This window comes from Coregonus clupeaformis, chromosome 34, assembly GCF_020615455.1.
Source record: "Coregonus clupeaformis isolate EN_2021a chromosome 34, ASM2061545v1, whole genome shotgun sequence".
NCBI classification, from domain to species: Eukaryota; Metazoa; Chordata; class Actinopteri; order Salmoniformes; family Salmonidae; genus Coregonus; species Coregonus clupeaformis.
Window position 1 is genome coordinate 29,090,477 of NC_059225.1, and position 561,900 is coordinate 29,652,376.

The 561,900-nt window shown below is 42.5% G+C and overlaps 6 protein-coding genes, 3 long non-coding RNA genes and 1 pseudogene across 18 annotated transcripts; 8 read left to right on the forward strand and 2 right to left on the reverse strand.

Annotated features, from left to right (window-relative positions):
* Positions 1 to 994: 994 nt before the first annotated feature.
* Positions 995 to 28,539, forward strand: LOC121549984 (repressor of RNA polymerase III transcription MAF1 homolog). The gene is made up of 8 exons (XM_041862025.2): positions 995 to 1,603; positions 6,521 to 6,609; positions 24,796 to 24,924; positions 25,300 to 25,462; positions 25,988 to 26,109; positions 26,370 to 26,489; positions 26,957 to 27,049; positions 27,217 to 28,539. The coding sequence occupies exons 2-8, from the start codon at positions 6,527 to 6,529 to the stop codon at positions 27,239 to 27,241; spliced, it is 735 nt and encodes a 244-aa protein (XP_041717959.1). The 5' UTR covers positions 995 to 1,603; positions 6,521 to 6,526; the 3' UTR covers positions 27,242 to 28,539.
* Positions 28,540 to 72,654: 44,115 nt separating this feature from the next.
* On the forward strand, positions 72,655 to 74,893 carry LOC121549850 (leucine-rich repeat-containing protein 14-like). Its single transcript, XM_041861783.2, has 4 exons — positions 72,655 to 72,932; positions 73,164 to 73,332; positions 73,561 to 73,982; positions 74,082 to 74,893. Exons 1-4 carry the CDS (start codon positions 72,655 to 72,657, stop codon positions 74,653 to 74,655), a joined length of 1,443 nt encoding a protein of 480 aa, XP_041717717.2. The 3' UTR covers positions 74,656 to 74,893.
* A 6,286-nt stretch (positions 74,894 to 81,179) lies between these two features.
* On the reverse strand, positions 81,180 to 110,198 carry LOC121549552 (annotated as a pseudogene).
* LOC121549985 lies at positions 86,036 to 87,208 on the forward strand. Its single transcript, XR_006657745.1, has 3 exons — positions 86,036 to 86,621; positions 86,702 to 86,884; positions 87,009 to 87,208. It is a non-coding gene; the product is annotated as an uncharacterized LOC121549985 (long non-coding RNA).
* Positions 110,199 to 111,168: 970 nt separating the features above from the next.
* Positions 111,169 to 151,416, forward strand: LOC121549986 (extended synaptotagmin-2-A). Of its 3 annotated transcripts, XM_041862027.2 has the most exons (23): positions 111,169 to 111,970; positions 119,997 to 120,038; positions 120,973 to 121,107; positions 121,754 to 121,830; positions 121,975 to 122,047; positions 124,421 to 124,510; positions 126,864 to 126,919; positions 130,218 to 130,338; positions 130,859 to 131,035; positions 132,932 to 133,014; positions 139,539 to 139,587; positions 139,941 to 140,030; positions 140,363 to 140,458; positions 144,328 to 144,390; positions 147,411 to 147,485; positions 147,623 to 147,709; positions 147,890 to 148,039; positions 148,268 to 148,638; positions 148,722 to 148,820; positions 149,075 to 149,206; positions 149,452 to 149,557; positions 149,791 to 149,840; positions 150,070 to 151,416. In XM_041862027.2, the coding sequence occupies exons 1-23, from the start codon at positions 111,578 to 111,580 to the stop codon at positions 150,113 to 150,115; spliced, it is 2,661 nt and encodes an 886-aa protein (XP_041717961.2). In that variant the 5' UTR covers positions 111,169 to 111,577; the 3' UTR covers positions 150,116 to 151,416. The 3 variants fall into 3 exon arrangements, with proteins under 3 accessions (XP_041717961.2, XP_041717963.2, XP_041717962.2); XM_041862029.2 differs by lacking the exon at positions 144,328 to 144,390; XM_041862028.2 differs by lacking the exons at positions 139,941 to 140,030; positions 144,328 to 144,390 and adding an exon at positions 143,247 to 143,348.
* Positions 151,417 to 152,838: 1,422 nt separating this feature from the next.
* Positions 152,839 to 175,537, forward strand: LOC121549988 (condensin-2 complex subunit G2-like). The gene is made up of 27 exons (XM_041862030.2): positions 152,839 to 152,919; positions 153,166 to 153,288; positions 154,076 to 154,270; positions 154,670 to 154,784; positions 155,333 to 155,490; positions 157,435 to 157,569; positions 157,815 to 157,909; positions 158,285 to 158,441; positions 159,052 to 159,144; positions 159,242 to 159,367; positions 159,765 to 159,944; positions 160,237 to 160,389; positions 160,654 to 160,876; positions 161,316 to 161,410; positions 161,923 to 162,096; positions 162,387 to 162,457; positions 162,559 to 162,712; positions 163,097 to 163,270; positions 163,372 to 163,488; positions 168,965 to 169,105; positions 170,361 to 170,460; positions 170,696 to 170,883; positions 173,812 to 173,955; positions 174,090 to 174,193; positions 174,442 to 174,542; positions 174,811 to 174,913; positions 175,224 to 175,537. Exons 2-27 carry the CDS (start codon positions 153,211 to 153,213, stop codon positions 175,279 to 175,281), a joined length of 3,432 nt encoding a protein of 1,143 aa, XP_041717964.2. The 5' UTR covers positions 152,839 to 152,919; positions 153,166 to 153,210; the 3' UTR covers positions 175,282 to 175,537.
* Positions 175,538 to 178,399: 2,862 nt separating this feature from the next.
* Positions 178,400 to 463,695, forward strand: LOC121549989 (receptor-type tyrosine-protein phosphatase N2). Of its 2 annotated transcripts, XM_041862031.2 has the most exons (22): positions 178,400 to 178,680; positions 205,479 to 205,529; positions 234,719 to 234,832; positions 256,849 to 257,093; positions 259,668 to 260,112; positions 260,351 to 260,614; positions 261,869 to 261,897; positions 264,117 to 264,628; positions 269,351 to 269,437; positions 276,800 to 276,879; positions 351,611 to 351,675; positions 421,856 to 422,071; positions 425,619 to 425,837; positions 433,386 to 433,533; positions 434,551 to 434,624; positions 446,426 to 446,503; positions 450,403 to 450,522; positions 450,746 to 450,912; positions 453,537 to 453,590; positions 455,127 to 455,191; positions 460,883 to 460,956; positions 463,474 to 463,695. In XM_041862031.2, exons 1-22 carry the CDS (start codon positions 178,602 to 178,604, stop codon positions 463,543 to 463,545), a joined length of 3,258 nt encoding a protein of 1,085 aa, XP_041717965.2. In that variant the 5' UTR covers positions 178,400 to 178,601; the 3' UTR covers positions 463,546 to 463,695. The 2 variants fall into 2 exon arrangements, with proteins under 2 accessions (XP_041717965.2, XP_045066472.1); XM_045210537.1 differs by lacking the exons at positions 460,883 to 460,956; positions 463,474 to 463,695 and having other exon boundaries at positions 450,746 to 450,908; positions 455,127 to 455,195.
* LOC121549990 lies at positions 184,134 to 186,018 on the forward strand. Its single transcript, XR_005996891.2, has 3 exons — positions 184,134 to 184,205; positions 184,644 to 184,742; positions 185,723 to 186,018. It is a non-coding gene; the product is annotated as an uncharacterized LOC121549990 (long non-coding RNA).
* Positions 228,375 to 231,740, forward strand: LOC121549991. The gene is made up of 3 exons (XR_005996892.2): positions 228,375 to 228,446; positions 228,739 to 228,815; positions 231,347 to 231,740. It is a non-coding gene; the product is annotated as an uncharacterized LOC121549991 (long non-coding RNA).
* Positions 463,696 to 483,792: 20,097 nt separating the features above from the next.
* On the reverse strand, positions 483,793 to 544,378 carry LOC121549992 (dnaJ homolog subfamily B member 6). Of its 7 annotated transcripts, none has more exons than XM_041862033.2 (10): positions 544,179 to 544,378; positions 534,558 to 534,675; positions 523,678 to 523,787; positions 520,108 to 520,173; positions 519,566 to 519,676; positions 496,907 to 497,056; positions 496,436 to 496,592; positions 496,078 to 496,148; positions 486,157 to 486,291; positions 483,793 to 484,722 (listed from the first exon to the last, which is right to left on the reverse strand). In XM_041862033.2, exons 2-10 carry the CDS (start codon positions 534,620 to 534,622, stop codon positions 484,619 to 484,621), a joined length of 969 nt encoding a protein of 322 aa, XP_041717967.1. In that variant the 5' UTR covers positions 534,623 to 534,675; positions 544,179 to 544,378; the 3' UTR covers positions 483,793 to 484,618. The 7 variants fall into 7 exon arrangements, with proteins under 7 accessions (XP_041717967.1, XP_041717969.1, XP_041717966.1 ...); XM_041862035.2 differs by having other exon boundaries at positions 496,928 to 497,056; positions 544,135 to 544,378; XM_041862032.2 differs by having other exon boundaries at positions 544,135 to 544,378.
* Positions 544,379 to 561,900: the final 17,522 nt, after the last annotated feature.

Consider the following 561,900-nt stretch of genomic DNA (forward strand, 5'->3'; position numbering starts at 1 on the left):
GGGCAGGCCATTATTTTGGATACCATGGCTTTGCCTCTATAGGATGACAATGCCCCCATCCACAAGTGGTCACTGAATGGTTTGATGAACAAGAAAACGATGTAAACCGTATGCCATGGCCGTCTCAGTCACCAGATCTCAACCCAATTGAATACTTATGGGAGATTCTGGAGCGACGCCTGACACAGCATTTTCCACCACAATCAACAAAACACCAAATTATGGAATTTCTCGTGGAAGAATGGTGTCGCATTCCTCCAATAGAGTTCCAGACACTTGTATAATCTATGCAATAAGGTTGCATTGAAGCTGTTCTGGCTCGTGGTGGCTCGACGCCCCATTAAGACACTTTACGTTGGTTTTTCCTTTATTTTGGCAGTTACCTGTACATAAGCATAATAATACAGCTTGTATCACATTTTAACACTTCATCCAAAGTGCTTTACCTTAAGACTTAAAAACAGGTCTAAAAAAATGTAATGATAGCTGAAGTGGATGGTGAATGAATTTGGGCAGTAGTGAATAGATGTGTAAAGAAAGTAAATGATATGAAATCTAATTTTGTCTTAGCTTTTAACTTACAACATTTAATTTTATTTGATTATGGATCACAGGTAAAATGCAGCAATTACATTCACTTGTATTACTCATCAAGAGAAGGAGGGGAGGTAGGGGGAGAGGGAGTTTATTCAACCAAACCCATCTAGACCCATCCATCCACTCTCTTCCTCCATGCCCACATCCCTCTATACAAATGTAATTTGTCAACTTTCAGTAAAAAACCACACTTGAAGAAAATTTAAACATTGAATTAACTAAGTGCAAGCCAACTTTGTTCAGTTGTTGTTGAGTTTGTTCTATTGGCACGAAACGAAAATGGAATAAAATGTGTTGTTTTTTGTTTTCTGTTATTCCATGTCGCATTTTTGACACAATAAATGAGAAGCAAGTCGATTACCGATTTTCGTTTTTCAAATTCAGAAGCCAAAACCATAAACGAAAAATTCGCCATTTTCCGTTTTTCTACGTCGTCTTTTGAATCAAATAACCAATGAGCGGATGATACATGGACCGGGTCGAGTACAGTGGATTGATTCGGTTTTCATCGTTGCTGTTGTGTTTTGCTTTCAAGTAATCAGTAACGACAAATAGCACAGGGACAGAAGTGCGAAATAGACTGAAGTGCAAAATCGGTTAGAAAAGGCGACTTGATCGGACAGAAACCGTACTAACGTTAGCTAGCTAATCTCTGTCAAATTAAACACGTCAAAAGGGATGCCGCTGAAATCCAAATCAGACAGATATTTGGATTTAATGTCGTCTCATTTAATCGGCAGAAGCAGTTTTTCGATAAAAGGTTCTACGATAAATCAATTTCGAAGCAGCGTATTTTTTAATTGCTGAATTTTAGGAACTAGTAGGTAACGTTAGTCTGACGAATTGAAATCACGGACCGACAGTGCTATGCTAACATACTAGCTAATTTGGCTGGACAGACAACAACAAATCTGTTTTGCATCATTGCCAAAGAAGAAACATTGAGAGTGAAATTGGTGAAGACGTTTCAGTTCCACAAAGCGTTTCGACATTATATTTGACTTTGGTAAGAAGAAGGATTGTGTACATTAGCTAGCTAGTAACGTTAGTTGCAAAGGTTTTTTAGTGGGGGGAGGGGATTAGCTAACGTTATCTAGTAAGAAAGAAAGGGGTTGGTCGTTTTGGGACTTGCCTTTTTGTTTACCTTCCGTATGTTCCCCATACGGGGTGTCCCCAATGATGTGTATGCTGATTATTGGGTCTGTGGAATCTAGTACTGAGCGATTAGTGTTTATTTTTATTTTATTTTTATTAAATATTTCAGTTGTTGTGTATATTACATTTGCTTTATTTGATGACTATTCTTCCATTCCAAGTCATCATATCATCTCTATAGAGCTGCTGTGTGACAAAATCACTATTTTGTAGTTATTCTAAGTAAATAAGGCATACTTTTATGACTGCTGAATACCAACTAATAAATCACTTAAATTATGTATTTTCAAGTAGAGATACCTCGTGAAGCAACAGCTGCTCTCTATAGAGCCCTACAGTCGAGGTGTCATAAAACCTATAAACAGGGAAATGGTTCCAATCGTTTTTCCACCATACATTTTTCCCATATGGGATTTTAGAAACACTTAAAATGAGTGCTGTGTTTCGTGTAGGCTTACCATGGCGTGACGTTTTCATAACCATTTAAATCTCTCCCGGACAAGGTGACTTTTATCAATATATTCAGCTCTATTTACTCTGATTCGAAAATGCTAATTAGCATCAAAGTAGACATCATGCAAAACTACAAATCCCTGCAAGCTCCTGCACATAATCTCTAGCTGACACCCTTGCTAACAGGTATTGTGTCAATTATTATTTTTTGCACAAGACAGTTCATAGAATTGTCCATTTAAAGAAATGTAGCCAATGTATTAATACTACATGTAGCTAACATTAGATAGTTAATCCAGAGACCTTTGCCTCGATTGGGCAGTCTCATCCAGATCATCATGGCATTTGTAGTTCTTTATGATTGCCACATTAGCAGCTAATTAGCATTTCATTTTTGGGGGGTAAATACAGGCATTCAGAAAGTATTCACTTTTTCCACATTTTGTTACGTTACAGCCTTATTCTAAAATGGATTAAATAGTTTTTCTTCTTATCAATCTACACACAATACCCCATAATGACAAAGCAAAAACAGGCTTTTAGAAATGTTTGCACATTTATTGCAAATTAATAACTTAAATATCACATTGCAATAAGTATTCAGACCCTTTACTCAGTACTTTCTTGAAGCGCCTTTGGCAGCGATTACAGCCTCGAGTCTTCTTGGGTATGACGCATGGCACAACAGTATTTGTCTGCAGATCCTCTCAAGCTCTGTCAGGTTGGATGGGGAGCGTCGCTGCACCGCTATTTTCAGGTCTCTCCAGAGATGTTCGATCGGGTTCAAGCCCGGGCTCTGGCTGGGCCACTCTAGGACATTCAGAAACTTGTCCCGAAGCCACTCCTGCATTGTCTTGGCTGTGTGCTTAGGGTCATTGTCCTGTTGGAAGGTGAACCTTCGCCCCAGTCTGAGGTCCTGGGCGCTCTGGAGACGGTTTTCATCAAGGATCTCTCTGTACTTTGCTCCGTTCATCTTTCCTCTCGATCCTGACTAGTCTCCCAGTCCCTGCTGCTGAAAAACATCCCCACAGCATAATGCTACTACCACCATGCTTCACCGTAGGGATGGTGCCAGTTTTCCTCCAGACATGACGCTTGGCATTCAGGCCAAAGAGTCCAATCTTGGTTTCATCAGACCAGAGAATCTTGTTTCTCATGTTCTGAGTCCTTTAGGTACCTTTTGACAAACTCCAAGCGGTGGTCATGTGCCTTTTACGGAGGAGTGGCTTCCGTCTGGCCACTCTACCATAAAGGCCTGATTGGTGGAGTGCTGCAGAGATAGGTGTCCTTCTGGAAGGTTCTCCCATCTCCACAGAGGAACTCTGGAGCTCTGTCAGAGTGACCATCAGGTTCTTGGTCACCTCCCTAAGCAAAGCCCTTCTTCCCCGATTGCTCAGTTTGTCTGGGCGGCCAGCTCTAACAAGGAATAGTCTTGGTGTTTCCAAACTTCTTCAATTTAAGAATGATGGAGGCCACTGTGTTCTTGGGGACCTTAAATGCTGCAGGCATTTTTTGGTACCCTTCCCCAGATCTGTGCCTGGACACAATCCTGTCTCGGCGCTCTAAGGACAATTCCTTCAACCTCATGGCTTGGTTTTTGCTCTGACATGCACTGTCAACTGTGGGACCTTATATAGACAGGTGTGTGCCTTTCCAAATCATGTCCAATCAACTAAATTTACCACAGGTGGACTCCAATCAAGTTGTAGAAACATCTCAAGGATGATCAATGGAAAAAGGATGCACCTGAGCTCAATTTCGAGTCTCATATCAAAGGGTCTGAATACTTATGTAAATAAGGTATTTCTGTTTTTTATTTTTAATACATTTCTAATATTTTTTTTGCTTTGTCATTATGGGTTATTGTGTGTAGATTGAGGAAAAACATTTATTTAATGCAGTACTTTCCGAATGCACTGTATAAAAGTCACCTTGTCCTAGAGAGAGTTACACCAGGTTAAGCCTACACAAAACACAGTCCTTATTGTAAGTGTTTCTAAAATCCCCTATGGGAAAAATGAATGGTGGAAAAATGATTGGAACCATTTCCCTGTTTGACCGCTAGGTTTTATGGGTATTTATGGGTATTATAACTGATACTGTGGTACTCTATATCTCCTCACGATCACCGCGTTTTTCTGTAACAGGCGTAAAACACAGACCGGACAAGTAGATGCGCAATGGATTATGGTCATTGTAGTTAATTTCCACGTTAAATGTGCTAAGCTGTGTAGAATATTGGGCTGTTTGAAACTACAATTATGTACTACATCGAACAGTTCAGGCTGGATCTGATTTATCTCTAGAGAAACTGTGATGTGCGCGTTGAGTTCACAGAAAAAAAGCGAATGAAATGGAATTCAAATAACTGATCCGACGTTAGTCAATTAGTTGTAAAAAAATAAATAATTTTACCTACATTTTGGTTAATCGCTCAGCACTAGTTGAATCACACTGAACAGTGCAATGTAGCTAGCTAATTTATGTGGGGATGTACAGTGGGGAAAAAAAGTATTTAGTCAGCCACCAATTGTGCAAGTTCTCCCACTTAAAAAGATGAGAGAGGCCTGTAATTTTCATCATAGGTACACGTCAACTATGACAGACAAATTGAGAAAAAATAATCCAGAAAATCACATTGTAGGATTTTTAATGAATTTATTTGCAAATTATGGTGGAAAATAAGTATTTGGTCACCTACAAACAAGCAAGATTTCTGGCTCTCACAGACCTGTAACTTCTTCTTTAAGAGGCTCCTCTGTCCTCCACTCATTACCTGTATTAATGGCACCTGTTTGAACTTGTTATCAGTATAAAAAGACACCTGTCCACAACCTCAAACAGTCACACTCCAAACTCCACTATGGCCAAGACCAAAGAGCTGTCAAAGGACACCAGAAACAAAATTGTAGACCTGTACCAAGCTGGGAAGACTGAATCTGCAATAGGTAAGCAGCTTGGTTTGAAGAAATCAACTGTGGGAGCAATTATTAGGAAATGGAAGACATACAAGACCACTGATAATCTCCCTCGATCTGGGGCTCCACGCAAGATCTCACCCCGTGGGGTCAAAATGATCACAAGAACGGTGAACAAAAATCCCAGAACCACACGGGGGGACCTAGTGAATGACCTGCAGAGAGCTGGGACCAAAGTAACAAAGCCTACCATCAGTAACACACTACGCCGCCAGGGACTCAATCCTGCAGTGCCAGACGTGTCCCCCTGCTTAAGCCAGTACATGTCCAGGCCCGTCTGAAGTTTGCTAGAGTGCATTTGGATGATCCAGAAGAGGATTGGGAGAATGTCATATGGTCAGATGAAACCAAAATAGAACTTTTTTGGTAAAAACTCAACTTGTCGTGTTTGGAGGACAAAGAATGCTGAGTTGCATCCAAAGAACACCATACCTACTGTGAAGCATGGGGGTGGAAACATCATGCTTTGGGGCTGTTTTTCTGCAAAGGGACGAGGACGACTGATCCGTGTAAAGGAAAGAATGAATGGGGCCATGTATCGTGAGATTTTGAGTGAAAACCTCCTTCCATCAGCGAGGGCATTGAAGATGAAACGTGGCTGGGTCTTTCAGCATGACAATGATCCCAAACACACCGCCCGGGCAACGAAGGAGTGGCTTCGTAAGAAGCATTTCAAGGTCCTGGAGTGGCCTAGCCAGTCTCCAGATCTCAACCCCATAGAAAATCTTTGGAGGGAGTTGAAAGTCTGTGTTGCCCAGCGACAGCCCCAAAACATCACTGCTCTAGAGGAGATCTGCATGGAGGAATGGGCCAAAATACCAGCAACAGTGTGTGAAAACCTTGTGAAGACTTACAGAAAACGTTTGACCTGTGTCATTGCCAACAAAGGGTATATAACAAAGTATTGAGAAACTTTTGTTATTGACCAAATACTTATTTTCCACCATAATTTGCAAATAAATTCATTAAAAATCCTACAATGTGATGTTCTGGATTTTTCTTCTCATTTTGTCTGTCATAGTTGACGTGTACCTATGATGAAAATTACAGGCCTCTCTCATCTTTTTAAGTGGGAGAACTTGCACAATTGGTGGCTGACTAAATACTTTTTTCCCCCACTGTATATCATACCATCAATGAGCTTTAATTGAGACCATTTTCTGCTAACCTACTTTTCTGGGCAAACTTTGATCACCCTGGCCTGACCATACCAAGTAAATCAATAACTACACCATAGGGATAAAATGTCTTTGATACACCCACTTAGGAAGCAGTGAAAAAGTATTCTTGAATGTCCGATGGACTGTCCATTTTAACATTTCCCTTTCTTCTCACAGGCAGCAATGAAACTGTTAGAGAACAGCAGTTTTGAAGCTCTGGGCTCTCAACTCTGTGTTGAAACGGGAGAGTCTCACATCCTGGGCAGGTAATTACCATCACAGCACTGGAGAAGCAGTAGATCAAACGACCTCATCTAATCACATGGTACAAAGTGTTCTGTAAAGCCTGCCATACTGTTGCATGACTAACACATAGGTTCAAAATTTAACAGGGTCTAAATGTACTGGCCGTTAGTAGGCTTCTGTCTGAACCGCAAGTACATAGCCCAACCCCCCCTCTACTCGGGTGTATTTCTGATTGGGTTAAGAGGCTCTATTTTAAAAGGCAAGATTAACACTGGGGCTCTGTGGAAGCGTCAATATCGACATATGTCAAGGCTGAGGACACAGGCACTGGTATGTAAACACAGCGATAAACAACAAACTGTCAGAATGAGATGGTCAACTGAACTTTAAAAATATATATATATGCAGTGCCTTCGGAAAGTATTCAGACCCCTTGACTTTTTCCACATTTTGTTACGTTACAGCCTTATTCTAAAATTGATTACATTTTATTTTTCTTCATCAATCTGCACACAATACCCCATAATGATGAAGCAAAAAAACGTTTTTTAGAAAATTTTGCTAATGTATAAAAAATTAAAAACAGAAGTATCACATTTTCATAAGTATTCAGACCCTTTACTCAGTACTTTGTTGAAGCACCTTTGGCAGCGATTACAGCATCGAGTCTTCTTTAGTATGACGCTACAAGCTTGGCACATCTGTATTTGGAGAGTTTCTCCCATTCTTTACAGATCCTCTCAAGCTCTGTCAGGTTGGATAGGGAGCGTTGCTGCACAGCTATTTTCAGGTCTCTCCAGAGATGTTCGATCGGGTTCAAGTCCGGGCTCTGGCTGGGCCACTCAGGGACATTCAGAGACTTGTCCCGAAGCCACTTCTGCGTTGTCTTGGCTGTGTGCTTAGGGTCATTGTCCTGTTGGAAGGTGAACCTTCACCCCAGTCTGAGGTCCTGAGCACTATGGAGCAGGTTTTCATCAAGGAGCTCTCTGTACTTTGCTCCGTTCATCTTTGCATCGATCCTGTCTAGTCTCCCAGTCCCTGCCGCTGAAAAACATCCCCACAGCATGATGCTGCCACCACCATGCTTCACCGCAGGGATGGTGCCAGTTTTCCTCCAGACGTGACACTTGTCATTCAGGCCAAAGAGTTCAATCTTGTTTCTCATGGTCTGAGAGTCTTTAGGTGCCTTTTGGCAAACTGCAAGCGGGCTATCGTGCCTTTTACTGAGGAGTGGCTTCCGTCAAGCCACTCTACCATAAAGGCCTGATTGGTGGAGTGCTGCAGAGATGGTTGTCCTTTTTTAAGGTTCTCCCATTTCCACAGAGGAACTCTAGAGCTCTGTCAGAGTGACCATCGGGTTCTTGGTCACCTCCCTGACCAAGGCCCTTCTCCCCCGATTGCTTATTTTGTCCGGGCGTCCAGCTCTGGGAAGAGTCTTGGTGGTTCCAAACTTCTTCCATTTAAGAATGATGGGGGCCACTGTGTTCTTGGGGACCTTCAATGCTGCAGAAATGTTCTGATCTGTGCCTGGAATACAATCCTGTCTCGGAGCTCTATGGACAATTCCTTCCTCATGGCTTCGTTTTTGCTCTGACATGCACTGTTAACTGTTGGGACCTTATATAGACAGGTGTGTGCCTTTCCAAATCATGTCCAATCAATTGAATTTACCACAGGTGGTCTCCAATCAAGTTGTAGAAACATCTCAAGGATGATCAATGGAAACAGGATGCACCTGAACTCAATTTCGAGTCTAATAGTACACGTTTTTTAATTTTTAATACATTTCTAAAACACTGTTTTCGCTTTGTCATTATGGCGTATTGTGTGTAGATTGCATAGGGAGAAAAAATATTTAATCAATTTTAGAATAAGGCTGTAACGTAACAAAATGTGGAAAAGATCAATGGGTCTGAATACTTTCCGAAGGCACTGTGTGTATACTCTGCCGTTCAAAGGTTTGGGGTCACTTAGAAATGGCCTTGTTTTTGAAAGAAAAGCAGTTTTTTTTGTCCATTAAAATAACATCAAATTGATCAGAAATACAGTTTAGACATTGTTAATGTTGTAAATGGCTATTGTAGCTGGACTCGGCTGATTTTTAATGGAATATCTACAATATCTACACGCAAAACACCAGTCTCAACGTCAACAGTGAAGAGGTGACTCCGGGATGCTGACCTTCTTGGCAGAGTTGCAAAGAAAAAGCCATATTTCAGACTGGCCAATAAAAAGAAAAGATTAAGACAGTAATGTATTTGTCCTCTTGCACAGTTGTGCACCGGGGCCTCCCACTCCTCTTTCTATTCTTGTTAGAGCCAGTTTGCGCTGTTCTTTGAAGGGAGTAGTACACGGCGTTGTACGAGATATTCCGTTTCTTGGCAATTTCTCGCATGGAATAGCCTTCATTTCGCAGAACAAGAATAGACTGACGAGTTATTTGTTTCTGGCCATTTTGAGCCTGTAATCGAACCCACAATTGCTGATGCTCCAGATACTCAACTAGTCTCAAGAAGGCCAGTTTTATTGCTTTTCTTTCGAAAACAAGGACATTTGTAAGTGACCCCAAACTTTTGAACGGTAGAATATATATATATATATATATATATATATATATATATATATATATATATATATATATATATATATATATATATATATATATATATATATATATACATACAGTGAGGGAAAAAAAGTATTTGATCCCTGCTGATTTTGTACGTTTGCACACTGACAAAGAAATGATCAGTCTATAATTTTAATGGTAGGTTTATTTGAACAGTGAGAGACAAAATAACAACCAAAAAATTGATATAGATTTTTATTTTAATGAGGAAAATAAGTATTTGACCCCTCTGCAAAACAACTTAGTACTTGGTGGCAAAACCCTTGTTGGCAATCACAGAGGTCAGACGTTTCTTGTAGTTGGCCACCAGGTTTGCACACATCTCAGGAGGGATTTTGTTCCACTCCTCTTTGCAGATCTTCTCCAAGTCATTAAGGTTTCGAGGCTGACGTTTGGCAACTCGAACATTCAGCTCCCTCCACAGATTTTCTATGGGATGAAGGTCTGGAGACTGGCTAGGCCACTCCAGGACCTTAATGTGCTTCTTCTTGAGCCACTCCTTTGTTGCCTTGGCCGTGTGTTTTGGTTCATTGCCATGCTGGAATACCCATCCACGACCCATTTTCAATGCCCTGGCTGAGGAAAGGAGGTTCTCACCCAAGATTTGACGGTACATGGCCCCGTCCATCATCCCTTTGATGCGGTGAAGTTGCCCTGTCCCCTTAGCAGAAAAACACCCCGAAAGCATAATGTTTCCACCTCCATGTTTGATGGTGGGGATGGTGTTCTTGGGGTCATAGGCAGCATTCCTCCTCCAAACACGGCGAGTTGAGTTGATGCCAAAAAGCTCAATTTTGGTCTCATCTGACCACAACACTTTCACCCAGTTCTCCTCTGAATCATTCAGATGTTCATTGGCAAACTTCAGACGGCCCTGTATATGTGCTTTCTTGAGCAGGGGGACCTTGCGGGCGCTGCAGGATTTCAGTCCTTCACGGCATAGTGTGTTACCAATTGTTTTCTTGGTGACTGTGGTCCCAGCTGCCTTGAGATCATTGACAAGATCCTCCCGTGTAGTTCTGGGCTGATTCCTCACCGTTCTCATGATCGTTGCAACTCCACGAGGTGAGATCTTGCATGGAGCCCCAGGCCGAGGGAGATTGACAGTTATTTTGTGTTTCTTCCATTTGCGAATAATCACACCAACTGTTGTCACCTTCTCACCAAGCTGCTTGGCGATGGTCTTGTAGCCCATTCCAGCCTTGTGTAGGTCTACAATTTTGTCTCTGACATCCTTGGAGAGCTCTTTGGTCTTGGCCATGGTGGAGAGTTTTGAATCTGATTGATTGATTGCTTCTGTCTCAGCTCGTTACCTGTATAAAAGACACCTGGGAGCCAGACATCTGTCTGATTGAGAGGTGGTCAAATACTTATTTCCCTCATTAAAATGCAAATTAATTTATAAAAAAATTTACATTCGTTTTTCTGGATTTTTTGTTTTGTTTTTCTGTCTCTCACTGTTCAAATTATGTGAGTAAGAAGTAAGTAAGTAAGAATGTGAAATGTCAGAATAATAGTAGAGAAAATAATTTCTTTCAGATTTTATTTCTTTCATCAGATTCCCAGTGGGTCAGAAGTTTACATACACTCAATTAGTATTTGGTAGCATTGCCTTTAAATTGTTTAACTTGGGTCAAACTTTTCGGGTAGCCTTCCACAAGCTTCCCACAATAAGTTGGGTGAATTTTGTTAAGTCAGGTTTGTAGGCCTCCTTGCTCGCACACGCTTTTTCAGTTCTGCCCACAAATGTTCTATAGAATTGAGGTCAGGGCTTTGTGATGTCCACTCCAATACCTTGACTTTGTTGTCCTTAAGCATTTTTGCCACAACTTTGGAAGTATGCTTGGGGTCATTGTCCATTTGGAAGACCCATTTGCGACCAAGCTTTAACTTCCTGACTGATGTCTTGAGATGTTACTTCAATATATCCACATCATTTTCCTTCCTCATGATGCCATCTATTTTGTGAAGTGCACTTGTCCCTCCTGCAGCAAAGCACCCCCACAGCATGATGCTGCCACCCCCGTGCTTCACAGTTGGGATGGTGTTCTTCGGCTTGCAAGCCAACCCCTTTTCCTCCAAACATAATTATGGTCATTATGGCCAAACAGTTCTATTTTTGTTTCATTAGACCAGAGAACATTTCTCCAAAAAGTACGATCTTTGTCCCCATGTGCAGTTGCATACCGTAGTCTGGTTTTTTTATGGTGGTTTTGGAGCAGTGGCTTCTTCTTTGCTGAGCGGCTTTTCAGGTTATGTCGATATAGGACTCGTTTTACTGTGGAAATAGATACTTTTGTACCTGTTTCCTCCAGCATCCTCACAAGGTCCTTTGCTGTTGTTCTGGGATTGATTTGTACGTTCATCTCTAGGAGACAGAACGCGTCTCCTTCCTGAGCGGTATGACGGCTGCATGGTCCCATGGTGTTTATAGTTGCACACTATTGTTTGTACAGATGAACGTGGTACCTTCAGGTGTTTGAAAATTGCTCCCACTTGTGGAGGTCTACCATTTTATTTATGAGGTCTTGGCTGATTTCTTTTGATTTTCCCATGATGTCAAGCAAAGAGGCACTGAGTTTGAAGGTAGGCCTTGAAATACATCCACAGGTACACCTCCAATTGACTCAAATGATGTCAATTAGCCTATCAGAAGCTTCTAAAGCCATGACATCATTTTCTGGAATTTTTCAAGCTGTTGAAAGGCACAGTCAACTTAGTTTATGTAAACTTCTGACCCACTGGAATTGTGATACAGTGAATTATAAGTGAAATAATATGTCTGTAATCAATTGTTGGAAAAATTACTTGTGTAATGCACAAAGTAGATGTCCTAACCGACTTGCCAAAACTATAGTTTGTAAACAAGAAATGTGTGGAGTGCTTGAAAAACGAGTTAAAATGACTCCAACCTAAGTGTATGTAAACTTCCGACTTCAGCTGTGTATATATATATATGTATACACACACACAAACTACCAATCCGTTTTTCTACCAAACACACACAAACCAAAACCACAACGATAGACACACCCCTTTCAGAGATTGATGTCATAAAACCTGAAGGGGGTGTGTCGCCTCATGAGGTGTGTCTGCTAAAGATTAATGGTGTAGGCTACCCGATTTAAGTACCTGAGCAGGACCAGATGAGGCAATATCGTGTGTTATGCAGTAAGATTGCCATAGAAATGTAGCCCCATTCAATCCCTGTAGCGATTACTGGTAATATGGAACATTTAGCTAAATAGGCGTAATCTCTCTCGCAAAAAGTATTGATCCCACAAATAGGGTGATGGATGAATGTGTTTTGTAATGCACAGGGGGTTAGATTAACTGAACTGCAGCAGAGGGGTATTGTAGGAACTCTGAGTTAGCCAGGTAACTTTAATAAACAACCAGAAATAACTATTTATTTTCTGGTTCATAAAGAAAGCTAAACTTAGTTATTCCCATGGGGGGCCAGTATGAAAAAAATGTATGCACTCACTAACTGTATGCACTCACTAACTGTAAGTAATAGGGGTTGACAACTCCTGAGTGGCGCAGTGGTCCAAGGCACTGCATCACAGTGCTAACTGTGCCACTAGAGATCCTGGTTCGAATCCAGGCTCTGTGGCAGGGATGTAGCTCAGTTGATAGAGCATGGCGTTTGCAACGCCAGGGTTGTGGGTTCGATTCCCACGGGGGGCCAGTATAAAAAAAAAAATGTATTCACTAACTGTAAGTCGCTCTGGATAAGAGCGTCTGCTAAATGACTAAAATGTAAAATGTAAATGTAAGTCACTCTGGATAAGAGCGTCTGCTAAATGACTAAAATGTAAAAATATGTGTTTTTGAATGTGGAGTTAAGCTTGAAATGGGCATGGTCTACTTATCTTTAAAAAACAACAACTTATTTTAGAATATTTAGGCAAGTTAGCAGGCTAACTCATTGATCCTTCTTAGGAGTATGCCCTTCAGGCTTTGAGGTAACAGTAGATGTTGCATAAAGGACTTTAGGTTATGAAACAAGTGGGTACGGTGATGGTGATGACCCCTATCCTGGCTGTGATCTATAGGGGAAGTCTGACGCAGGACAGGGTGTACTCTAGCATGCCTTTGTGTCTATTTGGAGACTGTGTAATGAAGAGTGGTATGGAGCGTAAACGAGTGACCCCTCTCATTGAATCCACAAAGTTCAAGGCCGAATGCGGTACTGCAGGCATTGTTTGCATATCCCCCATTTATAGGGTAAATCCGTATGAATTCAATCACTTTTTGAAAGCATCCATTTTGATTTAAACAAAACTTTCCATACATGTTTGCCCATGGAAGAAGTAGTCAGAAAGGGGCTTTTTGGACCTGAATGCCAAAACATTCAGGGGATAGAGGTGCTCAAAGTTGACCCATTTTACATGCTCCACCATACCATGAGAAATCCATGTCTTCATCACTGGAAAATATAAACGGTTGAGTTGGATATAATTTAAAAGCTTAAACAGAGTTGTTAAACTTTTTTTTTTTTTTTTTTTTAAGAATACATGTTTAACCTTTAACTTCAATGATCTAAAAACGCGTAACCTCCGATTATTTTTATATTAGCATATTTTGTAGCTTAGACCCTACTTTACATCATCAGAGGTTTTTGTGTTTTGCCCGCCATCAGTTGAGACACAACATGCTCTTGAATACAGGGTGGGTGGCCTTTCAATCATAGAAATAGAATTCATAGAGTGGACCTATCCCATCAGACCACTGCAATTTAGCTGGTACACCATTGAAATTGAATACATTTTTTTACTTCTAATTACTACCACAAAAATGGCTGCAGGTCCACCCACCGTCGAATGTCAACTTAAATGGTAATGTCTATTCTATTATCTATATTTCTATGATTTCAATAGGTTTCCTATGGAGAATTTACAGTATAATTTAAAACAACAGATATTCCCATTCAAGTCAACATTCTCTGTGTGGACTTCAAACCATATTGTGGTACCATTTGAAAGTTGAAATTTAAATGTTATTCACATTTTAGTACATTTGTCAGCCAAAACATGACACACACCCAGTATTCAAGAGTATGCTGTGTCTCAACCGATGGCAGGCACAACACAAAAAAACTCAAATGTAAAGTAGGGTCTAAGCTACAGCATATGAGAATCTGAAGAAAAAAAAAATAGGAGTTTAGGCGTTTTTAGATAATTCTCCTTTATGGTAAAATATATAAAAAATTATAAATAGTTTGACAACCCTGTTTGTAAGCTTTAAAATTATATCAATCTCAACCGTTTATATATTTTCCTGTTATGAAGACATGGATGTCTCATGGTATGTTGGGGTATGCAAAATAGGTCAACTTTGAGCACCTTTTATTTCTTGAATGTTTTTGCATTCAGGTCCAAAAAGTCACTTTCTGAGCACTTCTATAATGGGAAAATATTTATGGTTTTGTTCAAATCAAAAGGGGTGCTGTCAAAAAGTGATTGAATTCAAATGGATTTATTTACCCTATAGTGAATGGGAAAATGGCAATATTTGTGTATATATTATTTTTTTCTGAAGACAATCATGGTACCAATATTTGCTTCTATTACACCAAATGTATGTTCTTGAACCGATTATTAAAAAATCGCACACAGAAGTTATAAGGATAATTTTAGTTGCTATTGGCAGCCGTCAGTACCCCAGTCGGCCTTCAACTTGTGATACTCAATGAGAGGGGGCAGCACTGAGCAAGCCTGCAACGTCACTTCCTGGAGGAGCTCAAACTGCGCATTTTATGTATCCATTAGACGGCATCTTAACAAATGTTTTTGGCTTCAAATGCGCTATTGAGTCTTCACATAGGAATGAATGGTGTCACGTGATCAATTACTTTGTCAAATCATATACGTCATTGGCGTAGACACACATACACACACAGCTGAGCACTGATACAGTTACGAGGTACTGGTGTTTAGCCTGCTGCTTACTGAATTAGTATGGCCAACGATGGCAGCAAGAGCCACGCTGGCACAATGTGTCCCAATGAGGCTGCTTCTTTCCACCCTAATAATGAGCCAAAGTCTGCTAATATTCAACAAAGTTAAACTGGACAAATTAATAATGATAAACAGAGCACACACTCACACGTGCATTTGAGGAAGTTCAGAAATTCTATCAGTGATAGTTTTCCATAGAATGTCTGTTTCTGGATACTGTATTTATTTGTATTGAACCAGGAAGTATGTTACAAATAGGCCTACACCCACAAACAACTATCCTTTTTATGTCCTCATTTGTGCATTTATTCACAACTAGGCCTAATTATCCACAGGTTATTAGCTCAACTTTTCTACGGGTTTGAGATCTCCAGTCGTCCCTGTTTGTTCAGTATTTTTTTATTTGTCTGTTAATGGAAACTAGGCCAGTCATGTCACCACCCCCATGACCTTTGCTCCTTCCTATATTAAGACTGGGCCACAGTGTGTCTCTGAGCCAGAGTTTGGGTTGCACAACCTCTGCTCTTACATAACTGGGGGTGAGGGAAAAATAAACACTTCACCAGACCAGACTCTGCTCTACTCCCTCTGCATTTCACCCAACCACACATTTTGCTTAACAAATCACAAAGTTATATGGACTCACTCTGTGTGAAGTAATAGAGGTTGACATGATTTTTTAATTACTAACCCTTCCTCTGTCCCCCATACATACATCTGTAAGGTCCCTCAGCCAAGTATTGCATTTCAAGCACAGATTCGACTACAAAGTCCAGGGAGCTTTTCGAAAGCCTCATAAAAAAGGACAGTGATTGGTAGATGGGTAACAATAACAAATCAGACATTGAATATCTCTTTAAGCATGGTCTAGCTAATTATGCTGGGCATTATACATGGCTTGACATATTACTTTTTTTTGACACTTGTCCTTCGGACATGTAGAACAGATTTTTTAAAACTTGTCCAATAGCTCAAATCACTTTTTTTGGTCTACGGTTCAAAACAGACTCTGGGACAGTTCTGGGACCACCGAGCTCAACAATGCGCACATGGCTGTTGGCTACATGCGAATGTTCCAAAATGCAATTAGCGGGAAAACACAGTTCTCAAAAGCGCACCCCACACACGAGCGGTTTCATGTGACAGAGATGAAAGTAACCATTAGAAATTAAGAAAGGGAATATCTAAAGATGCATCAACTAGCATGGGTTACTAATATGACTAGTATTATGTGTTTGGCTGCAGGACAATTAAAGAACGTTGATTTGAAAGCCAATAGAACATGAGAAATGCTGGTTTCAATGGCATATTAAGTGTTTATAATACAATTCCTTCAACATTTCAGTGGTCGTATTTTGGCTAGGTACTTTGAAACAAGGTAAGACATACTTCATAAAATGACAAAACGTCCAGGTTTTAAACAATTAAGTTTATGGTTAAATAGTTTTAAAATGTTGACCACCTCCGCTCAGATTCAAGGTGGGTGATGTTGCCGTGCACAACAGGCACTGTCCTTCACTCTCTGGTCTTGTGACGATTTGATCTGCCTTTTAGACGTTAATGTTAATTATCATTCATTATGTTAGTCAAACATGACTGGCATTTAGCCTATATTTATGTAATTAAAAGTCTCATTAAAGTTTGGCTACATTTTCTGGCACCTCCGTCATGTCAGCATCGGTTTGGACATGAGGCTGTAGCCAATATGCATATCACCTACACTTTGACATGTAGTTTTTTATTTATTTATGTAGGCTACATGAAACATATTTGAATATTATTCCAATGTTGGCCTCTCTGATCCAATTCTGATCGGAGTAATTGTTTGATATTGTGATTTCTGTGATTTTTTATTTTTACTTGTCCATTCAGACAACTTAATTTTTTTTTTTTACTTGTCCCAGACAGGAGGACTAGCGTTATGTATTAAACCACCCAGACACCTCGAATATACAGTTGTCCTTCTGAACTGAGCTGCAGGACAGGAATGAAACTGCTCAGGGATGTTACTATGAGGCTATTGGTGATTCAATGGCTGTGATGGGAGAGAACTGAGGATAGATCAAAAACATTGTAGTGACTCCGCAATAAGGACTTAAATGACAGAGTGAAAAGAACACAAAAATACAAAATATTCAGCAAGGTTAGGCAGCAATGGTAGTGGCAACAAAGAATGACAGACAAAATTGTTGTTTGTTTCATAAAATAAGCTAATTAGTGCAGTTCCATTTCCTAATAAACAACTCTGGACAGGTGTCTCACGATACATCATCTCATCTCCCTTGTCTCACGTACCCCTAATATAGACAACAATCAATGTCTTATATATGCAAGACAATCACAGTATGGTACACAATAGACACCAAAAGGCAGACCATAAACTATCCCGGGCATTTTCTTCTCACTCACTTTTGAGACATGAAACGGTTATATGTTTCAAATTCTTTGCTTACCAAGAAGACGGTGAATGTTCCTAAGTGGCCAAGTTACAGTTTTGACTTAAATCTGCTTGAAATATTATGGCAAGACTTGAACATTTCTGTCTTGCCATGATCCCCAACATCTGACAGAGCTTGAAGAATTTAAAAAATAATAATAGGGAAATATTACACAATCCAGGTGTGCAAAGCTCTAAGAGACATACCCAAGAAGACTCACCTGTAATAATTGCTGCCAAAGGTGTTTCTAACATGTATGGACTCAGGGAGCTGAATACTTATGCAATGACCATTTTTATATATATATATATATATATATATATATATATATATATATATATATATATATATATATACTGTACAGTGCGTTCGGAAAGTATTCAGACCCTGTGACTTTTTTCACATTTTGTTATGTTACAGCCTAATTCTAAAATGGATTAAATAAAACATTTTCCTCATCAATCTACACACAATAGCCCATAATGACAAAGCAAAAACTGGTTTTGCAAAAAACTAAAAGATACTTTATTTACATAAGTGTTCAGACCCTTTGCTATGAGACTTGAAATTGAGCTCAGGTGCGTCCTGTTTCCATTTAACATCCTTGAGATGTTTCTACAACTTGATTGGAGTCCACTTGTGGTAAATTCAATTGATTGGACATTATTTGGAAAGGCACACACCTGTCTATATAAGGTACCACAGTTGACAGTGTATGTCAGAGCAAAAACCAAGCCATGAGGTCGAAGGAATTGTCCGTAGAGCTCCAAGACAGGATTGTGTCAAGGCACAGATCTGGGTAAGGGTACCAAAAAAATGTCTGCAACATTGAAGGTCCCCAAGAACACAGTGGCTTCCATCATTCTTACATGGAAGAAGTTTAGAACCTTCCAGAAGGACAACCGTTTCTGCAGCACTCCACCAATCAGGCCTTTATGGGAGAATGGCCAGACAGAAGCCACTCCTCAGCAAAAGGCCCATGAAAGCCCGCTTGGAGTTGTTTTTCAGCCGCAGGGACTTGGAGACTAGTCAGGGAAGGGAAAGATGAATGGAGCAAAGTACAGAGAGATCCTTGATGAAAACCTGCTCCAGAGCGCTCAGGACCTCAGACTGGGGCGTAGGTTCACCTTCCAACAGGACAATGACCCTAAGCACATAGCCAAGACAACACAGGAGTGGCTTCGGGACAAGTCTCTGAATGTCCTTGCGTGAACCAGCCTGAACCCGATTGAACATCTCTGGAGACACCTGAAAATAGCTGTGCAGCAACACTCCCCATCCAACCTGACAGAGCTTGAGAGGATCTGCAAAGAAGAATGGGAGAAACTCCCCAAATTCAGATGTGCCAAGCTTTTAGCGTCATACCCAAGAAGACTCGAGGCGGTAATCACTGCCAAAGGTGCTTCAACTAAGTACTGAGTAAAGGGTCTGAATACTTATCTAAATGTGATATTACAGTTTTATAATTTATAAAAAACTGTTTTTGCTTTGTCGTTATGGGGTACTGTGTGTAGATGAGGGGGGGAAACAATTTAATCAGTTTTAGAATAAGGCTGTAATTTTACAAAATGTGGAAAAAGTCAGTGGGTCTGAATACTTTCCGAATGAACTGTATATATATAACAAAAATATAAATACAACAATTTCAACGATTTAAATGAGTTACAGAAAATAGTCAATTGAAATAAATAAATGAGGCCTTATCTATGGATTTCACATGACTGGGCAGGGGCGCAGGCAAGGGTGGGCTAGGGCTAGGCGGTATACTGTATTTTACAATATACTGGTATTGACGCACGGACCGGTTTGGGTTTTTACTTTACCTTCTATAACAGTATTTGAATGTTTAGTTTGTCGAATGTTATACTCCGTGTGTAACGTCCATTTTTATAGTTTACTTCGCTACTTCAGTCATCTCTCCACTCTCTCTCTCTCCGTGCCGCTTTCCACACAGACCTAGCCCTGCCCCCTGTCACTCAATGAGCACATTTTCTGTTCCTCGACCACGAGACACTTGCGTTCAGTCTCTGCATGGTCAATGCAGCACATGCAACAATGTTGATGACAATGATGCTGTTTTCACTTTGCTTCTTTAAATAAATCCACTAGCGTTCTATAATTACACTGTTGTGTTTCTTACATCTGCAAACAGCTAGTTTGTCTTTTTTTTTAGCAAATTCGGCCTAAATCTTGTTAGCTACCAATGCTAATCGCTAATGCTAATCGCTAGCTAGCTAATAAATGTACTGAGTCAGCACAAATGTAACTAGCTATACAGCTTGATAATACCAGTTATGGTGTAGACCTACACCTGCATGTTTTTTTGTGCAACAGCATCTTCTAAATCAAAGAGGAATACACAAAGCAAGAATGTTAGCTATTTGAAGTAGTTAAGAGAAAACATTAAATGTAGCCAAAGATTATAGGGTCCCCTAGGAAACACTTGTCAACACTTTGATTCCTACCCTATCACAAAAACTCCTCCCAGGCATTTGCATTTGTTGTCATGTCAAACACTGTATTCAAAGTGGCCACTATTATATTTTAACTATATAATTAGAATGATCATTCTATTTCCATGATTCCAACAGTTCACCCAAGTGTTTTGCTGAAAATCACAAGTCAAATCGCAATTGCAACATTTGGTTAAAAGTAAGGCCTAGATTGTTTGCCCATATTGTGCAGCACTAAGTGGCAGTGTGGAAATGATCTCAGATGAGTGCAGAAATTGATGAAAATACTGAAAATAATTTTGGGTTGAATTGAACGGTATAAAACAATCAGAATGGAGAAAGACCCATTTGAAATCACTTATAATGTATGTGTTGCCACCCTAGGTTCACGCACTACTCATAAAGCAAATGTTTTACTTTTATTATTCAAAAACATCAAATACCGTCGTTTTTTTTTAAATACCGTGATATGATATTTTGGCCATATCGCCCAGCCCTAGGGGTAGGCCTGGGAGGCCATAGGTCCACCCACTTGGGAGCCAGGCCCAGCCAATCAGAATTGGGTTTTCCCCACAAAAGGGCTTTTATTACACACAGAAATACACTTCAGTTTCATCAGCTGTCAGGGTGGCTGGTCTCATACGTGGCTGGTCCCGCAGGTGAAGGCCGGATGTGTTCCTGGGCTGGCGTGGTTACACGTGGTCTGCGGTTGTGAGGCTGGTTGGACGTGCTGCCAAATTCTCTAAAACGATGTTGGAGGCGGCTTATGGTAGAGAAATGAACAGTAAATTCTCTGGCAACAGCTCTGGTGGACATTCCTGCAGTCAGCATGCCAATTTCAGTTTTTTCCCCCTCAACTTGAGACCTCTGTGGCATTGTGTTATGTGACAAAACTGCACATTTTAGAATAGCCTTTTATTGGCCCCAGCACAAGGTGCACCATCATGCTGTTTAATCAGCTTCTTGATATGCAACACTTGTCATGTGGATGGATTATGTTGGCAATGGAGAAATGCTCACTAACAGGGATGTAAAGTAAGAGATAAATAAGATTTTTGTCCCTATGGAACATTTCTGGGATCTTTTATTTCAGCTCATGAAACATGGGACCAACACTTTACATGTTGCGTTTATATTTTTGTTCAGTGTATACAGTGAGGGGAAAAAAGTATTTGATCCCCTGCTGATTTTGTACGTTTGCCCACTGACAAAGAAATGATCAGTCTATAATTTTAATGGTAGGTTTATTTGAACAGTGAGAAACAGAATAACAACAAAAAAATCCAGAAAAACGCATGTCAAAAATGTTATAAATTGAATTGCATTTTAATGAGGGAAATAAGTATTTGACCCCCTCTCAATCAGAAAGATTTCTGGCTCCCAGGTGTCTTTTATACAGGTAACGAGCTGAGATTAGGAGCACACTCTTAAAGAGAGTGCTCCTAATCTCAGATTGTTACCTGTATAAAAGACACCTGTCCACAGAAGCAATCAATCAATCAGATTCCAAACTCTCCACCATGGCCAATACCAAAGAGCTCTCCAAGGATGTCAGGGACAAGATTGTAGACCTACACAAGGCTGGAATGGGCTACAAGACCATCGCCAAGCAGCTTGGTGAGAAGGTGACAACAGTTGGTGCGATTATTCGCAAATGGAAGAAACACAAAATAACTGTCAATCTCCCTCGGCCTGGGGCTCCATGCAAGATCTCACCTCGTGGAGTTGCAATGATCATGAGAACGGTGAGGAATCAGCCCAGAACTACACAGGAGGATCTTGTCAATGATCTCAAGGCAGCTGGGACCATAGTCACCAAGAAAACAATTGGTAACACACTACGCCGTGAAGGACTGAAATCCTGCAGCGCCCGCAAGGTCCCCCTGCTCAAGAAAGCACATATACAGGCCTGTCTGAAGTTTGCCAATGAACATCTGAATGATTCAGAGGAGAACTGGGTGAAAGTGTTGTGGTCAGATGAGACCAAAATCGAGCTCTTTGGCATCAACTCAACTCGCTGTGTTTGGAGGAGGAGGAATGCTGCCTATGACCCCAAGAACACCATCCCCACCGTCAAACATGGAGGTGGAAACATTATGCTTTGGGGGTGTTTTTCTGCTAAGGGGACAGGACAACTTCACAGCATCAAAGGGACGATGGACGGGGCCATGTATCGTCAAATCTTGGGTGAGAACCTCCTTCCCTCAGCCAGGGCATTGAAAATGGGTCGTGGATGGGTATTCCAGCATGACAATGACCCAAAACACACGGCCAAGGCAACAAAGGAGTGGCTCAAGAAGAAGAACATTAAGGTCCTGGAGTGGCCTAGCCAGTCTCCAGATCTTAATCCCATAGAAAATCTGTGAAGGGAGCTGAAGGTTCGAGTTGCCAAACGTCAGCCTCGAAACCTTAATGACTTGGAGAAGATCTGCAAAGAGGAGTGGGACAAAATCCCTCCTGAGATGTGTGCAAACCTGGTGGCCAACAACAAGAAACGTCTGACCTCTGTGATTGCCAACAAGGGTTTTGCCATCAAGTACTAAGTCATGTTTTTCAGAGGGGTCAAATACTTAAATCCCTCATTAAAATGCAAATCAATTTATAACATTTTTGACGTGCATTTTTCTGGATTTTGTTGTTGTTATTCTGTCTCTCACTGTTCAAATAAACCTACCATTAAAATTATAGACTGATCATGTCTTTGTCAGTGGGCAAACGTGCAAAATCAGCAGGGGATCAAATACTTTTTTCCCTCACTGTATATATATAAAAATATACTATGACAGAGTATTTTGTGTAGATTGTTGACAGAAAATGGCAATTCAATTAATTTTAATCCCACTTTGTAACACAATAAAATGTGAAGAAATCCAAGGGGTCTGAATACTTTTTCAAGGCACTGTATGTGTTATGGGTGGACCTGTAGATGGGATACTGTAGCCTACGTCATGCATGTGCAATGTTTGCAGTATCAGGGTTCACATTAGCTATCAGAAATCTGCAATTTAAAAACGCAGACCATTAAATTAAATCTGTGTTTTAAACCATTTCACCTGCGTTTTATAGTGAAAATCAACCGTGGTGTTTTGCTTCAATACTTATCTATAAGGGGTGTGCAACTAACAGTGAAATGCTTACTTACTGACCCTTCCCAACAATGCAGAGAGAAAGAAAATAGAGAAATAATAGAAAAGTAAAACAGGTAATAATAAATATACAATGACTAACTATAACTTTGATATACACAGGGTACCAGTACCGAGTAGATGTGCAGGGGTACGAGGTAATTGAGGTAGATATGTACATATAACTGGGAATAAATTGACAGATAATAGACAGTAGCAGCAGCGTATGTGATGAGACAGAATGGTTTGTTCAAAAAGTCAATGCAGATAGTCCAGGGAGCTATTTGGTTAACTATTTAGCAGTCTTATGGCTTGGGGGTAGAAGCTGTTCAGGGTCCTGTTGGTTCCAGACTTGGTGCATCGGTACCGCTTGCCGTGCGGTAGCAGAGAACAGTCTATACATTTTTACATTTTAGTCATTTAGCAGACGCTCTTATCCAGAGCGACTTACAGTTAGTGAGTGCATACATTTTCATACTGGCCCCCCGTGGGAATCGAACCCACAACCCTGGCGTTGCAAGCGCCATGCTCTACCAACTGAGCTACACAGGGCCCCTATGACTTGGGTGGCTGGAGTCTTTTTTTAGGGCCTTCCTCTGACACCACCTGGTATAGAGAGGTCATGGGTGGCAGGGAGCTCAACCCCAGTGATGTACTGGGCTGTACGCACCTTGCTGTCGGCTGGTAAGCAGTTGCCATACCATACGGTGATGCAGCGAGTCAAGATGCTCTCAATGGTGCTGCTTAGAACTTTTTTTATTATTAATTTTTTTACCCCTTTTTCTCCCCAATTTCATGATATCCAATTGGTAGTTAGTCTTGTCCCATCGCTGCAACTCCCGTACGGACTCAGGAGAGGTGAAGGTCGAGAGCCATGCGTCAGCTGAAACGCGACCCTGCCAAGCCACACTGCTTCTTGACACACTGCACGCTTAACCCGGAAGCCAGCAGCACCAATGTGTCGGAGGAAACACTGTACAACTGGCGACCTTGTCAGCGTGCATGCGCCCGGCCCACCACAGGAGTCGCTAGAGCGCGATGGGACAAGGACATCCCGGCCGGCCAAACCCTCCCCTAACCCAGACGACGCTGGGCCAATTGTGCACCGCCTCATGGGTCTCCCAGTTGCGAACAGCTTGATGTTAGTCTTGCATTTTAACTTGCTACTGGAGAAAAACTATACCGCTGGAGGAAAGTACCAGAGAAAAGTAGCCTACACAACAGTCAGGTTGCAGTCTGGTGATCCAATAGCGAGGGCAAAGGTATTTCATCCGAGTGGAGAAGTGCAACTGAAGCACAAAATGTGTTCTTTTACATTCAGGATTTGGAGCGAACTCTGACTGAAGCCGAGCAGAATTTACAATAAGAAGCATTTTAGAGCTGCGTTTTCTAAACACAGCAAGATATTGTTTGTGGTTTTTCTTTCATTTTCTGTGTGAAAACGCAAAATCCTGCATTAGCGCAACCCCTGAGTATTGAATTGGGGACATGACTAGTTTTACACAATACCCATGTCCTCCTTAGTCAGTAGCTAAATGGATGTCCACTTTTAATACAATAACAAAAGTTAACTCTTGGTTTTTTGTCTGTCTTTTTAGAATCGAGAGCTACTCCTGCAAGATGGCTGGTGATGACAAGCACATGTTTAAGCAATTTTGCCAGGAGGGGGAGCCACATGTCCTAGAGGCCCTCTCACCCCCCCAGTCCAGCGCCACCAGCCCACCCCAGTAAGTACCACAGCCACATCCCTTATCAATGTTTACATAACACGGAAATCACACTAGGAATGAAACGGAGGCAAACAGGGAGGGACTGCCTGTTTTCCATTGCAGAATGTTTTGCTATGTTGTGCACTAATGAATATGACCCTGTTGATACTGGTGTTGTGTCACAGTATTAGTCGCTTATGTGGCACACTAAGGGGGTGGCAGGTAGCCTAGTGGTTAAGAGCATTGGTCCAGTAACCTTAAGGTCGCTGGTTCGAATCCCTGAGCCCACAAGGTGAAAAATATGTCTGTGCCCTTGATAATAAATGTTTACTTCCCAACCAAATTACTGAACACTCTCCCTCTCTCTCTACTCATCTCCCTTGTTTTGTGCAGACTAGGGAAGAGCAGTGAGGACGGCGAAAACCCTCTGAGTGACAAGTGTTGCAGGAAGACCTTGTTCTACCTCATCACCACGCTCAACGAGTCGTTCAGGCCCGACTACGACTTCAGCGCAGCCCGGGCCCACGAGTTTAGCCGGGAGCCCAGCCTCAACTGGGTCAGTAGCAAAGCCTCTGCTCCTCTCATGATTACACCACATTAGAATGACTTTAAACCAATCTAATTGGGCGGTCATTCAAGCCTCATTTCAGAATTGCCCACATAGTCATAAACAGATACTTTGAATCATCCCATGCAAGTCCCGGAAGCACGTTGTTACAAAGCCATACACATAAGGGGAAGGTAGTGAGTTTTCTACAAGGGGCTTATGGAATATCTCAGGCTGTTAGATGGTGTGAAACTCAAGTCCTGGAGGGCCATGTCTGCTGGTTTGTTTTTATTTCCTTTCCGTTTTGTGTCTAATTAAGACCTAAACCACCAGGTGACTAAACAATAACCTTAATTATAACCTAACTAATCACAATAACCTTAGTTGATCAATCAAGTACAAAGGAGGAGTGACATGAAAACCCACAGACACTCCGCCCTCCAGGAATTGAGTTTGACACCCTTGCTGTAAGAGGTCTACACATCAGTGAGGAGAATAAGTATTCCTAATGATTGTGTGCCATGTCTCCACCAGGTGGCGAATGCAGTAAACAGCAGCCTGTACTCATCAGTTGGAGTGGAGTTCAACTCCCTGGGGCCGGAGCTGTGGAACTCCATCGACGAGGAAATTTGCCTGCAGGAATGTGACATATACAGGTGTGTGTGTCTGTGTATGACGGAATATTGTGGTCCCATGTGGCTCAGATGGTAGAGCATGACACTTGCAACGCCAGGATGGTGGATTCGATTATCACAGGGAATTTTATTTTTATGCATGCACTCACTACTGTAAGTCGCTCTGGATAAGAGCGTCTGCTAAATGACTAAAATGTCAACGTTAATGAATATGTATGTGCTGCTTGTTGTGTTTGCTGCCAGTATATGTAGTATATTTATATGTCCTTATTTGTCCTCAGCTACAACCCTGACCTGGACTCAGACCCCTTTGGGGAGGAAGGCAGCCTCTGGTCCTTCAACTACTTCTTCTACAACAAGAAGCTGAAGAGGATTGTATTCTTCACCTGTCGCTCCGTCAGGTGAGCAGCCACAGCAGGCTTCAGTCTGGCTCCATTATCAATGCAATCTGTGACAATACACATATGAGTTTGTTAGTTCTACAGCCAGTCTGAAATAGCTGGTGGCCTGTGGATGACTTTCTATAGTCCACTGTGTATGTTATAAAATCGGAAAATCTGTCTCATGTTGCTGGTATGAATTGCTCACACCAAACCAGTAGAGTACGCTGGTTCTGGGGGGTGGCTTTTACCATACAGCAGCAGGAGTTGATTGGGCTTGATGTGCCGAGGCAGCTTGTACACAACCCAAAGCCTGTCTGGTCTCAGGCGGTGTGAGACTGTTATCCACTACCAGGAGGACAAAAGGCCAGGGAAGGGGACTAACAGATCAACTTCAAATCTTCCACAAACAATCTATCAATCAGAGCAACCACATGGACCGGTATGTTTGAATAATGAGGCAGGATTTTTCTGCTTTATTTCCGCAGTGTCTTGAGTGGGTATGGCCGCGGTTGTCTGGACAACGAGTTGGACATGGAGCTGGATGATGAAGAGGAGATGGATGGATTCACTGAGGACAGGTGGGATCATGTTACTATAATAATGTTACTACCTGCTTATAGTCTTCTAGTGCACCAATGGGCCTCAGTCTTACATATATACTTTTGTCTGTGCATGGGGTTACATTTGGGTTTCGTGTCTAAATGGAGCCATGATTGACACTACCTTGTTCTCTCCCTGTCTGCAGGTTCCCCAGAGCTCTTTGTGTCTAATGCTATAGAGATGGAAGACACGCCCAGGCCAAACACAACCTCCTCCCCCTTTCCCCTTTCCCCTTTCCCCTATCCTGTTTCTTTTTTCTGTTTATTTCTTTGTCTCAATGTTCTGTATAGCCTGACCCATGTAGAGGAAATGCATTCACCCCCCCATTGACAAGTGCATGTTTCACGCCTTTCACATCAGCTGGATCCGACGTATAACGTGAAGGACATTTTCTAAATGCCCAAGTCTCCTGTTGATTGTGCTCCCTCTATCCTCCATTGTCACAGAGCTAAGAACTGACTGTGCCTGATCATTTGATGGAAGGACCTTCCTATGCCTCTCAAACCACATCCTCTTGACTCCAAACCAGCCTCTGCTTGGATGCTGCACTCTCAAAGAAACCCTCCCAATTCCTATTGGACCTGTCTTGGATATTTATGGTCAAGAGAGGCCATGGACAGCTAACCCTGACAAGCAAGAATCCTCTTTTATTGAAGATCGCAGCAAATGATGTCACAGAAACCAGTGTGTAAGTGGAGATAGAAGTCCACAGTGCAACACCAGCATCAGCGAGAGCCGTGGAAGGGGAGGGGAGGGGCTAATTACATCAAACCCCTCCTCCAATCCCACACTGCCACACTGGGTAGAGGGTGGGACAACGACAGCTAATTCGATTGACTATCTATCCAGTTGATTTCCATTTGTGACTGCGTCCTTTGTGTGACTTTTATGCTTGACAGTGATGTTACTGTGAGAACTTTTATAGCTCCAAGTTTTGAAACAAATGCTGCTTTTGTAATGGAAACATTGTAATATGTTATGTTGTCTTATTACTGGACATGACCTGTGTAGATGGGATATTGAGATGACACTGCCAAGGAAAGCATTATGACATCAGACTTGCAGCTTATACAAGATAGCACTTTCATGAGCTCCTCTGTCACAATGTTCTGTCTATCAATAACCATATTCCTCAATGTGTGATATTCTGGTTCCCTTATGATTGAGTTAGGCTAACCTATTGTACAACTTATACCCATTTTCCACTGCTACAATCATCCATTTATTTTATGCTCAAACATTACAAAGGCTTTGATGTAAAGCCAAGTGAATGTACTGAACACAGGCAGCAAAGGCATCAGTGATATTTCCAGTAATGTTATTAACATGTTTTACAGTATTTTTTAGAAAGAAAGACCCTTTTATCTCTGTATTCCCTGTGTAAGGCTTGTGAACTACCATGATGACTTCTATTCAGGACTTGTTTTGATTATACAGTATATGTTAATAAAGTTGTGTTTGAACCAAATAGTGTCCTCTGTGTTGTCATAGAGAGTGGTGTGGACACAGGCAACTCACCCAACATAGGCAACACATCCCACTCACAGGGAAGAAAATGACCAAAATGAAAATGTTTTGAACAGTAATGACAACAATGATACAGCAATGTAAGGTATAGTTAACCATGTTTCCTACAAGAGGAATGTGTTATTTAGACTCAAAGGGTTCCTATGGACATTGTTGACTGGAGCCTGGCTAATGCAAAGAAACATGGAAGGGGCTTTAAACTCGGTCCTGGGCACGTTAATTTTTTTTGGGGGGGTGCAGGACCGAATTTGGGTAACCATGCTCTACAGGACATTGGCTAAATGTTAACCACTGTCAATTAATTTGAGGAAGTTCTTTAAAAATGCAACTAATTATTTCAATAATTCAAAGAATAGCTGACTTTTACTTATTTCAGTCTTAAATCAGTAATATTATAGGATATTATATATATATTACAGTATTCAGGTCTGGTTTACTGAGCTCTTCATGGCAGAAGTCACATGATGATGGAAGTTGGGAGAGTTATATTTGAGTGTTTCAATGAAACGTAAGTGAGGGAGGCCCCGCTCTCTCGCTTTCCCAGATGTTTAGTTCATTTCATTCCGATCTCCTTTGCATTATTGTAGCCTTTTTCTGTAGCCTGTCAACTATGTGTCTGTCTATCCCTGTTCTCTCCTCTCTGCACAGGCCATACAAACGCTTCACACCGCATGGCTGCTGCCACTCTAATCTGGTGGACCCTGAGCGCACGACCCACGTGGAGTTCCAGGCCGTTCTGCGGCCAACAAGGCAGAGTTCATCTCAGCCTATGCTACCCTCCAGTCCCTCGACTTCTTGGCGCTGACGGAAACATGGATTACCACAGAAAACACTGCTACTCCTACTGCTCTTTCCTCGTCTGACCATGTGTTCTCGCATACCCCGAGAGCATCTGGTCAGCGCGGCGGTGGCACAGGAATCCTCATCTCTCCCAAGTGGACATTCTCTCTTTTTCCCCTGACCCATCTGTCTATCTCCTCATTTGAATTCCATGCTGTCACAGTCACTAGCCCATTCAAGCTTAACATCCTTATAATTTATCGCCCTCCAGGTTCCCTTGGAGAGTTCATCAATGAGCTTGACACCTTGATAAGTTCCTTTCCTGAGGATGGCTCACCCCTCACAGTTCTGGGTGACTCCCTACATCTGCCTTTGACTCATTTCTCTCTACCTCCTTCTTTCCACTCCTTTCCTCTTTTGACCTCACCCTCTCACCGTCCCCCCCTACTCACAAGGCAGGCAATACGCTTGACCTCATCTTTACTTGATGCTGTTCTTCTACTAATCTCACTGCAACTCCCCTCCAAGTCTCCGACCACTACTTTGTATCCTTTTCTCTCTCGCTCTCCTCCAACACTACTCACTCTGCCCCTACTCAGATGGTAATGTGCCGTCGCAACCTTCGCTCTCTCTCTCCCGCTACTCTCTCCTCTTCCATCCTATCATCTCTTCCCTCTGCTAAATCCTTCTCCCTCCGATCTCCTGATTCTGCCTCCTCAACCCTCTTCTCCTCCCTTTCTGCATCTTTTGACTCTCTATGTCCCCTATCCTCCCGGCCGGCTCGGTCCTCCCCTCTTGCTCCGTGGCTTGACGACTCATTGCGAGCCACCAGAAGAGGGCTCCGGGCAGCCGAGCGGAAATGGAGGAAAACTAGACTCCCTGCGGACCTGTCATCTTTTCACTCCCTCCTCTCTACATTCTCTTCCTCTGTTTCTGCTGCTAAAGCCACTTTCTACCACTCTAAATTCCAAGCCTCTGCCTCTAACCCTAGGAAGCTCTTTGCCACCTTCTCCTCCCTGCTGAATCCCCCTCCTCGTCCCTCTCCCTCATCCCTCTCTGTGGATGACTTCGTCAACCATTTTGAAAAGAAGGTTGACGACATCCGATCCTCATTTATTAAGTCAAATGACACCGTTGGTCCTGCTCACACTGCCTACCCTATGCTTTGACTTCTTTCTCCCCTCTTTCTCCAGATGAAATCTTGCGACTTGTGACGGCCGGCCGCCCAACAACCTGCCCGCTTGACCCTATCCCCTCCTCTCTTCTCCAGACCATTTCCGGAGACCTTCTCCCTTACCTCACCTCGCTCATCAACTCATCCTTGACCGCTGGTCATGTCCCTTCCATCTTCAAGAGAGCAAGAGTTGCACCCCTCCTCAAAAAACTTACACTCAATCCCTCCGATGTCAACAACTACAGACCAGTATCCCTTCTTTCTTTTCTCTCCAAAACTCTTGAGCGTGCCGTCTCTAGCCAACTCTACTGCTATCTCTCTCAGAATGACCTTCTTGATCCAAACCAGTCAGGTTTCAAGACTGGTCATTCAACTGAGACTGCTCTTCTCTGTGTCACGGAGGCTCTCCGCACTGCTAAAGCTAACTCTCTCTCCTCTGCTCTTATCCTTCTAGACCTATCCGCTGCCTTTGATACTGTGAACCATCAGATCCTCCTCTCCACCCACTCCGAGTTGGGCATCTCCGGCGCTGCTCACTCTTGGATTGCGTCCTACCTGACAGGTCGCTCCTACCAGGTGGCGTGGCGAGAATCTGTCTCTGCACCGCGTGCTCTCACCACTGGTGTCCCCCGGGGCTCAGTCCTAGGCCCTCTCCTATTCTCTCTATACACCAAGTCACTTGGCTCTGTCATATCCTCACATGGTCTCTCCTATCATTGCTACGCAGACGTCACACAATTAATTTTCTCCTTTCCCCCTTCTGATAACCAGGTGGTGAATCGCATCTCTGCATGTCTGGCAGACATATCAGTGTGGATGTCGGATCACCACCTCAAGCTGAACCTCGGCAAGACGGAGCTACTCTTCCTCCCGGGGAAGGACTGCCCGCTCCATGATCTCCCTATCACGGTTGACAACTCCATTGTGTCCTCCTCCCAGAGTGCAAAGAACCTTGGCGTGACCCTGGACAATACCCTGTCGTTCTCCGCTAACATCAAAGCGGTGACCCAATCCTGCAGGTTCATGCTCTACAACATTTGCAGAGTACGACCCTACCTTACACAGAAAGCGGCACAGGTCCTAATCCAGGCACTTGTCATCCCCGTCTGGATTACTGCAACTCGCTGTTGGCTGGGCTCCCTGCCTGCGCCCGGCTGGGCGGCAGGTAGCTTAGTGGTTAAGAGCGTTGTGCCAGTAACCGAAAGGTCGCTGGTTCTAATCCCCAAGCCGACTAGGTGAAAAATCTGTCGATGTGCCCTTGAGCAAGGCACTTAACCCTAATTGCTCCTGTAAGTCGCTCTGGATAAGAGCGTCTGCTAAATGACTAAAATGTAAATGTAATTAAACCCCTTCAACTTATCCAGAACGCTGCAGCCCGTCTGGTGTTCAACCCAAGTTCTCTCATGTCACCCCGCTCCTCCGCACACTCCACTGGCTTCCAGTTGAGGCTCGCATCTACTACAAGACCATGGTGCTTGCCTACGGAGTTGTGAGGAGAAAGGCACCTCCTTACCTTCAGGCTCTGATCAGACCCTACACCCAAACAAGGGCACTACGTTCATCCACCTCTGGCCTGCTAGCTCCCCTACCTCTACGGAAGCACAGTTCCCGCTCAGCCCAGTCAAAGCTATTCATTGCTCTGGCACCCCAATGGTGGAACAAGCTCCCCCACGACGCCAGGACAGCGGAGTCACTGACCACCTTCCGGAGACATTTGAAACCCTACCTCTTTAAGGAATACCTGGAATAGTATAAAGTAATCCTTCTTCCCCCACCCCCCCCCAAAAAAAAAGAAAGAAAAAAAAGGTGGTTGTCCCACTGGCTATCATAAGTTGAATGCACCAATTTGTAAGTCACTCTGGATAAGAGCGTCTGCTAAATGATGTAAATGTAAATGATACACCTCCACACTGTTCCTTGCGGCAGGCCCAGCAATGCTCAATCCGTCTTCCTTAAATTAGGTAAGAGGCAGACAATATAGGCCTCATATAACAATGGTAAACTTTCAATAAATAATTGGAATGGCACAAGCAATACTTATCAACAGGGGTGCAACTTTCGTTTTAGAAGTGGGGGGGACATACATTATTTTTTATTTTTTTTAATCCAGTCGGATAAACACTCCAAACAGCCTAGCCGATCGCTCTGAGGTGTCTGCAAGGTCCTAAAGCACACCGTTGCCTCGTTTTGTATCACATTCCAATGATACAACTGGGGGGGACAAAAAAGCAATTCCAGAATGTGGGCCTGTCCCCAGGGAAAGTTGCGCCCCTGCTTATCACCACTGATTTAACATTTCAATGTTCTTACATGGTAAATTACAGTCATCTTAATCTTGGAGACTGGAGGTAGGATCAGGGGAGAAAAGTCCAGAAGCGGAACTATGGGCAGGGAACACCAAACCAGGCAGGTAGGGGTTGACTTCAAGCATCCTGATGCTAGATAGAGGGGATCAGGACCCCTCATGCAGTGGGGATGAAGCAGAAAAGAGAAAGATGGAGTTAATGGCAGTGGGGTTAATACCTAAATCAAGTACATATGACACATCACAGCTAGCACATACACAATGACAGCACAGCTACAGGAACAAAGGGAGTCTAGGAACACAAATCAAAAGAAAATTGAATGAAAAAGTAAAAGTAAATGAATGGATAAAGAGGGGTTGAAGGGGAGAGAATGGATGGATAGAGAGAGGTTAGAAAAAGTTCCTACCTAACGTAGAAATCCCTGCATGCCCCTCCTTCCTCCCTACCTGCCTCCCGCTTCCTCCCTGCGCACCAGGGGAGTCTGCTGAGGGAAGAACGGCTCAAAATAATAGCCGGAACGGAGCAAATAGAATGGCATCAAACGCCTGGAAACCATGTGTTTGATGTATTTGATTGCATTCCACCAATTCCACTCCAGTCATTTCCACGAGCCGGTTCTCCCAAATTAAGGTGCCACCAACCTACTGTGCTGCACTCCTCCTCCTTACTCCCTGTGTGACATCCAGGGGGCGAAACATGTCAGAAAGATGCTTTCCTTTCCCAATCGTAGACTCCTTGGAAATACTCCTTATCCGATACATCTAGCACCCACACAATGAAAGCAGTAGTCGGCACTACTGTGATCATAGGCAGTACAGTATAATAGTGTCACGGTTTCGGGCAGACTTCGGCGGTCGTCGTCCCCGGAGTACTAGCTACCACCGTTGTATGTTTTCAATGTTCGTTTGGTTTTGTCTTAATGTTGTACACCTGTTGTCGTTTAGCGTTGATTATGTGTCCTTTAAGTTCTCGTTTTGTTTGTCAGGTGTTGTGTGTGATTGCGCTCCCTGTCTACTGAGACTGTGTTTGGTTTTTCTCCGTTGTTGTAGGAGAGGTTTCCGCATGTGTGTGCGCGTTAGTATTTTCTTTGCTAGTTTACGCCTGTGTGCGTAATCGCTCGTCTCCGGGCTCCTTTTGGCTCGTGTTGTGTTTGGAGTACTAAAGTCTGTTGGACGAAGCTTCTGTGTCCTGCGCCTGATTCCTGCACCACATCCACATACAGCACTCTTGACAGAATCACACACCATTATGGAATCAGCAGGAGCAGCAGCAGCACCCGAGTCACTGGAGGAGCGCGTCCGCGAACAGTACGACCAGATGCTTCGTATCGGGACCGCCCTTCAGGACGTAATAAACACTTTGCACCGATGGGAGAACAGAGGGGCATCCACATCTCCACCTACCTTGCCATCACCATCGGCCAGTCCGCCCATCCAAGCTCCGGAACCCAGTGGGATTCGGCTCTCGCTCCCGAGGGTGTATGATGGCACCGCTGCCGGGTGTCAGGGGTTCCTCCTGCAGGTGGAACTATACCTGGCCACCGTACACCCGCGCCCTCGGGACACTGAGAGCGTTTCCGCCCTCATCTCCTGTCTCACCGGCAAGGCGTTGGAGTGGGCCAACGCCGAATGGAGGAGGATAGACGCCGCCACGATCACATACGCGGAGTTCTCCCGCCGCTTCAAGGCTGTGTTCGACCATCCACCTGAGGGGAAAGCGGCGGGGGAGCGTCTATTCTACCTCCGGCAGGGGAAGAGGAGCGCCCAGGAGTTCGCTTGGAATTCGGACTCTAGCGGCGGATGCAGGGTGGAATGAGCAGGCCCTCATCGATCACTACCGTTGTAGTCTACAGGAGGACGTCCGTCGTGAGCTGGCCTGCAGGGATACCAGCCTCACGTTCGACCAGTTGGTGGACATGTCCATCCGGCTGGACACCCTGCTGGCCACCCGCGGACGTTCCGAGTGGGGTTCGTCCATTCCACCCTCCAGCACCTCCGAGCCAGGCCCTATGGAGCTCGGGGGTGCTGGCGCTAGAGAGAGGAGAGGAAGGAGCACGAGGGGGGCTGTCCCCTGCACCAACTGTGGCCGTGGAGGACACACCGCGGCCAGGTGCTGGGGAGGGTCTCCTAGGGGAGAAGACGGCAGGCCCCGCACTGGGGAGTCCTTCCAGGTGAGTAGGCGTCCCACTTACCCAGAGCTCTCTGTTGTGCACTTCTGTATACCTGTGCGATTTCCACAGGTTGCACCTCATTCCCAGCATAAGGCACTAATAGATTCAGGCGCAGCTGGGAATTTTGTTGATCGTACATTTTGTTTAGAACTAGGGATTCCCCTTCTTCCTGTTGACGTCCCATTTCCCGTTCATGCCCTAGATAGCCGTCCGTTGGGATCGGGGTTGATCAGGGAGGTCACAGCGCCACTTAGGATGTGTACACAGGAGGGTCATGAGGAGACTATCCAGCTATATCTGATCGACTCTCCTGCGTATCCGGTGGTGCTGGGAATTCCCTGGTTGAGTACCCATAATCCTTCTATTTCATGGCAAGAGAGGGCTCTTAAGGAGTGGTCTGCCCAGTGTGAAGGGCGATGTTTGGGTGTTTCCGTGGGGCCGACCTCGGTGGAGAGTCCAAACCAGGTGTCCGCAATGCGCATTCCCACTGAGTATGAGGATTTGGCACTTGTGTTCAGTAAATCGAGGGCGACGCGGTTGTCTCCTCATAGACAGGGGGATTGTGCGATAGACCTCCAGGCAGGAGCAGCGCTTCCGCGAGCCATGTGTATCCTCTGTCCCAAGAGGGAGAAGAGAGCTATGGAAACTTACATAGCTGAATCTCTGAGACAAGGATACATACGGCCCTCCACTTCTCCTGCATCCTCGAGCTTCTTTTTTGTGAAGAAAAAGGATGGAGGGTTGCGCCCGTGCATTGATTACCGTAGTCTCAATCAGATCACTGTGAAATACAGTTATCCACTCCCTCTGATTGCGACTATGACAGAGTCTTTGCACGGAGCCCGTTTCTTCACGAAACTGGATCTCAGGAGCGCATAGAACTTGGTGCGCATTAGGAGGGCGATGAATGGAAGACGGCATTTAGTACCACCTCGGGTCATTACTAGTATCTCGTCATGCCATACGGGGTTGATGAATGCTCCTTCAGTCTTCCAATCCTTCGTGGATGAGATCTTCGGGACATGCAGGGGCAGGGTGTGGTCGTGTACATAGATGACATCCTGGTGTACTCGCCTACCCGAGACGAGCATGTAGCCCTGGTGCGCCGAGTGTTGGGTAGGCTGTTGGAGCACGACCTGTATGTCAAGGCAGAGAAATGTCTGTTTTTTCAGGAGTCGGTCTCCTTTCTGGGTTATCAGTTGTCCGCGTCAGGGGTGAAGATGGAGGTTGACCGGGTGTCAGCCGTGCGTAATTGGCAAACCCCAACCACCGTTAAAGAGGTGCAGCAGTTCTTGGGTTTTGCGAATTACTACCGGAGGTTTATCCGGGGGTTTTGGACAGGTGGCAGCTCCCATAACGTCTCTTCTGAAGGGGGTCGGTGTGCTTGCAGTGGTCAGCGGAGGCGGACAGGGCTTTTGGGAGACTAAAGGCCCTGTTTACTTCGGCTCCAGTGCTTGCGCATCCGGATCCCGCCTTACCATTTCAGGTAGAGGTGGACGCGCGTCTGAGGCCGGTATAGGGGCCGTGCTATCTCAACGGTCCGGCACGCCACCTAAACTCCGCCCCTGTGCCTTTTACTCCAAAAAGCTCAGCCCGGCGGAGCGTAATTATGACGTAGGTGACAGGGAGCTGTTAGCCGTGGTTCAAGCCCTAATGGTGTGGAGGCATTGGCTTAAGGGGGCTCAACACCTTTTCCTCATTTTGACTGACCACTGTAACCTGGAGTACATTCGGGCAGCTAGGAGACTGAACCCTCGCCAGGCTCGGTGGAACATGTTTCTAACCCGGTTTGTATTTAAGATCATGTATTTACATCCCTGGGTCCCAGAACGGTAAGGCAGACGCCCTGTCCCGGCGGTATGACACAGAGGAGAGGTCCGTAGAGCCCACTTCCATACTGCCGGAGTCTTGTCTAGTGGCACCGGTAGTGTGGGAGGTCGATGCTGAAATCGAGCGGGCGTTGCGTACCGACCCTAGCCCTCCACAGTGTCCGGTGGGTCGGACGTACGTTCCGCTCGAGGTTCGGGATCGACTCATTTATTGGGCTCACATGTCACCCTCCTCTGGACATCCAGGTATTGGCCGGACAGTGCACTGCCTTAGTGCGAAGTACTGGTGGCCAACGTTAGCCAGGGATGTGAGGGTTTATGTCTCCTCCTGTTCGGTGTGCGCCCAGTGTAAGGCGCCCAGACATCTGCCCAGGGGTAAGTTACAACCCCTGCCCGTTCCACAACGACCCTGGTCTCACCTCTCGGTGGATTTTGTTACAGACCTTCCCCCCTCTCAGGGGAATACCACCATACTGGTCGTTGTGGATCGGTTCTTTAAAGCCTGTCGTCTTCTCCCAATGCCAGGTCTTCCTACTGCCTTGCAGACCGCTGAGGCACTCTTCAACCACGTCTTCCGGCATTAAGGGGTACCCGAGGATATAGTGTCTGATCGAGGTCCCCAGTTCACCTCCCGAGTCTGGAGAGCGTTCATGGAGCGCTTGGGGGTCTCGTGAGCCTTACCTCGGGGTACCATCCGGGGAGTAATGGGCAGGTAGAACGAGTGAACCAGGATGTGGGTAGGTTTCTGAGGTCGTATTGCCAGGGCCGGCCGGAGGAGTGGGCGAGGTATATTCCCTGGGCAGAGATGGCCCAGAACTCTCTCCGCCACTCCTCCACCAACCTAACCCCTTTCCAATGTGTGTTGGGTTACCAGCCAGTTCTGGCACCGTGGCATCAGAGCCAGATCGAGGCCCCTGCGGTGGATGAGTGGGTAAGGCGCTCGGAGGAGACGTGGAACGCTGCACACGTCCATCTGCAGCGGGCCATCCGTCGACAGAAGGCGAGCGCCGATCTCCACCGCAGTGAGGGGCCGGTGTACGCACCTGGAGATCGAGTCTGGCTCTCGACCAGAAACCTACCCCTCCGCCTGCCCTGCCGGAAGCTGGGTCGAGGCGGTTTGTGGGGCCTTTTAAAGTCCTGAGGAGATTGAACGAGGTGTGTTACAGGTTACTACTGCCTATTGAGTATAAGAATATTCACCCTCGTTCCATGTGTCTCTTCTCAGGCCGGTGGTAGCTGGTCCACTCCAGGAAGATGAGATTGCAGAGACTCCTCCGCCCCCACTGGACATCGAGGGGGCTCCGGCGTACACAGTTCGGTCCATCTTGGATTCGAGATGCCGGATGGGGGGTCTCCAATATCTTGTGGAGTGGGAGGGGTACGGCCCGGAGGAGCGGTGCTGGGTGCCGAGGAGGGATATCCTAGACCTGTCTCTCCTGACAGAGTTCCACCGTAGTCACCCTGCGCGCCCTGCTCCGCGTCCTCCTGGTCGTCCCAGAGGCCGGGGTCAGCGCACGGCTGGAGCCGCGCGTCAAGGGGGGGTACTGTCACTGTTTCGGCCGAGGCTGCTTCTCCTCCTTGCTCGGGCAGACTTCGGCGGTCGTCGTCCCCGGAGTGCTAGCTACCACCGTTGTATGTTTTCGATGTTCGTTTGGTTTTGTCTTAATGTTGTACACCTGTTGTCGTTTAGCGTTGATTATGTGTCCTTTAAGTTCTCGTTTAGTTTGTCAGGTGTTGTGTGTGATTGCGCTACCTGTCTACTGAGACTGTGTTTGGTTTTTCTCCGTTGTTGTAGGAGAGGTTTCCGCACGTGTGTGCGCGTTAGTATTTTCTTTGCTAGTTTACGCCTGTGTGCGTAATCGCTCGTCTCCGGGCTCCTTTTGGCTCGTGTTGTGTTTGGAGTACTAAAGTCTGTTGGACGAAGCTTCTGTGTCCTGCGCCTGATTCCTGCACCACATCCACATACAGCACTCTTGACAAATAGACAGCAGCTTACACACAATGACAGCTAGGCTATATACAGTACAATGAAAACAGCATCCAACACTACTGAGACCACAATTTAGGTCAGTAGACAGCTAAGCTACGTACAATGAAAGTTACAAAACTAAAGCAGTAGTCAGCGCTACTGGTACCACAGACAGTACAGTATAGTACACAGCGCTAGCTTGGGCTACTACAGAACACACAAACTAGTAGACAGTGCTACTAACATTTTCTAAAAAGACAGATACACACAATAAAAGCAGTATTGAGCCATATTGAGACCACACGCAGCACATTAAAGGCCTAGTAATAGACATCTGGCATAATGCAAGCTACACACAATCAAAGCAGTAGTCAGCTCTACTGAGACCACAGAGTGAGTAAGATTTCCAAAGTATATTACACATCATAGCAAATAACTAGAAGCTTTTCAAAGGGAAAATAATGTCCTACCAGACAAATTCCACATTTGCTCTTGGCTGGATAGGCTGAAAGAAGATACTGACTGAGTTGGTGATTCAGACGAGATTCTTTAAGGTCACCTTTCATCCAGAGTGACGCCGTAGCCATATCATCCTCACTTGAGGACTGAGAGAGCTTCACATCTGACCCTGAAAGAAACACCAGTGTTTCCCCCTATAACCCTTTATCGTTGCCGCTGCCCCTATACATAAAAAAATAACCACACTTTTAAGATCAGAGTGACAAATTCCAACAAGTTACATATCTTCCTCAGATTCTTATCAGATCATCTGAGAAACCTCCAAGGTATTTAGCTAACTAGCTTGTAATGCTGGAAGTGTAGCCAACCCTATTAATATATGTATGTAATAATTGTTTGCTAAAATACAGTACCGTTACTCTAGATCAATTATTTTTGGGGTTAATATAGAATTGGCTGATGATGTCATTGAGATCAAGAGATAAAATTAAACTCTCCTCTATTTTCTGATGTTTCAAGTGAAGGGAACATAATTTCATTTTCATGCATTTTGGATTGTAATTTTTTGTTGTCACCAGAATTGGCCTTCTCACAGTCGTTTGACAAAAACAAAAAAATCCCGGGGGGCATGTCATAATAAAAGGCGAGTTCCGAGTTCATGTCACAATGCCCGCGTGGCAGTTGTGCGGTGAGAAAAGTACTGTGTTCGGTTTCAACGGCGGAGCTGTCCCTTCAGCACCACGAAGTTCGCCCTGACCTCAGCTATCTCTATGTAGGCTACCTATCCGAATAGAGGTGATGTCCTTTCAGCACCTTACACACACTCAAACTGACTATGTAGATGATGATGACATAAACATTACTAATTGAAAATGATAATAATGTAAAGGCTAATTGAAAATGATAATAATGTAAAGGCTAATTGAAAATGATAATAATGTAAAGGCTAATTGAAAATGATAATAATGTAAAGGCTAATTGAAAATGATAATAATGTAAAGACTAATTGAAAATGATAATAATGTAAAGGCTAATTGAAAATGATAATAATGTAAAGGCTAATTGAAAATGATAATAATGTAAAGGCTAATTGAAAATGATAATAATGTAAAGGCGAATTGAAAATGATAATAATGTAAAGGCTAATTGAAAATGATAATATTGTAAAGGCGAATTGAAAATAATAATAATGTAAAGGCTAATTGAAAATGATTATAATGTAAAGGCTAATTGAAAATGATAATAATGTAAAGGCTAATTGAAAGGGATAATATCCTAATGGAATGTATCTTGATTTATTTATTCAGGAGATTATATTGAGATTACAAATTGAAATTAAACCATCATGAAAAGCAATAAAAGATCACAGAAACAACATATATGAGAAGTAAAAACATCATAAAAGTAATACATTACACCATGAAAAAATGTATACATTGAAATAAAAAATCGAAACAATCGAAAATATTTACATTCCCCCACAAGCAAGCTCTGAATGAAACGCCCACACCAGTAGAAATGTACTTTTTCGAGCTGAAAGAGCTTGCCCATGATGTTGCACAATGGTTTAAGTAAATAAGTCATTGTTTTAGTCAAAGTATGATATATTTGGGCTTGAAGTGACAAATCCGGAATTGCCAACTTCGTGAAATTCCGTGTGAATGCGATGTCTTTTCCTATGATATTACATACAAATTATTTTCAGCCTACGTTTCGTTTCAGGGCTGCGTTTTATTTTTATATTACCACCCACCAGCATGGCATTGTTTATTAATCAGAGACAGCTGCAAAGTTATTCCTCTTCAGGACTGAGCCAAACAGCCTTGTCTCCACTTGGCCGCCTGAGCCATGGAGCAAATTAAAATAGGGGTGCAGACTTATGTTTTTGCACTGCCACTGTTTTTTTACCAGAAAATTATCATAATCCATTGGATAATTTATAAATGTTCACTTATTTTTTAGCTAGTCTGTATCCCCCCCAAAAAATATATCAGACAATTTTACAAATGCAGTGGCGACCTGTCATTCAGGGAAGGTGGGGCACCTGTTTTGAGCCCCACCTGTTTAGCAAAAAAAAGAAAAAGAAAAATGTCACATATTAGTTTGCAAACAATGTAAAAAACTATCATTGATTTAATAAAGCGAAATATAAACATAGTCTCTTTTTTCCTTTCTTGAGTAAGGCAGCTCCAAAATTCAGGTGTTTCAGCCTAGCTCAGTGCTTTCTGTGGTGGAGGGGCAGCCAACTGAAAATATGGAGCATGGTAGTGTCACTCATGGGGACACTACGTCACCGCAAAATCTACGGGGACTGCTCGAAAAGCCCCTTGGGTGCTGCCATAGAGTTACATTAGAAGTGCCCATCCAAGAAGGCTCAAGGTCATTGGCCACAGGTAAAATTACGTCAAATCACATTATATCTACCGTAGCTTTGATTGGACTGATCATGTCAACATCATACTTTCAAAATCTTAGCTAGCAAGCTAGACAAGCAGTCATCATCATGAATAAAGTCAACAAGCTACTGGCAAATCCTTTTCATATGAAGAGAAATGTTAGATAATAAGTATCGGTCCTCAACGGCCATTGGACATAAACATTACACAACAAGTTGGAAAACGCAAAATCAACAATGAATGGTTTAGAAGGAATCAGTGGCTAACTGCAAGTGTTGCAAAGCAGTCACTAGCCTACTATTCACGGTGTGTGGTCCAAGTCTGGGTTTAAAGGTATCTTTTCCAAACTTAAAAGGATAAACATTCAACACCATGGGCCTGAAAAGGTTGAATACATTGGACATGCTGTCAATCCAGCATGACTTCTGCCGCGTTCAAAACAACTGGAAACTCGGAACTGGGAATTCTCAGACTTCAGTTAGTTCAAGACAACTGGGAACTCTGAAAAAAATGTGCTCCGACTGGGAAAATACGTTTTGAACGGTCATCCAACTCGGAATTCCAAGTCAGGAACTCTGGCCTCTTTCTAGAGCTCCGATCTGAAGATCACTGAAGTCATGATTCGATCTTGTTTTCTTCCGAGTTCCCAGTTCTTTTGAAAGCACCATAAATCCAGAGAATGCCAGACTTTGATGACCAAGTTTGATGACAGAATTTGCCCACAAGAAGGACCACCACGCCACCTTCCTGTTCAAGTGAGCACAGCCCAAGGTGAGTCCAAAAATGTATTGTATGCTGCTGCATAAAACATGTAATATGCCAGGGAGATATGTATACTGTAGCTAAGAAAGTAATACTAAGTGTATGTTGTATACTATGCTGTTAGTAGCCCATGTGCCTCACCCCAATAATTTGGTCCCTTTCCCCCTCATAACGTAGCCTACTGTTCTGACTTGGTGGTGCTCAAGTAGCCTATAGCCTGTTTTAGAGAAATGTAATCATCTAATATTGTAAGAGCTTTCATTGTCTGCTTATATGCCCCCTTTGTTTATCCTACGGTTCTGAATTGGTGTACAGGGAGAATACTGTAAGAACGGCCCTTGTTATTGCTGAACAAATAGTTAAATTGACTACGTCCATCCTAGCTCACTCATTAATGTCTTAATCGAAATTACGGATTGCCTCTTATACGCTCGTCGTGCCCTTTGCCATAGTTTGTACATCTCAATTGTCAGTAGAAACCACATTTGTTTAAGCAAGTCAGCCATTTCAGCTATGTTTTTTTTAAAGGCAGTAAATGATGTGAATGAATGGTTTCGCTGCCAGACAAGGCTCTGCTGATAGCCAGGTGTAGCAGTGGTAAGGATTCACTCCTTGGTGCTGAAAAGAAAGCTCTGCTGTTGGGACAGCTTTATGTAGGCCCTAACAGTTTGTGGACACTGTTTGTTGCTGTTTAGTGCAATTCATGTATTGTTCAGTGTTGTGTTGTGTAGTGGCTTTGCTGGCATGCATTTTGAAAAAATTTGGGGAGTTTGCCCCACCAAGATTTACGTGCTAAAATCGCAACTGTACAAATGGTATAATTGCGTAATATGATAGCATTTTGCTAACCCGCTCCCCCAGTTGCCCCAAGATGAATGGTTTTGACCACTAAAGTTTTGTTTCACTACATGCTCCATTGCTTTGATTGGTGTAACATTAGCTAGAAAACATAATGAAAAGGCACCCGCAAAAGAAAATTCAAGGAACTTAAAGTTACATGTAATTTGCGGCATGCATGATCATGAGCAAAGTCATTGTAGCCTATCAATTCACTTGTGAGAACCATGAACACGGGCTGACTTGGCTTTGATGTACTGCAGCCGAAGCCTGCCAGCATCCTACCTACCAAAGGTTGCACCGTGTCAATTACAATGTAGAAAAAAACGCATATCAGCTATCTTGCAAAGGTTACCAGAGTTTCATCTTATTCTTTCTAACTATCTCTATGGCGGATTCACGTCCGCAATTTATGGAAGATGCCAAAACTTAGCAGATAACAATAGATGGCGAAGTCAAAGATAGGCCATCTGTGGCAGTTTTCCCTAAATCAATGCTTATGACAAATCCAGCTCCAGGACCAGCCATAGAGCCAGCTGGCTAACCTTTTGAATAGGGTGTAGTAAAAAAAAAAGAGCAACAACAGATAATAATAGCTAGCTAGATAAGGTTAGCAATAGCTAGCTAGATAATGTTAGCATGCTTGCTAGCTACAATTACATTTACATTTACATTGAAGTCATTTAGCAGACGCTCTTATCAAATTGGTGCATTCAACTTAGGATAGCCAGTGGGACAACCACCCCCTTTCCTTTTTTTTATGGGGGGGGGGGGGGGTAGAGTAGAAGGATTACTGTTATACTATTCCAGGTATTCCTTAAAGAGGTAGGGTTTCAAGTGTCTCCGGAAGATGGTCAGTGACTCCACTGTCCTGGCGTTGTGGGAGAGCTTGTTCCACCATTGGGGTGCCAGAGCAGCGAATAGCTTTGACTGGGCTGAGCGGGAACTGTGCTTCCATAGAGTTAGGGGGGCTAGCAGGCCAGAGGTGGATGAACATAGTGCCCTCATTTGGGTGTAGGGTCTGATCAGAGCCTGAAGGTAAGGAGATGCCGTTCCCCTCACAGCTCCGTAGGCAAGCACATCTGTCAGTTCCCTATTTGTTGATGTTTATCAACTCCATGTGGAAATTACCACACCCAATTCGTGAATATGTATAAGTAGCCTTCGCCATTCTTCAGAGGTGGAACCTAAACATGCATTGCCTCTCTAGGACAGGAAATTACGTTGAAATAGTGGCTGCAACTTCCTCCTGTAGTTCATTCCCGGACAATGGAGCATAAAAACTAAAAGCATTTTACCAATGTAAAACATTCTTAGAAGTAGCCAATCTTGTGAATTTATCTGGAAATTGGTCACTTTACATACAGTGGGGAAAAAAAGTATTTAGTCAGCCACCAATTGTGCAAGTTCTCCCACTTAAAAAGATGAGAGAGGCCTGTAATTTTCATCATAGGTACACGTCAACTATGACAGACAAAATGAGATTTTTTTTCTCCAGAAAATCACAATGTAGGATTTTTAATGAATTTATTTGCAAATTATGGTGGAAAATAAGTATTTGGTCAATAACAAAAGTTTTTCAATACTTTGTTATATACCCTTTGTTGGCAATGACACAGGTCAAACGTTTTCTGTAAGTCTTCACAAGGTTTTCACACACTGTTGCTGGTATTTTGGCCCATTCCTCCATGCAGATCTCCTCTAGAGCAGTGATGTTTTGGGGCTGTCGCTGGGCAACACAGACTTTCAACTCCCTCCAAAGATTTTCTATGGGGTTGAGATCTGGAGACTGGCTAGGCCACTCCAGGACCTTGAAATGCTTCTTACGAAGCCACTCCTTCGTTGCCCGGGCGGTGTGTTTGGGATCATTGTCATGCTGAAAGACCCAGCCATGTTTCATCTTCAATGCCCTTGCTGATGGAAGGAGGTTTTCACTCAAAATCTCACGATACATGGCCCCATTCATTCTTTCCTTTACACGGATCAGTCGTCCTGGTCCCTTTGCAGAAAAACAGCCCCAAAGCATGATGTTTCCACCCCCATGCTTCACAGTAGGTATGGTGTTCTTTGGATGCAACTCAGCATTCTTTGTCCTCCAAACACGACGAGTTGAGTTTTTACCAAAAAGTTCTATTTTGGTTTTATCTGACCATATGACATTCTCCCAATCCTCTTCTGGATCATCCAAATGCACTCTAGCAAACTTCAGACGGGCTTGGACATGTACTGGCTTAAGCAGGGGGACACATCTGCACTGCAGGATTTGAGTCCCTGGCGGCGTAGTGTGTTACTGATGGTAGGCTTTGTTACTTTGGTCCCAGCTCTCTGCAGGTCATTCACTAGGGTCCCCCGTGTGGTTCTGGGATTCTTGGATTCTTTTGACCCCACGGGGTGAGATCTTGCATGGAGCCCCAGATCGAGGGAGATTATCAGTGGTCTTGTATGTCTTCCATTTCCTAATAATTGCTCCCACAGTTGATTTCTTCAAACCAAGCTGCTTACCTATTGCAGATTCAGTCTTCCCAGCCTGGTGCAGGTCTACAATTTTGTTTCTTGTGTCCTTTGACAGCTCTTTGGTCTTGGCCATAGTGGAGTTTGGAGTGTGACTGTTTGAGGTTGTGGACAGGTGTATTTTATACTGATAACAAATTCAAACAGGTGCCATTAATACAGGTAACGAGTGGAGGACAGAGGAGCCTCTTAAAGAAGAAGTTACAGGTCTGTGAGAGCCAGAAATCTTGCTTGTTTGTAGGTGACCAAATACTTATTTTCCACCATAATTTGCAAATAAATTCATAAAAAATCCTACAATGTGATTTTCTGGAATTCTTTTTCTCAATTTGTCTGTCATAGTTGACGTGTACCTATGATGAAAATTACAGGCCTCTCTGATCTTTTTAAGTGGGAGAACTTGCACAACTTCCCCACTGTATGAGAAGGAAAGAGGCTAAGGACGGTATGGTGGGAGCTTTGCTTAGGAAAAATTCCCTAATATAATAACAGACACAGTGTAAAAAACCTTCTAAAATCCTTATTGTGGTTAATGAGGTCAAGACTAGACTCTGGTATAAAACACAATGGTGTGTGAGAGACGAAGAGCACTATGTTCCATTTACAATACATTACAATACTACAGTAAAAGAGGAAAGGTATTAAACCATACAATGTAAAAAAAAAAAAAAAAACACCAGCACATTCTCTAGAAATTGCAATGGGATATTTAAATACAAACATGTTAATTACACATTTGGAGAATGAAATCTGGCCAGTATTAACAATATGTGGTTTGTATACATAATCTAATAAAATCTGTAAATATGCTTACATACATGTATTATCATGTTCATGGTTTTATCCACCCAGGGAGTGAACAACATGTAGCAGAAGTAGTAGTAGTAGTAGTAGTAGTAGTAGTAGTAGTAGTAGTAGTAGTAGTAGTAGTAGTAGTAATGGACTTAATTTGCTTACAGTCAGACTGAATTGTACACACATTTATAGTCAAATAATGTAATCAAATAGTAGAATCCTAAAATAGCACAATAATTATAATATAATACAATACAATGATTGTAGAACAACAATATTTGTGATGGCCGATTGAAAAACAACATTGGCTCTGAATTTGAGTGTGAGTCTCAAAGATTCCCACTAGATGGGGATATAACTATTGAAAAGAGTCAAGTCAATGGGACTCATCAATATGTTACTGGGACACAGGAGGTTGGTGGCACCTTAATTGGGGAGGACGGGCTCGTGGTGATGGCTGAAGCGGAATAGCTGGAATGGTATCAATAACATTTAACACATGGTTTGATGCAATTCCATTATTATGCACCTTCCTCCCCTCAGTAGCCTCCACTGTACTGGAAATATTTGCCAACTTACTGAAAAACAGAATGTTGCATGTTTTTTGTGTGAATAACTGTTCTATTGAGTCACTTCAACAACGGTACAGTCAATGACATTTTGACCAATCCCACTTCCACCCCTCCAACCACCATCTCAAACAAACCCCTGTTGGACCCACCCCACCCCCAACCTAGGTCTACACACAATATAAAGAACAAAAACACCAAAATCAAATGATAATAATAAACAAACAATAAGAAGAATATTTAGGAATATGCATCACCATAACCAAAAATGTTTTAACATCTCACCTACACCCTCTCCAGCTAAATCTGTGATTTCTGAGGCAGCTATTTTCCACATTTCTAAAGTAAAGGGCTTGGTGTTATTCATCATGGCAGTGGATAGTTCCATCATAACCACATCCTGAAAGTATGCTAACCATTTTCTAATGTGAAGGTGGTGTGGTGGCAACCAGTGGCATGTTTTTGGGCAGCAGTCAACCCAGCAAGACAAACCTTAGATTGCCTCTCGTTCAGCTGCAAATGTGAATCATCATTAAGTAAAAGAGGAATTGGTTCAAGGGGTACAGTTTTATCAATCATGAGAGAATAGAATCTATATTACATTTTCCTCCAAAATGCTCCATCAACCTATCTGCATGCAACATAATATCCCAGTAACCACGTTTCCATCCACAATTTTTATGTGAGTAAAGTCATACAATATAAAATAAAATCACGACAGCTGTGATGGAAACAGGATGTTTTGGTACAATTTTATAAATGCTGACAGATCATTTGTTCGTTCGACATGGTGAGATCTTCTTGAGTGGGTCAAATTCATAATTCTAATTATTATGAATTATGAGAGAAATTGTGGCCTTTATGCACAAATATTGATATAATAACCATCATATTGAAGTAAACTTGGAGTCGTGATGATATGGCGTGTGGACCTCCCACTACGACTCGGGAAACCATGGAGTTTATTAGGCTACAGATGAAATATGTTATGATGAACTTCACAGGGTGGTGAACATGCACGGTGATCTTGGGGGGCCCATAGAATTAGGAATTTGTCACGCCCTGACCTTAGAGATCCCTTTTATTCTCTATTTGGTTAGGTCAGGGTGTGAGTTGGGTGGGCATTCTAGTTTTTCAATTTCTTTGTTGGCCAGGTATGGTTCCCAATCAGAGGCAGCTGTCTATTGTTGTCTCTGATTGGGGATCATACTTAGGCAGCCTTTTTCCCACCTTAGGTTATGGGATCTTGTTTTTGTATAGGTGCTTTGGAGCATGCAGAATTTCACGGTTGTGTGTATTTTGCTGTTTTGGCTGTGTTCATTTAATAAATTAATATGTTCGCCTACCACGCTGCACCTTGGTCCGAGCCTTCAATCAACGAGCGTGACATAATTATAATACTAGAATGGACATGAACCTTCTTATGATGAGATAAAGGTCAGCAATTTTGGTCAGGGAGTTGGTCAAACATGGTTTGCCAGTGCTGTGATAAGATACTGTGTAAAATAATGAATTTGAAAAATGTGTTAGCTAGCTAGCAAGACCGTTTTAGAGGAATGATTCCATAAATGTTTCAAATTAACTGCCAATATGCCAACATTCCATTCAAACAATGCAGTAAATCCACAGCCATGCACTGGCTGAAATCAGTAGATGATAGGGCTTAGACAACTTGTAAATGCAGCAAGTACTGATATTGTATCATATAGCCTAATAGAAGTCTCAGCTCCCATTTATGGGCTGTTTACATATACACTATATATACAAAAGTATATGGACACCCCTACAAATTAGTGGATTCGGCTATTTCAGCCACACCCGTTGCTGACAGGTGTATAAAATCGAATCTGGGTTTGGCGGATGCCAGGAGAACGCTACCTGTCCCAATGCATAGTGCCTAGTATAAAGTTTGGTGGAGGAGGAATAATGGTCTGGGGCTGTTTTTCATGGTTTGGGCTAGGCCCCTTAGATCCAGTGAAGGGAAATCTTAATGCTACAGCATACAATGACATTCTAGACGATTCTGTGCTTCCAACTTTGTGGCAACAGTTTGGGGAAGGCCCTTTTCTGTTTCAGCATGACAATGCCCCATTGCATAAAGTGAGGTCCATACAGAAATGGTTTGTCGAGGTCGGTGTGAAAGAACTTGACTGGCCTGTACAGAGCCCTGACCTCAACACCATCGAACACCTTTGGGATGAATTGGAACGCCGACTGCGAGCCAGAACTAAACGCCCAACATCAGTGCCCAACCTCACTAATGCTCTTGTGGTTGACTAGAAGCAAGTCCCCGCAGCAATGTTCCAACATCTAGTGGAAAGCCTTTTCAGAAGAGTGGAGGTTGTTATAGCAGCAAAGAGGGGACCAACTCCATATTAATGCCCATGATTTTGGAATTAGATGTTCGACGAGCAGGTGTCCACATACTTCTGGTCATGTACTGTATTTTTTTTGAGACTATTTATACAGAAAATTGGCATAAAAATATATATATATATTTTAGGTTGACAATGATTCTGTTACACAATTTCGGATATTTTATTTTTTATGTCATTTAGCAGACGCTCTTATCCAGAGCGACTTACAGTTAGTGCATACATTATTATTTAATTTTTTTATTATTGTTTTCATACTGGCCCCCCGTGGGAATCGAACCCACAACCCTGGCGTTGCAAACGCCATGCTCTACCAACTGAGCCACCTCCCTTAATATCTCATACCTTTGTTTTATTTTCCTGCATAAGATAAGTAAAATCAGGATTATGCCTCTACTGCCATTCATTCCAATTAGAGTGGTTTGGATTTCTCCCTGACCAATATGCCTGCCATTTTCACCCCATTCTGCGAACTTCGAGGGTTTATGACATAGCCTCTCTAATAATTGAATAGGTCGTTATCAACATAACGTCACAATAAGGTAATAAGTTGCAGAATGTTCGATTAAGGAGGAGGAGACCCCCCAGCAGGCAGATTTCTGATTATCCATGCAAAACAATTGTGCATATTTAGCTCTTTCATTGTGTAATTTCAGATATGTGAGGATAGCCTCAAGATATCGCTAAATTTTGGCCACCATTAATTGGATATTTGAGTGATATAAAATAATTGTGTACTATACCTGACAAGTATGAGTGGTTTAGGTTAATGTTTCATCCTTTGTGGGCTCTGCCTGTCAAGCAGCATAAGGGAACATATGCCCACGTTGGCTAGCCTACTGTGGATAATGTTACTTTGCTAGCTACCAGTAGCTAGAAACTTTGTACAGTTGGTGGTAAGTAATGTAATTATTCTCCAACCAACATACAGTACTTAAGTTAGCTAACATCTCCATTTCAACATTGTTTTAAGATAGGCTAGCTACAGTGCCTTCAGAAAGTATTCACACCCTTTGACTTTTTCCACATTCTGTTGTGTTACAGCCTGAATTTTTTATGGATTCAATTGAGATTTTTTGCCACTGGCCTACACACAATACCCCATAATGTCAGTGGAATTATGTTTTTTTTAAATGTTTACAAATTAATAAAAAATGAAAAGCTGAAATGTCTTGAGTTGGTGGTCTGTTGATATCACTCTGGTGGTGTGGGGGCTTTGCTTTGGCAAAGTGGGTAGGGTTATATCCTGCCAGGTTGGCCCTGTCCGGCGTTATAGTCGGACGGGGCCACAGTGTCTCCTGAACCCCCCCCGTCTCAGCCTCCAGTATCTATGCTGCAATAGTCTATGTGCCGGGGGGCTAGGGTCAGTCTGGTATATCTGGTGTTATTCTCCTGTCTTATCCGGTGTCCTGTGTAAATTTAAGTATGCTCCCTCTAATTCTCTCTCTCTCCCTCCCATCCCGGAGGACCTGAGCCCTAGGACCATGCCTCAGTACTACCTGGCCTGATGACTCCTTGATGTCCCCAGTCCACCTGGTCGTGCTGCTGCTCCAGTTTCCACTCTTCTGCCTGCAGCTATGAAACCCTGACCTGTTCACCGGACGTGCTACCTTGTCCCAGACCTGCTGTTTTCAACTCTTTCTCTCTACCGCACCTGCTATTTCAACCTCTAAATGCCCAGCTATGAAAAGCCAAGTGACATTTACTCCTGATGTACTGACCTGTTGTAACTTCTACAACCACTGTGATTATTATTTGACCCTGCTGGTCATCTATGAACATTTGAACATCTTGGAGAAAAATGTGGCCTTAATGGCCATGTACTGTTATAATCTCCACCCGGCCACCCCTCAGAGCCTGGTTCCTCTCTAGGTTTCTTCCTAGGTTTCTGCCTTTCTAGGGAGTTTTTCCTGGCCACCGTGCTTCTACATCTGCATTGCTTGCTGTTTGGGATTTTAGGCTGGGTTTCTGTATAGCACTTTGTGACATCTGCTGATGTAAAAAGGGCTTTATAAATAACATTTGATTGAATAGCTAACAAATATTTCCAGCGCTGTAGAAGCTGTGTTTATTACGCTCTTGTCCGGGACAATATTGACAATCTGGAGTTCCAATGCGGCAATTGTTTGCTAGCGGAGGATTACAGGAATTAAGTGGCTATGCTTAGCAAGCAAATCTCAATTCTGCGTGAATTTATGGGGAAAATGCAAATTGGAACTTTCTCGTTCTCAACTCCTATGGCTGGACGCCGCTCGGGCCTGATGGATGTTTTCCCGCCATGTCATCTGTCCCTATCCGAATGGCCTGTGCTACCTGGAACGTGCCTGCCAAGGAAGTCATCTCCATCTGCTTCTCGATCTTGTAGTGAAGTAGACGGAGAACAGCAAGACGGTTGGTCCAATCAGCGCTGGTCCCATGCAACAAGTCGTGGAAACCGAAGGCAGTGGCATGCTGTTAAGCGGACGGGAATGACTGCGAGAGGTTAGGAGCAAATTGACATAAGGAATAGCTTCGCTGCCCTGGTGCCTGATCTACCTGCGCCTTCATCTCTGGGATTGCCTGTGTCAGTTACGGCGGTGCTGACTCTAACTACGCTGACTCCAGCATCGGCTTTGTTGTCGAGTTCGACTCCTTTCTCTCTCTCTTGATCTGACGGGGCTCTGCCTGCTGTGGGAGGTCTGGACCTATAGTCGGGAGCAGCAGGAGTACGCTATCATGCTTCTCTTGGGCCCGTGAAAGGTTCAACAAATTGTGTGAGGGGTAGGAATGGCCGGATTTCTCCATTCCCTTCTCCGGCCGTTGTATTGGGCAGTTCAATGGTGAGAAATGTCTCAGTACCTGGAGCAAAAACGTTGTGCTATCCAGGAGCACGAGTACAGGACATCAATAAGCTGCTCACAAACATTGTAAACCAGCATCAGGAAATTGAGTCTATCATAGTTCATGTGGGATTCAATGACATGGCAGCTCAGAACAGCTGAAAATGGATTTTAAAGAACTGATTGGGTCACTGCTTGACACCAACAAACGCCCCATAATATCTGGCCCTTTACCCCCCCCTAAATCGTGGAATTGAATGTTTCAGCAGACTTTTAGCCCTCCATAACTGGCTACGAGACTATTGCAGCTCTGTGGGTGTAACATTTAATGACAATTTTGATACCTTCTGGAAACAAAGCTTTTGGGTTCCTGGATCCTTTCACAGCATTATAAGGCTGCATTGACACAATGACTTATCAATGACCCAAGCCCAGTTCAGTTAATCCCTACCATTGTGTTGCTGAATTGTCATAATGCTTTATTCCAGGGGTGTTGGAAGACACAATGTAAGTAACCTAATTTATGTCCCTCTAACTGCCCTGAATGCCTCTGCTGATCCCCCAGCTATTGTATGCAGTAATCATGTGCCTAGGAACCAGAGTTATACTGTTAGCACTGAGGCGGTGTGCCCTAGTAGGAAGTCCACTGTGTGCAACTCACCCTGCACTAACATAAATAACATGAGCATGTCTACTTCTGCTAAACTTCACAGTAAAGCAATGAAAACAATCAAGCATCCCAGAAAAGTGCAAAAAAATAGCCCACGATAAAAATAAAAAAAACATAACATATGTAGCCTAAGAAAAAAGGCTAATGAAGTCAATAACTTGCTAGTAACAGATGACATTCCTATTCTGACTCTGAAACTCACTTAGATAATACCTTTGATGATACAGTGGTAGCAATAAATGGTTATAACATCTACAGAAAATACAGAATTGTCAATGGGGGCGGTGTTGTAGTCTATATTAAGAACCACATTCCTGTAAAGCTTAGAGAGGAGCTTATGTTAAATACTGTTGAAGTAATATGGCTACAGGTTCATCTGCCTCACCTAAAGCCCATTCCTGTGGGAAGCTGCTATAGACCACCAAGTGCTAACAGTCAGTATCTGGATAATATGTGTGAAATGCTTGATAATGTATGTGATATCAACAGAGAGGTATATTTTCTGGGTGATTTCAATATTGACTGGCTTTCATCAAGCTGCCCACTCAAGAAAAAGCTTCAAACTTTAACCAGTGCCTGCAACCTGGTTCAGGTTATCAGTCAACCTACCAGCATAGATATGTATTGATCACATCTTCACTAATGCTGCAGAAATTTGCTTTAAAGCAGTATCCAAATCCATCGGAGGTAGTGATCACAATATAGTAGCCATATCTAGGAAAACCAAAGTTCCAAAGGCTGGTCCTAATATGGTGTTTAAGAGGTCATCCAATAGGTTTTGTAGTGATTCTTATGTTGATGATGTAAATAATATTTGCTGGTCTGTGGTGTGTAATAAGTAGCAACCAGACGCTGCACTTGACACATTTATGAAATTGATTATTCCAGTTACCACTAAGCATGCACCCATTAAGAAAATGTTTGTAAAAACTGTTAAATCCCCTTAGTTTGATTAATTTAAAAATGTATAGTTGAGAGGATGAGGCAAAAGGTATGGCAAATCAGTCTGGCAGCACAACCGATTGGCAAATGTACTGTAAATAAAAAGTAAAAAGAAACTATACTATGAAACAAAGATAAATGATATAAAGAATGATAGTAAAAAGCTTTGGAGCACCTTAAATGACATTTTTGGGCAAAAAGGCAAACTCAGCTCCATCATTCATTGAATCAGATGGCTCATTCATCACAAAACCCACTCATATTGCCAACTACTTTAATTAATTTTTTTCATTGGCAAAATTAGCACACTTAGGCATGACGTGCCAGCAACAAACGCTGACACTACACATCCAAGTATATCTGACCAAATTCTGAAAGACAAGCATTGTAATTTTGAATTCCGTAAAGTGAGTGTGGAAAAATTATTGTTGTCTATCAACAATGACAAGCCACCGTGGTCTGACAACTTGGATGAAAAATTAGTGAGGATAATAGCGGATGATATTGCCACTCCTATTTGCCATATCTTCAATTGAAGTCTAATAGAAAGTGTGTACCCTCAGGCCTGGAGGGAAGCAAAAGTCATTCCGCTTCCTAATAATAGTAAATCCCCCTTTACTGGCTCAAATAGCCGACCAATCAGCCTGTTACCAGCCCTTAGTAAACTTTTGGAAAATATTGTGTTTGACCAGATACAATGCTATTTTACAGTAAACAAATTGACAACAGACTTTCAGGCCTCATCATTCTCAGCCTCTAAATAGTGGATAGGGCATGGATAAAAAATAAAAAAATAACATGAGAACATGAAAATACATTACTGTTGGGGAATCGGTATAGTAGGGTGTACACTGGGATAAATGAGGACAGTTGTGAGTGACCACCATTTAAAGTTTCCTAAATTCAACTTAGAAGGGTTTTAAATTGATCTCGGGGTGACTAAGTACATTCTTATGCAAATTAGAGTTTGGAGCAGTCTGACTGCGTGTCGGAAGACGTTGGCTCAGATTTTCCCCGAGAATCTGGTATCCTCGTCAATGTTTTCAAATGCCAGCTTTGGTGGCCACATGGGACAATTTGAGAGACTTTACCTTCACAACAGCTATCTCAGTTGGCACCAAATTTGCACAGGTGGCAAGATCTCTGGATTGTGCTGGCTCTGAAATATAACATACTCTCAGAAAAAATCACCAATACCTTGCAGATAAAATAGGCTAAATCAAGGTTATTTTATCCATGCTGTTCCTTCGCTGATGCTTGATGGGTCCTTCTCTGTCCCTTGGCTGCTCACTGTTTCCCCATTCTCAGCCTCCAGGAAGTGGATGAGGTATGGTGGAACAAAAAACACACAAAAATAAGTTTGGTAGGTTGCACACTGGGGATAAATGAAGACAGTTATGACCATTTTAGGTTCCTGAAGATCTTAAGTTTAACTCACCTTATCCACAGTAAACTCACATGCCACATGACTTGCACATATACCTGGATCTGTGGAAAAATCTGAATCTAGAAGAGAACATATTCTCAGGGATTCAAATCAATTCACTATCTAAAGCAGATATACCGGTATGCAATATTCTCAATACTCACTTTCAAAGTGGTTGCCTCTTCTCATACTGTTCCTTTGTTGACGCTTGATAGGCTCTTCCCTAATCCCTGGCTGCTCACTGTCTTTCTGATCATGGTCTTTCTGATCATGGGCCTCCCCATTCTCTCGTCATGGGCCTCCTACAGTGGGGAAAAAAAGTATTTAGTCAGCCACCAATTATGCAAGTTCTCCCACTTAAAAAGATGAGAGAGGCCTGTAATTTTCATTGTAGGATTTTTAATGAATTTATTTGCAAATTATGGTGGAAAATAAGTATTTGGTCACCTACAAACAAGCAAGATTTCTGGCTCTCACAGACCTGTAACTTCTTCTTTAAGAGGCTCCTCTGTCCTCCACTCGTTACCTGTATTAATGGCACCTGTTTGAACTTGTTATCAGTATAAAAGACACCTGTCCACAACCTCAAACAGTCACACTCCAAACTCCACTATGGCCAAGACCAAAGAGCTGTCAAAGGACACCAGAAACAAAATTGAAGACCTGCACCAGGCTGGGAAGACTGAATCTGCAATAGGTAAGCAGCTTGGTTTGAAGAAATCAACTGTGGGAGCAATTATTAGGAAATGGAAGACATACAAGACCATTGATAATCTCCCTCGATCTGGGGCTCCACGCAAGATCTCACCCCGTGGGGTCAAAATGATCACAAGAATGGTGAGCAAAAATCCCAGAACCACACGGGGGGACCTAGTGAATGACCTGCAGAGAGCTGGGACCACAGTAACAAAGCCTACCATCAGTAACACACTATGCCGCCAGGGACTCAAATCCTGCAGTGCCAGACGTGTCCCCCTGCTTAAGCCAGTACATGTCCAGGCCCGTCTGAAGTTTGCTAGAGTGCATTTGGATGATCCAGAAGAGGATTGGGAGAATGTCATATGGTCAGATGAAACCAAAATATAACTTTTTGGTAAAAACTCAACTCGTCGTGTTTGGAGGACAAAGAATGCTGAGTTGCATCCAAAGAACACCATACCTACTGTGAAGCATGGGGGTGGAAACATCATGCTTTGGGGCTGTTTTTCTGCAAAGGGACCAGGACGACTGATCCGGTAAAGGAAAGAATGAATGGGGCCATGTATCGTGAGATTTTGAATGAAAACCTCCTTCCATCAGCAAGGGCATTGAAGATGAAACGTGGCTGGGTCTTTCAGCATGACAATGATCCCAAACACACCGCCCGGGCAACGAAGGAGTGGCTTCGTAAGAAGCATTTCAAGGTCCTGGAGTGGCCTAGCCAGTCTCCAGATCTCAACCCCATAGAAAATCTTTGGAGGGAGTTGAAAGTCTGTGTTGCCCAGCGACAGCCCCAAAACATCACTGCTCTAGAGGAGATCTGCATGGAGGAATGGGCCAAAATACCAGCAACAGTGTGTGAAAACCTTGTGAAGACTTACAGAAAACATTTGACCTGTGTCATTGCCAACAAAGGGTATATAACAAAGTATTGAGAAACTTTTGTTATTGACCAAATACTTATTTTCCACTATAATTTGGAAATAAATTCATAAAAAAATCCTACAATGTGATTTTCTGGATTTTTTTTTTTCATTTTGTCTGTCATAGTTGATGTGTACCTATGATGAAAATTACAGGCCTCTCTCATCTTTTTAAGTGGGAGAACTTGCACAATTGGTGGCTGACTAAATACTTTTTTTCCCCACTGTATATGGCAGGTTGGGAGCCTTTTTCAAATCAATCAAATCCAATCAAATGTTATTTGTCACACGCTCCGAATACAACAGGTGTAGACTGTAGCCCCTTCCTAACAATGCAGAGTTAAAAAGTATGAACATTTTGCTAAAATCAAAAAAGGAAATAGTATCACAATAAAAGAACAATAACGAGACTATATACAAGGAGTACCGGTACTGAGTCAATGTGCAGGGGTACGAGGTAGTTGAGGTAATTGAGGTACATGTAGGTAGGGGTAAAAGTGATTAGGGAATCAGGAGTAGCAGCAGCGTATGTGAAGAGCGTGAAAGAGTGTCTATGTTTCAGTGTGTGTATGTGTGGTGTCAATATGCATGTGTGTGTGTTTTGTGTGTGTGTGTGTGTGTATGTGTGTGTGTGTGTATGTGTATGTGTGAGTGTGTGGGTAGAGTCCAGTGAGTGTGCATAGAGCCGGTGCAAGAGAGTCAGTGCAAATAAAAAGGAGGTCAATGCAAATAGTCAGGGTAGCCATTTGATTAACTGTTCAGCACTCTTATGGCTTGGGGGTAGCCTTTTCCTGAACGCCACCTCCTCCCTTGTTGTCCTGGGGCGTCCCTGCAGGCATGGTCTCTACTGCCTGGACCTCAACGTTTATGGCGCCCTCTGACCATCCATACATCTCATCCACCTTCACAACTATCAGCCACTGGACCAAGACCCATTTTATCTCCCAGTGGCCTCCCATGGATCCAGGCTGCTTCAGAATGGTGGCCTGGGCCAAGATCCTCACACTCTGAAGAGACACATCCACTTTCACAACCACCATCATGACAAGCATCATCGAGGTGTTACCTTTTGGTGCTTCTGGTATGGTTTCATAGCCATGGGTTTGTTGCACAATATCTGACTGACAAACAATCTGTTCTTCAATATTGATATGCAAATGAGTCATATGTTGTTTCAAATGTATATGCAAATAAGCAAAGTGATTATTGAGATGCACTTTTCTTTTTAAATGATTAGATCTAGACAATACATGCATGTGTGTCTATGTAATGCCATTATTGATGAATACAGTCATTGTATCTGTAAGAGAATTCCATACCAGTTGGAAGATTCAACTTCGGATAGACTGAGTTAAATGCAGGCTCATTGGGTTGTCTCACACACTCTCCAGACTTTAGATAAAAGTATAATATTTTTGTTGGGCTCATCTTGTTCTTTGTTCAGCTCCTTGGTAACTTCATCATGTACAGATTCTTACTCATTCAATATATTCCATTTAGCAGACGCTTTTATCCAAAGCGACTTACATGGAGACAACCTTCGAAAAAGCCCAATAGTGCTCTAAATATAGCCAGTAAATCTGTGACTCCTCCCTGTGAACCAGAGAGCTAGAACAGTGGAGATGAGGATTGTGGAACACACTCAACATGTGATATCATATAACACACACACACACACACACAGAGATACACACACACAGAGAGAGATAGATACAGACCCAGTTTAGGTAGGCTTTTGATTGGTCCGCCCTAACCCTATTGGACAACACGACGGTTGAAATCTGAAGCTTGGAATTGTATTGGTTGGCGCTTGTTTCTTTTATAAACATACAGTATACAGCACAGCATTAGCATTTACATACAGTATATTTGACAATTAAAGAGCAACATTTAATAGGGTTTAAATCAAACCATGTAGAAAAAAAGCAGTGTTCCAAAAACCACCCAGACCAAACCAACTTGGTGAAGCTCTCATTTAGTTCTGCTGCAGTATGTTCTCTTTCATGAGTCTCATTCCATTCAGCACATTTTAGTTTCAGATCCTTCATCTTGCTCCAGATCTCCTTTATAAGGGTTTCCAGATGCTCAACCTTGGCATAAAGTCCCCTAATGTCCCATGTCTCTCTGATGTAAAAGATGTCTCCATCATTCTGTGCCACCATCTTTTTGATCTTCTGAGGAGCTTGGAAACCTGTGTGCTGTCCTCTTCCTCCATCTTGTTGTTGAAGGCATGGTACCTGTTCCCACACTTCTCCAGGAGCCCCTGGAATGCCCCTCTTTCGCCCTAAAGTTGGTCCTCGATCGTCCTCTGACGACTCAGCAGGTCAAACCATACAGTCTCCAGATCCTCTCACCAAACAGCCTCTCTAAGCACACTGGTTCCACTCTGGGTCCAGACACACTGGTATGACCAGGAGGACGGCATGGGGACGAGCACTGTACCCCCCCCCCACCCCCACACACACACTGCGACATTCCTCGTCCAGGATACTGTTACTAGTAGTAAGGGGGGCATCTTCTGCAGAGAAGGGGTCCCAGCCTTGGGTGTCCAGCACCGTGGCATTTCTCCTATGTACAACCCCTCTCCCCTGCTATGGCTCTCTATACCTGTTGTGACATCAAAGTTGTTTTTGCACAGGAGGGTGTTGCCCGCTGAGGTTTTGCCAGTCCACACTTCACCAAACAGAATGATTGCCATCTCAGACATATTGACAACTCAGACTTGGTATTCTGGAGAAGGATTACACAAATCCACATCAGCAAGTGTATACATAAACAGACGTTGGTACAGTTTTATGTTTGGTGCAAAGTCATCACATTGAATGTGTATTTATTCTATGTAGTTAGTAATCCTGTTATACAGTTGAAATAGAGGCATAATGCAAAGGTTTTGCACGTCTAAACATGCCAAACAATTTGTGTGCAACGCAATATTGGGAAGGTGTTCCTAATGTTTGGTATACTCAGTGTATATTACATGACAACGTCAACATAAAAATGTATTTAAATACTATTAGGCCCTTAGTACCTCTACAGGCCTATGCAGATGATTGATTAGGCTAGTGGGATAGCCTATGCGCAATTGCGCACCAATGGCACGTCAAAAACCTTGGCCTATGAATAAAGAGACAAATAGCTGAAATGAAAATACCCTAACAAAATTCAAATACTGCAAACCTCTTGTTTTTGTTCTTTTAGTTCTTTTAGATCTGAGACCAGGCAGGTCTTTTAAAAGGCCACTTTATGTGTTGATAAATTGTCTATCTGTGTAGCCTAATATATAATATGAAAATTTGGCCATGACATTATGTTAATGACCCATTTTACTAAGGACTCAATTCATCTTTAGTAACGACAATAATAATAATAATAATAACAATGACAATAATAATAATAATAATAATAATAATAATAATAATAGAAAACTACTTCAGACTTGGTCATGTTTAATATTGTACATTAATATAGTGTTAGACCTTTTATATTACACTATAATAGCTTTAATATTAGTTGATTAATAACACTTGCATTAACACCAAAAGAGACATTAATTCATATTCATCCTCCACCCTTATAGGCTTGTTATGTCCCTTCCCTGTGCTTGCACAGAAGGACATCCCGGTTGTTTACCCCAGGCACAGGTGGTATGGGGACTAAACTGGGCCAGTGTCGACAGTAGTTGATGAATGAAGTTCAATGGCATGTTTTCCATCTGGAAGGCCAAAACTCCCTACCACCAAAACAGGTTGAAATTTCAGGCAGTCTTTTCAAACAGCTCTTACACTAAAACGGCATTATCATAATTTTCACATTTCTAAACTACACTACATGACCAAAAGTATGTGGACACCTGCTCGTCGAACATCTAATTCCAAGATCATATGCATTAATATGGAGTTGGTCCCCCCTTTGCTGCTATAACAGCCTCCACTCTTCTAGGAAGGCTTTCCACTAGATGTTGGAACATTGCTGCAGGGACTTGCTTCCATTCAGCCACAAGAGCATTAGTGAGGTCGGGCTCGCAGTCGGCGTTCCAATTAATCTCAAAGGTGTTCGACAGGGCTTTGTGCAGACCAGTCAAGTTCTTCCACACTGATCTCGACAAACCATTTCTTTATGGACACTTTGTGCTCAGGGGCATTGTCATGCTGAAACAGGAAAGGGCCTTCCCCAAACTGTTTCCACAAAGTTGGAAGCACAGAATCGTCAAGGATGTCATTGTATGCTGTAGCGTTAAGATTTCCCTTCATTGGAACTTAGGGGTCTAGTCCGAACCATGAAAAACAGCCCCAGACCATTATTCCTCCTCCACCAAACTTTGTAGTTGGCACTATGCATTCGGGCAGGTAGCGTTCTCCTAGCATCCGCCAAACCCAGATTCGTCTGTCAGACTACCAGATGATGAGGCGTGATTCATCATTCCAGAAAACACGGCGGTGCGTGTCTCCAAATACAACCACTGACTGTTTCCTCCTTGAGATTCAATTGGCACATGCGCATTCGCGCTGAGTTGCCATTTTAGTGTCACGCCATGACCTTGAGAGCCCGGTGATCTCTAGTTGATTTGGTCAGGGTGTGAATATCTATGTGTAGATTCTAGTTTATCTAGTTCTATGTTGGCCGGGTGTGGTTCCCAATCAGAGGCAGCTGTCTATCGTTGTCTCTGATTGGGGATCATACTTAGGCAGCCATTTTGCCTACCTATGTTGTGGGATCTTGTTTCTGTGTATTTGGCTTGTTTGAGGTTTAGCCTTTAGAACTTCACGTTCAGTTGCGTTGTTATTTTGTCAAGTGTTTATTATTATAATTAAACATGTACGCATACCACGCTGTACCTTGATCCAATCCTGTACTCAACGAACGTGACAGAAGATCCCACCACCAACGGACCAAGCAGCTTGAACAGGAAGAGCAGACAACATGGACATGGGAGGATATTTTGGACGGTAAGGGATCCTGGACTTGGGAGGAGATCCAGGCAGGTATGGATCGTCTTCCTTGGGAGCAGACGGAGACAGCGAGGAAGGATAAACGGCGAGAGAGGAGTTAACCCTTCAGCAGCAAAGAGCTCAGTACTTATAGCAGAGGCTGGCGAAGCCAGCACTCGCTTTGAGGAGCGTGTGACCGTGCAGGCACCAGGCTATGCGCCGGCGTTGCGCACTGTGCCACCAGGGCGCCTTCACAGACCCGTGGTGCGTGTCCCCAGTACGGTAAGGCCCGTGTCTGCTCCTCGCACCAAACCAGTGGTGCGTGTCCCCAGTACGGTAAGGCCCGTGCCTGCTCCTCGCACCAAACCAGTGGTGCGTGTCTCCAGTCTGGTACGGCCCTTGCCTGCTCCTCTCACCAAACCAGTGGTGGGTGTTTCCAGTCCGGTACGGCCCGTACCTGCTCCACGCACTAAACCAGTGGTGCGTGTCGCCAGCCCGGTACGCCCCGTACCTGCTCCCCGCACCAAACCAGTGGTGCGTGTCGCCAGCCCGGAACGCCCCGTACCTGCTCCCCGCACCAAACCAGTGGTGCGTGTCTCCAGTCCGGTACGGCCCGTTCCTGCTCCTTGCACCAAACCAGTGGTGCGTGTCGCAAGCCCGGAATGACCCGTACCTGCTCCCCGCACCAAACCAGTGGTGCGTGTCTCCAGTCCGGTACGGCCCGTTCCTGCTCCTTGCACCAAACCAGTGGTGCGTGTCTCCAGTCCGGTACGGCCCGTTCCTGCTCCTTGCACCAAACCAGTGGTGCGTGTCTCCAGTCCGGTACGGCCCGTGCCTGCTCCTCGCACCAAACCAGTGGTGCGTGTTTCCAGTCCGGCACGGTCCAGTCCAGGGTCAGAGCAGTTCGCTCCACTGGTGCCCAGTCCAGCTCCGGTCAGCTGCTCCACTCCAGTGCCAGAGCAGTCCGCTCCACCGGTGCCTAGTCCAGCTCCGGTCAGCTGCTCCACTCCAATGCCATAGCAGTCCACTCCACCGGTGCCTAGTCCAGAGCCAGAGCAGTCCGCTCCACCGGGGTCCAGTTCAGCTCCGGTCAGCGGCTCCACTCCAGTGCCAGAGCAGTCCGCTCCACCGGTCGTCTACTCTCCCACACCAGGGTCCAGACAGGACTTGGTGCATCGCGGGAGGACTGCAGAGCCAGAACCAGACGTCAACCCCTCTCCAGGGTCGGGGCCTCCCACACCAGGGTCCAGACAGGGCTTGGTGCATCGCGGGAAGATTGCCGGTCCAGGCCCAGACGTCAGCCCCTCTCCAGGGTCGGGGCCTCCCTCACCAGGGTCCAGACAGGGCTTGGTGCATCGTGGGAGGACTGAGAGGGGAAGCATCGCGCCGAGGTCCAGACCGGACCAGGTGTGCAACGGGGAGCCAGAAAATAAGAGGTTAATACCTACGTTGCGCCGGAGCCACCACCGAGGCTGGATGCCCACCCGGACCCTCCCCTAAAGAGTCAGGTTGGTGCGGCCGGAGTACGCACCTTTGGGGGGGGGGGGGAACTGTCACATGAATATCTATGTGTAGATTCTAGTTTATCTAGTTCTATGTTGGCCGGGTGTGGTTCCCAATCAGAGGCAGCTGTCTATCGTTGTCTCTGATTGGGGTTCATACTTAGGCAGCCATTTTGCCTACCTATGTTGTGGGATCTTGTTTCTTTGTATTTGGCTTGTTTGATGTTTAGCCTTTAGAACTTCACATTCAGTTGCTTTGTCAAGTGTTTATTATTATAATTAAACATGTAGGCATACCACGCTGCACCTTGGTCCAATCCTGTACTCAACGAACGTGACATTTAGAGCAACAGCAATGAGGAAATAGTCAGTGGTTGTATGTCATTAAAGTTTTATTAAAAAGTATGGATTTCAGCAAACAAAGAAAGGCACACAACTACAGAGGACAAACATAGGTATAAGGTAAGCGTTTCATAATGTTAAAAAAAATACATTTTACATTTACATTTTCGTCATTTAGCAGACGCTTTTATCCAGAGCGACTTACAAATTGGTGCATTCACCTTATGATAGCCAGTGGGACAACCACTTTACAATTTATTTTGTTGGTGTGGGGTAAGGGGGTTAGAAGGATTACTTTATCCTATCCGTATTGAACTTGGGCGAATCAATGTAGCCTAGTCAGAGCTGAATTCCACAGAGCCTGGTCTCTGCTTAACTCTGTTGGTGGAGTTCATCAGAAATGTACTTTACCATGAAGTGGAGTTTAGTCTGCTAGCCTAACCTTAAATGAAGACCAAAATGCGCATTTTAGTTTTTCATTAATTTTTATGATATAGCCAATTTTGACTTTTTTTGCTGTGGAATCTAGTGGAAATTATAGAGGGTCATGGTTGAAAAAAAAAACAAGTGTTTTCTAAAATAATTTCCTGCAATTCTATGTCAGTTTACATGACTGGAGACGTTACAATATTTTTTGTACCACACAAATGATGAAAATGACAAGCTACTCTGACATTTACATACTGAGATCAATACAACGAACGACCCATGTCTTATATTCAACCAATAGCATAGGCCAATGAAAAGAGTGGATACACAGATCTTACGCCTACACTATGAGGAGGAAATTATAGTCCATCAACCTTTCAGTGGCACTCAACTATTCAGAGTTTTCCCGCAATTGCATTTTTAAATATTGAGAAATACCTTCTAGCTGCAGCATGCTGTTCATTGACAGCCACAACTCAACAATCAGTTGTTTTATATTTGCAGCGCCAGATGACCAATTGCGAGATTCCCGACTGTAGACTAGGCCTATGCGCTCATAATGGGACAAAACACAATCTAAAGCAATTTTTTTATAATAAGCTATTGCTCCTCCGTGGCTAAATTAGGCTGGTGTAGTATTTTTAAACGATTGTATTTATTTATATAGACAGGAGTAATTATATAATTTGGCAAATGTATTTCAATTTATCTGAAGCACTTCCAACACCCCTTCCTGCACCGCTATATTTTCTTCCATGTGCTGTGCTCTCCTCAATGCCAAATAAATTAATCAACAGTTCTTATTATTAATTAAATCGATTGTGGTCAGTAAAACCATATGAGGTTATTGTGTAGGTAGGCCTACTGTTACAATAATATTTAAAATAATCTATCAACAAGTAGCCTAGCCTACAATTACAAGAATACATTCATTAAGTCAATGAAGCCAATAATGGTTTCAGCTCTATTGTTAATGAAACGATGTAGGGCCTTATGAGCTTTTTAAACAATAAAAATGTCAAATGACTTGAATAGCCTATGGGAAAAGTTTACAAATGTATATTCCATCAGTAGGCTAAGTGACTGAAACGCATCAGAAAAGTATTGGAAAGTTCAGGAAAACACCAGGGAAGCTCATCAGGCTATAGGTATAATGTTTGTATGTAGAGGAGATCTGCATTGCTTTAATTGCTATACTAATGATCATCAGCACTCCTCTTAACTTAGCTAACATTTCCCAGGCTAATTATAACCAAATATCCAAATGGAGATTCAGTGAAAACAAAAATCTGACATTGATTGATTTATCAAGATGAGTTCCCATGCTTGTCTCAAAGCAGCGCAATGATGCTGTCCCAATCAAAACGGTGCTGGAATTATCAGTTGACCACAGATGACAATTGCTTTACATTTTATTATAACCAGCGGTGTAGTGCTATTTTTTAGGTAGCCTATTAAGCCATAATTTCTGAATGAATCAAATCAAATTTTATTTGTCACATGCGCCGAATACAACAGGTGCAGACCTTACAGTGAAATGCTTACTTACAAGCCCTTAACCAACAATCAGTTTTAGTTTAGGTTAGTGGAGGTAATTGAGGTAATATATACATGTAGGTAGAGTTATTAAAGTGACTATTCATAGATAATGAACAGAGAGTAGCAGCAGCGTAAAAGAGGGGGCGGGAGAGGGCAATGCAAATAGTCTGGGTAGCCATTTGATTAAATGTTCAGGAGTCTTATGGCTTGGGGGTAGAAGCTGTTAAGAAGCCTCTTGGACCTAGACATGGCGCTCCGGTACTGCTTGCCATGTGGTAGTAGAGAGAACAGTTTATGACTAGGGTGGCTGGAGTCTTTGACCATTTTTAGGGCCTTCCTCTGACACCGCCTGGTATAGAGGTCCTGGATGGCAGGAAGCTTGGCCCCAGTGATGTACTGGGCCGTACGCACTACCCTCTGTAGTGCCTTGCGGTCGGAGGCCGAGCAGTTGCCATACCAGGCAGTGATGCAACCAGTCAGGATGCTCTCAATGGTGCAGCTGTAGAACCTTTTGAGGATCTGAGGACCCATGCTAAATCTTATCAGTCTCCTTAGGGGGAGTAGGTTTTGTCGTGCCCTCTTCACGACTGTCTTGGTGTGCTTGGACCATGTCAGTTTATTGGTGGATACCAAGGAACTTGAAGCTCTCAACCTGCTCCACTAAAGCCCCGTCGATGAGAATGGGGGCGTGCTCGGTCCTCTTCTATTTCCTGTAGTCCACAATCATATCCTTTGTCTTGATCACGTTGATGGAGAGGTTGTTGTCCTGGCACCACACGGCCAGGTCTCTGACCTCCTCCCTATACAGTAAGGGGGAAAAAGTATTTGATCCCCTGCTGATTTTGTACGTTTGCCCACTGACAAAGACATGATCAGTCTATAATTTTAATGGTAGGTTTATTTGAACAGTGAGAGAAAGAATAACAACAACAAAATCCAGAAAAATGCATGTCAAAAATGTTATAAATTGATTTTCATTTTATTGAGGGAAATAAGTATTTGACCCCTCTGCAAAACACGACTTAGTACTTGGTGGCAAAACCCTTGTTGGCAATCACAGAGGTCAGACGTTTCTTGTAGTTGGCACCCGGTTCGCACACATCTCAGGAGGGATTTTGTCCCACTCCTCTTTGCAGATCTTCTCCAAGTCATTAAGGTTTTGAGGCTGACGTTTGGCAACTCAAACCTTCAGCTCCCTCCACAGATTTTCTATGGGATTAAGGTCTGGAGACTGGCTAGGCCACTCCAGGACCTTAATGTGCTTCTTCTTGAGCCACTCCTTTGTTGCCTCGGCCGTGTGTTTTGGATCATTGTCATGCTGGAATACCCATCCACGACCCATTTTCAATGCCCTGGCTGAGGGTAGGAGGTTCTCACCCAAGATTTGACGGTACATGGCCCTGTCCATTGTCCCTTTGATGCGGTGAAGTTGTCCTGTCCCCTTAGCAGAAAAACACCCCCAAAGCATAATGTTTCCACCTCCATGTTTGACGGTGGGGATGGTGTTGTTGGGGTCATAGGCAGCATTCCTCCTCCTCCAAACACAACGAGTTGAGTTGATGCCAAAGAGCTCCATTTTGGTCTCATCTGACCACAACACTTTCACCCAGTTCTCCTCTGAATCATTCAGATGTTCATTGGCAAACATCAGACGGGCCTGTATATGTGCTTTCTTGAGCAGGGGGACCTTGCAGGATTTCAGTCCGTCACGGCGTAGTGTGTTACCAATTGTTTTCTTGGTGACTATGGTCCCAGCTGTCTTGAGATCATTGACAAGATCCTCCTGTGTAGTTCTTGACTGATTCCTCACCGTTCTCATGATCATTGCAACTCCACGAGGTGAGAACTTGCATGGAGCCCCAGGCCGAGGGAGATTGACAGGTCTTTTGTGTTTCTTCCATTTGCGAATAATCGCACCAACTGTTGTCACCTTCTCACCAAGCTGCTTGGCGATGGTCTTGTAGCCCATTCCAGCCTTCTGTAGGTCTACAATCTTGTCCCTGACATCCTTGGAGAGCTTTTTGGCCTTGGCCATGGGGGAGAGTTTGGGATCTGATTGATTGCTTCTGTGGACAGGTGTCTTTTATACAGGTAACAAACTGAGATTAGGAGCACTCCCTTTAAGAGTGTGCTCCTAATCTCAGCTCGTTACCTGTATAAAAGACACCTGGGAGCCAGAAATCTTTCTGATTGAGAGGGGGTCAAATACTTATTTCCCTCATTAAAATGCTAATCAATTTATAACATTTTTGACATGTGTTTTTCTGGATTTTGTTGTTGTTATTCTGTCTCTCACTGTTCAAATAAACCTACCATTAAAATTATAGACTGGTCATGTCTTTATCAGTGGGCAAACGTACAAAATCAGCAGGGGATCAAATACTTTTTCCCCTCACGGTATGCTGTCTCATCGTTGTCGGTGATCATGCCTACCACTGTTGTGTCATCTGCAAACTTAATGATGGTGTTGGAGTCGTGCCTGGCCATGCAGTCATGAGCGAACAGCGAGTACAGGAGGGGACTGAGCACACACCCCTGAGGGGCCCCCGTGTTGAGGATCAGCTAGGCGGATGTGTTTTTACTTACCTTTACCACCTGGGGGCGGCCCGTCAGGAAGTCCAGGATCGACGGGGCTGTAGTGGAGCAGGTTGCAGAGGGAGGTGTTTAGTCCCAGGGTCCTTAGCTTAGTGATAAGCTTTGAGGGCACTATGGTGTTGAACGCTGAGCTGTAGTCAATGATTAGCATTCTCACATAGGTGTTCCTTTTGTCCAGGTGTGAAAGGGCAGTGTGGAGCGCAATAGAGATTGCATCATCTGTGGATCTGTTGGGGCGGTATGCAAATTGGAGTGGGTCTAGGGTTTCTGGGATAATGGTATTGATGTGTGCCATGACCAGCCTTTCAAAGCACTTCATGGCTACAGACGTGAGTGCTAGGGGTCGGTAGTCATTTAGAATGAAAGTTGGTACCGACATGAAGCCTATTGTGTAAAATCATTTTGGAATACACATACAATGCATCATCCAAATTGCATGATTGCCTACACATTCTGTAAGTGGCTAAAGGAAAATGTTTTATTTTTTAAATCCTAAAACCCCAAATTAGTCCTACCTTCAGTGGCGGCTCCTGAAAAAATTCTCAGGAGGGGCAATTTTTCTGATGATTTAGGTGACCTACACACATTTAAAAAAAGATATGTCCAGCAACAACATGAAGACAGGGGCAGCATATAAGTCAATACCAGAAGCATTTATTGACTGATCTCAAAAGTGTTGGCTTACCAGGGTTGGTGGAGCCCTCAGTTTCATCTTTGCCTCGCAGTTAACTCAAACACTCCGCAAAACTTCACACACTGGATTAGCCGGCTGAGGATGTGGCGGTTCTTGCTAATGTCGTAGTAAATATATTTGTTATAGTGAATATGGAATATGATATGTTGAGTAAAATGTTGTGCTAAGATCTATTTAGGTCAGGAGCTGGTTATAAGTTCTGTTCCTATCCAATAACAATGGACAAAAGGGTCCTATCTTGTCAGCCTTGTCAGCAGGTGGCCAAGGACAACACCCACGCCATAGGCCTCTCAGTTCTTCCAACTCACGAGTTCTTGCTCTGAGGACACACACACACACAAACACACACACACACACATCATCACTGTTAAAACACACACACACACACACACATCATCACTGTTAAACACACACACACACACACACACACAAAAATCCCCTCTCTTAGGCTGAACATTTGAAGACAGAGAACCCGACTCAGAGCCAATGCAACAGTGACAGTAGCCTGCAGGGGACCTCGCCCAACTCATCAGGACCAATCAGAAGATCAGAACTACTAGATTGAACCTACTTCATTTATTGCATAAAATGTCTGCACACAATGTTTCGGGGGCTCTCTTCAGATAATAATAATAATAATAATAATAATAATAATAATATGCCATTTAGCAGACGCTTTTATCCAAAGCGACTTACAGTCATGCGTGCATACATTTTTGTGTATGGGTGGTCCCGGGGATCGAACCCACTACCTTGGCGTTACAAGCACCATGCTCTACCAGCTGAGCTACAGAAAGTGGATACTCATGGATGCGCATTGCAATTGTAAAATGTCAACACAATTGGAGACACCACGTCATTTTTGGAGACATGTTATTGACAGTAAACTATTGTAGATGCGACTGCTAACTAACTAAAACATTTTAGCTGGCTAGCTAATCATCTTAGCTAAATGTGGGGCAAACAATTCAGTTATTTACCGTTAATTTGAGGGATTGGGGTGAAAGAAATCGAGTTACATAGTGATACTTTACGATATACTGTATTGACAATATCGCAATATTTTAGCGCTAGTTGGCTGTACCTGCACCAAAACACCATTATTGTTCCTTCATAGCTTGTTCTCAATCTTTTCACATTGGGAGCCAATTTGTTTTCAGCACTTTTATTTCCATGACTGATCAAAACTCGTTCTCATGGCTTTCTGATCCCTCTGCAACAGACATATGGTGCGCAATAAAATCACAGTATCGAATCGCAATACGTATAGAATCATGAGACTCGCAATGCTGATGCATATATCTTATCGTGAGGTTCCTGGCAATTCCCAGCCCAAGTTCATTTGCCACAACAAATCTCTTCGCTAGCAAACGCGATGTCTTCTCCAAAACGGCAATGTGTCTCCAGCAATGTTTACTTTTTTGACGTTCTATGGCATCTCCACTTTCCAAGCATATATGACCACATGTAATATTTTGGTAAGTGATGCAAATAGTGAACTATGTAGGGCCAGGATGTAAAATATATGTAGCTGCAGCAATTTCTCTTATCTGATATGGTAAGTAATGGGGCTTAATTTATAGCTCCCTAAGAGTTTGACGAACGGGTCCGTGAACGCGATTCCAGATATATTTACCTCTGAATAAACTGCCTTTATTACACCATATCCACATCCAGTAAACTTGTGATTATCAACACTAACCTCATCGTTGTGGCGGCGGACAGCTAGCCTGTATCCCTCGTCATCCAGTTGAGTGAGTGGCAATGTCTTTTTCGTTCGTACCAATTTTTGGAAAATCCTCGGGTGTAGGACTTTCCGCCTTTAGTAGAAACCTGTTGAATTATTAAATTTGGTCTGGGAGGTCCTAATTGTTTCGTTGCCAATTTATCTTCATTTGTTCGCCGACAAAAAGGAACTTCTTTCAAACAATCCACTCTTTTATCAGTTACGTTCATGGTTACGTAACGTATGACGAAAAGCGCGTAAGTGCAAGCCCACAGACACCCATTGAGATTGTATTGAAGGCTCTGAAATTTGAAAAAAATAGATTTTACATGGGAGTCTATGACAGAAGTTCTGGGCGATTTTCAATCTGACTGAAATCGCCCCAAAAGGGGGTGGAGCCATTTGAAGCACGACTTTAGCCTGATTCGACATTTAGTGGCAGTGTGGCACTGTGGCAGATCAGACGTATAGATTACAACACTGATAACTACTGTTGCCGTGATATAATTGATTAGAAAAAAAATCCCTTCCTTTTCCCGTTTGGCAGTGCGTCGCCCATATCGCCCTATTGAACAGGCCGTCCCTGCCTACCTTATCATAAATGAGGCCATCATCAGCGTCAATCGTGAATGATAATTCTTCATGTTTTACAGGTGAAACGTCCATGCTGCATGCATGCCAACCATTTGATCCCAATCAGTTTCATGGGAATATGCATTTAAATCTTCTTGAATGATGTAAGGGTGGCTAACCGGCCTAACTAATCGAATTAAACACAACCAAAGCATGAGCAGAAGAAAAAAAAAATCAACATTTCAGCACAATCGTATTTTACATAAGAAATGACATGGTGTTTTTGGTAGACTGACATTATCATGCTATTATATTCGGTTTGTTATGTAAAATACTAATTAATCATTAAGTGATCTTGCGAGACATAGCACCATTCTGAGAAGTGGCGGAGCACCAGCAACATTACACCCCTGATTTACTAATTTCATATGTATATACTGTATTCTATTCTACTGTATTTTAGTCAATGCCAGTCCGAAATTGCTCTTCCTAATATTTATATATTTCTTAATTCCATTCTCGTACTTTTAGATCTGTGTGTATTGTTGTGAATTGTTAGATACTACTGCACTGTTGGAACACAAGCATTTCGCTACACCCGCTACAACATTTACTAAATATGTGTCTGTGACATATTTGATTTGATTATAACGGTTGGATGACTTTGGAAGTTTCACGTAACCAGAGCTCTATGAACTAAGTGGCGTATATTTTTTTTTACACCATTGCAGCAGAAGCGCGAAAGATTTTGGGCGGACACAAAATCATTCGGGGCTAAAGCCCGAAAGCCAGGTCCTGGTGACGTCCATGGTTCTCACCCAGGTGTCTTGAACGCAATAAAGACGGAAGTCGGAGATTTCCGAGTTCCCAGTTGTTTTGAATGCGGCAATAGAAGCATGGCGTGGTAATATGTACAACGTCATCATATTCATCGTCATCAGTAAGCAAGCACCATAATAAACCTTCGAGTCGACATAATAAACATTGATTCGGAGGAGCAGATCCATCTATGTTGACAATATCCTGTGAACTTGATGTGCAACACTATCTTTTTGACCTGAGACATTTCCAGCAATCGTTGACTACTTTCTGGATGTTTTTCTAGATATCTGCTGTGCATATAAAGTCTTTTTTTTTGTTTAGACCAACAGCAGAGGTTCGGGTTGCTGTCAAACGATTTTCTCGCTACCTTCGCTTTATAGGCTACCTACATCAGAAAATGTAACTGGCATAGTAGCAAAGTTGGGAAATATTAACATTGCATTGAATTATCTCCGGAAAGTAGCGAACGTTCGTTTTTTTGTGGTTATTAAAGTGATGGTGTTTCCCTTGGTGAATCTTTGTGCCAAGGAGGTGGTGAGTGATCACAGTTCCTCTCTGGGCTGGCTTGATTGTGTACCCAGGGAACTGTATAGACCTCTTCTGGAGGCTGCCTTCACCAACTGCCGCCTGCTGGCTGTCGGGGAATTGGTGCAGCGATGGCCGGAGCGAACTCTGCGGGTTGGCGGCCGAAGGAGGAAGGGACAAAGTCCCCCAAATCGCCTCTGTGTCCAGGCTCTCCTGCTCGCGGTGGTCAGAGGATTGTCGGACAAAAGGTAACACACACTCAATCTTTGTTAGTTTACTTCTCTGAAACAACATAACCAGCAAGTTTTTGTGTAATTAGGCTTTGAATAATGGGAACAAAATACTATTCAATCGACAACTTCACAGTCTATAATCTCCCAATGTCATAGAGATGGCTACACTTAGATGGTAGCCATCCAATGGCACCAGACAATCTTTGCGCATGTAATCACTTGTCTATTCCTCTTGTCTATTCCTAGGTGTGCTCTCCAGGTGTTAGACCTATGTGGGCTGCAGTGTGAGGAGGGAGGAGTGGGAGACCCCATGGGTGGTTGGTCCCTGACCGTGGCTCTCTGTACCATGGTTGTACAGGCCAGGGCTGGAGCTCATAGGGCCCTCAGGAGAGAGGGGGAACGGGAAAGGAAGAGAGTGCTGGCGAAAAGGAGAGGAGAAAAGCGAGGGATAGAGGAAGAAAGTGAAGGAGGCGAGCGGCTTGTGGAGTCTGTGGGAAGAGATAAAGAGGGGTCGGAGACGTCTGGCTGTCTGGGAGAGGAGCAGGTGAAGGGGGTGAGGAGAAGGATGGAGATGGAGAGGAGGAAGGAGAGTGTGGCAGGTCTGGCAGGCGAGCGGGGGTCAGAATCTGAGGCAGACAGCGAGGTGGTGGTGTGTGTGAGGGCCGACCTCCTTGTGAACGCCCGCTCCTGGGAGCGTGTAGGCGCAGCCCTGGGCACGACCGGCCCCCTTAAGTTACAGTGCAGGTACGTCCGCGTGGAGGAGCTCTCAGCCTCCAGCATCGGATCTCTGCTGGACCTCCTACCCCGTCATGGCCTCCTTGGGGTGGACATCAGTTACAGCTGCCTTGGGGTGGCTGGTCTAGTTCTCCTCCTCCCTCAGCTCTCTATGTTCCCCCTGCTGAGCTCGCTGTGCCTGCACTACTGCAACCTGGACATCTGCAGGGACATGCCTGGCCAGGAGGGGGCGCTAAGGGACATGTCCCAGTGGCTGGGGCAGCTCGGTCAGCTGCGCCGCCTCAGCCTCACTGCCCTCCGGCTTCCTGGACACCTCCGCATGCTGCTCAGGTAGGGCAAGCTGTCCACTGTCTCCAGCATGTGGTCATATTCTCATTAACAGCTTGAACTGTCTCATGTATTTGTTCCCCATCCTGTTTTGGCCTGCAGCTCTCTCTCCCAGCCGCTGGAGGTGCTGGAGCTTCCCTACCTGAGCCTGACCCCGGCTGACCTCTCCTACCTGTCCTGCAGCCCGCACGCCTCCTCGCTGCAGCAGCTGGACCTGAGTGAGAACAGGCTGGATGAGTCGGCCTTGCCCTCGGTGCGTCGCCTCCTCTCCCAGGCGTCCGGCTGCCTCATGCACCTCTCCCTGAGTGGCTGCGGCATCACTGACGGCCTGTTGGCGGCGCTGCTTCCATCGCTCAGCTGCTGCCGGGGCCTGAAGAGCCTGGGCCTCGCTTTGAACCCGCTCTCTGTGGCCGGGCTCCTGGACCTGGTGAGGACGGTGGTCAGGATGCCCTCCCTCAGGCAGCTGCGGTACCCTAACCCCCTGGAGGACTACCAGCCTGGGCTGCCCCCCATGCCCTCAAGTGCCCAGCTGCTGGACTGGCCCTTGGATGAGCTTGTGGAGGTCCACGAGGCCACCAGTCTCCAACTGGACAGGGTGGTGATGGAGAGTGGCCGCTCAGACCTGTTCCTGACATGCGACCTGCTCAACTACAACAAAGACTTGGTGGAGCAGTGATGTCATTGGAAGAATGACCCCCTTCATATTTTAAAACCACACAACTGTACACGTGCCTGCCTACTGTACACGTGCCCGCCTTCATGTTTTTTGTATGTTCTGTTTAACTGTGAATTAACCAATGATATCAGGCCACACCTGGCCATGATTACAGACACCTGTGTGTGTGTCCTTTGACACTATATAGACTAGTGACCCGCAGCGTTTATCGTTATACCCTGATGAAGACAGCTTGTCTGTCGAAACGTTGGTTATTAGGTTATTCAATTATTGCATCTGAGCTCCTAGAGTGTGCGGCTCTCCTTTTCTTTTTCAAGTGTTCTACTCCGTTAGCCAGCACCTCGCCGAAATAGGTGTGCGTTTCTTTCGCCTCTATATTAAACAGAGAGGTAAAACATTTAAGGGCCTGATGCGAGTCAGAGATAGAGGACACACCCTCCCAATCAGATAACCCCAGGTCATACAGGAAATGTTGATCATTGAACGTTCTAAAATGTCTCTTTTGTAATAATGCGTGGACACGATTTAGATGGATTTGTATCTCTAATGCAGGTGCTTACTAACCAGCCAACTCGACTACCATGTACTTGTTTGTTTATACATTTGGATATACTGTACATCTGTTTGTGCCAAATGCCAGGGGATATGTTATTGGATATTCTCTATGTATAAGCAGGGGTGACATAGTTCAGATAGGGAGAGATCATCACCCCAGTCCGACTGGGCTAAGGTTACAGCTTTTACCTTCTGGTCACATGCCTTCCCGTCTGCCACCAGTGCCCGTGCATGGCTGTTGTCCAGAAATGGCAGTCTAAATTAGCCCTAGCTAGTTGTTTGTTGTTGGAAAACATTTAATCATGTGATACTGTATCTTCTTAAGTGCTTATTGGAAATAGAGCATTCTGATTATGAGAGCATTAATAGTGTTTGTGTATGGCAGCTGTCGGCTTTGTGTGTGGCAGCTGTCGGCTTTATGAGTGCATTTAAAGCAGGTGAATATTCCTTATGAAGGAAATGACATATGATTAATTGTGTTGGAAATATGTTCTATGGTATTATCTTCTCTGCTGCAGAAACCAGGTTTCCTTAAGTATTCCGATCTTTTTCCAATTATTCTTCTGCATTATATGTTTTATTTATTTTTAATTTATTTTACCCCACCACCCCTTCCCTAATTGGAGTGAACTAGTGAACAACAACGCTTAGGTCTCTACTTCCAGATTATACATACTATATACATTTTATGGACACAGTCAATTTGACAATAGTTCTATTTTGTTTGTTTTTACTCCTGAACTTCCTCTACCCTCAACCTCTCCGATCATTTTCATGATGTCCATCCGGTTTGCTTCTATATGCCAAATCTTTCTAACTGTGCTCTTTCACAAAAGCTCTCAACCTATAACCTATATACTTATAGTGGACACAGTATGCTTCACATTAGTTATCTTGTTGTTATTAGTTGTTATTAGTCCCATCCTTCAGCTCCATTCAACACCACTCATCTAATATGGATCTCTTAATCCATATTGGATTTCTATTTGCCATATATTTTTCAACTCTACCGTGATGTTTCACAAAAGTTCTGAACCTTTCTATTCTCATTGTTTCTACAGATTGTAAATTGAAAATAAACATTTTTGATAAAAGTATTATTATATTATTGATCGATAGACTATGACTTTTCAGATCACCCAGTAGTGCTATCTGCAGGGTTAGCTCCAGGTAAATATTGCAATCCTTCAGCCATTCCTGGACCTGTGACCAAAAACAAGCTACAAATGGACAGTACCAAAACAAAATATCTAATGATTCTGTCTCTTCGCAGCAAAATCTGCAGAGCTAGGAAGATTGTATCCCCCATATAAATAACATTCTATTGGTAGCAAGAAGTTTGTATAATAATTTAAATTGAAAAATTCTAAGTTTTGAATCTGGCTGCGTTTTGCGTATCAGTTCATAAACACTATGCCATGGAATCGGTACGTCAAAAATCTCTTCCCAACTATTTTGCGATCTATATGGGACGGCTGTCAATCCTTTGGGGCCCTCAGGGGTGCGTGCTCAGTCCCCTCCTGTACTCCCTGTTAACCCATGACTGCATGGCCAGGCACGACTCGAACACCATCATTAAGTTTGCCGACGACACAACAGTGGTAGGCCTGATCACCGACAACGATGAGACAGCCTATAAGGAGGAGGTCAGAGACCTGGCCGTGTGGTGCCAGGATAACAACCTCTCCCTCAACGTGACCAAGACAAAGGAGATGATTGTTGAATACAGGGAAAAAAATAGGACTGAGCACGCCCCCATTCTCATCGACGGGGCTGTAGTGGAGCAGGTTGAGAGCTTCAAGTTCCTTAGTGTCCACACACACCAACACAGTCGTGAAGAGGGCACGACAAAGCCTATTCCCCCTCAGGAGACTGAAAAGATTTGGCATGGGTCCTCAGATTCTCAAAAAATTCTACAGCTGCACCATCGAGAGCTTCCTGACTGGTTGCATCACCGCCTGGTATGGCAACTGCTCGGCCTCCGACCGCAAGGCACTACAGAGGGTAGTGCGTACGGCCCAGTACATCACTGGGGCCATCCAGGACCTCTATACCAGGCGGTGTCAGAGGAAGGCCCTCAAAATTGTCAAAGACTCCAGCCACCCTAGTCATAGACTGTTCTCTCTGCTACTGCACGGCAAGCGGTACCGGAGTGCCAAGTCAAGGTCCATAACACTTCTCAACAGCTTCTACCCCCAAGCCATAAGACTCCTGAACAGCTAATCATGGCTACCCAGACTATTTGCACTGCCCCCCCACCCCCACCCCCCACCCCATCTTTTTACGCTGCTGCTACTCTGTTAATTATTTATGCATAGTCACTTTAACTCTACCCACATGTACAGTGGGGAAAAAAAGTATTTAGTCAGCCACCAATTGTGCAAGTTCTCCCACTTAAAAAGATGAGAGAGGCCTGTAATTTTCATCATAGGTACACATCAACTGTGACAGACAAATTGAGAAAAAAAATCCAGAAAATCACATTGTAGGATTTTTTATGAATTTATTTGCAAATGATGGTGGAAAATAAGTATTTGGTCACCTACAAACAAGCAAGATTTCTGGCTCTCACAGACCTGTAACTTCTTCTTTAAGAGGCTCCTCTGTCCGCCACTCGTTACCTGTATTAATGGCACCTGTTTGAACTTGTTATCAGTATAAAAGACACCTGTCCACAACCTCAAACAGTCACACTCCAAACTCCACTATGGCCAAGACCAAAGAGCTGTCAAAGGACACCAGAAACAAAATTGTAGACCTGCACCAGGCTGGGAAGACTGAATCTGCAATAGGTAAGCAGCTTTGTTTGAAGAAATCAATTGTGGGAGCAATTATTAGGAAATGGAAGACATACAAGTCCACTGATAATCTCCCTCGATCTGGGGCTCCACGCAAGATCTCACCCCGTGGGGTCAAAATGATCACAAGAACGGTGAGCAAAAATCCCAGAACCACACGGGGGGACCTAGTGAATGACCTGCAGAGAGCTGGGACCAAAGTAACAAAGCCTACCATCAGTAACACACTACGCCGCCAGGGACTCAAATCCTGCAGTGCCAGACGTGTCCCCCTGCTTAAGCCAGTACATGTCCAGGCCCATCTGAAGTTTGCTAGAGTGCATTTGGATGATCCAGAAGAGGATTGGGAGAATGTCATATGGTCAGATGAAACCAAAATAGAACTTTTTGGTAAAAACTCAACTTGTCGTGTTTGGAGGACAAAGAATGCTGAGTTGCATCCAAAGAACACCATACCTACTGTGAAGCATGGGGGTGGAAACATCATGCTTTGGGGCTGTTTTTCTGCAAAGGGACCAGGACGACTGATCCGTGTAAAGGAAAGAATGAATGGGGCCATGTATCGTGAGATTTTGAGTGAAAACCTCCTTCCATCAACAAGGGCATTGAAGATGAAACGTGGCTGGGTATTTCAGCATGACAATGATCCCAAACACACGGGCAACGAAGGAGTGGCTTCGTAAGAAGCATTTCAAGGTCCTGGAGTGGCCTAGCCAGTCTCCAGATCTCAACCCCATAGAAAATCTTTGGAGGGAGTTGAAAGTCCGTGTTGCCCAGCGACAGCCCCAAAACATCACTGCTCTAGAGTAGATCTGCATGGAGGAATGGGCCAAAATACCAGCAACAGTGTGTGAAAACCTTGTGAAGACTTACAGAAAATGTTTGACCTGTGTCATTGCCAACAAAGGGTATATAACAAAGTATTGAGAAACTTTTGTTATTGACCAAATACTTATTTTCCACCATAATTTGCTAATAAATTCATAAAAAATCCTACAATGTGATTTTCTGGATTTTTTTTCCTCATTTTGTCTGTCATAGTTGACGTGTACCTATGATGAAAAGTACAGGCCTCTCTCATCTTTTTAAGTGGGAGAACTTGCACAATTGGTGGCTGACTAAATACTTTTTTTCCCCACTGTACATATTACTTCAACTACCTCAACTAGCCGGTGCCCCCGCACATTGACTCTGCACCGGTACCCCCCTGTATATATAGCATCCCTACTGTTATTTTACTTCTGCTCTTTTTTGGTGTTGTTGTTTTATTTTACTTTTTATAAAAAAATAATGCACTGTTGAACAGTTGAAGAGAGGATGCTCTCAGCTTTTTGCAGGTATATATATATTTTTTCTCAGCTGTCTATTTTACAACTGATATATTGATATGGATTTGAGATACGGAGCATGTATCTAGCTAATGTGTATTGAGTTTCCACTTACCCATGCAATTTCAGAATGTGGGGGGGGGGGACATGTCCACATAAGTGCACATAAAGATATAGGCAAATTAATCTCTATTTAACAAAAAATATTGAGTCCTATTTTAACAGTAAAATATAACAACAATTAACTATTGCCCAAAATTCATGACAATCACTGGATTAGGTTGCAGTGCACATCAAATATATTGAATCATGCATTGCTGCTTAGATGAAACACGTTATTTGATTACCATCTCAGTAGTCTATTGCATTTCTTTATTAAAGCACTGTGAATGCCATTAGAAGATGATTAGCCTACTCTTTTTTTCTCTTGGTGACCCCATTAAAGAATTTGTGAATATTAGCAGGTTTTTGGTACATGCAGACCTCACATTTTTTATTAAATTGCATTTCAAGTGCCTAAAAAAAGATCTTAAAAAGTCTTAAATTCAACTTGATGGAACCTGCAGAGTGATACCCTGAAGGCCTTTGTTTTTTCCTTTATGATCGTAAAAATGTTTAAAAACCATCAGAAAACTTGTAATATTTTCACTTTTAAAGTGGTGTATTAAATACAAAGTTACATTTTATAAAAAGGTGATAGAAGTTTTCTCTGAAGTCTACTGATTACAAGGCCTGAAGTATGTGGACACCTGCTCGTCGAACATCTCATTCCAAAATCATGGGCCTTAATATGAAGTTGGTCCCCCCTTTGCTGCTATAACAGCCTCCACTCTTCTGTGAAGGCTTTCCACTAGATGTTGGAACATTGCTGCAGGGACTTGCTTCCATTCAGCCACAAGAGCAATAGTGAGGTTGGGCACTGATGTTGGGTGATTAGGCCTGGCTCGCAGTCGGAGTTCCAATTCATCCCGAAGGTGTTCGATGGGGTTGAGGTAAGGGCTCTGTGCAGGCCTCACCGATCTCGAATGGACCTAGCTTTGTGCACAGGGGTATTGTCATGCTGAAACAGGAAAGGGCCTTCCCCAAACTGTTGCCACAAAGTCGGACGCACAGAATCGTCTAGAATGTCATTTTATACTGTAGCGTTAAGATTTTCCTTCACTGGAACTAAGGGTCCTAGCCCGAACCATGAAAAACAGCCCCAGACTATTATTCCTCCTCCACCAAACTTTACAGTTGGCACTATGCATTCGGGGAGGTAGCGTTCTCCTGGCATCTGCCAAACCCAGATTCATCTGTCGGACTGCGTGATTCATCACTCCAGAGAACGCGTTTCCACTTCTACAGAGTCTCTAGCAGGGCAGAAATTTGACGAACTGACTTGTTGGAAAGGTGGCATCCTATGATGGTGCCACGTTGAAAGTCACTGAGCTCTTCATTATGGGCTAATGGTGTCTATGGAGATTGCATGGCTGTGTTCTTGATTTGCTATACCTGTCAGCAACTAATCCACTAATTTGAAAGGGTGTCCACATACTTTTGGCCATATAGTGTATATAAATCCTGGATTGCTGATGCTATGTATTGGCCGATGAGAGGCTTTGAAGCCACAAGTCAGCCATATTGGCACTCCTCAGAAGACCATATGTTGGTGTTTTCTTCCCATCCGACTTACTCAGTGTAACACCCAGAAAAAGGCAGACACTGCCAACTTTCAGGGCTAAGCAACATGATGAATGTATAGGAGGTACTGTTTATTTTATTAATGAGATGTTGTAAATATAAATATAACACACACATTGCACAACCCATACCAAAACAAACTCCTGACATGTAACTTAAAATGGCCTCATTCATCATACTATGTCGTTTCTCCAGGTTAGCAGATTGAGGCACTGTATATCTCTTGCTGAAATAATATATTTCAGCAACATTGAAACAAATAATTCAATTATTTTGTTATTGAGAGCTTTTCAAGAGGACTCATTCATAATTACCTGTCAGTATCATTATTTTCAGTGATGACAGGCTCAAAGTCTTTCTCCAGCAGGTCCCAAATGTGAAGGTAAGAGGCAGCATCTATAACACAGAAGACTGTTGGCCTGGTCTGGGCCCACTGTACTGACACCACCGGCTGCCCTGCTGTACTGCTGGTCCACTCCATCAGAGTCTTCTCAGTCAGCACGTTGTCTAGTCTGACACTGCCATCCCCACAGGCCACCTGGAGCACAGAGAAGCAAACACACACAGTTCATGTGTAAACATTCACATACACACACACGTTTATGTTTACACACACACTCACACACACACGTATCTATCCCAAAAGTACTGATCTCACCAGGAAAATGGGTTCCCCAAAGGGAGAGAAATTGATGGAGGTGACATCAACGAGTCTGAATCCAACAACCTGAGCCCTTAACCAACAATGCAGTCACTATGATGTCTACTGTATTTAGAATATAAAGACCAACAAATACACATAATTCACAAAAGTACAGAAAATAGAATGTAATAGAAATAGATTGTCCATTCAACTTTGGAGGAGCCTTTAACCCGTGACTGGTCCAATGGTTGACAAAACCCTATAAACAACACACATTGTATAACACACACATTACATAATACATACCATATGACACAGTGTGGCTTCTGTAGCTCAGCTGGTAGAACACAGTGCTTGTAACACCAGGGTAGTGGGTTCGATCCCCGGGACCACCCACACACAAAAATGTATGCACGCATGAATGTAAGTCGCTTTGGATAAAAGCGTCTGCTAAATGGCATATTATTCTGTCCACATGATCCTGGACATACTGGATGGATGCGTCCCAAGTGGCTCCCTATATAGTGCACTACTTTTGAGACGCATCCACAATGTTTGGCATATCCAGGATGCTTATAAAGACAAACAGTGACACCGAGAGAGAAAGTGATTCATTGATGCTCACCATAGTTGTGCCAATGAAAAGATTGTTGGAATTGGAGGGACGACATTTTAATAGCAGTGTCTGTCTGTAAAGGAGTTGTTTTCTTAATGTCTCGTAGCGAGGACCTGGAGAGAGACAGAGAGAGGGAGAGAGAGAGAGACGGAGAGAGGGAGAGAGGGAGAGATGGCGATAAAGACCCAGCCATATCAGTACAGGTCACGAGATTCCAGGCAAAAAAAACACAGTACAGTGAAAAGACTGGAACACGACACCACCAGCAAGTTAACAGATACATATTTGATCACGCTGTCACGTCAGTCTAGTCACCCGACAACAACAACGTTCCGTACAACATGTAAAACAAGCTCGAATATCCAGCAGCTGTGTTCCGCGGGTAACACGTTGTGGGTATTTTGGGCCCACTGACTGACAGTGATGAATGATGGGGAGATCTGTCTCACCTCTCGCTGGTGGGATGGACTGTAGAACTGTGGAGCAGTTTCACTTTGCCCCCAGGCCGGAACCCTGCAAGAGAAACATCCAGGGTTAATTTTGTGTTAGAAAGAATAAACATCAAACGTAATGGAGGAAATGTGTTAAACGTAACTGACTCACCGAGGTCTGTCTGCGTGCATGTGTCGTTGGATTTAGGGAGCGCCAGTACCACCTGTGGGACAGAGACGGTAACACCAGCATTGCAGAAAGGCACATGACACATTTATAATCACTCAGTGCTGTCAGTAAACAGGAAGACCAAACCCATAACTCAATATGACCAGTTATACAGCTATAGTGTATAAACAGTTATAGTGTTGATGCAAAGGTATTGGATGGTTTTGTAGCATATTAGATAGACACTTACCCATAGATTCAGATAGATTGGCACCTCTCCCCCATGCAGGTTAATAATAATACTTTGAGTCAGGTGGTTTGAAAGAAACTGGCATGTCTTAAGGTACACAGTCCTGTGTGGGGTAGTTAGGGTTAGGGGTCATCTCTTAGATTAGGGGTTAGGGAGGGTTTTGGGTAAGGGTTAGGGGCCATCTGTTAGATTAGGGGTCAGGGCTTAGGTTAAGGGTCAGTTCCTTACAGTTCCTAATAAAATTTCATGTTTTTATTTTCAGATGAGAACATACAAGAAGAAAACAGAACGTGGAAGCTATGGCTCTGAGGTGATACAGCATGCCCTGAAGTCAAAAGAAAATGGGCAGACCTTAAAGGGGGCTGCCAGGGTGTTCAACATTCCACCAATAATCCTACGGCACCACAGAGGAAAGGTGAAAAACCCAGGCTTCAGCCAAATGGGTGGAGCCCCAGTCTTCTCTTCCACGTATGAAAGTGACCTCATCAACCACATTCAATAAATGGAAAGAGCCCTATTTGGCCTAACATTATGGGACTTGAGAAGACTCGCCTTCGATCTGGCAGAGAGGATGGGAATCAAGCACAGATTCAACAAAGGAAAGGGGTATGCAGGGGTGGATTGGTTGAGTGGCTTCATGAAGCGCAACCCTCAACTGTCAGTTCGAGTACCGCAAGCAACCAGTCTTGCGAGGGAAGTGGGCTTTAAGAAGCTTAAGGTTGACCTGTTTTTTACGTCCTACGAGGACGTTTTAAACAGTGTCAGGGACGTCGGGCCAACGAAGATTTGGAACATCGATGAGACGGGAATACAAAATGCATGGTCCGTTGGAAGGGTGAGTGACTCAGGCTGGGTCGACAGTACCATCTTTGTCGACTGGCTCCACCACTTCACCCACTGTGTTGGTTGCACCCCTGAGGAACCCCACATCCTCATCCTCGATAGGCACCACTCCTATAAGACCCTGGAGGCTGTTCTGACAGCAAGAGGCCAGGGAGTGATTCTCACCACTCTGCCACCCCACTGCAGCCACAAGATGCAGCCGTTAGACCGTACCATCTTCAAGGGTCTGAAGGCCTTTTACAGCAGGGCAGCAGATCAGTGGATGACGATGCATCCTGGGAAAAGGATAGGTATTTACCAAATGGCTGGCCTCTTCGCAAAGGCCTATAACAAGATGGCCAGTGTGGAGAGAGGAGTGGAGGGCTTCCAGACCAGCGGGCTGTGTTCTTTGGAGAAGGAGATCTTCACAGAGGCGGACTTCGTGGCTGCTGAGGTAATAGAGGAGCCTGAGCCCATTGCCGGTAAGACAAAGTCATCTAAATTAACAAAAAGTAGCAGAAGCAGCATGTACTTGGTAGAAAGTGTTTATTGTACTAACACCGATGTATTGTTTTTGTCGTTTATTTTCAATGCAAAGAATCCATTCAACCACAGTGCTCTACCGCCACCGCGGCCACCTCTACTGATACAGCCACCAGCTCTACCGCCGCCACCTCTACCACCTCCACCAGCTCTAATGCCAAAACCTCTACCTCCACCACATCTACCTCCACCACAACCTCCACCCTGCAGCCTACCCTTGCTCCAAATGTTGGTAAAATATAAATAAAAAGTCTGCACTCATTTTAGGGAATATATATTTGAATATAGTGATTAGAAGTGTTTATTGTACCAATACTCATGTGTTCTTGTTGTTTGTTGGTTTTTGCTTAAATCAACAACCAACAGCTGCAGCAGTTATATTGGAGTTGTCCCAGAGGCCGGGGAAGAGGAAGGCAGAGTCTGCGGCTGTTCTGACAGCCTCCCCTTACAAAAGGTTGCTGGAGGAAAAGGCTCGGCAGAAACATCAACAAGAAGAAAAGAGAGAGAGTAAGAAAACAAAGCAGGTTCTTCAAAAAAAAGGTTGTCTCAAATAAGGTTGCAACACAACAAGCCACATCAGCCACCAAAGAATGGGATTCGGAGTGTCTTTTCTGTGAGAAGCTGTTTTCAGTCACAGGTGGGGACTGGATTAGGTGTAAGCAGTCCAGGAGGTGGGCTCATGAGTTTTGCTCCAATTTGACTGGGGATAGCTTCATTTGTGACCTATGTACAAATTAGAATTGTGAAATAGCAGAGCATAAGAGATGCAACATCAATGCTACACTGAATTAGTTATGATTTATTGTTATTAAATGTTAAGTTCCAATGTTATTTAATGTTATTAGTTATATTCCATTCCAATATTATATTCCAATGAGTTACCCTGGTACACCCCTTTTTCAAAAATGTCATGAAATAGCTAAAAAAAAGTGTAAACTTTAGCCATTTCTTTCCCTTTATAGTTTATTCGCCTAAGCATGTCCTTCATCCACATACCAATTTTTTTCCAAACATTTCTTTTTTGTGTCAGCAATTAGACATTGGGCCTCATTCATCAACCGTTCTTACGAAGTAATGTGTTCTTAAACTCCACTTACGCACTTTTTACGAAGATTCTGACATTCACTAATGTTTTCTCAACTTGGATATGTTCTTAGCTAAGAACAAAATCCACGCACACTCAAGAGCATTCTTACGCACATTTAAGTGATGACAGTTTGCTCCAAATAATTGGTTACTGCATTTCATTTCATTCTACAGTCGTTTACAATGATAGTATGTTACTGTAATGTATTTCTGATCATTTGTTGAAAAACAAATCATAGTATGCAAAGAAACACTAACACTGCAATTTACATCAGCAATTAAGCTGATTAAATCCTGCATTATGTGGTGATTGATCGCACTATTTATAGGGCCAAAATTGGCCTGTTTCTGCACATCAGGCGTGCTATCAAAATGGCACATCTATTGCTGCTTGACGACATTGCTGAGCGTGCTCTGAGAAGGGAACGCATCTTTGAGGATCACGTTGATTTATTTGCAGAGACTGACGAGTACTTGATCGGACGGTTTAGGCTTCCAATACACGTTTTAATGGAGCTGTGTGATACTTTGGAGCCAGCGCTGCGAAGCCATACTCAACGATCCAATCCCGTACAACCTCATGTGCAGGTACTCTCCACCTTGGGATTTTTAGCGACTGGGACATTTCAGCGGGAGTTAGCAGACCGGGTGGGCATATCACAGCCATCCATCAGCCGCGCTCTCCCACGAGTTGTGGATGGAATAAATCAACTGGCCACACAATATATTTTCTTCCCCTACACAGCGCAACAACAGCTGCCGGTCAAGAGAAGGTTCTACTCTATTACCGGTCTGCACAACGTAATCGGGGCAATAGACTGCACTCACGTGCGCATTAAGGCACCCTCACCAGACCCATTCCCATACCTCAACCGCAAGCAATATCACTCAATCAATGTACAAGTAATCTGCGACTCCGACAACCATCTCTTGAACGTGGTCTCCCGCTTCCCAGGAGGTGCACATGACTCTTATATTTTGCAGAACAGTTCTGTGGGAATGCCCCTGGAACAAGGAGCTGCTGGAGACGCATGGCTCATTGGTAAGTATCGTTCAGTAATTTCAAATTCCAATTGTTGGTTTCAAAAAGTGGCTTTCTTAATTAATGACTTGTTTCATTAGGAGATCGGGGGTATGCCCTGGCTAATGACGCCACTAACAAACCCTCAGACGCACCAAGAGGCCTCTTATAACCAGAGGCACGCACGCACCCGCTCCACCATTGAGCGAACCATTGGTATTCTGAAGGGACGCTGGCTGTGTTTGGACACAGCAGGCGGTAAGCTGCTTTACAAGCCAGAGAAGGTGAGTAGGACTACTTGTTTTATTCAGGTTAGAAAAATGGAGAACATGTTGTAGAATAATCTAATTCCAACAATTCATTTTATTTAGTTTTTCTAGCTTTTGATCATCTTTACACAATTTTTAGGTTTGCAGAATAATCATGGCCTGTTGTGTGTTACACATCGCTATGAAGCGTGGTGTTCCACTTCCACTTCAGCCACCACACCAGGATGTGCGTCCTGACCCATTGCTGGGACCAGACAACCGACTTGGCGTGGAAGTCGGACAACAAATACTTTCTTGTTTTTGATTTGTTTTGTCCTTTAAATACCACGAATTAAACACATGAAATAACACAGGTTTCAGTGCGCGTTCTTTATATTTTAAAATGTGTGTTTATGTCTTTGAGTGTTTCTGATATTGTGGCCAGAGTAGAAGCGATTTCACAGAGACTTTGCGCAATCTGCTCCTGGTCATCCAAGACCGCATCGGAGATGACACGTGCAGTTGGACGGGACCTGGGGGCACGTACATGCCCCCCTCCAGTGGTCAGCATATGTCTCTTGCGAGGCGTTTTCTTATGCTAATTAGGAACAACTGGCACACGCTTTCAATTACGAAGACGTGGGATTAATCAATCCTAAAAACACAGGTGCGAACAATTCTGTTGTTTAAGAACATGTCATGAATCCGACGTAGACTTTTCTTAGGGAGTTTATTAAGAACAAAGTTTAGAAAATTCTTAGGTAGATATTGGTGAATGAGGCCCAATGTTCTTAGGGGGGCTAGTTATCCCCTAGTACCTTATACCCAAACGCGCTTCAGCCCAGCTTAAATGAAAAAGGGGAGATCAGGTGCTCGCCTGAGGGACTTCCAAGAAATCCAAGAAACATTCCTTACCCCAGGATACTTCAACTGGTGACTATCCGGGAGAATACAGAAAAAGGAGCACTGTTGCACGAGGCAGAAATAATGCAGTGCTACTTTAGTTTTGCCATCAGCTGGAAGACTGTGTCCCCTTTTCTCAGCGGAGGGAAGGAGGGCGGAGGGACGGTGAGTCGGGTGAGATGCAGCCTCACTGCTGCTCCCTCCCTCCCCTCCGACTGACCATCAGATGCAGGCCATCAATTCAGTAAAAAATAAAGAAGCAAATTATTATAGTCACTTAGCTGTGCCTCACAAGTCATACAATAAATTATATATTACCAGTGTGATCACATAGAGTTTTTTAATATAAATTTTAAATGCTATTTGAAGAACAACATTGGCAGGGCAATTCAAGCATAGCCAATACGCAGTGATAATGTATTAGGCCTATAGCCTACTGCACAAACCTCATTGCTACAGAACTGTTTTTAATTGGTTAATGTTGCATAGGCTTACGTTTTTTAAAGTAAAAAATCTGAGCGGTAGATCTCTGCTTGCATTTTGACTCAAAGTGACCTTGACTTAGAAAAGGTTGGTGACCACTGGTGTAAAATAACTTGTCATATAGAAATGGAAGCTTGGTATTGAGCTGTAAACACCCATCGCTGAAAGAGAGTGTCCGCTCGAGTCCTCAGCTTCTTAAGTGATTGCTTCTCAGCCCTGTCCTCTTCCAACAGTACCGCACCCACCTAATAACACCAAAACAGAGAGCATGAGGCAATAGTAACTGCAAGAAGCGGGAAAATCTGCAGTATGACGACGACAAAATGGTTTCTTAGATTTAAAGAAAAATAAGGTATTATAGGCTATACCTGTGAGGCTGAGCGCAGAAATGTTGCTAGGCGCTGTGAATCGATAATCAGTTTGGTCATGGATTCATCAGACGCCTCGTGGGAGAGGTTGGGACCTGTTGCAACGTGGAAAGAATGTGAGTTCCAAATGGCACCATATTCCCTGTACAGTGCACTACTTGCTCTGGTCAACAGTACACTCTCAGAAAAAGGGTACGGTTAAGTTACAGTATTGTTCCCGGGGGTATAAAAATATAAAAATACACATAATGTCACTTCAGAGTTACACATATAATCTGATACGGTACTGTTCAGTAATTTTTAGGCTACATGTGCGGATAATCTAGTATAATGGTACATTGTTTTTCCCAATATTTTCAATATAGAGGGACAATCATCACACACTCTCAACAACCACGCCATCATTATCATATTTCCCAGCATGCTCTATTGCAGGTAATTTTTTTGAATAGTTTGTTTCAATATGTGTGTTTTTGCATGCACATTGATTTATCTTATACTACACAAAGATAAATAACATACATACCAAACTAATTCAATCGGTTAGTAGTTGGATTTATTGCATCTGTTACTGAGATGGTTGTTCCCGTTAATATGGTTTAGTTAGTCTTTTTTTTTTTTTTTACCAATTTTCCCAACCTTGGCAATCATTCTAAATGAAGGTTGCAGGTGATTACAATATCACATTTTTCAATATCCTACTCTGGCTGGATTCCAATTGGAATTACATAGCACTCTGCAAGCAGCATAACGTGACTTGCCTGATGTTGCCTCCAAAATATAATTTTCAGGCTACTGTTTAAGGGTAAAACTAGGCTGTCAAAGTACAGCCTTATGATATATGTAATGTGTTGTCATAAAGAGTTTAATTTCAGTGATTAAGTATTCACTTAGGCACTTGATTGGTGAAGGCTATAAGACTGAAAGCCATTGAATGCAACAACCATGTCTCTGTCACTAGCAAACACAGTCATGGGTGGTGGTGATAACTCTAAAATTCACTTGAAAGGCACCCTGGGAAATATGCAAATAAGGCTTTACACCCTACAGCGTTAAAACAACACCCAAAACCTTTTTAGAGGTACATTTTTGCCACTTAAAGGGAACAAACGGCTTTGTCACTGGTGTGGTACCCTAAAAAGGCAAATGTGTATCTTTTCCAAAGATACGCTTTTGTACCTGTACTATCTTGTCCCCTAAGGTACACTATTGGCTCTTTTAAGGTACGAACTGCAAGGGTACAATTATGTACTTATAACTAAAGGTACAAAGGATGTACCTTACAGGATACCACTATAGTGACAAGCGTTTGTACCCCTTTAAGAAAAAATCTAAACCTTTTCTGAGAGTGTATAAAGGTCAATTTATTTGGTTATTCCAAAATTCATTACATGTTAAAATTTCAAATCAAATTTATTTCAACTTCCACATAATAAACAATTGAAACTTTAACAGTGCCCTATAAAGGGAGTAATTTCCAATTCGGTACATAGTCATAGATTTGATAGAATACAGATCACAGTGCACGTTTCCTGACCTCCACAGCCTACGTTCCTCTCCATGGGATGCTGTGTCCAATTCTCGCTCACCTCGATTTCCTCCAGTTGAATGTCTCGATCAGTATTGTCCTCGTTGCACTGAACATAAGCCTGGAAAGTGATAATGCATTGGGGTTGATTATCACATTGATATGAATACAAAGATACAAGCAAGCTTACTGTCACAATGATATCATTAAGCATCAGACCTGGGTTCAAATACTATTTGATACATCTGTTAAGCATAGACAAACTTGTTTAGTGTTGGTTGATCCAAAGTTTTTGATGTACATGCCACTTTCATTGACGGGGGCAGATCCAGGAGGGAGAAGGTGATGGAGAAGTCCAGGTCGATCAGGCGAAACAGCTCTGTATTACATTTCCTGGGGTGGGTAGGAGATATTATAGAGCAGTAACAGAAAATGCAGCAATGGAACCTTTCTTACAGGGTTTAGGGAAGGGAACACTGCTGCTACCTTACTCTCCAACCAAGGTGCATGAATGGAGGAGTAAATTGAAGTGATGTGGAAATTCAGCAACTCTTGGAGGACAGTGGAAGTTGATAAAAGTGCTTCTTTAACAATAAAGAACAATAACAATAAAGAAGCATTTTTATTAACTTCCACTTTCCTCCAATAGTTGCCGAATTTCCTCTTCACTCCAATTTTAACTGCATTCCCCTCTCTTTAAATACTGCTTAAACTAACAGTTAGTTCCGTTAGACTTACTTTTGTTTGCTGGCAACCTTCTTGCTGACCTCACGATGCTTCACAGCCACAAAGTCCATCCGTGAAGTGAACCTTTACTTTGAGGCATTTCAGAATCTATGGTGAATAAATGTTTTCGTTATTCAAACATTATCGTAAAATAAGACCTAAAATACAGTCCAAAATATGTATTGTTCCAGGGTCGTATGAACCAAACGGGCTGAAACCTACAATAATGTGTCCAATAAGAATGCTTGTTTTTGTTTTCTGTTGCAAAACACTTTGCACTATTGAATACCCAGTAGTTTTGAGCGTTGACCATACCTCTTGACCTTTTGGGTCTGTCGTCCTCCTCTGTGCTTAGCCCTCTCTCGTTCTCCTCATCTGAATGGCCTCAACAGCCTCCCTACTCTGTGAGCTCACTTCCTCCCTCTCTTCTCTCTTTTCATGGCTGTGTGTCATCTTCTCATCCACATCCTCAAAATCTTCCTCATAATCCTTTGGCGATAAAACATCAGTTTTAAGTTGCTCTTATAATGGTGTAGGAATATTGTAATTACACTAGTCACAACATTGTGTTACACAGTACTTTGCATTGAAATTCCAGCACAGACTGGAATATGTTCCGGGATTCTTCCGATAGCATTGAGGAGTACACCACATCAGTCACTGGCTTCATCATTTAAGTGCATCGAAGACGTCGTCCCCACAGTGACCGTACGTACATACCCCAACCAGAAGCCATGGATTACAGGGTAGAGCTGCCGCTTTCAATGAGTGGGACTCTAACCCGGACGCTTATAAGAAATCCCGCTGTGCCCTCTGACGAACCATCAAACAGGCAAAGAGTCAATACAGGACTAAGATTGAATCGTACTACACCGGCTCCGACACTCGTCAGATGTGGCAGGGCTTGCAAACTATTACAGACTACAAAGGGAAGCACAGCCGCGAGCTGCCCAGTGACACAAGCCTACCAGACGAGCTAAATCACTTCTATGCTCGCTTCGAGGCAAGCAACACTGAAGCATGCATGAGAGCATCAGCTGATCCGGATGACTATGTGATCACGCTCTCCGTAGCCGATGTGAGTAAGACTTTTAAGCAGGTCAACATTCACAAGGCCGCAGGGCCAGACGGATTACCAGGACGTGTACTCTGAGCATGCGCTGACCAACTGGCAAGTGTCTTCACTGACATTTTCAACATATCCTTGACTGAGTCTGTAATACCAACATGTTTCAAGCAGACCACCATAGGCCCTGTGCCCAATAACACTAAGATAACCTGCCTAAATGACTACCAACCCATAGCACTCATGTCTATAGCCATAAAGTGCTTTGAAAGGCTGGTCATGGCTCACATCAACACCATTATCCCAGAAACCCTAGACCCACTCCAATTTGCATACCGCCCCAACAGATCCACAGATTATGCAATCTCTATTGCACTCCACACTGCCCTTGTCGTAGAAATATTTGACTAAAAAGTAGTCAACTCAAAAATATTTCTCAAGAGACTGGAGCTTGTGAATCTAAAAATTAGACTTTATTCTTTGCATACCAAAGCCGAGCTTGCTCCATGGAACAACTGCTTGCCCTGAACCGGAGCTCTCCTTTTATACAGACACAAATGCATAGTCATACTGATACAACATACATAGTTACTCTTCTCTATGTGAATGAATAACATCTTTCAGTATCACATGTTGGCTACTCACGGGGGCTACTTGCGCTTCTCTAAATGGGGCCTCTGTATCTTATTAGTGGCGTGACTAAAAAAAGTATGTACATACTGTGACGTCACGAGAGGCTACACAGCTTTCAGCGGGATTGCTCAAGTAGTGCAAGGAGACAAGGTTCAAACAAAACAAGGATTTTATTATAGGTCTTGGGAAATTAACGAAAATATAACAAAATTCTGTTCTCTTGTGGCTCTTTAAGGGTTAACAGTTCAGGGATGTCTCTTCCACATCCAAAATCATAATTCTCACTCGCTCAGATAACTTTTCCCCAGCCTTACTGTAGTCCCCGTTGCAGCTAGTGGCCAACCCAGCAAAACGTCCTTCCAAATGTCCCACACGTATTTCCACAGGTGCATATATCCAAAGGTGAGTATTTCCCAAAGGTAAGTATCTCCAACTCCTTATATTCCTCATGGAAGTGGACGTGCAGCACTCTTGTCCTCCAGAGAGCCCAGCTTGGAGACCGTGTCTCTTCCCTTCAACAAACCTTCAGCTCATCAGCTCCTGATTGGTTTCAGCTGCGTGGGAAGATTGGCCATAGAGGGTTGGAGTTCCCGACCATACCAGCAGATGGAGCCATAGCTGTCTGGGTTTGCAGCCATCTCAGGGGGATGTAACGTCCCTCCAGGACACAGCCTCTCGTGACATCACACATCCCCCTCCTCGGGACCGACGTCCTCGTCGGGGTAAAGGCAGCGAAGAAGGCATCACGCCGGGAGAGGGCGTCCGCATTGCCGTGGTGCTTGCCAGCCTGCTCTCTCTTCAACTCCTCCACCTCTAGGACCAGGGACTCAGCCTCCTGTTGTCTCTCCTTGAGTTTCTTACTGAGCATCAGCCTTGGTTTTAGCAGAGTTTAGCTTCTGTTGAGCAGCTTTCAGTTCCTTCTCTCTCTCTGCCTCCGCATTCTTCATCTTGTTCTCCAACACCTTGTACTTCTCCTCTGCCTTCTTCTGGACCTCCTTACTACTGCGCAGGGTCTCCTCACACTCCTCGATGGTCCTGCGCAGCCTCTCCAGCTCCTCCTGTTGCTTATGGAAGGAGCTCTGTTGGAGTTTAGCCTGGAGGATATCTAACTCTTCTGTCTTCATGTCTAACTGTTGCTTTAACAAACGATACCTCTCAGCGGTCCCCTTCAGACCAGACAGTTCTTTGTCCAGATTCTGTAGCTCCGTCTCTGTGTCGGTCTGGGCACCTGCCATCCCTATCAGAGCCCGGGCGGGAGTGAGTAATTCGGAGGATTGCACCGGAGCCTTCCCAGGATGAGTTTTGCCTCTCCGTTTCCGAGGTACTCGGGTTATCCTCTCCTGAGACTCTCTCCAGAGTGGGTAAAAGGCTGGGCAGTCTCGTCCAATTAGGACAGGGACGGGGAGGGAATCAACCACCCCCGCCGTCGTGTGTATGGTTCCCCGTGTGCTGGTCATTGTAAGTTCAGTAATGGGGTATTCTCTGGTGTCCCCATGGACACAGGAAACTGGGAGGACTTTCCCCGGGGTCAGACACGTTGGGCCCACCAAATCCTTACGCACCAGGGTGGCCCGGCTACCAGAATCCAGTAAGGCCTCCACATCATGGTGATTCACAGTTACCGGGCAGGTGGGGGGGTCGATCTGGGCCGCCATCTACGACTCCCAAGAGCGAGGCAAAACGGTGTGTGGGTGCTGAGCTGGAGGACTCCGCAGTGGGCATAGGTTCATCGGCTGGTTTCCCACACTGCCAGGAGATATGTCCCATCTCCCCCACACCGGTAACACTGTCGAGTTTCCCCCTCCTGGTGTACTCTTCTTGGACCCGCCTGGTTTCTGGCTCCCCCTGGAGCCGGGATAAATCCTGACGTGGCTGGGTTCGAGACCTTGGGGTCCTTTGGACGGGTTCTTCCCATTTGTGGTGGGGCCGCACTCCTGGGGTCTTTTCGGGAAGCATTCAGCATCTCCGCTGTGGCCTGGTACTTTTCCACAGCTTCCACGGTCAGATCAGCCGTGGTCAAGGCCTGTTGACTGATGAACCGTTTTGCCTCATAAGGCAGGGCGCGTGAGGTAACGATCCACCACAACGGCCTCCACCACCGCCGCTGCTGTATTCCTCTGCGGATCCAGCCATTTCCTTGCGATTCGGACAAGTTCATGCATCTGCGCCCGAGGAGGTTGGTCTGGTTGGAAGGTCCAGCTGTGAAAGCGCTGGGCCATACCAAACTTTGTGAGTCCATATCTGCTGAGGATCTCAGACTTCAGGGCATCATAGTCAGTAACCTGGTCAGGGCCCAGGTCCTGGACAGCATTCAGCGATTCCCCGGTTAGAAAAGGGGGCTAACAGACCAACCCACTGTTGCTTGGGCCAGGCTTCCCTAGTGGCCGTGGCCTCAAATGCATGCAGGTATGCCTCAATGTCATCGGTAGCTCCCATCTTAGATATAAAGTCACTTGCCTTTATTGGGCGGGTATTTTGGACAACCCTCTGTCTCTGCAACTGCAATTCCTCTGCCTTCAGAAGGTTGGCTTTCTTTTGCTCCTCCAAGAGAGCCACGTTTGCTTGCATCTGGGCTTGCTGGCCAGCAACAAGGGCTTTCAATATGTCCTCCATTTCAGTCGGGCGGGGGAGCCTACGGCCAACTTGGAAAACTGGGTGATCAAACCTTCGGTATCCTCCTCTGACATGCACTATTAACGCTTGGCGTGCCCGTATTCTCCACCATCTGTGACGTCACGAGAGGCTACACAGCTTTCAGCGGGATTGCTCAAGTAGTGCAAGGAGACAAGGTTCAAACAAAACAAGGATTTTATTATAGGTCTTGGGAAATTAACGAAAATATAACAAAATTCTGTTCTCTTGTGGCTCTTTAAGGGTTAACAGTTCAGGGATGTCTCTTCCACATCCAAAATCATAATTCTCACTCGCTCAGATAACTTTTCCCCAGCCTTACTGTAGTCCCCGTTGCAGCTAGTGGCCAACCCAGCAAAACGTCCTTCCAAATGTCCCACACGTATTTCCACAGGTGCATATATCCAAAGGTGAGTATTTCCCAAAGGTAAGTATCTCCAACTCCTTATATTCCTCATGGAAGTGGACGTGCAGCACTCTTGTCCTCCAGAGAGCCCAGCTTGGAGACCGTGTCTCTTCCCTTCAACAAACCTTCAGCTCATCAGCTCCTGATTGGTTTCAGCTGCGTGGGAAGATTGGCCATAGAGGGTTGGAGTTCCCGACCATACCAGCAGATGGAGCCATAGCTGTCTGGGTTTGCAGCCATCTCAGGGGGATGTAACGTCCCTCCAGGACACAGCCTCTCGTGACATCACAATACGTACGTTAAAGAACAATCACACTCTGTATTGACTATATTCACTCTCCGGACATATATCTGAAGTACAAAGTATCAATCATGTTCATTCTGTTTTACCTTTATCATTTCATAACACATTATAAAACATATCAATTAATACTTAAACATGGTTTAAACATGTCATCCATAACCCATTCTCAACCACATACATTTAAGCATTTATCATTTACCATCCTCCCTGGCCCTTGAGATTATGTGCATGTGGCTATGTGTCAGGTCATAAGCACAAACAAATGATAACACTAGTTCCATTGTTACTCCAATCTCCACACAGCCACCACGAGGAGTTGTATCTCCATCACATGTCATTGACATACCCAGACCAGCTGCAGGTAGTTATGAAAAACACATAAATGTCTCTGCTCTGTATTAACCCTTCAACTGGTTCTCAATCCATAAGCATTTAATGTATATAGGTGTTTCATTCTACCATATATTCCCCCCTGTTGGGGCTCTATAAGTCCCAAACAATAAAACAAAAGTTAACATAAAATGAGTGTAAGCATGTGCATATACTTATTCTTAGCCTTGCCATCTGTGGTTACATTTTTATAAGAATATATATTCAGACCAATGTATCTTCCTCATTGTCTGACCCATCCTGATGAGGACCCAGAGCCCAGTCAGGTATTGGTTACAAGTCTGGAACGTTTTCCTCTAAATTAACCTCTAAATTGTTCTATTGAGCTTTGTAACCATTGCTCCCCTTTTTGTTTTGTTGTAGCATTTCCAATATACGTGGTAGTATCCTAACACATCAAAATATATAAGAAATAAATGCAACTTTGTTTTAACCATAATATCTAGGACATGTTACGAATAGTGTCAACATCTTTAGCTTACATAACCTATTTTACCCATATCACAATTATTATAATAATCAAAATAATCAATATCAATATCTAATCCATGAATTGCAATGTCAACATCATTAGTTATTAACATATTAATAACTTATTCAAATCAATCAGTCACCTTATAATTCATAGTCATTATCAGATTAATTACCCAAAACAAATTTAGAATGACAATTCTTAGTTATTCACTTTGGTTCCATCATTCAAAGTTAAATCTCTCACCTTGGCACATATTGACACTGGCAGAATGTATATTTATACTATCATAATTCTAGCATTAACTTCCTCATAACGAGAATTACAACAGATCAGTATCTTAATGCATTCCTAGTCTAAATTACTATAAATTTAGCAGTGTATAATACCTCCTCTACCGGCACTCAATCTTCTGGCGTCTTCATTATGTTCTTCAGATAGCTTCATAGTTCATATTGGATTGCCCATGGCAATGTCCCAATTCCAATGTCACACCTGAGCCGCCCCACCTCCACCATCATTCTGTTTTGTCCATTTGCAAACCAGTATACCCAAACTACGAAGAATGTTGCATTTGCATAGACCTCTCTCCTCCTGCTCACTCCACATGGACTCCTGTCACATTCTTGAGAGAAAAGGCACAAAAGAGAAGGCAATTGATTTCTTTGATTTGATGCTGAATTCAGGTCTCTTTGCAGAGGTGGTGTCGGACAGGAACGTCTTCACCGCCTTTGTTGTGCCTCTTCAGCCGGGTAGAGGGTTTTTTGTTTTTATTGAGGTTCACACCACTCTGGACCTAATTATTTCTACTATGCATTACAACACCATCCGTAGTAACATCTTGAATGTCTGGAATCTCTCGGTGGTCTGGAAGGTCTTGGAAGTCTCGGTGGTCTCCTAGTCATCAGTTCCCTCACTCTGGTACAATGGTTTAGATGATACCTGATCGCGCTCCCCTCTATCCGTACCGCTGTTGGTGTAACCTGGACGACGATGTATGGTCACTTTAGCTGTTAACCTTCCGCCATCACTAGGGTCTCCGGATCAGCCAGACTCCCTCTCAATCTATCGACATCGGTCTGTGAAGAGTGTCCTTCTATCAGCCTACCCATAGGGAAGCTCGGAGTTACTGCTGCAAAGACACAAGCACAGACACACACAAAAGACAACAATGCTACCCAATGGCTGAGGTTGGAACACTCCTATAGTGGGAAACATGGATCTAAGTATCTGTCTCCACCACTTTTACCATCATTAAGGTAGTCAACAACACCTGGTACAGGCCCCTCCACATAGGTTCTTTCCAGCTCATTCTTCTGTTGTCTTTTGCCATCACATAGTCTCCAGTGCACAGAAAATACTCAGATTCTCCTACTCAGTTGGGCAGAGTTATCTTCACCCATGAAAAGAAAATCTTAAGAACATTGTTAGGTTAGGTGAGACACAGTATGCTACTTATGTCCTCTCATCCGTCAAGAGAAGCCTTGAAATTATGAAGCACAGTGTCCCGAGTGTACAGTAAGTCCTTAGTACAGCTCTTTTCAAAATAAATCACACATATTTACTTATCCCTCAGTAAATAAAACCCAAATTACATGTGTATGCCCCTTTAAGATATTTAACTTCCATCCCGTCAAAAAACCCAAAATAGAAATACAAATCCTATACAGCTAACATTTCATACTAAGTAGTTTGTTTGTGGTTATTCGAACACCATATAGTAAAAAAATAAACAAACCAAAAATGGCCAGGCCTTATTTATAGTCTCAGAAAATATTTCAATGAAAAGAGAATCACACTTTTCCTGGAAGAAAAAGTACACATTTTAGTTAGTTTCCATTTTGACACCTCTTAATCAGTCCACACAATCTAAATTCGAAATTCTCACTCTCTTGCCACATCTCCTGATCCCTCCTTTCAGACAACCCTCACGAACATCACTTGTGACTGCTCCCTTCTCCGGTGAATTCCACAATTCAGCGCACATAAAACGAAATAAAATCCCATAAGACCCCTAGGCTTTTCCTTAGCCGCACTGCTACCACTCAATCACCCCCAACATGCTTTGTTACCTCGAAAACTCAAATATGCTATCCCTTGCCTCATTTGTTGTACTTTCCCACATGCCTGTGGCCCCCCGTCCACCAAAATAGTTTACTAATGTGATGATGGTTTCCCCATTACCTTCTGTGGACATACCCCTTCCTTAACTATTATTAGTCCCTCTGATCTGCATTTAATCTGGACCCCCATTCTACACAGTGTATCTCTTTCTACTAAATTAACTGGAATTTGTTCTGACACTAACATATGTACACGTAACTTTTTCCTGCTTTTTATTCTACTGGAACTGTCATATGTATTAACTGCGTTTGTGATGAAAATTATATTGTCTGTGCATCTTTGCCTGACATGGGGTTGGTGAGAGGCATAATTTGGATTTACACATGAGTAAATTGCTCCAGTATCTATCATCATTGGGGTGCCTCTATTCTTCACCTGAACCTTTAGCATAGGTTCTTCATCAGCCTGCATAGTTACTGCCACTAGCTGACCCTCCCCTTTAGGATTCTCTGGGCACCCCTAGTATTCATTATTTTCCTGTTTTTTTTTCATTGTCCTTCTGTGTCTTAAATTTGCTTTTTCCAGATAATAATAATATGCCATTTAGCAGACGCTTTTATCCAAAGCTACTTAGAGTCATGCGTGCATACATTTTTGTGTATGGGTGGTCCTGGGGATCGAACCCACTACCCTGGTGTTACAAGCGCCGTGCTCTACCAACTGAGCTACAGAGGACCACAGATGAGCGTATAGTGCCTTTTTCTGATAATGTTATAATTGTAGCCTATTGCATCACTTTAATTTAAAATATAAGTTTGTTTATTCAACAAATCTAGAGCCCACTATAAATTGGTGCTATTCACTCAGCATAATAGCCAAAGCTCCTTGCATCCCCTGGTTCACGTAACGAAAATAAATTATCATTCTAGAATTCACCAACTATTCGCATACATCACTGGTGTCATGCAAACTATAGAATAAAGTAATAACAATTAGAATTTGTCAAATAAATGTTTTCCATCCAACTATTCAAACTTGCTTCAAATATCGCTTTCAGCTCGATACAGTCAAGCAAGTACGACTCTCTTTTACCCGGAAACTAGTTCATGGCATTAGTAAAGTCTATTCACATCCCAACAATAACTACTAATATATTTATATTCATATTATTAAAAGACCTTACTTTCATTCCAGTCTACCTAAACAATTCAAATTATGTCCATAACTCTATCGCAATTGCCAGTCCGCTATTCAAATGTATGTAACTGTCCTTTCTGATTAGACTATAGACACTCCTCCCTCTTTCCCGTTGAATAAGTGAGTCCTTCAGTCTGAAAAGACGCAGGCTGCTAAATCGTCCAGTCTTATCCTGACTGTTCCGTCAATCTAAACAACCGACAACCATAGTTGAACTATACTTAGAAAACCTAGACTCTGATCAGCGATGCAGAATCTATGCTTTATTGAAAAGACAAGTTAATCCTCCTTTATTCCAATGATAATGGTCAGTAATTTTAGTATCTGGCACATACCACACTTTATCAGAAAATTGCTTTGAAGGACACAGATCTCACACGCTCAACGTAAACAACTTAGCAGTCAACGAGTCAAACCCCACATTCATTGATTTGGAAACAGATCTAACGACCTAACCAAATGAATTATATTTTCCCCTAATATACAAAAATTCCTTGACTATATCACCTCTGCTTCTGAAATATAGATTGTTTATTATAATGCTTAATTCTACCACATGCCCTATGTACTTTCTCCCATCCCCACGTACATCTACGTGTTTGGGTGTGCAAGTCAACACCTATAATTTTATCCAATCCCTCGTAATAAATTACACTGCCATAAAATTCATTCTATTCTAATATATTCACATCTACCAAACCATTCATGTTTCTAATGATTCTTTATTGCCACAAATCAATTAATCACAATCTAGTCTCAGCGGAACGAACAACAAATTACCCAAATCCTTCCCCTCAGTCATAGAATCCTCCCAGAATCGTATATGCTGGTCACTATTCCCTGATCTTACAAAACTCTATGACAGGCATTGTTGTTGTTGATTTTATACAGGATTTCTATTTATTTAGCCCCCTAGGTGATACACTTCCTCGACACACCTGGACTTCTACTACGCTTTCCTAAGCGACCTGTAAATTCTGCCCTTTTTTTTTATTTTTTATACACTTCCTCGACACAGAAAATAAGCGGTATTGCACAGGATTTCTGCCTACCTAAGCAGCCTATAAACGATACACTTCCTCGACACATTTATAGCGGTATTCGCAGGACTTTCTAAAATGTTATTGTCTGATCGCTCAACCAGATGGACAACCGCCCGTGCCGAAATGACCCAGACAAAGCGATCAGCAGGATGAATCAAATGAATCAAATCAATTGAACAGACGGTTCAGACGAACAACAGAGTGACATCGACATGTATTCTTAAATTCAAAAGCTCCCAGTCTCTAATTTTCTGGTTCTTAAATTTGGAGAGACCTACTTGGTTTTCTGCAGCTGAGGCCGTGCCCCGGATCGAACCACACAAACTTTATACTATATAAGTAAGAACTTGGCTTACCTTTCTTTTTTTTTTTTTTTTTAAAGCGGCCGCTTTTGTTTGTATGGTCCGTCCAAGCCGTTTCACAACCACAGATGTACACCATCTCTAGCCCCTGTTTTCAACTCCTGGAAAAGCTCGCCAAATATGTCGTAGAAATATTTGACTCAAAAGTAGTCAACTCAAAAATATTTCTCAAGAGACTGGAGCTTGTGAATCTAAAAATTAGACTTTATTATTTGCATAACAAAGCCGAGCTTGCTCCATGGAACAACTGCTTGCCCTGAACCGGAGCTCTCCTTTTATACAGACACAAATGCATAGTCATACTGATACAACATACATAGTTACTCTTCTCTATGTGAATGAATAACATCTTTCAGTATCACATGTTGGCTACTCACGGGGGCTACTTGCGCTTCTCTAAATGGGGCCTCTGTATCTTATTAGTGGTGTGACTCAAAAAATGATGTACATACGTACGTTAAAGAACAATCACACTCTGTATTGACTATATTCACTATCCAGACATATATCTGAAGTACAAAGTATCAATCATGTTCATTCTGTTTTACCTTTATCATTTCATAACACATTATAAAACCTATCAATTAATACTTAAACATGGTTTAAACATGTCATCCATAACCCACCGGTACCCCCTGTATATAACCTCCCTACTGTTATTGTATTTTACTGTTGCTTTTTAATTATTTGCTATTTTTATTTTTTACTTATCTATTTTTTACTTATTTTCTTAAAACTGAATTGTTGGTTAAGGGCTTGTAAGTAAGCATTTCACTGTAAGGTCTACACCTGTTGAATTCGTCTCTTGTTGCAAATAACATTTGATTTGATTTGATTTGAAAGCTGTCAAACTAACGGATGTGTTATTTTTTGCTATTTCAGTGCTGCTTGAACACATTTAATCACCCTCCATTTTCTGGAAAAGCAATCAATTTAGAGCATGCATGATATATAATGAAACAAAATAAAAAAAACTGGAATACAAATGAGTTACAAGGAATTTCACCATCTATATCCTTTGACTCTTCTCACCTCAAAGTCCTCTTCATAGTCCTGACCTTCATCATAGCCATGGTCCTCAGCCGGAGCCACCTCAATTTCCACCTACAGATGCAGTTCATTTCAGTAGTTTTAATTTCAGATGCAGTTCATTTCAGATGCAGTCTATTTCAGTCAATAGCTTGTATTTACCAGCTGTTACTTTCTGTGAGACCACCGTTTTAAATTACAAGTTTCCCCAAAACGGTGCTTATTCTTACTTTGAGGTAAATTTGCTCTCGTTTTGTGGGTGTTGTGAGGTGTGGCCTGGTCAATATGGATGTGACCATTTGAAAATCACCAATCACCCTCTGGGCCACTATAATCACGCCGTTCTTCAACTGGTCATTCAGGGGTGTATTCTTTCAAAACGTTTCCTAAACAGAAGCAAACAGAACAAAACTTGGAGAGACCTACCTGAATTTGTCTAATGGAAACTCTCTGCAAAATTGTTTCGATACATTAGTCCAAACAGTACAGTACCGTTTAAACGTTGAACACCGTTCTGTCGTACTGAACACATCACTGTTAGTTAAGTACATAGACACATATACAGTGTTTACAGTAAAAAGTGTATCCATGTGAATGTTACCATGCAATAAGCAGGAGCAAGTGAAGGCAAGCAAAGCAATGAAGCCACCAAACAGAAGGTGCCATTGCAAACATTTGCCAGTGAATAAAGGAAAAATATCAGAATAAAGTAGAGAACACTATGCAGTGGGGAAAAAAAGTATTTAGTCAGCCACCAATTGTGCAAGTTCTCCCACTTAAAAAGATGAGAGAGGCCTGTAATTTTCATCATAGGTACACGTCAACTATGACAGACAAATTGAGAAAAGAAAATCCAGAAAATCACATTGTAGGATTTTTAATGAATTTATTTGCAAATTATGGTGGAAAATAAGTATTTGGTCACCTACAAACAAGCAAGATTTCTGGCTCTCACAGACCTGTAACTTCTTCTTTAAGAGGCTCCTCTGTCCTCCACTCGTTACCTGTATTAATGGCACCTGTTTGAACTTGTTATCAGTATAAAAGACACCTGTCCACAACCTCAAACAGTCACACTCCAAACTCCACTATGGCCAAGACCAAAGAGCTGTCAAAGGACACCAGAAACAAAATTGTAGACCTGCACCAGGCTGGGAAGACTGAATCTGCAATAGGTAAGCAGCTTTGTTTGAAGAAATCAACTGTGGGAGCAATTATTAGGAAATGGAAGACATACAAGACCACTGATAATCTTCCTCGATCTGGGGGCTCCACGCAAGATCTCACCCTGTGGGGTCAAAATGATCACAAGAACGGTGAGCAAAATCCCAGAACCACACGGGGGGACCTAGTGAATGACCTGCAGAGAGCTGGGACCAAAGTAACAAAGCCTACCATCAGTAACACGCTACGCCGCCAGGGACTCAAATCCTGCAGTGCCAGACGTGTCCCCTGCTTAAGCCAGTACATGTCCAGGCCCGTCTGAAGTTTGCTAGAGTGCATTTGGATGATCCAGAAGAGGATTGGGAGAATGTCATATGGTCAGATGAAACCAAAATAGAACTTTTTGGTAAAAACTCAACTCGTCGTGTTTGGAGGACAAAGAATGCTGAGTTGCATCCAAAGAACACCATACCTACTGTGAAGCATGGGGGTGGAAACATCATGCTTTGGGGCTGTTTTTCTGCAAAGGGACCAGGACGACTGATCCGTGTAAAGGAAAGAATGAATGGGGCCATGTATCGTGAGATTTTGAGTGAAAACCTCCTTCCATCAACAAGGGCATTGAAGATGAAACGTGGCTGGGTCTTTCAGCATGACAATGATCCCAAACACACCGCCCGGCGAACGAAGGAGTGGCTTCGTAAGAAGCATTTCAAGGTCCAGGAGTGGCCTAGCCAGTCTCCAGATCTCAACCCCATAGAAAATCTTTGGAGGGAGTTGAAAGTCCGTGTTGCCCAGCGACAGCCCCAAAACATCACTGCTCTAGAGGAGATCTGCATGGAGGAATGGGCCAAAATACCAGCAACAGTGTGTGAAAACCTTGTGAAGACTTACAGAAAACGTTTGACCTGTGTCATTGCCAACAAAGGGTATATAACAAAGTATTGAGAAACTTTTGTTATTGACCAAATACTTATTTTCCACCATAATTTGCAAATAAATTCATAAAAAATCCTACAATGTGATTTTCTGGATATTTTTTTCTCATTTTGTCTGTCATAGTTGACGTGTACCTATGATGAAAATTACAGGCCTCGCTCATCTTTTTAAGTGGGAGAACTTGCACAATTGGTGGCTGACTAAATACTTTTTTCCCCCACTGTATATCTATAGACAATGTTTGTCCACTTATCTGATGTTAGATGCACTGAAACAAATACAAAATGCCTCAACCAATTATGACAATCCCGAATTCAAAATGCAATGGTCTTGGTCTGATTGGGCATGTAATAAACAGCCATGCTCTATTCTCATGCTAGCAGAGGTGTTGATGGCAGACAGATATGGCCTTGAGAAAAACCCCATCATCAAAACAAGTGTTACGGGCTCCTCTGTGTCACTTAATTGTTTCTGACTAGACCTCCAGGGTGACTCAGATCGCATCACTACTTACTGGGACACAAAGGGAAAACACACAGGAAAACAGAGCCATGAAAACCAATATACTGTAAATGAGGAGCATCTATTGAAAAGCGAGAGGGACTGTTTATGACTTGTTGTTATCTCCATATTCCCTTTCCCCCTTTTCCTATATTAATTTATTCATTTTTAATGATGTAAAATGTGTGTTGTAAATTACAATTTAAAATGCACTTTGAATAAACTCTGACTTGACTTGACTTTGGAGTGCTACTAACCTTAGTTTTAACAGGCTCTGTCTTTTCCTTGTGAACTCTGAGGTCAGAGGATGATGATGATGATGATTTCTTGGCGCTGGTCTGTTCTTTGGGATCCCTCTCAGGGTCAGCTCCTTCTCTGTGCCTCCTCTCTCTATGTCTATCCCTCTCTCCCTCCCTCTCTCTGTCCGACCTCTTACGTTCCCTGTGCACTCGCTCCACTTCTCTGGATTCACCATCATGTCTCCGACTTTCACCTGTATCCTGTAACAAAAATATACCCCAGGATATGAGACCCTAGATGCTGATCTTGGGTCAGTTTTGAATTTCCCCCACTAATGGTTAAGGTTAGGATTGGGGAGAGGAAGATTATCCTAGATCTTTACCTACACTCTTAAAAATAAAGGTGCATGATGGAACCAAATATGGTTATTGAGAGCAATGCCATAGGGCACGTGTCAATGTTATTCATAGGAAGGCCGAGTGTCTGTGGGTTTTCGCTCCTCCCTTGTACTTGATTGATGAATTAAGGTCACTAAATAGTAAAAGAACTCCCATCACCTGGTTGTCTAGGTCTTAAATTAAAGGAAAAATCAAAAACCCGCAGACTAGGCCCTCCATGGAATGAGTTTGACAGCCCTGCCATAGGGGAACCATTTTAGGGTCTCTGAAAAAACATAAATGGGATGGTTCTTTGAAGAACCATACAAAAATCCAAAAACAGAAATGTTTCGGCCCTCCAGCACCAGAATTGAATAGCCCTGCTTTAGGGTTTTAAGCCTTATTTGCATATTTCCCAGGGTGCCTTTCAAGTGAATTTTAGAGCTACCAGTACCACCCGTGACTGTGTTTGCTAGTAACAGACATGGTTGTTGCAATCATTTTAAATTCTGTGGCCTTCACTAAGTGTAAGCATAAGTGAAGATGATGTCATGGTCCTCTGTAGCTCAGCTGGTAGAGCACGGCGCTTGTAATGCCAGGGTAGTGGGTTCGATCCCCGGGACCACCCATGCACAAAAAAATATATATATCAATAAATAAATGTATGCATGCATGACTGTAAGTCACTTTGGATAAAAGCGTCTGCTAAATGGCATGTTTATGAAAATTGTATTCTTTAAGACAATACAGTATTTTAAAAGTCCTTCTTTTGAGGGCCTAGTTGTTCCCTTATAAAGCAGCCTGAAACTGACAGTTTACTGGCCACATTAGGCTTGTAAGTCACATTATGCTGGCTTTCAAAGTTATGTTTAATTCCTATTGGAATCCAGCCAGTGGGGATATGCAACATTTGGAATTTGTATTCACCTGCAACCTGCGTTCAGAATGACTGCCAGGGTTGGGAAGACTATGATATGAGACTACCTTAAACATCTAAAATTCAAGTAACAGACTGGAATAGTTTAGGAAAATGTATGTTATTTATATTTGAGAAGCATAAGATTAATTAATCAATCAATGTACATGCAAAAACATAGATATTGAAACATATAATTCAAAACATCTACCTGCAATTGAGCATGCTGGGAAATATGATAATGATGGGCATGGTTTTGGTTCAAATATGGTTATTAACACCAACACTGTTGTTGTTTTTTACACCACTGAGTGTTAATTTAAATATTTACAGTGTTAATTTAACTCCTGAATCAACACTAGAAATGTTACACAGAAGAATCAACACTAGTTAACACAGCCAATTTTATGTGTGGTATAAAAGGGGCACATCTGCAGGCTTCCATACATTTCAAGAACCTTTTAGAATTATGAAGAACCGTAGATGCCACGTCAATAACCCCACACTTAACTCAAAGGTTCTTTATCGGGCAAGAGTTCTCCAAGGAACCTTAAGAGCTGAGAAAGAACTATATAAGAACCTTTTTTTCAGTGTAGGGGAAACTTCACCCCAGAGTGTGAGCCAGCGGAGCCAGTCAGGCTTTGTTTGTGGTGTTGTTACCTTACATTTAATTTTGGACAATATTGAAGACTCTTCCGTGTTGTGCTCTCTCTTTGTTTCTCCTTTGTTTCTCCTCCTTCTATTTTCTACGTTGCTCCCTGTATTCTGAAATCAAAATGAAAAAACAACAACAAAAAGATGTAATGACATACTATGATTAGTGAGGTAGTAAGATGTTGACAATTTTCACCTAGATAACTGTACCTTTGTCCTCCTTTTGTCCTGAATCTCTTTCTCTTCTTTCCTTGTCTCTCTGCTTCTCCTGCAATCCATCTTTGTAGCGTTCTCTCTTTCAGATACTCCCTCTCATTAATAATATGCCATTTAGCAGACGCTTTTATCCAAAGCGACTTACAGTCATTCGTGCATACATTTTTTGTGTATGGGTGGTCCCGGGGATCAAACCCACTACCTTGGCGTTACAAGTGCCATGCTCTACCAGCTGAGCTACAGAGGACCACATTATATGTAGCTCTCCTCTCACGATCATGCTCTTTATCCCTGTCTCTCCCTCCCTCCCCTCATCTCTCCTTTTATCTCTCTCAGACCTTCGCTCCCTGTCCCGCTCACCTGTTTCTCTCTCCTTGTCTCTCTCCTTCTCCTTCGGCTCATCTCTTTCCCTCTCCCTTTGTCTCTCCTTATCCATTCCTCTTGCCTTTACTCTCTCTACCATTTTTCTTCTTCTTTTCTATCATATAGTCTGTCTCTGTACCCATCCCTGTACTTGCCATTGTCTGCGCCTTTATCCCTCTCTTGCTCTCTTCTTTCTTTGTCTCGCTCCTCCCTTTTGCCTGTCTCTCGAGCCGTCATTCCTTCTGTATTGATGTCTGCCCTTCTCTTTGTCTCTGGGTTTTGTCCTCTCTCGGGCGCTGTCTCTCTCTCTGTTCTTCTCTTGCACCCTTTCGGCCTCCCTCTCTGGGTCTCTATGGTGTCGCTCCACGGACTCCTCTGTCCTGTGTCTTCTCTCATATTCATCTCTCCTCCTGCCAAAGTCTTCATCATGCCCTCCACCCTGACAACGAACATTGCACTTGATACAATCGGGACAAGGTTATCATAAACATTTTAGCTACCCTTATTTTTATTTATTTTTTTTTTTTTTTTTTAGTCATTTAGCAGACGCTCTTATCCAGAGCGACTTACAGGAGCAATTAGGGTTAAGTGCCTTGCTTAAGGGCACATCGACAGATTTTTAACCTAGTCGGCTCGGGGACTAGGTACTCCTAGTTATGTGCCTCCTAAGGTAATCAGTATGTTATTATTAATTTTTTTTTCAAATTCGACAAGTAGCTAATAGATCATTATTCTCATTGACAACACGCACAGCAATTACAAAGACTGACTTTGCTGCAAAGAATATTGGTGTAACGTTATAACCACTGACAAAAGGTTTAGTTACCATTACCATTAGCTTTAACATTGTTAGCTAGCAAGCAAACTAATGCCTGGAGACGTAAGTGTAGCTAACCTACCTATCTATCTCTATGTTTGCCACACGTACAGTGCATTCGGAAAGTATTCAGACCCCTTTACTTTTTCCACATTTTGTTACGTTACAGCCTTATTCTAAAATTGATTAAATTGTTGTTGTTTTTCCATATCAATCTACACACAATACCCCATAACGACAAAGCAAACACAGGTTTTTAGACATTTTTGCACATTTATTAACATAACAAAACGGAAATATCACATTTACATAAGTATTCAGATCCTTTACTCAGTACCTTGTTGAAGCACCTTTGGCAGTGATTACAGCCTCGAGTCTCCTTGGGTATGACGCTACAAGCTTGACACACCTGTATTTGGGGAGATCCTCCCATTCTTCTCTGCAGATACTCTCAAGCTCTGTCAGGTTGAATGGGGAGTGTCGCTGCACAGCTATTTTCAGGTCTCTCCAGAGATGTTTGATCGGGTTCAAGTCTGGGCTCTGGCTGGGCCACTCAAGGACATTCAGAGACTTGTCCCAAAGCCACTCCTGCGTTGTCTTGGCTCTGTGCTTAGGGTCGTTGTCCTGTTGGAAGGTGAACCTTCGCCCCAGTCTGAGGTCCTGAGCGCTCTGGAGCAGGTTTTCATCAAGGATCTCTCTGTACTTCATCTTTCCCTCCATCCTGACTAGTCTCCCAGTCCCTGCCGCTGAAAACTTCCCCACAGCATGATGCTGCCACCAACATGCTTCACTGTAGGGATGGTGCCAGATTTCCTCCAGACGTGACGCTTGGCATTCAGGCCAAAGAGTTCAATCTTGGTTTCATCAGACCAGAGAATCTTGTTTATCATGGTCTGAGAGTTCTTTAGGTGCCTTTTGGCAAATTTCAAGCAGGCTGTCATGTGCCTTTTACTGAGGAGTGGCTTCCGTCTGGCCACTCTACCATAAAGGCCTGATTGGTGGAGTGCTGCAGAGATGGTTGTCCTTCTGGAAGGTTCTCCCATCTCCACAGAGGAACTCTGGAACTCTGTCAGAGTGACCATCGGGTTCTTGGTCACCTCCCTGACCAAGGCCCTTCTCCCCCAATTGCTCAGTTTGGCCAGGCTCTAGGAAGAGTCTTGGTGGTTCCAAACTTCTTCCATTTAAGAATGATGGAGGCCACTGTGTTATTGGGGACCTTCAATGCTACAGAAATGTTTTGGTACCCTTCCCCAGATCTGTGCCTCGACACAATCCTGTCTCTGAGCTCTACGGACAATTCCTTCGAGTCTTATAGCAAAGGATCTGAATACTTACGTAAATAAGATATTTTTGTGTTTTATTTTTAATACATTTGCAAACATTTCTATAAACCTGTTTTCACTTTGTGATTATGGGGTATTGTGTGTAGATTGCTCCATTTTAGAATAAGGCTGTAATGTAACAAAATGTGGAAAAGGTCAAGGGTTCTGATTACTTTCCGAATGCACTTGTACAATTGTTGTGTATCTAGTCACCAGTTTACCTTCTCGGGATGCATGTTATCGCCTGTATGTTCCTCCTTGTGAAATATTAGACTGATTTCAGAACTAAAGCTTACGAATTTATGTTGACATTATCCAGCGCCATGACAGCAGATTTCGATTCGCACTGACACTAAGGTAAATGCATCATGTTCTCTTGACAACAGGATCTTTAATCAATAGAATAGCAATTTCTGCAAGCAAGAAGGAATCAGCATGGATAGATACACAGTTCAGATGTATCAATAGCAGATCCATCTATTTATTATGGCAAGTCCATTGAAATAGAATTACTAAATTCTGAAATTACTAAATTCAATTTTTATGGGCAAGTAAAAAATAAATAATGTAAAGCCATAACCATCATGAAGATAAAAAAAATAATTGTAATCAGCATTTATTGGCTTTGTTTAGTGTAGCCTGGGTGCCAGTCAGTTAAAATTATGATGATGATGAGGATGATGATGATGATGATTATTAGGCGGAGGTAGAGAATCAATCCCACTGAAAGCTATTCAAAGCTCTTATTGATGTGTGACAGAGCTGATGATGAGGCTAGAGAATGTTGCTGTTCATGAAATATGCAGTTGTCTCTACAGCTGGTGGGCACGGGGTGGCGATTTTGTGCCTCTATCACATGATGGAGCTATTCCTTGACCTACAGTTCCCTGAAGGAGGGTTTCCACTAGCTGATTTTGATTGGTCAATAACACATCTAGGGTGTGTTGTATGGTGTTCCACTTTTAACACATTACTTGCAGGAATTGACACAAAATGTGTTGAAAAATTTACACAAATCATGTTTTGCCAACACGGTGATTGGGTTAAAAGTAACACAACATGTGTCGTCCCTAACTAGACACACAGATGTGTTAAAAAAAAAAGACTAATCTGAGTGTAGAAATGGGCGGGGTTTATGACTTTATGACTGTGGGAGCAGATTGGTATAGAAGCTAGTGACGACCTTGAAGTAGTACAGAACGCGAACGTGCGCAGGGAGAGCAGTGCGTGCGTTCAAAGAGTGCGGCTGCTGTAGGTTCTGGTAAGTGGAGGACTACCCAAACTCAACACGGTATGAGGAAAGCAGCGTGAATATTATTGTAGAATGAGAGAAGAAAATTAGGCGTATGTGAGTAAGATGGTTTATCATAGACTTTATTGCAGCGTGGAAGAATAATCAATGCCCACTTTTTCCAGGGCAAAATGAGCTCGGATGCGGATGAACTAACGTGAGCGCAATCTGGGGTTGATTCGGAGAGGGTCTGTGCGCGCTGCGCAGGAGGTTGAACATTGGTGACAGTTTATTAAAGAATAGAAGAAGCCTCTGTTATTGAGGTCTTTACTCTAACATCCCATTGAAACTGAGGGCGCAAAGAAACGAACGTCAATAGACAGTATGACGGCTGTACGAGGCGCCCATGCACATAATGGGAGCTCCGCTGGATCAAAGGAGAATGGACAAAACGCACCGAGCCCTATTCACACCGAACCCAATACAAACGAATTTCTACCGGCAAACATCGTCGATGACACGTCTGGGTCGTCCGTTGGTGACCTAACTCAGACATGGATTCAGTTTACAAAGACATTCCTGCTCATTTTCCCCATATATGTTTTGGGATATTTTGAATTCAGTTTCAGTTGGCTCTTAATAGGACTTGTAATATTCTTCTGGTGGAGGAGAAACACAGGAGGCAAGAACACCCGACTGTACAGAGCCTTGGCGTTCTTTGAACAAGAGGAGAGAACTGTCAAGCAAAGTCTGACAACTTCTGATTTGCCATCATGGGTAAGACCAAGATTACTTTATAAAGGGAGCCTTTGGGTTACTGTAACTGTGCATAGCATGTTATCTCTATCCCCCTATTCAATTAGTCTCTGGATTATTAGATGGCTATATGACTACCACATTTGATTAGCCTATATCAAATGTATTTGAACTAGGGCTGTCAAAAATAGCGCGTTAACGACGTTAATTAGTTGTTTGCTGTTAATTACGTCAATTTTTTTTAACGCATTTCACGCATGCGCAGTGTGACAAATTATTCAGGTCAGGAAAGTGGTTGGGAGCTAGAGGCGAGATGGAGCAAGGTGAGCAAAGTGGGCCTATTGACGGATTCAAATATAAAAAGAATGATGATGGTACAGTTAACAAGTACAAGGTTATTTGCAAGATTTGTAAGAAGGAGTTTCAATTTCACCGGAGCTGTTCAAGCTTGAAGTACCATGTCAACGCCAAACATGCGTTTGCTGGGCCGTCAGATTCTGTCATCGCAGCCCTGGACAATCAGGAGCACAAACTCGTTTTGCCGACCGCAGCAGAGTGGGATAAACTGCAGAGGCTGGAGACACTTCTAGAGCCATGCAGGTAAATCAGTCTGTAACTTATCAAATAACATCGCTTTGATTATTTTCTGGAATGAATTAAACCAAGTCAAATATCAATAACATGTATCTATGTAAAAAATAATGATGATGATAATAATAATAATAATAATAATAATAATAATAATATGTTGATAACCACTGTTCTAATAATACACTGTCTCTGTGTGCATGTGTGTGTTTGTGTGCGTAGGGTATGTAACTGAGCTCCTGGGTGGAGAGGCCTATGTCTCCTGTTCTGTGGTACTACCTTCTCTCTGCCACTTGCGTCTCAAGATGGAAGCCTGTGATGAGGACCCTGCATATGTGGTGAGATTCAAGACCAAGTTCAAGGAGGACCTAGCATCCCGTCAAGAACAGCTCAACAATGCATGGCTCCAGATTGCTACAGTTTTGGATCCTCGTTTCAAAGACTTGAAATGCCTGCCCAAGACAGACAGGGAAGAGGTGTGGACCACACTTGAAGGGATGCTGCAACAAGAATCACCCAGAAGGTCTTCACAGACACATGATGATGGGCCACCCAGGAAGAAAATCAGCCTTCTGCAAATGGGCTCAGATTCAGAATCAGAAGATGAAGAGGTCCAACCTGCCATACAGAGGTACAGAGCAGAGCCCACCATTAAATTGGAGGACTGCCCCTTGAGGTGGTGGGCATCTCATTCAGGAGCCCATGAGAAGCTGGCCTCACTAGCTCACAAATATCTAGCCACTCCTGCAACCACTGTTCCCTGTGAACGACTTTTCTCAGTTGCAGGTCACATTGTGAACAAGAAAAGGTCAGCTTTACTTTCAGAAAATGTGAACAAGTTAGTTTGCCTCAGCAACTGGCTGAAAGATGATGAAGCTCAGTAGATTTGAAAGGTGATGTTCAAACAAAAAGACCAGTTTCAGTGCAACATGTTATAGTAGTTAGCAACTGGATTTTGAGCAACTGGATTAAAGAATGGAGGAAAAGGTAAAAGATTGTTCTTTGGTTTGATTTAAAAGTTTTATTGAAAATGTTTTTTTCCACAGATGACTCAAATTGTGCAAAAAATGTGGTAGGTCACTGTTATGATTTGACTACATTTATTGCTTTCTGTTCAATTGAATACTGTAAATTGTACATCCTGGTTAAGAGGAATGCCAAAGAGGAAGTGATGGAACATTACAAAGACAAATATTATGGTGTGTAGTATGTTTCAGCTTGATTTAAAACACCATTATTTGGCTGTGTTAATAAACAGACATAATATGAAAATTATGTATCTGTGTCCTGTTATTTATCTTTTGGTATGCATTTCAGAAAAAAAATGGTTAGGATTCAGGTGTAATTGCAAATAGTGATTAATCATGATTAATCCACTGAAAATTCTGATTAATTTGATTAAAAATTTTAATCATTTGACAGCCCTAATTTGAACATGTTTTTTCTATAACACAAATAAGCCTAGTGCACAGCACACGTGAATATTTTTTGTTTGTTATTGAGTTTCTAAGAAAACCATCACCCGGTGATCAGAAGACAGAACAGTGTTCTGTCCCCAGCAGTGACATTAGACTAAGCCCCTATAAATACAGCATGGTACAATGGTAAACCAGACACCAGGGTGGGAGGGACACATGGGCCCCAATCTCATTGCCCTGCCACTGTTGTGGTAACTAACAACACTTTGCATGCATGATTATGCCTGGAAGATGCACCCAATCTAACCTCACTTATTGTTCGCCTGGTTCCAGGTCTGTTTGTACTATCATTGGCATGACAATGAGTGACAAGGAGTTGGCATGATGGCACAAACAGTCTGGCACGCAGGCTAGCAAAGTGTAGGGCCATAGGAGAAACCCCCAACTTAAATGCAACTTGACAATAATGCCATCTGACTCAAGTTGAAGACATCAACTAGGCCTATACTTGGGAAATTAGAATTATTCATAATTTATAAGCTGCTTGACATCTGCTCAGCAAGTGTCAAACTAGGACAGTATCATTGTTTGGCTGTCTCTTCTGTCCTTTTAGCTGACAAGGTGACTACTAATTTGGTTAAGGGGAAAAACATGTGGTGACATCATATTTTTATCCTAAATGTTTGGCATTGTCACACTGTCATGCCTTGTGACTTCTCTCCTAAGACACATTTTCCCAAAGGGCTCTGTTAAAATACAGTGGGGGAAAAAAGTATTTAGTCAGCCACCAATTGTGAAAGTTCTCCCACTTAAAAAGATGAGAGAGGCCTGTAATTTTCATCATAGGTACACGTCAACTATGACAGACAAATTGAGAAAAGAAAATCCAGAAAATCACATTGTAGGATTTTTAATGAATTTATTTGCAAATTATGGTGGAAAATAAGTATTTGGTCACCTACAAACAAGCAAGATTTCTGGCTCTCACAGACCTGTAACTTTTTCTTTAAGAGGCTCCTCTGTCCTCCACTCGTTACCTGTATTAATGGCACCTGTTTGAACTTGTTATCAGTATAAAAGACACCTGTCCACAACCTCAAACAGTCACACTCCAAACTCCACTATGGCCAAGACCAAAGAGCTGTCAAAGGACACCAGAAACAAAATTATAGACCTGCACCAGGCTGGGAAGACTGAATCTGCAATAGGTAAGCAGCTTGGTTTGAAGAAATCAACTGTGGGAGCAATTATTAGGAAATGGAAGACATACAAGACCACTGATAATCTCCCTCGATCTGGGGCTCCACGCAAGATCTCACCCCGTGGGGTCAAAATGATCACAAGAACGGTGAGCAAAAATCCCAGAACCACACGGGGGGACCTAGTGAATGACATTCAGAGAGCTGGGACCAAAGTAACAAAGCCTACCATCAGTAACACACTACGCCGCCAGGGACTCAAATCCTGCAGTGACAGACGTGTCCCCCTGCTTAAGACAGTACATGTCCAGGCCCGTCTGAAGTTTGCTAGAGTGCATTTGGATGATCCAGAAGAGGATTGGGAGAATGTCATATGGTCAGATGAAACCAAAATAGAACTTTTTGGTAAAAACTCAACTCGTCATGTTTGGAGGACAAAGAATGCTGAGTTGCATCCAAAGAACATCATACCTACTGTGAAGCATGGGGGTGGAAACATCATGCTTTGGGGCTGTTTTTCTACAAAGGGACCAGGACGACTGATCCGTGTAAAGGAACGAATGAATGGGGCCATGTATCGTGAGATTTTGAGTGAAAACCTCCTTCCATCAGCAAGGGCATTGAAGATGAAACGTGGCTGGGTCTTTCAGCATGACAATGATCCCAAACACACCGCCCGGGCAACGAAGGAGTGGCTTCGTAAGAAGCATTTCAAGGTCCTGGAGTGGCCTAGCCAGTCTCCAGATCTCAACCCCATAGAAAATCTTTGGAGGGAGTTGAAAGTCCGTGTTGCCCAGCGACAGCCCCAAAACATCACTGCTCTAGAGGAGATCTGCATGGAGGAATGGGCCAAAGTACCAGCAACAGTGTGTGAAAACCTTGTGAAGACTTACAGAAAACGTTTGACCTGTGTCATTGCCAACAAAGGGTATATAACAAAGTATTGAGAAACTTTTGTTATTGACCAAATACTTATTTTCCACCATAATTTGCAAATAAATTCATTAAAAATCCTACAATGTGATTTTCTGGATTTTTTTCCCTCATTTGCTGTCATAGTTGACGTGCACCTATGATGAAAATTACAGGCCTCTCTCATCTTTTTAAGTGGGAGAACTTGCACAATTGTTGGCTGAATAAATACTTTTTTCCCCCACTGTAGTTGTTGCGGGTACTTCATCACCTTTTAATGTGTATATAACCCTGCTGGAGTTAGTGTGATAAATTAGGTCTGAAGTTCTCTCTAAAGATGACTTAACTCAATTTAAAAGTAAATGAAATGTCTGCCTCAGTGCCGCTCCACACAGGTAGCTGACAGCAGCAACGATTCAGGGAGTCCGTATATTAGTGTTTTCTCATCAGAGTGCACTAGTCACTGCTGTGCTGCACTGGACTGGTTACACTGTGTTGTGCCCTGTTGTTTGCAGGCTGCCGTAGGCACGCCTCAGGCACTGAAGGCGAGACTGACCGCTGGTGCTCAGCTTCCTCAGTCTGGACACTACCAGCTGGTCACTGAGACGCTGAAATGTGACACTTGGGTTGTGTTTCTGAGGAGGAGGAGAAGGAGGTGGAGGAGTAGGAGGAGAAGGAAGAGGAAGAGGAGGGGGAGAAGGAGGTATCTGAAACCATGAGCTATACTAAAGCTTCCTGTCCTTCCTGTCCTCTGGGAGACACATTTGCTCAGAGTTGCTCTTCCACCACACTGTGAAATACACCTATTCCTTATATAGTGTAATACTTTTGACCAGGGCCCATAGAGCGATCTAATAGGCACAAAGCTAATACTTGCCCACCTCCTTGTCAAGCTAGTATAATGTGTTCTTCTCCTGTTTTTTTGATTGGAATTGAACTCCACAGTCTCCACGTTTGCATCTGTGCATTTGTGTTTAGATGCATTTTACATTTACATTTGAGTTATTTAGCAGACGCTCTTATCCAGAGCGACTTACAGTTAGTGCAGTCATCTTAAGATAGCTAGCTGAGACAACCACATATCACAGTCGTAGTAAATACATTTTTCTCAATACATAAGTGTCAGAAAAGTCAATACTAGTAGGAAAAGACAGGTGCAAGTTTATATAGTAAAAATCATTTTGCCCACGCTGGCGCTGCAGACGGCTATATCAGTCCGCTAATACAGGACTATTAAAGGCCCAGTGCACTACTTAAAAAATATATATTTTTATTAATATATATTTTTAAACATTCTTATTTTTCAGGGGGGTGCGCACCCCTACTTCCCGCGGCTATGGTTCTACCAAGAACCATTTTAGCATCTAAAGGTTCTTCCTAGAACTGTCTATTAAGGGTTCTACCGAGAACCCTGTTATCTTTTGGAGGGTACTTCCTACAACCCTCTATGAACGGTTCCACCAGCCTTATTAGCCTTTAAAATGTAATTATTTATGACAATACATTACATATATCATAAGGCCTTTCTTTGAGGGCCTAGTTATACCGTAACACAGTGGTGTTAGGAAACTCCTGGTATACAGGCCACGTCAGGCCTGCATGTGACATTATTCTGGCATGCAAAGTGATGTGTAATTCCAATTGGAATCCAGCCAGAATTAGGATATCGAACAAGTGGAATTGTTAATCACCCGCAAACTTCATTCAGAATGACTGCCAGGGTAGGGAAGATTGAATATTGAGACTACCTCAGTACTCTAAACTGGAACAACCATCTCAGTAACGGGGCAATACATCCAATTACTAACATATTTAATTAGTTTAGAAAACTGTATGTTATTCATCTTTGTGTAGCATAAAATGTATCAACCAATCAATGTACATGCAAAAACACAGATATTACAGTAAAACAAACAATTCTGAAAATCTCCATGCAAGAGGATGCTGGGAAATGTTATATATGGTTCTATGTAGAGCCCTTCTTACCTGGATTAAGACCTGCACTGCATTCTGTGTGAGATAGGGTCGTACTCTACGGCTGTTGTAGAGCATGAAACTGCATGAGTGAGTCACTGCTTTGATGTTTGCAGAGAACGACAGGGTGTTGTCCAGGGTCACGTCAAGATTCTTTGCACTCTGGGAGGGGGACACCATGGAGTTGTCAAGTGTGATGGAGAGGTCTTGAAGCGGGCAGGCCTTTCCCGGGTGGAAGAGCAGCGCCGTCTTGTCGAGGTTGAGCTTGAGGTGGTGGGCCAACATCCAAACTGAGATGTCTGCCAGGCACGCAGAGATGTGTCGCCACCTGGGTGTCAGAAGGGGGGTAAGGAGAAAAGTAGTTGAGTATCATCCGCATAGCAATGATAAGAGAGACCATGTGAGGATATGACAGAGCAAGTTACTTGGCTGCAACAAATGCCCCTTAGTTTCAGTGCATATACCTTTTGAGTGAGTAGAAGGGAAGGGATGGATCATGTAACACAGCAGTGTAATAACAGATGATCTATAACCGTTTTCCTATAGGTTTCTCCTTGAGACAAGCTGAGTGAGTTTCATCAGAACATAGCTAAAATGTCATACCTAAAATAGTGATTGCCGACTGCTCCTGTTTGTTTTGATTGGAAAATACGTATGCTGTGAGTCAGGCTGCTGCGTAGCACTGCCTACACTAATGTAAAATCCTGCTACTTATTCAGGCTCCTGTGAGAAACAAGCATCATCTCAAGTACGGAAAAACAACCAAATCTCTTTGGGGGATAGTCACATTGATGTCCACTCTAATGGAGTTGTATACCTCCAGGTGTTTAATGTTTTAAATATTAAGTAGATCCAAGTTGCTTCTATAATATGCTTTGAAAGTATTTCCATAGTTATATAACAGCATCCCCATTCAATCCACTTAAATGGACAGTACTGCATTTTAAATTGCATCTTAATTTCTGTTGTGAGGTGTGAAGTACCTCTTGACAGTTGCACAGTAATTTGATATCACTCATTTATTTGTTGAGTAAATGATGTATCCGTAAGGCACTATCCTCTGCCAGCTATTTTGTGAATTGGTTGCTTTACAGTATGTGTCAGGTTAATAGAAACCATGTCCACTTGAGTGCTCCTGATTGCATAACAGAGGCTGGTAAAAAAGCTAGGCTTGAATCTGTCAAACCCATCAGTAGTTTATCTCCCTACTTCCCACTCCTCTTACTGTCCAATCCTATGCTCCTCTACGCTGTCACGCTAATGCTGGATCAGCGCTTTTCTCACCTGCATTAGCATCTCTGCCTCCTGTAGCTCTCGCATGCAATGTCGTTGCCACGGTTACACCACTGGAGCCGCTGCTCCTAAGGGGATAACACATGACAGCACACTTCCTCTGTGTTGTTCTGAAAAGGCGTGGCCGCGTGGTAGCCTCATTAGAAAAGTTTTGCTTTTAGACTATGATGATTGTTGGCTTATGAGAGCCAGTGTTATTTGTTTTATGTGTGTGTGTGCACGTGTGGGTACAGTATGTGGGCGTGTGTATGCTCAGGGCTCTCCTCTATCTCACTGATGCTCATACTGTGTGCAGTGGCCAGCTCCAGCTCCAGCTCCAGTACTATTATATCTTTGGAATAGCCAGGAGGGGTTCAGGCAGACTGCAGGACTACGTCCCAAATGGCACACTATTCCCTACATAGTGCACTAATTTTGACCAGAGCCCTATGGACCCTGGTCAATAGTAGTGCAATATAGGCAATAGGGTGCCATTTGGGATGCAACGCAGGCTACAGCCAGACTTCTGCTGGACCTAGGCAGAATATCTCATGTCCAACAGCTATTTCAGTTAAAATAACAATGTACAATGTGGTTGTTAAGATGGAATCAGTGACTACAGGTACTAGAAAATGGGTTTTGAGCATGTAAACAGTAATTATTTCTTACTTTTTTTCTCTTTAGGTCAACTTCCCAGATGTAGAAAGAGTAGAGTGGCTGAACAAGGTAAAATAACAAAAAGGAATTGTTAGATTTTCCACTTATATGTTGATGAGGACCTACTTTTCATGTTTGGATTAGCGGTGTAGATACGGAAATCTTTTGTCTTGCCCTTTCACCCTCTGAATGGCACACATACACAATCCATGTCTCAATTGTCTCAAGGCTTAAAATCCTTCTTTAACCTGTCTCCTCCCTTTCATCTACACTGACTGAGGGTTATTTAACAGATGCTCTGTTTTTGCAGCATACTCTATGCATAAATCAGGAAGTTAATCAGATTTAGAGTCTCTTAAGCCTTAGGACTGTCAGATTTAAAAGTCTCTTAAGCCGTTCCCTACACGCGTAGAAAAAAGGGTTCCAAAAGGGTTCTTCGGCTGTCCCTATAGGGGCACCCTTTTTGGTTCCAGATAAAAGGTTCCAAAGGGTTCTACCTGGAACCAGAAAGGGTTCTTCAAAGGTTTCTCCTATGGGGACAGCTGAATAACCCTTTTACGTTCTAGATAGCACCTTTTTTTCTAAGAGTGTAAGGTAATGACCTGGGACCTAAGTTTCAAATATTTATCGTACATAACATAGAGCAGATAACAATTAAAATGTTTGAACATATGTATTGAGTTTCCCCAGTATTGTGAATGATAAAACTGATTGAAATGCTTTTGCATCACTTTCAGGATATTGCTGGGCCTGTATTCTCAGTCTAAGAGAAGGAGTGCTAATCTAGGACCAGGTCTCACCTGTCTTATTCCATGAAAGGCAAAACTTAGCACTTCTACTCAGGCACTTTGTGAATATGGGACCTGATATTAAATAATGAATTCAGTGAATTCAGCTCCTTCACTCTGCTTCCTACATTTCTGTGAAGACTTACTGTATGATGGTCAGAATGTGGGCCCGGTACCAACTCACTGATCCGTTCCTACTCTCTCTGGCCTTGCAGACTGTGAGACAGATGTGGCCGTATATTTGCCAGTTCGTAGAGAAGCTGTTCCGTGAGACTATTGAGCCGGCCGTGAAGGGAGCCAACTCCCACCTCAGCACCTTCCGCTTCAGCAAGATCGACATGGGGGACAAGGTGAACATCAAGACTTATCAGCAGGAGTCTCTACCTAACCCTGCCTTATGTTTATAAGATGGTTTTCGACTGTTCAACCGTTGGGGACAGGCACTCAAACCTCCCCAATCTAGTTTTAAAGGTCCAATGCAGCCGTTTTTATCTCAATATCAAATCATTTCTGGGTAACAATTACGTACTTTACTGTGATTGTTTTTCGATTACAATGGTCAAAAATAAACAGAAATAGCTTCTTCGCAAAGAACAGTTTCTCAAGCAAGAATTTTGCTAGGACTGTCTGGGAGTGGGGAGGGGAAAACGGAAAACTAGCTGTTATTGGCAGAGAGGTTTGGAACTCTCTCTTATTAACAAATGTACTGCATGGTGATGTCACATTGGAAAGGACAAAGCTCCATCCCACCAAAACAGGCTTATTTCAGGCATTCTTTTCAAACAGCTCTTACACTTTTCTTATAGTGCTCAAGCACCCCTAGAACTGTATCTGTGCATGTGTCTGTGTTGTAGGGACAGCTGGTGGGTGTTTCCCAAATAGTTTCCAGGAGGGGTCACATAGTAGTGGCGATGTTCATGCTGGGTAGAACACAAGTGGGGGTCTGAGGCCTAGTGGTAATGTTGTGATGTCATTTGTCTTGTGTTCGTCTTTAAGCCTTTAAGGATCAACGGGGTCAAGGTTTACACAGAGAATGTGGACAAGCGTCAGATTATCATGGACCTACAGATCAGGTGACCTGACTATCTCCATTTTGGGCAGATTGTAGCCTTTGGCTTGTCATAGAATGTACTGTGTGTAGTATATATATTTTTTAATTGAATAACATACATAAACACTTTCCTGTGATTTTTGATGATGCTAAACATTTCTTTCAGTTTTGTTGGAAATACTGAAATTGATGTGGACATCAAAAGATACTACTGCAAAGCTGGTATTACGGGTATACAGGTAATAACATTATGTTCTTGTCTCATTCTCTGTTGTCTTAGGATAAATTAGAGACATAAAAACATAACGTTTTAATTTTTGGGTGATAGGTTTTTCAAATGTCATTTCTTAGGGATGTAAAACTTTAACAAACCACCCTTCACTTGCAGTCAGAATTGGATCTGGGGCATGAATATATATGAACTATACAACTCTGTATGGATGCTCTGATTGTTGATAATGTCACTGGAAACCTGTTCAGAAGAGTCGAGGACAGTAAACTCCAAACAAATGTTTTGACTGCATGTAAAAGTGACTTTATTATGCCTGCTTGCTCAATTACACTGGCTTGCAAACAACATTAGATCAGTTTTTATTGCAATGACTTGCAAGCAATATACTGTGTGATCAGTTACCTTGTGTGCAGTGTTAATTTTGTAGTTTTAGACTTAGTCTTTTGACTAAAATACCTTTTCATCTTAGTCACATTTGAAAAATGTCATCCTTCTTAATTTTAGTTATTATCAGTCGACTAAAACTCGGGACAATTTTAGTCTAGTTTTAGTCCCAGTCATTTAAGTCACCTATTAGTCAGTGCATTTTTTTACCCCATGAAATAATGTATATTTACCTCTAACTTCCATCATGTGCACATTAAGATAGCCTTGTCCAACTAGGCCTACTATCCCCTCATATAGCTGCCACATTGCTATTGTGGCAGATTGTAACCAATGCCAGCCAGTGTTAATTTCGTCAACAATAACTATGACAAAAAATATGATTAAACAATCTATTTTTCCTGATGAAAACTAATGATGATAACGAGACGAGATGCCATGAAAAAACCCAATAACTATAACAAACTCGTTTTTTTATTTATATTTGACGAAAATGTGACGAGATGAGAATTCCATAAACATTCAATTTGGCATGAAGCTCCTTTTCATCTGTTTTGTCCAATCATAAGCATGCATGCCTTTTGCAGAATATTTTATGCTATCCTCTCATTGGCAGAATTAACAACATTCAGTTGCACAGTCTGATTGAGCTGATCTGCTTGGCTCTCCCAAAGGCTACAGCTCCCGGGAGGTCACTTCAGTCACTCGTTTGAACTGATGCGCAGCCAGGACTCTTCAATTGTAACAAACCTCAACTAGAAACAATAATTTTTACTCTCTTTCATGTAGGCTATTTTTGCTTTGATCACATCAGAAGCTCTATTTTGCCATGTGCACTGTTATTCATCCGTGTTGCCGTTCTCGCAGTTGGCAAAATGCGAGTGCAGTTGTTTTTTCACTATAGGAAATATGAATTCTATTTGCTGAGTATTAGGAGTACAGTAATAACTCTGGCATTGTTGGAAAGCTCGGATTCTCCCTTTTTTTTATGGAATCACTGTTATTTACCCCCATCCCAAGGTTATGATTGGGAGAAAAGAGCTGTATGCATAAACTGTTAACCTGTAGCCAAGGGTTTGTACTGTAGCCTATATGGTAAATCAAGGCTGGCATCAGTGTTATCGTTTTCTTTCATGGCATCTCGTCTCGTTTTCCTCAGGAAAAATAGGTTGTTGACTAATATTTTTTGTCATAGTTATTGTTGACTAAATGAACGCTGCTTGTGTGTGTATATGTGTGGGAGAAAATAGAGAGTAGGCCTTGAACAAAACAAGTGTTTATATGTCTTTGGTCATTGCATAACAGGCAGCAGTGAAACATAGCTGGCAGGGAAAAGCAATCATTAGTATCATCCTACAAAGATATTTACTCCACAAAGATATTTACTTCACAAAGTCCTATTATAAAGTACCGGCTCACATTTCTCATACTCACAGTACATCTTATAGAGGAGTTTGGAAACACCATGCTTAGCGTCTTTGAGGGGGAGTTTAAATCCTGTCATATTTTTGTGTGTGATTGTATTTTTTTATTAAACAAATAAATACAGCAATTGAGACAGACAATAGACACTGGGGTCTTTATATGGATAATTAACATTTTGTTTTAAACTCATGTCGATTGAACAAAAATAATAGTGTGGCCGGTTTTGCTCATATACAGTATCAGCACTTAAACAAACTGCTTGTCTTGAGAGATATAATTAGCTCTATCTGTTTAGGAAGTTGAGGATGACATATATGTTATGCCTGATTTAGTAATGCAGTAGTAGTGTGGGGGGCATCTTTGGAGTGTTTCTGGAGGCACATGTCATGTGTCTGCTGCGGCGTCCACAGTGGAATGTTCCCATACAGGTCATTAGGTGGGTCAAGGGCCTACAGTGTTTAGGTTCCCTGATACTGAAAGCTCCCTTAATGATGTGTCGTGTGTGTGTGTTTCTGTTTTATCTCTGTGAGCGAGTGTGTTTTTGTCTTGATGCCTCTTTTGTGTTTCACAGCTCCATGGAGTGTTGAGAGTAGTCATGGAGCCATTGCTAGGTGACATGCCCCTGATAGGAGCCCTGTCTCTGTTCTTCCTGAAGAAACCTGTAAGTTCTAGCCTTGACACACACTTCCTCTTTCTATTATTTTGATTTAAGGTCACTTGCATCATTAGCAGCTTGCAAGACAGTTGTTTGACAATGGTTATTTCATCACTGTTGTCATGAATGTCTGTGGAATGCGGTAGGCCAGAGTCAAATGCAGGACACCGAATGAAATGAAAATCTACTTTACTGAATAGTAAAGAAACAAGCAAAACCTCCAAACACAGGGAGGAGCAAACCCGCTCACAAACGACACTCGTAACAAGCAACAAACACGCACAACACACAGTGGGAGCGAACAGGTTAAATAGGGAAGGACATAATACCATAATGGGAAACAGGTGTGCAACACTAGACAACAACCAGATGAACATAGAAACATAAAACATAGATCGGCAGCAGCTAGTACTCCGGTGACGACGAATGCCGCAGCCTGCCCGAACCAGAAGGAAGGGCAGTCTCGGCAGAATCCGTGACAACTGTCTTCCTTCCTGTAGTGCTGAGCCTCCAGGCCTATGTTCTGCCTAAACATTTGGCCAATTTAAGTCAGATACAAGTCCCGAGTGGAGACACTTGAGCCTTAAATAGACACAGATCAGACTTGTCCTACTTTGGTGGATTTCTTTGCACTGCCTATACCAGCCTCAGTGCAGACAGCAGAGAGAGGAAGCAGGAGGAGTGTAGTGGTAAGACTGTAAATCACAGTGTTTTACATGTTGGGACACAAGACACGCAGTGGGTGTTAATTATACAGTATCTGAGTTGAATTCATCTTCTTTGAGAGCAGACCACAGACTGTGGACAAGCAGCTCCTGTTTCTGTGGCCTCGGGCCTGCTTTATCTCTGTTATCTGTCATCTTAATAATGGGGGAAAAACACATTTTATGGAAGAAATGTTGAGGTAAAGGATAGAAAGGATCCCTCTTCTCTCCGATGTAGGGGGTAGGACTATGTAAAATATTCTCCCGAATGCTTCACAGTGAAGCGGACAACCCTTCGTTCTCCTCTTAAATGGTTCGGTCTTGACTGCCAAATAAAATAACATTCTGAGACAACTAGTGGATGGGAGGATACCATATTAGGCGATGCCCTTGTCTGTGCTGTGTTGCCAGAGAGATGAAACGCAGAGAACTGGAGGGAAAACACCCTTAGGAAGGCTACTCAAGTTCTGCAATGCTCAGCTGTTTTAATTGGTGCACATTGTGTACATGGTCTCCAAGGACCCTCCATTAGTTGATAAATGTTATGCTTGGAAAAGAAGCCTTAATTGCCCCACACTGCTCTGCCAGTTCACTGCTACGCTACAGTACCCCCTATAAGGCTTCTCCACTGCAGCTGGTGTCACTCCAGCCTTCTTTGGGTGTAAGCACCAGTGTTATACACAAAAGGCAACGTGTAGTATTGGGCCAAACACTGGTACTGATCCATGCAGTGGAAATGCACCATATGGAATTGGCTACTTTGATTGCCTTGCAGTGTTCCAGACAGTCCTTGCTCAACACTATATCTGCAGCAGTGTAGGCAACACACAAAGAGGGGGGGCTGTAAAAACGCATTGAAATCGATTCCTTGAGCCAAGAGACACATCAAAGCTCCGACTAGCATAAATAAAAAAATACCTGTCGGCTTAGAAGTTACTACTTGTCCGAACCAGCCTGATTGTTAGATCCAGCCTGATTGCATACATATACTGTATGTCTCACCGTCTTTGTGTGTTGTTTTGTATATTGAGACACCATAGCCATGATAACGCGGTAGGTAGCTCAGGGGTTGAGAACGGAGCAGAATACATTTCTGTTGTTCGTAAACAATACATTTGTATTGGGTATTTACCACAGAAACGGAACGCAGCGATAAGGCTGCTTCCACCAGGCTAACTATAGGGTTAAACTAGGGTGAAATTGCAGCAACAAATATGCTTGTTGGCACACCATCTTGTCATTTGTCATGTGTAAAATTGTCAGATTTCCAAGGAAATTGGTTTATTTATCAAGAGGCAAGGCAATTAGCTCCTTTGGCTTCTGTTTTACTTTGCTGCCATTGTCGGAATGCTATCATTTGTTTTGAATCATAAAGAGCTTTGCACCGACACACCCTCCCTCACTCTGACAGTGAGTAATTATATCACAGGAGTCACACAACAATAAAGTTAAGTGCTTGAATCAATTTAGATCATTTACTTGATCTCCCCACTTTTTCTGGCTAGTGTCCCTGTGTTCCCTTTTATAATATGGTGTTTGTTTTGAGATAATTTAAGTAAAAAAGAAAAGCACAGGTGTGGCTTTTCAATCGTTCTGTGTACAGCATGTTCTTCCAGATTCCAGACCGCTAAATCAAATATTTTGTTTTCATCTAGCTTTTGGACATCAACTGGAAAGGCCTCACCAATATACTAGACATTCCTGGACTCAAGTAAGTAAATTGAGTCAGTTTTGTGCTCTGGGGTGAAGTTTCTCCTAGGTCCAGATCTAGGAGTGGGTTTCCCTCCCCAATCCTAACCTTAACCACTAGTGGGGAAAATGTAAAACTGACCCTACACCCTCTTTCAAATTCACCCTACACCCTCTTTTGTCAGGCAAAGCTTTCACTACTTTTAGGTACAACACTTTTTGGGGTATCTACAACCATTTTTGGACTTTTATATTAATGATATATACACATTGATTCTTGAAGAATATAACGTAGAAATGCCTTATGAGCTTAGTTCAGCAGTCATATCCCATCACAACCCCAAATATACACTTGTTTTACTCCCATTTAGTTGTTAACAGTGTAGTTGTAAACAAACACTGTATAAACTATCATATTGATATCATGGATGGTGAGTCTTTGCATCCATAGCATATCTATGAATTTGAGAGTGGATACATTTCTCCAGCCCCATCCCTGGGGGGGGCTTTGTTATTGTTTGAACTGCAGATTGCCCCTTTAAACTAGAGTGACCATCGCCCTACGGCTGTTAGGCTTTCAGTCCATTATGCTCTGCTCATCCCAACACATACCTGCCTGGCAGCACCTGCGAGCTGTGAGACTAATAAAGCTCACACAGCTCAGAAAGCAATAAGGTTTTTATGGTTGAACAAGCTGTTATTTTAATTTGCGCAACTCATCTCTGACTTTATAGAGATCTATAGTGTGTAAGTTGGGCTGCTCCACCAACTCTCTAGGGTTGCTAAAATACTCTATTCTGCCTCTCAACTCCGAAATTATGGGGTAATGGGGAGGGGACTTGGGGATTTCTTATGGCTCATTTAAATGAAAGAGAACATTGGATGGTCTGCTTATTGAGAGTAACTGTTACGCTTTAGTGTAGAATATAATAGGCATGACTGTAAAGAGGCATTGGCTTAGAAGTAAGCACTTTTCTTGTGTTATTTTCAAAAAATTCTGGGGTATGGCAGTGCTACTACTTGCATTGCATTGAATTGAATCCCACAAGAGCAAATAGGATTTGTCACCACTCACCAGCAAGACACGTACAGCAACAACATACACATGATACGTCTGAGTCACATAGACCGAGCACTGATGGCTGGTGAAACAAGCACAACTCATCCATAAGCCAATGGATTCAATAAAATAGGTTTCCCCCTGCTGGTAAAGGGACCATTACAATGTTCTCAAGCCATTTGAAGAGCAGATAACCCTTGTCTTCTCTGCAGACCCAGGCATAATTTCTGTTATCCACATTCACTTCTTAGTTTCTATATGGTTGTGAGTTGACAGTGGCTTCTGCTCTTTAAACTCATGTAAACACTAATGTGGTGGTGGAAAAAAAGGCCCTAATAAAGATTTCATGATACAGCCACTCTCTTCCCCACAATCTATTTATTTAGACACGGGTGTTGACACATCCACAGCTCAGTGACGGAAATCATCTCCCCCCATCCCCCCACCGCAACACCACTAGTTCTCTGTAGAGGTGTAATAGATCTGTGAAGTCAGTACACTGTGGGCCTGTTTGTGGAGGCTCACATGCCAGGTTCATGGGCTAGGGGATGGGGGATGGGGGATGGGGGGATGGGGTGAGGTGAGGTGCACCACAAGGGGGGCATGCCTGTGGGCTAGTGACAGGACAGAACAGACCCGGGCAGCAAAGAAATGACAGTCACAGAGACTACACTGTAACAGAAAACTGTAAATGATATGGTAATTTGGGGTATTATCAACAGTAAAATACTCCGAAATGTTTTACTGCAGCATACTGTAAATTATGGTGCATTGTGGGAAAATGTTGTGGGTGGGAAAATAATTGCTGTGTTTTGAATGGTACTGTAATTCCACCCCACAGAGTACCGTACCGTACCTTTGGAGCGCCAAAAAACGTTTGACCAAAAGTGGGTGCATGGTATTGTTGTTTCTGGCACATTAACATATTTTGAGGCATGCCTTGTAAGAGGCTATATTTGTTGTACCCGTGAGTGAGAATGCTCTACCAATTTAACTCCTATGTTGTTATAGTGCCCCATCAATTTGTGTAGGGGACAGATTGAAGTGGCAGTAATTAAACCTTAAATGGTTGAGCATAATGCCATGTCCTTTTGGTCTGTTTTGCCCTGTAGTCACTGCCAGATTGGAAACCTTTGTTAAGGCCTCTAGAAGTGCAAGTGATATCAAACACCAAATATTAATTAATATGCTGTAATGTGTAAACCCTTTACCTAGCAGCCAACCTGCTTGCACCAATCCTTTGTAATTACAGTAAAATACTGTGAAATACAAACCTTTCCCCTCAATGAATTTCATTCATCCATTAATTAATTCCGGTTACAGTAGAATTGACTTTTTTTTTACAGTATAATACAGTAAATGTTACAGTATTGTAACTGTGTGTCGTTACACAGTACTTGCTTTGATACCGTATTTATATTACAGTAGGTGTACTGTAATATTAAATACAGAATTGTACTTGCCACCAAGCTGCCTGTAAGCTACTGTCTGTAGCTCCCAACAACAAGCGACAGTCAGTGCCAGCTGCGTGTTGGAGGGGTGGCGTCTGCTGCGTCACAGAGTAGAGAAAACTGCTCACTCGCTCATGCACGTGTGTGTACCTGGATGTGTTCCTCGCTCATGCACGTGTGTGTACCTGGATGTGTTCCTCGTGATTGATCACACACTAAAGAGGAATCATGTTCCCTGTAATGCTCCTTAATCTGCTCACAGAGAAGTGCTCTATCTCTCTGCTCAGCTGCAAAATAGATGATAGGATAAAATGATGACTATGTTTTTTAGAGAAATAAGTGAGAAAGTGTGAAGGAATGTATATGGGGGTATTTCATTGGTTCTATGCCTTTTCATAAAACGATATATACTTATGTTTAATTTTTACAGATGGCTTCAACCCTCTCATGCAGTTATTTCTGTGTACAGAATTAGGCCCAAGTGGATAGCTTCAAAGTTTACAGAAAATCTCAGCAGTTACTAGACCACTTATAGCTATCGACTTCTCTTAACCAGGCATTGTAATTCTCAGGCCGTAAGACCTCCTTAATGTCACTGCTAAGTGTAGACTCCCTAGTGGATCACATTGATATTTCGAGGTTTGTGGCTTACTCCAGCAACATGCTTGAACCCCTTCCAATGTTCCTACCATCTTATAAAATGGAAAAAATATATGTTCCTTTGTGCTTAACTGAGATTAGGTGAGAATATTTTTATCCCAAGGTTGTACTCACTGACTGTGGGGTTTGTTGTGTTTAATTTTTCTCAGTGGCTTCTCTGACAGTCTGATTCAGGACATTATCTACAGCTACCTGGTGTTGCCCAACCGCATCACTATCCCACTGGTGGGGGATGTAGAACTGGCTCAGCTACGTTTCCCTATGCCAAAGGTACTGCAGCCTTTCACCTGTCATACATCATTATCATATCTAATCATACATCATCATCATATTTCACACACTAATTAAAGGATCACTTTACTCAAAAAAACATATTTTAGTATTTTGTTTAGTATTTTGGCATGCACATTTTTGGGGACTATATAAACAATGGACTATTGAACAAAACACTAAAAGGTAGACTAATATCAAGATGAAACCATATTCCAAGACATTGGTTGTGTAGATCCAGCTATATGCCTTCACCCCAAATTAATGGAAAAGATAAGCATTGTCTAATTTCCTTGTTTTCCTGGTTTCCATTCATTTGGAGGAGAGGCATATAGATGGATCCACACAACCGATGTTGTGGGACGTGGTTTCATCTTGACTACTTTAGAGGTTTAGACTACAATTAGACTACTTTAGAGGTTTGAAATCATCTGACAAACTTTTATTTGAAAGTGCAATGTCCATTTAAGGTTTAGCTGTGTCCTATTTTAAAGTGTCCCTGTGCTGTGTGTGTCACCAGGGAGTCCTGAGGATTCACTTCCTGGAGGCTCAGGACCTGGAAGGGAAGGATACATTCCTGGGTGGCCTAATCAAGGGGAAGTCTGACCCCTACGGCGTCCTCCATATTGGCAACCAGCTCTTCCAGAGCAAGACCGTCAAAGAGAGCCTGCACCCCAAATGGAACGAAGTTTACGAGGTAAACGAAATAAACTGAAAATGAACTCTTCCAATGGCACATATGGTTATATCATACAGTAACTTCCCCAGGGGCAGAAACATCAATAATATCTGCCCCTCTGTGCTAACTACCCCAGAGACAGCAACATAGGGTATATGTAGAACCAGATACAACTTACATGCATACAGTTCCTTCGGAAAGTATTCAGACCCCTTGACTTTTTCCACATTTTGTTAGGTTACAGCCTTATTCTAAAATTGATTAAATTGTTTTTTTCCCCTCATCAATCTACACACAATACCCCATAATGATAAAGCAAAACAATGTTTTTAGAAATGTTTGCTAATTTATTAAAAATATAAATCTATAAAAATATTACATTTACATAAGTATTCAGACCCTTTACTCAGTACTTTGTTGAAGCACCTTTGGCAGCAATTACAGCCTCAAGTCTTCTTGGGTATGACGCTACAAGCTTGGTACACCTGCATTTGGAGAGTTTCTCCCATTCTTCTCTGCAGATCATCTCAAGCTCTATCAGGTTGGATAGGGAGCGTTGCTGCACAGCTATTTTCAGATCTCTCCAGAGGGTTCGATCGGATTCAAGTCCAGGCTCTGGCTAGGCCACTCAAGGACATTCAGAGACTTGTCCCGAAGCCACTCATGCATTGTCTTGGCTGTGTGCTTAGGGTCGTTGTCCTGTTGGAAGGTGAACCTTCATCCCAGTCTGAGGTCCTGAGTGCTCTGGAGCAGGTTTTCATCAAGGATCTCTCTGTACTTTGTTCCGTTCATCTTTGCCTCGATCCTGACTAGTCTCCCAGTCCCTGCCGCTGAAAAACACCCCCACAGCATGATGCTTCCACCACCATGCTTCACCGTAGGGATGGTGCCAGGTTTCCTCCAGACGTGAAGCTTGGCATTCAGGCCAAAGAGTTCAATCTTGGTTTCATCAGACCAAAGAATCTTGTTTCTCATGGTTTGAGAGTCTTTGGGTGCCTTTTGGCAAACCGCAAGCGGGCTGTCATGTGCCTTTTACTGAGGAGTGGCTTCCGTCTGGCCACTCTACCATAAAGGCCTGATTGGTGGAGTGCTGCAGAGATGGTTTTCCATCTGGAAGGTTCTCCCATCTCCACAGAGGAACTCTAGAGCTCTGTCAGAGTGACCATCGGGTTCTTGGTCACCTCCCTGACCACGGCCCTTCTCCCCCGATTGCTCAGTTTGGCTGGGCAGCCAGCTCTAGTTAGAGTCTTGGTGGTTCCAAACTTCTTCCATTTAAGAATGATGGAGGCCACTGTGTTCTTTGGGACCTTCAATGTTGGAGAAATGTTTTGGTACCCTTTCCCAGATATGTGCCTCGACACAATCCTATCTCGGAGCTCTACGGACAATTCCTTCGACCTCATGGCTTGGTTTTTGCTCTGACATGCACTGTCAACTGTGGGACCTTATATAGTCAGGTGTGCGCCTTTCCAAATCATGTCCAATCAATTGAATTTACCACAGGTGGACTCCAATCAAGTTGTAGAAACATCTCAAGGATGATCAATGGAAACAGGATGCACCTGTGCTCAATTTCGGGTCTCATAGCAAGTAAATCAAGTATTAATACATTTGCAAACATTTCTAAAAACATGTTTTCGCTTTGTCATTATCGGGTATTGTGTATGATTGCTGATGATTTTTATTTATTTAATCGATTGTAGAGTAAGGCTGTAACGTAACAAAATGTGGAAAAAGTCAAGGGGTCTGAATACTTTCCGAAGGCACTGTATTTCCAACAGTCCAATATTTCCTCTTATGTTTGGCTCTCATGCAGTTTTACCCACCATGTCATGTTTTACCAGCCCTTTGGCTGTATTCAATGTGACCTGCTGTATCTGAGATTGGAGATGAATTGACATAAGTCCTTTCCAGGCCCTGGTATATGAGCACTCAGGCCAACACCTGGAGATTGAGTTGTTTGATGAGGACCCAGACAAAGATGATTTCCTGGGGAGGTGAGCTTGTCACGAGTTACTAAGCCAGAACCCAGAAGCAGACCAGGACAAGGTAAGTTGAAACGAAGGTGAGTGTTTATTTACAAATTCAAGAGTGATGCTGAATCATCCAGGGAACAGAGCGGGCGGCGTTGATTAGTTGTTAGGGGTGTAGTGGTTGATCCAATCATGGCTCGGCAGCCGCCGACCACCAGGCAGAGGTTGGATGAAGGTTCCGGACGAGTGACTGCAGATGGAACAAAACGGAGGTAAGTAAACAACAAACCAACAAGGTGCAAAACAACAAAACTAACGCTAGACGCTCTAAGACTGATACTCTGATAAACCTACTGTTCATGGCTAACGATCCGGCAGGGAATGGATGTTAGGCCAGAGCCTAAGAAGGGTGATGATCAGGACCAGGTGTGCAGATTGCTGATGGGATGCAGGTGCGGAAATCAAGAGAGCTCCCCGGAGCGTTCCAGAACCCTCGGGAAACTGGAGATCCCGAGCAGAAAAAACTAGTCCACAGACAGGACCCGACTCAGACTGCCGGGATCGTTACAGTACCCCCCTCCGACGAACGCCACCGGGCGGACTCCCCGGAGCGCCAGGATGGAGGCGGTAGAAGTCACGGATGAGGTCAGCATCTAGGATCTGTCGCCGCGGAATCCAACTCCTCTCCTCAGGACCATACCCCTCCCAGTCCACGAGATACTGGAAACCCCGGCCCCGCCGTCTGGAATCCATGATGCGTCGCACCGTGTAGGCAGGACCACCTCCGATCATCCGAGGAGGAGGAGGAGGAGGCGGAGGAGGCAACAGAGGACTGAGGAGAACAGGCTTGAGGCAGGAGACATGAAAGGTGGGATGGACTCTGAGCGTCCTCGGGAGTTTGAGTCGAACTGCCACCGGATTGATCACCTTCTCCACCACAAACGGACCAATGAACTTCGGCAACAACTTCCTAGACTCAGTCCGTAAAGGAAGATCCCGTGTGGCCAACCAGACCCTATCTCCGATGGTGTAGGTGGGAGCGGGGATCCGCGACGATTCGCCTGGAGCTGATACCGGTCCGAAACTCTAAGGAGTGCCTTTCTGGCCCGATGCCAGGTCCGGTGGCAACGACGAATATGGGCCTGAACAGAAGGCACTGAGAGCTCCTTCTCCTGAGAAGGGAACAAGGGAGGTTGGTAGCCATACAGGCACTGGAAGGGAGACATCCCAGTGGCAGATGTAGGGAGAGTATTGTGGGCATACTCAACCCAAGGCAACTGAGAGACCCAGGAGGTGGGGTTGGAAGAGGCCAGGCAGCGTAGCGTGGATTCCATCTTCTGGTTAGCTCTCTCCGCCTGACCATTAGATTGGGGGTGAAAACCAGATGTGAGACTGACTGTAGCTCCAATGGCCAAACAGAAGGACTTCCAGACAGCAGAGGTAAACTGAGGGCCACGGTCGGAAACGATATCACTGGGCAACCCGTGGACCCTGAAAACCTCCCTAACCAGGATCTCGGACGTCTCCGAGGCAGAGGGAAGCTTGGCAATTGGCACAAAGTGGGCGAACTTGCTGAATCTGTCCACGATAGTCAGAACGACCGTGTTCCCCTCAGAAGCGGGCAACCCAGTGACAAAGTCCAGGGCCAGATGCGACCATGGTCGGCCGGGGAATAGGAAGGGGGTGAAGTAGTCCAGAGCTGGGCCGATTGGTACTCTTATTCTGCGCACACACTGGACAGGCAGCAACATAACCCCGAGTATCCTCGGCCATGGCAGGCCACCAAAAACGTCTGCGAAGAAACGCCATCGTCCGAGCCACGCCAGGGTGACAAGCCATCTTGCTGGCGTGGGACCATTTGAGGACCGCAGGACGAACCGACTCAGGCACAAACAACCGACCGGGTGGACCGTTACCGGGACCGGGCTGCGTCCGAGGAGCCGCCATCACCTCCTCCTCAATCCTCCACCTAACAGCTCCCACGACGCAGTTCCGGGGGAGAATTGTCTCGGTCTTGGACCCACCCTCCTCCGTCTTGGAGAACATCCGAGACAAGGCGTCCGCCTTGCCGTTCTTAGATCCAGGTCGGAACGTCAGGGAAAAATTGAATCGTCCGAAAAAACAACGACCACCTGGCCTGGCCCGGGAGTTGAGACGTCTAGCCGATTGCACGTAAGCAAGATTCTTGTGGTCAGTCCAGACAATAAACGGTTGCTCCGCCCCCTCCAACCAGTGGCGCCACTCCTCCAAGGCAAGTTTCACCGCGAGAAGCTCCCGGTTACCCACATCGTAATTCCTCTCCGCAGGCGAAAGGCGACGAGAGTAGTAGGCGCAGGGATGGAGTTTACTGTCCGTGGAGCATCGCTGCGACAGGATGGCGCCAACTCCCACATCAGACGCGTCCACTTCAACGACGAACTGACGGGCCGTGTCCGGTTGAGAGAGAATCGGTGCGTTGGTGAATCGCCTCTTCAAATCCAGAACGCTCGATCCGCCTCCGGATTCCACTTGAAGCTCCTGATACTGGAAGTCAAGGCAGTTAACGGAGCGGCCACACGGCTGTAATCCCGGATGAATCTGCGGTAGAAATTCGCAAACCCCAAAAATCTCTGGAGCTGCAATCTCGTACCGGGCTGGGCCCATTCCAGAACCGCTCTAACCTTCTCCTGGTCCATCCCAATCTCTCCCCTGGAGATGATGTACCCGAGAAAGGATGTCGTGTGGGCGTGAAACTCGCACTTCTCGGCCTTCACGAACAGGCGATTCTCCAACAATCGCTGCAGAACCTGCCGGACATGCTGGACGTGGTCGGAAGGTTCCTTCGAGAAGATCAGAATGTCATCCAGGTAAACAAACACAAAGAGACCGATCATATCTCTCAGGACGTCGTTCACCATACTCTGGAATACCGCTGGAGCATTGGTCAGTCCAAACGGCATCACCTGATACTCAAGTGACCCATCGGTGTATTGAAACCCGTCAACCACTCGTCTCCCTCTCTGATCCGGACCATGTGATACGCATTGCGTAGGTCTAGCTTGGTGAACACCGTAGCACCCTGTAAGGAGTCGAAGGCAGAACTCATCAAGGGCAGGGGATACTTGTTCTTGACCGTGATGTCATTCAACCCCCGATAATCAATACACGGTCGAAGAGAGCCATCCTTCTTACCCACAAAGAAGAATCCTGCCCCCAGGGGGTGATGACGAGGGACGAACGAGACCAGCAGCTAGGGACTCCTTGATGTAGGTCTCCAAAGCCTCACGTTCAGGTCGGGAGATACTGTATAACCTTCCCTTGGGGTAGACAGCTCCAGGGAACAGGTTGATGGCACAATCATATGGTCGGTGGGGAGGGAGTGACAGAGCCTTCTGCTTACTGAACACTTCCCCAAATCGTGATATGTCTCGGGAACCAGGGACAAATCTGGGGGTTTAGCCTCAATCACCTGACTGGGAACCGAATGGGGACAGGCAGTCTTGAGACAGTTAGCATGACAATCAAGGCTCCAACTCGTTACCTTGCCCGTCACCCAATCGAACGTGGGATTGTGTTCCTTCAGCCAGGGGTATCCAAGGACCAGAGGAACATGGGAAGACGGCAGAATGAAGAATGAAATCATCTCCGAATGATTCCCCGACAACAGCATCTTAACCGGTTCCGTCCTCATCGTGATACGTGCCAGACTACTGCCGTTCAGAGTGGTCGCTTCAATGGCTTCCGGCAATTGCTCCTTGGAAAGCCCCAGCTGTTCCACCAACTCGGCATCAAGAAAGCTTCCATCGGCACCTGAATCGATAAAAGCGTTAATCGCTAAGCTCTGATTCCTGTTCACAAGGGTAGCCGGGAAACGGGGTCTGACAGAGGTACTGAGAGGTTGAAACTGGCTCGCTAAAAGTCCTCCCAACTTTAGCGAGCCGGGCAGTTTGACGACCGCCGGGAACAAGTGGAGATGTAATGTCCCGAGCTACCACAGTAGAGGCAGCAGTTGGTCTTACGTCTATGTTGACGCTCCTCCTTGGTTAACCCGTGCCGCCCCACTTGCATGGGTTCAGAATCGGGAGAGAGGACCTCTCCACTAATCCTTTGTGGTGGAGAATGATCGACGTGTTCTGGTCCACCACCCGACCCGACTGGGAACTGAGAAGCTGATCGATTGGACGGACCCCATTGCTTCTCCCTCCTTCGCTCTCGGACTCGATTATCCACCCGAATAGACAAGGCTACCAAGCTGTCCAGGTCACTAGGCTCCGGATAGGAGATCAGCTCATCCTTGAGCTGCTCCGACAGACCCTGGTAAAAGGCCGCTTGCAGAGACTCCTCATTCCACCCACTCTCCACAGCCAACGTCTTGAACTCGATCACGAAGTCGGCCACGCTGCGAGTTCCTTGGTGAAGCGAAAACAGGCGCCTAGCTGCGTCCCTCCCTCGGACGGAATGGTCGAAGAGCTTCCTCATCTCGGCCGTGAACCCCTGGTATGAAGCCATGCAGGGGTCTTGTCGTTCCCAAACGGCTGAAGCCCACTCCAGCGCTCGACCACGCAGCAACTCAATCACAAAGGCTATCCTAGCCTTGTCTGTGGCATAAGAGTAGGGCTGTAGATCGAACACTAACCCACACTGCATAAGGAAAGAACGGCATCTTCCCAGCTCCCCCTCATATTTATCCGGCGTCGGAACCTTGGGCTCACGGAAGGACACCGCTCCAGACGCGGCAGGCGAGATGGGTGAAACCCGGTAGTGGATCCTCCACCGGAAACTTGCGCTGGTTCTGGACCTCCGTCAGACCGGTAGAAAGGTTCCGAACTGCCAACGCGATCTCCTGTAGCTCCGTGCTATGATGGCCCAACATCTTCTCCTGATGGGTAATGGCATGGCGAACAGAGTCCAGGTCCGCTGGGTTCATTACTGGCCGGATCGTTCTGTCACGAGTTACTAAGCCAGAACCCAGAAGCAGACCAGGACAAGGTAAGTTGAAACGAAGGTGAGTGTTTATTTACAAATTCAAGAGTGATGCTGAATCATCCAGGGAACAGAGCGGGCGGCGTTGATTAGTTGTTAGGGGTGTAGTGGTTGATCCAATCATGGCTCGGCAGCCGCCGACCACCAGGCAGAGGTTGGATGAAGGTTCCGGACGAGTGACTGCAGATGGAACAAAACGGAGGTAAGTAAACAACAAACCAACAAGGTGCAAAACAACAAAACTAACGCTAGACGCTCTAAGACTGATACTCTGATAAACCTACTGTTCATGGCTAACGATCCGGCAGGGAATGGATGTTAGGCCAGAGCCTAAGAAGGGTGATGATCAGGACCAGGTGTGCAGATTGCTGATGGGATGCAGGTGCGGAAATCAAGAGAGCTCCCCGGAGCGTTCCAGAACCCTCGGGAAACTGGAGATCCCGAGCAGAAAAACTAGTCCACAGACAGGACCCGACTCAGACTGCCGGGATCGTTACAGAGCTCATGTCCTTTTCTTATTACCCCATGGTCAAAAAGCTTAATATTCTTCTGCATTGTGAGTTATCGTACCCAATATCAAACAAATGATATTATAATAGCCACAGCAGTCCATTTAACTCTAGCCTGAAAATATGTCACAAATTTAGCTCTGGTCCCGAGCCTTCATTGTCAGCAAGCTGCACATAACGCCCTGGAGCAGAGCTATCGCAGTCTTAGCATCCATCTTCTCACCACAAAACCTTACTCCTATATGTCGAAGTGAAGGGTGACCCCTTATAAGAGAGAAGAGACTAATTTAAGTATCTTTGATGTATTAAGTATCTGTGATCAGTCACATTAGGAGTTGGACTAAAGCCCTGGTTCTTGGGCCTCATCCCAAGGGGAGGCTGATTTGTTTTGTCTGGCTCTATTGCTGCTATAGCATAGCACCCAACAGGGTCCTGTCTGTGTCCCAAATGGCACCCTATTCAAATATAATTGTATTTGTCACATGCGCCGAATACACCTTACAGTGAAATGCTTACTTACAAGCCCTTTGCCATTTGATTAGCTGTTCAGGATTCTTATGGCTTTGGGGTAGAAGCTGTTAAGATGCCTTTTGGACCTAGACTTGGTGCTCCGGTACCGCTTGCCGTGCGGTAGCAGAGAGAACAGTCTATTACTAGGGTGGCTGGAGTCTTTGACCATTTTTTGGTCCTTCCTCTGACACCGCCTGGTATAGAGGTCCTGAATGGCAGGAAGCTTGGCCCCAGTGATGTACTGGGCCGTATGCACTACCCTCTGTAGTGCCTTGTGGTCGGAGGCTAAGCAGTTGTCAGACCAGGCAGTGATGCAACCAGTCAGGATGCTCTCAATGGTGCAGCTGTATAACTTTTTGAGGATCTGAGGACGCATGCCAAATCTTTTCAGTTTCCTGAGGGGGAATAGGCATTGTCGTGCCCTCTTCACGACTGTCTTGGTGTGTTTGGACCATGATAGTTTGTTGGTGATGTGGACACCAAGGAGCTTCTGTTGTGATTAATCAGGGTGTTTACTTAATCCCCCCCTACTGATTTCTTATCCAATCTTTGTGTCTTCGATTGCAGCCTGATGATCGATATGAAAGAGCTTCACAAAGAGCAGAAGGTAGATGAGGTAAATCTGACATCTTTTTTTCATCTTCAAATAAAATAAAAACATGAACTTGGCTTTAGTTCAGCACTTCGATAGAGATTTATTTGCCGTAGTATATTATCTGTCTGTGTTCATTTGAAGATAGTGTGATGTCATCCATGAGAATTGTACACTATGCATGGGCGGGAAGCTATAACCTTTATTGTGTGATTCACTCACTACTTTACTCTGTTGAGATGTGGTGTATGTCCCAAATTGCACGTTATTCCCTTTATAATGCAATACATTCGATATGGGCCCTGGTCAAAAGTAGTGCACTATAAAGGGAATAGGGTATCATTTGGGATGCAGCCTTGAACAACCTGTCGTTCTAGTGGTTTGACCTGGAAGAAGTCTCCACGGGGAAACTACACATGAAACTGGAGTGGCTCTCTCTGCTCTCCACCCCTGACAAGATGGACCAGGTGCAGTATCACAAACCCTTCTCTTTTCAATGTTGATACTTACTTACCCCCTCCCCAAATCATCTGATCATTCAATACCTTGTATAAAGACATCTTACTAGGAGGGTAGCTTGGACACCTTGTCCGCATCCCAAATGGAACGCTATTTCCTAATTACTGTAGTGCGCTACTTTTGACCAGGGCCCATGGTGGGATGCAGCCCTTAGCTTAGCCTCTCTTTCAGTCTTGTTACTGCCAGATCGGTGTTGATTAATTAAGTAACACGTGAATTACAAGGCTTCTCACTTCTCCTAGTCTCAGTAGTGACCTCCCCGTCTCTCCTGTCCAATCAGGTTTTGAGGAACGTGCGAGCTGACAGATGCCTGGCCAATGATGGACTCTCATCTGCTCTGCTGGTGGTGTACTTGGACTCAGCCAAGAACCTGCCGGTGAATAGAGCTGGGTGACAGGAATTTACAGTTAAAGGTTGAAGGAGTGCTCTGGTGGTAGAGTGAAACAGATTGCTAAATTATTGAATGTGAGGCATCTTTAGACTGCTGCAGGTGAAAGCACATTGCACGGCAGTTGATTACATTTTAGTCATTTAGCAGACGCTCTTATCCAGAGCAACTTACAGGAGCAATTAGGGTTAAGTGTCTTGCTCAAGGGCACATCGACAGATTTTTCACCTAGTTGGCTCGGGGATTAGAACCAGCAACCTTTCGGTTACTGGCACAACGCTCTTAACCACTAAGCTACCTGTACATGATAGCATTTACTTCAGAATTATTGCATATTGTCCCATGCTATACACATGAACATGGGCGGTGTGTTCAATAGGGCGATATGGGCGACGCACTGCCAAACGGGAAAAGGAAGGGATTTTTTTTCTAATCAATTATATCACGGCAACAGTAGTTCAGTGTTCACGTCTGATCTGCCAGCCACTAAATGTCCAATCAGGCTAAAGTCGTGCTTCAAATGTCCCGCCCGTTTTGGGGCGATTTCAGTCAGGTTGAAAATCGCCCAGAAGTCTCTCATAGCCTCTAATGTAAAATATTTTTTTTTCAAATTTCTGAGCTTTCAATACAATCTCTATGGGTGTCTGAGGGCTTGCACTTACGCGCTTTCGTCATACGTAACGTAACGTAACCATGAACGTAACTAAGAAACTACTCTTTCACCCTGAAGGCGGCACGGCAGACAGCAACGCTTGGACAGCGACTGGTGTAACCGACATGCACCATCTTTCAGAAAAGATTAAGAAAAATGAGCTGTCAAAGACCCACATTGATAGCTGTTTGAGATTGTCTGCTTTGGGGAGAGTGAATATTGCCACTCAACTGGATGAGGGATACAGGGTAGCTGTCCGCCGCCACAACGATGAGGTTAGCAACAGCAGAGTCGTGAACACTGTCTACGAGAATCGAGACGACCTCATAGAATGTTTTGAAGCCATCCGGACGGGTTCATTGGGTTCATTTGACCAGCCCACCGTACCAAAAGCTACAGAAGAAGGACATCGATGTTGTCTTTATCAAACGTGCCCTCGACAGCTTCGCAAGCAGTGTGCAGGCCATAAGGTAAGATAAAGATTAAACAATATCATTCGATCTTTCTCAAAGCAGAGCTTTATTTGAAAATGTATGCATGAAAGGAGACTGCATTTGTGTTTGAAATTACATTATTCTCATTATATATGGCCAGTGGTGTAATCTATCTTATTTTATATACTATGTGTACTGTACAGTGGTGCTCATAAGTGTATGAACACATTCTAAAGCTGACTAAAAAGAGGAATAAAAAAATAAAAAAATCATCTTTTGGAAATTGATCTTAATGACTTAATTAAAAAAGTTGGAAAATCCAACCTTTAAGGACACCAATTTTCTTTTCTTTTTTATTCCTCTTTTTAGTCAACTTTAGCATGGGATCATAAGCTTATGAGCACCACTGTATACTGTGCTGAACATCCAGGCTATGTGAGACACAAAGGCTAACTTAAACACTAAAGACTTTATGCATCCCTGCCCATTTTAAGTGGAACTGAAGTATTTGTACTATACATGGATACATTGCATATACCTGTGCATCACATAGACAACAATACTGTACAAAGCCAACAAACACATTGGTCTGTTTGCCTTCAGGGACTCCTCTCAACAGCAGCTGCAAGAAGCAACAGGAGCCAAAAGACCCAGAACAGCTTTGAGAGAAGAGGAGAAGCAGAGGCTGTCTGAAGAGGTCTGCAACACCATCCTGGATCACACCAAAGAAAGGTTATCTTTCTCTGGCCACCTTGTGAGTGCTACCTTACTGCAAGCAGACATGTTTGAAAGGTACTGCCATTAAAAAAAATAAAAAATCTGTTCATGTTCATTTTTACAAATCTATACAATTGGCCAGAATATGGTTGTTCATATTTACAAATCTATACAATTGGCCAGAATATGGTTGTTCATTTTTACAAAGCCATACATATTGTTTATGCAGTGTTGAGGAATGTGAAAGAACACCCTTGATTATTTTTACTGTGATAACTTATTTTGCTTTTGTAAGCCAACACTTTTGAGATCAGTCAATAAATGCTTCTGGTATTGACTTATATGCCGCCCCTGTCTTCATGTTGTTGCTGGACATATCTTTTAAAAAATGTGTGTAGGTCACCTAAATCATCAGAAAAATTGCCCCCCCCCGAGAATTTTTTCAGGAGCCGCCACTGCACATGAATGTACATTTTTTACAAAGGTAGGCCCTATAGCATGTTGTGAATAAGGATACAGAAAATAATGTAATATATTTCTACTTTCTGGACATATTCTACTCCACCCAAGGGAGCTATTGTGAATCATGCCAAATTGAACTTGAAAAGAATGTTCAGAAATATTGTTAACCCAGTTTAACAAGCATTTTCAGTACACATTTCCAGGTGTAGTTCAGTCAACATGTCATAGTTTACTGTTCTCACCTCAATCCTGTCTCTCTGGTCGTCCACATGCACAACACACCTTTAACATGACGTGAGCACCTCAATGGCTTCATTTGTGTGTTTGTTGAAACTTCTGTTTTTCTCCTTCTTCAACACACTCTTTCACCTTTGAACGTTGACCTTAACCAACAGATCAATATCAGCCCAAGACAGTCAACTCCTAAATGAGCCAGGCAGCGTCTTTAGCCTCTTTAGCATCTAAGCCATACTTTATTTACCTTCTTCTCTCCCTGTTCTTTCCTATAAAGAGCGTCTTCACAGGGAGCTTTGGGTGCGGAAACCTAAAAGAGAGGAGAGCATCTGGCCTAGTATTTTGTGAGAGCAATACCTCAATGTATAGAACCTTATTTGTGAGTCATCCGGTACTCTGCATCCTAGAGTTAGCATTAGCAGTGTGTGGTGGGGTTGAACAGTAACACACTAGCTCTGGTGCAGGGCGTCGTTCGGATCCGCACTCACTATCACACAGTCGAACAATGCCCTGGACCAGAGCTAAGTAACAGACCTGCTGCAGTGAGTCTTGTGCCATAAAGCATGTTGATTGACTCTGCTGCATGGTTGCAAATCCTAATAATATTTTTATACAGTAATTTCCCATACCCGGTGGATCATGAATATTTATCATATTGACTAAATAATAATTCCAATAACACCAAGGTGCAGGCAGGCAAAATATGGTTTCCAAAGAACTATTGATTTCAAGGTGTCAGGGTTTTTTGATTGAGGGCACTATTTGTGGCGCATCACTTCAAGGATGCGTTGACGCCTGTCGTTTGCGCTCAGTCTAAACAGAGGTGACAGGCAAGGATAATGTTGCTTTTAGTGTCTGTTCAGTGGACCATTAGGTCTAAGTAAGGGAATATTGAAATACTGTCAGATCTCTTATTAGCTCGATCTAAACAACATCCCTAATCACAAGTTCCTCCAAGCACCTCATCCTATAGCTTCTCCCAAAAAGAAAGGATATTTTCATTCTCTTCTTTTCAGCTTTTCTTTTATACTGCCTTCTATTCATTCATTATAACGTCCCCATTGTTACCTATTGTACATAGATAGATGTTATTCATATGTTGGACATTCCTCTCCCTATATTTATTGGCTGTCTCCTTTCATTTGTTCATTTTCCATTCTCTATGGGTTGTTGTTGTTCCCATACTACTTAATACAACCTAACCTAGCTCTGATCCAGGGCGTTGTTCGGCTGCGCTCTCATTAAGAGAGTGCTACCGAACGACGTCCTGGACCAGAGCTAAACCTAACCATACTCAATCCCCCATCCCACTAACGCTGGGTCTGATTTTCTCCCCGTCTCCCCTTTTTGTATAAAAGAGCAACCTGTTTAATTTCAACCATGACGTGTTGAAGCAAGCCTCTGTCTTTAAGTCCCTGAAGGTAAAGTAAGAAAGTGGGAGGATGCATGCCATGCACAGATAGCACGCATAGACGGCTTATGTGTTCTCAGTCTGTGCCCTTCCTTACTTTGTGCCATCCAAATTTACTTTGATTATTATGATCATTTATGGTGCTACTTATCCGTAAATGCATTGTTTATTCATTGTGAGTCATTGTTTATTCTTGCTTGGAGATTGATGATCACTCTGTCTATGTCTATGCCACAAGCATCACTTTATAGCTTTTAATTTACTACACACAATGAGAACTGGATTTTCACATACCTACACCTGTTGCACACCTGCTCTGTAGTTGTACAAACCAGGGGCCGTATGGATCAAGCATCTCAGGATCAGGTCCACCCTGTCAAGTGATCTTATTCATTGTGATCTAAAAGGCAAAATCCTAAGTCTGAACTCCTCTGAGATACTTGATACATATCTATGGCCCCAGATGTTTAATGACATGCACTATAACGTGTAAAATCAAAGCTCCAAATATGTTCATTTGGTGGATGAAGAAAGAGGGAGAGGTAGAACTAGAGAGGGAGGATAAATCCAAACCTCACTCACCTGGTTCCTATATTTCAATGTTTGTGCATTGAAATGGAACCCTCTACACATTTTAATGTAGAGCTTGGGCTAATTCAATAATTCGTCCTGAATGTAGATCTGCATTTGACCAATCCTTTTGTCCTCTGACTAAACACCAATTCTGGCATGTGATAGTTTGGGGTTGTGTCTTTCTCAGGCTGTTTCATAAACCTATATTCTATATATATATACAGTGGGGAGAACAAGTATTTGATACACTGCCGATTTTGCAGGTTTTCCTACTTACAAAGCATGTAGAGGTCTGTAATTTTTTATCATAGGTACACTTCAACTGTGAGAGACAGAATCTAAAACAAAAATCCAGAAAATCACATTGTATGATTTTTAAGTAATTAATTTGCATTTTATTGCATGACATAAGTATTTGATACATCAGAAAAGCAGAACTTAATATTTGGTACAGAAACCTTTGTTTGCAATTACAGAGATCATACATTTCCTGTAGGTCTTGACCAGGTTTGCACACACTGCAGCAGGGATTTTGGCCCACTCCTCCATACAGACCTTCTCCAGATCCTTCAGGTTTCGGGGCTGTCGCTGGACAATACAGACTTTCAGCTCCCTCCAAAGATTTTCTATTGGGTTCAGGTCTGGAGACTGGCTAGGCCACTCCAGGACCTTGAGATGCTTCTTACGGAGCCACTCCTTAGTTGCTCTGGCTGTGTGTTTCGGGTCGTTGTCATGCTGGAAGACCCAGCCACGACCCATCTTCAATGCTCTTACTGATGGAAGGAGGTTGTTGGCCAAGATCTCGCGATACATGGCCCCATCCATCCTCCCCTCAATACGGTGCAGTCGTCCTGTCCCCTTTGCAGAAAAGCATCCCCAAAGAATGATGTTTCCACCTCCATGCTTCACGGTTGGGATGGTGTTCTTGGGGTTGTACTCATCCTTCTTCTTCCTCCAAACACGGCGAGTAGAGTTTAGACCAAAAAGCTCTATTTTTCTCTCATCAGACCACATGACCTTCTCCCATTCCTCCTCTGGATCATCCAGATGGTCATTGGCAAACTTCAGACGGGCCTGGACATGTGCTGGCTTGAGCAGGGGGACCTTGCGTGCGTTGCAGGATTTTAATCCATGACGGCGTAGTGTGTTACTAATGGTTTTCTTTCAGACTGTGGTCCCAGCTCTCTTCAGGTCATTGACCAGGTCCTGCCGTGTAGTTCTGGGCTGATCCCTCACCTTCCTCATGATCATTGATGCCCCACGAGGTGAGATCTTGCATGGAGCCCCAGACTGAGGGTGATTGACCGTCATCTTGAACTTCTTCCATTTCCTAATAATTGCGCCAACAGTTGTTGCCTTCTCACCAAGCTGCTTGCCTATTGTCCTGTAGCCCATCCCAGCCTTGTGCAGGTCTACAATTCTATCCCTGATGTCCTTACACAGCTCTCTGGTCTTGGCCATTGTGGAGAGGTTGGAGTCTGTTTGATTGAGTGTGTGGACAGGTGTTTTTTATACAGGTAACGAGTTCAAACAGGTGCAGTTAATACAGGTAATGAGTGGAGAACAGGAGGGCTTCTTAAAGAAAAACGAACAGTTCTGTGAGAGCCAGAATTCTTACTGGTTGGTAGGTGATCAAATACTTATGTCATGCAATAAAATGCAAATTAATTACTTAAAGATCATACAATGTGATTTTCTGGATTTTTTTTTTTAGATTCCGTCTCTCACAGTTGAAGTGTACCTATAATAAAAATTACAGACCTCTACATGCTTTGTAAGTAGGAAAACCTGCAAAATCGGCAGTGTATCAAATACTTGTTCTCCCCACTGATATATATATATATATATATATATATATATATATATATATTAGGCTAAAGCAATCTCCAGGAGGTAGGGATGCACTTTAGTCTGGTAACTTTAGACTCATACATTGGATGTCTCCCAAATGGCACCCTATTCCCTATATAGTGCATTACTTTTGACCCGAGCCTACGGTATGGGCCCTCGTCAAAAGTAGTGCACTACACAAGGAATATGATGCCATTTGGAACACAGACATTGTTATATGTACATGGTATCTATTATAAACCGGTTGCCAACAGTGAGAGTTATTGGGTTTCAAAGCTGAGAATGAGCTTGAAATTAGAATGAAGAATGTGGTCTAACTAAGACCAAGGTTGACTGTTTCCTAGCTACTGTGCATTGTCCAAAAAGCCCTCTCTGCCAAAGTGTACTAAATAAGGAATAGAGAACGATTTGGGATGCAGCCTAATTTATATTCTCATTTATCTGAGGATAGACACTCTGACCCATTTTGTCACTGATTTCAGTGTGTTTCTACTGTATAATATTTGTGTTACTACAATAAGCTTAAGATCAACAGTGTTTTCAGTGTGGGTTTTTGTCTTAGTAACACTCATTCAGAGCCACTCTTTTCCTGGTCATCTCTCACAGTCCGGCAAGAAAATGAGCAGTGAACCAAGTTCTTACGTTCATTTCACAGTTGGGAACAAATCATTTGAGAGTAAGGTAAGAAACTACAGTGGGCATGGTTTCTGTAGATAATTGTAAATGATCATTCTAAACATCATATTTCACTCCTGTTCTCATGTTGATTCTATTATTTTCTATTACAGCATATTCTATTCTAAATGTGTTTTCTTCAGATCCGCTATAAGACCAATGAGCCCATGTGGGAGGAAGCGTTCTCCTTCCTCGTCCATAACCCCAGGAGGCAGGAGCTGGAAGTGGAGGTACTGCACACTGCACACTTTACATACATGTTTCATCATACCACAACTGGTAGGTGATCTATTTGTATACATGTATTTTTGATGTTTTTGCTTGGGTCAAACATTGAGTTTACAATAAGTGTATGTGAATTATAAGATATCTGATGTTAACCCTTTGTTGGCTTGCCTGTCTATGTCCAGGTGAAGGACGACAAGCACAAGCGCACCCTGGGTAATCTTACAGTCCCCTTGAGTGGTCTGTTGCTGGAAGAGGACATGATGTTCACTCAGCAGTTTTCCCTGAGGAACTCTGGACCCAGCTCCACACTCAAACTGAAGTTGGCACTCAAGGTAAGGATATACAGTGTCTCAAATGGCACCCTATTCCCTATGTAATGCACTACTGTACTTTTGACCAGGGCCCATGGTGCTCTACATTGTAGGGAATAGGGTGCCATTTGTGACACACCCATAATAGACCTGCTGTCTATTTTCTAAAGTTACTGATTGTAGTGTGTAAAGAAATCGTCCTATTACAATGTACAGTATAGCACTGTGCTCTGCTCTTCTGTGTCTCAGGTTCTGTGTCTGGAGAAGCAGACGAGTGCATCGGACCAGCCCTCCTCTGTCCAGGTGAGGAAAGCCAGCGTGGTCAACCCCACCGTCCCCTCCCAGAGACTCTCCACATCGGAGTCACCTCTTCTCCCAGCCACCACCTCTCCACCACCGCCCATGGAGGCCTCCACCCACACCCTCCATGGCAGAGAGGAGCCGTACGGAGGCAGCCCCATCAGGAGCACCTCCATCAGGAGCACCTCCAACCTGAACACCACCATATCCAGCTCCCAGAAACATCTGCCCCACAAGGACTCCATGGCCAGTCTGGCCTCAGGCATCTCCCTGCCCTTCGCCACCCTAGAGCTGCAGCAGAGGCTCAGGCAGCTGCAGAAGTAAATCACACCCACACGCACACAATCACTATCATGAGGTAAGGTAAATGTAATCCCAAATCTGTGCTGTGTTGTGTTTTCAGTGGGTCTGCCCCTAGTCCGTACCCCATGGGGGAGATTCAACTGACTGTCCGCCACAGCTCCCAGAGGAACAAGCTCATCGTGGTGGTGCATGCTTGTCGGTCAGTCAGTGGCCTCACATAACACACTAGACCAGTCACATACAGTACAGGCCAGTTTCCTGGACACAGATTAAAGCCTAGTCCTGGACTAAAAAACATGCTCATTGGTGATTCTCCATCGAAAGAGCCAGGACTAAGCTTAATGTGTGTCCAGGAAACCTCCCGCTGTGTTCATCTTAAATACCACAAGTTCAGGACATACTCTGTTCAGATTTCAATGTGCCTGATGGATCCCATGCACATTTTGCCCTCAGAAATCTCATTGCATTCACTAAGGATGGATCAGATCCTTTCATTCAGATTTACCTGCTCCCTGACAAGAGCCGGACAGGCCGGAGGAAGACCAGCACCATAAAGAAAACCCTGAACCCTGTGTATGATCAAACGTGAGTTCTGACTGACTGTCACTGTAGGCCACAACCATAGAATTACATATAGGATTTATAAGTAATAGTAGTACATTGGATCTCTATGGCCACCTACTACATTATGCAACCAATTCACAACCATCAAAATAATTCACAAAATCATCCATTGGATTCATTCATTACCCAATATCACTACAGTAGGAAATCCTCACTCAGAAATAGAAAAAGGAGAATCCTACAGTGTGTGTTTTGTTCGTCTGCAGGTTTGAGTTTAGTGTGTCCATGGTGGAGCTGCACAGGAGAACTCTGGACATCGCTGTGAAGAATAGAGGAAGCATACTGTCCAAACACAGAGGACTCCTCGGGAAGGTAGTGTCTCCTCACAAAAGATAGGATATGTCCCAAATGGCACCCTATTCCCTATGAAGTGCACTACTTTTGACCAGATCCCTATGAGCCCTGGTCAAAAGTAGTGCTCTATATTGGGAATAGGGTGCCATTTGCAACACAGATATAGCCAGTTGCACTTGAAAAAAAAAAGGAGCATGATGAATGTTATCTGATTGTTGTTGACTCTAGCAATGCTACTTTACTTATTATAGGTGATGGTGGATTTGAGTGGTGAGGATATATCCAAGGGCTGGACGCAATGGTAAGATGCTCCTTTAACCAATTTGTGTTGTCAGCTCTGTGCTGTATTTGTGTTAACATTTGATACAAATTTTATTTGGTTCAATAAACTAGGTTGTTTGTTGTTCATTCTATGGTTGCATCTTCGGGTGTGAGAAAATTGCTATAGAAATCCTATGTATGTATTATATTTGTTAGTCATATTTTAGTTTTAAGCCATTGCCATTTGTTGCCCCACTGGTGTCTTGTAGGTATGATCTCACTGAAGATGGCAGCCGCAAAACAGTCCAGGCATAGAGAGGTAGAGAGGGACACAGGAAGACCTCACCTCCATCATCATAAACACACATCCTGCTGTTTCAACCCTAGTGACATTCAATTCAAAAAAGCTTTATTGGCATGACAACAATCACATTTGTATTGCCAATTGACATTCATAGAAACACACATCACTCTGCTTTCATATAGTGTTATCACTAATCAAAGGGCACATCACTTTCATTTTCTTACTTTTTTTCATTTAATTTGTGTGTTTATCATGTTGACGCATGTAGAGATACAACTTGAAGTTTGCTGTAACATGCTGTTCCTGCCCTATTGAAAGATGTCAAAGTTTCACAAAATTGTGCTGTTAAAAGCAAAACGTTTATCAGAAGATTTAGGTTAATGTGTGAAAAAGCACATTTACTGCCTTGTTTTCTAAGTTGTTCAGTGTTTATATATGCATAACTGGCCTAAAATTGACTAATTAGGATTTGCAGGGTTTTCAATGTTAGTTGTTACTATTGAAGGAAATTACGTTGAAATCCTATTTATATTTTCTTTGACATTGAATGGACTCCATATCTATTGATGATGTGACCGTAATTCTAACCAAAGGGAGAGATATGACAACTATGGTAGTTACAAGCTGTGAACAAGGATGACCAGTTCATTTGTTTAATATATTTTTTTGTCATACAGTGTTATTTGGTCTTTGTTTACTTCCATATGTTTTATTCATGCTAACGGTAATGAATTACTCCTACAGAGATCGAAAGTCCTACCACTGGATTCACATCTAAAAAGGATGAAATTATTGTTCAGTATATTCTATACCATATATTTTGAAGGATCCAGTGCAATATAGAATTATGTTCAGATGAAGGGGTATATGTCAGGTTGGGGATATGTTCTGCTCTGGTGTACAGGAATAGTATATCTAAACAGATAAGAGTTTGAGTTTGGTTATCGTAATAATCATTTGTAAATGAATAGAGGACAATATATGAATTGTCTCTTACACCAGATGCGTTATGCTATATTTTTTTGCAACATTGTGGGAAGTTTTGTTTTTATTTGTCGAATGATGACAGATGGTGCCTCCTGTACGTAGAGCCATGCAATGAATACTGTTTTAACTTGAAACACTTTCATATAATGCGTTACAAACATCTTAAATACTCTGTCAGTTATCTTTCCTGTGCCTTATTAACATTAAACACCTTCACACTAACAAATGTATATGAAACATTTTGGCATCAAGTTCAGTTTTCACATTTGGAATAAGTATATTCATGGTTTGTTTTGAATAATAAAGAGTTGTTTCTCTTTCACTGAAAAAAGTATCATGTTGTTGTTGTTGTTGTGTGTGTAATGACTTGACTTCCCTGTGAAAAGTTGCCTAGTCCTAAATTCATTGTTTGCCTTTGTGTGTTGTTTCTTTGTCCGAGAGAGCTTACTGTATGTATATCCTTGTTTTGCTGTACACAGCGCCATCTAGTGGTTTCTCAGGCGCAACTTTAGTTGAGATGTTCTTTTAATTTATGATTTACTATAGTGTTACTTTAGCATTTAAAATTAACCAGTACAAATGAGAGTGTGTGTGTGTTTGACTGCCCCAGTTATTTTCCTGTGTTTTATATATGAGGTTGAATTAAAACGGTGAAATTGTCAAAATGATGATCATACCTTTTAGTGTAAGAGCTGTTTAAAGAAACTGTCTGAAATGTCAGCCTGTTTTGGTGGGATGGAGTTTTGGCCTGCCTGGTGACATCATTATTACTCCCAAATCAATAACATAAGTAGGCTTGCTCTACACACAAAAATGCTGCTTAAATAAAGTAGGCTATACAGTCAAAGATGGTTGAGTATGAAAATGCCTAGCAAGCTCATGCGCAGAAACACCTCATCCGCTCGTGTCGCGCCGCTGCCCACTCAAAGGCACTGCTTCGATATAAAGTGATTTTTTGACGAAAATGAAAACGTGTCAGTTTGTCACATTCAGGAGTTTGGAGTAATAACATGTTCAGCTACTTAAGACATTGGCTCAAATCTAGGTTGCACCTTTATAACTCTAAAAACGTGCCTTCAGACACAACGGCTCTGCGTATTAGCATGTTCCAGGTGCCCAGGTTCCCTGAGCTATTGAAGGTAATCACTAGAACAAGCAATAGTTCATGGGCGGCAGGTAGCCTAGCGGTTAAGAGTGTTGGGCCAGTAACCGAAGGGTTGCTGGTTTGAATTCCCGAGCCGACTAGGTGACAAATCTGTCTATGTGCCCTTGAGCAACACATAACCCTAATTGCTCCTGTAAATCGCTCTGAATACGCGCATTTGCTAAATGACTCAAATGAAATGTAAACTAATTGTTCACTTCTCTCATTGACTTTCCGAACCCTGGTCTGTCGAGTCTACTTCGCGAAGCGTTCCCGAAAGTATCGTGATGTTAGGCACCGAGGTATATAAAGAGTTCGGCAAATATGGTTTAGAAACTCTGTGCGTTTGGCCTCTGGGTTTAGAAACTCTGTGGTATAGTAGGGTTCAAAGATGGTGGATGAATGAAGATAGTTCACTCAGGCTGTTTACCATTGGGGAAAAAATTCAGTTCCGGTCTACTTAAGGGGGTGGCACTCCCATAGACACCAGATAGAGACCAATGAGATAGAACCTGGGTCTCCGATCTACTTAGGTCATTGACTTCTATTGAAAAAAATGAGGGAGTGGGATGATCGCTTCCTCTTCCGTCTCTGGAGTGATTGCAAGAAGACGTAATGACGTCATAACAGAGGTGTGTCACGTGGCTCGGGACGTTTTCAAATAAAATTTGCCCGGGGAAGCTGGTAGGTGAATGCCTGGCTAGCTTGTTAGCTAAGTTATAATAAGAAAATAGTTGATGATTTATAAGAACGGCATAAGACATTGATATGTATTTAACATTAACTTAGCTAGTGGTATATGATATGCTGATGAACTTTAGTTCATATTTCTGTCCATAAAACGGAAACACGAAGCAAGTTAGGTTAGCTAGGTAACGACGTTATTGTTGTTGCTCATGATGTCATGTTGTTTTTATCCAAATCATTCAGATTTAACGAGAGATTTGACTGCTTATTTCACGGCACTGACTAAACATGTCTAAGCGAGAGGCATTTTTAGACTCCGTCTGCAAAGACAATGTGGGGGAATTTCTCAATTTCATTAAACTCCATGTAAGTAACGTTAGCTACAATGTTATTTTTTGTAAAACTGCAAAATATGTATACTGCAGTGGTTCCCAAACTGTGACAATACTCATAGCTCTCTAAGGTATGCAATGACTGATATGACAAGAGGAAAACTGATGATGCACTAGGAATTTCGAAATTGCACCTTGTGCATTCTACTATTACAACTTTTAAGAGTAAGTTGAAAGCCAGACTGAGTTTTTTTATTTTTTTATTTGTGTGTGTGTGGGGGGGGCTACCTTAGTCATTGCATACCTTAGAGAGCTATTTATAACTTGTCAGAAATGCTAACGTTTTTTAGCCCATTGATTTTGTTGTAATGTTTGAATCACTCAAATATCACATGAATACACACATTAGGCATGGCAAAATGTACAGAATTGCAGGAAATAAGCTTTAAACCCTTTCTCTCTCTGCCAACAAGAGGGGTGTGAACAGTTTGTGTCATGAACAGTGCGTGTGCCCATAGATGTGGAATGCGTGCAGGGGGGCCCTGGGATAATATAATAATATGCCATTTAGCAGACGCTTTTATCCAAAGCGACTTAGTCATGTGTGCATACATTCACCAATTGAGCTACAGAGGACCACACCTGGGATGTTCCCCAATGCTGAAAGGATGGCCTGAGTGAAAGTGTTTGGGAACCCCTGTCTTATAGGACCAATATCATGAATCTCAAAATGAGTATTGTCTACCATAATGATTCGTTATGCTCATCTATCAATTTGAGAGCCTTGCCTCTGACCCTGTTTGGCTGTGATGTTACCATAGAAGGACACAGCTGAGCCCTTTGACCTGGATGAGGTCCTGCAGGAGTTGCCAAAGGGCCAGAGAGAGGCACTGTGGGCCAGACTAGTCACAGTACTTTGTGACCAGCTGGCAGCCTTTGCACCAGAGCACTGGGATGCTGGCTTAGAGGAGGACAAGGAGGACAATGACATGGAGGTGGAGGTGTCCCCAGACCGGGTGAGTACTAGTGAGTAGAGTTGTCACAGTACTAGGATCGTGGCAAGGAAATAAAACATGAAGCAGGTTTAATTTAAGGGATACAGTCCTAATGTTGGAAACGCATTATACTGTTGTCACCCAGAGTCACATTTGTTTGTTTTCCAAGCTATGGTGCACACTATTTGACATAAAGCAGGTTCAACAAAGAGTTTAGTCTGCCATGTTTTTTTTGCCATGGCGAATCGTAGTATCATGACAATTCTACATCCTGATCACTCTCTCGTCTATATTGTTCCACACGGCATGACAAGAACAGTTGTTTTATTCTTGCTCTGACTTCATCTCCTACATCTGATGTCAGTGTTCAGTTGTCTACTATTCCTTGATTGAGAGGTGGTCATCTTTTCTGTTCTTTAGACACACACCATGTCTGTCTTTGAGGGAGTGACTCTAGTGGTCACAGCTTCTGTGGATGTCATTGAGGGTGGCGACACCTACAACTCTCTCTTAGAGTGCACCAACATATTACATGGTGAGTGTTTTTTGTTTTATTGACTATTAACTCTGTATCCTTGTTTTATAATAATAATAATGATCATCATTTATTCAATTTCTATAGCGCTTTTTTATTATAGAAAGAATCTGAAAGTGTTTGAAAATACTTGTTTAGCCAGTTTTTAGGTAGCCTGGTTTATGCGACTCATGTGGTCAGCGAGGGAGAGCTGACACACTGGTCTGGACAGGAGGGCATTGTAAATGCAGTATTCATGCGGAGTCGTACTTGTTTCTGGCTGAGCTTTGATTAGTTCTCAGTTGTTGTTTTTTCCTGGGGGGTTGAGACCTTACGAAGGTGACAGCTCTCGGGGACTGTGTGTGGCTGTCCATGTGGGTGTTTGAGTGAGAAAGTCACAGAGGAGAACCAATCAGTAAAAAAGCACAGCCCCCTTCATTATCGACACATCGTGCTGACATCAAAAGAGCCTTTCCAGACTTTGAAGTCAGGAGGACTTTGAGTTAGGTGTCAGCCAGACTGCTTTAAGTACTCCAACCCTTCAGTCTGTCTCTGTACAACAACCCCAGGTGTCCTGCCCTACCTTCCTGCCTCTGAGATGCCTCTGCGGCATGCTATCACCGGTCTGTGCGAGGCCTGGTGGAAGAAAGGCCTCCTGGGGAAAGAAGAGCTGGGCCGCACAGCCTTCCTTGTTTGCCTGGAGAAGACCCTCATACTGAAGAAACCAGTACGTACCCTTTAGCACCAACATGGCCTGTCGTTGCTTTTCTGTTTTGCTCTCTGTCAGTCTTGCTTTTTCTCTAGCAAACTTTCTGGGCTTGCTTTAAGTTATTTTGGAGGATAATACAGAATGATAGGCTACCGGGGTTTTTTTCTGGATCAAAATGGGTCTTGGGTGGTGGGTGTGATGGGGGTGTGGCTATGGGTGTGCCCAATGGTGTGGTCTCTGACCTGAAATTTTAGAGGCCCTCCTGTTGGCCCGCAATGACAAAATAGTTTCAAAGCTAATTTCCTGTAATTCTACACATTTTGCTATGTCTTATGCTATCTGAGTGACTCAAACATTATACCAAAATCATTGGGGGCCCCATGCTATGAAAAAAAATACTCCTGAATGGGTCATTTTTGTAATTATTTATTCTCCCTCACTGTTTTTTATTTGGGGGATTTTGTTATTTATCAAAGATTATCTTATTTAAAAATATATAGTTCCATAATCTTTTCTACATCCACTAAATTACCAAAAGTATGTGGACACCTGCTCATCGAACATCTCATTTCCAAATCATGGGCATTAACATGGAGTCGGCCCCCCCTCCACTCTTCTTGGAATGCTTTCCACTAGATGTTGGAACATTGCTGCGGGGACTTGCTTCTTCCAGATTCGCCCATCAGACTGCCAGATGGTGAAGCGTGATTCATCACTCAAGAGAAAGCGTTTCCACTGCTCCGGGGTCCAATGGCGGCGAGCTTTACACCACTCCAGCCGATGCTTGGCATTGCGCATGGTGATCTTAGGCTTGTGTGCAGCTGCTCGGCCATGGAAACCCATTTCATGAAGCTCATGACGAACAGTTATTTTGCTGACGTTGCTTCCAGAGGCCGTTTGGAACTCAGTAGTGAGGGTTGCAACCGAGGACAAACTATTTTTATGCGCTACGCACTTCTGTATTCAGACATTTAGAAAATTCCACTTCACAATAACAGCACTTACAGTTGACCGGGGCGGCTCTAGTAGGGCAGAAATTTGACGAACTGACTTGTTGGAAAGGTGGCATCCTATGAAAGTCACTGAGCTCTTCAGTAAGGCCATTCTACTGCCAATGTTTGTCTATGGAGCATTGCTTTGAGCTCGATATTATACATCTGTCGACAACAGGTGTGGCTGAAATAGCCAAATCCACTAATTTGAAGGGGTGTCCGCATACTTTTGTATATATTGTGTACTTTGTGGTTTTAGTCGTTTTTAAGTTTTACACTGAACGTTTTTCCATCCCCTAAACTGAAAACTGTTTGAACATAGAGTTCAAGAGTTTTCTATGCAGAAAAAATCCTGGGTACATGTTTACATATTTCATATTTCACATTTCCTTTTTTGATTTTTCTTCCATGTGCTTGCTTTTTATCTTGTGTTGTTCGCCCTATCTGATTGTCTCCTTTTCTGTGTTTTGTGAAGCCCGCTTCTATCCCTAATCATCTCCATCAGGAGCCTGAGTCAAAAAGAGAAGGAATGATCTCAATAAGTATTTTATTTGTATTTATTTTAGCTCCACTCCCTGGTCTCGACAACAGACGAGAGCGCTCTTTAATCACCCGGTACTCTCATTCAGGGATCATCTGGAGAATTAATTTGAAGTAGAGTATGCACTCTTCATTTTATCTCTGTCAGAACTGAAGTCTTCTTCTACACTAGTGGATATTTACATTAGAGCGATATACGATTATGATTTGTGATCCTCTCGTTTCTGCCCTAGTGAGGTGGATTCCTTGCAGGCAGTATCTGCATTTTAGGCTGTTCTCCAATATGTGTCTCTGGTTATCTGGGGGAAGAATGATATCTCTGTATTAACCTTTTGTCTAATCTTGGCAGGTTTGTCTTTTGGCGTCTGCATTGACCAGTTTTGTATTTGGTTTGCTGAATGTTGTATTTGCGTTTTGTACACGTTCTCAGGGGGCTGAGATCCAAAGGCTGTGGGGTTTCCATGAAGTGCTGCTCACTGTGGACTTTGCGTCGGAGAGCAGCCAGGAGCTGATCGATCTGCTGCTACAGTGCTTCCTCAGTGTCAATCACATTAGAAACGAAGATGTAAGTGTGTCAGAACTGGTTTTCAAATACTTAAAAATGGATTTAATTTCAAATACTTTCTCTGCCCGTTTGTGCTTGCCTGGCTTAATAAACCAAAATAAAAGTCCCAAAACTGCAAACCCTGCCCATCTGAAACTCCAGACAAAAGCAAACGCTGAATGTATTTATATAGGTCGTGTGTGTGTGTGTGATGCTATGCTATCATGCTCACATTGTCGTTCCGATAACATGACTTTCGCTGGCAGGGAAAGCGTCTCATGGTGTTCCTCTTTAGCTGGAATGTCAACTTCATCCGGATGATCCATGGAACCATCAAAAATCAGCTGCCCTACTTTGCAAAGTAAGTGTTTGCATTTCTAGTTTTCTATTAAGGTACTAAGTGACCTTGTTATAATGTCTGCCAGATTGGGAGGTTGGGGGTTCGATCTCCGGTCGAGTCATACCAAAGACCAAAAAAATGGGACCCGATGCATTTCTGCTTGGCACTCAGCATTTAGCGTAAGGCCCCACGACAGACTAGTGTCCTGTCCAGGGGGTGTACTTGCACATCAAGCTGCCTCCCGCTACATAAACAGGAGATGGGCCGTTCTGGCTCGGTCAAGGCGTACTTATTCTAAGGTAGCTGTCAGGAGGCAATGGTTTTCTCCTATTCAATTCATGATGATATACCAGTTTTTTTTTGACTGTTTGGTTGAACTCAGTTGATTTTTCCCAGTTCCCTCACTGACAACATAGCTGAGATCTACTGCCGGGCCTGGAAGAAAGCCTCTGGGGTCTGTCTGGAGCAGATCGAGAGCACCTGCATCCAGGACTTCATGCAGCACGCTGTACTCCTGCACAGGACCTCACCCGTCCATGCCAAAGTCAGACAGGTGGGCGCCGTGCACATTTGACTTAGTGTGCATCCCAAGTGGCATCTTATTCCCTATACTGTATAGTGCACTACTTTTGACCAGGGCCTTTAGTAGTTCACCCTATAGCGCTCTGGTAAAAATGATTGCACTATATAGGGTATGCTGGGAATTGCCAGGGATCTCACGATACTTAGGTGGTGATACGATCTGTATTGCAATTCTCATGGTTCTATATGTATTGCGATTTGATGTTCCAAACATATTTCTCACTATGTCAGCTTCAGAAATAATAATAATATTTTTTTTTACAAATTGATACTTGGATTCAAATATCGATATAATATCTTTCCCAAAATAATATTGCGATATGTAACTGTATTGATTTTTTTGTTTTTGTTTTATTTTTACCACTAATATAGGGAAAAGGGTGCCATTTGGGACTGTTGAAGTAGAACTTCAACAGCACACATTCCCTGTATTTATTTTCTATTTTTTCATAACAAGACTGCTAAGGCTTTAGCATCATATCAGCAAACCACCAGCTGGCGTACTTTGCCACAAAGTCTACGTATTCACTGCAATGGGTGACATTTATTTTATGTGTGTGACTTAACTCTCCTCTGTGTAGATACTGAGCTACTTTCACAAACGGAAGGGCCGCCACGGGTTGGATGAGATGCTCTACAGACTCTACAAGCCCATTCTCTGGAGAGCGCTAAGCGTACAGTCACATTTTCCTTCATACACATACTCTTTATTTCTGGATATTGTTTTTTGTTGTTGTTGAACTAATGAAGGAGTCTTCTCTATCATTGTAGGCTGCCAACTCTGAGGTCCGGGCCAATGCCACTCTGCTCTTCACCGAGGCCTTCCCTATCCACGACCCTAGCCAGAGCAGTGAGAAGATGGACGAGACCATCCAGAAACAACTGGACACGCTGGTCGTAAGTCAATGTATTATGACATTGAATTTCCAAGTGGTTGTTTTATGTTTGTGAATCCGTGAAATGCCATAAATTGAGCTAATATGCGGCAGATAGCCTAGCAGTTAAGAGCGTTGGGCCAGTAACCGAAAGGTTGCTGGTTCGAATCCCCGAGCCGACTAGATGAAAAATCTGTCTGTGCACTTAACCCTAATTGCCCCTGTAAGTCAGCGTGGATAAGAGCGTCTGCTAAATAGTTTGGAATTACAAAATCAGCATAGAATGTTTCTGTGTCGATTTTAAAGGGTTAAATAGTTCAAGTGTAGTGAGTGTATTTTATCAGCACTGTGTACAGTGTAGTCCTGTTTAATAAAGCTCTCACCTGTTTGTTCCTGTGTGTGTGTTTGTAACATGTCAGTGCCTGCTGGAGGACCCTCAGCCCCTGGTGCGCTCCACAGCCACCCTGGGGGTCTGTAAGATCCTGGCCAAGTGTTGGGAGGTCATCCCCCCCACTGTCATCACCGACTTCCTTAAGAAGTTGGTGGTAGAGCTGGCCAATGATACCAGCTCCCCTGATGTCCGCTGCTCCGTCTTCAAGGTGGGTGACCACAGTATTGAATACTATAGAACACTATATATATATTAGAACATTATGGTTACATCCCAAATGGCACCCTGTTCCCTATATAGTGCACTAATTTGACAGCCCTTAAAGCTCTGGTCAAAAGCAGTGCCCTATATAGGGAATAGGGTGCCATTTGGGATGCAGACCTATATGTCTCTATGGGTGCGATGGTGAACTCTGAACCTCCTCTAGAGCACCACCAGTCATGACTGCGGTTCTGTGTTGTTGATATTATTGATTACTGATTGTTAAGTCTTCTCTCCAGTGTTTGACCATCGTATTGGACAATGGCCAAAGTCACCCGTTGCTGGAGCAGCTACTGCCTGCTCTGAAGAACAGCCTCCATGACACCTCGGAGAAAGTACGCGTGGCCTTCCTCGACATGCTGCTCAAGATCAAAGCAGTGCGAGCCGCCAAGGTAAAAACACTGCGTGTGTGTATTTCTGTTTTGTGCAAAACCACAGCATATTGTCTGACAAAAAGACAACTGAAGATAATCATAGTACAACTATACATTTTTCAAAATTATATATCTTCATTGTTGTCATTTTGTCAGGCAATACACTGTAGTTATTTCTGTTTGTGTTGGGAGAAAGCTTTTTGATTCCCTGCTATCTCAGTAATACTGTCAGACATGATTTGTGACGCTCACCCTGCCGTACCCCTCCTCTCTCTTCTCCAGTTCTGGAAGGTGTCCTCCATGGAACACCTGCTAGCCCGTCTGGCCGTCGACTCGCAGCCTGTCTCCAAGCGCATCGTCAACCTCCTCTTCAATTCCTTCTTCCCCGTCAACCAATCAGAGGAGGTGTGGTGCGAGCGCTGCGTCACCCTGATTCAGATGAACCCCAAGGCAGCTAGGAAGTTCTACCAGTATGCCCACATCTACACAGCCCCCACTAACATAGGTGAGTTTGGCCTGCGGTTATATAGCTCCTACACAGCCCTTACTAATATAGGTGAGTTTGGCCTGCAGCTATGTAGCTCCTGTCAGCATAGGTGGGATTTAAAGGGGTAGTTTGACATTTTCCAGTCATTGCGCTAATGCTAGTTAGCAACCGCTCCAGAAACTACCTTCAACTTCCTTCAAACTGCAAACATAGACATACAAATGGTATCCATGAGTCCATCTGACTCTGGGTAAGTAGAAAAAAGGGCTTAATTGCCAAAATGTCGAACTACCGCTCATTGATCTGTTGAGGTTTACAGTACGGACCTGTGTCTGTCTTTATTCCCCCTAGATCATATTAAAAATACATATCTAGCTAGCAGATGTTATGTGAGTCATTTGAAGTTGTTAGAAATCCCAGAGTTAAAGTCTGTTGTACTGTACCGCTTGTGTCCCAGTCAAGCTGATGCTGATAATCCGCCGGTGTTTGAACGCCTGCATCCAGACTGAAGACCTGAATGAGACAAACTCCAACAACAAGGAGAACACAAGTGTAAGACTGATTGTAGCACTGAATGTCAGATCACTTACAATACTAAGGAGATTCTTGTTTGTCAATGGAATGCATGTACTATAGTCAAGATTTTTCCCCATCATTCAAATTACAATCGGGAATTAGTACATTCCACCCCTTCAGCGAAATGCCTCAGCTTAGTTCAACTGTCGTATAATCTAGTTTTACGCCATTGTTTTTAATGAAGTTCTAAACAAATACATTCTAGCTTCAAGACATGGTAAAAACGATCATTTTGATCTCATGGATGGTCAGTCCTTGCATCCATAGCTCTGTCTATGAATTTAAGTGTTTTACATGTCTCCAGCATAGAAAGCTAGTATGAGGGTTTGCGCTCAGGCTAGAATGAACAGTAGGCCTCCTTGGTGTTTTCCTTTCTATGGTTTGAGTGGGAAGTACCTCCTGGATTCTATATTTCTCCAGCCCCATCGCTCAGCTGTTTACCACAACAAGTTGCGCGGTGCCCTGCTTTGTTGTATTTCAAATCCCAGGTTCTGGAGGATGTCCTGTCGGTCAAGGACACGGCGTCCATGGCCAGTCTGCTGGAGGTAGTGGTGATCTTGTGGCGGAGTATCCGGAAAGCCCTGCAGCTCAACAAGGACGCCCTCCAGTACACCACTGTCAAGTTTGGCTCCGTCGTGCCCAAGTACTTCAATGTCTTCCAGGTATGAGGTGGACTGGATTTCACCCTGTGGCAGTCACACCGAGGTTGTGTCCCAATAATCTATAATTTCTCTTAAGTGAGCACTTGTTCACTTCCCTTCATAGATTTGAAAGGAAATGAGTGGTTTATGGAAACTCCCTCTAGCCCATGCTGTACCAATCCAATGCTTTTAAATGTGTGGGGAGTAGTGAATGAGTTCACACTTTAGGAAGAAGGAGAGATTATTGGAACGCACCCCAGATATCTTCGCCATCATTTAAGGTGGCCTCACCTTGTTTCTCTCTCTTTCAGGAGGAGCGTTGTACAGTTCCCCTCATCCAACTAGCCTCCCTACTGCCCCCAGCTTCTGTCCCCACTTTCAGGTCTGTGGGGTCCTGCTAACTTGTCTTATATTGGTCTTCAGACTCTCACTCTCTCTGTCTCTGTCTGTGTTAACCCTGTTTCTCTGGTCCCTGTGTTCCAGCTGTGGGGTGCTGTCCAGGCTGAAGAGGCTGGAGGCGGGGGCCAAGGTGTCCCAGTACAGTCAGATCATCGAGTGCCTGTGTAGCTGGGGCCAGGCCGCACACGTCCTGGAGCTCGTCACAGACTGGCTCACTGATGCGTTACCCACCGCCGCGGTAAGCAACACGCACTGAGGTCGCGTCACAAATACCACCCTATTCTCTATATAGTGCACTACTTTTGACCAGGGTCCATAGGTTCTCTGGTCAAAAGTAGTGCAGTATATAGGGAAAGGGTGCTATTTGAGATGCAGGCACAGATGAATAGGGATGCCTCAGTGAGACCCTCGGTGGCTCCTTGGGATATTTATATATTAGGCATTGTAATGGAGAAAGGAGTGATCCATCTGCATAGTAAAACATCTTACTAAGTTTACTTTATTCTGAGTAAACAAGTTTGTCTTCAAAAACATTGCCTTAATGCTCTTATAGTTGGGTACTGAGATGTAATCATGACATCAATGAACATTACCCCGCCTCCCTGCTCCCCCTTCTCCACAGGGCAAAGGGAACACCAGTCGGAAAGTGCGCATCCAGGAGACGGTGGAGGCCAAACCAGACCTAGGGCTAGATTACCTGGAGTACCTGGTCAGCCGTACCTCCACGCGGGACTGCATCCTGCCCTTCAGGCAGGGCCAGCTCAAACAGCTGCACAAAGCCCTCGGGGCCTGGAAGGTAGAGTAGATAATATAATTATAGAGTTTTATATATTGGTTCTATGTGCGGTGAGAGGCTATGTGCAGAGGTGTGATCCTGTGTCATGTTTGCTTTCTCAGTCAGTGCTGTTATCCCATCTGAGCTCTTCTGAGACCCAGGCCAATATTCCCAGAGCAGAAACAGCACTGAGGGCGTTTGCCCTTCACGCACGTCTCAGTGCCCATCTACAGCACAAAGTGAGTCCCATCACCTACATGCCTCTGCTTTGTAACAAATCTGTGTACAGTATTGCTTTGCCCACGATAAATTGTTATGCTAGTAATAAATACAACGATAACTTTATAACACTAATGTGCACCGTGTTTTATTTATTTATTTATTATTTCTTAAATCTTCTTCCTTCTTCCTTCTTCTTCTCATTAGCAGTCACCCTACCGGTCAAAAGTTTTACAATACCTAGTCATTCAAGGGTTTTTCTTTATTTTTACTAGTTTCTACATTGTAGAATAATAGTGAAGACATCAAAACTATGAAATAACACATATGGAAACATGTAATAACCAAAAAAGTGTTAAACAAATCTATTTATATTTGAGATTCTTTAAATAGCCACCCTTTGCCTTGATGACAGCTTTGCACACTCTTGGCATTCTCTCAACCAGCTTCACCTGGAATGCTTTTCCAACAGTCTTGAAGGAGTTCCCGCATATGCTGAGCACTTGTTGGCTGCTTTTCCTTCACTCTGCGGTCCGACTCATCCCAAACCATCTCAATTTGGTTGAGGTCGGGGGATTGTGGAGGCCAGGTCAGCACTCCATCACCTTCTTGGTAAAATAGCCCTTACACAGCCTGGAGGTGTGTTGGGTCATTGTCCAGTTGAAAAACAAATGATAGTTCCACTAAGCCCAAACCAGATGGGATGGCGTATCGCTGCAGAATGCTGTGGTAGCCATGCTGGTTAACTGTGCCTTGAATTCTAAATAAATAATAGACAGTGTCACCAGCAAAGCACCCCCACACCATAACACCACCTCCTCCATGCTTTACGGTGGGAACTACACATGCAGAGATCATCCGTTCACCCACACCGCGTCTCACAAAGACACGGCGATTGGAACCAAAAATCTCCAAATTGAACTCCAGACCAAAGGACAAATAGCTCGTGTTTCTTGGCCCAAGCAAGTCTCTTCTTATTATTGGTGTCCTTTAGTAGTGGTTTCTTTGCAGCAATTTGACCATGAAGGCCTGATTCACACAGTCTCCTCTGAACAGTTGATGTTGAGATGTCTGTTACTTGAACTCTGTGAAGCATTTATTTGGGCTGCAATTTCTGAGGCATCTGCAGCAGAGGTAACTCTGGGTCTTCCTTTCCTGTGGTGGTCCTCATGAGAGCCAGTTTCATCATAGCGCTTGATGGTTTTTGCGACTGCACTTGAAGAAACTTTCACATTTCTTGAAGATTTCCGGATTGACTGACCTTCATATTTTTTAAGTAATGATAGACTGTCGTTTCTCTTTGCTTATTTGAGCTGTTCTTGCCATAATATGAACTTAGCCCTATTTGGTACCTTGTCACAACACAACTGATTGGCTCAAACGCATTAAGAAGGAAATAAATTCCACAAATTAACTTTGAAGAAGGCACACCTGTTAATTGAAATGCATTCCAGGTGACTACCTCCATGAAGCTGGTTGAGAGAATGCCAAGAGTGTGCAAAGCTGCCATCAAGGCAAAGGGTGGCTACTTTGAAGAATCTCAAATATATAATATATTTTGATTTGTTTAACACTTTTTTTGGTTACTACTTGATTCAATGTGTTATTTCATAGTTTTGATGTCTTCACTATTATTCTACAATGTCAAAATGTGTACAAATAAAGAAAAACCGTTGAATGAGTAGGGTATCTTAGTCACTTTAATAATGTTTATATATATTGCATTACTCATCTCATGTGTATATACTGTATTCTATACTATTCTACTGTATCTTAATCCATGCCGCTCTGACATCGCTCGTCCATATAAACTCAGCAAAAAAAAGAAACGTCCCTTTTTCAGGACCCTGTCTTTCAAAGATAATTAGTAAAAATCCAAATACCTTCACAGATCTTCATTGTAAAGGGTTTAAACACTGTTTCCCATGCTTGTTCAATGAACCATAAACAATGAATGAACATGCACCTGTGGAACGGTCGTTAAGACACTAACAGTTTACGACGGTAGGCAATTAAGGTCACAGTTATGAAAACTTAGGACACTAAAGAGGCCTTTCTACTGACTCTGAAAAACACCAAAAGAAAGATGCCCAGGGTCCCTGCTCATCTACGTGAACGTGCCTTAGGCATGCTGCAAGGAGGCATGAGGACTGCAGATGTGTCCAGGACAATAAATTGCAATGTCCGTACTGTGAGACGCCTAAGACAGCGCTACAGGGAGACAGGACAGACAGCTAATCGTCCTCGCAGTGGCAGACCACGTGTAACAACACCTGCACAGGATCGGTACATCCGAACGTCACACCTGCGGGACGGGTACAGGATGGCAACAACAACTGCCCGAGTTACACCAGGAACGCACAATCCCTCCATCAGTGCTCAGACTGTCCGCAATAGGCTGAGAGAGGCTGGACTGAGGGCTTGTAGGCCTGTTGTAAGGCAGGTCCTCACCAGCAACAACGTCACCTATGGGCACAAACCCACCGTCGCTGGACCAGACTGGCAAAAAGTGTCACTGACGAGTCGCGGTTTTGTCTCACCAGGGGTGATGGTCGGATTCGCGTTTATCGTCGAAGGAATGAGCGTTACACCGAGGCCTGTACTCTGGAGCGGGATCGATTTGGAGGTGGAGGGTCCGTCAAGGTCTGGGGCGGTGTGTCACAGCATCATCGGACTGAGCTTGTTGTCATTGCAGGCAATCTCAACGCTGTGCATTACAGGGAAGACAACCTCCTCCCTCATGTGGTACCCTTCCTGCAGGCTCATCCTGACATGACCCTCCAGCATGACAATGCCACCAGCCATACTGCTCGTTCTGTGCGTGATTTCCTGCAAGACAGTAATGTCAGTGTTCTGCCATGGCCAGCGAAGAGCCCGGATCTCAATCCCATGAGCACGTCTGGGACCTGTTGGATCGGAGGGTGAGGGCTAGGGCCATTCCCCCCAGAAATGTCCGGGAACTTGCAGGTGCTTTGGTGGAAGAGTGGGGTAACATCTCACAGCAAGAACTGGCAAATCTGGTGCAGTCCATGAGGAGGAGATGCACTGCAGTACTTAATGCAGCTGGTGGCCACACCAGATACTGACTGTTACTTTTGATTTTGACCTCCCCTTTGTTCAGGGACACATTATTCAATTTATGTTAGTCACATGTCTGTGGAACGTGTTCAGTTTATGAGAATCATGTTATGTTCATACAAATATTTACACATGTTAATTTGCTGAAAATAAACACAGTTGACCGTGAGAGGACGTTTCTTTTTTTACTCAGTTTATGTACACTACCAGTCAAAAGTTTGGACACACCTACTCATTCAAGGGATTTTCTTTATTTTTACAGTTTTTTACATTGTAGAATAATAGTGAAGACATCAAAACTATGAAATAACACATGGAATCATGAGGTAACCAAAAAAGCTGTCATCTAGGCAAAGGGTGGCTATTTGAAGAATCTCAAATATAAAATATATTTTGATTTGTTTAACACTTTTTTTGGTTACTACATGATTCCATATGTGTTATTTCATAGTTTTGATGTTTTCACTTATATTCTACAATGTAGAAAATAGTAAAAAATTAAGAAAAACCCTTGAATGAGTAGGTGTCCAAACTTTTGACTGGTACTGTATATATTCTTAATTCATTCCTTACTTAGATTTGGGTGTATTGGGTATATGTTGTGAAATTGTTAGATTACTTGTTAGATATTACTGCACTGTCGGAGCTAGAAGCACAAGCATTTTGCTAAACACGTGTATGTGACCAATAACATTTGATTTGATTTGTTCTAAAACTTTTGACCGGTAGTGTATTTCATTTCAAACTTCACATACAGTGGGGAAAAAAAGTATTTAGTCAGCCACCAATTGTGCAAGTTCTCCCACTTAAAAAGATGAGAGAGGCCTGTAATTTTCATCATAGGTACACGTCAACTATGACAGACAAAATGAGAATTTTCTTTCCAGAAAATCACATTGTAGGATTTTTAATGAATTTATTTGCAAATTATGGTGGAAAATAAGTATTTGGTCAATAACAAAAGTTTCTCAATACTTTGTTATATACCCTTTGTTGGCAATGACACAGGTGAAACGTTTTCTGTAAGTCTTCACAAGGTTTTCACACACTGTTGCTGGTATTTTGGCCCATTCCTCCATGCAGATCTCCTCTAGAGCAGTGATGTTTTGGGTCTGTCGCTGGGCAACACGGACTTTCAACTCCCTCCAAAGATTTCCTATGCGGTTGAGATCTGGAGACTGGCTAGGCCACTCCAGGACCTTGAAATGCTTCTTACGAAGCCACTCCTTTGTTGCCCGGGCGGTGTGTTTGGGATCATTGTCATGCTGAAAGACCCAGCCACGTTTCATCTTCAATGCCCTTGCTGATGGAAGGAGGGTTTCACTCAAAATCTCACGATACATGGCCCCATTCATTCTTTCCTTTACACGGATCAGTCGTCCTGGTCCCTTTGCAGAAAAACAGCCCCAAAGCATGATGTTTCCACCCCCATGCTTCACAGTAGGTATGGTGTTCTTTGGATGCAACTCAGCATTCTTTATCCTCCAAACACGACGAGTTGAGTTTTTACCAAAAAGTTATATTTTGGTTTCATCTGACCATATGACATTCTCCCAATCCTCTTCTGGATCATCCAAATGCACTCTAGCAAACTTCAGACGGGCCTGGACATGTACTGGCTTAAGCAGGGGGACACGTCTGGCACGGGGTGAGATCTTGCGTGGAGCCCCAGATCGAGGGAGATTATCAGTGGTCTTGTATGTCTTCCATTTCCTAATAATTGCTCCCGCAGTTGATTTCTTCAAACCAAGCTGCTTACCTATTGCAGATTCAGTCTTCCCAGCCTGGTGCAGGTCTACAATGTTGTTTCTGGTGTCCTTTGAAAGCTCTTTGGTCTTGGCCATAGTGGAGTTTGGAGTGTGACTGTTTGAGGTTGTGGACAGGTGTCTTTTATACTGATAACAAGTTCAAACAGGTGCCATTAATACAGGTAACGAGTGGAGGACAGAGGAGCCTCTTAAAGAAGAAGTTACAGGTCTGTGAGAGCCAGAAATCTTGCTTGTTTGTAGGTGACCAAATACTTATTTTCCACCATAATTTGCAAATAAATTCATAAAAAATCCTACAATGTGATTTTCTGGATTTTTTTTTCTCAATTTGTCTGTCATAGTTGACGTGTACCTATGATGAAAATTACAGGCCTCTCTCATCTTTTTAAGTGGGAGAACTTGCACAATTGGTGGCTGACTAAATACTTTTTTCCCCCACTGTATCTCTAGTCAAGTATAGGCTACTAACGATATCAGCTAAATGTCTTCGATGAGTGTCGGTTTGAGCAGTATAGGTAATTTTGGTTTATCGTCCCAGATCTAGTAGACAGTATTTGGGAAATAACTACTGGTCTGTGCAGTGTTTTGGCTATAACCACATTTTATAACCACCTGGGCTTGCTACAACTACCGTTGTTTGCTTTCCCAGTTCTCTGAGGGGAGGGATTTCCTGGTCCCTGTGGAGAACATGGCAGTGTGGGTGGCAGAGAGGGTGCTGCCCTTCCTGGTCAGCCCCAGTGAGGGAGGTGTCACTGAGCAGCAGCGGGACCTCGCCAGGCAGGTGGTAGAGGTAAGTACGACCCTCTGGAAAGGGTAGCCGGTATCAAACACAGGACGGGGTTTACACTGTAGTTTTGTACAGAAGACCTAAGAGTTAATTCTGTCTTCAGTACTCAGCGGTACCTCAGAGGTGTCAAACTCAATTCCTGGAGGTCTGTGTGTTTGCTGGGTGTGTTATTTTATTTCAATTTGTGTCCAACTATGACCTAGACAACCAGTTGAGGGGAACTCCTAACTAATCAATTACCTTAATTGATCATTCAAGGCAGGAGCAAAAAACCAGACACTCGGCCCTCCAGGAATTGTGTTCGACACCCCTGCTTTACCTGGAGACGGAGGGAAAGTAAATCAAATCAAATGTATTTAATAATCCCCTTTTTACATCAGATGCGGTCACAAATTGGTTTACTGAAAACCTTAACACATGCGTAAAATAGCATTAGACTTTATCAAATATGTGAGACATAAAAGAATAGCCGTAGAATATAGTTGTGTATAACACTGTTACAGTATTAGCCACGACATTAGGTGTAATGTACGAGCAGCTTTATGGTATTATGGTCAGTAGATCAATTCTTGTGCTTCAATCTTTCCTATGCTTTCAGTCTATAAACAGACTGAGGCTTCCATCCTAAATGGCACCCTATTCCCTATTTAGTGCACTATAGGCCTTGGTCAAAAGTAGTGCACTACATAAGGAATAAGGTGCCATTTGGGACACAGAATAGTCTATTTCATAGATTGTTATTCAGCTCAGGTCCACACTCTCACGTATCAGCCCTCCGTTGTATGCCTCCAACTCCCAGAGCGCAAGATGGACTCATTTATTATTTGAAATGGGCTTCTATAGTTATTTCTTCCATTACTCTCTCAAGTGTGTCACCCAGATGCTGCTGCTTTGATCTGATATTGAAAATAAACCCCTCATTTATCTTAATACCCACTTCTGTTGCTTCCACTAACTCTATAGAGCTCCAGCACCAACACTTGAGATTAAGATACTACGGTATGGTGGCTTATTCAATGCAACGTTTTCAGGACAAATTAGTACAAAATGTAATTTTGAATTAATTAATTTAAAAAATGATTGTCCCATAATATAGTTTGTTTAGTTGGTCTTTCAGCATTATTCCAGGTTCTTAAAAACAGTCGCATTACAAACTCTGAATTACTATGCTGATACAATAAAGAAACATCAATGTCATTTTTCTGTCCCTCTTTGTGGAGTGACAACATTGCTCTAACGTTGCGGTGATGTTTGGCAGAGTTTACTGATGGTGTGCAGAGATGTGATCCGGGTGGGTCTTGGGGACGAGGAGTTCAAAGGGCAGATCCTTCACCTGTGCTCCATCGTGCTCCTCTCTGGTGAGTATATCTACACTAAACATATACAATTATAGAGACATGCGGAATCTATATGAAGAAACATGCCATTTTAGGGCAATTTTTGACCATCTGTAAATCAGCTTTTCTATGAGGCACATTTAGAACTGTAGATTCTCTAGAATAGTTGTTGACTGGACTAGGCCACTTGTCTCATTTCATTGTGTCTGTGAGGAAATTTGACTGAGGTGTGTGTTTTGTTATGTTGTGTTCTCAGAGAAGGGCTACCTGTGTGTTCCTCTGCTGTTCTTTGTGCTGACGGAGGTGGCGGAGAACTACGTCCCCGAGAACCAGGCCCAGGACGACCAGTCTTCCATCATCCTCAGCGTGGTCACCAACGTCTTCCAGAAGATCCTGGAGGTCATGGCTCGCCGCCTAAGGAAGGACCCTGAGGAGGGCCAGGAGGTGAGGAGGATGGCTGTGTCCCAAATGCCTTGATGGTTTGAATGCCTATTTGGCCCAACAACAGAAGCAGCTCTGGGTCCATATGTATCAAGCTTCTCAGAGGAGGATCTAGAATCTGCTCCCGCCGTCCATGTAATGTTATTCATTGTGATCTAAAGAAGTGTTCCCAACCTTTTTCGGTTACTGTACCACCAACTAAATTTTGCTCTGCCTGGAGTACCCCTGAAGTACCCCCTCATGTGCATTTTACCAGTACGCCTATGGTCTCATGAGTCCTCTCAAGTACCCCCTGTGGATAGGCCAAGTACCCCCAGGGTTCCTAGAACCCCTGGTTGGGAACCACTGAGCTAAAGGACTAAACTGCACTCCTACTATGAGACTAGATAGATAGATAGATAGATAGATAGATAGATAGATAGATATCAATCTACACACAATACCCCATAATGACAAAGCAAACACAGGTTTTTAGACATTTTTGCAAATGTATGAAAAGAAAGAAACTGAAATATTACATTTTACATAAGTATTCAGACCCTTTACTCAGTACTTTGTTGATGCACCTTTGGCAGCGATTACAGCCTTGAGTCTTCTTGGGTACGACACTACAAGCTTGGCACACCTGTGTTTGGGGAGTTTCTCCCATTCTTCTCTGCAGATCCTCTAAAGTTATGTCAGGTTGGATGGGAAGCGTCGCTGCACAGCTATTTTCAGGTCTCTCCAGAGATGTTCGATCGGGTTCAAGTCCGGGCTCTGGCTAGTCCACTCAAGGACATTCAGAGACTTGTCCCAAAGCCACTCCTGCGTTGTCTTGGCTCTGTGCTTAGGGTCGTTGTCCTGTTGGAAGGTGAACCTTCGCCCCCAGTCTGAGGTCCTGAGCGCTCTGGAGCAGGTTTTCATCAAGGAGCTCTCTGTACTTTGCTCCGTTCATCTTTGCCTCGATCCTGACTAGTCTCCCAGTACCTGCCGCTGAAAAACATCCCCACAGCATGATGCTGCCACCACCATGCTTCACCGTAGGGATGGTGCCAGGTTTCCTCCAGACGTGATACTTGTCATTTAGGCCAAAGAGTTCAATCTTGTTTCTCATGGTCTGAGAGTCTTTAGGTGCCTTTTGGCAAACTGCAAGCGGGCTATCGTGCCTTTTAGTGAGGAGTGGCTTCCGTATAGCCACTCTACCATAAAGGCCTGATTGGTGGAGTGCTGCAGAGATGGTTGTCCTTCTTTATGGTTCTCCCACAGAGAACTGAAAAGGCGTCTGCGAGCAAGGAGGCCTACAAACCTGACTCAGTTACACCAGCTCTGTCAGGAGGAATGGGCCAAAATTCACCCAACTTATTGTGGGAAGCTTGTGGAAGGCTACCTGAAACATTTGACCGAAGTTAAACAATTTAAAGGCAATGCTACCAAATACTAATTGAGTGTATGTAAACTTCTGACCCACTGGGAATGTGATGAAAGAAGTAAAAGCTGAAATAAATCATTCTCTCTACTATTATTCTGACATTTCATATTCTTAAAATAGTGGTGGTCCTAACTGACCTAAGACAGGGAATTTTTACTGGTATTAAATGTCAGGAAATGTGAAAAACTGAGTTTAAATGTATTTGGCTAAGGTGTATATAAACTTCCGATTTCAACTGTATCTCCTAGATATAGGACAGACACTTCAAAACCTTATTCCTTATTTATTTTTTGACACTTTTTTTGCCATTTATGAACGTGCTATTCAATGTGTTTTTATAGGCTATAGCAGTGAAGGCAAAACTCAATATTTAATCAAATAATTGTTTGTCTTAGAGACCCGTACATGGCAGAGAATTTCAGTTTCAACATTCCTTTAGCCCCATCCCTCGACTGTTTACGAAAACAAGGGGCGGGGATGACCATTTTGTTGTATTTCCAATCGCAGATCGCCCCTCTAAATATCCACTCCAGTTAGGTGTTAGGTGAAGATGCATTATATGTTTCTTTAAGTCTCTCCCTTTCATTTAACCATCGTTTTCTGTGAATGATCACCCAGTAGCTTGGTTAAAGCGTCAACAGATTTAGCTACAAGCTAAGATGCTGTGCTGCTTTCTGAGAATGATTCTGGGGAAAGCGACAAAGTAAATACAGCCTTGAAGTTGAGAGAGAGAGGAAGAGAGGGGAAGAGAAAAGAAGAAGAGAGAGAGGAGGAGAAGCTTTTGACAGATCTGAGAGAAGCTTTTGACAGGGTTCTACCTGCTTTTGAGATGAGTAGGGAGAGACATTTGAAATCAGTCTGAAAGCTGTGATTGTGGCGTCAGAAAAGGTTAAAGCTTTCCGCTTGATGTGACTGTCTGAAGCTGCATCCACCTGACAGGTGTTTGATGATCCAGTTTTGGAGGTGTCGCTGAAAATGCAAGGATATGGAATTGTAGTTCAACCTACTTTCTTTAGGTAAACATATGAATAGGTATGCATCTTTCTTAACTGTGTTTGCAAGTATTTTCCAATAAAACATTTCAAGGCTGGGAGGCAAGAATGCTGCTGGTCTGTATTTGTGTATGTTCACAAAAGTGGACATGGCAATTTGGTCAATGTTTTTGCCTAGTGGCCTTTCTGAAGACAAGATGCAGACATAAGGTTCCCGAGTGGTGCAGTGGTCTAAGGCACTGCATCTCAATGCTTGAGGCGTCACTACAGACCCCCTGGTTCGATTCCAGGCTGTATCACAACCGGCCGTGATTGGGAGTCCCATAGGGCGGCGCACAATTGGCCCAGCGTCGTCCGGGTTTGGCCGGTGTAGGCCGTCATTGTAAATAAGAATTTGTTCTTAACTGACTTGCCTAGTTAAATAAGGGTAAAATAAATAAAATATAGACAGATGGATAGATATGGCCCTGTTCAGGTTGCAAATGTGAATAGATGATTTAAGGTTGTTTCTCTCTCCCCTGGCTGTTGTAGCTGTGGTACTCAGCTGTTCCCGCTCTAGGAGACTTCCTCCAGGTGGTTCAGGCTTGGTCGGGCGTCGACTCAAACCCCCTAAACGGGGTGTTTTCAACCATCTGTGCTGCCACCCTCGCTGCGACCCAACACTCCCTGCAAAAAGTAACAAAGATGGCTCATACACAACAAACACTATTTTCCTAGATAGAAAATGTGATTCCAAATGTTGATAGTTTGCGAATAAAGAACATGTACTATATTTCGTCTGCGCTGAACTTAAAACTGTTCCGTCATAGATTTCACATCCTCAAGAGGTCACAACACCAGAGACGGTCCAGGATTTGCCTCCTCTCTCAAGCATCTTGTTGGATGTTCTCCTCAAATCGCCCCCGGTCACCAGGTAATCAACCAACTACACTCCAAGCGTTGCTGCTTTCTATTACTACGCACACTGACTGGCTCAGTTCAGTTTCCTTTTTTTGTGATAAATATTTGTATAGATTTTTCCCACACAAAAAGGAAGAACAAGAGGAAGAACAAACACCGTCAACACCACACAATTTCATACAAAGAGCTCCAGCAATGGAATATATACTGTACTTTTGTCCTCATTTTTGTTTCTAAACCAAGGCCTCTTTTCTTTTTCAGGGCCTTCCTGGCAGAGATCAACTCAACTGTCGACTCCGAGGTCATTGATGGTCTAACCGGATTGGCTGCAGTTCTTCACATTCTGGCAGTTGTCAGACAGAGTGAGAAAAATGAGTTGCAATAAAGAGTCTTTTATATTGATAAAAAAATAATTTTCACATTTATGAATAGTTTCTAACAGGGCGTGGGTAAATGTTTTTAGCAGCTACACTGGGAGTGTAACTTTTTTTGCCGTGAGCGGGGCGCGTGCCACTATCAACTGTTCTCGGGCCTGAGCCAGTTGCTTACACCAAGGTTTCATTGAAATTAATCCGAGAAGTTCTGTATCCGGTGTAGCTGGCCTGTAATGATTGCCTGTTTTTGTTCCAGCTGGGAAGTTTAAGGAAGATCTGAAGAGTACAGCTGTGTCCGTCCAGAGGCAGCTTCAGAAACATTACGCTGTCAAGGCTGAGAATGAAGGACACATCCAGAGGTAACTAGATTAATGAACGTTGTAAGGGTTGTCCCAAATAGCATCCAAATGGCACTACTTTTGACCAAGGCCAAATGGCTCTGATCAAAAGGAGTGCACTAATATAGGGAATAGGGTGCCGTTTGGGACCTTTTGTATGTTTTTAAGACAATTAAAGTATTTTCGAGTTGTTAGTTAGCATGTACCCTGAACATTAAGGAAACGTGCTCGTAAATTGGGAATTGTAAGATGTCAAATTATATTTTCAAATGACAAAATAGCAACCACAAGATTACATTAAATTCAACAACAACAAAAAATCTTTCTCCAGGGTAATCTACGAATCCGCTATCAACACTTTGAATGAGATTCTGATGCCATGCCCATGAGGGGGCAAGAACGAGAGAACAACATTTACACATTTAACATTTACTAATTATTTTTTGGTTCCCAGTGTCATCTATTTTTCTATTCTGTTCTATTTCTCTAAGTTCTTCTATCCTGTGCGATCATGGTGTATACAGCATGACTTGTATTTGCGCTTTGGATTTATGTATTGCGTAAGTATACTGTATGCTGCATAAACTGAACTGTGTGTAACATTGCTAAGTAACTGCTGAAAATACATTGAAATGTGAGTTTCAACCATGTCATTGTGGATTCTTATTTTATCTTATAGTACATGTTTGCACAATTTATTGAAGGAAATATAGTTTGCATTTAGTTATGCTCCACCACTGGCAGAGGAGGCAGAGAAGGTTAGTTTCTGTGGCTAAGGAGGAAGGACAGGAGTTGGGAAACTAAGATCTGAAGGAAGGCCAGCTGCAGGGGGGTGACAGGTAGACGTCCCTGCCACTGCTCTGCCACCAGGAGACGTACCGGGATAAGGAGCGTAACGTTGAGGAGTGGTGGTCGCCGGGTGATGACCCTCTAGCTGGTTTACGGGCACCGCTGGATGTGCGACAGGCAGAGATGCCCAGCAGCAGGTTACCACCTATCTACCTGTATAAAGTGTATATATATCATATTGTAGAGAATTCGGTGGGTAGCCCCGACTGTGACTCGAACCCAGCGACTGTCAAGCCAACACCTTAATCGTTATGCCAAGAGGTCCAAACTGCTTGATAAAGTCGCTAGGTGTTGTGTTAAGGTTTGAACAATGTATTAATGGAAATGTAGTTTGTTTGCATTTAGTTATGTTCCACCCAACACAAACAGTCCAGATTTTCCATGCATGTATAAACTTGAGAAGATATGATATATTGTGGTATGGTATTTTAGAATGATCCCGCTACTGTTTATACAGCCTTACAATAAAAGAAAGATATTCACTTGTTTATTCAGATGCTTATTCCAACTATATGTGCTAATATCCTGTACTGTTGTTAATGCACTACTTTTGCCTAAGGCCTATAAGGCTCTGGGCACGGTTTCCCAAAAGCATCTTAAGGCATTAGATCATATGGTTCTAACATGAACTTCGCCTTAAGATGCTTTTGGGAATCCGGGCCAAGGTCAATAGTAGTGCACTATATACAGTGAGGGAAAAAAGTATTTGATCCCCTGCTGATTTTGTACGTCTGCCCACTGACAAAGAAATGATCAATCTATAATTTTAATGGTAGTTTATTTGAACAGGGAGAGACAGAATAACAACAACAAAAATCCAGAAAAACGCATGTCAAAAATGTTATAAATTGATTTGCATTTTAATGAGGGAAATAAGTATTTGACCCCCTCTCAATCAGGAAGATTTCTGGCTCCCAGGTGTCTTTTATACAGGTAACGAGCTGAGATTAGGAGCACACTCTTAAAGGGAGTGCTCCTAATCTCAGTTTGTTACATGTATAAGACACCTGTCCACATAAGCAATCAATCAATCAGATTCCAAACTCTCCACCATGGCCAAGACCAAAGAGCTCTCCAAGGATGTCAGGGACAAGATTGTAGACCTACACAAGGCTGGAATGGGCTACAAAACCATCGCCAAGCAGCTTGGTGAGAAGGTGACAACAGTTGGTGCGATTATTCGCAAATGGAAGAAACACAAAAGAACTGTCAATCTCCCTCGGCCTGGGGCTCCATGCAAGATCTCACCTCGTGGAGTTGCAATGATCATGAGAACGGTGAGGAATCAGCCCAGAACTACACAGGAGGCTCTTGTCAATGATCTCAAGGCAGCTGGGACCATAGTCACCAAGAAAACAATTGGTAACACACTACGCTGTGAAGGACTGAAATCCTGCAGCGCCCGCAAGGTCCCCCTGCTCAAGAAAGCACATATACATGCCCGTCTGAAGTTTGCCAATGAACATCTGAATGATTCAGAGGAGAACTGGGTGAAAGTGTTGTGGTCAGATGAGACCAAAATCGAGCTCTTTGGCATCAACTCAACTCGCCGTGTTTGGAGGAGGAAGAATGCTGCCTATGACCCCAAGAACACCATCCCCACCGTCAAAAATGGAGGTGGAAACATTATGCTTTGGGGGTGTTTTTTTGATAAAGGGACAGGACAACTTCACTGCATCAAAGGGACGATGGACGGGGCCATGTACCGTCAAATCTTGGGTGAGAACCTCCTTCCCTCAGCCAGGGCATTGAAAATGGGTTGTGGATGGGTATTCCAGCATGACAATGACCCAAAACACACGGTCAAGGCAACAAAGGAGTGGCTCAAGAAGAAGCACATTAAGGTCCTGGACTGGCCTAGCTAGTCTCCAGACCCTAATCCCATAGAAAATCTGTGGAGGAAGCTGAAGGTTCGAGTTGCCAAACGTCAGCCTCGAAACCTTAATGACATGGAGAAGATCTGCAAAGAGGAGTGGGACAAAATCCCTCCTGAGATGTGTGCAAACCTGGTGCCCAACTACAAGAAACATCTTCCCTCTGTGATTGCCAACAAGGGTTTTTCCACCAAGTACTAAGTCATTTTTTGCAGAGGGGTCAAATACTTATTTCCCTCATTAAAATGCAAATAAATGTATAACATTTTTGACATGCGTTTTTCTGGATTTTTTTATTGTTATTCTGTCTCTCACTGTTCAAATAAACCTACCATTTAAAATTATTGACTGATCATTTCTTTGTCAGTGTGCAAACGTACAAAATCAGCAGGGGATCAAATACTTTTTTCCCTCACTGTATGGGAAAGGGTGCCATTTGCGATGCAATTTAAATCAATTAATTCTCCTTCCAGCTGGTGTTTGAACCCTTGTGCCAGTCCCCTCTATGAATATAAATAGTGTAGAGAGTAACTGGCTTTCTGCGATAAAGACTTACCTCATGCCCACTTGGATTTATTGCTATAGCATATTTTTTGGTTTTACCTCTATATTGGCTACTCTCGAGCTTCATTTAATAAACTTCTAAACTTCTACTATTTTCGTGGTGAGACTGGCAAACCAGACTGGCTAACCATTCATTATTGCGCACTGTAGGTGCAAGCTTAAAGACCAGGCATGGGCCTCTCGCCATGTGTGTTTGACGTCAGAACCTAGGAGGGGCGCCTTCTGACGGGTGCTGTCCGCGGTGCTGAATCCTGTCGCGACTGCGGAAGAGAAGTGGCAGACCCGAGAAATTGCTCTGCAAATCTCATATTTCTACTTTCACTCGCAGTTATCTCATCCATCAATTTTGGATCATCCTGTATTTAACACTGACACTATTATGTTTTAGCAAAGGTGTGCAATGGATTAGACTAGTAAGAGTAATGGATTCGCCGTCTTCCATCTTCGTTGTGTTGGCTCTTTTCCTGTCTCTTCCAACTACCTCCGCTGACAGCAAATTTGGTAAGTTGACAGTCGTTCACGGTAAATATATAGCCATTTGTATTAAAGTAAAAAAAAAATCATACTTACCTGCCCAGGTGTTGCAGTGCAAAAGACAGGCTTTTAGACCACCATATGGTCAGTGTTAATGGGCTATGGAAAAAGCTAGTATTTACGTCTTAATTTCTGGGAAAATGTTTTTCTAATGTTGTTCTGTAGATTACTCAAAAAAGGAAAATCATAAGGTAGGCTACTTGTGTCAGGGACAGGGTTCATCTTCAAGACATCAACTGGATAAGAGCGTCTACTAACTAAAATGACTAAAATGTCAATGTTAGTGAGTGTCCCAGACTTAATTATGAAAATAATAATCGATAATACCTGTAGTCTCGTGACATCCTGATTCTGGGCGCCGAGATTATACAACCTGTAAAGTCATCAACGCTTTTTTCATTATCTATTCTGTTTTCAGGATTAATATGTTTTTAAAAGGGCAATCTGGGAATCGACAAACAACAAAGTGACCACCCTAGCACTTGTTTTGTTAAGCAGCTGAGAGATGGAGCTGGAGAAATGTAATCTCTCTCTTATTCATAGACAGAAATATGGATCCAAGGATTAACCATCCATGAGCTCACAACTGTAGTCTTAACCATGTTTTGAAGCTATAACATCTTTGTTTATAATTACACTGTTAACAAACAATGCCGTAAAACAAACCTATTTTGGGTCCTGATGGGGTTAGACAGTTTTTTGTATTTATTAAGGATGCCCATTAGTTCTACCAAGGCAACAGCTACTCTTGCTGGGCTCCAGCAACATTAAGGCAGTTACAGTATATACAATATTACATAACACTTTTCACAACACATTAAGTGTGTGCCCTCAGGCCACTACTCGACTACCACATACAGTCAGGTCCATCAATATTTGGACATTGACCAAGTTATTATTATTTTAGCTGTCTACCACAGCATATTGGAGTTGAAATTAAATAATGAATATGAGCTGAAAGTGCATACTTTCAGCTTTAATTTGAGGGTATTTTTTTATCCAAATCGGGGGAATGGTGTAGGAATTGCAGCACGTTTTATATGTGGTCCCCCCCTTTTTAAGGAACCAAAAGTAATTGGACAATTGGCTGCTCAGCTGTTCCATGGCCAGGTGTGTGTTATTCCCTCATTAGTTCATTTACAAGCGTCACGATTCTCTAAAGCGGAACCCAGAAGCAGACCAGGACAAGGTGAGTAGAATGAAGGTGAGTATTCATTTAAAGACTTAAATGTGGAAGCAGGAGAATCCAGGTGACGGAGCTGGCAGTGGAGGTGAGTTGGTGGGAGTGAATGGGCAGATCCAATGATGTTTCTGAAGCCACAGACGACCAGGCAGAGGTTGAGTGAATATTCCGGGAGAGTAATGTTCATGGCTAACGATCCGGCAGGGAATGGATGTCAGGTCAGAGCTTATGAAGTGGAGAGGTGATGATCAGAACCAGGTGTGCAGATAGCTGATGAGATGCAGGTGCGGGTAATGGAGAGATCTCCCACCTTGCTTCGTCGCCCGGCAACCAGACAGGGTGCGTTCAGGAAACTCAGGGGAAAAAACCTCCAGGACAGAAAACAGGCAACTCAGGCAGAAACCGACTCAGGAAGCGGGATTCATGACAACAAGTAAGGAGATAAAAGGTATAGAGTTGATTTCAAGTGTGGCATTTGCATTTGGAATCTGTTGCTGTTATCCCTCAATATGAAGTCCAAAGAGCTTGAACCCATCAGAGAGATAGCAAAAACATTAGGTGTGGCCAAATAAACTATTTGATACATTCTTTAAAAGAAAGAACGCACTGGTGAGCTCAGGAACACCAAAAGACCCGGAAGACCACGGAAAACAACTGGTGGATGACAGAATAATTATTTCCCTGGTGAAGAAAAAACACTTCACAACAGTTGGCCAGATCAAGAACACCCTCCAGGAGGTAGGCGTATCTGTGTCAAAGTCAACAATCAAGAGAAGACTTCACCAGAGTAAATACAGAGGGTTTTACCACAAGATTTAATCCATTGGTAAGCCTCAAAAACAGGAAGACCAGATTAGTTTGCCAAAAAACATATAAAAATGCCTGTACAGTTCTGGAACAACATCCTATGGACAGATGAGACAAAGCTCAACTTGTACCAGAATGATGGGAAGAGAAGAGTATGGAGAAGGGAAGGAACTGCTCATGATCCGAAGCATACCACCTCATCTGTGAAGCATGGTGGAAGTAGTGTTATGGCGTGAGAATGTTTGGCTGCCAATGGAACTAGTTCCCTTGTATTCATTGATGATGTGACTGCTGATAAAAGCAGCAGGATGAATTCTGAAGTGTTTAGGGCTGTATTATCTGCTCAGATTCAGCCAAATGCTCATTGGACGGCGCTTCACTGTGCAGCTGGACAATGACCCGAAACATACTGCGAAAGCAACCCAATACTTTTTTTAAGGCAAAGAAGTGGAATGTTCTGCAATGGCCAAGTCAATCACCTGACCTGAATCCAATTGAGCATGCATTTCACTTGCTGAAGGCAAAACTGAAGGCAAAACGCCCCAAGAACAAGCAGGAACTGAAGACAGCTGCAGTAAAGGCCTGGCAGAGCATCACCAGGGAAGAAACCCAGCATCTGGTGATGTCTATGGGTTCCAGACTTCAGGCAGTCATTGACTGCAAATAATTTGCAACCAAGTATTAAAACTCACAATTTAATTTATGATTATGTTAGTTTGTCCAATTACTTTTGAGCCCCTCAAATTGGGGGGCTATGTTTACAAATGGTTGTAATTCACTGTCCAAATACTTATGGACCTGACTATCTAAAATACAAAATCCATGTGTACGTGTGTGTCTGAACTAAGCTAATGACAGGAGGCATTTATAATTTACATTCTTCAATAATCAATGGCTATATCATTAATTTAAAAGTCCAGAAATAGATGTACCAATCCCAGATTGCCCCTTTAAAGTGAGAACTATGTGTGGCCTGGGTGGACCATGAGTTTGATGTCACATTCTAAAAACATACTACATGACATCTACTATGTGATTTGTAAGCATTTTTGTTATTTTCCTTTTTCTAGAGAGAGATTTCCTTTATGGCATGGTAGTCATCTCAGTACATACACCTTCTTGATTTATTTCAGTCTTGGCAGGGAAATCTGCCTTTATATTTTGATTGGTTTTTCCCTGCCTTGCCCCAGTTTAACACTCGGCAAATGCCAGAGTGTAACATTTCGAAGCCATTGTGGATAAATGGGCCCTTCTGTTGAGCTTGCCTTGCTGTGCAGAGACTGTAGGGTTATTACCAGATGGCATAGAGCTAAATCAAGGGCTGAGTGTTTCTGCTACCCCTGTCAGAATGATAAGCAGGGATGCCATCTCACTGATCCTGCATCAGCGTGTGTAGTGTCTGTGTGGGACTGGTGACCTGATATATCATCCTCTCTCTGAACCAGGACCAGTCATGAAGTGGACTCAGTCGCCATCTGTACGTTTGGAAAGTGCAAATGTTTTTTAAAAACTATTTTCTCTGCCTGTCTTGTACTGTCTGTCTTCCCACTCCTTTCTGTGTAGGCCTCTTTATTAAACTGCAGGCCTGTGTGTGTGTCCTGTCTAATTCCCTCTGACTGTTGGTCTCGCACCTTGTCTGTCTGTGCCAGTCTAACACTATTGTAAGGAACTTACACAATCCTCTCAGTTAAACTCTTATGGAGAAAGAATGTTGCTAAAACATTGTGAAAAGAATAGGAACAGGAAGGGGAATGGTACAGCATTCAAGAGAACTGTGACGGATTTGTGTTATTTATTGTTGTTGCTTTGGAGCCAGTGTTGACACTCTGTGCCCCAAATGGCATCCTATTCCCTATGTAGTTTGCACTACTTTTGACCAGAGCCTATAGTAGCGCATTACATAGGGAATAGGGTGCCATTTGGACTGCAGGCTCTGTCTCAGTTAATCCTGAATGAGTCAGCTGTGTTCCATCAGAGAATTCTACACAACCATTAGAGAATCTCTCATTGTTAAAATTCATGCTTATGTAAAAAAAAAACTGAAATCTTTCTGGGAGTGGTCTCCATCGTCAGTGTCTGCGGACTGCCTGGGTGTTTGAGACAGTTATTGTTTTTAATGAGTCGGTGAGAAGTGCCCTGATTTGGTTTCATCATAGAGCGCATGCCATTCCCTGTCGGGCTTGTGTTGTGTAGCCTACTGTGGATCTGAGTGGGTCTACTGAATCATCTGTATGTGTGTTATGACACCAAATAGCACCGGGAAGCGCTGAAAAAAATAGTGGGAGGTAGAGGTGATATCCGAGCAGCTATAAATATCATTTACTTGAAGGCTGAGAGTGGAATTAATAACCCTGGATGCAGGATCAGAGTATAGAGAGACTGTTTGATGACAGAGCTGAGGGTGATTAGCCTAGCGCATTACTTTTTCTTTTTTTCTTGAAAATATATGTACAGACTATTAAACAGATAGAGAGAGAGAATATTACAGTGGTGACAGATAGAGGTTGTGTCAAAGGGCAGTAGGCCAGATTCATTCCTACGTGGCATTTCCTATGGGCCCTGGTCAAAAGTAGTGCACTATATAGGGAAAAGGGTGCCATATGGGATGCAACCATAGTTCATGGTTTCTATCTCATCAGACCACCTGGAAGGATTGCATGCTTTAGTTTAGGGAGACATAAGCTTTGCAACTCACACAAGCATGACTAGAAAGTAATTAGACAGAGGAGATGCATAAGTAAATAGGTCTAGGGATGGTTGGGATTCATTTGGCATAGGGGATTGTTCATGCATGGTCTACTTTGGGCCTCTTGATGGTTCAACTGGAGAGCTCATGGCTGAGGTGTGTGTCAAGTGAATAATGGCTGCTCTAACACCATAGCTATCTTCAAAGTCTGCTGTCTCTCTGTTCAGTGTGCTCTGATGTCGTCAACCTTATCTCCTAATACATCCAGACAAGTTTTAGCTTTGATTCATTGGCTTCGCTCTATCTCCACTAGCCATGGGCATCTGTCATCCCACAAATCTATTCAGTCAGTGGTCGGGACGTTAAGTTGCAGTGCTTATAAATCATCTCAGTGGATAGAGATGTGACATGAATGGTTGGATAGAGATGTGAGTACAATATATGTGTTTATTTTCGGATTGGCTCAGATATCCTCCCAAGCTAGGCTACTTCCCATATGAAACCCAATAAAGGCCCCAACTCAACTAGGTTTAGTTTTCTTCCTGTTGCTTGTGTGTTTTCAGGTGCAGGGTGAAGTTGCCCCTAGATGCTGATATTGGGTCAGTTTTGCATTTCCCCCACTAATGGTTAAGGTTAGGATTGGGAGAGGGGAACTGATCATAGATCTGTACCTGGGGGAAACTTTGCCTCGTGCTCTGTTTTCATTGGCAGTTCCCCTGTTGTCACAGCACCCCAGTCAGTCTCAGAGGACCAATCCGGACCTGTGTTGTCCTTGTTGTTATACCTCTGAGGTCTCTGAGAAAGCTGTAGACACAGGTGTGTGAAAGAGTGTGTCTCAGGGTTAAAGATCACAACTTGTAATATGTTTTTAACATGGTTTAATAATGCTTCATAGAAAGTTACATTGTTTAGCTCTTGTCACTCGTCATCTAGCTAACTATCACTTCTAGCTAGCCTAGCAGCAGTCTCAGTCCAGATGGCAACATAACTTCTGTTACAATGTGCATTTCTAGTTGTAGTCTTTTAACTACACTGTAAGACTTTTCTGTAATTTCAACAGTAAAACACTGTAGAATGCACAGTAAAATCCCGTAAATGCATTAATACTGTAGATTGCGCTGCATTATGGGTAACATGCTGGAAAATACTGTTATTAAATGGAATTGGAAGCCTCCTGTAAAAATGACTATAACATACTGTATTTATTTTCAGTAATAGTTTATGCCTACGGTAAATTCAAATGATCTGTTTCAGGCGCCAACCTCATGCTGTCAGTTGAGACCCATGAAGCTCAGACTATTTTAGTATTTTGAAGCAGCTGTGAAGTGGAATCATATTTTCAGCAGATGCTGGGTAGGTACCTTGACTTGTTTATAAGTATCTTTATTTCTAGCCAACGTTGAATTAATGCATGTATTCTTTGCTAACCTAGCTAGCTAGCTGACTAACGTTTCGGTTTGCTCTAAATTGCTGTTAAATATCTTGTTGAGCGACCTAGAAAAAAATCACCCTGATAATAATTGTTGTGATGATAGGCTTCGCTGTACCGCAGCTTCTGAGTGCCATGGAGAATAAACTGAGCGCAGATTCATGACCCGTTATGTTTTCACCATTACTACAGACAAAATGGCTTGTTTCTAGCTGTTCAAAAGATATGACCCATATTACCGGCCGCATTTGACACATAAACCAGTCGTGGACGATTAAAAGCCGATGCGAATGACCAGTGCACTGGTGTTGTATCGATGTGCGTGCTGGCCGAAGGTGCTTCCCACTGGGCAGCATGTCAGTGTCACCGGCGGTAGCTACTAACGTGGCCAATGTTTTTCCCTCCCAGGATTATATATAGGATAGCAGCCTACACAAGAAATAACTAGTATTGGTATCCATCTAGATGTCCCCGTGATACAGTCTACTCAATGGGGAGAGCTTGAACGGCAACAACACCGGGATACAGTGTCGTCATTAGCTGTCACAACTCTGTGATTCTGTTCACTTGGCTCTCAGCTGCGTGACATAGACTACGTCATTGTTTTGCAGGCCAGGAGTGTCCTTTTAGCCTCTCCCAATTAACCATTTGGTTATTTAAACAACATTCTTCGATAATGTTACAGTATTAGCTAAACCTGTTCACTTTACCAGTAGTATGCAAACATTTGGTGGCACAGAAAGAAATGAACATGTCTGGTAAAATAATCTGTGGTATTGTGTAAACTATAGCAATGTTTTATTAGTTAGCTAGGGTTTGAAGTAGGTGCATCTAGCTGTCTTTTTTGTGTTTGTTCAATACCTCAATTGATTTCATAAACTATATTGGATATATGGCTGTACAGATTCCTGGTTCGAATCAACCCAAGATGATGAACCCTGAAGATGGGACAAAGTGCATGACAAGGCTGCCCAGATGAAGCCAGCTGTTCTCAACCCCTACATTGACACACACACACAACACCAGCTTGATATGTCCCTTGTCACCTGTCTGAACCCCCTTACCCTGACTAGGGTTGCCCCTGATCATAGATCCCTATCCCAATTTGAACTCCATCTCCCTCTCTCTCCCCCACACCCCCCACATACAGGCACACAATATAGTTTTTAAATGAGTGTTGTAATGATGCTCTTATTTGGTAACGTGTTAACTGTTGTTACTTCAATTCTGTTGTTAATTTGTTGTTAAGGTTGTTTTAATAAATGTATTTTATGTACAAATGTATTGTTTTTCTTACATTTAGATTTCAGGGATAATTTCACTGTAAATCTGCAGGATTATCCTGGGAAAAGTTTTATAGTGTATGAAAGCTGGGCTGAAGCATGTTTGGGGATGCGTCCCAAATGGCACCCTACTACATACAGGATGGCATTTGGGAAGTAAGTAGCCTGGGTGTGCTCTATCAGCCCTGGTTGACATTAAATGGGACACCTGTTTTGAATGAGCTATCTAGTTAGTAGGTAAATGAGCTAAATGACCACTGGAAGTGACAGACCCCATGAGTTGTTATTAATCAGGCAATGATACCCCTCTTTACACACACATGCAAATTATATTATGCTCTATGGTGAAATTATGATCACTGAGCAGTTGGCCTGTCATTTGCAAAGCCTGTTTTCATATATTTAAAATGCCGACAGCTGCCTCATTCAATTGGAGTGTAATTGATCTAACATCATGTTCAAGTTTTTCAGCTTGTGGCTGTTTTCCAGTGTAATAAATGGCTATTGATTCCAACTAAAAATGAACATATTATGATAGACCTCATTCAGCTGCACCAAACCGAGATGCAGCTGTTGTAGCATTCATTTTTCAATATGAATTACAATTCAGTATAATCCAATATTGGATTTTCAAATGGGAGCAATGGAAGCCCTGCTCAATATACTTTTCTATTGTTATGAGTCATAAAAGGGCAGATGGGATTCTGAGTCTGCCTTTGAGGTGTAATACATTACTATATTTATATTCTCGTTTCTCACACATGCTCACTCTCTTTGGATTGTTATTTATATAATATAATATAATATGCCATTTAGCAGACGCTTTTATCCAAAGCGACTTACAGTCATGTGTGCATAAATTTTTACGTATGGGTGTTTAGATGTTGTATTTTATGTGTATTTGTAATATTGTATTTTCAAGACATTCTACTGCACTGTTGGAGCTAGTAACATAAGCATTTTCCTGCACCTGCTAATACACCTGCAAATCTGTGTACACAACCAATACACTTTTATTTTATTTGATTTAGATTAGTATTGAATTGCAGTAAAATCTCTAAAGCAGGCTGTATATTCAGAGCTTTGGTACGCTGCCACGGATGGTGTGATGGCAGATGAAGCAAAGCCGCTGCTATGAAATGGAGCAAATGCTCTACAGTGTATATTGACATTGAGTGGTTATTGAGACGGGTAGAGAGAGCAAAGCGGCTGTGAAAGGAGGGGAGTCTGAGTTATTTCCGAGATATTCGCCAGCTGCTTTATGGAGAGAGGACGCTCTGTTCTGACTGTTCTCGGTGATCATCCAGAACACACTTGAGGTCAGGGCTAAACTCTTCCCTTTAGGAGCAGACAGAGACCTGGTGGAGAACATCTGGGTTGTATTCATTAGGGCACACAGCAGCAAAATGCTTTGCAACGGAAAACTAAAACAAGTGTTTATTGGACAAGTTCAGGTAGTCCCTCCCTGTTTGTCCATTTTCTTCCGTTTGGCACCTAATGAATACCACCCAGATGGCACTCTGGCGCTCTAAAAAACACCAGGCTCAAAACAGATCAGGTGTTCTCCAGGAATCTATTTACTTTCAGGAAAGTTGTTGGGTGCTCTTAGAACATAGACAATGATGATGATAGAGCAAAATAAAATCAATCCAATAACACATCTATGCCTCGCATGGAAAAGTATCACTTATTACTGTGTCGTTAAGATCCTTCTTTATGGTAGCCTACCTTTAGGAATATTTCTGATCTACTATCTAGATTTAACACACAGAATTGTGATAGGATGCGTCCCAAATGGCACCCTATTCCCTATGTAGGGCACTACTTTTGACCAGAGCCTTATGGGCCCATGTCAAAAGTAGTGCATGAGATAGGGAATAGGGTGCCATTTGGGACGCATTCAGGGACATTTTTCATGTATGTCAGTATCATTCCTCTTGACTATCTTGCCTCAGGGGGACTGTGTCCTGGTATTAAGTGTAAATTAGAGAGAGCTGACAGGAGGTCACTCACAAGGTCAGTCCAGTACGGCGGTGTCACTGTGTATAATGAGGACACTAATGCGCTAATGAGCATTCAGGACACTGTGATCCCGTCCCGATATGGCGGCGGGATAGCGGAATTCATCTCTGCAATCCCAGGCCTGATTAAATGCAGTAATGGATTTGCTAGCGCTATTGATTAACACTCTGGGCCATTTCAGTATGCACCGTAGAAACAAAATACATTCCCGTCAGATACAGCCAGAGTGTCGGATATGATTCTAACGCCCGGTATTCAGCTTTCAATAAACAACAGTTTTGGTATGTGAGGATTCAATTGTGGTTAGTTTATAAGAACCAGTAATATCCCATGCAAAGCGACTTAAAGTAGTGCGTGCTGACATTTATGTATAGAAGGCCGCAGCAGGAATCAAACCTACTATCCTATCCTGGCGCTGGAAGCGCCATGCTCTACCAACTGAGCCACACTACTCTCTTAAAAAATAAAGGTGGAAGTTGGAACCAAATAAGGTTCTTGAGAGCGATGCCATAGGGGAACAATTTTAGGCTCTCTGAAGAACCTTAAATGGGATGGTTCTTTAAAGAACCGTACAAAAATCCCAATCCAGAAAGGTTTCGACCCTCCTGGACCGGAATTGAATAGTCCTGCTGTAGGGTGATTATTTGCATATTTCCCAGGGTGCCTTTTGAGTGCATTTTAGAGTTACCAGTAGTGAATATGTTATAAAAAATATATATTATTTATAACAATACAATACATATTTGATAAGGCCTTATTTTATGGACCTAGTTTTACCCTAATACGGTGGCCTGAATCTCATAGCTTACAGTCCACAGCAGGCTTGAAAGTCACATTGGAATCCAGCCAGAGTGGGGATATCCAACATTTTGTATTTTTATTCACCCGCAACCTGCAATCAGAATGACTGCCAGGGATGGGAAGACTAAGATATGAGACTACCTAAAGCAGGGGTGTCAAACATACGGCCCACAGGAAACAAACTTCTTCTTCTTTGAGGTTTAACGGCAGTTGGCATCCAATATGTTGCATTACCGCCCCAAACTGGATAATACAAATCCATTATACTACTACCCCATTTCACTACTTTGACCCTATATGCTCCTGCACCGTGCCAACGGCCTGGGAGGACAGGACACCACCACTTAACACACCCTGTAACTCTTCTGAATTCAAATCTTGTATACCCAAATATTTCTCTACAGCTGACACAACATACACTACCGGTCAAAAGTTTTAGAACACCTACTCATTCAAGGGTTTTTCTTTATTTTTACTATTTTCTACATTGTAGAATAATAGTGAAGACATCAAAACTATGAAATAACACATATTGAGTCATGTAGTAACCAAAAAAGTGTTAAACAAATCAAAATATATTTTATATTTGAGATTCTTCAAATAGCCACCCTTTGCCTTGATGACAGCTTTGCACACTCCTGGCGCACGGCTCACTCTGTTTGCTCTTGACACCAATCTTCATCGTCACCCCATCTCCATTTTCATCGCCATCTTCCTCAAATCCAACCTCTGCTTTCCTCATTCGCTTCTTCCTCTTTTTCCCCTCCATTCCTCCTCAGAAATCCACCATTCTGTGTCCCTGTCCCAATATTCCTCTTCTCCCAACTTTGCTTGCGGCCCGGTGGCATCCCGGCGTAACTCCATCTCTAGTCAAAAGTCTTTGTCTACCGCGGGAAACAAACAATTCTAAACCATTCTAAAAATCAACCTGCAATAGAGCATGCGGGGAAATATGATAATGATGGGCGCGGTTTTGGTTCAACTATGGTTATTAACACCAACACAGTGTTAATTTAACTCGTGAATCAACACTAGAAATGTTACACTGAAAAATCAACACTAGTTAACACCGGTCAATTTGCTGTTTGCTATGAAAGATACACATCTGCAGCCTTCCATACATTTCAATAACCTTTTAGAATTCAGAAAAAACGTAGATACCACTTCAAGAACTCCCCACTTAACTCAAATGTTCTTTATCGTGCAAGAGTTCTCCGAGGAACCTTAAGAGCTGAGGAAGAACCATATAAGAACCTTCATTTTATTCAGGGTGGAGAAAGCACTTGACTAGAGTATCCATAGTGTAGTAGATACTGACCATTATATTAGTTGTTTTATGTAATGTTTCATCAGTTTCAGTTTTCATCAGACCTTCCTGCTTTTGTTTTGGTGTTGTATTGGCTTTCTTTTGAATCAGTTGTATCAGATTATGTTCTAACAGATAATGGGTTAAAAAAATCCAATCCAATAAAATACTATATAATATGGAGTGAATGATAATGGATTACAGTTTTTATATCTCTTTGGTGCAATTTTCACAAGTATGTGGAACATTTTCACAGCTCTTAGTACAAAACTCAGAACAGATCATCAAAAAGGCAGATGTTTGAAAACTCTAAGCACATTTCTAATTGACAAAGTACAACACACAAAATCATACAGGCACTTTTTCACCAAACTTCAGTGTTTCATCTATAAATACATGTTTCACATTGCAATACACGTTCATATAAGGTAATTGCCTTTCACAATGCAATGCTCACATTACTTTTGATATGATTCTCTTCGGTTAAAATACATTTTACTATTACTTAATCTGACTCCTCTTACTTGATGATCACTTAAACGTTTGGTAAACCTATAGATTTTACATATACAGATTACACTGCTTTACTAAAATTGCATTGGCCAATACAGTAATATATGCCATTTACGTATCAGACAATAAAGTGACAACAGTCCACACATTTTGGTAGGTGACCCCAGTGAGAATCAAAGTAGCCACCCTTTGACTTGATGACAGCTTTGCACACTCTTGGCATTCTCTCAAACAGCTTCATGAGGAATGCTTTTCCAACAGTCTTGAAGGAGTTCCCACAGATGCTGAGCACTTGTTGGCTGCTTTTCCTTCACTCTACGGTCCAACTCATCCCAAACCATCTCAATTGGGTTGAGTTTGGGTGATTGTGGAGGCCAGGTTATCTGATGCAGCACTCCATCACTCTCCTTCTTGGTCAAATAGCCCTTACACAGCCTGGAGGTGTGTTTTGGATCATTGTCCTGTTGAAAAACATATGATAGTCCCACTAAGCGCAAACCAGATGGGATGGCCTTGAATACTAAATAAATCACAGACAGTGTCACCAGCAAAGCTTCCCCACACCATCACACCTCCTCCTCCATGCTTCACGGTGGGAACCACACATGCTGAGATCATCCGTTCACCTACTCTGCATCTCACAAAGACACGGCGGTTGAAACCAAAAATCTCAAATTTGGACTCATCAGACCAAAGGACAAATTTCCACCGGTCTAATGTCCATTGCGCGTGTTTCTTGGCCCAAGTAAGTCTCTTCTTATTATTGGTGTCCTTTAGTAGAGGTTTCTTTGCAGCAATTAGACCATGAAGGACTGATTCATTCAGTCTCAGGCTTGATGCTAACTAGTATCTTCTAAACATTGTTTCTTTCATTTCTTTCATTTGATTACATTGTGAAAGATGTCTTCAACGATCACACCTTTGATCAGACAAGGGATAGAAATGATGGAAATTTGATCTTCAGACATTTTTAATGGGTAGTCCAAGTGTATTGCCTAATGTGAAAGCAGTGTAATGTACTGTAATGTACACTACTGTAACATACTACATTCAAATGGCATTTTTTTCTATTGGATTAAATGGTTCATAAAATAACCACATTGAGAAGATATCATTATGTTGTGTTTTGGTGATTAAACCAATGTACTATATTTCACAGTAAATGTATATTTTGGGATCAATGGTTGGGTGGTGAAAGATGTCTACAAACAAAATTAATGCGCAATGAAACGTTTTCAATGTAAGACAGGCTGTGTTACAAGTGTTACCAGTTTTTGAGTTTTGTACTAAGAGTTCAGAAAATTCATCACATACTTGTGAAAATAGTACCAAAGCGATAAAAAAACCCTGTAATTAAACAGGTTTAATGGACATATTTTTTAAGACAGAAGGTTCAAAAGAGGATCCCTGCGGAGGAATCATGTGATGAGCAAGCCTTGTGGTGAGAGCATTCACAGCGCGAGGTGAGAGGCCTTCTTACGCCTCTGAGCTGCTCGCTCTCGACTTAAAAACCCAATCACACCAGGTACGGGGGAGGCAAAAAGTCAACCTGCCTATTTCAGGGGCCTTGTTTGCCGTGCTCTGTAGCGTGCTGCTATCTTTAATTTAGAGTGACGGTCCTATTGCCTGGAGTGACGGAGAGTCCCCGACCTCCCCAGAATTTCTACGAAACTCTCAGGAAATGTTTGACCACATTGTTCCGTATGGCCAGTGGCGTAAGGGTGCTAGGGTCCTATTCAATCAGTGTTTTGACCTCAATGTCATGCATGTCAGTGGGTCATTTCAGCAGAAGGTGATTAATCAGGGTGAGTTATGAAGGTGATTTACAGGAGCAAAAAGAAGACAGGTATTAGGTATAGAAATCCAAGGTTGGGCATCTTATCATGATTTATTAAAGAGAAACGACCTTGTTGACTTTAAGCCCAATTACCCAAGGCGTGAAATAGATCTGTAAACAAAAAGGAGAGCATGAATGATTGCGGAATGATAAGAAGATGTGATGATTTGCATCGTTTAAGGCTTGTCATGAGAGGTTCCTTTGAAGAAACGAACCTTTTCAGATAAAAATTGTCTTGCCTTAGAAACATTTCCCCAGTTTTGGGTGCAGAGTGTTACAGTATAATGATACAAGGTGCTTACATCAGTAGAGTGATGCTAATTTGCCTCCAGGTCATGTTCCTTTCCCTTTATCCTCACTAAAGCACTGTTCTTTGTCCAATGCCACCACATGTTATTACACTTCCTTGCTGTCACCTACCTACTGTACTGTTCAAAAATGGCCTTTTTGGCTGATAACAGCACAGAGAGGATTTGCAGAGGAGAGTGTCCTTGGAAGAAGCCATAATGATAATGAAAGGTATGGTCACGGTTACAATGGCTACATAGACAGGGTCTGTGTCCCAAATGGCACCCTATTCCCTGTATAGGGCACTACTTTTGACTTTAGCCCTTTGGACCCTGGTCAAAAGTAGTGCACTATTAAGGTAATAGGGTGCCATTTGGGATGATATGAAATATGATATGATATGAGAAACAGTATGTTGCTAACAGCACTCTGTGGGAGGTGGCTGTACTCACTGCCAGCCTCAAAGCATCCGTTTGTCCCTGTTGAAATAAGGCATGGCAACCACGTGAAGGGGCATACTAAATGATACATCACTGGAATTAAATACTGTGTGGCTGTAATGATTTTGCAGGTGCACCATAATCATATAGATTAGAACTGCACAGCAAATTCTTCATTGTTAAAGGCCCAGTGCAGTGAAAAATGTGATTTTCCTGTGTTTTATATATATTTCCACACTATGAGGTTGGAATAATACTGTTGACATTTTGAAAATTATGATAATGCCCTTTTAGTGTAAGAGCTGTTTGAGAAGATCACCTGCAATTTCAGCCTGTTTTGGTGGGATGGAGTTTTGGCCTGCCTTGTGACAGTTAAAACACCATTAAGAAAGAGAGTTCCAAACCTCTCTGCCAAAAACAGCTAGTTTTCAGTATTTTCCTTCTCCAATTGTAGAGTTACCACCCATGGCTGTATTTGTTTATGACAGAGACATGGTTGTTGCATTCATCCATTTTCAGTCCTATAGACTTCACCAAGTGAGATCCTAAGTGAATCTGTTATCATAAAAAAAGAAAGATTTAACACTAGGGCTGGGCATTGACTCACGATACAACATTATCACGATACTTAGGTGCCTATGCGATATGTATTGCGATTCTCACGATTCTATATGTATTGCGATTCGATACTGTGATTTGTATCGTGATTCTATATTCCAAACATATTTCTCACGATATGTCTGCTGCAGAGGGAGAAGAGAGAGCCATGAGAGAACTAATTTTGCAACCCTACACAGCAAATTCGCAATCCGAATGTCAACACCCACAGTGTTAAATTTCACACTTTCTTAGAAATTATATGTGAAATATGTCAAATAGTGTTAAACTAATGCATTTCAAAAAGTTGATAAACTAACACCCCAAGAGTGTTGGGTCCCTAACACCATGGGTGTTGCAAATTCCGAATGAAATTAACACTTTATTAGAGCTGATGCTGTAACACTTTCTCAGTGTTAGGGAATTAACATGTGGTCTTATAGTAACTCATTTTGGGGAACTGTTTTAACACTGTAGGGTGTAAAGCCTTATTTGCATATTTATTTCCCAGGGTGCCTTTCGAGTGAATTTTAGAGGTACCAGTACCACTCATGACTGTGTTTGCTAGTGACAGACATGATTGTTGCATTAATTGTCGGATGAGTCCTGTGATTTTGAGCGTGCAGGGAATGGCGGCCCTTGAGAGGGCAAGAACAAGATGTATGTCAGGAGAAGTGCAGTATTACCATAAGGAGATGTATGCTTGGATTACGGAGAGGAATGGAGGGAGAAAGAGAGGCAGAGCGGGAGGAAGAGGGTGAGCTGGAAATGGTTAAAAATGGAGGGGAAAAGTGTGATGGTTTGTTGAAGAAGAATGGTAGAAAACGTAAGCAGAGTGAGATGTACACCGGATCAAAGACAGGAGGAGAAATGGAAGTGAATGAGGGCGAAGTATGGTAGGTGTGGTGAAGTTCTCAGAGCCCGAGGCTTGCACCAAGGGTCAGGATAAAGATGAGTCTGTGACGGTAGGAGTGACATTTTGGGAGAAAGTGGACCCTTTTGGCTGATCCATTTGTGGATGTAGGTGCTGTGGAATTGGTGAAGGGGACAAGCGACGTGAATTGTTTTGCTCTCAAGAAAAGGGCGCCATTGAAAGGAGTGATTACTGGGGTAGCGGTAAATGTGAAAGTGGACCAACTGAAGGGGAAGATTCCCGGTATTTGTGATGCTCGTCGTTTGGTGCGACACAGACAGGGTGGCATGAGTGGAGAAAAATAAGTCATTATCTGTTCTTTTAAGTTTTGATGTTGAATCTTTGCCTGACAAAGAGATGTTAGGATATATCAGTTATCACGTATGAGCTTTTGTACCGAATACATTACGTTGTTACAGGTGTCAAGCTTATGGGCGTGTGGCAGCAGTGTGTAGGAGGGAGGTTCCTTGGTGTTAGAAGTGTGCAGAAGGGCATGAGACAAAGATATGTGTAGCATTGGGGAAAGAAGCAGTATGTGTTAATTGTAGGGGTGCCCATGGGGCTGGGGATCAGAAATGTCCGGTGAGAGAGAGGTAGGTTGTGGTTACCAGGGTTAGAGTAGTACAGAAGTTGTCGTGTGCTGAGGCAGTGAAGAAAGTAGAGGAAGATGGGTCAAGGGGGAGGGATCCTGAGAGGAGTGGTCTGAGTAGTAGATCTGTACTAGTACCGAGGGATAGGCCAACAAGTACTAAATGCTTCAGTGAGATTGGATTACTTAGAGTTTATAGCAATGGTTATCAACGGTACTGCAGGGATGGAACATAAGTCTCAGAAAATTGAGGTCGTGGTGACAGCTGCAGAGAAGTATTTGGGTGTACGAGATTTGAGTTACAGGGTGTGTTGTGTGGTGGTGTCCCGTCCTTTGCAGAGAAGTATTTGGGTGTACGAGATTTGAGTTACAGGGTGTGTTGTGTGGTGGTGTCCCGTCCGTATGTCTAGATAGATAGTCCCCTGTAGCTCAGTTGGTAGAGCATGGCGCTTGCAACGCCAGGGTTGTGGGTTCCCACGGGGGGCCAGTATGAAAATGTATGCACTCACTAACTGTAAGTCGCTCTGGATAAGAGTGTCTGCTAAATGACTAAAATGTAAATAGATTCAGTGGAGTAGGGTGGTGGGTTTTTAATGAGTGTAGGGTTAGATGGTAGGGTATTTGTTGATTTATTTATTTGTTTTCCAAGCAAAGTATTAGGGAGTTATAATCCAGTCTAGTTGGTTGTGGTAATGCAGTATTTATTGGATGCCAACCGCCATTAAACCTCATCGTAGAAGAAGAAGGAGGATGAGTCCTGGAGCCTTCACCAACTGAGTGCCTAAGTGAATGTTTTATCATAGAAATGTAATTATTTATGACAATACATTACTTTTTTTATGCCATACTTTGAAAGCCTAGTTTTAACTTAACACAGCGGTCTGAAACTCCTGGTTTGCAGGCCACATCGGCAAATCACATTATGCTGGCTTGCAAAGTGTTATATAATGCCTATTGGAATCCAGCTAGATTTAGCATAGCCAACAATTGGAAATTTTAATCGCCCACAGCTGCAGTTAGAATGACTGCCAATGTAGGTAAGGTTGATGAGACTACCGTCCTAAACCATCTAAACTGGACCAAGTATCTCAATAACTTGTGAAATAAGTTTAGATTTTTTATTTTTTGTATATTTGTGTAGTATAAGATCAATTAATGTGCATGCAGAAATCATGCTGTGTGATATGATAATGAGGCCCCTCCCTTGCCTTTTCACTCTGAGAGAGTTAACGGATATTAACTCAACACAGTCGAGTAACAACAACACCACACAGTGCTGATTCCACTGTGATTCAAATTATACTTAATGTATTCACAGCATGTGGTGTCAATTTCAATCCCATTTATGTTAACCCCACTAGAATCAACACACAGATAACACTTTTTACCTCAACACCGAGATTTTAACACCTGCAAATTTGCTGTGTGTCCTTGCACAGAACATGTTGGCAGTGCCCACCACAGTAGGTGGTGGTGATGAAGCAGGCAGGGGGGCATCTTGGGAGAGCACCTTTCTTTGCCTTATCTAGAGCACCAGTTTTTACATACAGGGAATGTAATGGATTTAGAAAACCCCTCTGTGCTAATAGGCTGTTTCCCTAAATAATACCTGAGAGGTAGCGCCTGTAAGTGTTAAGTAAATACATGATGTGTCTGCCGGAGCTATTTCCATTCATTTAGATCTGGCTGGTGAACATGTTAGAGCTCTAAGGGATTTATTTATTAGAGGAATCATAGTTGGTGGATTTTATGACAATATGTCATTATGCTGTCTAAATAAGTAACAATCTAAAGATGTATTATTCATGCGAATTCAATTCTACAGCCTATACACCCTAGGAATCAGATTGTAATAAGTCCTGCTGAGACTGAAGCTATCCTAATATGGACACCATGGTCTGGTTCAGATCATTTCTTCTTGATCCTCCACATATCACTGAAAATCAGGTCACCCGGCTCTAGCTATATTTAGCAGCTGCAGCTACATTTAGCCTACCTGTAGTTAAGCACATTACATTCAGCAAATTCATTTTGCATTAGGTTATAATAATGTACTGCTGTACTGTCTGGTGTTGGATTATCACAAGCTATGTCAGAGCCTGGAAAAAGTGAGTGAGAGAACTCAGTGTAAGTAGAATGAGTGACTCAATCAATGTTTGCTCATTCATAAGAATACTACAGCAACACAACCCAATCAATGTGGTTTGAACCTGTATCCATTTGGTGTAGTGGAGGAGTCCCAAAGAGGTCTAGGGCTGGCCGCACCATGATAACCTGATGAATTGGTCTTTGATGTGGTCGGTGTGTCAACAGGTGGTGAGTCAAGACTGGGGGAATGGAGATGATACCACCTATTGAGAACCCTGAGAACCCTGGTTAGGACTCATACATACTCCTAAATGCTGATACTCCTAACTGCTGAGACTATTCCTGTGCTGAGACTACTCCTAAATGCTGAGACAACTCCTAAATATTGAAACTACTCCTAAATGCTGAGACTACTCCTACATTTGTATTTGTATTTATTAAGGATCCCCATTAGCTACTGCCAAGGCAGCAGCTACTCTTCCTGGGGTCCAGCAACATTAAGGCAGTTATATACAATTACAAATATTACATGACATTACATTTCATAACACTTTTCATAAAACATTAAGTGTGTGCCCTCAGGCCTCTACTCTACTATCACAAAAATCCATGTGTACTTGTGTATGTCTTGTGTGTCTGTGCCTGTGTGTGTTTCTTCACAGTCCCCGCACTCTACACTCTTATCTGTTTTTTAAATCTGATTCTACTGCTTGCATCAGTTACCTGATGTGAATGTAGCCATGGGTCTATTTAGCACTGTGCGCCTCCCATAGTCTGATCTTCACCTGGGGATTGTGAAGAGACCTCTGGTGGCATGTCTTGTGCGGTATGCATGGGTGTCCGAGCTGTGTGCTAATAGTTTAAACAGACAGCACGGTGCATTCAGCTTGTCAACACTTCTTACAAAAACAAGTAGTGATGAAGTCAATCTCTCCTCCACTTTGAGCCATGAGAGATCTGCATGCATATTATTCATATTATTCCGTGTACACCCAAGGGCCAGCCGTGCTGCCCTGTTCTGAGCCAATTGTAATTCTCAGAGGTCCCTCTTTGTGGCACCTGACCACACGACTGAACAGTAGTCCAGGTGTGACAAAAATAGGGCCTGTAGGACCTGCCTTGTTGATAGTGTTGTTAAAAAGGCAGAGCCGCGCTTATTATGGACAGACTTCTCCCCATTTTAGCTACCGTTGTATCAACATGTTTTGACCATAACAGTTTACAATCCAGGGTTACCCCAACTTGCTCCTTTTCCATATTATTCATTACAAGATTTAGTTGAGGTTTAGGGTTTAGTGAATGATTTGTACCAAATACAATGCTTTTAGTTTTTGAAATATTTAGGACATACTTATTCCATGCCACCCATTCTGAAACTAACTGCAGCTCTTTGTTAAGTGTCGCTGTAGTAGCTGACGTGTATAGTGTTGAGTCATCTGCATTCAAAGACACACTGGCTTTACTCAAAGTCAGTGGCATGTCATTAGTAAAGATTGAGAAAAGTAAGGGGTCTAGACAGCTGCCCTGGAGAATTCCTGATTCTACCTGGATTATGTTGGAGAGGCTTCCATTAAAGAACACCCTCTGTGTTCTGTTAGACAAGTACCTCTTTATCCACAATATAGCAGGAGGTGTAAAGCCATAACACATACGTTTTTCCATCAGCAGACTATGATCGATGATGTCAAAAGCCACACTGAAGTCTAACGAAACAGCTCTCACGATCTTCTTTTTTTTATGTATCTTTTTGTATTTTACCCTCTTTTTCTCCCCAATTACGGTTCAGGAGAGGCAAAGGTCGAGTCATGAGTCCTCCAAAACATGACCCGACAAACCGCACTGCTTAACACCTGCCTGCTTAACCCAGAAGCCAGCTGCACCAATGTATCGGAGGAAACACCATTCAACTGACGACCGCAGTCAGTAGAGGGCGATGAGCTAAGTAAAGCCCCCCTGGCCAAACCCTCCCCTAACCCGGACGACGCTGGGCCAATTACTTTTGCTTCCCTCCAGGCTTGAGGGCACACACTTTCTAGTAGGCTTAGATTGAAGATATGGCAAATAGGAGTGGCAATATCGTCCGCTCTTATCCTCAGTAATTTTCCATCAAAGTTGTCAGACTCTGGTGGCTTGTCACTGTTGATAGACAACAATAATTTACGGAATTCTAAATTACAATGCTTGTCTTTCTTAATTTGATCAGTTATACTTGGATGTGTAGTGTCTGCGTTTGTTGCAGGCATGTCATGCCTAAGTTTGCTAATCTTGCCAATGAAAAAATCATGAAAGTAATTGGCAATATCAGTGGGTTTTGTGATGAATGAGCCATCTTATTCAATGAATGATGGAGCTGAGTTTGTCTTTTTTCCCAAAATGTCATTTAAGGTTCTCCAAAGCTTTTTACTATCATTCTTTGTATAATTTATCTTTGTCTCATTGTATAGTTTCTTCTTCTTTTTATGCAGTTTAGTCACATTATTTCTCAATTTGCAGTACGTTTGCCAATGGGTTGTGCAGACAGAGTTATTTGCCATTCCTTTTGCCTCATCCCTCTCAACCATACAATTTTTCAATTCTTCATCAATCCACAGGGATTTAACAGTTTTTACAGTCATTTTCTTAATGGGTTCTTGCTTATTAGTAACTGGAATATGACATTTCATAAATGTGTCAAGTGCGGCATCTGGTTGCTCCTCATTACACACCACAGAACAACTAATATTCTTTACATCAACAACATAGGAATCACTACAAAACTTTTGTGTGACCTCTTATACACTATATTAGGCCCAGCCTTTGGAACTTTGGTTTTCCTACATATGGCTACTATATTGTGATCACTACATCCAATGGATTTGGATACTGCTTTAAAGCAAATTTCTGCAGCATTAGTAAAGATGTGATCAATACATGTTGATGATTTAATTCCTGTGCTGTTTGTAACTACCCTGGTAGGTTGACTGATAACCTGAACCAGGTTGCAGGCACTGGTTACAGTTTGAAGCTTTTTCTTGAGTGGGCAGCTTGATGAAAGCCAGTCAATATTGAAATTACACAGAAAATATACTTCTCTGTTGATATAACATACATTATCAAGCATTTCACACGTTATCCAGATAATGACTGTTAGCACTTGGTGGTCTATAGCAGCTTTCCACAAGAATGGGCTTTAGGTGAGGCAGATTAACCTGTAGCCATATTACTTCAACAGTATTTAACATCTGATCCTCTCTAATCTTTACATGAATGTGGTTCTGAATATAAACAGCAATGCCTCCACCATTGGCATTTCTGTCTTTTCTGTGGATGTTATAACTATGCATTGCTTCCACTGTATCATCAAAGGTATTATCTAACTTAGTTTCAGAGATTGTCAGAATATGAATGTCATCTGTTACTAGCAAATTATTGATTTCATGAACCTTGTTTCTTAAGCTACATATGTTAACGTGGGCTATTTTTTGCACTTTTCTGGGGTGCTTGATTGTTTTCATTGCTTTACTGAGAAGCTTAGCAGAAGTAGACATGCTGATGTTATTTATTTTAGTGCAGGGTGAGCTGCACACAGTGGACTTCCTGCTAGGGCACACCACCTCAGTGCTAACAGTATAACTATTGTTCATAGGCACATGATTACTGCATACAATAGCTGTAGGATCAGCAGAAGCATTCAGGGCAGTTAGAGGGACAAACATTAGGTTACCAACGCCCATGGGATAATGTACATTTGCTGAACCATTATGACAACTCAGTGACACAATGGTAGGGATTAACTTAGCTGGGCTTGGGTCATTGTGTCATTGCAGCATTATAATGCTGTGAAAGGATCCAGGAACCCAAATGATTTTGGGTGGATCCTATCTATATAAAACAAGCTTTGTTTCCAGAAGGTATCAAAATTGTCATTAAATGTTACACCCACAGAGCTGCAATAGTCACATAGCCAGTTATGGAGGGCTAGAAGTCTGCTGAAACATTCAATGCCACAATTTAGGGAGGGCACAGGGCTAGATATTATTGGGCATTTGTTGGTGTCAAGCAGAGACCCAATCAGTTCTTTAAAATCCATCTTCAGCTGTTCTGAGCTGCCCTTCATAATGTCATTGAATCCCACATGAACTATGATAGACTCAATTTGCTGATGCAGTTTTAAAATGTTTGGGAGCAGCTTATTGATGTCATGTACTCATGCTCCTGGATAGCACAACGTTTTTTCTCCAGGGACTGAGACATTTCTCACCATTGAGCTGCCCAATACAACGGCCGGAGAATGGGATGGAGAAATCAGCCCATTCCTACCCCTCACACAATTTGTGGAACCTTTCATGGGCCCACGAGAAGCAGGATAGCTGAGACTACTCCTAAATGTTGAGACTACTCCTAAATGCTGAGACAACTCCTAAATTCTGAGACTACTCCTAAATGCTGAGGCTACTCCTAAAGTAAAAAAATAAAATTAGGCTGTGTTATCCAAGCAAGTACAAATCCTTGTTCTGTTCAGTTAGCGCTCCTTTACAAGATAACAATTAGTAATGTGTTGTAATATGGATGTTTAATTTAGATATGAGTTTTTCTCTGAAGATTTTCTCTCCTCAGATACCTGATGATAACCACACGATCCATTTATAATTTATTTTGTCCTGAGGTAATCAACATTATCCTCACTGATTGCATTTTAATTAAAAGTCAATTTTAATAATTGCTGCCGCCGCCTCCGGGAGTGGCGACGTGGCAACGGTGGCGTTATCAATTGGACGTCCTGCCCGTTCACTCGGTACTATTGGACTAACACACACACACACAGACAGAAAGACACACAGACACAGACACAGACACACATACCCATCCACCCACGCACACACAGCAGACAATTCATTAAATTGAAGGCATTCATTAATATTGACAAGCCCTCACAAACAACATGATGAATGAAGTAGTTGGTGGAGTGATTAGGTGGTAAAGCTGAGGGCACTGACAGTAATTGCCAAGGGGTGAGGAGCATGATGAAGAGGCCATCATATGCTTTGTTGAGGGTCTTGAAGCACTGACGCATGGTCCAGGTTGCAGTTCAAAATGCATAGCCTCCATTTCGGACACATTTCACACGGATATTGTTCAGTTTTCACAAAACTTCTCAGTGCTCTTCTAGGATCGGTTTTCAGCTGTGCTAACATAATTGCAAAAGGGTTTTCTAATTATCAATTAGCCTTTTAAAATGATAAACTTGGATTAGCAAACACAACGTGCCATTGGAACATAGGACTGATGGTTGCTTATAATGGGCCTCTGTACGCCTATGTAGATATTCCATAAAAAATCAGCCGTTTCCAGCTAAAATAGACATTTACAACATTAACAATGTCTACACTGTATTTCTGATCAATTTGATGTTAGTTAATGGACAAAAAAATTGCTTTTCTTTTGAAAACAAGGACATTTCTAAGTGACACAAACTTTTGAACGGTAGTGTATCTGGACAGCAGTGGAGGAGGCTCCTCGGAGGAGGAAGGGGAGGACCATCCTCCTCAGTGAATTTCATAGAAGTAAAAATGGTAAAACATAAAAAAAGTTATCCTTTTTAGATAAAACTGTACTAAATATATTCACAGCACCAAATAATTGATTATAATTGTGCATTGAAGTCCACAAGTGAAGGGAAAAGGTGAGAGGAGTAGAGCGCATAGATGCGAGAAGGAATAGAACGTGGCTGTTATGAAAGTGAACTGTGTATACGAGTGATCAGGGGTGTATTCATTCTGCTGATTCTGTTGAAAAACTTTTCTTAAACAGAAGAAAACTGAAGGAAACGGGGATAATTTGCAACTGTTGGACTAATGGTTACACCCTATATCAGCTAGATGCAGGCAAGAGTGTGCAAGGCGGTATTGAATCTGTCATTGTCTGTCCATATGTCACTGTCTGTCAACTCAAATGTTTCTCTCGACCTGTGTGCACCTACGTTGTAAACTTTCATTCATAGGCTAGGTTGTAGCAACCTCATGATATGTATAGGGAACATTAGAGTATCATGTAGTAGCCTAAACCTATCGCTGTTACGTTGCAACTGGGTGAATGGAATATGAATGACAGTCATCCAACATGCTGTAATAGAAATAAGGCCATGCACATCTTAAACAACACTGACCGCCACTGCTGAACAGCTGGAGACATTTGGTGTGAAAGAGAAAAACTGTATGTGTGCGTGTGAGTGTGTTTGTCCCTGAAAGCAGAGCTACATAATGGCTTTGTGATTATGTCCCTTTGTGGAATGGCACTCCCCTGACTATTAAATAGCTATTAGTACATTGTGTGACTCTAATCAAATTGGCCAAGAGAACATTATGTTTTAATAAATGTACAAAATCTCTCTCTATCTCAGTGATTAATAGACTACTCCCGTTCATTTTCTTAAAGGATTCTGTTTAAGGTTTCTCCTCCTACTCAGTCCATTCTGCTGTGCAACTCTGTCCGAGGGGGATATCATTCTGGACAGAGGCTAATGACTGTTTTGTCAAAATTACACTATCGTGTCCTTGATATACGATGACATTGCTAAAGTAGGCAAATATTTAGTAGGAAACAACTTTGCCATCATTATCAAGTCATCAAATTCCTACTTTAGACAGATGACAATGTTGTCATTAGCTAGAAAAGTTTGTCAAAATTAGCTAACAATGCTAACATTAGCTAGCTAGAGAGCGAGAGAGAGAGATTATTAACGATCATTCTGATTACGTCTACCATGACATTGTCCCACATCACATAAGCAGAAACCCTGAGCAGACCACAGTTACACACACAGCAAATTGGCAAGTGTTACCTAGTGTTGATTTGTCAGTGTAACATTTCTAGTGTTGATTCAGGTGTTAAATTAACTCTGTACATTTTAAATTAACACTCATTGGTGTAAAAGAACCCCAGTGTTGATGTTAATATCGAATGTTAAACCAAAACCACTCCCATCATTATTATATTTCCCAGCATGCTCTACTGCAAGTAGATTTTTAGAATTAATCAATTGATTGATTAATTCATCTTATGCTACTCAAATATAAATGTCATATTTTTCTAAACAAATCGAATATGTTATTGCACCTGTTACTGAAATGGTTGTTCCAGTTTAGATGGTTTAGGTAGTCTTATGTCTTAATCTTTCCAACCCAGCAGTCATTCTGAATGCAGGTTGCAGGTGAATAGAAATATCTAGTGTTTGCTATCCCCACTCCAGCTGGATTCCAGCCAGAATTACACATACATCACTTTGCAAACCAGCATAATGTGATGTCCATGCCTTAAAACCAGGGGATTCAGGCCACTGTGTTAGGGTAAAACTCTCAAAATATGAAGATGAATGAATGAAGAAGATGAATGCAACAACCATGTCTCTGTCACAAAAGAAATACAGTAATGGGTGGTTACTCTACAATTCACTCGAAAGGCAAGGCACTCTGGGAAATATGCAAACAAGGCTTTACACTAAGCAGGGTGTTAATTTAACACTGAAAAGTGTGGAGCCGTGGCTGGCAGCTGGTGCTCTTGGAACACACTGGCATAGAGCTCACGCTAAAAGCCAATGGCACAGGGGTGTATGATGGTGCTGTGTGCCTCTGTACTCCTCAAATCTGGTTATGTGAAGGGACTTGATGTACAGTCAGTGTTGTTGTTAATGTTGCCTTTTTTAACATTTTATCCCTTACTCCTTGACCCTTGTTCACAGGGACATTTAGCTTGAATAGAGATGACAGAGATTAGCATTCTGTGTCTGGAATAAATAGGGAAGGGATACCGAGTCAGTTGCACAACTGAATGCATTCAACCAAAATGTGTCTTCCGCATTTAACCCAACCCCTCTGAATCAGAGAGGTGCGGGGGGCTGCCTTAATCGACGTCCACGTCATCAGCGCCCGGTGTATTGTCCCTTTGAGTGTGATTGTGATGTGTTGTAAATTGTGTTTTAAGTTTTCATTTCTCTGTCTGTTTCAGGTTGCCTGTTCGAGGATGAGCTCTGTACACATTACGAGTTCTGCGCTAATGGTAAGCCAGTCAGCTACAAAGAGTTATCAACCAACTGCCCACCACCCTCATTATACAGTAGCCCTTCAGTGATGGTATCAAATCGTATCGACACACACACACACTATTGTAAAACACTCATTACTTTTCATCATTACCCGTGGGAAACTGAGTCTGCCTCTCAAATGGCACCCTATTCCCTTTATAGAGCACTACTTTTGACCAGGACCCATATGGCTCTGGTCAATAGTAATGCACTAAATATGGAATAGGGTTCCATTTGGTATGTAACCTGAGAGAAGCACCAGAGAGCTTCTGTAAACATTCAGCTCAAACAAAGCTGATAAGTCAAGTGTGAGACAAGCACAAAGTCCTTAGGGCCAAACATAAATATTGGAAAATAAAGAAATGTAGAATATTTGTGGTGTTTTTTGATCGCACAACACCTCCACAGAACCTTAGATTCTCAACCAAGTTCTCATGGTTATATATAGAGTATAGAATGAATTGCCTCTGTAGTTTGCCTCTAGCTATGAGTGTTCATACCATTGGACATAAAATGACTTGTCCTGGGAGTAAAAAGATGGAGAACACGCAGTATATCTGTTTTCTTTTGCGAGGGTGGTGACTTCACAAACTGCAAAAAAAGATTATACTTCTGGGTTAACAAAGATTACTGTTGCCCAGACAATGTGTCACATCTTGAGTGAGGGGGGAAATGCGGAGGCTTTGTTAATTTGGCCTTTGGGAAGAATTGCGTACAGTTGCATAGGTCAGGGGTACTCAAAGTGGCAGGGGTCCGTGGCCAGATCCCAAAATATAAAAATGTAAAAACATATATATATTTTTTTACATCTCAGAGTAGGAGTGCTGGTCCAGGATCAGCTTCACCCTGTCCATTTAGGCTTATTCATTGTGATCTACAGTAAAAGGCCAAACTGATCTTCAATCAGCACTTCTACTCTGAGACACTTGATACATATGGCCTGTGTTGTTCTCTGTCATATGCTTTCAACAGATCCCTGGCCTAACTGAGACACCACATCTGTTTGATTTTTCTATACACCAGTAAACATAATGACTAAACGTCTGGGTTTAAATGTTATTTCGCTTCATTTAGTCTAAATGAGCTTATTATAAAATCAATCCAGCAAATGAGGTGAGGCTTGCAAAGGAACACTTACATTGGATCTCCATCTTTTCACATTGATTCTATTTCCAAACTCATAATATAAAATCTTAAGAAAATTCTTAAGAAAATCTTAAGAAAAATATAAAATAGTTATTTTGATTCTGTAATCTCTCTATACATTACTCTCTGGCCTCACAGCATGTAGAAATAATTTAGATTATGTCTCTACCCTCATTTCCATATTAACCCAGTTTAGCAGGAGGGAACTGAGTGAGAGTAGGCACAGTGCTGAAATGAAAAATAGGGTTTGCGTTTAATAACCCTGACTGGTGTGCTTTACATAGTCTAATAAAAGGGAAATTGCTGACACCTCTCGAGCAGAATACCCAGAGGCTCTTTGGATAGAGTGTGGTGGTGAGGCCTTTCTTGCTTTATGTTGATGATGAGACAGAGTGAGTTTAGCTACTGTGGTTTAACTCATGAAAAATGAAGGAGAAGAGGCTTCTTGAACGTATCCAAGAAGGTTTTTGACTCATAAAAGTGGTATTCTTCCATGTCAGCTGCAGAGAGATTGACTATCAGTTTTTAACTGCCAATCAATCATTAGAGACCCGCCCAAAGTGGGATTACAGCCTATAAAGTGCACCCTTATTCATATCTAAGATTATGCTCTGTCACTCTATAGACTCATTCACTTATAATGAATAACACTGTGAGAAGAGCATGTGGTTATATAACTAGCTCTGCCACTTAGTCTCTGCTTGCGGTCCCTGAAAAACTAACCTGGTTTATTGGTTCAACCTTACTCTGTTTCTCATTCAGCCTGGCTGCTGGCATGTCGGTCAGTGACACAGGAGGAAGATTTCTAGAGGGAAGTCATTTCACACCCTCACCAGCAAATGGCCCCTTTTCCATGGCTGAGAATATTTGGCAAAACTCTTAGCGTCTCCATTAACTCACTGTAACAAATTGCAGTAAATTTACAGCAAAATATTGATAGTTAGCTACTGTAATTTTATATTACAGTACAGTACTGTAAAGAGCAATACATTATAGGGGCTCAATAATATTTACAGCAGCATACTGTGAATTATGGTGCATTGTGGGAAAATGTTGTGGGCGGGGTGAGAATCTCTGGTTGATTAAACATTTGAGGCGTGCCTTGTAAGAGGCTATATTTGTTGCACCCGTTAGTGAGAATGCTGTACCCCACAGAATACAGTACCATATCGTATTTTTAGAGTCTAAAAACATAATTCTACAGTAACTTACTGGCTACGGTGCTGCCAGTAATTTACGTGAATTCAGTACAACCCCACAGACTCCAGTACCATACTCTATTTTGGTAATCTAAAAACCCTTTCCTGTAAATCAACAGTAATTTACTGTGCTGCCAGTAATTTACAGTAATTCAGTACCACCCCACAGAATAAAGTACCATACTGTATTTTAGGAGCGCCAAAAACCTTTTGAACACTAGTGGGTGCATGGTATTGTTTTTTCGGGCTCATTAAAATATTTTGAGGCGTGCCTTGAGGCTATTTCTTGCACCCGTTAGTAAGAGTGCTGTACCAATTGAACTGATATGTGGTAGAAGTGCCCTAACGATTGAATGTGTGTAGGCACATTGCCAATATTGCAATTAGAGTAGCGTTAACTTTCTTACAGTATAGTAGGCTAACTTTACAGCATTATACTGTATCGTTGCTCTGATATTACAGCAGCTTACAGGAAGCTGGTGACAAGTTACTGTGACTATTACAGTAATGTGCTTGGCACTAGCCAGAGATGGGCAAAGATACATCAAAAGGTATCTTGTTACAAATACAAAATATCTTGAAGACAAATGTATCCTTAACTACAACGGGGGGCCAGTATGAAAAATGTATGCACTCACTAACTGTAAGTACCTCTGGATAAGAGCGTCTGATAAATGACTACAATGTAAAATGTAACAACGTTCTTTTCAATTCAAGATACTTTGCTCCCAGGTGTCTGTTTCTGGTGAGCACTTTTCGAAGAAAACGAAATGCATCTTTTACACCAGAAGCTTGTGTGAGAAGCATAATGTACATTGGTTAAGGGCTTGATGACCCCCCCAGGTCAACCTTGTGTTTCTATTAAACTCTAAGTGATGTTGTAGTATTGACTAGTGGTCAGCTTGGCTCAATCTAGAGCCTTGTGTGGTCTGTGAAGAACTTCCAACTTCCTATAGACCTTGCTTCACCTTCCTTTTTCTGCTCCAATCTAATCAACCGATATTACTAACAATGTCACAATGTAGATTGCTGATATAGACCTACTGTGTCATACTGTGTAGCTCATAGCTTGTGATTACGAGGTTACAATTGTGGGTTAACATGTTTATTCAGACTGATATAGAGGCTGCGCCCCAAATGGCACCCTATTTCCAATATGGCTCTGGTCAAAACTAGTGCACTATGTAGGGAATATGGTGCAATTTGGGATGAAGGGGCCTTGTGTAAAATCAGTGCACTATTTGGGAAAAGGGTGCCATTTGAGATGCTGCCAGAGGCATTTCCAATGGTATTGTCTCCAGAGCCTGTTTCTCCCAACTTCAGACTGGCAGGTCTCCTCCTGAAATGCTTGCTGTCCTTGATTGCCTGTCAGCTTTAGTGATTCGTTGTGTTATCCTTAAGCATTAGTGCTCACAGATAAATGGCTTTACTGGTGGTAGGATTCTGGCTGTCTGTCACAATGGGGAAGGATAGAATGTCTGGATTGAGAATTCCTTACCTGGGGCAAAAAAGCCTCATATCTGTCAATCAACATTCTACTGATTTATTTTCCAAGGCCTCACACACAAAACAACTCTATTAATGTGTCCCAAATGGCCCCTTATTCCTTATATAGTGCATTACCTTTGGTCAACTTTTGGTTAGACTGATTATGGTTACTTTCTGTGCATGCATGGGGACACACAGATATTTCTTTTTTGTCAGCTGAATGCTCCTGTAGCCTTGGCAAAGCAGTATTGGAAAAGCAGTGTGCCCTGTTGTCCATCAGCGTTTTAGCTCAGACCCCAATGGTTTGTTCAAACACCTCATGTTGTTGTGGCCCTCTTTTGGCATGTTACCTACTACATTTTTCATTATGAATGTCTCAATATTTGATAACTCTGCAGCTTTGCGTGTTGTCTTTTGTTTGTTCAACTCTCCATGTGGCCCACAAAAAACATGTACTGCTCGTTCAAGCGTGAAATTAAAACACAGTTTGAAACACATGAAAAAAGTCAGTGTGTTAGGTGTCTTTTTGACGAGCAAAAATGCAAAAGCGAAGGTACAACACCGTGTACAGATCCCTCTGCGCACTCGATGTATGCGTTGTAAACAGAGTTTCTTGGTAGACTTAAACAAAACTACTTTGAAACAAAAGTATACACCTCACACAGGGTTATATGCTTAAAAAAAGAAGACACCTGTACCATGTCAGATATACAGTGCCTTCGGAAAGTATTCAGACCCCTTGACTTTTTCCACATTTTGTTAGGTTACAGCCTTATTCAAAAATGTATTAAATTGTTTTTTCCCCCTCATCAATCTACACACAATACCCCATAATGACAAAACAAAAACAGGTTATAATTCTTTGCAAATGTATTTTTTTTAAAAACCCGGAAATATCACATTTACATAAATATTCAGACCCTTTACTCAGTACTTTGTTGAAGCACCTTTGGCAGCGATTACAGCCTTGAGTACGACTCTACAAGCTTGGCACACCTGTATTTGGGGAGTTTCTCCCATTCTTATCTGCAGATCCTCTCAATCTCTGTCAGTTTGGATGGGAGCGTTGCTGCACAGCTATTTTCAGGTCTCTTCAGATATGTTCAATCAGGTTCAATTCCGGGCTCAGGCTAGGCCACTCAAGGACATTCAGAGACTTGTCCCGAAGCCACTCCTGCGTTGTCTTGGGTGTGTGCTTAGGGTCGTTGTTCTGTTGGAAGGTGAACCTTCGCCCCAGTCTGAGGCCCTGAGCGCTCTGGAGCAGGTTTTCATCAAGGATCTCTCTGTACTTTGCTCCGTTCATCTTTCGCTCGATCCTGACTAGTCTCCCAGTCCCCACCGCATGATGCTGCCACCACCATGCTTCACCGTAGGGATGGTGCCAGGTTTCTTCCCGACGTGACGCTTGGCATTCAGGCCAAAGAGTTCAATCTTGGTTTCGTCAGACCAGAGAATCTTGTTTCTCATGGTCTGAGAGTCTTTAGGTGCCTTTTGGCAAACTCCAAGCGGGCTGTCTTGTGCCTTTTATTGCGGAGTGGCTTCCATCTGGCCACTCTACCATAAAGTCCTGATTGGTGGAGTGCTGCAGAGATGGTTGTCCTTCTGGAAGGTTCTCCCATCTTTACAGAGGAATAGAGCTCTGTCAGAGTGACCATCGGGTTCTTGGTCACCTCCCTGACCAAGTCCCTTCACCCCCGATTGCTCAGTTTGGCCGGTCGGCCAGCTCTAGGAAGAGTCTTGGTGGTTCCAAACTGTGTTCTTGGGGACCTTCAATGCTGCAGAAATGTTTTGGTACCCTTCCCCAGATATGTGCCTCTACACAATCCTGTCTCTGAGCTCTATGGACAATTCCTTCGACCTCATGGCTTGGTTTTTGCTCTGACATGCAATGTGGGACCAAATAAACAGGGTCATCTCAACCATTCGGTTTAGTTCTTTCTTTTTTTATATATAAACAGATGGAAGCATATGAAAAAGAAACTTCTTGAAGGGTGCGATGACGTATATCTGCATTTCCAAATCATGTCCAATCAATTGAATTTACCACAGGTGGACTCCAATCAAGGTAGAAACATCTCAAGGATGATCGATGGAAACAGGATGCACTGAGCTAAATGTCGAGTCTCATTGCAAAGGGTCTGAATACTTATGTAAATAAGGTATTTCTGTTTTATATTTTTTATACATTTGCAAACATTTCTAAAAACCTGTTTTTGCTTTGTCATTATGGGGTATTATGTGTAGATTGCTGAGTACATTTTATTTATTTAATCGATTTTAGAATAATGCTGTAACGTAACAAAATGCTAAAAAAGCCAAGGGGTCTGAATACTTTCCGAAGGCACTGTAGAGTTGAAAAGTATTCAATTATGAGTTTGCATCCCAACATTACACTTTATATACATCACAGAAGACTGAAATATAATGAAACCGTTTGACATTGAACCACCAGATTTTCGGCAGGCGTTTAAAAATAATGTTTATTAATTATGAAATGATGAAAAATATTAATAACTTTCCACCCATGAGGCCACTAGAGGGCGATTTGGTCATTTGATTGCAGGAAAGGGCTACAGAATGTGAAACAATGTTGTGTCTATTTTCTGCTTTTCATTAAATCATGGCTGTTTTTGAGGCTATGGCCTAAAAGGAATTTGTTCATATGGGCAGACTATTAGGCTTGTCTATAGGCCTTTTGCCACATACATTTTATCAGTTATGGAAATACAGTTCATGCAAAATATTTGGATCTGGTAAAAGGCCAACATATAAAAAAAAGAAAAAAAAAGATTACATAATTTGTCACATGACTATAGAAATGGAAACATTGTGATTTTAGAGACACAAAGTAACAATAGCCTATGATTAAAGGGTCTGCAGTCAATATGTTAATAGTCAATAACATCGTCATTATCATTAGGTTATTCACATAATTCAAATTCAATCAAGTCACATGCACAATTCGATTGCCCACCATGCATTCATTGACATCAGTGAGGAGAGACACATTGGGTCTAACATCAACATTTAGGACTATAATTTTATATTTCTTTGTCATGAAATTTCATAACATGATTACCAGATCATTTTGTTTATAAGCCCACTAGGCTACCAATTTGTTGTCATTCTAAATGTGCTGAATAATGGAACGGAAAATACCATTGGGTGTAGCGCAATAGCCTATGCCTACACAATTGCACACTGTGGACTAGGTGTCCAATTTGACACACAGAAACATATAAAAACATTAACTCATTACCTTGAAGCGTTCTTACTATAACCTGCTGTAAATAAACCACTTTTAATCACTTGACTGTCATTCAGAAAAAACGAATCTTAATCAGCTAATGATTGTTGAACATTTTCCTACATAGGCCTGAATATACAGCTGGACACCTAATGCGCATCTATCAAGTATTATCTCCAAAATACATTCATTAAAATGAAAATACATTGTAGAAACTAGATATATGTATAGATATAGTATAGGCTGTATTTAGCCTTCAGCCTTTTCATTGGCCACAATATTCTACCCATATGAATTAATGTATTTTAGGCCATAACTGAACCAATTTCTGTAGGTTATACTGTATTTACAATATTCTGCCCATATGAACGAATGTATATACAATATTTATAGCCATACATGATTTAATTAAAAGCAGTAAAAATACACATTGTTTCACTTTATTTAATAACAGACTCATAAACACAATCACGCAATAGGCTACAGCTCTCCTCACAGCTTCCCCAGCGCTTCACAGCTTCCCTTGGAAACTCGACATATTGTAGCCTCACAGAGAGGAAAGAGTAGCAGACGAAGGGGTTCACTTCTGCTGCAGTGTTCGCGGTAAAATATACCATCCCTGAGTCTCCATAATGTTTTTATTTATATATTGTGTATTTCTTTAGGGAAATCACATTGAGACCCAGGTCTCTTTCACAAGTGAGCCCTGAAAAATACACACAAATAAAAAAGGCACAATACACACATTAGGAAAGCACCAATCCATCAAAGCATGTGCAGTCCTCCAGGCAAAGTTTGATGTGGTCTATCACATTCACTTTAAAGTGGTTAGTGAAGCAATACTTTAAAAATAAATCTCTGCATTTTGTAATTCTATCTGCCTGGGGAGACTTGACTTATTACTGGAAAATGTAGAGCAATGACACAGTACAATACTGTAAAATGTGCCTACTATACTGTAAGAAAGTGAATGTCACTGTAATCATGTTGGTATTTTACTGTAATTACATGGGATTAGTGCAAGCAGGTTGGCTGCTAGGTATTTGTATATTACAGCATATTTATGAATATTTGGTGTTTTATATAACTTGCACTTCTAGAGGCCTAAACAAAGGCTTCCGAACTGTCTGTGATTACAGGGCAAAACAGATCAAAACGACAATGCTTAATATTCAACCATAAATGATAAGAGGCCGTCTGCGCTCTTTTGAGGTCCTTACTACTGAATAGTGTCTGTTCCAGGTGCGTAGGATTCAAAATAAAAATACTTCAAGAGATGGAGACCCGCACACTGTCGAAAAAAGGAATACATCCAAAACTGAGGCTTGAATGTAAAATAACATGGTGCTCAAAAAACATGAAAGGTGAAAACAAAACACAAAGATTTGGGCCTCAGGCCATCATCAGTGTAAATCGTCGGCACACACACCTGGCTTCTATATATTAATATTCAACCATTAAAGGGTTGAAACTTGCTGCCACTCTGAACTGTCACTAATGGGTGCAACAATTATAGCTTCTTACAAGGCACACCTCAAAATGTGTTACTGGTGCTGAATTACTGTAAATCACTGGCAGCACAGGAGCCAGTAAGTTACTGTAGTATTACAGGACAAATATACAAAAAATACGGTACGGTACTGTATTCTGTGGGGTACAGCATTCTCACTGATGGGTGCAACAAATATACCCTCTTACAAGGCACGCCTCAAAATACACTACATTACCAAAAGTATGTGGACACCTGCTCATCGACCATCTCATTCCAAAATCATGGGCATTAATATGGAGTTCGTCCCCCCTTTGCAGCTATAACAGCCTCCACTCTTCTGGGTAGGCTTTCCACTAGATGTTGGAACATTGCTGCAGGGACTTGCTTCCATTCAGCCCCAAAAGCATTAGTGAGGTCGGACACTGATGTTGGGCGATTAGGCCTGGCTCGCAGTCGGCGTTCCAATTTATCCCAAAGGTGTTTGATGGGGTTGAGGTCAGGGCTCTGTGCAGGCCAGTCAAGTTCTTCCACACTGACCTCGCTTTGTGCACGGGGACATTGTCATGCTGAAACAGGAAAGTGCCTTCCCCAAACTGTTGCCACAAAGTTGGAAGCACAGATTAGTGTAGAATATCATTGTATGCTGTAGCGTTACTATTTAGCCTAGCCGAATAATGAAAAACAGCCCCAGACCAATATTCCTCCTCCACCAAACTTTACAGTTGGCACTATGCATTGGGGCAGGTAGCGTTCTCCTGGCATCCGCCAAACCCATATTCGTCTGTCGGACTGCCAGATGGTGAAGAGTGATTCATCATGCCAGAGAACGCGTTTCCACTGCTCCAGAGTCCAATGGCAGCGAGCTTTACACCACTCCAGCCGACGCTTGGCATTGCGCATGGTGATCTTAGGCTCCCGACGAACAGTTATTGTGCTGACGATGCTTCCAGAGGCAGTTTGGAACTCAGTAGTGAGTGTTGCAACCAAGAACAGACGATTTTTACGTGCTTCAGTACCCGGCGGTTCCCTTCTGTGAGCTTGTGTGGCCTACCACTTCGTGGCTGAGCCGTTGTTGCACCTAGACGTTTCCACTTCACATAAACAGCACTTACAGTTGACCGGGGCAGCTCTAGCAGGGCAGAAATTTGATGAACTGACTTATGGGAAAGGTGGCATCCTATGATGAAAGTCACTGAGCTCTTCAGTAAGGCCATTCTACTGCCAAGGTTTCCTATGGAGATTGCATGGCTGTATGCTCGATTTTATACACCTGTTAGCAACTGGTGTGGCTGAAATAGCCGAATCCACTAATTTTAAGGGGTGTCCACATATTTTTTTGCCACCCACAACATTTTCCCACAATGCACCATAACTCACAGTATGCTGCTGTAAATATACAGCAAAACAGTTAATACAGTACTTTACTGTAAAAACAAATTAACTGTAGCAGAATGCCATTGAGCCCCAATAATGCATTGCTCTTTACAGTAATATACTGTAATATAGAATTACAGTAGCTAATTGTAAAGGTTTTGCCGTAGTTTTTGCTGTGTGTGCATCTGTGTGCCTGTGTGTGCGTGCGTGCGTGTGCAGACTTATGTACGATGTCTGCTGGGAATGTCCTGTCAACTGTGGAGAAAACAACACATTAACAGTGGCAGTTGTCATGGAAACTGGTGGAGGAGCGCAACATAATATCAGACAGTCGCCTGTCGCTTGTTATGTCACTGCCGTCTGTTCATCTATTATATAGTCCCTATGAGATTGTTATAAATTCAACTTGTAAAACTAAAATTCAGAATGTCTGTTCACACTGAAATAATGGCTTCTCACCATAAAGATAAAGAGTCCCATACTTATTTTGAGCATCCTTTGGAAACAGTTGAGACGAGTACTGCACATTTTCTATATCCTTCTTTGTTTCTCCCTCATCTCACTTCTATTTATTATCTTTCTTTCCTGTTGTCATTCAGACATAGGCTACATGTCTGCAGTGCTCTGTATACAGTGAGGGAAAAAATTATTTGATCCCCTGCTGATTTTGTACATTTGCCCACTGACAAAGAAATGATATATAATTTTAATGGTAGGTTTATTTGAACAGTGAGAGACAGAATAACAACAAAAAAATCCAGAAAAACGCATGTCAAAAATGTTATAAATTGATTTGCATTTTAATGAGGGAAATAAGTATTTGAACCCCTCTCAATCAGAATGATTTCTGGCACCCATGTGTCTTTTATACAGGTAACGAGCTGAGATTAGGAACACACTCTTAAAGGGAGTGCTCCTAATCTCAGTTTGTTAGCTGTATAAAAGACACCTGTCCACAGAAGCAATCAATCAATCAGATTCCAAACTCTCCACCATGGCCAAGACCAAAGAGCTCTCCAAGGATGTCAGGGACAAGATTGTAGGCTGGAATGGGCTACAAGACCATCGCCAAGCAGCTTGGTGAGAAGGTGACAACAGTTGGTGTGATTATTCGCAAATGGAAGAAACACAAAAGGCCTGTCAATCTCCCTCGGCCTGGGGCTCCATGCAAGATCTCACCTCGTGGAGTTGCAATGATCATGAGAATGGTGAGGAATCAGCCCAGAACTACACGGGAGGATCTTGTCAATGATCTCAAGGCAGCTGGGACCATAGTCACCAAGAAAACAATTGGTAACACACTACGCCGTGAAGGACTGAAATCCTGCAGCGCCCGCAAGGTCCCCCTGCTCAAGAAAGCACGTATACAGTGGGGGAAAAAAGTATTTAGTCAGCCACCAATTGTGCAAGTTCTCCCACTTAAAAAGATGAGAGAGGCCTGTAATTTTCATCATAGGTACACGTCAACAATGACAGACAAATTGAGGAAAATTTTTCCAGAAAATCACATTGTAGGATTTTTAATGAATTTATTTGCAAATTATGGTGGAAAATAAGTATTTGGTCACCTACAAACAAGCAAGATTTCTGGCTCTCACAGACCTGTAACTTCTTCTTTAAGAGGCTCCTCTGTCCTCCACTCGTTACCTGTATTAATGGCACCTGTTTGAACTTGTTATCAGTATAAAAGACACCTGTCCACAACCTCAAACAGTCACACTCCAAACTCCACTATGGCCAAGACCAAAGAGCTGTCAAAGGACACCAGAAACAAAATTATAGACCTGCACCAGGCTGGGAGGACTGAATCTGCAATAGGTAAGCAGCTTGGTTTGAAGAAATCAACTGTGGGAGCAATTATTAGGAAATGGAAGACATACAAGACCACTGATAATCTCCCTCGATCTGGGGCTCCACGCAAGATCTCACCCCGTTGGGTCAAAATGATCACAAGAACGGTGAGCAAAAATCCCAGAACCACACGGGGGACCTAGTGAATGACCTGTAGAGAGCTGGGACCAAAGTAACAAAGCCTACCATCAGTAACACACTACGCCGCCAGGGACTCAAATCCTGCAGTGCCAGACGTGTCCCCCTGCTTAAACCAGTACATGTCCAGGCCCGTCTGAAGTTTGCTAGAGTGCATTTGGATGATCCAGAAGAGGATTGGGAGAATGTCATATGGTCAGATGAAACCAAAATATAACTTTTTGGTAAAAACTCAACTCGTCGTGTTTGGAGGTCAAAGAATGCAGAGTTGCATCCAAAGAACACCCTACCTACTGTGAAGCATGGGGGTGGAAACATCATGCTTTGGGGCTGTTTTTCTGCAAAGGGACCAGGACGACTGATCCGTGTAAAGGAAAGAATGAATGGTGCCATGTATCGTGAGATTTTGAGTGAAAACCTCCTTCCATCAGCAAGGGCATTGAAGATGAAACGTGGCTGGGTCTTTCAGCATGACAATGATCCCAAACACACCGCCCGGGCAACGAAGGAGTGGCTTCGTAAGAAGCATTTCAAGGTCCTGGAGTGGCCTAGCCAGTCTCCAGATCTCAACCCCATAGAAAATCTTTGGAGGGAGTTGAAAGTCCGTGTTGCCCAGCGACAGCCCCAAAACATCACTGCTCTAGAGGAGATCTGCATGGAGGAATGAGCCAAAATACCAGCAACAGTGTGTGAAAACCTTGTGAAGACTTACAGAAAACGTTTGACCTGTGTCATTGCCAACAAAGGGTATATAACAAAGTATTGAGAAACTTTTGTTATTGACCAAATACTTATTTTCCACCATATTCTGCAAATAAATTCATAAAAAATCCTACAATGTGATTTTCTGGATTTTTTTTCCTCATTTTGTCTGTCATAGTTGACGTGTACCTATGATGAAAATTACAGGCCTCTCTCATCTTTTTAAGTGGGAGAACTTGCACAATTGGTGGCTGACTAAATACTTTTTTCCCCCACTGTACAGGCCCGTCTGATGTTTGCCAATGAACATCTGAATGATTCAGAGGAAAACTGGGTGAAAGTGTTGTGGTCAGATGAGACCAAATTGGAGCTCTTTTGCATCAACTCAACTCGTCGTGTTTGGAGGAGGAATGCTGCCTATGACCCCATGAACACCATCCCCACTGTCAAACATGGAGGTGGAAACATTATGCTTTGGGGGTGTTTTTCTGCTAAGGGGACAGGACAACTTCACCGCATCAAAGGGACGATGGACAGGGCCATGTACCGTCAAATCTTGGGTGAGAACCTCTTTCCCTCAGCCAGGGCATTGAAAATGGGTCGTGGATGGGTATTCCAGAATGACAATGACCCAAAACACACGGCCAAGGCAACAAAGGAGTGGCTCAAGAAGAAGCACATTAAGGTCCTGGAGTGGCCTAGCCAGTGTCCAGACCTTAATCCCATAGAAAATCTGTGGAGGAAGCTGAAGGTTCGAGTTGCCAAACGTCAGCCTCGAAACCTTAATGACTTGGAGAAGATCTGCAAAGAGGAGTGGGACAAAATCCCTCCTGAGATGTGTGCAAACCTGGTGGCCAACTACAAGAAACATCTGACCTCTGTGATTGCCAACAAGGGTTTTTCCACCAAGTACTAAGTCATGTTTTGCAGAGGGGTCAAATACTTAATTCCCTCATTCAAATGAAAATCAATTCATAACATTTTTGACATGCGTTTTTCTGGATTTTTTTGTTGTTATTCTGTCTCTCACTGTTCAAATAAACCTACCATTAAAATTATAGACTGATCATGTCATTGTCAGTGGGCAAACGTACAAAATCAGCAGGGGATCGAATACTTTTTTCCCTCACTGTAACTACATGGAGATGTGAAGTTATTTTGTCAGCTTGTATATGTGGAGTGTGAAAATAACATGTACACTCCCCTACGTATTTCTTTTTTTGGACAGTGAAGCTAAAACTTTTTATTTGGCTCTATACTCCAGCATTTTGGATTTAATATCAAATGTTTTATGAGGTAACATTTTGCACTCTTTCATACATGCACTCTTAGAAAATAGGTTATTTTTTAACACATCTGTGTGTCTAGTTAGGGACGACACATGTTGTTTTACTTTTAACAAATCACTGTGTTGGAACACCATGATTAGTGTACATTCTTCAACACGTTGTGTCAAATCATGCAATTAATGTGTTAAAAACTGAAAACCATACAACACACCCTAGATGTGTTTGATTATTGACCAATCACATCGCGGATCCGAAGTCGTCATGCATCTACACTCTTAGAACAGATGTGTTATTTTTGACACAATCATCGCTTTGGCACATTTAACACGATTGTTGCACATTTTTCAACACAGTGATTATGTTAAAAGTAACACAACAAGTGTCATCCCTAACTAGACGCACAGATATGTTAACAAATGTTTTGTTTTTTTACACATATTGTGTGTAATCCACTTTAAAATTCTGTAAATGGCTGGGGAAGACGTGTAGACAAAAAATGTATATCTGTGTGTCCCCATGCATGCACACATGACATTGCATGACTAGAGCACAGAAAGTAACCATAATCAGTCTAACCAAAAGTTGACCAAAGGTAATGCACTATGTAAGGAATAAGGGTCCATTTGGGACACATTAATAGAGTTGTTTTGTGTGTGATGCCTTGGAAGATTTCAAAAGTTTTCACTCACGGTGGCCAAAAATAACTAACTGAAAGCCACGCCCCCCACTAAGCCATGCCTCCAATATACATTTCACAGTGTGCCTTGCCTTGTCGAGTGAATTGTAGAGTTACCACCCATCACTGTATTTGTTAGTGACCGAGACATGGTTGTTGAATTAATAAATTTTTAGTCTAATGGTTTACAGGCCACATCAGGCCTGCAAGTAGGGTTGCAAAATTCCAGTGTCTTTCCCAAGATATCCTGGCTGAAGGAGTTCAGATGTCCTGCTTATTCCCTCGTGTTTCCAGGAAGTTTCCAACTGGGATTTCTGAAAATCCTGGGAAACGTACCAGAATTTGCAAACTCATCTGCAAGTCACATTTATGCTTGGTCCTCTGTAACTCAATTGGTAGAGCATGGCACTTGTAACGCCAGGGTAGTGGGTTCGATCCCCGGGACCACCCATACGTAAAAATGTATGCACATTTGGATAAAAGCGTCTGCTAAATGGCATATTATTATTATTATGCTGGGTTGCGAAGTGATGTGTATACTTTTTGGAATCCATCCAGAGCTAGACTACCCAACAGTTGGCATTTATATTCACCCACAACCAGAATGACCACCAGGGCTATGAACATTGTTAAGAGACTACCTAAGCCATTTAAACTGGAACAACTGATTGGATTATTTTAGAAAAATGTATGTTATTGATCTTTGTGTAGCATAAGATAAATGAATCAATGTACATGCAAAAACACAGCTATTAAAACCAATTTTAATAAATCTACCTGCAGTAGAGCATGCTAAGAAATATGATAATGATAATGGTAAATATTTGCCTAAATAGACTAACTTCTTGAAACTTGTCTGAGACACATGATATGTTGCCGTGTCCTCTCCGGATTAGCCTCAAATGGTCACCTCATTCAGATAAAGAGTACATTTACCATGTTTCTTGTTTAGTATTCCTGCTTCTGGCTGGCTGAGGCTCACTGCAGGCTGTCAGTTGTCACTTCACTTTTCAGAGTGTGAGGGCCAGGGTGTGGGGCCGCGGCATAGATGCATGATGACTTCGGATCCACAATGTGATTGGTCGATAATCTAACACATCTAGGGTTATTTGCATGTTTTTCAGCTTTTAACACATGAATTGCAGGAAGTGACACAAAATGTGTTGAAGAAAGTACACAAATCATGTTGTGTCAACACAGTGATTGTGTTTAAAGTAACACAACATGTGTCGTCCCTAACTAGATACACAGAATACAATTTTCTAAGAATGTATCTGTTTTACCATTTAGAAATGAATGCACTTTATGTATATAGTCCCCCCATTTGAAGGTGTCATAAGTGTTTGGAAATATTCACTTATAATGTATTACATTTAGTCAAACTTTAGTATTTGGTCCCATATTCATAGCACGCAATTTCTTCATCAAGCTTGTGACTCTACAAACTGGATGCATTTGCACTTTGTTTTGGTTGTGTTTCGGATCATGTTGTGCCCTATAGAAATGAATGGTAAATAATCCCACAGCGTTCTCCTGCCGCAGCCACCCCAACAGTCCCTACACCACCGCACGTGCAAACAAACACATTGGCGGAGAAAAAGCTGTTGCTAATTTATTGTGGTAGACATACAGAAGGCTACAGTATATACAGTTGAAGTCAGAAGTTTACATACACCTTAGCCAAATACATTTAAACTCAGTTTTTCACAATTCCTGACATTTAATCCTAGTAAAAATTCCCTGTTTTAGGTCAGTTAGGATCACCACTTTTAAGAATGTGAAATGTCAGAATAATAGTAGAGATAATTATTTCTTTCAACTTGTATTTCTTTCATCACATTCCCAGTGGGTCAGAACTTTACATACACTCAATTGGTATTAGGTAGCATTGCCTTTAAATTGTTTAACTTGGGTCAAACGTTTCGGGTAGCCTTCCACAAGCTTCCCACAATAAGTTGGGTGAATTTTGGCCCATTCCTCCTGATAGAGCTGGTGTAACTGAGTCAGGTTTGTAGGCCTCCTTGCTCGCACACGCTTTTTCAGTTCTGCCCACAAATGTTCTATAGGATTGAGGTCAGGGCTTTGTGATGGCCACTCCAATACCTTGACTTTGTTGTCCTTAAGCCATTTTGCCACAACTTTGGAAGTATGCTTGGGGTCATTGTCCATTTGGAAGACCCATTTGCGATCAAGCATTAACTTCCTGACTGATGTCTTGAGATGTTGCTTCAATATATCCACATAATTTTCCTTCCTCATGATGCCATCTATTTGTGAAGTGCACCAGTCCCACCTGCAGCAAAGCACCCCCACAGCATGATGCTGCCACCCCCGTGCTTCACAGTTGGGATGGTGTTCTTCGGCTTGCAAGCCATCCCCTTTTTCCTCCAAACATAACGATGGTCATTATGGCCAAACAGTTATATTTTTGTTTAATCAGACCAGAGGACATTTCTCCAAAAAGTATGATCTTTGTCCCCATGTGCAGTTGCAAACCGTAGTCTGTTTGTTTAATGGCGGTTTTGGAGCAGTGGCTTCTTCCTTGCTGAGCGGCCTTTCAGGTTATGTCGATATAGGACTCGTTTTACTGTGGACATAGATACTTTTGTACCTGTTTCCTCCAGCATCTTCACAAGGTCCTTTGCTGTTGTTCTGGGATTGATTTGCACTAGTACATTCATCTCTAGGAGACAGAACACGACTCCTTCCTGAGCGGTATGACGGCTGCGTGGTCCCATGGTGTTTATACTTGCGTACCATTGTTTGTACAGATGAACGTGGTACCTTCAGGCGTTTGGAAATTGCTCCCAAGGATGAACCAGACTTGTGGAGGTCTACACTTTTTTTTCTGAGGTCTTGGCAGATTTCTTTTGATTTTCCCATGATGTCAAGCAAAGAGGCACTGAGTTTGAAGGTAGGCCTTGAAATACATCCACAGGTACACCTCCAATTGACTCAAATGATGTCAATTAGCCTATCAGAAGCTTCTAAAGCTATGACATCATTTTCTGGAATTTTCCAAGCTGTTTAAAGGCACAGTCAACTTAGTGTATGTAAACTTCTGACCCACTGGAATTGTGATACAGTGAATTATAAGTGAAATAATATGTCTGTAAACAATTGTTGGAAAAATTACTTGTGTCATGCACAAAGTAGATGTCCTAACCGACTTGCCAAAACTATAGTTTGTTAACAAGACATTTGTGAAGTGGTTTTAATGACTCCAACCGAAGTGTATGTAAACTTCTGACTTCAACTGTATATATGTAGTTATATCTAGTTTCTAAAATGTATTTTTGTTGTATCAACCCACAATAAATATGAATACCATGTAACAATAACATTTACATTTATGTCATTTAGCAGACGCTCTTATCCACTCTTATTGCAGCGTCCATCTTGCCAAGGTTCAGCTTGAGGTGGTGATCCGTCATCCACACTGATATGTCTGCCAGACATGCAGAGATGTGATTTGCCACCTGGTTATCAGAAGGGGGAAAGGAGAAGATTAGTTGTGTGTCGTCTGCATAGCAATGATAGGAGAGGCCATGTGAGGATATGACAGAGCCAAGTGACTTGGTGTATAGCGAGAATAGGAGAGGGCCTAGAACTGGGGGACACCAGTGGTGAGAGCACGTGGTGCGGAGACAGATTCTCGCCACGCGGTAGGAGCGACCTGTCAGGTAGGACGCAATCCAGGAGTGAGCCGCGCCGTAGATGCCCAACTCGGAGAGGGTGGAGAGGAGGATCTGATGGTTCACATTTTTACATTTACATTTTAGTCATTTAGCAGACGCTCTTATCCAGAGCGACTTACAGTTAGTGCATACATTATTTTTTATACCCCCCGTGGGAATTGAACCCACAGCCCTGGTGTTGCAAACACCATGCTCTACCAACTGAGCTACATCCCTGCCGGCCATTTACTCCCCTACCCTGGACGACGCTGGGCCAATTGTGCGCCGCCCCATGGGTCTCCCGGTCGCGGCCAGCTACGACAGAGCCTGGATACGAACCAGGATCTCTAGTGGCACAGCTAGCACTGCGATGCAGTGCCTTAGACCACTGCGCCACTCGGGATCAAAGGCAGCAGACAGGTCTAGAAGGACAAGAGCAGAGGAGAGAGAGTTAGCTTTAGCAGTATATAACAAAATATAATGTATAAATTCGATTTAGGAACACTGAACACAAAACACAGGAGGTTGGTGTCACCTTAATTGGGGAGGACGGGCTCGTGGTAATGGTTGGAGTGGAATGGTATCAAATGCATCAGGCACATGGTTTCCATGTGCTTGATACCATTCCATTTGCGCCGTTCCAGACATTATTGTTAGCCGTCCTCCCCACAGCAGACCTGTAATTAAGCAGTTCTCAAATGAGCTGAAGCTGAAAGATAGTGGCTAGTGGTGTGTACAGACTATGGATGAATAGTAATACATAGGATAAACCTAGTACAGTGGCTTGTGAAAGTATTCACCCCCCTCTGCATTTTTCCTATTTTGTTGCCTTACAACCTGGAATTAAAATAGATTTGGGGGGGGGTTGTATCATTTGATTTACACAACATGCCTACCACTTTGAAGATGTAAAATATTTCTTGTTTGTTTCACAATAAAAAATAAGACAAAAAAACAGAAAACTTGAGCGTGCATAACTAGTCACCCCCCCAAAGACAATACTTTGTAGAGCCACCTTTTGCAGCAATTAGAGCTGCAAGTCTCTTGGGGTATGTCTCTATAAGCTTGGCACATCTAGCCAATGGGATTTTTGCGCATTCTTCAAGGGAAAACTGCTCCAGCTCCTTCTAGTTGGATGGGTTCCGCTGGTGTACAGCAATCTTTAAGTCATACCATAGATTCTCAATTGGATTGAGGTCTGGGCTTTGACTAGGCCATTCCAAGACATTTAAATGTTTCCCCTTAAACCACTTAAGTGTTGTTTTAGCAGTATGTTTAGGGTCATTGTCCTGCTGGAAGGTGAACCTCCGTCCCAATCTCAAATCTCTGGAAGACTGAAACAGGTTTCCCTCAAGAATTTCCCTGTATTTAGCGCCATCCATCATTCCTTCAATTCTGATGAGTTTCCCAGTCCCTGTCGATGAAAAACATTGTGGTGTTCTCGGGGTGATGAGAGGTGTTGGGTTTGCGCCAGACATATCGCTTGCCTTGATGGCCAAAAAGCTACATTTTAGTCTCACCTGACCAGAGTACCTTCTTCCATATGTTTGGGGAGTCTCCCACATGCCTTTTGGCGAACACCAAACGTGTTTGCTTATTTTTTTCTTTAAGCAATGGCTTTTTTTCTGGCCACTCTTCCGTAAAGCCCAGCTCTGTGGAGTGTACGGCTTAAAGTGGTCCTATGGACAGATACTCCAATCTCAGCTGTAGAGCTTTGCAGCTCCTTCAGGGTTATCTTTGGTCTCTTTGTTGCCTCTCTGATTAATGCCCTCCTTGCCTGGTCCGTGAGTTTTGGTGGGCGGCCCTCTCTTGGCAGGTTTGTTGTGGTGCCATATTCTTGCCATTTTTTAATAATGGATTTAATGTTTCGGATATTTTTTTATAACCTAACCCTGATCTGTACTTCTCCACAACTTTGTCCCTGACCTGTTTGGAGAGCTCCTTGGTCTTCATGGTGCCACTTGCTTGGTGGTGCCCCTTGCTTACTGGTGTTGCAGACTCTGGGGCCTTTCGGAACAGGTGTATATATACTGAGATCATGTGACAGATCATGTGACACTTAGATTGCACACAGGTGGACTTTATTTAACTAATTATGTGACTTCTGAAGGTAATTGGTTGCACCAGATCTTATTTAGGGGCTTCATAGCAAAGAGGGTGAATACATATGCACGCACCACTTTTCCGTTATTTATTTTTTAGACGTTATTTTTTTCATTTCACTTCACCAATTTGGACTATTTTGTGTATGTCCATTACATGAAATCCAAATAAAAATCCATTTAAATTACAGGTTGTAATGCAACAAAATAGGAAAAACGCCAAGGGGGATGAATACATTTGCAAGGCACTGTAAATATAAGCAATGTGCTTAATATTAGGAATGTTGAGAAATAAATATAGTAGGCCTAGCCTATAGAAAGCTGATGGGATCCTCCTCTTTTTAATAGCGCCCATCACTCTGTTTTCTCACGCAAATGTATAATCTATAGAAATGTTGCGCAACATAAGCTAATGTGTTTGATTACATTTTTTTTGAATACATTTGCATTGATGTCAGAGTGATTAGAGGGACAATAGAGTGCTGAGTACCAGGCAGTTAGCAAGTTTAGCCTACTAATGACCAGCAGCAGCTTCAGAGCTTGGAGAAGCCTAATTACCCTGACTAAACGGTCATGTGGAATTTGGCTGCCTTCATGACTCGTGACTGCCGGTGTGGCGGAAATACGGTCACCGCAACAGGCCTAGACCTTACCGTGAAATGCTTACTTACAAGCCCTTAACTAACAATGCAGTTCAAGAAATAGAGTTAAGAAAATATTTACTAAATAAAAACAAAGTAAAACAATAAAATAACGAGGCTATATACAGGGGGTACCGGTACCGAGTCAATGTGCGGGGGTACAGGTTAGTCGAGGTAATTTGTACATGTATATAGGGGTAAAGTGACTATGCATAGATAATAAACAGCGAATAGCAGCAGGGGGGTGTCAATGTAAATAGATGGGAAAAGGTGAGACCACTGCTGGATCTATGCAAAACAGATTTGGTGGAAGCTGAGTTTAGTGTCGCTCGCCAGTTTTTGCAGACAGAAATTGCCCACTCTGGCTCCAATGAAGACAGATGGACCCCACTTGATTCCTGCAATGATTTTCTGGGCCTCTCTACTATGCCAACTGCACTGAAATATGGAATGACTTTTGGGGTGTCCACAGCTACAAATGTGTTCAGTCACCACAGAAGAAGCATGTTACACCCGAGGAAAGCTCAACTAATCCAACTGGCATTTGAGGAGGATCTTACAAGAAGATTTTGGTGAGAATGGAATAATCCACATTGCATCAAAGAGGCTGCAACTCTTTTGAAAAGGAAAAAAACGTGCTCGAGAATTTTCTGATTTTTAAAAATGTTATACAATCAGAACGCTTTTCTTTTTCCCTGAGCATTTTTTTCCTCCAAGAAAGGAAAGAGAGAGCAGACAGACACTTTCATTACAGGAATCATGAGGATAATGTACCTTACTGTCTGACCAAATCATGGTTTTAGAATCCTAAAAAATAGGACGTTTTTAGTGAGGTAAATGAATGTGCAGCCCGCACCGATGCAAACCAATGCATTTATTTTACTCCCACAGCCAGATGTCATAGGGTCGCAAAATGGAACTAAATGGTCGCAGTCTGGAGCCCTGCCTTGTGCAATCAACAGTAGCCTAGGCCAAGGCTCCTCTCTCGCTTTCTCACTCTCCTTAGCAGCAGGGCAGCCCTGGACAATTTGGCCTGCTACAATTTTATTGATCGTTTTTCATTTATTTTCTTGGCCAAAAGCCGGCAATTATCGGCTAACGGAAACCCTGTGCCCCAGTGGATTTCCATAGCCCTCCTACACATACCGTGGCGTGTTCTGTCCATTGTGCTGGCACAGCGCAGTGGAGATACATATTTTGCACCAACCTGTTACTCAATCATTTTACTCTTCGAAAAAATAGTTCTATATAGAACCTTTTGGATCTTTGGAAGATATTAAAGAACCCTTTACTAAAGGTGCTCTATATATACCCAGTGCAGACAAAGAACCTTGAGGGTTCTATCCCTACCCCAGATTGTAATGGGGATTTTAGAAATAAACAGCCAACAAAAGCTAAACCAGTCACATCAAACTCTGAAATGACAGCTAACAATCACTTTTAATTTGTTGGCTGTTAATATATCCATATTAATGATGCTGCTACATGATTTCGCCTGGTCAGAAAAATGGCTAGCTGACGTCCGACACCGTTAGCTCTCTATTGCGAGGGAAAGATCAAATTCATTTTTTTGCAATATTGTTGCTGAAGTCTGAGTGGCAAACAGCAAGGTTCATACAAACCTGTGCTGTTGCAAACTGAATGCTAGCTAGAAGCAAGAGGAAATAATGTTTAATAAAAGCATTCACTTTTAGATACAAAAAAACAAACAAGTTCTTTATAGAACCTTTTGGTTAATTCAAAATCTAACATCCATTCTGATTCAAAAACCAACTGCCAATCCATTCCAGCATGACGACGCAAGAGGACGGTGGTTGAACCAACTTGCAAGTAGCCTACCAATAGGAACGTTACTTTTCAATGTATTAAGGTAAGCAAAGTTTCTTATTTAAATCAAATATATGAAGCCAAAGTCATATGATAAACTATAGGCTAGATAAATTAAGTTGAAACTTTATTAGAATTTGGGCATGTTTATAAGCTAGCTAGCTAGCTAACTTAGCTAGCTAAACAGAAGAAGCGAGGCTACGTTAATTCACCACTTTACAAGCTAGCCAGATAACTCTTTCAAAGAAATGTTATTTTTTATTATGGTACATACCAAATAGAGCTACAGACCCAGCCTGTGATTGGCAATTAGCGAATTGTTTATTTTATTTCAGTATTTCAATGTGGAGTCAATTGGGGGTACTACCCTGTTTCATGAAGCCATTAGAATACTTTTGTTGACTGAGAGGAGGTATGTATAAATTATTTATAATAAATTATGTATAATAAGTCTTGGTGATTCAATAGCCTAGTTAATCATTACAGTTGGGAGTTGGAGTCAATATTATCGTAAAACATGTCCATGGTGTTAAATACAGTCTGTGAACAAATTTAAAATGTATAAATTGATGGTTCGGATTAAAGGGTTGTTCAGATTCAATTAGATCTGTGGACCATACTTTTTTAATAGCTAGCTCAGAATATGAGCTTTCCAAAAGTTGTTTATATATTATAGAGATCAGTCCTTTCGGGAGCCCAGATAATGTATTAATATATCCCATAATTGGATGGTTCGGTAGTTGGGTTTTCCAATGTACTCCATAGGCCAACATAGCTGATCTAAGTTGTAAATATAGAAACAAATATTTTCCTGATAATGTGTATGTGTCTTTTAATTCTTGTAATGTTCTCAAACCATTACTGTCCATGATATCGGCAAGGGTAAGGATTCACCATTTCGACCATTGGGGGGATGCAAAAGGCCACCCTCCAGATCGCAAGGCGTTATTGTGAAATATTGGTATGGACATGCCATTTTGATTCCCAGTTACATAGTTCTTAAATTTTGCGGCAAATAGAAATTGTGTTAGCAATAATAGGATCAAAGCATCATTTACATTGTTTAAGAGATATATCAGTGAAGACCACCTCTTCCAGGGCAATAGGAGACACCAGATTTCTCGCTATACTCAGCCAGGTGTCAAAATAATCATGTCTAAACCAATTTAGGATGGGAAGAAATGATAGTGCCTGGAAATACAATTTAGTTAGGTACAGATAGTCCTCCTACATATTTCCCTCTTTGCAAGTTTGTTAATTTTATCTGGGCTTGCTTACCTTGCCATATACATTTTGAAACCACACTATCCCAATAGCCAGATGGGGGAGGCAACGGAATCATTAAACTACAGAAATTCAGCCGTGGCAATATATTAATTTTAACAAAATATTCTGCCGGTTAAAGCAACTGGGATATTAGTCCATCTACTGAGGTCGAATTGAATTGATTTGAGCATTCTGTTAAAGTTTCTGGCAATGGTTTTATCTAAGGAAGGAAATATATCTATTCACAAATATTTCAAATGGGAAACGATTGGGATTCCATAAGTAGAGATGGAGTCCTCCATCAGGATCTTGAGAGGCAGTAGTGCAGATTTGGTTAGATTTATTTTATAACTTGAGATAGAGTTGAATTTGTCTATGATCTTCAGAGCTTTTGGGAGGAATTGAGATACATTGTCTAGATAAAGTAATATATCGTTGGTGTGTAATGAGATGACATGATCTGTAGAATTGAGAGATATTGTCGTAATTTATTTTGATTGTCGAATTGCCTGAGCCAGCGGCTCCATAGACAAAAATAGCAGAGGTGAGATGGGATCACCTTGCCTGCTACTTCTAGTTATTCTGAATGGAACAGAGCAGCTATTGCCTGTTATTACTATGGCTGAGGCGTTGGCATATAGTATTTTAATCATATTAATGAAATTGGAGCCAAGTCCCATATGTTCCAAAACCTACCAAAGACCATTCTAGTCTATCAAAAGCTTTTCCTGCATCGAGAGATAGAACTGCCCAATGAGCTTTAGTTTCTGATTAAGCATATAAGATATGTAATAGATGACGGAGGTCATCTGAGGATAATCATTTTTGAACAAACCTGCTTTGGTCCAGATGTACCAATTTGGGTAAGTAAGTTGAGTTTGAGACGGGACGACAGAATTTGAGAACATAGTTTAATGTCTGTGTTTATCAAAGATAAATGTTGATAGTGAGAGCGCTGGGTGGCTTCCTTACCTTTTTTTTATTTAATAAAAGGGAATTAGTGCTTTTATTTTAAATAGAGCTCAGGAGGAATACTGTCACAACCAGGTGATTTGCCTTTATTCATGTTATCCAATGCCCTTTTGAGTTCATAGAGGGAGATGTGGGCTCCCAGCAAGCCAACTTCCTTAGTTGAGAGAAGAGGAGTTTTTATATCTTTAAAAAAATGACAAAATCTGTCTTGGTGTGGATGTACAATCAGAGGTGTACAATGCTTTATAATTAATTACTGCCAAGCTTGTTAGCCAGTAGACATCTGGGTGGATTACCATGGAAGTAATGGTTGAGTCTAACTCGATGGATGGCAAATTCTGCTCTCTGTCCCTTCAATAGATTTAGTTCTGTCTTGACTTTGAAAAGAGTAGTCGCTACCTCATCTGAAAAAAGTGTTTGTTGAGAACGCTCTAATGTCGTAAACAACTTTTCCAATTCTTTTATCTTCTTTAATTGTGATTTATTCAGCCCAGATGCAAATGCAGTTGCATTGTTTTCAATAAAACCTTTATTGACGTCCGATGAAATCAGATTATCATCGACTGAATTTGTTAAAATCATTATAAATTAATTCAATTCAGTTTCAAATTGTTCACAGAAAGTAGGATTTTGTAGTAAGGAAACAAAGCGCCAACTCATGCTTATTTCTGAAGATGTTTTTGCTCCTTTTTTCTTCTTCTCTAGAACCAGTCAAGCAGGTAGCCAATCAGCTAAGGAGTTGGACCTGTGGCCGAAAGGTGACCGGTTCAAATCCCTGGTTGGGCGTTGGAAACAAAATGGGAGGAATAATGGAAACTGGAGGGGTGCTGTGTTCACATCCTCAAAACATTCCCATACCATTGGGTCCTTAACCCAACAACATGCTCTCCATCCAGAGGTGCTGCTTGAACCTGTGATTGTAATTGTATGTGTGAGGTCTGCTATTTGGGGGGGGGTTTAGAATTGAGCAGGATACACCTTTTTGTTGTTCACTGTAACTAATGGACGTTGTATTGTATTGTATTGTATTGTATTGTATTGTATTGTAAAGAAGTCAGCCAGAGTTGATGTGGGCCTTCATTCAAACAAAGAGATGCCTCCCTGGCCACCAGTGCATATTTCCAAACTATGTTTGCATATAATGACACAAAATAAAATAAAAATACTGTTATTTCCGTCCATTATTTCATTGTTTATTAAATTATATTCTTAGCTCAAAATATTACGATTTAATAGTAGTAGCCATAATTCATAAATTGCACCAGGCAGGGTTATTTTTGGAACCATTTTGGTTCAGTGAAGAAGAACCTCTAGGGTTCTGATCAAAGAACCCTATAAAAGGGTTCTATACTGAAAAAAATATAATAGCAACATGCAACAATTTACAGTTCATATAAGGGAATCAGTCAATTGAAATAAATTCATTAGGCCCTAATCTATGGATTTCACATGACTGGGAATACAGATATGCATTTGTTGGTCACAGATACCTTAAAAAAAAGTAGGGGTGTGGATCAGAAAACCAGTCAGTATCTGGTGTGACCACCATTTACCTCATGCAGTGCGACACATCTCCTTCGCATGGAGTTAATCAGGCTGTTGTTTGTGGCCTACTCCTCTTCAATGGCTGTGCTAAGTTGCATATATTGTATATTTATTTTTTATATTGGCGGGAACTGGAACACACATAGATCCAGAGCATCCCAAACATGCTCAATGGGTGAAATGTCTGGTGAGTATGCAGGCCATGGAAGAACTGCAATATTTTCAACTTCCAGGAATTGTGTACAGACCCTTGTGACATTGGGCCGTGCACTATCATGCTGAAACATGAGGTGACGGCGGCGGATGAATGGCACGACAATGGGCCTCAGGATCTCAGTCTCGGTATCTCTGTGTATTCAACTTGCCATCGATAAAATGCAATTGTGTTCGTTGTCCGTAGCTTATGCCTGCCCATACCATAACCCCACTGCCACCATGGGGCACTCTGTTCACAATATTGACATTAGTAAATCGCTCGCCCACACGTCCCCATACACGAGGTCTGCGGTTTTGAGGCCGGTTGGATGTACTGCCAAATTTTATAGAAATACGTTTTTTATTTCAGCTCATGAAACATGGGACCAACACTTTACATGTTGCATTTATATTTTTGTTCAGTGTATATAGAACTTTTAGGGGTTCCATGTTTGAAGCAAGCGATATAACCATTTTTGGTTCTATAAGGAACCTTTTTTTCTAAGAGTGTATTTTTATATAGGGACATAAAACTACAACTGAGGGGGCACAAGTTTCAACTGAGGGCGCTAAGCCCCTTATTGCCCCCTCATGGAGCCGGGTACATAGTGCTATCAAACTTCTGATACCAATGCAGGGTGAAAGGGGGGGCACAAGATGTGAACTGCTATAAACAAAATGCTATAGAAAAGTATTTTGTATTTAGAAAATACAAATGACAGTATTTAAAAAATATACTAAATACATTGGAGTGTAGTTCAGCCCACTGTAATTCAAATTACAAAATACTCAGTAGTAATTCAAATACATATTTCAAATATACTGAACAAAAATATAAACGCAACATGTAAAGTGTTGGTCCCATGTTTCATGAGTTGAAATAAAATATCCCAGAAATTTTCCATACGCAAATAAGCTTATTTCTCTCAAATGTTGTGCACAAATTTGTTTACTTCCCTGTTAGTGAGCATTTCTCCTTTGCCAAGATAATCCATCCAACTGACAGGTGTGGCATATCATGAAGCTGATTAATCAACATGATCATTACACAGGTTCACCTTGTGCTGGGGACAATAAAAGGCCACTCTACAAATACACCGTTTTGTCACACAACACAATGCCACAGATGTCTCAAGTTTTGAGGGAGCGTACAATTGGCATGCTGACTGCAGGAATGTCCACCAGAGCTGTTGCCAGAGAATGTAATGTTCATTTCTCTACCATTAGCCGCCTCCCAACTTCGTTTTAAAGAATTTGGCAATAGGTCCAACTGGCCTCACAACCGCAGACCACATGTAACCAATGCGCAAAAATAACTTAAGAAATAGGTTAAATCACAAGAGATTCTCATATGGTCCATTATATTAGGCTATCTGTATTGCTGGGCTATATCAGCCTATATGCTAGATGTAGCTTGAAGAGAGCAGAGTTGGAGAGACTTGCACTTTCTCTTGAGCTATTTTTATAGCCTGCCTTTTAGAAGTGGGAAGATTTTCAGACGGGGAAATATGGGTGATCAATATTTATTTCTAGGCAATGTAGTAAACTATAGCCTAACCATAGGAAATACATTTCCTTGGAAAGATAACTGCCCCGTGCTTCTCCGCCCATGCATAGGCTATAGCCTACTCTATTTCATTGAGACCACATGCACACCTGATCTCACAGGTATTGCTACTGAACTTGAAGCAGCAAGAATGATGACAGCGATACTTGCTACGTTGTGCATAAATGATATAGCCTAACTTTTAGGAGGACGATTTGCAGGCAGAGACAAATAAATGGGTAATCAATACTTATTGAAAATGAACAGGTGCAACGCTCACTCACCATAGTAGCCTAACATGCTGACTAGACCGGGCACGCACATGCGTGCGCCATTGCGCGCATGTTGATTTTGTCCATCCACACCAGACCACGTGTAACCACGCTAGCCCAGGACCTTCACATCCGGCTTCTTTACCTGCAGGATAGTCTGAGACCAGCCACCCGGACAACTGATGAAACTGAGGAGTATTTCTGTCTGTAATAAAGCCCTTTTTGTGGGGAAAACCCATTCTGATTGGCTGGGCCTGGTCCCCCAGTGGGTGGGCCTATGCCATCCCAGGCCCACCCAGGGCTGGGCTCCTGCCCAGTCATGGGAAATCCATAGATTAGGGTCTAATTTAGTTATTTCAATTGACTGATTTCCTTATATGAACTGTAACTCAGTAAAATCATTGAAATTGTTGCATGTTGCATTTATATTTTTGTACAGTGTATATGTAACAGAAATACTGACCATCACTGGTATATGATCTGTTTGATGACAGTGTGTATGTGTGTGTTCTCTCATAGACAGAGTGTTTGGAAGGTGCCTGGAGTTACCCAGTGCGGACCTGTATACCTATGATGTGTCAGCCTCTGCTCTACAGCGCCTCAGGACTCTCCTCCAGAAACTGTCCCACAGAGGTACTGTCTGTCTGTCTGCTTGCCTGCTTGTCTTTCTGTCTGTCTCTCTTTCCCTGTACAGATGTGTATATGTCTGATTGGTCAGTCTGTCCGTCTAGACATTATAAAACCGTTTCAGCTCTCGTTATATGAAAGCAAGTCAAACGGTCGGGCTGCACATTTGGCCCAGTGGTAAAGGACAGGTCATTTGCCTCATACAGGCTATTGTGCCATGATCATGTAACGGCAAAAGGAATCTAATTGGCTCGTATGATTGCAGGACGTTTAGTGCTTATTTTGTGGATGAGTGACTGTGCTGCCATGTGGCGTAATTGCGTTAGACCGCCTCTCCTGCTCCATCAATAAGAGCACAGCAGCTAATGTCCTTGTTAAACAGGGTAGATACAGGAGAATAGGACACAAAACAGGCCCAAGGATGTCCTCAAACAACAGGAGAGAGAACACAGTTGGAAAATATTGTCTGTGCAGCGGCGCAACTTATATTTGCCTGTATTTACTCCCCAAAAATGAAATGTTAATTAGCTGCTAATGTGGCAATCATAAAGAACTCCAAATGCCATGATGATCTGGACGAGACTGCCGAATCGAGGCAAAGGTAAGAATGTCTGGATTAACTATCTAATGTTAGCTAAATGTAGTAATGAATAAATTGGCCAAATGTCTTTAAATTGACAATTCTGTGAACTGTCTTGTGCAAGTTTTAAATTGACACAATGCCTGTTAGCAAAGGTGTCAGCTAGAGATGACGTGCAGGAGCTTGCAGGGATTTGTAGTCTTGCATGATGTCTACTATGATGCTAATTAGCATTTTCAAATCTGAGAGTAAATAGAGCCCAATATATTGATACAAGTCACCTTGTCCAAGAGAGATGTACATGGTTATCAAAATGTCACTCCAGGGTAAGCCTACGCTAAACACAGCCCTTATTTTAAGTGTTTCTAAAATCCCCTATGGGAAAAATGAATGGTGGAAAAAACGATTGGAACCATTTCCCTGTTTTATGGGTATTATAACACCTCCACTGTGGGGCTCTATATTAGAGGTCTGCACAGGACTGATTTCTTCATCCTGCTCCTGCCTGCACCCACAGCTTTTCAGACCGCACCGCACCCTCTGGCTTTCTGTCCGACTCCCACCCGCTACCACAAGAACTGTCCCAAACCCAATCACTGTCCCACAATGTTATTTTAGGTAGTTCACTTGCCAGCCATGGTCCCAGCAATTTTGCGCCCTATAGGCAATATCAAATGCGCAAAAATAACTTAAGAAATAGGTTAAATCACAAGAGATTCTCATATGGCCCATTATATTAGGCTATCTGTATTGCTGGGCTATATCAGCCTATATACTAGATGTAGCTTGAAGAAAGCAGAGGTGGAGAGACTTGCACTTTCTCTTGAGCTATTTTTATAGCCTGCCTTTTAGAAGTGGGGAGATTTTCAGATGGAGAAATATGGGTGATCAATATTTATTTCTATGCAATGTAGTAAACTATAGCCTAATCATAGGAAATACATTTCCTTGGAAAGATAACTGCCCCGTGATTCTCCACCCATGCATAGGCTATAGCCTACTCTATTTATTTAATTGAGACCACACGCACACCTGATCTCGCAGGTATTGCTACTGAACTTGAAGCAGCAAGAATGATGACAGCGATACTTGCTACGTTGTGCATATATGATATAGCCTAACTTTTAGGAGGATGATTTGCAGGCAGAGACAAATAAATGGGTAATCAATACTTATTGGAAATGAAAAGGTGCAACGCTAACTCACCATAGTAGCCTAACATGCTGACTAGACCGGGCACGCACATGCGTGCGCCATTGCGCGCATGTTGATTTTGTCCATCCACACCAGACGCGATCAGGACACGCAGGTTGAAATATCAAACAAACTCTGAACCAACTATATTAACTTGGGTACAGGTCGAAACACATGAAACATTTATGGACATTTAGCTAGCTAGCTATTGCTAGCTAATTTGTCCTGGGATATAAACACTGATTTATTATTTTACCTGAAATGCACAAGGTCCTTTTTTTCTGGATCTTTGTAGAACTTTGACCCATTTGGAGTCACACAAAATCATGTCCTCTACTCTGACAATGAATCCACAGATAAAAGGGGAAACCTATTTTGTTATACCTCCCTTGTACCATGAGCTGCGTGTCGGGTAAGCTTGGCGTCGGGTAAGTTTGGCTTTATACATAGCTTGGGCTTTGTCGAGTAAGGCTTAAACTATGTATTTAGATTGTAGTTAGGTATTGTAGGTAGGTATCGTGGGTTGTTGTATGTAATTATTGTAGGTTAGTATTGTATTCGGCGGTGCCGGGTGTAGCACGAAGCTAGCTAGCTAGCTAACTCACCACCTGGACTAGCTGGCGAGTAGCTATTAGCAACGGTATAGTTGTTTCACGCCTGAGAGTGCCTGTAATTACGCCAGCTGGCTGCCTACAATAATTACATACAATAATTGCCTACCATTCAGCTGTTTTCGAACCTCATTGTCTGAACCGTTAACGTTAGGTAGCAAGTGGCTACTGTGCTTGAAATTTAGCTAGCTTGATGCTACCTGGATAGCTACTAGTAAGCAATAGCTGGAACGACCGAGCGAACAGGCGCGAACTGGCTGAGTCAATTCAGTGGCTAGCTTTGCACTTGGCTAGATAATAGTAGCTGCTAGGGGTAAGTCATAACCTACACTTGTGTTTTGTTTTTTACATATTGATAGCCCGAGTCGCTCAAGGAATTCGGGACATGGGTGACTAGTTAACGTTAGTTTGGTTCTCTCTGTGTGTTCGTGCCGTGAAAGGAGGGGTTCTTCTTTGTCTGAAAGCAATGGCTAGCTAGTTTGCTAACTATTCTAGCTAACTAACTGGCTGAATAAGTTGACGACGGACTCCCTCAAGCTGTCGGGACTAACCCACAACGTTAGACACGGACATGAACGATCTGCTTGCGTGTTGATACACTGGTGGTTGTTGTGGCTGAGGATTGGCGCTAAACCGTGTTGTTGGAGACCGGCATGCTAGCTGGCTGTAGCGTCTTATAACGAGGTGCCCGGACGTTTTTCACGGAATAATACTGCACCTAGTTAGCTAGCTGAATAAACTAGGTTAGTCTATTCCTAGAAAACATTGAACCGCTGTAGTTTACAACAATTATAGTTTCTGAGGTGGAAGTTGGGAGAGTTATATTTGGGAGTTGTGGTGAGGGAGGCCCCGCTCTCTCCTTTCCCAGATGTTTAGTTCATTTTATTCCGATCTCCTCTGCATTATTGTAGCCATCTGCTGCAGCCTGTCAACTATGCCTCTGCCTATCCCTGTTCTCTCCTCTCCGCACAGGCTACACAAACGCCTCACACCGCGTGGCTGCTGCCTCTCTAACCTGGTGGTCCCTGCACGCACGACCCACGTGGAGTTCCAGATCTCAGGCAGCCTCTGGAACTGCCGCTCTGCTGCCAACAAGGCAGAGTTCATCTCAGCCTATGCTACCCTCCAGTCCCTCGACTTCTTGGCGCTGACGGAAACATGGATTACCACTGAAAACACTGCTACTCCTGCTGCTCTCTCCTCGTCTGACCATGTGTTCTCGCATACCCCGAGAGCAACTGGTCAGCGGGGTGGTGGCACAGGAATCCTCATCTCTCCCAAGTGGACATTCTCAATTTTTCCCCTGACCTATCTGTCTATCTCCTCATTTGAATTCCATGCTGTCACAGTCACTAGCCCATTTAAGCTTAATATCCTTGTCATCTATTGCCCTCCAGGTTCCCTTGGAGAGTTCATCAATGAACTTGACGCCTTGATAAGTTCCTTTCCTGAGGATGGCTCACCCCTCACAGTTCTGGGGGATTTCAACCTCCCTATGTCTACATTTGACTCATTTCTCTCTGCCTCCTTCTTTCCACTCCTCTCCTCTTTTGACCTCACCCTCTCACCGTCCCCCCCCCCCTACTCACAAGGCAGGCAATACGCTTGACCTCATCTTTACTAGATGCTGTTCTTCTACTAATCTCACTGCAACTCCCCTCCAAGTCTCCGACCACTACTTTGTATCCTTTTCTCTCTCCCTCTCCTCCAACACTACTCACTCTGCCCCTACACAGATGGTAATGCGCCGTCGCAACCGTCGCTCTCTCTCTCCCGCTACTCTCTCCTCTTCCATCCTATCATCTCTTCCCTCTGCTAAATCCTTCTCCCTCCAATCTCCTGATTCTGCCTCCTCAACCCTCCTCTCCTCCCTTTCTGCATCCTTTGACTATCTATGTCCCCTATCCTCCCGGCGGGCTCGGTCCTCCCCTCCAGCTCCGTGGCTTGATGACTCATTGCGAGCTCACAGAACAGAGCTCCGGGCAGCTGAGCGGAAATGGAAGAAAACTAGACTCCCTGCGGACCTGGCATCTTTTCACTCCCTCCTCTCTACATTTTCTTCATCTGTTTCTGCTGCTAAGGCCACTTTCTACCACTCTAAATTCCAAGCATCCGCCTCTAACCCTAGGAAGCTCTTTGCCACATTCTCCTCCCTGCTGAATCCCCCCTCCCTCTCTGTGGATGACTTCGTCAACCATTTTGAAAAGAAGGTTGACGACATCTGATCCTCGTTGTTAAGTCAAATGACACTGCTGGTCCTGCTCACACCGCCCCTACCCTATGCTTTGACTTCTTTCTCCCCTCTCTCTCCAGATAAAATCTTGCGATTGTGCCAGGCGCCACCTGCCCGCTTGACCCTATCCCCTCCTCTCTTCTCCAGACCATCTCCGGTGACCTTCTCCCTTACCTCACCTCGCTGATCAACTCATCCTTGACCGCTGGCTATGTCCCTTCCATCTTCAAGAGAGCGAGAGTTGCACCCCTTCTCAAAAAAACAACACTCGACCCCTCTGATGTCAACAACTACAGACCAGTATCCCTTCTTTCTTTTCTCTCCAAAACTATTGAGCGTGCCGTCTTTAGCCAACTCTCTTGCTATCTCTCTCAGAATGACCTTCTTGATCCAAACCAGTCAGGTTTCAAGACTGGTCATTCAACTGAGACTGCTCTTCTCTGTGTCACGGAGGCTCTCCGCACTGCTAAAGCTAACTCTCTCTCCTCTGCTCTTGTCCTTCTAGACCTGTCTGCTGCCTTTGATACTGTGAACCATCGGATCCTCCTCTCCACCCTCTCCGAGCTGGGCATCTCCGGCGTGGCTCACTCTTGGATTGCGTCCTACCTGACCGGCTCACTCTTGGATTGCGTCCTACCTGACCGGTCGCTCCTAACAAGTGGCGTGGCGAGAAGCTGTCTCTGCACCACGTGCTCTCACCACTGGTGTCCCCCAGGGCTCAGTTCTAGGCCCTCTCATATTCTCGCTATACACCAAGTCACTTGGCTCTGTCATATCCTCACATGGCCTCTCCTATCATTGCTACGCTGACGACACACAACTAATCTTCTCCTTTCCCCCTTCTGATAACCAAGTGGCGAATCGCAGCTCTGCATGTCTGGCAGACATATCAGTATGGATGACGGATCACCACCTCAAGCTGAACCTCGGCAAGACGGAGCTGCTCTTCCTCCCGGGGAAGGACTGCCCGTTCCATGATCTCGCCATCACGGTTGACAACTCCGTTGTGTCCTCCTCCCAGAGTGCGAAGAGCCTTGGCGTGACCCTGGACAACACCCTGTCGTTCTCCGCTAACATCAAGGCGGTGACCCGATCCTGTAGGTTCATGCTCTACAACATTCGGAGAGTACGACCCTGCCTTACACAGGAAGCGGCACAGGTCCTAATCCAGGCACTTGTCATCTCCCGTCTGGATTACTGCAACTCGCTGTTGGCTGGGCTCCCTGCCTGTGCCATTAAACCACCTACAACTCATCCAGAATGCCGCAGCCCGTCTGGTGTTCAACCTTCCCAAGTTCTCTCACGTCACCCCCCTCCTCCGCACACTCCACTGGCTTCCAGTTGAAGCTCGCATCTGTTACAAGACCATGGTGCTTGCCTATGGAGCTGTGAGGGGAACGGCACCTCCGTACCTTCAGGCTCTGATCAGTCCCTACACCCAAACGAGGGCACTGCGTTCATCCACCTCTGGCCTGCTGGCTCCCCTACCTCTGCGGAAGCATAGTTCCCGCTCAGCCCAGTCAAAACTGTTCGCTGCTCTGGCACCCCAATGGTGGAACAAGCTCCCTCACGACGCCAGGACAGCGGAGTCACTCACCACCTTCCGGAGACATTTGAAACCCCACCTCTTTAAGGAATACCTGGGATAGGATAAAGTAATCCTTCTACCAACCCCCCCCCTTTTTCCACCAACCACCCCCCCCAAAAAAATTTTTTTTTTAAAAATTAAATATTAAAATTTTTAAAATAAAATAAAACACATTGTAAAGTGGTTATCCCACTGGCTATAAGGTGAATGCACCTATTTGTAAGTCTCTCTGGATAAGAGCGTCTGCTAAATGACTAAATGTAAATGTAAATGTAGTTTCTCCACCTTCCGTCGTCTGCGTCTGCGTCTTCGTCTTCTTCTTCTGTGGACTTTATATGGCGGTTGGCAACCAACTTTAAGGTGCATTACCACCACCAACTGGACTGGAGTGTGGACCTCATCTTTCAATCACCCACAAGTGGGTATATGCTCCTAAAAACCAATGAGGAGATAGGAGAGACGGGACTTGTAGCACATCACACATCAAAAACAGAACCAAGTTCTATTTTAGCGCCGGGCTACGGAGATGCACTGATTGAATAACATGTGTGTACATTTATTTTGCAACACTCGCGCATGCAACGCGGTCGGTGTGGTCAGCATGTAACCCATGTGCGCATTGTGCCTTTTCCTTTTCAATTATGATTAACACATTTTGATTGCACTTCGACTCACGTTGATTGAGCGCCCTCCACTTCTTTACATTCTCAATATTTATTTACAGACCTGTAGTAAACTACAGTCTATTCACATTTAAGTTAATTTCATATTAAAGTTAACTGCCAAAAAAATATATAATAAAAAATAATTCGGAATAATTATTTAATAAAAAAAGAAAAGCTTGTGGACAATCAAGAGCTGCGTTGTTAAGAGGTAACTGTGCATTTTCCAGGAATTTAATTGCAGTTGGTCACTGGGAAGTAAATGTTAAATGTTCAAGAACTTGTTGTAAGTAGATATTGTACAATTCACAGTAACTTACTGTGGCTGATTTCTGTCATGTTCTCTGACCTGGTAGTGTGGCAGGAAGATCAGTTTGCTGCTGACCTCGAGGTTGAGGCCAGGTGAGGCTGGGTCCTGAGTGTGCTCACCACAAAGAATGCCTAATAGCTGTCACCTAATGTTATATGCTTTCTTGTAATCAGAAAAGTTAATTGAAGTTACAGTGAGCTACTGGCAGCTAGTTGCAAGTATGCTACTGTGCTTTTAAAGATAACTTACTGACAGTTAAGCTGCCAGTATGTTACTGGCAGTTAGTTGCCAGTGACTCTGACACTCGTCGGATGTGGCAGGGCTTGCAAACTATCACAGATTACAAAGGGAAACCCATCCGCAAGTTGCCCAGTGACCCGAGCCTACCAGACGAGCGAAATACCTTTTATGCTCGCTTCGAGGCAAGCAACACTGAACCATGCATGAGAGCACCAGCTGTTCCGGACAACTGTGTGATCACGCTCTCCGTGGCCGATGTGGGTAAGACCTTTAAATAGGTTAACAGATGGATTACCCGGACGTGTACTCAGAGCATGCGCTGACCAGCTGGCAAGTGTCTTCACTGACATTTTCAACCTCTCCCTAATAGGGCTGTTACGGTGACCATATTACTGCCACACCGTTAGTCATGAGTCATTACCGCAGTCAAATTACACGTAACTAGGCTTCTCCAAGCTCTGATACTGCTGATTGTCATTAGTAGCCTACCAAACTTGCAAACTGCCTGGTACTCAGCACTCTTTTGTCCCTCTAATCACTCTGACATCAATGCAAATGTAATGGAAAATCAAATCAAACACTTCGAGAGCCCATGAGCTCGTGTTGCGCAACACCCAATAGGCTATGCAATTGGGGGAGAAAACAGAGTTTTGATGGCCTCTATTAAAAAGAGGAGGATCCCATCAGCTTTCTATAGGCTAGGCCTACTATATTTATTTATCAACTTTCCTAATATTAAGCACATTGCTTTGCTTTACAACAGGAGTATAGCCTACCTGGCTGGCATGAAAATGAATCACGGGAAAAGCGTGACATATTAATCGAACAGTTTGGCTATTATGAGCTTTCTACAACCATCACAGCAGTAAAGAACCCTTCCTGATATGCAAAAAAATATCACCCTCACCCCTGACAAAGAACCCCTCAATAACCATTTTTTTAAAGAGTGTATGCTGGTCCAGTATTGTCTAGCTGGTCAAGGTGGTCTGCAAAACCACGGCCAATATTTAGCATATTTCCCAGCATGCTCTATTACAGTTCAATTTTTAGAATTGCTTGTTTCAATGTCTGTGTTTTGCATGTACCTATGCTACACAAAGATAAATAACGTAATCTTTTAAAAACTAATCCAATCTGTTATTTGGACGTATTGCACCCGTTACTGAAATGGTTGTTCCAGTTTAGATGCTTTAGGTAGTCTCATTTATTTGTTGTTCTAACCCTGGTAGTCATTCTAAATGCAGATTGTGGATGAATAAAAGTTCAAATTGTTGGTTATCCCCACTCAGACTGGATTCTTAAAGAATTTAGATTTTGTAAACCAGCGTAATGTGACTTGATGCAGTTTTTGGTGGGTGACCATTGTCCAAAACACAGTGAAGACTGGTCACCAGTGAAAACACAACAAAGGTTGGTCACCAATGAAAGCACAATGAAGGCTGGTCTATGCTGTTTTTTCAGCAGGGTGTCTCTCTCTCTATTTAATATTCTTCTGCTGTCTGTCACGGGTGGCAGATGAAATCGACCAATCGTTTGGTGCCTCCAGCCAAGACCAGACATCTGAAGCTTTTGAATTGACACAGTGTAATAGCACAAATGGATTCACTAGGCTAATTAGTTCATGCTCTCTAGCGGAAGTGTATCCAATGGAACTAAAAAAAGGAAAGTATTAGACAGTTGATTGCATGGCTCAGTTTAGTTTTAACATTAGGTTTTTGACCAGTGCATTACCAAAGTAAATATATGCTTTAATGCATCAAATTTAAAAATGCAAATTAAATCATATATGTAGTTCCAGGTCTCATTCACATTTATGCAATATTTATAATATCCAATATCATTATCCTCAGTTGTATTCTGGCTACAAGAGTATCCGAAGCATCTGCAACTACAGGCTGTCTCAGCCAGAGGGCAGCAGATACCTTCAAAACAAACCATGACAACAAAGCACAAACATTTTCCAGGTAATTGGCTTTACAGGCCACTCTAAGCTTAATCTTTATAACAGACGTAAACGAGTGTTGAAAACCATAAAAAAACAAGCGGGCATCCATGGGAAATTATAACCGGAGTAATGAATACTAGGCACAGCGTGAGACCTCAGCATTTATTCTAATTACTTCTCTGAAATAAACGGATGAGACTGAGGAGGATGAGAGTCGGTGCGTCAGTTTGTTCCAGCTCTATTTCCAGGTGTTAATATCTCTGAAATGTCGACCTCCCTCCATCACACACTTTTGCTGGCGCTGTTCAGTCTTGAGCTCCGGTTAAAGCCGGCTCAGCTTTGCTTGTGGCTCATAGAACCATATCTAAAGACAGAGTAGTCTTATCTTCAGAAAAATCAGTACACTGTCTATGCTTCAATGCATTTTATATCTTATCAGCTTTGTCCCTATTGAGGTGTCTGTCATCTTTGAGATGTTCCCCTGTTGAAGAGCAGACAGGGTGATTGAGACTATTGTACTGTAACCTAAATGGAGGAGATGAAAAGAGGAGAAGGGGGGAACATCAATTGCATCGATTTGCAATTCTCTTTATCTTGCATCTGAGTATCTTTAGAAGAAATCATACAATCTGGGCTCTGCGCACAACATCCAATGTCATTAGATCAATAGAAATTGACCCGACACAAAAAGGGTTTCTCTTGTTTTTGTGTTCCTTGCTTTGTTTGGCCATATCCCTACTGGGAGGGAGCATTATTGGCTATTACATTTTCCACACGCCGCCTCTGAGTGCAAGACACTGTCATCCACTGCCAATGACTTTAGATTAGCCTGCACCGATGGTGCTATGTGCGAAGGCAACTTTGGGATTCATAGCGTGCAAACACAGTGTGTCCACACATCATATTGCAAAGCTTTCAAGGCTTCTGTCTTATTTGTTTTAGCATCAGGCTTTTGATAGCATTGCGTGCATGCGTGTGTTTGACATGCAAATTATCTCTTGATAATTTTGTATTTTCATTGGATTATGCCACATTATGCCACACCTATACCAGATGCCAATACATTTCTTCACCTGATTTCAAGAGTGTTTTCTTACGTCAATATCTATCTCTGTCTGGACCCCCTCACTGACTACCTTTTCCCCTCACTTTATTTAGACAGTTGTAAAACAATAAGGGGAAACGGGCAGATGGGAGAAACAGTGGGAAGAGAAGACACAGGCATTGAAGCATGGTCTTCAGTGGGGAGAAGCATATACTAGGTTAGAGCCAGAGAGCGTTACTGCTACACCACGGGTTCTGCCCTCACTGTCTACCTAGGCTATCTGTAATAAGGACTAGGCTCCCTGCTCTACAGTAGGTTGACCCTTCGGTATCGCCCTTGATCCATGTGCAAAGCAGAGTGAATCCTCATTCCTCACTCACTCTCAAGACAAGTGAAGTACGATAATGCATTGTGACATTTACATCAGTGCTATGGCTATGATCATCTAGCCAGTCAGGAATGTGCAATGACCACAAACAGACAGTGGGTAATTTCAGCACCACTGATCTTCCTCTTATACACAGGTTCTATATGTGCTCATCGGTGGCTGTGTGTCTTTGCGTTGAGGTGGGTCTTCCAGAACAACAAAACATACAATCAGACCTGGTTTCAAACACTATTTTAAGTCTTTCAAATACTGTTATAATTTGCTTTAGCCTGCCTGTAGTTCCAGATGGGTGGGTTTCACAGTTTTGAGACTATACTATTGGTTCCATTGTGCCAGGCAAGCTCAATTAAACCCAGCTAAATTATTCGAAATGACTTCAAATAGAATTTGAACCCAGGTCTGCATACAATATGTAATTTCTCACCCACACTCTGTTATAATCACATTATATATGGTTTGCTGTCATAGATGTGCATAGTGCATGCTTATACACACAGACCCACAAATGTAGGCTACTACGTAAGCTATTTTGAAGAGCTTTCTATAGCTAAGCTAATGGTCCATTGCTGTATTTGGTGTTGAAGAGCTCAGATCTAGTACTACTTTTGGAACACGTAGGCATATGTACTTCCTCTATGCCACGGTATGTGAAAATGGGACCCTTAGGTAAAAAATTTGAGTATTATTGTTGAATAACTCGTGAGTCATGTGTGGGTTGGACTTTTCTTAGTCCACCGTTGATTTGAGCACACCGCATGGGTTTCTGTAAATGGGAATGTCAACTGCTGCAACGGTGTTCTGACGAGTGGAATATTTCCTCTGAATGTTTATTTATTTAAAAAAATAATTATTTAGGTGGTAGATCAGCTTTAATATTGCAGATAGATTGTAACTTCCATCAATGTAATTATCTGCATCACTTCCAATCCCCCATATGTATTTTTTCTTCTCGCAAATATATATACACATACATACATGCATACATACATACACATACATACATACATATATACATACATATATATATATATATATATATATATATATATATACACATACATACATACATACACATACATACATATATACATACATATATATACACATACATATACATTTCCTTTAAAAAAATATATTTATCTTTATTACTTTCCAACCCCACCACCCCTTCCCTAATTGGAGTAAACTAGTGAACAACAATGCTTAGGCCTCTACTTCCAGCTTATACATACTATATACATTTTATGGACACAGTCAATTTTACAATAATTATATATTGTTTGTTTTTACTCCTGAACTTCCTCTACCCTCAACCTCTACCCTCAACGATCATTTTCATGATGTCCATCCGGTTTGCTTCTATATGCCATATCTTTTTAACTGTGCTCTTTCACAAAAGCTCTCAACCTATAACCTACAGTGGGGAGAACAAGTATTTGATACACTGCCGATTTTGCAGGTTTTCCTACTTACAAAGCAAGTGTGGAGGTCTGTAATGTTTATCATAGGTACACTTCAACTGTGAGAGACGGAATCTAAAACGAAAATCCAGAAAATCACATTGTATGATTTTTAAGTAATTAATTTGCATTTTATTGCATGACATAAGTATTTGATACATCAGAAAAGCAGAACTTGATATTTGGTACAGAAACCTTTGTTTGCAATTACAGAGATCATACGTTTCCTGTAGGTCTTGACCAGGTTTGCACACACTGCAGCAGGGATTTTGGCCCACTCCTCCATACAGACCTTCTCCAGATCCTTCAGGTTTCAGGGCTGTCGCTGGGCAATACGGACTTTCAGCTCCCTCCAAAGGTTTTCTATTGGGTTCAGGTCTGGAGACTGGCTAGGCCACTCCAGGACCTTGAGATGCTTCTTACGGAGCCACTCCTTAGTTGCCCTGGCTGTGTGTTTCGGGTTGTTGTCATGCTGGAAGACCCAGCCACGACCCATCTTCAATGCTCTTACTGAGGGAAGGAGGTTGTTGGCCAAGATCTCGCGATACATGGCCCCATCCATCCTCCCCTCAATACGGTGCAGTCGTCCTGTCCCCTTTGCAGAAAAGCATCCCCAAAGAATGATGTTTCCACCTCCATGCTTCACGGTTGGGATGGTGTTCTTGGGGTTGTACTCATCCTTCTTCTTCCTCCAAACACGGCGAGTGGAGTTTAGACCAAAAAGCTATATTTTTGTCTCATCAGACCACATGACCTTCTCCCATTCCTCCTCTGGATCATCCAGATGGTCATTGGCAAACTTCAGACGGGCCTGGACATGCGCTGGCTTGAGCAGGGGGACCTTGCGTGCGCTGCAGGATTTTAATCCATGACGGCGTAGTGTGTTACTAATGGTTTTCTTTGAGACTGTGGTCCCAGCTCTCTTCAGGTCATTGACCAGGTCCTGCCATGTAGTTCATGATCATTGATGCCCCACGAGGTGAGATCTTGCATGGATCTTGCACCGTCATCTTGAACTTCTTCCATTTTCTAATAATTGTGCCAACAGTTGTTGCCTTCTCACCAAGCTGCTTGCCTATTGTGCTGTAGCCCATCCCAGCCTTGTGCAGGTCTACAATTTTATCCCTGATGTCCTTACACAGCTCTCTGGTCTTGGCCATTGTGGAGAGGTTGGAATCTGTTTGATTGAGTGTGTGGACAGGTGTCTTTTATACAGGTAAAGAGTTCAAACAGGTGCAGTTAATACAGGTAATGAGTGGAGAACAGGAGAGCTTCTTAAAGAAAAACTAACAGGTCTGTGAGAGCCGGAATTCTTAATGGTTGGTAGGTGATCAAATACTTATGTCATGCAATAAAATACAAATGAATTACTTAAAAATCATACAATGTGATTTTCTGGATTTTTGTTTTAGATTCTGTCTCTCACAGTTGAAGTGTACCTATGATAAAAATGACAGACCTCTACATGCTTTGTAAGAAGGAAAACCTGCAAAATCGGCACTGTATCAAATACTTGTTCTCCCCACTGTATATACTTATTATGGACACAGTATGCTTACATTATTTGTTATCTTGTTGTTTTTAGTTGTTATTAGTCCCATCCTTCAACTCCATTCAACACCACCCATCTATCTCTTAACACCATCCATATTGGATTTCTATTTGCCATATATTTTTCAACTGTACTGTAATGTTTTACAAAAGTTCTGAACCTTTCTATTCTCGTTGTTTCTACAGATTGTAAATTGAAAATAAACATTTTTGCTAAAAGTATTATTATAATATTAATCGATTGACTATGACTTTTCAGATCACCCAGTAATGCTATCTGCAGGGTTAGCTCCAGGTAAATATTGCAATCCTTTAGCCATTCCTGGACCTATGTCCAAAAACAAGCTACAAATGGACAGTCCCAAAACAAATGATCTAATGATTCTGTCTCTTCGCAGCAAAATCTGCAGAGCTGGGAAGATTGTATCCCCCACATAAATAACATTCTATTGGTAGCAAGAATTTTATAAAATAATTGAATTCTAAGTTTTGAATCAGTTCATAAACACTATGCCATGGGATCGGTACGTCAAAAATCTCTTCCCAACTATTTTGTAATCTATATGGGACGGCTGTCAATCCTTTGGTCCTTAAATGAAACTGATATTAAAAAAATTATCACTGTTTTCTTTAACCAGTTATGTTTTTTGTAGTCATTTAGCAGATGCTCTTATCCAGAGCAATTAGGGTTAAGTGCCTTGCTCAAGGGCACATCAACAGATTTTTCACCTAGTCGGCTCGGGGATTAGAACCAGTGACCTTTCGGTTACAGGCACAACGCTCTTAACCACTAAGCTACCTGCCGTTGTGTTCTTTAATGCAAGGCCGACAGACAAGTTCCTTACATTGTCCCCCTTCCACTTTCCTCTTCCATTTTTGCGGTAATGCTGCAATTATTTGGTTGTAATTTTGGGTAGAGCAGACATTTCCATATGTTTTTGTTAGCTGCATGTGCGACTTAACTCCACCAGTCCTACCGATGATATCATTTACGAAGATTATACCTTTTTTAAACATTTTGTCAAAAAAAGAAGGTTTTTTATCAATTAGTATATTTGAGTTTAACGACAATATTTGTTGCATTATTTGTTCTGTCATTTCTGGAGGATTAAATTGAAATTGCAACCAACTTTCTATGGCTTGTTTTAGAAATAGTGATATTTGGGAGATTTCCTTTTCAAATAACTGAAAGTGAGAGGTTGTAATCTGAATAAAGGGAAAAAGGCCATTCTTGAACATTGGATGAGACAATCTTACTAATTTGCTAGAGAACCAGTTCGGATTTAATAATAACTTTTGTATGACTGAAGCTTTTAGTGATAGGTCTAATGCTTTAATATTTAATCATTTCTGTCCTCCGAATTCATATTCATTATATAAATAGGCCCGTTTAATTTTGTCTGGCTTGCCGTTCCAAATATCATTTAATATTTTTTTTAATGAGCCATCTGTTTATGGTCCAATAACATATTTTAAATAATCCATCTACCTTGCGTATCTGTTTGGACAACTTCCACATTCGGATCGAAATTACTGTTAATTAATATCATCACCCCTTTTGAGTTTCTTTGCCCATGGGAGAAGTATATTTCGCCCCCCCCCCCCATTCCTTTTTCCACGCAACTTCATCTAGAATTGTTGAATGAGTTTCCAGTAAACAATAGATATTATATTCCTTCTCTTTGAGCCATGTAAATATTTTTCTTCTTTTGTTATTATCTGCTAAGCCATTACAATTATAACTGGCTATACTTATTTCACCATATACCATAATGTTAAATACCTGTCAAGTTTCAAAACTAATTATCATTATATATGTTTGTAAATATTTGAAGATTTATTATTTTGCTTGTTATCTTTTCTTGTAATACCTTATTTTCCCTTTATAAAATACTATACCTACTATAAATGTGCTTTATTATTACAATCCCTACCATGGCTAGTATTGGGTGTTCCATTATTCGACTCCTCTATTAGAACTTTCAGAATAGCCATGGAGTAGTCTTTGTGTCGCGGAACATTTGGTTGTCAATATACAGTTTATCGACAACAACAGCAACACGCTTCCCTTTTCATCTATTTTCCTTGAAGATTGGGTACAGAACTTTGCGCCGTTCTGCAATCTCCCTCGGGAACTGAGCATTCATGCCTATTTTCGTGCCAGCAAGTCTTTCACCTAGGCTTTTAACCATTACTTTATCCTTAAAAAAAGCAAATTTGGCAACGATTGGACGCTCATATCTCTGTCCTCTTAGTCCGAAAAGGTGTACACGTTCGAGTTGGATTTTGTCGACAGCCTCGAGTGGAATTTGAAGCGCTGTAAGAAAGAAGTCCTTCACTGTTTTTTCTGTAATTTCTCCCTCTTTTTCCTGGATACCCGTAAGTACTAGATTTTCTCTCATTGATCTGGTTTGTATATCTAGGAAGGCTTTTCTCAGAAAGTTGTTCTCCTTTTTAAGTTCCTTAACGTCCGATTCCATCCCAGTGACTGTCCCTTTTAGTTTTTTTGTATCGCTCTCCATTATCGCAGCTTTTCCGTCACTCATTTCAAGACTCGCCTTCAACTCTTTTACATCATTACTGACCAACTCTAGTATGCCCAGTTTGTCATTTATCGACTTCTATAAGTCGCTTTCCACCCTTACCAGTCCCAGTGGTGAAAAGCATAAATCATCTGTATCAGTCGAGGAGTCGCGTTTTCTCTTGGAGATTGATTCTCCTCGTTTATCTTCCGTCATGTTTGGGTGTTGCGTGTTGTAATATTTGTCGATAAATTTCTCTAGCCTTATAATTTGTTTTGTGTTATTATCTAGATTGAATGTTATTACCCTCGAATATATGAAATGTTAATATTTAGTATAACTTACTGATATTGAATATTATGTTTTTATCTTGAGGTGTTTTTTACCGCTGTGTATTCAATACGCCATCTTGTATACCTGCCTTCTACCGGAAGTTATTGTTTCCTCTGAAGGTTTATGACTTATAAATTGTATTTCTCTGTATCTGCACAGTTATTCTGAATTTCTCAACACACTGCTTATTGTAAAACCTTATTTGTATAGTTCCCAGAGTGCCTTGCCTTTTCAAGTGAATTGTAGAGTTACCACCCACGACTGTATTTGTTAGTGACAGAGAAGTGGTTGTTGCATTCATCCTTTTATTTGTCATATTTCTTCTAAGTGAATATGTTAAAATATATTTAACACAATATCATGTCTATTTAACAAGGCCTTAATTTGAGGGCATAGTTTTACCCTAATGCAGGGGCTGGAAAATCAGACACATCTCTTTAAACTGAAGTCATGGCCATCATTTTATTTCCCAGCATGCTCTACTGGTGGTTGATTTAAAATAAGAATATATATAAACTACATTACCAAAAGTATGTGGACATCTGCTTGTCGAACATCTCATTCCAAAATCATGGGCATTACAATGGAGTTGGTCCACTTGCTCCATTCAGCCACAAGAGCATTAGTGAGGTCGGGCACTGATGTTGGGCGATTAGGCCTGGCTCGCAGTCATTGTTCCAGTTTATCCCAAAGGTGTTCGATGGGATTGAAGTCAGGGCGCTGTGCAGGCCAGTCAAGTTCTTCCACACCAAACCCGACAAACCATTTCTGTATTGACCTAACGTTGTGGACAGGAGCATTGTCATACTGTAACAGGAAAGGGTCTTCCCCAAACTGTTGCCACAAAGTTGGAAGCACAGAATCATCACGGGTTACACTAGGCCTCAAAATAAAGTATTGTGAGATATGACATTTCATGATAACATTCACCTAGGAACTCAATTGGTGAAGGCAAAGGATTGAAGATGAATTAATCCAACAACCATGTCTCTGTCACTAACAAATACAGTCATGTGTAGCAACTCTACAATTCACTCAAAAAGGCAATGCACACTGGGAAATTATGTTGGAGGCATGGCTTAGTGGGGGCGTGGCTTTCAGGTAGTTATTTCTGGCCACCCGTGATAGGAAGTGTTGTACCAGTTTAAGTGCTCTATGGTAGAAGTACAGTATTACTGCTTACAAATGCTGTTGTCACTGTGGTGGAACCCTATATATTATCTACCTGTAACTTAAAGGGACGAAACAAGTGTAGTACCCCTTTTGCAACTTTTTTATTTTATGAGTAATACACTGGCCTGAAATTCATGGTTTGCAGGCTACATCAGTCCTTCAAGTCACATGGTGTTGTCTTGCAAAGCGCTGTGTAATTCTTCTTTGAATTGTTTACCACTTGCAACCTGCATTAAGAATGATAGCCAAGGTTGGGGAGACTCAGATATGAGTCTGCCTAAACCATCTAAACTGGAACAACCATTTCAGTAATGGATGCAATAAGTAAGTTGGATTAATTTAGAAAATGTATGTCATTTATATTTGCATAGCATAATATGAATTAATCAATCAATGCACAAACATAGATATTGAAAAAAACAATTCAAAAAATCTTACCTGCAATAGAGTGTACTAGGAAATATGATAATGATGGGTGTGGTTTTGGTTCATAGTGATGTGCATGAGTTTCAGACCCCTGTAGGGTAAAACTAGACCTTAAAAATAAGACCATGTGAAATACGGAACATATTGTATTGTGTTGATTTAACACTGGAGAATTTGCTGTGTACACACATTATAGCAAAAATAAAAAAGCAATATGGAACTTAACTGTGGAAAATAAAGGAGTCTTGTTTTGAGACATTAAATCTAATAAAACGTGAAAGATGATTGAAGTAGATTAATTTTTAGAAATTTCCTGGCACAATTGTTTTATTCTACAGAGGGTGGTGCAGACCGCCCTGTACATCACTGGGGCTGAGCTCCCTGCCATCCAGGACCTTTATACCAGGCGGTCTTTATACCAAAGACCTCAGCCACCCAAGCCATGGACTGTTCTCTTTGCTACCGCCAGGCAAGCAGTACCGGAGCATCAGGTCTATGGCCCAACAGACTCAGAGACAGCTTCTATCTCCAAGGAATTAGACTGTTGAATAGTTAATCAATGGCTATCCGGACTATCTGTATGGACTATCTGCATTGACTCTACCTGCACTGGCTATATGCACCATCACAGTTCTCTATCCACACACACACATACTTACACTGACACTCACACACACACACACACACACACACACACACACACACACACACACACACACACACACACACACACACACACACACACACACACACATACATAAACCCATAACACACTCACAGAATCACATGTACTGACACCACACACTCACACACACACAGGCACACGCACACACACACACACCATATACGCTGCTGCTACTTCTTTTGACTTTTAGTATTATATATTCTGTTGCCTAGTCACTTTACCCCTGCCTTTATGTACATATCTGCCTCAATCATCACGTATCCCTGCACAATGAAATGGTTATGGTACTCCTTGTATATAGCTTCATTCCTGTGTGTTTTATATTTCATTTGTTTTTATATTATTTTCTTATTTAACTCTGCATCGTTGGGAAAGAGCTTGTAAGCAAGCATTTCACTGTGATAAATACAGTTTGATTAGATTGGTATGTGTTGTGATTGGGCTGACGGTCGGGTTACGTTCCACAACCGCGATCCTATACGCTCCACGGTCTAGTCAGAGGTATCATGTGATAAATCAGTGGCAGATCGACATTGCTCCAAAACTTAATCTGGTGGTCATGAATAGAGATGAGCGTTATAACATACCTGTCGTGTTTTGGATGAGAGGCCAGGCTAATTAAGTCATACTGTATGTGGACACTTTTGGTTAAACATTCCTGCTAGCCTATTGTGCTCCTCTACATTTTACATTACAGTCATGACTTACAGGAGCAATTAGGGTTACGTGCCTTGCTCAAGGGCACATCGACAGATTTTTAACCTAGTCAGCTCGGGGATTAGAACCAGCGGCCTTTCGGTTACTGGCACTACGCTCTTAACCACTAAGCTACCTGCCGCTCTATATGTCCATCATTCACAAATTCCATTAGTGTCTTTGTCTCTCAAAAATAGGACCTCTACAAAGGTTAACTTTGTAGGAGAGAATGTCTGAAATAGTTGTGAAATATCATGGATTCTATGGTCTATGGATAACACCCACACATTCCATTAACGAGTCTTCTCATTAACTTAAAGGGCAAGCACCACTTTTCACCCTCATTTTCATTATCTCCAGCACAATACCATTGTCTACATACTGTATGTGAAAATTGCGTATTTCTACGTTTTGTAGAAAAACATATAAAGTTAAAAAGTTCTACCTGATGACATCAAAGTTAAAATATTTTAAAAACTGTGATTTTCGAACACTATGAGATTCGTGGTGATGTGAGGAGCAAGAAAAGCCCATCCCTCTGGCTAGAAACGCTTTGCAGGTTTTGAAAATCACTGTTTGTTTTACTTTTAATGTCACAGAGAATCATTATTTAGGATCTTTCTTCTTATCTTGTTAACCACAGATCATAGAAACGCGCCGTTTTCACATACGTAGACACAGGTATTGTGCTGGAGATGAGAAAAAAAAATTTTTATGCACTCACTAACTAACTAACTGTAAGTCGCTCTGGATAAAAGCATCTGCTAAAATGACTAAACATTTAAAAAAATGAGATAATGAATATGAGGTTGAAAAGTTGTGTAATTGTCCTTTAACTTTGTCAATGCTATTAGAATAACAGTAAAACTGCATTCCATGGCTGACCATCTTTGCCCATGCAGATGGATACTGCACTGCATTATTACATTATCGGTGGTATTTCTGTGGGCTTTTTTGCAGTGGAATGCAGCCGTCCCTGTTGGCTCTTAGGGAATGCCCGGGTAGCTCCATCTGGCCTTGGCAGCGCTATGTTGTGCCCCTGCCCGGGAGCCTTGAATTCTGAGTATGTGTTGGCAATTAGTGGAGATGTTGGTATTGCGTTTGGCTGCGGTGTGACATTCTCACAGGGCTTGTTGACTTGCTGCGAGGGTGCCATGTATCGCTTTGCTTTTCCTCAGGTTCACTGCCATCAGAATTCAAGAGAGGCACCGCCAGATAACTCCACGCTACAGTGTTCACTGATTGCATGACCCTCTGTTTTGTTGCTGTAAAAAAAAAAAGGTTCTCAATGTTTTCCAATATAATTGTGATTTATCTGTACAGTGTTTACTTTTATAATGAGGCACACAAGGCCAACCTTGAACATCAAACTGTAAGATGCTAGGGTCACACTTTATTTGGGTAGTCCCATATAGATGATCTACAGATGGTCTTACAATCAACAATCTGTTGATAAGCAAATGCTTGCTAATGTTTACGGTTAGGTTTAGAATAAGGGTTAGGGTAAGAGTTAAGTTTAGGGTTAGGATAAGGGTTAGGGCTAGGGTTAGGGTTGGGTTAGTGGATAGTTAGTTGAAATGTTGACGTCTACTGAACATCTACGAACCATCTACAAACCATCTACACACCATCTACTTGGGACTCAATTAATTCATCAATCAATTAATCAATCAATGTACATGCACAAACATAGATATTGAAACAAACATTTCTAAAAATCAACCTGCAATAGAGCATGCTGGGAAATATGATAATGATGGGCGTGGTTTTAGTTCAAAGTGACGTGTATGAGTTTCATGCCCCTGTATTAGGGTACAACTAGGCCCTCAAAATAAGGCCTTTTGAAATACATATGGTATTGTGTTAAAAAAAATACATAAATTATGATAACATATTCGCTTAGGATCTCACTTGGTGAAGTCCATGGGACCAAAAATGGATGAATGAAACAACCATCTCTGTCACAAACAAATACAGTCATGGGTGATAACCCTACAATTTACTCGAAAGGCAAGGCACTCTGGGAAATATTTGAATAAGGCTTTACACTAAGCAGTGTGTTAATTTAACACTGTTCCGGTGTATATATGGATCCACAGACTCCACACTTTCAGTGTTGATTTAACACTCTCTTTTAACACCGGAGAATTTGCTGTGGATCAACACGGGAAAATGTGTGTTGGTATTCTTGTACGAACAGAGCGGTAACTTGGGTTGTATACACTAGACACCAAATGGAAGAAAACAGACAGAAATGAGGAGGGACTTGTCCAATAGGAAACGCTCGTTTTCGTTTTACCGTTGCAAAACGTTTTGCTATGTGTGCACTAATGAATATGACCATGGTTTAACATCGGTTCACTCGACTCCATCTCTCTAGGGTTGACATGGCAGGATGCCACCACCCAGCAGATTATCTCCAGAGAGCTGTCCAAGCTACGCAAGGTTCCTATCCAAAGGCCGGACCCCCATTCTGCCTCCCTGACACGCTATGGTGGAGCCAGGAAGCTCAAGACTGGAAAGGCAGAGCTTAGCATCCAGAAGTACCTGCAAGAGCTTGGTCTCCTTCCCCAGTCTGTTGGCACTGCCCGCCAGGGGCCCCAGCGAGATGGTCCCCTCACTAAGGTAAGGGCCCGATAGAAAAGCCATTCCATGGGAGGGGAATGGTTCCAAACCACCTGTGTTTGGTAGCTATAGGGGACCATGGAGGGAGAGGCCCTGGCCTTGGTAAACCAGAGGCTATATGTCCTTTTTTGGGGCCCCATGTTTTCATCTTCTTTCCATCCTAATGGATAAGAGGAAGAAACCATCTTGGCAGGGGGTAGCTATGTTGTCTTTGCACTGCTTTCGTTTCCTGTTTCTCCTCTTTACAATCCCGCTGAGAATGGATGATGCCCATTTAGAAAGGGGGTCCCATCACTCCTTGACTATATATATCTCATCACCATATTTAAGGCAGAATCCCGGGGGTTGCCCCGCAACCCAGCCAACCCCAAAGTTGCCTGGATATTTCCTATTCATGTGTTACCATAGCGATGGCGGCGTCCAGAGTTCAGGAGTTCAGGATCCTCCTTCATAACGAGGCAGGGTTCTTTGTTGCATTGTGGGATAGAGGATGACAAACATGGTTAGCATGAACGGTGGAGGCCCATCCTGCTGGGTTAATACCATTAGGGTCTCCCAATACTACTGAGCTGGGGAGAATCGCATTATCTCTAGGGACAGAACAACATAAAGTAGAAAGATAGCATACACACTGATTATCAGAGCCTAGGGGTCTAACACCTTATCCTTGTGTTAATTGTGTCAATGTACACTACCGTTCAAAAGTTTGGAGTCACTTAGAAATGTCCTTGTTTTCGAAAGAAAAGCCATTTTTTTGTCCATTAAAATAACATCAAATTGATCAGAAATACAGTGTAGACATTATTCATGTTGTAAATGGCTATTGTAGCTGAAAACAGCTGATTTTTAATGAAATATCTACATAGGTGTACAGAGGCCCATTATCAGCAACCATCAGTCCTGTGTTCCAATGGCACGTTGTGTTTGCTAATCCAAGTTTATTATTTTAAAAGGCTAATTGATCATTAGAAAACCATTTTGCAATTATGTTAGCACAGCTGAAAACTGTTGTGCTGATTAAAGAGGCAATAAAACTGGCCTTCTTGAGACTAGTTGAGTATCTGGAGCATCAGCAATTGTGGGTTCGATTACAGAATCAAAATGGCCAGAAACAAAGAACTTTCTTCTGAAACTCGTCAGTCTATTCTTGTTCTGAGAAATGAAGGCTATTCCATGCGAGAAATTGCCAAGAAACTGAAGATCTCGTACAATGCTGTGTACTACTCCCTTCACAGAACAGCGAAAACAGGCTCTAAACAGAATAGAAAGAGGAGTGGGAGGCCCCGGTGCACAACTGCGCAAGAGGACAAACATTAGAGTGTCTAGCTGGAGAAAGAGACGCCTCACAGGTCCTCAACTGGCAGCTTCATTAAATAGTACCCACAAAACAGCAGTCTCAACGTCAACAGTGAGGAGTCGACTCCGGGATGCTGACCTTCTAGGCAGAGTTGCATAGAAAAAGCCATATCTCAGACTGGCCAATAAAAATAAAAGATTAAGATGGGCAAAAGAACACAGACACTGGACAGAGGAAGATTGGAAAAAAGTGTTGTGGACAGACAAATCGAAGTTTGAGGTGTTCGGATCACAAAGAAGAACATTTGCATCTGTCAAGCATGGTGGAGGCAATGTGATGGTCTGTGGGTGCTTTGGTGGTGGTAAAGTGGGAGATTTGTACAGGGTAAAAGGGATCTTGAAGAAGGAAGGCTATCACTCCATTTTGCAACGCCATGCCATACCCTGTAAACGGTGCTTGATTGGAGCAAATTTCCTCCTACAACAGGACAATGACCCAAAGCACAGCTCCAAACTATGTAAGAACTATTTAGGGAAGAAGCAGTCAGCTGGTATTCTATCTATAATGGAGTGGCCAGCACAGTCACCGGATCTGTATGAAAGAAAAACAAAAAAAATGAATGCACTCACTAACTGTAAGTCGCTCTGGATAAGAGCGTCTGCTAAATGACTAAAAATGTAAAAAATGTAAATCTCAACCCTATTGAACTGTTGTGGGAGCAGCTTGACCGTATGGTACGTAAGAAGTGCCCATCAAGCCAATCCAACTTGTGGGAGGTGCTTCAGGAAGCATGGGGTGAAATCTTTTCAAATTACCTCAACAAATTGACAACTAGAATGCCAAAGGTTTGCAAGGCTGTAATTGCTGCAAATGGAGGATGCTTTGACGAAAGAAAAGTTTGAAGGACACAATTATTATTTCTATTAAAAATCATTATTTCTAACCTGCATTTTGCTATATTTCCTATTCAAACTCATTTCATGTATGTTTTCATGGAAAACAAGGACATTTCTATGTGACCCCAAACTTTTGAACGGTGGTGTATATATTGTTAATGCTTGTCATTGTCAAATGTCTTTCTTTTGAATCTACTGCTTTAATGCAGTAGTTTCTAGGTTGGTTTATGAGAAGCTAGTGGTGCTCTGTTGATGGGGGAGATAAGTGTTTTTGAAAATCTGTTCTGAAAATGCACAAAATGGCTATTGAGTGACACTATCTTCTTTAGAATTTCCATATGCAATTTTCAAGGGCAGTTGATAAACATGGTTGTGTTACAGAATGAAGACTTCCAGCCCAAGAAGGGAAAGTCTACGTTTGACAGTCTGCAGTCTGCAGAGCCGCCCCAGGGGGGTAAGGTCTTCACACAGGGGGCCGTGGGAAGCTGGAGACCCCCAGTGGAGACAGCCTACTCCAGCCAGCAGCCAGGGAGTGCCAGGGGGAGTGCCAGGGGGTTGGCTGCCCAGCTGGAGCGCTACCTGTCAGGGGCAGCACACACCCAGAGCCGCCCAGTACCAGGGGCAGTGGTGGGATCAGTGGTGGGACCCAAGGGGAAGCTCCACTATGTCAGCTATGTCAGCCCTGTAAGCTCTGGTGGTCAGGTGGAACCCCAGACACGACTTGGTGGCAGTGGCTCCAAACCTCCAAGGCCCAACATAGACAGGCTTCTCTTCAAGGCTGTTTCCAACCATCAGTTGCCCAAGGAACAGCTCAGTACGGTGGATGGTAAGGTCCTCTTTTTTCCACAATGATTTGTGTTTGCACTGTCCTGTGTGCTTCTGTGAACATCAGATTCATTTGTAGTGGATCCACACACACAAAAAAGAGAATTTCTAAGTTATTTTATGATATTTTATTCATTTAGAGGCAACCGTAGTTCTGTGAATATCGAAGCTACTGGACAGTTATAGTGGATCTCAAATGTCCCTTTCTCTGTGTTCCTCCTTTCTACCCTCTCCCTCAGAACGGTTCATCCAGAACATGGTCAACCAGCTGGGAAGGCAGAGAGTAAACATGGACGGTTTGATGGGTAAAGACCTGAAACAGCTGGCAGACATCATCTCTGAGGCCCTGCATGTGGTGGATGGGGAGGGGCCTGGATCCAGAGATAAGCCCAGGGTCATGGGACCCATACGGGACAGACAGATGAAGAGAGAGCCCTTACCTTCCAAGGACCAGGATGAGGAGGACCAAAACGACATGTTGGGGCAAGATGCAAGGCTTCAAGGTATGAATGAATACTTTCCTGTCTCATAGGGAAATTTGCTTGGCAACATTCCTGGGGTACATACATTATAGTAATACATCACAAGACATACCACACTTCACTTATATGCAATATACACTGAGTGTACAAAACATTAAGGACACCTTCCTAATATTGAGTTGCACCGAAGCCTTTTGCGAAGCCCTTTTGCCCTCAGAATAGCCTAAATTCATTGTGGCATGGACTCTACAAGGTGTCAAAAGCGTTCCACAGGGATGCTGGCCCATGTTGACTCCATGCTTCCCACAGTTGTGTCAAGTTGTTTGGATGTCCTTTGGGTGGTGGACCATTCTTGACACACAGGAAACTGTAGAGAGTGAAAAACCCAGCAGCATTGCAGTTCTTGACACAAACCGGTGCGCTTGGCACCTACTACCATACCCTGTTCAAAGGCACTTAAATATTTTGTCTCACCCATTCACCCTCTGAATGGCACTCTTACACAATTGTCTCAAGGCTTAAAAATCATTCTTTAACCTGTCTCCAATAAGGGATTATAGCTTTCACCTGGATTCACCTGGTCAGTCTATATCATGGAAAGAGCAGGTGTCCTTAATGTTTTGTACACTCAGTGTATATCACAGCACACATTTCACAAAAAAATGGTCAGACTAATCTGGGCAACCCAGAACAAAAATCTTACGCCAACTATTCAAATAGGTTCTGGGGGAAAGACTAGAACGAGGAGCTGAAGCAGGAAGGTAGCTCCACCCACCTCTCTCTGCAAGTTCCAGTCAAGTCTATGGGCCAAATGTCCCCTCCCCTTCCAAAATATGCAGACACCTTTTTTATTTAGCAGACGCTCTTATCCAGAGTGACCTACAGGAGCAATTAGGGTTAAGTGCCTTGCTCAAGGGCACATCGACAGATTTTTCACCTAGTCGGCTCGGGGATTAGAACCAGCGACCTTTCGGTTACTGACACAATGCTCTTAACCACTAAGCTACCTGCCACCCCAGACTTAACGATACAGTACCATTTATGTTACGTAGACTGTCCACAAGAGATTATAGTCACAGACATAAAGGTACACTTGCATTTATCACCAGGGTGAAAGTAAAGTAAAACCTGTGTGGAAATGTTTTAGATTGTTTGGTTATTAGCCGTAAAGCCTTCACTTTAGCAAGCATAATTTTCCACAGTTTTGTGGAAAACAATGGGAATTTGTATTTCCTCTTGTGAATGTTTTCTCCTCACACATTCTGATTTTTACAGGGCAACCAATGGAGGATGCAGATGACAAGGTAGGTCTAATTCACATAATATTTTTTGCAAACTCTCCTTAAATTGCCACTCATTGATGAAAGGACTATATAAAACTAGACCACTAATGAAAGACATTTGAAGGTAAATTACCACTTTCAACTGAAGGAATATCAATCTGTTCACTGTGATTTCAAAGAGATTCTTATAAAAATATCAGGTTTGTAAAACTCGTTTTCTGTCTTGTCTGTTTCCTATTAAATATTTGCTATATTTGTTTGCTTCGACATTTCAGTCACCATTTTGAAACCAGTGTATCTGTCGAAACAGAATAATGTCTGAAAGGAAGGAAAAGAAAGAGTTAATAATAGTTGACGTTGAACTTTCATTTAATCTCTTCTTTAAACCCTCAGACTTAATGGAAACACACTATTATACTATGTAATGGAACAACACCCTTTAAAAATAATTTCACTCTTCTTATAAAGCAAAACCTTTGCAGTAAAATATATAACACACTGTTAAAATGAAGTGCTTTGTAACACCAAAACTAGTGGCAACTGAGCTTCCACCAACTTGAAGGAGACAAAACCTTACATTTGCTGGAGTATTGAAACACATCATCCTGAGATGTTTTGAAACATGACATGGTTCGTTTCCTCTCTCTAACGCAGGGGTGTCAAACTCATTCCATGGAGGGCCATGTGTCTGCAGGTTTTAGTTTTTTCCTTTCAATTAAGACCTAGACTACCAGGTCAGGGGAGTCTTTTTACTAATGAGTGACCTTCATTCTTCAGTCAAGTACAAGGGAGGAGCGAAAACCCGCAGACACTCGGACCTCCATGGAATGAGTTTGACATGTGCTCTAATGCTTCTAAACACCATTACAATGTTATGAATCCTGTCTAGTGCAGAAGTATATCCCTTTATATTAAGTGTCTTAATGTTCAACATTGTCTTATGCGTTTGAGTTGACGTTATATACCATCTCGACAGGCATTGTCAAGCACAGGGTTCAAACCAATAACTGGCAATTAACCTGATAGAACTGCACTTTCCACTGACAGACATGAATATGGGAATGGGTGCTGTCCTCATTGAAGGTCAATTTGCCTGACGGTTTTTATTTCCGTTCATCATGATCCATTACACCTCATGGCACAACAAGCTTAATATTAAAATAGAAATATACTTTCTTCAAACATTTATACAACATTTGTGAAAGAATCATAAAGTCTAAAAAGGTTGAATTACCCACAATCCTCTAAAAACATTCACGTGGCAAGATAGGAAATGCAAGGAGATTACAACCAAAGACTTCCAATGAGTTCAATCAATTAATCAAAAAAATAATTTAAAAAAATGTACATTTATTGTCTCTCTTTGGTTATCCTAATGAAAGATGTACATTATTTTGTTAAAATGATATTGAAACGACTTGCATAACTTCTTTCTAATATATTTTGACACAGTTATGATATGACATAGCGGATACAGATAGGTGGGAGAAACAGATTGAAGGGTTGGAGCGGGGAATCTAACCCCGGTCTTCGGTGGGGAGAGGGATGTCCTGTCTAAGCCGGGTGCGTTACTGCTAGACCACAGGCTCTGCACGACTTGCATTCATATTTGTTAAGTGTATGTTTTTTTCTATTTCAATTCAACCCAGAATAATTTCTTAGTATGGCTGTGCGGGTAAAATCTCAACGAAATGTACCATCTTACTGCCCCTCCTGTTTCTAATCTGTTGAAATAAAGCATAAAAAAAAAAGGGGAATTCCACAAAATATATTCTCCATAGGCCCTTATCATCAGTCAAAATGTAGGCTATAAACCATTTGCATTTCTGAACCATTGATTGTATGAGAAACACAGTTTTTGTGTTTTGATACTGCCTTTTACATGCACTGAAACCCCAAAAAGTGTTTTCACAACGCTCTCATAAAAACACCAATATTCAGGTTGAAGAATCACTTTGGGTGTTTCAGAGTTCTATATTTCTGTTTAAAAAAAAACATTCTGAGTATTAAAACACTTACATTGGGTTTACATTCAAACACCCTCCAAACACCAGATTTCAGTTTAGGTGCACTACTTTTTATGGTTTCATTACACTATCATGGTATTTGAGACTTTTGTTGCTATCATAGAAATAGAATCACTAGAAAGGGTATTCCCATTCAAGTCAATGGGTCTGTAATGGGTGGACTGGCGGCCATTTTAGAAGTGATTCTATGTCTATGGTTATATCCTACCACAGGAGCCAGGCTTCGTCAGTAAGCTGTTGGAGTACCTCAACATGGACCCCTTCAGTGATGCGCCAGATGCCCAGATGGAGGTTGATGGTGCCGGGGCCCCAGTAGCAGCAGGCGGCCCCTCCATTGAGGGCCAGAGAACAGTGGGTCTGGAGAATGTGAGAAGCAGGACCACACAGGGCCATGTACCTGTACCACACCCCTGGGAGGAGAGGAACATGGCCATAGGAGGAAAGGTTGGATCTCCAGACCAACCGATGGATGTCCAGGGTTCTGAATCCCTTGTAGACTCTGAGGTGGAGAGGTGGATCCACGGTACCAAAGCTCCCCCTCCGGAGGCTGAGACAGACGTCCTGGTAGATAAACCACAGAAGAAGAATCTCCTAGCAGAACCACAGAAACAGGACATTCGACTCCAGGAGGAGGAGGTGGTGCATATGGGGGTCAAAGCTTACTCAAAGTCACTGCGAGGGAAAGACCACCACAGCGACTTTGGCTACATCATTACAGACACAGAGTGAGTATGGTGAAGATTATACTTACCAAACATAATGTATGTCTTTATACTCTCACTTCACAATGAGCAGTTATCTCCAGCTCTGTGTGTTTCCTGTTTTCTCTATTCACCTCATATATTTTTTTATTGTTGGGCATACTGTGGTTAATATAGACCTGAAGCAATCTTTGTTGCCTAAATTCAGGCTACTGTTGAAAAACCATACATCTTTCAAAACATCCCAGACATATACAAACGTTTTCTTTTTATAGAGAATGATCGCTTGATATCCTTGGTGGTGCACTTGGGCACAATAGCTGTGATGATAAGTCCTTAGGTGTGTGGGTATTACCGCACCGTATTACAGCGTTAATGATGATATGGTATCAGCAAAGGGCACCAGAGTCAGTCTCCACTCGGCTCACCGCAAGATAGGTTTCTATCGACTGTGTTTCGCCCGTGGCACTTTCTCAAATCCCTTTCTGCCGTTATCAGGCAGAGTGTCAGAGCGCTGTCCTTTACCTGTTCAATAGCACGCCTCTCGCTTTCTTGGGGGGCGCTCGCCACTGGCCATGATGGGCCACATCTCAGACACACCACTGCACGCGTGCGCCCACACGCACGCACGCACGCACGCACGCACGCACGCACGCACACACACACGCACACACACACACACACACACACACACACACACACACACACACAGTCAGGGGAGACAAGAGGAACAGTTCACCTTCCAGACTTTTCTCTCTCTCTTCCTCCTTCTCCTCCCCCTCTTCCTGCATCCCCAGCCCGATGCTGCTGTAGCTAGCAGGAACCTGCCTGCCGCGGTCTCCAGAGTTTGCTGCAGACCTGATGATTGCACAGTTGTTATCCCCACCTCCTTCCCCACCCGCAGTGGGGCCAGGCTAACTTGCTTATCTGACAGCTCCTGACATTGTGGTGGGGGGATGTGAGAAAGAGAACCAAGAGGAAAAGTGCTAGCATCAACAACCAAGTCACTCCTGGAGCTCTCCAGTTATTAGAATTGCAGCAGAGGGAGCCGAACGTGTCTTGAATCACTTGGTTGAATCTTTAACTTTCTAAAGCTCTCAAAACAGAAACAAAGAGAACCTCACTTTCTTAAAGGTAGAGTAAATCAAGTACCTCATGGTGATAGATGTAATACGATATTTGAGGATGTTACACCAGTAAACTATCTGGCCAGTAAACTATCTGAGGATGCACACCAGTTTAGATTTACAATTTTGTGTATTGTTATTGGTTGGTACGGTCTCTTTTAGCCCAATATTATCTTAGTCTTACAAAAGTCCTTTAATCCTTTAAAGGCAAAACATATGACAAAAGAAAGACCCCCCAAAAAGCAAGAAAGATGATGCATAATCTGTACGATATATTGTGCAGTCTACATAATGTACTGTTCCTTCAGAAAGTATTCATACCCCTTTACTTTTTCTAGATTTTGTTGTTACAGCCTGAATTTAAAATTGATTCAATTGAGATTTTGTGTCACTGATCTACACACAACACCCCATAATGTCAAAGTGGAATTATGTTTTTAGAAATGTTTACAAATTATTGAAAAATGTAAAGCTGAAATGTCTATTCAACACTTTTGTTATGGCAAGCCTAAATAAGTTCAGGAGTACAAATGTGCTGAACAACTCACATAATAAGTTGCATGGACTCACTCTATGTGCAATAATAGTGTTTAACATGATTTTTGAATGACTACCTCATCTCCTTACCCCACATATACAATTGTCTGTAAGGTCCCTCAGTCGAGAAGTGAATTTCAAACACAGATTCAACCACAAAGACCAGGGAGGTTTTCCTATGCCTCACAAAGAAGGGCAACTATTGGTAGATGGGTAAAAGTAAAATAAAAAGCAGACATTGAATATCCCTTTGAACATGGTGAAGTTATTAATTACACTTTGGATGGTGTATCAATACACCCAGTCACTACAAAGATACAGGCGTCCTTCCTAGCTCAGTTGCCGGAGAGGAAGGAAAACCCTCAGGGATTTCACCATGAGGCCAATGGTAACTTTAAAATGGTTACAGACTTTAATGGCTGTGATAGGACAAAACTGAGGATGTATCAACATTGTAGTTATACCACAATACTAACATAAATGATAGAGTGAAAAGAAGGACGCCTGTACAGAATATACATTATTCCAAAACATGCATCCTGTTTGCAATAAGGCACTAAAGAAATACTGCAAAAAATGTGCAAAACAAATGAACTTTTTGTCCTGAATACAAAGCGTTATGTTTTGGGCAAATCCAACACAACCCATCACTGGGTACCACTCTTCATATTTTCAAGCATGGTGGTGGCTGCAGCATGTTATGGGTATGCTCGTCATCGGCAAGGCTAGAGAGTTTTTTAGGATAAAAATAAACGGAATAGAGCTAAGCATAGGCAAAATCCTAGAGGAAAACCTTGTTAATTCTGCTTTCTAACAGACACTTTCAGCAGGACAATTACCTAAGACACAAGGCCAAATATACACTGGAGTTGCTTACCGAGACAACACTGAATGTTCCTGACTGGCATAGCATAGTTACAGTTTTGACATAAATCGGCTTGAAAATCTATGGCAAGACTTGAAAATGGCTGTCTAGCAATGAGCAACAACCAACTTGTCAGAGCTTGTCAAATTTTTTAAAGAATAATTGGCAAATATTGTACAATCCACGTGTGCAAACCTCTTAGAGACTTACCCAGAAAGAGTCACAGCTGTAATCGCTGCCAAAGGTGATTCTAACATGTATTGACTCAGAGGGTTGAATACTTGTCTAATCAAGATATATTAGTGTTTTATTTTCCATTACAGTTTTTCTTGATCGCTAAAATACATTTAATGAAACTGGGGTCCACTTGATCTCCATCATAACCTAATGAGCACAACAGTATTATTTTTTGTAAAACCGTAAGTCATTTCTCATTGCTTTTACACACAATGCTAATGCTAAGCACGTTTTTGCAAAACATTAAACACAACTCTCTACAAAAGACGCTAAGCTCAGTTGAGTAAATCATGACAAACAAATTTCAAATATTTTGTCACAGCTGATACAAATGACTCCCATGAATGTGAACCACTGCACTCTTCTGCAAACTTCTTTGCACAATTGTTCAATCAGCAATCAGTCCTTATTCATGCATAAAAGAGGTCAGCTCTGAGTTGTTGTTTGCAAGAATGGACTAAGAGGCCAAGGGCAAGGACAAAGGAGAGGTAGAGGGGCCCATAGAGTAAGATAGTTCAGCTCTCAGTTAAAATAGAAAAAGGTCAAATAAACCCTTTTGTTTCTGGATATTCATGCTCTTGAGTGACATTCTTTCTGGATTGGTCATCTTTGGTAAAATCATTTTAGGAAAAAATAATACAGCTCATGCTGTGATAATATGTTTACTAACCTTTTATGGTGCATACTATAATTATAGTATCAACAAATGGCACAGACATATAAAAGAGGGTTAACCATGTTAGGGTATATTGATAGTTGTAGGTTTTATTGGGCCATTGTGTAACAATTGATTGAAATAACTTTTAATTAGAGAACAAGTTGTATGTTTTGATGGAGGTAGTTGATTTTGTGTCATGTATTTAATGTTTTGAGAGTCTTAATGCATTTTGCAAATGAAATGTGTCATTTTGGCCAACGTGTTTCAGTTTGGGGCTGTGTGTTAATTGTTTTGAAAAAGTGAATTCTGTTTGAACAAATGTGCTCAAGTAATCGAGAAAAACGAATAAATATATATTTTTTAGCATTTTTCTTCCACTTTGACATTACAGAGTATTTTGTGTAGATCTTTGACAAAAAAAAGACAATTAAATTTGAATCCCACTTTGTAACACTACAAGATGTGGAAAAAGTCAAGGGGTGTGAATACTTTCTGAAGGCACTTTATATGTAATCTTTCACTCCAATGATCTGTGTTTGGCCCTGTAATTTCTTGCACACAGAGCATCCGCCTACAAAATGCCTTTGTTTGCTCTGGCTAAGTCCAAAATGACACCCTATTCCCTGTACAGTACCCACTTTTGACCAAGTCCCATAGATCTGATCAAAAGTAATGCACTATGTAGGGAATAGGGTGCCATTTGGGATTCAGACTCTGTTTCCTTGGGCGAATTCCTCTCTGAGTGAGAGAGCAGCCACTGGACTGAGCTCAGATGGAGCATGGCTTTATCATGGAGCCATTACACTTTCACACATCCATTCCATTTTCACATTATTATTCATCTCACTCTGTGTGTGTGTGCGTGCGTGTGTGTGTGAGTGTGAGAGAGAGAGTGTGAGTGAAGCACGCCTATATGATACAGCCATTACACCTCACACGGGCTCCATTTGCACCTTATTGCTTGTCTCATTGCTGGAAAATGCAGGTTATTTACCAAGCCCGAAGAGGCACCTGATCCCTATTCCACTGGTGCAAGGCTGTTTGTGTGTGTGCTTGCGTTTGTGTGCTTGCGTGCATGCGTGTATGCATGCACATCTATAATGTGTGTGTGTGTGTGTGTGTGTGTGCACATCTGTACATTGTGTGTGTATGCGAGCTTGGTTGTGTGTGTCTTAATTGTTATTTTATGTACATGTAAGTGCGATGTGGAAACCCAGCCATGCTAATAGGGCTGGTTGTTGCCGGTTCTGTGACTGGTTGGTTGTAATATAAAGCAGCTTCATGTCTGATACCCTGGTCTCTCTCTGTCTGCCCTCCCCCAGCTCCCTCACCTCTGACCAGGGCTTGGACCTGATGGAACATGTGGGTCGGAGGATCAACCTCCATGTGGCCGACATCCTCCACCTCTCGTATGTATTACAGGACACACACCTTGTGTTGTTGTTGTTGTTGATGAGTGGGACTGGAAAGTATTGTTGACATAACATTCTAAACCAGGGGTGTCAAACTCCTCCCTTGTACTTGATTGATCAATGAAGGTCATTGATTGGGTAGAAACTCCCCTCATCTGGTTGTCTGTGTCTTAAAGGGGCAATCTACAGTTTAAACAATAAGAAAGTGCGCACCCAGCCACTGTTTTGATAAACAGCTCAAGGATGGGGCTGGAGAAATATAACCACTCTGAAATTCATAGACGGAGCTATGGATGAAAGGACTGACCATCCATGAAATCTAAATGATACTTCAAACGATGTTTTGAAGCTGTGTTTGTTTACAGTTACTTTGTTTACATTACATCCTTTGGAGTAAAACAAGTTTATATTTTGGTTTCTGGTGGGGTAAGAGAGATTCACTAAGCTCATGAGGCATTTATGACTTATATTCTTCTAGAATCAATGGCTATATATATCATTACTTTAAAGTCCTAAAATGGATATAGCAACTGCAGATTGCCAGAAGGCAGTCAATTGTTTTAAACAAGCAAATTTAGAGACACATTTCCAGTCACACCATGCCCACTTTGACAAAACATATCCGCCTCAAAGCAACCTCAGAAACAAAAAAATTACGCAACTCAAAGGACAGCTCAAAGGACAACAACAAATGATGGACAGATCTAGCACTGTTGCAGAGAAAACGACAGAGGCAACAAATGAGATTGCTTGGATACTAGCGAGAAACAAGAAGGCCTTCACAGACGCAGAGATTGTCAGACAATGTTTTTTGGCCTCAGACAAAATATTGTATGCTGATTTCACAAACAAGGAAGATATTTTAAGCAAATTAAGGGACTGCAACTCTCAGACTCCACCATAACAAGATGCATAGAAGACATCGGCGAGGTCATCGGTAAGCAACTGATTACTGACATATCCGTGGTGCCGTGTTTTAGTATTGCGCTTGACGAAAGCACTGATATAAGTGACGTTGCCCAATTATGTGTTTGGGTCCGCTTCCCTCAAAACGAGTCATTCAGAGAGGAACTTTTATGTTTACTGCCACTTCAGGGACAAACACGAGGAGAGGATATTCTGAAAGCCCTTGTTACATCTGTGTGCACTGACGGCGCCCCAAACATGCGAGGGAATGAGAAGGGACTCATAGGCCTGATGAGAAAGCGAGACGATATTCCCGAATTTGTTAACGGTTCATTGTATCATTCATCAGGAAGCACTTGTGGCTAAACTCAAAGACTGTGACTTACAGAATGTGATGCAGCAAGTCGTGCGCGTGGTGAACATTATTATTGCGAGGTCACTGAATCACCGGCAATTCCGCAAGTTGCTGGAGGAATACCAGACAGAATACGGTGACTTGATATTTCACAATGAGGTGAGATGGCTGTCTTGTGGCAGAGTTTTTGAAATATTTCTCTCTCTCCTCCCTCAAATCCGTGAATTTGTTGCAAGCAAGGGGAGAGGGGAGCTAGAGCTGGATGATCCACAGTGGATATTAAAGCTGGCTTTTTTAACTTACATCACACAGTGAATCTCCAGCTCCAAGGGAAAGCTAAAACTCCGGGCAAAATTCTGCGTGTGTTCACAGCATTTCAAAATAAAATCACCACACTGTTCATACCTGACAGATAGTTTGTTCATTTCCCAAAACTCAGAGCAGTCACCACATCAAACCCAGACATACTGCAACATTTTAGCTATGATGCATTTGTGCGTGTGTTGGAAGAGTTGAAGTTGGAGTTTGAGTCAAGATTCAAGGATATCATGGAGTACAAAGAGTTTTTCAACTTCATTGAGAACCCCTTTCATGTGCCAGTGTCATCTCTGACCCCAGTCATCACAGCCCTCTGTCCTGACCGTGCTGGAACAGAGAGTGAGATAGTGGAGCTGCAGGCAAATGACACATTGCAAGGTGAACTAAGATCAGGTGTTACCCATTTCTGGAGCCTTGTGTCAGACACAGAGTATCCACTTCTGAAAGTCAGCACTTATTTTTTGTCAGCACTTATTCATGTGAAGCAACATTTTCAACAATGAACATCAGAGGAACAGACTGACCAATACACACCTGGATTGCCTCACAAGGATAGCCACAACAGTCTACACATTTAGAATGAATTCAGTCAAGGAGCAGAAGGGACATTTTCGCTCATCCAACTACTGAGGTAGCCCTTAATATGGGTCTTATACATGTGATTTAGCCTATTTGATGTGTGTATGTATATATTTGTGATGTGCTGTACATCAAATCAATTGTATGTGCTCTATTGCTCTGAATTTGCTCTCAATTGATAATTGATAATATTGGAAGAAAAAGTACAACAAATTAAAGATCTGTGCGGCCCTCTGAATGATTGTCTCAACCCAAATTGGCCCCCTTACAAAATATAGTGAGAAAACACTGCTTTAAATTGACACATATTGAAAGGAAATCACAAAAAGCAGCAGACACACGACCCTCTGGGAATTAAGTTTGACACCCCTGGTCTAAAATAAAATACAATTTAAAATTCTGAAGAGGAAGATGTTGAAAATAAAAATCTCCAATGTAAGCTCAGGGAACAGAATAAAGATTGTCCAGGACTCCAGAAACAGTAAGCACTGTGTGTGAAGCTACCCCTGCAGTGCAGTAGCGGAGTGTGTAGGCGTTTTCAGTTATTCTGACCTTTGTGTGTTTGTGTTCCTCTGGAAAGAGAAATCAACTCTAATTAGCTCCACATATAGGATGCGTCCCAAATGGAAGCTTATTCCCTGTATAGTGCATTACTTTTGATTAGGGCCCATAGGGACACAGTCATATTCGGATGTCTCTATTGGATTCACCTCTCTGTCTTATTGTTGTTGATGCCTCTAAACACATTTATAAAACCGTCATGTTTCTTAACAATATGGTCTTTGTTGTGAAAACACTTGAGAAACATGCCCGCTCACACACGCAAGTACATAAGCATGCACGCACACATGCATTAACACACGGACACAAGCACACACACATGCGCGCGCGCGCACACACACTCGCACAGAATCCCGCTGGAGAGAGATAGCAGTGTTAATGTATTATTGACTAGGTGAACTATCCTTGAACCCAGCTAGTTTTTCGTGGTAGTTCTGTGCTGCTGGAACCAGACCATGTAGGAGGCAGAGGAGACATGTACGAACTGAGTCTGACAAGCCTTTCAAGCATCTATTCCAGGAGAAGGCGAGTCTGGGTGCTTCTCACAGAACAGTATCATATGCAAGATGCCAGAGGGGCAAACAGTATGCCTTGTTTCTATAGATGCCTACTGCTATTCAGGTGCTTAGTACCATTATTTGGGAGTTAAAGATGACATGTTATCTACATTGTGGTCCTGTGTGGCTCAGTTCAGCATGGCACTTGCATTGCCAAGGACCAGCTGTGGCCACCCATATAACAATAAAATGTATGCACGCATGACTGTAAGTTGCTTTGGATAAAAGAGGTTGCTTAATGGCTTATATTATATATACTGAACAAAAATATAAACGCAACATGCAACAATTTCAATTATTTTACTGAGTTACAGTTCATGTAAGGAAACCAGTCAATTGAAATACACTCATTAGGCCCTAATTAATGGATTTCACATGAATGGGCAGGGGCACAGCCATGGGTGGGCCTGGGAGGGCATAGGCCCACTCACTGGGGAGCCAGGCCCAGCCAGTCAGAATGAGTTTTTCCCCACAAAAGGGCTTTATGACAGACAGAAATACTCCTCAGTTTCATCAGCTGTCCGGGTGGCTGGTCTCAGACTGGCTCTATTATGCCACACCGAGATGATAGCTAGCTCCTATGTATTCTGTTCCAGGAGACCGATATACAGGGAGATAGATGCCTGCTAATGTACCCTTTGTCTGCGCTGTTTTTCCCTCCCTTTTGACTAAATGTGCTGTGCTAGAAGCGTATTTATTGAGTAATGATGGCCGTCTGTTTGCCGGTGGTGTGAGCCAGAGCTCATTGTGTTTCTCTCCAGTATGCTCAGCAGGTGAGACTATGAAGCACCCGTCTCGATGTGAGCCAACTCTGGCTGCTAGTGAGGGTCAGAACACACTGACGCCCCAGTTGCGTCCCAAATGGAACCCTATTACCTACATAGTGCACCATTTCAGGCTTCTCTCTCTGTATGTGTCCGGCATGAGATTGAATGAGGTGAAAAGAGATACTCCAAAGAGGAGAGGATATGAGCCGTATGAAAATATTATCATAATACAAATGAGGTGGTTTAGCTTCGGGGTGCATGTTTTGGATGGATTTAAGTTTCTACATTGGATACTGTTATGTAAAAAGTATAAAAACAGCACTTTACTTTGCCTATGGTCATGTTCTTTGCTCTATAGAGATGACGTAAATGTTTTACTGATCATAGACACTAGGGGGAGTGGCCTCCTTAGACACTGAGGTACGCTGAACTGAACTGAACTGAACCTGGTGAACTGATGGACACACCCAAACACACACCAATGTATGCACAAGCACGAACACACATGTGTACACACAGACACGCGGACAAACACATGCATAAACAAACACACACACTTCCCTCAACTAAGCTAATATGAGCACTGAGCTTATAAACCCCATTTGATTACACAGCAGAGTTTGGTAGATAACTTATCCAACTCAATCACCCTGAAGTACTATTTTTTCGCGAGTATATTTAGAAAATTATTTTAGGAAGAAAAACACGACTGTTTCATTTGAGATGCATCTAGATTCCATGGGCACCAGGAAGAATGTGGGAGAGATTGTGAAAATATTGACATTTGACAAACAGAAGTCAGGTGAAGGCAGAGCTTGACATTAACTTTTTTAGCCACTTCCCAGCTATCAATTATAGGGAACATTTTTGTAATGTTACCCGTAATGTTCCAATAATGTTTGAGTGTCCAGTTTTCCGTTAGTTAGGGGAACATTCCCTTAATGTCAAGCAGAACGTGTTTACAATGTTTTCAAAAACAACATTAATGTTCTAGACATGTTATGGGACGTTGCAAGAACATATGGGACGTTGCAAGAACATTTGTGAGTCCAGTTTTCTGCGGGTTAAGACAATATTCCATCAACGTTCCACCAAACATGCACAGAACATAGTTGCCTTGTTCTCAGAATATAAGATATTAATGTTCTAGACACTTTTCATGAGAATGTTGCAAGAACATTCCTGTGTCCAGTTTTCTGAGGTTTAGGAGAATATGGGACCGTTGCAAGAACATTAATGTGCCCAGTTTTTGGGAGGGTTAGGGAAATATTCCATCAACGTCCCACCACAGAACATAGCTGCCATGTTCTCAGGACATAAGTTATGAATGTTCTAGAGACGTCTAGAGACGTTTCATAAAGCTCAAGTCACATAAAAAAATAAAAAACGGTGACAGAAAGTTGTGCTGTATCATGCAAGGAACCACTTCACAAAATAAAATGCATTATTATCACTGGTATTGACAATGGAAGGCTGCTGGTCCTTGATCCCAAGTATTATATCTCCTGCAGTTGTGACCTTGAGTCCATTCGGATAACTTAAATCTATAATCTGCTTGTCCGACAATTTGTTTTACTTGCAAGCGGACAAGCGTTAATGTTGAACCCTGGAAGGCATTAAAAGGAAGCATGTTTCTCTTTAACAAAAGGAGGTAACAGTGAGGAAAGTTGCTAATTCAAAGCTGTGTCCATGAGGGCACCCTAATCCCAAAGCGCACCCTATTCCCTATATAGTGAAGGTGTGCACTATATAGGGATTAGGGTGCCATTTGAGACGCAACCCGTGTGTCCGATGGCGGCTGTGACGGATGGTTTTCTCTCAGGCTGGGTTACAGTAGGCTGGCAGTGTAATGATGGATCTCCCCCCAGTTTATACAGAGGCTGGAAGTAAATTGACTTCCAAGGCCAAACACAACGGGTGAAAAATTACTTGATGAACGTCCCAAATGGCACCACATTCCCTATGTAGTGCAATACTTTTGAACAGGGCCCATAGAGTTCTGGACAAGAGTAGTGCACTATGTAGGGAATAGGATGCCATCTAGGATGCAGACTGAATAAAGGTGGTTTATGAGGGTCATAGTGGGGAGGCGGGGTGTCTGATGGTGACTGGGGGTGGGAGGGGTCACTTCACCTAACGATGCCCTTTCACACCTCACGCTTCCTGGGATTCTGACTTTTCCCATCAACCACTGCTCTACACTCTTAGAAAAAAAGCGTTCCTAAAGGGTTCTTCAGCTGTCCCCATAGGAGAACCCTTTTTGGTTCCAGGTAGAACCTTTTTTGGTTCCAGATATAACTATTTTGAGTTCCACGTAGAACCCTCTGTGGAAAGGGTTCTACGTGGAACTTAAAAGGGTTCTACCTGGAACCAAAAGCATTCTACCTGGAACCAAAAAGGGTTCTTCAAAGGGTTCTCCTATGGGGACAGCCAAAGAACCCTTTTAGGTTCTAGATAGCACCTTTGTTTCTAAGGGTGTAACACAATATTCGTTCGGTATTATCCATGATTTTTATATAGGGCAGTAGGGCTGGAAGAAGAAATGGCTTGTGAATCGTAATATTGTAATCATGCAAAAGGTTTTCTTCCTGGCAAGATGTAAAAGACCTTAGTACCATATTATTTAAAATGTATTGCAATACAACAACCCCCCTGGTTTGTGGCTTAGACCCAAGTTTGTCACACCACCATTAAACCCTACATAATATTTTGTTTTACCAATTGCTGTTGGCTTTCTGCCTATTGGTCTGGGAGAATGATTTTTCTCTGATGGGTTTGTTGCTCGAGTTGGGGCTATGCTTCTGTAGATATATTTTTCAAATATATATTTGTATTTTTTACTGTGACTGGAGGGATTTCTTCATCATGTCCAGTCTGGTTAGTCTCTATTTTGGCCATGATTACCGTAGTTAAACATGTATACTGCATTGGAGAGCGAGGAGTGTGTTCAGTTCACTAGCTAGACAGTGGGGACTTAGATGGGCAGACAGACGGGTAGCCAGAGGGGAAAAGCGAACAAGGTTCTCAGCTGCAATACGGTGCCACACTTTCATGTTGGGTGTTTGTTCAAATTCAAACAGAAAGAGAAAACAACCCCCCTCCCTTCCACTGGCTCTGTGTCTATGTCTGCTATTAAAGATGTGAGGTGATTTGAAGCTTGCTGGTAGCTGAAGCTCTCAGGGAGTCACTCTGTCTTTCTCTACTCTTCTCTAGTCCTCTGTCTCTCAGTCTTTTTCTACCTCGGTCTGCTTTTGAATTGAAGAAAACTGAGTTTTGGGGTGTAGCTAGCTTTGCCTCTTTTGCTTCTATATTTCAGAGTGCTGGGTCCAGCTGTGACCTTCAGGGTGGGCTCCAACCCTCATAATGTCAGCACTGAAGATCTGGCCCACGTTGCAGGTACGTCCACTCTCTCATTTACACCAGCCCATATCCTCCAAGATCCACCCACTAATCATTACCGATATCCTGTTGATCATCATTTATTGGTTTCAACATCGAAGGAAGATACAGTAAAACCTCTAATAGTCTCAGAGAAGAGTTGATAGTTGATTCACACAAACACTTGCATGTACCCATGCAGCACAGAAACCCACACAGCATTTAGTCATTATTAGCTCTATTTCTTAAAGAACCCCTTCGTGTCAGTGACCTCCATTGTACTTCATTTCATTTTCACCACCTAAACCATTTTGTCATATTCGCGATGTCGGAACAAATGAGAGTCTCAGATCCACAGCACCAGATAGTGTAGATATTACAGTGCCCTAGTCCGGACAAGCCCTTGTCTATAAGATTATTAACATGGTGTAATGACAGAATTGAGGATCAATTTCACACAGGATAACAAGCGGTTCCTACTGAGATACATAGGCTGCGCCCCAAACGGCATCCTATTCCCTATTTAGTGCACTCTCTGGTCAAAAGTAGTGCACTATATAGGAAATAGGGTGCTATTTGGGATGTAGAGAGTGACCCTGGATGGGCTTCATCTGCTCTCCTCATACATCCACTAGACTGACGGACAGGCTCAGACAAGCTCGTCGTCGTAAAGCCAGGCAGTTTGATGTGGTCTGATAGAAAGGTGTCATGATGAGAGTGAAAAAGAGGATTTGATATTTCAGTATGCACCGCTCCCGCACCGCACTACACCACACCACACCGCACCGCTGGCATTGTCTGAACTTGGATCAACAAGGGAGTGTGACGCCCTTGCTTCGGTTGAAAATGACTTTGAGAAGCAGCGAGCAACAGTCCAACAGTCAATAACATTGGGGTTGGAACAACAACAGTAACAACACCAACACAAACCACATGGAACCTTTTTATATTGGCTAAAATGTGCTGTTGTTTCATTCAGTGGAATTTGGCACCGGTCTCCTACTGTTGAATTATTGGGTGGTATATAGCGGTTTGTTTCTGTCCTATTCATTTACAGAGATGCTACAACATCAACACTAGGAAATAGGGAGAAGGCTCTTGCGGAAAAACCACATGATTTCACATGTGGAAAATCACATGTGAAATCATGTGAAACCGTGTGTTTTTGGTATTTTACAAGTATTTCACATGTGGGATTTTCAAATGTGATCACATAACCTTTCACATGTGGATTCAAATCTTCACACATTTCACAATATTCTTCACGAGATTTCACAGGTAATGCCCTGCAAACAAAAATCTGTAGTTAGGATCTCCCCAGAATGTCACGCGGTCACAGGGTTTTCAATTTACATATTTGACACACTTTGACATACACGATTACATTGTGTATGTATACACTAATTAGGCCTCCTGTAGATCAGTTGGTAGAGCATGGCGCTTGCAACGCCAGGGTTGTGGGTTCGATTCCCACGGGGGGCCAGTATGAAAAATGTATGCACTCACTAACTGTAAGTCGCTCTGGATAAGAGCGTCTGCTAAATGACTTAAATGTAATTATTGTGTCCTCAGCTGGGATTTGAACTCCCAACCTCTTCTTTCACAGCATTCTGATCTTCCTGCTATGCCTCCATGTTTGTGTCAATAACTGATTTCACCTGTATTCCTACACTTTAGACTTCAAAGTCAATCTCAGATTTGTTAAAAATACACTCAAGAAAAACAATTATATTTATCATAGTGATTGAGGAGTAACATTAAAACAGAATAATGTGCCCCACCAACATTAGACAACTATGCAGAAAAATATTCAAATTGCTACTGAAATGAATGATGAGAGAATAGTCAGATTAACTGATAACTAAAATAGCAGTGCAGATGGAAGTATTTTGCTAAGTGCAGAGATGTATTATAGGTAATGAATGTGTAGAGGAATGCTATAGACTTTGCGGGGCAGCAGAAAGATCAGCGTACCCCAAGTCCAGAGGTTGTGAGTTCAAATCCCAGGTGGGATCATATTGAAAAGTCAGTACTAAGTGATCATGTCAAATGAAATCATATTGTCATTGATTATAGATTTTTACACTATTTTAGCTGAACAGCGTACCACTTACTTTAAAACCCCCTTGTCATTTCATTCCCTTACAAACAAAACACGTGAAATGTGCAGTTTCACATGTGAAATAACAGTTTTCACATGTTGCGCTGAAATTTTAACATGTAAAAAAAGAAAGAGGTAGGTGAGGTCAGTTGTTGTATTAAATTTAGAGTTTACATGTTAGTACCACCTTTTCACATGTGAGGAGAATAACATGTTTTCACCTCACATGTGAATTGCAGATTCACAGATGGGTTGAGTGTGATTTGAGACATAAAGATGGCTGAAATATGATGAAAAGGTGGCTGGATTGGTTGGTGTTACATGGGTATTGAAGCTGTGATTGTGCAAGCACCAGAATAACAGTTACTCCACGATTCTAGTGCTGTAGACCCCTATGGGTACGTCCATCAGTACTCGGTTGAGATACTTCTGGGTGTGTGCGTGTGTGTTTCTGTGTGTGTGCGTTCGTGCCTGCATGCATGCGTGTGCCTGCGTGCATGCACGCTGGTTCGTGTCTGTCCGTGTCTATGTGGAGTGATTTGACTGTTGATTAGGCATCGTGGGGGGAGAGCTAATGACAGCAGCGAGTTGGGCTGAAATGTCAGACCAAATGTTAAGTCAACATGATCAGCATCCTGACCACTATTGATGAATTATGAATCCAGCCGACCAGAATACCAATGACTGACTGACAGCTGCCTGGTGTAACACATGGGGATGTGTGAAACTTACTCCTCAGACTTAAGTGTCCCGCTTGCGTTGCCTCATTAGCTAGCTTTTGAGGTGTCACATGTACTAGCAAGGCAGAGGTCGGAAGTTCGCGCCAGGTATGGGCCGAATCAGGAGGAAGTGGTACTCGCTAAGCAAGCAGCGTGACATCCTTTAAACTGGCAGGAGGAATACTTAGATATCCAACTTAGACAGTCACGCTGTTTCAGTTGGGCAATGCATAGTACAGGGATGGGCAACTGTCACTACTCCCCCCCCCCCCTTTTGTAGGCCCGTGGATCAATTTCCAAAAACAACAAAATATTTAAATAATTGGGAACTCAGTCAAGGTCTAAACTTATTGTTGAGAGTTAGAATAGTACAATACACAAGGTGCAATTTCGAAATGTGTTTGTGCATCAGCAGTTTTTCTCTTAATTCAGTAACTGAAAGTCACTCAATTACCCCATGTCAGCTAAACATTTGTTGGTTGGTAAGTTAGTTTAGCCAGCTATCTGAACTTGTAGTAATCATGGTTGAATTACCGACTGGGGGGATTTTGATTTTGTTACTCACTCTCACTCAGATATCAAATTAAAAACTGCAAACATTTCTCTCTAACCTATTGCAAAATGTGTAGAATTGCAGCAATCTTGCTTTAAAACTGCAAAATTTTCTCTACATCCCATGGCAAGAATTGCAGGAAATTAACTAAAAAAATGTTTTCTCTTAGGGCCCCCAAAAGGCTAGGGCTGGCTCTGACTACGTGTGTCGGTATGGATGTGGGTATGCAGACCCCCGAGCCATTGCGGCCCCTCATGATGAGTTCAGATTTTTTGTGGCCCACTCCTATCAAAGTTGCCCATCCCTGGTATAGCTAATATACTGAATGTTATATTTAGCAGTGAAACAGGGAAAGTATAGATTTAACAGGAAATCTATATATTTAAAATGTTTACAAATGTACATAATATGCCATATATACAGTATAGTAGTATATAGATCAATTTAGAATAATAAAAACATTCAGTTTGTATACCGAAGACAAACACATAATTATATCATCCTGCATTATTATAAATTATTTTCTAGAATGTTTTAAACCTATAATATTCATACTGTGAAGTGAAATGAAGATGCTCTGGGTTGAATGTGAAACACAAACTGACAGCCAAATCACTCGCCCTCCTGGGTAATCCTGGGCTACCTTTGACCTCTGTGTGACTGTGCATGAACAACATGGCCGCATGATGAACTTGTCACACACGCACGCAAGCACACTTGCAAGCACATATGTATGCACGCACACACACACACACACATCAAACCCTTGTGTGTTGAAACAGTCTATTTGTGTGTTGACCATTGACTGTTTTCCAGGTTTGTGGAAAATAAATGGAGGAACTGTAAGGTGTTTCTTTAGTTTAGCTCTATACTGAGTATTCTTCTTGAAAAAGCAACAGACGGGTTGGCTGAAAACGTCACAAAAAGTATGCGTGTGCATTGATTTGGCAAGAAGGCGTGCGTTGTTATGATTCTGAACGGTCAGATAGCTAGCAACAATGACAATAAGGTGCCATGTGGGGAGTCGTAGGTGGCTCGTTTTAGCCGGTTGTATCATGTTATTGATACCATGTCTTGTTTTGAGGTGTTTTGACTGATGTCAAAATTCTCTAGCTAGCTAAGCAACAACTGTAACAATGTATTTGAGAGACAAGTGCTCATTGTGCAAATGAATTTGTTTTCAATAAACATTTGGAGACAAAATATAGTTTACATGTTCTCAACAGTCCAAGCCAACACTGTCTGTTTTGCCCCATAGTTGCGCACGTGTCAGTTTTGTTGCTAAACAACCAACCGTCTATAGAAACCCCTTTTAGTGGAAAGAATCAGAAGAGAACAACAACACATTGATTGGGATTGGAGAATAGACCTGTGTCAAAGATAGCGCCATTTAAATGCATACTTTTTTTCCATGTCTTTGTGAATGTCTTAAGCTCTATTCATTTAAAATACATTTCTTCATCTTTACATGTTATGACATTATACATTTACATTATACATTTGCATTGAATAAGGTTTATTTATTACATTATACATCTATGTGAGTGAGGTGTTTTGATATCTTTCTACTAGATCAGTTTAAAATATGTAATTGAAAAGCCATCATATAGGGAGAGAAAGGTCCCATTGAAAATCCTTCTTATAGGTAGAGATCCCATTGAAAAGCAAGTTGTGCATCCCAAATGGAACCCTATTCCCTATATAGTGCACTACTTTTGACCAGAGCCCTATGAACTCTGGTCAAAAGTAGTGTGCTATATAGGGAATATGGTTCCATTTGAGACACAGCTGGACAGTATAAAGAGGAGATTTGCTACCTCAATGAAAGCCATGCCATCTTTTGGCTGTGGGTACTTACTGGTAGAATAAGGAGTGAAAAGCAGAATCGAAGGTCTCACTGTATTAGTGAAGGTAAGAGCTACTAGGAGCTCTTGTGTTCTGCTCAACTGGAAAACCGGTGGACAAAGACCTGTGCTCACTAATCCCCGCATGGCTTGAAAACAAAAGATAAGGCGGCTGCTTTATCAAAACTACTAGGCTATTGTGTGTGTATGCGTGCATGCGTGCGTGTGTTAATCATTTGCGAGGGAAATGATTTATTCAAGTTTTGATGAAGTGCCGACGAAGCTGTAAAAAACGATGTTGCAATGTGTCATTAAAGATACTTTATTTTTGCTCCTTCATTCGCTCATGCTCTCTCTTTCTCTCTCTTTCTCTCTCTTTCGCTCTCTTTCTCTCTCTTTCTCTCTCTCCTTCTTATTCTCTCTCTCTGATAGAATGAGGTTCTGAATGTGGTGAAAAGCTGTATACTTCAGACTTCTCTGCAAACATGTAAATCACCTTCACTTGGGAAATTGGTTCTGTCAAAATTGGTTACGCTCACTGCTAACCAACATTTCTTTAGCCACGGGAAATGTAATCCCCCTCTCATTTTCCCTTCTTAGTTTTTTCTTCTGTGTACAGTAACCGAATAGGTGGGAACAGGCATGGTTTGTTTTTTGTTTCCTTAGAGCAATTACTGTATGTGGGCCAAGATCATTCATACAGTGTTAAACACATTTACATGCATTTGTGAAACATCTGAAAAAGAAAATGTTGTCTGTTTTTTTAAAGGATTTTTATTGGGAAGAAAATGCCTGTTTTGAGGCAATTTGTATTATCTTCCATCTTCTTGAACATATTTATTTCAGCATATCATTGGATATGCAATTTATGATGCTTCATTTTTTTTTGCTTACTCTGGACAGATTGCTTCACAGCATTCTATTGGCAAATCTTATCAATGGAATAATGTATGAGTATGGCACACTATTCTATTCTATTAGGTCTACAAGTATGTGTTTTTCTTCCAACCATTAACATATCACACTGATTGCATTCGCCCCCCTATGAAGCTCAGACAGTGATCGGGATGCCATGTGGTCAAGGATGGGTGGCTGTGTTGAAGATGTATAGGCTGCTGGGCGGTGGGGTGACCCCTTTGTCTGGACTGTCATGGCTGGTCGACCCCAGGGGCTCAGCAGGGTGCCCCGGGTTCCAGGCCGTGAGAACCACAGCCCTGGTCAATGAGCTGGGGTCCTCTGGACCGACAGGGGCCAGCAACCGGGGCCATCTGGAGCAGATCTGGAGAGAGACAGAGACAGAGACAGAGACAGACAGAGAGAGCCAGGGGGAGAGAGACAATAGGCAGAGATCTAATTTATATATAACATAAATAATTTAGATATGATTTGAATGTGGAGAGACTGAGACACTGCCTTCCCCTCAGTCAGGGAAAGATACACACGCATACAGTACCAGTCAAAAGTTTGGACACACCTACTCATTCCAGGGTTTTATTTTGACTATTTTCTACATTGTAGAATAATAGTGAAGACATCAAAACTATTAAATAACACAAATGGAATCATGTAGTAACCAAAAACAATTCAAAATGTATTTTATATTTGAGATTATTCAATTAGCCACCCTTTGCCTTGATGACAGATTTGCACACTCTTGGCATTCTCTCAACCAGCTTCATGAGGTAATCACCTGGAATGCATTTCAATTAACAGGTGTGCCTTCTTAAAAGTTAATTTGTGGAATTTCTTTCCTTCTTAATGCGTTTGAGCCAATCAGTTGTGTTGTGACAAGGTAGGGGGGGTATACAGAAGATAGCCCTATTTGGTAAAAGACCAAGTACATATTATGGCAAGAACAGCTCAAATAAGCAAAGAGAAACAACAGTCCATCATTACTTTAAGACATGAAAGTCAGTCAATACAGAACATTTCAAGAACTTTGAAAGTTTCTTCAAATGCAGTCGCAAAAACCATCAAGCGCTATGATGAAACTAGCTCTCATGAGGGCCGCCACAGGACTGGAAGACCCAGAGTTACCTCTGCTGCAGAGGATAAGTTCATCAGAGTTACCAGCCTCAGAAATTGCAGCCAAAATAAATACTTCACAGAGTTCAAGTAACAGACATCTCAACATCAACTGTTCAGAGGAGACTGTGGGATTTTTTTATTTAACCCTTATTTAACTAGGCAAGTCAGTTAAGAACAAATTCTTATTTACAATGACGGCCTACACCAGCCAAACCCGATGGAATTGAACCAGGGAGTCTGTAGTGACTCAAGCACTGAGATGCAGTGCCTTAGACCGCTGCGCCACTCGGTAGCCCAGGCTTTCATGGTCGAATAACACAAAGAAACCACTACTAAATGACACCAATAATAAGAAGAGACTTGCTTGGACCAAGAAACACGAGCAATGGACATTAGACCGGTGGAAATTTGTCCTTTGGTCTGGAGTCCAAATTTGAGATTTTTGGTTCCAACCGGCGTGTCTTTGAGAGACGCGGTGCGGGTGAACGGATGAGCTCTGCATGTGTATTTCCCACCGTAAAGCTTGGAGGAGGAGGTGTTATGGTGTGGGGGTGCTTTGCTGGTGACACTGTCTGTGATTTATTTAGAATTCAAGGCACACTTAACCAGCATGGCTACCACAGCATTCTGCAGCGATACGCCATCCCATCTGGTTTGGGCTTAGTGGGACTGTCATTTTGTTTTTCAACAGGACAATGACCCAACACACCTCCAGTTTGTGTAAGGGCTATTTTATCAAGAAGGAGAGTGATGGAGTGCTGCGACAGATGACCTGGCCTCCACAATCCCCCGACCTCAACCAAATTGAGATGGTTTGGGATGAGTCAGACTGCAGAGTGAAGGAAAAGCAGCCAACATGTGCTCAGCATATGTGGGAACTCCTTCAAGACTGTTGGAAAAGAATTCCAGGTGAAGCTGGTTAAGAGAATGCCAAGAGTGTGCAAAGCTGGCATCAAGGCAAAGGGTGGCTAGTTGATTTGATTTGTTTAACACTTTTTTGGTTACTACATGATTCCATATGTTTTATTTCATAGTTTTGATGTCTTCACTACTATTCTACAATTTAGAAAATAGTCAAAATAAAGAAAAACCTTTGAATGAGTAGGTGTTCTAAAACTTTTGACCGGTAGTGTATATATTTATAACAGCCGCACTATAGATTGCTGGTCTCTGTCTTCCCTCCAGTTGAGCAGATTAGCATAGACCACCAATGGAGAATATCTGTGTTTTATATCCATGGGTTTTATAGAACGCTGGTTTCCCTCTTCTCTCCACGCAGAGCTGACCTTCAGGCCGACAAACACTTGTCAAAATGCCAAACATAATTACCTAGGCTCTTCACACAAAGTAATGGGATTTATCTACTTGAGTCCCTCGCGCTCACCCAGACACTAACAGTTACGGCTGGAGAAATGGATGTGTGTGTGTGTCTTTGTGTTCCTGTTTTAACATCTGTATCAATGAGCACAGAGGTTAGAGATCACTTTTCTCTCTCTCTCTCTCTCTCTCTCTCTCTCTCTCTCTCTCTCTCTCTCTCTCTCTCTCTCTCTCTCTCTCTCTCTCTCTCTCTCTCTCTCTCTCTCTCTCTCTCTCTCTCTCTCTCTCTCTCTCTCTCTCTCTCTCTCTCTCTCTCTCTCTCTCTCTCTCTCTGTCTGTGTGATCTTTTTCTGCCCTCTCCGGTTGAGTGGCCTCAGTGCGGCGATCAAAGTCTTCCTCGCTCTCATGTCCGTCAGTGCCCCCGGCAGGGTGTGTGTGTTTGTATGTGTGTTCTCTCTACCGTGTTACTGTCACCTGTCAGTCCAGGCAGCACTTAATGGCCTTCTCGCATCACCTCTTCCAGGAGACACACTCATGCATACACACACTGCACCACACTGTTGACGGTTACTCGATATGACACATCTCACTTCTCCATTTCCCACTTATACATTGTGATCATCGCAATATCCATCTCATCTATGTTTACGGTCATGGGATTGGGTCACAATAATTTTCGTGTATGGTGCGCACGCTCTTGACCAATAGCTGCAGGCTAACAGATGCATGGTTTTATGGGTCACAAGAGAAACTTCAGCTACGAGCATTGATCTCCCATATCAGGGGATGAAGTCTACTCTCACATGTAAGTTCACCATGCTAACCCTCACTCCAGCACACTATCATGAGTACGTACCGTAGACTAGCAGGGAGCACTGTTAGCCTATAATATACTCACATACTCTATTAAAGCACCAACTGTAAAGGCTGTCAGTTTATAAGCTGTCTAATTTGAGTGAGTGGTCAGTTCACTCTCCCTGGTATCCAGACTGAACTGAGAATCAATCCCTTTGCCTAGAGACTGCAGAGTATGCCCTGTAAACCATTTCCTGTTGTTTTTACGGTAACTTACAGGAAGCCAGTTTCCTGTAAGTTACCATAAAAAAAGGTACAGTATGTTACCGTACCATATTTTACAGTATCCAACACTGTTACTGTAATCTTTTTTCCATTGTTTTTATGATAACGTACTGGCTGCCTGTAAATTACCTTAAAACAACAGTACAATGCATTACTGTAATGTTATTACGGTAACTGTAATTAATTAATTAAATTCATTGAGGTGAGATGGGGTTTGTATTTTACAGTATTTTACAGTATTTACATGGGATTGGTGCAAGCAGGTTGGCTGCTAGATAATGTATTTACATATTACGGCATATCGATGAATCCCAGTTTGGAAGCCTTTGTTAAGGCCTCCAGAAGTGCATGTGATATAAATGACCACATTTTGGTATTTTATATCATTTGCACTTCTAGATGCTATAACAAAGGCTTCCTAACAGATACTACAGCAAAAAACAGACCAAAGGACATGGTAAATACTACTCAACCATTAAAAGTTTAAAGTAACTGTCCAGTGTTTCCAGATCTCTATGAAATATGACCGATAATCATTTACAATATAAGTAAAATAGTTTTCCTTCCCCCAAAGAAATATGTTAAAAAGCAGCTTTTCTGTGTTGGAATGGTGTGGGTGTTCCCCAACAACAGAATGGTGTGGGCATATACTGGTCATTCAAAATATTAATGCGCATAGACTGCTGATTGGCCAGCTCATCCTGACATGCAATCTGGTTTCCGCTATGCAATCTGGTTTCCGAGCTGGTCAAGGGTGCACCTCAGCCACGCTCAAGGTCCTAAACAATATTATAACTTAGATCGATAAAAGACAGTACTGTGCAGCCGTCTTCATCGACCTGGCCAAGGCTTTCGACTCTGTCAATCACCGCATTCTTATTGGCAGACTAAATAGCCTTGGTTTCTCAAATGACTGCCTCGCCTGGTTCACCAACTCCTTCTCAGATAGAGTTCAATGTGTCAAATCGGAGGGCCTGTTGTCTGGACCTCTGGCAGTCTCTATGGGGGTGCCACAGGGTTCAATTCTGGGGCCGACTCTATTCTCTGTGTATATCAATGATGTTATACTTGCTGCTGGTGACTCTCAGATCCACCTCTACGCAGACGACACCATTTTGTATACATCTGGCCCTTTATTGAACACTGCCTCCTCAATGCCATACAACACTCCAATCCAAAGTTAAATCTAGAATCTGCTTCTTATTTCGCAACAAAGCCTCCTTCGCTCATGCTGCCAAACATGCCCTCGTAAAACGGACTATCCTACCGATCCTTGACTTCGGCGATGTCATTTACAAAATAGCCTCCAACACTCTACTCAGCAAATTGGATGTAGTCTATCACAGTACCATCCGTTTTGTCACCAAAGCCCCATATACTACCCACCATTGTGACCTGTACGCTCTCGTTGGCTGGCCCTCACTACATATACGTTGCCAAACCCTCTGGCTCCAGGTCATCTAAAAATCACTGCTAGGCAAATCCCCGCCTTATCTTAGCTCATTAGTCACCATAGCAATACCCACCCGTAGTATGCTCCAGCAGGTATATCTCACTGGTCATCCCCAAAGCCAACACCTCCTTTGGCCGCCATTCCTTCCAGTTCTCTGCTGCCAATGACTGGAACAAACTGAAAAAATCTCTGAAGCTGGAGACTCTTATCTCCCTCACTAACTTTAAGCATCAGTTGTCAGAGCACCTTACCGATCACTGCACCTGTACACAGCCCATCTGAAATTAGCCCACCCAACTACCTCATCCCCATATTGTTATTTATTTTGCTCATTTGCACCCCAGTATCTCTATTTGCACATCATCTTCTGCACATCTATCACTCCAGTGTTAATACTAAATTGTAATTATTTTGCACTATGGCCTATTTATTGCCTTACCTCCATAACTTACTACATTTGCACACACTGTATAAAGATTTTTTCTATTGTGTTATTGACTGTACGTTTTGTTTATCCCATATGTAACTCTGTGTTGTTGTTGTTTTTATCGCACTGCTTTGCTTTATCTTGGCCAGGTTGCAGTTGTAAATGAGAACTTGTTCTCAACTGGCTTACCTGGTTAAATAAAGCGCAGCTAAAAATTAGTTTTGTTCAGGAAATGCCTCCCTCTGTCTTTCTGTGTGCTTCATGGAACAAACAAGAAAACAAGGCTCCCTTAGACCTGGCTCTGCATGTGAGAAGAGAAGGAGAGGAGAGAAGGCAAGATAAAAACAAGTGGTTGTTATGATTTAACTGGATAGAACCCAAATGCAGACAAGTACACCAAGCCAGAGAAGTTTTAACAGGTTTATTATAATGTTCAATAGTCCAGGTTTCCAATAAATGGGGAAGAGCAAGTCCAGGTTACAGTGAGGGTACAGATCCAGGTCAGGGCAGGTGTGGTACCGTAATGTCCTAGTGTCCGTGGGGAGTCCAAAGGAGAGGTCCGATAGTGGAGAGCAGGATGGTGGTGGCAGGAGTGAAGTGGAGGCAGGAGTCAGGTTCCAAATATATGGTTGTCTTGACTATGATCTGACGATGAGTGGCAAGTTTGACCGGGTCTTAAAGGGCTGAGGTGATTATGGTGAATGAGCTGCAGCTGGAACCCTGACTCCCGCACACCAGACTTCACTCCTGCAATCAAGGACAAACAGAGGGGAGGGGAAGAGCAGAGAGAGAGCTACCTAGCAGCAGTAGGCCTAACAGTGGTATTGTGCAGTAATATTTTATATGTGAATATACAGTTTATTATATATACACATCACATTTAAATCATAATAAGACTAAGCAATTCGCCTATTAAATGTTTATCTGTCTCCATAAAGATAATTTGCAATATGCAAGAGACTATACATTTACATTTACATTTTAGTCATTTAGCAGACGCTCTTATCCAAAGCGACTTACAGGAGCAATTAGGGTTAAGTGCCTTGCTTAAGGGCACATCAACAGATTAGTTGAGTTACAGTAATAGGCAATGAAGAAATGTCTGAGAATGGATTCTAAATACAAGTGTATTTAATTACTTTGTAAAATGAATGGATTCAAATACAAGGCATAAAACTTAAGTTACAAGGCATTAACAAGCAAGAGAGAGAAAGAAATCTTAGACTGAAAGGCCATGCCCCAAAAGTCCATGGGGTGGAGAGAGAAAGAAAGAGAGAGTATCTCACCACAGCAGTTCAGGAACAAAAGAGAGAACAATTAATCTAAGACCCCTTTATAAGCATCTGAGTTGTTTGCATTCCAAAACTCAGCTGTTGACGAATAGTGTTACTGTAAAGTTAACCTGCAATCAGATATCAGGTCCCCTGTAGCTCAGTTGGTAATGCATGGCGCTTGCAACGGCAGTGTTGTGGGTTTGTTTCCCACGGGGTGCCAGTATGAAAAATGTATGCACTCACTAACTGTAAGTCGCTCTGGATAAGAGCGTCTGCTAAATGACTAAAAAGTACAAATGTACATGATGTAACTGCTTCTCAGAGGTGTGACAATGGGGGTTGGAGAGATAATACAGATAATGTTGAATTCCTAAAACACAGAGGATATTCTTGTATATAGTTGATAAGAAGAGTCACTTCGGGGGCTGCTCTACACAACCTCGTGGTTGATCCCCAGTATTATCCTACTAGAACTACGGCGGTGTGTTTGTCATCCTGTAAACATGTTTATTGTGTCAACAGCTCTGTGGTCGGCGAAGTTGAAGACAGTAACAGACGCCTGTCAACAGCCGGCCTGAGCTCTAGTGTATTAGAAGTTCTCACTGTAGACAGGGATTAGTGTCTCTGGCATTGTTTGTTTGCTAATTCCATCTCCAAGGTATTGGTGGAAAACAGGCATGAATAATTTAACGTGATTTCGAAGTGGACGAAAGGAAACAATCAGGGAGCACGGGAGATTAATGGAAGTGAAAAATGAAAAGCCAATTGTAAAAAACTAAAACTTTTACGACACCAAGGGAGAACCTTTGGTAAACAGAAATTGAAGACCTATTGTAATCGAAAACATCTAAACAAGGAGCAATGAATGGAAAGTGGGAGGAGGGTCAAAGCATGTGGTTTTGGAATTAAGATAATAGTATCCACACAAACCGCCGCTGCTCCACATATCCCAATTTAATTAATGTATTGTTTGGTTTTGATAAATAGGTGATGTTTTAAACACCAAACATCTAGCCAAACAGCCACAAGGTTGTGAATACATTTGCAATGCCAAGTGAGTGTCATATCTTGTTTGTGTTCAGACTCATGTTTATACCAGTATAGGCCAATATACACTCAACATATTTATCCATGCTTTTAGATCCTCCAGAGCTCAGGGCCCGTGAGCGTTCTCCAGGAGGGAGGAGAGGAGTGTGTGTGCTTGGACTCACACAGCTTTCCAGACCAAGCACACATACAGTGGGGAGAACAAGTATTTGATACATTGCCGATTTTGCAGGTTTTCCTACTTACAAAGCATGTACAGGTCTGTAATTTTTTATCATAGGTACACTTCAACTGTGAGAGACGGAATCTAAAACAAAAATCCAGAAAATCACATTGTATGATTTTTAAGTAATTAATTTGCATTTTATTGCATGACATAAGTATTTGATCACCTACCAACCAGTAAGAATTCCGGCTCTCACAGACCTGTTAGTTTTTCTTTAAGAAGTCCACCTGTTCTCCACTCATTACCTGTATTAACTGCACCTGTTTGAACTTGTTACCTGTATAAAAGACACCTGTCCACACACTCAATCAAACAGACTCCAACCTCTCCACAATGGCCAAGACCAGAGAGCTGTGTAAGGACATCATGGATAAAATTGTAGACCTGCACAAGGCTGGGATGGGCTACAGGGCAATAGGCGAGCAGCTTGGTGAGAAGGTAACAACTGTTGGCGCAATTATTAGAAAATGGAAGAATGAGACAAAAATAGAGCTTTTTGGTCTAAACTCATCTCGCCGTTTGGAGGAAGAAGAAGGATGAGTACAACTCCAAGAACACCATCCCAACCGTGAAGCATGGAGGTGGAAACATCATTCTTTGGGGATGCTTTTCTGCAAAGAGGACAGGACGACTGCACTGTATTGAGGGGAGGATGGATGGGGCCATGTATCGCGAGATCTTGGCCAACAACCTCCTTCCCTCAATAAGAGCATTGAAGATGGGTCGTGGCTGGGTCTTCCAGCATGAGAACGACCCGAAACACACAGCCAGGGCAACTAAGGAGTGGCTCTGTAAGAAGCATCTCAAGGTCCTGGAGTGGCCTAGCCAGTCTCCAGACCTGAACCCAATTGAGCATCTTTGGAGGGAGCTGAAAGTCCGTATTGCCCAGCGACAGCCCCGAAACCTGAAGGATCTGGAGAAGGTCTGTATGGAGGAGTGGGCCAAAATCCCTGCTGCAGTGTGTGCAAACCTGGTCAAGACCTACAGGAAACGTATGATCTCTGTAATTGCAAACAAAGGTTTCTGTACCAAATATTAAGTTCTGCTTTTCTGATGTATCAAATACTTATGTCATGCAATAAAATGCAAATTAATTACTTAAAAATCATACAATGTGATTTTCAGGATTTTTGTTTTAGATTCCGTCTCTCACAGTTGAAGTGTACCTATGATAAAAAATTACAGACCTCTACATGCTTTGTAAGTAGGAAAACCTGCAAAATCGTCAGTGTATCAAATACTTTTTCTCCCCACTGTACATGTGACAGAATGGTCCTCTTACGTTACAAAGAACAGTAGTAATTTGCACTCTGTTTGTGTGTGGACCACCGTTTCCCTTTGTGCTTGTTTGTGGAGTCTGATACAAAGACTTGTGGTGACAATTTGAACATGAGTTATTGATGAAATGTTCTAATTCAAATAGATGTAAACATGACAACACCACAAAGTCATCTACCTAGCTATAAGGGTTTGGAATGGAAACTGAGCCTTGGGAAATATACCACATACACTGAGTGTAAAAAAACATTAGGAACACCTGCTCTTTCCATTACATACACTGACCAGGTGAATCCAGGTGAAAGCTATGATCCCTTATTGATGTCACTTGTTAAATCCACTTCAAGCAGTGTAGATGAAGGGGAGGAGACAGGTTAAAGAAGGATTTTTAAGCCTTGAGACAATTTAGACATGGATTGTGTATATGTATGGGTGAATGGGCAAAACAAAATATTAAAGTGTTTTTGAAAGGGGTATGGTTGTAGGTGCCATGGTGCACCAGTTTGAGTGTGTCAAGAACTGCAACGCTGCTGGGTTTTTCACGCTCAATAGTTTCCCATGTGTATCAAGAATGGTCCACCACCCAATGGACATCCAGCCAACTTGACACAACTGTGGGAAGCATTGGAGTCAACATGGGCCAGCATCCCTGTGGAACGTTTTGACACCTTGTAGAATCCATGCCCAGACAAATTAAGGCTGTTTTGAGGGCAAAAGGGGGTGCAAACAATATTAGGAAGGTGTTCCTAATGTTTTGTACACTCAGTGTACATTAAAGGAGAAGTTTAAGGGCTTCCAAACATTTAAACTAGTTCTGTGGCGTTTCTACCTTTCTCTCCCTGGATTGCAGAACTGAGACAGCTGTGACTCGTGACTTTGCTGGATACAGGCCTCGCTCTGCTCCGTTGTCAGTGAATTTGTGATTCGCAAACTGTGGATACATTTTATTTTATGTAGCCAACTACCACAGCAGCAGAGATGGGTAACAACTGCACATGTGTACCCTCGTGGGGGAAACCCTGCTCACGATATGTCCTTATTTGGAGCTTGACGTCACAGTTTTATTTGGTGGGAGAAAGAGCTTATGCGAAAGTTGATAGAGTTAGGCCTATCGCAGGTAAAGTTAGTTACGCAAAGTGGAAAAAGAGATAGTAGCAAGAGCAGGCTGGTGTTCGGTTCCTGGCTGCACTTTATACAGGAAATCAAAGGAAGAAGGCACCAAATTCCACCGTTTTCCGGTAAAAGATACATAGAGATGCAGAAGATGGTTAGTAGCAATTAGAAATAGTAAATACGATGTACAAACCCCTGCAGCTAACCTTACATCGCTGCGTGTGTGTAGCAAGCAATTCAGCGACGATGCATATGAACGAGATATGCAATCTGAAATTATGGGGACAGAAACCCGAAGGATACTAAAAGATACAGCTGTTGCTATTGTATTTCCATGGACTGGCAACTCTTCTGCCAGTATAGTGCTGTACATTTACAGGGAAATGTTTTACTGTGTAGTGCACTAAATATGGAATAGGGTGCCATTTGAGATGCCACCCGTGAATGAGGAGATGCATCTCTCAGTGTGTGTTTGCCCCAGGTCATCTCAGACAGCGCTCCTCGTAGGGGATCAAGTTACAGGGAACAGCGTCGATCCCTTTCAACCACACCGTGAACGCCAGTAGAGCTGCTGCCCAACGTGTTCTGCTGCTAGAAATTCCACAGCTTAGACAGGCAGAACCTTCCTCTGTTCTGTCCTCTTTTCCCCCATGTCTTCTCCACCCTTCATCCTCCTTCTTACCTCCTTCTGCCTCCTCCCCTGCTGTATATCCACCTCCTGCTCTTTTCCCACCTCAAGATGAGGTCAGAAATGAGCAAGTCCATGATGATGATAGAAGCAAGACAGAACTTGAACCGATCAGCTTTGAGCAAGATTTTCAACATGTTTTTATTAGAAGACTCCCATCCCCATAATGCAACATGGTTTGCCCTGGCTTGTGTCATAAACATTTGTGCATGTGTTTCCCTGTATAGGCTACATGTGTACGTTGAAATTATTGTTTAAGACCATCGTGGTTCCGAAACCTGGGAATCTGGTAATGCACGTGAGCAAACGCAAACAACCAAATAGTGTTCTCAACTATCAATAGTGTGTTATCAGCCACGGAGTTTGTCTATACAGAACAAAGAGAGATGGTCAATATGGGTTCAGCCTTGACAGTTGTGGGTTTTTGCCTTATTAATGATGGAACCAGCCAGAGTAAAGTGTCCCCTGAAAGTGGTGGCAGGCAGGCAGCCAGTCTGCTTTGCCAGTGTTTTTTGTGAGCTACAGGTGGAGAAAAACAAAGACCGTCAGTCACCTTCAAAGCAGCCAGATGACATTTAGGGCTTTCTATCTCCAAAGACCTATTTGCTTTTGTAGTTACACTTTTTTTCAAAAGGATTAGAGCTGGCTGAAATCACAGATTCAGACATTGGTAGTAATTTCATAACATGTTTAATAAAATAAATACGGCATGTAGTCTGTGTGGTTGTTATTTCTGAGAATTAAAACGCATTACGTTTTCAGCTTTAGTTTGTGAAAGTATTAAAATATTAAAGTATGAACTTTTAAACGTTTTGTTTTGTGTTCTGGCAAAAAAAAAATGTAGGCAAGGTAATTTATATTAGTGTAGAATGGCTCATTAGGAAGTACACTACATATAGTAAAGTTGAAGTCTATTATAACATTTATTTTCACCACACTTGCTTTGTGTTCTAACCTTTTACTGCAGTGGACTAAATCAGGGTCACAAAGTGTTTCTTGGTAGTATTAAACAAATCTACTTTGAAACACAGGATACACCTCACACACATGGTTATGGGCTCAAAAACCTGTACCATGTCAGATATAGAGTTGAAAGGTATTCAATTTTGAGTTTGTATCCCAAGATTACACTTTTTTTATACATCACAGAAGACTGAAATATAACAATACCGTTTGACATAGAAACACAGGATTTTGGGTGTTTATAAAAAATTAATGTTTATTAATTATGAAATTATTAAAAAATATGAATACCATTCCACCCATGAGGCCACTAGAGGGCGATTTGGTCATTTAACTGCAGGAACTATGGTGTAGGCCTACCTGTCATGAATTTCATCCTACTCACATCAACTTCATATAAACTGTTGTCATTATCCAATGGCATCCTTTGAAGCGGAGCTAATATCCTAATAGACACCCCAGTGAGCAGCTCGACAGGGAGCTCTGACGTGTGTGTGTGTGTGCCTGCGTTTGTGCCTGTTTGCATGCGTGACTGTGTATGTGTATGTGTGTGTGTGTGTGTGTGTGTGTGTGTGTGTGTGTGTGTGAGCCTCATTCACATTCACCAGGTATAAGCACCCTGGTCCCCCAATGTTGCCTTCCTCTATAATTCATGGGCTTGTGCCCAACTGTCTTTGCATTGCACCCGGGCTCAATTTTCACCAGTTTTATTTATTTATGTCTGTTTTGTTACTTTCTTACACACCCTTCCATTATGTTAGATTATAGGCTTCAGCATGTGACCGGATGAGGGTACGGTCATGATCAATGTCATGGTCTCCACCTGCTGATTTCCAAGGGTTTGGGTGTGACTGACCTCTATCACAGGGGGACTCTCAGAAAGCAGAATAAAATCTCAATTTCTGTTTTAGGGTCAGTGCGGGTCAAGAGATAATCCTGCACTGGTTGTCGTATATTAGTGTGACGTCTCATAAGTAAAGCTACATAAAACAGTCCAGCTTTATAGAAGTATAATCTGAAACGTATCCGAATATTTGATCTGTTATCCAAAAATACAGTATCTGTATTATTATTGTCTTAACAATAAGAGAAAAAAAACTACAGTGCATTTTCTCAAACTCTGTAGGTCTCCATCACATCAATCCCATCCCAGTTCCCTGTCCATTTTCTCTGTGTGTAGGACTGTGTTCCACAGGGATGCATTAAAAATAGGTCATTGCTATTCCTTCTCAAAATAAGTGTTCCCTGTTCCTCTGATGAGAAAAAGAATGATGAATTGTGTCAGTTCTAAGAGGGATCTCTCTCTCTCTCTCTCTCTCTCTCTCTCTCTCTCTCTCTCTCTCTCTCTCTCTCTCTCTCTCTCTCTCTCTCTCTCTCTCTCTCTCTCTCTCTCTCTCTCTCTCTCTCTCTCTCTCTCTCTCTCTCTCTCTCTCTCTCTCTCTCTCTCTCTCTCTCTCTCGATACGGTGCTGGCTGTCAAGGGTTAGTGGCTCGTATGCGTGGGGCTAGGCGGCTTCAGAGGAACGTCACGTCTTCCAGGGTCCTCTTTCCAAGTGATAACTGGGTCCTATCTGAAACCGCTCTTAAAGGACACACACTTTCAATTTAACTCCTATATTCACCCAAGATTGACTGGGGGAGACAAGATGGAGAGGAATACATATATATATTCACCAGCTAGTCTTCTGGGGCAGTGACAGCTGTCTAAATATCTATGGTGGTTTTGCTTGAGTGAGAGGTGACTATGACTTATTGTACAGTAGGCCTATTTTATTCCCAATGAAGGTATTCCGTTATTGCTGTGATAGCAATGTAGCACATGGACAAAGTTGGCGAGAAAAATACAGAATATTGTATTTTGAGAAAAGATAGACATGAACAAAAATAGAGTATAATGTTTCCTTAGATTCTGAGAGCAGGAAGTTGTAATATCTATAACAAGACTTGTGATAATGACAAAGCACTGTGGTTGTATGTTTATCTAACTATCACACACACTCATGTTTTTAGAGGAAGTCCAAGTACGTTTGAGATTGGAGGCTTCTGACCATTTTTGGGGTGAATTACAACAGTCTCTCTCCCTGTCAACACACACAGGCAGAACCTCCCTCCAGGAGGTGTAGAAGGTGTTACATTAGCACCTGGAAGTGTTAACAGCAAAACAAGTTACTTTTTAGACTCTCAGCTATAGTACCTGGGAAACTATTTGGCTCTTTCTCTGTAGGGAATTCTCTCTCTCCTTCTCTCTCTCTGTCCGTCTCTCTCCTCCCTTTTACTCCCTCTCTTTCATGCTCTCTCACTGAACTGATTCTCTTTTATATCCCTGACAGGTGCCTGTCTAAATTCAGGAACTTTACATTATTATTGTAGAGTGGACAATCCTACTCACAGCTGATGTCAGTTTCTGATCCAGTATCTCATGCTCTTGTAAGTGAATATGCGTTCTATGTAGGATTGCAACATTGGTAACTTTCCCAAAATGTCTAAATATTCCAGAAATCACAGTTCCTTGGAATGAGCAGGGAGTAAGGGAGTGAACATTATTTATCATAAGAGTTACATGGAAAAAATCGGACCTCTCTGAAATGAAAATGGATGGTCCTCCCTTCAGCAAAATATATTTGACCTAAACCCTCCCTGAACTCTTGAAAAAATGATTCAAACATCAAGTGGACAGCAGAGAACATGCCTACCATTTAGCCTAATTTCTTGGATGGACCAGAGCCTTAGATATGCAGTTTTAGGAACTGTTCTTCGTCCTGTAAGCATTACATGGCAACGCAGGAATTTTGATAGCACACAGGGCTGTGGGCCAAAAGGTTGTGGGTTCACAGACCACCGTGGACAAGAGTAGGGGTGGAAAGATCTCCTTCATAGTAAAAGCATTGCATGAATCTATAATGGTATTTGCAGATCTGAGAAAAAAATTGCCTTTTATAAACATTACATGCAATTCTACGTCATTTTACATATTAGCAGAATATTTTATAATACCACACAAATTACTGAAATTACAGGCTAAGAATGGACAGGGAGATATGCCTATGTGTTCATTTTATCATCTTTCTCCAATGCCAAATCAGTGTATCTTGTTTGCAATGAAACTGTCCCTGTTTGCGAATAATTAAATCATCATTAGAAATCTGAGCATGGTACTTTCAAAAGTTAGGCCTACCTTTCCACCCCAGACAGAGTAGGCCTACCGACGCAGAAAAATGTAAGGTTTAACTGCTGGCTACTCTTCTTCCGGGGCTTAACCCAAAGAGACAAGGTCACAAGTGTTTCCCTAAGAGCTATCTGGGTTTAAACATCTTCTATTGTGCAGAAAGTGAATAGCTTAATCAATTGATAGTGACAGAATTAGATTACTTCCTAAACAAAGTAAACATTTTGTCTCCTATAAAAGGTTGTAGCTCAGCCTCTGAATGTCAAAGAAACTAAACAATGATATTTCCATATGCATCAGAGTCACGTCTTTCCTGGGTATTTTACAGCTTGTTTGTAACATAAAGCATTGTGGGCCAAAGCACTATTATAGATCACTTTATATAAATAGAAAATTTTATTTTCTTCAAAATCTTAAGCTAACAAGGGATAGGCCTGTGCTTTTTGACATGTTCTTTAATAAAAGGTAGGCCTATGGAATACCCTCTTATACCAACTCAATTAGAGTCCTGGTTTTAACTTAACAGCCCTTAACTGGCACGGAGGTAGGCTATTTAAAGAGTGCATGGTGGGTGGAGGAATTGGCAGATAAATCTATGGATACAGCAGCCTATAGCCTAATAGCAGGTATGCCTACCTCTTATTTCTTAAATAGGAAGAAATAGGCTCCAACCCAAAGTCCTCTTGTTGTTAGAAAAGTCTAACTAAAATGAAGACGGTTGAAACTAATTATGCCTACTCGAAAATGCCTACTTTCAGCACCATGAGCAAAATAGGCCTATTGCCTTTTTGGACTAGACCTAATAAATACAAAAAATCGTAAGAATTCTTTGACTCTTCTCCTGAACTGCCACTGTAAGCCCACACAGCATTGGTTAGGCAGCACACAAAAAAGGTTTTTATCATCAAGAGTAGAGCAGGCTGGGGCTCAGGGTTGGAATATCCATTGTAGTGTGTAATGCAGCCTAGTTAAATTACACCATCCCAGCAGCAATCTTCGAAATATAACTTTGCACTGTGCTTCTCCGAGCATGCACTGTGTAGCCTATAGTCTATAGGCTATGGATCATTTTGATTGAGACCACACTAAATAGCCTATAGGCGCACATGATATTGCGCGCCCAGTGGAGAATCAGAGATGAGGGACGACATCGGTCACACATCGATATACAGTGTAGTCTAATAAGCAACTCATTCTAAAACAGCAACTAATTCTGAAATTTCATCAATTACAAATTACATGACCCTCCCCTGGACTAGATTTAAAAAATACTAAACCCTCCCCTTGACTGAAATTGAAAAAGCATGACCATCCCCCATTTTCCTCCAGGTACCAATTCGGTAGCCAGGGGCTCTAATTAGACAGATAAGAAGCACGACTGGAATCAGCACTTCCTGGTAATCAGCCCACAGAGCCCAGACAGACCGTTAAATGAAGAGGAAATGAGGCATGCATCCCAACAGGTGTTCTTAAAGAGACAGGGATGCACAGCCATAGGATGTAGCTAGCTACAGTGGCTTGCGAAAGTATTCACCCCCCTGGAATTAAAATGGATTTTGGGGGGGTTTGTATCATTTGATTTACACAACATGCCTACCACTTTGAAGATGCAAAATGTTTTTTATTGTGAAACAAATAAGAAATAAGACAAAAAAACAGAAAACTTGAGCGTGCATAACTATTCACCCCCCCAAAGTCAATACTTTGTAGAGCCACCTTTTGCAGCAATTACAGCTGCAAGTCTCTTGGGGTATATCTCTATAAGCTTGGCACATCTAGCCACTGGGATTTTTGCCCATTCTTCAAGGCAAAACCGCTCCAGCTCCTTCAAGTTGGATGGGTTCCGCTGGTGTACAGCAATCTTTAAGTCATTCCACAGATTCTCAATTGGATTGAGGTGTGGATGTTTCCCCTTAAACCACTTGAGTGTTGCTTTAGCAGTATGCTTAGGGTCATTGTCCTGATGGAAGGTGAACCTCCATCCCAGTCTGATATCTCTGGAAGACTGAAACAGGTTTCCCTCAAGAATTTCCCTGTATTTAGCGCCATCCATCATTCCTTCAATTCTGACCAGTTTCCCAGTCCCTGCCGATGAAAAACATCCCCACAGCATGATGCTGCCACCACCATGCTTCACTGTGGGGATGGTGTTCTCGGGGTGATGAGAGGTGTTGGGTTTGCACCAGACATAGCATTTTCCTTGATGGCCAAAAAGCTAAATTTTAGTCTCATCTGACCAGAGTACCTTCTTCCATATGTTTGGGGAGTCTCCCACATGGCTTTTGGCGAACACCAAACGTGTTTGCTTATTTCTTTCTTTAAGCAATGGCTTTTTTCTGGCCACTCTTCCGTAAAGCCCAGCTCTGTGGAGTGTACGGCTTAAAGTGGTCCTATGGACAGATACTCCAATCACCGCTGTGGAGCTTTGCAGCTCCTTCAGGGTTATCTTTGGTCTCTTTGTTGCCACTCTGATTAATTCCCTCCTTGCCTTGTCCGTGAGTTTTGGTGGGCGGCCCTCTCTTGGCAGGTTTGTTGTGGTGTCATATTCTTTCAATTTTTTAATAATGGATTTAATGGTGCTCCGTGGGATGTTCAAATTTCTGATATTATTTTATAAACCAACCCTGATCTGTACTTCTACACATCTTTGTCCCTGACCTGTTTGGAGAGCTCCTTGGTCTTCATGGTGCCGCTTGCTTGGTGGTACCCCTTGCTTAGTGGTGTTGCAGACTCTGGGGCCTTTCAGAACAGGTGTATATATACTGAGATCATGTGACAGATCATGTGACACTTAGATTGCACACAGGGGGACTTTATTTAACTAGTTATGTGACATCCGACGGTAATTAGTTGCACCAGATCTTATTTAGGGGCTCCATAGCAAAGGGGGTGAACACATACAGTGGGGAGAACAAGTATTTGATACACTGCCGATTTTGCAGGTTTTCCTACTTACAAAGCATGTAGAGGTCTGTAATTTTTATCATAGGTACACTTCAACTGTGAGAGACGGAATCTAAAACAAAAATCCAGAAAATCTCATTGTATGATTTTTAAGTAATTAATTTGCATTTTATTGCATGACATAAGTATTTGATCACCTACCAACCAGTAAGAATTCCGGCTCGCACAGACCTGTTAGTTTTTCTTTAAGAAGCCCTCCTGTTCTCCACTCATTACCTGTATAAAAGACACCTGTCCACACACTCAATCAAACAGACTCCAACCTCTCCACAATGGCCAAGACCAGAGAGCTGTGTAAGGACATCAGGGATAAAATTGTAGACCTGCACAAGGCTGGGATGGGCTACAGGACAATAGGCAAGCAGGTTGGTGAGAAGGCAACAACTGTTGGCGCAATTATTAGAAAATGGAAGAAGTTCAAGATGACGGTCATTCACCCTCGGTCTGGGGCTCCATGCAAGATCTCACCTCGTGGGGCATCAATGATCATGAGGAAGGTGAGGGATCAGCCCAGAACTACATGGCAGGACCTGGTCGATGACCTGAAGAGAGCTGGGACCACAGTCTCAAAGAAAACCATTAGTAACACACTACGCCGTCAAGGATTAAAATCCTGCAGTGCACGCAAGGTCCCCCTGCTCAAGCCAGCGCATGTCCAGGCCCGTCTGAAGTTTGCCAGTGACCATCTGGATGATCCAGAGGAGGAATGGGAGAAGGTCATGTGGTCTGATGAGACAAAAATATAGCTTTTTGGTCTAAACTCCACTCGCCGTGTTTGGAGGAAGAAGAAGGATGAGTACAACCCCAAGAACACCATACCAACCGTGAAGCATGGAGGTGGAAACATCATTCTTTGGGGATGCTTTTCTGCAAAGGGGACAGGACGACTGCACCGTATTGAGGGGATGATGGATGGGGCCATGTATCGCGAGATCTTGGCCAACAACCTCCTTCCCTCAGTAAGAGCATTGAAGATGGGTCGTGGCTGGGTCTTCCAGCATGACAACGACCCGAAACACACAGCCAGGGCAACTAAGGAGTGGCTCCGTAAGAAGCATCTCAAGGTCCTGGAGTGGCCTAGCCAGTCTCCAGACCTGAACCCAATAGAACATCTTTGGAGGGAGCTGAAAGTCCGTTTTGCCCAGCGACAGCCCCGAAACCTGAAGGATCTGGAGAAGGTCTGTATGGAGGAGTGGGCCAAAATCCCTGCTGCAGTGTGTGCAAACCTGGTCAAGACCTACAGGAAACGTATGATCTCTGTAATTGCAAACAAAGGTTTCTGTACCAAATATTATGTTCTCTTTTCTGATGTATCAAATACTTATGTCATGCAATAAAATGCAAATTAATTACTTAAAAATCATACAATGTGATTTTCTGGATTTTTGTTTTAGATTCCGTCTCTCACAGTTGAAGTGTACCTATGATAAAAATTACAGACCTCTACATGCTTTGTAAGTAGGAAAACCTGCAAAATCGGCAGTGTATCAAATACTTGTTCTCCCCACTGTATGCACGCACCACTTTTCCGTTATTTATTTTTTATAATTTTTTGAAACAAGTTATTTTTTTCATTTCACTTCACCAATTTGGACTATTTTGTGTATGTCCATTACATGAAATCCTAATAAAAATACATTTAAATTACAGGTTGTAATGCAACAAAATAGGAAAAACGCCAAGGGTGATGAATACTTTTACAAGGCACTCCCTATGAATGTGTGATGTCATGTACTGTATAGGTCTGTTTAAGAGACAGACAGGGAAGAACATACATAGAATGTCTATAAATAGGGCTCTATGCTGATTTACGGTATCTACAGATGTCCTATCTTAATTTGATCGCTGTTGTCGCAGAGAATTTTCCTGCCTTATTTATCCTAACAAAAAATATATCAACCCCTACAAAAATGTCCATTAATTATAGTCCTTATAACACAGTATTTCACATTTCCTGTTGCTGCAGTATTATTTTCCTGCTTTGAGAAACTGGTCCAATTTTTCATCTGTACATGAGTATTTAAAACTGTGAGTATGTTGGAATATGTGTTTCTGTGCACGGTTCCATGGTTACTGAATGCTTCTTGTTCCTGTCTGTGAAAGTATACACTCCAAGATGTGATCTAGGGAACAAACTAACCAACAAACAGTCACTGTGTGAGTGAGGAAACCAACTAGCCGCTATTGTGCTACACAGCTGGATGGTAAAAATCCTCCTTTTTTTTCTCCTACCTTGTTTCTACCTTCCCGATCTTTATTTTCCTTTCTCCCTTATCCCTTTCTTCCTTTACGCCACTATTTGTCTTTTCAGTAGTCAGACATAATAATAATCATATTTTGTCCTGAAGCATTATGAAGGAAAAATAACAGCACATCAGGCAGGAAGAATACAAAATTATATGAAATCGAATACTAACTCCGGCAGGAAATGTAATATTTCTTAATCTGACACTTTTACACCCACAACTCCCCTGAACACAGCACAGCAGCTGTGCATGCACGATTAACGCTGTGATTGAACTATTTATTGAAGGAGGGCATAAATGAGCTCCAGGTTATTTCCTCCTCTTAGTAGTCACAGACAGAAACGGACTGGCCATAGGGCAGTTCTGGTAAATGCCAGATGGGCTGGTCCATCTTTAGCCCAGTGGGCCTGTTAAAAACAAAAAGTGAGGTTATTTGGCTAATAATGGGGGCCTTGAGGGAAAAAAATGGCTGGTGTGTTAGAAATGTCAGGTCCCAGTCCATCCCTGGCCGCAAAGGTGATACAGGGTTGTCTGTAGGGGTGTACAGACACAGGCAGACGCATACAAGACCAGAAACCCCCGGCTCAAATATTTTTTTATATTATTATTATTTATTTTTTTATATATATATATATATATATATATTTTTTTTTAGTCATTTAGCAGACGCTCTTATCCAGAGCGACTTACAGGAGCAATTAGGGTTAAGTGCCTTGCTCAAGGGCACATCGACAGATTTTTCACCTAGTCGGCTCGGGGATTAGAACCAGCGACCTTTCGGTTACTGGCACAACGCTCTTACCCACTAAGCCACCTGCCGCCCCAATTGGTTAAGGGTGGTATACCCTTCAGCCAGTAGGCACTGAGAAGGCTGGTCCTGTATTCCTCTGGCTGGCTGTAGTGATGATGTTGATTTGTGTTGGATTGTGTTTAGCCTATAGGGCTGTCTGTCCACAGCACTGATACTGATACCTGTGGTGGACGTGGGAGTGAGACGAGGTGGGGAGTTTTTTACCAGTCAAAACATTTTTGGGCCATAATTACACCAACAATCACAAATAACAGATGAGCATGCTATATAATATTTCTAAAACAAGGAATTTATTACTAGTAAGAAGTAATGTGATATATTACATAATTAAATTACATTTTTGTGACCTGAGTCTTTTAACCAATGTATGTTAAAATAAATAATTTAGATACAGTAGTTAAAAAATAAAAAGATAAACAGTTCTACAACTGAACATTAAGAATCAACAAAGCCCCTGCCCTGCCACAAAAGGCTGAGTGATGCGGCGTATGTATTATTATTAGTTCAGGGCTCTAACGCTGACATGTTCCATGCTCAATCAAGAACAATGCACACCCAAATATTTGAGTCATTAGGTGAGACAAACATTTTCAGCAGCCCCATTACCGTGGTAACGGCATTCCGTGTCTATTAGCGATGAGAATCTCTGTGTCTGCGCTAGACAGTTGCAGCAAACTCAAACTAATTATGAAAAACAACCTAGCATGTGAACAAAACGATGTAACTCGCCAAGAAACAAAGAGGACAAAGTCACACTTTAGTGCCCTTTCAGGTCAATTGGACGAACTTCTACACTTGGGCTTTGGATTGAAAAAAACGTCCCAGGGCCTCCAGAGTGTTTCATTGGCTCATCGTGCTCTAGCGACTCCTTGTGGTGGGCCGGGCGCCTGCTGGCTGACTTCGGTTGTCAGTTGAACAGTGTTTCCTCTGACACATTGGTGCAGCTGGCTTCCGGGTTAAGCGAGCGGGTGTTAAGAAGTACGGCTTGGCAGGTCATGTTTCGGAGGACGCATGACTCGATCTTTGCCTCTCCCAAGCCCGTTGGGGAGTTGCAGCGATGAGACAAGATCGTAATTGGATATCACAAAAAAGGGTTAAAAACGGCCCAAATGCTGTGTGCAATCATCTGCCAACGTGACATAATTTACCCGCATTTAGCGGGTGTTAATTTCCCACCCTGATCTTAGTCTTCCCAACCCAGCAGTCATTCTGAATGTTGGATATCCCCACTTTGGCTGGATTCCAATAGGAATGACATATCACTTTGCAAGCCTTCATAATGTGACTTGGGGGCCTATGATGACTTTCAGGCTGCTTTATTAAGGTAAAACTAGGCCCTCTAAATAAGGCCTTAAATGATAATATATTCACTTAGGATCTTATCTTACTTGGTGAAGGCCACTGGACTGAAAATAGATGAATGCAACAACCATGTCTCTGTAACTAACGAATACAGTCATGGGTGGTATTTGGTATTTGGTATTTTATTAGAATCCCCATTAGCTGTTGTTAAAGCAGCAGCTACTCTTCCTGGGGTCCACACAAAACATGAAACATGACATAATACAGAACATTGGTAACTCTATAATTCACTGGGAAATATGATAAATAAGGCTTTACACTAAGCAGTATGTTAATTTAACACTGAAAAGCATGGACCCATATAGACACTAAACCAGTGTTAATTTGAACACTTAAGTGCCTTGTTCAAGGGCACATCAACAGATTTTTCACCTAGTCAGCTCAGGGTTTCAAACCAGTAATCTTTCGGTTACTGGCCCAATGCTCTTAACTGCTAGGCTACCCTGCCACCCCCTATCAGTGTTGATTTAACACTGGAGAATTTGCTGTGTAGCTCTGGCAAAATGCTTTAACATTTTCAAGTATTTGACAGCTTTTAAAAACAGAAAGTCAGACAACCTCAGAAATAGTCATGTAGAAGACAAGGCAGCATTTTTTGTGGATGATTTGAAGGCTGCATTTTGGTTTGAGGAGAAGAGAAACATTACATGAAACACTGAGGGTAGTGTGAAGAGCTTAGCAAACACAATACTGTACAGTCCTAGAACTATCCCTCTTATGTAATTACGATGTTTTCCTCCCAGAACAGGGTTTCAAAATGGAGGCTGCTGCTCTGGATTCAGCATATCACATCTTTCAGACAGACCCTGCAGCTTTTTATCTATCCCTTGAAACAAAAGGGGAAATTAAGTAAAAAAAAAAAAAAAGCCAGCCCATTAATGACAATAAGTGAAGAGTTATATAACTCTTCACCTCCCTCCATATTTATCAGCATGCCGGAGATAAGACTTTATTAGAATTTGACTAAATCGAATATTACAATTCCTCATGATTAAACAGTATGGGCAAATGCATAAGCGGAAAGTTTTAAACACTTTTTTTGTAATTGGAATTAGAATTTTATTCAAAGTTTTAGGGGGGTTGGATGAGTGGAGCGCAGACACTGTTAGTAGATATGCAAACCGGTTATAGATGTATACGTTTGTATGCAAAACAATTTCACAAATTGATATTGAGTACTTTGTTATTTTATGAGCTTTCACATTGTAATTGTTGTTATTTTAGACAATCACCTCTCTCTCTCTCTCTCTCTCTCTCTCTCTCTCTCTCTCTCTCTCTCTCTCTCTCTCTCTCTCTCTCTCAATTTCAATTTTCAATTTAAGGGCTTTATTGGCATGGGAAACATATGTTAACATTGCCAAAGCAAGTGAAGTAGATAGTAAACAATTAACAGGAAACATTACACTCAAAAGTTCCAAGATATTTCAAATGTCATATTTTGTATATATACAGTGTTGTAACAATGTGCAAATAGTTAAAGTACAAATGGGAAAATAAATAAACATAAATATGGGTTGTATTTACAATGGTGTTTGTTCTTCACTGGTTGCCCTTTTCTTGTGGCAACAGGTCACAAATCTTGCTGCTGTGATTGCACACTGTGGTATTTCACCCAGTAGATATGGGAGTTTATCAAAATTGGGTTTTTCGAATTCTTTGTGGATCTGTGTAATCTGAGGGAAATATGTGTCTCTAATATGGTCAGGAGGTTAGGAAGTGCAGCTCAGTTTCCACTTCATTTTGTGGGCAGTGTGCACATAGCCTGTCTTCTCTTGAGAGCCAGTTCTGCCTACGGCGGCCTTTCTCAATAGAAAGATTATGCTCACTGAGTCTGTACATAGTCAAAGCTTTCTTTAAGTTTGGGTCAGTCACAGTGGTCAGGTATTCTGCCACTGTGTACTCTTATGTTTAGGGCCAAATAGCATTCTAGTTTGCTCTGTTTTTTTGTTAATTCTTTCCAATGTGTCAAGTAATTATCTTTTTGTTTTCTCATGATTTGATTGGGTCTAAATGTGTTGTTGTCCTGGGGCTCTGTGGGGTCTGTTTGTGTTTGTGAACAGAGCCCCAGGACCAGCTTGCTTAGGGGACTCTTCTCCAAGTTCATCTCTCTGTAGGTGATGGCTTTGTTATGGAAGGTTTGGGAATCGCTTCCTTTTATGTGGTTATAGAATTTAACGTCTCTCTTCTGGATTTTGATAATTAGCGTGTATCGGCCTAATTCTGCTCTGCATGCATTATTTGGTGTTTTACGTTGTTTTTGCAGAATTCTGCATGCAGAGTCTCAATTTGGTGTTTGTCCTTTTTTTGTGAATTCTTGGTTGGTGAGCAGACCCCAGACCTCACAACCATAAATGGCAATGGGTTCTATAACTGATTCAAGTATTTTTAGCGAGATCCTAATTGGTATGTCGAATTTTATGTTCCTTTTGATGGCATAGAAGGCCCATCTTGCCTTGTCTCTCAGATCGTTCACAGGTTTGTGGAAGTTACCTGTGGCACTGATGTTTAGGCCGAGGTATTTATCGTTTTTTGTGTGCTCTAGGGCAACGGTGTCTAGATGGAATTTGTATTTGTGGTCCTGGCAACTGGACCTTTTTTGAAACAGCATTATTTTTGTCTTACTGAGATTTACCGTCAGGGCCCAGGTCTGACAGAATCTGTGCAGAAGATCTAGGTGCTGTTGTAGGCCCTCCTTGGTTGGTGACAGAAGCACCAGATCATCAGCAAACAGTAGACATTTTACTTCAGATTCTAGTAGGGTGAGGCCGGGTGCTGCAGACTGTTCTAGTGCCCTTGCCAATTTGTTGATATATATGTTGAAGAGGGTGGGGCTTAAACTGCATCCCTGTCTCACCCCACGGCCCTGTGGAAAGAAATGTGTGTGTTTTTTTGCCAATTTTAACTGCACACTTGTTGTTTGTGTACATGGCTTTTATAATGTTGTATGTTTTTCCCCCAACACCACTTTCCATCAATTTGTATAGCAGACCCTCATGCCAAATTGAGTCAAAAGCTTTTTTGAAATCAACAAAGCATGAGAAGACTTTGCCTTTGTTTTGGTTTGTTTGTTTGTCAATTAGGGTGTGCAGGGTGAATACGTGGTCTGTTGTACGGTAATTTGGTAAAAAGCCAATTCGGCATTTGCTCAGTACATTGTTTTCACTGAGGAAATGAACTAGTCTGCTGTTAATGATAATGCAGAGGATTTTCCCAAGGTTGCTGTTGCTATTCCACGGTAGTTATTGGGGTCAAATTTGTCTACACTTTTGTGGATTGGGGTGATCAGTCCTTGGTTCCAAATATTGGGGAAGATGCCAGAGCTAAGGATGATGTTAAAGAGTTTAAGTATAAACAATTGGAATTTGTATATTGTATCATTTCATTGAGGATACCATCAACACCACAGGCCTTTTTGGGTTGGAGGGTTTGTATTTTGTCCTGTAGTTCATTCAATGTAATTGGAGAATCCAGTGGGTTCTGGTAGTCTTTAATAGTTGATTCTAAGATTTGCATTTGATCATGTATATTTTTTTGCTGTTTGTTCTTTGTTATAGGGCCAAAAAGATTAGAGAAGTGGTTTACCCATACATCTCCGTTTTGGATAGATAGCTCTTCGTGTTGTTGTTTGTTTAGTGTTTTCCAATTTTCCCAGAAGTGGTTAGAGTGTATGGATTCTTCAGTTACATTGACCTGATTTCTGACATGCTGTTCCTTCTTTTTCTGTAGTGTATTTCTGTATTGTTTTAGTGATTCACCATAGTGAAGGCGTAGGCTCAGGTTTTCTGGGTCAAACCAGAAAACCATTTGTCATTGTTGTTATTTTTCTTCGGTTTTCTGTTTGACATTTTTAGATTTGATAGGGAAGCTGAGAGGTCAAATATACTGTTTAGGTTTTCTACTACCAAGTTCACACCTTCACTAGGTAGGTTTGTATGCTGGGGCGTCATGTATGGTCAAGGTGGGAGGGGGGCTCAGTAGGCCAGTCTGGGTGAGGCGGGGCATTAGATAAGGATGCCCTCTATCAGGGCAGTTATATACACTAGCCATTGAGCCTTTTTTGGCCTGCTACGCAGGAGACTGCAGGGAGTGTGCTGGACAGGCATAGCAGTGTCAGCATATGCAGATGACGATTCTGTGATGGTCAGGGATGGTCAGGAAATGCAGGCACTAGAGACTAGTCTGAAGGTGTACGAGGGAGCTTCGTCAGCTTAGGTAAACTGGGGCAAGAGCAAAGCTCTGTTATGTGGGGTATGGGGGGATAGGGCAACTACTCTGCTTCCAGGGGGTTTGCGGTGGGGTTGTGAAGGGCTTAACATTTTGGGGGTGTACCTGGGCTCTGAGAGGTGGGTCAGCAAGACTGGCCAGGCGGAGGTGGCTCCTGTCCCAGTGTCATATAGAGGGAGGGTGCTGATAATCAACAACCTGGTGGCATCTTCCCTGTGGCATAAACTGGCTGTCCTCAACCCCGCCGCCGGTCTGCTCGCAGGCCTGCAACGCAAGCTGGTGGATTTTTTCTGGTCGGGCCATCACTGGCTTAGGGCAGCAGTGTTGTATATGTCCGTAAATGAAGGAGGACAGGGCCTGGTGGAACTGGAGAGCAGGGTGGCTGCATTCCGACTAAAGACGGCGCAGAGACTGCTGTACCATACTGATGTCAGATGGAGGGAGCCAGCATGTGCGCTGCTGAGGAGAGCTGGCAGATTAGGGTTGGACCGGCAGCTGTTCCTCATGAGGCTGGAGGGGCTGAGAACAGCAGGTCTCTCTGGTTTTTACTCTGCGGGGCCTGGCAGCTACTAAGGCCCACACGAGAAGGAGGTGTGGAGCCTGGGATGTGGGTGTGGGAGGAGCCTATCTTCCACAACCCAGCCATCCTTTTGAGATCGGTTCAGTCGGCCACCCTGAAGAGGCGACTGATGGCAGCGGGATTACTAAACCTGGGTGACCTGCGACTGCTGGGAGAGGAGGGGTGGAAACCCCCAGAAGTCCTAGCACAATAAACAGGACTAACATCTCTTAGGCTGCTGGAGAGATTCCTGGGGGAAGTCCAGGAGGCACTGTCTGAGCCGGTAAAGGGGGTGTTTGAGCGGCCAAAGGGGGAGGGGCCACCAATGTTTCCGCCACTTCACATGACGGCAGAGACTGGGGACTGGCAAGGGGGTCTGGAGGACTTGTTAGATTTTAACACTCCGAGCCTGGGGGAGTTTGAAGGGGTGGGAGGTAAAGCCCTATACAGTGAGGGAAAAAGTATTTGATCCCCTGCTGATTTTGTACGTTTGCCCACTGACAAAGAAATGATCATTCTATAATTTTAATGGTAGGTTTATTTGAACAGTGAGAGACAGAATAACAACAAAAAAATCCAGAAAAACACATGTCAAAAATGTTATAAATTGATTTGCATTTTAATGAGGGAAATAAGTATTTGACCCCCTCTCAATCAGAAAGATATCTGGCTCCCAGGTGTATTTTATACAGCTAAGGAGCTGAGATTAGGAGCACACTCTTAAAGGGAGTGCTCCTAATCTCAGCTTGTTACCTGTATAAAAGACACCTGTCCACAGAAGCAATCAATCAATCAGATTCCAAACTCTCCACCATGGCCAAGACCAAAGAGCTCTCCAAGGATGTCAGGGACAAGATTGTAGACCTACACAAGGCTGGAATGGGCTACAAGACCATCGCCAAGCAGCTTGGTGAGAAGGTGACAACAGTTGGTGCGATTATTCGCAAATGGAAGAAACACAAAAGAACTGTCAATCTCCCTCGGCCTCGGGCTCCATGCAAGATCTCATCTTGTGGAGTTGCAATGATCATGAGAACGGTGAGGTATCAGCCCAGAACTACTACACGGGAGGATCTTTTCAATGATCTCAAGGCAGCTGGGACCATAGTCACCAAGAAAACAATTGGTAACACACTACGCCGTGAAGGACTGAAATCCTGCTGCGCCCGCAAGGTCCCCCTGCTCAAGAAAGCATATATACAGGGCCGTCTGAAGTTTGCCAATGAACATCTGAATGATTCAGAGGAGAACTGGGTGAAAGTGTTGTGGTCAGATGACACCAAAATCGAGCTCTTTGGCATCAACTCAACTCGCCGTGTTTGGAGGAGGAGGAATGCTGCCTATGACCCCAAGAACACCATCCCCACCGTCAAACATGGAGGTGGAAACATTATGCTTTGGGGGTGTTTTTCTGCTAAGGGGACAGGACAACTTCACCGCATCAAAGGGATGATGGACGGGGCCATGTACCGTCAAATCTTGGGTGAGAACCTCCTTCCCTCAGCCAGGGCATTGAAAATGGGTCGTGGATGGGTATTCCAGCATGGCAATGACCCAAAACACACGGCCAAGGCAACAAAGGAGTGGCTCAAGAATAAGCACATTAAGGTCCTGGAATGGCCTAGCCAGTCTCCAGACCTTAATCCCATAGAAAATCTGTGGAGGGAGCTGAAGGTTCGAGTTGCCAAACGTCAGCCTCGAAACCTTAATGACTTGGAGAAGATCTGCAAAGAGGAGTGGGACAAAATCCCTCCTGAGATGTGTGCAAACCTGGTGGCCAACTACAAGAAACGTCTGACCTCTGTGATTGCCAACAAGGGTTTTGCCACCAAGTACTAAGTCATGTTTTGCAGAGGGGTCAAATACTTATTTCTCTCAGTAAAATGCAAATCAATTTATAACATTTTTGACATGCGTTTTTCTGATATTTTTTGTTGTTATTCTGTCTCTCACTGTTCAAATAAACCTACCATAAAAATTATTGACTGATCATGTCTTTGTCAGTGGGCAAACGTACAAAATCAGCAGGGGATCAAATACTTTTTTCCCTCACTGTACAACCTCTGTATTAAGGTAAGGAACGTTAGGAGCCTAACAGGAGTGAAGGCACATCAGTGGCAGGGAGTATGCGGGGCGGAGAGTATGGTGGGTTTTAGATGGAGGGGGCTCTACAAACTTCCAGTACCAAAGAGGTCAGGAGACCTCCAGTGGAGGGTTCTACATGGAGCCCTGGCCACTAACAGCTGGTTGGCACGGGTTGAACCGGGAGTCGGACAGGGGTGTCCTTTCTGTGTCATGAGTGAAACTCTGATTCATGTGTTTTCTGTGTGCGCCAGGTTAAAGCCTTTAATGTCTCTGTTGGAATGTCTGTGTGAGAGGTTGGGGGTGGAGTTTACTGTCGGGATGTTTATAATGGGGTACAGGTATTCAAATAAGGAAAAAGCCAAATGTGTGTTGGGGGGGCTGTCTGTAAAGCTGGGGAAGATGGTCTGGATACGGTTGTAGAAGTGGTGAGGTTTGGGTTGTTGTGATGTGTGGTGTTGTTTTAATGAAATGAGAATGTACCATTAAAGAAAGAGAAAAAGTAAAAAGGTCTCTCTCTCTCTCTCTCTCTCTCTCTCTCTCTCTCTCTCTCTCTCTCTCTCTCTCTCTCTCTCTCTCTCTCTCTCTCTCTCTCTCGGCATGACGTAACAATGTACATATTGACTTACTTTGGATATTTACAATATTAACATAATTAAAATAATAATAAATCAATATTGTCAACGGGACAACAGTAACAACAATAACCAAGGGTCAAAATAACCATTGAACAATAACAATATAGAGGACATATGCAGGTTGGTTGGTCTGTCAGACATTGTCCCTCAACTTATGGCAGGCATCAATGTAGTGCGCTGCCAACCCACAGCTCTCTGTGTCCTCCCCCAACAGGACGGGTAGCCTATTCTCATCAGAGAGGTCTTTCAACCTTGAAAAACTGTTTCAAATTTGAGGAAATTACACTCTCTAATTGTTTTATATATTTGACATTTTGTCAGGAAATGCAGCTCTGTCTCAGGTTCTGCTGTGGTGCAGTGGTTGCACAGCCTTTCCTCTACAGGGAGCCAGGTTTTCCTGTCTCTACCCTTCTCAATGGCAAGGCTTTGCTCACTGAGCCTGTATTTTGTCAAGGTTTTTCTAAGGTCTTGATCAGTAACCATGGTCAAATAGTTAGCCACGGTGTACTGTCGATTTAGGGCCAGATCGCACTGCATTTTACTTTGTGCTTGTGCTTGTGTTTCCCAATAAGCAATGTAGTTTTGTTTTGACTGTGTTGTAATTTGGTTTATTCTGATTGATTGGATGTTCTGGTCCTGAGGCTTCAGTGTGTTAGTAGAACAGGTTTGTGAACTCAGCCCCAGGACCAGCTGGATGAGGGGACTCTTTTCTTTGCTCAGCTCTTGGCATTGCAGGGCTTGGTAATGATATGAGAGGGGGTCACTGTATTTTAGATGTTTCCAAAACTTAATTGCTCTTTTTTGAGTTTTTATTATTAGTGGATATTGGCCAATTTCTGCCCTGCATGCATTGTTTGTAGTTTTCCTCTGGACATGTAGGAGAATCTTACAGAACTCTGCATGCAGGGTTTCAATGGGGTGTTTGTCCCATTTGGTGAAATTTTGTTTTGCAAGTGGACCCCACACCTCGCTGCCATAAAGTGCAATTGGTTCAATGACACATTAAATTAGTTTTATCTAAATTTTAATAGGTATTTAAATTTGAATTTGTTTTTTAATGGCGTAGAATGCCCTGCGTGCTTTCTCTCTCAGTTCATTCACTGCATCATTAAGATGACCAGTTGAGCTTATTTTAAAACCTAAGTAATTGTAGTGTGTGCAGTACTCTATATATTTTGTACAAATCTCTCTCTCTCTCTCTCGAAAGATTTTAGTGACAGCGTGAATGATTTCTAATGACAGTCGGAACAAATCTGTCATAATGAGGTCACCTTGGGCCTTTTTCTTCTCAGATCCCCCTTCACAGCTCGATGAAATTAACCACTACAATATCTCTAACACATACAGAGACACTGATATGGCTCTGCACTACCGGATTTTAGCTCTACTGAGCATGTGAGAAAGATCAAATCCTTGGATATGTCGCAATAATCTCTCTTTCTTCCTGAAGTGTGCACTTGTTCACTACTCTCCACAAATGAAAAAGCATTGGATCGGAGTAGGGATGGGCTAGAGGGAGTTTCTTATATCGGTCATTTCCTGTCATATCCATGGAGGGAAGTGAACAAGTGCACACTTTGGGAGAAAGGAGAGAGTCATTGGGACACAACCTAAGTCCTTCTCCTGACTGGCCTCTGGCCTCTGTAGTGCCAAAATGGCCGATTTGCCCCCCTCCCACCAAGCACGTGTCCTGTTCACCAGAGCTTAAATCCTGGGTTGTAAATTCATGCTGTTCTGTCTCCAAATGCTCCCTGAGGTAAATGTCTATGGTTTTATTTCACGCACAACTCAGTATATCTTTGCTCATGGCAAGTTTGTGGGATAATGTACAGCACTGTGTGTGTGTGTGTGTGTGTGTGTGTGTGTGTGTGTGTGTGTGTGTGTGTGTGTGTGTGTGTGTGTGTGTGTGTGTGTGTGTGTGTGTGTGTGTGTGTGTGTGTGTGTGTGTGTGTGTGTGTGTGTGTGTGTGTTTGACTACCGGTCATTGCACTGAGCAGGATTTCGACATCACCAGTTCATTAGAATTTATGTGAGCAATTACCTTGTGGACTGTCAACCAGATCTAGGTGTTGTGACTGAGGGGCGGGTTGAAAACATGGAGAGGTGTGCGTGCGTGCGTTAGTGATGTGCGGGTTGACACATAACCCACAGTCCCTGCGGTTATATCAGTGGGGCAGGCGGGTTAAGGGTCATGAAATATTGGGTGGATGAATGGTGGGTGGGTGGTTGGGTTGGTGACGGTCGGGTTGAATAAAGAGAAAACGATACATAAAAAAATCCAAATCCATACATGCATCATTCTTGTACAATTTATGTCTATAGGCTACATTTAGGTTTTTCTTTAATAATTGTTATCCTATCTGGCATTAGTGTGTAAGCTTTAGGGTCTACTTTACGCTTGCCAAATAGCCTACACGCCAATTGCCAAACACTTTTGTGAACTGGCAGAAAAAGTGAACGTTGATACACTGACACAAAAAGGACAATGTCAGAGTTTAATTAAATAAGGGAAAAGTTGTGAAATGTAGAGTTGAAAATAAAGAGAAAGTGTCTATGTTATGTGTGATACAAATGCTATACAAATTCGACAGTCACAAGACAGGGACTACAAATAGGTCTATGGCACGTCAAGGGAACTGTAGCCTACTGTGCAGATGGGTTAAATAGAAACAGAATAGAAATCTGGACACTGACTGTAGGTTTATAACCTATCACATAGTTGTAATATTAACCGCTGTAGAATTAAATGATACAGCAAATGTACATTTTGACTTGGGAACAGGAGTGGAGAAATATTCTTTATTTCTTTCAGCATCTTGAGAGAATGCAAATGTGCAGTTAGGCACCATCTGTAAAGGTGCTATCTTTATATATCGTTATCAGCATCATAAAAGCTGATAGTATTTCAACCACATAAAATATGCATCCAAGCTGAACTAAAATCTTATTAGAAACATGTTGGGTTGCTTTCATAGCTTTTTATTTTCTTAAACCGGTCAAAGTGATGTCATTTGGACATTTTGCACAGAAAATGTTTCCCTTTTTGGGGGGGGGGGGGCATTTTCTGCCCGGTCCCTAAACATCTTTGCTCCACAAAAGAAGCAAAGATGACAGAAAACTTTACATTATTCTGGTGAGCAAGGGTTTATTTAGTCTTCTGGGGCAACATTTAATGACAGAACAGAAGCTCCATGTATCTAATTATACACAAGTTGACTAACAAATAGCCTACTAAAATGTTGGAAATTATTAGCAGAAACATACAATATATGTACAAAAGTATGTGGACACCACTTCAAATGAGTGGATTTGACAGGTGTATAAAATCAAGCACACAGCCATGCAAACATTGGCAGTAGAATGGCCTTACTGAAGAGCTCAGTGACTTTCAACGTGACACCGTCATAGGATGCCAACAAGTCATAGGATGCCAACAAGTCAGTCGTCAAATTTCTGCCCTGATAGAGCTGCCCGGTCAACTGTGAGTGCTGTTATTGTGAAGTGGAAACGTCTAAATCAAATCAAATGTTATTGGTCACATACACATATTTAGCAGATGTTATGTGGGTGTAGCGAAATGCTTGTAATCCCAACTCCAACAGGGCAGTAGTATCTAACAATTCACAACAATACACACAAATCTAAAAGTAAAAGAATGGAATTAAGAAATATATAAATATTAGGATGAACAACGTCGGAGTGGCATTGACTAAAATACAGTAGAATACAGTATATTCATATGAAATGAGTAAAGCAGTATGTGCACATTATTAAAGTGACTAGTGTTCCATTATTGAAGTAACCAGTGATTCCATGTCTATAGGGCAGCAGCCTCTAAGGTGCAGGGTTGAGTAACTGGGTGGTAGCTGGCTAGTGATGGCTATTTAACAGTCTGATGGCCTTGAAGCTCTTTTTTTCAGTCTCTCGGTCCCAGCTTTGATGCACCTGTACTGACCTTGCCTTCTGGATGATAGCGGGGTGAACAGGCCGTGGCTCGGGTGGTTGATGTCCTTGATGATCTTTTTGGCATTCCTGTGACATTGGGTGCTGTTGGTGTCCTGAAGGGCAGGCAGTGTGCCCCCGGTGATGCGTTGGGCACACCGCACCACCCTCTGGAGAGCACTGCGGTTGCGGGCGGTGCCGTTGCCGTACCAGGCAGTGATACAGCCTGACAGGATGCTTTCAATTGTTCATGTCTTCAGCCTCCTGACCTTTTCAGATTGTCAGTGATGTGTACTCCGAGGAACTTGAAGCTTTTCACCTTCTCCACTGCGGTCCCGTCGATGTGGATGGGGGCGTGCTCCCTCTGCCGTTTAATGTCCATGATCAGCTCCTTCATTTTGTGATCAGCTCCATCGTTTTGTCTAGGAGCAACAACGGCTCAGCTGCTAAATCGTAGGCCACACATGCTCGCAGAATGGGACCGCTGAGTGCTGAAGCGCGTTCGCATAAACATTATCTGTCCTAAGTTGCAACACTCATTACCGAGTTCCAAACTGCTTCTGGAAGCAACGTCAGCATAAGAACAGTTTGTCGGGAGCTTCATGACATGGGTTTCCATGGCCGAACAACCGCACACCAGCCTAAGATCACCATGTGCAAGTGTCGGCTGGAGCTCGCCGCCATTGGACTCTGGAGCCCTCCAGGACCTAATCACACTTCACGATCTGGCAGTCAGACGGACAAATCTGAGTTTGGCGATGCCAGGAGAATGCTACCTGCCCCAATGCATAGTGCCAACTGTAAAGTTTGGTGGAGGAGGAATAATGGTCTGGGGTTGTTTTTCATGGTTCGGCTAGGCCGTTAGTTCCAGTGAAGGAAAATCTTAACGCTACAGGATACAATTACATTCTAGACGATTCTGTGGTTCCAAATTTGTGGCAACAGTTTGGGGAAGGCCCTTTCCTGTTTCAGCATGACAATGCCCCAGTGCATAAAGCGAGGTCCATACAGAAATGGTTTGTCGAGATCAGTGTGGAAGAACTTGACTGGCCTGCACAGAGCCCTGACCTCAACCCCATTGAACACTTTGGGATGAATTGGAACGCCGACTGACAGCCAGGTCTAATCGCTAACATCAGTGCCCGACCTAACTAACGCTCTTGTGGCTGAATGGAAGCAAATCCCTGCAGCAATATTCCAACATCTAGTGGAAAGCCTTCCCAGAAGAGTGGAGGCAGTTATAGCAGCAAAGGGGGGACCAACTCCATATTAATGCGATGATCGACGAGCAGGTGTCCACATAGCACCCACTGTCAAAAAATTGTTACGCCGTCTTACTATAGCCTACAGCACATTTTCTATATTTGCGGGTTAGGGTCGGGTGCGGGCCTCAGATTTTCACTTTATCACATATAGTCGGGTGGTTGCGAATGGATTATTAGCAAATGCGGGCGGGTGCGGGTGAACAACCAGCTGACCCACACACCACTTGCTTGCATGCACATGCGTCCGTCCATGCCTGTGTGTGTGGTGTGTGGTGAGAGCAGAGCAGCAGCTCCATGATGTGGTCAGTAATGTGGAGCCCTGCTGGAGACGGTCTGTAGAGAGAGCCTGCTGGATAATTGCTGCCACAGTGGCAGGTAGGGCTGTCTCTGTCACTGTTCTCACTGCAGGAAGGGTATGTCAGAGTGTGTGTGTTGTGTGTGTGTGTTTGCGTGTGTTTGCGCGTGTGTGTGAGCTCCTCCATGCCCAAACACTTGCTTCTCTGCGTAGACCACCTTCAGACGGTGGCAAACTGCCAGATGTTTTCATCTGTGTGATAGGAGTGTCACACACACTCAGGGGAAGTAACTTAAGATCTCTGGTCAGAAAGCAAGACTCAACCATTTGAATATACATTTTACACAGCAATGTATCCAGTGTTACATCAACACTGAGAGTGTTAATACAACACTGAAAGTGTAGGACCATATACACACTGGAACCAGTGTTACATTAACATACTGCTTAGTGCAAAAGCGTATTCAAATATTTCCCGGAGTGCTTTGCCTTTTCAGTGATTTTTTAAGTTACCATCCATGACTGTGTTTGTTAGTGACAGAAACATTGTTGTTGCATTCATCCATTTTTGGTCCTATACCATATGTATTTCATAAGATCTTATTTTGAGGGCCTAGCTTTTACCCTACAGGTGCCTGAAACTCATACACATCACTGTGAACCAAAACCACACCCAATATTATCTTATTTCCCACCATGCTCCATTGCAGGTTGATTTAAAAATTGTTTGTTTCAATATCTACGTTTGTGCATTGATTAATTAATATTATGCTATGCAAATATACATTTTCTAAACTAATCCAATATGTTACTTGGACTTATTGCACCCATTACTGAAATGGTTGTTCCAGTTTAGATACTTTAGCTAGTCTCATATCTTAGACTTTCCAACCCTGATTGCGGGGGATAAAAAATGTCAGATAACCCCACTCTTGCTGTATTCCAATACGAATTACGCATCACTTTGCACGCCAGCACAAGTTGACTTGCAGGCCTGATGTGGCCTGTAAACTGTGAGTTTCAGGCCACTGTAGTACAATCTTGCAAAAAAAGGTTTAGCGATGTTCTTAAAAGGGTACAAACATTTGCTTTGTACCTTTAGTTATAGGTAATTTAATTAGGCTTTTCCAAAATTCTGTACATGGTAACATTTTCAATAAATGTAGTTCAAATTCAAAATAATAAGCAATTCAAACAATAAGTAATCAATCAAACTTCAGCGAATCAAATAAAAAGCAAAGGATTTGGTTTGAGCATTTCAATCCCACAAAAATAGTATGGGTGATAAAGGCTATTTTGCATGGGAATCAGAATGACTGTTCTAAAGGTCTCGAACAGTCATTCTGAAAAGTACTTTTTCTCTCATGGCTAGCTACTAGGAAGTTTGAAAAGACAGGCTGAGTGGGCGGGTAGCTTATATTCATGAGCTTGCCTTGACTGACAGCTCTTTGAAACGCCTATGTCAAGAAACGTGGATGCAGTGAGCAGTGTTGCAGTAAGATCATCAAGCAAATTTGGGGATACACAAAGCAACTCAAACAACATTGTAATTGCATTAATGATATAACTTTGTATATATATATATACACACACACACACACACATCTTCTGTTTGGCATGTCTCTTGTAATGCAGTTCACAGCAGCACTGACGGATGTGTTGACTTGACAACTGTGTCGTAGTTTTGAACTACCCTCCCCCCACCCCTTTGGTTCCATGCTGGCTGAAGCCTTATCTAGCCAGTAACTAACTAGCTAACACCAGACACAGATGAAAGGGGTAACATAGAAGTATCTTTACCATAGATTAATAGGGTAAACTTTTAATTATATTTGCTGACAACCTACAGTCAAATTTCGGTAGCTATCTAGCTATATAAACTACGCCCCTCTGCAAACATGCCTTCTCCAATGTTGGTTACAAGGCGGTCCTTATTTAAATTAGGTAAGAGAATATCATGTTACCATTGGTGTTTTAAAATGAGAGTGAAGGGGTTGTTTCCTTAATAATTAATCCAAGTGTCGGGGAGGGGACCAGTAATGCTATCATCAAACAGTCATTTTTCATACTTTAGTCATCATACTTTGATCTGGTTTCCATCAAATATCATCAAATTTCATGAAAAAAGCATGATTTTGACTGTACATTACCTTTTAAATAATGTATTTATTTTATGATAACATATTACCTTAAGATCTCACTTGGTGAAGTCCATAGGACCAAAAATGTATGAATGCAACAACCATGTCTCTGTCATTAACAAATACAGTGGGGGAAAAAAGTATTTAGTCAGCCACCAATTGTGCAAGTTCTCCCACTTAAAAAGATGAGAGAGGCCTGTAATTTTCATAATAGGTACACGTCAACTATGACTGACGAAATGAGAAAAAAAAATCCAGAAAATCACATTGTAGGATTTTTAATGAATTTATTTGCAAATTATGGTGGAAAATAAGTATTTGGTCAATAAAAAAAGTTTCTCAATACTTTGTTATATACCCTTTGTTGGCAATGACACAGGTCAAACGTTTTCTGTAAGTCTTCACAAGGTTTTCACACACTGTTGCTGGTATTTTGGCCCATTCCTCCATGCAGATATCCTCTAGAGCAGTGATGTTTTGGGGATGTCGCTGGGCAACACGGACTTTCAACTCCCTCCAAAGATTTTCTATGGGGTTGAGATCTGGAGACTGGCTAGGCCACTCCAGGACCTTGAAATGCTTCTCACGAAGCCACTCCTTCGTTGCCCGGGCGGTGTGTTTGGGATCATTGTCATGCTGAAAGACCCAGCCACGTTTCATCTTCAATGCCATTGCTGATGGAAGGAGGTTTTCACTCAAAATCTCACGATACATGGCCCCATTCATTCTTTCCTTTACACGGATCAGTTGTCCTGGTCCCTTTGCAGAAAAAACAGCCCAAAAGCATGATGTTTCCACCCCCATGCTTCACAGTAGGTATGGTGTTCTTTGGATGCAACTCAGCATTCTTTGTCCTCCAAACACGACGAGTTGAGTTTTTACCAAAAAGTTATATTTTGGTTTCATCTGACCATATGACATTCTCCCAATCCTCTTCTGGATCATCCAAATGCACTCTAGCAAACTTCAGACGGGCCTGGACATGTACTGGCTTAAGCAGGGGGACACGTCTTGCACTGCAGGATTTGAGTCCCTGGCGGCGTAGTGTGTTACTGATGGTAGGCTTTGTTACTTTGGTCCCAGCTCTCTGCAGGTCATTCACTACGTCCCCCGTGTGGTTCTGGGATTTTTGCTCACCGTTCTTGTGATCATTTTGACCCAACGGGGTGAGATCTTGCGTGGAGCCCCAGATCGAGGGAGATTATCAGTGGTCTTGTATGTCTTCCATTTCCTAATAATTGCTCCCACAGTTGATTTCTTCAAACCAAGCTGCTTACCTATTGCAGATTCAGTCTTCCCAGCCTGGTGCAGGTCTACAATTTTGTTTCTGGTGTCCTTTGACAGCTCTTTGGTCTTGGCCATAGTGGAGTTTGGAGTGTGACTGTTTGAGGTTGTGGACAGGTGTCTTTTATACTGATAACAAGTTCAAACAGGTGCCATTAATACAGGTAACGAGTGGAGGACAGAGGAGCCTCTTAAAGAAGAAGTTACAGGTCTGTGAGAGCCAGAAATCTTGCTTGTTTGTAGGTGACCAAATACTTATTTTCCACCATAATTTGCAAATAAATTCATAAAAAATCCTACAATGTGATTTTTTTTTTTTTTTTTCTCAATTTGTCTGTCATAGTTGACGTGTACCTATGATGAAAATTACAGGCCTCTCTCATCTTTTTAAGTGGGAGAACTTGCACAATTGGTGGCTGACTAAATACTTTTTATCCCCACTGTATAGTCTACAATTCACTCGAAAAAGGCAAGGCACTCTGGGAAATTCAAATTCAAATGAGGTTTTACACTAAGCAGTGTGTTAATTTAACACTGCTTCCAGTGTGTATATGGTCCCAATCTTTCAGTGTTGATTTGATTTTAATATGGTAATACGAATGTTTAAATGACAGCCAGATAGTCTGGCAAGGGAAGAGGCATACATTTTTCACTTTAGTCTATTATATTATATTCTATTCACTCTAATCAGAGAAGCTGGTTCTCTGTCAATACACTACTCACACTATTATTGTTTTAGATTTGTATGGTAAACCTCATCAACCAGTAAGCGCCACTGCAATCTATAAACCTCTCTTTTGAACAATTGTCAAATGTAATTTATGTTGAACATGTCATACATCTTAGATTGTCAACTTCGAAGGGGAAGAAACAGCAGAAACAAATCCCTGGGTGGATGTGGAGTGACATCCATGGGGTTTGTTTCACATCTGGAGGTGCCTAAGATCCAAATCATTTGCTGGTAACGCTTTGGTTCCCTCCATCTCTCGCAGTCCGTGAAGAATTTGTGTCAGCACCTATCAAACGGAAAATGCCTATTTAACACAGTGTCAGAGGAGCACAATCTATTAATCAACCGAGTGGAAGAGAAACTGATAGAGGAGAGAGAAGCACAGAGAGAGGAGAGAGAGAAGAGAGGGGGGAGAAATACGCAGTGAGAGAGATCGCGTGCATGCGTATGTGTGTGAATGCATGTGTTCGCTCATCTGTGTGTTTGTATGCGCATGTTTTCTGGGTGTGTGTGTCTCTGTGTCTGTCTCTGGCGGGGACCTACACAGACTCATCTAGCTGTCACAGACTCACGTCAGAATTAGACGTTCATCCATGTTTCTCAAACGTCAAATTTCTAAGTTGTTGCAAACGTCAAATTTCGGAGTGTTTAAGGTTAAGTTTAGGCAGTAACTAAACATTTTTAAGGTTAGGGTTATGTTTAGGAATTAACTCCAAAATCTTAATGTTAGGCTTTAACTTCGAATGGTTAAGGTTTGGGATAGGCTTAAAACAAAAATCTCGTCCCCAACGCCCTCACAAAACCCAAACCTACTTGAAGGTAACAGCACTCACTGTTGCTTCTAGCGGCCGGTTTCCAAGTCATCTCCCAACGTCCTCAGACATGGATGGACGTTGAATACTGACTTCTATCACGGATGACCTGGCTGGTCTTTGAAAAGCCCTTATTTGAGAGACGACGTTATTAGGGATGTGTCATTCAGAGTTTATATGAGAGGGGAACGGGTCTGTAGTGATACCTGGATTTGCAGAGGACCTGCAGTGCATGCCAATGGCAGACACCCTGATTAAAAGAATCAGAGATGATGCGAGATGGTGAGGTATCTCTGAAACCCTGCCTGCGTCGCGAATGGCACCCTATTTCCTATATAGTGCACTAGTTTTGACCAGTGCTTTGTGGGTCCTGGTCAAAAGTATTGCATTATATAGGGAATATGATACCATTTGAGTCGCAATCCCTGTCTCATGGTCTGTTATGCCACAGCGTTAGGCCTTTCGTCTTTTCACATCTCTTTGTGTACATTGTGTAAACAGAAAACACACACCTTTGAAGCACATTTTGGCATCATGAAGAAGTCATATTCATTTTGGCACACTGTATCAAATTGTAACAAAACATTCTGCAATGGAACATGAAAACGAGCATTTCTTATTGGATGAATTCAGGTGGTCCCTCCCTGTTTCAGTCAATTTTCTTCTGTTTCATGCCTAATGAATGCAACCCAGGTATTTGAACACTATGGAGTATTGGTTCAGACTGAATAGTAGTAGTTGGTTGCCAGGCAGTAGTGCTGGTTTAGCCTCTCCTCATACTCCATAGGCAGGTATTGATCAGGGTAAATAAACACAAACTCAATCAGTTCCACCTCCTGCTACTAACAGCACGACTACCATGTGACGGACACGGACAGTATGCTTGCCGTTTCTATTTCTGCATTAGCTTCTAATGATGTCATACACATGGAGACAGCGAATGCATTACTTTCTCAATTTGATCGGAACAGGAAGAAAGTATTTTGTTTTTCCACGACACTCTACTCCTCTATTTTCCCTCTCCTTATTTCCTCCCCCCTCCCTCTCCTCTCCTCTTTCCTCTTCCCCTTTTTATTTGTAAGTTTACTCAGAGGTATAAGGCCTTTGATTCGGTGTCTAGATTTATCAAAGCGGAGGGAAAGAATAACCAGCGATATTCATGACAAGAAAAGACAAGGGAGAGGAGGGTTCCTTGATTATCTAGGGATATATGGCTTTGTGTGTGTGTGTGTGTGTGTTTGTGTGTGTGTGCCTGGCATGTGTGTGTCTTTATGACCGTGGTTACAGCTTTGAATTTGGGTACACACTAAAGTAATTGTCTTGTTACTCAACAATGTCTAACCACACCATTGAGACATGGCAGGATACAAATACTACAGTGCCTTGCTAAAGTATTCAATTTTCCTATTTTGATCCATTACAACCTGTAATTTAAATTGCATTTTTTTGGGATATCATGTAATGGACATACACAAAATAGTCCAAATTGGTGAAGTGAAATGAGAAAAATAACTTGTTTAAAAAAACAAGCATACCCATAACATGATGCAGCCACCACCATGCTTGAAAATATGAAGACTGGTGTTCAGTGATGTATTATGTTGGATTTGCCCCAAACATAACACTTTGTATTCAGGAAATAAGGTGAATTTCTTTGCCACATTTTATGCAGTTTTACATTAGTGCCTTATTGCAAACAGGATGCATGTTTTGGAATATTTTTATTCTGTACAGGCTTTCTTCTTTTCACTCTGTCATTTAGATTAGTATTGTGGAGTAACTATAATGTTGTTGATCCATCCTCAGTTTTCTCCTATCACAGCCATTCAACTCTGTAACTGTTTTAAAGTCACCGTTGGCCTCATGGTGAAATCCCTAATCGATTTCCTTCATTCTCCGGCAACTGAGTTAGGAAGGACGCCTGTATCTTTGTAGTGACTGGATGCATTGATACACCATCCAAAGTGTAATTAATAACTTCACCATGCTCAAAGGGATATTCAATGTCTGCTTATTTATTTTTACCCATCTACCAATAGGTACCCTTCTTTGCGAGGCATTGAAAAACCTGGTCTTTGTGGTGGAATCTGTGTTTGAAATTCACTGCTCGACTGAAGGACCTTACAGATAATTGTATGTGTGGTGTACAGAGATGAGGTAGTCATTCAAAAATCATGTTAAACATTAAACTTATTATGTGACTTGTTAAGCACATTTTTACTCCTAAACGTATTTAGGCTTGCCATGACAAAGGGGTTGAATACTTATTGACATTTTTAATTAATTTGTAAAAATAAAATAAAATATAAAAAATATCCACTTTGACATTATGGGGTATGTACTGTATGTGTAGGCCAGTGTTATGATGAGTTTCTCTGGTATCAAATAATTCAGGATGCAAGAAGATATTTACCACTTAGATGGAGAGTTGGTACAAAGTATTTCATATTACGGTACCGGATTCAACATAGTGAGTTGCCCCTCGTTATCTGAATGAAAGGCATACAAAATATCTCAGTTTATATACTGCTTTGCAAGCTAATTCTATCCAACAGTTGCCAACCATTATTGAGTGTCAATCCTCACCACAATAGTATATGGTATCGTGTTGCACCCTAGTCAGGATATTCCATCACGTACTCCTTCTAAGATTAGCACCAGTGGCGCCCCAGCTATCTTGGCACTCATACCTTCTGGCACCCACCAGTGACAAAAATAAATGCATGGAATGTCCTCATCCTCAAAATCCTATGCAGCTCACAATATCAAACATTAACAAATCCTGAATAAAAGATGCAATATCAATCCCCCATTTTCATTAAATTCCACAGATATAACATTACTTAAACCAAACAAACAAAACATACAAATGAATTCCTAACCTCATGACATCATCCCAGAAAATGCATTGATTCATGACAATTTCTAAGTTACATGTAGACTACAATATAGGTAGATGAATATATCCCAATAAAAATAACTTCAAATACATTCTCCATTTCTTCATTCAGAGGAACCCCAAGCTTTTCTCTGGTCACTTGGATGGTGCTATCTGATCGACTGAGGTAGTCCTGATTCCACATTTCCAATCCTGTAAAACTTATATCCACCGTTATACATTTCTAACATCACATTCCCCACTCCTCAATCAACATTATCAATGGACTCTACACTTGTAGTCCCATGTAGCTCAGTTTGTAGAGCATGGTGTTTGCAACGCCAAGGTTGTGGGTTCGTTTCCCATAGGGGACCAGTATGAAAAATGTATGCACTCACTAACTGTAAGTCGCTCTGAATAAGAGCGTCTGCTAAATGACTAAAATCTAATAACATGATGAAGAATTTGTACTTTCCCTCCTTGCATTAATATTGACTGATATATCTCTAGCTGTAATCACTAATCCCATCCTGTATTTCTCTAATATTTCCCATAGAGAAATGGGAAAGACTCACTGGGAATGTGATGAAAGAAATAAAAGCTGAAATTAATAATTCTCTCTACTATTATTCTGACATTTCACATTCTTAAAATAAAGTGGTGATCCTAAAACAGGGAATTTTTATTAGGATTAAATGTCAGGAATTGTGAAAAACTGAGTTTAAATGTATTTGGCTAAGGTGTATGTAAACTTCCGACTTCAACTGTACCTCCTACATCAACCTGATACCCATATTACCAAATTTAGATAAATCCAGCTGACCAACCCCGTCCTTCCCCGGCACTCAATCTTCTGTTGCAGGTAGAAGTGGTGCTGACAGCACTGTATTCGACGCATTTGTTGATCAGCCGGTTTATAGTTTTTTTTAGGGGGGTTCACACCATTCTAGGCAGAATTATCCCTGCTATGCATCAAGACACCATCTGTATTTACCTCAAGAGAAGACAGAACATAACAGTTTAGTAGAGGTCATTTCTAATCCAAGAAGCATTGACTATATGACAAATTATTATGTTTTACCAATTATTCTTAATACCAATTTCTAATATACTCCCCTTACCACCCTATCAACTACACCGCAGATTCACAGGATCGGGAAGTTAGACCTCAATTTCTGTTAGGGAAACCCTCCACAGACAGAGAAATGAATGGTGTGGAAGTCAGGTGATTCTTGAACTTCTGGAAGATCTTGAAGTTCTTGGATGTTTTTGGAGGTCTGTCCCTCTGCTGAGGGAATCAGCCAGAGCACGTAGCTCATCAGTAGCATTCCCATTGCCATCGTATTCTGGCCAGCTCCATCATCCTCAGCTCCCTCATCTCTAAGTCGTCGGTTTCCTCGTGTACTCTATTGCAGTGGTTTAGATGATACCAGGTTGATCTCCCCTCTATCTGTACAGCCGTTGGTGTAGCCTGGGTGACGATGTATGGTCCCTTTAGCCCTGAACCTTCTTCCATCACTAGGGTCTCGGGCTCAGGCAGAATCTTTCTCAATTTATCAACATCATTCTGTGGAGTGTGTCCTTCTGGCAGCGTACCAATAGGGAAGCTAAGAGTCACTGCTGCAAAGACACACAGACACAGACACACACAAAAGAAAACAATGCTCCGCAGTGGCGGTGCCATCTTCCTCCTCTGGGGTTGGAACACTCCTACAGTGGGACACATGGATGCAGGTATCTCTCTCTGCTACTTTCCCCTCCATCGAGGTAGCCAGCAACCCCTAGTACTGACCTCTCCACCTAGGGTTTGTCCATCTCTTACTTCTGTAATCCTTTACCGACAGTCTCCAGGGCACAGAAAATGCTCATATTCTCCTGCTAGGTTGGGCAGAGAAGCCTTCACCCGTGGGAAGAAAGTCTTAAGAACATTGTTAGGTGAGACACCGTATGCTACTATACCATGTCTTCTTATCAGTCAGGAGAAGCCTTGAGATTAGGAAGTGCACATTCTTGCAGCTTGTTGCAGTCCACTAGTTTCAGAGACAGGCCTCCTCTACACCCTGCCTCCTACCACAAATACACTTGCACATAAAACATTTAATCTAACCCATAACACATTAATTACTACTGCTCATATTCTTAATACAATTTGCATATTTACCAAAAAGCCCCATGCGACCAGTACTTCCCCCCTTTGGACACATGACTCACATTGTGATTCATCCATTCAAAAAACAAAACAACAACATAGCCTGTTAAACCAAAATAATAAATGAAATTAAAATGACAACCTTTGATAATATCTTAACTTAATTGTATCCCATAAGGTAATTCAAGGAATAGTAAAATTGACTAGCGACAGGTGTCCCTCATTCAGGACTAGCTCTCTCACTCTGTCCTTGTTATGGTCCGAATCATATATAGGACTATTGCCAAATTATAAACTTCTTCATAATTATCACTATTACAAATGACCCTCAACTCAGTATAATAAATTACCTTAAATTCATTATCCTATGTCTCTCGGTATTCCAGTGTGGGTGATCAAATCACACTAGAAAGTCAAAACAGAGGTCAGAGGTCATTCAAATCCTTTCAAATAAGTGTTTCATTCTATAGTATAGACTAATCATTTAACAACAGTCAAAACATTTCATACATTTTGTATCCCAAGTGTACAGTAAGTCTTCATTACATTTATTTTCAAAATAAATCACGTGTTTACCTAAAACTCACTCAGAAAACAAAACTTCAGAAATGTCCATGTGTGTGTCCCTTTAAGATATATCATTTCTAACCCGTGAAAAACAAACAAAACACTAAATAAAAGACCCTACCCAACTAACAAATATTCATAACATGTGGGTTGTGTGTGCAGGTCTGTGTGGTAAAACGTAGGATAAAAACACACTAATTGCCAGGCATTATTTAATTTGGTAGCTCCCTCTTACGACCTAATTATAAGACTGCCGAATTTTAATAACTGCTCCCAAGACCACATAAACGGGAACATCTGAAAAAGTTAATGAAAGCCCTTTTCTCCTGGAAAAGAAAGTTGTTACAAATTGTTAACATTTACTCTTAATCATCAACAAGCATTGTGACGATAATTCCACTGTCTTCCCTTAACTCATTAATCTTTTGTTTCAATTTAATTCCTTGTGACTACTCCAGAAGAAGATAGCATAAAATCTCTCAAAAGATGAAAACCACTCAAGTTCTCTGAGTTTACAATGAGCATTTTTGATTGATTACCCTTTAGACTTCATTCTCTGTAATTCTCACAATAATTGTTCAACCCCAAAATCGGCTCCATTTGATCCCATATCAAATTATCATGGTATCGTTACTGGATCACTGTCCAACGACGTAGGTAATATCAGTTTCGCCTTAGATTGTTCCTGTCACCCCTCTAAATGTCATATTTTATTAAGTCTCCAATATAACCAATTACTCCACATAAATAATCATTGATATTTAATCCCAGGCATCTATTATCCCAGTTGTTTTGAGACGTTGTCTCCTACGACTCCCTTAACATACATACTATGGGGTACTCCCACCAATCCTGTAAGAAAGAATCCCACTCAAGACACATCAAATAATACCATGTTTCATTAAGTGGAATAGACACCTTCTAATATAAACCTATAACCCCTTTCATGTTAAACATTAAACTTATTATGTGACTTGTTAAGCAAATGTTTACTCCTGAACTTATTCAGGCTTGTGTCACACCCTGGCTCTGGGACTCTATTTGTTGAGCCAGGGTGTGTTCATTCTATGTGGTTATTTCTATGTTGGGGGTTCTAGTTTGTTGTTTTCTATGTTTGCCTGAGTGACTCCCAATCAGAGGCAACGAGTGTCAGCTGTTGGCTGGTTGTCTCTGATTGGGAGCCATATTTAAACTGTCTGTTTTTCACTTTGTGTTTGTGGGTTTTTGTTCCGTGTTCGGTCATTGTCACCGTGGACGTTACGAGTCGTTTGTTGTTTTGTTCGTGCTTTAATTTAATAAAGTAAACATGTTCATTCATCACGCTGCGCATTGGTCTCTCCCTGACGATCGTGACAGAAAAACCCACCATACCAGGACCAAGCAGCGTGTCCAGGAACAGGCAGCCTGGACGTGGGAGCAGCGTCGGACGGTCGAGAGGCAACCCCAAAAAAAATTTTTTGGGGGGCACACGGCAGGGGCGACTGGGCAGCAGGAGGCTGCCACAGGGCGATTAGGTGAGGAGGCCACCAGGTTAAGGGGGCTACTGGCGCAGAGGGAGCAGGAGTTAGTGTTGCAGAGGATGGAGCTATTGGAGGCGATTAGGGAAAGGGTGAGAAATGAGGCACGGCGAGAGGAACTCGGTAGGCAGCTGAGGGAGCGGAGGGTTATGATGAAACCCAGTCCCGCTCCTCACACCAAGCAAGTGGTGTGCGTCACCAGTCCGGTCCGGCCCGTTCCTGCTTCCCGCACTAAGTGTACGGTGCACGTCGCCACCCCAGCCCGGCCTGTTCCTGCCCCTCGCACCAAGCCTACGGTGTGCGTCGCCAGCCCGGCCCGGCCTGTTCCTGCCCCTCGCACCAAACCTATAGTGTGCGTCGCCAGCCCGGCCCGGCTCGTTCCTGCTTCCCGCACTAAGTGTACGGTGCGCGTCGCCAGCCCAGCCCGGCCTGTTCCTGCCTCTCGCACCAAGCCTACGGTGTGCGTCGCCAGCCCGGCCCGGCCTGTTCCTGCCCCTCGCACCAAGCCTACGGTGTGCGTCGCCAGCCCGGCCCGGCCTGTTCCTGCCCCTCGCACCAAGCCTACGGTGTGCGTCGCCAGCCCGGCCCGGCCTGTTCCTGCCACTCGCACCAAGCCAGGGGTGCGAGTCGTCAGCCTGGTCCAGCCCGTTCCTGCCACTCGCACCAAGCCAGGGGTGCGAGTCGTCAGTCCGGTGAGGCCCGTTCCGGCTCCACGCACCAAGCCAGGGGTGCGCATCGTCAGCCGGGTCCAGCCCGTTCCTGCCACTCGCACCAAGCCAGAGGTGCGAGTCGTCAGCCTGGCAAGGCCCGTCGCTGCTCCACGCACCAAGCCAGGGGTGCGAGTCGTCAGTCCGGTGAGGCCCGTTCTGGCTCCACGCACCAAGCCAGGGGTGCGCATCGTCAGCCCGGTCCGGCCCGTTGCTGCTCCACGCACCAAGCCAGGGGTGCAAGTCGTCAGTCCGGTGAGGCCCGTTCCGGCTCCACGCACCAAGCCAGGGGTGCGCATCGTCAGCCCGGTCCGGCCCGTTGCTGCTCCACGCACCAAGCCAGGGGTGCGAGTCGTCAGTCCGGTGAGGCACGTTCCAGCTCCACGCACCAAGCCAGGGGTGCGTATCGTCTGCCCGGTCCGGCCCGTCGCTGCTCCACGCACCAAGCCAGGGGTGCGCATCGTCAGCCCGGTCCGGCCCGTTGCTGCTCCACGCACCAAGCCAGGGGTGCGAGTCATCAGTCCGGTGAGGCCCGTTCCGGCTCCACGCACCAAGCCAGGGGTGCGTATCGTCAGCCCGGTCCGGCCCGTTGCTGCTCCACGCACCAAGCCAGGGGTGCGCATCGACAGCCAGGTCCGGTCCTTTCCTGCCTCACGCACCAAGCCTGGGGTGCGCGTCATCAGTCCGGCACAACCCGTGCCTTGGTCATCGGTGCCAAATCAGGTACCGCTTTATTGCTCCCCAACGGAGCTGAAGCTAGCCGCTCCTGCTACGTCCAGGTCAGCTCCAGCCAGCGGGGCCAGACCGGACCAGGGGCGCTATGGGGGGTTTATTGGAGGGTGGTGGGCAAGCCCGGAGCCAGAACCGCCGCCGAGGAGGAGTGCCCACCCAGCCCTCCCCTATTTTTCTCTGGTTGAGGCGCGGTCGCAGTCCGCGCCTTTAGGGGGGGGTACTGTCACACCCTGGCTCTGGGACTCTATTTGTTGAGCCAGGGTGTGTTCATTCTATGTGGTTATTTCTATGTTGGGGGTTCTAGTTTGTTGTTTTCTATGTTTGCCTGAGTGACTCCCAATCAGAGGCAACGAGTGTCAGCTGTTGGCTGGTTGTCTCTGATTGGGAGCCATATTTAAACTGTCTGTTTTTCACTTTGTGTTTGTGGGTTTTTGTTCCGTGTTCGGTCATTGTCACCGTGGACGTTACGAGTCGTTTGTTGTTTTGTTCGTGCTTTAATTTAATAAAGTAAACATGTTCATTCATCACGCTGCGCATTGGTCTCTCCCTGACGATCGTGACAGCTTGCCATGACAAAGGGGTTGAATACTTATTGACTCAAGACATTTCAGCTTTTAATTTAAAATTTTTAAAAATATTTTTAAAATCCACTTTGACATTATGGGGTATGCACTGTATGTGTAGGCTAGTGACACAACATCTTAATTTCAGGCTGTAACACAACAACATGTGGAAAGAATCAAGGGCTGTTAATACTTTCTGAAGGCACTGTAAGTAAAATGTGCAGTAGGCAGTAAATATGTAACCTTTCAGAGATGTTTATTTGATGGCATCTCTGTGCTACAGAGGCAGATCAAGGGATTTTTTTGTTGTTAATTTCATCCCCCTGATTTTGACAGAAAAATAAACAGTGGGAGATGCATCTCATCTGTCTCGAGGATCGGATGCATCCATCCCTCCTTCTCTAGATCCTCATCTCCCCCCTCTCCCCCCTCTCTCACTCTCCCTCTCTTTCTCTTTCGGAGATAGCTATGTACAGACAGCCGTCATATGTGCAGCAGGGGAAAGTGGCAGCTTTAATATTGGAGTGATTGCCGCTGATAAGGGTAACGGCTGTGGAGAGGCGTTAGTGTCATCCCTCTCTCCTCCGCAATAAACACTTTCATTTTGTTTTGCCGAAGAGACGGATGGAGAGATAGATGTGGTAAATAGACGACCTGAGGAGCAGTGGAGGGAGGGAAGGAAAGACAGATGGAGAAGAAAAATGGAAGGGGTGGGGATGCATATTCAGTATTAAAAGATCAATCAGAGGGTCGTGAAAAATGCATTTTGTCATCTACCCCTCTCGTTTCATCGGAGCAACAACAACGCTGGCCACTGTGCCTACTCAAAATGCAAACCTAACTAACTGTGATCTGTATAGCATTCATAGTCATATTTTAATAGGGAATTATATGCAATTATTAGTAATATGCCATGTGTCTAACAGTAGAATTTCAACATAGTCATTGTGTCAGAATCAGTGATGAGCAATGTCTGAATATTGTCCTGAAAAAAATCATTAAATCTGTGCTGAGGTGTAGGGTCTAGTGTACACTCTTAGATTCTTCAACTGTCCCCATAGAATAACCATTTTTGTTTCCAGGTAGAACCATTTTGAGTACCATGTAGAACCCTCTGTGGAAAGGGTTCTACATAGAGCCCAAAGGGTTCTTCAAAGGTCTCTCCTATGTGGACAGCCGAATAACCCTTTTAGGTTCTAGATAGCACCTTTTTTTCTAAGAGTGCAAAAGTGTGCCATTTGGCCAAGGACATTGAGGCATCAGATTACTGACTTAAATGACATCCTTTTCCAAAACTCCTTCAGACATCGTGACTACTCAGGACAGGGCTGGAGGCTGGGAGGAGAGGCCACTTGTTATGACGTTAGATTATGTGTTGTGTTTGAATTATTCCGCTGTCCTCAACTCCAACCCAATGCCTATCGCATGTGTTTTGTGGTAACACTTTATCTTTTAGGGTAATCACATTAAGGGTACATAGTGGCCAAAGTGGTCCTCCGTAGCTCAGCTGGTAGAGCGCGGTGCTTGTAACGCCAAGGTAGTGGGTTCGATCCCCGCGACCACCCATACACAAAAAATGTATGCACGCATGACTGTAAGTCGCTTTGGATAAAAGCGTCTGCTAAATGGCATATTATTATTATTATTATTATTACATAGCTTTCGATGCTAAGCTTTCGAGGCTAAAGCTGTTCGATTTTTTGGTGTGTATTTGTGTTTGATTTGACTCAGGGCAATAAGACAGCGTGACCAAAAATATTATGTGAACAGCTGGGTAGCTGAAATCTGCATATCAGAAATAAAATCAGGGAGACAGACAATTGCTAATTAAAATCAGTGGGAAGACATCTTGAAAATGAGACTTGACATCAGTATTCAGAGTCTGTCTTAAATATTTGTGGACGTTAAAATTAATAATACGGTTGCAGTATAACAGCGAGGAATACGCTTAATCTGGCTCTGTGTTTATTCCGTAAATGACTCCAGCTATAGGAACAGAGAATTTTAAACGTTTCAGAAAGCCCAGGCCAAGCATGCATCCCTATGGACCTTTACTATTGCCAATGAATGCACATGATGAACCCTCATCTATTTACCCAGCTAGCACATAACATTCTGAGAACCATATGTTTCTTAAAGCTTGTTGAGAGCGTGGTTGTCATATGGTTATTTTCCATAAAACCTTCCCACAACTTTCTGGGAATGGTGCAAGATAGTTGCTTGACTTTGGAACAGTCTCAGCACATTTAAGGAAATTGGGGAAAAAACTGTATTAACTTGGTACTTCATTACCTTAACTGAACGTTTACATTTAATTAAAATGTTGGTAATGTTCTAGCAATGTTCTCCAACTGGTTTGACATTGGGAATGTTCTCAAATAGCATAACGTTTTCTACAGGTTTCCTCATGGTTCTATTTAAAGTCATGTTCTCAAATTATTCCGAGATACTTAAGAAAACTTTCCATAAGAACCACAAGAAAACTTTAGTAACGTTCAGATAACGTTATAAGAATGTTATTTAAAAACATACATTCCGTTCTCAGAATGTGAAGAAAACGTTCCATAAAAACCACAAGAAAACTTTAGTAACATTAAGAAAACATTGTAAGAATGTTATTTAAAAACATATACATTCCATTCTCAACATCAACAAAACTCTCTATCCTCTATCTTGTTAAGTGTGTTCAGGTGTAGCCCACTAATTGGCCACATCTGATCTTGATGAGTGCTTGTTTCCTTTGAAATGTGGTCTGTTTAAATAGACTAAAATGAACAGCTTTGTATGCGTAAAAAACCATGGCATGCTAGCTCCATCCTGGGGGCGCAGTGGACTAATTCCATGGATAGAGAATATAAGATCATAGGTTTGAATCTCATTGACGCTGTGTCACGATAAAAAAAATTATGTGTTTGCATGATTAAATTAATTTCCATGTGTCCTATCTGTGCTTAACGTTCAAACAAGTTCACCCAAAATAAGCTAGCAGTGTTATTAAAAGTCTTATTGAAACATTCAGTGAACATTTTAAAAACTCAAAATAACCTATAATTTCAGTTCTCAGAGCATTAATAAAACCTCCCAGGAAAACTTTAAAGGAACCAGAGTAAAACTTTCTCAGAACCTCCCTGCAACCCCCAAAAAAATTCCCAGAACAGGCAAAATTTCCACTTCTGTTCTCAGAATGTTTAAAAAATGTTTTCTTTTACCAGTCATGAAACGTATGGCTTCGTTCCCACAACCAACGTGAAACCAAAAGCATACGTTCCCACAATTCCCAAAGAACCAAATGTGCTAGCTGGGAAAATGAGTTTGAGTTGAAAGTTCAACTAGAGATAGATAGTGACCTTCAGGCTTCTTTGGTTTTAGCATACGCTATATCCTTTTAGCTTGTCAGTCAAACTGTGTGTTGATGTCAGGCTCAACTTAGTGTTTTGACTGGCTGTCTACTCAGCCCCAGCTCCAAGGGGCCAGGGTTCCGGTCTAGAAGCACGGTTTCAACTGCTCCTACAGTTTTTTTTATTTTTATCACACAGCTGAAGATATTAACATTTTCTATTAATCTAATGTCTGCCATGTTTTTGGATGACGTGATGAAGTCGTCGCTGCTCGCGCTGCTCCCTGTGTGCACTGAGTGCTAGTGTGCATATGATGTTGGTCCATATAAACCGGATGCAACCCGGATATAGACGGTCCATGAATCGGAGTATGTAAACGTGAGTAGATTACCTTGAAAATAACAGTCGGACATCTTGGACACAGTCTCTAGCTCCCTGAGTGTCACGGTTCCCTCAGACAGAACCCAGAAGCAGACCAGGACAAGGAGAGTTGAACGAAGGTGAGGGTTTATTACAGATTCAAAAAGGTGCAGAATAATCCAGGGACAGAGCGGCGGCGTGGATGAGTTGTTGAGGGTGCAGTTGTTGGTCCAGTGATGGCTCGGCAGCCGCCGACCATCAGGCAGAGGTAGGGTGAAGGTTCCGGACGAGTGACTGCAGATGGGACAAAAACGGAGGTAAGTAAACCAAAAACCAACAAGGTACAAAACAACAAAACTAACGCTAGACGCTCTAGGACTGATACTCTGACAAAACCTACTGTTCATGGCTAACGATCCGGCAGGAACTGGATGTTCGGCCAGAGCCTAAGAAGGGGTGATGATCAGGACCAGGTGTGCAGATTGCTGATGGGATGCAGGTGCGGAAAACAAGAGCGCTCCCCGGAGCGTTCCCGAACCCTCGGGAAACTGGAGATTACGAACAGGAAAAACTAGTCACCAGACAGGACCCGACTCAGACAGCCGGGATCGTTACAGTACCCCCCTCCGGCCGAACGCCACCGGGCGGACTCCCCGGAGCGCCAGGATGGAGGCGGTAGAAGTCACTGATGAGGTCCGCATCTAGGACCTGTCGCCGCGGAATCCAACTCCTCTCCTCAGGGCCATACCCCTCCCAGTCCACGAGATACTGGAAACCCCGGCCCCGCCGTCTGGAATCCATGATGCGACGCACCGTGTAGGCAGGACCACCTCCGATCATCCGAGGAGGAGGAGGAGGAGGCGGAGGAGGCAACAGAGGACTGAGGAAGACAGGCTTGAGGCAGGAGACATGAAAGGTGGGATGGACTCTGAGCGTCCTCGGTAGTTTGAGTCGAACTGCCACTGGATTGATCACCTTCTCCACCACAAACGGACCAATGAACTTCGGTAACAACTTCCTAGACTCAGTCCGTAACGGAAGATCCCGTGTGGCCAACCAAACCCTATCTCCGATGGTATAGGTGGGAGCGGGGATCCGGCGACGATTCGCCTGGAGCTGATACCGGTCCGAAACTCTAAGGAGTGCCTTTCTGGCCCGATGCCAGGTCCGGTGGCAACGACGAATATGGGCCTGAACAGAAGGCACTGAGAGCTCCTTCTCCTGAGAAGGAAACAGGGGAGGTTGGTAGCCATACAGGCACTGGAAGGGAGACATCCCAGTGGCAGATGTAGGAAGAGTATTGTGGGCATACTCAACCCAAGGCAACTGAGAGACCCAGGAGGTGGGGTTGGAAGAGACCAGACAGCGTAGCGTGGATTCCATCTTCTGGTTGGCTCTCTCCGCCTGACCATTGGATTGGGGGTGAAAACCAGATGTGAGACTGACTGTAGCTCCAATGGCCAAACAGAAGGACTTCCAGACAGCAGAGGTAAACTGAGGGCCACGGTCGGAAACGATATCACTGGGCAAACCGTGGACCCTGAAAACCTCCCTAACCAGGATCTCGGACGTCTCCGAGGCAGAGGGAAGCTTGGCAATTGGCACAAAGTGGGCGAACTTGCTGAATCTGTCCACGATAGTCAGAACGACCGTGTTCCCCTCAGAAGCGGGCAACCCAGTGACGAAGTCCAGGGCCAGATGCGACCATGGTCGCCGGGGAATAGGAAGGGGGGTGAAGTAGTCCAGAGCTGGGCCGATTGGTACTCTTATTCTGCGCACACACTGGACAGGCAGCAACAAACCCCCGAGTATCCTCGGCCATGGCAGGCCACCAAAAAGCGTCTGCGAAGAAACGCCATTGTCCGAGCCACGCCAGGGTGACAAGCCATCTTGCTGGCGTGGGACCATTTGAGGACAGCCGGACGAACCGACTCAGGCACAAACAACCGACCGGGTGGACCGTTACCGGGACCGGGCTGAGTCCGAAGGGCCGCCAGCACCTCCTCCTCAATCTTCCACATAACTGCTCCCACGACGCAGTTCCGGGGGAGAATTGTCTCGGTCTTGGACCCACTCTCCTCCGTCTTGGAGAACATCCGGGACAAGGCGTCCGCCTTGCCGTTCTTAGATCCAGGTCGGAACGTCAGGGAAAACTTGAATCGTCCGAAAAACAACGCCCACCTGGCCTGACGGGGAGTTGAGACGTTTAGCCGATTGCACGTAAGCAAGATTCTTGTGGTCAGTCCAGACAATAAACGGTTGCTCCGCCCCTCCAACCAGTGGCGCCACTCCTCCAAGGCAAGTTTCACCGCGAGAAGCTCCCGGTTACCCACATCGTAATTCCTCTCCGCAGGCGAAAGGCGACGAGTAGTAGGCGCAGGGATGGAGTTTACTGTCCGTGGAGCATCGCTGCGACAGGATGGCGCCAACTCCCACATCAGACGCGTCCCACTTCAACGCACGAACTGACGGGCCGTGTCCGGTTGAGAGAGAATCGGTGCGTTGGTGAATCGCCTCTTCAAATCCAGAAACGCACGATCCGCCTCCGGATTCCACTTGAAGGTCCTGATACTGGAAGTCAAGGCAGTTAATGGAGCGGCCACACGGCTGTAATCCCGGATGAATCTGCGGTAGAAATTCGCAAACCCCAAAAATCTCTGGAGCTGCAATCTCGTACCGGGCTGGGCCCATTCCAGAACCGCTCTAACCTTCTCCTGGTCCATCCTAATCTCTCCCCTGGAGATGATGTACCCGAGAAAGGATGTCGTGTGGGCGTGAAACTCGCACTTCTCGGCCTTCACGAACAGGCGATTCTCCAACAATCGCTGCAGAACCTGCCGGACATGCTGGACGTGGTCGGAAGGTTCCTTCGAGAAGATCAGAATGTCATCCAGGTAAACAAACACAAAGAGACCGATCATATCTCTCAGGACGTCGTTCACCATACTCTGGAATACCGCTGGAGCATTGGTCAGTCCAAACGGCATCACCTGATACTCGAAGTGACCCATCGGTGTATTGAAACCCGTCAACCACTCGTCCCCCTCTCTGATCCGGACCAGGTGATACGCATTGCGTAGGTCTAGCTTGGTGAACACCGTAGCACCCTGTAAGGAGTCGAAGGCAGAACTCATCAAGGGCAGGGGATACTTGTTCTTGACCGTCACCCAATCGAACGTGGGATTGTGTTCCTTCAGCCAGGGGTATCCAAGGACCAGAGGAACATGGGAAGACGGCAGAATGAAGAATGAAATCATCTCAGAATGATTCCCCGACAACCGCATCTTAACCGGTTCAGTCCTCATCGTGATACGTGCCAGACTACTGCCGTTCAGAGTGGTCGCTTCAATGGCTTCCGGCAATTGCTCCTTGGAAAGCCCCAGCTGTTCCACCAACTCGGCATCAAGAAAGCTTCCATCGGCACCTGAATCGATAAAAGCGTTAAGCGCTAAGCTCTGATTCCTGTTCACAAGGGTAGCCGGGAAACGGGGTCTGACAGAGGTACTGAGAGGTTGAAACTGGCTCGCTAACAGTCCTCCCAACTTTAGCGAGCCGGGCAGTTTGACGACCGCCGGGAACAAGTGGAGATGTAATGTCCCGAGCGACCACAGTAGAGGCAGCAGTTGGTCTTACGTCTATGTTGACGCTCCTCCTTGGTTAACCCGTGCCGCCCCACTTGCATGGGTTCAGAATCGGGAGAGAGGTCCTCTCCACTAATCCTTTGTGGTGGAGAATGATCGACGTGTTCTGGTCCACCACCCGACCCGACTGGGAACTGAGAAGCTGATCGATTGGACGGACCCCATTGCTTCTCCCTCCTTCGCTCTCGGACTCGATTATCCACCCGAATAGACAAGGCTACCAAGCTGTCCAGGTCACTAGGCTCCGGATAAGAGATCAACTCATCCTTGAGCTGCTCCGACAGACCCTGGTAAAAGGCCGCTTGCAAAGACTCCTCGTTCCACCCACTCTCCACAGCCAACGTCTTGAACTCGATCACGAAGTCGGCCACGCTACGAGTTCCTTGGTGAAGAGAAAACAGGCGCCTAGCTGCGTCCCTCCCTCGGACGGAATGGTCGAAGAGCTTCCTCATCTCGGCCGTGAACCCCTGGTATGAAGCCATGCAGGGATCCTGTCGTTCCCAAACGGCTGAAGCCCACTCCAGCGCTCGACCACGCAGCAACTCAATCACAAAGGCTATCCTAGCCTTGTCTGTGGCATAAGAGTAGGGCTGTAGATCGAACACTAATCCACACTGCATAAGGAAGGAACGGCATCTTCCCGGCTCCCCCTCATATTTATCCGGCGTCGGAACCTTGGGCTCACGGAGGGACACAACTTCAGAAGCGGCAGGCGAGATGGGTGAAACCGGTAGTGGGTCCTCCACCGGACACTGGCGTTGGTTCTGGACCTCCGTCAGACCGGAAGAAAGGTTCCGAACTGACAACGCGATCTCCTGTAGTACCGTGCTATGATGGCCCAACATCTTCTCCTGCTGGGTAATGGCATGGCGAACAGAGTCCAGGTCCGCTGGGTTCATTACTGGCCGGATCGTTCTGTCACGGTTCCCTCAGACAGAACCCAGAAGCAGACCAGGACAAGGAGAGTTGAACGAAGGTGAGGGTTTATTACAGATTCAAAAAGGTGCAGAATAATCCAGGGACAGAGCGGCGGCGTGGATGAGTTGTTGAGGGTGCAGTTGTTGGTCCAGTGATGGCTCGGCAGCCGCCGACCATCAGGCAGAGGTAGGGTGAAGGTTCCGGACGAGTGACTGCAGATGGGACAAAAACGGAGGTAAGTAAACCAAAACCAACAAGGTACAAAACAACAAAACTAACGCTAGACGCTCTAGGACTGATACTCTGACAAAACCTACTGTTCATGGCTAACGATCCGGCAGGAACTGGATGTTCGGCCAGAGCCTAAGAAGGGTGATGATCAGGACCAGGTGTGCAGATTGCTGATGGGATGCAGGTGCGGAAAACAAGAGCGCTCCCCGGAGCGTTCCCGAACCCTCGGGAAACTGGAGATTACGAACAGGAAAAACTAGTCACCAGACAGGACCCGACTCAGACAGCCGGGATCGTTACACTGAGGGGTCCTCATTAAGACTAAATGCTGAGCGTGACCTTTCCGTTTCCCCGCTCCTCCCACCCAGCTGCCCCTAATTACCTACCTCATTACCCACTCCGAAATAACACACTGATCCAAGATGGCTACCTCATTACCCCCTCCTAAATAATACCAGCACCATCAGGTTGAACCAAGATGGCTTCTTTATTACCCACTCCTAAATGTGACCGATCGGCTCGATTCGGTCTTATGTAGCAAAATTTGAAATTGTGTTTTTCACATTGGATAAAAGTAGAGACTGTATATCATACACTACAGTTGAGGAACAATGGGAAAGTAATTCTGCTTTGAAAGTTGATAAACTTGTAACCTCACTTTTGAGAAAATGGCCTTGAATGTTTTGGTACACCTACTGGAGAGCTCTTCTTTGTCTACACCCATTCAGCATCGTTCACACCCTCTAAAGGCTTAGCCCCACCCATCTCTTTAAGGAGTCAAATGTGAGGCTATGTACTAAACAACAAAAGATTTCAAGACTAAGGCTGGTTTATACTACGGGTATATTCATAAATTTAATCTGGAGTGCCAGAGTGTGCTCAGAGTGCGCTCTGGGCTTTCGTAAACTCAGAACGTTGTCAGATTGTCCGTTCGTAAATTCAGAGTGTTTCGATCTCGGAGCGTTCAGAGCGCACACTGGACGCTCTGGCCGACGAATAGGGTTGATCCGAGCGTTCTGACCTAACAACAGCAGTCCAGCACCCAAGCTAACTGGCTAACGTTGGCTAGCTACTTCCAGACACAAATGAGAGAACAGCTTACTCTGACCCTTTTACTCACCCTAGCAGAGCTGGTTAGGCTGTTTTTCTGTTATCCAGAGCGTTGGTGACTGCAACTGTGCTGCTGGCAACAATTTAATTACGATTTTTTGCCAACGTTTACTCACACCGGCCATATTCAACGGGTGTCGAGCGTTCGTAAATGTGTCAATTATTCTGCACTCTGGCACACTCAGACGAAAGTGCTCTGAAATCGGATGAGATAGTCAGAGCGAATTTACCAGCTACATCTATCGACAGTTGTCGCAGTGACAGCATGAACATTCTATTGAAATGGTTACTTGCATAGTGGAGTCTTGTTTATACATGTAGCTAACTAGCTAAACAATGAACCATAATCCCAACTCATAACATTACTACCCTGCATGAATCTACAGGTAGCTAACCAACCAGGTTCAATGTTAGCTAGCTAACATTAGGCTATAACTAGCAATGCAAATAGCTCTGAGATACGAATAATTTAACTACACAGATCTCATACACGTAACGTTAGCTAGCGAGCCAGCCAGCTAACGTCAGCTAGCTAGCTAACAGTACACTTTAACTTGAAATGAAAACGACTTTCTGACTAAATTTGTAATGTGTAATATCTGAAAATGTAGGTAGCTAGACTATCTTACCCATATACCAGGATGGACGCTTCTCCCTCTCTGTCACGGATGCCATGGTTGCCCTTCGTTTGAAGATGTAATCCAGAGACAGGTGTTTTTTACAATAGCCTTCTGTGTGTTCTCTTTTCGACTCCGTCTGCATATTTACAATCAAACACCAGAATTTTCTCCATCTCCTTAGCTATCATTCTCTATTTCCACTGATTTCATAACTTGGTCCTCCAGAAAGTGGAGAGCAACACTTATGCAGTTCTACTACATATCTTTCAATAAATCTGTGTTAGAAAGGATTACCTACACCTACTGACCAGCTCATGTTATAGACAGAAGTGTGGTAAATGGCAGACCAATCCGAACTCATCTCTCGGCATGTCCAGCCCACTCATTGTCTCAGCCAATCATGGCTAGCGGGAAAGTTGCTGTCTTTTTCTGTGGCTAAAACAATTAGGCTCATAATTTAACAATTGTATTCGTATTTACAGATGGCATACAAGTTTGTTATTAAGGCATATGAAAGTTCAAATGTTCCAGAAGGCATTTCTGCCAAAAAACGCATTTAAGATCCCTAACCCTATAACCTGGACACCCACCTGAGCGACCCATACACCAAAGAGAAGTTCCCATCTCTTTTATGGACCTGCTGTGAATATGCAGCCTAAACAGAGAAATAAATGCAGTCAGAGACCTACTTGAGCAGCACCGCCCCCTCAAATATTCTGAGCCTGCCTGGCAGGGTTGGTCCTACAAAGCCAGAGCCCCCTGATGGGAGAGCATAATATACAAGGAAATTCTCAAAGCTGCTAATGAGAACCTTGACGACCTTTTACCTAGCTGGTGGGGATTCCGGTGGGGTATGCCCACCCAGGTAGTGGCAGTGCTGGCAACACTGGCTGCAGTAACCCATGGGGAGGGGGTCACACTCGGACAATCAGAGAGGGGGTTTATCATTGTGGCCCAGGTGGCACAAAATAATCAATGGTCTGACCGCATGGAGATGCTTGGGAAAATGGTTACAACAGGGGATCAGAGTGTTTGTGTCTCAGGTGAAGAGGGTGGATCTGATCTCCATCACCTAGGACTTGACATAGATTAAGTAGATTAATCAAATCTCACATTGTTATCAATTTCTGCTCAATCTGCATGCTTTCTCAATCAGCTTTAACTGTATGTGCACTCGTAAATCAAGTTATTACTCTAGTTGGGCTCTGGGATATAACAGCCGTTGAGTATCTGATTTTATGGTGGATTGTGGAGGAGGGGGGTTGAGTGTGTTGGAGTATGTGAGTATGTGCGTGTGTGCTTGTCTGGCATCTGTTGTGTGGGGGGGTGGGGATGTTGGGGGGGAGGGGGGGGGGGGTGTATGGGATGGACCACAGGAATTATTTGCTAGGATAATAATTGCTTGTCAATGAATTAAATGTAATACAATGGCAATCTGGGTTATATGTTAGAATCCTACGCGTGAACTGCTGACATTATTACGCATATTAATTGATAATGATGGAAAATAGGATATGCATAATTTTAAAAATATAGTTAGATAGATATATATATAGAGGTGAAAGCATTGGAAATGCTTTTGGCGGTTAATCTGCTTCTGTTTTGTGGGTGGCACTGTGTGCTGTTTTCGATGGATGGGTCCTGGCCTCTTGGGGCCTTAGGGATACGGAGGGACGTGGGTGGGATGCTGATCACTGGGATGACGGCTCAACTTGGGATGGGGAGGGGCTTTAGCGGGGGAATTAGTGGAGAACAATTGAAGGGTTACTCCGTAGCAATGCAAATATCACGGTACAGCTATATGGACACTCAATCATTACGCTATTTTTATTGGTAAATTTACAAACATATATAATGATAAATAGACTTGAAACTTGTATCTCATTATGGTGTATGGTGAAATAAGTATAGCCAGTTATAATTGTAATGGCTTAGCTGATAATAACAAAAGAAGAACAATATTTACATGGCTCAAAGAGAAGGAATATAATATCTATTGTATACAGGAAACTCATTCAACAATTCGAGATGAAGTAGCGTGGAAAAAAGAATGGGGGGAAATATACTTCTCCCATGGGCAAAGAAATTCAAAAGGGGTGATGATATTAATTAATAGTAATTTCGATCCGAATGTGCAAATTGTCCAAATAGATACGCAAGGTAGATGGATTATTTTAAATATGTTATTGGACCATAAACAGATATGGCTCATTAACCTTTACGGACCAAATAATGATGATCCACAATTTTTTGACAATATATATAATAAATTATCAAGCCTGCAAGCAACTCAAGACAATATTATTATGGTGGGGGATTATAATACTGTTTTAAATAGCTCAATGGACCGTAAAGGAAATCACACCACAAACAATCACCCACCTGCTCTTAAGGAAATTGTGAATGTCATGGATACATTAGAACTAGTAGATATATGGAGTCTTAAATATACTGATCTAGTGAGATATACATGGCGCAGACTGAATCAAGCTAGTCGTCTTGACTTCTTTCTTATCTCATTCTCGTTGGCACCAAAAGTAAAAAAAAGTGTTGATAGGGGACAGAATGCGGTCGGACCATCATATAATAGGCATATACATTACTCTTACTGAATTTCCACGTGGGTGAGGATATTGGAAATTTAATCAAAGCCTATTGGATGATAATTTATTTATAATTAGAACAAAGGAATTTATAACTGACCTTTTCCAACATAACATAGGTACAGCGAATCCCCTTATTGTATGGGACACCTTTAAATGTGCCTTTAGAGGCCATGCAATTCAGTACTCATCTCGAAAACAAAAGCAATTTAGGTCAAAAGAGTTTATACTAAGAATGGAAATAGAAAGTCTAACAGAACAGATAGATGGCAATAAAAACTGTAACATAGCGGCTCAGAATAAATTAGAGGAAAAACAAAAAGAAATGGAGAAACTTATTCAAGAAAGATCAAGTGTAATATATTATAAAAATAAAGCAAACTGGATGGAATATGGGGAAAAATGCACAAAATTATTTTTTAATCTTCAACATAGGAATGCTACCAAAAAGAACTTAATGAAACTGGTTACAACTGACGGAGTCACCCATAATTCACCAAATTATATTTTGAAGGAAGAAACAAAGTACTTTAAGCATATGTTTTATTTTCAGTCGCCTCCATCTCCTCTAACTGAAGCTAATTGTAGAGATTTTTTTTCTATTGATAATGTCAAATTAACAGCCACACAGAAAGACTCATGTGAAGGTGAAATTACAGAGGAGGAACTTCTGGATGCAATTAAAGACTTTAAGTCTGGGAAAACTCCAGGGTTGGATGGCATACCAGTCGAGGTATACCAAACCTTTTTTGATATACTAAGAGGACCGTTATTAGCATGTTTGAACCACTCCTATGTAAATGGTAGATTATCTGACACTCAAGAAGAAGATCTCATTATTACTGAAACAGGATACAAGTGGAAAATATAAAGATCCAGTCCATTTACAAAATTGGAGGCCCCTTACACTTCAGTGTTGTGATGCAAAAATCCTAGCAAAATGTATAGCGCATAGAATTAAAAATATATTGTAGGATATTATTCATTCTAATCAGACAGGTTTTTTACATGGAAGATACATTGGAGATAATATAAGGCAAGTATTGGAAACAATAGAACACTATGGAAAGTATGGGAAACCAGGCCTGCTATTCATAGCAGACTTCGAAAAGGCATTTGATAAAGTTCGACTGGGGTTTATATATAAATGCCTGGAGCATTTCAATTTTGGAGAATCTCTTATAAAATGGGTCAAAATCATGTATAGTAACCCTAGGTGTAAAATAGTAAATAATGGCTATTTCTCAGAAAGTTTTAAACTGTCAAGAGGAGTGAAACAAGGTTGTCCACTATCGGCATATCTATTTATTGTGGCCATCGAGATGTTAGCTATTAAAATCAGATCCAATAATAATATCAGAGGATTAGAAATACAGGGCTTAAAAACAAATGTGTCATTGTACGCTGATGATTCATGTTTTCTTTTAAATCCACAACTAGAATCCCTCCACAGCCTCATAGAGGATCTAGATACATTTTCTAACCTCTCTGGATTACAACCAAATTATGACAAATGTACTATATTACGTATTGGATCACAAAAAAATACAATTTTTACATTACCATGTAGTTTACCAATAAAATGGTCTGATGGTGATGTGGATATACTCGGAATACATATCCCAAAGGAAATAAATGATCTCACTTCAATACATTTTAATAGAAAGTTAGCAAAAATAGATAAGATCTTACTACCATGGAAAGGAAAATACCTGTCAATTTGTGAAAAAATCACCCTGATTAACTCTTTAGTATTATCCCAGTTTACCTATTTGCTTATGGTCTTCCCTACACCTAGCGAACAGTTTTTTAAATTATATGAGAAAAAAATATTCAATTTTATTTGGAACGGCAAGCCAGACAAAATTAAAAGGGCATATTTATATAATGAATATGAATTCGGAGGACAGAAATTATTAAATATTAAAGCATTAGACCTATCACTAAAAGCATCAGTCATACAAAAGTTATACTTAAATCCGAACTGGTTCTCAAGCAAATTAGTAAGATTGTCTCACCCAATGTTCAAGAAAGGCCTTTTTCCCTTTATTCAGATTACAACCTCTCACTTTCAGTTATTTGAAAAGGAAATAATCTCCCAAATATCACTATTTCTAAAACAAGCCATAGAAAGTTGGTTGCAATTTCAATTTAATCCTCCAGAAACGACAGAACAAATAATGCAACAAATATTGTGGTTAAATTCAAATATACTAATTGACAAAAAAACCTTTATTTTTTGACAGAATGTTTAAAAAAGGTATAATCTTCGTAAATTATATTATCGGTAGGACTGGTGGAGTTATGTCGCACATGCAGCTAACAAAAACATATGGAAATGTCTGCTCTACCCAAAATTACAACCAAATAATTGCAGCCTTACCGCAAAAGTGGAAGAGGAAAGTGGAAGGGGGAGAAAGTAAGGAACTTGTCTGTTGGCCTTGCATTAAAGAACATAATTGGTTAAGGAAAACTGTAATAAATAAAAAAGTATATCAGTTTCACTTAAGGACCAAAGGATTGACAGCCGTCCCATATAGATTGCAAAATAGTTGGGAAGAGATCTTTGACGTACCGATCCCATGGCATAGTGTTTATGAACTGACACGCAAAACGACACCGGATTCAAAAATTTGAATCTTTCAATTTAAATTATTATATAAAATTCTTGCTACCAATAGAATGTTATTTATATGGGGAATACAATCTTCCCAGCTCTGCAGATTTTGCTGTGAAGAGACAGAATCATTAGATAATTTGTTTTGGTTCTGTCCATTTGTAGCTTGTTATTGGACACAGGTCCAGGAATGGCTAAAGGATTGCAATATTTACCTGGAGCTAACCTTGCAGATAGCATTACTGGGTGATCTGAAAAGTCATAGTCAATCAATCAATAATATAATAATACTTTTAGCAAAAATGTTTATTTTTAATTCACAATCTGTAGAAGCAATGCGAATAGAAAGGTTCAGAACTTTTGTAAAACATCACAGTATGGTTGAAATATATATGGCAAATAGAAATCCTATATGGATGGTGTTAAGAGATAGATGGGAGGTATTGAATAGAGTTGAAGGATGGGACTAATAACAAATAACAACAAATAATAACAAAGATAGCTAATAATGTAAGCATACTGTGTCCATAATAAGTATATAGGTTGTATGTTGGGAGCTTTTGGGAAAGAGCACAGTTAGAAAGATATGGCATATAGAAGCAAACCGGATGGACATCATGAAAATGATCGGAGAGGTTGAGAGTAGAAGAAGTTCAGGAGCAAAAAATATATATATATGTGTATATATATATATATATATATATATATATATATATATATATATATATATATATATATATATATATATATATATATATATATATATATATATATATATATATATATATATATATATATATATAAATATAATACAATTATTGTAAAATTAACTCTGTCCATAAGGTGTAGATAGTAAGTATAGACCGGAAGTAGAGGCCTGGGCATTGTTGTTCACTAATTTACTCCAAGTAGGGAAAGGATGGTGGGGTTGAAAAGTAATAAAGGGGAGTATATCTATAAAAAAAAAAACATGGGCGATTGGAAGTGATGCAGACAATTACATTGATAGAAGATACAATCTATCTGCAATATTAAGCTGATCCATTCCTCCCCCCAAAAAAAAAAATATATATATATATATAAAATAATGAAAATATGTTTACATTCAAATGGCTCTCCTGTGAAGTAGTGACGCACGACATACGCCTAGTTTCCTGAAACGAGTCACAAATAACAACAGCACCACCAGGTTGAATAATAATACATTGTGGGGTGCTTATATTTGTGCTGTTACACACTTGTACAAGTGTTCATCGTTCTAAATGTGTAATGGAAATGTGTTTCTTGCATATCCCAACTCCCCCTAAGATACCCGCAGGGAGTGGGGTCATGAAAAGGGTCACCATTGTCCAGCACCCCTGGAGCAATTGGGATTAAGTGCCTTGCTCAAGGGCAGAGCAACATATCTTTCACCTTGTCGGCTCCAGGATTCAAACCAGTGACCTTTCGGTTACTGGCCCATCCATAGAGAATGATAGAGGCCTCTAGTGGCCAAAAGGCTGCTTTAGCATGGGCAGCACCATTGAGGGCTTCCGCCATGCTTCCGCCATTTAAAAGTAGTCAAAGTAGTCAACTGGGTGGGGATTCCTATGGGTTGTAGCCTCAATGGCGCTGCCCATGCTGTCACAGACGCTATAATGGCACAGATATAAAGATGAGTCTTCTATCTATCTCTATGGGCCCAGTGCTCTCACCTCGAGGCTACCTGCCACCCAAACCAAGATGGCTTCCTCATTTGCCCTGCCTAAATAACACCAGGTAGATACACAGATCCAAGATGGCTGCTACTCCCCACAACTGATTTTCTATACTACTCTCTGCAATCTTTGTGTTGATATTTTAATTAACTGTACTGTAGCTTGCTTGATGCATGCTGGCATAGTGGATATCTGTGCACTGGATGTGTCCCCCTATTATTTCACTCTTTCACTCCCCCTCCTCCCGCCAGACTTCATTCTATAAGTCCTGACTATATATTCAGGACGTCGCCATCACTATGGTGATCGCTGATGAGACGATAGGGTGATCAGCGCTTGCGGGATGTCGGACAATAAACTGAGAAGGAGTAAGTAAGTAGCCCTCCTAATGATGGCACTAAAGTAACGTGTTTAATTATATGGAATGCTGCATAAATTGTCGAGTGCGTGGAATCATTGGAATTGATTAAAATACTAATTAAACAGGCCCTTGCAGAATTTGGAGAGTGAGCTAAGGTTCAGATCTTCAGGGACATTTGCATACCCTTAATCTGGGGAAATGGGATTTAAAGGACCCTCTCTCATTCTCTTTCTCTGGCTCTCTCTCTTTCTCTATTCCCCCTATTTCCCAGTTCACATGCTAACAAACTCAATTAAAATTATCCTCTGTTTTCTCTTTTCACCATATAATTTGGCATAAGACCGTTTGATTTTGTTTTTCAATATAAATGTATCCATCAAAGCGAGGGTTTCAAAGGCTAAAAATGCACAGAAAAAAAACAAGTCTGCCGAGTATATGATCTTAAATGTTCGATGCCACTTGCTTTGATTTGCATGAGAATATCTTTGTTAAATATTACATTTAGAACTAGCGTGGACATACTTGAATTGATTAGTAGATTTATGGATCAAACTCATATTGCGATCCTATTAACTATTGCAAGAACCAAGACAAATTAATGATGTATTACATCAACTAGCACGTTTACATTAAAATAAATATGAAACATTCATTGGTACAGATATACGATCTTAATTTGACCAGTTTCTCACAGCAGAAAAAATTGTCCTGCAGAAACAGGAAATGTTAATTATTGTATGGATTATGAATGGACATTTTGCAGGGGTTGATACATTTTTTGTTAGGGGAAATCAAGTCTGACATTTTAGAGTAATTACAAACTTTAGAAGCCTTTTTAAACCTTGAATATACTTCCTGCAACAACAGGGGGATTTCCTGCAACAACAGGGTGATCAAATACAACAGGGTGTGCAAAGGTCTGGCTCATAAACCACTTTACAAACATTTTAATAATCCTCAGAGCAAAGTAACAAGAAAATATCCATTGGACGATGTGCTCTATCTAGACACTGTACTGTAGGGTATTATGTGGTCATGTACAGGTGTAGGATCTTAATTTGATCACCCTGTTGTTGCAGGACATTTCTACATCTGTAGGGTGGTTGGGCTAACTCTTTCATGTGTACCGTAGCCAACAGTAAGTGAGACTTTGACTGGTCACTGATGAATTTGGAATTGGAGTTGGAGTCACAGGCTGACAAAGACCTTCGGGTGAAAACTTTGCAATAAACTGTGAGAGAATTAATTCATCAGTGTGCAGGTATCTATCTTTAATTCTCACTCACACTGTGTCACACACTCTCTCTCACACACTTTCCTGTTCCACTGAAGAACTGAACGGTCAAACATGTTATTCTGCGTCATTCATTCTCCTCACTAACACATAACTGATTCCACTCACTCATTTCACGTTCCACTTAACTCATTCCATTATGTTTTTTTAACGTTTTTTTTTACAAATTCCACTAACAAACAACTCTGGTCTTGTGCTGGTGTCTTCCCACGCAGTTCAGCAGAAGAAGCAGTTGGAGAAGGAAACTGGTGTGAAGATCCTGGAGGTTGGTGTCAGTGATGTAAGTCCTTTTTCATCATCTGTTACAAGTTGGGAACCATAGAATTATTGACTTGAATGGGGTTGCCATTTCTAGTGATTCTATTTCTGTGCTGGGAACATCCAACACTAACTATATCAGTGTCAAACGGAGTATAGAACTGACCCCAAAAAATATTTTTGTTTGGGGGTTTTGTCTAGATCAACTTGAAGTCATCTTGATGCTGAATTGCTTCAATGTGATGTTATGTGACATTACAATGGTATTCAATTGAGGCTGTATATTGAATACCATTTGTGTGAGATTGTATAGTTAGATCTTACCAAGTAAAGTCCCTAAAGAGAATACTGAGCTCATCGTCCAACACCCCAAAATGCATAATGTTTCATTGTAAAGGAACTTAACCAAACCTGAAAGGTCCCAGATCTTATAGAAACCATAGTGTCTCTGTACACTGGGCTCTCTCCAGATATGGCAGCTTGGCATTTAATCACCACACTACCTTCTGCTACCATCCATACCGCCTGCATCCTTTATGAGGCCGCCATTATGCGACCAGACATTGATCATGAGCTGAAATGAATGCAAAATGTATTTCCTGTTAAACGTGTCGCTTTGATACACATCCTCTGTATTAATTTCCTGTCCTCCTTAGGGTCATTGGTTCCCATGGAGAATAAAGAACAACAAGACAAAGCGCAGTGTGTTTTGACACTTTAAATTGCAGACGATAGTGGCTCAGAGGAGGAACAATAAGCAGATTATCTGGAGAGCTGTCACTTTATGGCTAGACATAATGGCTGGCTGTGACATATTCATGAGAAGAATTAAGAGGAGTGCAGAAAGATACTTAAGATGAGTGCCGGGCCGAGAGCAGGGGAGATGTGCGTTCATTCGATGGCGACGCTGCTAATAAATATTCATCAGTACTGTGGTGATGGTGAGGATCTAATCAAGCAGCCATTGATGCGCTGGAGTTCTCCTAGCATTTTTTCTACAGAAATGAGACAGACAGCGGTGGCGCTGTGAGCCATGAAGATCATCACGAGGCATGCTGGGAACTAAATGGACGTGGCCTGTGTGTGTGCTGCTGCCGTCATCAATAGCAACAGGGTTACATAGTCGGGACCGTTTTCCTGGGTCAATCCCTCACACACTGTCCTCCTATGGACTTTGTCACACTCTCTATTCTCTTTTCGATTGATTTAATCCTACTGTCCATCTCTTGCTTATGCCTACGCATTTACCTCCCTCTTTTTACCTCTTTTTACCTCCTTCTTTTTACCTCTTTTTACCTTTCTCTTACCCTCTATTTCTCTGACTATCTTTTTCTCCTCTTACTCCATCTTCACTCTTGTTCAACACACAGAGAGCTCAAGGCAAACAGTGATGGAGGGCTGTGATTTGTCATATTGGTCCTATTTGTTGATAATTAGCTGCAATGATAGGGAACCGGAGTGAGGGAGAGATCTATCCTTTACCTCAGGAGTGGGAAATCAGAGACAGATGCTGTGTGTGTGTGTGTGTGTGTGTGTGTGTGTGTGTGTTCGTGTGTGTGATTAGAAAATGTGTGTTTGAGGGAACTACAGTGAGAGCCAAGCCCTGTAATTATTAATATTCTCTATTGGCATTTTCATAGTCCGAACTCAAATAAGGCTAAATTCATCCCAGTGGTTTTTAGTCCCTGAACAGAATGATCATTTTATGAAAACGGTGGCAGAACATCCTGCTGAGAGTGCCTGTGGAGAGGGCTCTCAGAATGCATTAGTTTAAATGGGATTGAACACAACTATTGGTTGGTGAATCTATGGGGTGACCGCTGGTATATTGGTATTAGTGGGTACCTCAGCTAGATGCCACAGCATGGGTCGGTAACTATGCATTAGCGTGCAAAACACACGTTTTAAATGGTGCCCTAGTTTTAAGTAGATAACTGAATAAATTGACAAAGAAAGTAAATGAAAATAAGTTCATATAGGCACAACCAGTTAGATGTGATGGGGTTTATATCCTGTCGCAAGAGATCCAATCAAATTGGAGGATTCCTCCACTGTAGAGCAGGCTTACATAGACTGGTTGGAGTGTGCCAGCTCTTGCCTGGAACCAACCAACCTGGTATCGTTAAGAGTATCGAGAGTGGAGCTGACACAGGCTGTATCCCAAATGGCACACTATTTATTTTATAGTGCACTAACTTTGACCAGAGCTCTAGGCACCCTATTCCCTTTATAGTTTAACTTAGGGAACACAGTGTGGACATAGCCATAGCCTCTCCGTCATCACCCTGTCTGACTTTGTTAAAAAGGAGCCAAATGACAAAACAGTTTAGGAAGATTTCCAGAAACCACGGACATCGATTGCAGAAGATGTTGATGAAGATAAGCTAATGTCAAAGTGAGGAGATTGGACCCTAATCGATAGACTTCACAATATCTGGCCCTCCTATAGATTTTCTAGAACCCATTTTCTTAGAAATGTCCTTGTTTGCGACTCATTAGCTACATTTACCACAAACACTCTTTAAGTAAATACAATTTAAAGAGCGACTGAACTCACCGGTTCTGCATGTGTTTTTCTGGTGCTCATTAAGTTGAAGAAAAACAAGATTTCAGTCTTGGGTGGTGTTGTTCGATGTGGGTGTGTTATCGTACCCTGGCAGTTACTGTTGTTTGTCCCTGTTGAGACACTGTAGCTGCTGCGGTGTCTCAGGAGAGACAAAAAAACTCTATCAACAACTTAGCCACTAATACTTCCTCAAAATAGTCAGAATTCATCTACGATAAATCAATAAATCAATAAATTAGTAATTATTTATGCAGAGGAGGTTTTAGTCGTGCAATTGTACATCTAGCTAAATTTATTTACATCAGTATTTCTCAAGTAAACAAATGCTCGCGAATGGGTTTCGAATTTGAGAAAATTGACAAGTCGCAGTTGGGATACAAGTGCACATCATCTCAATTGTTTTCAATTTGCCCAAAACAGACTCAGTGCTTGACTTGGGCAGGAGGTCATAGGAACTGAGTACTGGCAGTTCACATTTACTACTGCTTGAGTTCCTGCACCTCTTATAGAACATTAGCTAAAAAGTATTATGGAGTTCCTGCACCTAAATATAAACAGTACCGGCACCCAAAATGAGTAGGCTACCGGCACCTATTTCAGTCCAAGTCAAGCACTGGGCATACTTGAGTGATCAGTGTCAAACACATCAGCAAGTGTTCTTTCAACATAACATTGGTGAGGTGTTGTCTTATGTAAACAAGTCTGAGGCGCTGTGTAAGGGGCAGGTCTGTGTCACTGTGTGGTTCTGGCTGCTATGATTGGATAGAGCTCAATCAGTGCAGCTGATAGAGCTCAATCACTGCAGCTGATAGACTGCATTCACCGCAGCTGTTTCTCCTTGCATGACAATTCTCCCTAGGCATTATCCCGTGTTGTCTGTGGGAAAGTGGGCATGAGCTAAATAAAAACCCAACCCTCCTGTATATCGTGATGACCTCCATTTTGGCAGTGGAATACATGTTTCTGACTAATATCAATGCCACATAGGCCGTTTTCAACCTGAGAAGTAGATGTTCGAGTTCAGTTGCTCTTTAATAAGCATGGCATTTTGTAAGTCATTTAAGTTGTCATTACGTTTTACCAATGAGATTGCTGTCCAGATCACGTTAGTGTCTCCATAACAGCACTCCTGTGAATGTGTGAAAAACTCTCTTAGGGAAAAGTGAGAGGGGCAAGAGGGGTAATAGAAAAGGGCCTGTTGAATGCCTAATATATACTATGTTTTTGTTCATCTCAATCCTAGCACTCTATCATCAGTTTTTCGCCAGGGCTGTGAAATGTTGACATTGACAGTAAATGAAAATCCTACAGAGAATATCAATGTGCACACACCTTACAGCACCCCAAGCAGCCGCTTGGAGAATCATCCTCTAGTACGGATACCATAGCAGTCCTCCGTTTCATGGAGAGACGTTCCTAAAAGGCACACAGAGCTTCGTGACTGTGCATCCTCTTCCTCCCGTCCTGTTCGTGATCAGGAGGGGTCGATGAGTCACTGTGCAGAGAGAGAGAGAGAGAGAGCGAGAGAGAGAGAGAGAGAGAGAGAGAGAGAGAGAGAGAGAGAGAGAGAGAGAGAGAGAGAGAGAGAGAGAGAGAGAGAGAGAGAGAGAGAGAGAGAGAGAGAGAGAGAGAGAGAGAGAGAGAGAGAGAGAGAGAGAGAGAGAGAGAGAGAGAGAGAGAGAGAGAGAGAGAGAGAGAGAGAGAGATGGTGCAGGAGCCGAGGGTTGCAAAGGTTTGCATTAGCCAGCTGTATGCAGACATAGGCCCTTTTCACATTGACGAAAGTTGAAGGAGATTCTTGAGAGGTATCGAACAAAATCCTGAGAATATACTTATTACTGTAATGTGAACTTGTCACGTCTTGACCACTACCTCCGGAGGTCACGCACGACACTCGCACTTGGCCCCCAGTTGCCCCCCTCCATGCAGGGCAGTGTAAGCAGAACGGTTGTGTTGAGCCCAACACTGCTACAGTAAAAATGAAATGTCTAGACATTTGTATTATATTTGAGACTTGTTTTATTGCGTTTTCACCGGAAAATTGCAGTAACAGCCTGTTACACTCTGTAATTGTTGCTGTAGCTTAAGAAAAGCTCATTTCAATGGAGTTTTTTTCCCTTGACTGCACTGATCATCCAGGCAAGATATAATCTAGCTATGCAAGCAAGAAGCTTTTTCATTCGCAGTTTTACCTCATATAAAGACTTTCATGATATTGATAAAATTGAGCCTGATTTGTTCTAAGGAAAGTTTAAAACGCTGAAGTTGTAATGTAGGCCTAAGAAGTATCTAGCTATGGTTCAGCTAACATTATCCAACGTCAGCATTCAGCTAATTAGCTGATGCAGCTTTTATGATGTAGCTAAGAAAAATTCAGGAATAATTTTGTTTAGCTCGCCACCTAGCAAGGTAGTTCTATACTATGAACGACACTGTACTGTACCTTTATATTTGTATGAGGGGTAAACATTCATGCTTGATATGCTAATGTTACTAGCTAGCATTAGCTAGCCAGCTGTGCTATTTTCTTGCAAGCTAATTTAATGTGTGGACAAACGAGAAATAAACCCTTTAATTGTCTGCACATTATGAATTGTTGCATTATTGAAGAGTGTAATATGGTTTGGTTGCATTATTCAAGTGTAATAACGTTATGTTTTAAATGAAAAGTTTAATTCTTGAATAGTTTGCATGCTTACTGGCTAGTGGCTACTGTGATGTGTACGGTAAATTGGAGCTGAAGAGCAAGAATGTCACATTGCCCACCACAACAAAAGGTAAGGCAAGGGGGGGTGGATGTCTTCTTTTAGCACCTGAACATTTGGTGCCATCACAGTGGGAGACCATGTATTGTGTTCTTAAAATACAACAATCCCTGAAGGTTTGTCATTTCACCATCTTGATTTGAAAATCATTGCTTTTACATTAACGACTGTTATTAGAATATATGTTTTATCAGCGTACCAGTTGTCTTTTTTATCAGTATTTCTGAGTGCAGTGAAGGAGGAGGAGGAGGCTGGACATTTACAGTTAACTGTCCGCAATTAACTGTCCCATGTGATTAAGATTGTGGGTAAATTGAGATTCATTGACATTTTGACAGCAGCCTCATGTTTTTTATAACTCCTGCAAACTGCTTATGTGGATAGGCACTTATTAAGCACAGAATTCCCTGAGCTGCATGTCAACTGATTATTCAACCAATTGTAAATCATATATAACATGCAGGGATCTCAGCTGAGTCTCCGCACGGTGTGTGTGTGTGCATGTGTGTTGTGTTTGTGTGTTTACTTGTGTGTCTGTGTGTATGTGTGTGTTTGTACATGTATGTATGTGATTGCACATGTTCATGTTTTTGCATCTTAGGGATGTAGATCACAGGAGGTTGGTGGCACCTTAATTGGGAAGGACGGGCTCGTGGTGATGGCTGAAGCGGAATAGGTGGAATGGTATCAAACACATGGTTTCCAGGTGTTTGATGCCATTCTATTTGCTCCATTCCAGCCATTATTATGAGTCGTCCTCCCTTCAGCAGCCTCCACTGATGTAGATGTGTGTCTATGCAAATAACCTCGTATATGTCTGTGTACACGTGCCTTTGTGCGTTTGTGGTCTGTGTGTCTGTTTACTTGTCATGGCTTTCGCAGCGGAATTGCATTACCTGTCTTTCTGGAACCTTTATAATGGAAGTGGATGCAGGAGAAATAAACATTAGCATATAATCCCATCATATGTCAAGTAGGAAGAAATGTCAGCAGTGAATGCCACTATCTTAGAATTGGGGAAACCACTCATGGTCTTCCCCAATCAGAGTCCTGGGATAGCACGGGCAAAACTCATCTCAGGGAAAGGTCACGGGCAATGATGACCTCTGGCAACTGAATTTGGTGGCTTTCTTGCCAATTTCCTGCACCATAATGAATGCGATGGCTAGCATAAGAGCATTCCATTGGAAAAGATTTGAACATGTAACTCAAAATGATAGTGTAAAATAGGGACCTTGTAGCAGTCGTAAGGACAAAGATTCAGCAGGAGGCAGGCAGGTAGAGGTGTAAATGGGGGTTGAATTTATTTACACAGCACTGATGCTCTTTCTATGACATAGACTGACCAGGTGAATCCAAGTGAAAGCTATGATCCCTTATTGATGTCACCTGTTAAATCTACTTAAATCAGTGTAGATGAAGGGGAAGAGACAGATTAAAGAAAGATTTTTAAGCCTTGAGACAATTGAGACATGGATTGTGTATGTGTGCCATTCAGAGAGTGAATAGGCAAGACAAAATATTTAAGTGCCTTTGATCTGGGTATGGTAGTAGGTGCCAGGCACACCGGTTTGTGTGTGTCAAGAACTGCAACGCTGCTGGGTTTTTCACACTCAACAGTTTCCTGTGTATCAAGAATGATTCACCACCCAAAGGACATCCAGCCAACTTACATTTGACATTTTAGTCATTTAGCAGACGCTCTTATCCAGACTTGACACAACTGTGGGAAGCATTGGAGTCAACATGGGCCAGCATCCCTGTGGAATGCTTTCCACACCTTGTAGTCCATGCCCCGACGAATTGAGGCTGTTCTGAGGGCAAAAGGGGATGCAACTCAATATTAAGAAGGTGTTGCTAATGTTTTGTACGCTCAGTGTATATACAAAGTTCTAACTTTCAAATGTCAGTATTCAAAACAAAAAACCTCTCATCAGGCAAAACCTGTCTTAATCAATAAAGCACAGGCGAGGTCTACCAGGCTCAGATACAGCCTCCCCTTGAGTAACCCAAAAGTGAACTGCGGAAACATGTCCAAATGGCAGGCCAGGTACATCTATCCGCATTCAAGCGTGTGACGGAGAAACCAGACATGTGCTCCAAGCAAAAGACAATGAAGCCATTGACATAAAACGGGTAAATACAGTTAAATAAACCAAAGCTTCTTTATAACAAGTGTTGCGCAGTTTGTGAGCTCTCCAAACAACATTTCCACTTTGAGAATGAGAACGGTTAGAATGTATATTATATTTCATTACTGAACAGAAATTACCGTAATCGAACATTCTAAATCAATGGGGAAATGTGTGGATTAACAGTAACCTCACTGATGAACATACAGTATATTTAAACAGGGAATTTATAAACATTCACAAACAAATTGCAAACAATATTGACACAATTAATATGCACAAATTTGCCGGGATCCAGTGCATGTCACGATCGTCGTAATGAACGGACCAAGGCGCAGCGTGATATGCGTACATCTTACTTTAATAGTGTACTACAAACACGATACAAACTACAAAACAACAAAACGATACGTGAAGTCCTAGGTATACAATACAAACCAACACGGAACAAGATCCCACAAACACTGTGGCAAAACAGGCTGCCTAAGTATGGTTCCCAATCAGAGACAACAATCAACAGCTGATTCATGTTGCCTCTGATTGAGAACCACACCGGCCAACATAGAAAACACATCAGCTAGATAATGAACCTAGAACACAAAATCATGGAAACTACACACCCTGGCTCAACATAACAGAGTCCCAGAGCCAGGGCGTGACAGTACCCCCCCCAAAGGCGCGGACTGCGACCGCGCCAAACATAAACCGAACAGGGGAGGGCCGGGTGGGCATTCCTCCTCGGAGGCGGTTCCGGCTGGGCTGACGATGCGCACCACAGGCTTGGTGCGGGGAGCAGGAACAGGCCGGGCCGGGCTGGCGACGCGCACCATTGGCTTGGTGCGGGGAGCAGGAACAGGCCGAACCGGGCTGACGAAGCGCACTACAGGCTTGGTGCGGGGAGCAGGAACAGGCCGGGCTGGCGACGCGCACCACAGGCCTGGTGCGGGGAGCAGGAATGGGCCGGACGGGGCTGACGACGCGCACCACTGACTTGGTGCGGGGAGCAGGAACGGGCCGGACCGGGCTGGCGACGCGCACCACAGGCTTGGTGCGGGGAGCAGGAACAGGCCGGACCGGACTGACGACGCGCACCATTGGCTTGGTGCGAGGGGCAGGAACAGGCCGGGCCGGGCTGGCGACGCACACCATAGGCTTGGTACGAGGGGCAGGAACAGGCCGGACCGTACTGGGGACACACACCACCGGCCCTACGCGGGGATCAGGAACGGGCCGGACCGGACTGGCAACACACCCCAGTACCTCTCGCCGTGCCTCTACATTCTCCTTCCCCCTGGTGACCAGTGACTCCCGTAACCTGGCGGCCTCCCTTGCCAACCTGCTGAACCACTCTATCCCGACCTCCTGCTGCCCCGTCGTCCACGGCGTGAGCCCCCCCTAAAAAATTTCTGGCCGTCTCTCCTCCCCGTGGACCAGGCCTCCATGGCTCTCGCCAGACTCTCCCTCCTCTGCTCCCACGTCCAACCTCTCTCCTCCTCACGCTGCTTGACCCAGTCGAGGTGGATATCCGCTAGAGTCCTCTCTGGCGTTGGCTCCTGGACACACTGCTTGACCCAGTCGAGGTGGATATCCGCTAGATTCACCTCTGGCGTTGGCTCCTGGACACGCTGCTTGGTCCAGTTATGGTGGGATCTTCTGTCACGATCGTCGTAATGAACGGACCAAGGCGCAGCGTGATATGCGTACATCTTACTTTAATAGTGTACTACAAACACGATACAAACTACAAAACAACAAAACGATACGTGAAGTCCTAGGTATACAATACAAACCAACACGGAACAAGATCCCACAAACACTGTGGCAAAACAGGCTGCCTAAGTATGGTTCCCAATCAGAGACAACAATCAACAGCTGATTCACGTTGCCTCTGATTGAGAACCACACCGGCCAACATAGAAAACACATCAGCTAGATAATGAACCTAGAACACAAAATCATAGAAACTACACACCCTGGCTCAACATAACAGAGTCCCAGAGCCAGGGCGTGACAGTGCACAATAAGGGAGAGAGATGTGCCTATAGCGCATCTAAGCCACAGATAGTCCTACTGTGTATGCGGTATGACCAACAATAAGGGGCATATAATAGGTACCCTATTTTCAACATACTGCACTACTCTTGACCAGAGTCGTATTGGCCCTGGTCAAAAGTAGTGAAGGAATAGGGAATAGGGTACCATTTGGGACAGTATGCTCACCCTATGTGATTCAGTATGGTATGTAATTATGTAAATTAGTGTTTGTAAGTATAGGTAACAGCCAAAATAATGGAAATTCTTGAGTAAATGAAGGAAACATTGAAAGCAGGTGCTTCCACACAGGTGTGGTTCCTGAGTTAATTAAGCAGTTAACATCCCATCATGCTTAGAGTCATGTACAGTATAAAAATGCTCAGTTGCCCATTATTTTGGCTACTATGGCTAGAAGAAGAGATCTCAGTGACTTTGAAAGAGGGGTCTCAACGGAGCATAGGGGGTTTAAAGTCAGTCACCAGACCTCAACCCAATTGAACATTCTGGAGCAGCACCTGAGACAGCGTTTTCCACCATCAACAAAACACCAAATGATGGAATTTCTCGTGGAAGAATGGTGTCGCATCCCTCCAATAGAGTTTCAGGCACTTGTAGAATCTATGCCAAGCCACACTGAAGCTGTTCTGGAGGCTCGTTGTGGCCCAATGCACTATTAAGACACTTTATATTGGTGTTTCCTTTATTTTGGCAGTTACCTGTATTATGTTCAGTGTCTGATAATAATCACTACTTAGATATGTGCTGTATAATTTAAAGGTCCAGTATGTAGCTTTGTGGGCGACCCGACCAAATTCCCATAGAAATGTGAGTTATAGATCTGTCATTCTCATTGAAAGCAAGTCTGATAAGTAGTAGATCCATTATGTATGTTTTTCTTTTGCATTTTTTTACTTTCAGTTTTGTACACCAGCTTCAAACAGCTGAAAATATAATATTTTGGGTTATTGAAAAGATATTTCACAGTGGTTTAGATTGTACAATGATTCTCTGCACTTGTCTGCTTGTTTTGTCACAAACTGAAATTAGGCAAACATGATAGAATTTTTGCAACCAGGTAATGGCAAGTGAGTTCTACATATTGCACCTTTGAGTGCTTTGCATTTAGCACATTGCCAATCTAGTTTGGCTGTAAACATGTTCTATCCCAGGTCAGAAATATGGGCCCTTGTCAGAAATAGTGCACTATAAAGTGAATAGGGTGCCATTTGGGATGCACAACAAACACCTATATGGTTGAGAACTTTTGTGAAAAAGAGCACAGTTTGGGGGATATGGCATGTAGAGGCAAACTGGATGGACATCATGAAAATGATCGGAGAGGTTGAGGGTAGAGGAAGTTCAGGAGTAAAAATCAAACAAAGTAGAGTCATTGTAAAATTGTCTGTGTCCATAAAATGTATATAGTATGTATAAGCTGGAAGTAGAAGCCTAAACTAGGGGAGGGGTGGTGTGGTTGGAAAGGAATAAAGGAAAATACATTTTTAAAAAGGATATGTATATATATATATATATATACAGTGGGGAGAACAAGTATTTGATACACTGCCGATTTTGCAGGTTTTCCTACTTACAAAGCATGTAGAGGTCTGTAATTTTTATCATAGGTACACTTCAACTGCGAGAGACGGAATCTAAAACACAAATCCAGAAAATCACATTGTATGATTTTTAAGTAATTAATTTGCATTTTATTGCATGACATAAGTATTTGATCACCTACCAACCAGTAAGAATTCCGGCTCTCACAGACCTGTTAGTTTTTCTTTAAGAAGCCCTCCTGTTCTCCACTCATTACCTGTATTAACTGCACCTGTTTGAACTCGTTACCTGTATAAAAGACACCTGTCCACACACTCAATCAAACAGACTCCAACCTCTCCACAATGGCCAAGACCAGAGAGCTGTGTAAGGACATCAGGGATAAAATTGTAGACCTGCACAAGGCTGGGGTGGGCTCCAGGACAATAGGCAAGCAGCTTGGTGAGAAGGCAACAACTGTTGGCGCAATTATTAGAAAATGGAAGAAGTTCAAGATGACGGTCAATCACCCTCAGTGTGGGGCTCCATGCAAGATCTCACCTCGTGGGGCATCAATGATCATGAGGAAGGTGAGGGATCAGCCCAGAACTACACGGCAGGACCTGGTCAATGACCTGAAGAGAGCTGGTACCACAGTCTCAAAGAAAACCATTAGTAACACACTATGCCGTCATGGATTAAAATCCTGCAGCGCACGCAAGGTCCCCCTGCTCAAGCCAGCGCATGTCCAGGCTGTCTGAAGTTTGCCAATGACCATCTCGATGATCCAGAGGAGGAATGGGAGAAGCTCATGTGGTCTGATGAGACAAAAATAGAGCTTTTTGGTCTAAACTCCACTCGCCGTGTTTGGAGGAAGAAGAAGGATGAGTACAACCCCAAGAACACCATCACAACCGTGAAGCATAGAGGTGGAAACATCATTCTTTGGGGATGCTTTTCTGCAAAGGGGACAGGACGACTGCACCGTATTGAGGGGAGGATGGATGGGGCCATTTATCACGAGATCTTGGCCAACAACCTCCTTCCCTCAGTAAGAGCATTGAAGATGGGTCGTGGCTGGGTCTTCCAGCATGACAACGACCCGAAACACACAGCCAGGGCAACTAAGGAGTGGCTCTGTAAGAAGCATCTGGAGTGGCCTAGCCAGTCTCCAGACCTGAACCCAATAGAAAATCTTTGGAGGGAGCTGAAAGTCCGTATGTCCCCGAAACTTGAAGGATCTGGAGAATGTCTGTATGGAGGAGTGGGCCAAAATCCCTGCTGCAGTGTGTTCAAACCTGGTCAAGACCTACAGGAAACGTATGATCTCTGTAATTGCAAACAAAGGTTTCTGTACCAAATATTAAGTTCTGCTTTTCTGATGTATCAAATACTTATGTCATGCAATAAAATGTAAATTAATTACTTAAAAATCATACAATGTGATTTTCTGGATTTTTGTTTTAGATTACGTTTCTCACAGTTGAAGTGTACCTATGATAAAAATTACAGACCTCTACATGCTTTGTCAGTAGGAAAACCTGCAAAATCGGCAGTGTATCAAATACTTGTTCTCCCCACTGTATATGTATTTATATGTATGTACATGTATGTGTATTTATATGTATATATATATATATATATTTGTTTGCAATATATATATTTGCGGGAAAAAAAACATATGGGGATTGGAAGTGATGCAGACAATTAGATTGATGGAAGTTACAATCTATCTGCAATATTAAAGCTGATCTACCCCCTAAAAAAAATATTTTAACAAATAAATAAGTAAAAAATGTCAAAAATGTAATTTAAAAATAAATAAAATAAAGCACCTATATGACCTTGAAAGCTTTTATCAGCCCATGTAAAGATCACCTCTTCATCGCCACCAGGACACACATTTATCAATTCCCTCAACAACCAATGTCCTTGCAGAATCACTCTAATGGCTGTTATCTGCTCTCTCTCCCACAGCCAGGTCATAACACTGTAATACATAACTGGCGGGTTTGATTGAACAATTGTTTGAGGTGTCTACTAAAATTCTACTAAATGTCTACTAAATGAAACTACTAAATGCTCATTCTAAAATGTAAAACGTCTCACTAACAACATTTTAAAGTCAAGTTTCAAGCAGAATTTAGGTGAGAACACATTTTATTATTTCAAAACTATTGCATATAATAAGCCAGCTACTGTATATGGAGTTAATGTGAGTTATATATAAGCAAAGTACAACCCCCCTCCCCCCTCCATTTACCATGACCTTATTGGTGACCCATCAATAGTACAACTATAATCTATCATGTATATATAATGTGAAACCCCATGGAGGGAATTCATCTCTTTACTGGAGACATCAAAGTAGACCCACTCTGACCCCTAGCTAGTTAAGGAAAAAAACATACATAGGGAAATAAATAAGTAAATACTTATGACGCAGCATGGCTATGTGCTCTGCTTCAAAGATTCTCAGTTTTATGTTTCTACCCTCGTTGTTTTGTTTTTTTTAGCTGGTGCTTTTAAGGTTCCGCAGAAGAAAAATATACAATGCAGTCAAATTATGTAAATAATGATCTAGCATCTAATGAATTGATTTCATGTTTGTGTATTAGTGGCAGACATGCACATTCACTTTTTTTTATGTTGTCTATGAACTCTACCATCTTTTACTGTCAATTGTGTAAGAATGCTACAATCTTAAAGGCTTCATTTAAAACGAGGTTTAAAGTTTTGTACAATATGATTAAGAGATAAACCTTGATTTAACCCAGTTTAAGAGTTAATCCATGTTGGTGCAACCCACCCTGAAACTGTTACCCAAAGATTATTATTATTATTTAATTTTAGATTTTTTTGTCATACACCAATTGTTGGCCAGCCTGTATTTATTTGAGTATGTGTGCACATATATATATTTTTTACATTTAACAAATTGAACAGCTATAATCGAGACTATAATCAACCATAGGTATTGATGTGATTTGCTGACTGTATGTTGTGAGGAGAGTGTGTGCGTGTTTTTGTCTCTGTCTGTGTGTGTATCAGTGCGTTCAAATGAGGTCGCTGGTTCGAATACCAGAGCCGACAAGGTGAAAAATCTTTTGATGTGTCCTTGACCAAGGCACGTAACCCTAATTTGCTCCAGGGGCGTACTACTATGGCTGACCCTGTTAAACAACACATTTCACTGCACCTATACGGTGTATGTGACAATAGAACATCGGTTTTGTAAAACATCCATGACGGCCCTTAATTCCCACATTAATGATCCACCATTGATCTTCAAAAAATATATAAAACACAAACAAACCTGAAAAACTCAAAATGCTTCCTATAAAAATGTCATCATCTGTGCAGACCAGGAAGCCATTTAAGCCATTGAGGCTGTTCTAAAAGTGCCTTAAATGCCAAGGCTGTGGCAGATAGATCTGGATGAGAAATGTCATGTGGGAGCAGCCCCACTGTGCCTGCAGCCCTGTTCAGATCTCTGTCTTCTCTTTGGAGACTCCAGCTGTTGCAGACTGATGAAAGCGAAGCTGCAGTGGGCGCAGTAACTCCGGCAACCTTTAACCATCACCTGACCTTTTGGACTGGAGAAATGCCTTTGATACTGTGCCATGTGGTTTGGTATTTTGGAGAGAGAGCCTTTAGTTCTCAGTTGACTCTCCTTCTCTCGCTCTCGATTTTTCATTCTCTGTCTCTGTTGATGTCTGTCTCTTTCTCTCTCTCTCTCTCTTTCTCTGTTGGTTTCCAAAGTAACGGCTGTCTTGTTTTTAATGAGAGCATAACAATGTTAAGTATTCACACGGACACCTTGAGTTACTCTAACCGCTGTGGTTGTTAGCTAGAGGCATAACTGGAGTTAGAATCTGAAATTTTTAATAGCTCATTTGAAGAACATTCCGTGCTGTGCTGAGAGGAAAGAAAGATAGTGTTTTGTACATTTTAATGATTGTTTGATGATTCTGTTTGGAAGAAAAACATTAGACATTTGGCTGGGTTAATATAATTAATAATATATAATATATTTACGAAATGTATCATCTTCCAATCCATAGAAATATACATCCAAATATCCAAGAAAATATCCAAGAATAGTCCATTCCGTAACCGTTGACTTACAGGAAATACGGCACCTATGACTGGCCCTTTCTGCTGCATATGAATTGGAGATGCAGTGAGTCTGTGGGAAGAACGGGCATGGTGTGTTTAATCTGAGATGTGTTGCTTGGCATCGAGGAGCGAGGAGTGGGGAGGCTGCAGGCCCTCTGTGGGGTCATAGCTGGAGAGGTTGCTGGAGTTTAAATGTCATTGTTGAAGGGGCACACACGGGTTCCATTTTGCCTGACACGCTGCATGCTAAGGGACTGCTAGCAGGACTCAGGCAGTTTAGAAACCAATGCTGATCCTGGCCCACAAGCAGGAGTATCCTGCAGTATCCTGCAGACTCACAAGTAGATGGTGTATCTGTTATATGAAGCCCTTTAATAGTACAATATAAGCCCTTAATAATGCAATATACTTACTGTAACGTGTTAGCACAAATTACATCTTACTCTCCTTATAATTTGATATTAATAGGAGTTAATGAATGCGAGAGAACCAGAGTATTAGTATTGTGGCCAGGGGTTGCATTGAGGAGAGTGGTCATAGTAGACATGGTGATGGTGATTGTGATGGCTCGGAGTGATGACAAAGTGTCGGGCACAGACGATCGACTCTGAAGAGCAACAACAGATGCCTTCATAAAGCTCACTCTCACTATAAACCTGTAGGAATTTAACACAAGGACTGGGCCACAACAAAAACAACATTTTGACAGGCCCACTGGGTTAAAGATAGACCAGCCCATCTGGTATTTGCCTGGACTGCCCTATGGCCAGTCCATTTCTGTACTAGAGGCCAACAAAAAGGCAAAGGAAAATACAATTACATTGCAATAACATAAAACATATTCTACAATGGGTTGGTCAAAACAAGCATTGTGATTGGTTGAGATGCGTTCTAAGCCATACCAAAAAACCTGTTTAGCACGGGTAAGCCTATGACACAAAAATGTTTTCTGTTCCATCATAGAAATCCCTGCGCAACCAGTGTCCCATCAGCCCAGCCAGCCAATTATTGATCTCCACTGTAAAAAGCATCTAGACATTATTTCCCCTTGCTTCTAGCCTAACATTTGGTTTGCAACAACAGAGTTTGTAGAAACGTTGCTGTCTGTCTCTCGACACATGCAACATTGTTTCAATATTGAAATTCGATCTCCACTGTCCTGTTGAGAATTAATTAACGCATCAGGACGAGACAAACATATTTTCTCAACCAGTCGAAATCATGAATCAGCATCATTTCTATGGATAAATACAAAGAAATCTCAACAGAAAAACAGATCAAACGACATGAAATGCAGCTAGTTTGCTGTCTTACCAGCTTTAGTTTTGTCAAGGTGACGTGTATGCGGGAAACGAATTCAAGCGCAGGACACCGAACTACTGGCAGAACTTTACTCAAAACAGTAAAGAAAGTACAAAACAAAAACTCCGTACAGGGAGGAACAATAATCGCATACAACCAGCGCTGCCGACCTAACGGAAAACAATCACACACAACAAACAAATGAGAGACAGGGTTTTTTAAAGGGAATACAATCAACACTAATGGGACACAGGTGTAAACAATACAGACCAGTCTAGACAAACACCGAAACATAGATCGGTAGCAGCTAGTACTCCGGGGACGACGAACGCCGAAGCCTGCCCGAGCAAGGAGGAGGAGCAGCCTCGGCTGAATCCGTGACAGTACCCCCCCCCCTTGACGCGCGGCTCCAGCCATGCGCCGACCCCGGCCTCGGGGACGGCCAGGAGGACGCGGAGCATGGCGAGTCGGATGACTGCGGTGAAAATCCCTCAACATGGAGGGATCTAGGATGTCCCTCCTAGGGACCCAGCACCGTTCCCCCGGTCCGTACCCCTCCCACTCCATGAGATACTGCAGGCCCTCCATCCGACGCCTCGAATCCAAGATGGAACGGACTGAGTACGCCGGAGCCCCCTCGATGTCCAGTGGGGGCGGAGGAGCCTCTCGTACCTCACTCTCCTGGAGTGGACCAGCTACTACCGGCCTGAGGAGAGACACATGGAACGAGGGGTTAATGCGGTAATTAATTGGCAGTTGTAACCTATAGCATACCTCGTTCAATCTCCTCAGGACTTTAAATGGCCCCACAAACCGCCGACCCAGCTTCCGACAGGGCAGGCGAAGGGGCAGGTTTCGGGTCGAGAGCCAGACCCGATCTCCTGGTGCATACACCGGAGCTATCAGGCTCGCCTTTTGCCGCCTGATAGCCCGCTGCAGATGGACATGCGCAGCGTTCCAGGTTTCTTCCGAGCGCCGAAACCACTCGTCCACCGCAGGGGCTTCGATCTGGCTCTGATGCCAAGGTGCTAGGACCGGCTGATAACCTAGCACACACTGGAAAGGCGTAAGGTTAGTTGAGGAGTGGCAGAGTGAGTTTTGGGCTATCTCAGCCAAGGGGATATATCCCGACCACTCCTCCTGCCGGTCCTGGCAATAGGACCTCAGAAACGTACCCACATCCAGGTTCACTCTCTCCACCTGCCCATTACTCTCAGGGTGAAAACCTGAGGTAAGGCTAATCGAGACCCCCAGACGTTCCATAAACGCCCTCCAGACTCTAGAGGTGAACTGGGGACCCCGATCAGACACTATATCCTCAGGTACCCCGTAGTGCCGGAAGACGTGTGTAAACAGGGCGTCAGCAGTTTGTAGGGCTGTAGGGAGACCTGGCATAGGAATGAGATGGCAGGCCTTCGAAAACCGATCCACAACGACCAAGATCGTCGTGTTCCCCTGGGAGGGGGGAAGGTCCGTGACAAAATCCACCGATAGGTGAGACCACGGCTGTTGTGGAACAGGGAGGGGTTGTAACTTCCCTCTGGGCAGGTGTCTAGGCGCCTTACACTGGATGCACACCGAGCAGGAGGAAACATAAACCCTCACGTCCTTAGCTAAAGTGGGCCACCAGTACTTCCCGCTAAGGCAGTGCACTGTCCGACCAATACCAGGATGACCAGAGGAGGGTGACATGTGAGCCCAATATATCAATCGATCACGAACCTCGAGCGGCACGTACCTCCGACCCTCTGGACACTGTGGGGGAGTAGGATCGGTACGTAACGCCCGCTCGATGTCCGCATCAACCTCCCACACCACCGGTGCCACCAGACAAGACTCCGGAAGTATGGGAGTGGGCTCAATGGACCTCTCCTCTGTGTCATATAGTCGGGACAGGGCGTCTGCCTTAGTGTTCTGTGACCCTGGTCTATAGGTGAGCTTAAATACAAATCGGGTAAAAAACATAGCCCACCTTGCCTGGCGAGGGTTCAGCCCCCTCTCTGCCCGGATGTACTCCAGGTTACGATGGTCAGTCAGAATGAGAAAAGGGTGTTTAGCCCCCTCAAGCCAATGCCTCCACACATTCAGGGCTTGAACCACAGCTAACAGCTCCCTGTCCCCCACGTCATAATTGCGCTCCGCCGGACTGAAATTCTTAGAATAGAAAGCACAGGGGCGGAGTTTTGGTGGCGTACCCGAGCGCTGAGACAGTACAGCACCGATCCCAGCCTCGGACGCATCCACTTTAACTTGGAACGCCAAAGAGGGATCCGGATGTGCCAGCACTGGAGCCGAAGTAAACAGGTCCTTCAGATGTCTAAAAGCCCTGTCCTCCTCTGCCGACCACTGCAGACACACCGGACCCCCTTTAGCAGGGAGGTAATGGGAGCTGCTACCAGTCCAAAACCCCGGATAAACCTCCGGTAGTAATTGGCAAAACCCAAAAACCGCTGCACTTCCTTCACCGTGGTGGGAGTCTGCCAATTACGCACGGCTGCAATGCGGTCAAACTCCATCTCCACCCCTGACGCGGACAACTGATGTCCCAGGAAGGAGATGGACTCCTGGAAGAACAGACATTTCTCCGCCTTCGCATACAGGTCATGCTCCAACAGTCTACCAAGCACCCAACGCACCAGGGACACATGCTCGGCTCGTGTAGCGGAGTATATTAGAATGTCATCAATATACACCACTACACCCTGTCCATGCAAGTCCCGGAAAATCTTGTCCACAAACGATTGGAAGACTGAAGGAGCATTCATTAAACCGTATGGCATGACGAGGTACTCATAGTGACCCGAGGTGGTACTGAACGCTGTCTTCCACTCATCTCCCTCCCTAATGCGCACCAGGTTGTACGCACTCCTGAGATCCAATTTTGTGAAGAATCGCGCCCCGTGTAATGACTCCGTCATACTAGCAATCAGAGGGAGAGGATAGCTGTATTTGATTGTGATCTGATTGAGACCACAGTAGTCAATACACGGGCGTAAACCTCCATCCTTCTTCTTCACAAAAAATAAACTAGATGACGCAGGGGAAGTGGACGGCCGTATCTATCCCTGTCTCAGAGATTCGGCGACATATGTCTCCATAGCCGCCGTCTCCTCCTGAGAAAGAGGATACACATGACTATGCGGAAGCGCAGCGCCTACTTGGAGGTCTATCGCACAATCCCCCTGTCGATGAGGTGGTAATTGAGTCGCCTTCTTTTTACAGAACGCGAGTGCCAAATCGGCATACTCAGGTGGAATGTGCATGGTGGGAACTTGGTTCGGGCTTTCCACTGTCATTGCCCCTACGGAAACACCTACACACCGCCCGAAACACTGATCAGACCATCCCTTGAGAGCCCTCTGTTGCCATGAAATGTTGGGGTCATGAGATGTTAACCAGGGAAGCCCCAACACCACGGGAAACGCAGGAGAATCAATCAAAAACAACCAAATATTCTCCTCATGACCCTCCTGTGTTTTCATCCTGAGAGGCGCTGTGACTTCCGTAATCAATCCTGACCCCAAAGGGTGGCTATCTAGGGCATGGATAGGGAAAGGCACATCAACGGGTACAATAGGGATCCCTAACTTATAGGTGAACTGGCGATCAATAAAATTCCCAGCTGCGCCTGAATCTACTAGCGCCTTATGCTGGGAATGAGGAGAAACCTCGGGAAACACAACTTTAATACACATATGTGCAACAGAGAGCTCTGGGTGAGTTGGGTGCCTACTCACCTGGAATGACTCATCAGTGCGCTGCCTACTGCCTCGATTCCTAGGAGACCCTCCCCAGCACCGACCAGCAGTGTGTCCTCTCCGGCCACAGTTGGTGCAGGGGACGGTATCCCTCCTGGACTCTCTCCTGGTCTCCCTAGCACCAGCACCTCCGAGCTCCATAGGGGTCGGCTCGGAAGTGCTGGGGGATGGAATGGACGGCCCTGACTCCGGACGTCCGCGGGTAGCCAACAGGGTATCCAGGTGAATGGACATGTCCACTAGTTGGTCGAAGCTGAGGTTGGTGTCCCTGCAGGCCAATTCCCGACGCACGTCCTCCCTCAGGCTACATCTGTAGTGGTCGATGAGGGCCCTCTCATTCCATCCCGCGTTGGCAGCCAGCGTCCGGAAGTCCAGGGCGAACTCCTGTGCGCTCCTCCTCCCCTGCCTGAGGTGGAATAGACGCTCACCCGCCGCTTTACCCTCTGGTGGATGATCGAATACTGCCCTGAAGCGGCGGGTGAACTCCGCATTGTTGACAGTAGCGGCGTCTATTCCCCCCCACTCGGCATTGGCCCACTCCAGCGCCTTGCCGGACAGGCAGGAGATGAGGGCGGACACGCTCTCGTATCCCGAGGGCACCGGGTGGATGTTCAACCTGGAGCAGGAAACCCTGACACCCGGCAGCTGTGCCATCATAAGCCCTCGGGAGCGAGAGCCGAATCCCACTGGACACCGGAGGTGAAGCGATGGGCATCGCCGATGGTGGTGGTATCGTCGGAGGAGGTGTAGGCAGACCCCCTCTTTCCCATCGCTCCATAGTGCTCACCACCCGTTCCATGGCGGTGCTGAGAGCCTGGATCATGGCCGCTTGTTGTTTGACGCGTTCTTCCATTGATCCAGCTGGCACCGCCGTTCCTGCTGACTCCATGTGTGGTGTGTGATTCTGTCAAGGTGACGTGTATGCGGGAAACGAAGTCAAGTGCAGGACACCGAACTACTGGCAGAACGTACTTTACTCAAAACAGTAAAGAAAGTACAAAACAAAAACTCCAAACAGGGAGGAACAATAATCGCATACAACCAGCACTGCCGACCTAATCACACACAACAAACAAATGAGAGACAGGGGTTTTTAAAGGGAATACTATCAACACTAATGGGACACAGGTGTAAACAATACAGACCAGTCTAGACAAACACCGAAACATAGATCGGTAGCAGCTAGTACTCCGGGGACGACGAACGCCAAAGCCTTCCCGAGCAAGGAGGAGGAGCAGCCTCGGCTGAATCCGTGACAAGATTGAAGTGATTGCGTTAGCTGTGTAGTTGGCTAGCTCCTCTGAACAGTGTCCTGACGAGAGATACATTTTTCTAAGCCAGGAGAAATCGCACATCATTCGTTCATTGTTATGGATGTATCCAAAACAGCTTATGCAAATGCAGCTACTTTGCTGTTATGTTAGCTGCACTGTTTGACCTGACTGTGTCAGCCGTATTTGGCTAGCTAGCAAGCAAGGGATAAGATCGTTGCCAGCCAGCATGGCAACGGAACATTTAGAACGAACGACTGGGTGGCGTCCATAGATATAGAACAAAAATACTTAACGACTGGGTCATGTCTCTGGCAACCTAACCAGAATGAACGGCCAGCTGGCATGGCTAGCAACCATAGATGTGTCAGGACTAGACCTATATTTTCGTTGAGGGATGAAATGGTAGCCTATGAATACATGTATGAAAATATTTAATTTCATTTAATTGGTAACCTGTTGTAGAAAAGCAATTGTACACGAGAGGGCGTGCTAAACAACTTTTTTTGCACGGCTATGCTGATCTACGGTACCCGGCTCCGCCTCGTACCTATGACCGCAGCACAGCCATGCAAAAAAAGTTGTTTAGCACACCCTCTCATGTACAATTGCTTTATTAAACACACAGTGAATGTATTTTACGTTAATCAATATACAGTGGGGGAAAAAAGCATTTAGTCAGCCACCAATTGTGCAAGTTCTCCCACTTAAAAAGATGAGAGAGGCCTGTAATTTTCATCATAGGTACACGTCAACTATGACAGACAAATTGAGAAAAAAAATCCAGAAAATCACATTGTAGGATTTTTTATGAATTTATTTGCAGATTATGGTGGAAAATAAGTATTTGGTCACCTACAAACAAGCAGGATTTCTGGCTCTCACAGACCTGTAACTTCTTCTTTAAGATTCTCCTCTGTCCTCCACTCGTTACCTGTATTAATGGCACCTGTTTGAACTTGTTATCAGTATAAAAGACACCTGTCCACAACCTCAAACAGTCACACTCCAAACTCCACTATGGCCAAGACCAAAGAGCTGTCAAAGGACACCAGAAACAAAATTGTAGACCTGCACCAGGCTGGGAAGACTGAATCTGCAATAGGCAAGCAGCTTGGTTTGAAGAAATCAACTGTGGGAGCAATTATTAGGAAATGGAAGACATACAAGACCACTGATAATCTCCCTCCATCTGGGGCTCCACGCAAGATCTCACCCCGTGGGGTCAAAATGATCACAAGAACGGTGAGCAAAAATCCCAGAACCACACGGGGGGACCTAGTGAATGACCTGCAGAGAGCTGGGACCAAAGTAACAAAGTCTACCATCAGTAACACACTACGCCGCCAGGGACTTAAATCCTGCAGTGCCAGACGTGTCCCCCTGCTTAAGCCAGTACATGTCCAGGCCCGTCTGAAGTTTGCTAGAGTGCATTTGGATGATCCAGAAGAGGATTGGGAGAATATCATATGGTCAGATGAAACCAAAATAGAACTTTTTGGTAAAAACTCAACTCGTCGTGTTTGGAGGACAAAGAATGCTGAGTTGCATCCAAAGAACACCATACCTACTGTGAAGCATGGGGGTGGAAACATCATGCTTTGGGGCTGTTTTTCTGCAAAGGGACCAGGACGACTGATCCGTGTAAAGGAAAGAATGAATGGGGCCATGTATCGTGAGATTTTGAGTGAAAACCTCCTTCCATCAGCAAGGGCATTGAAGATGAAACGTGGCTGGGTCTTTCAGCATGACATTGATCCCAAACACACCGCCCGAGCAATGAAGGAGTGGCTTCGTAAGAAGCATTTCAAGGTCCTGGAGTGGCCTAGCCAGTCTCCAGATCTCAACCCAATAGAAAATCTTTGGAGGGAGTTGAAAGTCCGTGTTGCCCAGCGACAGCCCCAAAACATCACTGCTCTAGAGGAGATCTGCATGGAGGAATGGGCCAAAATACCAGCAACAGTGTGTGAAAACCTTGTGAAGACTTACAGAAAACGTTTGACCTGTGTCATTGCCAACAAAGGGTATATAACAAAGTATTGAGAAACTTTTGTTATTGACCAAATACCCAATATATTCAATATAAGGAACAATTGTGACCGACCGGCTCGATTCGGTGTTATGTAGCAAAATTTGAAATTGTGTTTTTTACATTGGATAACAGTAGAGACTCATAGCTAGAAAATGGTATATCTTACATTACAGTTGAGGAACAATGGGAAAGTAATTCTGCTTTGAAAGTTGATAAACTTGTAACCTCACTTTGGAGAAAATGGCCCTTGAATGTTTTGGTAAACCTACTGGAGAGCTCTTCTTTGTCTACACCCATCTCTTTAAGGATTCACATGTGAGGCCATGTACTAAACAACCAAAGATTTCAAGACTAAAGGCTGGTTTATACTACGGGTGTATTCATAAATTCAATCTGGAGTGCCAGAGTGCGCCCTAGGCGTTCGTAAACTCAGAGCGCTGTCAGATTGTCATTTCGTTCTCGGAGCGTTCAGAGCGCACACTGGACACTCTGGCCGAGGAGGAGGGTTGATCCGAGTGTTCTGTCCTAACAACAGCAGTCAAGCTCCCAAGCTAACTAGATAACGTTGGCTAGCTTGCTAGCTACTTCCAGACACATGAGAGAACAGCTCATTCTGACCATTTTACTCGCCCTAGCAGAGCTGGTTAGGCTGTTTTTATGTTATCCAGAGTGTTGGTGACTGTAACTGTGCTGCTGGCAACAATTTAATTACGTTTACTGACACCGGCCATATTCAATGGGTGTTGAGCGTTCGTAAATTTGTCAGTTATTTGGCGCTCTGGCACACTCAGATGAGAGTGCTCTAGCTACCTAACAGTGCGCTTTAATTTGAAATGAAAACGACTTTCTGACAAAATTAGAAACATGTAATATCTGAAAATGTAGCTAGCTAGACTATCTTACCCGTATACCAGGATGGACGCTTCTCCCTCTTTGTCACGGATGCCATGGTTGCCCTTAGATTGAAGATGTAATCCGGAGACAGGTGTTTTATACAATAGCCTTCTGTGTGTTCTCTTTTCGACTCCCTCTGCATATTTGCAATCAAAGGCCAGAATTTTCTCCATCTCCTTAGCTATCACACTCTAATTCCACAGGGCCTTCCACTGATTTCAAAACTCGGTCCTCCAGAAAGTGGAAAGCAACACTTTGATATCTTTCAAAAAAAGCTGCGTTAGAAAGGATAACCTACAAATAGTGACCAGCTCATGTTATAGAGAGAAGCGTGCTACATGGCAGACCAATCCGAACTCATGTCTTGGCATGTCCAGCCCATCCATTATCTCAGCCAATCATGGCTAGTGGGAAGGTTCCCGTCTTTTTCCATGGCTAAACCAACTAGGCTCTTAATTTAACAATTGTATTCGTATTTACAGATGGCATACAAGTTTGTTATTAAGGCACATGAAAGTTCACATGTTCCAGAAGGCATTTCAGCCTTTTTATTAATAAATAAAAAGTTTACTTTCAAATGGCTCTCCCGTGAAGTAGTGACACGCGACATACGCCTAGTTTCCTGAAACGAGTCACAATTATTACTGCACTTTAACATGTCAGTGGGGGCAATGTGCTTGCGGGCTCATTAACATATTTGGGGGCATGGTCTAAAACAGTGATTCTCAGGTGGTGGGTCGCACCTAAATTTGGGTCGGCAGGAGGTTTTGAACGTCTGAGAAACAATAAAATAAAAAATATACTGCTTTTTTGAAAATACTCCAGTCTGAACTTAAACGACTAAAACCAAGGTAGAAAGTATGTAGAAATTGTAATGAACCTATATATTTTTTATAATTTAACCACTAAACTATTTTTCTTCAATCACAGTATTTTAAATATAAAGTTATTATCAGTGCTATTTAGCAGATTTGGTTGATTTTGTGGTCTCAAACCAGTGAGCTTAACATTCTTCATCAAGAATATGGGCAAAATGGAATTATTGACAATAAAAAAGGTGAGACTATTGTTCCTATGTCATATAATTGGTACATTTACTATCAACATAGCATTAGAAATAGTTTTCCAGATTGCATTTTGGCAACAAAATAATCACGATCGGAATATTGGATTGTGACTGAGACAACCTGGTTCAATTTCGGTTCTGAGGAAAAACCAGTTGAGAACCACTGGTCTAAAATATATTGTTTTTGTGCCAACCGTTAGTGGAAGTGTTGTACCAGTTGAAGTGGATTTATCGTGATGTTGCTGAAGGTTGAGCACGTCCTTTGTCTATGTACAGTTCTACAATCTTTGTAAAGGTTTGTGACAATCAAGAGCTGCACTGTTATATGTTATACTGTATGTTATGCACCTTCTGGATGATAGCGGGGTGAACAGGCGGTGGTTGGTGTCCTTGATGATCTTTTTGGCCTTCCTGTGACATCGGGTGCTGTAGGTGTCCTGGAGGGCGGTTAGTTTGCCCCCGGCAATGCGTTCAGCAGACCGCACCACCCTCTGGAGAGCCCTGCGGTTGCGGGCGGTGCAGTTGCCGTACCAGGCGGTGATACAGCCCGACAGGATGCTCTCAATTGTGCATCTGTAAAAGTTTGTGAGGGTTTTAGGTGCCAAGCCAAATTTCTTCAGCCTCCTGAGGTTGAAGAGGGTCTGTTGCGCCTTCTTCACCACACTGTCTGCGTGGGTGGACCATTTCAGTTTGTCAGTGATGTGTACGCCAAGGAACTTGCTTTCCACCTTCTCCACTGCGGTCCCGTCGATATGTCCTTGACTAGTCTCTTAAAGCACTTCATGATGACAGAGGTGAGTGCTACGGGGCGATAGTCATTCTGCTTGTTACAAGGCGGTACTTATTTAAATTAGGTAAGTAAATATGACGTTACTATTGGTGTATTAAAATGAGGCTTTTTGTGATGGCTTTTTCTGATCCCACCTCCTGAATCAAAGTGTTTGACATGGGGGAGGGGACCAGTAACTTTATGATCAAACTTGATCAATGTAGAAGCAACAGTCATTTTTCATACTTTCGTAGTGCTACTTTGATATGGTCTCATCCAAATATCATCCAATTTCAATTACTTTTAATGCATCGCTCAGTTATGTATAGAGCCAGGTCATCGTGGAATGCTCTGCCACCAGAGGTTACTCAGGCCAAAAGCAAGTTTACCTTTAAAAAACAGATTAAACAAATATTGTATCACAGTGGCTCTCCTCTTTCTGAAGATCTAATATAACTGTACTGTATATAAGAATATTAATATGTACAATGCCCTCCATAATTATTGGGACAGTGAAGCAGACGCACAAATATCATACCCCACATTTGTGCGTCTGTAACTTTCTCACTCATCATTATTCATGATTAATTCAGGATTATCCGTAATCATGGTACCATCCACATTAATGTAGAAGTGTTCAGAAACATATTTTATTCTTATTTACAATAGAAGTCACTCCAAAATGACACAAAACATTGTTCACCATTCATTTCTATTGGGCACAAAATAATCTGAAACCAAAACAAAGAGCAAATGCATCCAACAAATGTGTAGAGTCACAAGCTTGATGTAGTCATTGCGTGCTATGACTATGGGAACAAATACTACATATTTTACTGCTTTAATACACATACAGTGAATTTGTCCCAATACTTTTGCTGTAATTTCTAAACGGTTCACCCGATGTGGATGAAAATACCCTCAAATTAAAGCTGACAGTCTGCACTTCAACCTTATAGTCATTGTTTGATTTCAAATCCAAACTTTTGGACTATATAATCAAAAGAAGAAACAGTTATTCACTGTCCCAGGGCACTGTATATACTGTATGAATAGTGTATAAGTAGTATTTTTGTTGTCTCTTGGTGTCTTTCCAATATATAACTCTTTATTTTATTTTAATTTTGTATTTTAATTTAAAGTGGCGCTCAAGTCTACTTTTGACCTCATATAACACATGATTTACTTAACAAAAGGTACATCTCAACAGGTGGTCCAGACAAGTCAAGACATGGCACAAGTGGGGGCTTTCCTCTTTTGTCCTCTATTGCTCCTCTATTGTTCCTTAAGCAAAGTGGAGGCCGATGACATCAAGGATTCCCATCAGACCAAATCCTTGAATTCCTTACTCCTTGAAGTTTGCAGTTGTGTCAAAAAAACACTATTTTGCTCAAAACATATATTTTTACACTTTAGTGTGTGTACTTTACTGTATTTATACTTGGGATATCACTTTCAATAGTAAACATTTTTTTAAATGCTGGAGGGCATCTTAAATGTTATATCTTATGTTGTTCTTGTCTATAAAATCAAATCAAATTTCATTTGTCACATGCGCCGAATACAACAGGTGTAGACCTTACCGTGAAATGCTTACTTACAAGCACTTAACCAACAATGCAGTTTTAAAAAAATAAGAGTTTAGAAAATATTCACTAAATCAACTAAAGTAAAGAAAATATAAGAGTAACAATAAAATAACAATACAGGGGGTACCGGTACCGAGTCAATGTGTGGGGGTACAGGTTAGTCGAGATAATTGAGGTAATATGTACATGTAGGTAGGGGTAAAGTGACTATGCATAGATAATAAACAGTGAGTAGCAGCAGCGTAAAAACTGCATAACTGTTCTGTCATCTATTTGTATACAGTGGCTTGCGAAAGTATTCACCCCCCTTGGCATTTTTCCTATTTTGTTGCCTTACACCTGGAATTAATGGGGGTTTGTATCATTTGATTTACACAACATGCCTACCAATTTGAAGAGCCAACTTTTGCAGCAATTACACCTTCAAGTCTCTTGGGGTATTTCTCTATAAGCTTGGCACATCTAGCCACTGAGATTTTTGCCCATGGCAAAGGCAAAACTGCTCCAGCTCCTTCAAGTTGGATGGGTTCCGCTGGTGTACAGCAATCTTTAAGTCAAAAAAAAAATACCACAGATTCTCAATTGGATTGAGGTCTGGGCTTTGACTAGGCCATTCCAAGACATTTAAATGTTTCCCCTTAAACCACCAGTGTTGCTTTAGCAGTATGCTTAGGGTCATTGTCCTGCTGGAAGGTGAACCTCCATCCCAGTCTCAAGTCTCTGGAAGACTGAAACAGGTTTCCCTCAAGAATTTCCCTGTATTTAGCGCCATCCATCATTCCTTCAATTTTGACCAGTTTGCCAGTCCCTGCCGATGGAAAACATCCCCACAGCATGATGCTGCCACCACCATGCTTCACTGTGGGGATGGTGTTCTCGGGGTGATGAGAGGTGTTGGGTTTGCGCCAGATATTTTCCTTGATGGCCAAAAAGCTCAATTTTAGTCTCATCTGACCAGAGTACCTTCTTCCATATGTTTGGGGAGTCTCTCACATGCCTTTTGGCAAACACCAAACGTGTTTGCTTATTTTTTTCTTTAAGCAATGGATTTTTTGTGGCCACTCTTCCGTAAAGCCCAGCTCTGTGGAGTGTACTGCTTAAAGTGGTCCTATGGACAGATACTCCAATCTCCGCTGTGGAGCTTTGCAGCTCCTTCAGGGTTATCTTTGGTCTCTTTGTTGCCTCTCTGATTAATGCCCTCCTTGCCTGGTCCGTGAGTTTTGGTGGGAGGCCCTCTCTTGGCAGGTTTGTTGTGGTGCCATATTCTTTCAATTTTTTATAATGGATTTAATGATGCTCCGTGGGATGTTCAAAGTTTCTGATATTTTTTTATAACCCAACCCTGATCTGTACTTCTCCATAACTTTGTCCCTGACCTGTTTGGAGAGCTCCTTGGTCTTCATGGTGCCGCTTGCTTGGTGGTGCCCCTTGCTTAGTGGTGTTGCACACTCTGGGACCTTTCAGAATAGGTGTATATATACTGAGATCATGTGACAGATCATGTGACACTTAGATTGCACACAGGTGGACTTTATTTAACTAATTATGTGACTTCTGAAGGTAATTGATTGCACCAGATCCCAGGTGAGGCTGAGTTCCAAGTGTGCTCACAGTAAAGAATGATTAGTAGAAGTCCCCATGTTGTCATCAGAAAATGTAATTGAAGGTGCAGTAAATCACTGGCAGCTAGTTGCAATTGAGTTACTTTGAATATTACAATAACCTAAATTACTGGCAGTTAGATGCCAGTCAGTTACTGGCAATTACTGGGCATTAAGTTACTGTAAAGTTATGTATAGTAACCCCAGGTGTACAATAACAAATAATTACTACTTTTCAGAAAGTATTAAACTGTCAAGAGGAGTAAAACAAGGATGTCCACTGTCGGCGTATCTATACTGAACAAAAATATAAATGCAATATGCAAAAATTTCAAAGATTTTACTGAGTTACAGTTCATATAAGGAAATCAGTCAATTTAATTAAATTCATTAGGCCCTAATCTATGACTGGGAATACAGATATGCATCTGTTGGTCACAGATACCTTTAAAAAAAAGTAGGGGCGTGGATCAGAAAACCAGTCAGTATCTGGTGTGACCACCATTTGCCTCATGCAGCGCAAACATCTCCTTCGCATAGAGTTGATCAGGTGGTTGATTATGGCCTGTGAAATGTTGTCCCACTTCTTTTCAATGGCTGTGCGAAGTTGCTGGATATTTGTGGGAAATGTAACACGCTGTCGTACACGTCGATCCAGCGCATCCAAACATGCTCAGTGGGTGACATGTCTGGTGAGTATGCAGGCCATGGAAGAACTGGGACATTTTCATCTTCCAGGAATTGTGTACAGATCCTTGCAACATGGGGCCATGCATTATCATGCTTAAACATGAGGTGATGGCGGCGGATGAATGGCATGACAATGGGCCTCAGGATCTCATCACAGTATCTCTGTGCATTCAAATTGCCATCGATAAAAATGCAATTGTGTTCGTTGTCCATAGTTTATGCCTGCCCATACCATAACCCCACAGCCACCATGGGGCACTCTGTTCACAACGATGACATCATCAAACCGCTCGCCCACACGACACCATACATGTTGTCTGTGGTTGTGAGGCCGGTTGGACGTACTGCCAGATTCTCTAAAACAACGTTGCAGGCAGCTTATGTTAGAGAAATGAATGTTACATTATCTGGAAACAGCTCTGGTGGACATTCCTGCAGTCAGCATGCCAATTGCACGCTCCTTCAAAACTTGAGACATAAGTGGCATTGTGTTGTGTGATAAAACTGACCATTTTAGAGTGGCCTTTTATTGTCCCCAGCACAAGGTGCACCTGTGTAATAATCATGCTGATTAATCAGCTTCTTGATATGCCACACCTGTCAGGAGGATGAATTATCTTGGCAAATAAGAAATGCTCACTAACAGGTTTGTAAACAAATTTGTGCACAACATTTGAGAGAAATAAGCTTTTTGTCCATCTAAACATTTCTGTGATCTTTTATTTCAGCTCATGAAACATGGGACCAACACTTTATTTGTTGTGTTTATATTTTTGTTCAGTGTATTTATTATGGCCAATGAAATGTTATCTATTAAAATCAGATCCAACAATAATATAGAGGGATTAGAAATCCATGTCTTAAAAAGAAAGGTGTCATTGTACGCTGATGATTCAAGTTTCCTCTTAAATCCACAATCTGGATCCTGCACAGTCTCATAGAGGATCTAGATATTTTTTCAAACCTCTCTGGATTACAACCAAACTATGATAAGTGTCACATATTGTCACGGTTTCGGCCGAGGCTGCTCCTCCTCCTGGTTCGGGCAGGCTTCGGCGGTCGTCGTCCCCGGAGTACTAGCTGCCACCGATCTATGTTTCATGTTCGTTTGGTTTTGTCTTGATGTTATACACCTGTGTCTAGTTAGTCCTCGTTAGTGTCCTATTTAAGTCTCGTTGTGTGTGTCTGTGTTTGTGTGTGATTGCTCTTCTGTTTTGGTGTTTGAGCTACGTACTTCCCTCCAGTGTTTGGAGAGGTTTTCGCACATGTTAGTGCGCCGTTTATTTGACGCCTGTGTGCGCCGTTATTTCGCCTCCGGGCTTATTGTGCTCATTTACTCCGTGAATATTTCACTAAAGTCTTTTGGACTGAGCTTCTGCGTCCTGCGCTTGATTCCTGCACCACACCCACCTTCAGCACCCCTTGACAGAATCACACACCAATTGAATGGAATCAGCAGGATCAACAGTCACGCCTGAGTCGCTCGAGGAGCATGTCCGCAGCCAGGATGACCAGATACGACAACTGGGGACCGCTCTACAGGACGTCATCAACACCCTGCACCGATGGGAGGCCAGAGGGGTACCCACACCTCCACCTACCCTGCCAACCCCATCGGCCGGTCCACCAGTCCCAGGTCCGGAACCCAGGGGGATTCGGCTCTCGCTCCCGAGGGCGTATGACGGAACAGCTGCCGGGTGTCAGGGGTTCCTCCTGCAGGTGGAGCTCTACCTGGCCACTGTACACCCGGTGCCCTCGGGACACGAGAGCGTTTCCGCCCTCATCTCCTGTCTCACGGGCAAGGCGTTGGAATGGGCCAACGCCGAGTGGAGGAAGATGGACGCCACCACCATCTCCTACGCCGAGTTCTCCCGTCGCTTCAAGGCCGTGTTCGACCATCCACCTGAGGGCAAAGCGGCGGGGGAGCGTCTAGTCCACCTGAGACAGGGGAGGAGGAGCGCACAGGCGTTTGCGCTGGAGTTCCGGACTCTAGCGGCGGAAGCAGGGTGGAATGGACGGGCCCTCATCGACCATTTTCGATGTAGCCTACGGGAGGACGTTCAACGTGAGTTGGCCTGCAGGGATACCAATCTCACCTTCGACCAGTTGTTCGATATGTCCATCCGTCTGGACACCCTGCTGGCCACCCGTGGTAGTCCCGAGTGGGGTCCGTCCATTCCGCCCTCCGGCACCTCCGAGCCGAGCCCTATGGAGCTCGGGGGTGCCGGCGCTAGAGAAAGGAGGAGGAGGAGCCCGAGGGGGCCTGTCTCCTGCACCAAGTGCGGTCGTGGAGGGCACACTGCGGCCAGGTGCTGGGGAGGGTTCTCCGGGGGAGAAGACAACAGGCCACGCACTGGGGAGCCCTCCCAGGTGAGTAGACGCCCCACTTACCCAGAGCTCTCTGTTGCGCACTTTTGTATACCTGTTTGTTTTCCACAGGTTGCACCTCATTCCCAGCATAAGGCGCTAGTAGATTCAGGCGCAGCTGGGAATTTTGTTGATCGGAAGTTTTGTGTAGATTTAGGGATCCCTCTCCTACCTGTTGACAAACCTTTTCCCGTTCATGCCTTAGATAGCCGCCCGTTGGGGTCGGGGTTGATTAGGGAGATCACAGCGCCACTTAGGATGTGTGCGCAGGGGGGTCATGAAGAGACTATACAGCTGTATCTGATCGACTCTCCTGCGTACCCAGTGGTGCTGGGTATTCCCTGGTTAAGCACCCATAACCCTGCTATTTCATGGCAACAGAGGGCTCTCGATGGGTGGTCTGCTCAGTGCGAGGGGCGATGTCTGGGTGTTTCCGTGGGGGCGACTTCGGTGGAAAGTCCAAACCAAGTGCCCGCACTGCACATTCCGCCTGAATATGGGGATTTAGCTCGTGTTTAGTAAGACTAGGGCGACGCAGTTGCCTCCTCATAGACAGGGGGATTGTGCGATTGATCTCCAGGCAGGAGCAGCGCTCCCACGGAGCCACGTGTATCCTTTGTCTCAAGAGGAGAGAAAAGCTATGGAGACTTACATAGCCGAATCTTTGAGACAGGGATACATACGGCCCTCCACTTCTCCCGCCTCCTCGAGCTTCTTTTTTGTGAAGAAAAAAGATGGAGGGTTGCGCCCGTGCATTGATTACCGTGGTCTCAATCAGATTACAGTTATCCACTCCCTCTGATTGCGACCATGACGGAGTCATTGCATGGAGCGCAGTTTTTCACAAAACTGGATCTCAGGAGCGCGTATAACTTGGTGCGCATTAGGGAGGGCGACGAATGGAAAACAGTGTTTAGTACCACGTCAGGTCATTTCGAGTATCTCGTCATGCCATATGGGTTGATGAATGCTCCATCAGTCTTCCAATCCTTCGTAGATGACATTTTCCGGGATATGCAGGGGCAAGGGGTGGTCGTGTACATTGATGACATTCTGGTGTACTCGTCTACCCGAGCCGAGCATATAACCCTGGTGCGTCGTGTATTGAGGAGGCTGTTGGAGCACGACCTATATGTCAAGGCAGAGAAATGTCTGTTTTTCCAGGAGTCGGTCTCCTTTTTGGGTTATCGGTTGTCCGCGTCAGGGGTGAGAATGGAGGTGGTTCGTGTGTCCGCTGTGCGTAATTGGCAAACCCCAACCACTGTCAAAGAGGTGCAGCAGTTCTTGGGTTTTGCTAATTACTACCGGAGGTTTATCCGGGGTTTTGGACAGGTGGCAGCTCCCATCACGTCCCTTCTGAAAGGGGGTCCGGTGCGCCTGCAGTGGTCAGCTGATGCGGACAGGGCCTTTAGGAAACTGAAGGACCTGTTTACGTCGGCTCCGGTGCTGGCGCATCCGGATCCCGCATTACCCTTTCAGGTTGAGGTGGACGCGTCTGAGGCTGGTATAGGGGCCGTTCTCTCTCAACGGTCCGGCACGCCACCTAAACTCCGCCCCTGTGCTTTTACTCAAAAAAGCTCAGCCCGGCGGAGCGTAATTATGACGTCGGGGACAGGGAGCTGTTAGCTGTAGTTCAGGCCCTTAAGGTGTGGAGGCATTGGCTTGAGGGGCTCAACACCCTTTCCTCATTTTGACTGACCATCGGAACCTGGAGTACATCCGGGCAGCGAGGAGACTGAACCCTCGCCAGGCTCGATGGAGTATGTTTCTCACCAGGTTCGTATTTAAAATCACGTACATCCCTGGGTCCCAGAATGGTAAGGCAGATGCGCTGTCCCGGTGGTATGACACGGAGGAGAGGTCCGTTGAGCCTACTCCCATACTACCGGAGTCTTGTCTTGTGGCACCGGTGGTGTGGGAGGTCGATGCCGAAATCGAGCGAGCATTGCGTACCGACCCCAGCCCTCCACAGTGTCCTGAGGGTCGGAAGTACATTCCGCTCGAGATTCGGGATCGACTCATTTACTGGGCTCACACGTCACCCTCCTCTGGACATCCGGGTATTGGCCGGACGGTGCATTGTCTTAGTACTAAATACTGGTGGCCCACGTTAGCCAGGGATGTGAGGGTTTATGTCTCCTCCTGCTCGGTGTGTGCCCAGTGTAAGGCGCCCAGACACCTGCCCAGGGGTAAGTTACAACCCCTGCCCGTTCCACAACGACCATGGTCCCACCTCTCGGTGGATTTTGTGACAGACCTTCCCCTCTCTCAGGGGAATACCACCATCCTGGTCGTTGTGGACCGGTTCTCTAAGGCCTGTCGTCTTCTCCCTATGTCGGGTCTGCCTACTGCCCTACAAACCGCAGAGGCCCTATTTACCCACGTCTTCCGGCATTACGGGGTACCCGAGGATATAGTGTCTGATCGAGGCCCCCAGTTTACCTCCCGAGTTTGGAGAGCGTTCATGGAGCGTTTGGGGGTCTTGGTTAGCCTTAACTCAGGGTACCACCCGGAGAGTAACGGGCAGGTAGAACGTGTCAACCAGGATGTGGGTAGGTTTCTGAGGTCGTATTGCCAGGACCGGCCTGAGGAGTGGGCTCGATACATTCCCTGGGTCGAGATGGCCCAGAACTCTCTCCGCCACTCCTCTACCAACCTAACCCCCTTCCAATGTGTGTTAGGTTACCAGCCGGTTCTGGCACCTTGGCAGCAGAGCCAGATCGAGGCCCCTGCGGTGGATGATTGGATGAGGCGCTCGGAGGAGACGTGGAACGCTGACCACGTCCACCTGCAGCGGGCCATCCGTCGTCACAAGGCGAGCGCCGATCTCCACCGCAGTGAGGGGCCAGTGTACGCACCCGGAGATCGAGTCTGGCTCTCTACCAGAAACCTACCCCTCCGCCTGCCCTGCCGGAAGCTGGGTCGGCGGTTTGTGGGGCCTTTTAAAGTCCTGAGAAGATTGAACGAGGTGTGTTATTGGTTACATCTACCTGTTGAATATAAGAATATTAACCCCTCGTTCCATGTGTCTCTTCTCAGGCCGGTGGTAGCTGGTCCACTCCAGGAAGGTGAGATAGGAGAGACTTCTCCGCCCCCACTGGATATCGAGGGGGCTCCGGCGTACACCGTTCGGTCCATCTTGGACTCAAGGCGCCGGATGGGGGGTCTCCAGTATCTCGTGGAGTGGGAGGGGTACGGCCCGGAGGAGCGGTGCTGGGTGCCGCGGAGGGACATCCTAGACCCATCTCTCCTGTCGGAGTTCCACCGGGACCATCCCGCGCGCCCTGCTCCGCGTCCTCCTGGTCGTCCCCGAGGCCGGGGGTCGGCGCACGGCTGGAGCCGCGCGTCAAGGGGGGGTACTGTCACGGTTTCGGCCGAGGCTGCTCCTCCTCCTGGTTCGGGCAGGCTTCGGCGGTCGTCGTTCCCGGAGTACTAGCTGCCACCGATCTATGTTTCATGTTCGTTTGGTTTTGTCTTGATGTTGTACACCTGTGTCTAGTTAGTCCTCGTTAGTGTCCTATTTAAGTCTCGTTGTGTATGTCTGTGTTTGTGTGTGATTGCTCTTCTGTTTTGGTGTTTGAGCTACGTACTTCCCTCCAGTGTTTGGAGAGGTTTTCGCACATGTTAGTGCGCCGTTTATTTGACGCCTGTGTGCGCCGTTATTTCGCCTCCGGGCTTATTGTGCTCATTTACTCCGTGAATATTTCACAAAAGTCTTTTGGACTGTGCTTCTGCGTCCTGCGCTTGATTCCTGCACCACACCCACCTTCAGCACCCCTTGACACATATTGCGTATTAGATCACAAAAAATATATAACTTTTACATTATTGTGTAGTTTACCAATAAAATGGTCTGACGGTAAAGTGGACATACTCGTTATTCATATCCCTAAAGAAATAAATTAACTCACTACAACACATTTCTATAGAAAGTTAGCAAAAATAGAGGTCTTGCTACCATGGAAAGGTAAATACCTGTCTATTTGTGGAAAAATCACCCTGATTAATTATTTTGTCATATCCCAGATTACCTATTTACTTATATTTTATTTATTTATTATATGAGCAAATTTTTTTCACTTTATTTGAAACGGCAAGCCAGACAAAATTACATGTGCTTATTTATATAATTAATATGTGTTTGGAGGGCTAAAATGATTCAATATTAAAGCATTAAACCTCTCACTAAAAGCATCCATCACAGAAAAATTATTTAAGTGAGAATGCCCGAGAAGCAAGTGTTTGGAGGATATATTGGTATGGGTGTTGTTAGCAAACGTGCCAATATATCCTACAAACACTGGCTTTGAGGGCATTATCACTTTTATCACAACGGGTTACCAACATATTCAAATAATGATTGACATATTTTCATTAAAAACGTTATTTGTATTAATTTATTCATACTATTTCATCCTTCCACAAGATATAGTCCCGACACAAATCTAGGGTTGCTACCCAAGCCGTCGTTCTATCGGTTCAGTTGCCAGAGACGCGACCCAGTTTTCGTTTAAATGTTCCATTGCCATACTGGCTGACAACGTTCTTATCCCTTGCTTGCTAGCTAGCCAACTACTGTTAACTTACAGTCACGTCAAAAAGTGCAGCCAGAATAACAGCAAAGTATCTGCATTTGTTTAAGCTGTTTTCTAGTAACATTTATTTGGATACATCCATAACAATGAGCTAATGAGGCGCGATTTCGCCTGGCATAGAAAATGTGCTCACTCGTCAGGACTGTTGTTCAGAGGAGCTAGCCAACAACACAGCTAACACTATCACTTCAAACGGAAGCTGGAAAGACTGCGAACTAGCAGCACTTCATTACCTTTTACTGTTTTTCAATTTAAATTTATTTGTATATATCCATAAAAATGATGCCAGCTGATTCATGATTTCGACTGGCTGAGAAACGCTGCCTGCCTGTCTGTCTTGTCCCGACTACTGACACGTTCATTACTATGGGACAGCTGGTGATCGAATTTGAATATTGAAACAATGACAGACAGCAAGGTTTATACAAATCTCTGCTGTTGAAAACTAGATGTTAGTCTAAACTAAATGTGAGATAATGTCTAGATGCTTTTTATAGTGGAGAACAAGTTTGTAAATTAGCTGGCTGGGCTGATAAGATATTATCCAGATTACGACCTCTCAGTTTCAGTTAATAGAAAATGGAACCATTTTCAAAATATTGGCCTTTCTATAACAAGCCATACAAAGCTTGTTGCAGTTCCAGTTTCATCCCCCAGAAAAAGACTGAACAAATATTACAACAAATTTTATGGTTAAACTCAAATATACTAATTGATTAAAAAATATATATATATATATTTATTGATGTGTTTAAATGAACTGTCTTTGTTAATGATATTATGAATAAGAAAGGTGGAGTTATGTCACATGTGTAGTTAAAGGGACATTTCTAAAATGTTAAACTTCATATTTATAATCTCCAGCACCACCCCAACAACAACATACAGTATGGGAAAATGGCACGTTTCTATGTTTTGTATAAAAAAAGATAGAGGAAGATAAGTGTTTCCAATGACATCTTCAACCAATTAGTAGACAATGCCTACTCATAATTGGTTAAAATCACATGATGCACACTGATGATGTCATTGGAAACACTTATCTTCCTCTATCTTCTTTATTACAGAACATAGAAACGTGCTATTTTCACATATGTTGATGTTGGGGTGGTGCTGGAGATTATGAATATGAAGTAGATTTTTTTTAAATGTTCCTTTAACAAAAATATATAGAAATGCTTGAGCTACCCAAAACTGCAACCAACTGATTGCAGCATTACTACAAAAATGGAAGAGGCAAGTGGAAGGGAGAGAAGGTAGGGAACTAGTTTGTCTGCCCTTTAAAAAAGACCAAAATGGGCAAAAAATGAATAATCATAAGTAGAAAATTGACCAATTAAAAATATATATATAATTACTGTGAAGTTAACAATAACTTACTGACAGCTGGTTGCCTGTTAGGTAACTCTCAATTAACAGCAACTTTCTGGCATCTAACTGCCATTAAGGTACTGTGAAATGCACAGTTAACTCTTAACAATGCAGCTCTTTTTGTCATATGCTCTTACAATGACTGCCAAACTAACAGTGTCAAAAGAGGTACTCAGCTGTTTATAACACTTAAACAAAATATGCTAATGACCCCCACCAGTACATTGTCCCCACCTACATTTCAAAGCGCATTGATGATTGTCCCTAATATTCAAAATATTCAGTACAAAAATGTACCATTATAATAGATTATCCACAAGTGTACACAAAAGGTACCGAACAACCAGCACCATGTCAGTTCTTATGTGTACCTTTGACCTTTTCTTACCCCAGGGAACAACACGGTAGCCTAACCATATCCTTATTTTTTAGCGTGTGTGAATATATGTACTTGGTAATAAGTACCTTAACTTCAGCAAGTATTCACACCCCTTGCCTGAATTTAAACAAACACAGATTCAACCACAAAGACCAGGGAGTACTTCTGCAAAATTAACCTTTTGTCATGAATACAAAATGTTATGTTTGAGGCAAATCCACTACAACACATTACTGAGTACCACTCTCCATGTTTTCAGGCATAGTGGTGGCTGCATCATGTTATGGGTATGCTTGTAATCATTAAGGACTGGGGAGTTTTTCGGAATAAAAAAAAAAATGGAATGGAGCTAAGCACAGGCGAAATCCTAGATTTAGATCCACCAAACACTGGGAGATGAATTCACCTTTCAGCAGGACAATAACCTAAAACACAAGGCCAAATCTACACTGGAATTGCTTACAAAGTAGACAGTGAATGCTCTTGAGTGGCCGAGTTACAGTTTTGACTTAAATCTGCTTGAAAATCTATGGCAAGACTTGAAATGGTTGTCTAGCAATAATCAACAACCAATTTGACAGAGCTTAAAGAATGTTGAAAATAATAATGGGCAAATATTGTACAATCCAGGTGTGCAAAGCTCTTAGAGACTTACCCAGAAAGACTTTGTAATCGCTGCCAAAGCTGATTCTAGCATGTATTGACTCAGGGGTGTGAATACTTACAGTACCAGTCAAACGTTTGGGCACACCTAATCATTCAAGGGTTTTTCTTTATTTTTAATATTTTTTACATTGTAGAATAATAGTGAAGACATCAAAACTATGAAATAACAAATCAAAATATATTTTATATTTGAGATTCTTCAAGTAGCCACCCTTTGCCTTGATGACAGCTTTGCACACTTGGCATTCTCTCAACCAGCTTCACTTGGAATGCTTTTCTTACAGTCTTGAAGGAGTTCCCACATATGCTGAGCACTTGTTGGCTGCTTTTCCTTCACTCTGCCAAACCATCTCAATTGGGTTGAGGTCAGGGGATTGTGGAGGCCAGGTCATCTAATGCAGCACTCCGTCACTCTCCTTACACAGCCCTTACACAGCCTGGAGGTGTGTTGGGTCATTGTCCTGTTGAAAAACAAATGATAGTTCCACTAAGCCCAAACCAGATGGGATGGCGTATCGCTGCAGAATGCTGTGGTAGCCATGCTGGTTAAGTGTGCCTTGAATTCTAAATAAATCACAGACAGTGTCTCCTCCTCCATGCTTTACAGTGGGAACTATACATGCGAAGATCATCTGTTCACCCACACCGCGTCTCACAAAGACACAGCTGTTTGAACCAAAAATCTCCAATTTGAACTCCAGACCAAAGGACACATTTCCACCGGTCTAATGTCCATTGCTCGTGTTTCTTGGCCCAAGCAGGTCTCTTCTTCTTATTGGTGGCCTTTAGTGGTGGTTTCCTTGCAGCAATTCGACCACGAAGGCCTGATTCACACAGTCCCCTCTGAACAGTTGATTTTGAGATGTGTCTGTTACTTGAACTCTGTGAAGCATTTATTTTGGCTGCCATTTCTGAGGCTGGTAACTCTAATGAACGTATCATCTGCAGCAGAGGTAACTCTGGGTCTTCCATTCCTGTGCCGGTCCTCATGAGAGCCAGTTTCATCATAGCGCTTGATGGTTTTTGCGACTGCACTTGAAGAAACTTTCAAAGTTCTTGAAATGTTTCGTATTGACTGACCTTCATGTCTTAAATTAATGATGGACTGTCGTTTCTCTTTGCTTATTTGAGCTGTTCTTGCCATAATATGGACTTGTTCTTTTACCAAATGGGCTATCTTCTGTATACCCCCCCTACCTTGTCACAACACAACTGATTGGCTCAAACGCATTCCACAAATTAACTTTTAAGAAGGCACACCTGTTAATTGAAACACATTCCAGGTGACTACCTCATGAAGCTGGTTGAGAGAATGCCAAGAGTGTGCAAAGCTGTCATTTTGCATTTACAATTTAGTCATTTAGCAGACGCTCTTATCCAGAGCGAGTTACAGTTAGTGAGTGCATACATTTTCACGTCGTCAAGGCAAAGGGTGGCTATTTGAAGAATCTCAAATATAAAATATATTTTGATTTGTTTAACACTTTTTGGGTTACTACATGATTCCATATGTGTTATTTCATAGTTTTGATGTCTTCACTATTATTCTACAATGTAACACATTTTAAAAAATTAAGAAAAACCCATGAATGAGTAGGTGTGTCCAAACTTTTGACTGGTAGTGTATGGGGTATTGTATATAATCTATTAAATCCATTTTGAATTCAGGCTGTAAGACAACCAAATGTGGAATAATTAAAGGGTATATGAATACGTTCTGAAGGCACTGTATGTACCTGGTGGCACTGCAGAAATACTGACGCACTCCCCACCACAAGGTTGCAAGTTCAAATCCCCAGATCATTCATGCCCATTTTACATCAAGTGTCCTTGAGCACTGTTGTCAGATAAGTTAGGTTTCCATCCAATCGGCGACAGATTTTCATGTGAATATTCTAAAGTCCGCATGAAAATAATATGTGCATTTTCCCACCAGTCCACCATAATCCACCAAACAATAAAAAACAGTGCGTGATGACATAGTGCACACAAAATGTACTTTTTTGCTTAAGTTCTCATGTACCGAATAAAAATATAAAGTTAAATGTGTTTCCATCGCATTTTCAACTCTACCGATAGTTTTGTCACAAAAACTGTTGTGTTAAATAGCAAATGTGTGCTCTAGCCAACAGCTCGCAGGTACAGTGCAGGTAGGCTGTGTGGGTACATGTTGAGATTATTAAGAGCGAGAATATTTTTATTTGTCAAACGGCAGTCAAGCATTGATCATCATGTCACCAGAATAAGACCCTAGATATTTATTGTATAGGAGCATCAAGATCACTGTAGACTTTCACCACCCTGTGTAGTTCATCATCATCATGTATGTAATCTGTAGCCTAATAAACTGCATGCTTTCACAGGTCGTAGTGGGAGGACCACACAACATTTACTTCGATATGATGGTTATTTTATCAATATTTGCGCATTAAGCCGTTTCTACTGCCATTTCTTGCATAATTAATTTTACCGACAGAAAAAGATCCCACCATGTCTAACGAACAACAGAAACACTTTAATGTAGCAACTCTGTAACTTATTGTATATTTACTGTATTTTCACAGCAACCTGTAGCCCGTAGTGTACCGAAAAATTACAGGACATTTTTAACAGTAAGTTACCATAAAACAATGGTACCAAAGTAATTATAAATCTTGCTATAATTGCTGGTTCCTACCCACGTTAGAAGGGCAAATGACTTGCTGTATGAGTTTTAATGTCCCTTCAAGTTATGGCTTTGACTTTGTTCATTATTAGTAAAAAACTTAAACCCTCAATGATAAAGCAGTATAAAGTTACATTGAGTCAATTCTGTGGATGCCAAGAGAGCATGCTTGGTGTACAGTGCCTTGCGAAAGTATTCATCCCCCTTGGCGTTTTTCCTATTTTGTTGCAATACAACCTGTCATTTAAATTTATTTTTAGTTGGATTTCATGTAATGGACATACACAAAAAAGAACTTGTTTCAAAAAATTCAAATAAATAAATAACGGAATATGTGCATATGTATTCACCCCCTTTGCTATGAAGCCCCTAAATAAGATCTGGTGCAACCAATAACTTTCAGAAGTCACATAATTAGTTAAGTAAGGTCCACCTGTGTGCAATCTAAGTGTCACATGATATCAGTATATATACACCTGTTCTGAAAGGCCCCAGAGTCTGCAACACCACTAAGCAAGGGGCACCATCAAGCAAGCGGCACCATGAAGACCAAGGAGCTCTCCAAACAGGTCAGGGACAAAGTTATGGAGAAGTACAGATCAGGATTGGGTTATAAAAAAATATCAGAGACTTTGAACATCCCACGGAGCACCATTATATCCATTATTAAAAAATTGAAAGAATATGGCACCACAACAAACCTACCAAGAAAGGGCCGCCCACCAAAACTCACGGACCAGGCAAGGAGGGCATTAATCAGAGAGGCAACAAAGGTAACCCTAAAGGAGCTGCAAAGCTCCACAGCGGAGATTGGAGTATCTGTCCATAGGACCACTTTAAGCCGTACACTCCACAGAGCTGGGCTTTACGGAAGAGTGGCCAGAAAAAAGCCATTGCTTAATGAAAAAAAGAAGAAAACACGTTTGTTGTTCACCAAAAGGCATGTGGGAGACTCCCCAAACATATAGAAGAAGGTAATCTGGTCAGATGAGACTGAAATTTAACATTTTGGCCATCAAGGAAAATGCTATGTCTGGCGCAAACCCAACACCTCTCATCACCCCGAGAACACCATCCCCACAGTGAAGCATGGTGGTGGCAGCATCATGCTGTGGGGATGTTTTCCATCGGCAGGGACTGGCAAACTGGTCAGAATTGAAGGAATGATGGATGGCGCTAAATACAGGGAAATTCTTGAGGGAAACCTGTTTCAGTCTTCCAGAGATTTGAGACTGGGACGGAGGTTCACCTTCCAGCAGGACAATATAAATATAATATGCCATTTAGCAGACGCTTTTATCCAAAGCGACTTACAGTCATGCGTGCATACATTTTTTTTGTGTATGGGTGGTCCCGGGGATCGAACCCACTACCTTGGCGTTACAAGCGCCGTGCTCTACCAGCTGAGCTACAGAGGACCACAATGACCCTAAGCATACTGCTAAAGCAACACTTGAGTGGTTTAAGGGGAAACATTTAAATGTCTTGGAATGGCCTAGTCAAAGCCCAGACCTCAATCAAATTGAGAATCTGTGGTATGACTTAAAGACTGCTGTACACCAGTGGAACCCATCCAACTTGAAGGAGCTGGAGCAGTTTTGCCTTGAAGAATGGGCAAACATTTTACATTTTAGTCATTTAGCAGACGCTCTTATCCAGAGCGACTTACAGTTAGTGAGTGCATACATTTTTTCATACATTTTTTTTCATACCCAAGAGACTTGCAGCTGTAATTGCTGCAAATGGTGGCTCTACAAAATATTGTTTTTTGGGGGGGGTGAATAGTTATGCACGCTCAAGTTTTCAGTTTTTTTGTCTTATTTGTTGTTTGTTTCACAATAAAAATGTAAATCAAATGATACAAACTCCCCAAAAATCAATTTTAATTCCAGGTTGTAAGGCAACAAAATAGGAAAAATGCCAAGGGGGGTGAATACTTTCGCAAGCCACTGTACATCAATTACTTATAGTACAGGTTGTGGTCATGTTCCAAGTTTGTTCTCTGTCTTTGAAAATCAATGTATGCAACTTAAGAAAAAATCCATGACACTTTCAGTGAAATTTTGTTTTCTTTTATCACATTTTGAAATACCTTTCAAGTTGCCATCTCTCTCATTGCCTGTGCCTGTTTATTTGATGCATGTTTCAGTAGATTGGACACTAACTGTGACTCATTCCTAAATACAGTTGTTATTTATTCAGGCATTATGTTATTATAACTCCTACGTACAGTAGACGTATGTTTGCTGCCTACACATGCCCTAATGGCCTTTCGCTGCTCCATATTTGACATGACATTTTGTATTCAAATGCCAGATACAATTATCCCTTGAAAAAACAACACTCAAGCTTTTAACCCATCATGACTTTCAGACAAAATTTCCCTTTTCCCTTTATTTCCCCCTGATAACGAGACTGATTAAATAGAGGTTGATAAGAGAGACATTTTAATAAATCAGTTAAGTATTTGTGTCTATTGGAGGTATAGGGGATGACTTGCTCTATTTAGGTGAAGGTAAAGAGCAATCGTTGGATTGAGTAAAAGATTACATTCACGGCTAATATGATAAAAGGATTCAGTGGCTTAGATGTTGGCTTGTGTAAAGCCCATGGCTACATTCCAAATGGCAGCATATTCCCTCTATAGTGCTTTACTTTTAATCAGAGCCCTATGAGCCCTTGTCAAAAGTAGTTAAATATATAGGGAATAGGAATCAGTGTCTGGATCTGTGTGCTGTTGATCATGATAAAACCACTATGACATGGGTGTGAGAGCCAGTCCAGAATGCCATGGTGGGCATTATGCAGGACACTGGGGAGGCATAGAGAGCAGGGAGGCTGAGATTTCACACATTTAAAGGAATAATCCATTCAAAAACTATATGTTGGTATCTTTTTGCATTAATCCACTGTTGATGCACTCCCAAAATGTTTTGCATGTCAGCAATAACATTTTCAAGACATGACTTCAAAAAGCAAATTGTAACTTGCCATATCATCATATGATGAATAAGTTACAATTTGCTTTTTGAAAGTCCTATATCTTGAAAACTTGATTGCTGACATGCAAAACATTTTGGGACTGTATCAAAAGTGGACTAATGAAACAAGTACCAAAATATAGTTTGTGAGTGGATTATTCCTTTAACCCTAACCTCTTTACCTGAACTACAATACAATGTGTCTTGTAACAAGATACATTCGAGAGCTGTAATTTGTATTTTCAAAATGCAAAATACTTTTTTATGATAAAAACAATATTGGGTTTCACAATTTTGTGGCCCCCTTTCACCCAGCATTGGTATCAGAAGTCTGGTGGCACCAATGCTGTATATAAGCCCTGGATTGCTGATGCTATGTAATTGCAAATGAGAGGCTTTGAAGCTACTGGTCGGCCATATTGGCACTCCTCAGAAGAAGCAGTCCCCCATAGGAATGAATGGAATTCTACAGTATTTCAATTAAATGTTTCAAGGACAAACTTATATGTACTAAAAATGGTAGTGGGGACAATAACATTAGAACTTTAAATATATATATATACTTTAAGGAAAATGTTTATATACACTACCAGTCAAAAGTTTGGACACACTTACTCATTCAAGGGTTTTTCTTTATTTTTACAATTTTTTACATTGTAGAATAATAGTGAAGACATCAAAAGTATGAAATAACACATATGGAATCATGTAGTAACCAAAAAAGTGTTAAGCAAATCAAAATATATGTTATATTTGAGATTCTTCAACAAGCCACCCTTTGCCTTGATGACAGCTTTGCACACTCTTGGCATTCTCTCAACCAGCTTCACCTGGAATGCTTTTCCAACAGTCTTGAAGGAGTTCCCACATATGCTGAGCACTTGTTGGCTGCTTTTCCTTCACTCTGCCATCCGACTCATCTGAAACCATCTCAATTGGGTTGAGATCGGGGGATTGTGGAGGCCAGGTCATCTGATGCAGCACTCCATCACTCTCCTTCTTGGTAAAATAGCCCTTACACAGCCTGGAGGTGTGTTGGGTCATTGTCCTGTTGAAAAATGAATGATAGTCCCACTAAGCCCAAACCAGATGGGATGGCGTAAGTGATTTGTTACTACATGATTCCATATGTGTTTTTTCATAGTTTTGATGTCTTCACTATTATTCTACAATATAAAAAATAGTAAAAATTAAGAAAAACCCTTGAATGAGTTGGTGTGTCCAAACTTTTGACTGGTACTGTATATTATTTAGCTCGCATAATATAATTTAAGGTGTATGTGATATAATAAACATGGCCAAAACAAATGTAGACATTAATAAATGCATTTCTGTAGCTTCCAAAATATTTTTACAACGGTGGGCAAGTGCCAAGATGGAGATGCGGTGGCTTCAAAACAGCGCCCCCTGGCAGTCATCTAGTGTATATATATATATCGTTGGACATCAATATGATGTGATAAGAGCGTCTGCTAAATGACCAAAATGTTAATGTACATGAAAAAATGAACACAGCATACCGTTTACTATACATATAGGAATGCTACAAGGGATGATGAAATAGTCACAAATATTGTATAAAATATGAGCATTCGTTTATGCCTACACAAACTGTGCACAAACATGAATATATAAAACACTATTGTGCGCAGACATGTGAACATACAAACACAACATTCAGAGACAGACGCACACAAATACATAATCACACATACAGTTGAAGTCAGAAGTTTACATACACTTAGGTTGGAGTCATTAAAACTCATTTTTCAACCACTCCACAGATTTTTGTTAACAAACTAAAGTTTTAGCAAGTCGGTTAGGACATCTACTTTGTGCATGACAAGTCATTTTTCCAACAATTGTTTACAGACAGATTATTTAACTTATAATTCACTGTATCACAATTTCAGTGGGTCAGAAGTTTACATACACTAAGTTGACTGTGCCTTTAAACAGCTTGGAAAATTCCAGAAAATTATGTCATGGCTTTAGAAGCTATTGATAGGCTAATTTACATAATTTGAGTCAATTGGAGGTGTACCTGTGGCCACTGCTCCAAAACCGCCATAAAAAAGCCAGACTACGGTTTGCAACTGCACATGGGGACAAAGATTGTACTTTTTGAAGAAATGTCCTCTGGTCTGATGAAACAAAAATAGAACTGTTTGGACATAATGACCATTGTTATGTTTGGAGGAAAAAGGGGGTTGCTTGCAAGCTGAAGATCACCATCCCAACCGTGAAGCACGGGGGTGGCAGCATCATGCTGTGGGGGTGTTTTGCTGCAGGAGGGACTGGTGCACTTCACAAAATAGATGGCATCATTAGGAAGGAAAATGATGTGGATATATTGAAGCAACATCTCAAGACATCAGTCAGGAAGTTTAAAGCTTGGTCGCAAATGGGTCTTCCAAATGGACAATGACCCCAAGCATACTTCCAAAGTTGTGGCAAAATGGCTTAAGGACAACAAAGTCAAGGTATTGGAGTGGCCATCACAAAGCCCTGACCTCAATCCTATAGAACATTTGTGGGCAGAACTGAAAAAGCGTGTGCGAGCAAGGAGGCCTACAAACCTGATTCAGTTACACCAGCTCTGTCAGGAGGAGTGGGCCAAAATTCACCCAACTTATTGTGGGAAGTTTGTGGAAGGCTACCTGAAACATTTGACCCAAGTTAAACAATGTAAAGGCAATGCTACCAAATACTAATTGAGTGTATGTAAACTTCTGACCCACTGGGAATGTGATGAAAGAAATAAAAGCTTAAATAAATAATTCTCTCTACTATTATTCTGACATTTCACATTCTTAAAATAAAGTGGTGATCCTAACTGACCTAAGACAGGGAATTTTTACTAGGATTAAATGTCAGGAATTGTAAAAAACTGAGTTTAAATGTATTTGGCTAAGGTGTATGTAAACTTCCGACTACAACTGTACATACAGTCACACACACACACACACACACACACACACACACACACACACACACACACACACACACACACACACACAGACAATCATATTTTATCACACATCTACATGCAAGAAAAATATTATTCTTTACAACATACATTCAAAAGGGCCTACTGTATCATTATCTTTATGGGTTGGGGGGAAATTGCTAGATTGATTATATGCATTTAGAATAATGAGCTACTCAGAGTATGATTATGTTACAGTGCCTTAGAAATCCTGACATAAATCATAATTTTTGATCGGCTAGGTATACATTGTGTTTGTAGAGGCAGGCACAGAGAAGTGGGGGAAACAAAACAGCCCTGGTACGCTACCGTTCCACACACAGACACAGACACACACACCATAGAATGAACATCATGAATTAACTGAGGTTGAGATGAGCAACACCGCTTTGGCTCCAGGGCAGACTTTTAAAGCTGTGTGAGACACAGATAGTGCAGCCAGGCAGGCAGGTAGGGAGAGTGTCTGTCTGTCTGTCGGCAAGCTGGTGGCAGCGGTGCAACGCGGCGGTGAAGGAGACACGCCACGGCCCCATTTCTACCAGATTGGTGTGGCTTCATTAGCATGGGCGGCGGCTCCTCAGATTAGCCGTCATTAAACAGTGAAATCAGAGTGATTGCCTTTGAGTCCAGAAACACCGCAGCCTCCCTCCCACCTGTCAAGTGAGATGAGGGGGGATGGAACAAGAGTCCTGGCTGCTCGCCACGCGATCCATCTCTCCACTACTTGAGAGATGGGGGGGAACAGGGCGAAGAAAAGGGAGGTATTGGGCCATACATACTTGAGTATTTGTTATTTAAATACTTTTTTCTGCATATTTGAGTATTTTCAAATACACGGCCCAAAACATGTACTTTTATTTGAGTATTTGTAAAAAACAAATAATCTACCAAATTGTATTTGAAAGAATTTTCAAATATTTATTAAAATACTATTTTCAAAAACCTGGGTTAAATGCATGGGAGTGTATTTGAGTCAGTGTATTTGAGTATTTAAAAAAATTGACTAGCAAAGGCTCCTCGAGGAACTCCAGGGGTTCCTTGAGGATCTCCAGTGTTACTTGAGTATCTCCAGTTTTCCTTGAGTCATTACTAATTCTAAGATTGTACTGCGGACCCTCATCAGGGAGGTGTTGCCATGGAGAAGACAGGGCCAGGGGAAGGTTTCCGCACCCACTAGTTGTGTCTAATGAAGACGCTAATGAGAATTTCTGCGGTCATGGCTGTGAGCATCTATTTATGTGTAGCACTATCCCATCACCATCCCCAATAGTGGCACACGTAGCCTATCCGGACACACTCACTGATGGAACTAATTGGTTAAATGGTTTTGCGAGTAGTTAGGGCCTAGCAGCCTATACAACTGGTTGCATTGAAGCCTGCACATACAGTGGGGGAAAAAAGTATTTAGTCAGCCACCAATTGTGCAAGTTCTCCCACTTAAAAAGATGAGAGAGGCCTGTAATTTTCATCATAGGTACACATAGGTTTGCTAGAGTGCATTTGGATGATCCAGAAGAGGATTGGGAGAATGTCATATGGTCAGATGAAACCAAAATATAACTTTTTGGTAAAAACTCAACTCGTCGTGTTTGGAGGATAAAGAATGCTGAGTTGCATCCAAAGAACACCATACCTACTGTGAAGCATGGGGGTGGAAACATCATGCTTTGGAGCTGTTTTTCTGCAAAGGGACCAGGACGACTGATCCGTGTAAAGGAAAGAATGAATGGGGCCATGTATCGTGAGATTTTGAGTGAAAACCTCCTTCCATCAGCAAGGGCATTGAAGATGAAACGTGGCTGGGTCTTTTAGCATGACAATGATCCCAAACACACCGCCCGGGCAACGAAGGAGTGGCTTCGTAAGAAGCCTTTCAAGGTCCTGGAGTGGCCTAGCCAGTCTCCAGATCTCAACCCCATAGAAAATCTTTGGAGGGAGTTGAAAGTCTGTGTTGCCCAGCGACAGCCCCAAAACATCACTGCTCTAGAGGAGATCTGCATGGAGGAATGGGCCAAAATACCAGCAACAGTGTGTGAAAACCTTGTGAAGACTTACAGAAAACGTTTGACCTGTGTCATTGCCAACAAAGGGTATACAAAGTATAACAAAGTATTGAGAAACTTTTGTTATTGACCAAATACTTATTTTCCACCATAATTTGCAAATAAATTCATAAAAAATCCTACAATGTGATTTTCTGGAGAAAAAAAATCTCATTTTGTCTGTCATAGTTGACGTGTACCTATGATGAAAATTACAGGCCTCTCTCATCTTTTTAAGTGGGAGAACTTGCACAATTGGTGGCTGACTAAATACTTTGTTTCCCCACTGTATAATGCAAAGTATGTATCCTACTATAATATTACAACCATATCATGCACCAACAGGTCGTCATTAACCCTTAAGTCTTATACCCAAAGTGCCCAACTGAACCAGTTAAGTTTCTATTCAACTCATGAGTAGAAGACAATATATTTTCTTGCACCCAATAAGTAATTCTCTATACCTCTGAAATGTTGATTTATTCCCCATGCTGTCATATACGCTTCAGGATAAAGTTTCCCCTAGGTACAGATCTAAGATCAGCTTCCCCTCTCCCAATCCTAACCTTAACCATTAGTGGGGGAAATGCAAAACTGACAAGCCCAGTAAGTCTCATGTGACTTGGGTTTCAATTATGAATGCTACTAGTTGCTTTATTATTCCATAGTGCATACCTGTATATAACTGGCATCACTCATGTGTGACTTGATTAGGTGCATTGTTTAATGGTCTCATACCTTCTAAATAATTGCACTGTTATTTCTGTCTGAGATTGGAACAGTATCTTGAATGCAGCAGAGCACAATCCCTAAAAAATAAGTGTGAATGGTATCTTAAATATTTGGATTGTGGACATTTGTTGAGCAATTTAGTTTTCAATTTTCTTTTAATTTCATAGTCAAGCATCACTCAAACTCCGAGAAAAAAATAATTACACAATCATTTATGGTTGGAGGGCGTTTCCTTTGTGATCTTTGTTAAATTACATGTTGTACTTTTACGTTTGCTCACAGTGTGTGGGATATTTCATTTGCTCACACTGTCATAAAATTCTCACTCACACAGGCTTCGGCGAAAAACTCATTACATCTTCGGAAAGAAGTCTTCTCCATTTTCCCTGGGAAGAATGCAATCAGAGCTTAATTTGACTTGACACATGGTAACAATCCAAACACCTCTGCTGATAGTTGATGACTTAACTTTAATTGTTCATTTGTAAGTGATACTTACAGTAATTGTTTTTAGCGTTTCTCTGGGATTTGAACCATAACATGGAAACATTCCTGGTGTCAGAACGTATCTGCTTTGATTAAGATGCCCCCCCACCTCATCTAAATCAAACAATGGCACCCTGTTTAATCAGGGTTGATGCCAGTGGATTACCAGTGGACTATAAAACCATATGGACTGATGTACTGTAGATATTGGGATTGTATTTTACCTGTTGTGGTAGTTATTCTAACTCTGCACCTACAACCCAAACTCCAGATAAAAAGCGTGTCCAGGGCACATCTTTGCAAGCGAAAGCTAACCTGCACCTCACTAGTTAATATCAAGTATTTTCCTCAGACCCTTAGGTCTTTTACCATGCATCCCATCTTTAAACATGAAAAGAAACGTAGTCCATTGAAGCCAGTAACTGTAAAACATATTTCAAGCGTGTGTATATAGGTTATACCCTCCACCCGCCATACATACAGACTCAAACATAACAAAACAGATCCTGAAATGTTTATTCATGGTAAATGTTCATACTGGCAGCAATACCATCACCAGGTGTTTCTCTTTTTTTGAGTTGACATTGTTGTGAATGTGTGTGTGGGTTACTACCCTGTCTTTAAATATAGGCAAGATCACAGTCATAGCATTTAACTTGATCAACAACATGTTTACAGCTTTGAACTACTTGGCATGGGTCATGGTTAGGCTGAGATTCACACACAATGAGAATGTTTATTTGAAGCTAATCTGAGAAGAACTTTAGGATGACATGGCTATCAAACGTTTCGAGGTTGACACAGTTAAACGGGTTCTCCAGGCTAAGGGATGAAAACATAAGACAAAGGAATTCAGATGTTTGAAGTGGAACATGGAAATGGGAACTTTTTCTGATTATCAATCAAGAAAGATGCTCACTCACACATTTACATTCCCGTTCTCCGTCAACTCTATTTATGTTTTGAAAAATAAGAGGAAAGAAGGAAGACTCCAGATGGCTTTACATCTTTACGTTCTTTCTATGTCTTGTTCCACTCTGTCGTTTGTCCTAGGATTTGATCAAGATGTAATGGGACTACTGTTATTGCACTCAAACACATTCTAAATCTGCTACTGCGCTTTGATCTTTTCTTTGTCAAATCACCAGTAAAAGCATATGAATGGATCAATCAAACATCAACAGTCATAAGAAATCATCAGTTGTAGAGCCCAGACAAGATGTCATGTTTTTTCTCTCCCATCTTGTAATACGGCTGCAGCAACATCAATAACATCTGGAGTATCCGATAATAATGACCCTATAAGTGTCTTGCACAACATTTCCTCAGCATTAGAGAAAAACCTAATCCTCCAACACCTTCCCTAAACATAGCTATAGCTACAGACGCAACTGTCTTGCTCACATATTGGATAAATCATTGATTTCCCCCCCCACCCATCCCCCATTTCAAAGACCATTGTTCAGTTTTGGTATTAGGACACATGTATTCACATTTATCTGTGAGCGTATAATACGTTTGAATGGTTTGTCTCTCATACATGGCCAAGTAGCGTGCGAGTAGCAGGCGGTGTGTGATGCATTAAGCTAATCTGATCTCATTATACCAGAGTTTGTATGTGGACCACACTTTCAACAGGCCTCCCTGCTCTGCTCCCTCAGCTTTATCTCCTGTTTACTCAAATATATTACAAGACCTGTGGAGTCTCTGCTGTATGGCCTGTGGACATACGCACACACACACAAACACATACACATAAACACATGGGTACGTGCATGCACACAAACGTACGCACGCACACATATACACACACAGGCTGTCATTGCTGTGTGGGCACTGTATTTCTGTGCACTGTACTGCTATCTGCGATAGTACACTTGATTCTGACATTTGTTTAACATTACTTCTCCTCTCTCCCCGACATTGTGAAGTGCAAACATTGTCTCTACTGTTTTAGCTTTTTATTAGAAATGTGAAATGTGTCATAAAGGCAAACAGTGGGACAGCTGTAAGGTGTACTGATAGGGGCTGTTGAACTTGCTGCAAGGATTTCATTATGAGATAGTGCTACTGTCCCAGAATGACTTTCAGAAAATGTCTACTGTCATCTACTATTAGATTGATGCTTTTGTTTGATGTGTTATAACATTATCCTATACGACTACTACACATAAGAGTACTCATTTCACTGGGCTGGATTCCAATAGGAATTACAAATCACTTTGCAAGCTAGCAACCATGACTGTGGATGCTTCCAAAATAGCACCCTATTCCCTATGCAGTGCACTGCTTTTGACCTGGGCCCTTGTCAAAAGCAGTGCACTATATAGGGAATAGTGTGTCATTTTGGACACAGTCTGTGACATTAAGGCTTATTTTCTATCTGTGACGAGATCCTCCAGAATTCTATAAGGTTGAGTCTGAACCCTAGCTGGCTTACCATTGGTGAAGGACAGCCTTTTTAATGTCCTGCACAGGATGTGACACGAGTCGTGAAATCTAGTGTGCAGCGTGTAATGGTTGTAATGTGTGAAATGTGGACATTGTGCTGCTGAAGAACTGTTGGAGTTGGAGTGACTTCTCTTTCTCTTCTCTTGTCCTCTACTCTCTCATCTAGAAGGTATAGTGTTGCTTGCTGGTGATCGGAGCTTGTCAACCATTTTCTAGCCATTTGGTTGCTGCTGCTTGGTTAGATTGAGGATGGAGTTGCGTTGGGTGTGTGTAGGGTACAGACCTGGGTTCAAATACGATTTGAAATAATTTAAAATACTTTATCAGGAAAGGCTTAGTTTGTTAGTGGACACAGGAAGTCCTTCCAGTTCAGATCAAAGTATACAGTACATAATGTACTTTCAGAGGAACACATAATGATCTCACATGGTACTATTCGGTACCTTTTAGGGTATACACTGAGTGTACAAAACATTAAGAACACCTTCCTAATATGTGACTCGTTTCAGGAAACTAGGCGTATGTCGCGCGTCACTACTTCACAAGAGAGATATTTGAATGTAAACTGTTTTTAAAAAATCTAAATGCGTTTTTGGGCAGAAATGCCTTCTAGAACATGAGAACTTTAATGTGCCTTAATAGCAAACTTGTATGCCATCTGTAAATACGAATACAATTGTTAAATTACGAGCCTAGTTGGTTTAGCCACATAAAAAGACCGGAACCTTCCCGCTAGCCATGATTGGCTGAGATAATGGATGGGCTGGACATGCCGAGAGATGAGTTCGGATTAGTCTGCCATGTAGCATGCTTCTGTCTATAACATGAGCTGGTCAGTATGTGTAGGTAATCCTTTCTAACGTTTTTGAAAGATATCACGTAGTAGAACTGCAAAAGTGTTGTTCTCCACTTTCTGGAGGACCGAGTTTTGAAATCCGTGGAATGCCCAGTGGAATTTTAGTATGATAGCTAAGGAGATGGAGAACATTCTGCTGTTTGATTGCAAATATGCGGAGTCAAAAAGAGAACACACAGAAGGCTATTGTATAAAACACCTGTCTCCGGATTACATCTTCAAACTAAGGGCAACTATGGCATCCGTGACAGAGAGGGAGAAGCGTCCATCCATGTATACGGGTAAGATAGTCTAACTAGCTACATTTTCAGATATTACACATTTCAAATTTTGCCAGAAAGTCATTTTCATTTCAAGTTAAAGCGCACTGTTAGCTATCTAGCTAACGTTAGCTGGCTGGCTCGCTAGCTAATGTTACGTGTATGATCTGTGTAGTAATATTATTCGTATCTCAGAGCCATTTGCATTGCTAGTTATAGCCTAATGTTAGCTAGCTAGCTAACATTGAACATGGTTGGTTAACTACCTGCAGATTCATGCAGGGTAGTAACGTTATGAGTTGGGATTATGGTTAATTGTTTAGCTAGCTAGCTACATGTCTAAACAAAAGACTCCACTATGCAAGTAACGTAACCATTTCAATAGAATGTTCATGATGTCACTGCGACAACTGTCGATAGAAGTAGCTGGTAAATTCGCTCTGGCTATCTACTCAGATTTCAGAGCACTCTCAACTATCATGGAGACAGTTGCAAAAAAAGCGTAATTAAATTGTTGCCAGCAGCACAGTTAGTCACCATTGCTCAGGATAACATAAAAACAACCAACTCTGGTCAGAGTGAGCTGTTCTCTCATTTGTGTCTGGAAGGAGCTAGCAAGCTAGCCGACATTAGCCAGTTAGCTTGGATGCTTGACTGCTGTTGTTAGGTCAGAACGCTCGGATCTACCCTAATCCTTGGCCAGAGCGTCCAGTGTGCACTCTGAACACTCCGAGAGCGAAAAGCTCTGAATTTACGAAAGGACAATCTGACATCGCTCTGAGTTTACGAACGCCCAGAGAGCACTCTGAGCATACTCTGGCACTCCAGATTGAATTTACGAACACACCCGTAGTATAAACCAGCCTTTAGTCTTGAAATCTTTGGTTGTTTAATACATGGCCTCACATGTGAACCCTTAAAGAGATGGGTGGGGCTAAGGCTTAAGAGGGTTTGAACGATGCTGAATGGGTGTAGACCAAGAAGAGCTCTCCAGTTGGTTTACCAAAACATTCAAGAGCCATTTTCTCAAAAGTGAGGTTCCAAGTTTATCAACTTTCAAAGCAGAATTACTTTCCCATTGTTCCTCAACTGTAGTGTATGATATACCATTTTCTAGCTCTGAGTCTCTACTTTTATCCAATGTAAAAAACACAATTTCAAATTCTGCTACATAAGACCGATTCGAGCCTGTCGGTCACATTTAGGAGTGGGTAATAAGGCAGCCATCTTGGTTCAACCTGATGGTGATGGTATTATCACCTTGATTCGGTCCTCTGTAGCAAAAGAGCTCTCCTTTGTCTATAACCATTCAGCATTGTTTACACCCTCTTAAGCCTTAGCCCCACCCATCTCTTTAAGGATTCACGTGTGAGGCCATGTGCTGAACAGAGTGAGTAAGGTAGTGTAGTAAACAACCAAAGATTAAGACTAAAAGTGGTGAAAGTAGTAGCAAAAAGTAATAGTAAAAATACACTTTATCTAGTCCTTGGTCTATATCCTAATCTAACTTTGGTGCAGGTCATGTTGTGTCATAGAAGACTCTCCAATGTCTGGTTCAATGAAAATGTTTTTACCTAAATCATGGATTTCCTTATCATCTGATACATTTTCAGCAGTCAGAGAGTTAGCATGGCATGATCGTCCTCCAGAAAGTAGTCCATCACAACTTTTTTCCCACTGATCTTTGTCAATAGCACCTGTTAAAAAAGCTGTAGCAACACTTTTGTAGTTCTTCATGATATCTTATAAAAAATGTCGCTGTAGAAAGGATTATCTACACATACTGAGCAGCTCATGTTATAGACAGAAGCACGCTACATGGCAGACCAATCTGAACTCATCTCTCTGCATTTCCAGCCCATCCATTATCTTAGCCAATCATGGCTAGCGGGAAGGTTCATGTATTTTTCCGTGGCTAAACCAACTAGGCTCGTAATATATACATTTTATTCGTATTTATAGATGGCATGCAAGTTTGTTATCAAGGCACATGAATGTTCACATGTTCCAGAAGGCATTTCTGCAAAAAAAAATGCATTTAGATTTGTTTTTAAACATTTACGTTAAAATGCATCTCCTGACGTGCGACATACAGCTAGCTTCCTGTAGCCAGCATAATGTGCAAGCCAGCATAATGGGACCTGCAGATAGGGTTGCACAATTCTGGTAACTTTCCCAATCTCACTTGGTGAAGGTCTCAGGACTGAAAATGAACAATTCAACAACCATGTCTCTGTCACTAACAAATACAGTCATTGGTGGTAACTCTACAATTCACTCGAAAAGACAAGGCACACTGGGAAATTATATTGGTGGCGTGGCTTAGTTGGGAAGTGGCTTTTAGATAGTTATTTTTGGTCACCTGTGAGAGTAAGTGTTGTGGTCGAGGTACATTTTTGCCACTTACAAGGAACAAATGGATTTGTCACTGTGGTGGTACTAAGTATATAAAGGCAAAAAGCATGTTTTTGTACCTGTGGAGAAAGGTACTATCTGAGGTATGAGCTGAGGTACATTCATATACCTATAACTAAAAGTACAAAGGAGGACCTTATAGGGTACCCCCCCAGTGACAAGCAGTACCTTTAAGGAATAAATCTAAACCTTTATTTCTGAGAGCGTAGCCAGAGATGAAATCTACAACAAAACAGTTGCAGGGCCAAAGTCAATTTGAAGTTATGTTGGTATACTTAAAAGGTTTTTTTAATGAGGTCTACAAAATACATTATGGATGATTACTAGATATGTAGCCAATGAGTTATGAATTATATATCATGCATTTGTAAGGCAATCCCAATAGTTGAGCCCAATATATAGAGCATATGAACTAGTAATACATGTTTAAAAGAGAATTTGACATGAGCCAAGTTTTACAGTAAATTACTGCCAACACAGTAGCCAGTTGGTTACAGGACCTTCACTGTAACACAAATGTACAGCATATTATTGGAACACCTGAATACTGGGTATTACTGGAAGCACAGTGATTAGTAAACTGTTGCAGATTTACAGTGCAGGTAGCTAGTGCCAACGACGGGCAGTATTTCTGTCACATGTCAATACTGTCAATACCATTTTTTTTATTTGTATTTCACTGGCCTGAACTACAATTCATGTAACCTATTGTGTAACAGTTTAATTAGAATACATGCATTTTGTATTTTCGAATACAAAAATACACGACATTGACTGACCAGGTCAATCCAGATGAAAGCTATGATCACTTATTGATGTCACTTGTTAAATCCACTTCAATCAATGTAGATGAAGGGGAGGAGACAGGTTAAAGAAGGATTTTTAAGCCTTGAGACAATTGAGACATGGATTGTGTATGTGTGCCATTTAGAGGGTGAATGGGCAAGACAAAATATTTATGTGCCTTTGAACGGGGTATGGTAGTAGGTGCCAGGCACATGGGTTTGTGTCAAGATCCACAACACTGCTGGGTTAGGTGTTCCTGATGTTTGGTATACTCAGTGTATACTTGCAAGTAGCCCCCTTAACTACAACATTCTCGGTAACGGTAATATAATATTTTGCTATAACTGTGGTATATTCTTGTTTACCTTAGTTTACACTGACTGTAAGTCACTCTGGATAAGACCGCCTGCTAAATGACCAAAATGTAAATGTAAAAATTAACAATTGCAAAACCTACCCTAACCAGAAACCGTGGATAGATGGCAGCTTTCCCGCAAAACTGAAAGTGCGAACCACCGCATTTAACCATAGCAAGGTGACTGGGAATATGGCAGAATACAAACAGTGTAGTTATTCCCTCCGCAAGGCAATCAAACTGGCAAAACGTCAGTATAGGGACAAAGTGGAGTCACAATTCAACGGCTCAGACACGAGACGTATGTGGCAGGGTATACAGACAATCACAGACAACAAAGGGAAAACCAGCCACGTCACAGACACTGACGTCTTGCTTCCAGACAAACTAAACAACTTCTTCGCCTGCTTTGAGGATAATACAGTGCCACCGACGCGGCCCGCTACCAAGGACTGTGGGCTCTCCTTCTCTGTGGCCGACGTGAGTAAGACATTTAAGCGTGTTATCCCTCGCAAGGCTGCTGGCCAGGATGGCATTCCTAGCCACGTCCTCAAAACATGCGCAGACCAGCTGGCTGGTGTGTTTATAGACATATTCAATCTCTCTATATCCCAGTCTGCTGTCCCCACTTGCTTCAAGATGGCCACCATTGTCCCTGTACCCAAGAAAGCAAAGGTAACTGAACTAAATGACTAATCGCCCCGTAGCATTCACTTCGGTCATCATGAAGTGCTTTGAGAGTCAAGGATCATATCACCTCTACCTTACCTGACACCCTAGACCCACTTCAATTTGCTTACCGCCCCAAAAGATCCACAGACGATGCAATCGCCATCACACTGCACACTGGCCTATCCCATCTGGACAAGAGGAATACCTATGTAAGAATGTTGTTCATTGACTATAGCTCAGCCATCAACAACATAGTACCCTCCAAGCTCATCAATAAGCTCGAGGCCCTGGGTCTGAACCCCGCCGTGTGCAACTGGGTCCTGGACTTCCTTACGGGCTGCCCCCAGGTGGTGAAGGTAGGAAACAACACTTCCACTTCGCTGATCCTCAACACTGGGGCCCCACAAGGGTGAGTGCTCAGCCCCCTCCTGTACTCTCTGTTCACCCATGACTGCGTGGCCAAGCATGCCTCCAACTCAGTCATCAAGTTTGCAGACGACACAACAGTAGTAGGCTTGATTAACAACAATGACTAGACAGCCTACAGGGAGGAGGTGAGGTCTCTGGGAGTGTGGTGCCAGGAAAATAACCTCTCACTCAACGTCAACAAAACAAAGGAGATGATCGTGGACTTCAGGAAACAGCAGAGGGAGCACGCCCCTATCCTCATCGACAGGACCGCAGTGGAGAAGATGGAAAGGTTCAAGTTCCTTGGCGTACACATCACCGCAGGGCTCTCCAGAGGGTGGTTCGGTCTGCCCAACGCATAACCGGAGGCAAACTACCAGCAAATTGATTTGCATTTTAATGAGGGAAATAAGTATTTGACCCCCTCTCAATCAGAAAGATTTCTGGCTCCCATGTGTCTTTTATACAGGTAACGAGCTGGGATTAGGAACACACTCTTAAAGGGAGTGCTCCTAATCTCAGCTTGTTACCTCTATAAAAGACACCTGTCCACAGAAGCAATCAATCACTCAGATTCCAAACTCTCCACCATGGCCAAGACCAAAGAGCTCTCCAAGGATGTCAGGGACAAGATTGTAGACCTACACAAGGCTGGAATTGGCTACAAGACCATCGCCAAGCAGATTGGTGAGAAGGTGAAAACAGTTGGTGCGATTATTCGCAAATGGAAGAAACACAAAAGAACTGTCAATCTCTCTCGGCCTGGGGCTCCATGCAAGATCTCACCTCGTGGAGTTGCAATGATCATGAGAACGGCGAGGAATCAGCCCAGAACTACACGGGAGGATGTTGTCAATGATCTCAAGGCAGCTGGGACCATAGTCACCAAGAAAACAATTGGTAACACATTACGTTGTGAAGGACTGAGATCCTGCAGCGCCCGCAAGGTCCCCCTGCTCAAGAAAGCACATATACAGGCCCATCTGAAGTTTGCCAATGAACATCTGAATGATTCAGAGGAGAACTGGGTGAAAGTGTTGTGGTCAGATGAGACCAAAATTGAGCTCTTTGGCATCAACTCAACTCGCCGTGTTTGGAGGAGGAGGAATGCTGCCTATGACCCCAAGAACACCATCCCCACCGTCAAACATGGAGGTGGAGACATTATGCTTTGGGGGTGTTTTTCTGCTAAGTGGACAGGACAACTTCACCGCATCAAAGGGACGATGGACAGGGCCATGTACCGTCAAATCTTGGGTGAGAACCTCTTTCCCTCAGCCATGGCATTGAAAATGGGTCATGGATGGGTATTCCAGCATGACAATGACCCAAAACACATGGCCAAGGCAACAAAGGAGTGGCTCAAGAAGAAGCACATTAAGGTCCTGGAGTGGCCTAGCCAGTCTCCAGACCTTAATCCCATAGAAATCTGTGGAGGGAGCTGAAGGTTCAAGTTGCCAAACGTCAGCCTCGAAACCTTAATGACTTGGAGAAGATCTGCAAAGAGGAGTGGGACAAAATCCCTCCTGAGATGTGTGCAAACCTGGTGGCCAACTACAAGAAACATCTGACCTCTGTGATTGCCAACAAGGGTTTTGCCACCAAGTACTAAGTCATATTTTGCAGAGGGGTCAAATACTTATTTCCCTCATTAAAATGCAAATCAATTCATAACATTTTTGACATGCGTTTTTCTGGATTTTTTTGTTGTTATTCTGTCTCTCACTGTTCAAATAAACCTACCATTAAAATTATAGACTGATCATGTCTTTGTCAGTAGGCAAACGTACAAAATCAGCAGGGGATCAAATAACTTTTTCCCTCACTGTATGTTGTGACATTTTTAGATATTACTTGTTAGATATACTGCCCTGTCGGAGCTAGAAACACAAGCATTTCACTACACCCGCAATAACATCTGCTAAACACGTGTATGTGACCAATACAATTTGATTTGATATTATTCTAATGACCTCTGCCCCCAAATAAGGGCAAATTTGATCAAAATACAAATAGTTTGAGGGCGGAGCTCATAAGAATAATCACCAGCAGTTTACTTGGCAAATGCTAATTTAAATGTTGGTAATTTAGCAGACGCTCTTGTCCAGAGCGACTTACAGTCAGTGCATTAATTTAAGGTTGATAAAAAAAACTATATCACAGTCATAGCAAGTAACAACATACCTTTTGGATGTACAGTGCTTTGCAAAAGTATTCATCCCCCTTGGCGTTTTTCCTATTTTGTTGCAATACAAACTGTAATTTAAATGGATTTTTATTTGGATTTCATGTAATGGACATACACAAAATAAATTACTTGTTTCAAAAAATTCTAAAAAATAAATAACGGAAAAGTGGTGCATATGTATTCACCCCCTTTGCTATGAAACCCCTAAATAAGATCTGGTGGAACCAATTACCTTCAGAAGTCACATAATTAGTTAAATTAAGTCCACCTGTGTGCAATCTAAGTGTCACATGATCTCAGTATATATACACCTGTTCTGAAAGGCCCCAGAGTCTGCAACACCACTAAGCAAGGGGCACCACCAAGCAAGCGGCACCATGAAGACCAAGGAGCTCTCCAAACAGGTCAGGGACAAAGTTGTGGAGAAATATAGATCATGGTTGGATTATAAAAAAATATCAGAAACTTTGAACATCCCACGGAGCACCATTAAATCCATTATTAAAAAATTGAAAGAATATGGCACCACAACAAACCTGCTAAGAGAGGGCTGCCCACCAAAATGCATGGACCAGGCAAGGAGGGCATTCATCAGAGAGGCAACAAAGAGACCAAAGATAACACTGAAGGAGCTGCAAAGCTCCACAGCATAGATTGGAGTATCTGTCCATAGGACCACTTTAAGCCGTACACTCCACAGAGCTGGGCTTTACGGAAGAGTGGCCAGAAAAAAGCCATTGCTTAAAGAAATAAATAAGCAAACACGTTTGGTGTTCGCCAAAAGCCATGTGGGAGACTCCCCAAACATATGGAAGAAGGTACTCTGGTCAGATGAGACTAAAATTGAGCTTTTTGGCCACCAAGGAAAACACTATGTCTGGCCAAACCCAACTCCTCTCATCACCCCAAGAACACCATCCCCACAGTGAAGCATGGTGGTGGCAGCATCATGCTGTGGGGATATTTTTTATCAGCAGGGACTGGGAAACTGATCAGAATTGAAGGAATGATGGATGGTGCTAAATACAGGGAAATTCTTGAGTGAAACCTGTTTCAGTCTTCCAGACATTTGAGACTGGGACGGGGGTTCACCTTCCAGCAGGACAATGACCCTAAGCATACTGTTAAAGCAACACTTGAGTGGTTTAAGGGGAAACATTTAAATGTCTTGGAATGGCCTAGTCAAAGCCCAGACCTCAATCCAATTGAGAATCTGTGGTATGACTTAAAGATTGCTGTACACCAGCGGAACCCATCCATCTTGAAGGAGCTGGAGCAGTTTTGACTTGAAGAATGGGCAAAAATCCCAGTGGCTAGATGTGCCAAGCTTATACAGACATACCCCAAGAGACTTGCAGCTGTAATTGCTGCAAAAGGTTGCTCTACAAAGTATTGACTTTGGGGGGTGAATAGTTATGCACGCTCAAGTTTTCTGTTTTTTTTGTGTTATTTCATGTTTGTTTCACAAGAAAAAAAAATTTGCATCTTCAAAGTGGTAGGCATGTTGTGTAAATCACATGATACAAACCCCCCAAAAATCCATTTTAATTCCAGGTAGTAAGGCAACAAAATATAAAAAATGCCAAGGGGGGTGAATACTTTCGCAAGCCACTGTATCTTTGCCCATCTCTGGCTAGTGCAATGTATGTTACTGTAATATTCACAGTAACTTGCCACCAGCTTTCTGTGAGTTACTGTAAAATGCAGAGCAGTGACATAGTACAATACTGTAAAATGTGCCTACTATACTGTAAGAAAGTATACATTATATTGTTAGAGCACTACTACATATCACTTAAATTGGTACAGCTCTCTCACTAATGGGTGCAACAAGTATAGCCTCTTACAAGGCATGCCTCAATAATTCTTAATGAGCCACAATAATACCATGCACCCACAAAAGGTTTTTGGCGCTCCAAAATTACAGAATGGTACTATATTCTGTGGTGGTGGTACTTAATTACAGTAAATTACTGGCAGCCAGTAAGTAACTGTAGATTTACAGGAAACATATATATATATAAAATTGTATGATACTGTATTCTGTAGGGTACAACATTCTCACTACTGGGTGCAACAAATATAGCCTCTTACAAGGCATGCCTTAAAATATGTTAATGAGCAAGCGATTTTTTCCCCTCCCACAATATTTTTCCACAATGCACCATAGTTTACAGTATGATACTGTAAATATATAGCAAAACAGGTAATACAGTGCTACAGCAATTAATGTAATTTTACAGAAGTGTAGCGGAACGGCATTGAGCCCCCATAATGCATTGCTCTTTACAGTGCTGTACTGTAATAAAGAATTACAGTAGCTAATTGTGAAAGTTTTGCTGTAAATTAACAGCAATTTATTAGAGTGATAACGTAGAATCTAGTAATTTGAAGTAGGTCCTGTTTGATAAGTAGTCTGTGAAATATTAGGTCTCCTGTGAAGTACCCCTCAGAGCCTGTTTTTTTGTCCCCCTGTTCACACTGACAACTCCAGCTGTCACACACAGGGACAATGGAGAAGAGGGGGTGTACTCTGAATAGAAAAAAATAAACTGGAGACCCCCCCTCCCCCTCCCCAAAGACTCGTCATCTGCATTTGACAGGAACCCTCCCCCCCCTTCCCTTTCTCCCTCCTTTTCTCTCTCTTCTCTCCATAATCTTCCTCCTCTCCCTGTTGCTCTCCACAGGATAATTTGTCCGCTAAATAACTAATTAGGAGTTTTAGTGGGATTTTGTAAAACTGATCAGCTCATATGTTTCGCTCAGACAGGTCTTCACTAAACTTGTTGTTCAGTCTATGTTGTTATATCTAAACCATATTTCAAGACGCACTAAATATCATTATCCAAAAATATACAGCCTAAATAGCCTACCTCATTGTGATTTACATTTGCAGTAAAATGGTAAAAGCATAGAATTACGAATTAGAATACTAGAATAGGTATGAACCTTCTTATGATGGTCCAAAGGTCAGTCATGTTGGTCAGGGAGTTGGTCAACCATGGTTTGCCAGTGCTGTGATAAGATATTGTGTAAAACAATGAATGTGAAGAATTTAGATAGCCAGACAGTTTTAGAGGAATGATTCCATTAATTGTTCAAATTAACTGCCAATATGCCAACATTTAATTCAAACAGTACAGTCAATCCACAGCCATAGATACACTGGCTCAAATGTTGATGATAGGTCTTAGACAAGTTGTAAATGCAACAAGGACTGATATTGTATCATATAATAGCACTCACAGCTTTCCAAGAAAACAGAATCTAAGACATGTAGGCCTAAGGTCTATTAATGTATATTTTAGAGGCTATTTATAAAGAAAATGTGTATAAAACCCATATAAACTGTATTTATAATTATATGACAATATTTGAGGTTGACTATAATTCCATTACACCATTTCTGATATATCACATGCCTTACTTTTATTTTCCTGCATAGGCATAAGTAAAAACAGGAAATGCATCAGTTATGCCTCTACTGTCATTCATTCCAATTAGACTGGTTTGGGATTTCTCCCTGACCAAGATGGCTGCTATTTTCGCACCATTACAATTATGGAACTAGCCTCTCTAGTAATTTAATTGGTAAAAGGTTATACAGTCACTACTGATGGACACCCCACCCCCTCTTTCTATAATGCATGCTTTCATTATGGCTATTAGCCTACTGTATTATTATAGGCTACTGCATTTAGAAGCGTGATAGGGGAAAAGGATAGAGAGCACGAGAAAACAGCAATTCGAACAGAACACAGAGACCCCAAGTAGCTTAACAAATGAGTGGCTCACCCAATGTCCATTCATGTCCCTCCTCAGCCCACAAGCCTATTAGCCAAGCATCCCTCCTTGAGCATTCACTGTCGACAACATGTGGAGGCATCGCTATAGCAACCAGTGGACATGACATGTGCAACAGACAGGGACTCCTAAGCGGCTGAATATAAGGAGGGGCTCAACCATATATGATCTCAAAAAACCCAACCCCTCTCCCCTTCTTTTCATTGGGCACAGAGGCGCTGAAAGGACCCACTATAGGCATCTGCAGATTCTTGCGAGGCTCGGAAAATCAGGCGGGCATATCACCTCGTTCGTTCTCCTCCTCGTTATTTAATTTTTCTTCTTCTTCTCAATCTTCGTGCGCGAGTATTGGTAGCCGCAGTCTTTTGTTGACGAGGGAGGCGCATGGGATGGGACACTGGGAACTTTTGGGGAGGATAGGTTTGAGTAGGAGGCTGGTTGATGCGCTGGCCACTGGAGCTGCGGTAGTTGCACCTGCTCTCTGGAATACAACATATATTTCCTATGTATTGCAAACCATCTGACTTGCGGAACAACATGGATTTAGGTAATTATTTTCCAGCATGTGTTATATTTTTGCTGTGTTTTGAACGTGCTGCTACAACTAGTCTAATGCAGCGGGGAGACCTGCACGTTGCAAACTTGTGTGGAAGGCATGTATAGTCTAGGCTATCAGTTTTATGACCAATTAGATTATATATTTTTAAAAATGCATATTTTGACCGCTGCTTTTGGTTCTGTAATTGATTGCATTTCAATTGATTTGCAGTGCTTGCGTGAGTTGCCTCATTTCGTTCGCTCCAGGTACGGAAAGATCCTATAGTGTCGGGGGACGAAATCTTAACAACATTTGTAGGCTAGGTTATATCCTAAATGTTTAGACGTTTTAAAAAATAGTTCAAATTTAGACGGGGATGATTAGTGCGGTAGTAGGAGAAAGTATTTTAGGCCTAGCTTAAGTTATAAGCTAACAGGTGTTGATAATATTGAAAATATATTTGCTGTACAACAGCACAGCTGCCATTGTCCAATCGTCACATCTGTATAGGGAAGATTTTCACCTAAAAGCTAATTCCCCGGATACCAATGGAATTCGTTGATGAACTAAGCACATAGAGTTTTTGAGAAGATCAACATCTTCCATTTGCGAGTGGTTACCCTTAAGTTAAAACAAATCAATATTTGCATAAAAGGTTTGGTGATATTTCTTTGAAACCTTTGTTATTTCTAAGCATTAATTCGGTCGGTTTACTATCTACACACTGAAAATGATTTGAGATAGGAATATAGACTTCTTTTTTTAAATTACAGTTGAATGGCAAAGCAATTATGTATCATCAAAAAAATAAAAGCGGCATGGATTTACTTCGACAAAGGTTCTTATTAACCGCATTAACACTTTTGTAAAACCTTTAATTTAGAAATTCTTGTATATTACAAAATGTGAAATTCTTGTTTTATTTTACTTAATCAGACTGGAAAATGGCTGAATTTCATGGAATAAGAAGTTGCTTGATAAATGTATGTTTATTTTATTACCAGACATTAAAATATAAAGATGATTATTGATATTTCAGATTCAAATTAGAGGCATGTACTATTCTGATCAAAAAAAAATACACAATTCTGAGATTTGTGTATGATTTTTCAGGTGAAAATGTGTTTTGTTGCTTGAATGTTTTATTTCAAGCAACATTTGGTGGTGGTGAGTTAGTGTGTATGTGTGTGTGTGTGTGGGGGTGGGGGGGGGTAACTTAAATTGCTTGAAAGTATTGTGATCACAGGCCTCTCTCACTGTGACCTTTATCTCAATAATTTGAATAAACCAGAGAAACCGAAATCCATCTGCCCTTTGTCTTCAGCTAGATCTGCTAATCCTAGAGAGAGAGAGAGAGAGAGAGAGAGAGAGAGAGAGAGAGAGAGAGAGAGAGAGAGAGAGAGAGAGAGAGAGACCAAGAGGGAGAGAGGAAGAGATAGAGAGAGAAAGAGAGGAAGAGAGAGCGTGAGGGAGAGAGAGAGAATAAGTGAGTGTAAAAACTTCACTGAGCATCCTGTTCCGATGCAAGACATTTTCAAGAAGCCTTTTTCATTCAATGTGATAATCAAGTCAAGGTGAACAAAAAAAATCAAAATAATAATAATACTGATTCTGGCGCAGTATATAAGAGATTTCCTTAAATTATAAGAGATTTTCTTAAAAGTGTTATTCATAATTACACACGTTCATCAATTCATACATCTAAATACACTTGTCCATAATCATAATGTGATTTTATAATGTTCATACAAATTAATATTTTTGAAATACATGAAAATGATGATTTGTAAACAACGTTTATAAAAAATAAAAATAAAGCATTTATTTTTTAGTTGCATTTATGGTTGCTTTTTTCTTACTTAGTTGACTACCTCTGTTTACGTTTCTCCATTCTCACAAATTAACAAAAACTTCTCACTGGCGTAAAAAGGGAGTCCTTTCGTTTAAGAGAATATGCTCATTGTTTGTTATGTTTATTCTCTTAGATACTTATGGAAAGGACATATTGAGGGGTGTGAAGGGGATTTAAATCTGCATTTTTTGCTAGGATCAACAGCTTCCTACAAAATATAATTTTACTCACTGTATGTTGTCGTTATAGCGGTTTTATATCATTTGAAGTTATATATAGCAGAATAATTATTTAGACTATAGCACAGTAGAATATTGTTGTAATTATGGCATAACATATTTTTTATACCATAAAAGCACAATCTGATTTTTCTCCCCGACATTTAGAAGAGCAAACATGAAATAAACACTAGACATGTCACAATATCTTTTCAAGTTAATTGAATTCAAACTAATGATTTACTGTCATTTAAACTAAGAACTTTTATTTTCATGGAGTCCCTTTTCATGTGGGTTGCTTAGAAGTGTTAAGATGGTAGAGAGAAAGAGAGAACGAGAGAGGGGGGAGAGAGAGAGAGAGAGAGAGAGAGAGAGAGAGAGAGAGAGAGACAAGGGTGTAAGGGCTGCTGTAGTAGACTAAAGCTACATACCTACAGTTTCATATGCACAGACCAAGCCTCAACAATCCAGCACACATTTATCCTTATCTATCATATTCAATCATTCAATCTGTCAAAAGGATAGCATTGATGTAATTGCTCAGAGGTAGCCAAAGCTTTGTTTCGCTCATATACTGTATGTTCTCTGCAGTTTATTAAAGGACTTGTTTTAGACCTCTACATTGGTATCAAGCCACTTGGCTGTTGATTGAAGCTGTATGTCAGAGCCACATCCACTGTAATCAACAGAAACACATACACACACACACACACACACAAACTCATCAGACCTGCATGGTAATCAGTGTGAGCGTATAAGCAAAGGCCTCAGCATCCATAAAGTCACCATGCGTTATGATTATGAATGTATTTATTTTCTGGTAAAAAGTTATAGATGCCACTAAACTTGTACCTTACCCTTTTGCCCCCTAGGACTAAGTACCATGTTTTAGCGGTTGATGATTGTTGTGTGCTTTTGATTTGATTGAAGTTGAAAACCCCTCTTTAATTTGATTGTATTGAATAGATCGAGGTAGATAGGGTACTTGATGGAGTTGGACCGCTAGTCCAAAGTCTCTGCAGTGCTTTTGGGTTCATATTCTATTAAACGGTGCTAAAACCTTCCCAGGGGTCCATGCACTTACTGAGACCCAGCCAGGCAGCCACACAGGGGCCTGTGAGACAATACCATGCCAATACCAAGCTATTCTCTTGGGCTTAGCTCTGACCACCGGGGAGGGGGTTAACAACGTCTCTGAAAGGCCCATTCTGGTGGGCTTCTGCTGGGTACACACAATCTAAGATCCCCCTTTGAGGCACTCCTAGCCATTAGCTCAGGGGCCTGGGCCAGGGCCTTAATTCAGCCAAACTCAAGGCTGGAAGGCTATTAGTGAAAATATTTGACTGTCTAAACCTCCTGAAGCTGCACAGTGGCAGGTCTCCCCATGCCAGGACAAAATGGGACCTAAATGTCTATAGAGCAGCCAGTGTGTGGGCTGGACAGCAGAGAGTAATAGAGCTTGAGGGAGTTTGAATGCACATTATAAAACTACCGTACTGTTATTGGAAGGTAATGAGTGGGCTGGGCAGGAAGTGAATCTAGGTGGGAATGAGTGGGCGTGGGTGGGACAGACAGGGAGGGAAATACTGTGCTAATTTGTTTCCGTATTTCTTTAAGACAAATGACAGAAATCCCTATTTTGGGGCTTTTCTAACATGGAGGCTATGCTTTTCCTTTTGCTGCCAGATTTATGTCCATTTCCGTGTTTGTAAATTTTGTCACTGGTGTGTACAGATGTAGGATCTTAATTTGATCCAGTTTGCTACAGCAGGATAATTATTCTGCAACAACAGGAAATGTGAATTATTATGTGGATTATAATTCATAGACACTTTTGTAGGGGTTGATACATTGTTCGTATGAGAAAATCAAGTTTGACATTTCTAAGTGAAAATTACACATTCCAGAAGCCTTTTTAGTTTAACATTCAACATCTGTATGTGTGTGCGTGCAGATGTGTAGGGCGTTTTCTCATCCCTTTTTCTCTCTCTGTTCCCAGAAGGGCAGCTTGAGCCAGATCCCGGTGGTCAAGGAGAGTCGTCTGGAGTCTGGTCAATTCGTGGTCTTGACCATCATCTCCTTGGTCCTGATCATGGTGGCGCTGGCAGCGTCTGGCTGGCTCTTCTGCCTGCGCCACCGCTCCCACCTCCAACAGAAGGAGAAACTAGCCAGCCTGGGGACTGACACCAGCGCTGATGCAACCGCAACCTATCAGGTGAGAGGAGCCTCCTCGGTTTCAGCCAATCACAGTGCAGCCGCTGAGTGCTCTACTGGTAGAGCATGCACTCTGGTCCCAGTCCCTGATACTAGCCTTTATTCTGATTGGTCTGCAGTGATATGTAGTCGTTGTGTCTTGAATTACTTGATTTTAAGTTAATATCTGGTTGTTTTTGTGACATTTGTAACAGTTGTTTGTAGAATGTCTCTTTGTTCATGATAGAGCTAGGTTGTGATTTAAGGTTGGTTATCAATAGAATGTAAAGTATGTAACGTTTCTGTAACCTAATTGCAAGATTACCCATCATTTGGTTCTGTATTATGGAAAAGTGTAATTTTATTTTAAAAATGCAAATAAAATAAACAATAGCTTTTTTACTATCCCAGTCAAATGTTAGCCTCGTGAAACCAGACTGACCGCTGCGCTCAGGCTGGTGTAACAAGGCTAGTCAAATGTATCCAGAGGTCTAAACTCCAGACAAAGCCTTGATATTCCAGTGAAGGTTGTATTGGTTATGACCTGTGACTAGTGAAGGGCCTTTTCAGCAGGGGAACGGGTTCATTGTGTGACCTTCTATTCCTCCAGGACTAGCGGCTGGCAAACTGGGTGGGTGGCTGGCTGGCTCGTATTGATTTTGTCCTGGGCTCAGCTGTGCTCAGCATGGGCACTCAGTGCACATCCAACCATCACATTCTCAATATTTAATCAGCTTTCCACAGTGTCGCCTTTCACGATTGTACACACTAAAGATGGACAATCATTAAGAAAGCAGATAAATGTTTTGTACTGTAACCGTTCATTCAGGCCCCTGTTTCTTCAATGTTCTTATTTTTTATTTTTACAATATTTATAATATTTTATTATTTTTAGAATAAAATAGGTGTTGTTGTAGCCTATCATGTTTCCTATTCACATAGAAGAACAGATACATTGTTATATTATGACAATATACTGAATGGAGCATGTCAACTATTAAGGCAGGTATTGCCAGTTAAGTGGTTTAGCAATCAATCTCAACTCTATACCGTCCTTCTTTTTTGTTATTTGCGTTAACATTGAACTTGGAGAATTGAGACTGTCTGGCATCCATGTATGTACAACATAATTGATGGTTACAGATCTAGGGTATAGCAAGTATAAGGGTTGCACAATTCCGGTAACTTTCCCCAAATTACCAGGTTTTCCCAGAAATTCCGGTTGGAGGATTCACTGATTTCCTGCTCATTCCCCCCCTCCTATTCCAACCGGGATTTCTGGAAAACTTGGGAATTTTGGCAAAGTTAACAAAATTATGCAACCCTAGCAAGTACAGTAGTACATTGTCAGTGTCTTCTGACTATAGTTTTTGCTGGATTACCATTTGTTTTCCCTTGTTGAAAATAAACAGGGCCTGCGTCCCAAATGGCACCCTATTCTCTATTAGTGCACTTTTTTTTACCAGAACCCTATGGGCCCATGTAGGGAATAGAGTGCCATTTGAGACGCAACCCTTGACTCTGTAAAGGTGTTGACTAGAGACACTGGATTAATTATTAAGTGGACATGGAAAGTGCCCTGAGGCCGTGGCCCGGGGCAGATTCTCATGGTTATGATGATTCAGGTTAGACGTAGGGAAAGCTGATCCTAGACCAGGGCTTAGGTCCATAGATAGATCAAGTGATAGACTAGTAGCAATGTGCTGCCTTCAGAAGACACTGCCTTCTGCTGTTTTGGCTTGCCGCTATGGGCCCTGGTCAAAGAAGTGCACTTCATAGGGAATAGGTTGCCATTTGAGATGTAACCCTGGATATTAATTGAGGTTGAAGATCAGTCTGTGGGTCTGACTGGTGCAGGCTACACACCAAACACGATGGGCTTCACAGATTACTGAGAATATAATGGAGAAATCTCCAGCGCCACATAAGACTGACACTATCGGGAGTGGGGAAGGAAGAAGGGGGAGAGAGGGGGTTCGGCTCCAGTTAGATTGCACCCTTCAAACAATGAGGTTCTCTTTTCTCTCCTTTTTTGATTTGTGGGAAGATGACTGGCTGGCTAGATAACGCCCAGGCTCTGAATCCCTAATGGGCATCTGTGAGCACAAGGCATGATGGGAGAAAAGCCAAGTCAATATGTAGAGAGGAGTAATCTTCATGGTCGGGTGGCGGCAGTGGGAGAGTTTTTTATTTAGAAGTCTCTTCTGAATCCAATAGAATAACACTTACAGATGTAGGATCTTAATTGTGTCACATACACCGGATAGGTGCAGTGAAATATGTTGTTTTACAGGGTCAGCCATAGAAGTACAGCAACCCTGGAGCAAATTGGGGTTAAGGGCTCTGCTCTACCTGCCGCAAACGTACCTTACAAACTTCAGAAGCTTTTTTAAACCTCAAATGTATTACAGGAAAGTTCTCCTGCAACAGGGTGATCAAACGAAGATCCAACGTCTGTACAATATCAATCCAAATGCCAAAGTAAAGGCCTACTGTACATGTGAATACGTAGATTGCTCATCTCTGTTGTAGTTTTGTAGTTACGAAAGAGAGTGGATGCTCAATTCAAAGAAAATCGATTGGGTTTAAAGTATTGATTCCCTGTTATGTTTTAATCTCTTTGAGTAATGGAAGCAGATATATTTCTTACTTAAAGATTCATTTGGTTGATACATTTTGAACGTGGGCAGTATTTTTGTTGCTCATGGGCAGTATCTTTGATTTTGGTTGTTTTTGTTGCTCATCTTTTTAACTCTTGTCTTCATAATAACTTTTGCTTCCTTATAAGAAAATACATAAATACATAAGTACCTAATGGTAGGTAGGTAGCTTAGTGGTTAAGAGTGTTGTGCCAGTAACTGAAAGGTCGCTGGTTCTAATCCCTGAGCCGACTAGGTGAAAAATCTGTTGATGTGCCCTTGAGCAAGGCACTTAACCCTAATTGCTCCTGTAAGTCGCTCTGGATAAGAGCGTCTGCTAAGTGACTTAAAATGTAAAAATTATAAAACAAGTGGCTCATAGAAATTGTTACCACATTTATACAAATGGAAATCAATACTTAAAAACAATTAAGACATCCCCTGCCAGCCAGACACCCAATGTATTCTTAGTTAATTATTGTCTGTTTTGTCAAATGGTGGCAATACACTGGCTTGACCTTGGCAATTCAAGCTTTTTGAAGGTCACAGCATGACCTTTAACTGTGTTTCTATTTCCTGACATCATTTATATAGATAGGTTTGCTACCAACCATGCTCCGTTGGTCACAGTGATATCCCAGTTTTATTTATATAGATAGGTTTGCTATAAACTGTGCTCCGTAGGTCACAGTGATATCCCAGTCTTATACAGTCTGAAAAGATTTACAGGGGTCGTGAAATCATCTCAACTAATCAAAACAATGTGTGTCTGGCTTTTGTATTTGGGTAATATTGTATTGTAATATTTTGCCTTGACATTACAGCAAAGTCCTATACCATATGGAAGTCCTTTTTATTTGCAATGATAATGCAGTAAGAATCAACTAGAGTCAACCAATGCCTGATCAGGTTCTCCACTCTCCTCTCCAGGAGCTGTGTCGCCAGCGGATGGCTGTGAGGACATCGGAGCGTCCGGAGCGTGCGGAGCGCCCGGAGCCACTTCGCCGCCACTCGCGGTTGAACAGCTCGTCTTCTCAGTTCAGCGATGGGGGACCAATGGCCAGCCCCTCAGCCCGTAGCTCCACTTCCTCCTGGTGCGAAGAGCCTGTCCCCTCCAACATGGACATCTCCACCGGACACATGATACTGGTACAACAATATACATGCCACTACAGTACCCTATAGTCTGTCTGTGTGCCTGTCCTGTCTGTCTGTCGGAATGTATGTATGTACAGTATGTCTGTCTGATGCGAGGAGCCTGTACCCTCCAACAAATCCAACCTCTGTTTGGAGTCAGAATGGAGTATAGTGTGTGTAATTTATAGGATGTCTCCCCTCGCGCTTAGCTTCCAGCTTTTATTCTGTTTGTCTGTCTCTCTAACCCTTTCTCTCTCTATCCTCGCTACATCTCTGCGGTTATCTCCAGCTGTCTTTCCTTCTATCTCTATCTCTCTTCCTCTTTTTTCTTTTTCTCTTGTCTTTCTCTTGCTCTTATTTTCTCTCTCTCTCACTGTCACTCTCTTTCTCCCTCCTCCTTGCCTCTCTCTCTCTCTCTCTCTCTCTCTCTCTCTCTCTCTCTCTCTCTCTCTCTCGCCTCTCTCTCTCTCTCTCTCTCTCTCTCTCTCGCTCTCTCTTTATCCCTCCTCGTTGCCGCTCGCTCGCTCGCTCTCCCTCCTGCTCTTTCTCTATTAAAGCCAAAGCGAGACGGATATTGCTTTGTGTGATGAGAGCTGCTCTAAAGTGAAATATCATTATCCAGCTGATTGTCAGTTGAACGTTTCAGAACTATTATTATTATTTTTCCTTGTGGGTCCCCCCAGTTGCACACACAGTGGATTGTTTGAATTTTGCACAACTTTTGTTTTATTCACTGCAGACAAGCTTCATAAAAGAGATGGAAAGATGCCTGGCAGTGTTTTCATTAAGGGGGTAGAATTCATCATCACAGTACGTGTCAGGCTTTTCCTATAAGGAATGAAAATGAATTTGAATAACGTGTTGAATTCGTCATAATGGATGGGCTTTATTGCAAATGTCAAGGTTGGTTGAGACGCCTCTTTCGAAAACATTTGAATATAACATATTTGACCTTTACATTACAACAAAGTTCTACACCATATATACAGTTGAAGTCGGAAGTTTACATACACTTAGGTTGGAGTCATTAAAACTAGTTTTTCAACCACTGTTTACAAACAGATTATTTCACTTATAATTCACTGTATCACAATTCATGTGGGTCAGAAGTTTACATACACTAAGTTGACTGTGCATTTAAACAGCTTGGAAAATTCCAGAAAATTATGTCATGGCTTTAGAAGCTATTGATAGGCTAATTTACATAATTTGAGTCAATTGGAGGTGTACCTGTGGATGTATTTCAAGGCCTACCTTCAAACTCAGTGCCTCTTTGCTTGACATCATGGGAAAATCAAAAGAAATCAGCCAAGACCTCAGAATTTTTTTTTAGACCTCCATAAGTCTGGTTCATCCTTGGGAGCAATTTCCAAACACCTGAAGGTACCACGTTCATCTGTACAAACAATAGTACGCAAGTATAAACACCATGGGACCACACAGCCATCATATCGCTCAGGAAGGAGACGCGTTCTGTCTCCTAGAGATGAACATACTTTGGTGCGAAAAGTGCAAATCAATCCCAGAACAACAGTAAAGGACCTTGTGAAGATGCTGGAGGGAACAGGTACAAGAGTATCTATATCCACAGTAAAACGAGCCCTATATCGACATAACCTGAAAGGCCGCTCAGCAAGGAAGAAGCCACTGCTCCAAAACCGCCATAAAAAAGACTACGGTTTGCAACTGCACATGGGGACAAAGATCGCACTTTTTGGAGAAATGTCCTCTGGTCTGATGAAACAAAAATAGAACTGTTTGACCATAATGACCATCGTTATGTTTGGAGGAAAAAGGGGGATGCTTGCAAGCCGAAGAACACCATCCCAACCGTGAAGTACGGGGGTGGCAGCGTCATGCTGTGGGGGTGCTTTGCTGCAGGAGGGACTGGTGCACTTCACAAAATAGATGGCATCATGAGGAAGGAAATTTATGTGGATATATTGAAGCAAAATTTCAAGACATCAGTCAGGAAGTTAAAGCTTGGTCGCAAATGGGTCTTCTAAATTGACAATGACCCCAAGTATACTTCCAAAGTTGTGGCAAAATGGCTTAAGGACAACAAAGTCAAGGTATTGGAGTGGCCATCACAAAGCCCTGACCTCAATCCTATAGAACATTTGTGGGCAGAACTAAAAAAGCGTGTGCGAGCAAGGAGGCCTACAAACCTGACTCAGTTACACCAGCTCTGTCAGGAGGAATGGGCCAAAATTCACCCAACTTATTGTGGGAAGTTTGTGGAAGGGTACCCAAAACGTTTGACCCAAGTTAAACAATTTAAAGGCAATGCTACCAAATACTAATTGAGTGTATGTAAACTTCTGACCCACTGGGAATGTGATGAAAGAAATAAAAGCTGAAATAAATCATTCTCTTTACTATTATTCTGACATTTCACATTCTTAAAATAAAGTGATGATCCTAACTGACCTAAAACAGGGAATTTGTACTAGGATTAAATGTCAGGAATTGTGAAAAACTGAGTTTAAATGTATTTAGCTAAGGTGTATGTAAACTTCCGACTTCAACTGTAGGTCATTTTTATTTGCTTTGATAACAATACAATAAGAATCAACCAGATTCACTGCAGATTCTTCAGAAAAGTGAAGTATAATGAACATAAAAACGACACAGACCTTGACTCTGTTTTGACTCCTGAGTGATTGATTAACCACATGTGAAATTGCCTTGGTATCACTGATCTCAGACCAGATTTCTTTCATCTATCCTGTCCGGTCCTCTGTGGATCTCATGCAGCGTGGACTGTGGGAGTGATGAGTACCTTGTTCTCATGCTGGGCTGGGCTCCCTTATAGCTCACAGCTTCAGCTAACACACTGGAGTAGGAGGCGCTTTCTGGCCCAATCTACTCTTATCCAAGCTTCACCTGGGTTTCGCCCCCAATTGACACTCTATGTCCTATATACTGTAGTGCACTAGGTTTGCCAAGAGCCCTGTGTACCCTGTTCAAATGTTGTGCACTAAATAGGGAGTAGAGGGCCATTTGGGATATTGTATCTGTAGTTCTGGCTCAGATCCATGAACCACATTCTGTTAAGTTAGTCCTGGAAATACAGCCACGCTTTAGTACAGGTGTTCAGTACTGTAGAGTGAAATATATATAATAACTTCCTAGGTTCCAAATCAGAGTCAGCGATGGTGGGATTAGTTTGTATGATTGCCCAGATTTTATTCTCTCCTATTTTGGTAGACCTTCTGGTGCTGAGGCATGTTGAAACATGCGGTCTGTGTGTTTTGGTCACCCATACTTATGCACCATAAATTAGAATGGGTAAGGATTATTTCAGTGCAAAATATGTATCCAATTTCAAACATTTTCAAAGACAAACAGCCTTTTTAGGAACTGTAACACCAGCTATGTTATTCTACTGGCAGGCTTTCAGTACCATGGATAACTCCATACAGTAATGCTTCTATTGCTTTTACCTTGTTGTTTCGTTTTGAGTTCTGCTTTGTTTTTGGTACTGTTTTTATGCTGTCCAGTAGATATGGTCGTGATGTTGATATAATTGCCATTGTTACTGTATATGTACCCTCTTTAAATGCTTATTTGTTGCCTTAGAAAATCGATAGCATTTCAATATTTTGATGGCTTACTTCCGTGTCTTAAACAAATCTAATTGAAAATGAATCATTTGTAAGAGTAAGGCAGGCAATTTATCAAGGACAATTGATTTGTTCGCTTTTGATTCTATCCCTGATTGATAGGACTGATTGCAATGCCCTTCCTCTCCCGGCTAACCCCCCCCCAGCTTCACATAGGTATCTTCATATAGCCATGTCGGCTGACTGTATCAATTATTACAGTAACATTACAGTGGCACAACAGTAGAAACGTTGTGTCCCCTGTTGTGTCTGTATTTTCTCTGTATCTAATGTAGCATCTCTATATGGCCGATGAAGGCTATTGTTAGGGGGATTACTCAGTGTTTCCTTGACACCTGTCCTCTCAGAACCTCTGATTGACAGCCCAGTTACTAATCCCTTATTCACTCAGCCCTGTTACTCTTGTTACGTTCCAAATGGCACCCTATAGCCCATAGGGCTCGGGTCAAAAGTAGTGTACTACGTAGGGAATAGGGTGCCATTTGGGACACACACTCTCTGCCTCTAGAAGAGGAGGTGATCCGCTGCTTCATTCATCCACAATCAGCCTGCTACATCACTACATACAAATCCCAGCTTCCACATAAAAACCACATTTATTACAATTTGTGATAGAGAGGAAGTGCATAAGCCATTGAATGGCAGCATTCATAATATAGGGTGTATAGGTCTATGTAGGGGAGGTGGAGTGGGGTGTCATGCTGTGGCACTACAGTGTATGGGCCTTGGTCAAAAGTAGTGCACTATATAGGGAATAAGGTGCCAATTGAGACACAACCAAGAGAACTGCATGGGAATGGTTCTGTCAAGTGTTCATGACACCCTGTCATTCAACTGTCACTTCTGAAAAGACTGCATTGTTTGTTTGTTGCGTCGCCGACACCGCAGCCAACATGCAGATTTGTGCTGACAAAGTACAGTTAACAGAATTATATGATAGAGATGGTGACAATTGCTTTTTTTCGCGCAAATTTGATCATTTTCAGTCAAAGGAAAAGCAAAACATTCGTATTTAAAGTAGTTGATGTGGAGTCAATGACAGCCAACCCCTCTGGGTTGCTATTTACTAGAGTAGATCTACTGTTATTAGTGCAATGAGGCATTATAATCAGACCTACAATCAGACCTGCATTATCTACTATCACTGGGGATGCATCCAAAATGGCACAGTATTCCCTACATAGTGAACGACTTTTGACCAGAGCCCTATATGCCCCGCTCAAAAGTAGAGAACTACAGTGGGGAAAATAAGTATTTAGTCAGCCACCAATTGTGCAAGTTCTCCCACTTAAAAAGATGAGAGAGGCCTGTAATTGTCATCATAGGTACACGTCAACTATGACAGACAAATTGAGATTTTTTTCCAGAAAATCACATTGTAGGATTTTTTATGAATTTATTTGCAAATTATGGTGGAAAATAAGTATTTGGTCACCTACAAACAAGCAAGATTTCTGGCTCTCACAGATCTGTAACTTCTTCTTTAAGAGGCTCCTCTGTCCTCCACTTGTTACCTGTACTAATGGCACCTGTTTGAACTTGTTATCAGTATAAAAGACACCTGTCCACAACCTCAAACAGTCACACTCCAAACTCCACTATGGCCAAGACCAAAGAGCTGTCAAAGGACACCAGAAACAAAATTGTAGACCTGCACCAGGCTGGGAAGACTGAATCTGCAATAGGTAAGCAGCTTGGTTTGAAGAAATCAACTGTGGGAGCAATTATTAGGAAATGGAAGACATACAAGACCACTGATAATCTCCCTCGATCTGGGGCTCCACGCAAGATCTCACCCCTTGGGGTCAAAATGATCACAAGAACGGTGAGCAAAAATCCCAGAACCACACGTGGGGACCTAGTGAATGACCTGCAGAGAGCTGGGACCAAAGTAACAAAGCCTACCATCAGTAACACACTACGCCGCCAGGGACTCAAATCCTGCAGTGGCAGACGTGTCCCCCTGCTTAAGCCAGTACATGTCCAGGCCCGTCTGAAGTTTGCTAGAGTGCATTTGGATGATCCAGAAGAGGATTGGGAGAATGTCATATGGTCAGATGAAACCAAAATATAACTTTTTTGGTAAAAACTCAACTCGTCGTGTTTGGAGGACAAAGAATGCTGAGTTGCATCCAAAGAACACCATACCTACTGTGAAGCATGGGGTGGAAACATCATGCTTTGGGGCTGTTTTTCTGCAAAGGGACCAGGATGACTGATCCGTGTAAAGGAAAGAATGAATGGGGCCATGTATCGTGAGATTTTGAGTGAAAACCTCCTTCCATCAGCAAGGGCATTGAAGATGAAACGTGGCTGGGTCTTTCAGCATGACAATGATCCCAAACACACCGCCTGGGCAACGAAGGAGTGGCTTCGTAAGAAGCATTTCAAGGTCCTGGAGTGGCCTAGCCAGTCTCCAGATCTCAACCCCATAGAAAATCTTTGGAGGGAGTTGAAAGTCCGTGTTGCCCAGCGACAGCCCCAAAACATCACTGCTCTAGAGGAGATCTGCATGGAGGAATGGGCCAAAATACCAGCAACAGTGTGTGAAAACCTTGTGAAGACTTACAGAAAACGTTTGACCTGTGTCATTGCCAACAAAAGGTATATAACAAAGTATTGAGAAACTTTTGTTATTGACCAAATACTTATTTTCCACCATAATTTGCAAATAAATTCATAAAAAATCCTACAATGTGATTTTCTGTATTTTGTTTCCTCATTTTGTCTGTCATAGTTGACGTGTACCTATGATGAAAATTACAGGCCTCTCTCATCTTTTTAAGTGGGAGAACTTGCACAATTGGTGGCTGACTAAATACTTTTTTTCCCCACTGTATATAGGGAATAGGGTGTAATTTGATACCCAGCCTGGAACTTCAGAAGAAAAACAAAAACAGCTGTGAAATACGATCAGCTGGTGTTTGACAAAGATATGACTGGAAGTTCATATTTTGTGCCTATAGTGAATGGCAGAAGAGGGGATATTAGAGGGGCTAATTTCCCATACTGTGCATGTCCCTGAATATATCTACATGTCAGTTGTATGCATGTTGCGATTTAATTGAGTCTTAACTGTGCTGTAGATAAACATGGTGCATCACCTCTCTCTCCCGACTCACCTCCACTGTCTTTAAAATGTTTGATAAAAGCATAGCACTACTGGGTATAGCTTTCATTGTATTACCCAGCTGATCCCCCACATCATTTTATGAGTCTGTAATCTCCTGCCTTACACAATGACGGCCTAAACCGTTTAACCCCGCGGGGAGCGGGGAGCGTTGATACAAGCGTCAGGCGAACACTGTCTTTTCCAGAGCCGCCCCAGCCTCTGAGCTCCATAAGACCTGGTTTGTTAGAAGAGCAACGTTTTCTTTTTTTCATCCCCTTGCTTTTCTTTTCTCCTTTGTCTCTCAGGCGAATTTAATTTAGAATTTTGTCTTCTCCGAGCGACAGCTTAAACGCAGACAATCTTATCAGGAACTGTGCAAGCGGTTTGAAAGACGATGATTGAAGCACCCTGAAGTATTTCCAATGCAGAGAAACCTTTCAGGAGTCTTTAATTGCGAGGAGCGGTTTTTGGTGGCCCCTCCCTCCCAAGACCTCCATAACCCTAAATCTGTCTGTCTGTCTGTCTGTTGGTCTGTCTGTTGACATGGGTTTAGTATTCTGCTCCAGTGTGTAGATAGGAAGGCCTTAGAGATCCACTGAAATAGAGCAGGTCTACTACATAGGCATGAATTGCCTTTTATTTTATCTATTCTAGACAGTGACTGAATCAAAAATATTATATATTCTGGGGGCACCCTCCCCCAACCCTCCCTTCTAAATGCTGCTATATGTAATTACTTTTCCATTTCCAATTCATTATCTTTTGTTTGCTTATTTAGTTATGGTGGTTGTTTTAAAATGGCCACTGTTTCTCTCCCCTTAGTCGTACATGGAGGATCACTTGAAGAACAAGAACCGCCTGGAGAGGGAGTGGGAGGCAATGTGTGGTTACCTGGCTGAGCCCAGTGACTGTGACGTGGGCAAGCGCGAACACAACACGAAGAGGAACCGCTCTGACGCCGTGGTTGTCTGTAAGTGTTGTTACACATCGCTGACCGTGTGGTCGTCTGTAAGTGTTGTTACACATCTCTGACGCCATGGTCGTCTGTAAGTGTTGTTACACATCTCTGACACCGTGGTCGTCTGTAAGTGGTGTTACACATCTCTGACGCTGTGGTTGTCTGTAAGTTATGTTACAAATCTCTGACGTTGTGGTCGTCTGTAAGTGTTGTTACACATCTCTGAAGCTGTGGTCGTCTGTAAGTGTTTTTACACATCTCTGACGCTGTGGTAGTCTGTAAGTGTTGTTACACATCTCTGACACCATGGTCGTCTGTAAGTGTTGTTACACATCTCTGAAGCTGTGGTCGTCTGTAAGTGTTTTTACACATCTCTGACGCTGTGGTAGTCTGTAAGTGTTGTTACACATCTCTGACACCATGGTCGTCTGTAAGTGTTGTTACACATCTCTGACACCATGGTCGTCTGTAAGTGTTGTTACACATCTCTGACGCCATGGTCATCTGTAAGTGTTGTTACACGTCGCTGACCGTGTGGTCGTCTGTAAATGTTGTTACACATCTCTGACGCTGTGGTCGTCTGTAAGTGTTGTTACACATCTCTGACACCATGGTCGTCTGTAAGTGTTGTTACACATCTCTGACGCCATGGTCGTCTGTAAGTGTTGTTTCACATCTCTGACCATGTGGTCGTCTGTAAGTGTTGTTACACATCTCTGACGCCATGGTCGTCTGTAAGTGTTGTTTCACATCTCTGACCATGTGGTCGTCTGTAAGTATTGTTACACATCTCTGACGCCATGGTCGTCTGTAAGTGTTGTTGCACATCTCTGACCACGTGGTCATGTATTACCGCAGTCTGACCACATCTCTCAGTAGTCGACCACTAGGTTATTCCTGTGTTATTTCTGACCATGTGAACAGACCCTGAAAAACAGTATTTTCAATTCCATATCATTTATCAATAATTAAATGTTTCAATCGAGGAAAAGCAAAAAATGTGTGGTGAATTATGTATTTCTATTACAGATGATCATTCCAGAATCACCTTGAAGGCTGAGAATAATCATGGAAACTCTGATTACATCAATGCTAGCCCAATTGTGAGTACCATTCCGCATCCCATACTCTTTCACTTTATGTTTCTTTTAAGCTTTATTGTTGCAACTCTACACAAAGACCTGTTGAGTTTGGATTTTATATTGAAATTAAATTTGTTTTTGTGATTTGTCATTAATTTTCCAATTGAACCTTTTGCCTTTGTTCCTCACACTTTGCACCTCAATGGATTCTCAGAGGCTTGTGAATTAATAGTTTGTCAACTTCCCTGTTTTGAAATGGCTGCTCTCTTGAGATATCAGCTCTGCTTTAATGTATTCATCCCAGAAGAATGGTGGTGTATTATTATTTGGACTCAGTAATGTTTCCCCTGAACAAATCCAAAATGGCCCAAATATCAGGAAAGTTCAGGGTTATATTCCTGTATTTTTTTTTACATTTCACAATAAAGGCCATTTCTGATTTCCCCTGCGGCTGCTAGAGAAGGATTCCATTAAAAAAGAACAGTAAACTATGCATTTCAAATACAGTAGGAAAACTCTTTGGAGAGAGATGGGGATGGCTCCTCCACAGTTGGACTAAAAGCCTATTACTGTATAGCACGAAACAAAACCAACTGGAAGTTTGCAAACATCTATTTGTTGTATTTTCTGCATTTTAATGCATACATAATGCATTAAGTAATAACGATACCATGTTTTTTATGATAACATTCTAGACTTATTTCTGCCTCTGAAGCCATAGTATTTTGAGTGATTATCAGACGGAAATTAACTTTCGACTATAAGCCAAGTCATTCTACTTATCTGTATTGTTGTTGAGCTGAATCTGCTCTCTCTCCTCCATAATTCTCTCTCTGTTTGAAATGAAAAAATGTCCCTTTAAAGATCTTTTATGATCCATTTCTACATTTGCATCTCTCCAATATTAGAACGTAAATCCAAATGATTTATTCCCTGTATTGTGTTTTCGTTCTAAGAGGAAAACTATGAAATGACAGGCTGAGAGAGCGGCTAGATAGACCTTAATAGTGGAGAACGCGTTCCCTCTGACCAAAAGGTCCTGCAAGAAGCATAAAACATTGGATACATTGCATTGGTAAGGAATTATCTGTTTTCAGTCACACCACTTCTCAAATACGCACCGCTTGTTTCCATAAAGTGAGCGTGTAGAAGGGGCTCTTGCACTCTGGATAGTCTTAATTACTCTGAGAGGCAAGTCTGTCACATTCAAATTCATCCTCTCATGGGCCATGCCCAGAGGGCCATGGTTTCTGGGTGAGGGTGGAAAATCTCTCCATTCGTCTGGGTCAAAAGATCTCTGCGTAACGGTAGTTGCCAGGGCTCGTCGTAAAGCAGGAGAATTATCTCCGCTAACCAGAGCTTGTCTCGCCATTGAGGGGCTACCAATATGAGGAAGAGATCTATGTTGGCTCCCAGATCTGGTTCACCACCCGGGGTTGGAATCTCCAATCCCTGTATAGCGGATTCCCTCTGGACAACATGTCCACACCCACATTCAATACGACTGGGACGTGAGTCGCACGTAGTGAAAGTAGGTGTGCCCTGCTCCACAGAATAATCTTGACAGTCTTTAGATTCAGAGAGCGAGTGCCACCCTGGCAGTTGATGTATGTCACCACAGTGGCTGTCCTGACAAGCATGTGACAATTTCTAAGGAAGGGCCGAAAGTCTATCAATGCATGGAACACTGTCAGCAGATCGAGGTAATTTAAATGAGCATTGCGGAGCTGTGGGGACCAAAATCGTATGTCGTCACCACCTTCCTCGATGACACTACCCCTAGGGGTTCCAGTGACGGAGAGAGCCGAGAGACAGTCCTTGGTTACCGCTATCTGTCGATTGCGGTGCCGTTGTGAACACAGGCATAGGGCAGCAACCCAATGCTGGAAGTCTCTCATTCTCGGTAGTCCCAGCGGTACTACTGATATGGTGGACGCCATCAACCCCAGCACTCAGAGACAGGCTCTGTGTGTGACCAAGCGCCCCCTGTTGAACAGGGCGAGGCACTGTCGGAATGACGTGATGCGGCCGTCTGATAGTGTAGCCCAATAAGAGAGAGAATCCAGCTTGACACAGAGGGATTCTATTCTCTGTGTGGGTACCAAAAAGCTCTCATGTCTTGTACCGCTTGCTCCTGTGTAGGGGAGCAAAGCAGGTCATCGTCTATGTAGGCGGGGACTCTTAGCCCCCTGGTTCTCACGGTGGCTAGAGCCGCCTCCACACACTTGCTGAACAAACAGGGAGCAAGTGCTAGCCCGAAGGAAACAGCAAGGTATTCGTAGGCTGTGCCTTGAAAGGCAAACCTGAGAAACTTCCTGTGTGCTGGGAGTGCTTATGTGAAAATAAGTATCCTGCAAGTCGACGGCAGTGAACCAGTCGCCTTGACGAATAGAGCGAGACAGAACATTCAAATCAAATGAAATCAAATTGAATTGGTCACATACACATATTTAGCAGATGTTATTGCGGGTGTAGCGAAATGCTTGTGTTCCTAGCTCCAACAGTGCAGTAGTATCTAACAATTCACAACAATACACACAAATCTAAAAGTAAAAGAATGTCGGAGTGGAAGTAGAATAGAATACAGTATATACATATGAAATGAGTAAAGCAATATGTACACATTATTAAAGTGACTAGTGTTCCACTATTAAAGTGACCAGTGATTCCATGTCTATGTACGTATATAGGGAAGCAGCCTCTAAGGGGCAGGGTTGAGTAACCGGGTGGTAGCCGGCTAGTGATGGCTATTTAACAGTCTGATGGCCTTGAGGAAGAAGCTGTTTTTCAGTCTCTCGGTCCCAGCTTTGATGTACCTGTACTGACCTCGCCTTCTGGATGGTAGCGGGGTGAACAGGCCGTGGCTCGGGTGGTTGATGTCCTTGATGATCTTTTTGGCCTTCCTGTGACATCGGGTGCTGTAGGTATCCTGGAGGGCAGGCAGTGTGCCCCGGTGATTCATTGGGCACACTCTGAAGAGCCCTGCGTTTGCGGGCGGTGCAGTTGCCATACCAGGCGGTGATACAGCCCGACAGGATGCTCTCAATTGTGCATCGGTAAAAGTTTGTGAGGGTCTTAGGGGCCAAGCCGAGTTTCTTCAGCCTCCTGAGGTTGAAGAGGCGCTATTGCGCCTTCTTCACCACACATTGTCTGTGTGGGTGGACCATTTCAGATTGTCAGTGGTGTACGCAGAGGAACTTGAACCTTTTCACCTTCTCCACTGCGGTTCCTTCGATGTGGATAGGGGCGTGCTCCCTCTGCTGTTTCCTGAAGTCCACGATCAGCTCCTTCATTTTGTTGATGTTGAGGGAGAGGTTATTTTCCTGGCACCACTCCGCCAGGGCCCTCACCACCTCCCTGTAGGCTGTCTCGTCATTGTTGGTAATCAGGCCTACTACTGTTGTGTCGTCTGCAAACTTGATGATTGAGTTGGAGGCGTGCGTGGCCACGCAGTCATGGGTGAACAGGGAGTACAGGAGGGGGCTGAACACGGATCCTTGTGGGGCGAGGTGGAGGTGTTGTTTCCTATTTACACCACCTGGGGGCGGCCCATCAGGAAGTCTAGGACCCAGTTGCACAGGGCGGGGTTCAGACCCAGGGCCCCGAGCTTAATATTGAGCTTGGAGGGTACTATGGTGTTGAAGGCTGAGCTGTAGTCAATGAACAGCATTCTTACATAGGTATTCCTCTTGTCCAGATGGGATACGGCAGTGTGCAGTGCGATGGCAATTGCATCGTCTGTGGATTTATTGGGGCGGTAAGCAAATTGAAGTGGGTCTAGGGTGTCAGGTAAGGTAGAGGTGATATGATCCTTAACTAGCCTCTCAAAGCACTTCATGATGACAGAAGTGAGTGCTACGGGGCGATTAGTCATTTAGTTCAGTTACCTTTGCTTTCTTGGGTACAGGAACAATGGTGGACATCTTGAAGCAAGTGGGGACAGCAGACTGGGATAGGGAGAGATTGAATATGTCCGTAAACACTCCAGCTAGCTGGTCTGCGCATGCTCTGAGGACGCGGCTAGGGATGCCGTCTGGGCTGGCAGCCTTGTGAGGGTTAACACACTTAAATGTCTTACAGACTTCGGCCACGGAGAATGAGAGCCCACAGTCCTTGGAAGCGGGCCGCGTCGGTGGCACTGTGTTACTCTCAAAGCGAGGCGAAGAAAGTGTTTAGCTTGTCCGGGAGCAAGACGTCGGTGTCTGCGACGTGGCTGGTTTTCCTTTTGTAATCCGGGATTGTCTGTAGACCCTGCCACATACGTCTCGTGTCTGAGCCGTTGAATTGCGACTCCACTTTGTCTCTGTACTGACGTTTTGCCTGTTTGATTGCCTTATGCAGGGAATAACTACACTGTATGTATTCTGCCATATTCCCAGTCACCTTGCCATGGTTAAATGCTGTGGTTCGCGCTTTCAGTTTTGCAAGAATGCTGCCATCTATCCACGGTTTCTGGTTTGGGTAGGTTTTAATAGTCACAGTGGGAACAACATCCCCTATACACTTCCTGATGAACTCAGTCACCGTGTACGTGTATACTTCAATGTTATTCTCAGAGGCTACCCGGAACATATCCCAGTCTGCGTGATCAAAACAATCTTGAAGCATGGATTCCGATTGGTCAGACCAGCGTTGAATAGACCTTAGCACGGGTACTTCCTGTTTGAGTTTCTGCCTATAGGAAAGGAGGAGCAAAATGGAGTCGTGATCTGATTTGCCGAAGGGAGGGCAGGGAAGGTCCTTGTAGGCATCCCGGAAGGGGGAATAGCAGTGGTCGAGTGTTATTCCAGCGTGAGTACTACAGTCAATGTGTTGCTAGAACTTCGGTGCCGTTTGGATTCTTCGAGCTTGTGACCCGCCCTAAGGTGTAAACCATAAGTGACACATCGAAACGAGTATTAGAAATAGAACAATCACATGTGAAAATCACATTTGCAGTTAAAATGGTATCCACAAGTTCATCTGACTCTGGGGAAGTAGATAAAGGTCCTCATTGCCAAAATCCCGAAGTATCCCTTTAAAGAAAGGGTGATTTATCAATTTACCTGACTTTGCTAACAGTTACTTTGAACAAATTCAAGACTTCAATATCCTTGTAATGCTTTTTGTCAAATTCAAATAAAAGTAAATTACAGCTCAATTTGAGCAGATTCTGATTTTGCGATTAATCGTGATTAATCAAAGCAAATCCTGCAATTAATGCGATTACATTTTTTTATGTTGAATTGAACAATGGTCAAGACATTGGCTTTGCCTGTGGGAGACCTGGGTTCTAATCCCACCGGTTACAAAAGCACACGTGAAACTTTAAAATGTGAAAAATCCATGTAAAACTACACAAGTGTCAGGAAACCACCTCTGACTCATAAATAAATAAATATATATATATAGGTGTGTTCATACATTTGTCAGAAAACCACAAGGTTTTTTTACGTGTTTTTTTTTGTAAGAGTGGTGCAGAGCAGAGTAGACAGTAATCAGTGATCCAGCGCTGTACGGATGAAAGCATGGTAATTACACCACAACGGGACCACTGACTAAGCCCTGTGAAACTGCCCTAATTACGTCTGTCAACGCGCCCTCCTCCTCATTAGCCCAAGGGAAAAAGTCAATCATTTGTCATCTTTTTCTTGGAATGTGGGGTTCGAGTGGTAAGGGGGTGGTAAGAGGGACGTCCTCTCTATCCCCACAGTCAGGGAGGGGTGACACAAAAATAACCTTAGGGCATTTTCACACTAGTTTTGAGCTATAGTTTATTTTAAAAAATGTATGTACTTTTTAGCCCTTTTTGAAGTTACAGTCTTGTCCCATCGCTGCAACTCCTGTACTGACTCGGGAGAGGCGAAGGTCGAGAGCCATGCATCCTCCGAAACACGTCCCTGCCAAGCCTCACTGCTTCTTGACACCCGGCTCGCTTAACCCTGAAGACAGCCGCACCAATGTGTCGAAGGAAACACAGTACAACTGGCGACCGAAGTCAACGTGCATGCCCCCGGCCCACCACAGGAGTCGCTAGAGCACGATGGGATAAGGACATCCCAGCCGGCCAAACCCTCCCCTAACCCGATGACGCTGGGCCAATCGTGCACCACCTCATGGGCCTCCCGGTCGCAGCCGGCTGGGACTCCGGGTCTCTAGTGACACCTGCAATGCAGTGCCTTAGACCGCTGCGCCACTCGGGAGGCCCAGTTTTAAGCTATAGTTAGAATCAGAGTTTTATTATTTGTTGCATTGTATTTTTGTCATTTGGTCTGGTTGGTTTCACATTGCCAAATGTCAAACAAACAACAATTCCTATACAAAACCATGTGTCTATGCAAGTCATTTGTTTATTGATCTTCTGAACCCTACAGCCAGGTCCAGAGATTTATTTATGATGTTGGTGTTGGTGGTATTGCTCGTGATTGGGAGTCCCATAGGGCGTCGCACAATTGGCCCAGCGTCGTCCGGGTTTGGCCGGGGTAGGCCGTCATTGTAAATAAGAATTTGTTCTTAACTGACTTGCCTAGTTAAATTAAAAGTAGTGCACTACAAAGGAATAGGGTGCCATGTTGGATGCAGCCCTTGGTTTCAGTCATGGTCTCAGTCATACTTGGCTTAGATTTTGATATTCTGTTTTATTTTTGTAATCAAACTTACTTGTAAGGAAAGTCAGTAATATTTAAGATGTGTTGGCAAAGCATTGAATAGCAAGATGTTAATTTCAATGATATTTTCCTCAAACCTCAAATCAAACAGCTTTTATTTGGTAAAGATTCTGGTTTTCCAAGGTCTATCTTTCCCACCCAACAGAGAGAGGAGAGCAGGAGAGAAGCTGAAATACGGAGGCCATCTTTTCATGTCCTGCCTTTAGTATTCATACGGTGATGTCAGGCTGCACGTAGCTACTAAATGTCTGTGTCCTTGAGATTGCCTAACAGGGAGCTGGAGCCTCTAGCTTTTAGCATCAAGTCTTTCATTTCTGTCAGGATAAAAAAAGCCATCTGCAGAATTTCAACTAGGTAGGAGAGAGTGTGATGCTAACAAAGCGCCGCTACCTAATAGAATGGAAAAGTGCATTCATTTCTTTAGCTCTTCTCCAGGAATGCCATTTTTAATACCATGGTAAGGCAACAGGAATTCCAGGTGCACTTATAAATATACACTACCGGTCAAAAGTTTTAGAACACCTACTCATTCAAGGGTTTTTATTTATTTTTTACTATTTTCTACATTGTATAATAATAGTGAAGACATCAAAACTATGAAATAACACATCATGTAGTAACCCAAAAAGTGTCAAACAAATCAAAATATATTTTATATTTGAGATTCTTCAAATAGCCACCCATTGCCTCGATGACAGCTTTGCACACTCTTAGCATTATCTCAAGCAGCTTCATGAGGTAGTCACTTGGAATGCATTTCAATTAACAGGTGTGCCTTGTTGTTAATTTGTGGAATCTCTTTCCTTCTTAATGCGTTTGAGCCAATCAGTTGTGTTGTGACAAGGTAGGGTATACAGAAGATAGCCCTATTTGGTAAAAGACCAAGTCCATATTATGGCAAGAACAGCAAAAATAAGAAAAGAGAAACGACAGTCCATCATTACTTTAAGACATGAAGGTCAGTCAATACGGAACATTTCAATGGAATGGAAGACCCAGAGTTACCTCTGCTGCAGAGGATAAGTTCATTAGAGTTACCAGCCTCAGAAATTGCAGCCCAAATAAATGCTTAACGGAGTTCAAGTAACAGACAGAGGAGACTGTGTGAATCAGGCATTCATGGTCGAATTGCTGCAAAGAAACCACTACTAAAGGACACATAAGGAGAAGAGACTTGCTTGGCCCAAGAAACATGAGCAATGGACATTAGACCGGTGGAAATGTGTCCTTTGGTCTGGAGTCCAAATTTGAGATTTTTGGTTCCAACCAGCATGGCTACCACAGCATTCTGCAGCTATACGCCATCCCATCTGGTTTGGGCTTAGTGGGACTATAATTTGTTTTTCAACAGGACAATGACCCAACACACCTCCAGGCTGTGTAAGGGCTATTTTACCAAGAAGGAGAGTGATGGAGTGCTGCATCAGATGACCTGGCCTCCACAATCCCCTGACCTCAACCAAATTGAGATGGTTTGGGATAAGTCGGACCGTATAGTGAAGGAAAAGCAGCCAACAACTGCTCAGCATATGTGGGAACTCCTTCAAGACTGTTGGAAAAGCATTCCTCATGAAGCTGGTTGAGATAATGCCAAGAGTGTGCAAAGCTGTCATCAAGGCAAAGGGTGGCTACTTTGAAGAATCTAAAATATAAAATATATTTTGATTTGTTTAACACTTTTTTGGTTACTACATGATTCCATATGTGCTATTTCATAGTTTTTATGTCTTCACTATTATTCTACAATGTAGAAAATAGTAAAAATAAAGAAAAACCCTTGAACGAGTAGGTGTTCTAAAACTTTTGACCGGTAGTGTATGTGTAAAGCCAGGCGTATTTTAATGGACCATGTTAGCTAGCTTCATATTATGGAAGTGTTTGGGCAGCTATACTAAAAGTGCTGCACATCTGTACTAGATGTTATTGGGATTTAGTTCAACCTCTATAGTCATCTCCCCTAGTCGGTGCTAATATAACCACTCTGATAGCTCATAAACAAAGTTCATAAAAGGAGAGAAGACGGCCGTTAAAGACTGCATCCCAAAATGACACCCTATTCCCTATATAGTGTACTACTTTTGACCAGAGCCCTATGGGCTCCAGCCCTAAATGGCTCCCTGTAACAATTAGGGTTATGCTGCACAATTGCATCCATTTCCATAGTAATGGTTGTGGATGTCACTCACTGGAGTGGAGATTCAGGACTGATCTCCGGGCAACACAAAGGTTTCATACCTGTCTTCTTCTCTCTATTAAGAGATACATGCTGATCTCAAAGGGCAATGCAAGACTATTGTATGAATATGTGGTATTGTGAACCTTTGCAGTATAAAAGCACTGAAGCGTACATAAAAGGCTAGGATTCTTTTCACTGAAAACAGAACTGGACTGTGCAAAAATATCCCGTAATACCAAAAATAGAGTAAAAACATATTTTTTTGGCACATTGCAAAATGGAGCCTAATAAATTGAAGTGCTAGCGGTAAACCAACACTGAGCTGGTTAGCTCTGGTTAGCTCCAGTGTTTATTTGGCAGGTTAGCGTTTTTCGTCATTAATCTTTTTCTGGATGCAGCTCTGCAGAATGGTCACTAGCTGGCACAGCCACTAAGTCATAAAATCGGATTTTAAACCTAACGTTAACCACACTGCTAACCCTAATGCCTAACCCTTAAATACATTTTTGTTTTCATGAAGTTTTACAATATAGCCAATTTTGACTTTGCAGCTGGCCTATCTAAGGAGACATCGATCAGTTCTGCCTCCAGGACAAGACTCATGACAATAAACGTCAACATGCGTTTATTTGGAGGAATAGAAAATTCTGTTGCACCCCTTCATTACACATATCTACCTCTCTTCTGTAAGGAAACAATGGCTTTGTCTGAGTGTAACAAAATGGCTGAATTCCAAATGGTTTACTCATGTCTTCTCTATTCTACTTCTGCTTTCAACAATAGCCATGACTAATATTTCATTTGCAATTTGGCTTGCAATATCTTATATTAACAAAAAGATCTCACGGTTTTAAGTTTCTCCAAATGTCAAATTTCGAAGTTGCTCCAAACGTCAACTCTCGAAGTGTCTTTGACACCCTGGGTTGATTCCTCCTGCTCAGCATGGCTTTGTTTCTCCAAACTTCACATTTTCCAAGTTAAGGATTAAGGTTAAGGATTTTGGATAGGGCTAAAACAAAACAAAAATGTTTTGTGTCTACCACTGGGATTGAACATGCGACCTTCAGATCCGGAGTAATGGGATTATAGTGCTGTGGGATTAACCGTCATTTCGCGGGGTATCGGTTATTAAACAACTAATTGACCGACGTCGGTTCAATTACTTGAATTTCCCTTTTCTTTTTTTTCTTTTTGCTCAACGCTCCATTTCTCAGGAGAGAAATCAAATAATTCACGAGTGAAATCAAGTCAAGAACTATGTGGGATGCTGGGCTGAAGGGAGTTCGTTTTCATTAAGCAAATATTCAATATTTGTTGACCATATTCCTTTTTTTTCTGGCTCGAATAGAGACGGATCAGGGAGGAAGAGACGAAGCGAGAGGTTTCACTCTCGCCAAATTCTTTCCAAAATAAGCCCAATGTGTTTCTATGGGCTTATTTTTGGACCTAAGCTTGTTGCCTGCCTTCCTGCCTTTGGGACAACGACTCCCATTGTTAGGGCGGAGACATGAGCATCTCGTCATTATATACAGATCTCTGGACGGATACACTTTTACGCCTGCTATGTTAGGTTAGATACACATAGACCGCATGAGAGAGGAATGTACACAACACAACGACGAGCGGGACAGAGACTTATCTACTTTGAAGAACTACTTAAATTATTTTGCCAGACAGCTCTGCAGCATACTTAGGCAGGCTAGCTAAATAGGATGACTAAAGACAGAACAGTATGGGGAGCACATAGATAACGTTAGATGGTCTGGCTGGCTGAATGCTTCTGCCTGAGCGAGATGAGATCATGACTTTAAGGAATGGAAATAACAAAGTCATCAAATAAAAACTAAGTAATATACCCAACTAAAATATGTTATTATTTCATAGTAATTTCCTATTTTTCTATTGATGTCTACCCAATGTGGACCTGAGAAAGACAATGGAATATTTTCAATGTTTTGAATGTTCCCTATTTTTGGCTTTGGAATCTCCATTAAAAAGCTCTAAAATCATGGTAATGTCATTATTTCATAATGCATTTAATGTTAAAATTATGAAAACTGAAATCAAAAACCGACCTCAAAAAGCACTAATCGCTCAGCACTATGGGATAACGCCCATCCGCCACCCCCATCCACATCGCCCTAGCAAAACCCAAGCCCACTTGATAGGAATAGCACTCACTGTTGCTCCTAGTGGCCGGTTTTGAAGGCATTTCCCGACATCCTCAGGACATGGACAGATGTCCAATTTTGAAGTTAATCTTGAGCGATCTGCCTGGATATTTGTTCCCCTTTGTTCATTGCCTTTCTCAGACTAATATGAATAGACATAGAGTAAAGGCCAGGTTCTGTGGAGCTGGGTGTAGAGCTGGTATCAAGTCCCTTGTGTTGTATCTTTAATAAAAAAAACAGAGCTTCAGGGGAAATTGCAGATCTGCTTTTATCCTTTCCTCCGCCGTCTGTATCACACACACGGATACACACCCACACACTCACACACATACAGAACACACAAACACTGGCCCAACCCTCAGAGACACCCCTATCCCCTCTTCTAAAGGCCTCAGTGACATTCTCTGACTATCATCAATAATATGTTGGAGAGGCGATGTAATTTCCTTTACACATGGGCTTCCTTTAATCAGAAGCATTAAAGAATAACCATGCCTAGAAGATAAAGAAGGGGAAAGTAACAGAAGGAGGAGAGAGAGAAGTGAGTGGCTTGAGTGAAACCTGGACGGCCATCGAGGAGAAAAGGCTACCTTTAGATCCTCAGAGAGAATTCATGGAACTGCTGTTACTCTGTCTTGATGCTCTAACTGTAGACATCCCAAATGGCACCCTATTTTCCCCATATGCTCTGGTCAAAAGTAGTGCACTATATAGGGAATAAAGTGCTATTTGGGATGCAACCAGGCAGTATGTTCTTGTCCCTTCATACAGTAACAAGCGTTCACCCAGTGCTCACACACAGCACTTCTCCTTCCCCTGTTCTTCCAGATGGACCATGATCCGAGGAACCCCATGTACATCGCTTCACAAGGCCCTCTACCCTCCACCGTGGCTGACTTCTGGCAGGTAAAGCACAATCAAACATGAACTAACCATCAGTATCGGTTTATGACAGTGTGGGAGACATTTGCAAAAGAGCAGAAATCTGTGCAAAAAAATACAGTAAACCTCATTAGAATCTGGCAGCATGATTTCATTGTAAACTTTTCTTCAACAATGTGTATATTATAGGAGGAGATAATTTATCAAGATTATAATGAGGTATTTTTTGCGCAGATCTGTGCTCTTTTCCATCACGAAAATGTTGCCTTGTGGTTGTTAATGAAACTATGAAATGTAGGATTATTGCAGGATTGTTTTCTTTTGTTGTTAATTATTACGACTGCCCTGGTGTAACAAAGTTTGTTGCATTATGATACATGACAATAGCCTTCACCACTGTGAATATGACTACAAGGGCGATTTTCCAGCTTGCCATTTAGACCTGGCAACCCGGCAATCCTTTGCTGCCTCAGCCGTATGCCGGGTTGCCAAATGGTGTTATTATGCATTAGTGTGAAAGCACCCCAGTCATTAGGGAGGACCATTGCTCCCATACAGTCGAGTTAATGTATCAGCTGTGGCATTAATGTGTCTGTAACATGTTAGCATGGACCAGAGACATCCACAGGTTGAATCCCAAATGGCACCCTATTCCCTTTATAGTACACTACTTTTGACCATAGCCCTATGAACCGTGACCAAAAGTAATGCACTATGTAGGGAATAGGGTGCCGTGCCATTGGAGACGCAGCCACAGTCCAGCTGGTCCCTTCACTCCCCATGTTCAGCTGAAGATGCACTTACAGTAGGTACATACAGTGCATTCTGAAAGTATTCAGACCCCTTGACTTTTTCCACATTTTGTTACGTTACAGTCTTATTCTAAAATTGATTAAATAGTTTTTTTCCCTCATCAATCTACACACAATACCCCATAATGACAAAGCAAAAACAGGTTTTTAGAAATGTTTGCTAATTTATTAAAAATTAAAAACTGAAATATTACATTTACATAAGTATTCAGACCCTTTACTCAGTACTTTGTTGAAGCACCTTTGGCAGTGATTACAGCCTCAAGTCTTCTTGGGTATGACGCTACAAGCTTGGCACACCTGTATTTGGAGAGTTTCTCCCATTCTCTGCAGATCCTCTCAAGCTATGTCAGGTTGGATGGGGAGAGTCGCTGCACAGCTATTTTCAGGTCTCTCCAGAGATGTTAATTCGGGTTCAAGTCCGGGCTCTGGCTGGGCCACTCAAGGACATTCAGAGACTTGTCCCGAAGCCACTCCTGTGTTGTCTTGTCAGTGTGCTTAGGGTCGTTGTCCTGTTGGAAGTTGAACCTTCGCCCCAGTCTGAGGTCCTGAGTGCTCTGGAGCCGGTTTTCATCAAGGATCTCTCTGTACTTTACTCTGTTCATCTTTCCCTCAATCAGGTTCTTTGTCACCTCCCTGACCAAGGCCTTTCTCCCCCGATTGCTCTATTTGGCCGGGCGGCCAGCTCTAGGAAGAGTCTTGGTGGTTCAAAATGTCTTCAATTTTTTTGAATGATGGAGGCCACTGTGTTCTTGGGGACCTTCAATGTTGCAGAAATGTTTTGATACCCTTCCCCAGATCTGTGCCTCGACACAATTTTGTCTCGGAGCTCTACGGACAATTCCTTTGACCTCATGGCTTGGTTTTTGCTCTGACATGCACTGTCAACTGTGGGACCTTATATAAACAGGTGTGTGCCTTTCCAAATCATGTCCAATCAATTGAATTTACCACAGGTGGACTCCAATCAAATTGTAGAAACATCTCAAGAATGATCAATGGAAACAGGATGCACCTGAGCTCAATTTCGAGTCTCATAGCAAAGGGCCTGAATACTGTTTTCTATTTTTAATAAATGTGCAAACATTTCTAAAAATCTGTTTTCACTTTGTCATTATTGGGTATTGTATGTAGATTGATGAGGAAAAATCAATTTTCGAATAAAGCTGTAACGTAACAAAATGTGGAAAAAGTCAAGGGGTCTGAATACTTTCTGAATGCACTGTAAATGTCATCATGGAGTCTTTATACCTGTCATGCGCACACAGAAGGAACGGTTCACTTTATTGACGAGTCAGTTTTAAAAGAGATGATTGTTAATGGTGGCTTTCAGATGCAAATGTGTGCGTGTGTGTGTGCTGTCAGGTTCGATGGTTAGTTTGTAACACAGCAATTATGATTTTATCAAGCCATTACGCCTTCCCTTTGTTTGAAAAGTGCACCTTGATTGAATACACCATTTTGAAATGTATTTTGTCAATGTGCTGTCACTTCTCTTTAATGGGACATTTGTAAACACCTAATAAGAAAAAGTTTGCTTGCTTGTTTTTTTTCTTTGTTGTCATTTCATAAAGTGAGTAAACAACATATCCATTATCAAAATTAAATAAACCATTTACAGCTGAATATTTGGCTTAGTTTACTCTAAAACTAGCTTATTGCAACTTGCAAATAATTGACAATTAAAACGACAGTATATCCAGAGTGATGGACTTGAAAGGATAGCAATAAGTAATGAGTCGTTCTACTTTAAATATAGTTACATTGGCCTTGAATGCACGTAAAAACTCTTTCCAAATAAACTAACAGAAAAATATGCAAATTGGTCTGTCTAATCCGCAGTGGGCTTCTGCAGCACTCTGAAAGGCTCTCTAATCCTCCCCTTCCTCCTTCCATCCCTCCGTACCCCCAGCCTTCCACCTTTCTTCCCTCCCTCTGTCCCCAGCCATTACCTCAGCTCCACCAGGGCCTCACCCCCTCTGCTCGCTCTCGCTCTCTCTCTTTAGAGTTCAGGGAATAAGCCAATCACCATGAGGGTTCAAAGAGTTCCCAAACAGGGACCTTGACTTGGTTCTCTCGTTTTAGTCTCTGCTTGTGTGCTCAATAATGGAGAGGGGTTGTCTAGTGACTAAATTACTTTAGAAGTGAATTAAATAAAAAGTGTACATTGAGTTCATTTGTTTATTCTTTCTGACAGTATTTGTAAATTAGTCAAACAAATGAGACAAATAAGACAGATTCTTTCATTTGACACCTCTTCTTTGGTACGTACTGATAACCAACGTGGCTAGACCTGGGCACAGTTTGCTTGTAATGACACCGCTGGGCTGAATCACAGAGGTATGTAATTAGTTTATAGGCAGGACCATTGTGTTTTTATTGCTCTCATAAAACCAGTGTTTCTACCTCGTTTTCCTAATGGCCGCACTGGGCCTTGCTGTCGTCCAAGGACACATTAGATTTTGATAAGATAATCAGATGAAATGGAGCGGATCAGTTGAGCGAGCTCAGCTGGTGGAGAGAGCCAGGGGCACACGGGAGGCACTGTTCGACTTCCTCTGATCTACAATACAGTAGTACAGCTCAACTGATCACATGTTGGTGGCGGTGCAGACCAATAACGATCAGTCACACAATCCTGTACGTCGCATAACAATGTATCTATGTTGCTGAATGGCTAACATTGACTTTGTTTATTGAAAGGAAGTGAAAATAGAGATGTAGGAACATCAATCAATCACAACGCATCATTATACATTTCTAAATGTGGTGCTGTATTAACTCTTACTGTATTAACTCCTACTGTATTAACTCCTACTATATTAACTCCAAATGTATTAACTTCTACTGTATTAGCTCCTACTATATTAACTCCTACTGTATTAACTCCTACTGTATTAGCTCCTACTATATTAACTCCTCCTGTATTAACCTCTACTGTATTAACTTCTACTGCATTAATTCCTACTGCATTAACTTATACTGTAGTAACTCTTATTGTATTAACTCATACTGTATTAATTCATATTGTATTAACTCCTACTGTATGAGTGCCCTGTCTTTGTTAATATTACTAGATTTGAGCCCTCCTATGTTCCCTTGTGTCTTCAGATGGTGTGGGAGAGTGGCTGTGTGGTCATCGTCATGCTAACGCCCCTGTCTGAAAATGGAGTCAAACAGTGTCAACAGTACTGGCCGGACGAGGGCTCCAATGTCCACCATGTTTATGAGGTATAACAATTATCTTTGTTTAGGATGTGTTCTTTATTTGTTTAATATATTATTCATCTTTATTTTGATACATTTGGTAACTGTATTGTCCTTCCACATATCTGCTTGTAGTTGATTTGGTCCAGGGGTATCACTCAGAGAGAGTTAATACTGGCAAGAGGTTCTAAGCCCGTTCTAGTGATTTTATTTATAAGATTCTCACTCCTGTCCCTTGTCTCTGCAGGTGAACCTGGTGTCAGAACACATCTGGTGTGAGGACTTCCTGGTCAGGAGTTTCTACCTGAAGAACCTGCAGACCAACGAGACACGCACTGTCACGCAGTTCCACTTCCTTTCCTGGGTGGACCACAGCATCCCTGACTCAGCCAGGACCCTGCTGGACTTCCGTAGGTAGGCCACATGTGTCTCCGTCTGAAGGTCTGACCAATGGCTGCTCATTCTGTGTTCGCTTTGACCTAGGGTTGCAAAAATTCCGGTAACTTTCCCAAAATTCCTAGGTTTTCCAGAAATCCAGGTTGGAAGATTCCGGATTTCCTGCATATTCCCTCGTGATTCAGGGAATTTTCCAACCGGAATTTCTAGAAAACCTAGGAATTTTGGTAAAGTTACCAGAATTTTGCAACCTTAAAGGGATACTTCGTTATTTTGGCAATGAAGCCATTTATCTACTTAACCAGAGTTATATTAACTCATGGATATCATTTTTATGTCTGCGTCCAGTATGAAGGAAGTTAGTTTCGCAAGCCAATGCTAACTAGCGCTAGCGCAATGTCATTTCGTTAGCAGCTTCCTTCAAACTGCGTGCAGAGACATCACATTTTTATCTACGAGTTCATCTGATTCTAGATGAGGGCCTCATTGCCAAAATCCCGAAGTATCCCTTTAAGTATTAGCTTGTGATAACACTCCTTTTTTTGCTGCCATCCTGTCTACCTGTTCTCTTTGTTCCCTTTAACTCCTGTAATGGGTTTGTATAGTTGTTCCAGTAATGCCTCGGTCACACCGACAGTGTCATTGCTCAAAAGTTCAACATTCGCCTTCTGCTACCATTTCTGTCAAGCCGTCTACACATACAGTTTGATGCATACGTTCGATAAATCCAACGTATGCACCACACAGAACGCACTGCAACTGCCTCTGCAACGCAATGCTGCAAGGCAAACGCAGCGTTCCATTGGAAATGAATGTACTTCTGGTGTACCTAAAATGCAATGACGCTGTCGGTGTGATCGAGCAATACTTAATTGATCGTAGGGCTATTTCTCCCCTGCTCATGCAAGGCAGCAAATTAACCGTCCGCATGGCATGGCTTGAAAAAACCTTAATTCAAACAGCCAATTAAATGGGAAATGTCAAGCTAAAAAACCTGGGTGAATGGAGGGGAAAGCCAATGACTGTCTAACCTCTCCTCCCTGTTCTTCATCTGATGTGCGCTGGCAGAAGAGGCCCCCAGGGAAACAGCCTGAAAGGAATGGGAAATCCCAGTCCAAATGAGAATATGTCACAATTTAGACCAGTATGTTGCAAGCCCACTAATTGGAGAAGTTCTGCAGGTTAGAGAGAGCTCACCATGCTAAAGGGTTATTGCAGTCACACTAGATATCTAGCTCTCTTACTACATGGGGCCTCGTAGATGAGGGGAGACGGATTCACGCTCTCATGATGAGGTTTCCCTGCATGCTACTTCAAAATCAGTGTCACCCTCAGCCCAAGACGGAATTTCCACTTGGTCTAATGGTTAAGATCTTGGTTTCCCGGGCGGGAGACTGGGATTCAGATCCCACATGTGACACTCAATACACCACTCATGTAGCGGTTTTGGCCAACTATGAAATTAGCGGTTGCCAGTGTCATTTTTGTGATGTTGCAGCTAGTAATATGAGTCCAGTTGCATAGTCACAAAAGTGATCATTGGAAACTGTGTCTCTTCAGCCAGGCCTGTGCACACAATCTCTCTTTCCACTCCTCCCCTCAACTTTCTTCCCCTTAGGTTTGCATGATAACTCCCACCTACCCAGATCACTCTCAAACTACTCAAAATGCCTGGTTTATCTGATGAATTACCTGTAAAATGCATTTCATTTTCACCCTACTTTGTTTAACATTTTTCTTTCACAAACAAATCTTTCTTCATATTATTAAAAAGTGTGTATTTCTTATTCATTTAGATGTTCGTTTTAAAATCTGGAATTATTTGGAATATGGTTTGTTATAAATGTTAGGTCACAAAGATGACATAATATATGACATACATACAGTGCTAGTATGTCACCAATTACTGTATATCAAATGATATGAGTGCAAATAATATTCCTGTGTAGGGTTAGGGAACATTTTCCAGATGTATTATTTTTCTTCAGGAACTTCATTGAGCTTAGAAAACCCCCAGAATCTTGTCTAAATCACCTCTGATTTAGACCAATGTGGTCAATAGTTTCCATGGCAACATCTTGGTGTAGACGGCTTGTTGGCCCCCACTGTGTGCCTGTGGTGTGTAGCATTCATAATTGGGTTAATGCGTCGCAGATCATGACATCTCACCACCGCATCCATCATGGCAGTAAATACATGTCACAAAATGGTGTTTTAAATGGTGCTTCATTCATTCTCATTGTTCAACATGGACTTCTTTTGTCTTCACATTTTTTTGATTGACAACGGGACTCCAAAGGTTTACGCATTACAGACATTTTATTTTATATGTTTTTTGGTATATAAAGTACAGAATGCATAAGCAAAATGATCTCAGAAAAACAGCTGCCTCTAAAAGTATAAACTGAATTTGTCCAGATCAGTGAAATACTTTAAGCAGCCTACATGTGACCCTTTTTGCGATTCATCCACATATTTAAATGGATTCTACGTAACTATATGACTTTTATCAAATGTTATAGTGTACTAGCAAAGTTGAGCAGATGTTTGCCCAAATTGCCAAATGTTAAAGTGCTCCATGTTTTATTTACCTATATTGTTGTGAAGCGTGATATTAATAGCAGACTCTTCTTTCATTACAGAAAGGTTAACAAGTGCTACCGGGGTCGGTCTTGTCCAATAATAGTCCACTGCAGGCAAGTATACTTCAATAATTATAACCTTGTAACGATGCACAGGCTGTGTGGGTGTCAGTTACATTGCATGACAGACTGAGAAGGCATCAGCATGCTTCAGTTCGGCTAGCCGAAGTCGGCTAGGCGAACCGAACGAGTCTGCTCGCATACTCCCTTAAAATACCTTTGCTGATTTTTTTTAACAGTTTGTCCATTTTGAGACGCCATAGCCTTCCTCAAAATAATCTAAGATAACTCAATAAATCTGTCATTAATTTTGACATTTTTGCAGAGGAGATCTTAGTTGCACAATTTTACATCTAACTAAGATGTTTGGTGCAGTATTTTTCAATGAAATAATGTGCATGAAAACGAGTCGTCTCTCGTTGAATGACAACAAGTACTTTTTTGAAGAATCCCTACTGTTGACCAATGACCGATGAAGAGGCGTAGACTTTGGCTCCAAACTTCGGCTTGTGTGTCCGAACAGCCGGAAAAAAACTCACGAAGTCCAAAACGAACAAAAACGAACAAAATGTCGTCGTAATATATGCACGAACTCTACCGAACTGTTTCAGCTGGGAAGCATGCGGACGCCTTTAGTCAGACTTACAGTTACAGTACCTAAAGTATGGATCTATTTTTGGGGGATTTTTGTTAGTGAAGCTCCACTCGTTATTTAATATGGCAGGTATTTGCCTCCATATCTTTAATAGTGAGTAGTGTTCAGTCATGCATGGAGAGGGTCTGTCTGTCCGTTCGTCTGTCTGGCCATAGAGGTCTCTAGATGAGAAGCAGTGGATTAATGAAACAGTGGCGCTCCTCACGCCTCACGCTGCTCGGTCTCTCTCCTGTTCTATTGGCTTTGCCTTTATTAGAGAGATGGTGCATGCCTTGTTTGCAATTAACATACAGACAGATTGAAAGCCCGGCGGGCACAAAGAGAGGCTTTTCATGCAGTTATCTCTGGTGAAATGGAAAAGCAGGCTCTCCAAAGCTGCTCTGCTAATGGCCTCTGGCCTCTTCAGCTCCCCTCTGCTCCTGAGGAGCCTGCATGCTGCAAGCTGCATGCTGCACGCTGCTGCTTTTAAAAGCTTTTGTCCCTTATAACGTCAGTTCCAAATCAGTCCTCTGAAGTATTTGGACCACACATGCATGTGTACACACACACACGTTCTTTTAAAAAAACGTACAAAATTATAATTCTAATTTGCGTGCTGATAACAGCTTTGTACTCAAGGGTTATTCAAGCTTTTATTAATGTCCTATGATCTTTAATTTAATATCTTATAAATACCTGCTATTACTCGTGTGTACTTATACAATAATATCTTTGACTTTTTAAACGCTCAGTTAACGCTCTTCTCATCATTTGTATTTTCCTCAAAGACTTTACAGTAATAATGCAAGAAAATCTATAATGCAAGAAAGTCTAAATGAGCTAGGCCTATTTGTTGTCATGTAAGAGGCAAACACTAACTGTGGTATTGATTAAAGCTGCTTTGTGTTCTTTTTCTGCCTCACTAAAGAGTGCCTTCTCCTCTGGTTGCTTTGCAGTGACGGGGCTGGCAGAAGCGGAACGTACATTCTGATTGACATGGTCCTCAATAGGATGGCTAAAGGTAGGAGTCGATGGGCCTCTCCGTCTCGCACTCTTTACTGCTTGTGTGGAGACGTTGCCATGGCAATGGCAAAAAACATTTCAGCTAAAGGTCTTGGGATGCATTAGAGGGTAACTGAGTAAGGCCTCTGCTGAATACTATGGGAGGGCTCTTCAGGAAGAATGGGAAAGAGAGAGAGAGTGATGTAGAGAGAGGTGGGGTGGGAGAGAGGGGGGTGAGGGAGAGAGAAACAGTGAGAGAGAGGGGATGAGAGGGAGAGAGAGAGGGGGTGAGAGAGAGAGAGAGGGGGTGAGAGAGAGAGAGAGAGGGGATGAGAGGGAGAGAGAGAGGGGATGAGAGGGAGAGAGAGAGGGGGTGAGAGGGAGAGAGAGAGGGGGATGAGAGGGAGAGAGAGAGGGGATGAGAGGGAGAGAGAGAGGGATGAGAGGGAGAGAGAGAGGGGGTGAGAGGGAGAGAGAGAGGGGGTGAGAGGGAGAGAGAGAGGGGGTGAGAGGGAGAGAGAGAGGGGGTGAGAGGGAGAGAGAGAGGGGGTGAGAGGGAGAGAGAGAGGGGGTGAGAGAGAGATAAATAGCATGGATACTAATAACATTCACATATGTATTTATTTGTAATTTCGTTTTAAAAGGTACTTATTTCAACTGTTGGTTTTTAACCATCATTAATGTCAAATTCATTTCCCTGTGAAGGTCAAGTTAATTTATTATAATTATAATGTATATATTCCAACTGAATTTGGTTTCTCACAACATTCAAATATTGGTATACTAATCGACATGAACAACCACCTTTGAATAGGTTCTCAGAACGTTATGCGCATATAGTATACTACACCAGGCTCGGTTTTGCATAATCAGAAATAACTCCAGTAGAGTGTACAATAGATGCCACCTGCCCTCCCACCCCTATCAGAACAGGTCATCCATACATCTGGCCCTGACCCTGTCCTCCCCTTCCCCCTGCTCCATAGCTTTGGTCTTAATGGGGCATCAAAGGGCGGAGTCAGGGTAACATGGTCCTGCTGGATGGAGGTCTTTCTCAGGCTGTCACACACATCCCTGGTCTGGGTCCTGGGCTAGAGGTTTGTGTTAGGGGTTTGGACTGGGGCTGTGGGCTGTGGGCTGAGGCTGGGGCTAGGGGTTTGGACTGGGACTAGGGCTTGGGATTTGACCTAGGGCTGTGGCTAGGGGTTGGGACTCGGGCTGCAGTGTTTTCCATTAGTGGCAGCCGTTGGTTAACCAGTCGGTTACCTTTTACACTTCATATTAACTAGGCTACTTTTCATTTAAAGGTTTAAATTCACTAGTCCGTCGATCCCTCTCACGCTACAATTAATAATATGCATCTTCTTGCGCTCTATTGATAGTATAGGCGTCTGTCAGTCACAAAGCGAGCGATGACAGAGAAACGAGGTCTGCAGTCTTTCCCGCCTCCTGGTACAATTTTGCACTGTAGTTGGTTGCAGTCAAATTTATTTACACAGAGGGAGAGAGCATGATGCTCGTGGATTTGCATGTCCCATGTATGTAAGTGGTAACGATGAATCGAAATCCACCTAGCCTAATTATTGTTTTCTGGAATATTCATTTATTTTCTTTTGCGTGTTTCACATAGCCAGCCACATGGAGTCATGCTTTGACAACTGAACAGCAAGCGTTGACTAGTTTATAAAAGGTGTGGAACTGACTGAATAAATCTCCTGTATCCCTTTGCCATTCTTAAATCATGCAACATTGTTATATGTCCATGGTATCGCATCAGGACAAGTAAACCAAACGATTTCCTAGGTTTCCTTTCCTAGGATGTTGGGGTTTGCCAGACAGTGACGCTAATTGAGTGACTCTCATCTCGTCAGTCAGTGTAGCCTACCGAATCGCATCGGTGAGAGAGCCATTCATTTGGCTCCCTAATTTGCATAGGCTACTGGTAGACCTAGGCTTTTTGGCGATTATCTGCAGATAAATTATGAAAACATTCGTTTTTATTTATTTATTTATTTCACCTTTATTTAACCAGGTAAGCCAGTTGAGAACAAGTTCTCATTTACAAGTGCGACCTGGCCAAGATAAAGCAAAGCAGTGCGATAAAAACAACAACAACACAGAGTTAAATATGGAATAAACAAAACGTACAGTCAATAACACAATAGAAAATCTATATACAGTGTGTGCAAATGTAGTAAGTTATGGAGCTATGGCAATAAATAGGCCATAGTGCAAAATAATTACAATTTAGTATTAACACTGGAGTGATAGATGTGCAGAAGATGATGTGCAAATAGAGATACCGGGGTGCAAATGAGCAAAATAAATAACAATGTAAATAAAAAGGTATTTAAAGCTGATCTACCCCCTAAAAAACAAAAACAAAAACAACAAAAAACTATGTAAATAACAATATGGGGATGAGGTAGTTGGGTGGGCTAATTACAGATGGGCTGTGTACAGGTACAGTGATCGGTAAGCTGCTCTGACAACTGATGCTTAAAGACAGTGAGGGAGATAAGTGTCTCCAGCTTCAGAGATTTTTGCAGTTCGTTCCAGTCATTTACAGCAGAGAACTGGAAGGAATGGCGGCCAAAGGAGGTGTTGGCTTTGGGGTTGACCAGTGAGATATACCTGCTGGAACGCATACTATGGGTGGGTGTTGCTATGGTGACCAATGATCTAAGATAAGGCGGGGATTTGCCTAGAAGTGATTTATAGATGACCTGGAGCCAGTGGGTTTGGCAACGAATATGTAGTGAGGGAATAGTTGAAGATGGTGAATCATCACTGCAGGAACAATAGATAGTGGAGAGCCTCATTCTGGTCCAAATATGATAATAAGGGCCTTCACGGAATCCAGGCATTAAAATGGAATTCAACAATTTTCAAAAATGTATTGCCCTTTGTAGGGAATCAACTAAATGTATAGAACATTTATTAATTAGTCCAAGTTTATCATAAGACATTAACAGAATGCATCAGTGATTCGTATTTCCTGCAACTTTCTGAAGAGGCAATGAGAATGCCCTGTCTGTGTGTGTGTGTGCGGTGTATGCGTCTACCACTTTGTGTAGCCATTAGCGATGATGCTAATGAAAACAGTATGGCAGAATGATATCATGATTATTTTCATCAATCCAGTGGGTATTTGTTTTGCAAACTCTACCAGTACATCACTGGGCCAAGCTTCCTGCCATCCAGGACCTCTATACCAGGCGGTGTCAGAGGAAGGCCCCAAAAATTGTCAAAGACTCCAGCCACCCTAGTCATAGACTGTTCTCTCTGCTACCACACGGCAAGCGGTACCGGAGCGCCAAGTCTAGGTCCAAGAGGCTTCTATCCCCAAGCCATAAGACTCCTGAACATCTAATCCAGTACCCAGACTATTTGCATTGCCCTCCCCCCTTTTACGCTGCTGCTACTCTCTGTTTATTATCTATGCATAGTCACTTTAATAACTCTACCTACATGTACATATTACCTCAATTACCTCGACTAACCGGTGCCCCTGCACATTGACTCGGTACAGGTACCCCCTGTATATAGCCTCGCTATTGTTATTTTACTACTGCGCTTTAATTATTAGTTACTTTTATTTATTTTTTTTGGGGGGGGTGTATTCTTTCTTAAAACTGCATTGTTGGTTAAGGGCTTGTAAGTAAGTATTTCACTGTAAGGTCTACACCTGTTGTATTCGGCACATGTGACAGATAACATTTGATTTGAACTAACAGCCTCTTGCTAGGTGCACACTTGAATTAGGGTTTAAATTAAACTACACCCAAAAATCTAAATTTCTCATATTTTTCCCAGAGCTCAAAAGTGGTCTGCTGATGTGGTTTAAGCTTTGCTGTGGACTTAGAACATCCAATTTGGTGGTTTTTCGAGAGCGAAAACCTGAAAAAACAGGGAAAACAGAAACCTGGAAACCTGGAAAAACTAAACGGAGAAAACGGAATTTGGGAAAGAACAAAACATAATCAGGCAAAAAAATTTAACAGATTTAATAGGGCCGTAGCTAATGATAATTATACATTTAGGCTATGTAAAATCAGAAAGTTATAATACTTAAGACTGATATAACTCCTTTATTTTTTCAATATAATATGGGCTATTTACTTCATTTTTCTGTTTAATAAAATACATAATTTGAAGAACCAACATAATTGTGACAATTCATATCTTACAATAAAACTGTAAATAAGACTTTAATCTCAAGAGAAGACAGGTTAAATGTAAAAAAAAAAAAAAAAAAAAGAATGGTCTCTTACTTAGAAGACAGTCCTGATCATATAGGCCTAGACCTAGACAATATCCAAAACAATTAACAATACACTGAATTCATACATGTTGTAAAGTAATGTCTTTCTACACATTACATTACATTTTACCACAACTAATTGTTTCAATCTGGGAGGTAAACTCAATAAAGTATTCAATAATAATTTTGCTTTGTATTTTGGATAGAATCAAGGCATTAGAATATACCAGAGGCCACCAAAATAGAGCTACTTCTGAAGAAAAAAAATCCCCCCCCAGACCCTCCCGGCCTGGGTGTGCCTGGTTGGCTACTTTTTCTATTTGGCTGGCTACTCTATGTATGTATGGAAAACACTGGGGCTGGGACCAGACCCACAGGTTTTTGTTATGTTGAGCAATGAGCAACCCAGAGTATGAGCGGCCTTTCCATCTTTGTCTGGTGTGAGTCTCATCTGGTCTTGAGGAGTGTGAGGCCTTGTGTTTCCAAACAGAATGAAAAGCCCAGAGGCCCAGACATAAAATCCCTCGTTCTCCTTCCTCCCCCTCTTCTTCATCTTCTTCTCTCCTCCAGAGTGTGAATTGTACACAAGTATGAGAATTTCACTCCAAAGCCTTTTCTTGTTTGAGGAGTTTCTCCCCTCCTATACTTGAGAATCCAACCCTTCTGAAACATGAAAGTATTGGAGCACTTTGAGCTGGGAATCCAGCTGCATAAACTGGCTCCCTCCCCTCTCTCCCCATTTTCAAAAAGTCTTTAAGGGCTTGAGGATTTCTCTCCCTCTATTTATTTTTTAGGGGATTAAATCTCAAATGAGCCCCTCCAACTCGCCATTTATTAGAAACTCGAACAATAGTCTGGTTGTTGAAGTCATACAAGCTAAAGGTGAAAGGAGATTTCAAATCAGTGTTCATTGCTAGTTGGTATCATTCTGTTTGTTACTCAGACATAACATACTGTAGCTCACATAACTTGCTGAGTTTTAAAATGACACAACAAAATGAATTGTACGGGGAAGGTGAACTACATCACATCCAGCATATTAATTTTTCAAAATCATACGAAGTACAGCAAATTGGCTTGATTTTGCACACATCATTCTGAAATCTGATTCTCTACGATATCAGAAATGTAAGCTTCTGAAAACTTGAATCACAGTTGGGCATAGTGCAGTGGTGCTACTACAATGCATGGTTCTAATTTAAGCGGTGCACAGTTTCTTTGATTGCATCATTCATTGTACAATATTCCCTGCTCCAGAAATATCTCCATGCATATATTATTCTAGTGAAAACAGTCAGTGGCTCCTGGCCAAGTCTTTCGAGGGATGAATGTAATAATTTTCAATCACCGTGCCGTTCCAAAGGGAGCCGGTAGAAAGGAGATTGACAGATGTGAGCTGGATTAATCTGCTGCTTTGAACTCAGTCCAATTTGTGGTCTGTTGCAGGTGCTAAAGAGATTGATATTGCCGCTACCCTGGAGCACTTGAGAGACCAAAGAGCCGGCATGGTCCAGACAAAGGTAAGGTCCCTCGCTCTGAGCGGGGGAGAGAGGGGGGGGTTCATGTCACTCACTCAGAGGTGCATCTAGTTCACGGGTAAGCGCATAATGACATGAGCCTTACGGGAGATGAAATGATCAAGCGATTCATAGGCTGCTTGAAATTATCAAGACCATTTCTTTATTGGAGGAGCTATTTTGAATTATGCTCAGTCAGTTCATATTCCAAATCACAAATGAGGAGGTTTATGTCCACAGACACTGAGGGCTGGTTTCCCTGACATATATTTAGCCTAGTTCTGGATTAAAAAGCATGCTCGATGGAGAATCTCCGTTGAAAGAGCTATTTAGTCCAGGGCTAGGATTAATCTCTGTCTGGGAAACCAGCCATGAGACCTCAGAGTTTCAGAGCTCCAAGATGATGTAAGCTAAGTGGTTGGCCTTTTGCAAAATCCAAAACTCATGTAATTCTTGTTTGCCTCTAGAATTTAGAGTAGCCTCTTAACTCCAATTCCCCTGTTCTTTAACTAAAATAATCTAACTCATTTTAGTGAGGGAGGTTTGAAACATCTCATTACAATCAAGTGGGTTCCCTGGAGAATTTCTGTGTTTAAACAGACCATGCTCTCTCATTTATGAATACTGAATTATTATGATGGGCAGCGAAAGCTTTTTGTGTCTTTTAAGACGGACACATTTAGTTCTGGAAATATAAATTAAGTCAAACTCAAGGCAAAATTAGGCTGTATGACATTTGTTTTCTAAAAGACTGGAGACTTCCTGAATGTTTTATTTATGTAATTTCTATTGATTTAATCCAGCTTTCTCTGAATCCCATTTACCATTGACTCAGGTCTCTGATTGGAGCTTGTTAGGGAAGTTTTAATTTAGGCAAAAATAAAAGTTTCAAGCCTTTTACTAAAACATCTAAGGGCAAATTAAATTACATCAGAGAACTAGCATTATTATTGATGTGGTGCCTCGCTGTTTCATGAAGAGCATAAATTGTAGATTTTAGTTTTTAGGACAGCTTTTAGCTGTAAAATATATACAACATTAGCTGTTCTGGTCTTACATGTAGATAGAAGTGATAGATATTACAGCGTTGAAATATCACAAATCATTTTTACATTTTTTTTCATACCAATAGACAATACTTACTTACTCTATGCTCAAGCAAGTATCCTGTAACTTTGTGGTGAAGACAGAGGTTTGACTCCCTCCAGTGGTGGAAATGTAAAACCCTCTTCCGAGGCCACCATAATGCACCTTAAAGCTGAGATCTGCGATTGGGGAAACAGCATCTATCAATTTTTTTAATTAACTACAGCTATTAAAGGTCCTGTATAAAGACATATAAAAATAGGAACAACCTAAGCAAAAAAACTATTGACATTACTTGTTATAAAGAACTCCTCAGTATAGATTTTATTTTACCCCCGGCGAAAATGTGGCATGTTTTGACATATCTGAAGCAGGATTCTTGCGAACGCCTACCTCTCTTCAGTGAGTTTATTTTAGCGCCTGCAGCCTGAATGAGAGTTGAGTAGAATGTGAAACAGTGGGTCTTCAGGGTGAAAATCGATCGGACCTGTTGTGCTCTTCAGGGAGCACAGTGAGTCACACACACACACAAACACACACACACACACACACTTGAGAGAAGAGTTGACTTAGGCCTAGATTCAATCAGTTCAAGCGTTAACCCGCGCTAGCCAACACCCGCGTAGCTGGTGTTTTGGAGGTGTCGGAGGTGTAACTGCGTTGAAGCTGTCAAATCAGTGAGCAGCTGCTCGTGGTCATTGTCAAGAAGCCGCACCCGTTCCACCTGCGTAAGTTCCGAACGAGAAAGTCTAGGCTATATAGAAATAATGATACTCAAATGAAAAAAATGAAAAAAATGACGAAATCGAGGTGTAGATTACATCACACATGCCGGTGTTCAAACTTGTAACATGGCTACATGTGATTTCGACTAATGTGACTTGGTGCATGCAATGGCAACGTCCAGTGATAGGTATAACGCCGGGAGCCGCTTGTGGATTTGACAGCTCTAACACAGTTCCACCGCCAAAACATCAGCTATGCGGGTGTCGGCTAGCATGGATATTATTGAATCTAGGCCTTAGAAGCTTATTTAAAGACATCCCTGGCTGAGTCTACAGTGGCACTGACTTCACTCACACACTCAGAGAGGAAGCTCGGAGAAGGGCACAACTGCTCCCTCCATTGTCTCTGTAGCCACGACACAACAGGGGGGCATTAGACAAAGTGTCACTCTGATATGACTCACTGACAGTCCTATACCTTTACACACCGGACAAGAGGTAGTTATAAACCAGTCACTGAACAACTCTCTCTCTCTCTCTCTCTCTCTCTCTCTCTCTCTCTCTCTCTCTCTCTCTCTCTCTCTCTCTCTCTCTCTCTCTCTCTCTCTCTCTCTCTCTCTCTCTCTCTCTCTCTCTCTCTCTCTCTCTCTCTCTCTCTCTCTCTCTCCCTCCCTCCCTCCCTCCCTCCCTCCCTCCCTCCCCCCCACAGGAGCAGTTTGAGCTTGCGCTGACAGCCGTGGCGGAGGAGGTGAATGCCATCCTAAAAGCACTTCCACAGTGAAACTCGACGCCGCACCGTGCCACGTCTCGCTGCCTAAACACACGTTCCTCTGCCCACTCAAGTCTGACAGCTCGTTTATGTCCCAAATGGCACCCTATTCCCATAAAGCTCTGGTCAGAAGTAGTGCTCTATGTAGGGAATAGGGTGCCATTTGGGACATACATACCTATCTTCTCCTGTTTCTCTCTCCTCTGATTCTCTCGCTTTCTCTCTATCTCTCTCTTGGTATACTGATGAATGTTGTGCCAGATACTTGACCGACCTGGTCTTCTTAAGTGTGATGTATTCTGTTTGCAGTTGTTATCGAACATATGTTCCAGTACCACTTACAGATAGCTAGACAAGGTCACGTGTGTTCTCTCTCTGTCTTTGTGATCTGAATAATCTATTATACTAAGAATCAGATAATTGGTTATTGATGTGTGATGAATATGATATTGTATTCAAGGGCCGAACATCTGTGTCCTGTATATTGAGAAGATGCTTCAAGGAATGACGTTGAAGTGATCTTTGCTATTACATATTCTATGGCCCTGTTCAAATACTTTCTAAATGCATCCTTCCTTCCTTCCTTGAGGATCTGTAAGTGATATACAGATACCCAGTCTAAAACCCCAAAGAGCAAGCAATGCAGATGCAGAAGCACAGTGTCTAGGAAAAACTCCCTAGAAAGGAAGGAACCTAGGAAGAAACCTAAAGGAACCAGGCTCCGAGGGGTGGCCAGTCCTCTTCTGGCTCTGCCACCACTATATTACTTTCACCAATCCAACCAATGAATATCTGTGATAACTTTAAGTAGGAAGGAAGTATTTAAACAGTGCCGGTATGTGAGACTCGATTCAGTCAGATACGCTTTAGCCAATATCCGCATAGCAGTTGTTTTGACAGTGTCGGAGGTGGAACTGCCTTAGAGCTGTCAAATCCACAAGCAGCTCCTGGCATTATACCTAAAGTGGACATTGCCATTGGCTGCGCGGAGTCTCATGAACAGAAATCTCATGCAGCCTTGTTTACAAGTTCGAACCCTGGAATGTGAGATGTTATTTTGTTGAATTATTTTTCAATTTGATCATAATTATTTCTATATAGCCTACAATTTCTCATTGTGAACTTCTAACGCAATTGGGGGGGGGCTTCATGACAATGACTATGATTTGACAGCTCCAAAGCAATTCAACCTCCGACACCGCCAAAGCATTCGCTATGTGGGTGTCTGCTATCGCTGGTTAATGCTTGATCTGATTGAATCTTAGTTGTTCTCTTATGCAGACTGCATTTGTTTGTTATATACATTGTTTTGTATATGAATTTAATACCGTTAATATTTAAAATCACAGAAATGTAATGATTACAAATACACTGTGTACAAAACATTAAGAAGACCTTCCTAATATTGAGTTGTCTTGCCCAGTCACCCTCTGAATGGCAAACATACACAATCCATGTCTCAATTGTCTCAAGGCATAAAAATCCTTCTTTAACCGGTCTCCTCCCCTTCATCTACACTGATTGAAGTGGATTCAACAAGTGACATCAGTAAGGGATCATAGCTTTCACCCGGATTCACCTGGTCAGTCTATGTTATGGAAAGAGCAGGTGTTCTTACTGTTTTGTACACTCAGTGTAGAGTGAGCAATATATATATTAACAATATGATATGATATGATTAAACTGAATTATATTGGCATTATTAATATGTTTATTTTTTCCTCTTAATCGACAGAATATTGTGACTCATGTGTACAGGTAAAGTCCATGTATAGAATATAAATGATTGGAAGCTTGTTGTGCTATTAAAATGTTTAATGAACTTAAATGAAAATGTCAATGAAAACCGTATATTTTGTGTGGAAACTAAATTCGAACAGATTGATAATAAACCATAGAACGGTTGACCAGACATTTGTCTGTCATTTTTTCCACTAGCTCTTTAGAAAACATTCAAAGGAAGAAGTACCTATGGCATTTGATCAGTTGAATAAAAGCCGTCTTCTTTTACCAGAGGGTGAGTGCATTGCCTGAATACCAAACTTGAAATAAAGATAGATACCCACACACTGATGAATTCTCCTACAGTTTATTGTGCAACGTTTCCACCCGAAGGTCTTCATCAGGCTTAACCAACGTGAATAAAGCAGTGATATTTACAGAACATGCCTAGACAGATTAAATGATTGGCTCACCACCTTTTGTCATTTGAGAGACAGGGTAGGCAATGAAACAGAAAATCAGCCCAGTGTTTTACCCACTGAGATCCATTAGGGGGTAATACCAGGAGTGAAAGTTCTGGGCAGTGTAAGGGCTCGTCATACACCGTATGGGAGACAACAATCAGATTGTCTTCATTTCAATCTCAAATCAGTTTTGTGTAGCCTATTGCACCAAGAGCAGGGCACTGATTATCTTTACTTCCTAGGTTGTCATAGAGCTTTTCAGTTTCTGAATGTTGTTGAGAACATGGTGGGTGTCCATATTCCTACTCACAAGTCATTGCCGTACACTTGTGCATAACTATTCATATTGGAGCAGTTTACTCAGGATCAGCATTTCTACCAGACAGACGGAAGAAGAAAGGGAACCGGGGACAGGGATATTGCCCTGCAGCGCCAACTAGTTTAAAACCTTCATCAAAGTTATCAGGGCCTTGGATAGACATGAGAGACTGCCTCAGCAATCTGCTCCCCATTCATTCCCAACAGGCCCCTTTTTGGGGGGAAATCCTGGAAAGCATCCCAGCCAGCTCCCAGCAAACACTTGGGATTTCCGTATGCTCTCCATGGACAAATGACATGTTTGTAAGCTTGTTGTGTTACTCATCCATTGATCAGCAGGTGTTTGGTGCTGTAATAACAACCCATCTCTATGATTCACAGCCACAAAGCAGGTGCTTGAATAGCTGAGTAAGTTTTATAGTGTACAACTCTCCTTTCACTGCAATCACATCTAACTATCTAGCCAATCGGATTCCACCCACGATTGGGAATTTAACGTTCCACCTTGTAATTCAACCAAACTTGGTTTAATATACAAAATCAATTATTTTCTGCAGACTTCTTGATAATATCTAGAGGGGGCATTACACCCATGGGCCTCTCAACAAAAATGATTAATGTAATTTCCCACCAATTCAAAAACACTCACTGAACCACCGAACCCTAACACCAACCTAGTAATGAAGTCAAGAGCAATAGCACGGCTTAGATATACACAGAGGACATATTGATTGGTGAAATGTTGCGTTTGCTGAGACCAACCACAAAGTGGTGTATTAAGTGATTGAGAGTTAGCAGTAATTAAAACGAGGTAGTGGTTGAGAGTCGGAAGAGAGGAGAGCATGTGAGAACAATAAAAGGGTGGGTTGCTACAGATTATAAACTGGGTGGTTCGAGCCCTGAATGCTGATTGGCTGACAGCCGTGGTATATCAGACCATATACCACAGGTATGATAAAACATTTATTTTTACTGCTCTACTTACGTTGGTAACCAGTTTATAATAGCAATAAGGCACCACGGGGGTTTGTGGTATATGGCCAATATACCACGGCTAAGGGCTGTATCCAGGCACTCCGCTTTGCGTCGTGACTATGAACAGCCCTTAGCCGTGGTGTATTGGCCATATACCACTCCCCCTCGGGCCTTACTGCTTTAGTGTATTTGTATTTATTATGGGGTCCAGCAAAATTAAGGCTGTTTATAAAATGTTATTACAATTACATTACAATACATTCACAACAGATTTCACAACACATTAAGTGTGTGCCCTCAGGCCACTACTCTACTACCACATATCTACAACACAAAATCCATGTGTACATGTGTGTATAGTGCGTATGTTATTGTGTGTGTGTGTGTGTGTGCATGTGTCTGCGCCTGTGTTTGTGTCTCTTCACAATCCCCGTTGTCCATAAGGTGTATTTTATCTGTTTTTTAAATCTGATTTTACCACTTGCATCAGTTACTTGATGTGGAATAGTGTTCCATGTAATCATGGCTCTATGTAGTACTGTGCGCCTCCCATAGTCTGTTCTGGACTTGGGGACCGTGAAGAGACCTCTGGTGGCATGTCTTGTGGGGTATGCATGGGTGTCCGAGCTGTGTGCCAGTAGTTCAAAGAGACAGCTCGGTGCATTCAACATGTCAATACCTGTAACAGAGTGGGTTGTAACAGCATTTTAAGTGCAATTGAAAAGGTCTGAGACTGAAAAGGTCCACTCATCGTTCAGGGTTTGGTCTGTGTCTTAGGGACCTGCACTATTATCAAAGGATCATTGTGTTTTAAAGCTGCTTGTTTGGGGTCTGAGTGAGCCATGCACTTGAGGATAACTTTCATCTTTAACGTTGTTGCTGGGATAGATGCATTTTCCCATTTGATATCACGAATTACTCAATTTCTGCCCACAACATTCCAATGTACTCTTTGACCAGGACCTGTCACAGTCAGTGTAACCACATTGTGAAAGTACAAACAAATGCCTGATCGTTGAGTCAGATGGACCTCAGTCACACTAGACTAGAGGAAGCATCCTAACTCAAACAGTCATCTGGAAATGTTAAAATCCCTAATCGCTTTGTTAAACCAATGATCATAAAAAGCTATGCACTATTTAATTTTGTAATATTGAACTATTTGAAACATATTAATCCTCCCAAATGGGAGATGACAGAATATCTAAGGCATTGGAACACACTAGGTAAGCGACAGCAGGAGAAAGCAATTACCATGAATACATTTTCTAATAAACTTGTATCCTTCAGATGATAAGCAATTAAATATGTGTAATTATGGTTTCCATACAGTCATTTCTAAGCTGATTAGTTCTGTGTACTTTAAATCCTGTAATGGAGCTGTGGATGGGCTATGGACGGGCGTGGCAGCTCATCTGCACATCTCTAATGCTAATGAGGCCTTAGGAATGCCGAATAGCAGCAATAAGCCTGTTCTCAGCCCCAGTTATAAAAGCTGTCAGGGGAGGGACATGTCAGTGACGAGAAATGGAGACGCAGCCTGTATGTACTCGCCCTGTGCACACAGGCAGTGTCACTGTCACCAAGGGCTCAACAGGGATAAGGCCGTTTGCATTTTAGTCTTCTTTGACTTGGTGGGTGGGAGACTGAGACTTATAAATAAAATAAAATCAACTCAAATGTTATTGGTCACATACACATATTTAGCAGATGTTATTGCGGGTGAAGCGAAATGCTTGTTTTTACTGCTCTGAATGATGCTGTTCTGGAGCGATGATGAGCAGCACTAACTGATCCACTCACCTCTAGAGGGTTGATCAGTATTATGAGGAAGTCTATCAGGTCAGGTGTGTTGACTCAAGTCTAATGTTCAGTCTCAGGTTTTAAGGTTTTAACCAGTCAATGCAAGTCAGATGTGTGTTTTCCCCTTGGAATATGACACCTGGGACACGGCTGTAAAATGAGAGTTTAAGAGGTTTTTTGGGAATGGTTATTAGACTTTTAACAGTTAGGGAAAAAAGAGTGTGATGAGTTTTTAAGCAGCACAACATCTGGTGGGATAAAAAGGCTTTAATCATGGTGGATATCTTTGCTCATTAGTGACATACACACAGACAGACACACACCCCTTCCCTCCTCCTCGGTTATTAACGGGCAAACAGGTGTGACACTGACATTTTACAGTTTCGTCCCTGTCCCATCATGCGTCAGGGAAACTCCTGGCATTTTGCCTCTGTGTGTTTTTATCAGCGCTGGCTGCAGGACTGACCAGTGTGACCCCAATGTTGCCCACTGTCACTCATCATAAGTGAGTTTATCAACACACATCTAATCGGCACACTCCAGTGGGACCTTAACCATTTGCATACTAAGATTACTTTCTTCTGCTTGGCAGAGGAGCCACCTCCTTTGCATAATTAAAAATGATAAGGACACCGCTAACAAATGTGTCATAACATTGTTAGATATACAACTATATTTTAAAGAATACATTTAGAGAGGCAATGGATTGGAAAAGGGCTAAAGGGTACAAAACATTACAAATTCAAAATCAAATAGCTAAATGATCCTTGGTATGACCTTCTTAAAACAATTCCATATAGCTTAGTAGAACCCCCGCCCTTCCCCGGGCTTAGACAGGTCTTAGACTGTTATGGGTATTAAGGACAATTGCTCTTTCCATGACATAGACTGACCAGGTGAATCCAGGTGAAAACTATGATCCTTATTGATGTCACCTGTTAAATCCACTTCAATCAGTCTAGATGAAGGACAGGTTAAAGAAGGATTTTTAATCCTTGAGACAACTCAGACAGGGATGCTGGCCCGTGTTGACTACAATGCTTCCCACAGTTGTGTTCTTGACACAAACCAGAAGGTAAATGGGCAAGAATGGGGTATGGTAGTAAGTGTCAGGCGCACCGGTTTGTGTCAAGAACACAACTGTGGGAAGCATTGTAGTCAACATGGGCCAGCATCCCTGTGGAATGCTTTCGACACCTTGTAGTCCATGCCCGACGAATTGAGGCTGTTCTGAGGGCAAAAGGGGGTGCACCTCAATATTAGGAAGGTGTTCAGAATGTTTTGTACACTGTGTATGTTATGGCATAGATATATGAGCAGTGGGAGTTTGAGCATTTCACATCTTTACAGATGGTTGATAAATATGCTATGATCAGGTTCAGTAGGCCTATATGTTTATTTTATTTGTATTTATTTCACCTTTATTTAACCAGGTAAGCCAGTTGAGAACAAGTTCTCATTTACAACTGCGACCTGGCCAAGATAAAGCAAAGCAGTGCGATTTAAAAACAACAACAACACAGAGTTACATATGGAATAAACAAAACGTACAGTCAATAACACAATAGAAAATCTATATACAGTGTGTGCAAATGTAGTAAGTTATGGAGGTAAGGCAATAAATAGGCCATAGTGCAAAATAATTACAATTTAGTATTAACACTGGAGTGATAGATGTGCAGAAGATGATGTGTAAATAGAGATACTGGGGTGCAAATGAGCAAAATAAATAACAATGTAAATAACAACATTGTTTTTGGACACAGGTCCAGGAATGGCTAAAGGATTGCAATATTTACCTGGAGCTAACCCTGCAGATAGCACTACTGGGTGATCTGAAAAGTCATAGTCAATCGATCAATAATATAATAATACTTTTAGCAAAAATGTTTATTTTCAATTTACGATCTGTAGAAACAATGAGAATAGAAAGGTTCAGAACTTTTGTAAAACATCACAGTACAGTTGAAAAATATATGGCAAATAGAAATCCAATATGGATGGTGTTAAGAGATAGATGGGAGGTGTTGAATGGAGCTGAAGGATGGGACTAATAACAACAACTAATAACAACAAGATAACTAATGTAAAGCATACAGTGTCTATAATAAGTATGTAGGTTATAGGTTGAGAGCTTTTGTGAAAGAGCATAGTTAGAAAAATATGGCATATAGAAGCAAACCAGATGGACATCATGAAAAATGATCGGAGAAAGTTCAGGAGTAAAAACAAACAAAATGTAATTATTGTAGAATTTGACTGTGTCCATAAAATGTATATAGTATGTATGGGCTGGAAGTAGAGGCCTAAGCGTTGTTGTTCACTAGTTTACTCCAATTGGGGAAGGGGTGGTGGGGTTGGAAAGTAATGAAGGGAAATATAATTTTTAAAAGGATATGTGTGTGTGTATGGATGTATATATGTATGTATGTATGTATATATGTGTGTGTATGTGTGTGTATGTACTGTATGTGTGTATATATATATATATATATATATATATATGTATATACATATGTATATACAGTGGGGAGAACAAGTATTTGATACACTGCCGATTTTGCAGGTTTTCCTACTTACAAAGCATGTAGAGGTCTCTAATTTTTATCATAGGTACACTTCAACTGTGAGAGACGGAATCTAAAACAAAAATCCAGAAAATCACATTGTATGATTTTTAAGTAATTAATTTGCATTTTATTGCATGACATAAGTATTTGATCACCTACCAACCAGTAAGAATTCCGGCTCTCACAGACCTGTTAGTTTTTCTTTAGAAGCCCTCCTGTTCTCCACTCATTACCTGTATTAACTGCACCTGTTTGAACTCATTACCTGTATAAAAGACACCTGTCCACACACTCAATCAAACAGACTCCAACCTATCCACAATGGCCAAGACCAGAGAGCTGTGTAAGGACATCAGGGATAAAATTGTAGACCTGCACAAGGCTGGGATGGGCTACAGGACAATAGGCAAGCAGCTTGATGAGAAGGCAACAACTGTTAGCGCAATTATTAGAAAATGGAAGAAGTTCAAGATGACGGTCAATCACCCTCGGTCTGGGGCTCCATGCAAGATCTCACCTCGTGGGGCATCAATAATCATGAGGAAGGTGAGGGGTCAGCCCAGAACTACACGGCAGGACCTGGTCAATGACCTGAAGAGAGCTGGTACCACAGTCTCAAAGAAAACCATTAGTAACACACTATGCCGTCATGTATTAAAATCCTGCAGCGCACGCAAGGTCCCCCTGCTCAAGCCAGCGCATGTCTAGGCCCGTCTGAAGTTTGCCAATGACCGGGACCTCTTTTTTCAATCTGGATGATCCAGAGGAGGAATGGGGGTCATGTGGTCTGATGAAGACAAAAATATAGCTTTTGGTCTAAACTCCACTCGCCGTGTTTGGAAGAAGAAGAAGGATGAGTACAACCCCCTAGAACACCATCCCAACTCGTGAAGCATGGAGGTGGAAACATCATTCTTTGGGGATGCTTTTCTGCAAAGGGGACAGGATGACTGCACCGTATTGAGGGGAGGATGGATGGGGCCATGTATCGCGAGATCTTGGCCAACAACCTCCCTTCCCTCAGTAAGAGCATTGAAGATGGAGTCGTGGCTGGGTCTTCCAGCATGACAACGACCGAAACACACAGCCAGGGCAACTAAGGAGTGGCTCCGTAAGAAGCATCTCAAGTTCCTGGAGTGGCCTAGCCAGTCTCCAGACCTGAACCCAATAGAAAATCTTTGGAGGGGAGCTGAAAGTCCGTATTGCCCAGCGACAGCCCCCGAAACCTGAAGGATCTGGAGAAGGTCTGTATGGAGGAGTGGGCCAAAATCCCTGCTGCAGTGTGTGCAAACCTGGTCAAGACCTACAGGAAACGTATGATCTCTGTAATTGCAAACAAAGGTTTCTGTACCAAATATTAAGTTCTGCTTTTCTGATGTATCAAATACTTATGTCATGCAATAAAATGCAAATTAATTACTTAAAAATCATACAATGTGATTTTCTGGATTTTTGTTTTAGATTCCGTCTCTCACAGTTGAAGTGTACCTATGATAAAAATTAGAGACCTCTACATGCTTTGTAAGTAGGAAAACCTGCAAAATCGGCAGTGTATCAAATACTTGTTCTCCCCACTGTGTATATATATATATATATATATATATATATATATATATATATATATATATATATATATATATATGCGAGAAAAAAAACATATGGGGGATTGGAAGTGATGCAAACAATTACATTGATGGAAGTTACAATCTATCTGAAATATTAAAGCTGATCTACCCCCTAAAAAACAAAAACAAAAACAACAAAAAACAATGTAAATAACAAAATGGGGATGAGGTAGTTGGGTGGGATAATTACAGATGGGCTGTGTACAGGTGCAGTGATCGGTAAGCTGCTCTGACAACTGATGCTTAAAGTTAGTGAGGGAGATAAGTGTCTCTAGCTTCAGAGATTTTTGCAGTTCGTTCCAGTCATTTGCAGCAGAGAACTGGAAGGAATGGCGCCCAAAGGAGGTGTTGGCTTTGGGGATGACCAGTGAGATATACCTGCTGGAACGCATACTACGGGTGGGTGTTGCTATGGTGACCAATTATCTAAGATAAGGCGGGGATTTGCCTAGAAGTGATTTATAGATGACCTGGAGCCAGTGGGTTTGGCGATAAATATGTAGTGAGGGCCAGCCAACGAGAGCATACAGGTCATAATGGTGGGTAGTATATGGGGCTTTGGTGAAAAAACGGATGGCACTGTGATAGACTACATCCAATTTGCTGAGTAGAGTGTTGGAAGCTATTTTGTAAATGACATTGCCGAAGTCAAGGATCGGTAGGATAGTCCGTTTTACGAGGGCATGTTTAGCAGCATGAGTGAAGGAGGCTTTGTTGCGAAATAGGAAGCTGATTCTAGATTTAACTTTGGATTGGATATGCTTAATATGAGTCTGGAAGGAGAGTTTACGGTCTAACCAGACACCTAGGTATTTGTAGTTGTCCACATATTTTAAGTCAGACCCGCCGAGAGTAGTGATTCTAGTCGGGCGGGCGGGTGCAAGCAGTGTTCGATTGAAGAGCATACATTTAGTTTTACTAACGTTTAAGAGCAGTTGGAGGCCACGGAAGGAGTGTTGTATGGCATTGAAGCTCATTTGGAGGTTTGTTAACACAGTGTCCAGTGAAGGGCCAGATGTATACAAAATGGTGTCGTCTGCGTAGAGGTGGATCTGAGAGTCACCAGCAGCAAGAGCGACATCATTGATATACACAGAGAATAGAGTCGTAAAGAATTGAGGGGAAAACATACACGAAATGTACGCGTTGAATTCTGGTATGTCTGGCCTTCTGCTCACCCCACCATTTTGCAGCATGTTGACATTATAGTAGAAGGCCCATATTGCCTGTCATCTGTTTACGTTAATTAACACTTTTACACCTTCTCACCCTCTGTGGCTAATCTCCACTGTATATGAGAGAACTGTTCTATATGAACAGTTTAAGTGTTTACCTTTTTATAGGAAGCAGCTGCAGACTTTTCATATGACCAAAAGATTATCCAACCGGAACGTGATTCATTGGAAGGATGAAATATACTGTATATGTGTCCCAAATGGCAACCTATTCCCTATGGGCCCTGGTGAAAAGTAGTGCACTATAAAGGGAATAGGGTGCCATTTGGGACAGAGACCATGTGTTCCACCCTGCCTAATACAGACCTGTGTTTACTGTGCACAATTTAATAACATGATATTAAAAATGCCCACAGCGATTGTTGTCACACGGTGTACGTTTTCACCAAGATGGACGACCTTTGGTTCATTTTAATGAGGCAGTTTCATGAGTTTTCTAAACAAAACGATAGCAATACCATACCATGAGGAACAATAATTGGGTTAGATATTTCTGTTGTCAGGCAGCACCAAAATGTTTTTAATGCTGTTAAAAGAGTCAAATCACATTCAAAACAGTATTTAGTATTTGTGCTCAATTGTATAGCCAATACTGTCAAAGTCAAAGCAGTTGCAGAGACAGTGGTAGGTTGATATTCTGAAAATATGTATTGATGATGAACATTGAGATTAACATTAAATAAGGTTTTTCTGGCACCAGGAAGTAAACCATATGAATAATGAGTATCAAAAGTTACTCCGGGAGAGCAAAGCAAAGACTGGTGCACAGGGTGAAACTTCAACTTCACCAGGAGAATGTGTTAGGTCTGACGCTCAGGCACCTCTCCTCAGTGTGAGAGGGGCAGTGTACTCAGATCTGGTGTCCCAAATACAACCCTATTCCCTATATAGTGCACTACTTTTGACCAGAGCCCTTTGGACCCTGATCAAATATAGTGCACTATATAGAGAATAGGGTGGTATTTGGGATGCAAACTAGATCATTTTCTCTCCTTCCAGGAGGTGAGGCTATATCTTTGGCTTGCCTTGTGCGCATGTCATTCATCATTCGGGGTCACAGTGAGTCCCCCATGCCTTTCCTGAACAAATAACTGATCATGACCTTTGTTCCTTCCTTTTGCATAACAATTGACATCAGTATTCAGCCAGTCACAGCTGTGGCAACAACAGACTACGCGAAATGCCAGCCTCCTAATTCCTAACTTAGATTTTTAATGAACCCTCACACTGGAGGGGGGGGGGCTGGTGAGGGGGATGAGGGGCAGCATCTGCGATACATAGTAGGCTGCTCAGTCGCCTCGTTTATACCTGGGGCTAACATGCGACCTTGGTGCTGAACTTATCCACATTCTGATTGTGCCCACATTGTAGCCGTTGTATCTACACATGTTAGTAAAATATGTCTCTTATCAGTCCACTGTGTCCTCATTGTGACCAGATTTCCTGGTCACAGATATTCTTTCAAAATAATATTTATGTATTTATTTTAAGACACATATTAATGACATAAGTCAATGGCACCACCTGTCAATGACTGTAGAGGGCAGGATAATGATGGTTTCACTGTCCAGATGCGTCTACGCTGTGTGTCTGACTACCTCCAGAGGTGGTCAGGAAGATCTAATCACAATCAGATCACAATGTCTTTTAATTGTCTACACCTGTCATAATGTGGACAAGATCAGGACAAAGGATGCATATTAGAACCAGGTACAGTGCCTTCAGAAAGTATTCACACCCCTTTTTGCTATGTTACAGCCTGAATACCCCATAACGTCAAAGTGGAATTTTGTTTGTGGACATTTATTATTATTAATTAAAAATTCTAAGCTGAAAGGTCTTCAATCAATAAGTAACAACCCCTTCCGTGTTCAATAACAGTGGTTAACATGATTTTTGAATGACTACCCAATCTCTGTACCCCACACAATTATTTGTAAGGTCCCTCAATCAAGTAGTGAATTTCAAGCACAGATTCAACCACAAAGACCAGGCAGGTTTTAACAATGACTCGCAAAGAAGGGCACCAATTGGTAGATGTGAGAAGAAAAAAAGGGAAAAAAAGCAGACGCTGAATATCCCTTTGAGCATGGTGAAGTTATTAATTACACTTTGGATGATGTATCAATACACACAGTCACTACAAAGATCACAGGCGTTCTTCCTAACTTCACCATTAGGCCAAAGGTGATTTTAAAACAGTTACAGAGTTTAATGGTTGTGACATGAGAAAACTGAGGATTACTCCACAATACTAACCTAAACGGCAGAGTGAAAATAAGGAAGCTTGTACAGAACAAAAATATTCCAAAACATCCTGTTTGCAACAAGGCACTTACTAAGAAATACTGCAAAAACATTGAATAAGAAATTAACTTTTTTGTCCTGAATGCAAAGCGTTATGTTTAGGTCAAATCCTACATAACACATCAATGAGTTCCACATATTTTCAAGCATGGTGGTGGCTGCATCATATTATGGGTATGCTTGTCATTGGCAAGGACTAGGGAGTTTTTTTTGTTGGATAAAAATAAGGAATAAAGCTATAAACACGGGCAAAATCCTAGAGGAAAACCTGGTTCAGTCTGCTTTCCATCAGACACTGGGAGACGAATTCACCTTTCAGCAGGACAATAACCTAAAACACAAGGCCAAATCTACACTGGAGTTGCTTACCAAGACGACAGTGAATGTTCCTGAGTGGCCTAGTTAAAGTTTTGACTTAAATCAGCTTGAAAATCTATCTATGGCAAGAATAGGAAATGGTTGTCTAGCAATGATCAAATCTGACAGAGCTTGAAGAATTTTAAAAATAATAATGGGCAAATATTGTACAATCCAGGTGTGCAAAGCTCTTAGAGACTTACCTAAAAAGACTCACAGCTGTAATCGCCACCAAATGTGCTTCTACAAAGTATTGACTCAGGGGTGTGAATACCTATGTCAATGAGATATTTCTGTATTTAATTTTCAATACATTTGCAAAACTGTGGGGTATTGTGTGTAGATGGATGAGAAAATAACATATATTGAATCCATTTTTATTTTAGGCTGTAACACAAACAAAATGTGGAATAAGTCAAGGGGTATGAATACTTTCTGAAGGCACTGTATAAATGGGGCCAGAGAGAAATCAACCATCCATGATTCATTACATGTTTCCTGCTGAGCCGCCTGAGATGGCAATGAACCTAGCAACAGGATCCTAGCAACAGAAATGACTCTCTGCTGCAGCCTATCAGGAACTTTGATGGCTGATCAAAATTGAGCCAATGGGTATAGGGGGGATGGAGGGAAGATATGTGTTTCCTCTAACAACTGGTCAGACTGCCATAGACTGGTGTGTCTAGGACCACTGAAATAGAATCAGTAGAATGGTAATCCCTATTCAAGTCAGTGATGCCATAATGGGTGGACTGGTAGCCATTTAGAGTGTACCTTCTTTCCCCGTTCTGGTGATTCTATATCTGTCTGGGATTTCCTGTCAGGCTGATAGGAAATAATAATAATATAATATGCCATTTAGCAGACGCTTTTATCCAAAGCGACTTACAGTCATGTGTGCATACATTCTTTTTTTTGTGTATGGGTGGTCCCGGGGATCGAACCCACTACCTTAGCGTTACAAGTGCTGTGCTCTACCAGCTGAGCTACAGAGGACCAAATAGACATAGGAGGATCATTAGATTCATAGCTGAAGTATATGCATATTTCCTCGAAGGACAAGATACATACAGTATAGTCAGCTAATCACAAAATGTACAGTGAGGGAAAAATGTATTTGATCCCCTGCTGATTTTGTACGTTTGCCCACTGACAAAGAAATTATCAGTCTATAATTTTAATGGTAGGTTTATTTGAACAGTGAGAGACAGAATAACAACAAAAGAATCCAGAAAAACGCATGTCAAAAATGTTATAAATTTATTTGCATTTTAATGAGGGAAATAAGTATTTGACCCCCTCTCAATCAGAAAGATTTCTGGCTCCCAGGTGTCTTTTATACAGGTAACGAGCTGAGATTAGGAGCACACTCTTAAAGGGAGTGCTCCTAATCTCAGTTTGTTACCTGTATAAAAGACACCTGTCCACAGAAGCAATCAATCACTCAGATTCCAAACTCTCCACCATGGCCAAGACCAAAGCGTTCTCCAAGGATGTCAGGAACAAGATTGTAGACCTACCTACACAAGGCTGGAATGGGCTACAAGACCATCGCCAAGCAGCTTGGTGAGAAGGTGACAACAGTTGGTGTGATTATTCGCAAATGGAAGAAACACAAAAGAACTGTCAATCTCCCTCGGCCTGGGGCTCCATGCAAGATCTCACCTCGTGGAGTTGCAATGATCATGAGAACAGTGAGGAATCAGCCCAGAACTACACGGGAGGATCTTGTCAATGATCTCAAGGCAGCTGGGACCATAGTCACCAAGAAAACAATTGGTAACACACTACGCCGTGAAGGACTGAAATCCTGCAGCGCCCGCAAGGTCCCCCTGCTCAAGAAAGCACATATACATGCCCGTCTGAAGTTTGCCAATGAACATCTGAATGATTCAGAGGAGAACTGGGTGAAAGTGTTGTGGTCAGATGAGACCAAAATCGAGCTCTTTGGCATCAACTCAACTCGCCGTGTTTGGAGGAGGAGGAATGCTGCCTATGACCCCAAGAACACCATCCCCACCGTCAAACATGGAGGTGGAAACATTATGCTTTGGAGGTGTTTTTCTGCTAAGGGGACAGGACAACTTCACCGCATTAAAGGGACGATGGACGGGGCCATGTACCGTCAAATCTTGGGTGAGAACCTCTTTCCCTCAGCCAGGGCATTGAAAATGGGTCGTGGATGGGTATTCCAGCATGACAATGACCCAAAACACACAGCCAAGGCAACAAAGGAGTGCCTCAAGAAGAAGCACATTAAGGTCCTGGAGTGGCCTAGCCAGTCTCCAGACCTTAATCCCATAGAAAATCTGTGGAGGGAGCTGAAGGTTTGAGTTGCCAAACGTCAGGCTCGAAAACTTAATGACTTGGAGAAGATCTGCAAAGAGGAGTGGGACAAAATCCCTCCTGAGATGTGTGCATACCTGGTGGCCAACTACTAGAAACATCTGACCTCTGTGATTGCCAACAAGGGTTTTGCCACCAAGTACTAAGTCATGTTTTGCAGAGGGGTCAAATACTTATTTCCCTCATTAAAATGCAAATCAATTTATAGCATTTTTGACATGCGTTTTTCTGGATTTTTTTGTTGTTATTCTGTCTTTCACTGTTCAAATAAACCTACCATTAAAATTATAGACTGATCATGTCTTTGTCAGTGGGCAAACGTACAAAATCAGCAGGGGATCAAATACTTTTTTCCCTCACTGTAGGCCTATCGACTTTAACATGAACGAAAATGCCTACCTTAAATAAGTCCCATCATGTTGATCATACTCGATATTACAGTGCATTTCCTTTTCAATACTTACTTGTTATTTGTAAATCTCACTCAGAGCCTTCATCCCAAATGGCACCCTATTCCCTATATAGTGCACTACTTTTCAGCAGTCAAAAGTCCAGTCAAAGTCTAATCAGTCTGGTCAAAAGTAATGTAGGGAATAGGGTGCCCATTTGGGACACAGAGGGAGTGATTGCTCCTAAGCATTCAGCCCCTCTGTCCTCCAAACTTCCTTCTGTTCATTCCACACTACATTTGAAGATACACTGAGCTTATTCTTATTCTCAAAGTCAATCAGTGTAAAACCCAGATTGTCTCCACTGATCCCTCCAGTACACAGAGACAGCACTGGAGACGTTCCTCAGACAGACGTAAATTCCCTGTACGTTCCTGAGACTCAGCATCATTAATACTGCTAATGCAATTACAAACAACACAGGCAAACAAACAAATAAACAAACAATGAACCAGGGCATAAATGCACACAGTACATCATTCTGAAATCAGGAGTTGTGGGAAATTCCAAGGTTGTTGAAATTTGAAGGGGAAGAAGTTGAAAGAAGTCCACCAATTGAAATCAACTGAGGACTTAGTAACTGACTGTGCCATTTAACCTTTTACTGCAGTTGGCTAAATTAGGGTCACACAGAGTGTTTCTTTGAAACCAAAGTATACACCTCACACATATGTTTATGGGCTTAAAAAAAGAAGACACCTGTACCCTGTCAAATACAGTTGAAATGTATTAAATGTTGAATTTGCATCCCAATATTACACTTTATATACAGTTGAAGTCGGAAGTTGACATACACCTTAGCCAAATACATTTAAATTCAGTTTTTCACAATTCCTGACAATTCATCCTAGTATAAATTCTTATTTCCCTCATTAAAATGCAAATCAATTTATAGCATTTTTGACATGCGTTTTTCTGGATTTTTTTGTTGTTATTCTGTCTTTCACTGTTCAAATAAACCTACCATTAAAATTATAGACTGATCATGTCTTTGTCAGTGGGCAAACGTACAAAATCAGCAGGGGATCAAATACTTTTTTCCCTCACTGTAACTCTGGGTCTTCCATTCCTGTGGCGGTCCTTGTGAGAGCCAGTTTCATCATTGCGCTTGATAGTTTTTGCGACTGCACTTGAAGAAACTTTCAAAGTTCTTGACATTTTCCGTATTGACTGACCTTCATGTCTTAAAGTAATGATGGACTGTCATTTCTCTTAGCTTATTTGAGCTGTTCTTGCCATAATATGGACTTCTGTATACCCCACACCTTGTCACAACACAACTGATTGGCTCAAATGCATTAAGAAGGAATTAAATTCCACAAATTAACTTTTAACAAGGCACACCTGTTAATTGAAATGCATTCCAGGTGACTACCTCATGAAGCTGGTTGAGAGAATGCCAAGAGTGTGCAAAGCTGTCATCAAGGCAAAGGGTGGCTATTTGAAGAATCTCAAATGTAAAATATATTTTGATTTGTTTAACACTTTTTTGGTTACCACATGATTCCATATGTGTTATTTCATAGTTTTGATGTCCTCACTCTTATTCTACAATGTAGAAAATAGTAAAAATTAAGAAAAACTATTGAATGAGTAGGTGTTCTAAAACTTTTGACCGGTAGTGTACGTTCATCTCTAGGAGACAGAACACGTCTCCTTCCTGAGCGGTATGACGGCTGCGTGGTCCCATGGTGTTTATACTTGCATACTATTGTTTGAACAGATGAACGTGGTACCTTCAGGCGTTTGGAAATTGCTCCCAAGGATGAACGAGACTTGTGGAGGTCCATATCCACACAATTTTCATCCATTGACATTTTGACTTGCCGACTGATACGTAACCATTGTTTAGCTAATTACAGTACCTACGGCCACACAGTTTATGTCACACACTCCACAAGCGCACAGAGCACGGACCAAAATGCATCCGATCTAATTTGGTGTCCGTTCTCCACGGATCAGTCTGGCCTTGCCCTAAGGGTAAAAACATATGTCGTGAAAACTTCATGGAGTAGGACCTTCAAGGAGTTGGTCTGATGGTGCCTTCTAATGTCATCGACCTCCCCCTTGCTTGAGGAACAAGAGGACAGGACCACCCTCCCACTTGTGCCATGTCAGAGGACACCTGGACCACCTATTGAGATGTGGCTTTTGTTAAGTAAATCAGGTGATATAAAAGGAGACTGGAGCAGGATTTTAAATGAAAGGGTAGTGCACTACTTTTGGCCAGAGCCTGTCAAAAGTAGTGCACTATATAGGGATTAGGGTGCCATTTGGGATGCATTTGGTGTTTAAATGAAGGCTAAGGCTGCGGAAAAGTTGGATCAGCAGCCTCTCCATTAAATGAAAGGCAATGGACGGAGATGGGCCACTGCCTCCACAGTCTTTAATTAAACCCTTAGAGACTGGAGCCTGGTTCCTAGGAACAAGGGCCAAATTACTCTGTAGGTCATGTGCATGTTTCTTAGCCCATGAATAATACAACACACTGTAGACATTCACACAGAGAATGTCGCTGTCGCTGCCTTCACAGCCCTGCCAATGACAGCCTAATCCAGAGCTGTTCTGAAGAGGTCTTTTCAATGAAGGAAGGAGTGCAGTTTCAAAAGAGGAGGACGGCATCCCAAATGGCACCCTACACCATATTCCCCAAAGGGCCCTGTTCAAAAGAATTGCACTATATAGGGATAGGGTGCCATTTGGGATAAAGCCGAAGACTTCACTGGGCTATTCTGCTCTGTTTATGGTGCCCAATTTAGACACTTTTTTTCTATTGATCTTTTCCTTGAATTTGAAGCAACCTAGAATACAGACTTTGAAGTAGCCTAGAAGAATAAGGTTTTCAACAAAAATAGGTAATATTGAAGTCCAGAGGTTAACATTCAATGCGTTCCGAAGGTTGCTGAATATCATTCTCTTTTTCAAGCAACAGAATTGACACAAAGCTTTTTTCGACCAAGGACTGGGGGAAAAATTCATTCAATACGTTTAAATTGCAATGTTCATGAAAAGCAAGTGACACTTGAAATGTTTTTCACTTGGACCATGTCACTAAATAATGTATACAATTCATAATTATACAACTACAGTATACATGTGGCACAATGAATACAATTGTGCCCATGCATCATATTGAAAGCAGCATTTCAGATGCCATCAAAATTATCACAGTGAGAGAGAAAGTATTCAATATGAGAGAGAAAGTATTCAATAGATGACATCCATTATTTCATTATCTTTGGAACATACTGCTTTCTATCTTGATTAAAGGATAATGTGTCAGGTAGCTTAGTGGTTAAGAGCGTTGTGCCAGTAACCGAAAGGTCGCTGTTTCTAATCCCCGAGCTGACTAGGTGAAAAATCTGTCGATGTGCTCTTGAGCAAGGCACTAAACCCTAATTGCTCCTGTAAGTCGCTCTGGATAAGAGCATCTGCTAAATGACTAAAATGTAAAATGTAAATATATCCCTCAAAAACCACATAACAACCATATGAATACATAACCATTATCTGTTGGACATGAAGCTTTACTGGTGGATGTTCACAGAAAATGAAACATAATCATTCCATCTCCCCTGGCATTGGGCATGAATAAAAGCAAAATGACAATAAACTAAACAAACAAAAAATAAAATAGTTATGAAAGACTTTTAAACATGTTCAACTCCGAGGTTTCCATCCCAACCGAAGCAGTGAAACGTAAAAACCAAGTGACAAGCCTTTGTGAGAGGCTAGAAAGGGAGACTCATGCAGTTATCTGGGCACAATTCAGATTAAAGTAGAACGATGCTCGACGGGGGAAAGGAAGCTGTTGTACATGAAGGGGTGAGAGACTATCCCAATACAGCAAGTCTTTACTTTGCTATTACTATTCTCTTTGGTGTAGATAGCGAGAACATTTCCCTCAGCACAGACAAAAGCTACAGTATATTCTTGTATGATTTCTACATCAAATCAATGAAATGTATTTTATAAAGCCCTTTTTACATGAGCAGTTGTCACAAAGTGCTTTACACCCAGTGCTGTTATAATTACCAGAAGTGTTTCATTTGCCACTGCATTTCTTCTTTCCTTTTTGATCTGGTCTCTCTGGACACTTTTCTCTCTTACCTCATATTGCTCTTTAAAGGGACAGTTCACCCAAATTACTTAAATCATTTGTATGAACTATCCCTTTAAGGTTTAAAGACCCACCTATATCTGAATGGCCATCAGGGTCTCTGACATCATCCCTTACACTACTGTTACAGGCCCTTCCAGACCATTCACACCCATTACATTTACTCTGACTTTTAAAAACAAACTAGAAACATTTCTGAATGTACGTTTGATGAAATATTGAGCATGCCATTCAGAGGAGACCACTTATGACAGCACGTGCGCATGCTCATGCTAAGGTCCTCCTGGTCTACCATCTATTTGTGATGAATGCAAAATAATGAAGAACAGAACGGCTCGGCTCTACTGACATCTGGGGAAAAAAACCATAAATAAACTGCAGAGGAGCCATGAGGAGATAACAGAGGAGCCGTGAAAACAGACCTTGAGAAAGTCTAATGTCTTGCATAAAAGATAACTACTGAGATTTGCTGCTTGCGCTGAGGAGTTGATAGACAAGGGGAGACCTGGCACAGTGGTGGGCTGGTGAGAGTGGTGGTAGGCTGGCATGATCAAGTAGGTTTGCAAAATTCTGGTAACTTTTTCCAGAAATCCTTGTTGGAGGCTTCCGGGTTTCCTTCTCAGTCCCTCTTGATTCCAGGAATCTTTCAACTGGGATTTATGGAAAACCTGGGTATTTTGGGAAAGTTACCTGATTTTGGTAACTCTGCAGCGGAGTCATGTTAATGCCACATCTACTGATGCTCTTCCCCTCCGGGTGATACGTACAGGGAAGGGCAGATCCAGGGCGGTGCTTTAGAACCAGGCACCAATTCGAGGAGCCAATTGAGATGTTCTCTTCTTTTTGAGCTCTGCCTCCTGCCTCCAAGGATATTCCTTCCTCTTAGTGTCCATGTGTCCTACAGAAAAATGGTGGTCAAACGACAGGGAGGATATATTCTATTGGGTATCAATCTACAGAAAATGACATGCTACTTACCTCAGCAGAATGTACATCCATACTTCTACACTTCTATATTTTTTCCTCAATCCTTAATTATTGGCATCATAACTCATCAGGCAAAGCTTAAACAGTTCCCTGGTAAAATGGAAAACTCCTTTGCTTATCTTAAAAATAATGAATTTGCTCAAATCCACCCCCAACACAATGGAGGCCTCATTATAACCCCTGTGTGTCCGTGTATGTGAGATAATTGCAGGGCTTTTGTGTTTGACCCTATGACCCCTGGAGGAAAACAGAGGATGACCTTTGACCCTGAGTCATTACACTGCAGAACAACAGAGCCCTCTAATGAACTCATTCCCCTCAATGTTGAACTCAACCAGTTAAATATTGCTCCCTTTGTCACTGACCCTTTGTTTAGCCACCGGCTACAACAGCAACCAATTAGTTGGCATTATTAAGGTGTTAGCTCGTCTTTAAACAAAGCTTAGCCTGGAGGCCGTTGATTAATCCATATGAAACAAACACCACCTTACGTGTGCTCTACAATCAACAACTTTAGAGACTGCCGTTCTAAATTCATCAACAACGTAAAAGTTTAGGAACACAACTAATTTAATTTGAATTAAAGATAAATATTCATCCCTTTCAGTCTCAGCAGAATCAAGTTATTACAAACCTCCTGTTTAGAAAATGTCTTATTCAAATTTCAAATGCAGTGGTGTAAAGTACTTCAAAGTACTACTTAAGTACTATACTTTACTATTTATATTTTTGACAACTGACTTCACTATATTCCTAAAGAAAATAATGTATATATGTTTTACTCCATACATTTTCCCTGACACACAAAAGTACTTATTTAATTTTGAATGCTTAGCAGGAAAGAAAAATGGTCCAATTTGCAAACTTATCAAGAGAACATCCCTGGTCATCCCTACTGCCTCTGATCTGGCGGACTCACTAAACACACATGCTTAGTTTTTAAATTATGTCAGTGTTGGAGTGCTATCCGTACATTTTTTAAACAAGAAAATGGTGCTGTCTGGTTTGCTTAATATAAGGAATTTGAAATTATGTATACTTACTTTTGATACTTAAGTATATTTTAGTAATTACATTTACTTTTGATCCTTACGTATATTTAAAACCAAATACTTCGTAGTATTTTAATGAGTGACTCACTTTTACTTGAGTCATTTCCTATTAAGGTATCTTTATTCAAGTATGATAGTTAGATACTTTTTCCACCACTGTTCAAATGTACTTTATAAGCCCTTTTTACGTCAGCAAAACATTTCACAACTGGCCTGTTCCTGGGTGTTTCTGTGCGGCCCCCACAAAGCAGACCTTTTCTCCCCAGGAGAGAACACTAGGTTGGGGAACACACCTCTGGCGAGTCCCAAGCTCTGTAGGCCGCGCTCGTCGTCTTCCTCCAGAGAGTTCTGTGAGGCGTTCCTCAGGTAGCATTGGTGGGAGGGGAGACCAGGGAAAGCGTTCTGTCGCCGGTCGTCATCTTCCAGACCTGTGGGGGTAGTCAGAGTAGTTAAAGGACGTTACTCTGCTTGCTTAGTGAGTACCACTTTCTCCTGATTCGGGTCCCACCGAGGCTCGAACCCAGGACTTCTGTCTTGCTAGCACACGTGAGCTCCTTCCAGAAACGTCTAAGCAGTCGGTGCCACCGAAAGTTAACTGTTCGGTGCGCAAGTGGCGACACTTCACGTTGAGGATTAAGTTTCACACATCCCCATGTGCTACACAAGCAGAACACACATCTGTAACCCTAAAGCTAGATTTACATTGCAGAGATAGGGGAATGACAGTCCCAGCTCCTACACCTCAGAGTTTTTTCCCAACACAGCCGGCACACAATTTATACAGGTGCAATTAATGGTCACCCGTGGTGCGCGCAAATGTGAGCAGGTAGGCCAACATGATTCTCCGGGAGAATCAGATAAACAGGCCACCCATGGAGAAGTAGATGTATCTGAGCTGTCCAAACCATTTTTATACCAGGCTTTGAACTACGATTGTGTGGAAGGAGAATCTCCTTTATGTCGCAAAATGAGTGTTGACCAGTATTATCACACAGCACAATTATCGGCATCGTCTGTTGTGCTCGTTGAATAGGGACTGGTCAGAATAGAGATGTTTAAGTACCATGTGACATCCTTAACACAAAGAACACAATCAAAGTGAGAACAAGAAGCTCCTCTCATGACATGTTGTCTACAGAGAACATAAGCATGAGTCAAACCTCTGTAGCTGTGCCAGAAAAACAAAGAGGATAAAACGCAAATATCTTCAAAACATCCCCTCTGGCTGCAGCAACCCTTTCATACCGCAACCATAGACTTCATTCATATTTCATGTGGGCGCGTTTTATTGTGATTAGTCATGTAAATAAAATGCATTTTCTCTTGGTAATTTACATTTATATTGAATTAGTGGCAGTGTATAGTGGAAGAGAGGGGAGACTTATTATGCTTTGAGATTATACGGGCTGATTTCATCGCCATTGTGTTTTGTAATTATGGGGGGGTGGAAGAGAAGAAAGGAGCCAGATGCTCTCTCGTGCCGAACCGGTTTTCATTTAGCGAGAAACCCCCTCCATCACCCTTCCATCATATCCAACAGTCAATCCTTTAACATATCACATGCCATTAGAGTGACATATCAAATCAGTGGATGTGCTTAGGGACACAGTGACACACTGCCCAATCTGCTTGGAGTAAGAGCAGACCAGAGTGCTGCGCTGGATATAAACTGCATTGAAAAAATTGCCTTGGAGGACCTCTCTCTCTCACTAATTATGTAATCTACATAGTTGTTCATGCTCCATTTCCTAGCTCCAAATCATATCCCCTTTGCAGACATGGCAGAGAAAAACCAGGTGGGAAGGACGTTGAAAGGTAGTGGCCAATCGGATAAACCCGTCCTCACTCAGGCTGTAATAAGCCTTGTCTGAGACAAAGGAAGCAGCACCGTGAGACTTTGCGTATGTCCCAAATGGCACCCTATTTCCTGTATAGTGCATTCCTTTTGACCAAGCCCTATGGGCCCTGATCAGAAGTAGTGCACTACATAGGGAATAGGGTATCATTTGAGATGCTGCTTTCAACTCACTGGATAAATATACTTATTATTACCATGAAGTCAGCAATTGCGACCATGGCAAATATGCAGTCTATGTTGCGATAGGCCGGCCGGCGCGATAGTCTTTTAAATGCTGCCAACCAAATCTGTTGCGAAAGTCCACTTCCCAAATGGAGGACTGACACCACAGAGTGATAATCCCCCCTGTGGAATAACAAACACAATTGGTGGTTTACGGTTTTGGTAAAGCCTTCCCCTGGCTCCTGTCTCCTTCCAGCTAAGAAAGACCACAAATCCAAGTGCTTATTCCCTTTTGCAGACTGCCTGAAGATCTAATCAGTTTTGCATTGGAGAAATGGAGAGTAATTGCATGTTACCTTGTGAGAATCCAGTGCTGTGCAGCACATTGTCAACATGTCCCTGTTCTGTGGATCAATATTTCATTGTATTATGAGGTGGATACATGGGCGATAAGACTCCTGCCCCACAGAGCAGTGTAACCCATTATAATTTAATGAATTAAAAAATATATATATAAAAGAGCAATGAAAATAATTAGATATTTTAAAGGCTGCCTTTTATTTCCTAGATCAAAGACTTCAATTGGTACTACAGAACAGACGTTCCCGGCTTCTCCATGCATACATTTAGAGCTATTGTCTGAAGGGTGCCTATCATTGATTTTGTTTCAGTCCAGGGTGTATTTATAGGCTGTTTGACTGACAACATCCAGACACCTGCCACACACACAGTGCATCCACACACACTGTGCGCACACACAAACACCTGCAAGCACATATAAACAAACCACTCATTGCTATTCTCAGAGAGAAACACAATTTAAACCAATCTCATGTGTTGTCTAGGGCTGTTGCCGTGACCGTATTACCTTGACCGTATCACCGCCACACTGGCAGTCATGAGTCATGACAACAGTACAATTCCACATGACCGTTGAGTCACGGTAATCTCCTCTTATGCACTCTGGATATGTGTTGGTAGTACCCAACTCGCTAACGATCATCAGGTCGCTAATGGCCTGGTACTCAGGGCTCTATTGTCCCTCTAACCACTCTGACATCAATGCAAATGCCATCGAAAACCACATCAAACACTTATCATCAAAACGGTATTTTGCTTTAAAAACTCACCTCACTGTGATTGATCAATTTGATTAAAAATTCAACAACCAAAAACTGAGTGGAACACATGGTCATTGTGGATGTTGTTTCAAAGCCTAACACAACGAAATGGACAGCGCTTTCTAAGGTGATGATTCATTCAAAACAGTCATACGCATATTAGAGCTTATGCATAGCACACACCTATATGAGCCCAAGCCCAAAAAAACCCTGAATTAAAATAATGATTGTGTCATTATACAATACATAGCATACCGCATATTACACACAGCAGAAAAACATTTTAAAAAATACTTCAGATGTCTTTGGTACATAATTGGTCTAACCTATACTCCAAAATTAAACAAATTCTAGTAATTGCCTTTGAGTGTGGACTGTATTATTATTCATACTGGATGGACTGATTGCCTTATGCTACGCTCCAAATGTTCTATCCATGAGTCTGGGAGAGAACGTATAGGCCTTGGCGATGCTGTTGGTTCATTGATTGTGCAGGGCGGCTTACAGAGTTAACCTACAATTAAATTGAATTTGTATTTCATTTTGTATAGCCTAGTAATAGGGCACTTTTTCTTTCATAATGAATAGGCTGACACATTACACACACACACACACACACACACAAACACATGCACGCACATATAAACAAACCGCTCACTGCTATTCTCAGAAAGAAACACAATTTAAACCAATCTCATGTGTGTTGGCCAAACCTTACGTAGGCCTGGATTTGACTGCTCAGGAGAAGGCTACACACTGTTGTTTGGGCTTCAACCTCCAACCCCTGTCAACATAATTGACTGTTATCGATGCAAAAGTCTGCATATCTTCCCCCATAGTCTCTCCCTCCCCCATGTTTTAATGTAAATCCTGGGCAGACAGACAACAGCAGTAGTCTGCTGAGGTGACCCCACTGCTGAGCACACAGATAGGTCCCAAATGGAACCCTATATAATAGTGCACTGCATAAGGAATAGGATGCCATTTGGGACGCAGGCAATGTCTGTGCCCTTGTTTAAGCAGGGTTAGGCAACAGCTGGGTTAGCTTCTATCTCCTCCATCTTTCATAAAGTAGCCGGCAGTCATGGGGTTGATGCTGGCGTGGAATGCAATTCAAACAGGATGTCGCCTGCTGCAACCAAGAAGCCATTTTGTGGCCCCGAGACAGGAAATCAAAACATGATCTGTCATTGGTGATGGATGAGCATGAGATCCACCTAAGCGCTCAAAATCACCCAACCTTTCAGTTTTCAATCATAAAAGCTTACTGGTGTTCATGTTTCAAATGTCTTTCTTTGAGCAAGTTAACAGTATGACCAATTGCAAGACCAATGGAATCCTCCTGTGCTCACAGGGGTGCTGGCAACTTGACCATAAAGGGGCTTGTGTTTGAGACATGGATAGTAGTATTATGTCATTGCTCATCCCACCTAGTTACAGTAGCTAAACCAGTAGGGCTAGTCACCACAAATCTAGACTAATGAGACAAGACTGACAGGCTGGTCAAAAGTAGTACACTATATAGGAAATAGGGTGTAATTTGGCACGCACACTAGAATCTACCTTACACTGTGCTAGCCACATTAATAATACATACACACCCTTAAGATGAGGAAATAATATATACTGCAATGTCAGACATTTGGGTTACAGGGTGTGTAGGTGGATGTATCATCAGTATATGCTAAAATTCAGTGTGATTTTGAATTTGACTTTGGTCCAGGATATACAAAAACACACAAAATAAAATAATCTACCTGTTACTAAAGCTGGAAGACATTTTACCTTACATGAACCAAATACAAGCTGTTTGCTGCAGTCAAGTAATACAAGTATAAAGAACAAAACAGTTGACCTGGAGAAGGTAGAATAGAATAGTGATGGTATCATCTCCTGTTAATGTAGAAACAGTGTCACCTAGTGCCAGAAACGTATTCTACAACACAGAGCGAGAGGAAGGACTAGGCTACACTCAGTCTTCCGGCTTGCCTTTAGGCCTACATTTCAACATTTGTTGTATACAACATACATAATTCATTTGTAATAAATGCATCTTCAATTATTAATAATATAAGAAAAAAACCACTGTGCTCTATTGAGTTTTAACAAAGAAATGCAATGGCAGTTTTCAGTCAGCAGGAGGAGCTATTGCACCATGGAAAATACTTCTTACCCACTGGAGGAAATCAATAAATTCAAGCCATACATTAATTCTGATTATGTTTTCATACCAAAGCTGTAATTTTGCCCCTGGCTCAAGCAGTTATTAAAAAATCAAAAAGACAAAATTCAAGCTGCTTTTCTGTCATTAAATATATTATTTTTCCCACTGAGGCAAAATGTGTAGTAGCCTAATTCAATTGAATGTCAGGCCTTATCAGGAATTGTTAGCATGTGATAATTCCGGTATTGAGCCTGGGGCCTGACTCTACTCACCCTGTCAGCTCTACCACAGTGGAGGGTATGCTAATCTCCTCACACACACGGTCACCCGAGCCAGGCAGCCACAAGGACAGGGTCACAGTGTCAACAAGCAACTGCACTACTTGCAAATGCGCAGCCACCACTTTAATCAACCTTTAGATGAGAAAAAAAAATAAAGTCTAAAGCTGCAGAGTGAGAGAGAAATGGCTGCCACAGCTGAGGGAAGGTCAAATGTAGCTACAGTGCCAGTAAGCCAATGTCGTCAAATGCAGGGTCATATTCACTAAGCACCAAATGGAAGAAACCTGACAAACAGGGAGCGACTACCTGAGCTTGTCCAATAAGAAATGCTTACGTTACAAAACGTTTCGCTACAATGTGCAAAAATACCACAGAAAATGTTAGATAAGGAGTAGGCCTATGTGTATTACTGCATTATTTTAGAAACATTTCCTTTGAGAGGATGAGGGTTCTTACACAAAACAAACGGGACGGTAAACTACTATGAGGGACCTGTTCTTTCTGCTTTCTTGTTGCTAAACAGTGACAGCTTTCGCCGTTTATGTAACTCCTCTACAAAAATGCATTGAAGCTTGTAAATAAACTAACCCCCTTTAGGCACATTCCCCAGAACTGCCGCGCATGACTGAGTTGTGTTTTAGACGCGCACACCCAAATGCACACCGTCAAACACGCACTTTGCCTTCTACTGCAGGCCAGGGCATAATAAACAACTGTAACCCCTTGTGCCCACTGCTGCCAGTCTGCCACCATCTGTGCCACCAGTTTCAGACAGTGGCATGACTGCACGGCATCTGAAGATAACACATCCGCCCAGTGCACTACAGGTAACTGTCCAAATAAAAGAAACACCAACATAAAGTGTCTTAATAGGGCATTGGGCCACCACGAGCCAGAGCAGCTTTAATGCACCATGGCATAGATTCTACAAGTGTCTGGAACTCTATCGGAGGGATGCGACACCATTCTTCCACAAGAAATTCAATCATTTGGTGTTTTGTTGATGGTGGTGGAAAACACTGTCTCAGGCACCGCTCCAGAATCTCCCATAAGTGTTCAATTAGGTTGAGATCTGGTGACTGAGACGGCCATGGCAGATGGTTTACATCGTTTTCATGCTCATCAAACCATTCAGTGACCACTCGTGCCCTGTGGATGTGGGCATTGTCATCCTATGGGGGCATAGTCGTGGTATCCAAAATAATGGCCTGCCAAGCATTTTTATACATGACCCTATAGCATGATGGGATGTTAATTGCTTAATTAACTCAGGAACCACAGCTGTGTGGAAGCACCTGCTTCAATATACTGTACTTTGTATCCCTCATTTACTCAAGTGTTTCCATTATTTTGGCTGTTACCTGTATGTAGGTTTTAGGCTGTTACCTGTATGTAGGTTTTAGGCTGTTACCTGTATGTAGGTTTTAGGGTACCATTTGGGAAGCAGCCCCATCTCCAATCTAAGGTATTGCATTGAACATTGAAACAGTGCTGATTTGATTTTAAACCTATAGTTTCCCAGACAACCCACCGGCAATAACATCTGATAAACAGATGACATGTTACTAGATGAAAAGACAAAAACAGACATTCTGCGTCCCAAATGGCACCGTATTCCCTATTTAGTGCACTCTATAGGGAATAGGGTGCTATTTGGGACACAGCCATTGTGCTGATACGTACCTTTTGTTGAGATGAACTCCATTCTTCATCAAAGGCAACTAATACTGTCATACTGTATCTTACGTTGAGGCAAGCTAATTATTCTATATTGCAAATCATGATAGTCCATGCAGAGACAGCTATCACTGAATTCATTTGACATGATGGACCGCTATAAGAATGCAGGTGTAATCGAATAGCTTAGCAGTAAAACTATTTTATTAGTAGGTTAAAATGAACACTTGTGAGTGATGTGATGAGTGTGAGTTTAATTGAAAAGCAGCGAGTGTGGTTTCCTTTTTTCTGTGTGTTGGTGTGAAGCAGGTGACATCAAGCAAGCACACACAGTTTGAGGAAGTGAGTGTTGGGGCGGTTGTGAAAGTGTCCCTTAAGCCAAACAGAATCATCACACAGACTCATTGTGACCGCAACAAAAGGTCAAGCTTAGATTTATTGACCAATTCTGAAACCTTTATAATTGTTTTTACCCAAAATCCCCTGTATTTGGTCCATGTAAATATTTATATAAATATACACACAGTGCCTTGCAAAAGTATTCAGACCTCTTGGATTTCTTCACATTTTATTGTGTTACAAAGTGGGATTAAAATAGGTTTAAAAAACGATCTACACAAAATACTCTAATGTTAAAGTGTAAGAAAAATTCAAAAAAATGTTTTACATTTTAGTCATTTAGCAGACGCTCTTATCCAGAGCGACTTACAATTAGTGAGTGCACACATTTTTCATACTGGCCCCCCGTGGGAAACGAACCCACAACCCTTGCGTTTTAAAGATTCATAAGAATGTTATAACTAGTCCATACATGTTAGAAACACCTTTGGCAGCGATTACAGCTGTGAGTTTTCTTGGGTAAGTCTCCAAGAGCTTTCCACACCTGGATTGTGCAATATTTGCCTATTTTTCTTTTCAACGTTCTTCAAGCTCTGTCCAGATGTTGGGGATCATGGCTAGACAGCAATTTTCAAGTCTTGCCATAATATTTCAAGCAGATTTAAGTCAAAACTGTAGCTTGGCCACTTAGGAACATTCACTGTCTTCTTGGTAAGCAACTCCAGTGTAGATTTGGCCTTGTGTTATTGTCCTGCTGAAAGGTGAATTCCTCTTCCAGTGTCTGGTGTAAAGCAGATTGAAGCAGGTTTTTCTCTAGGATTTTGCTTGGGATTATCCCGTTTCTTTTATACTGAAAAACCCAGTAATTGCCTATGTTAATCATACCCATGATGCAGCCACCACCATGCTTGAAAATAAGGAGGCAGTTACTCAGTGATGTGTTGTGTTGGATTTGACCCAAACATAGGGCTTTGCATTTAGGCCAAAAAGTGTATTCCTTTGCCACATTTTTTTGCAGTATTACTTTAGTGTCTTGTTACATACAAAATGCATGTTTTGGAATATTTGGTATATAATTTGTGTTCTTATTTTGACTCCGTCATTTAGGTCATTATTGTGGAGTCACTACAATATTGTTGATCCATCCTCAGTTCTCTCCCATCAAAGCCATTGAACTCTGTATCTCTTTTAAAATCACCAATGCCCTCATGGTAACATCCCCGAGCAGTTTCATTCCTGTCCAGCAACTCAGTTCAGAAGGACGACTGTATCTTTGAGGTGTCTGGGTGGTTAAATACATAATGCACAGCATAATTATTATTAACTAGGCCATGCTTAAAGAGATATTCAATGCCTGATTCGACATTGTTACCCATCTACTATTTACAACCCTTTCGAAAAGCTCCCTGGTCTTTGTAGTTGAATCTGTGCTTGAAATTCAATACTTGACACATGAATTTAACATGTGAACACGTGATCTTGTGTGATTTTCACCGCAACTAGACTAAAACCTCCAGGTGACCATGACACAACATTCTAAGAACGTCCTTGGTGACGTCCCTGGAACAAACCGGGAAATAGATAAAACCTGCAGGGGACCAAGACTGTTTAAATTGAATTAATGTAAATGATGCCCTTCAAAGTAAAATATTCAAAATTAAATTTGACACCTGGGTTTTCACGTGCTAAAATGTTGTAAGTTAATGTAAGTTAAAAGCACTGTGTGTAAATGGGGAACATCACAAGATTTGACATGACGCGAAATCATGTGGTTTGTCAGTAAGGGACCTTAAAAAGTTACTGTATGTGATTTGTTCAACCAAATTTGACTCCTGAACTAATTGAGGCTTGCCTAAACAAAAAGGCTGAATACTTATGCAGCTACTATATTTTATTTATTATTATTAATCTTTAAAAAAAAAGGTAAATGTTTCTTCCACTTTGACAGAGTATTTTGTGTATATTGACAAAAAAATGACAATTAAATCCAATCGCACTTTGTAACACAATAAAGTGTGAAGAAATCCAAGGGGTCTGAATACTTTTGCAAGACATTGTACATTTAGTCTCTATTTAGGGTTTATGATGAATTGATGGAACAGTTATAGTCAGAACATGAACAGCCTTGTCATTAGCAATCATGCAGAGATGAAAAATCACTCTTGTATTCAAAAACAAACAAATAGAAAAGCAAAAACAAGTGCATATTAATACTATATCAATTTATTAACTGTCTAAAATTGGTCATCTAAAGCTCATCAACATAAAAATGGTGTACAGGTTAGAGAGATGAGGTTAGATTTTCTTTTAAATAGACAAAGGGTTAAAGCTGAGATAATTTGATAGTTCAAATGAACAAAAGAAAATCTGTCCAAATGTACAGCTTGTTGTGCCCCTGGCTTCTAGAACTAAAAGGCAAAGAACTAAACGGTAATACAGCAAAATGAGTACAGCAAATAAAAACTTTTTTTTTTTTTACAAATCAGTAATAAACAGTGGTCCTAGTAAGAGAATGGTCCCAAAACAAAAGGTAAACCTGTAATAAATACAACCCTATCTGATCTTGTGCAGAGGTTATCACTTGTTATCCAGTCTTAGGCGCTGCTCCTTACCGTTGACGGTTAGAGACTTTAACTGACCGTCCTCCTCCACCTCCACCCTCTCCTGGCCATTCTCCACAATCCTGCAGGAGAGAAACCAAAGTTATTTTATTTTAAATCATACATATCTGTTTTTTGGTAATACTTTTAAGGGTTTATAACGGGTACGTTGCTGTTTAGTGTTACACATTTTTCAATATTCAAAACTGTCTTGGTGAATCGACTACAACCAATGTAAAAAGGACAACAGCCTAGAAAAATCCTGTTTGTTTTTATTTTGAGGAAACTATCCCCAGGACACAGAGTGAGGACAAGAACAAGTTAGTGACGCAATTGACTACATTGACTGACTAGCTGTGCTGTGGTGTACCGTTTTGTGGTGATTCTTCTGCCGTTGATGAACTTGGTGGAAGTGGACACTGAGCGGAAGTTGCCCATCCCCCCTCCTCCTCCTCCGCTGCCCCCGAAAGATGAAGAGGAGAATGAGGCAAAGCCCCCTCCACCCATATGTCCCAGGGAAGTGAAACCTAGGAGGGAAACACACACACACAGAACTTGCGATTTCATTGTACTGTGTACACTACACTGTATTCTGTGCATATGACAAATAAACATTGATTTGGCCCACACACACACACACACTCATATCAACACCAACACCCCACCATTTTCCTTTGCTTTGCTTACACGCAAATGTTGATCTCAAAAATGAAGCTTATTATATGATCTAAATAGCACATTTTATAATATGCAGTGAGATTTATGTTGTAACAATTTCCATGAGGAGGAAGTTTGGTTTAACCAGAGTTTTAGTAGACGCATATTAGAAATACAGTATTACCGTGCTGCAGGGGAGGCCCACCTGAATCGAACAGCGGGAAGCCTACCCCGAAGGGGGGGAAGCCCCCGAACCCGTGGAAGAAGTGTCCCCCGGTCCTGCTCTGGCTCACCCCCCGCTGCCTTTGACCCCCGCCGAAGAAGTTATCGTCCGCTGGGGAGAGTGGACAGACAATGACAACACATTAGTCAAATCAAGTTTAATTACACCCACATAGTGGTTCATAAAAAATCCATGAGCATACAAAGGCATTGGCCCATCTAAATACATATTTATACTGAACAAAAATAAAACGCAATATGCAACAATTTCAAAGATTTAATATAAGGAAATCAGTTAATTGAAATAAATTAATTAGGCCCTAATCTATGGATTTCACATGAATGGGCAGGGGTGCAGCCATGAGTGGGCCTGGGAGGGCATAGGCCCACCCAATTGGGAGCCAGGCTCACCCACTGTGGAGCTAGGCCCACCCAATTAGAATGAGTTTTCCCCACAAAATGGCTTTATTACAGACAGAAATACAAGTCGGACGCGAAGGATTTACTTCAGACACCCGACAAGGCCCAAATCCCCGTCATTCGCAGGAGAAAGAGACGGAGATATCGGGGACGTAGGTCGGGGTGCCTTGTAAGGATCCGACGGCGAGTGGGTAATCTGCCTCTTCCATCAGTCCTATTTGCCAACGTACAATCATTGGATAACAAAATTGACGAGCTACGATCATGAATATCCTACCAACGGGACATTAAAAACTGTCATATCTTATGTTTCACCGAGTCGTGGCTGAACGACGACATGGATAACATACAGCTGGCAGGGTTTACGCTGCATCGGCAAGATAGAACAAATGCCTTCGGTAAGACACGGGGTGGCGGTCTGTGTATATTTGTAAACAACAGCTGGTGCACAAAATCTAATATTAAGGAAGTCTGAAGGTTTTGCTCGCCTGAGGTAGAGTATCTCATGATAAGCTGTAGACCACACTATTTACCAAGAGAGTTTTCATCTACAGTCGTGGTCAAAAGTTTTGAGAATGACACAAGTATTGGTCTTCACAAAGTTCGCTGCTTCAGTGTTATGAGATATTTTTGTCAGATCTTACCCCCCGCACTCAATGAGCTGTATAAGGCCATAAGCAAACAGGGGGAAAAAAAGTTAATAAAAACATTTAATACATCTTTAAAAAATAGAAACAAACATATATACTAAAAGAAAAGAAAAAAAGATATATAAGCTAAAAACAAGAAAAAAATGTATGAGTTGTATAAGGCCATAAGCAAACAGGAAAACGTTCATCCAGAGGCGGCACTCCTACGGGCCGGGGACTGTAATGCAGGGAAACTTAAATCTGTTTAACCTAATTTCTACCAACATGATAAATGTGCAACCAGAGGAAAAAAAACTCTAAACCACCTTTACTCCACACACAGAGACAGGTACAAAGCTCTCCCACGCCCACCATTACACCCACATCAGTCACTGGCTTCATCAATAAGTGCATCGATGACGTCGTCCCCACAGTGACCGTACGTACATACCCCAACCAGAAGCCATGGATTACAGGCAACATCCGCACTGAGCTAAAGGGTAGAGCTGCCGCTTTTACGGAGTGGGACTCTAACCCGGATGCTTATAAAGAAATCCCGCTATGCCGTCTGACGAACCGTCAAACAGGCAAAGCGTCAATACAGGACTAAGATCGTACTACACCGGCTCCGACGCTCGTCGGATGTGGCAGGGCTTGCAAACTATTACAGACTACAAAGGGAAGCACAGCTTCCCAGTGACACGAGCCTACCAGACGAGCTAAATCACTTCTATGCTCGCTTCGAGGCAAGCAACAATGAAGCATGCATGAGAGCATCAGCTGTTCCGGACGACTGTGTGATCACGCTCTCCGTAGCCAATGTGAGTAAGACCTTTAGACAGTTCAACATTCACAAGGCCGCAGGGCCAGATGGATTACCAGGACGTGTACTCCGAGCATGCGCTGACCAAGCTTTGAAAGGCAGGTCATAGCTCACATCAACACCATTATCCCAGAAACCCTAGACCCACTCCAATTTTCATACCACCCCAACAGATCCACAGATGATGCAATCTCTATTGCACTCCACACTGCCCTTTCCCACCTGGACAAAAGGAACACCTACGTGAGAATGCTATTCGTTGACTACAGCTCAGCGTTCAACACCATAGTGCCCTCAAAGCTCATCACTAAGCTAAGGACCCTGGGACTAAACACCTCCCTCTGCAGCTGGATCTTGGACTTCCTGACGGGCCACCCCCAGGTGGTAAGGGTAGGTAACAACACACCTGGCGCCGACGAAGATGGCGGCCTCGCAACTAGCTCTTAGGAAACTTTGCAGTATTTTGTTTTTTTATGTATTATTTTTTACATTATTAGCTCAGAAAGTGTTTTGCATCATTACATACAGCCGGGAAAAACTATTGGATATCAGAGTGGCGGTAACTCACCAGCATTACGACCAGGAATACGACTTTCCCGAAGCAGATCCTTTGTTTGCTCTCCCCAGGGCAACTGAACTGATTCCAGCGGCTGACCCAAAACATCACAGGCGGAGGAGGCACTCGGAGCGGCCTGCTGGTCCGATTTAGGAGGCGCGCACACCACCCACCGCTTCCAAGTATTCTACTCGCTAATGTTCAATCTTTGGTTAACAAAGTCAACGAACTACGGGCAAGGATTTCTTTCCAGAGAGACATCAAGGCCTGTAACATACTCTGTTACACGGAAACATGGCTCTCTTGGGATATTCTGCCGGAATCGGTCCAGCCAGATGGGTTCTCAGGTCATCGCGCAGACAGGAATAAATATCTCTCCGGGAAGCAGAAGGGCGGAGGTGTGTGTTTCATGATTAACGACTCGTGGTGTAATTGTAGTAACATAGAGGAACTCGAGTCCTTCCGTTCACCCGACCTAGAATATCTCACAATCAAATGCAGACCATATTATCTCCCAAGATAATTTTATTTGGTTATAGTCACGGCCGTGTATATCCCCCCTCAAGCTGATCCCACGACGGCCCTCAAAGAACTTCACTGGACTTTATGCAAACTGGAAACCACATATCCTGAGGCTGCCGAAGTTCTCTCAACATATCGACTGTTGTACTCGCGCTGCTAAAATCCTCGACCATTGCTATTCAAACTTCCGAGATGGTTATAACGCCCTCCCCCTCCCTCCTTTCGGCAAATCTGACCACGACTCCATTTTGCTTCTCCCTTCCTATAGGCAGAAACTCAAAACAGGAAGTACCCGTGCTAAGGACTATTCAACGCTGGTCTGACCAATCGGAATCCATGCGTCAAGATTGTTTTGATCACGCGGACTGGGATATGTTCCAGGTAGCTTCTGAAAATAATTTAGACATATACACTGAAACAGTGACTTAGTTTATCAGGAAGTGTATAGGTGATGTTGTGCCCACTGTGACTATTAAAACCTACCCTGACCAGAAACCGTGGATAGACGGCAGCATTCGCGCAAATCTGAAAGTGTGAACCACCGCATTCAACCATGGCAAGGTGACTGGGAATATGGCAGAATACAAACAGTGTAGCTACTCACTCCACAAGGCAATTAAACTGGCAAAACATCAGTAGAGAGACAAAGTGGAGTCGCAATTCAACGGCTCAGACACGAGACGTATGTGGCAGGGTCTACAGGCAATCACAGACTACAAAATGAAAACCAGCCACGTAGCCGACACCGACGTCTCGCTTCCAGACAAGCTAAACACCTTCTTCGCCCGCTTTGAGGATAACACAGTGACACTGACGAGGCCCACTACCAAGGACTGTGGCCTCTCCTTCTCCATGGCCGACGTAAGACATTCAAGCATGTTAACCCCCGCAAGGCTGCCGGCCCAGACGGCATCCCTAGCCGTGTCCTCAGAGCATGCGCAGACCAGCTGGCTGGTGTGTTCATGGACATATTCAATCTCTCCCTTTCCCAGTCTGCTGTTCCCACATGCTTCAAGAGGGCCACAATTGTTCCTGTACCCAAGAAAGCAAAGGTAACTGAACTAAATGACTATCGCCCTGTAGCACTCACCTCTGTCATCATGAAGTGCTTTGAGAGACTAGTCAAGGATCATATCACCTCTACCTTACCCGTCACCCTAGACCCACTTCAATTTGCTTACCGCCCCAATAGATCCACAGAGGATGCAATCGGCATCACACTGCACACTGCCCTATCCCATCTGGACAAGAGGAATACCTATGTAAGAATGCTGTTCATTGACTATAGCTCAGCATTCAACACCATAGTATCCTCCAAGCTCATCATTAAGCTCGAGGCCCTGGGTCTGAACCCCGCCCTGTGCAACTGGGTCCTGGACTTCCTGACGGGCCGACCCCAGGTGGTGAAGGTAGGAAACAACATCTCCACTTCGCTGATCCTCAACACAAGGGTGCGTGCTCAGCCCCCTCCTGTACTCCCTGTTCACCCATGACTGCGTGGCCAAGCACGCCTCCAACTCAATCATCAAGTTTGCAGACGACACAACAGTAGTAGGCTTGATTACCAACAATGACGAGACCGCCTACAGGGAGGAGGTGAGGGCTCTGGGAGTGTGGTGCCAGGAAAATAACCTCTCACTCAACATCTACAAAACAAAGGAGATGATCGTGGACTTCAGGAAACAGCAGAGGGTGCACCCCCCTATCCACATCGACGGGACCGCAGTGGAGAAGGTGGAAAGCTTCCTGGCATACACATCGCCGACAAACTGAAATGGTCCACCCACGCAGACAGTGTGGTGAAGAAGGCGCAACAGAGCCTCTTCAACCTCAGGAGGCTGAAGAAATGTGGCTTATCACCTAAAACCCTCACAAACTTTTACAGATGCACAATTGAGGGCATCCTGTCGGGCTGTATCACCGCCTGGTACGGCAACTGCACCACCCACAACTGCAGGGCTCTCCAGAGGGTGGTGCAGTCTGCCGAACGCATTACCGGGGGGAAACTACCTGCCCTCCAAGACACATACAGCACCCGATGTCACAGGAAGGCCAAAAATATCATCTATGGACATCAACCACCCAAGCCACTGCCTGTTCATCCCGCTATCATCCAGAAGGCGTGGTCAGTACAGGTGCATCAAAGCTGGGACCGAGAGAATGAAAAACAGCTTCTATCTCAAGGCCATCAGACTGTTAAATAGCCATCATTAGCACATTAGAGGCTGCTGCTGCCTATTCAAATCACTGGCCACTTTAAGAAATGGAACACTAGTCACTTTAATAATGTTTACATATCTTGCACTACTCATCTGTATATACTGCATTCTATTCTATAATATTCTTCTGTATCTTAGTCCATGCCGCTCTGTCATTGCTTGTCCATATATGTATATATTCTTAAATCCCACTCCTTACTTTTTTGTGTGTATTGGGTATATGTTGTGAAATTGTTCGATATTACTGCACTGTCGGAGCTAGAAGCACAAGCATTTCGCTACACCCACTATAAACAACTGCTAAACACGTGTATGTGACAAATAACATTTGATTTGATTTGCCACGCTGATCCTCAACACGGGGGCCCCTCAGGGGTGCGTGCTCAGTCCCCTCCCCCTCCTGTACTCCCTGTTCACCCATGACTGCATGGCCAGGCACGACTCCAACACCATCATTAAGTTTGCCGACGACACAACAGTGGTAGGCCTGATCGCAGACAACGATGAGACAGCCTATAGGGAGGAGGTCAAAGACCTGGCCGTGTGGTGCCAGGATAACAACCTCTCCCTCAACGTGATCAAGACAAAAGGAGATGATTGTGGACTACAGAAAAAGAAGGACCGAGCACGCCCCCATTCTCATCGACGGGGCTGTAGTGGAGCAGATTATGGAGCATGGTCCAAACACACCAAGACAGTCGTGAAGAGGGCACGACAAACCCTATTCCCCCTCAAGAGACTGAAAAGATTTGGCATGGGTCCTCAGATCCTCAAAAAGTTCTAGAGCTGAACCATCTAGACCATCCTGACTGGTTGCATCAATGCCTGGTATGGCAACTGCTCGGCCTCCGACCGCAAGGCACTACAGAGGGTAGTGCGTACTGCCCAGTACATCACTGGGGCGAAGCTTCCTGCCATCCAGGACCTCTATACCAGGCGGTGTCAGAGGAAGGCCCTAAAAATGGTCAAAGACTCCAGCCACCCTTGTCATAGACTGTTCTCTCTGCTACCGCACGGCAAGCGGTACCAGAGCGCCAAGTCTAGGTCCAAAAGGCTTCTTAACAGCTTCTACCCCCAAGCCATAAGACTCCTGAACAGCTAAATAAATGGCGACCCAGACTATTTGCATTGTCCCCCCCGCCCCTACTATCTGTTTATTATCTATATTATCTAGCACTTTAACTATACCTACATGTACACTACCAGTCAGTTTTGGACACACCTACTCATTCAAGGGTTTTTCTTTATTTATACTATTTTTTACATTGTAGAATAATAGTGAAGACATCAAAACTATGAAATAACACATATGGAATTATGTAGTAACCAAAAAAGTGTTAAACAAATCAAAATACACTGCTCAAAAAAATAAAGGGAACACTAAAATAACACATCCTAGATCTGAATGAATGAAATAATCTTATTAAATCCTTTTTTTTTACATAGTTGAATGTGCTGACAACAAAATCACACAAACATTATCAATGGAAATCAAATGTATCAACCCATGGAGGTCTGTATTTGGAGTCACCCTCAAAATTAAAGTGGAAAACCACACTACAGGCTGATCCAACTTTGATGTAATGTCCTTAAAACAAGTCAAAATGAGGCTCAGTAGTGTGTGTGGCCTCCACGTGCCTGTATGACCTCCCTACAACGCCTGGGCATGCTCCTGATGAGGTGGCGGATGGTCTCCTGAGGGATCTCCTCCCAGACCTGGACTAAAGCATCCGCCAACTCCTGGACAGTCTGTGGTGCAACGTGGCATTGGTGGATGGAGCGAGACATGATGTCCCAGATGTGCTCAATTGGATTCAGGTCTGGGGAACGGGCGGTCCATAGCATCAATGCCTTCCTCTTGCAGGAACTGCTGACACACTCCAGCCACATGAGGTCTAGCATTATCTTGCATTAGGAGGAACCCAGGGCCAACCGCACCAGCATATGGTCTCACAAGGGGTCTGAGGATCTCATCTCGGTACCTAATGGCAGTCAGGCTACCTCTGGCGAGCACATGGAGGGCTGTGCGGCCCCCCAAAGAAATGCCACCCCACACCATGACTGACCCACCGCCAAACCGGTCATGCTGGAGGATGTTGCAGACAGCAGAACGTTGTCCACGGCGTCTCCAGACTCTGTCACGTCTGTCATGTGCTCAGTGTGAACCTGCTTTCATCTGTGAAGAGCACAGGGCGCCAGTGGCGAATTTGCCAATCTTGGTGTTCTCTGGCAAATGCCAAACATCCTGCACGGTGTTGGGCTGTAAGCACAACCCCCACCTGTGGATGTCGGGCCCTCATACCACCCTCATGGAGTCTGTTTCTGACCGTTTGAGCAGACACATGCACATTTGTGGCCTGCTGGAGGTCATTTTGCAGGGCTCTGGCAGTGCTCCTCCTTGCACAAAGGTGGAGGTAGCAGTCCTGCTGCTGGGTTGTTGCCCTCCTACGGCCTTCTCCACGTCTCCTGATGTACTGGCCTGTCTCCTGGTAGCGCCTCCATGCTCTGGACACTACGTTGACAGACACAGCAAACCTTCTTGCCACAGCTCGCATTGATGTGCCATCCTGGATGAGCTGCACTACCTGAGCCACTTGTGTGGGTTGTAGACTCCGTCTCATGCTACCACTAGAGTGAAAGCACCGCCAGCATTCAAAAGTGACCAAAACATCAGCCAGGAAGTATAGGAACTGAGAAGTGGTCTGTGGTCACCACCTGCAAAACCAGTCCTTTATTGGGGGTGTCTTGCTAATTGCCTATAATGTCCACCTGTTGTCTATTCCATTTGCACAACAGCATGTGACATGTATTGTCAATCAGTGTTGCTTCCTAAGTGGACAGTTTGATTTCACAGAAGTGTGATTGACTTGGAGTTACATTGTGTTGTTTAAGTGTTCCCTTTATTTTTTTGAGCAGTGTACATTTTATATTTGAGATTCTTCAAATAGCCACCCTTTGCCTTGATGACAGCTTTACACTTTTTTGGTTACTAAATGATTCCATATGTGTTATTTTGATGTCTTCCCTATTATTCTCCAATGTATAAAAATTTTAAAATAAAGAAAAACCATTGAATGAGTAGGTGTGTCGAAACTTTTGACTGGTACTGTCAATATTACCTAATTTACCTCGACTAACCGGTGTCCCTGCACATTGACTCTATACCGGTACCCCCTGTATATAGCCTCGCTGTGTTTTTTTACTGTTATTTTATGGCTTTTATTTTTTACTTAACACTCATTTTTCTTAAAACTGCATTGTTGGTTAAGGGCTTGTTAGTAAGCATTTCACTGTAAGGTCTACACCTGTTGTATTCGTTGCATGTGACAAATAACATTTGATTTGACATCAGCAAACCGCTCGCCCACACGACGCCATACACGTGGTCTGCGGTTGAGAGGCTGGATGGACGTACAGCCAAATTCTCTAAAACGACGTTGGAGGCGGCTTATGGTAGAGAAATGAACATTCAAATCTCTGGCAACAGCTCTGGTGGACATTCCTGCATTACCGGGGGCAAACTACCCGCCCTCCAGCACACCTACAGCACCCCGATGTCTCAGGAAGGTCAAAAAGATCATCAAGGACATCAACCATCATCGATCCTGACTAGTCTCCAAGTCCCTGCCGCTGAAAAACATCTCCACAGCATGATGCTGCCACCACGGTTCAAAATAGGGATGGTGCCAGGTTTCCTCCAGACGTAACGCTTGGCATTCAGGCCAAAGAGTTCAATCTTGGTTTCATCAGACCAGATAATCTTCTTTCTCATGGTCTGAGAGTCCTTTCGGTGGCTTTTGGCAAACTTCAAGCGGGCTGTCATGTGCCTTTTACTGAGGAGTCTGGCCACTCTACCATAAAGGCCTGATTGGTGGAGTGCTGCAGAGATGGTTGTCCTTCTGGAAGGTTCTCCCATCTCCACAGAGGAACTCTGGAGCTCTGTCAGAGTGACCATCGGGTTCTTGGTCACCTCCCCGTTTGCTCAATTTGGACAGGCGGCCAGCTCTAGTAAGAGTCTTGGTGGTTCCAAACTTCTTCCATTTAAGAATGATGGAGGCCACTGTGTTCTTGGGGACATTCAATGCTGCAGAATTTTTTTGGTACCCTTCCGCAGATCTGTGCCTCGACACAATCCTGTCTCGGAGCGCTACGGACAATTCCTTCGACCTCATGGCTTGGCTTTTGCTCTGACATGCACTGCCAACTGTGGGACCTTACAGTGAGGGAAAAAAGTATTTGATTCCCTGCTGATTTTGTACGTTTGCCCACTGACAAAGACATGATCAGTCTATAATTTTAATGGTAGGTTTATTTGAACAGTGAGAGACAGAATAACAACAACAAAAATCCAGAAAAACGCATGTCAAAAATGTTATAAATTGATTTGCATTTTAATGAGGGAAATAAGTATTTGACCCCTCTCCAAAACATGATTTAGTACTTGGTTGCAAAACCCTTGTTGGCAATCACAGAGGTCAGACGTTTCTTGTAGTTGGCCACCAGGTTTGCACACATCTCAGGAGGGATTTTGTCCCACTCCTCTTTGCAGATCTTCTCCAAGTCATTAAGGTTTCGAGCCTGACGTTTGCCAACTCGAACCTTCAGCTCCCTCCACAGATTTTCTATGGGATTAAGGTCTGGAGACTGGCTAGGCCACTCCAGGACCTTAATGTGCTTCTTCTTGAGCCACTCCTTTGTTGCCTTGGCCGTATGTTTTGGGTCATTGTCATGCTGGAATACCCATCCACGACCCATTTTCAATGCCCTGGCAGAGGGAAGGAGGTTCTCACCCAATATTTGACGGTACATGGCGCCATCCATCGTCCCTTTGATGCGGTGAAGTTGTCCTGTCCCCTTAGCAGAAAAACACCCCCAAAGCATAATGTTTCCACCTCCATGTTTGGGGTCATAGGCAGCATTCCTCCTCCTCCAAACATGGCGAGTTGAGTTGATGCCAAAGAGCTCATCTGAGTCTCAAGAGTCTCATCTGACCACAACACTTTCACCCAGTTCTCCTCTGAATCATTCAGATGTTCATTGGCAAACTTCAGACGGGCCTGTATATGTGTTTCTTGAGCAGGGGGACCTTGCGAGCGCTGCAGGATTTCAGTTCTTCACTGCGTAGTGAGTTACCAATTGTTTTATTGGTGATATGGTCCCAGCTGCCTTGAGATCATTGACAAGATCCTCCCGTGTAGTTCTGGGCTGATTCCTCACCGTTCTCATGATCATTGCAACTCCACGAGGTGAGATCTTGCATGGAGCCCCAGGCCGAGGGAGATTGACAGTTATTTTGTGTTTCTTCCATTTGCGAATAATCGCACCAACTGTTGTCACCTTCTCACCAAGCTGCTTGGCGATGGTCTTGTAGCCCATTCCAGCCTTGTGTAGGTCTACAATCTTGTCCCTGACATCCTTAGAGAGCTCTTTGGTCTTGGCCATGGTGGAGAGTTTGGAATCTGATTGATTGATTGCGTCTGTGGACAGGTGTCTTTTATACAGGTAACAAAATGAGATTAGGAGCACTCCCTTTAAGAGTGTGCTCCTAATCTCAGCTCGTTACCTGTATAAAAGACACCTGGGAGCCAGAAATCTTTCTGATTGAGAGGGGGTCAAATACTTATTTCCCTCATTAAAATGCAAATCAATTTATAACATTTTTGACATGCGTTTTTCTGGATTTATTTGTTGTTATTCTGTCTCTCACTGTTCAAATAAACCTACCATTAAAATTATAGACTGATCATTTCTTTGTCAGTGGGCAAACGTACAGAATCAGCAGGGGATCAAATACTTTTTTCCCCTCACTGTGTGTGTGTGTGTGTGTGTATATATATATATATACATACACACGTATGTAAAATAATGTGACAGGTGAAATAAATAATGTGATCTGCTTTATCTCCTAACATATTGTACAAGTTGACTGCAGGTATTTACTTAAAAAGTAGCTACAAATAACAAATTATTGAAAAACTTCAAATAAATAGTTGCATCCTGTAAAAACCATCCTGTGGAGATTTCCAAATTCCCCGGTATAAGGTGTCCTGCCCAAGCTTACTCGGCCACTTATATTTACTGTCTTCTTGGTAAGCAACTCCAGTGTAGATTTGGCCTCGTGTTTTCAGTTATTGTCCTGATGAAAGGTGAATTAATCTCCCAGTGTCCGGTGGAAAGCAGACTGAACCAGGTTTTCCTCTAGGATTTTGCCTGTGCTTGGCTCGTTTCAGTTTCTTTTTTATCCTGAAAAACTCCAGTCCTTAATGATTACAAGCATACCCAGAACGTGATGCAGCCACCACTATGCTTGAAAATATGGAGAGTGGTTCTCCGTAATGTGTTGTATTGGATTTGCCCCAAACAAACACTTTGTATTCAAAACAAAAAGTTAATTGCTTTGCCATATTTTTTGCTGTATTATTTTAGTGCCTTGCTGCAAATAAGATGTTTTGGAATATTTTTATTCTGTACACGCTTCCTTCTTTTCACTCTGTCAATTAGGTTAGTATTGTGGAGTAACTACAATGTTCTCCTATCACAGCCATTAAACTCTAACTGTTTTAAAGTCACCATTGGCCTCATTGTGAAATCCTCTCTGGCAATGGAGTTAGAAAGGACGCCTGTATCTTTGTAGTGACTGGGTGTATTGATACACCATCCAAAGTGTAATGAATAACTTCACCATGCTCACAGGGATATGCAATGTCTGCTATTTTCATCCTACCAATAGGTGCCCTTCTTTGCGAGGCATTGGAAAACCTCCCTGGTCTTTGTGGTTGAATCTGTGTTTGAAATTCACTGTTCGACTGAGGGACCTTACAGATGATTGTATGTGTGTGGTACAGAGATGAGGTAATCATTAAAAAATCATGTTAAACACTATTATTGCACAGAGAGTGAGTCCATGCCACTTAAGTGACATGTTAAGCCAATTTTTAATCCTGAACGTATTTAGGCTTCCCATAACAAAGGGGTTGAATACTTATTGACTCAAGATATTTCAGCTTTTCATTTTTTTGTAAACAATTCTAAAAACATAATTCCACTTTGACATTATGGGGTATTGTGTGTAAGCCAGTGACAATAAAATATATAACATGTAATACATTTTAAATTCAGGCTATAAACACAACAAAATGTGGAAAAAGCCAAGGGGTGTGAATACTTTCTGAAGGCACTGTAATAGGGTTGTGCCTTTTGCATCTCCAACAGAGATGTGACATTTCTGGGAGCATTCTGACAGGAGTGTAGTAAGTCCTATGAATTGCAATAGTTTGTCTTAGATTGTAGGAGCAGGTATGAACATGTTCACATATCTGTGAGCAATGGTTCTCCTCAATTTCTTCCTTTAGATCTGTTTCCCATTTTTTCCTTATAGGTTCTGAACCATCAGGTAGAGTTTCAATCAACTCTTGAGATAACTTGACAATCAACTTCTCTGGCATAGCAGCTTCTTTCAGTATTATTTTATATGCCAGATGCCTTAGGTTCATCCATATTCTGTTGAAGTGATTGAATACAATTTCTGAGTTGTAAGAACTGAAAAATAAATATTGGCCTTGGATAATCAAAATATTTATTTAATTGATTGAATGACAGTAGAGATCCATCAATGTACATGTTCAAAATTCATGATGCCACTTTGGAACAAGGACTTAAATGTATTATCATTAAAACGCTGGCGGTAAGGTGTGGTTATTCCAAATAGTGGTGCCTGGCGACATTGGTTCTTTCCACCTCATGAATTTATGTACATTTTCCCTAATAGGAATGGAATTGACAATCATTGGATTGTTAGTTTTTTTCTTCAACGCCTTAGACCCGAAGTAGTGAACAGTATTTTAGAACGGTATTCCATTTGTGGCTTCGATACTCCTCAAGGATACACAAGGATAGTCGGCTGTCCATTGTTTAAGTGAACGCAGTTGTGCAGCCCAGTAATACATCTTCATATGAGGTAGTCCAAGACCTCCAGTTTTATAGGCTAAGTGTAAACAGTCAATTTGACTCGAGGTCTTTCCATTCCAAATAAAGTTAGAGAGCAGGCCATTTCTTTTATTTAAAAAGTTAGATGGAATTGAAACTGGCAAGGCCTGGAATAAATACATCAACCTTGGTAATACACGACATGACCAAAAGTACGTGGACACCTACTCGTCGAACATCTCATTCCAAAATCATGGGCATTAATATGGAGTTGGTCCCCCCTTTGCTGCTATAGAAGACTCCAATCTTCTTGTAAGGCTTTCCAATAGATGATGGAACATTGCTGCAGGGACTTGCTTCCATTCAGCCACAAGAGCATTAGTGAGGTCGGGCACTGATGTTGGGCGATTAGGCCTGGCTCGCAGTCGGCGTTCCAATTCATCCCAAAGGTGTTCGATGGGGTTGAGGTCAGGGCGGTGTGCAGGCCAGTCAAGTGTGCAGTCCCCTGTAGCTCAGTTGGTAGAGCATGGCGCTTGCAACGCCAGGGTTGTGGGTTCGTTTCCCACGGAGGGCCAGTATGAAAATGTATGCACTAACTGTAAGTCGCTCTGGATAAGAGCGTCTGCTAAATGACTAAAATGTAAATGTAAGTTCTTCCACACCGATCTTGACAAACCATTTCTGTATGGACCTCGCTTTGTGCACGGGGGCATTGTCATGCTGAAACAGGAAAGGGACTTCCCCAAACTGTTGCCACAAAGTTGGAAGCACAGAATCGTCTAGAACGTCATTGTATGCTGTAGCGTTAAGATTTCCCTAAGGGGCCTAGCCCGAACCGTGAAAAACAGCCCCAGACCATTATTAATCCTCCACCAAACTTTACAGTTGGCACTATGCATTCGGGCAGGTAGCGTTCTCCTGGCATCCGCCAAACCCAGATTCGTCCGTCGGACTGCCAGATGGTATGATTCATCACTCCAGAGAACGCGTTTCCACTGCTCTAGAGTCCAATGGCGGCAAGCTTTACACCACTCCAGTCAACGCTTGGCACTGCGCATGGTGATCTTAGGCTTGTGTGCGAAAACCCATTAAATGAAGCCCCTGACGAACAGTTATTGTGCTGACATTTCTTCCAGAGGCAGTTTGGAACGCGGTAGTGAATGTGCAAACCGATGACAGACGATTTTTACACGCCACACGCTTCAGCACTCGGCTGTGCAGTTCTGTGAGCTTGTGTAGCCTACCACTTTGCGGCTAAGCCATTGTTGCTCCTAGATGTTTCCACTTCACAAAAACAACAATTACAGTTGACCGGGGTAGCTCTAGCAGGGCAGATATTTTACAAACTGACTTGTTGGAAAGGTGGCATCCTATGACGGTGCCACGTTGAAAGTCACTGAGCTCTTCAGTAAGGCCATTCTACTGCCAATGTTTGTCTATGGAGATTGCATGGCTGTGTGCTCGATTTTATACACCCGTCAGCAACAGGTGTGGCTGAAATAGCCGAATCCACTAATTTGATGGAGTGTCCACATACTTTTGTATAGATAGTGTATTTCATTTTGATTACATTGATCCTACCTAACATAGAAATAGGGAGAGATGTCCATCTCTGAACATCAGATTCAAAGCTATCTATTAAAAGGAAAGATCCGCATGACAATGGATCCTTATCTTTCTTTTTAAGTAGGGGGTTGCAGTCAAACAGTGACTGGGGGAAGTTAATTTTTCTCTAGAACTGCTGTGAGCATAAGTAACATAGGCTTTAGTAATTTGGGATGGAAATTCCACTGGGAATACATCATTACCAGGAGATTTCCCATTTTGTAGATTATTGATGGCTTCTAACAGTTTACCTGGGGTAATGTCCATATTCATTTTCTTTGGTTCACTTATAAATTGGTAAAATGGCCTTAAGGAAATTGTCTATATCCTCCTATGAACTTTGGTTTTCGGATTGACACAGTTTGTAATAAAAACATTTAAAAAGACAGTTAATTTCAGAAGGATCCATTGTTATGCTACCATCTGGGGTTTGAATGCTATGGATGGTATGTCCCTCTTCCTCGTTCTTAATTTGCCAAGCAAGCATTTTCCCTGCACTTTCACCTTGCTCAACATATTGTTGCATGGATTTCATGGCAGCAATCTCTGCAGAGCGGGTGTTTATTGTGTTATATTCAAGCTTCAAAGTGTTCAACTGTTGAAGGGTGTCAACATTTCTATCTAAACTGTGTTTTCTTTCTAAGTCATGGATTTTCTGTTCTAGTATTTCAAATTCTTCATGGGTCTTCTTTTTCTTATGTGAAGAGTAAGACATGATGCAACCTCTCATATATGCTTTAACAGCTTCCCAGACAACAGTTGGGCATTCTTCATTGTCTACATTTATTTCCAAAATCATGTCTGTGTGTTGAGATATGAGGTAAACTCCTTATCTCAAAGTAACATTGTGTTGAATCATCATGTCTTTGCTATTTGCATAGGAGGTTTGAGCTTAAAGTGAAGGACAAATGGGCTATGGGGGCCGTAATTATTCTAGGAAGGTATTTACATTCAGAAACACAGTCAATTAAATAAAAGTTTACAATAAGAAAAGTCAATTCCTGAATTTGAGTTGTGGACGTGAGTGTAATAGGAGTATTCTCTTTCAGTTGGATGTTTAGATCTCCACAGTTCACATAGACCGATATCTTTAATGGTTTAATACCTTAGACATGTTAGGAAGAGGATATAGTCTAGAGTTGCATCCTGCACAGTCAAATCCCCCCCCCCCTATAATATTCCCATTATATTGAGGTAGTTTTAGTATAAAGGCAATTCATTAACTTTGGGTCATCTTCATTTGGACAATAACAATTCAGTAAAGTTACTTTTCTTGTGCCAGGTTTCCTTTTACCATTATAAAACGTCCATTTGCCTCTGTAGTAATTTCTGTAGACTTAAATGGGACTTTATTATCAATGAGAATTGATACTCCTCTGGACTTTGAGGAGTAGGTGGAGGAGAATGCCAGCCCATCTCAAGCTCGCCCAAACCTGGAAGATGTTTCTAATGGGATTGACCTTGACCTTAACATAATTTAAGATCTAGGATTAAAGCCCTTGAACCTCCGGGCCATCTTATCATCTCGGTGTCCCTTGATTTATACTTATTTATAACAAATGACTGTAAGGCATCCGCGGTTCAACCACAGAGCTCTAAATATGGAGGCGAGCCTCAGACAGTGGACGGATAGGAGAGCCTACATCATTCAGCTGGAATGCGTTCAAAAATAGCTTCTGTATTAAAAACAAAAGCAGCTGTAATAGCACGCGTCTGTGTGTGTGGAAACAGGTAAACATGCGAGGTGAGGGGGTTACAATAACACTCGATGAATGCGTGTGGTGTATGAGTGTGCGGGAAGCTCCGAGATTCTCTTCTTTATGTTAAAACGTCCTGGTTTAAATTAACGAGATGAAACGCTCTCAAACACGAATGGCTCGGAAAATAAGACTAGAAAAGGCTGGATGCTTTTCCTGTATCTGAGGAGAAGGCAAACACTTGCATGTTGATGTTTGGATTTCTGTCTGTAAACTCTTCCATGTATCATGACTCAGAGTATGAAGGCCCAGTGTATCTTTAAACAAAGACTACGTCCCAAATGGCACCCTATTCCCTATAAAGCGCACTACTTTTGACCAGGGCCTATTGGGATTTGGGCAAAAGTAGTGCACTCTGTAGAGAATAGGGTGCCAGTTTGGATGCATCCACAGACTGAGTGCAGAGGACAGCTGTTGCAGTTTCCTCCCATGTTGGCAGTGTCCATCAGACAGCATGTCCTCAATGCTTTCAGTAAGAGGATAGTACCTGCTTGGCTGATGGCACAGAACACCACTATGGTCCTGGCTTAGCTAGGTGTCCCTGTCTGCTGGTAAAACTTGAACCCAGAACATCCATGCTCTCCAGTCTGTGCTTGGAAAGAGACTCTAAAGGATGCAATGGGTGTTTTAAATTTGAAACTAAAGTCAGTCCTATGGCTATACAGTACCCACCCTATAGCCAGAGGTGTGGTTATTGTATGGCTGGCTGTCATTATGCCAGCTGGTGCTGGTGCTGGGGGTGGGTGGGTCAGTCAGTCAGTCAGCCAGCAGCAATCTGGGATCCTGACTACTTTCTTGTCTCTTTCTCTCTTGCAACAAAGGTTACAAAAGTTTTAATAGAAGAGAATGCGATCGGATCATCATCTAATTGGCCTTCACATAACTCTTATAGAATGTGGACGGGGATATTGGACATTTAAATCAAAGTTCACTGGAGGATAGTTAAAAATAAATTAAGACAAAATAATTTATAACTGAATTTTTCCAGTACAATATAGGTTCAGCAAATCCCCTTATTGTTTGGGATACCTTTAAAATGTACCTTCAGAGGTCATTCAATTCAATATTCATCAATAATAAAAAATACATTTCTGGCTAAAGAGACAAGACTAACAAGGGAAATACATGAACTAATAGTACAGGTAGATAGCAATAAAAACGATACTACAGAGATTTAAAATAAGATCGAGGAAAAACAAAAAGAACTGGAGGAACTTATTCAAGAACAATCTAATGTAATCTATTACAAAAATAAAGCAAACTGGATGGAATATGGAGAAAAATGCACCAAAGTCTTCCTGAATCTCCAACACAGGAACGCTAATAAAAATAATACATCTATGTCATCTATGATTCTCTGAATTATATTTTAAAAGAGGAAGCTAAATATTTTAAGCAGATGTTCTTTTCCATCTCATTCTCATTCACTGAATTACAATTACGGTAAGGAATTCTTTCCAAAATCCTTTCAGTGTGGAAAAACCCCAGGGCTTGATGGCATACCGGTAGAGGTATATCAAGCCTTTTTTGATATACTCAAAGCTCCATTGTTAGATTGTTTCAACTACTCCTATAGAAATGGTAGTCTGACAGGTACTCAGCATGAAGGTCTGATCTCACTATTATTAAAACAAGACCCAGATGGCAAATATAAAGATCCAGTCCATCTTAAAAACTGGAGGCCTCTTACACTTCAATGTTGTGATACAAAAATACTAGCGAAATGCATAGCACTCAGAATTAAAAAGGTTTTACCTGGTATTGTTCATCCTGATCAGACAGGTTTTTTACGTGGACGATACATTGGAGATAATATACGACAACTACTAAAAATAATAGAACATCATGAAACATCTAAGAAGCCAGGCCTGGTATTTATAGCGGATTTTGAAAAGGCCTTTGATAAAGTAAGACTGGATTTTATTGATAAATGCCTGGATTCTTTCAATTTTGGTGATTCTCTTATAAAATGGGTAAAAGTAATGTATAGCAACCCCAAGTGTAAAATGGTAAATAGCAGCTACTTCTCAGAGAGTTTTGAATTGTCAAGAGGAGTTAAACTAGGGTGTCCGCTGTCACCATATCTATTCATTATGGCCATCGAAATGCTAGCTATTAAAATCAGATCAAATAACAACATTAGAGGATTAGAAATCCAAGGCTTAAAAACAAAAGGTGTCCATGTATGCCGATGACTCAAGTTTTATATTAAGTCTGCAAGCTAGATCCCTGCAATGTCTCATTAAAGATCTAGATAACTTTTCTGGACTCTCTGGACTAAAACCTAATTATGATAAGTGTATTACATTACCCTGCAGTTTACCTATAAAATGGGCTGACGGTGAAGTAGACATACATGGTATTCATATCACAAAATATATCAATGAGCTTTGCACAATGAATTTCAATAGAAAACTTGAATTGAAATGATCCTGTCTATTTACGGAAAAATTGCCCTGATTAACTCCTTACTCATATCTCAGTTTACTCACTTACTTATGGCGCTGTCTATTCCTGATGATTCGTTTTACAAATCATATGAGCAAAATATATTTTGCTTTATCTGGGATGCTAAACCAGACAAGATAAAGCGTGCCTATCTATATAATGAATATGAACTGGGTGGGTTGAGATTATTAAATATAAAAGCACTAAACCGCTCTCTAAAAGCATCACTTATTCAAACGTTTTACTTGAACCCTAAATGGTTCTCAAGTAGATTACTAAGAAAAGCTCATCCATTGTTTAAAAATGGCCTTTTTGCAGATTGCCATGTTTCATCTTCGATTAATTGAAAATTATATTTTTTTCAAAGTATCTCTCTTTTTCAAACAAGCATTGCAGAGCTGGCTACAATTTCAATTTCATCCCCCTGAAAAGATAGAACAAATATTAAAACAAATATCATGGCTGAACTTAAATGTGCTGGTTGATAAAATACCTGTATTTATGGGAAAGATGTTTGAAAAGGGTATTTTGTTTTTAAATGATATTGTACATTTGAATGGTAGAGTTATGTCTTTCATGGAGTTATCAGAATTGTATGGGAAGGTCTGCTCAATCCAAGATTACAACCAAGTGATTACAGCATTACCCCAATAATTGAGGAGGCAGGTGGCAGCGGGAGGAGGTAGGGAACTGGTCTGTCTGCCCAATATAAAGGATCAAAGCTGGCGGAGGAATAAAAATAGCATAAATAGGAAAGTATACCAGTTTCATTTGAGGACCAGGATGTTGACGGCTGTGCCATACAGTTTGCAAAATTGTTGGGAAGAGAATTTTGATGTACCAATTCCATGGAACAGGACGTATGAGTTGATATATAAAACGACGCAAGATTCAAAACTTCGTGTTTTTCCGCTAAAATTAATATACAGAATTCTTACCACCAACAAAATGTTGAATATTTGGGGCGTACAATCATCGAAGCTCTGCAGATTTTGTTGTGAGGATACAGAATCAATTGACCATTTATTTTGGTATTGCCCTCATGTAGCCTGTTTCTGGTCTCAGGATCAGGAATGGCTGAAAATGCATAACATTGGTCTAAAATTGACCCTAGAAATAGTACTGATGGGAGATCTGGAGAAACCGGGTCAGTCAATTACTAATATACTAATACTCTTAGTAAAATTATTTATCTTCAACTCGCAATCTGTGGATTCTATTTGATTAGATAGATTGTTAAACATCACAGCATAGTTGAAAGATATATGGGGCGTAGAAATCCGAAGAGGGTGGCCAGCAGAGATAGGTGGGATGGGCTGAGGGAAGCTGAGGGTTGGGATGTGGAATTGGAGACAAGTGGGAGTGGAGTTGCTGGGCGGGGGATTGAATGACGGTCAAAGATAAAAGTTGTAAAACATAAAGTGAAAATAAAACATAACAAAAAAGTAAGTTTGAATGACACTGAGTGGCAGTGTTGTTACAGCTAATGCCTGTTTGCCTGAGGCTGATGCCGTGCAGGTGTTTGTACACATGCTTATACACACACACTCTCATTCAAATGCACACATGTGCACATACACGGACACACACATGTAAATAGTGCCATACATGCACTCCAACATATTCAGTTGGCCTTGCTGTTATGATTTTTGTTGTCCTTGATGTCATTTTTTTTTTGCATTGTTGTTTTCTGTTTTTGTTTGTCTTTCTCTTTTTTCAATTTTGTTCATTTTGTCGGTTGTTGGTGCATTGTGGGACGGGGGCATGGGGGTGGGGAATGGAAATATATATTTTTTCTCTCTGGGGGGGGGTTTGTGGGGGGTCTCGGATGGTTGAGGGGCAGCTCTTGGGGAACTGTGGGGGGAGGGGGTCATGGATCGCTGGTTCGGGTCCCCGTTTTTGACCTTGTGGGAGATCTGTCGACGTGCCCTTGAGCAGGGCATTGACCCTGGCTGCTTCTGTGTGTCGCTCTGGATGGGAGTCTGTTAGATGACTAATGTGATGTAGTTCTTGAGCGGCTTCACTGCAAGTATATTGTATGTTTTAAATATTCAATAAAAAAAAAATTGTGATAATAATAATAAATCATATCATACAGGAGGGGTCAACTGACTGCTAATGTCCTGAGTCACACCCAGGCTACTACACAGTTAGGATGGACGGCACTTTGAGCACAGTCCTGGGAGTCAGGCTACCCCACAGTCAGGCTAAAGTGTATGGGTATTTGTGTATCTAATCAAGGGTCCAGGCTATCTCACCTTCCCCTGATCAGTCTGCAGTGTAGCCAGTTCTCTGGAACAGCTTCACTTCATGGCCAAAAGTATTAACATGGAGTTCGTCCCCCCTTTGCTGCTATCCACTCTTCTGGGAAGGCTTTCCACTAGATGTTGGAACATTGCTGTGGGGACTTGCTTCCATTCAGCCACAAGAGCATTAGTGAGGTCGGCACTGATGTTGGGCAATTAGGCCTGGCTCGCAGTCGGCGTTCCAATTAATCCCAAAGGTGTTCGATGGGGTTGAGGTCAGGGCGGTGTGCAGGCCAGTCAAGTTCTTCCACCCCAATCTCAACAAACCATTTCTGTATGGACCTCGCTTTGTAACCTGGGGCATTGTCATGCTGAAATAGGAAAGTGCCTTCCCCAAACTGTTGCCACAAAGTTGGAAGCACAGAATTGTCTAGAACGTCATTGTATGCTGTAGCGTTAAGATTTCCCTTCACTGGAACTAAGGGGCCTAGCCCAAACTATGAAAAACAGCCCCAGACCATTATTCCTTCTTCACCTAACTTTACAGTTGGCACTATGCATTCGAGCAGGTAGCGTTCTCCTGGCATCCGCCAAATCCATGATTTGATTCATCACTCCAGAGAACGCGTTTCCACTGCTCCAGAGTCCAACGGCGGTGAGATTTACGCTACTTGAGCCGACGCTGATCTTACGCTTGTGTGCGGCTGCTCGGCCATGAAAGCCCATTTCATGAAGCTCCAGACGAACCGTTCTTGTGCTGACGTTGCTTCCAGAGGCAGTTTGGAACTCGGTAGTGAGTGTTGCAGAGGACAGACGATTTTTAAGTGCTACACACTTCAGCACTCGCCGGTCCTGTTCTGTGAGCTTGTGTAGCAGACCACTTCGCAGCTGAGCCGTTGTTGCTCCTAGAAGTTTCCACTTCACAATAACTGCACTTACAGTTGACAGGGGCAGTTCTACCAGGGCAGAAATTTGATGAACTGCCTTGTTGGAAAGGTGGCATCCTATGACGGTGCCACGTTGAAAGTCACTGAGCTCTTCAGTAAGGCCATTCTACTGCCAATGTTTGTCTATGGAGATTGCATGGCTGTGTAGTCGATTTTATACACCTGTCACATAAAGCTGAAATAGCCAAATACACTAATTTGAAGTGGTGTCCACATATTTTTGTATATATTGTGTATATAACACTCAGGCAGAGGAGCAAACAGCCCAGCCTCTCTTATCCAGCCAGCTAGGCTGACCCAGATTTGTGCACAATTAATAGCAAACAGTAATTAGTTGTGGGCATCTGACAGCGAAAAGGTCAGGAATGTTCCAGGAATTAAAAAGCAGACTGCTTGAGGAAGCGTTGATAAACTTCATCTCAATTGCTGCTTCAGTTATTAAAGCCATAGTGATGATTCTCACTCACACCCCGCTCGCTCACCCTCGCTCACCTCTGACCTCAGTGGGGAGGAAAAGACTTACCGAAGAAATCTGCAAATGGATCTCGCCCCCCGAAGAATTCCCTGAAGACGTCCTCCGGATTACGGAATGTGAACCCACCACCGAAGTGATCAGCGTTGTGATAATGCCCTCCTGAAAGAAAGAGACAGAATCCTCAACTAATTTACAACAAGAGTTATTGAGAGAAAGTAAAGCAACATATTCCTGGTCATACAGTTCACAAATGGCGATCTAAACATAGTTCAATTATTCAAGGGAACTATGACGGTAGCATGGCACTTTGTTGACAGCTAATGCCTCATAGAAATGGCTTAGTTGATAGTCCTAAAAAAAAGAGAGAGAGGTTGGTATTGCCCTGTCAGATTTATGGTAACACACTGAAGTTGACCCCATAGAGCTGTACATTGGTATAAGAAATACACTTCTCCTTGGTATGTTTGCTTTATGTGGTATTTCAGACATTGTGTCATATCATAAAACACTGTCATTTTATATACATTTATAACCTCCATATCTCCTAGATAAGCCTATCAAAACATAAAAGAGTAATGTTCAATGTTTACCTCCTCCCCCTCCGCTTCCTGTTAGGCCTTCTTTACCATATTGGTCATAGAGGTTCCTCTTGTTTGCTAATGAAAATAAATAAGAAAAATAAGAAAAAGGGGGATTAAAGAGATCTGAAACGGTCAGGCTGTGGATGTGTCCCAAATAGCAACATATTTCCTATGTAGTACACTGCATTTTACCAGCGCCCTATGGGCCCTGGTCCTCGCTAAGAGGTGAACACTGTATAGGAATTAGGGAAATAGGGACTGGCACGCAGTCCCTATGAACCTGACATAGCGTTGTTTCTGTTCTGTATCTAAATGAAAGATAGCTGCGACCTTTGGATAATAATAGCATCCTGGATATTAAACAAATCCTGCCTCAACCTCATACTTTTGAGTTAGTTATAATGTTATAATGTATTCATAAAATCTAAATGTTGATGCTTGTTCCCAAATTACTCACTAAATGTTTCTAAATGGAATAAATAAATATTCAAAGACTTAATAAAACATAATCAAGCTCAGTCTCAGTCTTAAATATGGGTAAATGTTTAGTATTTCTTTTTAGCTTTCTTATCTCTCTCAGATATTGGACAGATGCTTCAAAACATACTTCCTTATGATTTATATTTTGACTGCTTTGCCATGTATGAATGTGTTATTCAATGGGCTAATAGCAGTTAGACCAAATTCAAATGTTTCATCAAATAATTATTTATTTTTATATACAGTTGAAGTCGGAAGTTTACATACACCTTAGCCAAATACATTTAAACTCAGTTTTTCACAATTCCTGATATTTAATCCTAGTAAAAATGCCCTGTCTTAGGTCAGTTAGGATCACCACTTTATTTTATGAATGTGAAACGTCAGAATAATAGTAGATAGAATGATTTATTTAAGCTTTTATTTCTTTCATCACATTCCCAGTGGGTCAGAAGTTTACATACACTCAATTAGTATTTGGTAGCAGTGCCTTTAAATTGTTTAACTTGGGTCAACCGTTTCAGGTAGCCTTCCACAAGCTTCCCACAATAAGTTCGGTGAATTTTGGCCCATTCTTCCTGACAGAGCTGGTGTAACTGAGTCAGGTTTGTAGGCCTCCTTGCTCGCACACGCTTTTTCAGTTCTGCCCACACATTTTCTATAGGATTGAGGTCAGGGCTTGGTGATGGCCACTCCAATACCTTGATTTTGTTGTCCTTAAGCCATTTTGCCACAACTTTGGAAGTATGCTTTGGGTCATTGTCCATTTGGAAGACCCATTTGCGACCAAGCTTTAACTTCCTGACTGATGTCTTGAGATGTTGCTTCAATATATCCACATAATTTTCCTTCTTCATGATGCCATGTGAAGTGCACCAGTCCCTCCTGCAGCAAAGCACCCCCACAGCATGATGCTGCCACCCCCGTGCTTCACGGTTGGGATGGTGTTCTTCGTCTTGCCATCTTCCCCCTTTTTCCTCCAAACATAACGATGGTCATTAGGACCAAACAGTTCTATTTTTGTTACATTAGACCAGAGGACATTTCTCCAAAAAGTACGATCTTTGTCCCCATGTGCAGTTGCAAACCGTAGTCTGGCTTTATTTAATGGCGGTTTTGGAGCAGTGGCTTCTTCCTTGCTGAGCGGCCTTTCATGTTTTGTCGATATAGGACTAGTTTTACTGTGGATATAGATACTTTTGTACCTGTTTCCTCCAGCATCTTCACAAGGTCCTTTGCTGTTGTTCTGGGATTGATTTGCACTTTTCACACCAAAGTACGTTAATCTCTAGGAGACAGAATGCGTCTCCTTCCTGAACGGTACAACGGTTGCATGATCCCATGGTGTTTATACTTGCGTACTATTGTTTGTACAGATGAACGTGGTACCTTCAGGCGTTTGGAAATTGCTCCCAAGGATGAACCAGACTTGTGGAGGTCTACAAATTGTTTTCAGAGGTCTTGGCTGATTTCTTTGGATTTTCCCATGATGTCAAGCAAAGAGGCACTGAGTTTGAAGGTAGGCCTTGAAATACATCCACAGGTACACCTCCAATTGACTCAAATGATGTCAATTAGCCAATCAGAAGCTTCTAAAGCCATGACATAATTTTCTGGAATTTTCCAAGCTGTTTAAAAGGCACAGTCAACTTAGTGTATGTAAACTTCTGACCCACTGGAATTGTGATACAGTGAATTAGAAGTGAAATAATCTTTCTGTAAACAATTGTTGGAAAAATTACTTGTGTCATGCACAAAGTAGATGACCTAACTAACTTGCCAAAACTATAGTTTGTTAATAAGAAATTTGTGGAGTGGTTGAAAAACTAGTTTTAATGACTCCAACCTAAGTGTATGTAAACTTCCGACTTCAACTGTACCTTCAAGGGAGTTAGTGGACAGAGCGTCGCTGCCCAAGTTCATGCCTATTTTCATAAACGTTACCACCCAAGAACTCAGACTAAACGAGCCAAATGACAACAAGAGAGATTACTCAAAGGCTTGTACAAGAACCAAAAGGATAACAATTACTGGCCTGGTTTTAGCTGTTGTTGCCGGGTGAGCAGTACATAACAGGGACAAATAAATCAAGACATTACAGTTGTCTGTTATGCTATCAGGCCTATAACGGTGTCCCAAATGGCACCCTATTCCCTATGTAGTGCACTACTTTTGACCAGAGCCCTGATCAAAAGTAGTGCACTACATAGGGAATAGGGTGCTGTTTGGGACATAAGCTACTTCTCAGCTCTCTCAAGTACATGTAATACTTTTTTGTCCTGTAACAGACAGACAAAAGGGGTCCTTTCTGGACACAAACAAACAAGATAGTGATGTTCACTACCTGGCAGCAACACATGACTTGTCATTTGTTTGGGTGAAAAAAAATAGGTGTTGGTGAAAACATCATAAAGACAGCTAGGGGCCATACTTGCAAACATTATAAAAAGTTTAAGCTCAAGGTTAAGTTGAAGCATTAGCCAATTAAAATCGTAGATGTAGTGTCATGTGATAGAACGCTGCATTGTAGTTGGTCCCATCAGAACCTGGCACACATTAGCCCTATGCTTACCTCACAAGATGGCAGTGATTATTTCCTGTAACAAATTCCTCATCATCCTATCAAAGATCGTAAACTTTTTCTACACAAACTAACGGCATTTCTTAAAATAGGTCAACTCGGACACCAGAGGGATACATGTAAACCTCAAAATTCAAGGTTTACATGTATCCCTCTGGTGGCCGAGTTGACCTATGGACCGAGTTGACCTATGGTCTTTCTTAAGCTAAAACAGCTTTTGGTGGATTTTGATCCGTTTGGCATACAATCTGTATAGCAGAAAGACACCACTAATCACCATTATGTACCTAGCTAGCATACATTTCTAGACACCAGATCATAACATTTTACAAGTTGCAGTCCCTCATTATTATATTAGCAGAAAGCATTTCTCCATATGTCTTGATAGTTTTATTTTGTTTTTATTTTACGACCAGATGTGGTAATGGGATCCGTGATTCCGGACATGTGCAATAGCGTTTGGTTTTTATTTTAGCATTGAAACAGTCTTATGTGGGGGGGGGGTAGGGGACTCTTACCGTCTGACAGGACCTCATAGGCTTCTGAAATCTCTTTGAACCTTCTCTCTGCGTCCTCCTGGTTTTCAGGGTTCTTGTCTGGATGCCACTTGAGTGCTAGCTTTCTGTACCTACAGTATGGCAGAAATACATGTACTCTACATTATAGTGCTGAGCGATTAGTGCTTTTTGAGGTCGGTTCGGTTTCGGCTCGATTGCAAAAAAATATATATAACATGAAATGCTCTATGCATTATGTGGGTTGAAAGCTGTAACACAGAATAAAACAATTACTACAATTCCCATGATGGTAATGACTGCCAATTACTGCTTATCACTTATTAACCATCAATTATTCACATTACTTTAATAAAATATTTCAGTTGTGTATATTACATTTGCTTTATTTGATTACTATTATTTTATTTCAAGTCATCATCTCATCTCTATAGAGCTGCTGCCTATGCTGTCTGACAAAATCACTATTTTGTAGTTCTTCAAAGTAAATAAGGCATACTTTTATGACTGCTGAATACCAACTATCATTCACTTACAGTTGAAGTCGGAAGTTTACATACACCTTAGCCAAATACATTTAAACTCAGTTTTTTACAATTCCTGACATTTAATCCTAGTACAGATTCCCTGTCTTAGGTCAGTTAGGATCACCACTTTATTTTAAGAATGTGAAATGTCAGAATAATAGTAGAGAGAATTATTTATTTCAGCTTTTATTTCTTTCATCACATTCCCAGTGGGTCAGAAGTTTGTATACACTCAATTAGTATTTGGTAGCATTGCCTTTAAATTGTTTAACTTGGGTCAAACTTTTCGGGTAGCCTTCCACAAGCTTCCCACAATAAATTGGGTGAATTTTGGCCCATTCCTTCTGACAGAGCTGGTGTAACTGAGTCAGGTTTGTGGGCCTCCTTGCTCGCACACGCTTTTTCAGTTCTGCCCACACATTTTCTATAGGATTGAGGTCAGGGCTTTATGATGGCTACTCCAATACCTTGACTTTGTTGTCCCTAAGCCATTTTGGCACAACTTTGGAAGTATGCTTGGGGTCATTGTCCATTTGGAAGACCCATTTGCAACCAAGCTTTAACTTCCTGACTGATGTCTTGAGATGTTGCTTCAATATATCCACATAATTTTCCTTCCTCATGATGCCATCTATTTTGTGAAGTGCACCAGTCCCTCCTGCAGCAAAGCACCCCCACAGCATGATGCTACCACCCCTGTGCTTCACGGTTGGGATGGTGTTCTTCGGCTTGCAAGTAACCCCCTTTCTCCTCCAAACATAACGATGGTCATTATGGCCAAACAGTTCTATTTTTGTATCATCAGACCAGAGGACATTTCTCCAAAAAGTATGATCTTTGTCCCCGTGTGCAGTTGCAAACCGTAGTCTGGCTTTTTTATGGCGGTTTTGGAGCAGTGGCTTCTTCCTTGCTGAGCGGCCTTTCAGGTTATGTCGATATAGGACTCGTTTTACTGTGGATATAGATACTTTTGTAACTGTTTCCTCCAGCATCTTCACAATGTCCTTTGCTGTTGTTCTGGGATTGATTTGCACTTTTCGCACCAAAGTACGTTCATCTCTAGGAGACAGAACGCGTCTCCTTCCTGAGCGGTATGACGCGGTGTGGTCCCATGGTGTTTATACTTACGTACTATTGTTTGTACAGATGAACGTGGTACCTTCAGGCGTTTGGAAATTGATCCCAAGGATGAACCAGACTTGTGGAGGTCTACAATTTATTTTCTGAGGTCTTGGCTGATTTATTTTGATTTTCCCATGATGTCAAGCAAAGAGGCACTGAGTTTGAAGGTAGGCCTTGAAATACAGTGGGGGAAAAAAGTATTTAGTCAGCCACCAATTGTGCAAATTCTCCCACTTAAAAAGATGAGAGGCCTGTAATTTTCATCATAGGTACACGTCAACTATGACAGACAAAACATTTTTGGCCCATTCCTCCATGCAGATCTCCTCTAGAGCAGTGATGTTTTGGGGCTGTCGCTGGGCAACACGGACTTTCAACTCCCTCCAAAGATTTTCTATGGGGTTGAGATCTGGAGACTGGCTAGGCCACTCCAGGACCTTGAAATGCTTCTTACGAAGCCACTCCTTCGTTGCCCGGGCGGTGTGTTTGGGATCATTGTCATGCTGAAAGACCCAGCCACGTTTCATATTCAATGCCCTTGCTGATGGAAGGAGGTTTTCACTCAAAATCTCACGATACATGGCCCCATTCATTCTTTCCTTTACACGGATCAGTCGTCCTGGTCCCTTTGCAGAAAAACAGCCCCAAAGCATGATGTGTTCTTTGGATGCAACTCAGCATTCTTTGTCCTCCAAACACGACGAGTTGAGTTTTTACCAAAAAGCAGAACCTGGTTATCAGGATGTAGGATAGGACATAAACCTCACAATTTCTCTTACGTAGCTCCATAGTACTTGTCAGACAGAGAACTGATACTGTATACTCGTTGTTAGGGTGGAATTGGCGTGGAGTGTGGGGGGGTCCGTGGGTGGCTTGGATTCCTCGTCTTACTCATTATTAGAAAAAAAAGTGTCGTCCAAATCGGATGTTGGGTACTATATTATAATAATATAATATGCCATTTAGCAGACGCTTTTATCCAAAGCGACTTACAGTCATGTGTGCATACATTTTTACGTATGGGTGGTCCCGGGGATCGAACCCACTACCCTGGCGTTACAAGCGCCATGCTCTACCAATTGAGCTACAGAGAACCATATTGAATCCTATCAATTAAAATGGCCAATTTGGGTGCAATCAATTATCTTAACTTCTCAGAGATCAAATTATATTTCAATAAAATGCAGGAATGCTAATCTTATCTGTTTCTAACTAAATAAATTATTCCAGAACAATCTGAGATGGTGGTTGTCATGGCTTGCTGAAATTACATGGAAAGACCCACGTGCAAAGACATGTACAGCCCAAAGATAACCCTTCGGCAAATTAACAACAGTATAATTTGTCATCTATTGAGAAGGTAATCTCACCATTTATTACATAATTACACAATAAATACTAACCCCATAACCATCAATAGACCATCTTTTTCAATGATTAGTAATTAGATTGAGAGAGGCATTCATTTATCATTTGCTGATAAAATCAGTGGTTGATGACTGAGTGCTGACCAGGAAAAATAGTGTAAGTATCCAATCTTAACAGATAGCGTGAAATTCAGCATACGGTTTCAGCAATTAACAGTGGATTTCAAAAGGGGATTCAGTAATCCGATTTCACCATTCAAATGACACAACCTCCTGTTGTGACACTTACTACTTGGGAAAAACTATCCACTTTTCAGGCTGTATGTCAATGATTCACCCTGAATGGGGAGGATATCCTAACTAAATGCTTAAATCAAGAAGGAAAAACACAACATCAACCACAACAGAAGACATGACTACGGGAGACAGACGGTCGCAGGCAGAGCAGCAGGGTTTTTTTAGGCTGCCAGCCCAACTCTCCCCCCCAGCTAGGGGTAACAATAGGGAGACCGTGTAAACTCCATGTCTCTGCAGTCCAGAACAGCACAGTACAGAGGTTTGTGCTGATTCAGCTATTCTCTCTGACTAAACCCTATTCCCTATATAGTGTACGACTTTTGACCAGAGCTCAATAGACACACAGATGCCATGGAGGATGGGCCAGACTCAGAGGTAATCCATAGTGCTGTATTCATGGGTTGCATGTTTCGTCACAATATTGTTTTGAACGTTCGGTTTGAACTGATGCCTGACTGAGCGTTTTACTCAATGCATTGTCAATGAGCGCTGATTCAAAGATTTCATTAAAAAGTGCATTACAGTGGCTTGGAAATACTATGACATTCAAAAGGATAATTAGTAGGAAAACCTTTTGTCATCATTTCGATATCGCCAGATTGACTTCAGATGCAGCATAACGTTAGCTAAGATTGATGGAAGGCCACTGATTTTAGCTAGCTAACGTTATTTTTTATTAACTTTGCTAGCTAATGGCAACATTGCCATCTCTCTAAAGTAAATTTGACGACATGATAATGCTGGCAAAGTTGTTTTCTACTAAATATTTGACTACTTTAGCAATGTCATCGTATGTCCAGGCACTATAGTGTAATTTAGACTAAATAGTAGTCAGCCTCCGTCCAGAATGACTGGGCTTATCATTACTTTGGGGCACCACTATGGCGCGGCCGGCAGAGGGCGGCTTGACAACGTTCATAACAACGGCATGACGCGACAGAGTGACGGAGGTGCAACCTATAGAGACTATCCCTTACAAAAAAAGATTGCAGTTTTGAAACTGCAGTAACTGCAGTCGGCTGTGGTATTTTGGATGCAGTAATTGCAGAATAACTGCAGTTATACTGCACTCTGACTGCAATCTTTTTTCATAAGGGACAGAGCAGGGATTTAGTGTCTTATGACACAGTTAGAATCAGTAGTGAATACATTCTGCTGGGAATCAGAACATTAAGAACTCGGCCTCCATACAGACCTGGGGCCATAAGTATCAAGCTTCTCAGAGGAGAAGTGCTAATCTAGGATCAGGTCTCCCCTGTCCATTTAATATTATTCATTATAATCTAAAATACACCATTATATATATTATATATACACACACACAAAAGTATGTGGACACCCCTTCAAAGTGGATTCAGCTATTTCAGCCACACCCGTTGCTGACAGGTGTATAACGTCGAGCACACAGCCATGCAATCTCCATAGACAAACATTGGCCTTACTGAAGAGCTCAGTGACTTTCAAAGTGGTACCTTTCAAACAAGTCAGTTCATCAAATTTCTGCCCTGCTAGAGCTGCGGCTCAGCCGCGAATTGGTAGGCCACACAAGCCCACAGAACGGGACCGGCGAGTGCTGTAGCGCGTAAAAATGGTCTGTCCTCGGTTGCAACACTCACTACTGAGTTCCAAACTGCCTCTGGAAGCAACGTCAGCACAATAACTGTTAGTCGGGAGCTTCATGAGCACAAGCCTATGATCACCATGCGCAATGCCAAGCGTCGGCTGGAGTGGTGTAAAGCTCACCGCCATTGGACTCTGGAGCAGTGGAAAAAGCGCTCTCTGGAGTGATGAATACAGCATACAATGACATTCTAGACAATTCTGTGCTTCCAACTTTGTGGCAACAGTTTGGGGAAGCCCCTTTCCTGTTTCAGCATGACAATGCCCCAGTGCACAAAGCGAGGTCCATACAGAAATGGTTTGTCGAGATCGGTGTGGAAGAACTTGACTGACCTCAACCCCATCAAACACCTTTGGGATGAATTGGAACGCCGACTGCAAGCCAGGCCTAATCGCCCAACATCAGTGCCCAACATCAGTGCCTGACTTCACTAATGCTCTTGTGGCTGAATGGAAGCAAGTGCCTGCAGCAATGTTCCAACATCTGGAAAGCCTTCCCAGAAGAGTGGAGGCTGTTATAGCAGCAAAGGGGGGACCAACTCCATATTAATGCCCATGATTTTGGAATGAGATGTTCAACGAGCAGGTGTCCACATACTCTTGGTCATGTAGTGTACTAAACTGATCCTAGATCAACACTTGATACATACGGCCCCTGTAAAAAGGATGGCCATAATAACCTACAGTTAGAAGTGGTGTACAGTACTTAAGTAAACATACTCTAAAGTACTACTTAAGTAGTTTTTTTTTGTATCTGCACTTTACCATTTACACTTTTTACAACTTTTACTTCACAACATTCCTAAAGAAAATTATGTACTTTTTACTCTATACATTTTCCGACACACAAAAGTAGCAAGACAGGAAAATGGTCCAATGCACACACTTATCAAGAGAACATCCCTGGTCACCTCTGATCTGGTGGACTCACTAAACACAAATGCTTTATTTGTAAATGGCGTCTGAGTGTTGGAGTGTGCCCCTGGCTAACCATACATTTTTTTTTTAATTAAGACAATTGTGCCATCTGGATTGCTTAATAAGGAATTTGAAATGATTTATACTATTACTACTTAAGTATATTTTAGCAATTACATTTACTTTTGACACATAAGTACATTTAAAACCAAATACTTTTACTGGGTGACTTTCACTTGAGTCATGTTCTTTAAAAAAGGTATCTTTACTTTTACACAAGTATGACAATTGAGTACTTTTTCCCATCACTGACAGAGGTAAAAAATAAAATGAAAAGAACAAGAGAACTGGTAGGGCGCTTCAGGCCTTAGGTAGACCACACCTTGGCCGTAAGGCATCGCTCTCACCTGAGCAAATACAGTGCATTTGGAAAGTATTCAGACCCCTTGACTTTTTCCACATTTTGTTTAAAAAAAAGTTACAGCCTTATTCTAAAATGGATTAAATAAAAAAATTCCCCTCACAATACCCCATAATAAATACCTTATTTACATAGGTATTCAGACCCTTTGCTAGGAGACTCGAAATTGAGCTCAGGTGCATCCTGTTTCCATTGATCATCCTTGAGATGTTTCTACAACTTGATGGGAGTCCACCTGTGGTAAATTTAATTGATTGGACATGATTTGGAAAAGGCACACACCTGTCTATATAAAAGGTCCCACAGTTGACATTGCATGTCAGAGCAAAAACCAAGCCATGAGGTCGACGGAATTGTCCGTAGATCCGAGACAGGATTGTGTGGAGGCACAGATCTGGGGAAGGGTACCAAAACATTTCTGCAGCATTGAAGGTCCCCAAGAACACAGTGGCCTCCATCATTCTTAAATGGAAGAAGTTTGGAACCACCAAGACTCTTCCTAGAGCTGGCTGCCTGGCCAAACTGAGCAATCGAGGGAGAAGGGCCTTGGTCAGAGAGGAGACCAAGAACCCGATGGTCACTCTCACAGAGCTCCAGAGTTCCTCTGTGGAGATGGGAGAACCTTCCAGAAGGACAACCATCTCTGCAGCACTCCACCAATCAGGCCTTTATGGTAGAGTGGCCAGACGGAATTCACTCCTCAGTAAAAGACACATGACACCCCGCTCTGAGTTTGCCAAAATGCACCTAAAGACTCTCTGACCATGAGAAACAAGATGATCTGCTCTGATGAAACCAAGATTGAACTCTTTGGCCTGAACGCCAAGTGTCATGTCTAGAGGAAACCTGGCACCATCCCTACGGTGAAGGATGGTGGTGGCAGCATCTTGCTGTGGGGATGTTTTTCAGCGGCAGGGACTGGGAGACTAGTCAGGATCGAGGGAAATATGAACAGAACAAAGGACAGAGATCCTTGATGAAAACCTGCTCCAGAGTGCTCAGGACCTCAGACTTGGGCAAAGGTTCACTTTCCAACAGGACAACAACCCTAAGCACACAGCCAAGACAACGCAGGAGTGGCTTTGGGACTCTCTGAATGTCATTGAGGCCCAGCCAGATTCCGGACTTGAACCCGATCGAACATCTCTGGAGACCTGAAAAGGGCTGTGCAGCGACGCTCCTCATACAGTGAGGGGAAAAAGTATTTGATCCCCTGCTGATTTTGTACGTTTGCCCACTGACAATGAAATGATCAGTCTATAATTTTAATGGTAGATTTATTTGAACAGTGAGAGACAGAATAACAACAACAAAAATCCAGAAAAACGCATGTCAAAAATGTCATAAATTGATTTGCATTTTAATGAGGGAAATAAGTATTTGACACCCTCTCAATCAGAAAGATTTCTGGCTCCCACGTGTCTTTTATACAGGTAACGAGCTGAGATTAGGAGCACACTCTTAAAGGGAGTGCTCCTAATCTCAGCTTGTTACCTGTATAAAGACACCTGTCCACAGAAGCAATCAGATTCTAAACTCTCCACCATGGCCAAGACCAAAGAGCTCTCCAAGGATGTCAGGGACAAGATTGTAGACCTACACAAGGCTGGAATGGGCTACAAGACCATCGCCAAGCAGCTTGGTGAGAAGGTGACAACAGTTGGTGCGATTATTCGCAAATGGAAGAAACACAAAATAACCATCAATCGCCCTCGGCCTGGGGCTCCATGCAAGATCTCACCTCGTGGAGTTGCAATGATCATGAGAACGGTGAGAAATCAGCCCAGAACTACACGGGAGGATCTTGTCAATGATCAAGGCAGCTGGGACCATAGTCACCAAGAAAACAATTGCTAACACACTACGCCGTGAAGGACTGAAATCCTGCAGCGCCCGCAAGGTCCCCCTGCTCAAGAAAGCACATATACAGGGCCGTCTGAAGTTTGCCAATGAACATCTGAATGATTCAGAGGAGAACTGGGTGAAAGTGTTGTGGTCAGATGACACCAAAATCGAGCTCTTTGGCATCAACTCAACTCGCCGTGTTTGGAGGAGGAGGAATGCTGCCTATGACCCCAAGAACACCATCCCCACCGTCAAACATAGAGGTGGAAACATTATGCTTTGGGGGTGTTTTTCTGCTAAGGGGACAGGACAACATCCACGCATCAAAAGGGATGATGGACAGGGCCATGTACCGTCAAATCTTGGGTGAGAACCTCCTTCCCTCAGCCAGGGCATTGAACAAATGGGTCGTGGATGGGTATTCCAGCATGACAATGACCCAAAACACACGGCCAAGGCAACAAAGGAGTGGCTCAAGAAGAAGAACATTAAGGTCCTGCAGTGGCCTAGCCAGTCTCCAGACCTTAATCCCATAGAAAATCTGTGGAGGGAGCTGAAGGTTCGAGTTGCCAAACGTCAGGCTCGAAACCTTAATGACTTGGAGAAGATCTGCAAAGAGGAGTGGGACAAAATCCCTCCTGAGATGTGTGCAAACCTGGTGGCCAACTACAAGAAACGTCTGACCTCTGTGATTGCCAACAAGGGTTTTGCCACCAAGTACTAAGTCATGTTTTGCAGAGGAGTCAAATACTTATTTCCCTCATTAAAATGTAAATCAATTTATAACATTTTTGACATGCGTTTTTCTGGATTTTTGTTGTTGTTATTCTGTCTCTCACTGTTCAAATAAACCTACCATTAAAATTATAGACTGATCATGTCTTTGTCAGTGGGCAAACGTACAAAATCAGCAGGGGATCAAATACTTTTTTCCCCTCACTGTACAACCTGACAGAGCTTGAGAGATCTGCAGAGAAAAATAGGAGAAACTCCCCAAATACAGGTGTGCCAAGCTTGTAGCGTCATACCCAAGAAGACTCGAGGCTGTAAGCACTGCCAAAGGAGCTTCAACATAGTACTGAGTAAAGGGTCTGAATACTTATGTAAATGTGAGTTTTTTTTATTTTTAATACATTTGCAAAAATGTCTAAAAACCAGTTTTTGCTTTGTCATCATGGGGTATTGTGTGTAGGTATATTTATACAAAAAAAAATACAAAAAAAATCAATTTTAGAATAAATAATTAAATAAATAATTGGTCATTTAGCAGACGCTCTTATCCAGAGCGACTTACAGGAGCAATTAGGGTTAAGTGCCTTGCTCAAGGGCACATCGACAGATTTTTCACCTAGTCGGCTCGGGGATTAGAACCAGCGACCTTTCGGTTACTGGCACAACGCTCTTAACCACTAAGCTACCTGCCGAATAAGGCTGCCGAATAAGGCTGTAACGTAACAAAATGTGGAAAAAGTCAAGGGGTCTGAATACTTTGAATGCAATGTATATCTACAAATGCTTCAGTGCATTTCCTGTTCATGTAAGATTTCTCAGAAGAGCTACTGTTTGCAAACTACTTTAGTTCAATGTGTGACTAACTTTCACGGAGGTGTCAACTGTGGTTTTCATTGATCTTATCCATTGGTGGTGGATAAGATCAATGATCATTTAGTTAATAAAAGGTCCAATGCAGCTGTAAGTACCTTACTGTGAATGTTTTAAATGGTCAAAAATGATTAAAGAAAATTGCTTCTTAGCAAAGAGCAATTTCTCAAGCAACGATTTTGCTAGGACTGTCTGAGAGTGGTGGGGAAAACTGAAAAGTAGCTGTTATTGGCAGAGATGTTTGGAACTCTTATTGGTCTCACCAGGCAGGACAAAACGCCATCCCACATAAATAGGTTGAAATTTCAGGCAGTCTTTTCAAACAGCTCTGACACTAAAAGGGCATCATCATCATCATTTTCACAATTTCACATTATTATTCCAACCTCATAGTGTGTAAATACATATAAAAAACACAGGAAAATCACGTTTTTGACAGCACTGGGCCAGAGTTAGAAGTGGGCAGCCCAGTGGTAAGAGTATCAACTGTATCAGAGAGATGTGGTTAAACAATTTACCGAACCTTTAGACCTTTGTCTAGGGTGGTATCTACCTAGTCCAAGGTGAAATGCAGGACAGTCAGCGCTAACATTGAAAGTAAAAACACTGAATTATTATGACTACTGCTTGTGTTTAAGTTGCCACTACTCATTTTGTGACTTAGACGGTTATGTTTTACACTGTAGTCAACACTAAAACTGAAAAACAGTAGTATAGGGGAAAAACGCTCCCTTCACAATTGAGTTAGTATTAAGTTCAGCCAAACCCTAAAAAAACCGAGCATACCTTAGATTCCACAAGCCTAGAAGCACTAAAGGGCAGATCATACTCTCACAATCATGATGCTGTTTTAAAAAGAGGAGTGTTTGTGTGTGTCATTCACAACATATTACGGGCAAAACAACAATACGCACGACACTCATCAGTTCTCAAATGACAATAGGGAACATTGATCACAGGACATGAGGTGTGTGTGTGTGTGTGTGTGTGTGTGTGTGTGTGTGTGTGTATATAGGAAGGTATGTGACAGCCAAGGTTACAGGAAGAGGAGTGGGAAGAGTGGAAACTCGAAAGCCTTGCATTTAGCACTGTCGGTTTCTACTCAGTTTCTATAATTAGTCTACTACATCCACAATAGAGGCCATGCCGGACTGGGGCACTCACGCTTTTTTAATGTCCTCCGCCGACGCGTTTCTCTGGACCCCTAAGATCTGGTAGTATTCGGTCATGGCTGGTTATCTCTGTGGCTCCTTCTTCTAGTCAGCAGTCTTCAGCCGGCGCTCTGCAGAGGGAGCAAAGCATGGTCTAAAAACAATGTGGAGGAACTCAAGGAGGAGGAAAGCACAACAACGTGGGGCCGTGACAGAGGCAGAAACCTAAGGAGAGTGAAGAAACCTCCCCTCCCGTCCCCTCTGGCCCAAAAGGGCAAAGCTAAACAAAGTAATCAACTGCCCTGAAAATAGAGCCCTCTTAAGAGAGAGAGAGAGAGAGAGAGCGATGAGTGGCGGACAGGACTTAAGCTAACATTAGCTCTAATATTACATAAAGATTGAAAGTTTATGATTGTTAAGGAAGGACAAATTAAGAACTGAAGCCACCACCATAACGCCCCCGTTACCCCTTCTTCATAAGCATGCCTTTACTGATATCATAAGCAGCCTGGAGCACCGGGTAAAACATGACCAGAATCAAATATACTTCCATCCGATACAAGTCTTCCATTTCATCTCTGGTTAAATGTGGCCGGTGAGGCAGCTTTGAAAAGAGAATAAAAAGACGTTGTCTTCCCCTATCAATTTTCAGTCCCAGTAGAGTCGTCTGCATGATATATATATTATATTAACAGTCCAATTACCACTCAATTAACATATCTATTACATTTTAGACATTTAGCAGACGCTCTTATCCAGAGCGACTTACAGTTAGTGAGTGCATACATTATTTTTTCATACTGGCCCCCGTGGGAATCAAACCCACAACCCTGGCGTTGCAAGCGCCATGCTCTACCAACTGAGCTACACGGGGCCCATTACATCTACTATGGTACTGGAAGATTCATAACATCCTTTTTAAAAACAGGTTGATTCCATAGAAAACGCTATGTATATACAGTAGCCACACTTTGCCTTGATGACAGCTTTGCGCACTCTTGGCATTCTCTCAACCAGCTTCACCTGGAATGCTTTTCCAACAATCTTGAAGTACTTCCCACATATGCTGAGCACTTGTTGGCTGCTTTTCCATCACTCTGCGGTCCAACTCATCCCAAACCATCTCAATTAGGTTGAGGTCGGGGGATTGTGGAGTCCAGTTCATCTGATGTAGCACTCCATCACACTCCTTCTTGGTCAAATAGCCCTTACACAGCCTGGTCATTGTCCTGTTGAAAAACAAATGATAGTCCCACTAAGCCCAAACCAGATGGGATGGCGTATCACTGCAGAATGCTGTGGTAGCCATGCTGGTTAAGTGTGCCTTGAATTCTAAATAAATCACTGACAGGGTCACCAGCAAAGCACCCCCACACCATCACACCTCCTCCTCCATGCTTCAACGTGGGAACCACATATGCGGAGATCATCCGTTCACCTACTCTGCGTCTCACAAAAACACGGCGGTTGGAACCAAAAATCTCAAATTTGGACTAATCAGACCAAAGGACAAATTTCCACCGGTCTAATGTCCATTGCTCGTGTTTCTTGGCCGAAGCAAGTCTCTTCTTCTTATTGGTGTCCTTTAGTAGTGGTTTATTTGCAGCAATTCGACCATGAAGGCCTGATTCACACAGTCTCCTCTGAACAGTTGATGTTGAGATGTGTCTGTTACTTGAACTCTGTGAAGCATTTATTTGGGCTGCAATTTCTGAGGCTTGTAACTCTAATGAACTTATCCTCTGCAACAGAGGTAACTCTGGGTCTTCCTTTCCTGTGGCGGTCCTCATGAGAGCCAGTTTCATCATTGCGCTTGATGGTTTTTGCGACAGCACTTGAAGAAACTTTCAAAGTTCTTGAACATTTCCGGATTGAGTGACCTTCATGTCTTAAAGTAATGATGGACTGTCATTTCTCTTTGCTTATTTGAGCTGTTCTTGCCATAACATGGACTTGGTATTTTACCAAATAGGGCTCTCTTCTGTATACCCCCCCATTTTGTCACAACACAACTGAATGGCTCAAACGCATTAAGAAGGAAATAAATTCCACAAATTAACTTTTAAGAAGGCACACCTGTTAATTGAAATTCCATTCCAGGTGACTACCTCATGAAGCTGGTTAAGAGAATGCCAAGGGTGTGCAAAGCTGTCATCAAGGCAAAGGGGGGCTATTTGAAGAATCTCAAATATATTTTGATTTGTTTAACACTTTTTTGGTTACTACATGATTCCATATGTTATTTCATAGTTTTGATGTCTTCACTATTATTCTACAATGTAGAAAATAGTAAAAAATAAACAAAAACCCTGGAATGAGTAGGTGTGTCCAAACTGTTGACTGGTATTGTTTGTGTGTGTATGTGTGTGTCCGCTTTCCAAGCTTGTGAGATTATAGTATTAGAAGTGGTCTAGAAGTGATTTTAAATGAAGTGGAACATAAATAAACAGGAATAAGTGATGGATTAAAAATGCAGACCATATGGGAGGTTTTGGCTGGCCTGGACGTGGCAGCTCATGAGCAGCTTACAGCACGGAGGAGATGGGATTCTCAGCATCTACTGGGATTTTCACCAACCTCAATCTCACACAGGAGTAGATGGAATCTCACTCGCATAACAGCACAGATGAGAGATATTTTAGCTTGTATAGACTAGAGCATACAGAATGTATACCTAGCAGTAGAGCTGGGTGATATATCCCCTTTTAAGGTATACCGGTATGGATCCACATATACAGTGAGGGAAAAAAGTATTTGATCCCCTGCTGATTTTGTACGTTTGCACACTGACAAAGAAATTATCAGTCTATAATTTTAATGGTAGGTTTATTTGAACAGTGAGAGACAGAATAACAACAATAAAATCCAGAAAAACGCATGTCAAAAATGTTATGGAAATAAGTATTTGACCCCCTCTCAATCAGAAAGATTTCTGGCTCCCAGGTGTCTTTTATACAGGTAACGAGCCGAGATTAGGAGCACACTCTTAAAGGGAGTGCTCCTAATCTCAGCTTGTTACCTGTATAAGACACACCTGTCCACAGAAGCAATCAATCAATCAGATTCCAAACTCTCCACCATGGCCAAGACCAAAGAGCTCTCCAATTATGTCAGGGACAAGATTGTAGACCTACACAAGGCTGGAATGGGCTACAAGACCATCGCCAAGCAGCTTGGTGAGAAGGTGACAACAGTTGGTGCGATTATTCGCAAATGGAAGAAACACAAAATAACCATCAATCTCCCTCGGCCTGGGGCTCCATGCAAGATCTCACCTCGTGGAGTTAAAATGATCATGAGAACGGTGAGGAATCAGCCCAGAACTACACGGGAGGATCTTGTCAATGATCTCAAGGCAGCTGGGACCATAGTCACCAAGAAAACAATTGGTAACACAATACGCCGTGAAGGACTGAAATCCTGCAGCGCCCGCAAGGTCCCCCTGCTCAAGAAAGCACATATACAGGGCTGTCTGAAGTTTGCCAATGAACATCTGAATGATTCAGAGGAGAACTGGGTGAAAGTGTTGTGGTCAGATGAGACCAAAATCGAGCTCTTTGGCATCAACTCAACTTGCCGTGTTTGGAGGAGGAGTAATGCTGCCTATGACCCCAAGAACACCATCCCACCGTCAAACATGGAGGTGGAAACATTATGCTTTGGGGATGTTTTTCTGCTAAGGGGACAGGACAACTTCACCGCATCAAAAGGGACGATGGACGGGGCCATGTTCCGTCAAATCTTGGGTGAGAACCTCCTTCCCTCACCCAGGGCATTGAAAATGGGTCGGGGATGGGTATTCTAGCATGACAATGACCCAAAACACACGGCCAAGGTACAAAGGAGTGGCTCAAGAATAAGCACATTAAGGTCCTGGAGTGGCCTAGCCAGTCTCCAGACCTTAATCCCATAGAAAATCTGTGGAGGGAGCTGAAGGTTCGAGTTGCCAAACGTCAGGCTCGAAACCTTAATGACTTGGAGAAGATCTGCAAAGTGGAGTGGGACAAAATCCCTCCTGAGATGTGTGCATACCTGGTGGCCAACTACAAGAAACGTCTGACCTCTGTCATTGCCAACAAGGGCTTTGCCACCAAGTACTAAGTCATGTTTTGCAGAGGGGTCAAATATTTATTTCCGTCATTAAAATGCAAATCAATTGATAAAATTTTTGACATGCGTTTTTCTGGATTTTTTGTTGGCGTTTTTCTGGATTTTTTGTTGTTGTTATTCTGTCTCTCACTGTTCAAATAAACCTACCATTAAAATTATAGACTGATCATGTCTTTGTCAGTGGGCAAACGTACAAAATCAAATACTTTTTTCCCTCACTGTAGTATGGATCTTATAATGATAAACTGATACAGTGCTATATAAAGGAAATGTTCTACAAATTGGACAACTTCAATGTTAGTCTTAGTTAGGTTAACTATAAGACAAATCAGAATGGAGAATGCCCATTAAAACCACTTCAAATTAAGGGCTGTGTTTATCATGCATCTCAGAGTAGGGGTGCTGATCTAGGATCATTTTTGCCATTTAGATCAGCACTCCTTCTCTGAAATGCTTGATACATACGCCCCCTGATCTAACAGTAGAGCACACTGAAGGCGATCCGTCACACAACACAGGGGGAAATCTCCCTGATTTCATTACTGTGGCCTCACATTGTTCAACGCCTAATTAATCATTAATGACTAAGTAGCAGTCATTATGTGACTAGGTCTCTGACTAAGGGCAGAGTGTGTATTTTGAAATCACATACGATGTTTAAAAGAGTATTGATTACAGAGGGAGTGTTGTGTAACAAAAAAGATAGATACAAAGAGAGAAAGACAGAGGGTGAGACAGCTGTGAACAGGACATAGAGATAAAGAGAGAGAAAGATAACGAGCGAGACAAGAGAGCGAGCAAGAAACACAATACCCCAGTAAAATGGCCAGTCATCAAAACGTCAATAGTTCATGGTGCTTACCTACTGGTAACCATGTGGCTGTTCAGCAGAGATAATGTACTAACTGACAGAGGCATCTTAAATAGTGGTGGTAGGGTTTCTATGCACCCCAATGGAAGTCCCTTAGACAGCAGATCCCAATGGTAGATGGACACCGAGTAGTGAGGACAGACCTGAGGCACAGCGCTATGCTCTCTAGTGTGCGTCCCAAAATGACACCCTACACCCTAGTGAGAGAACAAGAGCGAGAGACAGATCTGTTTCTAGATTCATCTACGCTGGGAGAAGCTCTATGCTGTTTACGATGGCCTGCAAATGATCTTAAAACACAAACTTGACTTGTCTACACTAACTGGAATAGACTATAGTAGATACACAAACCAGGTAAATTAGACTACAAAACACCATGATTCCACTCCACCCTAACGATGGGTCAAACCAGCCCTCGTCCTTAACTAAACCTGAAACCGTTGAGCAGCCCATGTGGTCCAAAGATAGACGGACAAAAAGCGACCAACGAAAGTCCTATACATGTTCAAAGCTAATTTAACCATGTCAACTATATTTATAACTAAAGATGGAAAAACTTAAACACACATTGGCACATGTCCAGATTTAAAACAACCTGATAGAGGAATTATATATTAGTCAAGTAATATCTTCTTAACCACATAAACAAACTGATAAACAATTAACACAACTTTCTAGAGCGATCAGTTACCAGTTCCTCTGGGAGTCCAGTTGTATCCTGTTTGTTTGCCATTAATAGCCTCTGTGCCCTTTTCTGTTACTGTGTGTGTGTGTGTGTGAGAGAGAGAGACATGGCAACAGACAGATGATGCTCACACTCCACAGGGGTTTAGAACGGGAATTAGTTGTGGGCAACTGACAGTGAAAAGGTCAGAAATGTTCCAGGAATTAAAAAGCAGACCGTTCGAGGAAGCATTGATGAACTTCATATCTAAGCCACCATGATAAAAATATAATGAATCTCTTATCCTTCCGTCCCACTCCTTTGCTCTCTTCCAATAGTAATAGATCATGAATAAGACAGTCATGCTCAAGGCACACATTCACAGCTGAGAGCAGAGCCCTTGTTCATAAAGTGTTTTAGAATGGGAATGCTGATATAGGATCAGTGTTGCCTTTTAGATTATAATAAAATCAGATTGCATGCACAGGGAGGACCTGATTGTAGATTAGCACTCCTACTCTGAGACACTTTATGAATATGGGCCCTGGACACTGACCCGAGGCTCCCTCATCCCCTATCACTCCCCGCAGGCAGGTTTGTACTGCTAGCTAATGGATCAGACTACTGTCTGTGCTTGGTTGCGTGCCTGTGGGAGTGTGTCCGAGCACTGAATGTGGGTCAATCAATCCCACATTCCTCCTATTTCACAGGGGTGCACCTACACCTGGTATCTTTTGAATTTTGGGAGGGAAGGCACCAGCGCTCACGCGAGATTTGGTTCTTGGTTGCTGAGTTTAGATCAAATCCTACATTACGTCCAATGAATCTGTATATACTATCAATTGACAATATATTTTATCCATCTATGCAGAGCAGCAGTACAACTTTGTTGCAGTAAAATCCCAATACAACAAGTGAGTGTAACAAGCTGCTATTGACCTTGATGCTTATGAGTGTCTATAGGTCAGCATGGTCAATATTAAAGGGGAAATCTGCAGTTCAAACAACAAAAACCATCCACCCTGCTAATGTTTTGGTAAACAGCTGAAGGATGGGGCTGGAGAAATGTAACCACTCAAATTCATAGAGAGCGCTATCGATGCAAGGACTGACCATACAAACTGGGAGTAAAAAAAAAAAACTAATATTTTGGGTTCTGGTGGGGTAGCACAGTTTTACTACGCTTAAGATGCATTTTTTAAATATATTCTTCAAGAATCAATGGGTATAAATCATTATTTAAAAGTCCAAAATGGATGTACCAATCACAGACTGTCCCTTTAAAGGGTAAGTTCACACAAATGTCCTTACCTTGTCCATAGACTGCTTCCAGGGTAAGAGTAAGACAGTAATCTATGCTTTGGTTGTTTACCTAACCATCGTCTCCAAATGCTAACTTTTTAGCATTTTTCTCCAAAACAATGTAAGTTGTTTTGTAATTTGTGTGAACTATCCCTTTAAAGGTGCATGCAAATGTTGAATAAAAGGTACTCTTGCATTCAAGGTGTACTTCTCTCTCACCAGCTGGTTGCCAGGGTAATTAATTGGTTTGTGAGACAGCTGAGGTACAGAAGTTAGGTTGAGGGGAGTTATTAGTGTGAACAGATGCAGACAAGGTGCCTACCCCCAGAGCCTACCCGGTTAAAGGTGTAGAGAGACCCATCCTAAAAGGTTTTTGCTCTCAGTGTGTAAACAGGATGAGCAGAATGAATCCAAACAAGCACAGAGCAGAGCTAGGCAAGAGCTACCAAAGACGTTCTATCCTGGTTCCACTACTCGCACTACTTTAACATCTAAACCTCTCCCCCCAGAACCTAATCGAGCGCTCTTGCAAGATTTGATTCTGGGTTTCCGAGATTAAAACAATTGTTTAGTTCTTTTTCAGTAGTGCTGTGCCAAATTAAATGTCAAGGTGGAAGCTTATGAACACAATATTTGATGAAAGCAACTAAAAAGATATTTCATGTGGATTCATGAAAACTAGAAGAACAAGTGAGTACACAAGGGTGCCAATATATTCTATCTTCCCAGAAGGTTTGATTCGATTTCCAAATTCAACTGTGGTAAAATGAGAACAAATAGTTTCAGTTTGGATGGATACCATGGGGCCAGCATATGTCATCATGTCAAAAGAAGGCGTGTCCACGCGCTCATAAAATCTATTTGACTGGATCAACTACTATTTAAAGTCCATACTAGTATCAATGGCCCCATACACACCCAGTTTGTACAACTGATGTACAACACACTTGACAAAACAGTTGTGATCGAACAGAGTTCGTCTGCACAAAAATGTTGACAAATGTTGGCAACAAAATTTTTGTGCAGACAAACTCTGTTGCGTCACAAGAATGTCAGTTGTCTCATAACCATTGTGGTGTCAAATGCGTTGTACATCGGTTGTACAACCCAAGCGTGTACGGGGTCAGTATGAAGAAGTCAAACCTCATCAGTAATACCTTGGTAAATGAAGGCTAGAAGTAGGCTACTGGAACAGAAGTTCCCATCGCTCGGGGCAGGTTCTAAAATATGATGATTCATGTCTTTGCCAGCTAGTGAAAACAGAATTGGAGGGAACAGAGCAAAGTAAGCCAGAAACTAGAATTTGGGAGGAGTACTATCATTATCTCTTCCTAAAAACTCTTTGCCTACTTCTGTGTAAAATGCAGGGGAAATAAGCCTTGCGAATTTGTTTTAGATTCCCATTAGTCTGGGATGGTAAGCATCGGGTCTAGTAGTGTGGGGGATGCAAATAACTACACATCAGACATTTGAGTTAATTAATGCATAACTTCTGTACATAGGCTGCATGTAAGATAGCTGATTTTTTTAAACTGGCATCTATTGAAAATGTGGTTTCTTTGACATAGGGAACAAAACAGTGTTCAATCCCCAGATTAGTGGCACCATGCTATAAAGTCATTGTGAGCCCACTAGAATTCAGGCATTCTCATGGACTCCTGTCCTGTGCTGATCAGAGGTGGTGGGCCTCTCTTAGGTCACTGGTTCCCTTTAAAAAAAAAAAAAGCTTCCCAGTCTAACTGAAACAGACATTAAAAACCTATACATTCTGGGAAGATTTGCTATAAGCCTTGCCTCATAAACACTGTTAGTTTACAGTGATGGAAAATCCTATCTAACAGAAATTGAAAACAAAAACTGAAAATAGGAAATTCTCTAGAACAGCACCTGCGAGGACACCCTCACTAGGGGGAGCAATACAAATGTCACTACTCTTCAGTTCTAGTAAGTTCCAGATCACTTCAAACCAACAGAGTTTGGGTTATATGTCAGTTGAGGTGGTAATTCAATGACAGAATTACCAGTTACTGTGCTCTCTTTATGAGGAAAGCATCACCTATGCCTCATTACATGTGTAAAATACTGTATGCTTAATATTTACTAATAACTTTTAGTGGCTTATAATGGCAATTGATACATATTGAAGATAACGTTTTTGTCATTCGTTGTGCCTGTCATTCTAGATGTGATAATAATAAGTATTCTCCACTATCTCCTTGAAATGTTCTATCAAATGCATGTCATTGTAGTTTTATATTCTCCTTCTGCAGCCAATTCTCCACTGACAAATACAATAGGAACTGTCTGGTTGAATACATTGAACTAAGTTATTGACGCAAATGCATGGCAATAACGAATACGACACTTTGAAACAATATACTATACCTATAGTATGAGGTTCAATTGAGCTGACTGAAGGGCATCAAATATACAGCTGCAACGGTATATAGTCGTGACAGTCGCTCTCCACCGGAAGGTTGCGACATTGAAAAACATTACGCGCATCTCAGTAGACACAGTAGCGAGATGCCAGAGCGGATTTTAACGCTGACAAAATTAACGCTAATTTATAATCACCTGCGACATCATTCGTGTCAAAAATGAGATAAATATGATAGCAATAACGAGAGAAAATGCCCTCACCGTCCACCTCAGCCGAGGAAATGTGCCCGTCTACGTTTACTGACCTCTGTGACTCCCAATCCACTTGGTTATGTTTTCGCGAACCCTCTATGGTTGTTAACTGTGCGTCTCCGGAAATTATACTTGTGCTTGGGCTACCTCATCAGCGTTTGAACCGAGCAACTCCTGCACACTTTCTCAGATCTCATAAACACATTTATAGTCTCGTGAACTCTGACTGTTGAACATCCGTATGCCTATAGGAGCTGCAACTGATGCGCTCTGCGTACATGTGTTCGTGAATACCACTGTCACTTCCTGCATCAGACCGAAGGGGTCGGGAATAATGTTGAGAACAATGTTGGGACCCATGGTTGGGAACAGTTGGGAATGGAGAATTGCCAGTTTGCACGAAGGTTGATTACTCAACACTGTGTAGTGTTTCTACGCTAGAAGTGTAACCTATGAAGGAATGCGAAAGTACTGGGTTATGGTCAGTGGCGATTTTAGCATGTAAATGTTGGTAGGCAAACTTCCCAAAATTGTTTTAGATGCCTGCCAGCAAAGCCACTACACAACACAACACAACACAACACTACACAATACATTAATTTGACTATAATGACAAACGGTGCCCACAAACTGTTAGGGCCTACATAAAGCTGTCCCAACAGCAGAGTCCCAACAGCAGTCCCAACACCTTACCAGGGTTACATCTGGCTATAAGCGGAACCTTGTCTGGCAGCGAAACAGTTAATTCAGCCTCATTTACTGCCTTTTAAAAAAACATAGCTAATATGGCTGACTTGCTTAAACAAATGTGGTTCTACTGACAATTGAGATGTACAAACTATGGCATAAGGGGACGACGAGCGCATTAGAGGCAATCCGTAATTTCGATTAAGACATTAATGAGCGAGCTAGGACGGACATAGTCAATATAACAATTTGTTCAGCACTTTTGAAATGTACAGCGACAGAATTCAGAACATGGGCCGTTCTTACAGTATTCTCCCTGTACACCAAGTCAGAACCGTAGGATAAATAAAGGGGGCATATAAGCAGACAATGAAAGCTCTTACACTATTTGATGATGACATTTCTCGAAAACATGCTATAGGCGGCATGTGCACCACCAAGTCAGAACAGTAGGCTAAATTATGAGGGCAAACGGGACCAAATTATTAGGGTGAGGCACATGGGCTACTAACGGCTTACTACACAACACACACTTAGTATTACTTTCATAGCTACAGTATATAAATTTATATCTCCCTGGCATATTACATTATTTATGCAGCAGCATACAATACATTTTTGGACTCACCTTGTTGTGCTGCGCTCACTTGAACAGGAAGGTGGCGTGGCAGTCCTTCGTGGGCAAATTTTGTCATCAAACTTTGTCATCAAAGTCTGGCATTTTCTGGATTTATGGTGCTTTCAAGACAACTGGGAACTCAGAAAAAAACAAGGTTGAATCATGACGTTAGTGATCTTCAGGTCAGAGCTCTAGAAAGAGGCCAGAGTTCCCGACTTGGAATTCCGAGTTGGATGACCGTTCAAAACGTATTTTCCCAGTCAGAGCTCCTTTTTTTCTGAGTTCCCAGTTGTCTTGAACTCACTGAAGTCTGATGTTTCCCATTTCCGAGTTTCCAGTTGTTTTGAAAGCGGCAGAAGTCATGCTGGATTGACAGCATGGCCAATGTTGAATGTTTATCCTTTTAAGACCATTAAACCCAGACTTGGACCACACATCCACTCCACTGAATAGCAAGCTAGTGATTGCTTTGCAATGCTTGCAGTTAGCCACTGATTCCTTCCAAACCACTCATTGTTGAATTTGCAATTTCCAACTTGTTGTATAATGTTTATGTCCAATGGACGATGAGCACCGATACGTTTTATCTATCATTTATCTTCATAAATTCTCTCCATATGACAAGAATTGAAAATGATTTGACATTAGATTGTTGACTTGATTCATGTTGATGACTGCTAGCAAAGATTTTGAAAGTATGATGTTGACATGATCAGTCCAAGCTAGTCCAAGCTAACGTTATTTGACGTCATTTTATCTGTGGCCAATGACCTTGAGCCTTCTTGGATGGGCACTTCTAATGTAACTCTATGGCAGCACCCAAGGGGCTTGAATTTTCGAGCTCTCCCCGTAGATTTTGCGGTGATGTAGTGTCCCCATGAGTGACAGAACAATGAGCCAATCACGGTGCAACTAGAGAACATTACCAACCCCTACTCTCCATATTAGCTAGCTGCCCCATCACCACAGAAAGCACTGAGCTAGGCTGAAATACCTGCATTTTGGAGCTGCCTTACTCAAGAAAGCAAAAAAGAGACCATGTTTCTATGGGGCTTTATTAACTCAATTATTTATTTATTTTTACATTGTTTGCAAACTGATATGTGGCACGTATTAATGACAAAATAACATGCAAAACAGGAAAAAGATATATATATATACACTACCGTTCAAAAGTTTGGGGTCACTTAGAAATGTCCTTGTTTTCTAAAGAAAAGCAATTTTTTTGCCCATTAAAATAACATCAAATTGATCAGAAATACAGTGTTGACATTGTTAATATTGTAAATGGCTATTGTAGCTTGAAACGGCTGATTTTTAATGGAATATCTACATAGGCGTACAGAGGCCCATTATCAGCAACCATCAGTCCTGTGTTCCAATGGCACGTTGTGTTTGCTAATCCAAGTTTATCATTTTAAAAGGCTAATTGATCATTAGAAAACCCTTTTGCAATTATGTTAGTACAGCTGAAAACTGTTGTGCTGATTAAAGAAGCAATACAACTGGCCTTCTTGCGACTAGTTGAGTATCTGGAGCACCAGCAATAGTGGGTTTGATTACAGGCTCAAAATGGCCAGAAACAAATAACTTTCTTCTGAAACTCGTCAGTCGATTCTTGTTCTGAGAAATGAAGGCTATTCCATGCGAGAAATTGCCAAGAAACTGAAGATCCCGTACAACGCTGTGTACTACTCCCTTCACAGAACAGCGCAAACTGGTTCTAACCAGAATAGAAAGAGGAGTGGGAGGCCCAGTGCACAACTGAGCAAGAGGACAAATACATTAGAGTGTCTAGTTTGAGAAACAGACGCCTCACAGGTCCTCAACTGGCAGCTTCATTAAATAGTACCCACAAAACACCAGTCTCAACGTCAACAGTGAAGAGGCGACTCTGGGATGCTGACCTTCTAGGCAGAGTACATTCAGAAGAAATGGCGCCGGAGAAGATGGCTGCTGTTTTACAGCCCTCTAACCAATTGTTCTATTATGTGTGTTTTTTCGCATTATTTGTAATTCATTCTGTATATAATGTTTCTGCCACCGTCTCTTATGACCAAAAAGAGCTTCTGGATATCAGGACAGCGATTACTCACCTCGTATTGGACGAAGATTTTTTCTTCAATGAGTCGGACGCGAAGGATATCCTACAGACACCCGACAAGGCTCAAATCCCCTTCATTCGCATGAGAAAGAGACAGAGATATCGTGGACGTAGGTCGGGGTGTCTTGTAAGGATCAGACGGCGAGCGAGTAAACTGCCTCTTCCATCAATCCTATTAGCCAACGTTCAATCATTTGTAAACAAAATTGGACAACCTAAGATTAAGGTTATCCTACCAACGGGACATTAAAAACTGTAATATCTTATGTTTCACCGAGTCGTGGCTGAACGACGACATGGATAACATACAGCTGGCGGGATATACGCTACATCGGCAGGATGGAACAGCTGACTCCGGTAAGACAAGGGGTGGCGGTCTGTGTATATTTGTAAACAACAACTGGTGCATAAAATCTAATACTAAGGAAGTCTCAAGGTTTTACTCGCCGGAGGTAGAGTATCTCATGATACCCTGTAGACCACACTATTTACCAAGAGAGTTTTCATCTATATTTTTCGTAGCTGTCTATTTACCACCACAAACCGATGCTGGCACTAAGATTGCACTCCATGAGCTGTATAAGGCCATAAAGTAAACAGGAAAACTCTCATCCAGAGGCAGCGCTCCTAGTGGCCGGGGACTTTAATGCAGGGAAACTTAAATACGTTCTACCTAATTTCTACCAGCATGTTAAATGTACAACAAAAGGGAAAAAAACTCTACACCACCTTTACTCCACACACAGAGACACGTACAAAGCTCTCCCTCGCCCTCCATTTGGCAAATCTGTCTATAACTCTATCCTCCTGATTCCTGCTTATAAGCAAAAACTAAAGCAGGAAGCACCAGTGACTCGGTTAATAAAAAAGTGGTCAGATGACGCAGATGCTAAGCTACAGGACTGTTTTGCTAGCACAGACTGGAATTTGTTCCGGGATTCTTCCAATAGCATTGAGGAGTACACCACATCAGTAACTGGCTTCATCAGTAAGTGCATCGATGACGTCGTCCCCACAGTGACCGTACGTACATACCCCAACCAGAAGCCATGGATTACAGGCAACATCTGCACTGAGCTAAAGGGTAGAGCTGCCACTTTCAAGGAGCGGGACTCTAACCCGGACACTTATAAGAAATCCCGCTATGCCCTCCGACGAACCATCAAACAGGCAAAGAGTCAATACAGGACTAAGATTGAATCGTACGACACCGGCTCTGACGCTCGTCGGATGTGGCAGGGCTTGAAAACTATTACAGACTACAAAGGGAATCACAGCCGCGAGCTGCCCAGTGACACAAGCCTACCAGACGAGCTAAATCACTTCTATGCTCGCTTCGAGGCAAGCAACACTGAAGCATGCATGAGAGCATCAGTTGTTCCGGATGACTATGTGATCACGCTCTCCGTAGCCGATGTGAGTAAGACTTTTAAGCAGATTCACAAGGCCGCAGGGCCAGACGGATTACCAGGACGTGTACTCCGAGCATGCGCTGACCAACTGGCAAGTCTCTTCACTGACATTTTCAACATGTCCCTGACTGAGTCTGTAATACCAACATGTTACAAGCAGACCACCATAGTCCCTGTGCCCAAGGACACTACGATAACCTGCCTAAATGACTACCGACCCATAGCACTCACGTATGTAGCCATGAAGTGCTTTGAAAGGCTGGTCATGGCTCACATCAACACCATTATCCCAGAAACCCTAGACCCACTCTAATTTGCATACCGCCCCAACAGATCCACAGATGATGCAATCTCTATTGCACTCCACACTGCCATTTCCCACCTGGACAAGAGGAACACCTACGTGAGAATGCTATTCATTGACTACAGCTCAGCGTTCAACACTATAGTGCCCTCAAAACTCATCACTAAGCTAAGGACCCTGGGACTAAACACCTCTGGATCCTGGACTTCCTGACGGGCCGCCCCCAGGTGGTAAGGGTAGGTAACAACACATATGCCACGCTGATCCTCAACACGGGGGCCCCTCAGGGGTGCGTGCTCAGTCCCCTCCTGCACTCCCTGTTTATCCATGACTGCATGGCCAAGCACGACTCCAACAACATCATTAAGTTTGCCGACGACACAACAGTGGTAGGCCTGATCACCGACAACGATGAGACAGCTTATAGGGAGGAGGTCAGAGACCTGACCGTGTGGTGCCAGGATAACAACCTCTCCCTCAACGTGATCAAGACAAAGGAGATGATTGTGGACTACAGGAGAAAAAAAAAGAGGACTGAGCATGACCCCATTCTCATCGACAGGGCTGTAGTGGAACAGGTTGAGAGCTTCAAGTTCCTTGGTGTCCACATCACCAACAAACTATCACGGTCCAAACACACCAAGACAGTCGTGAAGAGGGCACGACAAAGCCTATTCCCCCTCAAGATTTGGCATGGGTCCTCAGATCCTCCAAAAGTTCTAAAGCTGCACCATCGAGAGCATCCTGACTGGTTGCATCACCGCCTGGTATGGCAACTGCTCTGCCTCCGACCGCAAGGCACTACAGAGGGTCTCAACCCTATTGAGCTGTTATGGGCGCAGCTTGACCATATGGTACGTAAGAAGTGCCCATCAAGCCAATCCAACTTGTGGGAGGTGCTTCAGGAAGCATGAGGTGAAATCTCTTCAGATTACCTCAACAAATTGACAACTAGAATGCCAAAGGTCTGCAAGGTTGTAATTGCTGCAAATTGAGGATTCTTTGACGTAAGCAAAGTTTGAAAGACACAATTATTATTTATATTAAAAATCATTATTTCTAACCTTGTCAATGACTACATTTCCTATGCATTTGCTATATTTCCTATTCAAACGTCTTTCATGTATGTTTTCATGGAAAACAAGGACCCCAAACTTTTGAACGGTAGTGTATATACATATATTTTTTGCTAAACAGGTGGGGCTGCCCTGAATGACGGGTCGCCACTGGTTATGGTATATTCTATCATGCAAGTTTAAGCCACATGCTGAGCAAACGTAATGCACAAATCATTAGAAGAATACATTATTTTATTGTATAAATTTATGCGTGGGCAAGAACTGAAAAAAATTATCCATATGAATTTGGCATGGCTATTTATAGATAGATCTCTGTCCATGTTTCTGATTTATGTGCGCTTGTGTGCGTGTGCGTTGGTGCAAGTAGAAAAACATGTTGACTCACCCTACTTGTAGAGAAACGCCAATGCCATCCTCCTCTCTTTCATATTGACGAAACGGTCTATCATTCTGTCAAGGAAAATTATGAAACACAGAGAGAAGAAGGCTACATTATTTTATGTTTCATTTTTTGGGGAAGCCTAGCTTCCCTTGGCATCCATGAATACACGCCACTGAGCCCAAGGACCGAGTTTGGAAAACCCTGATCTAAAGTACATGCATAAACCGAACCTCTTAAAGCAATTCATTAAATGTTTTAAATTAGGCTTAATGCCAAGGAAATATCCTATCCTAATTGAAATTACGATAGGGCTAATGGTAAATGTACAATAATTCAACTAGCATATTTAGCCTATTTCATGATTTTTATGAAACTGACCCCAAAACGGGGAAAATTGCTTGGATTTCACAGACTGTTCAACTATAATTCTAGCAGGGCAAAATGACATTAGGCATACACACAAGGACATTGACGCAGTCAAGGCCGTCTGCGGCATAAATATCCTATTACATAAATAGGATATTTATTCGAATTCCTATTTCTATGGTCTGCGGTGCCAGGGACGCAGTCTCAATAAAAGTGATAGATGTCTATTAATTACGGACATTGTGGCGGTCAATATCTAATTAGCCTCGCGAGCAGGCCTATAAGGAAGAGGATCAGCACATGGAGCGCAATAGATTCTATGAACTGGACGTTTATGGCATTTTGGCACAAGATTGACTAGCCTATTTTTTTTCTCTCATAAGAGGGAGAGAAGATTTGACTTTAGTGCATCTCTATGGGAAGGTTTCCCCGGACACAGCTTAAGTCTTGGCCGAAAAAGCATGCTCAATGGAGGATCTCCATTGAAATGGCGTTTTAGTCAAGGACTAAACTTAATCTGTGTCCGGCACCGGCCCTATTATATATTTAATAATGTTATTCTTCATAATAGACAATTGAGCATCAAAACCTGAACAAATTGCCTAAACAAATTAATAACGATATATAATCATCATAATCATAACTGCTTAAAACCACTGACAGTAAAAACTTGGAAGTGACTCAAGACCTCGTGTGGGTTAAATGGAAATTTACACAAATCAAGGCACAGGTATAGGAGACACTCCCCCACCGTGCCTGGGCCTGTTTAATCTGTTCTGGTTTAACCATGATGCAACATCATATCGGCTACAGAGCATTATCGTGCAAATATAGTGAATTAATGCATCGACTCTGTCATTGATAGGATATTGTTAATTGAATCAAACATCAATTTATAAATAGTAGGAAATATTGATAATTGCATTTCAGTTATTTTTAAACATTTTTCTTTTCAGTCAAATTCTAGGCTTACCTATCTAGCATTCCGCTCATCTCTTCTCCATCAGGTGCATCAATTGACCACACGACAGCGCTGGTGTTCAATAGGATATACCACAAAGCCTCTTGAGGCGTTTTTTGTATGCATTTTTGCTGAGGTCAGATATGGGGCAGAGAGAGATTTGAGTTTAAAGGGACATTTCAATCATAAATTAAAGTTTGTCATATGTTTTCAGACCTCCAAGTAACACGTTTTATCTTTTGCATATTTATGAAAAGATTATTGGAGTTAGATTAATAATATTTTTATACAAACAACATACATAATGATATATGATTAAATACATGGGGAACGTTCCATAGGTCAATAATACAAAATAAAAAAGAGGCGGCAAAAAAATAAACAAAATATTTAAATATAAAACAATTAAATATATTGATGGATTTAAATAAAACTTTCTAGTCATGTAGAGACAGACAATAACCAAGCATTTGCACATTGAATAAAAGCTTTCTAAGTAGTTTCTAATGTGAGTTCCCCGGTCTCCCATTTACATTTACGTCATTTAGCAGACACTCTTATCCAGAGCGACTTACAAACTCCCCTAGTATAATGTAAAGATGAAACCACGTCCTACGACATCAAGCTTCAGATACATTACCAGTCCACATTTTGGACACACCTACTCATTCCAGGGTTTTTCTTTATTTTTTACTATTTTCTACATTGTAGAATAATATTGAAGACATCAAAACTATGAAATAACACATATGGGATCATATAGTAACCAAAAAAGTGTTAAGCAAATCAAAATATATTTGAGATTTGAGATTCTTCAAATAGCCACCTTGTGCCTTGATGACAGTTTTGCACACTCTTGGCATTCTCTCAACCAGCTTCACCTGGAATGCTTTTCCAACAGTCTTGAAGGAGTTCCCACATATGCTGAGCACTTGTTGGCTGCATTTCCTTCACTCTGCCGTCCGACACATCCCAAACCATCTCAATTGGGTTGATGTCGGGGGATTGTGGAGGCCAGGTCATTTGATGCAGCACTCCATCACTCTCCTTCTTGGTAAAATAGCCCTTATACAGCCTAGAGGTGTGTTGGGTCATTGTCCTGTTGAAAAACAAATGATAGTCCCACTAAGCCCAAACTAGATGGGATTGCGTATCGCTGCAAAATGCTGTGGTAGCCATGCTGGTTAAGTGTGCCTTGAATTCTAAATCAATCAAAGACAGTGTCACCAGCAAAGCACCCCCACACCATAACACCTCCTCCTCCATGCTTTACGGAGGGAACTACACATGCGGAGATAATCCGTTTACCCACACCGCGTCTCACAAAGACACGCCGGTTGGAACCAAAAATCTCAAATTTGGACTCCAGACCAAAGGACAAATTTCCACCAGTCTAATGTCCATTGCTCGTGTTTCTTGGCCCAAGCAGGTCTCTTCTTATTATTGGTGTCCTTTATTAGTGGTTTCTTTGTAGCAATTCGACCATGATGGCCTGATTCACACAGTCCCCTCTGAACAGTTGATGTTGAGATGTGTCTGTGACTTGAACTCTGTGAACCATTTATTTGGGCTGCAATTTCTAAGGCTGGTAACTGGTAATGAACTTATCCTCTGCAGCAGAGGTAACTCTGGGTCTTCCATTCCAGTGGCGGTCCTCATGAGAGCCAGTTCCACCATAGCGCTTGATGATTTTTGTGACTGCACGTTCTTGAAAGGTTCCGTATTGAGTGACCTTCATGTCTTAAAATAATGATGGACTGTCGTTTCTCTTTGCTTATTTGAGCTGTTCTTGCCATAATGTAGACTTGGTCTTTTACCAAATAGGGCTATCTTCTGTATACCCCCCTACCTTGTCACAACACAACTGATTGGCTCAAACGCATTAAGAAGGAAAGAAATTCCACAAATTGACTTTTAAGAAGGCACACCTGTTAATTGAAATGCATTCAAGGTGACTACCTCATGAAGCTGGTTGAGAGAATGCCAAGAGTGTGCAAAGCTGTCATCAAGGCAAAGGGTGGCTATTTGATATATTTTGATTTGTTTAACACTTTTCACATGATTCCATATGTGTTATTTCATAGTTTTGATGTCTTCACTATTATTCTACAATGTAAAAAATAGTAAAAATAAAGAAAAACCCTTGAATGAGTAGCTGTGTCCAAACGTTTGACTGGTAGTGTAGATGCTTCCATCCCAAATAAATGGAAAAGATAAGTACCATCTAATTTCCTGGTTTTATTCAGTGCTTATATTTTCCATTCATTTGGTGTGGAGGCATATACAGTGGGGAGAACAAGTATTTGATACACTGCCGATTTTGCAGGTTTTCCTACTTACAAAGCATGTAGAGGTCTGTAATTTATATCATAGGTACACTTCAACTGTGAGAGTCGGAATCTAAAACAAAAATCCAGAAAATCACATTGTATGATTTTTAAGTAATTAATTTGCATTTTATTGCATGACATAAGTATTTGATCACCTACCAACCAGTAAGAATTCCGGCTCTCACAGGCCTGTTAGTTTTTCTTTAAGAAGCCCTCCTGTTCTCCACTCATTACCTGTATTAACTGCACCTGTTTGAACTCATTACCTGTATAAAATACACCTGTCCACACACTCAATCAAACAGACTCCAACCTCTCCACAATGGCCAAGACCAGAGAGCTGTGTAAGGACATCAGGGATAAAATTGTAGACCTGCACAAGGCTTGGATGGGCTACAGGACAATAGGCAAGCAGCTTGGTGAGAAGGCAACAACTGTTGGCGCAATTATTAGAAAATGGAAGAAGTTCAAGATGACGGTCAAACACCCTCGGTCTGGGGCTCCATGCAAGATCTCACCTCGTGGGGCATCAATGATCATGAGGAAGGTGAGGGATTAGCCCAGAACTACACTGCAGGACCTGTTCAATGACCTGAAGAGAGCTGGGACCACAGTCTCAAAGAAAACTATTAGTAACACACTACGCCATCATGGATTAAAATCCTGCAGCGCACGCAAGGTCCCCCTGCTCAAGCCAGCGCATGTCCAGGCCCGTCTGAAGTTTGCCAATGACCATCTGGATGATCCAGAGGATGAAAGGGAGAAGGTCATGTGGTCTGATGACACAAAAATATAGCTTTTTGGTCTAAACTCCACTCGCCATGTTTGGAGGAAGAAGAAGGATGAGTACAACCCCAAGAACACCATCCCAACCGTGAAGCATGGAGGTGGAAACATCATTCTTTGGGGATGCTTTTCTGCAAAGGGACAGGACGACTGCACCTTATTGAGGGGAGGATGGATGGGGCCATGTATCGCGAGATCTTGGCCAACAACCTCCTTCCCTCAGTAAGAGCATTGAAAATGGGTCGTGGCTGGGTCTTCCAGCATGACAACGACCCGAAACACACAGCCAGGGCAACTAAGGAGTGGCTCCGTAAGAAGCATCTCAAGGTCCTGGAGTGGCCTAGCCAGTCTCCAGACCTGAACCCAATAGAAAATCTTTGGAGGGAGCTGAAAGTCCGTATTGCCCAGCGATAGCCCCGAAACCTGAAGGATCTGGAGAAGGTCTGTATGGAGGAGTGGGCCAAAATCCCTGCTGCAGTGTGTGCAAACCTGGTCAAGACCTACAGGAAACATATGATCTCTGTAATTGCAAACAAAAGGTTTCTGTACCAAATATTAAGTTCTCCTTTTCTGATGTATCAAATACTTATGTCATGCAATAAAATGCAAATGAATTACTTAAAAATCATACAATGTGATTTTCTGGATTTTTGATTTTTAGATTCCGTCTCTCACAGTTGAAGTGTACCTATGATAAAAATTGCAGACCTCTACATGCTTTGTAAGTAGGAAAACCTGCAACATCGGCAGTGTATCAAATACTTGTTCTCCCCACTATAGCTCTATCTCCACAACCAATGTCCTGGTATGTGATTTCATCTTGACATTAGACTTACACTGAACAAAAATATAAACGCAACATGTAAAGTGTTAGTCCCATGTTTCATGAGCTCAAATAAAAGATCCCAGAAAGTGTTAATTATTTATCTCAAATTTTGTGCACAAAATTGTTTACATCCCTGTTAGTGAGCATTTCTCTTTTGCAAAGATAATCCATCCACCTGACAGATGTGGCATATCAAAAAGCTGATCAAGAAGCATGATCATTACACAGGTGCACCTTGTGCTTGGGACAATAAAAGGCCACTCTAAAATGTGCAGTTTTGTCACACAACACAATGCCACAGTCTCATGACATGCTGACTGCAGGAATGTCCACCAGAGCTGTTGCCAGAGAATGGAATTTTCATTTATCTACCATAAGCCGCCTCCAGCGTCGTTTTGGAGGATTTGGCACTACGTCCAATCGTCCTCACAACCGCAGACCACGTGTATGCCGTTGTGTGGGAGAGCGGTTTGCTGATGTCAACGTTGTGAACAGAGTGCCCCATGGTGGCGGTGGGGTTATGGTATGGGCAGGCATAAGCTATGGACAATGAACACAACTGCATTTTATAGATTTATAGAATTTGAATGCACAGAGATACCGTGACGAGATCACCTCATGTTTCAGCATGATAATGCACAGCCTCATGTCGCAAGGATCTGTACACAATTCCTGGAAGCTGAAAATGTCCCAGTTCTTCCATGGCCTGCATACTCACTAGACATGTCACCCATTGAGCATGTTTGGGATGCTCTGGATCGACTTGTAAGACAGCGTTTTCCACTTCCCGCCTATATCCAGCAACTTCGCACAGCCATTGAAGAGGAGTGGGACAACATTCCACAGGCCACAATGAACAGCCTGATCAACTCTATGTGAAGGACATGTGTCGCGCTGCATGAGGCAAATGGTGTTCACACCAGATACTGACTGGTTTTCTGATCCATGCCCCTACCTTTTTTTTAAAGGTATCTGGGACCAAGAGGTGCATATCTGTATTCCCAGTCATGTGAAATCCATAGATTAGGGCCTAATCAATTTATTTCAATTGACTGATTTCCTTATATGAACTGTAACTTAGTAAAATCTTTGAAGTTGTTTATATTTTTGTTCAGTATAGTTCTGTTGACCTGATCAATCCGAAAATGTGGCTGTTTGATAGCTGTGAATCTAAGCTTTTTCTCATATATATATTTTTATTTCACTCCATATACAAACTCATACGAACAACAATTTACAGACGTGCACAAACAATGACTACATCTAATCTGCCCAGAGCCAGATGCTCACACCCCCATCCCTAGAGTCTGCATTATTGTTTGCCACTTGGCCTTAAACATTTTATCAATTTGTTTTTCTTGGTCGCCCATGCTATTTCAATATGACATGGCATTTTATTTTTCCATTGTGTTAATGATTGATTGATTTCCACATTTTTTGTATACGTTTTTTCAAGATGACCGACGAGAAGAGAAGAGAATTGTCCAGCCCATTGGATATCTCACTACACCCCCATATGCCATGTCTTGAAATTATGCAGACAGATGGATTAAAATAACATTTACTAATACTTCTGACAGCCAACTTTCTAGCTCCGCCCACAATTTCCGGACTTCATATCATTCCCAGAAAGCATGGATTATTGAGTAATTATTAGTTTCACCCTTGTAAAAACTATTGGTCGCTAAATCCGATGAAATTACGGACCATGTAAAAACTATTGGTCAATAAATCAGGCTAGAAGGACCACATAAAAACTGTTGGCTGGTATACCCTCACCCCCTCTGAGCGGTCGCTGTGAATGGCCTCACCCTCTATATAAATTATAGCTAATTGGTTTGGTTCTGCCCTCTATAGTGCTGTCCGGTTAGAACATGATGTTGAGGCCCATCACTGTGCTCTTGATAGTCACCACCACACACACACACACATGTTTCCTTTGAAGATGTTTATATGATTTTAGTAATCCGAATGATTTAGAATCTTATTGTTGTGGTTTTTTCGATGCACGCACAACATTCAGACACCCGTGTTCCTGTCGACAATAAAAAGTCCTCAAAACATGCGCCTTCTCGATAACACTCTTGACCTGAGTGGGCGGGTGCAGTGTCCAGATGGGGATTTTCCAAGCACTCTGATTGGTTGGGAATGGCAGGACTGTGCTGGGTGAGGGATAATTAAGGTATGCTGAGAAAACAAACTAACGGGATTTAAGGGAAACTGAAGGGACTCTGAGGGAAGTTAGGTAGAGAGGAGAGGAGCAGGACGGCCTTTTTTTTTTACAACGCTTAAGACATGACTCTGCCTTTGTGCTGTAGAATTTGTTAATTTGGTCTCTTGTATAATAAATTATATACATTAGTTTATACTGGATTAAGCGTACATTTTTGTGATTTCGTTAGTTATGCTCCAATTTACCCGCCATCTTGTGCCAACATCAGTTCTTTTTCAATCTTGGTTCCAATAGTTAACTTTTTTTTGTAAGAGGTTGTCAGTCGGATATGCTCTCTGCAAGGTTTTGTATATCTTCCCTATCATATGAACATCGTTTTCTGACTCAAATAAGATTACCTCAAAGTTGCTCTGATGTACAACATATTTCAAATCGAAATGTCGTGACATGTAACTTTTAAGTTGCATGTATTTGAAACGATCTACATTGGTCAGTCCAAAATTAAAGTTGAATTCTGTCATGGAAAAACATGTATTTCCTGTTATCAAGTCATTTACGGTTTCTATGCCTTTTGTTTTCGATGTGGACAGTTTATCGGTGAATTCTGAAAGGCTATCCAAGGATTGTTCCATAAGGTTCTGTTTTTAGGGAGTGATAATCAACGTTTTCCATTGATAGCCTATATGAATAAAGGGTATATGTGAGCAATAACTTGTCATATACTGACATTGTTGGTCATAGGTTAAAATCCCTATTGGAAAAATGAATGGGATGTAGGGATGAAAGAACGAGTGATAACACAGAAAGCTACCATTGCTGCACTGCTATCACACATTTTCCAACTCTAGGTAGGGACATAGACCTTCAGAAAAATCACTATGAGACATTGTCACCCCAGATGAGACAGACGGCCTAAATTTGGGGGTCTGGCTCATGGACTAACTACTTTTGATGTCTGAAAACATCTGGCAAACGTTTATGCATTAGTGAAATATCACTTTAAAGGGGGAATCAGTAGTAGAAACAATAACAAAGCGTACTCCCTGCCCCTGTTTCGGTAAAAAAAAAAAAACAGAGGGAGGGGCTGGAAAAATGTACATGACGGGTTTCGATTAATGCCCCGGGTGAACCGGGTTTGCGTTACTTTTGGGATCGGGCTGCCTCCCGGGCGAAGTCGGCTCAAAACAAAAGTGACGTGGGTTAAGCACGTGGAGTAATATGTAGGATGCTGTGTTTTCACATGCAAAAGTGATTGCTTTATATAAAAATGCTTTATCTGCCTTTCACAATGAAAACTAATTTGAAAATTCTAACATATATTTTATGGAAAATAGATGATTCTGAAGGATGCACCATGCTGCACTGTAGACAATATGACAATGCAGCGCATATTACCATTCGATTCGAACAGGGCGTGCCTCCCTCATCAGCTACGCCCGGTCACGTGACAGGCCATAACCCGGTTTAACCCGGGGAAGCTTAATCGAATCCCTTCATTGTTTGAGGCTAAATAGTTAGTGTTTGTTTACATTTACGTTGTTTACAAACATTGGAGTAAATTGACAGTTGAACTAAGCTCATGAGGCATTTATAAGTTATATTTCAAGAAGCAAATGGGTAGGCCTATATATAACTAATATATAAGTCCAAAAATGGATGTAGCAACTGCTGACTGCCCCCGCTCTAAACCCAGAGGCGCGAGACTTCTGTGAACGCTTGCGTAAACAGACCAAACAGATCAGGCCGGGGGTTTGTGGTTTGAGAAGTCAGTATAAGAAGTGACACATTCTTCCTTAGTTGTTAATTTTATCGAAATCTAAAGGCACAACCTAGATTCGAGCCAATGTCTTAAGTAGTTGAACATGTTATTACTCTAACCTTGTGAACGTGACAAAAAATGGACACGTTCTCATTTTCGTCAAAATCAACTTTATATCGAGGGAGTGCTGTTGAGTTGACGGCTTGCACATGCGCAGTTCGGCGCGAGACAACCGTGAGACCCGATGACGTATTTCTACACATGCGCTAATGCAGCGTTCAAAACAACTGAGAACTAGGAAATCTCCTACTTCAGTGTGTTCAACACAACTGGAAACTCTAGGGAAAAAACGAGCTCCGACTGGGAAAAAATCTTTTAAACGGTCATCTATGAATTCCAAGTCCGGAACTCGGGCCTCTTTCTAAAGCTCCGACTTTCCGACCTGAAGATCACTATCGTCATGATTTTACCTTGTTTTTTCTGAAAGCAGCATTAGCTAGCCAAAGTCTCCACGACATCGCCTATAAGTGTGATCGGGCATTTCTATTGGAGAAGCAGTTTTAGCTTTATACTCTACTGTCTTTGGTATGGAGTATGACTGACTTGAGCATCGCGGTAATTGGGCAACTTTAGCACATTTTGTTTTGCCTGAGTGAAGGAAATGCTGTACATTAAGATGACTCGATGTATTTTGAAAGGTGAGACGTTGATTAGCCAACAATAAATAGCCTACCTCTTTGATGTCAGCCAAATCTTTTTTTACCAGGTAAATTGACTGAGAACACATTCTCATTTACAGCATCATTTCCAAATTCTAAAGCTCATGTCAACGTTTATGGTCCTTATGTTTGACGTATTTACAATATGACATGGCGTCATACCCTGGGTTGTGTTCTGAACAGAATGACAGTTTGTTTATTGTGAAGAAAATTCGCCGGACCACACGAACCTGAATGCACTCATAACTCCTTTCTATGCGCACCAAAATTACGATCCGTTTCTCGGAATTGCCTTGTGAAAGCCTAACACTGTAGTTCGTATTTTATAATTTAGCTAGTCATGTTGGCAATAGAACAAGCTTTCAAATTATGCCCACCTGACCCCGATTTCGATTAACAATGGAACTTTCTGGATTGCGTAAACAACACTAATTGTGTGATGGCGGGGATGCAGAGTTATGTTTCAAATGTAACAACTAGCCTACAACTGTGCTTGCTCTAGTTCCTCAAAGGCACAGGTAGTAGGTAAAAAAAAAAAGAAGTGCCTTATAGTTGAAGACTTCTTTGATTCATAAAAGTGCATTGAACTTGCTTAGGTTAGGAACTGTGCACACTTCGGAGACACCAGTTAGTCCTCTCACTCAAACGCTTGTAATTGTGTTTTATGTTGCACCTACCCCACATTTTCCAGGAATATTGTTATGTTATTTCCGGCGAAAAGTAGAGTAAATGTAAAATGCATATCAAATCAACTGCGTAATGTTTGGATTAAGTCTTGTGTCAGGTGAACCGTTGTGTAGGCCTACTCACCTTTAGGCTAATAATTTCCCCATGATCTCCAAATTGTTCCCTTTCAATTGTTAGCATGGTTATGCATATGCTTTTCACACTTCTTCTGTAAGAAACATTCCAATTTGGCCCTATCCCGATAGGCCAATTCCCTAAATAAATATATCTGTAATTTAGATGAATCCCTTATTCCTGCTTGACAAGTCAGCTTTTTAAGACCCAATTACTGTTTTGAGTTCCCCCCTGGCCTGTTGGATGCATGGGATTTGGGTTTGGGAAGAGGCATTGGTTGGCCATTCCAGGGTTGCATCCCAAATGGCACTACTACCAGAGCTCTATAGGTCAAAAGTAGAGCACTATATAGGGAGCCATTTGGGAGACAACCTAGAGAGGAGAGTTGGGATGGAAACTGTCTAGAGGAATAACAAAAAATCCCAACCCAACTGCATCAGGACAGATTTATGACAAAGGCCCATAAT

What these genes read in the sequence shown, in the direction of transcription:
- LOC121549984 (XM_041862025.2), top strand. Translation starts at nt 6,527, where the DNA reads ATGAAACTGTTAGAGAACAGCAGTTTTGAAGCTCTGGGCTCTCAACTC. An exon ending in AGCGCCACCAGCCCACCCCA is followed by an intron (nt 24,925 to 25,299) that starts GTAAGTACCACA and finishes TGTTTTGTGCAG; the next exon opens with ACTAGGGAAGAGCAGTGAGG. An exon ending in TTCACCTGTCGCTCCGTCAG is followed by an intron (nt 26,490 to 26,956) that starts GTGAGCAGCCAC and finishes TTATTTCCGCAG; the next exon opens with TGTCTTGAGTGGGTATGGCC.
- LOC121549850 (XM_041861783.2), top strand. Translation starts at nt 72,655, where the DNA reads ATGGTGTTTCCCTTGGTGAATCTTTGTGCCAAGGAGGTGGTGAGTGAT. An exon ending in GGGAACGGGAAAGGAAGAGA is followed by an intron (nt 73,333 to 73,560) that starts GTGCTGGCGAAA and finishes GCAGACAGCGAG; the next exon opens with GTGGTGGTGTGTGTGAGGGC. An exon ending in CACCTCCGCATGCTGCTCAG is followed by an intron (nt 73,983 to 74,081) that starts GTAGGGCAAGCT and finishes TTTGGCCTGCAG; the next exon opens with CTCTCTCTCCCAGCCGCTGG.
- LOC121549989 (XM_041862031.2), top strand. Translation starts at nt 178,602, where the DNA reads ATGGATTCGCCGTCTTCCATCTTCGTTGTGTTGGCTCTTTTCCTGTCT. An exon ending in CTCCGCTGACAGCAAATTTG is followed by an intron (nt 178,681 to 205,478) that starts GTAAGTTGACAG and finishes TGTCTGTTTCAG; the next exon opens with GTTGCCTGTTCGAGGATGAG. An exon ending in TACATCATTACAGACACAGA is followed by an intron (nt 264,629 to 269,350) that starts GTGAGTATGGTG and finishes GCCCTCCCCCAG; the next exon opens with CTCCCTCACCTCTGACCAGG.
- LOC121549992 (XM_041862033.2), bottom strand. Translation starts at nt 534,622, where the DNA reads ATGACCGAATACTACCAGATCTTAGGGGTCCAGAGAAACGCGTCGGCG. An exon ending in CTATGAGGTCCTGTCAGACG is followed by an intron (nt 520,174 to 523,677) that starts GTAAGAGTCCCC and finishes TATTTTCATTAG; the next exon opens with CAAACAAGAGGAACCTCTAT. An exon ending in TCCATTTGCAGATTTCTTCG is followed by an intron (nt 497,057 to 519,565) that starts GTAAGTCTTTTC and finishes CACTCTCCCCAG; the next exon opens with CGGACGATAACTTCTTCGGC.
- LOC121549988 (XM_041862030.2), top strand. Translation starts at nt 153,211, where the DNA reads ATGTCTAAGCGAGAGGCATTTTTAGACTCCGTCTGCAAAGACAATGTG. An exon ending in TCAATTTCATTAAACTCCAT is followed by an intron (nt 153,289 to 154,075) that starts GTAAGTAACGTT and finishes ATGTTACCATAG; the next exon opens with AAGGACACAGCTGAGCCCTT. An exon ending in GCTTCTGTCCCCACTTTCAG is followed by an intron (nt 162,458 to 162,558) that starts GTCTGTGGGGTC and finishes CCTGTGTTCCAG; the next exon opens with CTGTGGGGTGCTGTCCAGGC.
- LOC121549986 (XM_041862027.2), top strand. Translation starts at nt 111,578, where the DNA reads ATGACGGCTGTACGAGGCGCCCATGCACATAATGGGAGCTCCGCTGGA. An exon ending in CTGTCTTTAAGTCCCTGAAG is followed by an intron (nt 144,391 to 147,410) that starts GTAAAGTAAGAA and finishes CATCTCTCACAG; the next exon opens with TCCGGCAAGAAAATGAGCAG. An exon ending in ACAGAGGACTCCTCGGGAAG is followed by an intron (nt 149,558 to 149,790) that starts GTAGTGTCTCCT and finishes TACTTATTATAG; the next exon opens with GTGATGGTGGATTTGAGTGG.